The sequence below is a fragment of the Lonchura striata genome, chromosome 11 (genome assembly GCF_046129695.1).
Source record: "Lonchura striata isolate bLonStr1 chromosome 11, bLonStr1.mat, whole genome shotgun sequence".
Classification (NCBI taxonomy): Eukaryota; Metazoa; Chordata; class Aves; order Passeriformes; family Estrildidae; genus Lonchura; species Lonchura striata.
In genome coordinates, this window is record NC_134613.1 from 6,852,668 (window position 1) to 7,315,944 (window position 463,277).

Genomic DNA, 463,277 nt, shown 5'->3' on the forward strand with positions numbered 1-463,277 from the left:
TTACAGTATGAACTATGAAATACACAAGTAGATTTGGCAGTCTCAATGGTGACATTCTCAAACAACTGCCTCTCAGAAGACCAATACACACATTCACTGCAAAGTCTGATTCAGGGCTTCAGCTGGCACATTAAAATATGCCCAGCTTACAGAATTGCATCAGGTACATCCTATCCGGATCAGCCGCCCCCGAGGGAGCAGGACTGTGCACCTGACTGCACATTCTGCAGTTCCTGGAGCTGTAGCACAGCCTGGAAGGTGCTAAGGAAGAGACAGGGATCAGGAGGGTGGAGCAGAGGTGGCCCTGGTGCTGCTCTGTGGGAAGTGACATGACCTGTAAGGCAGGATCCCTGAGGATGAGCAGCTGATGTCACCTCACGTTGTCCCCACCCTGAGTGATTCTCCCACAGGGCTGTGGGTTACTGGAGTGACAAAATGGCAGCTGAGCCAGTGGGAGAGAACCACTCCCCATGGACACACACCCCCATGCCCACTACCCAGATGATGTGTTTCTCTTCGAGCCAGATCTTATGAGTACTCAGAGAAACCCATCATACCTGAGATAGCTCTGCTACCCCAAACAGCATAAAATTAGCAGGATGGCTTCTGAGGTAGTGTTAGTAACAGAAAAAGGTTTAATAAAAGGCAAAATAACAAAGGTCTTACAGAGAAAAACTGAGCCAGGGCCAAGAGGTTCTTGCTCCTGCTAAAACACCTCACAAAAGCAATTATTTACTTTGTTCTTGTCCTTTTCTAGTGAATTACCTAGGCAGGACCTCTTGGCCTCTGTCCAGTCAGACAGCCCCAGGTCTGAGGTGAAGTCTCAAAAGTCATATTAGGTGTCTTTTGTACCAAACTGGGAGAGAAACTTCTAGGCTTTTTGCCTTTTTAAGCAGACAAAAAAATAATTTAGTCACTCCATCAACAGGGGGCAAATTCCTACACCCAGACTGTCTATTCCAGATACGCATAGGACACACACCAAGCAAGGAACAGAAACAGGTTATGTTCACACTGATAGCTCAAGTGCATATTTGCTGGTAAAACTGTGGGGCTCTCAGCCCTCTCTTTTCCCTCTCCCGTGCTCACAGAAATCTGAGGCAGTCCTGTCCCTTGCAAAGTGCCCTCAGAAGCCCCCCCACCACCCAAGCTCTGCAAGCTGAAAGACCCTACAGCACAGCAAACACTTGGCCTCTCTAGTCTCACCTTTCCAGGCCTGCCTAAATCCTTCTTCCATAATCCTCTGCCACAGCAAGGGCTTCAACTACAGCCTTAAAGGCTGCAAATCAAAGGCTTCTCAAGGATCCAGCTTTTGGGTGTTTTCTACAACAGTAACAGAAATAAAGTTTGCCCTTTTGGCATGTAATTTTGCTGGTGGGGCTGTACTACACCAGTTTGTTAGTTTGAAGTGCGTGATGAGGTTTTAGCAATGCCCTTTGTATCACAAGGATTAGATCAGGTTCAGTGGGCACCAAACATTTCAAGGCACATTCACTCCCAACAACGCTGGCACTGCTGTTAGTGCTGAAAAGACATGAATATAAATGATAACAACCATAATACAGAATCCAGAGTATTTACAATGAGATACAACCCACAGAACACTCACCAATGGCCATGCAAATTGGATGGATGTAGGGTACTGCAGAATAACTTGAGTTTGGATTTCAGAGTTCCTTCCCAGAGATAAGACTGAGCATCTGCCATCCATCTTCTACCTTGCCAAACTGAGAATACATGAAAACACTTCCAGCACTGCTCTGCTCACATATACCCATCCTTTCTTCTGAACAACACATCTTTTGTGGCAGCATATGTCACAGTTGAGATGGCCACAGAGCCATGGTACACAGAGCATCACCGTGCAATTCCAGAAAGCTTCACCCCACACAGAGTAACACCACACCACTTCAGAAGGCTTCAGGCACCTGCCCTCCTTGTTCCTCAGCCCAGCCTTTCATGCCCCTCATGTTGATGCAGTGCCCCTGTGTGCCCTCTGTTCCCTTTGGTGGCTGGGCAGTGCCCCTGGGCACCCCATGGCTCATTGCTGTCAGTGCTGCTCAGCTGCTGCTCACAGCTGCACCCACTGGGGATGAGCTGCAGCCCCACTCCCAACCACCACAAACTGTGCACCTACAACCTCTAACACATCTAATCATGCTGATGTTTACAGGGCCACACCTGACAGATAAACACAGGTTTCACTGCAGGTCTCAGTTTCTGACAGTGTTGTAGCTAGAGTCACACAAGGGCAAGATTGGAAATGCAGTCAAAACATCTTCCTACCAAAGTTTCTCACTTCCTGAGGATGATTTCCTAACCTGTCTTCTTCCCACAGATTTTAGTTGTTCCATCTTCATTGATCTGAACCATTTGCTCCAGAAACAAGCAGCTCAGCAGTCACTGCCACCACCTCTGATTGCTTGGGGTGTTCACTAGCAGAGGTAGTGGCTCACACCTGCTCCAGTTCCTGTGGATTTTCTGGAAGCCAGGCTAGTCACCACAGGGTGTGAGCAACCAGCCCTGCAAAATCCAGCAATTTGGCTCCAGTTGAAAGAAATGCATAAATTTGGACGTGGATGATGCCAATTCTAGCCCTGGTGTCTCGTGCAAAATGGAAACAGTTCTGCTTCCCCAGTGCTGAGCTGTCAAAAACTGAGAGGTGGCAAGGTCTCCAAGGAAGGCAGATTCATAACTTTGGAGGGAGGGAAAGAGATTCTCTGTGAAGAAATACTTTTGCAACAGCAAATCTCTCCAATGTGGTTCAGATTCTGCAGAACATCCACACAAATGGCATCTGGCAGCTTCAGACTCTTCCCAGCTCTCATTCTGGGAACAGAGTTGCCAGAGAAGCTGATACTAATTATTTAAAACTGGGACTTGCATATTTCCCATGCGATTCTACTTCTAAAGTGCTGCACTACTGAGGAGAGGTTTGCAACTGCCAAGACATGAAAGAGTGTTTGTTATTAACACATCACTATATAATTAGGGGCTTAGCAGGGGGCTGGGCATGCACATGAGTCTTCCTCTACTGCTGACAGTGTAGATGGAAGTCCCCAGGTATCCCATTAGGTGACAAGTGAGAATGAGTACTGCAGCCAAAACTAAGCAATTTGGCACAATTTAGTAGAGAGATGGCACTTTCTGCTCATAAAGGGCCCAGAATTGGAACAGCATGAGATGTTTCTGATTGAGATTGAGCTGTGCTGGCCAAGCTGAGTGGGTGTCTCACAGAGCAGAGCAGCAGTGGGTGCTGAAGTCCAGGACTGAGATCTGCTGGCAGAGCTCAGATGGGGAATGTTGCCCAGTTTCTGAGAACAACACCGAGTGTGTATTTTAATTAGAGCTCCTCTGCTCATCTGCATGGCTCAGCAGAAACTTTGTGAATTTTCCAGGCCTTTATTAGGATCCATCCAAAAATCCTACCTTCAGTTTTTTTTCTTTTCCTCACCAAGTGAAGCCACACCAGTAGCAACCACCTACCCCACGTGTTCTGCTGCTGGCTCCCATGGAATGTCATAGGTAGGCACTGACTCCATGTATATGGAGTGATGTGTGGCTCTGGGAAGAGTGCTCAGATTAAATGAGGCCTGTGAGCAAAGGCAGTCTGATAGCAAGGTATGATGACACACAGATGAGTGAGCTGGACACACAAAACCTGAGTAACTGACTCCAGGGTGCCTGGGGAAGGCAGAGATAAGGGACAGTGTGCTGGTAGTGCTGGACAGGACAGGAGCTAAGAGGGCTGCAAGGACCTGCCACCCAAATCGTGCCCTGGGTCCTGCACAGTGTTCATTGGCTCCAGCCAGAGACTCCATCCCAGGCACTGCAGACACACATGACCAATCCCAACAAAAATAAAGGAATTCATACTTTGGGAAGGCTCCTTCCCTCCCTGTGTTGTGCACTGGCCTAGAGTTTAACTGGCCAAAGCAGCTCAAAGGGAATGAGCTCATTTGAATATGGAAACTCAACTCAGTACGGAGTAAAGACAATTCCTTCAAGCCTGTGAGTTCAGAGAAAGAAAAACAGGTTTCTAGATCTCCTTTGGGAACTAGAACCTTTGGCTTTCACCCCTCCCTGCTTTTCCTCCCCATGCCCACCCTCATTCCCTTCCCTCTTGTCTCCTGCCTAATGAGGGTCTGGCAAACCCTCATTTGTCCAAACCAAGCCCGTGGTCTGAAAAGCAAATTCAGTGAGGTCAAGAGCTCACACAGACAGGTCTGCCAGTTCTGCGTGGCCTGAGAACAGGTGCCACTGTGCAACTCTCCATAGCTAATCTTCAAACAAGTAAAAATCACATCCTTTGTCTGCTTCCTGCAGAAAAAGGGTTTTTTCCACCTTTTTTCTTTTTTCCCCATATTTTCTCTCTTTTTTTTTTTCCCTAAAGGGAACAAGTTCCATTTCCAATAACTGAACACTGATTAAAACCACTGGCCTTCTACCACACCCCCCACAAGTCACAAGCAGCTTACACCAAAAAACTGTCAAGAAAAATATTTCTTGTACAAGGACTTCATAATACCAGGGAAAAGAAACAAAGGAAAACTGTTGACATTAAATTTTAACTCTTTCCATTCTATAAAATATTTTACATCTTACCCTTCTCTTCTCATGCTTTTAATAAAAGTATCCCAGTGAAAATTCAGTAAGATCAATTTCAACTCTTTGAAATGACACACAGCAGTGACCCAGAAGCAATCGGCTTGCTATTTCCAGAATTAAACAGGTATTTAAGTAATACTTTCTATTCAGTCTGAGTTTGCTCATATGCATCCAACAGCCCTCTCTGTTACCTCTAACTGGAATTCATGGGGTGGCTCAAGGGCAGGCAATAAGGAGCTGGACTTCAGTTCTCAACCAACAGTTTCATCTCTAATTTTGCTGTTTGAGGCAAATCAAGATCTCCGTCGACTTAAAAAATAAATGTTGACCAAGAAACGGGTGTTCAGCTCTTTAACTGAACAGGTTCCCTGAGAGAACTTGTCTTTTCAAAATCCTCTTATTTTTGTTGGCAGATTGTAAGATTAATCATACAATTACCTTTGCAGCCTTATTCAAGTGCACTGCCAGAATTGTCCATGGAGTCTGAACACCAGCAGTTTACAAAAATCAACTGAGGCGCTCCTCCTCAGCAGCATCCATTGCATCGATGTGGAAACTGCATCTGCAGTAAAAAGCCCCAAACTTCAGTCTTCAGGGCAACAACTGTATCAGCATCAGGTGACAAACTAATCACCCCAATTGTGAATTGTGCCTTAATTCCCCAAAATATTGCTGTGTCAGATTACTGCTCACAGCCACACCCTGACATGGGACTAATAATGGGGTCCCCGAGCAGTGACAACGCTCTGGGTTGAGGCTGCCCCATGGGCACACCTAATTATGATGTTCTGTGACAAGGCTAAAAATACGCCTGGTCCCACAGGTGAAGCCCTCATTGCAGCAGGGTTTTTGGGCAGGTATGTACTCTTGTCTCTGCCTGCCTGGGCTGGAGGGCTGTTTGTAACCACAACAGCCTCGAAGGCCTCTCCCCCAGGGAGTGTGAAACCAGCGAGATTTCATAAACAGAGACAGATCAAACATCGTCCAGAAAAGCACTGAAGAGGAAATGATTAAATCTGTTCACATGAAAAAGCTACTGACAAAACCCAAAGACTACCTGAGCAAAGGAAAAGGGGGGGTTACACATTAACCAAGCAACTCTGGGGAGCTGAACAGGGTCTGAGAGAAGATACCACTCTTTGAAGGGCTGCTGTGGCAGGAAGGTATTAGAGGATAAAGAACTGCTTGAAGGATCTATTAAAGAATAGGGAAGGCAGAAAGACCTCTGGTTTGTCTTCACAATTCTGTTCTTAAAGATCATTACATTATCGCTTTAGGTTCAAAACCAGTCATGCCCCTGGTCACCATCAGCTGTCAGGTGAGGAGGGTTTTTTTTCTCTCTCCTTCACCAGCAATTCCAGCCTCCATCATCTGCCTGGCCTGCCCATCTCTGCACCCTCAAAGCTCTGAGGAATAATTTCAGACAAAGAGAATACATAAATAAATGAGGAAGTCCTTTATGGCAACACCTAGGAAGAAAGGGAACCTGATGGGCAACCAATGAGCCCTGAGGGCCAGACATGAATCCATGAGCATGACTGCTGACTAAATACCATCCTAAAAAGAAAGAAAAATCAGCAAAAAAGCTTTGCACTAATCTATCTCCTTTACTGCTTGCTTTGTCAGAGTCTGAGGAGATGACAATCACTCACAACACAGAACTGAATAAGGAAATTATCGGCTGCCTCAGCCAACGCGCTGTGGCACACAGTTGTCAAACTCTTGCAAATTTTGTCAGAAGCCTCTGAATGAACGTTCCTGCGCTTTTTAAAGAAGCCCAGAAAAACTCCCTTTCATTAAAAAGGGAAAGCTCCCTTCTTGCTCACTAGAGCCTCTCTGGGATGGATGCACCAGGCAGCAAAGGGCGCTCCCAGGCTGCTCCCAGCACCCGTGGCCTCAGGGGTGGGAGGCCACCTCACCCGGGGAAAGGCACTGAAGAGGGTGAGACCGGAAATTTTCCACCAAAAAAAAAGCATATTAGGGGCGGTTATTAGCTTCAGACAGTGACTGGGGTGATGGATGTGAGCCTTTAGAAAAACTTTGGTGTGAGGCAGGCCAGAGGAGCTGTCGGACTACAGGCGCTGCATTGCTGGGGCAGAGTGGGAATACAACACAGACCCACAAAGGCGTCGGGGAACAAAGAAATAATGGCACCGTGAAGAGGAACCCCGGGGAGCAGCAGTACCGCGTACATAGGAGGGTGCAGGCACGATGCCAGACATCAGCTCAGCCTACTGAACGCCATAGCACCAGGGCAGTGCTCACCGTAGGCTCCTCATCCCGGCTGCCTGGGGGCCCGGTTGCCTCGGCCCGGCCCGTTCCCGGAGGCCTCGGCCCGGCGGCGCCGTGAGGGAGCCTCTGTCCCGCCATGTCCCCTCACGACGCGCCGCCCGCTGCCGCCTACGCTATTCTTGTGCCGAGTTACGCAGGTGACGTAACGGCATTGCCGGGCCGCACGCAGGTCGCGCAGGGGGAGCGCTATTCTCATACCGATTTACGCAGGCGACGCAACAGCACGACCGGGCCGCACGCAGGTTGCGCAGGAGGAACGGCGCGCCAGGATTCCCGAAGAGGTTTACGCCATCCGCCGGCCGGCGGGGGCGGGGCGCTACGGAGGCGGCGTAAGGAGGCCCCCGCCGGCGGCGCTCCGCCTCAGCCGCGGCGGCGGGGGAGGAGGAGGAGCAGCGGAGCGCGCCCGGCGCGATGTGGCAGCGGTCGGTGTGCGTGGGCCTGCTGGCCCTGGTGCTGGGCTACCTGTGCGTGCTGGGCCCCGAGCTGCCCCCCGCGGCCCTGCGGCAGCTCTCGGCCTCGCTGCTGGGGACGCTGCGCCGCGCCCGCTCGCTGGAGGCGCGCACGGTGGCGGCCTGGCAGGCGGCCATTGTCCGCCCCGCGCGCGGCTGGGCGCGCGTCGCCGTCGGGTAGGTGCGGGAGCGCGCGGGGAGCGCCCCTGGCGGCGGGGCGGGGAGCGCGCCCGGGCCGGGATGCGCGTCCCGGTGCCCGCGAGTGCGGGAGCGGAAGGTGCGGGCACGGCGTGCAGAGGGGAGGTGTCTGTGCCGCCCAGGTGAGACCTCACCTGCAGAGTGGTCTCCAGCTCTGGAGTCCCCAGCATCAGCGGGATGTGGAGCAAATCCAGAGGAGGCCAGGGAGATGCTCTGAGGGTGGAGCCCCTCTGCTCTGGAGCCAGGCTGGGAGAGCTGGGGGTGCTCACCTGGAGAGGAGAAGGCTCCAGGGAGAGCTCAGAGCCCCTGCCAGGGCCTGAAGGGGCTCCAGGAGAGCTGGAGAGGGACTGGGGTCAAGGGATGGAGGGACAGGACACAGGGAATGGCTCCCACTGCCAGAGGGCAGGGATGGATGGGATATTGGGAAGGAATTGTTCCCTGTGAGGGTGGAGAGGCCTTGGCACAGGGTGCCCAGAGCAGCTGTGGCTGCCCCTGGATCCCTGGCAGTGTCCAAGGCCAGGTTGGATGGGGCCTGGAGCGCCCTGGGCTAGTAGAAGGTGTCCCTGCCCATGGCAGGCAATGGAGCCAGATGACCTTGAAGGTACCTTCCAATCCAAACCATTCCATTATTCCATGAAAAAGATCTGGATGTAAGTGCAGCACCTCCTGCAGTGCTGCTCAGTCAGAGTTGGATGTTGGCGAAGGGGATCAATGATCCAGAACACTCCTGTGGTGGGGATTTAAGGGCTCTGGCCCTGTTGGAGCCCTTCTCCAGAGATATTATTCCTAGCTTGATTGTCTGTAAAACAAGTTTATGTACAGTCTGAGGGTTGGGGTTAGGGTCAGTTGGAGCTGCTGGTCCATCCAGTATAGGCTGGCAATAAATAGGTACCAGAGACAAGTTATAAAATGGAGAAAGGAGTGAAGCCTTTGCCTTTGGGAAGAGGTAACCAAGTCCAGACAGAACTGGAGAGAAATAAGGAGGGAAGGGACAGGGAAAGGCAATGGATGATGAACTCGGAGAAATTCAACACCATTTCTCTTTTTAAAGTGGGAAGAGAACAAGGGGAAAGTTCAGGAATGTCACATTGATCTTATATTTAGCGCTTGACTCACTTTCTTTTAAATACATGGACATGGCAGGTAACTTGACTTTGACTGGGAGATTCATCCTTTGGATGTTGGAAGGAGTTATCCACTTCCATGGCTGTGTAGCTCTGTGTTAGCAGAGGAATTGACTTAGTTTTATCCCCTTGGATCTGTAATGATTCATTAAAACATAAATTCGGGGCTAAAATGCTGCTTGAATTTATGGGTTTTTTTCTCTGTGATGCTAGGGAATTTCTCTGTCCTTGGTGTAGGTGGTGATGCACATCCAGAGGATTTTGGGGTTGGTTACTTCGTGGAGTGGAAAACCTCAGGGTTTTTCATGTCCTTTATTTTGTGTTATGCAGCCTGTTTTTTTGTTGCAGCCCAAATCTGACTCCTGAGAAATCACTGCCAAGGGAATGCTGAGTGCTGAGCACTCCACACTGACAGGGAGCGGGAACTGGCCCTTGGACTGTTGTGGGGGGAGATGTGGAGAAAGTCAGGGATCCTGCACGAGTTTGATAGATGGTTTGGATCCCTGTCAGGAAATGTGGGGCAGAGGAACAGAAATGACACTTGACAGCAGCTGCAGAAGATGCTTAAATTGCATCTCTGTGCAGTTGCTGGTGTTATCTCAGGAAGTATTTGCTATTTGTTTTTATCACTCTGAAACCACAGAGTGAGACAAGGGCAAGTGTTTCTAAATTGTCTTCTGGGGTTCTGGTTCCAGCCAGAAAGTCTCCTGTTTTTAGTCTGTATTAGACAGTGATTAAATCCATGAGACATGGGGACTGGAAGTTGGACTTTCCAAAAAGCCTGGATCTGCTGAAATGGTTCTTATTCCTCCCTTACAATTGCAGGCTTTTTCTCTTGTTTCCACCGCATGCTATTTCTGTAAGTTTGGGATGATCCTTTGGAAACTGCTGTTTTCAAATATTTCAACTGACAAATTGCTCTCTTGACTTTTTGTAAACAGAGCCAGCCTGTGTGGGGAGTTGTGTGTGGGTTGAGTATTATTAGGAATAATTGAAACTCCAGAGGCTGATCTAGCTGACTTAAACATTTTCAGTTTTGTTTTTAACAGTTTTGAATCACAAGTACATTTTAAACCTAAAATACACGGGTATTAGAAGCTTTTAAAAGTGTCTAAGAATTTAAAATGCCACTGTTCCTATGCCTGTTCTTTTTAAGCAAGCCCAAGGCAGGAAATGAAGTAGAACCTGTAACTACTCAGCCACCTTTGGCCCACACAGCTTTCCTTGTTTCCATTCAGCAGAAAGTTAGAAATCCCTCCCTGGGCACAATAAAAGCCAGTCAAACGGGGAAAGCTTTAGGAGAGAATTTCAGGAAATTCCTGTGCCTGTTTTCCCTGTGGTTGGTTGTTCTCCCCCTGCAGAGTCAGCGTGTGCCAAGAGGTCTGTGTGGTTTTCCCAGGACACCTTTTCTTTCTCTCTCCCAGCGTCAACGCCTGCGTGGACGTGGTTCTGTCTGGGGTGAAGCTGCTGGAGGCGCTGGGCCTGGAGCCCAGCGATGGGAAGAACCACGCCGTGCTGAGCTCCGGGCAGGACCTGAGGGAGGCTTTTGCCCATTTCATGGAGAGAGGGGCGGCTGCCGAGCGCTTCTTCAGCGACGCCGAGGCGTTCCAGGACATCGCACGGACAGCGTCGGAGCACCCCGCAGCACAGGTGGGTCTGCGCCCAGAGGGGAGCCTTGGGAATCCTCTTGCTTACTTCCTTGTCACTGCTGACTGCTCTAAAGAGCAAATCGTTGAGGAAGGAGCTTGAGTTGTGTTAATGGTTTTTCTGTCCCTGCTGCAAATGAGAGGGAGTTAAATGGTCTCTCCCCTGCTGACATTCCCAAACTGAAATGTCAAAGATGTCTCTTGGGAGCCAGATGGGGCTGAGGATGTAAAAGAGGCTGGGAGTGTGGAGTTGCCTGATTTCTAGCTGTATGGCCTGTTTTCTGTGACAGAAGCAGGAATGGTTTGGGTTGGAAGGGACCTCAGAGCCCATCCAGTGCCACCTTCCACTAGTCCAGGGTGCCACAGGCCCTGTCCAGCCTGGTCTTGAACACTTCCAGGGATCCAGGGGCAGCCACAGCTGCTCTGGGCACTCTGTGCCAGGGCCTCACCACCCTCACAGCTAGAAATTCCTTCCCAATATCCAATCCATCCCTGCCCTCTGGCAGTGGGAGCCATTCCCTGTGTCCTGTCCCTCCATCCCTTGTCCCAAGTCCCTCTCCAGCTCTCCTGGAGCCCCTTCAGGCCCTGGCAGGGGCTCTGAGCTCTCCCTGGAGCCTTCTCCTCTCCAGGTGAGCACCCCCAGCTCTCCCAGCCTGGCTCCAGAGCAGCCCTTGGATCTTCTCTGTCACCTTCTCTGAGCAGCTGCGACTCTCAGGACAACCCATATTCACTGCTTTTCAAGCTCAAGTCAGAGTTTAATTGGAAAGTTTGATCTTTACTACTGAAGAAACTTCCACAGTTCCCTTCACTTTGCATGGGCACAGGCACCAGGTTTCACCTCAATCTCAAACTGGAGGAAGAATTGCTGCAGATTTTAAATGATTCCTTGTCAGCCTTGCTAAAAACCCACAGGGCTTTAGCCACAGAGAGGTTGTGCAGGAGTAAGGGCTGTTTATGTGCTGAATGAGCTGGTTTTTACAGCGCTGTCAAGTGTTGGGAATTAATTGATTTTTACAGGGCCGTAACCTGAAGGTGAATATTTAGATTAAAACTAAAAAATGCTCAACTTGTTGAGATCTCACAGAGAACTGTAAGATCATTTTGCCTTCAGCCCCGATAACCTTTAGTAATTTGGGTACTGCTGAACCTTGTTCTAAAAATCCAAAATCCCCAGCCTGTGCTGAGGCCTAAATGTGTTTGAAGGTCCCAAAGCAAGGGGATGCCCACACCCAGCTCTGTTTGTTTTGCAGCTTTACGTGGGAGGAAATGCTGCTCTCATCGGGCAGAAGCTTGCGACAAATCCAGACCTGAAGGTACACACATGTTCCAAACATCTCATGCCATTTGCTTGTGTTCTTTAATTTGCTTGTCTCGTGTTACTTCTGTGTTGGTTTGGGGATCTGGCAGTTATTTCTTAGGTTCTGCTGGTGGAACATATGGTTGGACTTCCAAGCTGATTTTTAAAAACTGAATTATTAAGTTTTTAAAATCAGTTCTGTAGGTGATGCTTAAATTTTGGCAAGGGACATGGCAAGGGAAACTTTGTTTGTTTTTCCTTGTTTTCTAGATCCTCCTTTGTGGCCCAGTTGGTCCCAAACTCCATGAACTGCTCGATGACAATGTAGTTGTGCCACCTGAATCCATGCAGGAAAGAGATGAATTCCATCTTATCTTGGAATATCAAGCAGGTACAACGGAGCAGGTGTTCAGTGGTACACCTGAACATCACAAAGACTGGTGCACAGCCTGAGGGGTGTCATTCTGAAGCTCCATAAACACTAAAATGCTCCCTGAAAACAGCGATTTAACCGCATGCTGATGAAACTCAGGGTGACCTTCATGTAATGGCTAAAACAGTTCCATGGCTTTTCTTGCTGCTGATGGAACCCTTTGAATTTGTGATCTTACCCAGGAATAAACCAGTTCACACACACTTGGTCCTGTTTGCTCCACCCCAGGTGAGCAGTGGGGCCGAGTGAAGGCACCCGCTGCCAACCGCTTCATCTTCTCCCATGACCTGTCCAACGGCGCCCTGAACATGCTGGAAGTGTTTGTGTCCAGCCTGGATGAATTCCAGCCAGACCTGGTGGTGCTTTCAGGACTTCACATGATGGAAGGGCAGAGCAAGGAGACGCGACAGAGACGACTCATGGAGGTGAAATACTAAATCCCTGAACTTCCTTCATTTTCCCTTCATTTCAAGTGTTTTGTGGCCAGGCCTTGTTTTCCCAGGTTTGAAGGTGTAGGAAGGCTGTGCTTTCAGAGCTCCCACAGATCTCAGTACTGAATGCCAAAAGGAGACTGGGAGCTGCAGGAATTGCTGAAGTCTAATCATGTAACACTGTCTTTTCTTAGATTCCGTGGCTTGTCTAGAGAAAAGGAGAGCTGGTTGCCTGGCTGGAGGGTGTTGACCTGGTTACTGGGCTTATCTAGCAGCTAAACCAGGCTTTTTCTATGCTGGACACTGAGATGATCCAGGTTATAATCAACACCTGCATTCCATAAAGAGCATCTGTCTTGTGCCATCTGTTTTAAAGCTTAGGGCTTGCCCTGATGCAGGGCATTGGCATTTTTCATGTTCTAGGATCAGCTCTTCTGCAGCTGCTTCAGATTTGTGAGGTTTTTAGAATTAAAACATTAGAAAGATTCTGAGCTGGGAGCAGATTAAGGCTAGACAGTTTTCCTAGAAGTTGTTTTATTTCCTCTCCTTAGCAGTACATACACAGGTCAGACATCTCATTGAGTGGTTTATATCCACACACAGGGAGATTAAAGGATGTGTATCTTGAGTCACAACCCTTTTTCTTCTTCTGTTCCTTAATAAATATGTGTTCTAAGGTTTTTTTCTTTTTCCTGTAGGCTGTGGCCTCCATCTCCGATATCCCAACTGACATTCCCATACACCTGGAGCTGGCCAGTATGACTGATCAAGATTTTATGAGCAACATTATGCATCAGGTAAGGAAAATGAAAGGATGTGCTCTTTTGATCAGGTTCAGTATCACAGTGTGCACACACTAGTGCATGAATATAGAAATCAAAACTCAACATTTGGACTATACATTGGAAGACAAATTGAGGAATGAATTTGAGCTGAGTTTATAATTTTAAAATATCCTCCGATTTCTTTGCAGAATTTCTTTCCTGGTGGTTGTTTATCTTGACACAGCTCTGATCTCAGTGTTATGTTTTATGTAGAGCTGATGTGTTGTTATTCTTTACTGTCAAAGTGTGCGTCTGTGAAATTAATTGCACCAAATGGAATGTTTTCTTGGCTAAGTAATTCCTGCCAACTTGTGGAAGTGCAGTGACTGGGAAAATGGGTGCTGTTTCTGCTGGGCCAGCAACAGGGTAGTGCAAAAACCACAGCCTGGGGAGGACTCCAGGTGTGACTCTGCTCCTGAAGGCAAACCTGCTGTTCCCTGTTTCTGTTAGCAGGTCTTTCCCCTGGTGAACTCCATCGGGCTGAACGAGCAGGAGCTGCTGTTCCTCACCCAGTCTGCTTCTGGTCCCCACGCCTCCCTGGCCTCCTGGAGTGGCATTCCCGACGTGGGAGTGGTCAGCGACATCCTCTTCTGGATCCTGAAGGAGCACGGCAAGACGGCGGAGCGGGCCTCGGACCTCACGCGGATCCACTTCCACACCCTGGCCTACCACATCCTGGTCACTGTGGACGGCCACTGGGGCAACCAGGCAGCGGCAGTGGCGGCCGGGGCCAGGGCTGCCGGCACCCAGGCCTGTGCCACCGACACCATCGACGCCAGCAAGGTCTTCCTCAAAGCTCCTCTGGAGTTCGTCACCTCCCACACAGAGGCACCATCCAAAATCTCCCTCAATCCAGACGAGCCCGTGGTGCACTGGCACAGGGAAGGCATCTCCTTCCACTTCACCCCTGTGCTGGTGTGCAAGGAGCCCGTCCGGACCGTGGGGCTCGGGGATGCCATTTCAGCCGAGGGACTGCTCTATTCCGAAGTGTATCCTCAGTAGAAAACCAGGACCCTCCTTCTTCTCCAGCACTGCGCGGTGTCTGAGACCCGTGGATTGGGATTTGAAGCAGTGGTGGTATAGGAACAGAACCAGGGTGTGGTGTGTTTTCTGGGTATAACTGAAAAAGAGCCAAAGAATAATTCCAGGTATAAACTGTCAGCTACATTCCAGTCACTCAGCAGTGACTCGAGCGCTTCATGTGCAGGTCAGGTGCAAAAGTTTTAATATTTAATGTGAAAACTGGCTTTGTCTTAAGGGGGAGGGACACAAAGACCAAAATCCCTGGCTGGCAAAGTTTGCTGTTTCTTGCTCGGAATGGATCTTCTCTGGTAGTGCTGCAAAATGCAGCAGCAGAATTTCCAGCCCCTGGATCCCAGGGAGAGCACAGCAGTGCCCAGCCCTGCCTTGCGTCTGGTAAATTCAAAATAAAAGGCGTGTGGGTTACCTCCTCCCAGCACTTTGCAAACCTTCCTTGGGGTAAGGATGGAATTATTGCCTGGTGCAATCACCTCTCTGTGTGCCCAGCCCCACAGGGAGCCACGGTCCCAAAATGTGACACAGACTGAACCTACTTGAGGCTGCACAGGTAGTTCTGGATATCTGTGAATAAGGGTGTTCAAATGAGCCCCAGCAGCCTGTGCTTAGTTTTTAGGAAACAAGTGAAGATAATCAGTGTTTCTGTTTGGGGGACAGCTTTGTTTCCCTGCCAGGGAACCCCCCTGAAACATTCCCTGTGTTTGCTGAACACTAAATACTCTGCTAACAGTTGGTGTGTTACAGAAAAGCTCTTGAGTGCTGGAGACTTATTTTTGGTTGTTTCAGAATGATTGTGCCAAATTCTTCAGTCTCCCTGCCCTCTATTAGGAAATGTTAATATATCAGGGAGGGTCCCTCTGGAAGCTTAAAAGCTGCAACAGCATTTTCCAGGTAAGACTGAAGTGAGGTGGCCTTTCTAGGATTTGATGTTGGGTTTTTTTTGACTAGGTCACTGATAGCTTCTTTGCCCTGACCTTTGAAATTAAAAAAGCAGAACCATATGTCCTTGTTAAATACTTTGCTTCTACTTTTTTACCTTTTCACAGTCACACACTAAGAACTGTAGAGCCACCAGCATGGTTTTCTCTCTTCCCAGCATGGTTTTGTCTCTGGCCACTTCAGGAACCTGGAGTGTATTTACACAGCTCTCAAGCCAGTTTTCAGTAGAACTGGGTTAAGTGCAATTAGCATGTCTGGGCAAGCCTGTGCTATACCAGAGCTTGGCAGAGGTTGTTCCAGGTCAGTCTTTGCACCTGAATGGAGGGAGAAGAGTCTGTGTCACTCGGGGTGGAGTGATCTACTGCAGTAACACTGTCAGGCCGCTGTCAGTGGTGTTCTCTGTTGGGAAAAGCCATCCAGGCTGCTCTGCAAGGATGAAAATTGGCAGCTGTTGTACTTGCACTGACTCAGCACACAATGCTGTCTGTCATGTGTATTCAGCTTTCCTCCTGAGCAAAGTCTTCTGTGTTGTACAGAGCAGAAGTACAGTCATTGCTGTTTTCCTGTAGCTCAGCCCACCCTGAGCTTCCCTTGAGTGTCAGCATTTTATCCGGGTGCAGGATCTTCTTAAAATTGGAGGCGTTTCTACCCAGATTATTTTTTATTATGATTATTATTATAATGATAAACTGTAGCACAGGAGTTGGAGTTTGGTTTAGTCTTCCTAAACTGAAAATAAATGAAAAGAACCTCTCTTTTTGGCTCACTTAGAGGTCCAAGGCCATTAGCAAGGCAGTTTTGCAGCCTGGGATGGTGGCCTTTTGGCACTCCATTCCTAGGGCCTCCAAAGGCCATGGATCTGCCAGCTGAAAACTGATCCTTGGCTTATGCTGTGTATTCTAGACCTGGAAACAAAACAAAATACCCACAAGCTGTCACCAGCAATGGCCCTGCTGCTGTATTTCACTTCTTTCTTCCTGAAACACTTCCAGGGTGTGAGGCTGATGGGACTGACGTTCCTTATGGCCACCTAAAAACACTTTACTGCAGACCTTGTCCCAGGGTCAGTTGCACTTGCATTGAACAGGAAGATGACAGGCTAAAATTTGCTTTTTTAATCTGAGTCAGTAACTGCTGGAAAGAATCATTAAAAAGGAGCTTACTCCTTAGGAATCATCTGGGCCAAAAAGCTAAACTGATACCATTATTGTTAGCTCCTTCTTCCTTCTGCTCCTCACAGGTAAACATTTCTGCTGTAGCCCATTCTGGGTGTGCTGGGAACACCTGGCTTGGTGAGTCCCAGCTCTAATCCCAGCAGCTGGGGATGGCCAGGCTGCTGCTCTACCCACATCTGCTTTATCAGGCACATAGAGCTCATCTGCACCCAAAGTCACTTCCCAAGGAGAATCCTTAACCACCATGACCTGTTCATCAGCTGTGCCAGTGGGATCCCTGATTAAGTTGTGGACCAATCTATATGGTAATAAATCTGAATTGAATGGAGAGGCCCAGCAGCTTTTGCTTTGTTTCACATGCTGTGAACATGATGTGCTTAATTTGCTTCTGCCTTCCCACATTAATGACAGGGAGGCAGAGGTTCTGAAATGCTTCCCCTATACCTGTAGTCTCACACTCCTGCACAGCTACAGTAGAGACAACAAAGAAAAGCTGCTTCAACAGCTGCAAAAATACCAAAGCTTCAAAACCAGGCTTCAACTGACCCTGCTCCCCCTCATCCTCTGTCTCTACAATTTCTACTTGTTCTCCTGTGTTACTTGTACCTTGAAATCCACAGTGATGGATGACTCAAACCTCAGCCAGCCTCACTCCTGAAGCAGAATTTGCACTGGAAATGTTTATTCACACAGAGTCTGCTGGAGATGCAGCAGCAGAGCTCAGCACTGTGATAGCTCTCCATGGTAAAACCTATCCACGTTGGTATTTTCACCTGTGTGTTCCTGCAGCCACCTTGGCTTCAGTTTCTTTTGCCTTATCCATGATCCAAAATTAGCATTCTTCCCAAGTTTTCTGTGTATGGCACTCACTGAGGGTCAAGTACTGGATTATTTGGGAGGTGTAACTCACAGGGGCCTGGCAGAGTCTCAAAGGACACGTTCCTTCTCCACTATGCCCTTGGTGCTGTGCCATGGAATAGCCAATCCCAAATCCAACTCTTGCCAGTTTAAAGGCTCTTTACCTTTGTTCCTCTCCAGGGGAGTTTCTCAGCATTACTAGGAATTACTTGATTTCTTCTGTTTCCTGGTTATCTCCTGTTGGGATGTGTGAGATCCAGCCAAATTGGACCTCCCTTCCCAAGTTCATTTGACAGAACTGGTGCTAAAATGTTCTTCCTCAGCAAAGACCTCATCACCTGCTTTGTGCTCGGCTCAACTCATTAGCCACTGGAATCCAAAGCCTGGAGAGCAGCAGAGCACTAAATCCATTCCAAAACCCAATGGTAAACCCTCAGCAGTGTGCTTGGGTTCTTTTTTTTTACTATTTATTCTGTAATGATACACTGAATTATCAGGGTTTGTGTGCCATGGGGTGACTTTTCCAGCCATGTCCTGAGCAAAGAACTGAATAATGGGACAGTTCTGTGAAATGGTACAACAGAACTGAATTTCCAGTTATCCTAATATGTTGGTTGGGGGTTCTTTTGGAGCTTGCAGCTTAGGTGAAAGCTGAGGGTTGTGAGTGAGTGAACAACTAAAGTGTCTCTGTGCCAGTTCTGTCTCTGTGCAATCTGTTCCAGAGCCAGCACAGACTTGTGTCACACAATTGCTGCCTTGCTATTCCTGGGCTGAGGAATCTCAGTGTTGGGGAGAACAGGAGAAAACCAGAGGAAAACACTGGGTCTGAGTAACCTTGGCAGTAAAACTTGGATCTCACAGCCAGGAATGCTGGTTCTACCTCTTGGAGATGTTGGATGAAGTTGTCCTCTTTCACTCTGGAGCAGTTTCTCCTGTGGTATCTCAGCTGGATCCAGGCAGAATTCTCAGGGAGTCACTGATCCAGACTCTGGTGGGAGGTATTCTCTCAGCAAAGGAGAGGTGCAGGTTGCAAATAGCACATGGCCATTCCCTCCTGTGCCAGGAGCTCTGCTCCCAACAGCTTAGGATCAGCCTGTGCTCAGCAGATCTCACAGCAGCTGAGGAGCACAAATGGTGACAGGAATTATCCCATTATAAAACAAGGGGAGGCAATGGAAAAAATACCCTGGAAACCTCCCCTGTGAATTTCTCAGGAAAGATGCCCTTCAGTGCAGACTGGGTAAAACTGGTTTCAAACCTCACCTGTGTCTTCCATTAAAAACATGGAGTTTTTGGAGCAGTGTGGTTTGAGGGAGTGGTAAAGCTTTCCTTGTAGCATAACAGGGTTTTCTCTTCTAGAAAAGTCTTGGCAGATGGAGTACTTGTTATAACATGGGCTCTTTCTGAATGCATTTATGTGTGGAGCTTATTATTTTAGTAAAGTTTTCCCTCATTCAGCACTGAGGCTTGTCTGTCTCTGCAGAAGAGGCTTTGCCAACTGAAACCCACTCCCCAACTGGGAAATCTAAATTCTCAACAGCTTTAAGGCCCCCACATCCACCTTGCTCAGTCACAACTAAGCAAACAAGTACAGGAGCACAGCATGCACCCACTAATACTGCCTGTACAGTAAATCAGTATCCAGTTGCCTCAGGGACCTCAACACCACATTTTTTGGGTTGAACACATGTTGCTGGATAGACAGATCATTATTCTTGGCTAGAAAAAGGTCTTGCCGCCCAGGCATTGATGTTTGAATGACTTTTACTTTGCTTCCTGTGCAGAAGCCAAGATGCAAAGTACCTTGTGAGCTCTGTTTTACCCTGTTCATCACAGACCTTTCCCTAAAAAGGGGAAGAAAAGTCCTAAAGCAGATGGTTTCTGCTTCCCTTGAAATTAAGCTCATGATTCTTTTCAGTTAAGGGGGGAAAAAGAGGGGATTAGAATTATGGCTGATGCCAGAAACAGGTTTTGGAACATAAGGTGTGATTTCCAAAATCCCTAAATGCCTCAGTGCAGTCCTGCTGAAGAGTCCCTTGCTTAATTCCAGCTGAAATGGCAGTCCAGCCTCATTACCATTAGCACAAAAATGTTCTCCAGAATGATCCCAGGAATCTACTGCATGCAAATGCCACCATCACCATGCCCAGGGGAGGAAAGGGGACAGGACTTGCATCTCTATTTATTATCCAACTGGAATTACATATTTAAAAATGCTCATCTAGACATGAAGCTCCCAGAAATTAAGAAGGTGCTACTGCTTCATTTCACAGAAGAATTGGTTCACTGTTGCATAAGCTTTTCACAAAATATATATTTAAAATAAATCCCTTCACAGTACCTCTCAGTGCAGTACATGCTCCCAGTGGGACACTTAACCCATCAAAGCATCATAGGACAAAAATATGCCTTGAATTAAAGTTTTGGGGCTGAAGTGAAGAATTTGCAGCCCCTGCCCACCCCTGCTCTTCAATCCTCACCTCTTCTTCCCAGGTACTCTGTTAGGCTGCAGGAACTTTCAGTGTAAGAAGTTAAATGTGAATAAAAATCTCTGCACTGTACCTGACTGACACTATTTCTTGTCTGGTTTGTTTCAATTTGCCAGCACTCTACAAAAAAAACTGTTTAACTCCTGGCAGGAGGGAATCCTTACAGAAGTGCTGCCCTGGGGCTGAACTGACACAAAACCCAACAGAAAGGTCACCTGAAGGGGGAAAAAAACTACATTTAAGATAAGCAGTCAGTTTGGGCTATCAGAACCCAGGGGAAAGTGAGGGGTCCTACTCTTTCAGTGTTCTCCAGGGAGGAGGAGAGCACTTCAGCTCCTGGCTGGGCTCTAAAGATGCATTAATGTCTTTCAGGGTAAGAGCAACAAACCACAAAGCACAGCTGAAGGCTGGGATGTACCCAGAGCCCTGCTCATGCTGCCTGTACACTGCTGCCTCCGAGATGTTTCCATGACTAACCTTCCTTTCCTGGACTGGTAATTACAGAGGGATACAGTCCAACAGTGCAGAACTAAAAGCAGGAAATGCATTGTCAAACAGCTAGGGAGCTTCACCAGCAAACTCAGAGCCCTGAAGCTTCAGTTTACTCATTCTTTATGCAAATTCAGCTGCTCACCAGTTCAGCCACTGGAAGGGTTTGATTCTCCTCGCCATCCAGGATCCTAAATCACGTCTGCTGGCTTTGCTAAAGATCCTTCTGGAGGACTCACACCCAACCTGTGGAGAGCTGGACCCTCCAGTTCTGTAGTGTGTTGTGACTGCACTAAGAGTAGCTACACAGAAACCTCTGGTCACTGCAGTGACTCCTTGGAACAAGGCAGAGCCCACAAGCTAAAATCACTGATAGAAAGCTGCATCCAGACTAACTGACAGTGGGGAGAAGCCACCATGGGTGGGGCAGGTCCCTTTCCCAAATCCCAGGCAGCCCTGGAGAGGCTCCTGCACTACCTGTGCTGCCCAGAGCTGCCCTACTCTGCTGCTTCTTGGCTCTGGTCCTTCTCCTTCCTCTGCTCCTCATCCCCTGTGGGAGCCAAGTTCTCCTCAGGGCTTGGTTCCGAGTCCTGCTCCTGTTCTGGTTCCAGTGGCAGGGAGGGAGGCTTTTTTGGCAGAGCTGGTGTTGCAGCACCTGGGGAGAGAACACAGTTAAAGTTACTCTGTGGCTGTGTATGTGTTGCCTGCTCTTTATGTCCTTCCCAGCAGCAAAGGTGCAAAACAATCACAGCCTTTAAATACCCTCAGATTCCTTCTGCCTAACATCAGTTTATTGACACTGAGTTATCCAGACCGTACAGTGCCTGAAGTCCTGCTGAAAGAAAGCTCAGGTACAGTCTCTCAGCTGTCAGAATTCAGTACAAATATAGGAATTAACTCATGCTCTGGAAAGGAAAACATTTTCTGGAATCATGAATCTCAGAATGGTTTGGGTTGAAAAGGACCTTAAAGTCCATCTCATTCCACCCCCTGCCATGAGCAGACACACCTTCCACTATCCCAGATTGCTCCAAACCCATCCAGCCTGGCCTTGGACACTGCCAGGGATCCAGGGGCAGCCACAGCTGCTCTGGGCACCCTGTGCCAGGATCTCACCACCTCACAGGGAAGTGCCACTTCCAGTTCCACTGAAACTGGTTTATGCTCAAGCTGGAGCCCCAACCAAAGTGTTGTTTTCACTTCACAGCTTTAGCAAATAGGGGGAGAGTTTCCAGGCAGCTAAAGTAGCTACTTACAGAATTACATCACAACAGGACACAAATTGTTTCTACACTTACATTTAATGTGTCAATTGATTTTATGAACCAGCTCCCTTCTCTGATCTGGATAATAAAGTCCTTCAGGTATGCCCTAAACCCTTGGTGTGTTTTATTTTTCAGATTTTCTGGCTAAGTATTCCCTGCATGGAAAGTTTATTCCATGTGTGAGAAATGGAACACATCCTTAGGGATGCCAAAGAGAGGCCTGGATTACACAACCACTCTCCTGGTTCAGTCCACAGGCAGCAAGACTGAGAGCAACAGAAAATCACCATGATGAGCAACATCTCCAGTGCATTCCTCCTTGGAAGCTGTGGGCTGAGAGGAGGCCAGGCTTAGAATTGGCTCAGGAGATGCTCCTACCCAGCCCTAGCACATACAGTGATGGGCTGAGCCTCCAAAAGCTCACACCACCTGCTGAGAACCCTCAGTTCCACTAAATCCAGCAACACCTGCAAGGATGGGCAGCTTTGGAGCAATCCAGCTGCAGTTATCACTGTCAGAGAAAAAATGGAAGTACTTTGGAAAATTCTCCATCTTTTCCCTTCTCCGAACAGCCTGTCTGTGCATGGCAGCTCCCAGGCTCTTCCAAAGAAAGGCAAGAGGTCTGGTTGCTGAAACTGCCTCCTTTCCAGAGCAAGATCACAATTTCATGCTAATGGAATCCTGTCCATTGTGGCTCAGACAGGAAAGGAAACTTTCCCAGCCTCCCACATCCCTACAAAAGCAGGAGAGTGAAATAAACTACACAGAGCATCTTCCTGAACTCAGAAATCTGGGAAAGTTGTCACCAAATATTTCCCTCACTGCTGTGTGAGCAAGTGAATCCCTTCCCAATCAGGTGCTGTAACTCTTCCAAAGCGAAGAGAGATTTATTTTCTTCCCTCCCACATCTATACTTGAAAGAACAGCAGAGGAGACGTACCTGGGGGAAGCTGCATGGTTTTCCCATATCCTGCAGCAGAGGACATGGCTTGACCCAGGGCCTGGTTGGAGCCCAAAGGCTGCTGAGAGCTGGATTTCCCTGACACAGCAGCTTTCTGCTTGGATTTGGACTCCTTAGAAGGTTTGGTCCAGACCAAGCTCTCCCCGACCTGCAGGGCAGCCCCCATCTTCTGGGCCATTTCCACCATCTACTCGAGAAGCAAAAAGAGAAGAGCACTGTAAGCAGGAACACTTCAGATAACAATAAAGTCAACAATACCATCCAAAAAAAAAACTACAAGAAAAGATCTGTGGAGAGCTGGCTACAGTTTGGTGCTTAGGGGAAACATCTCCACTAATTCAGTCCCTTAATTAAGAGGGAATCTTGTCTTGCTGTGTATTGATTGAAGAACTGAGCTTCAAAGAGCAGAAAGGAAGCGAGCAGCTCTCAGCAGGCGCCTGCCCTGCTTGGAAAATCTCATAAGCAGAATTTCTTCCTAATAACTGGACTCAAAGTCAAACCTCCTCTTCATTTGCTGCCAGCCCTGGAGTGGCTCCTGAGCTCAGGCACAAACCTCAGGGTCGAAGTCGGGTGTGCTGCTCTCCTTGGCCACAGTGACCTTCCTCTCCATCTCCTGATACTGGCTCAGGGCCCCCTGCTTGTCGCCCTGGTTGTAGAGCAGGACAGCATAGTTCAGGTTGATGAGGGGGTTGCACCTGCAGCAGACACATGGGATGCATCAGATTCCCTGTGGGAACACTTTTCCTGGCTACAATAATGCTAACATGTGCCTGAGCAAAGCTGGACACGCCTCATTGTCTGGCACCAACAGAGAGGCTACAGCCAAAGTGCCTCGGGAGCATGGCTGAGACCCTCTTGCCTGATGAGAGACCCAGTGCTGGGCTCTGCAAAGGCCCTGGGTGTCAGTGCCAACAGTAACCCCTCCCCAGCTGCCTCCTTCTCTGCAACAGCCAGTTCTGGGCACCTGGGGGCAATCCTGGGACTCTCTGGTCTCCCAGCCTGCCAGTGATGGGGGCTTTTGTCATACTGAGACAGATGATCTTTCTCTGATCTACCTCAGAGTTTCCCAGCACTCCCAGTCTGCAGGGGAGCAGCTCATCATGGGACAGGCAACACAACAGAGCCCTGCTCTTGGGTTCTATTTTATAACCTGACACACCACAGAATGTGCTGGTTACACTACATTTCCTCACCTCCTCTCTCTCCTTCCCCCAGCAAAACCACACACAGCTGCAGGTGAACACAGGTACCTGCATGCTCCTGCCTCCCCTTCCTGAATACAGATTTCACAAGGTAGAACTGAGGTAAATCAGAGAAAGATTTCCCAAACAATCATTTCCCAAACGATCCGTCTCCTTCACTGGGATACATTAACCCTCTCCACCTGGCCTGGCCAGGAGAGGCAGGGTGGGTGGAGCAGCTCTGCCTGCTCACAGCTCCCTGTGTGGACCCCTCAGGAGCATCCCTGCACACAGGCCACAATGCTCCACGGATTGACAAGAAATGTGAGTGAGGGACTGGTGCCCTCTCCTGGAGCATGGCTGGATAACTGGAACCATCCATGGCCAAGGCAGAGGAACATCCTCTGGAGAAATGCAGAAGGGAAGGATCCTGCTAGCACTGGCCAATAAATGAAGTGTAACCTGCAGGCCCTGACTCTCCAGTCCTGGTGATTCTCCATCCCAGTGCAAAGAAGGCAACTCTTAGAAGAAATCTCACTGCATTTATAACCATGGCTTCTCCTTTAACTAGGAAACTGGAATGCTGAGCCCACCACAGAACAAGCCCTCTTCTCTGTCTTTGCCAAAACACTTGAGGAGATCTGACAGTCCTGGGCACAGCCAGTTTTAAAATTAATTGAACCTGATGGAGCTATTTCACCACCTTCAAGAGCTGAGAAGCAATATGACACTCAGAGAAAAATCAATAGCTGAATACTCACAGAAAGGACAGTTACAAGCCAGAACCAGGAGAGGAACAAATTTTCCTGAAGTTTTCCAAGTTATTTCCATTCCAGCCCCCAGCACGGCACTCAGGCCACTATAAAAGCATTCCTAGTGATGGAAACCAACCACCTTCATCCCAAACAGCTCCAGCAAAGGAACACACCAGCAAAGGAAACTTGTGGGGACACAGATTCAGCCTCACAGTCTGGATGTTCCCCCCAGCAGGCCCTAGCAGTGGGAATTCAGTTTTGCTTTGATGAGGGTTTATTTTCCTGGTCAGACCATAGAGCTGGAGCATTGCCCAAGTGCCAAACACTTGGGCAAAGTTGTAGAGCCCATTTATTTACTGCTCCTGCTCTTTGAGCAAAGCATACAAGGCCCTGACTAAGGAATCCAGGCTGCCTTTAAGATCCTGTCCTGCCTTGCTACGCATGGAAAGCTGATTAGGAAAAGAATCATGGAATGGTTTGGGTGGGAAACAACCTTAAAGCCAATCCATAGCTACCCTGTGCCATGGGCAGGGACATCTTCCACCACCCCAGGATGCTCCAAGCCCTGTCCAGCCTGGCCTTGGGCACTGCCAGGGATCCAGGGGCAGCCACAGCTGCTCTGGGCACCCTGTGCCAGGGCCTGCCCACCCTCACAGGGAAGAATTTATCCTTGGTGTCCCATCTACCACCACCTTGTGTGGCCCCTGCAGAAAAAAGTGTTTTTGGCACTGCTCTGTCACCTGCAGACAGGACTCTGGGCTCAGGAGTGCTGGGAGGTCTAAGTGTGCAAATATTCACAGTAAACTAGGGAGAGAAACAAAACTATTAATAAATATGAGGTAATTTTGATTTTGTGCCTGAAATGATGACATACTCTGAGGTTCAGCTTAACATTTCTGAAATCAAGTGCTCTGATTTTAAGACTTTCAGACTGCAAACACAGATGTTCTTAATGAAGGATCTGCCTTTTTACTTGCTTTATATAAACTTCTTGCACATTCTTCCAGCTAAAATCTTCCCCCTGCCCAATTCAGAACAGGCTCTACCCCAGACATCTCACTTCTCTGTACTGTGCTCAAACTTTGGGTTAAAAAATATGCTTTCTTCTATTCAGTCTGCTCCACTGTGTATAAATATTCACCAAAACAAGGACTGGCATCCAAAGTCATCACCACTGACTCACTAACCAAATAGCAAAACAAGAAACAGCTCTGTGTTACTCTGAAATAAAATCCTCTCTCATTTTTCAGAGCTGACTTGAATTAAAAAAAAAAAAAAAAAGGTTTTAACACTGTTACTTGCACAGCTACAAGAATAAAAGTATTTCCCTACTATAAACCATCTGGGGTCCAGGTACAGTGAGAGGCAAAGGAAATGAGGTGCAGGGAGGCAAAGCAAGCCCAAAGAAGTGACAGCTCTGACAAAGACTTACTTGTCCAAGGCCACAGCTTGTTCATAGGAGCATTTGGCATTCTCGATGTCTTCAAGGTTGGTCAGAGCAACTGCACCAAAGCACATAGGAGATGTTTCACAAGCAGCTGATTTTTTAGGACAATTCTGAATATCATAAAATAAGGTGTCACAGCAGGATTGTCTGGATTGCTGCCAGGATTAGCCCTACTGAATGGAATGGCCTGGGCTGGAAGTGACCGTAAAGCTCATCCAGTCTCAACCCTGCTATGGACAGAGACACCTTCCCCTATCCCAAGTTGTTACAAGTCCTGTCCCACCTGCCTTGGACACTTCTAGGGATCCAGGGACAGTCACAGCTGCTTTGGGCACCCTGTGCCAGGGAAGTATTCTTCCCGATATCCCACCTAACCCTACAATGACATGTTTATCTCATTTCATCCCAAAAATATCTCCAGTGCTACAAACCCACACCCACCACTTAGGCAACCCAACCCCAGTCTCACATGTGTCAAGTCTTTTCCAATGTTTAATCTGGATCTGACTGCAGTTTTCCCTTCTATTTCCCCAGAGAGAAGAGACTGGGCATCAGCTCCTTAGTAAAGCCTTTATGCCATGTTTCTTTACTTCACCCCGCACCTCCTGTCTGTGCTGTGGTGTTCCCAAGGAGCATCTCATACCTGCCAAGAGCATGTAGAGCTCTGCCATCTTGGGCTGGAAGCTGATGGCAGCACTGAGGAAGTGGAAGGCTGAGGCATACTGCTGCATTGTGAGGTGCACCAAGCCCAGGTTGTACAGGATCTTCCAGTCAAAGGGAGCCAGGTAGTTTGCCCTCTTTAGGCAGCTGATAGCCTTGGGAAAAAAAGGGATAAATGTGCTACAACAGCCTCTACATGACAGGAATCTTGTGCTTGCATGAAACTGGATGCAGATGGGAGAAAAAATGGAAACTGGATACTTACTGCCACGTATTTCTTCTTCCCAAAGAAGCACATGCCAATGTTGTTCCAGAGCGGGGGGCTCTCAGGAACACTGCTGGCCACCACCTTGTACTTGGAGAGGGCGACATCGAAATCCCCGTGGGCCTGCATCATGCTGCCAGCAGCCAGGGTGGCCTGGGGACGAGACAACAGGGACCCACCCACAGCCCCATCTGCTCAGACACAGCAAGAGCACGAGAGGACAAAATGATTAAGCTAAAGCCATCCCAGGAACAACCATTTCACTTCTAAGGACTGCCAAGACCAACAGTGGGAGCAGATGGGGATTCTGAAATCTCCCAGCACAGAGCAGAACACAGGGTGAGGAACAAACCTGAGTCTGCTTCTTCCTGCACTGTTTTAATAAAAACTGTCCCAGAAATGAGTTTGCCCAGAAAAGTTGTGGCTGCCCCATCCCTGCAGTGTCCAGGCCACGCTGATGGGGCTTGGAACACCCTGGGTCAGTGGGAAGGTTTCCCTGACCATGATAGAAGGTGGAACAGGATGGGTTTTAAGGCCCCTTTCAAATCAAACCATTCTGTGAGCTTATGATTCCATAAGTACTGCAAGACAACACTGCAAATGTTTAGGGTATTTTTTGGGCAGACAGAAGTAATTCTTAGAGTCTGAGGCTCTGAAAAGATCTATGCACTAATAGATTCTTTTTACAACCAAGCACAGATAGAAATAGTTCTGGTGCAAATTAAGTGGGGAGTAAAATGTACTCAAGCAAGACATGCAGCAAAGCTCTCCTAGTTCACACTGACTGGCTGATACTGCAAATTAATGGGAATATGCATGGGGAAAAAAAAGGAAGTGAGTACAACACACTATATTTAAACCACACTAGTTAAGTCCTTTTTAAGATTCCACAGTGACAAGTAAAATTCTTAAGTGTAAAGGTGTTTTCACAACAACTCATGTTTGTCAAACACACATTTCAATGCTCTGCATTGCTAACAGGGAAAAAAAAAGGAGAGAAATTAAGTAACAGCCCTAAAAAGGGACACAGTTCCACAGTGAGGAATGAAACCTAGACACCAAGCTCAGCTTTCCAGGCCAGAGCCAAGGAAATATACACAGAAGCTGGAAGCACAGGGTATCAGCAGATGGGAGAATAATAAAATGCAGTATCACTTGGATCACAAGGGACCTGGCACAGCTCTTCTGGGATTTTTAAAATCCAAAAGATCTTCCTTCCAAAGTAAATTCCACCTGGCTTTGGTGCAACTTCAAATTAAAAACCAAAGGGATCAATTTAACATCCCATATTCTGTCTCCTTCCCTTTTCCTATCTCCATACACATCCAACTCTCTAGCCAGGGAAACATCCCAGAAATGTATTTCACAAAAAGCTCTCTGGGCAGAATTCTTTCCAGCCTCTCCAGGCCCCAGATGCAGATGGCAGAGCTCTGACAGTGGAATTAGCTTTAGGAGGTGTCCCCTCATGGTTCAGCTGGGTCTTTTCCACTCCTCACCATACCTTGTAGTTGCCTGGGTCATAGGTAAGCACGTTTCCAAGATGTTCAAAAGCCTTCTGGTACTCCCCAGTCTGGGAAAAGAAGTACATAAGCATCAGAAATTCAGGAATAAGGGGAGTGTGGGCACCAGAATTTCTGGTTCAGTCAGAAAAGTGAGTTTTACACACATATGTTCCTGTTTGATAATTCACAGAAGAGATTCTAAGAATTTGACTTGGCTGGATTCACTGTTCTGACACAACCACAAATGAGTTCTGGGTTCACAAGTGTTTGCCCCTTTCTCTGTTCCAGAAAACAGGCTACAAACTGCTACTCTGCACATCCCCAATTCCCTCACCACAAAGTCCTCACTCCCCACAGCTCTCCTGTTCAGGTGACATCCCTTGTCTTCTCATGGACTGAAGGTGTTAGTGGGCATCACTGTGGCCATATAGGAGCATGTGACAGCTTGGAATCACTTAAATCCTAGAGACTGCAATCAGAGAAGCTCTAAGGTCCCTTCCAAGCCATCCTGTAATTCTGTGGTTTCAGCTCAATTCACCTAAACCCATCTCATTCCAGCCCCTGTGCCACAGGCAGGGACACCTTCCACTAGCTCAGGGTGCCCCAAGCCCTGTCCAACCTCACCTTGGGCACTGCCAGGGAGGCAGGAACACCCACAGCTGCTCTGGGCACCCTGTGCCAGGGCCTCACCACCCTCACAAGGAGGAATTCCTTCCCAATATCCAATCCATCCCTGCCCTCTGGCAGTGGGAGCCATTCCCTGTGTCCTGTCCCTCCATCCCTTGTCCCCAGTCCCTCTCCAGCTCTCCTGCAGCCCCTTCAGGCCCTGGCAGGGGCTCTGAGCTCTCCCTGGAGCCTTCTCCTCTCCAGGTGAGCACCCCCAGCTCTCCCAGCCTGGCTCCAGAGCAGAGGGGCTCCACCCTCGGAGCAGCTCCAGGGCCTCCTCCTCTTCCTCCTCCTTTCAGGCACTACTGCCTATTCTTCTTTGCTTGTTCACTCTTTGGGAAGCCAGCTTCTGGAATAATCCAGCCCTTCCCATCCATTTCACAGACACAAGGATAAGCACACCTTTGTTATTTAAATAGATTCTGATTTTGCTTTATGCTGCATTAACACTCACAATTTCATGGCTGCTTTTTTAGGATAACTTGCAAGACTCCTGCTGCAGAAGCAAGGTAATGACTACTCATGTTTTGTTATACTTGGAGGATTTATAACAGAGTAAGGGAGGCTGCCAAACAGAATTCCTGCCCTGGCTCTGGTCCAAGGAATCAGCTTGCTTTTAGTAGCAAAGAGAAGATACAGAAAAGCAAGTTCTGTCCTGTTAAACTCAGTCTGTAGAGAAGCATGTGCAAGCAATGGGAAGGTGGATAGAAATTAATTCTATAAAAAATCCAACAGGGTTATATTGAAAATAATTAAGCTTTTGTAACAGTAACAGCATTTAGTACCTGCAGGTACAGTAGGCCCAGGGCTGTGAGGAGGTCTGTGTTTTCTGGAGAAAACCTGGAACACAAAAGCCAAAGGGCTGGGTTTGCTTTTCAGCCTTTCTAGAACAGGGTAAAAATAGAACATGGAATTTTGATGCTACATTACTGTTGTACCAACCCAGGAAATTAAACTGTTGTTATTAAAAACAAAATCAGAACTGCCATCATGGGGACTTCCATTGAATAACATAACACCTCAGCTACCCAAGTATCTTCTGGGTATTGGTGGGAAGGCACAAGGCTCTCTGAAATACATCTGGACACATAATAAGATAATGTGGTTTTGTTAAGCTTCAAAGTGAGTCTGCATCAGTGACCTGGAAATACAAAATGAGATTTTCCACTGTCTCTCATAAACCACCCTGTAAATCCATGCATCCTAAGCCTCTTGGGCCATGTAGGACAGGCAATCCTCAGCATCCTGGATGGATCCTACACACTCCTGATTAAAATCAGAATTTTAATTCACCTTATAAAAAGATTACAAATAAATAGGATGGAAACCGCAACAAAAAAGGACAAAGCAGAGAGAAGCACAATTTGTGGTCTCACTCACCTCAACAGGAGTCAGTTTTTAATTCCCTGCTACCAAGACTTAAAAAAAAATCTGATCTGCACACTCACACTGGCACCTCTAAACTTCAACCACAACAAAACCACCTGTGCCTAGTGGAATATAAACAAGGAATAACAGATTATCCTGGAGCTGGAAAGAGCAAGAAAAATGTCATAGGCAGATGAGAACAAAAATAACCCAGGAATAAACAGGAATGAAGAAGAAAGGAGGGCAGGGGAACACCAGGATAAGAATATAAACCTGGTAAGATGCTTAGCAAGGATTATTTACGTAATAAACATTCTAGATTAGTCCAAATGTCTGCCCAACCCCAGCATCAGGCAGCAGCGAGGGCAGACATGTAAGGAAACACTGCATCAGTACACCCATGGCTCCCAACACACTCCTGATTTTCTTTCTAGTGTTGGCCTCCATGGCAAAGCTACATTTGAAAGCACTGGCAATGCTTGGGAATGCCCTAAAATAAGAATAGGTGGGCACTGAGGAGCCGTGATGGGGTGGGAGAAACTCTCCGTGCACCAGCACATCTCCCTCAGCCACTGCTCTGAGGGAAAGCAGCAAGTGACACCCAGGCAGGGATTTTGGGGATTTTGGATGGACAGTCAGGGTTACATTGTTTTGGGAGATAAACCTTTGGGATGGATGAAGTCAGTTTTGGATCACTTTGCTCCCAGGCATCTCTGTCCATTTGTTATTCCACTTTTTTTTCTGGCAGCCCTTCCAACAGCTCCCATCTTCCCTGCCACACTGTCAGCAGGAGCAGAGACAGATGAAGTGCTTGGAAGTGCCAGCTTTGCTCAGAGCCCCTGTAATTACCATTAGCTTTTTAATCATGGCCTCAATTCAGATCTGGGACACCAATCAATTTTCTCCTGGCATAGGATGGGAATAGGCAGATGGAAAAAAGAGGTATTTCTTACTCCACAGCTTTCTTATATACTTCAATGGCTTTATCCACCTCCCCCTTCAAGAGGTGGATTTTGCCCAGCATCATGTAGGTCTGATCGTGTCTGTTGAGCTCCAGGGCATTGTTGAGCTGGTCTCGTGCCTAAAAACACAACCACAAAGAATAAAAAAATAATAAATGATTACAGAAGCCTCAGCAAAGCAACAGCCTATGAGTAATCCCCACCAGCCAGGGAAGGAGGACAGCCAACAAATACCCACTGCACCTGGAGAACACAAACTCCAGCCCAGCTAGTCCTTGGAACAAGCTCTGCACCAGCAGCCACCTGCTTTTAGGGGCAGTAAAAGGCAACACCTTCAAGCCAAGCAAGAGGCATTTGCCTCCCAAGGAAGAGATGAGCACGGGCCTGCTCCTGGATTTGAGTTCGTTTGGCTTGAGGGACACTCTGGATTTGTTGGGTGAACTGATACTTTGCAGCTTATTCTTCCTTAAAGTGCTTATTCCAGCAGTGAGGAAGTGAAAATCTCAGTGGAGGTGTAAACAGGTTCCCAGTTTGGAAGGTGTTAGTGCAGACAACAAATCCCAAGTGTGAACCCACACTCTAGAGGCTGTTTGTTCACTGGGATGCCTTGAACAGGGAGCACAGCTGGGTTTGCTGCAAGGGCCACAGCACCCCACCAGCAAGAGCAGCAGGGAAGAGCTGGGACAAATTGGGAACAAAAAGAGTCTAAATGCTGGTTTTCCCCTTAGAGTAGCTGCATCAGTGACAGCTCATGCTTAAGTGAGGAACTGGGAATGGCACACTCAGACCTGGGAATAAAACTGCGTTTCAAACTCCAAAACTCCTTTATTAACTCCAGGTGTAGTTCAAAAGGAGCTTCAGACACAGGAGCAAAACCTTCTCATGGAGAAAAAAGGACCTGCTGCACCTCCAGCAAACAACCCTGTAACTCTTTCCCTCTGAATCCTGCCAGGCCCAAGCTAAGGTTTCCTTCAGGAACTCTCTGCACAAGGTGCAGCAGCTTGAGCTGGGGAAATGTTTGGGGTTTTACCATCACCCTTCTCTTGCTTCAAGAGGATGGACCTGGATTGCTGCTCCTACAAAGCCAGCAGTATTCCCAGGTCTGGCTTTAAAGGACTCAGACACACAAACAGCTCTTACTGGAGCACAGCCCATTTTCTGTCTAGTTTGAGGTTTCTCAAAACATTCCCTTTAAAACCAGAAATGTTCTCTGAAAAATCTTAGATTTCAGAAAAAGCCTCAGGCCCTGCCACAGGCTGATCTCCCTTTACACAACCTCAATGACTTGCAGATGACTCAAAGTAATTCAACACACAAATGGACACAGAGACAGCTAACAAACCTTTGTTCCCAGAAACAAAACACTGAAGCAAAAAGCTTTCTTGATACCTCTTGCTGCAAATGATCCATTTCAAGCTACCAAAGAGTGAAATTTCTGGGATGCTTCCTTGCTTCCCACTGACATTACCTTGTTGAAGTGTTTCAGGTACATGTAGCACACACCCAGGTTGTGGCTGATCTCCTGCATGAAAAAAAGCCAAATCAGCACAAGGTATGAAATAAAATCTGACAACACTAACCCAGAGCAGGAGACCCCTGTGACTGCCCACACCCTTCTTGCTTTTTAGAGCAAGTAAACCTATAAATTCCAGTTTCTTCAGGCACCTACAGAGCTTAAGTGCGGTTGTACACAAAACATTGCAGTCCATTGAGACAAAAACCACAGAAATGAGAAATCTCTTTTGAGACATCAGACATTTTCTTTTCAGAGAACAAGGAGCACAGACTGGTTTCTTCCTAGTGGTGTCCCTGTCTAAAACTTGCTGCCCTCATGGGTGACTCAGTTTGGCTGTACATCAGTAGGATATGCACACACACAACCCAGCTGGACAAAACTGGATGATGTGCCTAATTTTCCAAACACAACTTGAGCACGGGAATATCTGATATCCCTCTGGCATCCTAAACAATTTTGCACAGGATAGGAAGATCCCTTAGGGATCCTAAACACTCTGGTGACACTGTAGGAAGCACCCATGCCCCTAACTCCTCACCCACAATTTAACACACAAGGCACCTTCCCAGTCCCAGCACATCCCTGAAAAGCAAGGTCCTCCCAATTTCTTATTTTATTCTGGTGAGAATTTCACTGATTCATCAGCTTAGACAGCCTTGACCTTTCACAGGAAACTCTCTTACTTCCCATCAACCTGTTTTCCTCCATGCAGCCTCTCCAGCTGTGACAACTGAATCAGTGACTCCAGGCTGCTGTAGATTGTAGAATGAGGGAAGAGCACAGCCTGATTCTGCTTCCAGTGCTGAGCCAGCAATGGGGAATAACTAATCAAAATACCCACTGGCATCTGCCTGCTGGGTTGTAAATAGGGTTACAGGCATGCCAAGCACTGGAAATGCAGGTGGAAAAAAGACTTGTGATACAAAAGGTTTCTGAGCTGTCTGGCACAGGGTAATTTGAATAACACCAAAGCTATCCTCATATCCTGAATTTTAGATGTACTGACAAACAAAGGAATGAGCTCACACATTGAAAGCCTACTTTAGAAACACATCTGCAGGCAAAACAGGCACCTGCAGAAGGCTGCAAGGCATGGCATCTCCCATACCCACTATCATACCCTTCCCTTTGCAATGCTCTTTGTCTTTTTATATAGAAGAGCCAATTTAATCACTGGTCCTGTATTTTCAACGATGTTTTGCATTACAAAAGCTTTCCCAATTACTCCAGCAAGTTTTAATAACCGAGATGTCCTAATTCTGCATGTACTTCCCTTAAAGTACAGATGTGGTCGTGTTAAAACTGATCCTTGGCAAAGTTCCAAGAGTTGCTCAGTTCTCTGTGCCCCAAGGCAGGGATTTGACCCAAGTCGTGGGATTTGGCTCCTGTGATCCAAACCAGGCTCAGACCACAGGCAGTGTGAGCTCACCTGGGCTTGGGACAAGTCTGCAGCTATTACAAGGATCTGCAGCTCCCTGAACACTCACCCAGTCCTTTTCATCAAGTTTTGCTGCTTCATTGTACACTTCGATGGCTGCCTTATGCTTTCCCAGGAGAAACCTGCAAAAGGATTGCAATTCTTATACCTTTCCTGTTTTCAGACCCTGCTATGCAACACTATCACCTTTACCAGTGAGAAATTATCTTATTTGCTGTATCTCCAGAGATCTGCAGGAGAAATGTACAATCTCAGCACTGCTCCCTCTCAGGAGCAAGGTCATCCATCCTGACACTACTGGGGATATAAGGAATGAATGTCCAGGCTCTGCAGCCTGCTTTTGTCTTCAAGGAAAGAGACAGGTGCCCTAACACAACATTCAGCAACAGAAAAGGGTCTGTAGGGCAAGTCTGCCCAGCTGAGGTCAGCACCTGTAGCTCTGGACCTCGAAATTATTATCACCTTTCTGCCTGAAGCCCAAAGAAGAAGAAAACACAACAGCAGCCAGGCAGATAACTGAGATTCTGTTTAAAGAACAACCCACGATTCTGGAAGCCAAGCCAAGTGTTGATAAGGAGGAAACATGTCTGGAATTAAGCAGCCTAAGAGAAAAACAAAGCATGGAAGGTCCTGGGTGGCACATCCAAGAGAAACAACAAATGAAACACCACTCACAGGGATCGTGCCACCTGCTTGAGGTTGTCAGCGCTTCGAGGGTTCAGAATGGAACATGTCTGGAAAAGTTCAAGAGATTCTTGAATTTTCCCCTCCAAGCGAAATATCAAAGCTGTAAAACAACATACAGCAGGCAAATGAATCCATCCTCAGCAGGAAAAACGTGCCTCTGACAGCAGGGAAAGAAGGAAGAGTACAGATATAACACATCAACGCTGCTCTGGTGCTTCCCCCTCCTGCAGCACCCACAGGTTTTTGTCTGAGGTCAAGACTCTGTGTGCCTGGAGAAATTCAGGGGTCAGAACAAAAGCTTTAAGCTTTAAACTTTGGGCAATTGCTTGTACAGATACAATCTGGATTTCTCCCTCCCCTGCCTCTCCAGGCTGCACTATGGTCCTGCCAGCAAATCTCCACTGTCCCCCACCATGGCATTTGGAATTGGAATGGCACATTTTGGGAGACATTTTTTAGGGGCCAGAGGGCAGGGCAGGAAGAGGAATACCATCCTTAGAGCAAGGAGTGAGACAATGATCACCTGGGGTGGGTAACAAACAGAAAACATGCTTCTGTAACAGACTCAAACACACCAACACACTGAAGGCCAGGAGCCCATAACCCAAAGAATTTATGACAAATACGAAGAAAACAGGATGTTTAATATGCCCATTTCATGTGAAAATCTCAAATTTCAAAACTAAATGGAGCAAGCAGAGGGAAAAAGTGTATTTTTGACATAAAAATTCTATGTTTCCCTCACTTAACCCCCGTATCTGAAATCAGGGGTGACCTGCTTTAGCAAAAAGATTTTCAGACATACCTTGAACATAGACAGCATATTCACAGAGCCCTTGGGACTCCTGGAGCTGCTCTTTGATGACAGCCTGGAAGGACAAAATTGTAAATTCACATCAAACAAAGCTGATTCCAGACATTTGGTTCCAGCCACAAAACCCACAACCCCACCTCTAACAAGGGCACTGGACCATGACTGGGACAACCACACAGTGCACACAACAGAGCTCTGTTCCAGGAACACTGTGGCCCTTTTAGTATTCCTCTGTTCATTCCTATTCCCAAAGATAATTAGGTACTACCTGGGGAAAAGGCCAGGAGGCATCTCTGAAAGCATCCTCTGCTGATAAGGTTATCTACTCCAGGCCCTTTGTGAATTAATAAATTGAACTGGAGCAACTGCAGCTGAGTGAATGAGAGCCAAAATAACAAATGAGGAGTGAACAGGGAAAAAAACCTGATGAAAATTTAAATTCTTGCTGGCTGCATCCATGAAGCTCCCAGTTTAGGGTGGAGTGGCTGCAGCTTGGATATATTCCATAGTCACAATTGGTCCCATCTTTGGGAGGGTGATCATCCTGGATAGGAATCAAGAGCAGAATTTCTGCTCTGAGCCTCCTCTTTTGTGCAGAAGTGGAAGAACAAAGGGAGTAAGAATAATTTCTGGGTGAGGAGTGACCTGATACTCATCAGGCATTTCAGATGTGTATGGTCAGTATCAGCATCCCCTGCCTCTGAGAGGAATAGAAGTGAAGGACCTGAAAACTGAACCTCAAATACAGCACATGGGAGGAAAACTATTATTGAGAAAGTTATTCTTGAGAAGATATCAATTGGGAAGTTACTACTGAGAAGAGGAGAGTTCTTACTGAAAATCTTCACTTATAAAGAGAGGAAGGAAAAAGAACAGGCCTGAGCTGCTCTTCCTTCACCTGTACCTGCTAATTTATCTATGTAACTCTTTACACAAAGCATGATTATAAAACACTCTACTCAGAAATAACCAACACCTCCTCAATTCACATACTCTGGATTGTTCCATCTACATAAACCTGGATTCTCAGAGCAAGAGAGGGCAATAGAGAGCTATCTTTTAGAGAAATTTGATTCATTCTATAAACCCTAAAAAGTCCCATAGCAAAAGGCCCTTAGCAGAGGAATATGATCTCTAATCCCAGATTTCCACCCCAAAGTTTATTTAAGGTGCTGATAACAGAATTTAGACACAACTGGCAGGAGACCAAGCAGTCTCTGCATCATCCCAGGGGATGCTGCAGCTGCAGGCTCTCAGGGATGTCTGCCTGGCACCTTGATCAAGCAGCATTGAAAGGGTCAAAATCACTTCAGTGCCTTCACTTTGGGGAGGTGATGTCAGTAAATCAACAGTTTTTAATGGCCTTTTAGTTCATTGAAATCTATGAAAGATTTTAAAACTCTGTTAGAGAGGCAGCATATCAAAGCACTGAGCGGGAAAGATCAAAATTAACACAACAGGTCACTTGTTTCTTACTGAGACTAAAATGATGGATTTTAACAACACCCAAGCTGTCCTGGAATCTTCCAGTTTTACTGTAAAAACACTGTTTTGTGAGCTCTAAGGAAAAGAAAAGCTGGCCTGCCAAGCAGAGGAGTATTTATTAGCTGTCTTCTCTCAAATTTCCCCTGCTATTTCCTTGCTTCCATGACTGATGAAGACATGGAGATGTCAGCGTTGCCTTTATATCATCCATTTGTTATTTTCTCTGGTTTCCTGAGCTGCACATATTTTTCTTTTCTGTACTCTGTGATTCCACAACCCATCACAAAAACAATCAATACAGAGAATCACACTATGAAACTCCAGTCAGACAACAAAAAAGGGAAACAATTTTCTGTTTTGAGGGCTAGTCCAACTTGTGTTTCTATCTATGCAAACCAAGATCTGAGAGGAAATTAATGAAACAACTCCCTGGCTCTGTTAATTAAAAGCTAAATTAAATTCCTCCAGCACCTCTGTTTCCTAAGCACCTCCAAGACCTCTCCAGCAGAGGCAAGTCCTGACCAACCTGGTGTTTCAGAAGCCAAAAAGTCTTTTTAAATCTCTGCTGCACATGCCAGGATCAGAATGGCAACTCTTGTCCCCTCCTCCTACCCATGTGTGTTCATTTTATCAGAAAAACACACTGTTAAATAGTAATTTGCCATTTCCTTACTCCACTTACCATTATACTCCCAAACAACCACTTCCAAACTGCTCACCAAGCCCAAGATGAATTAGAGCATGCCATAGATCATGTGTAAAATGAAAGGATTTTGCTCAAGAGTGACCAGGATATTTTTTATTTACACTTGGTAGTAATGTTCCCCTCAACTGAAGTTTTTTCATAGCATCTCAGTATACTGGTACCATTGAGAAACCTGCACTGTGGAACTGTGTTATTACCAGTTTGGAAAACCCTATCCATCACTTGGAACAACAGAGCTCTGCAGTTCTTTCCATTTTTCCCCCTCCCAGTGACATCCTGAGCTCACAGATTGCTCCACAGAGCTGCACCCTCAGATCCTGAAGGTAGCCAGGGATTGGAGAACACTGAGGACATTTTACTTGTGTTTTCTCTTGGTCCCCTTATTCCAAAAGAAGTCAGGAAAGAGGGTAGTTGGGAAACTGTCAAGAAAACTGGTTTTTCATGACATCAGTAAAATAATTTCCACATTCTGAAGGTGGCTCTTACCTTACACTCCTCATAGTCTCTGCGGACATAGAGCAGATAAATCAACCAGTTCTTCCTCTCTAGGATTGGCAGCTCCGGTGCTGTACATGGAAAATATTCACAGAACAAAAGGAATCAGACTGAGCAGCAGAGAATCTGGGAGAGATATTCCCAACCACCCCAACTGCCTGCACAAGGCAAGCAATTCAAGAACTGCAATTGCCATTAATGATTTTACTTGAAAGCTTCTAAACAGGGTCTGGTTTTATTCTACTTCTCAGACTGGTGGATAAAACACCTCGTTCAGGATAGAGACTAAATAAAAGTTCTAAGCAGAAATCTTCCACCTCTTGGCAGGTGGTCTACTGGAAGGTGTCCCTGCCCATGGCATGGGGTTGGAACAAGATGGGTTTTAAGGCCCCTTTTAACTCAAACCATTCTGGGATTCTAAAAGACTTGAGGCATCAGCTCCTCCAGGAGCAGATCCTGGAGTAAACAGCTCCACACACACATTTTAATGCAACACCAACACCGGTTGGAGGAATTGGATCTTTTCAAATACACAAAAAGCAGCCTGGAGGAAATGAGTTGGATTCACATTTTGAATCTAGGGCAAAAGAATCAAAGGTCTTTAAGATTAATTTCTGGGACTGAATGATGAGGAAACAGGCGATACACACAAAAGGAGATTGGAGAGATGGGGTGTGAAGGTGTGAATAATTTAAAGAGGTCGAACTTCGTTCTTTGAAACTGTGAAGGGACTATGAAACATCACAGGGCTGAAAGACTGAAGCTACTGCAGAAAAACATTGATGCAGTGGAGGAGGAAGCCTTGTGCTCCAGCATTTCAATGGTGTGGAGCTCGCAGCAGTAATTATGGCAAATCACGGATGGATGTTGCTTAGCGATATCCACGTCGGGTTTACAAGTTGAACACACTGCTGTGCATTTCATTAAGGCTGGGAATGTATTGCCTGGGACTGGAGTCTCCATGCCGAGGGGTAACCATAGCAACTGGCCCAAAAGCTCCGTGTTTGCAAGTCAATATTGTGACACGAGTGCAGAGGCAAAGGCAGGCGAGGCAGAGCTGGGGGGACACAGCACAGGGACACCTTCTGCAGCCCTCTGGAGCACGGCACGGAGCTGAGCCAGCCCCGGGCACGCTGGCTCGGCTCCAGCAGCACAGAGCAGAAGTGGGACTGGGGAGCCCGGGGCCCCTCTGCCATCAGAGGTGAGGAAAGAAGAAACCCTGCAGGGGGAAGGGCTGGATCACATCGGGAGGCAGGTGCCAAGTGTAATTATCTTTTGGAATGGCTGAGCCTTAATCGCCTCTGGAGCACATCAGGCTCTCCACCATAACCCACATGAAGTCCAGTTTCACTTAGAGCCCCTAAATCCAACATCCTTCAGCTGTTGAATTTGGAAAACATTTCACAAAGCCATTCTCATTTTCTTGGTTCTTCTTTCTTAAATTCCAGAATATCCACCTAGATTTATATTAGAGCTGAGAATTAAATGTGCACACTAGCAATTTAAGGTCAAATAGCTTTTAAAGAAGGTTCAACTACCCTAAAACAAATAGAAAGCTCGCAGTCCAAACAAAAAAGTAATCCAAACACACAAAAGAGTAATCCAAACAAAAGAGTAATGCAAACAGGCTAAGCTTACAGAAATGCACAGATCAGGGATCCAAACGTTCCCGAATTCTGCTCTGCTGTGGAGTATCTGAATCTTTGTAAGTAAAGCATTTCAGTAAGCGTGTTCCCAGATCAGATGAATTGATTTCTGATAGCTTTATGTTTCCCCTTTGTCCTTCTTAGAGTGAAAGGATGAAGGGAAGAGTCAAGAGACTGCCTAAATTGCCATAAATTGATTGAATTTCACATTTGAGGTCCATTCAGGGATGACCTAATTCATTGACAGTCTGTAATTACTTCCCTGAGCAATTTATTACCAGTGCCAGGGTGTGACAGAAACAATGCACCTGGAGATGCTGGAAATGCTCTGCTCCATCCCTGGCAGTGTCCAAGGCCAGGCTGGACAGGGCTTGGAGCACCCTGGTCTGCTGCAAGGTGCCCCTGCCCATGGCAGGGGGTGGGATCAGATGGGTTTAAGGTCCCTTCCAACCCAAACCAGTCTGGGATTCTGTAAAAGCAGCTGGACTTGTGTGCCCGTTCTGCCTGGCATCTCCTGGTGCCATTATCTGATATAAAACACCAAACCTGACACATCTGGGCACTTCCCACCTTCTTCTGTAAGTATGGAACGAAGGACAGACACTACAAACTCTGTGTACTCATCAACATTCCACTGACAGTCAGAACTGAAGTACCCTTCACCATGTTGTGCCTATTAATACAGCCTCAAATTAGAAAATCCTGCAGCTGTCTGAAACGGGGAATAGTCAAAAGAACTCCAGACACACCCCACCAGGTCTCCAACCATCTGTTTATGCTTTACTGGGAAAGTAAAAAGTACCATTAAAGGTTAAAATATACATCAGTGTTGTGGGCTAAGATAAGATGCCAGTACACCAGAGAGGGGATGGAGGATTGCTTGTTTAATTTCTGAAGGAAAAAGCTTTTTCACACTTAGGAGACAAGAAGGATGCTATACTCCACTCCCACACCGTGGAAACGCCTGCTGGGAACAGGGATGGGAAGGAAAAAATGCTGAACGTGAGACTGAGGGCTGAGCAGAACATCAGGCTGCAAAGGGAAAGGGGAAAACCCAAGAAATTGCCTGAAAGTACTGGGATGGAGAGAAAATGGAGAAATCAAAAGGCACTGTGAGCCCCGGGGGTGAGCACTGTTCACATCTGCAGATAAATCAGCTCTGCTTCCCTCAGGGATACACCCAGCTAAGGATAATTCTGTGTGATTGGGAAAACACAGGGAGATTTTCTGCTTCTAAAAGTCATTTGGAAATAGCAACAAGGCTGAGTGAGGAGACTCGAATCACTTTTTTTCTTCTTTCTCCCTAAGACAAGCAAATTGAAAGCAGTCAAAATTCTGATGTTTTTCAAAATCTATGTCTGAATCTATGATTAAATTTGACACAGGAACATATCTGATCCCCTCAAAAATGGCTGTGGGAAGTAAAGGATTATTATCAGGCTCTATGCCCTATTCAGATGCAGAAAGAATTAATGGAAATTATTTATAGACCTCTCATGAGCCACAATCACTTAATCTGCATTTCTGCTTTCCCACAAAGCAGTGGATACCTGCTCCTGGTGTATTTATCTCCCTCAGGTTTGCTCCCCCAGCCTACTGATAAAAGCCATTGCAGCGCAATGGGTCACTGCATTTTCCTGAAGAAAATGGAAATATAGACACCTCGTTATTTGGGTCTTTAGTTCCAGAGAAAGGGAGCAAAACACCTTCTTCAATATATGGACCTTCAGGATTTTCTCCTCTGTCACTGCTGTATGAAGACACACTTTTCTTTGTCACCTCTAGCAATAATCCCAGGCACTGCAGAGGGATAGGTTGGAAAAGTGTGGTTTAGATCCTTCTAGCAGTGAAGAAACAAAAAGCCATTATTTGCTGTAAATTAATCTGCCCAAAGGCCAGCCCAAGAAAACATAAGCATCAAAGAACTTGGTATCTACATCAAAAAGAGTTTATAACTTGCATAATTGTCTTTCAGCCTCTCTATTGTGGGACTACAAAAGTCCTGTGCCAGGGAGTCACCCACCAAATATATGATTAAATGCCTTTGAAGTATGTTTTGATTGAATTCAAAAGGGAATCCATCTGATCCCCTCGCTGGCCAGTGATTGATTGCACGAACCACTTCCAGCAATGTGATTTTTCTTTCTGACAATGCTCCTTTAAGGAAGCCACTGGAGCAGAAACCCTGACAGAATCAGAGTAAGATCATCAGGTTTCTATCTGTACTACTCTATCATCACTCTTCCCTTTATTCCTCCTCTTATAGATTTTCTCAAAGGACTGGAGAAAATAACAATAAGTTATTCCCTTTTGTGTAAACTTCCCTAGGAAATTATTTTGTGCTTGCATCTTCATATTGGATAATTATAGCTTAGGGATGAACTATCAAACAGTGGGGTTTAGATTTAATAAAAGGGCTTTAAATTGCTGTAAAAATAAGATGGGGAAAAAACACCCCAGAAGCTTTTATGAGATTTCATGGGGGAAAATGATTGCTAAAGCACCAGCAATAAGAAGTGGCTAAAGAGAAAGTTTTAGTCATCTCAGAGGGAAAAAACCAGTTCAGAGCCCAGCCCTCCTTCCAATCCAGATTACTGGAAAGTGTCCAAGACCCAGTTCACCCCTTCCAACTGAACTCAACCTGCAGCAACCTGAGCAAGAGCACCAAAGGGGCAAAAGACTCAAGAGGACACAAAGAAGAAATGGTTATTGCCCAAAATCCCCAATAACCTAAGGCATACATAACATAAAGCACAGAGAGAGGACAGAAAAGCTTTGCAAAGGCAGTTAAATAGAAATATTTTTAGTTTTTTTATTCTGCAATAGCTTCATGAGCCACAGTCTGGATCCATTGTGGTAGGTACCATTGTGGTAGGTGGGAAAGATTTTCCAAAAAGATTCAGCTGTCTCTTTCCAAATTCTAGTTCAAAAGTCCATGTTGCAAAACAGCATCATCCAAGAACAGATATATTTTCAAAACTAACAAATACCCAGGCAGTGCCTCAATTCTCTATTGCAACATTTTGATATCGAGGCAGCAGAAGCACTAAAGAATGGTTTGGGTTGGAAGGACCTTAATCAAGTCCCAAGCATAAGGGACACCTTATGCTATCCTAGGGTGCTCCAAGCCCCATCCAACCTGGCCTTGGACAATGCCAGGGATCCAGGGGCAGCCACAGCTGCTGTGGGCAACCTGTGCCAGGGCCTCCCCACCCTCACAAGGAGGAATTCCTTCCCAATATCCCATCTAACCCTGCCCTCTGGCAGTTTAAAACCACAGCACCTTGCTCTGAAGAAGTCAAAGCAGGAAGCGGGGCTGTGGCAAAGAGAGCTGCAGGTTATCAGCTCCCATCATCAGGCAAGGCTCCCTGGGACACACAGCAGCATGACTGGATTGGTTTGGAGACCCAGTTCCCAGGTCCAAGTCATTCTGGTCATTGCCTTAATGGCAAACTCCCAATGGCATAAAGACAATCCTCTTGTCTCTGCAGGAGAGCATCCACACCTGAGAGGCAACGCATGGAATTCTCTGCAGAGCACTGCCCACCCCATCCCACACTCCCAGCCCAGCCTCCTGTGGATGTGTGCTGACATTACTGCCAGGATTAGCATTATTTCCACTCCCAGAGCTTGGGGAAGGTTCAGGCTGACATTACTGCCAGGATTACAATTATTTCCACCCCCAGAGCTTGGGGAAGGTTCAGGCATAGCTGTGGTTACAGCCCAAACGCAGCTCTGTGCTCTCCTAGCCATGTTAAATAAACATGGATAGGGAGGATGAGCCCATCTGTGCCTGTCTCCTTTTTGCCTTGAGCTTCACAAGCTGCCAACACCAGGAATTCCACTACCGTTTGTAAATCCTGTGTCAGGGAGGGAATGAGCATCTTCTGGGCAAAAAATAACATTAAAATAATAAGGCACACACTCAAACAGCTTCTACAGAACAACACAGCCCTGCAGGGAACTGGATTTTCTGAAACAAGGTATGACAATGGAGAGAAAGCATTTGTAAGCTCTAGTATCAATCTTCTTATCAAGATTTAAAACTAACAGACTCCCTTGGTGTGAGAAGAGCATCCTACAAATTTCTAGCAGAGCCAAATTTGACAAGAAATCCTCTTCCTCAGACTCTTTTACTGAGACTGTGGCAGTATAAATACATGAGAGCTTTGAAAGAAAACTAGCACAAGAACATTGCTCTTCCTACGCCCAGATCCATCCTTGGAGTTTGAAAATGGAGCTGTTAATGTATTCAAAACTCAGTAATAATGAAAAATAACCCCAAAACCCAGCACTCAGAAGATGCTCTACAAGCCATATTTCACTCACCATGTGTGAGGGAATATATGTGAGAAGAGAGGTGTTTGTATGCACAAATCCCTCTAAAATGGATATAAACAACAACAAAAAAAAGGACCAGCTTTAGACTGCAGCCATTGTCTGTTTAATCCCTTTCCTCTGTGTTTTCCCGTTTGCAAATTGTTGCTGGAACACCTTTAAATCAAGCCCTAAAGCCGTGTGGTTGCTCGTTATTTACAGTCAGCTGGGGTTAATAAAACTCATCAGACACAGCCCGGTGCTGGCAAGGGGCCATAATTCATCCCCAGAGCTGCCTCCCACAGTTAAATCGCTCCACGAGGTGCAGGGAAAGCTGGAAGAGGCTGGAAAACAGCGGCTTAAACGACAAAAAAAAAAAAAAAAAGCAACATTTCTGACTCTTCACCTCCCCCTGCAGGAAAATTAGCCAGGGATAGATGAAATACCACAAAATTGTATCTTAAATCTGATTTATACTCTAGGGCATGTGGAAAAAGGGGCATCTTCTCTTGCTACTATGCACTGCATAAATCTCATTGAATTGCTTCTTCCGATTTGTGGGGGTTTTTTCTGACTTAAGACATTCACAGTTCTGAGTTACTCCAAAAAAGATTGTTTGATTTATGAAATAAATACACTGGTTATTCAATTAATTTGCCATATAAATAGAATTAATTTATTTAATTATTTGCTCTACTATGTGCTGCTGAAGTTCGACCTTAAGGTGAAGCAGGATGATCTGTAAATAAACACACACTTGTCAACCCCCTGGACCACCCAGTGACAGTGAGGCTCCCAGGGGCAGAACCAGTTTGGTCACTGGGAAATCTCTGTCAGCAGTAGGAAGCTGTTGAGATACCACTGGGAAGTCCTGGGTCCATCTGGAGGGGATGGGATTTACACACATCTTTAACACAAGTACATGATCCTGATCATTACTCCATAAAAAGTTTAATTCAGGCCTGATAATGCTCACTTCAAGTCTAAAATTTGATTCAAACAAATAACACTGGAGAGAAATTTAGTAACAAATGCCTTTAAAAAGAAATTTGAAAAAGTATGATGTTTCTGAAAAATGAGACCTGAAAGTCAGTTTGCTCTGCATGAGCCAATTCTGACCATCAGCGCTGACTGCTGAGCAGAGATGTGCTCACAACAGAGAAAAACCAAAAAAATAGGAGAAAAAACCAAAAAACAGGCTACTTTAGATGTTAGTCCTTAAGTCCCTGAGGATGCAGACACCACACTTGGAGATGCTCAAGGATCCAAGCCCTGGCATGACATCCCAGCTCTTCTCTGTTTAAACCATGTCCTGCTTGATGCCTGTGCTCTTGTAGGCAAAGAGGAGTCTGAGCTCTCTCTGGGTGTTTGTTCCCAGATTTGGGAAGCAGAGCACACCATTGCAAAGGCATGGCAATAAAATGATTTATGACCAGCAGAGGTGAGATACTCACTGCTGGCTCCTCTCTGGCTCCTCCCACAGCAACACTGGGATGGGAAATATTTCCCCCACAAACTGGCTGCAGGCATTCCCAAAATAACCAGCTTCTCATTAATTCTAGCATCAGGAGGAAAGTAGTTTGGGGATTTCCAGTTCTAATCCCTCCTCTGGCTTTAATTCCTATGCTTAGTCTTTTTCTGGCTACAGCATGAGATATTTTGCATGGAAATTGAAACTAAAATCGTTATAAGGCATTTGTAAGAAAAGCTTTTCCTTTAGAAAGCAAAATAAGATTCCAGCATGGAGAGGATGAGAATCCAGCCATGTCAGTCTTTGAAACTTCCCACTCCATAAGGAATAGCATCTAGAACCTCAGTTCATCCACTGCCAAAGAATGTTATATCGAAGGAATATTATAAGAACATAGAGATATATACACAAAAAAATATAGAAGGTGGTCTTGCAAACATTTCAGTACTCCCTACTACAAGACCCTATAGTTTGAGTTCTTCCTCATTGCCTCAGGATGAAGTTTTCCAGGTGGAATATCCCAGCCTATCCCAGGATGAACATTTGCCTATGCACCTTCACTCTTCCCTACTGCATAAATGTGTTAATAATATAGTCTTTAATTACACAGTCACAGAAGCACACCCTGCCTCCTAATCAGAAGTATAAAAATGAATCACAGTCAGGTAGGGAATGAAATTATTGAGAATTATGAATAAACCAGTGACAAAATCCCAGGACTTGCAGCGTGTGTAATGTGTTGGCCAGTGAAGGGGCCAGGCCCTGCAAGGAGTGAATGGAAATATTTTTTATTCAAAAAGCCCTCAGCAAGCTGCTCCTTGCTCAACATGTCCTGTCATTCCTGTGCCACAGATGCTGTTGGAGAGCTGGGCTAAATGTAACAGGTGATTATGTCAAATTCCAGCTGCACAGACATTGGGAATTCTGACTCTTAAGTGAGCTGCATCTCCTTCAAGTGTCTGAAAATGAAGCTATGAGTGACTTGCCTTGGGCTGTCTCCAAGGGAAAGGAGAGGAACAGGCATCCTTAGGAAGGGATTCATTCCAGCATGGCTGGGAGAGGTCAGGGAGTGGCACAGATGCCCTTTCCACTGACTAAACAGGGAGCATGGGTGATCTGCTGAGACTTGCTCTGCATCAGAGACATCTCAATGCAGAGAGATGAGTTCCACCCTTCCTAAATTTGTCACTTACTATTTTTACAGAATTATTTTTAAATTCCCACCAGGAGATGTCATTTTATCTGTACACAGCATGCCAACAAACTGCAGCTGAAGGCTTTAAAATCAAAAGAAACTTGCCTGGCACCAAGGACTTTCAAAGAAGCTTCAAAAAATGAATTTACCTGGTTTAAAAACTGGCACTAAAATGTTCCCTTGTTGTGCTGCCTGCAAAGGATTCCCTGCTCCCGTCAGCACAGATATTAATGTACACACACAAGAGGGCAGAGCTGTGCTAGCACATTCCAATTTAAATATTAGCAGTTCTTTGCAGTGCAAGGATTACTGTTATTCTGGAGAGAAGAGGATGAAGTGAAGAATATTATAGAATTTAATTACCCAGAAATGATAATCCATTTTTTAATCTCACTACTCAAAACCAGCAGCTGCATCAGATCCTGAGCATCACACACAGCACTCACTGCTCCCCACTTATCGGCGAGATGGAAATACCCAAGTCTCTTACATAAAACAGTGATGTAATTACCAACTAATCTAGCTTATTTAGGAACCAATTTCTTCTCACAAGGTTGGGGGTTCAAATGGTCTAAAAGATCTTGGCTTGCATGTGGCCAAATGGAAGCAAATGGGTATGGACAGATAAGGGCTGGATTGGCTCCCTCTGACCATGACATTCCCACTAAGGCCTTTTCTTTCTGACACACTTAGAAGTATTAATTAATTTAACTCAAGGGGGTTGTTTTTATCTGGATTTCTCAGGCAGCTTCACTCTTACAAGTTCAAAGGCAGCTTTGAAGCCAGCTCAAAGAATGGATTTATACTGATTTAAGAAACTGTATCAGAAATTCAGAAATGATCAGCACTGCAAGTGCATGGAATACACTCCACAGGGTAAAGAGTTCCTGCTCTTCAGATTAAATACTCACAGAATCCCTTAAAACATCTGCAGGAGCAGGAGGGATCCCCACTGATTCATCTGGGCAAGCAGGAGCCACCCAGAGAGAGACAGGACAGTTCATCAAAAGCCACGTACCTACCTATTTCTGCATAATCTGAGCATTATTCATTATTATTTATTGCATTATTATTTATTAGCATTATTAAGTGCCACATTTTGAGATTGTTTATTGCCACTGGCACCTCCTAACCAGAGCCACAACACAACAGGCCAAGCAGTGCATTGCAATATATCCATTTATATGATACTTTTCATTTCATTTCTCCAAATGTTTTGTTAACCAAAAGCCTGCAGCATCCAAAACTTGTCACTGCATATTAGGCCAAGCTTGTGGTTGATAAATGGAAAGCAATAAAAGCCAAAGCACTTTGCCAAAGGTCACAGTTAAATCCTTCCTTCAAATCTAAGAAAAAACATACCTACAAAGCATCCAAAAAATACCCCAATGCCCAGGCCCAGGAGAACATTTGATGTCTGCTAATAGTTTTACAGGGTTTTCATTTTGAAAATTATCTACCTGACCCTTCTTGTGTTAAGTGTAGAGGTGGTTGATGACAATTCAGAATTCTCGTTCTTGACAGATTAATGGGTTTTTAGGACAAGTTCTTCCCAGTGATTGAAGCAAAATCAATTTTGCTTCAGTGAGTTTATTAGACTGTGTACATATTTAGGATTCTACCTTGTCATTAAAACACCATCAGTGCATCTCAGAAAGTCTGAGGTCTCATATTCATGCAGAAATCCAAATGCATTTAAAATTGTCCCATTAACCTCTGAACTGTTATTAGACAAACACGAGCTCAGAACTTTCTGAACGTTTTTTCCACAATATAAAGGGAAATAAATTTGAGTTATGTTCCATAAAAATCAACAATACAAGCTGGTAAAAGCACTTCTCCACTCCAGTACTATCAGATCCTATAAAATGATTTGATTTGCCTGTGTGGGAAAAAGAAAGTGAGAAGATAGGAGACAGCCTATCTCAATTCCAAACCAGTAAAGCATTTAGGGAAATATCTGATTAATTTAGAATGCAGGAGAGAGATTAAAACTTAACCTCAGCAGAGTGACATTAACTCCTTATCACTTCAAGGAACAGAGCTCCCCTTATTTCACCCTCAGTTGCTTGGGGATCAACAGAGGGAGAGTTATGGATCTTGATGGAGCAAAGGGAATTTATTTTGGGAGTAGCTCTCCCAACAGGGGACAAAGGACAAAATAATGAATGCTACTCCTGTGTCAGCTGTGAAGGATGATTGTCACCAAGCCTGGCCACAAGATACTTGGAGGGAGTTGCCTCCACCCATGTTCAGATTCAGATTCAGAATGTTTTACTGAGAGATTTCAAACCTGATTCCACCAACACCATCTGCTCCAGAACCTTGCTGAACATTCATCCTCTTCCCTCAGGGCTGGCCTGCCCACCAGCCAGACTCTCCCAAATCCCAACTTTCAGGCTTTGGCAGCCCAACATCCACATGATGGATCAGCTACTTCATGAGCAAATTCTACTCCCAAACTCAACGTTATCCTTGTAAGAGCCAAACAATCCAGTTGCTAAACACTGCTTGTAGGTTCCACTTCTTGGCTCACGGGCAGGATCATGGGAGGAAAGCAAGAACAGTGAGGGGAAGCTTCTCAATTCAGGTTCAATACATCCAATGGAAAGCAAGGAACAGTGAGGGGAAGCTTCTCAATTCAGGTTCAATATATCAGACCTGCATCACTGAAAACGTGGCCTTCTGGTTAAAGCTCCAAACCTCACGTGTGTATTTTGTCATTCCAATGATTTCTGGCAAATTTGAGACTCCATTCTCAGAAACACATTTCATACCTCACTCCTGCCCAGTACAAACTCAGACAAGCTGAACAGGCTGAATGCAGCACTGTGATGGTTAACATAGGGGCTCAGCAATTACTTGACCCCACTTTGCTACACCTGTGTGCAACCACATCATCCATTATTGCTATATTTGGGCACCAATTTTACCCACACCAAACTGTTCATGTGGTCTCTGCATTTCACAGACCTGTCTGTGCTAATGTTGAGTTCAGGATCTCTCTTGCCAGAGAAAACACTGACACTGAAGCTTTATCCTGCTTGAAAGCACAATGCAAATATAAAAAGGCAATTTGCTGTAACAGAAAGTGGCCATTCAATGTTTAAAATGCCAGTTTAAAATAAGTTTAGCAGCACTCTTCTGTTCAAACAGCACTGATGTAGCCTGGCTCCTAAAGTTCATCGTAATTCTCCTCAGCCAAACTAAAATGGGATGAGATATTTAATTAAGATGTTCTACAAATATTCTATTAAAAAACGCAGCTATCATGGGAAATAGATGCTGCTCTTTCCTGCCAAATTCCACAAAAAAATATCCAACATCCTTTCGTTCTCCCTCCTCCTCTTTTTCATGCCCCCAGTCCCCCACCCACACACAGAGGACACTGTTACATCACTCCAAGTACAAATCTTTTTGCTGCCCTCATTTCCCAGAGATTAACGATCAGGCAGCTCAAATCAGCTTTCCCCACTGCACTGAAGTCAAACATTAAATGGCAAAGCCCAAAGGCTTTGAATGCATTTCAGTCAGAACAACCTGAGGTGTGCCAGGCCTGGAGATGCCACAATTTACCTTAAAGGACAGAAAAGAGAATTACAAAAGTCAGGGGCTAGAGGATTTTTTAAAAAATCATCATGTCTTATTTGGAGTCAAGGGTTGTGTCAGTAAAAAAGGGAGCTCCAGAGCCACAAATAAATGGGACTTGCAGAAGGAGGCAGAGCAGGGTGGGGGTTATGGAGGATGAGATGGGAGTCATAACCTTTATAGGAAAGGATAAAGATGAAATAGCTCACCAGGGAGCCCATCAGTGCCTCCACAGAAGTCAGACTAATTGCCTCAGAGTAACCAATTTAGAGTAATTTTAGAGCAATCCTTGCTCTGAAAGAGTTGAGGGTCAAGATAAAAGTAAATTTGGGAGTTATTTTTCCTTTCATGCTGGCCTGAAGCAGTAGCAATCTTCTCCTCAGCTCTGGGCAAGCTACCAAAGGGGCCTGGGCTTGTGCTGAGCCAAGCCCCATCTCCAGGACAGCCACACTCTGTCAAGGGCTGGAATTCTTCTACCAGGAATTGGGACTATGAGAGGTTGCCCTGAGCTCCCTAAAAGCAAAGTGGCTTTTCCAGCTTCCTACATGCATGACAAAGAACCCAGTTAGGCAGAGTGTCATTGCATGCCCAGCTGCCAATCAAACTCCTTTTCACTGCCAGAATTATCCCAAAGCAGGCTCCATCCCAAGGAATACTCTGACAGGCACATCAGGCCAAAGGACTGTGCTCACCAGCTGAGGTTCCCTGAATGCAAAGGCAAGGGAAAAGGAGGATTCTTTCTGGCACTGGGAGTAAATAATTAGAATCTGGATTGATGAGGCCCTCTGAGCACTCAAGAAAGGATTATCTATCAAAAACCATCCCAAAAGCTCAGCTCAGGTAGGCACAAAAGCTCTGCAGTGACCACATCTGCTGGAAGGGGAGCAGTGCCACAGAGAAGGGAACACTCACTGTGTGTGTCAGGACAAGTCCTGCCTCAAGAATGAGGGAAAGCAGAAAAGGAGAGGCTGAAGGATTTATCAGATCCCTCAAAACACAGCAGGATTTGGTCAAACATTTTGAACCAACAACAGAAATTGTACCTGTTCCAGCTCAGATTGAACCAAAACTTCAAACCAACAATTTGCACAGAGTGAATTAACACATTTTCATTACTAAAAAAAAAACCAAAAAAACAACAAACAAAAGCAAAGCAAAGGTAATTAAACTCACAACCTGCCTGATGTTATATCACTTTTACTTCAAAAATTGGAACATAAAATGTAAAAAAACCCCACAAGACACAATGTTTGCTTCCCAAGATTATTTCCAGAGCAAGACATCATTCTGAAGAACCCAAAACAAACCTGTTATTATTTGAGAGAATAAATCAGTATCAAACTCATTAACAGTCCCATAGGTAAGTACACAATAAAATAAACAGTCTCACAGATTATAAGCAAACATGATATAGGCTGTGGCTATGGTAAGTCAGCCAGGAACAGCACTGAGCTCAGAGAGACCCTGGAAAAATACTGGTACTCAGCAAATTACAGTCTAGACAGCCTCCTCTTTTCCCAGAGGACATTTATTTCCTCCTAGACAGCTGCAAACACTATAGAAAAAACCTTAAAACCAACCTGCCCAAGCAACACAATCAGATCTTCAAACAAACCTTTTTTAGGACGGGGTTTTGTTGGCTCTGTAGCCGCTGGCAATGAAGAAACCTGAAAAGACAGAAACCAGGAGTAGTAAATATACCAGGCAAGGTTTCTGGAAGCTGTGTTCCAGAAAATAATCAGAAAGGACAACTGGCAAATCCCAAAGGAGGGCATAAAAATAGCAGCATTGCTGCTGGACAAACTCTGCCCTGCCAAGCAAGGCAGAGATTTCTGTTGCACAGCTCGATTAAATAAACACCCTCATTGTGCAACACATCCCTGTTCACGGGGTCACTTCTGATCACCTGCATCCTGGGAAGTGATCTTTATCTTGCAAAAAACCAGCACATTTAAGAACCTAATTACAGATCACACAGAAAATAACCCAAAAGCATTTATCATAAAACATTTATGAAGTTAATTAGGGCAAAGCTGTTCCTGGGGAACCATCTGAGTCCGCAGGATTGAGCACAGGGATGTCCCATGACATGGAGGGCACAGAACCTCCCCCAGCAAACACTGTCCAGAGCTCCCAGTCCATGGAAAATACATTAATTTTGTATTATTTTTTACTTTGCATCCATCAAACCTTCACAGAAGAGACATGGGTTTACACAGGAAAGTATTTTTATTTTTCACTCTGCTTTATGGGAAGACACAACACAGGATTTTACACACTTGTGTCACTTCCCCTCTCCTTAATAAATAATTATCAAAGTCAGAGATTCAGTCAATCTTTGTTCGTTGCAATGCTTTGGGAACATTTTCCAGTTGAATTTTTATTGGAGATGGGGCAAATCAGAGAGGCTGAGACATGAAAAATAATCCAAGAAAGGCTCTTCCTGTTTTTTTTCTACTGTTTAATTTTTCATTTCTTAACAGTTTCTAAAATTTTATTGACTTTTCTGATTCCTATTGTGAAAAACTGAGCTGCTATATTCACGGAATTACCCAACTCCGACCGCTCCATCCTCAGGAGGAATAACCAGCACAAACACCTCATTTTTTTACATATTGCAATTTTTTTTTTTTTAATCTGCAAACCCATCATTCTGAGTGTTTTCACTCTGCTAAGACTTTCCTGGAGTTTCTCCTATTTCCTCCTCACCTGAGTAACTTTCTACCCATCCTTTTGTCCGTATAATTTCTAAGTACACTGAACAACCCAGACCTGCTACTGATCCCTGCGGGGCTCCACAGCAACCACCCTGCACCCCAAAAAACTAAGGAATTATGGAATGGGTTGGGTTGGAGGGACCTTAAAGATAATTTCTTTCAGGCCCTGCCATGGGCAGGGACATCTTCCACTATCCCAGGGTGTTCCAAGCCCTGTCCAAGCTGGCCTTGGGCACTTCAGGGATCCAGGGGCAGCCACAGCTGTGCCAGGGCTGCCCACCCTCACAGGAAACAATTCCTTCCCAATTTCCCATCCAACCCTGCCCTCTGGCAGTGGGAGCCATTCCCTGTGTCCTGTCCCTCCATCCTTGTCCCCAGTCCCTCTCCAGCTCTCCTGGAGCCCCTTCAGGCCCTGGCAGGGGCTCTGAGCTCTCCCTGGAGCCTTCTCTCCTCCAGGTGAGCACCCCCAACCTCCTCAGCCGCTCCTTCCCCATCTCCATTACTCTTCTCCTGTTCCAGCACGTACCAATCGATAATTAACGATTACCTCAGCAAAGGCTGAATTCCCCTCACGTTTTCCACACCAAGTGTGCTGATTAAAAACTCGCTCCTCAAAAGAACTTCCCGCCACCGCCGCCGCCCCCCGCTTCCCTTCACCTTCCCTCCCGTCCCTCGCCCCTCCGCTCCCTGTCGGCCCCTCAGCCCGGGCGCCTCTCTCCCCTCACCGCGCTGTCCGGCGGCTCGGCCATGGCCGCGGCGGGCGGGGGTTGCCATGGCGGGCGGGGGTTGCCATGGCGCCCGCCGCCACTTCCGGCTCGGCCATGGCCGCGGCGGGCGGGGGTTGCCATGGCGCCCGCCGCCACTTCCGGCTCGGCCATGGCCGCGGCGGGCGGGAGTTGCCATGGCGGGCGGGGGTTGCCATGGCGCCCGCCGCCACTTCCGGCGCGGCCATGGCGCGCGGGGCACGGCGGGAGGGAGGCGGCGGGACTCCGCCCCCCCCTCCGGTTTCGACCCCGTTTAACCTGAAAAACACCCGAAAAAACACAGAAATAATACAATGTCCGGCTTTTCGAAGGTTTTATTGGGCACTCCGCGGTGTAGAGGCTGCCAGACAGGAGGGATAGCCGGGGAAGCTCTGAGCGCTGCCTCCCCGCCCCACAGTAGCAGCAGGGAGGGAGGCTGGGATGGCGGATTTTACTTTCCCTTCTATTCCCACGGTGTCTGTGGGGATGGTGTCCCGCCAGCCACGTAATTCACCTGCGAGCGCAGGAAAGGAGCTGCAGCAGTTTCTCCCACAGAACAGGGCTCGGTCATTGTCCTTGGGTGTCCCACAGGAGCCCCCAGGCCGGGATTCCTTTGGAGAGGAGTGCCCGCATCCTTGGCGTATTCCTTTGGGGGAACACGGAGTGAAAACCCAACGCCTCCGTGCTTCCACCTGCGCCCAGCCCACCGCGCTCCAGCTTCCAGTTTCACCGCACGGCCGGAGAATTCCCAGCGGGAATGGCAGCGATGGATCCGGGCAGGGCCGCTCCCACGCAGCTCTGCGCCATCCCACCCCTCCAGCAGCTCCGGGAACAACGCGGCGAAGCGGCTCCACTCTCTCACGTTTGATTTCCAGGGCAAATAAAGGGAAAAGCAGGGATGCAGGGACAAAACCACGTCCACGTCCGTGGAACGTCGGTAGGAGCAGTGAGGGAGCCAAAGTGACCCCACTGCCAGCTGGAAACAGCATCCCGTGTTACAGCCCTGCCTGGGATCTGCCTTTTTTATCTGATCCCTTCACAACTTCCATCCCCTGGAAGCTGGCAGAGCGGCAGGAGGCTTGGAGGACACTTGCCTGGCGAAAAATACCACAGAAGGAATTCCTATACAGGAGTAAATTTAATAAAACCACCACCAATTGTTTACTTTAACATAGCTCTTGTTACAGAAATCATAAAAATGGACTCAGTAGCTAAACTCATTAGTTCTTTCCCCTTTTAATTGAAAAATACTCCGCTGATTTCAGCTTCTACTGCACTAGATGGTGTGTTAAATAGTTGCCAGGATAGGACGCCCAATGATTGAGCCCAAAACAAACACAAAGACAATTCCATCAGCTTTCCTTTTCAATGTTACGACTCGTTATAATGAAGTGAAAATTAAAACAGCAAGAAAGGGTCCATTTGACAGATGAAAGGTGGAGGGAGAGGAGATCCACAGCCGAAATCTCGCAGGAAATCTTTGGAGAAGTGGTGCAAAACACCCCTCCTTGTCCTGCCTCGGGATCCAAAACAAACCTCTAAACACACACAAACACACACACACACACTCACACGCCTCCTCTGGGATCACAGCACGTGTCCTGCGTGCACCAGTGGGAACAGAGAGCTGGATTTGGGCAGGTAAAGATCCGGGGCCAAAAACAAACCAAGAAAAAGGCAAGGCATCCTGAACCAGAGCTCCAGGAGCTGCGAGGGGCCGCGTCCGTCGCCAGCAATGGATACACACACAGTCCTGGGGGAGGCCCTGGACAGGAAGGAACTGCAGGAAGAGGAGAAACCAAACTGCTCTGGAAAAAGCCTTCCAAAAAGAAAAAAAAAAAATATATATATAGATATATTCACTACACCAGCACACGCTTCCCCCACCCCAGCCCAGGGAAAAAAAAACAAAACCAAACAAAAGAATCAAACTGAAAGAAAATGCACAGCAAATAGACATAATCTTGAAGATTTTTAAAGAATAAATATTTTTTTGTAATTAAACATTATGCAAACACGTGCCACGCTTGCTCTTTGTCCATGCATATGCGCTATATACAACTTTGAAAAATACTGTGTTGTCCTCTTTTTGTTTTAAAAGTCATATACAAAGGTTGGGTTTTTTTTTCCTTGCTGTGTACCCCCCTCCTTCCCTCCCCAAAAATCCTCTTTTACAATGAGCCAATCCACATTCATCCGTGTATTTGGGTAGCAGAGAGGAGGAGGGGGGTGGGAGAGCCACCCCCCCTTACCAAAGTCCATCAAAATGGCTGGTTTGGACATGAAAAGCAGTGTCAAGAAACTGGTTTAAGTTTCATCTGTACTACACACAGGAAAAGAAAGAGAAAAGAAAAAGGAGTCGGCTTGGAGGATGAAGCTACGTTACAAGTTAAAGTTGGAGGGTTTTTTAGTGCGTCTGTCACACTCTTGGCCGCCTAGAATACTGTTGTACAATGGTTTATCTACCTTTTTTTTTATTACAATATAATTTACTTAATTTTTCTGTTAACAAAACAGAATCCCGGTACTACAGACCAGCGGTGTAAGAGGCAGAGCAGCGCCCTGGGTGGGTTTTATTGGAATTGCATGAGCACTCTAGGATGGGAAAGGGTTCAGAGTTCATTGCTGCAGGCCGGGCTCAGTCCTCGATGTACTCCCACAGGTCCTTCTCGTAGCCTTCATGCACGTGCTGCAACAAAACCCTCCGCCGGCTCTCGCAGTATCTGCAGGGGACAGGGACAGCATGGAAAATGCACATCAGGAATCATGGAGCATCCCTGGCACCGAGTTATCCAAACCCACAGCCTGCCTCACTTCTCAAAGAGGTGATCCCCCGAGAAGGGAGTTTGTATTTACAGCCTGTTAACAGTGCTAATTAAGACTTTCATTGCTCCAGTCACTCAGCTCCAGGTCCCTGGCTGGAAAACCAGTGTGCAAATTCAGAGCTTTTCAGGCAAAAGTATCCCCAGAGCCTCTACAGCTGAGAAACCTTCAGGAATAGCTGAAAGAGGAGGAAGCAGCAGCTGTGGTTTAAAAAAGTCCGAGCACAGGTTAGTGGAGACACATGGAATGGAATCGGCTCTCCTCAAATGTGGGCTGGTGCCTGCTCTAAGTCCCATCTGGACAACAAAAAGCCATGTGTTAGCTGGGAAAAACTAGCTGGAGGTGCTCAAGGCCAGGTGGGGTGGGGCCACCTAGTCTAGAGGAAAGTGTCCCTGCCCATGGCAGGAGGTGGAGCAAAGACTGACTTTAAGATCCCTTCCAACCCAAACCAGTCCATGATGAAAACCTCGGGAGCACTGACACAGTTTTAGATGGACATGGAAGCAGTCCAAAAGGTTACTGGTCTGGCTGGAGAGCAGGTTTCACCTCACATCCCAACATATGGCTCTCAGAGGGACACTACACCCATGGAGTATTCCCACCCAAGCTGACTGAAAAATGCTGCACATAAAACTGATCCAAGAGTCCTCCCAGGATCACTGATCCTGAGGAAAAGGGATATCACAGAACACAGCAAAGGATATCAGGGTCATTTTGGGTACGTTAGAAGACAAAAAGCACAGAAACATTGAACAAGTTCAGGTTCCAAGAGCAAACTGTAAGTAAGCATCTGAGAAGCTCTGGCTGCTGGGAACCCAGCTTGCTTGGCAGCAGTCACACATCCCTCAGGAGAAACCTCCCAGTGGGAAGCTATCCCTGACCACAACACACACTAGCACCTGGCAGGAATTCCTCACCTACTGCTCAGGACCTTATCAGAGTGACTGATTTATCCATCAGAGCAGCTGTGGCTCCCATCACTGCTGTCAGCTGGTGCAGGAGAAACCCCTGTACACAAAGTCCCATTGATTTTCAGGAGCATGTGATGGCAAACACGCGGTCTCTGCTTTCCAAACTTCAGTTATTTTTCTGCTGGATGGGTGTGGGGGGCTTAATCCTGTTTTCTAGATATGTCTTTGCAAGCAAAGAGATCCAAACAGCTGAAACTAAACCAGCCTGGAGGGCAGTTCCTGCAGCTTCCCAGAGCTCTTTAAACCCACCTGATGATATCCTGCTCCCAGTCTTGCATCAAAGGACACTGTGCAGGACATAATTAAGACATGACTGAACTGGTTAATCAGGGACCTGCACGGGCTTGACAGATGTATTGTTACTTCCCAGAAACGTGAAGGAAGATTTGGGATACTGTTTCCAAGCAACTCAGAATACATTGGTTGTAATTTCACCCCTACAAAAGCATCCAGGTTCACAGGACTGAAGTAAACAAGCAGCTTCACCTGAAATACCAAATTACTGGTGGCCTTAAAGGGTAAATTACAAAATGTCTTCAAAAAGAAGGTCAGGAAAGTCTTGTCCAGCCCCAGCTGTGCTGCCAAAGTTGGGCAGGATAAGGCACCAAATCTTAACAGCTCCTGCCACGCCGCACAGTCCACTGAGTCCTACAGATCACCCTGCTCTGGATATTTTCTTCCCCCTAAACCAGGCATAACAAATTCAGTGATTTTGGCAAAATGCCTCAGAAATGCAAGCCCTAATCCTGTGAGTCATCCGCATTTTCAGCTTTGTACTTTTCCACTGTGCTGAAATTATTCCCCTGGGACTGAACAAAGCACTGCTCATTCTGTGTCACCTGGACCCCAGTCCCCTGCTCCCCTTCCCAGCTGGGCTGGCTGCTCTCTCCCTCTTCCTCTGGGACAGCTTTCCTACACCCACGTTTTGCACAAATGGACCCAGCAGACAATTAAAAGAGCCAATTGCTCTCTGCTGGCAGCTCATCCCAGGCCAAAGCTGGCAGCTTGGAACAACAAAGTCACTCCTTGTTCTTTGGCCCTCACTCTGCAGATCCCGTTCTGGTGCTGGCCATTCCCACACGCTCCTTCTGTGCAGGAACAGCAGTGTACTGAGAGCCACTGCTTCTGGACACAGGACTTTTTCCATTCCAGGGTTGGATCTTCCAGCTCCTGCTCTGCAGAGCAGATGGAAGGCAGAGCTGGGAGCCTCTCCCCACAGGCTGTCACTTCCCCTGAGAGCTGGTCCCAGCAGGGACACAAAAACACACTGCCAGCATCTGCGTGAGGGCTTCACTGGGAGGATTTGGGGCTGGCTCAGGGCAGCGCTGCTGCTCTCAGATACCCAGGGACTGGCTGATCACAATGGGTGGCACAAAGCCAAGAGCAAACAGCTTCCCAAGGATGTGGCTCTGGAGAAACTGTATCTTGGCAAGTGCTCAGGTCACTACCTGACACAGGGCATGGCAACACTCAGCTGCTTTGAGAGAAAGAAGTGTTCCAACACAAACCTGTACTTATCCTGTACTTTCTGCTTTATGTCTTGCAGCGAATCTTGGGATATATCTCGCTCCAGGTACCCAGAAAGCACCTCTGTAGCATTCTCTAAGTCTGCTTGGTTATTCTGTAAAGACAAAAGAAAAAAAGTGCTTGAGGGGGAGCAAAGTAAAGGGGGAATTTTTATTTCAGCGCAACTGGAATCAGTACCAAAATAAAAAAGTATTAGATATCATGGAATCCCAGACTGATTTTGGGTGGGAAGGGACACTGAAACGCATCCACTGCCATGGGCCACCTTCCACTAGACCAGACTGCTCCAAGCCCCATTCAACAAAGCCTTGAACACTTCCAGGTATGGGGCAGCCACAGCTTTGTGATTCTGTGACTACTCCAGCACACGATCCTACACAGTGCCTAGATAGCCTCTAACTTTTGCACAACAGAATATTAAACCAGACTAAACTGGGTAAAAGTGAGGACTAGAGGCTCCCAAGCATTAAATCTTATTTCCTCAGTTTTGCAATTTGAATTCCTGATAACCCCATTTTCTCCTACCTCAAAGATAATGGACTGATTATTCTTTTTGAGGTAGAAGGCAAAGACGTAAGTGTACATGAGTGTGGCACGACACTGGCAGAGGACGTCGACTGCTTTCTTCAGGAACTGCACCTCGATCCAAGACATGTTGTGCTGCTGCATCTCCTCCATCTTCTGCTTCACCTGAGCATAGAGCTTGTGCTCGAAGCGCAGGCTCTGCATGTGGTTCATGTAGCGGTTGCAGTAGAACAGGTACCTCTGCAGGGCTGCTCGGGATCGCTGTGTTAATTCCCATTAGGGAGAAAGAAAACAAATAGTTAAAACAAAGTAATGGCTGCAAGAGAAGTAAACCCTTCACGAGGTTCTTCCTGATCCAGAGAACAAGCTTCCTTTCCAAAGGAGGCTCCTCTCCCATCGTGTTGGGCAGACGGCTCCACGCGGCCTCGCTAACCCTGGGAAGCGCCCTGGCCACTTCCCAGCACAGCTCTAACATCCTCACTGCCAACCTCTGAAGCAATTACCATCACACTGCTCAAGCCTCATCACTTTTGTATTTCAGCCTCTCGACTCGAGGAACAGCACTCAAATGCTTCCAGTGTCATGACAAAAGATGATGTTTTGTTGGCGGTTTTTTTTTCTAATAAGGAATTCTAATTACTGTGCGTGTGCTAAGAGGGCAATCTCAGGTTGATTATAAAGCAGGGGAAAGGCACGGTGTGCTAAATAGTACAAGAGAACCAAGATGACTCAATACACAGTCATTAATCTTACTTTCTCCACTGACAGACCAGCTGTAAAAAAGTAACACCATGGGCATGGTTCCACTCGTGTGCTATGGATGTACAAAGGTAGCACATAGCAGGCAAAGCCATCCCTATCTTAAAAGTCAAAAGACTTAACTGTCCTTTGGATTTGTGCCCGAATCCGTGAATTCCTTCAGAGCAGATGTGTAGGTTTACAGAAAGCACATCACAGGGCCGATGATCTCCCTCATCACCAAAGGTTATGGACTCACCTCCTGTGCATCCCTTGCTGCCTTTGCATCATCCTCATTGTAGCGATTACAGTTGTACCTGTAACAGGGACACCGATTCCACAGATTTCAGTCCAAATCCGTGCCGCTTGCCTCCTCGCCTTCCAGCAAGGCACGCTCCCGAACTCACCAGGCAGATCCGTGGGGCTCCCAGGGGCCCAGACACACCCAGCAGAACTCCGCCTTGCAGTTCTGGTTCCGACAGACCATGTGGTTGCAGCCCCCGTCCTTCTCGATGGTGACGTGGCATTTTGGGCATTCCTGTCCACAGGACAGAGAGCACCGTTAGCAGGGCAAGCATGGAACCCCAACAGCCTGGAGAACTTGGAAAGGTTCCCATGGCAGTCAGACAGAGCACGTCAAGTGAAATACATGATTTAATTCTTCCCTTTGGACATCAAGATCCTCTTCAGTCAGGCCATAAAATACTTCCAAACCCGGAGCAGTTAGATAGAAAAAACTTAAGGAATAACACATTTTATCTATGCTGCTCTCACAGAGGGACACTGAGCGAGTCACTTCATGACCTTCCCCAAAATCCCAGCAGAGGGGTGGTCTCTAAGAGCCTGGGAAGCATGTGGTTTTCCTCACCACCAAGTGTCTGTTCCACTCTGGGACTGAGACCAAGCCGGAATCACGCTGTTACCAATCCGAGACACCTGCAGCTGAAACACGCCATCCAGAAAGGATCTGAAAACATGCAGCAAGACTCTAGCATGCTCCAAAGAAGCTGCTGTCAGCTAAAGAGACACTTCTCTTCCTGAGGTGTTTCCATGTTTCCCATCAGGTCCCTTTTTTCCCTTCATGTGACACTTCACTGAAGACTTTTCCATAAAAGCTCACATGGGGTTTCCCTTCCAGGAGTAAGGCTTTTGACAAATGTGAGTATCTCAAAGGGTAGGCTCTGCAGAGGGAAATATCTGGGGAATATAACACCAATATCATGGTCTCCATGAGCTTAGAAATTAACAAATCAACAAAGCAGCAAATACAAAGAAAAAAACTGCATAAATAAAACCAAAACCATTTTAGACTGAATCAGCTCCTCAATCCAGCTCATCCTACAAACACATCAGCCTTCATGAGTTACTGCATGAGCCAGTTTTTATACGTAATGCAATAATAAACATATCCAAACCAGTGATACACACACCTGTAAAATCAGCTGCAGCTTTTGGGTGAAGCATGTGAAATCCCCTCCCCAGTCTGGAGCATGTCTTTGCTAACCACAGCAAACAGTTCCTACCATGGCATTCAGATAAACTCTCAGTAAAGGAAGAAACCAACATGCACAATCACTCCAGAACTGCATTACACAATCCAACAGGTTCTTGTACACCCACTCTGAGTGCTCCAACTATTACTGCATTTTATACAAGTTTGCCAGTTTGTATTGTCACCATCAGGAGAATTTGCACATCAAACCAATGGGATCAAGCAGCAACCAAGCACTAAAGAGGGATTTTCCAGACCTGCCTCTTTCCCAGTCATCTGTGTTTATCCTTCAGACTCAGTAACTGTACTACAGAATAAATGAAGCACAGTAGCTCCTGTGCTGGTCCCCTCAAGGGCACAACACCAAGATGTTCCCTAGAACTGTCCACAGGATGGATACTCAGCCAGGGAAGCTTGTTCCCAGTTAGCCAGTGCAGTTCTGTGATCTTCAAAGTCAAAAATGGTCCCTCCTTCGAGCAGAGCACTCAGTGCAGCATCTATTTCCCTTTTCCAAGCACCACTCCTCCCTCTTCCAATCCTGCACCAACAAGTCAAGACTCAAATTTAGGTTTATGCCAGCAATGTCCTGCTTGGTCAGATCCCTGCTCGGTCTGCTCATCAGCCAGGGTGTCTCTCAGCACAGACAGTGGCCCTGTCCCACCACGATGATGCTGGGGCACACAGCCAGAGGAGGTTGTGGAGCTGTGCATTCTTGCAGACACATCCATCTCCTCCCATCAAGTGCCCACATCACTCGTGGGAGGTGCAGCTGATCCACACAGCAGCCGTGATCCTCCTGCTGAGCAAAATCCTACAGCTGTGAGAGGGACAACAGGTCCCAGGCGACCAGCCAAGCTGGAGAGGTGCCACAAGCACACATCCACAGCATAGGGATGTGGGGCCATCTCACCCCCAGCAAGGCTCTATCAGGAGCACGGAAATTTGGCCCTCCTGTCTTTCAGGTGGGACCAAGTTCAATTGGGACCAAGCTTTCCAGTGTGTCCACAGTGCTCAGGGCTTTGAGCTCTGGAATGCAAACAAGGACAAAAAGACCCTTCCAGTGCCTCTAAGGGCTCCAGGAGAGCCTGGAGAAGGACTTTGGACATGAGGGAATGGTTTCCTACTGCCAGATGCCAGGGTTAGATGGGATATTGGAGGAAATTGTTCCCTGGGAGGGTGGGCAGGCCCTGGCACAGGTTGCCCACAGAAGCTGTGGCTGCCCCTGCATCCCTGGCAGTGCCCAAGGCCAGGCTGGATGGGGCTTGGAGCAGCCTGGCACAGGGGTCCCTGCCCATGGCGAGGGTGGAACTTGATTTAAGGTCCTTCCAACCCAAACCATTCCATGGTACTACAATCTCATTACAGCCCTTTTCTCACAGGGAATGCCATCCTTTCCACACCTTTATGCTCCTGTCTAGCAAAGCACAAGGAAGAGGTGATGCACTATCTGTGAAAATCCCTAAAGCTGTGTAAAACTGTAACATTAAATATTTTTAAAAATTAAAGCCGTGAAAAGCACATACTAAAGAAATGCTGGACACCAGTAGAAAGTAGTAACTAATCAAGTCACCAACAGAACAAGAGGGAGAGATTTATAGATACATGAGGATAGGGAAGGAAGATCTCCCTGAGAATTACAGCTATGCAACAACCCAACAGGCAGCAAATCAAGTTACTAAACCTGCAGATTATTGTGCACATTATCAGTCACAGCACAACACAGAAGTGACCTCATTAACATTGTTCCACTCCAAACAATTCCGTACTGGGCTTGTAAACAAAAGCCTGGGCAAACCTGGCAAAGACAACAATCCTGATTTTATTGTAAAAGTCCATGCATACATAAAGCACCATAAACCTCAGCTGCTCTTTTATGAAGAGGAAGCTAAATAGAAACATTCTTCTTATTTCAGGGCAAGTGAAAGAGATTAGTCCTTTCCAGAACTCCCAGAGGGACTGATGGACATCAGCCTCCCACAACCACATTCACAGCAACACCTTCACCCCTAGCCCATCCTATAACAAGAAACATCAAAACCACAGGGATTTCTTAATGAAGTTCAACAAAACCCAAAAGCTTAATTATGGCTAGCACAAAACAGTACACTGTTCTAACACCTAGAGTCACAAAGCAAAACTTTTCAAAACAGATTTTAAACACCAGTTCATCTGAGAAAGGGAGATGGCACTTGGGCACCTTTAGAAAAACACAGCTCATGGCTCTGGCATGGTGGGAAATGAAGGAACAGTTTGGTGCTGGTGCCCAGGAGGATTCCCTATCCTGCCAGAATTTCCACGCATTAGAACAAATGCAGGATCTCCAGAAATTACAGAGAGCACGTTAAGCCATTAAAAAGTGACCTGAAAAGGGAGAGAAGTGGGCTCATGCCATTTTATCTCGTGCACAGGAGAAAAACAGCCAATGGTTCTTTTGGAGAAGAAAATGTGACTGGTTTATCCATCAGCCCTTCCTGCTCTGTCTGATCTGCAAGGGAAGGATGGGGATGTGCCAAAACCCAAAGAAGCAAGGCTGGGGCTTTTTTAGTACCAGATGAACAACTTCCATTAACACCAATTTAAGCTCCACAATAAAAAGCAGTGCCTTGTGTGAAGGCCAGCACTGTCACCGCCTTTCTTCTTTTCCCTTTGTTATTCCAAGAGGCAGAGATTAAAATCACACTCAGGTTCCAAAGAGGTTTCCCCTCCTCCTTTTAGACCAATTTCAGATAGTCTTGATATACCTCAAGAGCCCAAAATAAATGCACAAATACAAGTTTTCTCTATTTTTCACTCCTTTGGATGTCCACTTGACAAAAGTAATGGATCTCTGTGGTTCCTTTATTCCCAAATACCCAAAACTTGCAGAGTTTAACTCAAGAGAGGAAGAATCAAGTTTGTCAAACAAACTGAAAAATGAAGAAATGCGCAAATCCTTGGACTATTAAGCCCAGTTCCTCAAGAAGACTGAGAATTATAGTCTTGATAAAGAACTTGTATTGCCTTATCTCGACTTTATATTAATCTAGTTAAGCAGAACTCATGTGAAAGTAGCTTATTTTAAGAAAAAAAGCAATCTACTCTGGCACATTCTGCTGCAAGGGCTGTATCTTTTGTAGAAGGAATTTAGGTCTCCTAAGTGCAAGTAAATGAATGCAAAAGAATAAAAAAATCATATCAGAAACCACAGAACTCACTACTCGAATCTCCTCGTTTTCCATTCAGACCACTCTACATAATTCATCAAAAAATGCATCACATCATTTCAGTTTGGGAACAGAACCCAATTCAGCTGGGTTTCACTCTTCTGTTCTCTCACACAATTGCCTAATCTTCCTTTCCAACTCCATCTCTCAGGACAAGCCGGAACAAATGTATCTCACATTCTCCCGTTGCAAAGGATTATCCAGATTTCAAGCCCGCATTCCAGAGGATTGGTATTTCGCTTTTACACCTTCATCTTGGTATGACAGGAAGTCTCCTTCCCTGAGAGGAGCCCACATGGGACAGGGCTCACGCCTGGATGGCTCCAGAAAGCGCTTCCCAAAAGCCAGAAACAGCAACGGAGCGCGTAGTCACAACTGAATTCCTTGGAGAGCTGTTCCCACTGATAATGGGGATTTTTGCATCTGATGGTACCTGATTCCTTTCTAGGTTCTTCAAAATGAAGTTCAACACAGAATTTAGGCTGTGAAGCCAACACTGCAGGCACAAGTTGTGCCTTACCAAACACGTCTGCACTGCTTTCCTGCTAGGAACGGTACAGAGAGAAAGGAGGGATGGATACACGCTCCAACTGCAGAGTTCCCATCCCAGTCTGTCCCTACAGCCCCACACCCAGACAGCACTTGGGTTTCTCCATGCCTCTGGTCAGGGATCAGCAGGGAACTGAGGCAGGAGTTGGATGCAGCCCCACAATCCCAGGCTGACCTGGCTCTCCAGAGGCTGCGAAGCTCCCAGGACACACATCCCAGAGGCCAAAGCTGGAGATGCCCACCTTCCCCAAGGCAGAGATCAGCATGAGAATGGTACTCTTCCTGCCAACTTTCCCCTCAACTGAATCTAGCATCAGCTCAGAGGGAAGAATGCCATATTGTCCTTCAGCTAATTCAATGGGTATGGATGCTGTAAGACTCCAGGACTGTTGGCTTGCTCAAATATCTGGAATAATTATCCTAGTGGCAATTTTTTCTCCCTGCTGCAGCCTGGGCTCCTAAATATTCCCATGTAGGAATGTCTGGGACAGTATGAGGAAGTAGCTTAGACAGTGATGTCCAAGGACAGCTCTGCTGCTCACACCAGGCTAGAGGTACCAATGAAGAAGCAGAGCTGGTGCCAGATGCCACCCACCAGATGGGTGCTCCCACCCCCAAAAATCTTCTTATTCCCAAGGCAGGGACAGGAAGAAGATGGCAAACCCCAAGATCAGCCTCCTGAGGACTTTAACAGGCAAAGCAGGGCTGTTGCTGTTCCAGTGTCCCAAATATGTGAGACCCAAGGCTAGCAGTGCTTACACTCTGCCTTTTCCAACCTATTTGCTGCTCTTCCTCACGTTTAATAGGAGCAGTCCCTGAAGACCCAGCAAACTCCAGACAAAACTGGGTGAGTTCCCGAGCCACTCTGGAACACACTGAGACAAAGCCGAACTCCCCTTGGTGACTCCATCAGCTCCAAGAAGGGCCCACTCCAGCCTGATCTGAGCTGCACAGCAGGGGCTTCTCTGCCACCATAACACAACATTCCAGCTTGATGAAAACCAGGCAGGCTGCTGCAAACAATGCCATTAACCACTTACACAAAAAAGCTAAGAAAACAAAGCAGCCATTTCCTCACTCCCTCCCCACCTTCCTCCTTCAGCTGGGAGCTCCAGGCCTCCTCCTCACCCCTATGGGATCTGCTGCTTTCGTGTCCTTGCCACCACGACTATCTTGGTTTTAATTTGTCCCAAAATGATCAAATGCTAAAGTTTCAGGCAAAGTTGGGCTAAATAGATGGAAGACCTTTACATAATGAAATCGCAGACAGCTGTTCTGCCAGTCTCCACCTGGAATGCTGCCCAGCAGAAATGAAGGCTCCTCCGGAGGCCAGTCACAGGGAATTGAAGGCAGATGTAAATGATCCCAGCCAAACAGAGCCACGGGTGGTGGTAACATGTTCCACACATGGAATGAGCCATGGATTTGCTTAGGGAAGCCACCAGTGCCAGACAGGAACCCAAAGACTTACATCTTGAGCTTCCTTTGGGTCTCCAATTAACTGTTTCTTCCAAGCGCTTTCCTTCACTGAACTTGAAGAAACTCACCTGATTCCAGGCATTAACACCTGTTCACTCTTCAAACAAGAGCACTTCGGTGTACTGTGGATTTTAAGACTTGCTCTTAACATGGAACAGAAAAAGCAATCCTAGTGCAAGGAATTAGATTCATGTCCTTTTCACCTGACAAATCTGTATAAAATCTCTATATAAAATATGAGAAAACCTCTCACCTTTGTGTTGGCTGCAATCCAATTGGAGGTTTCACTGTCATCATCACACTTCTTAATCCATTTCTTTAACCACTGTCAGAAAAGAGATGGAAGAAGAGTGTTAAATCTAGCTGGAGGAACTGTAAATGTTCCCAAGACACCTGCTCACATTAAGGAAAGGTACACCCATCCACATGGGAACAGGAGAGAGCTGGTGCTGGAAAACTGTGCAAACAGCCACTAATTTAGTGGCAGACGATTCCTGCAGCTCCATCTTGATCCAGCAAGCACCAACACCCAGCACAAACATTCTTGCAACGAGTTTGCAGCTCTTAATCAACACAAGCTTCATGCTGGACTCTTAAATAATAAGGACATTTGGCTAATTGTGGCCTTCCAGTACCTGAAAGGAGGCTACAAGATGGAGAGAGACTGCTTACAAGGGCCTGGAGGGACAGGACACAAGAAATGGCTTCCCACTGCAAGAGGGCAGGGATAGATGGGATACTGGGAAGGGACTGATCCCTGTGAGGGTGGGGAGGTCCTGGTACAGGTTGCCCAGAGAAGCTGTGCCTGCACCATCCCTGGAAGCATGGGATTTGGAGCAATCTGGGCTAGTGGAAACTATCCCAGCCCATGGCAGGCTATGGGACTAGATAATCTTTAAAGTCCCTTCCAACCCAAACCAGAAAAACCAACTTAGTTCCTCCAGCACAACAGATAACGCCTAACAAAGTGTCAAACACCTAGAGGAACAACTTGTACAGGAATGCTCCTTGTCCAAAAAGCACCTTCACTCCTCTGCAGGGGGTCACAGGTCTAACAACCTCCTCTTCCAGACTATCCCACCTGGATGAGGCACTGTTCCCTCACAAGGTCCAACTGTGAGCCAGCAGTAAAGGCATCCAATAGGATTTCACTGCTGGTTCTCACCCTGTGATTTAAACAGGTGAGCTACTCTGCTCCCTGGTGGACACAACAACTGGGCTCAATGATCCCTGGGAGTCCCTTCCAGCTCAGGATCATCTACGATACTATGTACAGCCACAAAAACTTGGGCCTGGTTGCTAAGTCTTTAACATAAATTTATTTTAAACTTTTTCAAAACACAGATTTAGACAAGAACCTTGATGTGCTCACCTTGCATTTAACAGGATCATGCCAGTTTTCACCACAGTTAAAGCTGTAAGGGAAATAAAGGGAAAATAAGAAAACAGGGCAAATGATTGTACTTGTAATTAAACAATGTAAGTTTTCTTCTGGGTTGTTCAAAGTCAGTCCTAAGGAAACTCAACACACCCCCCGCTTCAACCCTGAAATCCCTCAAGGGCCACTTCAAAACAGTGACAGAACAAGGGGAAATGGGTTCCCACTGCCAGAGGACAGAGTTAGATGGGATTATTAGGGAGAAATTCTTTACTGTGAGAGTTGAGTGAGACACTGAAACTGGTTTCTAGAGAAGTCACCCCATTCCTGGAAGTGTCCAAGGCCAGGCTGGATGGGGCTTGGAGCAGCCTGGGAGAGTGGAAGGTGTCCCCGCCCGTGGAAGGAGGGTGGAACAAGATGATCTGTAAGGCCCCTTCCAAAGCAAACCATTCCATGACTCTATTATTCTGCGAAACTAAAAGGTTCATTCCTATTCTAGACAGTTGCCCATGGCAGGGGATGGAACTGGATCATCTTTAAGGTCCCTCCCAAGCCAAGGCAGCCTGGGACTCCATGAACACACACTGACACACTTCCAGGGCAGTGAGGACAAAGCAGTATCAGCATCTTTTCCTCGCTGGCTCTTACCAGAACTGACGCCCACATTTGCAGCGCACGGGTTTAGCATCCGGGTATTGGACTTTAACGACGTGGTGGCAGTCGGGGGCAGGACACCACTTTAACAGTCGATTACACTGTGAACAAAGCACACATCCCACATCACAGAGGAAGGGTGTGCTCAAGGACAGCTCCTGCCCTGCATCCCTTTGTTGTGGCTGCAAACAGCTAAGAAATAAAAACCAAACCCACTGCACCCATCACTTCTGGCAAGAAATGAAAGCTTGATCCTGTAACAACTTCCTCCCCAGGCTCTACAGGACAGCTGAACCCACACAACTGGGAACTGGGACAGTGCAAACATCTTGCAAAGCACCTTTCTCCAATTTTATTTTGAGGCTATTAAAAGTATTTGAATTTTGCTAAAGCACTTTTGTAGTTTTACTTCAACTGGCAAAATGTTTAAGGCATGTTCTTGTTTACAGCATTTCCTGGCTTTCAGTGTGAAGTATCTCAGGTAACATTCAAGAGTAATAAATATTATATAACTATTATGTAACTATTACAACTACGTAATTCTGCTTCTCAGAACTCAAATATTAAGCAATAGCTGTTACATTCTCTTTTACGTCTTTTGTCCTAAAGTTTTTTTAGTGTTTTCCTACAATTGTCCCTGTAATGCAAAGGACCATAAACCAACCCCTGCATTCACACTTGTTTAGAGACTATGCAAAAAACTTGCTCTGAGTTATAAACAAGCCTCCAGCCTCTGCCTGGGTACATGTGTGAGACAAAACCTACAAGCCATTAAAAAATTCGAATAAAAACTCACCTCTACAAAACTATTGGTTATTAAATGCTGGTACTTTAATTTAACCTTGGAATCTGTGATCAGACGCCTGTGGGAAGGGAAGAAACAGAAAAATTGTAGCAGAAATCTTGTTTTTTCCATATACTGCCAGTAAGTTAAGACAAACAGGTTTGATTCATCCTTCTACACTTGCAGGTACTTTTTGTACTTACCTGTTCTCTATTTATTTGTTAGATCATTTATTATTATGAAAACTACATTCATTCTATTCAATGAATAAATATATATATAAATATATTAGTTTCAGAAACAGAAAGCTCACATATTTCAAAAGAACTGAACCTCTTGGTGTGAGGATTTTTATTTAAAAATACTTAAGAGCCTAAGAAACAAAGCAAGTAATTTAATCAGTTCACTTACACAGAACAGGCACATTTTGTGGCAAATCCCTTTAAAAAGCTCCAGAACAACCCTTGTGTGGCTAATAACTTTGGGAAGCCTCATGTTAGCTCGGTTTCAGTGGAATGCTACAGCTTCAGCTTAAAAATTAATGGTGTTTTAATCTATTTGCCATAAAAACAAAGTTGATTTGAATTCAACATCACTAGGGATGTACACAACACGGACTTTAAATTAATTCCAGTCTGTTTGGAACTGGGAGAGCAGAGGGAAACTAACTGATGGGAGCCCTTAACAAGCATGGTGACCACTTTTCTCCTGGGCACACCATTCCAGCTGGCATTTGCAGACTGCCCAGTCTAAATGCATCCAAAATAACTTAATCATGGATTGCTGAGCACTTCTAAAAACGTCTTTTAGCTATGACTGAAGTGTCTTCCCAATATATCTAAATATAAAGCTGCACTGACACACCCTTTGTGGCATTCCTGCTTTAACTCCTGCTGTGGAATACAGCTTTATACAGGCCACACCATGGGTAAATATTGGAATTAATGGATTTTCTTTTCCAGCTGCAGCCAAAACTAAGGGTACTCCTGCATGTTATCCTTACAACACTCCCTGAGGAGCAGTGTGTGCCCATGGGATGTGCACAAATCCCAGCCCTGGGCAGCTGGGGAGCTCCTCTCCCAAGCACATGCTGGTTATTACATAAATCACAGCACGTGGCAGCTCAATTCCCAGGGCTAAAATAAAACAAATCAGCTGACAAAGCATCTCCTGCAATTCTGGAGTCAAACTTACTGAAGAATGAGAAAGTAATCTGAATTTAGTATTAATTATAAGTATCTTTTTTTTTTACTCCATACATGGGTTTCAAGGCATACTAAATATCACCTTGAAAATGTACTGTATTATAACAATATATCAGGCACTGGAATTTAAATTAATACTCATGCCATGACTAACCAGAGCACATAATCCACTGGTTTTTTGCTTATCAACATGCTTTGATTGCCCCAATCAACATCACCAGGTCAAGATCTTCAACAATTTTGATTTGAATGTTACTGTCTTTTGGCAAATCTTAAATGAAACAAGACAAATTAAGAGGTGAAACCCATGCCCACACCCCATAAATCATATTAATTTGGTGCTCATATCCCTTGGAAACTGAGAGCTAGAGATTTTGTAAACAGGAAAGGACCTAAAAAGTAATAATTAAAAGCACAGAAGTGGGTGCAGTTCCAGTTGAGATAATTTACATTTTTTGCCATATATATTGATATATCCTAAGATTGCCACAGTTGTCTACACTGACTTTTAAAGGAAAGAGTTTTCTCAAAAAATGCACCTTCCTCCCCACAGAAATCCAAGTTAAGATCAGGAAAAGGTGGGGTTTTACCACTAGAAACAGTTTCTAGTTTTACTCAGACAAATGGGAATTGTTTGCTTTAGCACCCAGCTAGGGGAATCCCACAGGACTGCCCTCCTTTTCTTCCATCCTTTCCTTGCTGCTGCTCCCACTGCCACCTCCAATGCTTCCAGCTACTCAATTTCACATGCACTGTTTGAACAGCTCATTCCAACTGTTGCAATCAAGAAAACACTCAAAAAAGTCCTGCTGAGAGTGTTTGACTCCACAAATTGAAGTTCAACCTCTGGTAAACAAAAATCTCAATCAAGTTACTCAAGATATGCCAACTTCAGCTCAGTCTCCACCCACTGTGCTCTACAAACCACCCCTCAACAGGGCAGGAAAGCATTTCAGCTACTTCCACTTCCATCCAGCCTACACTCCATGAGTAACCAAGAGCCAAAATTGGGAAAATCACTACTCTGAAAGCAACTGATAATAAAAAACACAGAATTAATATCAATGAGTGAGTCAGGCTTCAGAAAGGAAATACTAAGGTAACAGATTAAGCTTCTATTGAGATGTTTTAGCAAGAAGAATTAAAATGAACTTGAACAAAGTTCAACATTATGAAGGATATTGCTCATGCAACAACCTCCCCCAGTATAAAAGAGAAGGAAGCTCATGGAATTCAATGCTTCACCATGAACTAACAGTCATTCTACAGCTGGACAACTTAGTAATTCCAAGGACACAGGATGACACATCACCTTAATCAAATCATGTGTTTGAGGGTCAACAGCCTCCTATCAGAGGGCAAAAAACACATCCTGCATCAGCCCTTAGGACTCCTGTCCTCTGACTCACCTATTAACTACAGCTATAGGGCTTGGAGAACCAGTGGGTTGACTTGGGCAGAAGTCCTAAATTCCTACATAAATCAAAGGAAACAAAATGCACAAAGCAGTAAAACAGGGTTTGGAAACCCTGGTGTCACACTGACCAAACTGGTCAGGGAGTCCTTACTCCCAGTGCTGTCACCTGGGGTTTTCACACCGAAACAGGAAGTTAAGAGACAGTCTGGTATCAAAACAGACAGTGCAAGACAGACTCCTCTGCTGCCTGCAAGCTTCTGTCCAGTTTGTTAGAAGCATTTGAATAGATCTGAATAGAACGTGAGTAACACAATGGAAAGAGAGAGCAAAGCCAAGCATTACTTACATAACTGTATTGTCGTCCACTAAGATATCACAGCCATGGGCAGGGCATGAAATGGTCTGAAAAACACAAAAAGGTCATAGGAGGGACAGTGGTTATCCTGATTTTGCATCACAAGGAATTCCAAGGCAACAGACTTCACTACAATCCACAGCCATAGGAGTGTCGTGCCTCTCCCAGGTGTGCCACTGGTTCCTCCTTCCCTAGCCCAAATACCTGCACCAACTCCACTGAATTCCCTCCAGATTCATCTTAGCAGAGCCTGCAGCCCCCAAACCTTTGGCATTTGGGTTTTCTCTGTTGTTCTTTTGGGTTTTTTTAAACTTTAGCAGAGAAACTCTCCCCTGCCTCTCCAATACACAGAATTTCTAAAAATAAGCCATGAGGTTAGTTGAGATTTTACCTGTCCCATGCCTTCCTCCATTATTTTGGTAGTTAAATATTCACTCCAGCACTGCATGCAGAATTTGTGTCCACACTCTAGACCAGTGAAGTACTGCAAGACAAAGAACACAAGACATGGCCTCATTTTATCACATGGATTGACTCCATAATTTCACCCTTCTTGGTGCTGTGCAGTTCATCCATCCCCATCCCTCATTTCCCACACCAAACCTGAGACGCTGCTATTCACTTTGCATCATCACCCCTACAGAACACTGCCAAGGCAGCCTTAGTCACTCTTTCAAAGCCAGACTTTAATCCCCAGCCCCAGCAGCAAGGAAAGGTGTGGCTCATGTTTCCATCCTGGCCATTTAAATTTATCCTTGTTTTAGGAGTGTATATGGAGCACAGCACGGCTCTCTCCCATTCTGCTTTGGAAACCAGGCAAATAAATGCAACATCAAGCAGGTCACAGTGATAAGGATACAAAATCTTCATTCCTCCTATTTTTTCCCCTTGTCACATGTGGACCCAAAAGTCCCAGACCTCCCCAGGGAAGTTGCCTCTGAAACCCAGATGCTCATCAGGTGAGGACACTCAAGATCCTAATTGGCAGGTGTAAATTGCTAAATAAAATTCAATAATTATCTGCTGTCACAGACAGCAACAGGGACAACTCCATCCCTGTCTGCATCATCTGCACAGAGCTGCCAAAATATCATCTGGGACTGAGTGGTTACACAAGGGGTGGAGAAGCAAAGAGTGGAATTAAAGTACTTTTCTCTGGTCAGCTGAAAGTTATTTTATACTCGGAGTCAGCACTGAGGAAAATTGTATTTAAAACACTTCATTTGTACCACTATTGAGGTAATATTTGCTGGCTCAGCGTTTCAAACCAACTTCTCAACTAGTGAGATAAAACCAGAATTCTACCCTCACACACCATCAAACTATGAAAACTCCACAGAGGAAAGAGCTTGTAATCCTCTGTGGAACAGCCCAAAACAGAAGCAGGATAATGGTGGTAACTGAGGCAAATGTTCTTCCCCAAACCACCTTCTCAGACACCACAGATATATTCTGTCCATCCCACAGAGGTGCAGCAGCTGTGCTGTGCCACCTCTGGATGCTCTGGCCCTGCCCAGGGAAGGTGCCTGTCAGCAGCCCTTTCCCAGGGCTGGCAGGCTGTGATTACACTGCTCTGACACTCCTGCCACCAGCACAGGCTGCAGCCTGTGAGCACCAACACAGCTGAGTCTGACCTGAGCACCTGACTTGGTTCCAGGTAAAAATAGAAACATCCACCCCAAAAAAACAACAAAGAAAGCAGAGAGGAGGCTGACACCTATGTGGTGCCAGGTACACCAGCTGCAAGATTGCAAAAAGACACCTTCCAATTTCTGATCCCTTACTGAGCCAGCTAACAAGATATCTGATGTTCCACAGATGCTGCTGTGGCCAAGTGACATCTCCTGGAGATGCAGAGTTACAGTAAAAACACTTCAACATCTGCAACTTTTGGGATGCCACAGCATGAAACCATCCCAAAAACTGCACTGGCTCTTCTGTGAATTTTGGCTTCTCCTCATGTGATGGGAAGCAAGCACAGATAAGGGAATCATCTCTTACTGAACCCAACACTCCTGCAGCAGGCACACACGAGGAACCAGCACAGAACACATCTTGATGTAAGACCTGTTTTGGTTATTTCAGGCAGGGAAATGCTTTGCTAAATGCCCACAGAAAAGCAGCCACCACCACACTTCCTCCCAGTCTGCAAGGAATGCAGAGAATCTCTCAGCTCTTTTCTTTACTTTGAGGGAGTTCCCAATTATTTTTGGCTCAGCTGACAGCAGATGTCAAGGGAGCAAGTAAAAAGGCCAACACAAAACCACCAAGGATGGGGGGAGCAGTAACTCCTTAGGCAGCTCATTAGCCCAGGGGACAGCTCTGGTGTCACCACATCTCTGCTCCACATCTACAGTCTGGACAAAGCAGGATGTTCCCAAAAACACCCCCAACCCACTCTCCTGAGGGTGAGGGGCCAGAGAGGAGGAAGGCAAAGCCAAGACCCTCCCAATTCCTGTCTCACCCAAAAAAACTGCTAGGACCTGACAGTGCTTGACAGGGACCCAGAGTAGGTGAAACATCTCGCTTGAGTCCTCACACTTGCAGGGTGAGAGCTTCAAATGCTTTGTTTGCCAGGTGCTTCCCAAAACCTCACACCACAGTTCTTTGGAGGTGACTGAAGAGCTACAGAGACTTTATAGATTGGAGAGAGGAAATTTCAAGACTAACATTCTCCTGCAACAACTGTACACCACAAAACTTCTTAACATCTCCAAACTCCCAGCTTTCCACAGGCTGGAAGGGGCTCTTGGTGCAAACCTCCCCACCCTCCCCCCAGCTTTCATGTGGAAAAACAATTAGCTGATTATTTCAAGAGAATTTTCAATACTGATGTTTTAGGTTGGGCATTGAACATAAAAATAATCCTAGAATTTATAATTCACATTGACTAAAACAGTTTCAAAACGGATTTCAGTGACCTTAGACAGAGACACTACAGCATTTTACAGAAGAAATAATAAATATTAGTTTTCCTATAGGCTCCAGCTTTTCTGTAGGGCAAAGAAAGAGAGTCCCTTCTAATGTCTTTTAACACTAGCAAAACAGAGAGCCCTGCTCACCTGCAACATCTCTCTGCTCCAGCTAAAATTCTGCTCTTTTAACAACTGGGCCACTGCTATTTGAGCTACAAAATCAAGAAGTGTTAGTGTGTTTTGTGCTGTTCTTTCCAGTGTCAAAACTCTAGACAATGCTGGGCTGTGATTTCAGAGGCTGTCCTGTGCAGGGCCAGGAGTGGGACCCGATGGGGGGTCTGTTCCATGACTCTGTGATTCTGCTTCCCAGGTAGCACAGTGTTCCCAGCCAGAGGACAGGCCTGTCACTTGTGAGTTGTACCCTCACCCAGCACAACAACTATGTTAAAATGGAGAGAACAATACATTAGAATATATTGTCTTTCTTTTTCAAAGCACCTCATCTTACAGAGTAGGAATTTGCCTTTCCAGCTACTCTTCACAAGAAGGAAGTCGGGGCACACAAGAGGAGACACATGAAGCCTTGTGGTTCCCGGCTTGAGAGCAACAGGGACCTTAATGCTGACACTGGGAGGCCTGAAGCTGGGCTCAGCTCTGTCCACTCCAGGGAAGAAGATCCAGAGCAAGGGAGAGGCCACAACCACGGAACCTCACCCCAGGCTACTCCTGAACCCCAAAGCTCATCATGGTTCCTTGCTGAAAACACACCCAGAGCAAGAGCAAAGCCTTGTGTCAGAGCAGCTTTGCCTGGAAAGGCCCAGCACATGTTTTAGGATGTTCTGGAGGGGCAGCTCCACCACAAAGAGCAAGTTTCAATAAAAGAAGAATTCGTTACTATCAGCACTTTGCCTTTTGATGAACTCTCCTATTTGAGCGTTTCCACTAACCTCTCTTTTCTCCCAGGTCTCCTAACAGTATTCCCTGCCCCTGGAAGCCCCAGCAGAGCCTAGACCTCTCAGCAGTGTATGGGAATGCTTCAGTTTGGTCAACAGTGACAAAAAAAGCAGCACTATCACCCAGGGCATTGATGCAGAGCCCCAGCAAGCACTGGGTAACACACTCTCATGTCTGACCAAGAGGACATTGTCCAATATAATAAAGATCCAAAGACATCCACATTTTACTTCCACTACTTTTTTCTAGACTTCCTAGTTTGACTATTTTGCTTTTAAAAGGTATTTCCTACCTTGTCTTTCTATTTAAGTAAATCCCTTTGCCCCTCATGCTTTTCACAGATTTTGAATTTCACGTATCCTTTATCTGTAACTCTCACTTGGTATCAGACCTTTGCAAACATCACCTGCCTGCTTTTTCCTGAACTTTACCACACCACTGCCCAGGCCCCCGCACCCTCAGAGGTGCTGTGCAGGAAAATGTGAAGTTTCAGGTTGGAAATCTGGGGAGTTGCTGCTCAGGTAGCACCAAGGCCACTGGGTACTCACCGAGTTTGGGTAGTTCAGATAGCAGATCTGACAGGACATGTCCTGGGCTGATGATCTGGTGTTCATCTGGCGCGTTCGTGACTTTTTACTTGGATTAATTACGTGACACTCTGCAAAGAGCTTCTCCAAATTGCCATCAAAGTACCTGCACAACACAGGACAGAATGAAAACTTAACTACCTTCTAAATAATTTTTCCATTCTATGTAGCAGTTAAGTGTACAAAGATGTTTTTTGTATTTCAAAACTCATACACCCACTACTTCCAACAAACTCTTCTCTAACACAACACAGATGTGGATATTAGACAACTGCATAATTTCAGAGACTCTCACTTGAATTATACACTCCTGAAATTCAGGCACCTTCAATTCTTCAGATGCATTTCAAGTAATTTGTGACTCTCCCAATTGCTTTGCATTAGAATTCCAGGACAGGAAACTAGAGCAAGAACACCTGAGTTCACAGTTCAGGCATTGAAACACCTTCCTAAAGCACAGGTTTGATGCCTTCAAGCTCAATTATTTTCAACTGAAGCCTTCCATTTTTCCTAATATTCTGATCATTAGCCATTTCAGCATCTTTTCTCTTCAACCTGAGGTAATCTAACAACTTCCTAAAAAATACAGTTCCAGGTTTGCAATGCTTCCAAAGATCAGGTACCTATCAGAAAGGAGGATGCAAAATTGCTTGGAGTGTGAAAAAAGATCACTTCCTATTTCCTATTCCCTTAAGGAAAACAATATTGGTTTGCTTTAAAGGCTTATAAAAAGCTCTTCCTTGGAAAGGAGGACCAAACTGGAGAGAATCATTATCAGAAAGCTCAGCCTCTTCCCAGAATCCTTCACACACCTTTCTCCAGCCTGCAGCAGCTGCAAAGAACTAATTAAACCAGACAATTAACCAGCCCCATCACATGCACACATCCCCCAGCCAAACCCAGTCAGTCTTTTCCCCCACTCCATTACAACTCTACCTACCAACAAGGCTTGATTTATAATTGAAAAAGTATCAATTTCCCTGCTATTTCATATGCTTCTCAATGCAGTTTGTGTATCTTAGATCTTAAATTTCAAGATACTGAATCTGGAAGGAAGCGGTGAATTCTGGCATCACAGCATCTACAAGGCTTTGCCACTGTTCTTCAATGTTAGCTCAGGACTTTACTCAACCAAGTTCTTTTGTTTACTTAGAGGATTTTATTTAGAAATTTGTATGTTAAATTTAAATAAAAAATATAAAATTATATATTTAGAAAATTTCAGTAAGTGAATTCATTGCAGTCCCATTATAGGCAGTATTTGTTTATTAAGAATCATGGATAAATATTAAGCCCATTAAAGTTTTCCAGCCTTCCAACTGCTCTCTTAGAGGCAGCAGGAGCAGCACAGGACATGCTCTGAGGAGAGCAGACACACAGCTGGGTGTGAAGTTTGCAAGGAAAATAGTTTTGTATACAAATGCTATGATGCAATCTGAACCCTGATACTCACGACCAGCTAAAAGCTTATGGAAATACCAGAGGTTTTTGTAGTGGTGGGCTGATTTTAAGGGTTAATATCCACACCAGAAATTTGACATTTTCACTCGGAATTACCTATCCCCTTTAAATACCTATGGATAGTATTCCTGCTTCTCCATGCTGTTTTCTTTTTATGCATTTTCTTTCTGAGTAAATAATTTCTACATTTATTTTTAGGTATGTCTCTCAGACTCATACTCATGCTGCCACTGGGCCATAAGAACTCCACAAAATGCAGAGGAAAATGTGGGTCTCCCTGAAAACACACAGTTCCAATGGATACTCCAAAGTCTAACAGCTCTCTAGATGCTCCATCACTCCTCAGGTAAACATGCCAAGGGCTCAGTCAGAAGACTCTTGCAGTTCCTTCAAAGGTTAGGAACAGCACCTAATTTCAATTACCATTCCTTTTGCCCACTTGTTGCAGCATCACCACAGACCATCCATGTAGGCAGATCTCCCTTTGCCCTTCCCATGTTCTTTGGTCAAAGGATCCCCAGCAGGCAGCAGCTCTAACACCCTTCCCTCCCACAGCACGTGAGCTCCATGTGACATTCAGTGACTTCTCTGGCCAGCAAACCTTCTCCACCACCAATTGCCATTCCCATTCATCCTCCTTGAATCCAAGGAAGACAAAACATATGTAATCCCAGTCCAGATCTGACCCTGTTCTCATAAAATTTCACTTAAGATTTCTCCTCCAAATCGCACCAAATGCATTGCAAAAGATGGCTACATTTCTCCAGATCTGCCCCATGTTAGAATTCCTCCTCACTTCCTTTACAACCCCAAAAATTCTGATTTTTTTTTCCTCAAATATTCTCTTTTAAAGGGCTGGTTCTTGGTACCTCCATCCTTATTTTCATCCTAGGGAGGAGCACAGCACCTTCAACAGCCCTTTAAGTACTCTGCCTTCCTTTCCTTTCAAAATGCAGATATTGAGTAATTCCAGCACTTCTGGTGCATGAGAATTTCCTCTATTCATTCTTTGAAATTAATTTGCTTCATCACAAAGCTGGGGGGTTTTCTGCTATTTTAAAATGAGCGGACAAACTAATGTTTGTCCATTACTTTAAAGTGTTTCTACTTACCAAGACCAAACCTATAACAACACCAACTCTTTTTGGCAGAGGGATCAAGCTGTCAGCCCCTTTATCTCCTCAAAATTCCCTCCTGCTGTTTGTAACTGCCTAATCGCCATTTTCCAGATATAATCAAATCCTACCCATGGGAGTATCAAAGATAAAAAGGCTTTTCACTGAAAAAAAATTGCTTCTAGTACACACTTTGGGATATTTACTTCCATGGAAGAGCATTTGTGAGTGTCAGTGCATGAAAATACTCACAATAAAAGCTATCTTCACATCAAAACTCCTGCCATGCACCATTTTTCACCTGTTCAGCCTCTGCTGAGGAGTGTAAAGTATTTACTTGTTCCAAGGAGAGCAGGCAGCCAGGTTCTGGAGAAGAGACAATCTGGGCACTCCTGACCTCCCTCCTCCGCTCAGAGGGAACAGGGACATGTGGCCACCAAGATAAGCAGCTACAAGGGACTGCTGTATCTCTGGCTGTGCCTCCAGGGATTAAATCAAGCTTTGGGGACATGCTGAGACACTTTTCTCTTAACAAAATGGCCAGGGGAAGGCACACAAAGCAGGAGAGCTGCATTTTAACCTTTTCATCACACAGAGGTTCCTCCCCAAACTCCCCTTAGGAGAGGACATCATCAGCCATAGCAAAATTGGAAGGTAATTTTAAAACTGGAAGGTAATAAGGTTCAAGTTAAAGCACTTTCTTCACTTGGCTCTGAGGTGATGTGGTCATTTTGTACCTGGTGCTCTCCTATCCCTATGAATCAAGCTTGCAAGACTCAGGAAAATAATATTTGACATCTTTATTCTCCTAAATGCAGCATATCAGAGGTTGAACTAATATTTCCTCCACTCACCACTTCCATCCTACAAACAAATCCATCCCAAACCCCAATTTTGCTTTTGACAAACAATTAGAGTTTCACCAGTGGGACAGGGCAGTTTTTTAATTGTGGCTGTTACTACTTTACCATAAGTGGAATAAATATCTGTAGCACATCTGCCCTCTGAACACCACTGTGTAATTACTCCTCCACGACAAAGCTGGCACAGACAGTAACAACCTGCTCATTAAAAACAGGCATAACAACGCTAAAAAAAAAAGTGGGAAACAAATTTTCATGTCACAAGCTCAGACCTCCCCACTTATCAAAAAAAGAGGAGCCACTTGGTTGAAGTGCTTTCCTCCAGGCCAGGTCTGATAAGGCTGCTGGGAGGTCGTGCTGAATCACCATGAGCTAAGAGAAAAGAAGCACTGATTAGGAACTGCAAATACACACCATCAAACACAGGAACTGTCAAGCAAAATGTGTATTTTGATTTTTGTTTTTCCCTTAATCCTCACCTATCACCACAGCAATGACCAAACCCTCCTGAACACCAAGAGCCTGCTCTCAGCTTCCTACTCCTGCTTTAACACAGCTCAGCATTTCAGAAGATTTCATGATTGTTTGGTGCAGAAGTGTCAGAAGGCAGCACCAGGTACTAGAGAGATCCTGTTTTGGTGGGTTTTTTTAACACAACAGGACATCAATAAGCAACAAAACTGGACCCGTGTGCAACAGGTCTGCCTAAGCAAGTCATGTATTCTATTACTCACAGGGGTAATCCTGCCGAGTTAAGTATTTTAATGAATATGTTTACCTGTGGATTTGTAAATATAACATGTACTTAAACTGTAAAAGCCTTAACAATAATACCTCACCTTCACCTGGCTGGCACCTCCCTTGATTAAAAAACAAAACAAAACAAAACCACAGCCCAATTTTTTATTTTTAAATTGATGGCAGCCCTAAACAAGCTTTCAATGACAAGGGACAAAACCTACTGTACAAAGGGATGGCTTTTCAGTGCACTTGTGTAGAGGTACCTCCCAACCAAGGAGAGTGAACTTTACCCCCAACCATGAGAATCAGCCCAAGAAACTCAAATACCAAGTGAGCAGACATGTTGCAGAGAAGGCATTAAATCAGAATTCTTAACAGCTGTAGTCACGAGTTAAATAGTGGATATATTTGTAACACAAAGCTTTCAGAGGCCAATCTCAGAAAAATAAGGACTAGAAAGCTGTAAAAAAAATAGAATCACATCAGAAAAAAAATCTAGGTTAAACAAAACATGAGAGATACCTGAGCATCATCACTAACCAAAAATATTACACTAAGGGCACTAAAGATGTCCTAAATCCATTAGCCAAGGATAGCAGAAATATTTATACTACAAAATAATTACTAACAGTGTGAAAACATTTGCTCCTCTTTCCCTGGGTGACAGAGTACCAAACTACAGGGGCTCAGCCCCAGGGTCAGTGAAGGGACATTTATCAATTCATAGGAGCACCAACAACTGCTCCTGGCTTACCAAGCACATCTCATCTTCCCATACCCTGATTATCAGGCAAAGAAAATGGTAAATAAGGGAAAAGTCAAACTAATGATCCTACCAGGCCCTCCACACCCACCCATTGGTCACGTCATACCAAGTAAGACCAGCAAACACCACAACCAGTCCCTGTACAGCTTTTACTGTTCCTTTTGGTCCAGATTAATTTTCCTTCCAATTTCTTAAGTAATTTAAATTCTCCAGTTCCCTCAACTCTCTTTAATAACAACAGTGGCATTGGAATGAACCAAATGCAGCTGGATTTGGTCTCTACTGTGGAACAACAAACTGAGAAGTACCTTTACCAAGCAACATTCCAAGAGCTGGGAATCAAAGATAGGAAATAACCATAAAACGCTCTGCTCTCAGGGAGAGGCAAAATTCAAGCCATTATTTACAAACACTGAAGAAAACCTGGAGCTGTGGAGCTGAAGACAAGGCAGGACCATTATCAGTCAGGAACAATTTAGCCTTGGCCAGAGCAGCAAATAAACATGTCAGGAATACACATGCCAGCATGACAGGCATGAGCACTAAATCCAAATCCAAAACAGTTGCTAGATAACAAGAACCTGTTCCTGCTTGCTTATTCCCAAAGCCTGTCCAAAGCCTGCACATGTTCGAACTGGAAATCCCTCTTCCCAACAGGCAACTTAACTTCCACAACTTTTAAGTCTAATCAGGCATCAATAATACTAAAACACTGAGTCACGAGAGCTGGGAAAGGGGGAACAGTTAACACAAAAGATTCTCCTGCCACACACAGTGCATTTATCCATCCTCACTTGATCCAGGAACAAACATTTTTTTTCCAGCTCTGCAGCTGCTTACCTCTCCATCAGCTTCTCCTTATCCCAGTTGAAATGGCTAAGCAGTATTCGAGTGATAGTCGCTGGATTCTGGAGAAAGAAGAGAAAAACAATAATTGAGTAACCAAGCCAGACTGAGAACACCAAGCAGAGCTTTGAATAGGCAAAAGGAAAATCAGGGTGTTCAGACAATACATGTTTACTGGCATGGACTGGGAAATAGCTGGACTTGACAGATAGATTTGACAAATTTAAAAGGAAAAAAAAAAAAAAAAACAAAAACAACTCTATAAATCTAAGCACCTGTATAAAATGAGAATTTGGTTGAAGATTTAAGGACCAGACTAATTACACCTACCACAGTGCCAACATCTCCACATCCAGCATGCCCACATAATGCAATTCCAGGATGTCTGTAAAATGCAGGAAGGGCTGATTTCTACCCATCATACCCATTTTTGCCACAATCACCACCCTTCTTGCAGAGCAAGAGTAATCCAGCCCTAACCATCAAAACACTTGGGCTGAAAACTGTCCCAGAACACAACTAGCTGCCAGTGTAAGATGACAAAGTCCTTGGAAGACCTCAGAAGTTCTGAAGTACCATGAAATCCAGAAAGAAATTCATGAAAGAAGAAATACAGTCTAGAAAGGTCAGAAGGAAGATGGAACATAAGAGCTGATTTTCACTTGTGTACAAGTTTTTATTCCAACTAAATCTGAATCATCAGCCAAGAGTTTGATTATATGAGAAACACACCAGACCATATGGCTTCTGTTCCACCCCAGAACCAACATTTTATCCCTCCAAATCCACTCTCCAGGCTTAGTTTTAGGATCATTTACATGCAAAGGAGACCAGGAGCAGGGCCCCGAGATTGGCTGTGTGTACTTTGCCATTTGACACCAAAATGGAAGTTTGCCTCAGGGCCAACGTTCAATGGAGCTCTGAAGCTGTTGAAAAGTAGGACATAAACCAGCAATGTGATTTCCTGAGCCCTGGAGCTACAGCCACAACCCGATGCTGCCAAAAGCCAATGCCTTCACCCACAGCAGCAATCCTACCCCATCCCTGCATCTCCTGCCCTCACCAGCCCACACCACTACAGCCATTTTATGCTGCAAATAATGGCTCTGAAACTGATCTCTTTTCCTTTAGGTTGTTTTTTTTTTCATGGAATCAGTTCTTCAATCTGTTTGATTGCCTTACCACACAAACAACTGCATTAGCACAAGGGGAAAGCAGGACAGCCTCTTTCACCAACACCAACAAAACCTTCACTGAAATAAAGCCCTCGGGTGACAATGTAATAAGCACAAAGAATCAGTCTTGTGGTTTATACTATAAAAAGTGACACTCCTTCTACTCTGTGTTCTGACTCTTATTTATGCCAGCACAGATTGTTTAAAGCCAAACTAAGACTTTTTTCTAGCTTAAAAAGCCCATGCGAACCAAAGCAGCTATTAGATCCCTGATGCAGTCCCTGTGGAACTCCATAAACAGCTGGGACAGCAGATCTACACAGTATGGAGCAGCAGATACCAGAAATGGGTATTGCTTAACACTGCATGGTGACAGTGTGGTTCTGGTCCATATCTGAACCAGTCTCCCAGGTGACAGGCATCCAAGCTCTTCCCTGCAGCAACATGAGGTGCCTGGATGACAACCACATGTCACCAGCTCTCCAACAGCATCCCTCCCTCACCCAGCCCCACAGAGGGGAGCAAGCAGCTCAATTCTTTCAAATCAGTCCTGTCAACAAAAAGCTCTATGGGAATTCAAGGGTCTCCCTCACCCAAAGGCTCATCCAGCAGCCTCTTTTGCAGTTTAGTTTGTGATCTTTCCAGGTTATTTTGTATTTGGATCACCGCAACAACCTTTTCGGCAGCTCTGTACTATGTAGGAGTACTTTAAAGGAGTTCTTAAAAGCTCACTTAGACACAATTCCTGGAGCAATTTAATCAAAGATGAAAATATACCTCAGTAAATAAACCAATCTTATCTCTAGATTATCTTGGTTATGATACCAGCCCCTGTAATTCTCCAGTTATGAATTTCAGAGAGCAAAGCACACAGCCCTTCAACATAAATAGTCTTTACTCAGCCCAGAAATCTGCCAGATGTACAGAGAAACACAATTTTCTTTATTTCTCAAGCAAAGGCATTGAGAGAGCTTTAATTAAAATCAGCCCAAAAATCTTGTGCTACCTTCTACCACAGCAGCCCACTTGGCCACTTATTAAGGCTTCTGGGAATACCTGTTAATCACTTAATAGGCTAAGAGGCAGTGAGGTAGTGGTCTCTGGCTGACTTTTAAAAAGACAGAAGGTTTCCCCTGCACTGAAGGAAAAATCACGGTACATTGAGAAGAAACTCCAACAGTCTGCAGTGATTATTAAGTAGAACAAGGCTGATCCAGCAAACATCACTCCCCAGAGGCCATGTGGGTGGAAAGCACAAGAGGGTTTAATCTGTGGCTTCTCCATTTTCCCAACACACAGGTATTGCAGCTTTCCAAAAGATTCCCTGGGTCAGAGCCCCCAGGTACCCCAGCACTGTGAGCTCAGGGTACTAAACTGGACATTATTTAGGATTATATTGTTGAATCTGTGTATCTTCTCCTGGCTTGCTGGTCTCCAGCTTCCCCAGCACTGTTGGTTGAACATTTAAAAAAGAAAGGAAACGCCAGCAGCATGACAAGCTCCCACCAGAAATAGCTGGGCTGCCTGCTTTCACTGCCTGCCACATCCCAGATGTAGCATTCAAACCTCCCCTGGCTGTTTCCCAGATACAGAAGGCAAGAATTAACACAGCCCTGCCCTTGCTCATCCCTGGACAGGGATACAATCTGGGCTGGAGGTGCACAGGGAGCACAGAAGACTGTGAGGGAGGCAGCTAAGGGGAAAATCAGAGTAAAACACAAATGCCAAAAGTTCTGATATGAAGGATTGTTCCAGTCTAAGACCAGGCACACCATCATGGAATGCACACACGTCCCTCACAGTTATTCCAGAGCAGTGCTGGAGGAGTCAATGACAGCATCCACCCCAGTGAGAGCTGTGTCCTGTACCTCAGGCACACAGGGTTAAAACACCACCAAAAAGTGCTATTTCAACACCAGTTCTACTCCAGCTTTCCACCAACCCTCAGCCATCACTCTGGACACTCATGCTGTAAAAATTAATGGAATGTCCCAATACTGGGTTCCACAGCACTGGGAAGTCAGGGCTCTGTTCTGCCTGCTCGGTTGGTACTCAGGATTATTTCCTACGATGACACCACACAGATTAGTTACGAACAGGCTCCGCTGCTGCTCAGACAGGATTACTCCCGAGGCTGCAAGAGCACGCTCCTACTAAGGCTGTTTTCTGTTCACAAAGCTGAATTTTCCTACAGAAAGCAGCCAGGGATGGATAGAGAGCAAGGGAACAGCCAACACGCTCTCCTCCAAACGTGGTCTGATGAAAGCTGAAACAGCAGATCTCACTTACAGCAGCCTCCTATTAAATTTTACATGTCGAAGCCGAGGCAGATTGCCTGGAGCCGAGGGCAGCAAGCCTGTTGATATCCAGATAGGAACAAACACGAGGAAAGCAGCCATTTTGTTGAAATTCTCCGGGCACTTCAAAAGATTTCCTAACAAAACATTCCATATAAAGCTCTGCCCAGAGAGAAACACCCTCAGTCCTTCAGCAGGGAATTTTTTTTTTTTTTTTTTGGGAGCTAACAAAGCAACCAAGTCCCACATATGCTTCAAACAAATTCCACTCCACCACAGCTTTTCACTGGAGGTATTTACATTTACTGTCCTTATCTATGTTGCCATGCTCCAGCACACCAATGCAAGCAGGAGATACACCAATAGAAAGCCCTACAAAGGTCTGGACTTCACCAAAGAAGCATTATTAATTCAAATAAAACTCCTTAATTTAATAGAATTTAATTCAACTGGAAGCTTCATCAGTGATAAGAGTTAGAATTCTTTTTGCTGTCAAAATAGGAAAGTATGAGTCGGAAGGAAGAATCTGGATGCACTTAAACGCAGAAATGAATTATAAATTAAATACTATTAGAACATTAGCTTGAATCAGAATTTCCAAGCAGCACAATTTGCTGAATGACAGTTGGGAGCACTTGATCCATTCATGTTTCCATCCATCAAGACGAGCTGCATGGTTAATTCTTGATGTTATTACAAAGAAAAGCACATTTTACAGCTTCTCCTCACATGCTGGGAATCAGTTCCTGGTTCAGTTTCAGCATTTACTGCAAATAAAAACCATTTAAGAACTTAAGCTCAGTTCTCCAGCAAAATCCTTTCTCCCAGAGATATGATATTGATTAATTCTTTGTTTTGTTTCTTTCCACATCATGGCTGGTTTTGTTTTCTACCCATGGCAGCTTCTGCATTTTGAAATTTTCATCCCAACTGCAGCACGTCCATCCCAATAACAGAGGCTTTTACAGCAATAAGGAATTGATGCCACTTCCAGTTGGGTTTTCTACACAATTGCTTTGCACTTGTGAATCCAAGCAGATGCTCCAGAAACCCTGGCTCTGCCCAAGCCTCAGAAGTCTGTAGAGGGTTCAAACCTCAGCAATGTCCACTGCTGTATTCCATGGGGATACAAGGCTGGGTTTACATTTCACAGCACAAGGAAACTGATGGTTTCACATCAGCTGACAAGACTGAGGGCTTGGCTTGGTGGAGGAGCAAAGAGCCACACCACAAGCTAATGCTGGTCTGAAGCCAAGCAGCACAAACATCTGCTCCAGTGAAGTGGCACCTGGGGACAGCCATCACACCACCACTGTAAATATTTAACCAGCCAAAACCCCATCATTTGCAACAGGAGAACACCAAGTGGAAACTTCTGCTGCCCAGCATCTCCAAGGCTTGTCATGTGCACACTGTGCCATAGGAGAAGCACTGATAAATACCTAGAGGTCACGTTTAATGGCAGTGGGGAGAGGAGAAGGAGCCCCATCATGAGACTGTGACCAACACCAGACACCAAAGAGCTGCTTCATCACATAATAACCAAGGGGCACCAGCCCAAAATTCTGCAATAACCTGATGTCTGCTCCACTTGCACCCCCTGCTCTTCACCTGCACCTCTCCCAGCCCCACACAGATAATTTCAGATACAACAATACACCTAGAAAGTGACTTAAATCAGCTTTTAACCTGCTAAAACAGATCACAGTATAAAGGTCAGCAAAAGGTTTGCACTGTTCTGCAAGTGCACTGAGTGACCTTCATTTGTGGAGATCCATTCACATCCATTCTTCCAGGGGACAATTACAGGAAATCTTACAAGCACAAAACCTCATTTCTAACAGCTTAGTAAAATTCCCAGGAAGCCAGCACAGAAGATGAGATCCAAACATTGAGTACTTCCAGGACATGATCTCAAACTTGCTAGATTTAACCACTACCAACTGAGCACACTGAGAAGCTGCTGGAAAACTTCCGTGTAATCTAATATTCCCTGGCTCAATTACAGCCAGAACATGAGAGGGCTGCTGCGAGGAGAGGATAGCAGCTAAAGGACTCAATCTGCCAACCCCTCCGTGCTCTCTCCCTCTGCCATCCCCTGGGGTCTGGGAGAGAATCACACCACAGACATTTCTCCACTGGCCATATCAGGGTTCACATGGACAGCACAACACGTGGGTGGATCTCGGATACTTCTCACCTTCCCCTCTGAAATAATAAAAACATCAGTACTGCTCATTCTCTGTACCCCATTGAGGGGATAGTCTTTGCATCTTACATACTACTGAAGCCATATCAGAAGATATGGTTCAAACTCTAAAGCATCTGAAAATGTACCAGTTTCCTGCCATTTCTACACAACTCCACAAGAAGCCAGCCTACTCCCTGTGACTGCTGTCATCTGCTGTCCTCCATCTGGCATTTGCCACCTCACTATAACTTCCCATTAACACATACAGAGCCTTCAACTTTGACACCGATCATCTCCTCAGCTCCCTACATCTTTCTTCATCCCGTTAACTTCCCTTCACACATCATCTCCTAATTCTGAAAATTAAGTTTTACAGAGTTACTGAATTAGTACCATTACGTGATGGCACCAAACGGTAGCTTAATCTGATGATGTTTGTAGTAACTTACATGCACTTTACTGACTGTTTCCAGCTCTGATGAACATACGTTCTTCTAGCAGGGGAAGATAATAAAAAGCAACTTCAGCGAAAACTCTATTACTTCAGTTAATTGGTTCAAGAGACAGAAATGAAGCAGTCAGCTGCTTTACATTTTCTCAGAACCTTTTGGAAAGCTTTCAGGTTAATGATTAGGAGCTGCAATGAAGAGCCATTGTCTAATAGAGCTTTTAAAAGCAGAAAAAAATACTAAAGCAACAATTCCAGGATGAATTAGCAAATTTGGAAATGCAGAAACTGAATTCGCACTGTAGTACGTCTAAATAAAAGAAGATGGCATGGATTTGCCCTGTTGCTCTCAGACAACTGCAGAAGCTCCACCATCAACTCAACACAAATTAAAAACGACCAGGGAAGGCCTCTTCCAGCATTTCAGCTATGCTCACTTCCATAGCAGGACAGCTAGGGTTGATGACAGGACGCAGAGAGACATTAACCCTTATTTTATACATTTAATCTGAAGAACACTTTGATTTCTACTTCCTTTTTCTATAGTTCTGGAGTATAAAGCCCATCCTTTAAAGAGGAAGGACCCACAGGTTCTGAGCTGATGTTTTACTACCTACAACAGCAGTAACACCCAAAGGATTTCTCTCTTCCTGGTATCCCCCAGCACAAAAAAATTCCAACATATGAACAAAAGCTCAGCAAAGCTGGGTAGACAACACGAGCCCCAGCTCTGGTTTCTCCACTGAGCAACTGCAGCTGCTGTGCTGAGCACCGAGTGGGAGCACATGGGTGCCAGCGTACACTGCACAACGGCTTTATTCAACCCTATGCCTCCCACTCAAGGATTTGCAAAGACTTGCCTTTAAAAAGAGTAGGAGAAGGTGATGGCATCATTTCCATATAATTCTTCCAGTTTACTATTTCAGCAGCTCCATAATATCTCCCCATCCGCTGTGGAGGAAGCAACAGTCCCCAGTGCTGCAGCCAGGCTGGGCACAAGATGAGAGCAAAAACCCCGCAAGTTTTGGCTACCACGGATGTAAAGTGCCTGTGGTTCATCCAGGTAAACTCCTGGTAAAGTCCCTGGTAATCACCAAGTTTCCCCTGAAGTCAGACCTTTAGTCAACATCCAGTGCCACAGAGCTGCTCTGACAGGATGAGACCCCATGAAATAGAAATGGATATTCAGGAAATCAATAACAGACCTCTGTGTCCCCATCACAAACAATGCACGGTCACCTTCCCTGCTTGTCAATAGAACACCACTCCCACAACCAGTGCCCACAAAGCATATCTGAGCCTACTTCCCAGTGACACCACTGCTCTTCCAGACCTCCAGGTTCCATTTTTCCTCTTCTATCCAACATGACCCCAATTCTATTGAAATTCTCATCCACCACACTTAGTTTGGACCCACCACACAGTTACCGCACTAATCTCATATATGGATCACAAATGTGTCCAGCACTATCAGACACAAAATCTTGGGTTTTCTCCAGATCACAAGCATCCCTAAAGCAGAAAGAACACCATTAGATACTTTCAGTTCCATACAGTCTCTAGAAAACTACACACAGGGACAGTTTCAATTCTTCTCTCAGACCGGTATAACAACTCACTAATGCCTGGCTTGAATAAAATATACTGGGTTACTTCAAGAGGAAAGCAAAAGCACATTTTGCCACAGGAGAAAAACTATACTGAATGAAGGCAGTGAGTGACAGTAAATACCAAAACACCTTGGCTTGGCCCAAGAGCACAGGTCAGAAATCTCTCCCCCTTCACAAGATTCCAGAGAGGCCAAGGAAGGCTCTAGACACCCAGAACGGCTTAGCTATGCACCAGCTCTATTTCTGCCTGTGAGATGAAGTGACAGCAACTTGGATTATGATTTTAATCTGAAATAGGGCAGTAACTGGGCAAGACCAGACCAGCTCAGAAAATATTTATTCAACAGCAACACAAGCTCACACAAGCACTGGCTCCCAGACTTGCCACTAGAGTCAGTGATGGAAGCAGGAGTGACCAGACACAGGAACTGACTGGGTAAAGGGGGTTTATTTTAACTGGTTTATTTTAACATCAACAGGATCGCCATGTCACCAGACAGATGAGTTGGCACAACCTGGACAACAAGGACTTGCTTCCAAGAAATCTGTTTGTCGCAGTCTGCCAAAAGCCATGTGTGAGGAACATTAAAGCTGGGTCTTCCCATATCAACAGACTCCCAAATATTCTTGTCCCAAAAACTGTAAAGCATATTGGGGTATACTCTGATGCCAGGTACAGCCAAAGGTCCCACTTTTTTCCACCATTATCCCACCACCTACGAAGGGCAGGCCCTCATCCTCTTCACCCCAGTGTCTGGGGGCTGTATTCACCTGGCCTCCCAAATAGCAGATACTGATAGTAAACTGTGGGAATACTGACAATACCTACTACCACGTATCCTCAATGTAACCACATGAGCCTGACAGAAATACACTTCTTTTTTTAAGGTCTTTTATTAGTCAATGTTGGAAGGACTGGAAGTGGCACATGTCAGGGCAGCTACCCATCAAGTCGATAAAAGGAAACAACCCAAAGCACATTTTTCATGTGCTGTCTTCAGGGACTCAACTCCTGAATGAACTGTGTATTTCTGGGAAAGTACAGGTCTGCTGATGTGAGCTCCAGAAACTGTCCTGTTTGCAGGCAGAAATGGATGTTAAAGGAATAAAGCTGAAAGATGAACTGCACATCTGCTTTCTTCCTTTAAATCATTTTGTATGGGTCTTCTGGAGTCTCAAAAATGCTTTCCCTCCTCTTTTCCCTCGCTCCAGTATGAATTGGTACATTAACTTGGCTCTTTCACCACTATGTGCACTGCCAGGGCCCGGCCCAGAGCCAGAGGCACCCAAAGGACTGTACCCACATCCTGGGATTTATAAATCTGTGGGAGACTGGCAATGTTCCTCCACACCAGGGAGGAAAATGCTGGCTCTGCTGGCTCCTTCTTCCAGCAGCTCATGCAGCATGAGGAACAGGCACCTCAGCTCTGGCCAGTGAATGATTTCCCAGTTAACAGCACCTAGCATTTCATGGAATTTGCACACCTTTTGGACAACAGAACCTTGCTTTTGCTGCTTTAAGCACATTCAGAGACACCACCCAGTCCAGGGCAGTGTTAGGAAGCTGCTATCAGCAGATGAGTGGAGGAAGTATCAGAAGCAACTTGAAGAAATAATGATACCATGGCATACTTGAAATGTTTAGAAGAAATCAGACAAACTCTAGGAGGATGAAGGTGCTTTTCTAATACTCAGCATCACAGTTGTACTGGGAAGGGTAAATTCCCAAAAACTTGTGGATTTTTTCCACAGCCTATTTCCATGGCATGTCTGTCTGTAGTCTGAAACATGTGCCATGAAAACAACGAATTGATTTTCTCAGTTAACTTAAGTTCTCAGCAAAGGCTCCCAAATTGTCCTCCCAGATGATGATTTAAGGGGGTCCCCCTCTTCAGACAGCATGCAAGCAGAGGATCAGCCTCCAAGGACGTTCAACACCAATGTGTCTTTCAAACACTGCTGGTTATGTCTCAGGTTTTGAATTATCTGCCTTCCCACCTGCTTTTGTTAATGGGCACTGCTGGAGAACACCTATCACAGGGTGCTTGGGCACAAAGATACGTGAGTTGTTAAATACAGAAGATATAATCCAGCCAAACTCTGTATCACCTCAAGACAACCACTGCTGCTTCCTGAAAATCACCGGATAACCTGATTATGAACAGAGCTTTATCCCCAGAAATTAGAGTCCTCAGACTCACAGGTATTTGGGGGAAATATCTCACTATGCCAAAAATCTCACAGTAACATGCCTGTGCAGCCTGGCCTGGCCAGTTCAGAACATTATAATTAACATTTTCCAAACGAACATACAGACAGGAAAAGAAAATGGTAAGGGATAATAACTTCTTCCGTGAGCACAATGAGGTGGCACCCACAAACCCCTGCAAGTTAAAGATTTACTGTGGTAAGTAAACAAAAGCCATCCCAATGAATAACTTCTCTCATGGAAATGGCCAGGTTACCTCAAAAATATTTGGATACATAGTCACTGGTGGCATGCAAGTGTTAACTTCCTCATCAACAGCATGAATACTGTGAAAAATGGGCTTAGCACAAGAATTTTTAGCCAGGGGTGATTTACATGAGCATTTTTGGAGAACAACAAAAAAAAAAATCCTTAACATTTTTCTAGTTTCTCTTTCTCCTCCAGGCCCTAGTGAGGTGAACACTTGGCACTTTTCTTCAGGTCTCTGTCCTTCATTGCTTCTGATTTTGTCCCTTCTTCAAAGGAACACCTACTTTTATGATCCATTCCCTCTTCACTTGGGCAAAAAGGAAGTCTTCCCATTGCAGGGAAGCATCATCACAGTCCACAGTATTTTAGGAAACAAAAAAACACATTCCTCAGGGTGATTTCATCTCCCCATCACAGGCAAAGTAAGTTTTAAACACTCAATGTCACCCTGACAAACAGGCTTCAGGAAATCCATTCTGGTGATGCCTATGCCTTAGTCTACAACTCTCAATCAAGAAAAAAACTTTAGCCATCTTAAGAAACTCTTTAGGCCCAGGAAACCACTGCCAATGCAGCAGTGGCTTGGGGATGTAATCTTTGGCAGCATCTTGACACTGGCAGCAGCCCCAGCGCAGATGTGGTTGTGGCTTGTACCACTTCCCTGCAAAAAGCAGCTTTACCTGCAAAAGCACTTTGTTCTGCTGGCACAACCTGCATCTGCACTTAGAAAACCTGCCAGCATCCTTTCCCCAACAAGCCTCTTCTAGCTCAGATCATTTTTTAATGATGACTTTGCAGTTTATTTACCACACTCTGCTCATTTATTCTTACTTAGTTTTACAGCCAACAAAACACAGCTCTGGCAACACATCCTTTTATAAGCCGGGATTTCCGCTACAAGAAGTAATTTTGCCTGTTTATACCCCAAAATGTTTTCCTCTGAGGGCTCTGCAGAAGCCACCTTTGAAGAAAATATATTCTGGAGGCATGAGGAGTTTAGCAATCACTTGTTCACTCTTGTTCCCAACAAGATATACCTCCAAGTCTAACTGCAGTCTCTAATTGCTGCAGGTATTTTTAACCAGCTACCTGAGCTCCCTGGAGTTAAGAGAAAAGAGTCTGGTGGGATCTGATACAGAAATAGCAGAACACAAGTCATAGCAGTGGGGGAAGAATGGGGAACCTCCAGCGTTTTCACCATTTTCTCATTTAAGGGCTCTGAAGACTTGCCTCTACACAGACTTGCACTCATTTTATCAGAACTGTTTCTACAGCTGTTGAGCCAAACCAGCAAGTAGGTGCAGATTCCCCATCTCTACTCCCTTGTGGTAGGGAATGGGAAACCTAGACATGCAATTTTGTATTTGATGGACTGCACACTAGCTGACAAGGATATCCCTTGTTCCTCTCCCATTAAAATATTACTGTCATCAAGACACTGGGCTTCTGCAAGAGAAAAAACCCACCTAATCAGGCCTGCCTTGTAACTGCTGTGCAGGGCAGCAAGAGGAATAATTACACTAATGACTGGTGAATAATTGAGTGCACTGAACAGGCTGGCACCCAGCCTTCTCCAAATCCCAGTGCTGCCTGCAGAAACACCCTGGCAAAGGACAGTAGGGAATTACACCATGGCACACGAGAGTGACACAGATCCCAAACACCCTCCCTCCAGAGTTTCAGTATCCATCATCCTTAAAGAGAACTCCAAGTCCTTACATTGCTTCCCTCCTAGAAGTTATCATCCCAGCCAGAAATAGTCTTGTGCACGTTTTCAAGCATCAATTTCAGCTCTATTAACAATACAAATAAGGACACCTCAAGCATGTCATATTATCAAGTAAAATAAAGAGACTGGTTATTACAGAACAACCAAATGCATATCTGAAATGTGTATAAATCAAAGAGCATCACCTTAATTTGCTCAGATGGCCTTTCAGTCATTACAGAGGTATTACAAACTATCAAAACAAAGACATCCAACACATTATTTCATCAGATCTTCATAGCGTACAGAAATTGTTAATTTTTTTATTGAATTGTTATTTTATATTATAGTTATTTTCCTCTACACACACTAGGTGAGATTGTACTCCAAGGACCTTCCAGTTTACACTGTCGCTCCCAGAAGAAAAATTATGCTACTACTAAGAGCTGGAATGTTGCTCTTCCTCCCTTTTTATTAAAAAGATGCCACTCAGCCCAGTTTTAACACACATCGTTTAATAACGCTCTGTCACTTCCAAGCTCCTGCTCTGGAATCCAACCTCAAGACATGGCTCTCCCACACTCTTCTTTTCACACCATTCCTTTCACTCCCTATTTCTCAAATCCTAGATGACTAGGATAAAGATAACCAGAAGTTAACTAAGTCTTAAGTTTTTCTTCCCACACAGGAAAGCTCATTGCAAGGGAGACTATTTATTCATGTGAGTCCTCCTGGTTTCCCCTAATCCCTCTCCACATTTCTATCTGCCAGACAAAGGAACGTTGATTGCATTTGTGTTTTGTTGCACAAGAACACACCAAAGCCACAGTTACCAGCTGCAGAGGGCATCAAAATTTTGAAAACCTCTCCAGAGCTCTTTCCAAAGTTAAATATGCACCTCTAACTAGATGTGCAAACAAAACAGACCACAGAAATGTTGATGTGTGGATGCACGTCCATTTGTTTTGATTTGAACAATTCAAACACTATCACTTCTGGCACCTGGAACAAAGCAGCTGCTCTTGGGGTCAGAGGGCTGAGCAAGAAAAGCAGAGAGGAGACACTTTTAACTGGAGAGTTCCCTGATTCCTTGCATTCTACAGCCCTGCAAATGGCTGCATCCAGGCAGACAGGGAATGGGAACTGTCCAAGACCAATATCCATGTAACCACAGCTCTGTGTGGGTGAATGTATCTGCACACCCCCAAAAGCACCACTGGGGATGAGTGTCAGACACTCAAACACCAGAATGGTTTGAGTGCATTGGTGTTTCAAACCAACCAAGACCATCCCAAGTGCCCCAACTCCAAAACCCAAAGGCAAACCCCAAAGAAGTGACCTGAGCGAAGCACTGCACTGTCACTACCTTACCAGGTCCACAAAACCATCAAAGCAAGCACAGGACAGTAAGAACAGCCACGTCCTGCTGTGATTTTGATACAAGGGTGTTGTTCAAACACCAGCTCCTTCCTCTGTGGCTCTGGAAGTGTTTTGCTGAAGAAAACAGCAAAAAACCACCTTTTGCAGGGAAGCATCCAACGCGCTCCTTCAGAGGTTGACCCAGTCACGAACACCAGACAGGGAAGTGGGAACTTTCAGAACCACTTCAAATTTTCATTTCTCTACCTTGGAAGAAACTCTCTTCAGGCTGCCTCCTTAGTAAGAACTGCAAATATTAGTTTAAAAAGAAAATCTTTGAACTAACACTCAAAGAAGTCAGTTATTTTGGCATTTGACTACTTTCAGGTCCAATTATACAGATTCTTCTGGTTCTGCTAAGTTTTTACTGTGTATTCTTCACTTTGAGAGGACTTCAACTGTACCCAAGTAGAACCCTTTTGAGCAGGAACTCCTACTCTATCCTGATTATCTGCTGGGAAGCAGAGTTTAGAGTCTGCATCCCTCATCTGGTGAAATTGTTAAACAGTGGATTCACTTGCTTGGACAAAACATCCTGATTTTTCAGACAGAACTTAGGAAATCTTCCCAATACTGGTGTAATTCAGCATACTGTGGGCAGTACATTCCAAAGATATTGCCCTACAACAGTCACAGACAATTTTTCTGAAATACTGCAAAGGCAATAAGCAAATATCCAAGCTCTTAATTTCAAACATTGGGATTATCTTCCTTCAGCTCTCAAATTCCTCAAATCACAAAGCAATGAAAGCTTCATCTGTTGTGAATTAAAATGCACATGAAAAGGCCTATTTGTGGTGTCACAATACATGGAGAGTCCCTCCCCTCAGATCAGGGAGCCTTTCACACCTCCATGCTTGAGACACAAGTACTGTCCCACAAGACCTAATTTTGAAGCAGATGGCCAAAATATGCTTGCACTGCTTGTCCCTGGAAACAAGAGGTGCCACATGGTGCTCTAGCATATCAGTTTTTAACCAAGAAGATACAAAACCAGGAATGTTTCAGAAAATCTGGGAAGAAAGACCTTCATGCGCCAGCATCAATAAGTGGGCACCAGTGGAAACCACCAGGAAAAGACCAAGAAGCCCAGATTTAGGTAGGTTGTACTCTCAATTACTAGCAGACTACAGCAAGAGCCACCTGCCCTCAGGGCTCTCAGCTACATCCCTGTCCCCAGCAGCTGTATTTAGCTCCTCTCCCAAATACATCCACACAGGACCACAACCTTTTGCCGTCACACAGACGTGCTGCAGCCTGGCAACAAGGACAGGCACTGCAATACAGCCATGGAGAAGCTGTGCTCTCCTCCCCAGCTGTCTGGGTTCCATGCTTCTCCAGAGGGAAGACATGTCCCTTCAAAGCCAATTCTTTGTTTCTCCCTTTTTACTAGGCAGTGGCAATGACTATCAGCTTTGTGATCCACCAGCTCAGTGGCCCAGAACTCAAGGCAAGACTGCTGGCAATGCCAAAATGTGCTGTAACTGTCCAAAACACTTTCACAAGGGCTTACTCACTTCTTCCAAGTGACTTTGATGCTGTCAAAAGCTATCTCAGTCAGGTTTTGGATCTGAAATCACTCCCAACATCTGGAAGAAGTTCTCAGTCTTTAAAAACAAGGAAAAGACTCAATGCCAATGGTTCTGCTTGAGTGTTGTTTATATACACTGGTTCACACCCTCACCGCAGTGAGCTGCTCTGAGTACCCGAGACAATGACCTGGCATTGCTACACCACCTAAACAAGGGATCACTCCTGCAAGAGCCTCTGCACTTACATGGGCATGCCAAATTCAGGAAAGGAACACACTTGTGAAGTATAATCTCAGTTATACCTGAAACAACTACTGAGGGAAGCCCTGGATGGCAGTTTTCAAAGAATTTATTTGAACACTGTTTCCATCACAGCTCAAGATCAAAAGCTAGAAGCAAGGCAAGGAATTCCATACAGGCCAAGCTCAGGGTTTCCAACACTCCCAGCACCAAACACCCGGGATGGTGAAGATACTTAAATATTATCAGCATTTCCATTATCACATCACTAATGATTTTACTCCACCTGACTGCCTCATCACCTCAGAGCCTCCTGCACCAACATCCCCCACAAAGCCAGCAGCCCTCTCCCAGTCCTCAGGCATCTGTATTCCGGGCTATGCTCAAATGCACCATTTGGCATTACTGAACGGCTACAAACCATCCCAAGGTGTTTTACAATAAATGAGGCTGCAATTTCCTTGCAGTTGCTGCAGCCACTAAATGACTTGATGAAATTCAGCAGCACTATGCACTTGTATGCACCCAACAGCCTCCAAACATCCTTTGTATCTGTCAGGGATCCAGTGTAGCCAGGCACCAAGAGACAATATCACTTACAATACTCAGATCCTGAAAATTCCAGAAGTACCAGAAATCTGGAGGACCCTGGAGTCCGGGAATGAGCTAAGTGGAAAGGGCTTCCAGCCTTCACAGTTACAGACAAATTCCAGGTTCTTTTTCCAGTTAACCAGGTCTCCTAAGCATAGGAAAAAATGGCTACCTTCTCCAGAAAAAAAAGGCTCCTACAAAGAAATTCTAGATGAAAACATTGACTTGCTGTTAAAACAAGCACAATGTGGAGATCAACCATCACTTCCTTCAACTATCACACCTGACACCAACAGCAGAACTACATTCTTAGTTGTTTCATTAATGGAGTAAAGGGGAAGAGAAATTAGTTTAGAAATAGAAAACTGAAAACTATTCGACAGGTGCCAAAGACACAGGACTGCCCTACATTTCTGAAGGGCATTGGAGCTTTGGGGTTTATTTGCTGTTACAAACTTGAACTCATGCAAGGTTAAAACTAAGGGGTCAGAGCTTGGGACAAGTATAAAAGGAGAATCCATGTTTCTAATGATGCTTTAACACCCAGAAATACCTCGTTTCACATCAGCTTCCACTTTATAGCAGAAACAACCCTTCTACTTTGCACAGCAGGAATGGTCCTGCTCACTGAAATTAAACCCACAGGGAATAGCAACAACTGTATTTACTATTTAGTTTTCAATTTACGGAAATAAACATTTAAAAGTAGCTTAAAAAAAAGTGTGTTTTCAGTTTCACTTTTAAACATCCCAAAGCACACTGGTCTCTCCATCTGTACGCCAAGGTCCCTAAGGAAAAGGTTGCCTTGCTGTCATTTTGGGAAAACTACATTGAGACAAAAGCAACCAGCATCAAATGTTTTCATATGTGGCCAACCATGAGATTTGCATTTGGCCTAACAGAAACACTGAGCACAAAGCAAATGGGTCACATTTAAGTACTAAGTTGAAATTCCTCTGGAGATTTAACAAGACTTTTCTACCTGGTAATGCTGAAATTTAAAGTAAAATTTTTTAAAAATCTATTATACTCAGATTTACATGTCTTGGCAGTCAGGAACAGACACCATGTCATTTCCAAAAGCTTTGGAGTGATTGTTTATCCAAGATTCCAAGAATGCTTTGTCACAATGAAGTTTATTCCATTCCTTGGAAATATTAAATGCATTCCTACCATAATGAAACACCTTATAAACACCACGTGACAGAAACATGGGGTTTAACACAGCATTTCCTCCCAGCATCATAACATTCAGGCCTCTGACATGAATTCCATTATCAAATAAGTAACCACACAAAGACGTTTGCTAATGCACCTCGCGCTGTGAGAGGACCCGGATGGAAGCAGCACCAGCCTCGAGTGCTTCCACCCACAGACTCCCACCTAATGCTTGTCAGGCAGTTCCAAGCACTCCAAATTTCCAAGATGTCATCTTTAGCATTAAATACAGTTTTAAACACGACCCTGTACAATAAGCAGCAGTTCCTGTTGCTCACTGGCAAATCATCCCTGCTTTGGGCAATATCTTTGGAATGTACTGCCCACAGTATGCTGAATTACACCACCATTGGGACGATTTCCTAAGTTCTGCCTGAAAATCAGGATGTTTTGTCCAAGCAAGTGAATCCACTGTTTAACAAGACCCCTCCTGTAACAATGGGCTTGCACTTGTCATGACTGAGCTCTATCTAACTAGGGCTGTGAACTCCAGGGGCCTCTGGGAAAAACCATTCCTCAACAAATACGGGTTCTCAACTTCAGAGTGGTCCGGAGTTTGGGCTTATTTTAATGGCAAAGCTTCTCCTAGCAAGGACCTCACCTTGCTTCCAAAGAAGTCAGCCAGTTCTATCATGTAAATGAGAAACCTGTACTTGCTGCAAATGTTCTCATGTTACATCTGACCTGGTCTGCTCTAGAAAATCTAGTTTAGAGCCTTTAATCAAGGCTTAGTGTTTTGAGCTAGACTAGGTTTTGTTGGATCCAGGAATGCCATGTCCTTCCAGAGAAAGCTCAGGTCTGAAGCTCAACATGCTCACAATCATGCAGGTCAGACACAACACCCAGCCATATCCAGGATCCTGATCCCTGCTGGGGGGTGGGGAAAGAAAACAAGAGGCTCAACTCCTTTTTCTGCCACCTCAGAGCTTCATCCCAGTATTTTCAATACCTCAACATTACTAAGTCCAGGAAGAATGAATATGGTCAGTGACATCACAACAATGTCACTGGAATGCTCCAGAAAAAGGCAGGCAAAAAGGGGAAATTAATCCCACCTGGTAATACTGGAATTGCACAAGGTTGCAACAAAGCAAGGAGAACAGTGGGCCAAGCCAGGCTACAGAAACACATCATGTGCTCTACTCAGAACAGAAATAAATATGCCATTCTAAACATTTTTCAAGTTTATTTTCAGAAAAAATCTAGAGCAAAAATGGAAATAGCAATCTGATATTAAAAAAAAAAAAGAAAAAAAAGAAGTGGCAGTGGATTATTTGGACAAATGTTCAGAGAGGAAGACCATGGGGAAGACATTCAACTGTGGGAAAATATCTTTGGGATGAGAAGCCTTTTGTTCCACAGCACCTCTCTGTCTACGTTTTTACAGTCCCTTGCTAACTTATTCTGCCAGCAGCTGGAAAACCACCAGAAATCCGCCCGTTTACTTAGACAACTAAAATTCCAAATACCATGGCAAATGGCTCTCTGCTTCACCTAATCACAAGGAGAGGATGGGAGGAATACTCTTAAGATCCACAAGTCTCAGCCAACCAACAGTGCAAGGTTAAGGAGTTATTCATACCCCTATTTTTGCATTTGCAGAGCAAGGGGAATTCTTGCTCTACAACACATGGGAGACAAATCAGATTATGAGCATAAGCATCAAATACTGTACAAAAACCACCACTGAACACCTGAAATCCTGCTTATGTCCAGACAAGAAAGAGCAAGTGTAAAATATTCTGAGATATTCTGAGACCTGCCTGGTTCACTGCAGGTTCAGTGGTCTTAGGGAGGCCAAGTGGTAAGAGTTTGGCACTGAGCAGATGTCTCCAAAAACCCATTCCATGCTATGGGTTGAATCACTTAGCTCCTATTTCTGCAAAATCTCCATCAGATCAAATCACTGCCCTGAAAAGTTCATGTTTTTTCACACACAGCTTGTATTTGAAAATGAACAAATGGATGGGAGCAAAAATTTAATGTGGTCCCTTCAACTATAGCCCTGTCAGCTAATAATTGCTCAAATGGAGTGTTTCAATACAGAGTTACACCTGCCATGACTCAGATACCTCCTTGCAAATACTCTGTGGGTCCCTGTTCTATTTTCCTTTCACTGCAGCTGCAAAACAAAACCCCATTTATACCTTACACTTGATCAGCAAAAAAAAAAATCACCCATTAGAGAGCACAAGACCCACAGCTGAAGTTTTCAGGCTGTACATTACATCTCCCTTGAACAAGTAAGTTCAAAGCACTCAAAAATGTAACCACAACCATCACTATTTGCTAACAAGAACCCACGGCAGACACACACAGACCAAAAGCCATCCAGTACTTGACTGGAACAAGTGAATCACAGCTCAGCAACCCAGAATCCGCAGCAGGATCCCAAGCCAATGTGACTCCAGAAAAGGTTTACTGAACCAGAAAAGCAGCAGCAGCAATCCTGGTTGGCTGCCAAACACAAGGAAATAAACAGAACTGAGCCCTGGAAGATTTCACCAGCAGCCACAGGAGTGAGGATGAGCAACTTATGAGCAACTCCTGAAGTATCGGCAGAAGTCAGGCCACTTACCTCGGAAGAGCCCAGAAATCTAATGGCAGGAAGCTGGCATTTAACAGCCATCCAGGGCAACCGAGTGCTTTCCTAATATCTCCTGATGCATTCCAGGGCCTAAGTTGGTTTTGGGCCCCGACTTAACCCATGACAATCTAAACAGACTTTGTGCACCCTTCTCTGCTAAACCAGGAGGAACTACTGCAAACCCCAAGCAGCAACTGGAGCAGGAGAGAAGCCACGGGAAGGTCGAGGGGGGTGGTTCTGCAGAGCCCAGCACAGGGTCAGGCCTCCCGCTGACACCCCGGGGATGGGACAGAACAAGGGGCTCATCACCTCAACCCATTTCTCTCCACTATTTCTGCAACTCACAGGTCGAGCACACAAGTCAAACAGCTTCAGGGTGGTGTAAGAGGAGGGCAAATCTACTCAGACCAGTAATCAGGACCTTCTCTAACAAATTAGTTCATGAAGAATATGCAGGTGAGTCCACCAGCTGGGTCTGGAAAATTCAGGAGCAGGAACACTCTCAGCTCTTCACTGGCAGCAACTTTTCCACCACTTGTCTTATGCAAAGATAAGGAATATGGCAGAGTCTGTTCAATACAAACAGAATGGGCCATGACTTTTGCAATCTTAATCATTAAACACAGACTCACTATTTTAATGACTATTTGAAAGAGTAAAAAGCTGAAGGTCCCCACTGTTTGCATGTCTGCCTGCCAACTGTTTCCCTCCCTACATCAGGATCGATAACTAGGAGCAAATAAACATCCCTGTTTAACCATGAGATCTTCTTTAACTGCAGGGTAATCAGCTAATCCGGGCAGACTCCTTTATTCACCTTTACATGGGCAATGCTATCAGTAAAGTTATAAACTTTAATTTGACTCAAGGAATGCCATTTACTAATTTAGCATGCAAATATTTTTACAGCTGTTTGCATCAAGCTCTGTACAAACTACAGGGGATTATAGCACATAAAGCAATATTTTAAAGTTGCTGTTACAGCCACTGCAGAGGACAGCCAGAGAAAAAACATTCACTGAGGCATCTCGTGTTTAAAGAGATTTACCAACACACACAACCAGCAAAACAACTCCTTTCTGGACACTGGATCCCTCATTACTTCCTATGCACAGATTTCTCATGCTATTCCCGTTGGCATACTGGAAAAGGGTAGCACTGCCTACCGACTCTGAGTAATCGTAAAGTATATGGGAACTAAAGAAATCCCATCACCTGAAGAAAAGTGAACTGCAACAGGAACTTGATGGTGAGCTAGAGCCGAACCTTGCCACGAACATTTAGAAAGGGATGCTAAACCGCTTCAATGGCTTGTTTTTTTTCCCCAAAAAACTTAGGAGCCAAGAAATAAGACTTAGATACTTTGATCTAAAGAAGGTAAATGTTATTTCAAACTCTATTTCAGTCTTAAAGAGACAGGCTTAAAGACTGAGAGTAAAAAAAGTTACGGTTGTGAAGGGATTGCTCGTACCCCTCCTGGTCTCTGCTGGAAATAAACACAAGGTTCAACCTCTATGCGTGGAGGGGGGAAGGGAAGGGAGACGGCAACAAAACCAGAGCGGTGCCTCTCCTGGAATTCCAGGGCTTGCCATGGACTCCGCGGGTTACCGAAGGAGCTGGAGGAGCTACACCTTGCCAAACACCATGAGAACGGAGCGGAATAAAGACAAAAACATAGATTACGGCCCCCAGCTCGCCACCACACAAAGAGGAGCCCTTTCAGTGCCAAAGGCCTCGTTCCCGACGCTTCCACAGCAGGAAGCGAGATCCTAGCCGTGCCCGAGGGGCCTCCCGGGAGACGGGGGTGACGAGGAGCCCTCTCCACCCCCAGGGTGTACCGAGAGGAGGCGTCCCCCCACCCCTCCAGCGTCGGAGGATACCGAGTTGAGCCCCCTCCAGCCCCGGGGGTTACCGGCAAGTGTGTGTGAGGCCCTGGCCGCGGACGGGCCGGCCCGGTGCCCGCAGGAGGCCGCCGGCCCGGCCCGCCACCCCCCGCGCCCCTTCCCCCGTGCGTCCGCCCCAGTCCCGGTGCCGGGGGGCCGCACCTGGATGACCTCGTTGACCTCGCGGATGCACTCCACCATGTGCTGCAGGATCTGCTCGGCCGTCAGCACCTCGTAGCGATAATCCTCCTCCTGCTCGGGGCCGCCGCCGGGGCCCGGTCCGCCGCCCAGGCCACCGCCGCCGCCGCCACCGCCGGGGCCCAGCCCGCCCGTGTCGCTGCCCAACAGCCCGTCGCGCTCTCCGCCGACGCGCAGCCCGGGCTCCACCAGCTCCACTTCGCCCAGGTCCAGATTATCGTCGGGCTCGTCTTCTTCCTCGTCCTCCTCGTCCTCCTCCGCGCCGCTGTCCTCGCTGCACTCCTCGTCCTCGTCGAACTCGTAGTTGTACCCCTCGTCCGAGTCCATGGCGAGGCGCTGAGGGAGCGGCGGCGGCTCCCGCGGCCTCCCCGCGCCCGGCCCCGCCGCCGCCGCCGTTGGCCCCGGCCCGGCCCGGCCCCGCCGCGCCTCAACCGCCGCCAACAAAGGGCCGCGGCCGCCGCGCTCCGTCACCGCGCGCCCCGCGCGTCACCGCCGCCCGCCCGCGCCTGCGCGCCCGCCGCCATCTCACCCCGCCCGCCGCCGCCATCTTGGGTGCGCGACACGCCCCCACCCAGCCCCCGCCCGCCTCATGCCGCCGCCGCCATGTTGAGTGTGGCGCGGCGCCAGGGCGGCTGCGGGCGGGAAGCGCCGCGGAAACACCGCACCCGCTGTGGTGGGAAAGATCGCCGAGACCGTCGAGTCCAACCTGAGACCCAACATCATCCTGCCAACCGGACCACGGCACTGAGTGCCACGTCCAGTCCTTCCTTGGACGTCTCTACGGATGGGGACTCCACCATCTCCCCATCTAATGCCTGACAACCTTTTCCATGAAGAAATTCCTCCTGATGTCCAACCCAAGCCTAACCTCAAGTCTACAGCTTGAGGACGTCTCCTCTTGTCCTGTCCCCTGGAAGCAGAGCCTGACCTCCCCAGCTGTCCTCTCCTGCCAGGGAGTTGTGCAGAGCCAGAAGGTCCCTCCTGAGCCTCCTTTTCTCCAGCTCCCCCAGCTCCCTCAGCTGCTCCTGGTGCCACAAATATTAAGTGATTGGAATGGACCTTAAAGCTCACCTCATTACACCCCCTACCATGGGCAGGGACACCTTCCACTGTCCCAGGCTGCTCGAAGCCCTGTCCAGCCTGGCCTTGGGCACTGCCAGGGATCCAGGGGCAGCCACAGCTGCTCTGGGCACCCTGTGCCAGGACCTCACCACCCTCACAGGGAACAATTTCTCCTCAGTATGTGACTTAAAATGTCCCTTTTTCAGTTTGTACCCATTATACTGTCCTATCCCTACAGTTCTGATGAAGCTGGAGGGGTGGGGAAGCAGAAGGTTTGGGAGGGTTACCAGCTTCTCCTTCTGCCCAGTGATGAGACATGAGGTGGAGCTGGGGCATGGAGCCCTTCTGAAGTGTACTGTGGGTCAAGTGTGGAGAAGACTCCCAATGCAACCATTAAATTGAGTGGTCTCTAGCAAGCGACTTGTGAGGACAATGTGATACAAATATGAGGGGAATGTGAGGGAAAGGTATAGGAAAATAGGTTGCACTGCCTCAAAATCAGAATAACATTGCACTGAGACCCTCCAGGCAGAAATTTCTAACCATTCCATGGGATAAATATGAGCCCACCACCCCTGGGATGACCCTCACTGTGCTCCAGTGTTGCCTTCTGGTCTGTGAAGATGGTGCTACTGGGTTTTCACTGGTGCCAGGTTTGATTCCCTTTATTCTCTGTTAATTTGGCATTTTGCAGAGAGAAAAACACCTGAGGTTTCATCCCCAGACCAGGGATAGACTTTTTTACCTTCTGGGTTGAGAAGTGCCCTGGGCAGTTCAGAAATGCTGTTCCCGCGTGGTCTCATCCCTGCCAGAACCTCTCACCTGAACTTGAGCTGCTAGCAAAGGGCAGGATGGGCACTGAGGTGCTGCAGGGGCTGAGCACCCTTTGTCTCAGCCTTCCCTGCCTCCAGCATCAGCTGTGCTCAGCCTGATATGGAGGAGGCTTGCTGGGCTCATTGTCTGCAGCCATTCAGGGAGCTCACGGAACTCCGGTTGGCTTGGAAACAAGGCTGCAGTCTGGCCCAGAGGAGAACCAGCTGCTCCCCCCTCTCCACCACTGCTCAACATGGATGTGAGAGCTTGGCACAGCCCCGGGAGGGCTCCAGGGCCACCTTCTCCCACTGGTGCTCACCTTCCACTTCCTCATGCCCTGGGGAATAATTCCTTCTCAGAGTGAAGTGGGGTCATCTGGATGTGGTGACGTTACTCTGCCAGGATGAAGATGAGATTCATCAGGGTAGTATGTGGTGTAGGTGTGACAAATTTCATCAGCTCTTTGGGACAGGAGTCATCTGCTGCAGCAGGATCCTGCTTCCTGCTTCTGTCTCACACAAATCCCTTGTGAAACAGGAAGAAAATTAGAAGCTGCATCCCAAAGGATGTTTATTTCCTGCTGAAACACAGCATTATGATGGCTGCAGTGACAGGGGTTTACACATGCAGGTGCCCTCAGGGGTCCGGGGAGATTAAGTGTCCAATGGCCTGGGAGATGTCTCTAGAATCCCTGCTGGGTACCCGGCTGTACCTTCAGACACACAGGCAGCACCCTGAGCTCTGCTCTGCTCAGGTCAAGCACACAGGGGGTGTGGACTGGGCATGCTCATTGCCTCATGCCATGCTACCCAGTCAATAAAGCCAGTTCTCTAATTACCCAACTTAGGTGGAATTGCAAAGGCCAGAGCTTTAATCATCCTGCCCTACATAAATGTAAGTAGCCCTCACTTGGTTCAGCTCCAGATGCACCATCTGGACATCTGCCAGGCTGGTCCCACCTCACACATCATGTGTGGGCTCAGGGGATTGCTCCAGGTCCTCACCCGCTGCTTCTTCCCCACGGGGGACTGTGTGTCACCCCCTGGGACTCTGAGCTAGTCTTGTTCAGCTGGTGGCATGCCCAGCTCCTGGCCAACAATGACAAGGCACAAGCCATTTTGGGGCTGCTCATTTGAACACGGGACCCCAAGAAAGGCACTGATCAAACAATGAGGTTTGGCTTTATTGAACTTTGGTAGCTTTGAACACAAAAATCCTTGGCTGAGGTGATCTTCCCCTCGGGGACAGACCTGGGTGCGTGTTTGGGAAGCAGCTGTTCCTGGGAACAGGGACTGGCCATCTCCAGGTGCTCCAAGAACTTCCCCACAGCCCTGTCCTGGCCCTAGCCAAAGCTGCAGAGCTCAGCCCAGAGTCTTGCATGGAGCCCAGAGAAAGGAGGTTCTGCAGCCAGGCTGGGAGAGCTGGGGGTGCAGGCTCCAGGGAGAGCTCAGAGCCCCTGCCAGGGCCTGAAGGCGCTCCAGGAGAGCTGGAGAGGGACTTGGGGAAGAAATGGAGGGACAGGACACAGGGAACGGCTTCCCACATCCAGAGGGCAGGGTTCAATGGGATACTGGGGAGAAATTGTTCCCTGTGAGGGTGGAGAGGCTCTGGAACAGGTTGCCCAGAGGAGATGGTGGAAGTGTCCAAGGCCAGGTTGGACAGGGCTTGGAGTACCCTGGGCTAGTGGAAGGTGCCTCTGTCCACGGCAGGTGCTGGAACAAGATATTTTTAGAGGTAGGGACCTACCTTCCTACCCAAACCATGCTATGATCCCAGTAATAAATATTTATAAACAGTGATGAGATCATCCCAATGACGTCCCACAGATAAAGGAAATCAGTTCACCTTCTACAGTCCCAGCCTTATCTTTCCCAACTGCAAGACAGGCATCAGCATTTTGCAGCCGGTTACTCCAGCAACAGTTACACTAATGCATCTCAAAAATACCTTTTGGAATAAAATTTTAGCCATGCCTTTTGCAAAAGGCCTTTCTTTATTTTGAAATTTCCAATCAATGGTCACGTACGAAGCCCTGGTCACCCACCAGTTTCTTGTAGGTGGTTGCCAAAATGTACCTGAGAAAAGCAGGGCTGCTGCCTTTACCTCATTTGGAGGGGATCTGCACTGTCTCTGGGGATTTTAGGACTCCAGCTACTGAGGAAAGCCAAAAACTGCTCTTCTGCCCACTCTGAAAAATGATTTAGATCTCCATAGACACCTGGTGCTTTTTCACTTTATTCTTACAAGAGCTTAATTACCCAAGTGATTCTGGTAACTGTTAACACTGAAGCTGACAAGAATAAAATATTGCCTTGCAATCACCTTGCTCCCCAAAGTTAAGCACATGCTTACAGGATTTATGGGAGCATCGCCTCTGGGCACAGGGAGTTTGTCATGGAGCATCCACAGGCTCTGATTGATTCCACCTCAGCCCCACAGCCGTGGCTGGGAGAAGCCAGGGACAGCAGCCACATGTACTCAGCCTCCACAAGAACTTGCAGCATCTCCTCGTGACAAGCCCTGATTCGTGATACCAAAATGCTGTGAAAGTGCTGGTGCCCCACACCACAAACCGCCTGCAGATTCAGGGTGAACCTCCCATCCCACCCAGCCTCTTTCCTGCTCCCGCATTCCTTGAGGCAGGCAGGATCTCTGGAAAAAGCTTTTCTTCTCCACCACCAGAGACATACAGAGTTCCCATGCTGGGAAAAGGAAATCCAGAAGATTTCCCAGTGCCTGGGGTTTGATTTTGGATGTCTGCACACTCCTTAGCAACTTCAACCATAAGAATGGGCTGAGCAGCCCCTCAGATCACCACTCCAAATCTGTACAAGCTGGAGATAAACCAGAAGAAAAAAGGCTCTGAGATAACATCATCTGGGAAACCCCACCAGGCTGAGCTTGAGTTAGGACCCCAAATCCTCTACACTGATGAACATCTCTCACTTCAAGCTTTTTGCTTTAAGCTCCACTCTCAAGCTCATAACTGTTGAAATACTTCTCCTCGCTGCTGCCTGCTCACTCCAAGTCTCCCAGACCTCACTTTCCTCACACGGTGCTCTCCCAGCTGAAGAGGTCCCTTCTCTTAAACTCCATCTTTGTGGAGAAATTCATTCAGCACATGCACCTGCTAAACCATTCGATGGCAGCACTGATAAGTGGTGGTCTAGCTGGGAAGGTAGAGACATGGAAATGAGTTATCCTGTGCTTTGAAAAGCACTGGAATGAATCCTTGTGGCTCCAAAAGCATCCTGCCATACACTAGCCTGCTTTGGGCCCCCAAAACATCAAGGTTCCTCATAGGCTGAGTTGTTAGAGCTGGTGAAAATACCCTGAATGTGGATTTAGCATCTCATGCTTAGGATCTTCTTTGTGCACATGCTAAAGCTCCACCAAATGTCTCTGGGGGCTCCTGCTGGGGGGCCTTCTGCTTGATGATGAGACACAACATCCCTGAAATACAAAGATGTGCAACAGGAGGGTCTACACCTGAAAAGACCTGGCACGTGCTGACCACACTCCCTCAAGATCACCACCACAGGTAAGGACACTTCAACTCTGCAATCCTTGTTGCTTGCAGTCCAAATCCCATCATTATTTTACCAAGGATTAAAGTGATGGTAAACAAGCAAATGGAGACAGTAGTTTTGCCCAGAAAGAGATGCCAGAATTCAAGTTAGAGGTATTTCCAGGAGATGATCTGTGTTTTCCAAAGCCCTCTTCCAGCCACACCATCAACAGGTCCCTTGAGCTAGAAGTTGCTTCATTCAGGAGCAATTTTCCTAGACAGTGTTGGCTCAAAGAGCAAAGCAAATAGAAAGCTCATGCCCTGTGAAGGTGTTCATGAATAGCTTTCTCCATTCCCACTTCACTGGCTCAGATGTTTCTCATCAGAGGAAGAATCTGTCTGCAAAGCACCCTCCTGGTTAAATGCAGAAGCAGCCAACATTATAGGGAGTTAGACAGCATAATAAATGAACTTATATATTTTAAAAATTCTGTGGTGCAACTACAGTGACAGCCCAAAGGCCACCTTCATGCCCTGAAGGCAAACAAACCAGAAAGACTCAAATGTGACACCAGCTAGGTTTTATAACAATTTATATCAGAATAATTAATTTGGATTGTTACCAAATTCATTGTTGGTAGCAAGCAGGCAATCCAGCAATGTCCTGGAGGAGCAGTTTTTTGCAGTCACCCAGCAAGTCCCAGCTTATGCATCAGAGATGATAAGAGGGGTTTGTTTGAGCCAGTACAGCCCTGGCTGGGGTTCACTCCCTGCATGTTCCTTGCTGAACTACCCTGGAAGAGGCCCCCCAGGTGGTTATATCACCCTGCAGATATGCTCTGAGCCCACGAGCTGGTCTGTTGATGGGCTACTGAAGAGTATCTGCAGCTTTGGGCTGCTGGTGCTCTGTGCCCACCACAGGACAGAGGGTAAACCAGGTTCTTTCAGCCAAACTCCACAGTTAGACACATGCTTAAGCAGTTTTCTTATGTAAAGAAACACTTGAAAATCAGACTGTTAGTCTGGATTAATGCCGGCCAGCTACAGATGAACTTCAATGAGTCATCCCCCAGAGACATCAGGTCCCTTAAAATAGCATCAGCAACTGAATCTGTAGAAAGGCTGGAATATTTGGACTGAAAGCTCTGATCACAATGCTTTACATAAGCTGGCAAACATGCCACCCTCCCTAGGCTGAAATGAGAATTCGCCTCAAGCCAGGGCACTCCCACAGTTCTGTCTCATGCACTGGGAAGCACACTCCTGACATTGTCTGATGCAAGACAGCAACAAACTGGCTGATTTGGGGTGGTTTTCCTTCCACTGAAATTTTCATACGGTGAAACTACTCGAGGACAAGTCCAGAGATACTGGAATCAACCAAATATAGTCAGAAAATGGTGTAACAGCTGGTGCTACAGAAATTCGCACAGGGAAAAGCAACAAACCCAGCTCAAGATCACAGAGGCTTTATGAAGAGTGGCAGCAGGAAACTTGAACATGAGCAATGACAGGGGACACTTTTCCAGAGGCCTGACACAGGCTGGAATACAGGTGTTCTCTCTTCCTGCTGTGTGATGGGGACAGAGATAGAGAAGGGCTACAAAATCCTGGAAGAATAGTGAGGAAGCAGCCTGGCATGTGCTGTTGTGTTGAATTTTCGTCCTGCCACCTCTGTAGGGAAAACAAGGGAGGATTGTCAGGAGCCTGTGGGAACCAACAGCGTTTAATTGCTTCAGTCAGACTCTCCTGGGACCTCTACCCATGAACTCCATAAGCTCCATTCAATCTGAGATCTAGGCAACCAATTCTTCCTGATCTCTCTTTAGTGTACCTGCTCCTAGGTATTCCTAGATTGATGTTGGACTTCACTTAGTGCCTTTAATTCTCTGGGTGATACCTGGGCTGTTGGTCCACCCCTGTGCTGTGGAAGTACACCCACCTGGTAAGGCTGTGCCTGTCCTTGGCTCCCAGCTCACCTTCCCATTAGGTGGATTTTGCTGTTTTACACATCTGGAAAAGAAAGATGCAGTGCTGTGTAGATGTTGAGCTCATGGCAACACCATTTGGCTCTCTTTGACCCCCTTCCTGATGGAGCCTAGCTTCTCTATCTCTAGGTGACCATTAGTACCCTCCCTATGGAGGGGGAGCTCCTCATGACCTCCCTATAAATTTTCACTAAGCTCATTAAATTCCCACAATGCCATTTAGACCCAAACCTGACTGTGATCTCCTCCTGGTGTCTAGTCTCCCCACAACTTTTTCATCTCCACATCATCCCCAAGAGCTTCACTGGAACCTCACAGCCTCCTTTAACATTGGAGAGCACCTCCCTCCATCTCTCCCCAGCCCCACTGAAACCCTTCCATGTCTTCCGAGCTCTTTTTCTTTCCCCGTTGGTCCCCAGCTTTGTGCTGGTGCTATTCTAACCTCTGAGAACAAGTTTCTTGTGGGTTTTTTCCTACAAAATTTTTTCCTGTTGATCCTGGACTCTCTACACTGCTCCTGTGAGGGACAATCCCTTACATTCCCCACCAGACCTTGCCATAGTTATGTCTTGTTCACACAGAATGGTCTTTCCTCTTGTGTGATGAGGCCATCTCCCTTGTCACGCTTTCTCCTGTACCATTTGTTTAATTTCCTGCTTGCTCCCGTGCCTCTGGCTTGTCTACCAGCATGCCTGATACCTTGGAGTATTCTGGAACAACAGGTGTTTAATAATTTGATGGAGTGGGTTCCTTTGTAGGTTTGTGCTGGCAATTAGATGGGTAAGACCTGAGCTTAAGGCCCTTATTTGAGTTGAGGATTGCTAAGGAAAGCAGAGCTGGAGGGAGGAAACAAAATTAAATAGAGTTCATCTGAGGTTAAGGCTTTTCTTGGAAAAGCCAAGCACTGCGTGGAAAGCATCCCTGCAACACTTCACTGTGAGGATCCACCATGGGATAAAGCCCCTTTTATTTGAACAACCCAATCAATATTTCACTGACCACATATAAAATATCCTTGGAAGCCTGTGCAAAGGATGATTTATATACAGTATTGCTCATAAAAATACACAGCATCAACAAAAGATGCTTAAACCCAAGGTGGATCCAAAGCATGGGAAAGGGGTGCTGGTTTTAAACTGAGGAGAGAGGGTCTAGTTAGGTTAGACATAAGGAAGAATTTATTTACAATGAGGGTGGTGAGTCCCTGGCACAGGGTGCCCAGAAAAGCTGTAGCTGCCCCATCCCTGGAAGTGTCCAGTTGGACACAGGGCTTGGAGCAATGTAGGATAGAGGAAGGTGTCCCTGCTCATGGCAGAGGGCGGAATTAAACGGTCTTTAAGATCCCTTTCAGCCCAAAACACTACACGATTCCATGCAAGCAGCATGGGTGAAATACGTGATTTAAACCATTAATCCCCTCAAACCCCGAGGCAGGCTGCTGAAGCTCCCTGACGGCAGAAAGCATGGCAGGGGTGGTGGTGGAGGGGCAGAAATGACCTTCGGTGGGCAGCCGCAGAGCTTTGAGCACCTCAAGAGAACGAGGCGACTGCGGAGTGCCGGGGGAGGCGGTGGGGCGAGGGGGCAGCGCGGGGGAGGCGGTGAGGGCGGGCCCGAGCTGCCATTTCGCGGCCGCCCGGCCCCCCGCTGCCGGGCGGTGCCGCCTCCCTCAGGCTCGGGCGCGACATGGCGGCGGCGCGGGCGCTGCGGCTGGCGCTGCTCCGGCCGCTGCTGCTCCCGCCGCTGCTGCTGGCGCTGCTGCCGGGCCCGGCGGGGGCCGTGTGGCCGCAGCCCCAGGCCCAGAGCTCCCCGCCCGGCGGCGGCCGCTGCCCGGTGCCGCCCCGCCGGTTCCGCTTCGCCGTGGCGGACGGCTCGGCCGTGGGGCCGGGCTGCGCCGTGCTGGACGCCGCCTTCCAGCGGTACTGGCCGCTGCTCTTCGGCCGTGCCACCGGTGAGGGCCGCGGCGGGCGCTGACCCTTCCTCCGTGGCTTTGAGCTTAACAGCCCCCCACGTCCTCGCTAATCTGGGGCTTTGGTGGCCGTCTGCCTCCCCTCAGTTCTGCGGCGGCACGTGGGGTGGGAGTTGTGGGTTGGATGGAGTCTGGTGGCAAGGGCAGCGATGGGTTGGGATTTGGAGAGCAATGCCTATGGCACGTGTGGAAGAAATACAATCGAGTTTGGCACAGCACTAGTTGTCCTTCTGCCAGGGTTTAGGCTCTTGCTCTCAAGGGTTTTCTCTGTCTCATTTTTTACTTCCTCCAGGTAGTGTTAATCTCTTCATTGCTTTATTTCACTTCTCTTGTGGCTGCAGGGAGAGCTGCTCCCAGTTTTGCAGCCATTCCTGCTTCAGGGTTACTGCTAAGTCTTGGCTGTTCTCATTTGTAGCAGCTCTGGGTGTCCTGTGTGAGGTCTCACCTTGAGGAAAGCTTGCTGCTTTGTGTGTGTTCTTCCAAGTACATACTTGTGCCACGGGGCACCTCTGCCAAAGTGGAGCTGCTAGAAGTCCTAAGGCAGTGTGGCTTTTCTGCCAAGGAGGGATTCGCTCCTGGATTCATCCTGAAATTGTAGGGTAAGATGAGGAAAGGCAAAAGCTTTGAGAGTTTGAATTTGCATGGAACATGCTCTAAAGGTTTCCTGAACCCAGACTTCTTCATGATAGCACCCATTGCTTGTCTGGGGTGATCTGCAGGAAATCTCTTGGCTGTGGAGCTGACGTGCAGGGATGCTCAGTAGCTGCGTGGGTCTGCTGCAGCCTGAAGTGCTATATCCAGGGAGTATGAAGCACTTCATTCATCAAAAAGAGCTAGTAACTCTGCTGCTGAGTGTTTTAAATGTCAGTGTGAGCTCTGTCGCTGCTGATCAAAGTGGAGAAGGGTGGCAGTGTTGGAAGCTGCTTGGCTTTGTCTTGGGTACATCATACTTTGAAAAAAGCAGGTTTGAAACAGAGAACCCTTTGGCTTATTTTATTTCGTCAACTCTTGTGAGTAGAAGTAGAAATAAATTTTGATTTGAGAGCCAAAAAGGCTCCTCTTGGTTCTCTTTTGCTGCTAGGAACTAAAAACAGCTGATCTAATTATTCATGCTCTCCTGTTCCACTCAGAGGGGAAATGTGACCATCAAATCATTTGGAGCAGCACTGCGATCACAAGATCCAGCTCACACTCATCACTTTCCATATGCCCTGCTTTATGATGCTCAAACTACACACATTATTTTAAGGCCTTTTTTCCCCTCTGCCTTCATTTTTTTTTGTATCTTTTTTTACGGCATGGGTGGTTAGTAAGAACAGGCAGTGGAAACCCTGGATGAAAGGAAACAATTTGCATTAATAGAGGAAATAAATGGCAAAAACCATTTTCTGGATGCACTGTGTTGCAGGTGTGGTTGGCAGTAGTGCCTGTCTGCACCTTGGCCTAGGAGGCCGTGTTTGGGTTGGGAAGCATCTCGCCCAGCAGGGTCAAATGCGCTGTGCTATTGTGGGACTGATTCTGTCGAGGGTCCTCAGCAGAATGAGTCTTCCCAGGCCTGAGAGCGGCTGTTCCCGGTGAACTGCCGCCTTCCCGAGCGGAGGGAGCAAGTCTTGCTGTGCTGCTTGCACATCTGTGAGGTTGCCTTGGCTACCAGCTTGTCTGCAACTGAGAGGAAAGCTCAAAACAGGGCTGGCTTCAAGCTGTTTTCCTTCTCTCCGCAGAGGTTTCGTCATCCCTTCATGGAGAAATCGGGATTTCTGTGAGCTCCTCTGAGCTGTGGAGCAGGGGCTCTCTGCATTTCTCTGAAATGCTGGCACTGCCACAGTCTCTCTGGAAACTTTTTGGTGCTCTTGGCTCATTCAAAGCCAAGCTCTTTATTTTCAGTGACCACATTGAGTATTGCCTATTCCTGGGAATGCTGTGGGGATGTAAGATGGACCTTGGCTGGGATGAGCAGGGTCCCGCCCTGCTGCTCCATCCTCCTCCTGGCAACTGACTGCTCTAAGTCCATTGCATCCCAGTGAAGGCTGAGTATCCATTTGGAATGGGGGAGTGACTCAAGTGGGAATTCAGGCTTGTGCATGCTTGGAAGCACTCTTCAGTTAGGGAAGTGTGTCCAGAGCTCCTGCTTGAGGTCTAAATGTGGCTGGGTTCATTTCTCTGGCTGCAACGCCTGGGACCTGCTCTGCAGAAGGTGAAGTCAGTTGGGAGCTTTTCTGAGCTGGTGAGACCTTTTCATTGCCTGTAACTCAGCCCAGTTTAGCAGATTCATTCTCCACCCTTTTTTAAAAGGTTTTCTTTGCTCTTTTCCAAGAAGTTTGGGTAGAGCAGAACTCTTGGGCTTGTACTTTTTTGCAGTGCTGGGAGATCTTGAAAACAAGAAGCTCTTCACCTTCATGGAGAGGCTTTCACTAGTCCTGGCTGTAGCATAAGAGCCAGAGCTGGTGGCCAGGAAGCCTCAAGGGCTGTTGCTAGTCCATATCCTGGTGTTTCTTCTCTCTTGTGTGCTCCTTTAAGCTTCTTTGTGGGCTTCCTCACAGGTTGGGATCAGGTCATGCTCTCCTGGTTGGCTGTGTTGAAAATTAACCCCTGCTGAACACCGTGGTGTCTGTTTTGGGGAGCAGGAAGGGGTGCCTGTTTCTGCTTCCATCCCTAGCTGGGCTGGGAGGATGGTGGTGGGCTTGGAAGCAGGGAAATGTGCTGCAGTGGGGTTGATGTGCATGGTCTGTGTCCTTTGCAGAGAATGAGCCATCCTGGGAAGCACCCTGCGCCGAGCTTCTCATCTATGTTTCCACTCCAGGCTGCGATGGGTTTCCCAGCATAGACTCCAACGAGAGCTGTAAGTGTCAGGGTTGGGAGTGGGAGGGAATGTGGCTGTTTCTGTGCCTGTCACTGGGAAGTAGCACTGTAGCACTGTGTGGTAACCCTTGGATTTGGGGAGGGCACCAATTCCCTGCTCTTGAGACACTGGGGTAGGGCAGGAGGGACATACCTGAGGGGTGTGATAAAGCAGTGGGGAGAGGTTTAAAACAGCAAGAGAGGGCCAAAATTCAGTTCTTTGAGGTCCTGGAGTGGAGTTCTGTACCTGAGCCCTGCCCAGTGCTGTCATGGCAGTGTGGGACAACCCCCTGATGCTGTTTTTCAGATAAGCTGTCTGTCTCCAAAGGCTCCATGCTGCTCTCGGCAGAGACCGTCTGGGGAGCTCTCCGAGGTGAGCTGTGCTTCCCACAGGGCATTCCCACTCTCCCTGCCTTGGGCCTGGGGATGTCTCGTGGTGCCTCTCTCTTTCCATAGACTTTGTTAATTGAGCTCTGCTCCTTCGGGGTTGTCTGTGCTAAGAAAAGGGCTGTGTGTTTTCCTGCAGGCCTGGAAACATTCAGCCAACTTGTTGGGAGAGATGAGAATGGCACGGTGAGTCCTGGCCTCATCCCCTGGGGGCAGGCAGCTCTCCATAGTGCCCCAACCTCCATGGGGACAGGCTGAGGGTGGCTGGGATGCTTGGGATCAGTGGGCACAGCCTTGCCAAGGGCCAAGTGGAAATTCATGGATCCAGCCAGGTCACTGCCTTCTGAGTGGGTAAAGAAGTGCTGCAACTCTTTCTGCTCTTTCTTTGCACTCTGGGCCTTGAGGGCACCTCTGTCCTGCCAACCTTGGGGACAATGGTGACCCTCAGTGTCTCTTGCTAATGGCCATTTGCCCAACATCTTGCTCACATCTTCCTTGTGTTTTCTATGTGCAGTACTACATCAATGAGACTGAAATCGTGGACTTTCCCCGCTTCCCTCACCGGGGACTGTTGCTGGACACCTCTCGTCACTACCTACCTCTGAGGGCTATCCTGGAAACTCTGGTAGGGCACCCTTGCTGTGAGATGAGATGGTTTAATTGGGTGTCCTTTCCCCTGTGATAACTGAGCTCCCTTGTTTGGGTGATTTCTCAGCTGCCTTTGTTAAAAAGAAAACTCTGAAGTATTTTGAATTCCTGGAGTCCAGATTGAAGTTCTGGATTGAAGTTGGAGTCCAGCTTCAAGGCTGAGTTGTTTCTAAGGCAAGGCAAAACACTGGCAAACATGGGTGCTGGTTCTGTGCTCATCCCAAGTAGAATTAAACTTGCATATCTCCACCAGTGGCTCAGTTACAGGGAGAACAGGGATTTTACTAAGCAGAAGTATTCCCATCCCTATGAAGTTTTTTGTGTTTAGAGAGAGGTGTCTGAATCCCTGTTGGATCCTGGGAAGCATTTAGAGACTCTGCCTTGTCTTCTGGAGCTGGAGGACCTTGTCCTCTATCTGTGGCAAGCTGGGTGACCTTTCAGAGGGAATGGAGCATGTTCATCTTTGCCACTGTTCCTTCCCAGGATGTCATGGCTTACAACAAGTTCAATGTGTTTCACTGGCACATTGTGGATGACCCATCTTTCCCTTATGAGAGTTCCACATTCCCAGAGCTCAGCAAGCAGGTAATGAACACCATGTAATGCCCATCTCAGGTGAGCAGATCCCTGCCTCTGCTCCTGAGCAAGGCACTGAGCTTTCCCGTGTTCCCAGGGAGCCTTCAACGCCATGACCCACGTGTACACAGCCAGTGACGTGCGCGCTGTGATCGAGTACGCCCGGCTGCGCGGCATCAGAGTCATCGCTGAGTTCGACACCCCCGGCCACACCCTCTCCTGGGGGCCAGGTGAGGAGCAGGCCCTGCCTGCTGCTGCTCTGAGGAGAGTTGGAGTTGTCCCAGGGGCAGGAATGGGTGCTGCAATCTGGACCCTAAAATCTGGGTGTGGGCAGCAGTGTCCCACAGGCTGGCTTTGACGAGGAGCAAACTGTTATTTGGGGGATGTGGGACCCAGCGGTCCAGCTTCTAGAGCAAAATCCAAAGGGAAACGTTTCCATCTTTTCTTAGGTCCAAGCTGGGTGATTTTTTTGTGGGAACATTTGCTCATCCAAAACTAACGTCATGGCTTATTGCAAGGATCTTTTGTTTAACTGAGGGTATAGCTGGCTAAGCTTCCTTGCTCTGCTCAGCTGTGTCTCAGCCCTGACACACTGCTCTCTGCTCCAGGGACTGTGTCTCCCCTTCTGTGTCTAGAAGTGCAAGAAGCTCCAGAAAAACATTTCATTGTCTTTTTCTCTCTTTTCCCTGCCTCCAAATACCAAGGCCCATGTTATAATTTTCCGTGTGTGTGTGGTCACAGCTGTGGCTGGCTGTCCTTCCTTGGCCCCTGACTGGCCCTAAGTTGTGCTGAGGGGCATTGTAGAGGATGACATGGTCACACTTTGCCCTTTCCTCACCGTCCTGTGTTTGTTACCATCAGGTGCTCCAGGCCTCCTGACTCCCTGCTATATGGGCAAGGCTCCTTCTGGAGTTTATGGGCCCATCAACCCCATTGTTAACAGCACCTACCAGTTTGTGACCAGTTTGTTCCAAGAGGTCAGCTCTGTGTTCCCAGACTTCTTTCTCCACCTTGGTGGTGATGAGGTAGATTTCACATGCTGGTGAGTTTGAGATCAGTCTGGATGGGGACTAGGGTTAAGTATTTGGGATTGGAGTGTCAGCCCATGGCTTCTTTGGCTTCTTGGTCATGAGCTTTGGTGTCCTGCTCTCTCAGGTCAGGGATAAATAGTGGTGCATGGGATTTTTGGGATTTCTGTGCTTATAGTGACACTCAATGTAGGGAGCTGCTGGTGTTTGTACTGGTCCAGCCACAGCTCTGGAATACCTGGGCAAGCCTTGGACTGATGTAGGAGGGATTTGACCATGCCTTGACCTTACTCCAGAGCTCAGGTTGTCACAGTTTTATTTATTCTCTTTGGTGAACAGGAAATCCAATCCAGAAATCCGTGCTTTCATGACTGAGATGGGCCTTGGTGAAGATTACAAAAAATTAGAGTCTTTCTACATCCAGAGGTAAGGACAGGGCATCCAGGGCCTCCCGCTGTACTGTGTGATCAGCTCAAATGTCTTCTGTCTTGGGGACACCAGATGTCCTTTCCAGGAACATCCCTGTTGGTCATGTCTACCTGACCCCAAAAGGGAACATTTCAGTGGGAGATTGACCACAAAAAAGCCTGGAGCTGAGGAGAAAGAAATCCCATAAGGGGCTGTGCTCTCTCCCTTCTCCTTCAGAAGTATCTTCACATCCTGCTGAGGATGTTGGGAATATCTGTGCTGTTCCTTAGGCTGTATGTAACCACCAAAGAGGGAATGCAGTGAGATCAATCAAAATTCAGTACTTTTCCTATTCCAGGCTTCTGGACATCGTCTCTTCCCTTGGCAAAGGATACATTGTGTGGCAGGAGGTGTTTGACAACGATGTGAAGGTGAGAGCTGCCAGTGCTGGGGTGAACAGTGCCAGCACCCCACCTGACACACTGGTGTGCTCTAGGGGGGCTGTGCTGGGGCTGGTGGGTGTTACTCTGTAATGGGACTGGGGTCAATCTGAAGATGGTGCTGCCAGTGAGCTGCCCTCATCATGGCTTTGTCACACTGCTGCCCATGCTCTGCTCCCTCTAGGATGCAGGTTTTAACCCTGCACAGGACACTCTGCAAATGGCCTTATCCCTCCTTCTGTTTTTCCTGCAAACCAGATGGGAAGTGGCTCAAAAATCAAGCCCAAGTCTGCCTCAGCTTCCTTTTGGGAGTGTGGAGGGCTATGGGCACTCTGCTCGAGGGAGCAGGTGATGCTTCTGTCACTGCACTTATTCTCTGCCCCGTGTTCACCTGTGCTCCTCAGCTGAGGCCTGACACCATCATCCATGTGTGGAAGGAGAACAGCATGCAGTACCTGAACGAGATGGCCAATGTCACCAGGGCTGGCTACCGGGCTCTGCTCTCTGCACCCTGGTACCTCAACCGAATCTCCTATGGGCAGGACTGGATAGAAGCATATAAGGTGGAGCCCTTGAACTTTGAAGGTGTGTTCCTTGTGTCCCCTTTCTGCATGGCAGCTGGTGTGACTCAGACATAGCACCAGAACTGGCTGTTCTGCTCTCCCCTCCACAGGCAGCCCTGAGCAGAAGACCCTGGTGATCGGTGGTGAGGCCTGCATGTGGGGTGAATATGTGGATGTCACCAACCTGACCCCCAGGCTCTGGTAAGGGAGGCCACAGGGAGGTCACTTGGATCATGTGAGGCTGGGCTTGCATCCCTTTTCTTTGCCACCAAGTGTCATGTGCTGAACTCATGGGTTTGATCTGCACGTGGTGCCTGTCTCTGTCCCCCCTGTGCTGGTCACAGCTTCACTGAGGCTGAAATGAGAGTTTAAAAAGCTGTAACAACCTGATGCTGCAGCCAGGTTGTGTTTGACACCCATCTGTCCTGTCACCCTGGTCTGCTCCTGATGGCCATGTGTCCAGGAATAGATCTTGGGATACTCTGAAGCCTTTGTATGTGGAAGGACACTGGTCAGGAAAGTGCTTGGGAGTTAAGGGCTTCATGTGAGAATCTTTTGAGCTCCCCCTTGTCCTAACTGCCTGTCCCTTGTCTTCAAGGCCAAGAGGTGGGGCCGTAGCTGAAAGACTCTGGAGCAATGAGACTGTGAGGAACGTGCAAGACGCATACGCCCGCCTGGCCGAGTTCCGCTGCACCCTACTTGGGTAACCATCCTGGGGCAACTGCCCTTGCACAACGGCTCTGGGCTCAACCCTGGGAGGGCAGTGAGGGAGGAGGACTTGCCCTGCTGCAAAATGACCCTTGTTCCTCTGGAAAGCCCTGGATTTTCTGCTGCCTGTGCGTGGGCAGAGCTTGCTTTGTGCAGCTCTGGAAGAGTGCTCCTGCTGCTGGCGTAGGCTGGTGGCTCTGGCGAGGAGAGGGCTTTGTGCTGAGGAAGGAGGGGATTTGTCAGCTCTTGACACTCCTCCTGCAGCACCAGCTTCCCTGGGAAACCTGTCCTCACCCTGTGCTCCCTCACATGAGCAAAAAACTGAGTTTATAAGGACAGGATGAAAACCACTCCCTCCTTGTCACACCTGAAACAGGGCAACCTTGGCCACCCTGTGCCACTGGAAGCCCTCAGACCTGGTGGTGTCACTGCCTGTGCCCTCTCCCTGATGCCATCCTTCTGTTCTCTTCCCAGGCGTGGTGTCCAGGCACAGCCTCTCTATGTTGGATACTGTGACCGTGAATTTGGCGGGGTTTGAAGGGAGAGCCCCACTGCCCTCTGTGCACGCAGGAGGAATGTTCCCCCCTTAAAAGGGCAGAGGGACCCCTTGCCACCCCACCTTCTGCTCTGGCTTCATTGCAATGAACATTTCTTTTGCCTCAGCATGCACTCTTTACCTCATTTTCTATTTTTATTTCTTTAAATCTATAAATAAATGACCTCAAAGGGGAAAAAGGTGCCTATTCCTGCTCATCTGGGGCTTGGGACACCGTGCAAGAGTTAACAGGAGATGGGTAGGGCTTGCTCCAGAGATGCTGGTGGAGAAGCATCATCCTGGCAGCTCTGGAGTTTGCAGAGTGCTTGCTTAACTGGATAAACTGCTTAGCCTCTGCTGCTGTCCCAGGGTTTGCTTCCGCAGTCACATTGTGCTGTGGGGTCATGTCCTTGTCCCTTCTCTCTCTCTTCTGATGGCCAGGCCTGCAAGCCACTACCTCTTCTGCCCTAAACTCTGGCTGCTGCCACCTCCTCTGACCTTTCCTCAGCAGATGACACCCTGGAGCCTTGCAAGTCTGCTGAGTGGTGCATGGATATTACAAAATCTATGCTCAGTTCTTCAGGCTGTCACCTCTGCCTGGAATTTGGCCAACTGACCCGTCCTCCTCCTGCTCTGTTATTCTGAGGATGAGGAGCTCAGCTCCAGGTCTCCTCCATCCAGAGGGGTTGGTTTCAATGGTGTTTTCCTTGGAGAAGAAACCAGTGGTGCTGCTGTCCCATAGAACTGGGACAGGTGTGATTGTTGTCCTTCATGGTTGGGATTGTCGTGCTGGAAGCAGCATTCAGCTGAAAGCAGGGAATCTGTCAGGGAGAAATCCTGGCTGGCTGGAACTGTTATATGTGTGTCTTGGTCTTAAGTGAGTGAGATGCACTGTTATGGCTGGAAACCTTTCATGACTGAACTTTAAATTAAAAATAGTGAATTAACAGTTATTACTGCCTGCTATATTTAAAAGTCAGATTTTTTTTTTCCTTTTTTTTTCCCCAATGAGTGTAACGTGGTACCTTGGCTTAGTGCTTTTGTCACTGCAGGGAGCAGCTGCCAGCAGTGCTAGGGCAAGCGGGACCCTGGACATGGGTAGGGTGCTTTGTTCCCAAGAACGTTGCTCTTTTCCCACAGATGATGCCCTGCAAGAAAGGCTCTTCACCACCCTATCCCATTCCCTGTCCTCATTCCACCTTCCCTTCTGCCTTGTTGGGCTCCCTTTCCCCCATAGCCAGGTGTGAGAGCCCCCTGACCTTGGGATACCTATGGAGCACCCCCCAACATGGCACCTTCCACTGAAGCCTGGTATTGTGATCCAGATTAAACATCACCCATGATCCCAATTCCCCAGGGTCTCTGCACCAGCATCTTCTCAAAACCACCATCATGGAGGTGGATCAGTGACGTGGCCACCCTTGGACGGGCCGGGATCCCGGAAGCACCCCGCTTTCCCTGCTGCAGCTTTGCCGGGTGGCCCGTTCCTTCCAGAACATCTATTTTGGTTGTGTAAAACTTGCCGGGGAGCAGGGAACAGGGAACAGGCAGCGTGTGAATCACTCGGGGCCAACGGGTTTAAAAATAAACCCAGGCGGCGGCGAGGAGCAGCCGCCAAGCCCCCGGATTCCGGCAGGATTGTGCTCCACACGTCCCAAACCCACCCGTGGGCACTGGCACCAGCCAGGGGAGTTTATTGGGACACGCTTGCAGTGGTGGGCACCTGTGTGCATTGTGTGTGTGAGTGCTTGTAAACGTGTGTGCATTGGGTGTGTGCCTGTACGCGTGTGTGCGATGTGTGTGTGCTTGTAAATACTTGTGTGTGTGTTATGTGTGTGCTTGCAAACACGTGTGCGTTGTGGGCATCGGGTGTGTGTGCTTGTGAATGCGTGCACACGCTTGCACGCGCATGGTTTTGGATCCTCATATCCACTCATGCACACTAATGCATAAAGGTTGTTGAACACACATGCATTAAGGGCCCTTGCACATGTGCACTCACACACATGCACAAATGTACTTGCTCACGTATGCATGTGGGCCCTTGCACTCATGCACAAACTTGCTTACACGTGCATAGGGTGCTTGCATGCATACACTTGTGCCCATCCTGCACACCTGTCCATATGGATACTTGCACACTCGCACATACATGCACGTGTCCTTGCCCTCGTGCACATACTTGCACTCACATGTACACACATACTTGCACTCATGAGCTAGAGTCATTGCACACATGGGTCCTTGCAAGCCCATACATTCCTGTACCCACTTGCACACATGTGCACACTTGCACATCTGTGCAAATGCCCCCCCCATATCATTACCTAGACTCACACACATGCCTGAAGCCACATGTGCTGTGCATGCCCTTGCATGCACTTACACATGTGCACTCTTGCAGCACCTGTATGTTCTTGCACATGCTTGAACACACATGCACATTTGTGTACACTTGCATGTGCTTGCACGCATGCTCACACACATATGTACACAGTTGCACACACTCACATCCCCTCCCACACTCACAAGCCCCTGCACGCACGAGGCTGCGTGCCAGGGAAGCCAGGCTTCCCCTCACCTGGCTGCTGCTTTGGGACTAATTAATTAATTAACGACAACACCAGGTATTAAAGCTGCTCAGTCTAATTACAGATCTTTTGGGGTGATGCGGGATGCAGGAGGGAAGTGCTCTCCTCCTCCCCCTTCTGAGGCAGCCCCAGGGGCAGTGTGGGGTCCACGGAAGTGAAAAACAACGAAGTGTTCAAATTGACCCTTTTGAGCCTCTTCTGTGTGTTTAAACCCTGCTCTGAGGTGGGGAACAGAGGGGTTAAGTCTGGATACTACTAAAGGGCTGCAGGGGGGAAGGTGAGAGGCTGCCTGGCTCTTTGGACAGCCCTGGCTGGGTTTTGGGGGTATGATGGGGACAAAAGGGGGATGGAGGGGGGTGAGAGAGCGGAGGCAGGATGGAGGTAGTGGGAGATGATTGGTGTGATAGGGAGGCAGGGGAAAGGGAAGGACATAGGTGATCATGGGGGTGATGGAGGGATGAGGGGAAATGGGGTACATGGGGGGATATGAGGGGGATGGCGGGGCACCCCCATAACCGGGGGTGATGGGGGTCATAGGAAGTGATGGGAGGGATGGGAGACCGGGGGCGATGGAGAGGACGGGGGTGATGCGGGATGATGGGGGCTGATGGGAGGTGATGGACATGATGGGCAGGGTGCTGGGGGTTGGTGGTGGGGATAGGGTTAATGGGGATAATAGGGGTGATGGGGATGCCGGGAGGTGATGGGGGCTGATAAGGACTCTGGTGGTGGGGCGGGAGGGAGGGGGTGTGTGTGATGGTAATGACGGGGACTGATGGAGGGTGGCGGGGGTGCCGCGGGCCGAACGGGGAGACTCGGGGGGGGATGGACGCGGGAGGGTGACGGGGGGGGCTCCGGGGTGAGCCCGGCAGGGCGCAGCAGTGGGCGGAGCCGGAGCGCGCCCCGCCCCTCTTTCCGCCCCGCTGTTCTGATTGGACACCGCCCCCTCATTATGCTAATACAGCACCCCTGGGCGGGGCCGTCCGGCTGACGTCACGGGCCCGCTGGCGGGCGCGGGCCGAGCCGAGCCGAGAGGTGCCGAGCGGGGCGGTGCCGAGCGGTGCCGAGGCGAGCCGAGCGGTGCCGAGCGGTGCCGAGTGGTGCCGAGCGGTGCCGGGCGGTGCCGAGCGGTGCCGGTCGGGCGGGGCGGGGCGCGGAACGGGCCATGGCGGCGGCGGCGGCGGCGGCGGGCGAGGCGGCGGGGGCGGCGTTCAGCACCGCGAACAGCGGCCGGGTGAACGGGCTGAGCCGCCCGCCCGGCGCCATCGCCATGAAGGACCACGACGCCATCAAGCTGTTCGTGGGGCAGATTCCGCGCAACCTGGAGGAGAGCGACCTCAAGCCGCTCTTCGAGGAGTTCGGCCGCATCTACGAGCTCACCGTGCTCAAGGATCGCTTCACCGGCATGCACAAAGGTGCGGGGGCGGTGGGCCGGGGGACCCCCCGGGTGGAACGCCCCGACATGGGACACCCGGGTCTGGGGGCTGTCCCGAGGTGAGGTGGGACACCGTGAGGTGGGGGGACCCTCAGTGAGGTACAGCGCTGGTAGGATGTCCTGAGGTGGGGGGGACCCTCAGTGAGGTACAGCGCTGGTGGGACACCCTGAGGTGTGGGGGGACCCTCAGCTGAGCCACCGCTCTGGTGGGACACCCTGACGTGTGGGGGGACCCTCAGTAAGGTACTGCTCTGGTGGGACACTCTGAGGTGTGGGGGGACCCTCAGTGAGGTACAGCGCTGGTGGGACACCCTGACGTGTGGGGGCACCCTTAGTGAGATACTGCTCTGATGGGACACTCTGAGGTGTGGGGGGACCCTCAGCTGAGCTACTGCTCTGATGGGACACTCTGAGGTGTGGGGGGACCCTCAGCTGAGCCACCGCTCTGGTGGGACACCCTGAGGTGGGGGGGACCCTCAGTGAGGTACAGCGCTGGTGGGACACCCTGAGGTGGAGTATCCTGAGATGTGGGATCCCTCAGGTGGGACATCACTGAGATGTGGCTCCTAAGTATGAAGCAGGACAAACTGAGGTTGGGGGGGGAATCTCTCAGTTGAGGGGTCCTGTTCCTCAGGTGGGATACCCCTGAGGTGAGGTACCCCTCAAGTGGGACAGCCGGAGATGGATCACCCTGGCAAAGGGATACCCTTCAGGTGGGATGCCCTGAGGCTGGAGACCTCTCAGTTGTGGTACCCCTGTGGTGGGATAAACTGAGATGGAGCACCCTGGCATATAGGGGGACCCCTGGGGTGAAGACACCCTGAGGCAAAGGGTGTCTTTGGGACACCCTGAGGCAAAGACACCCAAGTGTGAGGCGCTCCTGATCTGGCAGAGCCTGAGGTGGGATATCCCTGAGATGAAGGCATCCCTGAAATGAGGTTCCTCATCAGATGGGGCAACCTGAAGTTTGGTTCCAAAGTGTGGACCACCACTGAGGTGGGATGCCCTGAGACGAGGGTACCCCTCATGTGGGACATCCTGAGATGATGCATCCCAAGACAGGGATGCTTCTAAGGCGGGACATCCCTGAGGTGGAGGCATCCATGAGGTGGGATAGCCTGAGGTGGGACACCCCGAGGTATAGATGGGATGCCTTGAGAGGGGGTAGCATGATCTGGAAGTATGCCTGAAGCTGGAGACACTGGTATGGGGCACTTCTGAGATGGGGGTATCCATGAGGTGATGTAGCCCTGAAATGGAGGTATCCCTAAGGTGGGACACTCTGAGGTGGGGTACCCAAATATGGGGCACCCCTCAGTTGAGCTACATCTGAGGCAGAGATACCCTTGATGTGGAGCCTACCCATAAATATGAGGCACCTCAAGGAGTGGAAACCTTTGGGGTGAAGGTACTCCTTGAGGTAGAGAACCCTGAGGTGGGAACACCCCAGTATAGAGCGTTTGGATATATGGCCCCTCCTAAGATTTGGGTACCCCTGAGGAAGAGGGTAGCCCCCACCAGGGGTCAGGGTGCTGCTGCCTGGCTCAGGGGCACCCCTGAGATCAGAGCATCACAGGGCAGGGAGCACTGCAATGGATTTTAGAACATCTACCTGGCTTGGGGACACCTGTCTGGCATCAGCACACCACATGAATTTTGTGCACCCCTGGAGATGGAGAACCCCTGGGATACAGGTAACCCACAGTGGATGGGGACACGCCACGTCTGCACAGTGTCACAGGTGCTGTGGCACTGTGGCACGGCATGTGGAGCACGGGCACTTGGAGCAGTGCACATAGACACCGCCGAGGTTTCCACAGAGCCCCCACCCAGGAGCTGCAGTGTGCAGCACCAGAGCAGGGTCAAGGCACCCCAGGTGTCACCCGGACAGGAGCCACAAGCTGTCACCAAACCCCTGTGCCACGGCCAGCACCTGCTTCTCTGGGACTTTCCTGGGAAGCCAAAACTTGCCATTTGCGGTTGCTGCCTTCTCGATGCCCTTTGGCTATGGGGCTGCTGCCTGGACTCTATCATTTTTGGGACTGTGGTCTCCAACATTTCTCCAGTTGTCTCTGAAGCTGCTTCTGTGCCTGGATCAATGGGATTTGCACCCTTCCAGGCTCCCTCAGTGCCTCCTCCAGCGCGGGCTTCAATGTCTGCGGCCCAGCCGCATGATTTAATTGCGGACGCTCCTCTAATTTGAACGGCATCCTCCCTCCCGGCGAGCCTCCAGAGCAGAACCGCTCCTGCGCCAGCCCTCCCAACTTCTCCAGAATGCCCGGGCACCGTCTACATTGTCGCCTGCAGGAAAAACAGGGAAAAAAAAAGAGAGAAAGAAGAGCGGAGAGCAGGAAGCCAACATGATTACAGATGGTAAACACTGGAAATGGCACCGGGATTGAGGCAAGCTGCTGTGCTGTTCTCCCCACCCACAGCGGGAGAGTATTGATCCAAGGGGATCTCTCCTTGCTCTCCGTGAGGGCGTATGTCCCCAGCACCCCACAGTGGGTGAGGGACCCCATCCCGCAGCGTCTCCCACCCTGCCGCCATGCTCCCTCTCCTCCCAGGCACGCTGATTGTACTTATTAAGAGTTATTAATACTTAATCAGCTGGCGGATTTAATTGTGCCAATATTAAAAATGCATCAATGTCAATTTTATTCATTAAATATTTACTTTGTTGAAGGGAAACTGTTTTGCTGCTGTTTTAATATCACTTTCAGATGCTTTTGGATGTGACCCCAGCAAATTGGGGGGGAGCCCTCAGGGAGGCAGCGGTGCAGCGGTGGCACAGGCACCAGGAATGCTTCAGGAGAGACAAAGCGAAGAGGACTGGACCCTGTCCCCAGGGCTCACTCGTTGCTGCCAGCTCTGCGAGCAAGTGGCTCGGCAGCGTGAGTCAGCGTGGGAAAACCTCACCCCAGGCGTATTCCCGATTTCCAAAGCGCCATGATGTCGAAGGAGCTGGAGTGCCTTCACCACATGAATCTTATCCCAAAGAGGATGCTTAGGCTGGGAGAAGTGTGGTGGCAAGACAGGGTGCACAGCCTCAACACCTGGAGATCTGCTTCCTAGAGGACTTGGGCTGTGGCTTGCCCCAGAGCTGGGGCCAGAGTGCCACTGCCCATATGCTCCCTGCTCCTCCATGGCTCCTTCCTTTATCCCACTACTCCACCTCCTACCCTGTTCAGGGGGTGAACTGTGACACTGTGTGTACCCATCTGGGTGTAGAGTACCAGGGTACCACGATGCTGGATGCCATGGGGCCAGGGTGCTGGATGCCTTGGTGCCAGATCGTCAGGGTGCTTGTTGCTGGATGCTGTGGTGCTGAGGTGATACATGCCACCATGCCAGGGTGCCAGATCCTAGGTTATAAACTGCCAGGATGCCAGAGTGTTGAATGGTAGGGTGCCAGGATGTCAGGGTGCTGAGGTGCTGAATGCCACCGTGCCAGGTTGCTGGAGTTCTGGGTGCTGCTGTGCTAGGGTGCCAGTGTGCTGGGATGCTGGATGCCACAGTACCAGGGTGGTGGTGTGCTGGGTATCTCTGTGCTGGATGCCATGATGCTGAGACACCACAGTGCCATATCAGCTGTGCCACCAGCTCCCTGTATGCTCCGGGTGCTGTGGCAATGCCAGGCCAGACACTGATGCCGTCTCCCTGTCTCCACAGGCTGTGCCTTTCTCACCTACTGCGCCCGCGACTCCGCACTGAAGGCACAGAGTGCCCTGCACGAGCAGAAGACCCTGCCAGGGGTAAGTGACACCAGGGAATTGGGTCAGTTGGGGCAGGGCCTGGAGACACCTCCCTGAAGCACAGCAGAATTAAGTGACACTGAGGTGGTCGAGCTGAGCTGGAGCTGCACCTGGTGACACCTCCCTGAGGCATGGAAGCCTTAAGTGACACCGAGGGATCGGGGTGAGCCAGGCCGGGGGCTGGTGGCACCTCCCCGAGGCGCAGGAGCCACTTCCAGCAGCCGCAAACCGAGGCATTGATTTTCCAGCCGCCCGCGTGCTGTTGCGCTTTCTGTGGGCTCCGACCTCCCGAGCTTAACAAAGTGAAAATAAATATTTAATTATTCGCCTAAATAAAAATCAATAGGCCCGCGGGTTGGCTGGGGAAAGAGCCGGGGCCCATGAATATCAATCCCTGCTGTGTGTGTGAAGCTGACAGAGGGGATGAGGTTTGTGGGGATGTGGCTTCCTGAGCTGTGCTCTTACTGGTGGGGCCATGCTTCAGTAGATTGGAGAGTTAACAGCCCACCTTGGCAGCCTAAAGGAGGCCGGGGTCAGCCTTGCCTGGGGATTCTCATCAGGCACACACGTACACATGTGTATCACTATTGCCATGGCCACTCGCTTGGGGGTTGGGGGTGTGTGCATGAGCACGTGTGTGCACATGGACATGCGGGTGCGTGCTCCACAGGGGCTCACAGCTGCGTCCACCCCTCTGTGTGTGTGTGTACACAGTGGTGCAGGGGACTGTGTGCTTGTGCTCACACCCCTGTGGCCATGCACGGGCTGACACCTGTGTGTGCTCACCTGTTGGTGCCTGAGCACCCCTTCTATTCTTGCACACACCCATGTATATGCACTTGTGTATGCTTGGGTACACACCTCTGAGTGCCTGTGAACACACCTCTATGCCTGTGCACACAAGCACACCCATGTGTTTTTATGTACAACCCCTCTACCTGTGTGCACCCCCTGTACCTGCTAATACCTCTTGGACCTGTAATTCACACACCTACACCTGTGCTCACATACCCTGTACCTGCTCACACACATCTACCTGCGCTCACACCTGTCCCTGGTCATACTCTGTACCTGCTCACCCCCTGTACCTGTGCTCACCCCCTGTACCTGCTGACCGTACCTGCTCACCCCCGTACCTGTGCTCACCCCTGTACCTGCTCACCCCCTGTACCTGCTCACCCCCTGCACCTGCTCACCCCCTGTACCTGTGCTCACCCCCTGTACCTGCTCACCCCCGTACCTGTGCTCACCCCCTGTACCTGTGCTCACCCCCTGTACCTGCTCACCCCCGTACCTGTGCTCACCCCCGTACCTGTGCTCACCCCCTGTACCTGCTCACCCCCGTACCTGCTCACCCCCGTACCTGTGCTCACCCCCTGTACCTGTGCTCACCCCCTGTACCTGCTCACCCCCGTACCTGTGCTCACCCCCTGTACCTGCTCACCCCCTGTACCTGCTCACCCCCTGTATCTGCTCACCCCCTGTACCTGCTCACCCCCGTACCTGTGCTCACCCCCTGTACCTGCTCACCCCCGTACCTGTGCTCACCCCCGTACCTGTGCTCACCCCCGTACCTGTGCTCACCCCCTGTACCTGCTCACCCCCTGTACCTGTGCTCACCCCCTGTACCTGCTCACCCCCGTACCTGTGCTCACCCCCGTACCTGTGCTCACCCCCTGTACCTGCTCACCCCCGTACCTGCTCACCCCTGTACCTGTGCTCACCCTCTGTACCTGTGCTCACCCCCTGTACCTGCTCACCCCCGTACCTGTGCTCACCCCCTGTACCTGCTCACCCCTGTACCTGCTCACCCCCTGTATCTGCTCACCCCCTGTACCTGCTCACCCCCGTACCTGTGCTCACCCCCTGTACCTGCTCACCCCCGTACCTGTGCTCACCCCCTGTACCTGCTCACCCCTGTACCTGCTCACCCCCTGTACCTGCTCACCCCTGTACCTGCTCACCCCCTGTATCTGCTCACCCCCTGTACCTGCTCACCCCCGTACCTGTGCTCACCCCCTGTACCTGCTCACCCCCTGTACCTGCTGACCGTACCTGCTCACCCCCGTACCTGTGCTCAGCCCCTGTACCTGTGCTCACCCCCTGTACCTGCTCACCCCCTGTACCTGCTCACCCCCGTACCTGTGCTCATCCCCTGTACCTGCTCACCCCCTGTACCTGCTCACCCCCGTACCTGTGCTCACCCCCTGTACCTGCTGACCGTACCTGCTCACCCCCGTACCTGTGCTCAGCCCCTGTACCTGTGCTCACCCCCTGTACCTGCTCACCCCCTGTACCTGTGCTCACCCCCTGTACCTGCTCACCCCCTGTACCTGCTCACCCCCCGTACCTGTGCTCACCCCCTGTACCTGCGCACCCTCCGAGCCCCCACCCTCGCCCCCCAGCCCCAGCCAGGCCCCTTCCCCGCGGTGTCGGGGGGCCGGGGGCGTGTCCAGACGCGGGTGGGCGTGTCCCCAGCCAGGCCCCACCCCGTTGGCCCCGCCCGGCTCGGCTCGGCTCGGCGGGGCTGCCGCTGCCCCGCCCTGTGCCCCGCCCCCCGCGCGCCGCTGCGCGAGCCCAGCCGAATCCGGCCGAGCCGAACCGAACCCAGCCGAGCCTAGCCGAACCCAGTCCAGCCGAGCCCGGCCTTGCCGAGCCGAGCCGAGCTAAGCCGAGCCTGGCCGAGCCGCCTCGGGTGGAGCCGAGCGCAGCCGAGCTCAGCCGAACCGCCTCGGTGGAGCCGGCGGTCCGGCCGGTCCGGCCATGCAGCTGCCGCAGGTGCCGGCGCCGGGGCCGCGGCCGCCCGTGCTGTGGGTGCCCGCCGGGTCCAAGATCCTCTGCATCGAGGTAGGGCCCCGCCTTTGTCTGCCGCCGCCTCCGCCCGGCCCGGCACGGCCCGGCACCGCCCGGCAGCCTCCGCTCGCGCCGGGGTGGGGGGGCTGCACCGGAGGGGCTGTAGGAGGATGTGGGTGATGGCGATGGGGTGTATCTGCTCCCGGGGATGCTGTGTGGGAGTGGGGGTGATGGCGAGGGTGTGGATCCTTGCTCCTGGGGATGGATCCCCGTGGAAGGGTGTTAATGGTGAGCTGGGCGTATCTGCACACACAGATGGGGATGGAGGGGTGTTGGTGAGGGGGTGCATCTGCTCCCAGGGATGGGCTGGGGATACAGCAGTGTTTGCGATCAGGGTGTAGCTGCACACAGGGATGGAGGGTGTGAGCGTGGGTGTTGGTGATGGAGAGTATCTGAACCCGGGGATGGGAATGAGGATGGAGCAGTCTTGGTGATGGGGTGTATCTGCTCTCAGGCATAGGATGGGGATGGAGTAGGCTGGTAATCAGGGTGTACTAGCACACAGGGACGGGGATGGAGGGGTGTCGATGAGCAGAGTGAATGTGCACACAGGGTTGGGGTGTATGAGTGGGCGTGTTGCAGTGTGTATCTGCACACAGGGATGAGGATGGAGGGGTGTTGGTGGGGAGGTGTATCTGCTCCCAGGGATGGGATGGACGGGTGTGGGTGTTGCAGGGGGTATCTGCACACAGGGATGAGGATTGGGGGTATTGGTGACAGGGTGTATATGCTCCCAGGGATGGGTGTTGGGGATGGAGGAGTGTCGGTGAGGAGAGTGTATTTGCACAGAACGGGGTTGGAGGGGTGTTGGTGAGGGGATGTATCTGCACCCACAGATGGGGTGTGTGGGTGTGAGTGTTGCTGTGCAGGGTGTGTATGCACCCAGGGATGGGTGCATGTGTTGGCAGGGTGATTGTTGGGTGTTGGTGAGGGGATGTATCTGCACCCACAGATGGGGTGTGTGGGTGTGAGTGTTGCTGTGCAGGGTGTATCTGCACCCAGGGATGGGGTGCATGTGTTGGCAGGGTGGTTGTTGGTGATGAGGGTGTATTTGCACTCAGGGATGGGGGCTCTGTGTGTGTGTGTCTGAGAGGATGTATCTGCATCCAGGGAAAGAGAGGGTGACAGCAGAGGGGTGTTGGTGATGTATCTGGACCCAGGGAGGCAGTGTGTGGTGTGGTTGTCGGTGAGGAGGGTGTTCTGACACCCAGGGGGTTGTGTGTTTGCAGGCAGGGGTGGAGGATGATGGTGAGGAGGTGTATCGGCCCCCAGGGATGGGTTTGGTGTGTGTGTTGGCTGGAGGGTGTATTTTTCCACCGCGGGCTTGTGTCTGTGTGTATGTGGTGCAGGTGTGCAAGGGGCAGTGCTTGGGGGGGTGTTGCACCCGCAGGCAGTGTGAGGAGGGGTGTGTGCACTGGCAGGGGTATGGCTTTGACCCCCAGGTATGTGCAGGTCGGTGTTGGTGGGTGTGCAAGCACGTGGGTGTCTGTGTGTGGGGAAAGAGGAGCTTAGGGTGTCTTTGCCCCCAGTGATGGTGACAGGGTGTGGGTGCACATGGTCAGCAGTGGGGGTGTGTGGGCACACCGGGTGTGACAGGGAGTGCAGGTGTTGCACTGGGCTCGGGTGTGCATGGTGGCCATGGGGATGGGATGTGGGTGTTTGGGGATGTTGTGAGCCCACCCAAGGTGTCCGTGTGCCCACAGAGGGCTCCCGAGGGTTCCACTATGGATCCTGCTGCTACAACAGGGAAACTGAGGCAAGGGGCATTGTGTCCCCGGCACTGGCTGCGTGCCCGTGGCTGTGTGTGATCCGTGGGAGCAGGGAGGGCTCTGTGGGAGTTGTGTGGCATGCGGACTGGGGTTGTCCAGGTGCCCGTGGGGCTGTGTGCGGTGGTGCATGGCCGCACGTGGTGCCGGGACAGACGTGCGGTGTGCGCAGCGCTGGGTGGGCATTGGTGTGTGGCTTCAGAGGTGTACAGCTGTGCTGGGGGGATTGGGGGTGGCTGTGCTTGGGCGGTGCTGGGGGTCTGTGGTTGTGTTCAGAGGTGTGTGCAGGGTGTGCCAGGGTGGTCATACACATGCAGGGTTGTGCACTGGTGTGGCTGTCCCCAGGTTGGCTGTGTGGCCTTTCTGTGGGTTAGCTCCAGGGCTTTGTCAAGGTATTCCCCTGATGAGTGATTGCCAGTACCTCGGTTCCTGTCTCCCTGGGGTGGCATGGACGCCGGGCTCCCACGGGTACTTGCTGCTCCAGTGTCACCTGCCACCTCCATTTCATTTGGGTGCATGGTGGACTGCTGGATCCTCTAGCTGTTGGTTGTGAGGACAAGGAGGAGGAGTGTGATGCCAAGGAAGGAACAAAGGCCAGAAGTGACCCACTGAGCACATCCCCTGGCAGTGATTCTATGGGCTAGCTCTCTCTGGTACCCAGGTTCTTGGGGGGCTCCAAATTTGGGCGGGGGACAGTGCCTGAGCAGTCAGAAGGTGGTTTGGCAACCGCCGGTGACCCCCTGTTGCTGTGGAACACCAGTGGTTTGGCCATGGGGTAACTGGGGCTTTGTGAACTGCTGCTGATGGTTGGTGCTGGAGCACCCCAAGCACAGTGTCACTATAAGCTCGGCGTGTGGGAGATGGCTGGGAGTTGGGGATGGATGGATGCATGCATGCATGCATGCTGTGGGAGTGGAAAGGTGGGTGGTGGCAAGATGGGAGATGGATGGGCAGATGGAAGGGTGGTACAGGGAAGGATTGGTGTTGGGGATATGGATGGGTGTTGGGGGATGGATGGAGGATCTTGGCAATATAGATAGATGCTGTGGGAATGGATGGGTGTATGGGGATGGATGTTGGGGATATGGATGGCTGCAGTGGGGATGGACAGGTATTCGGGGGTGGATGGATGGGTGTTGGTGATGTAGATGGATGCTGTGGGAACGAATGGGTGTTAGGACGATGGGTGTTGGGGATATGGATGGGTTCTATGGTGATGGATGGATGCTATGGGAATGGGAGTATGGCTGGATGAATCCAGGGGGAAGATGGGTGTGTGGGTGTCCAGGATGGATGAATGGAGGGATGGGTGTTGCAGGGTGGGCAGTTGGGTGTCAGGAGCAGGGCGAAATGCCTGGGTGGCTGTTTACTGTGGGAGGATGGATAGAGGGCTGTGTGGACATGGTGCAGGGGTGCTGTGGGGACATTCAGGAGCTGTGGGTGCCACAGGGGGTCACCAAGCACCCGGTGGTGGGCACGTTGCCATGTCAAGGGTGCCAAAACCCTCTTTTGGGGGTGTCTAGAGGCCAAGACAGTTTCTCCTTGGTGCGGTGTGGCAGCCCTGGGGTAGGTTAGCTGGTCCCCGAGGCCTGACATTTATAAACATCAGCCGCTCCCGGGGAATCAATACAGTTTAATAACCGGCAAGCGGAGACGGGAGACACATCAAAATGACACTCTGCGGCTCCGTAAATGTTATTCTAAATCATCCTCACTGGGTTTATTACATTAAGCATACAGCAGCGGGCATGGGAAATTTATTCCATCAAAGGCCATCACGCTGGTAAATGGGGCTGGTGGGTCAGTGGAGGGGGGCAGCCCCCCCCAAAATGGAGTTCCCAGCTGTGGCAGGGATGTGAGGGACATCGGGGCTCTGGGTTTAGGGTCTCAATGTTGTCACAGCCTCCAGAGTCTGGGCTGAGCCAAATCCTGCCCCTGTACAAGGTGGATGTTTGGGGGACTGGTGACATAATGGGTGACACTGTGAGGTGTCCGTCGATGCCACTCTGTGCTATCCCATGACTCCTGGGGACTCAATCCCTTCCCTGGACCATCCCCAGCTCTGCGCTGACATTGCTCTCCATGTTTCCCTGGAGACGAGGCGGTTGCTGTGGAAACCTCCCTCCTCTTCTCTCTTACCCATCCTCTTCCTCACCCTGATGTGAGGGGGACTGTCTCTGCCCTCACCCAGCCCCAAAATTTAGGGACCCCTTCCAGGGATGCAGCAGGGAGCACCTGGGATAGGGGTGCGCACACACATGGGGGCGACAGGACCCGTGTGTGCTCAAGGCGTGTTCGTGTGCGCACCCCCGCTCCGTCATGTGTGACATCTCGCTGTTGCCGTGGCGACCCCATTGAGCACATGGCTCAGGCTCCGCAGCATCGCGGGGGAAGCACGCTTGTTGCCATGGAAACGGCCATAATTGTAGCGTTTTTCAGCTAAAAGAGGGGAAAAAGGAGGGGGAGAGAGGAGGAGGAATGGCTCCATGGGGCAGCGGGCCAGGGATGTGCCTGCCAGCCCAGCATGTCCTGCTGCACAAAGGTATCACGCTCGTGGGTGCACATGGCGGTGACAAGGAGAAGGCCAAATTTGGGTGAGGTTTGGGAAAAGGAGGGCAATGGTGCCAGAGGGGCCGGCGCTGGCGGGATGCTGCTGCTGCCTCTGCAGTCCTTTGCAGTCGAGGAAAGCAGGCAGGCGGCCAAGCCTGGCACTGGCAGCCCCGCGGGCGCTTGCAGCACCGGGTACCCATAGCCTGGGCCGGAGCATTGCCCTTTGCACATGGCATCCCTGGGTCTCTGTGGCCACAAGCCCCAGATCTGTTCATGCAGGTCCCTGCCCTTTTTCCCAGCTCCTGGTGCCAGTCATTGGCCAAATCCTACTGCTCCCCATGGAAAGGGTTCAGGGACCACCACATGACCACCCACTCTCACTTGTTTTGCAGATGAACCGCCCCATCCAGGTGAAGCCAGCTGACAGCGAGGGCCGAGGAGGTAGGTCCTCAATTCTCTGGATGCCTGGGGGCACAGGGTCACCTAGGGGGTGATGGGGGACATGGTGGCATCACGAGGACTGCTGTGCAAAGGCTGATTTGCAGAGAAATCCAGAAAATGAGCTGCCTTTGCTGGTGGCATCCAAACCTGGGTGCAAAGCAAATTCCATCTTCTTTCTCTGTCTAGTCAGCTGGGGAGAATATCCTGATGTTGTCCTGGGAATGTCCTGATATCATACAATGAGCATCCCAACATCCTGGGTAGCAGAGCACCAGCCAGCCGCTCTCCCTCCACCACCTTAATTTACTAAAACCACAATTCCCTCTCCAGAGCTGCCTGTGGGGACCCCAGAGCAGGAGTTGGCTGCATGTGGCCCAAGCCCCTCTCAGACTACCACCCCCACCCCCAAATTCTTTGTGAGCATTTGCCACTCGTCGGGATGTGGCATTGCTGGGCTGTGGCATTGCCAGGCTGTGGTGATCATTTGGGCAAAATCGCAAAACTTGGATCAAAATCCCACATCTGTTGTGTTGCTGGGCAGGTAGGCGCTATCAGACATGCAGGATGCTCTCGTGGGGCCACCTGCACTTGGCAGGATGGCTGGGGCAGCTCCCTCCCCATCCAAACCCTGTTATTAAACACACCGGGAGCTGGTCCCAGCATGTCCCAGAGGGACCTGGCAAATAAATTACCCACTTACCGAGCGTAATTGGTGAAGGATTAAAAATCGATGGGTGAGCTGGGGCTCCCCTCTCCAGCCCCCTCACCCGGGAGGCAACACTGGGCTGCCCAGCCCACTCCCCCTGGGAGGTGGTTTATGTTTAACTAGACAACACACGAGCCCTATTCCCTTAACTAATTTTCCTGGTACCTTAACGGACTAAGCATTCATCGTCTCCTGCCATTATTTATTTATTTCCCCGGCAACGCTCTTGACAGGGCACCTTATTTCCTTTGTCAAATGCCGTTAGCGTGCGGCGGGAGCGCGTGGCCGCACAAGACAGATGCTGGTAATAATCATGAAATTCTCATTATTTACTATCCCTTCTCTTGTGTTTGGTTATTAATGTCCCCTGGGCACGGCTGGAGGCTGCGGGTTGTTCTGCGAGTTGATCACATGCGGGTGATCACCTCCAGTTTGTGGATTCTCTTTGTTCCACCGCATCTCACTTCAGTGCTGGGGGAGCCAGCCCCCCCATCCTTAGGAAAAGCCCTAGCTCCACTCCCTAAAGCAATGGCTCTTCCAGGATTCACCCCTCAGCAATTTCCCCACAGGAGACATTTTCCCATCCTGAGTGTTCTGTAGGATAGAGATGATAAGCCCTGCACCTTCTCCGTGGGATTGGTGTCACTCCCTCCCTCTGATGGCTCCTTTTCCTCCATACACCGTTTGTGGTGAGGGGTTGGGATGGTGTGTGACCTCCCACTCTCTGATGGGTTTGGTTTTGTTTTTAGAAGACAGGAAGCTCTTTGTGGGCATGCTGGGGAAGCAGCAGAGTGAGGACGACGTCCGCCGCCTCTTTGAGCCCTTCGGCCAGATTGAGGAATGCACCATCCTCCGAGGGCCTGATGGAGCCAGCAAAGGTGGGCTTTGGGGCACCGGGGGGGCACCCTATGGACCTGCAATGGCCAAATCCAACCTGTCCCATTTTCCCTCTGTTCCCTTAGGTTGTGCCTTTGTGAAATACGGCAGCCACGCCGAGGCACAGGCTGCCATCAACAGCCTGCACGGCAGCCAAACTATGCCGGTAAGTGCCAGGCTCTCACCCTGCCCAGGCTGACCCCATGCTGCCTGCTTAATCCAATCACCCACTTATTTGATCCTCAGTCTAATTGCATCAAAATCCTACAGACTGGCAATTTGTTGGCCACATCACCCCAGGTTGCTCCTTGCCAGGGTGCTGAGCCCTAGAGATGGGATTGTGGGGCTAAATCTCTCTATGCCAGAGAAAGGGGCAGTTTAATTAACGCTGAAGGTTAGAACTGTGGACAAGGAAGCAGAAGGGAAGCAGAGGTCAGGGAGCTGCCACTGGGGAGAAAAACTGGCTATAATTAAACCTCACATTGATCATTGGTTGCTGCTGCCAAGCTGGGCAGCGTCCCCAGGGCTGAGGATCCTGCAGAAGCTGCGAGCCACGCCCACAGTGGGTGCAGTTTGGGGCATTGCTCTGGTCCCACAATCAGCCCCATCTTCCCCCCACCTCAGGGCGCCTCGTCCAGCCTGGTGGTGAAGTTTGCAGACACAGATAAAGAGAGGACCCTGCGGCGGATGCATCAGATGGCGGGGCAGCTGGGCATCTTCAACCCCATGACCATCCAGTTCGGCGCCTACGGGGCCTACACGCAAGCGGTAGGAGCTTGGCCAGGGTGCAGGCCAGGGGCTTTGGGGGCCTCCTGTGGGTGGGGTGTTGTTTTGGCCCTTGAAAGTACCAGTGCCAGGGTGTGTGGGTGCCTGGGAGGGCTGGTGTATCCCTGTTTAAGGGCAGATGCAGGGCTTTCTGCCCACAGCTGAGGGTGGTTGTAGGGTTCAGTGGTCCCATATTTAGCATCACCAAGACCAAGACTCCTGTCCCCGGGTCTGGTAGCAGGTGGCATTTATCACTCAGAATCCATCCAAAGCCGAGATGCTGATTTACCCTCCCCTCTCTCTCCTTCTGCCTGCCTCCTGCGCTCTGTCCCCTTTCCCCTTCTTTCCCGAAGATCATGCAGCAGCAGGCAGCCCTGATGGCGGCTGCGCAGGGCACCTGCCTCAACCCCATGGCTGCCATCGCTGCCGCCCAGATGCAACAGATGGCCGCCTTCAATGTCAGCGGGCTGGTGGCTGCCCCCCTCACCCCCTCTTCAGGTAGGACCCCCACATTTGCCACTTGACATCCTCGAGGGGCACTCCTGTGATGCCAGCCCTGATGCCATACGTGTACCTACCTGCAGGTACAAGCACCCCTCCGGGGATCAGCACGGCGCCGGTGCCCAGCATTGCCACGCCCATTGGGGTGAACGGCTTCAGCCCACTGCCGCCCCAGACCAACGGGCAGCCCGCCTCAGAGACCATCTACACCAATGGCATCCACCCCTATCCAGGTACAGCCCTCCTGGGGCTCCACCACAGCCCCCGGGGCTAGGGGAGCGTGCTCGGCTCATGCAGGATGCTCAAGGGGTGTCCCCATCCCAGGAACACGCTGGATGAACCTCTTTGTGCTCCTGTGGCATCACTGCAGGGAGGAGGGCATTCAGGCAGGGAGCAGCTCTGCCCCTCCGTGGCGGTGCTTGGTCATGAGCCCTTTCCCCTGGGAGCTGTGCATGCATCCCTGGCTTTCTCTGGCTTATTCTGTCTTCCTTCTCCTTTCTCTTCTCTTCCCAGCTCAAAGCCCCACGGTGGCAGACCCCCTCCAGCAGGCCTACGCCGGCATGCAGCACTATGCAGGTCTCAAACTTCGCTTCCCACTCCTTCCCTCTCTCCCCTCTTTGCTCCTCACCCTTATTTTTGGGAGGTGAACATCACCCTGGGGTTGAACATTGGACTGGGGGCTGTGTATTTGGGCATGAGTTCATGAGGGGAGCAGCAGGTGCTGAGCCCTGGCAGGAACTCCAGGCTGGCAATGCCAATGAAAGCACCGTTCCCTCATCCCACTGGCTCCTCTTACGGCCCCCTGTGCGAATTTTGGATAGTGAAAAGTGAATTTTAATACCCATGGGGCTGAGAGAACTCCATGGGGGAGCCCTGGCAGTGGTATTGAAAAGAGGGGACAAGATCTGGGAGGTGACAGAGGGCCACCTCCACACCAAGACACCAAATGTATTTGGATGTTCATCACGTGGCCAAGTCTAATGGCCAAGGAAATGGGCCATGGAAGGAAAGGAGTCAGAGCCTCCCATGGAAATATGTCAAGCCCAGCAGACATTTAATTAGGAGCATTGACAGCAACGGCCAGATTTGCAACAGAAAATCGAGTTTTGGACTCCAAATCTTTGGGGTTTTTCAGCGAAAAGTATCATCTTTTCTCAGCCTTGAGGCTATATTACTACTATCACAAGCATTTCTCCTGGGAGAGCTGTTCCCACATTTCTGGTGTGTCAGGAGGGGTGGGAAAGGCAGAGCTAGCAGCTGTGGGGTAGGAGAGGCCACTCGATCACAGGTGGCAGCAGGGGACCTGGCTGTCCCAGCACTCTCTGTGGCTGGGTCGGGTGCTGTGGCCTCAGCTTGTTTTTTCTCTCTTCCAGCAGCATATCCCACTGCCTACGCTCCCATCAGCCAAGCCTTTCCCCAGCAAGCGCCCCTCATCCCGCAGCAGCAGAGAGAAGGTGAGGGGTGGGGGTCACCCCACATGGGGCCGGTGGCTCCTCGGTGTCCCCCGGGGTGACCCCACCTCACAGCTGACATGTCCTGTCCTTTGTCACCCAGGTCCCGAGGGCTGTAACCTGTTTATTTATCACCTGCCCCAGGAGTTCGGGGACGCGGAGCTCACGCAGATGTTTTTGCCTTTCGGCAACGTCATCTCTGCCAAAGTCTTTGTGGACCGTGCCACCAACCAGAGTAAATGCTTTGGTAAGTCCTAGGGTGTGGCTCTCCCTGGTGTCCCAGCTCAGGGCTCCAGTTTTTCCCAGTCCCCAGCTCAAGGTCCCAGCTATCCTTAACATCACAGCTTGGAGCTCTGGCTCTTTCTCAACATCCCAACTCAGGGGTCTGGCTCTCTTCAGCATCCTGTTTTAAATATCTGATGCTCCTTGACATCCCAGCTCCAGAGTCCCAGTCCTTCTGGTCTCCAGCCTGAAGATCCACTCTCCTAATATTCCAATATTCTGCCTCAGGGGGTCTGTCTCTCCCCGCATCCCAGCTAAGGGTTTGGCTCTCTCCAGTCTTCCCAGCTTGGGAGTCTGGCTCTTCTGGACAACCCAGTGCAGAGCATCTCCATCTCAGGCATCCAGTTCTCCCTGAAGCCCCTGCTTGAGAGTCTGTCTCTCCAACATCTCCTCTTGGGGATCTCTCTTTCCCTAGTCTCCAGCTCAGATGTCCATGTCTTCCTGCTGTCCCTTGCTTGGGGTCCAACTCTCCCCTATGTCCCCAGCTCAGGGATCTGTATCTCCCTCTCATAGATAGACCTGTGTCCCCATAGACTCTTTCACTATGGTGTGACCCTATCACCTCAAGGTCTCTGCAGACCTGACCTACAGATGTCCCTTGAGCCCAAACATCCCATTCTGGTGTCCCACAAACCCTATCACCCTGGTATCTCCACATACCTGCAGACCTTAGTGTTCCCACAGACCCCATCACCTGAGTCTCCCTGCAACCCCTCACTTCAACAAACTCTGTTACCCAGTGACCCCACAAATCCCATCGTGTAGTGTCCCTGCAGATTACTCCAGTGTCCTGTGGACCCTCTTATGCTGCTGTCCTCACAGCCTTGTCAGCTCAGTGTCCCTGCAGACCTCGGTGTCCCTGCAGGTGCCGTCACCTGTCACCCAATCCCCTGCAACCTGGGGCTGTGATGTTACCCAAGGACCCCCTCTCCCAGCACTCGCAAACCAGGAGCATCCCACAGGATTTCAGTGCCTGGGTTGAGGCGAGGCAGCCGCCTGTGATGTGTGTGGTGACAAGCCCCTGTGTCCCCTCCCCGCCAGGTTTCGTCAGTTTTGACAATCCGACGAGTGCTCAGGCGGCCATTCAGGCCATGAATGGCTTCCAGATCGGCATGAAGAGGCTAAAAGTGCAGCTAAAGCGGCCAAAAGACGCCAACAGACCCTACTGACCCCAGCTCAGCCTGCGGAGAGGTGAGGGCGCCTGGCCCTGGGGGACGTGGTGGTCTTGGAGCATCCCCCTGTTCCCGTGTTTACATCCCGAGTGTGTGCAGGGATCTCTGCCTGGCACCACCCACTCAATGGATCTGGGTTCCTCCCTCCATCCCCCAGAAACAGGCTGACAGCCTTTCCCTTCTGTTTCAGGTCGGACGTCCCGCAGTGTCTGACGACTTTCCCCTTCCCCAAGTGCAGTATCCAAACCCGTAACTCTCTTTCTTTGCAACGCATCCCGGAGGAGGAAAAGGAGGAGGAGGAGGAGGTGAAGGAGAAAATGGCAAAGAAGAGAGCGTTTTGGTCGTAGCTTTTCCTTTTTGAATTTTTTCCCAAACTGGTCTTGTTTGTTGTTTAACGGGAATGAGAGGAAGACAAGGAAGGAGGGGAGCAATGCGGCGCCGGGGCTGCGACTGGCCGCCGGCCGCTCGCCGGGACTCACCGGATCCCTCACTGGGAGCAAGGCTGATGGCTCCGGGCAGCCGGGCCACGATCTACCTTTGTTTTTTGGGTTTTTTTTTAAAGCACTCATTTGCTGCTACCGATTTCCCAGGAGAAACGAGGAAAAGAGGCTCCAAATGGATTCTTAAACCAAAGCCGGTGGGACGGGACCAGCCTCGGGCGCTTCACCTGGAGGATGTTTGTTTGGATGATAAAGAAAAACGGCAAGATTTTCCTTTTTCCCTGCATTGGGGAAAAAAAAAGAAGGATCAAAGTATGTTGGACTTATAGAAGATATATATAAATAAGTATATATATATATATATCCCATGGAGCAGGGTGGCGGGACATGCGCTTCCCTTGCTTGTCACTGGCACAGGGACATAGGATTACTTGTTTCAGAGTCATATCATTCCTTAGAGTTTAGGGACCAAAGGACTATTGCTTTTTTTAAATATATCTATAAATAAATTAATTTAAAAAAAAACAAAACAAAACACACAAAAAAACTTTGGGAAAGGAGGAGAAAATCCAACAAAAATTAAGAAGGTTGAGTAAAACCCTCGGGCGTTCAGAGCCACGAGCGTTTCCTACAGGGCTCGGATTTGGGGGGTTCAAGGGCTTGGTTTCGGGGGCCAGTTTGTGGTTGGGGACTGGGGGGGATGCAGAGGGGATTTGACGGGGGGACTGCAGTGGCTCCCCCAGCTCCATGGCCCAGGGGGAGTTGGAGCCCCTTGGTCACCTCTGGCAGGGGGTGGAGTGATGTGGTTCTTTGCATTTTGGGTTGGTCTGGGGGGATTTTTGGGTTGGGTTTTTTTTTTTCAGCCAAAAAAACTTAAAAAAAAATTAAAGAAAAATGTGAGGTTTCGGCCAAAATTAAGTGAAGCGAAATAAACTTATTTTGTCAAAATCGTCACCTTTGTTGGTTCTTTGGAGCAATCACTGCTGCGTCCACCACCCAAACACGACACCCAGGCCCCCTTTATGGCCAGCTCAACTCCATCTGGGCTGCAGCATCCAACACAATTTGGTGAAGCTGGGAGAGCACCACAGGCCTCTCTTGTTATTTGCTTTTTCACAGGAATTGCTGTTTTTGGAAGAATTCACCCTGGCTGCAGAGGGAATCAGGACAGGACACAGCCCTGTGGTTTCACTTATCTTTCCAAGGGACGGAGGAGCTTCAGAGAGATGTGGCCGTGTCCCATGGGATGTCCCTTTGCATTTTTGGGTACAGCTAAGTGACTGTCATGATCCCAGGAAAGTGACTTATTTTTTATTGGAGGAAAGGAAAAAACATCAAACCCTACAAATTTAAGCACCACCCCCACCAAGGGGTAGGTGGCAGGGCCAGGGGAATGACCTGCCCAGGTTTGGGTGACCCTTGGATACATGGAGCAGCCAGTGTGGGACAAGTGGGGATGGACAGTTTTGGGATCCAGTGGGCACAGAAGACAGGGACATGCCAGGACTGAATGTCAGGACTCAGGTGGTGACTGTACCAAAACCAGGATAATTCTTACATCGGTTCTTAAGTTCCATCGTAAATCCTGGCTGAAATCGTGGCCTTGTGCTGCTGTGACTGACCAGGAGAGCCCCTGGACTGTGGGGACCAGCAGTGCCCAGCCCCCTCTGCCCACCCTGAGCCCTGGCAGCCTCTGGGTTATCTCTGCTGAGTTTCCATCCAGGTTTGGGTGTAGCAGGATGCAGCTGTGCTGGCACTGCCTCTGTGTCCATGGAGTTACTGGGATGGGCTTGGGCTGAAACAAAATGCTATTCCTGGGAGGTTCCTTCCCACTTGAATCTCTGCTGCAGCACTGATGCCAGGGGGGCTGCTACGTGGGGTCCCATGTTCCCATCCCTAAGGCACAATCCCTTTTCCGTTGTGTTCTGCCTCCACAGCACCATCTATTCTACTCCACAGGGGGAGTAGTTCCCTCCCAGCCCTATCCCAAAGCTGCATCAATTCTCTATGGCACTTCCCCACCATCCCGTCCCATCCTGTCCCCTCAATCCCATCCCTTCCCCAACATACCATTCCTTGTTTCCTGCTCCTTCTCCACAATCCTATCCTTTTCTCATTATTCCATCCCTTACCTGTGCCCCCATCCCTTCTCCAGGTTCTAATCCCTTCCCTGTGCCCCTATTCCTCCCTCAATCTCCCACCCTTCCCTTGAATCCCACTCCTTTGCCATGACCCTGTCCCATCCCTTTCCTGTGATCCCATCCCTTTCCTTGTGCCACTTGACTTTCCTCACAGTCCCATTCCATCCCTGTACCCCCATGCCTTCTCCAGCATCCACTTCCCATACCCCACACTTAAATGCCAAGTTCAATCCACAAACACCGATTCCTTTTCTCTTTTTTTTTTCCTATGTTTTTGGGTTTGTTTTGGTTGTTTGGTTTTTTTTTTTTTTTTGCTTCAGTTTCTCGTATCATTGATAAAAACGCCGTCGCTGCCAACGCCAGGAGGGGCCGTCCCCAGCCACGCCAGACCCACGGCTCCTTCTCCAGGCTGCCACAGAGTTAGGGACAGTGGGAAGGGGACAGGGAGGGGATAAGGGACCACTGAACCTGCCTGGTGCTCACAGGGTGCCCAACGCCTATGTACAGGTGGAGCCGCAGGTGTTGCCCTGGCTCTGCCCTGCCCGGGGGGCTCAAAACCTGCTCGGCCCCTGCCCAGTCTTGCCCGGGGGCTCACTCGGTGCCCGGGGCTCCCAGGGTTCCACTGCCACCACTCAGTTTGTGTACACCTGAGTCCCGATCACACGCATGATCTCCTTCTGGATTTTGGGGTCCTGAGTATTGATATTGGCATCTCCCACTTGGCCATCTTCGTACCTGGAAGAGGAGAAGCGGGTGAGGGGGGTTCTGCGGGGGTCCCGCAGGTGCAGCAGGGGGGGCACGCTGGACTCACACAAAGAAGAAGCGTGTGCAGACGTGGTCCGAGACAGGGCAGACCCAGATGTTGCCATGTTTCTGCAGGTCCTTGGAGGTGATCACTGCTGGGGCAAGGGGCTGTTGGAGGTGGGATGGGGGACACAGGCCCATAGCGGGGATCCTCCATCCCTCCACCCACCTGGTGACCCCAAGGGTGCTGCCTGTCCCCCCCTCCATTATCCCCCCACATCTCCACACCTTCGCAAAGCGCGATGCAGTTCAGGTTGCGGCTCTGGAGGAAGCGGGACTGGATAGAGCGGGTCTGTGGGAAGAGCAGCTGGTGTTACCACCCTGTCCCAAATATCTATGGGTGCCATGTCCCCATTCCCATCCTACCCTGGTGTCCCCTGGCCCATCACCTGGGGGATTGTGTTCATCCGGTTGTACCGCTGCACCAGCTCATCCTTCGAAGGCATCCGGTGCTGCCCTTTCCCCATTCCTGTGGAAGAAGCAAGGTGAGGGCTGTCAGTGTCTCAGAAAACACCCTGGGGTGATGTGGGGACACATGCCACAGACAGGGATCACCACCCTCAGTGCTCCTGAGCCCTGGGAACCCCCCAGAAGTGTGTGCAGCAGCTTCTGAAGCCTAGAAAATGTTGGGGGTTTGATTCTTTGGCATATGGGAAATCCCCAGCCCGGCTGGGAAGAGGCTGGTGTGATGGGATGGATATGGGATGCTGCCACTCCTGCACAGCTTCTCCAGCCAGCACAACGCCAAACCTCCCCGGGCCCATGCAGGGGCTGGGAATGGGAGCGCAGGCAGGAGGACCGGGCAGCACAGGCAGGACCGGGCAGTGCAGACAGCCTCTTACCTGAGTATCCAAAGGAAATACTGGAGATGGGGCTCAGATAGATGCCCTTGCCATAGGCTGCTCCATGCAGCTTGCAGGAAAACACCAGGGTGAGCATGTGGGATCACCCCAACTGTTCGGGCAGTAGTGGAGGAAGCCTGGCACTTCCCAATGTCTGCTCCCTCCCTGCCTTCCTGCCCGCCTGCTGCCCTGGGGTGTGCTGGGTGCAGGGAGCAGACTGGTACCTGCAGTTTGGTGTAGGAGGCGTTGACCAGCCCATTGCGGAGGATGGAATGCCAGTTCTCAATGTGAGAGCCACTGGAAAGAGCCAGTCCTGCATCAGCCCCTCGTCCATCAGCCCCACAGCACCCACCCCATGCACCGCTCTCCCCCCACTCTGGCCACTCACTGGAAAGCGAAGGTGCTGCCGTAGAGTTTCTTGGCCGTGCGGAACCGGGCTTCCTTGGCCGGGGGGCTGCTGAGCAGGAGGAACTGGTGGGAGGTGTGCATGAACTTCAGCTGCTACCAGGGTAGAGCAACGGCAGTGCCAGCAGGAGAGAGGACAGACAGACAGAGATCAAGCACGGCTGCCAGGCCCTGGATCCAGCCCAGCCTGGTTCTGGGGACTCCAAGTCTGCCAGAAGGGTCCTTCACTTACGTGTCTTGCTCCCATCCCACAGCCTGTGCCAAACACCCCACATCCTATATCCCGTGTCCCAACTCCCATATCTCCCAGGCTAGAACCCCACTCAGAGGGATCCATCCCACATCCCAGACCCTTCCATCGCCCATCGCACATCCTTACATGCCTCATCCTGCAGCCCATAGCCTACATCCTGCATCCCATCTCCTGTATCCCTCCACTCCATCTCCCATATTCCATACCCTCCATTCTGCACCCCACCTGGAGCCTGGCCTGGCCCCTTACCCTGCTGAGAGGCAGCTTGACAATGTGGGATCTGTTGCTGGAGATTATCCTTGGGAAGAGGAGGAGGAAGAGGAGGAGGGTCAGAAAAGTTGATCCCAACCTGCCCCAAGATCACTAGATGCCCAGGACCCCCCAGGAGAAAAGAGATGAGAGGGCTGTGCCACAGATACCTGGCTGCCCCCCACTCCATCCCATGTCCTGGGGAATGTGGGGCAGTGGGAGGGACAAGGGGCAGCAGGAGAGGGCCTCAGCCTTACCACTGCAGGAGGGGATGTGCCAGGGGGTCCAACTTGTCCATCTGCTTCTTGATCTCCAAGTAGGACCCCTGGCAAAGGCAAGATGGGGTGCAGGTGGGTCCCCCAGCATCCACCCAGCCATGGGCAGATGGAGATCAGCAGCAAAATGCCACTCCCACCTGGATCCCGCACCGGGGAGGTCACACGGGGCCAGGGGGCTGTGGGGCCATGCCATGTACCTGAGTCATCTCCCTGATGGACATCACACTGTCCAGAGCCTTCTGCAGCCGCTCGTAGTTCTTCTTCTGCACATGGGGCAGGAGAGGAGTGGCCATCAGAGGGGTCTTTGGTAGTCCCCATCACCCCTGGTGTGGGGGAGCATTGTCCCCCCAGCGCTTACCTTGGGGTTGAAGGCCAGAGTTTTGGGGTCGTTGGGGTCCACCACGGAGGGGTAAGGCTCAAAGATGATGCTCTTGCGAGGGGACTCGAGGGCAGCGCGGCACATGGCCACCAGCAGGTCCACCACCTTGGGACACAGCAGGGACTGAAGGGACAACTCTCCATGGGGCTGGAGGGGGTCACCACTGCCCCCAGCCCTACCTCAGCACCCGTGGCCACCTCCTCGGCCGCACCGGACATGACACCCAGGGTGTAGAAGGAGAAGACGCAGAGCTCCCGGGTGCACACGGCCGGCTGTGGAGGGGACAGCAGAGTGGTGAGTGTCAGGGACGGTGACACAGGGGCACAGCCCACATGTGGCCTGGCCCTGCCACCCCACCTTCAGCATGGAGCCGTTCTGGAAGACGTGCTGCTCATCACACACCACGCAGTACTCATTGAGCGTCGGGATCCGCTGCTCCGCGTACTTCATGATCTGAGGGGAAGCATGGAGGCAGTCAGGCCCTGCTGCGGACATGGAGCTTGGGGGATGCTCCAGGCAGTGGGATGGGCATGAGTGGGACTCTGGTCAGTGGGGAGGATGATATAGGCAGTGGAGTGTGGATAAGTGGGATGTCAGGCACTGGGGAAGATGTTCTGGGCATTGGGATGGGGTTGAGTCCAATGTGGAACAGCGAGAAGGACACTCTGGGCATCAGGATAAGGATGAGCAGGACATGGGGTAGTGGGGAGAATGCTCCAGATGGCAGGATGTGCATAAGTGGGAAGTGGGCCAGTGGGGAAGGATGCTCTGGGCAGCAGGCTGAGGATGAGCAGCACGCTGGACTCTCACCTGCACGAGGAAGCCGTACTCCAGCGTGGGGATGTTCTTGCAGTGGCCGCCGACCTGTGAGAGCCAGAGCCGAGCCAGCTGCATTATCCCCTTCCCACACGCAGCCCCAGCTCTGCATGGCACGGGCAGCCCCCAGCTCCCCCCGGCACAACAGGACCCCCAACATACCAAACCCCTGGCACAGCAGGACCCCTGACGTTCCAGTGTGCCCCGGCACAGTGAGACCCTCCAACATGCCAACCCCCCGCAAACACAGCAGGACCCCCAACAACCCAACACCCCCAACACAGTGGGATCCTTGACATGCCAACACCCCTTGGCATGGTGGGACCCCCAACATGCCAAACCCCTCCTGGCACAGCTGGACCTCCGACATCCAAACACCCCCTGGCATAGCAGGACCCCCAGCATGCCAACATTCCCTGGCAGAGCAGGTATGCAGCACCAGGAGTGGGGTAAAATCCCACTGGACCCCACAGCCAGGCCCCAATTCCCCAAGACTGGGGACAAGAAACTCTGCAGGGGCTCCCCCCATCCCATGGCGGTCCCAGCAACCCACAACAAACAATCTGACCCCAGAGGAGCCCCTGGGAAGGGGAAAGAAGAGAAAAGCAAACCCCAAGGTGGGGTGGCACCCACCAGGATGTTGAAGGGGGCAACACCTGCCTGGGTGCTGGCGGGTGGGTAGCCAAAAACTTCCACCTTGGGATTCTTCACCATGCAGGACACAGAGCGGTTCATCAGGCGGTTCACGCGAGGCTCAGGGATGCCCAGTTTGCCCTTCAGCACCGAATCTTGGATAACAGGGAAGCTGGGAGACCTGCAGGCACACAATCCCCCTGAGCACCTGTTTGTCACCATTCCCTGCTCCTCCATCACCCAGTGCCAGATCCACCCAACTTGTTGGGAGCAACCTCTGCCTGCCTGGGATCTGGTAGGGAGCAGCAACATCCAAGTGGGGAAACTGAGGCACAGTGTCAGGCCTCACCCAGGATGAGGGGATGGAGGGCTCGTCCCCTGTGGGGACAGCATCGGGACCTTACTTGGGGATGGGTGAGAAGATGCTGAGACCAGCACGGAACTTCTTGATGGTGCCGCTTGTCTTGAACCAACTGTGCCGCTTCTCCTGCTGGGTCTTCAGGAAATCATTGCTGAGATGTTTCCATTGCTGGGATGTGAACATGCCCAGGATCCTGGCAAACAGGGGGGACAGCGCCCATGGGTGCTTGGTGGTCCATTGACACCCCGAGCCCACACACGGTGGTGCGCCCGTCACAGGATTGTGTGGTGGATAGAAGGCGGTGGAGAGGGGACGTGTGGCACGTGACCAGTTTTGGGGCAGAACAGTGACTCTGTGAGCCACCCCACCCGCTACCCTGGTGTGCCCACCATGTTTCAGCTCTTACTTCTTCAGCTGCAGACCCAGCCCGAAGCCCTCCTTGTTGGACGGCTGGAAAACCTCGATGGACGGTTCTGTGGGGAGAGAGGAGGACGAGCCATCGGTGCACCACTGTGCCTGTCCTGAGGGACAGGGACAACACATCCCGCCCGTCCCCACTCACCGGGGCCATCGAGGTACTGGGAGAGGGAGAAGCGCAGGCGGAGGACGATGGGCTCCGTCCGCAGCACCTTCCAGGCCGTCGCCACCTCCTCCTGCCAAGGCAGAGACACACTTGGGCACAGCCACGGGAGCTCCACCCAGGCAGGCGGATTTGGAGACCCCTGGGGCGCACGTGCCCACCCTTCCCATGCCCTCCCCAGCACTGCTGGGGGCACCCCAGGCTCTCACATCGAGGAAGCTGATGTTCACATGGAGGTCGATGTCCACGTCGTCGATGGTCCCATACTCCCTGTGAAGACACGCGTTGCTGTGGCACGGGGGGGTGGCACGGTGCTGAAACAGTGGCCCAGTGCCCACTGTGCCGGGGTAGGATCATGGGACAGTGACACTGGCACGTGTGGCTCCCTGTGTATCAAGTGTAAGCACAGGGGGATTGCCCAGAATGCAGATGTCAACCTTGGTAACGCCATAATCAGGTGCCCCAAGGATGGCACAGCTGGTTAGGCAGGGCTACCACTACTGGGTGCTGCAAGATGGCATCGTCAAGTGCCTGGGAATGGCATGTCCAGGTGTGCTGGGGATGGCACTGCTGGATGTCTGAGGATGGCACAGCCAGATAGCCCAGGGATGGTACTGCTGGATGTCTGGTAATGCCATGGCCAGGTGACCCAGTGATGCCACAGCGGAGAGCCCTGGACACAGCATAGCTGGGTGCCCAGGGATGGCACAGCTGGGTGTCTGAAGATGGCACAGATGAGTGCCTGGGGCTGCCACAGCTGGATGCTCCATAAATGCCATGTCTGGGTGCCCAAGGATAGTAAGGCCAAGCACTCAGGGCATACTGTGGCCAGTGCCCTGGGGAGGGTATGCCTGAGGGATGGCTCAGCCAGGTGCCCTGGGGATGCCATGATCAGATGCCCCAGAGATGGCACAACCAGATGCCCGGGGATGCTGCGACCAGATGTTCTGGTAATACCACGGCCAAGTGTCCCAGAGATGGCAAGGCAGGATGCCTGGGCATGGCACAGCTGGGTGCCCAGGGACAGCACAGCTGGATGCCTGGGGATACTGCAGCTATCCTGGCACGGCCCGGCCACGTGCCTGGGCCTGGCACTGCCCGGTGCAGGGGCAGCAGCTGCACCCACCTGACGGCCACGGCATTCTCGCTGTAGATCTCCTTCACCGCCTCGATGTCGGCGTCCAGCTGCGGGTGCCGGTACAGGTCGGCGGCACAGGTCCCCTGCGGCACAGCACCGTCACACCCAGAGCCTCCCACAGCCTCCTGCAGCCCCAGGCCTGGCATCAGGCTCAGCCTGGGGCTTCCTGAGCCTCCCGTGGCACCAGGGGGACCCAGCACCCACCTGCACGCCATAGAGGAACTCCTCGGATTCATTGTCCCCGTCGGAGTCATCGTCCGTCCAGTACTGGCCCTTGAGGTCCTGGGGATGGAGGGGTGGGAGGCAGCAGGGATGGGGGAGAGGGTTGGGAAGTGGATTAGGGGAGCACATTAACAGGGAGGGAATTAGGGGGCAGCAGAGCTGGTTCTGGGGAGAGGGCTGAGGGCAGTGGATTGAGGGAACGATTTGGGGGGAGCAGTAATATGGGGAGAACAACAGGGGTTGGGGGGAGTGTTTGGGGACAGCAGGATGGGGATGTGAAATGTGGGCAGTGGGATGGGAGGAATAATTTGGGGCACAGTGGGATGGAGGAGCAGGCTGGGAAAGGGAGGATGGAGGGAGCAGATTAGAGGGGAGCAAGATGGAGACAGCAGGATGGACCATCAGGATGGTGACACTGGAATGGGGGAACAGGATGAGAACAGTGTGGGGGAGCAAGATGGGAACAGAGGAATGGAGAACCAGTGTGGGAGAGCAGGATGGGACAGCAGGATTGGGAAGCAGGATCAGCAGGATGGAGGACCAGGATGGGAACAGCGGCACGGAAGACCAGGATGGAGGACCAGGACGGGGACTGCGCATGGAGCTGCCGGGGATGCCCGGCCGATCGCGACGCGGGGCTCCCTCCTCCTGCTGCGGCCCCATCCCCGCCCCGAGCCGGGGGACCCCGGGGGAACACCGAGGGCCGCTGCCCCTCCCTTGCCCCGAGCCCCGCGGGCCCGTCCCGCCCCGCTGGCGGGCGCGCTGCCCCGCGGCCGTGTCCCCGTGTGCCCGGGTCCCCTCCCGCGTCCCGGCCCCTCACCATGTCAGCGCGGGCCGGCCGCCGCGGGCACGGCCGCCATGCTGCCGGAGGGCCGCGCCTGACGTCACGGCCGCCGCGCGCGTCACCGGCGGCGCCGCCATGACGTCACCGCCGGGCCCCCCCGGGGCGGCGCGGCGCCATGGCGGGGCCGGAGCTGCGGGCGCAGCGCCCCGGATCCCCGTGCCGGGGGTTCCCGGCCAGCACGGGGACGTGGGGTGGCCATGGCGGGTCTCCCTCGCGGTGACCCCACGGTCCAACACAGACCCCGTGTCCCCAGCGCACGGTGACCATTTTGGGTCCCCTCCCTGACTGCCACAGCGTTCCCGCAGCCCAGCCAGTGTCCCCAGTGCAGAGTCCCCGATGTCCCCAGTACAGAGTCCCCAATGTCCCCAGCCCACTTTCCCCAATGTCCCCAGTACAGAGTCCCCAATGTCCCCAGTACAGAGTCTCCAATGTCCCCAGCCCACTTTCCCCAATGTCCCCTGTACAGGGTCCCCAATGTCCCCAGTACAGAGTCCCCAATGTCCCCAGCCCAGTTTCCCCAGTGTCCCCAGTACAGAGTCCCCAATGTCCCCTGTACAGAGTCCCCAATGTCCCCAGTACAGAGTCCCCAATGTCCCCAGCCCAGTTTCCCCAGTGTCCCCAGTACAGAGTCCCCAGTGTCCCCAGCCTAGTGTCCCCAATGTCCCCAGCCCAGTGTCCCCAGTGTCCCCAGTGCAGAGTCCCCAGTGTCCCCAGCCCAGTTTCTCCAGTGTCCCCGGTACAGAGTTCACAGCGTCCCCAGTACAGAGTCCCCAATGTCCCCAGTGCAGAGTCCCCAGTGTCCCCAGTACAGAGTCCCCAATGTCCCCAGCCCAGTGTCCCCAATGTCCCCAGTACAGAGTCCCCAGTGTCCCCAGCCCAGTTTCTCCAGTGTCCCCGGTACAGAGTTCACAGCATCCCCAGTACAGAGTCCCCAATATCCCAGCCCAGTTTCCCTCATGTCCCCAGTGCAGAGTCCCCAATGTCCCCAGTACAGACTCCCCAATGTCCCAGCCCAGTTTCCCCAGTGTCCCCAGTACAGAGTCCCCAACGTCCCCAGTACAGGGCTCCCAGCTCCCCAGCACAGGGTGACTATTTTGGGTCCCCTCCATGGACCACAGGCTTCCCAATGTGCCCACTACAGAACCCCTCTGTGGTCCCAGCATACATTTGGGGTCCCCAGATGGCTGTCAGAGCGTCCCTACAGTCCAGCACAGGGTCTGTGGGACAGGTCCCTGTGTTAATGGCATGTCCCCAGTGTCACCACGGTGCCAGTGTGGAGCCACTGTCATGGGTCACAGGCAAAAGGTCCCCATGGTTCTGGGATCATGTCCCCAATACCTCCAGCACGGGGTCCCCAGTACAACCAGGCAAAGGCCTTCATGGATTTGCCATTCAGTGTCCATGTTGTGTTCCCACACAGCTGGGACAGTGTCCCCTGTGGCCCCAGCATCTCCAGCCTGATCTCTCTTGACCCCAGCACAGTGTCCTCAGCACTCCCAGCACTGATTACTTAGGTTTTAAGCTTTTCTCTTCCATTCTGTGTTGGCGTGCAACTTTTAGCTTTATACCGAGTGTTACTGGGATCTTTTCACAGGGTGGCTGAAGACAAAACAATCCTGCTCTAGGTGGAGACTCAAGGACAAGCTCTTCAAACTTCAGGCCCAGAGCATAAACAACATGAAATGAGTACAGCAGGCAAGCAAGCAAGGAGGATGAAACTTCATAATTTGGAGCTATTAATTGGAAAGTTAAATCCTATATGCAAAAAGACTAAAACTTATAAAAATGTCAGATCTCGTGACCAAGCCTTCTTTTCCTTCCATGTTGGAGCCATCTGCCAGGGTGTGGCCTTTGAAGGCACTTCAATAGAAACCCACTCTATTCTTCCTAACACCATCTAGCCTCAGTTCCAGCTGTTTAAGGCATCAGCACCATGTCACCAGCATCTCCAGCCTCGTGTCCCCAGTGTTCCCAGTACTGTGTCCTCATAGCCCCACTGCAGAGATTCCACACTGCTCGCCAGTGTCCCCATTGGAAGGTCTCGGGACCCTCCAAAGCACCCCAAAACACCCGGAGCCGCTGTCCCCCCCAGAGTGAGGGACCCCTGAGGTGTGAGCTGGGGGTGTCAGTGTGAGTAGGGGGGCCGCGGTCCCTTTAAGAGCGCCGCGCCGGGCCGCGGTCCCTTTAAGGCGACGGCCACTCTCCGTCCGCGCGCGCGGCAGCTGTGCCGCCTCCTCATTGGCCGGCCGAGCGCGTGCTGTGACTCAGCGCCTCCCCCGTGCTTTGTGCGTCCGCCCCTGAAAGTAGCCCCGGCGCCCCGCCCTTGCGGCCCCCGGCAGGGCGGGCGGCGGAGGGATCCGAGGGGGGCGGTGCTGCGGCCGGCCGGGATCACCTTGGCGGGGCGTGGGGGCAGCGTGCAGAGCGGCGGCGGCGCTCGGGGAGAGAGGACGCGTTAGCGGCGTGACTGAGCGGCGGCAGGTAACGGCGACCTGAGGGGCTGCGAGCGGTGGGGCCGGCCGCGCCGGTACCGCCGTTATTCCCGTGTTTCCGCCGCCGGGAGAGGGTCCCCCCGGGCGGCGGCTGAGGGGAGGGGGCGCGCGCCCTACGGGTTGAGGAGGGGGCTCGCGGCGTCGTGCACGTGGCTGCCGGCAGCCCCGGCCCCGCGTCCCCTCCTCTGCCTCGGGCATCCCCCGAGATCCCGCACCGGGGAACGCCCTTTCCGAGCATCCCTCCGCGTCCCAGCATTGGGGAGCGCCCGCTCCGAGCATCCCTTCCGATCCCACGCCGAGGAACGCCGGCTCCAAAGCATCTCCCCACGGCCCACAGCGGGAATCGGCCGTTCCGGGAGCGGGGTGGCGGCGGGGGTACGGTTTGGGGTGCTAGTGAGGCGGGGCACGCGGGAGCGGGGAGCCCCGCGTGTGCCCGGCGGCCGTGCCGTTAAGCGGAGCGCAGGGCGCCGCTGCGGCTGCCGCCCGGCGCGGGCAGCGAGCCGCTGGAGGCTGAGTCAGAGGCAGACGGAGTGAGGCGCTAGGCCGCCTCCCCCACCCCGCCTGCTCTCACGTAAGAGCCGGCAGTTCCCCGAAGGGCATCGGCTTAAATCACCGTCCGGCTCACTGCACCCGCCAGCGATGCTGCAGCCTGCTCCCGGCCCCCCCCGGGAAGAGAAGGCCCTTCCTGAATTAATCTTCTCCCGTAGTTGTGCCCGCTTAAGCACGTCCAACTGATTTGGGCAGTTTCTTGAACTGTGAAAACCTTCCAAACGTGTTTAAACCCCCTTTGCAGAGCTACCAAGGCATGAATAGCGCTTTTGTCGGCGGACAATAGCAACCTCCCGACTGTCTCCTCAGACTACTAAAAGTAGGCGGCAGTATCTAAAAACCTGCTTTTGTTCTGATAAGGCAACTCGGTATCGGAGAGGCACAGGTTAACAAAAAAAATCAGTGTTTTATGAAGGTTTTGTCATGTTAAATTGTTAATTTTCCTGCTGCTCATCATTAGTTGCCTTGGCTCGAAGGTGCAGAGACAAATTTTTGGTTACTCAGACACATCCAGGAACTTGTGCAATTAGAAGTGCTTAATTAAAAAAAAAAAATCAAACCCTCTGAAGAGTGTAATTTTATGCCCGAGATCCCGTTTATAGAGAAGAATTCTGGCTAATATAAAAGGAGGTCGATGGGTTAATGGTCCGTACTGGTGCCAGCAGGTTTCCAGCCCATCACCGGATTAAGCAAAAGTTTTTTGTGCGAGGCCGGAAGCACTGCTGCGAGCCACGTGCTTGAACCAGGGACTTCTGCCTGTGAAACTTGTCTGAGAAACTTCACTTGCACTAGATAAAGAGCTTGGAGAGTCTGCAGCAGCCTGCGTTTTTTGTGTTTTTTTTTTTTTTTTTTTTTTTTTTTAAATTACCTACTATTTTATCTATCTAAACCTGTTACTAAAACTTTCATTTATTGCTGTTAGCCTGAGTGATCCACCGCCGGCCTTAATTCCCTTTCCACCCAACAAATTGATAATTTAATTTGATGGGAGTAAGACGTTTCCCAGGCCGGCTGGACACGTGCTCGTCCTTTATCTCTGGTCTGGCCCTCGTTCTCCTGGTGGAAGATGGAGCCGCAGCGGGTGGTGATGGATGGCACGTAGGAAATGGGGCTGCAGTACCGGGGCGCTGCCACGTGCAGCAATCTCCATCCTGGAGTGGGGATGCAGCGCTGTGGTCTACACTTCTGCCTAGTTAAATGTGAAAAGAAAACCCCCAAGCTTGCTTTTATCTTGTAAAGCAGGTTTTTACAGCTTGCCTGAAGGCAGCCAGGTGCTTTTTGCTAAGCTGAAAGGCTCCCTGTCCTCTGCAAGGTTAAGCCTGTAGGTGTGTCCTACAAATACCCTCGAGATAAGTCTTTCTCGTCACCAAACATCCGATGCTTGCCACCTCCTCTTATTTTTTTAGTTAAGCCTTCCAGGGAGGGCAGCTCGGCAAAGGCGCAGCACAGCCAGCCGTGACACGGGGAAAGTGCCAGACCAGCCTGATCTTCCTGTTCCCCATTGCCAAAAAGCTGGAGGGGCATCTCCGTTGTGGGTCTCTCCTCCTGTGGATCTGCAGCTCAGTGCTGGAGAGAGTGTCGGCTAGCCAGGAGCAGGTGGTGGCTCCTGGGTTCCATCCAGGCTTGCAGAAAAGGGGTGGAATTTTGGGGTGGCCATTTTGTCCTTACGTAACAGCGAGACACCACCTCCAGCACCAGCTGCCTGGCTGGAATGTGCTGTCCTCTGTCCCTGGGAGAGGGGATGTCAGGCCAGGGTAAAAACCTGCTTCTCTGCAGGGCTGCATTTCTCTGTTGTTGAATGCCTTTAGCTTCTGGAATGAGCAAGGCTGATGTTTTTCTAGACTTCTTTTGGGAATCTGAAGGCCTGCCTGATTTCATAACCCTGCCCTGAGCATTAACTCAAACCATTTCTGCCTCCAGGCAGGGTGACTGGGCACGAGCAGCCTTGTTCTGCAGCATCCATGAGGTTGTGTAAGTGAGGCTGACCAGTAAATCCCGAATCATCACCCCCTGGGAGCCTCCTGGCTGGAGTTCCTGCAGGCAGTGACACAGCTCTGGCTGTGGCCTGGGGACAGCCCTTGCTGCAGTTTCTACTTCACTTTGTCACCAATAACAGCAGAGACTTGGGCATGGGTGGGAGTTGCTATTCCCCCTCCTTTCTCCATGCCCAAGGGGCATATCCAGAGAGACTATGATTTTAGGCTTTCTCTCATCTGACCTATGGGATGAGCTGGCTGGAATTACTCACCTGGCTGCAGTAAAACCCAGTCTTGACCTCGGATGGCCAGTCTGAAATATTCAGGAGCTGAGGAGATACCAGAACAGGCATTGGGACACCCTGCTTGAAGCTTGGGCAGGCCAAGTAATAAATTCGGGGACTTAATCGTTATTCCTTGAGGAATGAATTCAGGTTTATTCAGTGCTGGAAACATTCAGGCATTAGACGGTATTGCTCACCCCCCTTTCCTCAATCTGCCCAGACTGAATGCTCCATGTTTTCTGGTGTCCTTGAAATCCTTGCTCCTCTGTTTGATGTTAAAAAAAAAAGGCGGAGTAGTGGGAAATGCCAGACATTCCTGTTATAAATATGAGACTGGTCATTCCAGTAAAATTCAGTTGATGCCTTGTAAATGCACTGTAGTGGAAGGCAGAAGGGAGTATTTGGAAGACTCTTGGTGGTCGTGGGCATGGTGCTGTAGACAGATGGGTGTTTGGGATACTTTCTGGCTCCTGCGTCTCTGCTCTCGCCCCTGGACAAGGTCACTGTGTCTGCAGTTAATTTTTCTGAGCCCTCTGAACTGCTGGAAAATCCTGTGAAGAGGATACTGGCTGGGAAGTGAACTTTTCCTTTCTCTTTATAAAGACTTCAAGGGTGTTAAAATTATATTTGTAAATGACTTGAGTGGGTGGGGGACTTCCATGATGCAGGGAGAATTCACTTGACTATTTTTTAAAAACTTACAAAATGTGCTCTGGCTGCAGTTTCCATGTTGGGATACCTTGTTCAGTATTCCTCTTGTTCCTAGAAGCTGCGAAAACCTGATTGCCTATGCGTGGAGGTGATTTCCCAGCAAAGGCTTGTTTTTTTTGGCGTCTAAGGAAACTTGACACTGCTCTGCAGGTGTCAAGAGGGTGCAACAGCAAGTGTTAGAGGGCTGAAACACAATGTTTTAGGACTGACCAGAGGGTTTTCCTATAATAATGAAACTATGTTGGGCTTTTTATGTGGGCAGACCTTCTTGTAGTGACTGCAGTGAATCAGCAGCTTCTGGCAGAGCTGAGGGAAAAAAAGCTTTGCCAGGTCAAATTATGGTTTTTGCTGGCCTGGCTGCTCTGTGGCGCATGGCAGCGCAGTGAGGGTGAGTCAGGGCTGCCTGCGCGAGGATCTGCACGTACGTGAGGAAGGGCTGCTGAGGAAGGGCTGCGGAGCAGGGGAGGAGCGTTGGGGCCAGGCAGCGGGCTGGCAGGGCTTAGTCTGCCCTTCCCTGTGCTCAGTCCTGCTAGCTCTGCCAGAGTTTTTGGGTTTATTGATGCTTCTGTGTCAAAGTTGGATATGCTGAGCTGGCTGGTGTGTGCCCCTCGCACCATTCTGTGGTTTATTGATGGACTTTGTCTGCCTGGGGTGGGTAGAACAAAAACCCAGCTCTAATTCCTGCTCTGTCCCACCTTTTAGCTGAGCCCCGCCCCATGTTTCTATAAGAGCATCTTGGACGTGAAGGCTGCTCATGCCTGCTTTCAGTATCACCTGTGTGCCCAGGGCACAGAGTTTGACCTTAAATCAATCTTTAAAGGCAAAATGAGTGATCTGCCCATGCCAATAGCCACCACATTGCATCATTCTTTTAACAGAGGCTTTTGTTATGCTGGGATTTTAGCCTGGGCAAATCCAAGAGACAAAGCTTTGAGCTGCCACTACTACTTGAGAACAAAATTACTGCAATTAGAAATGCCTGGGGCACTGGCACTGCTGTGAAATGAATGTCCTCACATCCCAGTGGACTGTTAAGCTTCAACTCTGGCTTGCTCTTTGAAAAACAATAGGCTGGTCCTGCTGTTGTGAGGACTCTCTAGTCCAGAGGAGGCAAACAGACCAAGTTCAGAGAAGTTTTTTATTCCAAATGTTAAAAAATACAACAAATTTTAAACATAATGATAAATTTCAGTGCTGTAGGTGAAGGGGGAGTACAGGAGGTGGGGGAGACTTGCAGTGTCTTCAGTCAGAGAGGGACTTTGGGTCTATTAAATCTTCAGTCTTTTGTATGTTCTCTGCCAAAGTGTTGTGTTTAATCAACTCAAGCCTGCTTGCTTGCCCAAGCTTAAAGGATGGGGTTTAGGCTTACGTGGACTTTGCTGTGATTAGGTCCTCCTGGGCAGAAGTGTCCATGTCCGGGCGTGCTGCAGTCACGCCAGAGCCGAGCTGCCCGATCCCATGTGGGATGGGACGTGCAGTTGAGGCCTGTAGGAGAAATGAGTGGAGAGCTGGGAGGGAGGAGGCAGAACCTCTGCCTGTGCACTCAAGTGCTTGAATTTTGTTGCGTTGTGTAGCTCCAAGGGAAGACTGGCAATGAAGAGAAGCTATGAAGGGAACATCTGCATAGAAGGCAGGTGAGCTTTGGGTGGTCCATGTGGGGGATGACATGAAATAGAAATGTGCCTTGCCTGTTAGGATTCTCAAATAGGAACATAAAGTTAGTTTGACCCAGTAGCAGCTTTCTTGTTACCTCCATATTCATCATATTGTTGTCTTGGTGTCTCTGCTTGATGGGCAGTTCAGGGTGGGTGATTCCCAAACCTGGCACTGCTTTCTTCCCTTCCAGACACCGAAATCGAGCAACAATGTCGAAGCACCACGATGCAGGGACCGCTTTCATCCAGACCCAGCAGCTGCACGCTGCCATGGCAGACACCTTCCTGGAGCACATGTGCCGCCTGGACATCGACTCGGAGCCAACCATTGCCAGAAACACCGGCATCATCTGCACCATTGGTAGGCCATTCCTAGATAGGAGAGAATTGCAGCTAGGAGCCCACGCCTTGGTGAAACTTATTAGGGGAATTGTGAGAAAGATCTGACTTTCATCCCTTGCCAGTGCTGAACTTGTGTGGTGGAGGAACATGACTTTCCTGTGTTTGTCTAACCTGTGTTACTGCTGGGAGTGAATCCAGTATCCAGGGAAATGAGAATTGCTTGGGTTCTGCTGCACTCCGTGGGCAAGTTAAAACAATATTTGCTGCTGCAGCGCTGAGCAATGCTGTATCCATTTACCTTTTCTCTTCCACATGAAACAGCCTGGTCTGTGTGGGTTACCTCATTATTTTTCTAAAGTTAATGTTCAAACCATTTCTTCCTTCTAGGCCCGGCCTCCCGCTCTGTGGAGAAACTGAAGGAAATGATTAAATCTGGAATGAACGTTGCCCGCCTCAACTTCTCTCACGGCACCCATGAGGTAAGGGTGTGGTCCGAGCTGCTACAGCCTGTGTGTGTCTGTTGATCCTGCCCCACAGGGAGGAGGGAAATCCAGTTTCATCCAGACCATCCTTGGTGTGGGAAGGTCAAATAGCTGCTTTTGGGAAAGCATGCTGGTTGTACATACTGAGTCTGTGTGTCATTGCCCTGTAGCAGGGAGCCAGGTAACTGGTATTTGACACTGTGCCAACTGCTTTCCATGAAATCCTTCAGTTCTTTCCCACATCCTGCTGTTCCCAAAGCTGCTGCTTCCCAGTGAGCAGCAAAAGCTGAGAAGACCTGTCCCTGTTTTGCACCTCTGCAGGAGGGCACACTATCAGTTAATCTCACTCGTTCCATTGCTGGGGATTTTGCAAGCAGGCGATCCATGAACAACCCTGATCAAAAGGCATCTGTTATTGGTGATTTGATGTAATTACTGTGCCCAGTGAGAAGAATGGGCTGCTGAGTTTTCTGGCTAACCATCTGCCCCAGGAGCATTCCTGGCACTCTGGAAGGTCCCACCATGGAGCCTGGGACATGGTGTGGTGAGCTTAGAAAAATAAGGTCAGAAGAAATCAACACTCCATGACAGTCAAGCCCTTATTGCTATAAATAGCTGAGATCCTCAGTGATACTGGAGGAGCAGAGGATCCCATTCTGCTGAGGTTTTTTGTTTGTTTGTTTGTTTTTTTTGACCCTGGCTGCTTTCCAGCTTTCAAAATGTCACCCAGTAGCAGCTGTAGGTGGCTTTACTTAGTGACCCATGAGTCTCGTGGTATGTAACAGCTTGGCCTCTCACCCTGGTAGCCTTTAATGAGCACAGGGCAGTGTCAGGATCAAAAGGGCTGATACTTAACTGTGGGCAGCCATCAGACCTTGACTAACCACCCTAGGACAGTGTCAGTGCAGGCTTTGAAGTTGGGAAATCAGCCTGGAGAAAGAATAGTGTGGAGTAACTGTGTCCCAGGAGTCAAATCCTTGCAGCTGGGTGGCTCTTGAGCCAGGTAGCACATCAAGGAGTTGGTGGCCAGGCTGAAACTGGGAATTCTGACACCGTTACTGCCCAGTTGCTGCAGTCTGTGAACTTGGCTGAGGTCTTCCTGATTTGTATGAGGTCTGGTTACCCATCTCACATCAGCAAAGCTGACTGCAGGCTCTGGTGTGGCTGTTGCCTGCAGAGTGTGACCATCAGCCATAGCCAGTCCTGAGTTTGTGTCCTGTCCTGGCTCCTGCAAAATGCCCTAGTTACCAGTGAAGGCCCAAAGAATTTCCATCTGTCACAAGTGCTTCAGTTCTCGTGTCCACCCCAAAGCATTTACCAGGGCTTGAGCTTTAACAGAGGTGCTTTGGCACTTGCCTGGCTCCCCTTTACATACACTTTTGCCTCCAGTTCTGCCTGCATTCCTGTTCTGCATGTGTAACTCTTCAGGAAGTCAGACTCCCAGGAGCCACTTAGTCCTTGGTATCAAACTAAAATGGAAATCTCGGATGATTGGATTCAGATAAGTGTTGTGGCACTGTCAGGGCATTTTTTCTGTGCTGCATCCACCCCAGCTGCAGTGCCTGGAAGGGTCAAGGCTGTCTCAGTCCCAGCTTGCACACTGTCAATAAACTGACTCATTTTCCTGCTATAAAGAGTTATCAGCTGTTAGATATTTCTGGCTAAGGGCACACATGTGAACTTCAGCATGGCTTTTTTCAGCCTCACCTTCCTGGTGCTGGCTTATCATCCCCCGAGATACCAAAGTCAGTGTGGAGGCCTCGTGTTGGGGTGAGTGAGTGACACGAGGGAAACGAGTGTTCCAGGTGAGTCAGGTCAAACTCCATCAGTCCACGTGGCACAGAGAGGAAAGGGTATGTCTTAGCTACTAAAGTCTGTCAAGTGTTACACAACTCTTACTAGTTGTAAGTAATTGAGGTTATCTCTTAATGTTATTTAAACAAGTAAAGTAAACTGATCTTTTGGCCATCTGTAGCACATTTGAGGGAGCTGGGATGGCTTTTGTCACAAAACTATCCTAAAACTGGCAGCATTTAGTAAAAAGCTCTCACAAACAAGGTTTGGAAGCCAGGTATGTGGTGCTGGTCTCTATTGAGCTGTCTGTGATTGCTTTGACTTCGGAAATAAACTGTAAATATTTACATGGATAACCTTATTTTAGCAAATCCTTTATCTATGGGGATTCAGGCCAAAGAGTGAAAAGCCTGTCCACCTGCAGGACTGATAGTGGTTCAGGCTGGAAGTGTGTGGGAGCTAGCAGTGTGAAGAGATACCTTCCCTTGCTCTGATGGAGGGAGGAGCACAGCCTTGTGTGGCACTGTGACATTCTTCTGCCATCAGGTCTTTGAATGCACACAGTTATCCAGCTGCTGGTGCTGTGAATATTCTGCTGTGTTGAATAGGCAGGTGTTCAGGAAAGCTTTTGGAAAAGTTACTCTTGAAGGCCTTCTGGTTGGTGAGACACCATTGATTGGCAGATGTGTGCCCTCATAAAAAAATCACTTCAGCCAGACCTTGGAACTGTCTCCTTGAGTTGTCCTTCTGGACTTAGTGCTGAGGGCACACGAGATAATTTCCAGACTCCACCTTCATGGCAGGAAGGCCCTTGTATCCTTGCACTCTGCTTTACTGGAAGCTTTGTCTTGGTTAAATTTTGAAGGTAGAACTGAAACAGGGAGCAGAACAGTCAGCTTGGGCAGCCTCTGGGGTGCACAGGGATCTTTTCTGTAAGCAGCCAAGTAGAACCAGATTTAACATTTCCATATTTTTTTCTTTTCTTGCCAGTATCATGAGGGCACAATCAAGAATGTGCGAGAAGCCACAGAGAGCTTTGCCTCTGATCCCATCACCTACAGACCTGTGGCAATTGCACTGGACACCAAGGGACCTGAAATCCGAACTGGACTCATTAAGGGAGTAAGTTGCCTTTTTTTATCACACTTTTTTCACCACACAGACTTGATACCATGTTGAGCCTGTGGCCATTTCCAAACAAAAAAATATCATAGGAAATGAGGTAACAAACCAACTCCCAAAAGTTCTGAGAAACTGCTGTGGGCTACAAGATGGTGGTGTGCTGGTTTTTACTGGTTTTGTTGTCACACAGAGTGGCACAGCAGAAGTGGAGCTGAAGAAGGGCGCACAGCTCAAAGTGACCCTGGACGATGCCTTCATGGAGAACTGTGATGAGAACACGCTCTGGCTGGACTACAAGAATCTCACCAAAGTTGTAGAAGTTGGTAGCAAAATCTATGTGGATGATGGTCTGATTTCTTTGGTGGTTAGGGAGAAAGGTGGGTAATAGCTATTTTAGCTCTGCCTGTTTGCTTGTTCCTCAGGATATACTTGTGCTTTGCCTCCAGTAACTCTTTCTTAGCTTGCACTTGTGTGTTGAAGAAGGCAGAATATAGTTCTTAAAGGTTTAGTGAGACTTCAAGCTGAAATTCTCTACCTCAAGTGTAAGAACTATCCAAAAACTAGCTTCGGCTGGGTTTCACTGCGCTGGCATCTGAACCCTGTCTTCAAAGGGGAATGTGTGATAAGGCCATACCACTGTTCATGATCAGCCAGGTTAATTTGTGATCTTAATGTAGGATTTAACTAGTTTTACAGCACAGACCCTGGGTTTTGTAAAGAGACAGAACTAGTTTTAACTGGTAATGTAGAGGCAAGGTACTTTCCATAGTACTCACTTTATAGTGCTGCCTAAACTACTGTAGCCTCAAGCCTCTAAATCTGAGCATGTAGGGAGTGGGAGGTGAGGCTTTGGTGTTGCAGGGCTCTGTGTGCAAAACTGCAACCTGCTAGCTTTTCTTGGGGGAGGCAATCCCAATCTCCTGTAGTGAACAACAGCTATTTTATCCAGGAACAGCCTAGAAGTTGTTTTAGGCTAATCTATTGTGTTCCCAAGGGTAAACTGCAAGCTCACATGGTACAGAAATGCTCTGAAGAGAAGGGATGTGCTTTTTATCTTGTGTGCTGCTGTTGACACTGCAGTTCCCAGGCAGGGAGGTGGTGTGGGAGCTGGTAGCAGGAGCTATCCTGTAAACACTAACTGTGGGAACATGTGTTTCAGGGAAGGACTATGTCATGACGGAGATTGAGAACGGCGGCATGCTCGGCAGCAAGAAGGGTGTGAACCTGCCCGGCGCTGCCGTCGACCTGCCTGCCGTCTCTGAAAAGGACATTCAGGACCTAAAATTCGGTGTGGAGCAGAACGTGGATATGGTGTTTGCTTCCTTCATCCGCAAGGCTTCTGATGTCCACGCTGTCAGGAAGGTGCTGGGGGAAAAGGGAAAGAACATCAAGATCATCAGCAAGATCGAGAACCACGAGGGTGTACGCAGGTGAGCTTTGTGCAGGGGATCCTTTGGGTTTGTCACACTGAAACAAAGCGACTCACACTCCCTTTTTGTAGCTTCAGGCAGCTTTGTGTAGCACTGAATATGTACTGTGCTTTGCTTCTGGGTTTTCTTCCTCCTTCCTTGGCCTTGCAAGAACCCAAACAGCCCATGAAAAGCATGAGCACTCCTTTCAGAAGAGGACAGACAGATGGGAAGGTGCTTTGCAGAACAAATGGGATAACACAGCTCTTCTCTCGCTGTCAGGTTTGATGAGATCATGGAGGCCAGTGATGGCATTATGGTGGCCCGCGGTGACCTGGGAATTGAGATCCCAGCTGAAAAAGTCTTCCTTGCCCAGAAGATGATGATTGGGCGCTGCAACAGGGCTGGCAAGCCCATCATCTGTGCCACTCAGGTACTGGAAGCACCACCTTTGGCTCCTCACTCCTCTGGTTGGGAGGGAATGTTGGGGACAGCCATAGGTTGATGGCATTCGTTTAAAGAATGAGATGTAGAGAAGTTTTGCTCATAGCTGAAAAGCTCATATTTAGGCATTTCTGTGTTTGGTATCTTTTCCAGTTAGATTACGGGACTTCTTGCCAAATGTTATACACCTCAAAACATCATGTGGTTTTGAGCTCTAGGTATCTTAGAAATTTAACCACACTACAGCTTTGGAAGGAGCTGAGCAAAGGATCCTTCTCCTTTTTCTGGGATTGGTAGGGGTCACATGCACAGTTCTTGAGCACTGGGAGGACTGGTTTCCTGACTGTCCTTGCTCTGCACACAGGCTGTGGAAGTGAAGACTTCTTTAAACAGTAATCATTAAAGAATGTTCTGGATTTACCATGGCATGTGCTCCTGTTTCCTGTATTGCTACAGAAATGCAACTGAAACACAGCCTCAGGCAATGTCCCATGGGTGAAGCAAATAGTGTTTAAACAAGTGGGGAGCTCCAGCTGGGGGGAAGCTGAGCACCTGAGGAAGACAGGAGAGCTGGCAGGAATTGGAGTGTGGAAAGGGATTAGGAAGTGGTCACCTCATGGAAAGCTGTCCCATTTTCCACTATTTTAAGTGTGAATGCTTAGGAAGCTGGTGGATTTACTGTTCTGAGTTTAGTACCCTGAACATAAAGCATTTAAAATCTTGTGTTGGAGAAGGTGACTTTATTGGTGCAGACCCTGCTCTTTATGATTTCTAGATGATAAAATCCCCAAATTTGAGAATATATTACTGGACTTGAGCTTTCCATAAATACGTCTAGTGCCACACTGCTCTAAAGAGCCCTGAGTTCCTTGGATCAAGCTTTGTGCTGAGAAGTTGAAGGTTGGAGTATTTGGGATGTTGTGTGGTTTAAATCTCCCTGGAAAAGGAGTAAATGTGGAATGGGTATAAAATGGAGTGGATTATTTTTCTTGCTGATGGAGGCTTTAAATCAAAGCTGGTTTAGGAACCACACCCTCTTTCTGTTCTGTACCCATGGAGAACTCTTGCGGTCCTTAAGTTGCATCCCTCTTTCTCCCCGAGCCATAAGGAGTATTGAAGTGTAGCTGCTTCCTCTGGCAGTGTGTTGATCCCGTGGGTTTGTTCTCTCCCAGATGCTGGAAAGCATGATCAAGAAGCCTCGCCCGACACGTGCTGAGGGCAGCGACGTCGCCAACGCCGTCCTGGATGGGGCGGACTGCATCATGCTGTCCGGGGAAACAGCCAAGGGAGATTATCCCCTCGAGGCTGTGCGCATGCAGCACGCTGTGAGTACTGCCCTGCCCTGCCTGGGACAGGGACACCACCTTGCTGCTGGCTACTCAAAGGCCTCAATGGACCCAGCTGCTTAAAATAGCCATTTTTTTCCCTCACACTCTGCTGTGGGCGATTTTTTTTTTTTTTTTTTTGAACAAACATGGTCCTGAGGGCCTGGAATCTCACTTTGTGTGCTCCAAACTTGCCAAGCAGAGCTGAGAGCTGCTCTGAAATGCTGAGATATAAAACTTCCCGTTTCTTTTTGCCATTGCCAGGAAATTGGCAGAAATTTCATCCAATGTCCTATTGCAGTGGCATATTAAATGCCTTAAACTTCTGCAGGGTTATGGAGCTGCTTTAAGCAGTTTATCTATACATAATGAAAGGTTTTGGCTGAGTCCTGCATGGGAGGGGGTGGGGAGGCTCCTGAGGGTGATTTACAGCACTGTTGCATTCAGCACCTGCTGTGTGCTGGGGGTTGGGGGGGTTTGTTGCATGAGTACTGACAGCACCATACTTTTACATGCCTGAACTGCCAGAAACCTCTGCTCTGCTTCAAGTTCGTGTTTCAGCTGATATAAGCCTTATATCAAGTACCCGTGAGCGTTGCTGCTCCCCAGTTACCAGTGCTGTGAATCACAACACAATGTGAATCACATCACAAGTTCTAACTCTCACCAGTTTTATTTGTAACTCAGCTTCTGTAGGTTATTCAACTCAGCCAGTGTTGGTTTGCAGTGTGTTACCTAAACATATTTTACCTCAGTATGGAGTGGTGTTTTTTTTGCATGAGGCAAATGCAAAATACGGCTTACGATCACTGGGCGGTGGTGCTTCTTTACAGGCCAAATGCTAACAGTGCACCTTAAAGCTTCTCCCTCCTTTTCCAACCCCTAAATCACAAAGACCTACTGCCTACCAAGACTTGGGAACTTGCTGCAGCAAATGTTATGCCTGGGTTTCCATCCTGGCATTAATTCTTCGGTCTGGGCAGATTGTGCTGTATCTGTCGACTGATTTGAGGATCTGTTGCATGTGCTTCCCTTTTCCTACAGACCTGGGCATGGTGTTCATTCCACCAGGGCCCCTGGAGAAGCACTGAAGGCTTTAACACTGTGCAGAAATTGAAATACAGATTGACTAAGTGTGGGATGTTTCAGGCAGCAAGGTGCCAACTCTTACGGTAGGAGCACGAGCACATGCTGGTACAGTGAGGATCTTTCCTCTCAGCTAATTCACTTCTTACTAGTCAAGCCCAGCAATAATGTCCTGAGTAACCATGGTCTGGGGATCTGCAGCATGGCTGGAGCAGGTGGATGTTACCATCTGAAGTGGGCAGCAGCAAACTTCCAAGTACTGGGCAGGCTGATTGCTGTAGGTGGGAGTGGGCATCTTTGCCATTCCAATCCAGGATTCACACTTCAAAGCCCAGCCTGGCTATGCTATGCTGCCTGATAGGACCAAGGTTTAAACAGCCTCTCCATTTTCCTTTCTCCCACCTCCCTGGTATCTCCACTCGTGCACCAACTGGAAACTCTATGTAGCTATTCCTGTCTGAGCAAAGCCAGCTCTGGGGTGAAGCTGCTGTGCCCCTCTGCAGCCGCTGTCAAAGCACACACCTATTCCCACATTCCATTACACATGGGTAGTGCAGAATTCCCTCTAAAATCAGATTTGCTCTCTGTGTTACATGGACCTTCTGCATTTGTACCAGGAGCTGAAAATAAACCGCCATGCTTCCAGCTCCTGCATTTGGAGTAAGTGTTGTGATGCAAATACTCCCCTTTTATCTAAATCCAGCAGTAACAATATGCTTTAGGACAAGTTGGCACTGGCCTGCTCTTCCGGCCCGCTGCCTGTGTCCTGTTATTTTTAGATCTAAGATACTTAACTGCTTTGGCTTAAACTGATAACAGTGGAAGGGATAATTCCCAGCATCACATAAAATAATTCATTAATACTAGAGTAGCAAAATGCTGATTTTTCTAACTCCAGAACTTTCACTGTGGTGGCACATCAGTCTCTAATTCAACATGAACTTGTCATGCTTTGTGTAGCAGCTGTTCACTTTGTGGAGTAACTGGATGAAGTTGTCCTTGAGAAGATCACGAACCTTTGCATGCTTTTCTAGTCTCTGCAAGCCTTCTTTATCGGGTTGTCAGGCCTTCCAAGATGATTAAACATGAAGATTCCCAGGATTCTGGGATGAACAGGTTGCTGAACCTGTTGCCAATGCTCATACAGAACACAAAGCCTTTAGTTGTGCCTCTGTCCCTCTCATCTGTCTATATCTGGCACTGTGCAAACACTCCAACATCCACACTGTGACAACCCTATAAGGAAGACTTGTTCCTGTTTGTTTCCCTATTACCAAAAAGAAGTTGGTATCCCATTTGGATGTGAAGCTTTATTGACTCTCAAGTTAAAATAAATCTTTATAGGCTTTCAAATAAAATCTTCATTGACCCTGAAGTTAAACTAAATGTAACAAGACTGAGAGAACAGTCTCCCACCTTCAGAGATGACATTTAAAGTGTGTTGCTTGCATGTTGGCTCCATGAAAACTGTTCCAGCCGCACTCTGGTGTTGGGAGCCTAGGAAAGAAAGCCAGATACTCCCTCTTACCGAATTGCAAGCAGGACCATGGGCAGGCAGGTAGGTGGCATAAGAGTCTCTCAGGGAAGGCATAAGCAGCCATGACAAAGCATAGTCTGGCTCTGAGCTGGCTCGTTTTGCTCCTTGAAAAGCAATTTATGTTTGTCTGCTCTGTGGGAACTCCCAGATACAACAAAAATACCATGTTTGGAATGCCTGCCCAGTGACTGGGGCCTGCCAGCCATGGTACGGTGAATTTTAGTCTGGATTGCATTTAGCAAAGTCAGAACCTGAGAGACAAAAAGCTTCACTGCTTCACCTTAATACCCTCTTGCATGCATTACTATGACAATTAAGCAAGTTAACGTGATCTCATGTTCCTCTGGTATATCTTTCCTTCTTTTCTTTCCTCTGTTCTCCTCCTTCCCTCCCACTTGGGCCTGCAGATCGCCCGCGAGGCTGAGGCCGCAATGTTTCATCGGCAGCTGTTTGAAGAAATTTTACGCCTCAATGTTAACAACAGGGACCCTGCCGATGCCATGGCGGCGGGCGCGGTGGAGGCCTCTTTTAAGTGCTTAGCTGCAGCCCTGCTAGTCCTGACCGAGTCTGGCAGGTAGGGCTCAGGAGGGGGCTTGGGCCAGCCCTTTCCGTGGCAGAACACACTGCGCTCTAACACTGCAGGCTTTGGCCAGCTTCTCGCTGCCCATCCCAGCCTTGTGAAACCGCTGCCATGTGAGCTGACCCCGTGCCAGGGAGGTATCCCAGTAGGCAGGAGCAGAGCAAGAGTGCCTGGCAGTTGGCATGAGTGTCACCTGAGTGTGGGCTTGACAGGGCGAGGTGCCACCATTGGGAAAAGAACCCTTGGGAATTGAGTGGTTCCTCTGCAGGGACCAAGGTGCTGTTGGGGTGAGCTTAGTCTGAGCTCGCTGGTTAATGACAGTGCCAGAGGCTGCAGTATGGATGTGGCACTCTGCTGGAGCACCTCGCCCTGCCCTGTGCCCGAGCGCCTGCCGTGAGTGTTGTCTCCGAACGCGTGTTGCTCTTGTAGATTGCCCGGGAGGCCGAAGCCGCCATCTTTCACAGGCAGTTGTTTGAGGAACTGCGTCGTCTGACCCCCCTCAACTGCGACCCCACCGAGGCCGCTGCAGTTGGCGCTGTGGAAGCGTCCTTCAAGTGCTGCAGCGGGGCCATTATTGTCCTCACCAAGTCTGGAAGGTAGGAGGGTACAAGTGCCCCCAGGCCTGCTGTGCGACTGGGTGGGGGAAGGAGAATCCCATGACTTTGAGAGACCAGTGGAGTCGGGTTCTGGCAGTGCCTGCAGTGTTGGTTCCTTGGGAGATGGACACATATCCCTACGCTCTGAGTCCTCAGCCTCCCTCTGCCAGCGTGGCACCAGCTCTGAGCCCAGCCTCCCCTCACTGCTACAAGTGGCAGTGGCGCCAGCTGGAAGAGCCAAGGGAAAATAAGCGTTGCAGCTTCAATTCAAACTACTTGGCAAGAAATCATCAATGTAACAGTGAGACAGAAGTTCAGTGGATGCAGAATCTATTTTTTTTTTAATCAAGGCTTTGGCCTTTTGTAGTAGCATCCAAATGATTGGTCCCTTGCTAGACTTTGCAGTCATCAGCCCTGCTTGCCTGAGCCCAAGGGGTGAAGAGGGACTGCGCAGCTGTGATAGGCAGGGAAATGGAAAGTGTTGGAAATGTCCTCTTCCAGGATTCCTTGTCCCTGCCTGCAGATAATCTCTCTGCACAGACAGGCATATGGCAAGCACCAGGTGAGCTCAGTGGCTGCAGGTGAAGTGTGCTGGAATAATGTAGTTTGGGATTTCTGACCAGCAACGGTGACAGCTGCCAAGCAGAGATTTGGTTCTTCCATTGTGGAATGGGAGCTGGAATCTCATGGATCAGCTCGTCCATCTAGAGAGGACCTTGGCTGCCTGCTCCCAAAGCACGTCCGACCATAAGTCTCAGACTGCTTTCTGGAAGGAAAGGAGGATTTCTCACGCTGGATTCACAGCAAAACAGTAGTGCAGCACATGTATCTGAAGATGCAGACCATCAGTGAAACCTTGACCAAAACGTACAGCTTAAAATGATTTCAAGTAGAAAATGCCTTTCTGCAGAGATGAGGAGGGAGCTGTAAGCACCGAGTTCTGGATGTCCTCGTGCTTCTAATGTTTCTTTGTCAAATGTTCCAACCTTACACTTGACCTTCTTAAAGAATTTGAACTCTGATATTTGAATATTTTTAGCTGTGGATTAGGTTAACTCTTGTGAGTACCTGAATCTCCCAGATCTCATGGGAAGCGGCTTGGACAGTGTGGGAAAGATTGTCTGAGAGCTGGCACGTGTGGTTGGGTGCTTGGAGCAGTCTGCTGTCTCCTGCTTTAAGCAGCAAACTTTGCATTTGAGTGTTGCTGAGCTTGGCTCCACTAAACGAGGCTGCAAAAGCAAGTGGAGACACCAGCATGTCCGTTGGAAAGACGGAGCTGCAGATGCCACACCCTTGCAGTTTGAATTTGTTTGTAGATACTCTCCCTCAGCAGTGCTCAGAGAATGGAAGGCTGTAGTCTAGTCCCCACCCAGGCTGTGCTGCTGCTGTGTTAAGGTGTTTTAAAGCATTTTAAAGGCTTTGTGCCCAACTTCCCAGTACAAATTTTGGCCTCTGTTGCATTTGCTTCCCATGGGGTGCAGGAGCAGAGCTCTGTGTGGAGGAACTGGCCTGTTTGCTGGCTTCAGGGTGGCTGGGAGGTGGATGGCTTCCTCCTTGGCATGCTTTGGGCAGCGCTGCTGGCACCGGCTCTTTCCACCCTGAAAACCGGGAGTGCCTCAAAACAGGGAACTTTCAGGGACCCCTGTTGAGATGCCAAGGCCTGCTTGCAGAGGCTGGAATAAATGGCATCTCGCCACCCTAACATAGCAACAGAGACAAGTAAAGGCTTGTTCAGGGACCAAAACACCCTGATAGCATTTGCTAAACATGGAGGTGAAGAGATTGTCACCACCAGTGGGGACAAGCAGTGGTGGTCTGCCCAGTTGCCTAGCAGAGCACCAAGCTGGTTGGTGAGTGGATTTTGTGGAAACTGGTCACATCCCCCCAGGGGCTTTGGGAGTCCTGGTGGCTGACAGACATACCTTGGTGCTGCTGTGCTCCCACAGGCCGTTCCCAGGTGTCCTCTCTGGAGGCTGAGCTGGCTGTGTGGAGCCCCACCGTGGCTGTTTTCCCTGCAGGTCGGCACACCTGGTGTCGCGGTACCGCCCGCGGGCCCCCATCATCGCCATCACCCGCAATGAGCAGACGGCGCGCCAGGCCCACCTGTACCGCGGCATCTTCCCTGTGCTCTGCAAAGACCCTGCGCAGGACGCCTGGGCCGAGGATGTGGACCTGCGTGTCACCCTGGGCATGAATGTTGGTGAGTGGCACCCTCCTGTGGGACGTGGCTGTGGTGGGACCTGGTGGCCCTGAGCACCTAGGTGGTACTTTGGGCTCACTGGTGATGGGAAGAGAGGAACTGGCTGCCTGTGTGGTAACTGGATCCGGACAGGAAACTGGTGGTGGTTGCATGAGCAGAACCACATCTGATTGGGAAATGGGGTGGTGGGTTTGGCACAACTGCCTGTAAGGAATTTCCAGCAGAAGACCAGGCTGGGTATATGGTGGTGAGTGATAGACATATGACATTCACCACTCCTGAGGGACAAGGGAAGCCTGGGTTGACTTTGTCCTAAACCCCCTCCAGATCATGTGCTGTGGAATTTCAAGTTCTGTTGCAGAGAACCGCAGAGCAGAGGCGAAGGGTGTCAGATGGGTGGGCAGTAGGAAGGTGGGGTTTTGATATGCTCCTGGAGCCCCAACTGCTGTGGCACAGGCAGCTTAGTGACTTGGGGAGTGGTTGATGAACACTGTTGCCCCATGGCAAGGAGACAGGGTGGGACTGGGCTCTGATGCCTCCCTCTTCTCTCCTAGGCAAAGCTCGAGGATTCTTCAAGAGCGGCGACCTGGTGATCGTGCTGACAGGCTGGCGCCCTGGCTCTGGCTACACCAACACCATGCGTGTGGTGCCCGTACCCTGAGTGCCCACTGGGTCTTCTTCCCCTCCCCTGTCCCCTCCCACCACCCCACTGCCCCGTCTCCCCTTGCAGTAGACCAGCCATCGCTTGCGCTGTTGTCCTTGTCCCTAGAGTGGATGTAGGTTGCTAAACACCACCCAGTGCAGCAGCAGCAGGGGCAAGAGACCTTAAATCACTAAAAAAAAAATACTTGAAGTGTTTAGTTTTTTAAAAATCTCTCCCTGTAGTTTAAGTCCTGCCTTGATGTGTGTTGGAGTCAGCGTAGGAGGTTTCTGCGTGCTGTTGGGACTCCTCTTTCCCGGTGACTGTCCTCAGAGTGTGAAATGTTCCTTTCCCTGGCCCTGGTGTGGGGTTTTGGGGAAGGAGAAGAGGCGATGTGTGGTCAACGGTTCTGCTGGACCCCTCCTTGCTCGAGGCAAGCTGCTACTCCCCCTTTTTGTGATGGCTATATGCCTCCCCAGACCCACTCCAAGGCAGATCCAGCCTTTCTCGGCTGGCTGTTTCGGGAATGGGGGCAGGTGAAGGGTGTTGGCTCCGTGCACAGAGCGTCCCATGCTCCCCTTGCGGCGTTGTCTCCTGTGTTAGTCATGTCCCCCCACCACCCCAGAGCCCCCACTCACCCAGCACTCTGATGGGCCCTGGGGTGGGAGAGCACAACTGTCCATCAATAAAGAGAAGCTGAAGCACCTGCTGGGCTGAGCCGCTCCTTGCGGGTTGGTGAGGGGTCTGCAGGGGTAGGGAGAGATGTGGTGAAGGGCCACAGGAGCTGGGGAGGTCTGCAAGGGTTGGGGATGTGCTTCGGGTTCCTGGCGGCGATCTGCTGAAGCAGTCTGCAGGGCTTGGGCTGTCTGGTCGGGTCTGCAGCCATGCGGGGTGTGGGGGTCTGCAGGGGCTGGGGGAATGTGCTGCAGTTTGAGGGCGGTGCCAGTGGAGGAGTTTGCTAGGAGGGTTGGGGCTGCCTGTGGGGAGCTGAGGGGCTCTACAGGCGAGGGAGCGGCAGGGCCGGAGGCATCTATCTGTTGGAGTGGAGAGTGGGCCCAAGGAGCAGTCGGGGGCTCTACAGGCGTTTTTTGCGGGGGGCGAGTTGTCGGGTCTGTAGGAGCTGGGGTTTCTGTGCCTGGGGGAGAGACCCAGCAGGGAACCTGGGGCCTGGCTGACACCCAGGCCGGCTTCCCCCGGGTGCTCGGGGTCCCTCCCGCGTGGCCTGAGACCCGCCCGGGGCGGAGGGCGCTGGGGCTCTCCCGCCACGCGGTCTCTTTAAGGGGCTTTATAGCGGCGCCTTTAAGGGGCTGTACAGAGCAGTCCCTTCAAGGGGCTGTATAGCGGCGCCTTTAAGGGGTTGTACAGAGCAGTCCCTTTAAGGGGCTTTATAGCGGCGCCTTTAAGGGGCTGTACAGCGCAGTCCCTTTAAGGGGCTTCATAGCGGCGCCTTTAAGGGGCTGTACAGAGCTCCCTTTAAGGGGCTTTATAGCGGCGCCTTTAAGGGGCTGTACAGAGCTCCCTTTAAGGGCCAGGATCCCGCCGGGCTCCGGCCCTCACGGCGGTGGGCGGGGCCTGCGGGGGCGGGAGGCGCTACTCAGCGTGCCGGAGGCGGGACTGCGCGGTGGGAGCCAATGGGCGGGCGGAAGGGGGCGGGGCTCGGCAGTGTGCGGCCAATGGGCGGGGTGGAGGGCGACGGGCGGCCAATGGGCGGGCGCTGTGGCGGCGCGAGGAGGCCGGGGCGCGCGGGGCATGACGGCGGCGCGCGGGGCCGCGCGCAGGTAGCAGGGGGGCTCGGGGGGCTCCGGGAGCGGGGGGGAGCCGGGACTGAGGGAGGTCGGGACCGGGAAGGGGTTCGGGGCCGGAGGGCGCCGGGGCCACGTCCCTCCCGCCAACACCGCGGAGCCGGTGTTGGCCCTCGGCCTGTCCCGGCCGGCGGCGCCGCGCTGAGGGGAGCGCGGAAACACCGACGCTTCCTCGCCCATTCCCTGAAGAGACGGGCCGGGCCGGGGAGAAGTCCCGCCGCTTCCCGCCGGCGCCCCGCCGGCTTCGCCTGAGGGGCTCTGAGCGCCGGCAGGGGTGGGATTTGCGCCGGGGCTGCCCCGGGCGCGGCCCCGGCGGTGGCCGAGCCCCACAGTCCCACCGTGCTCCGCAGAGCCCCGCACAGCCCCGCAGGCCGAGGGTCGCCTCCCTGCGTGCTCCCGCCGTGCCCGGGGCGCTCAGAGCGGCTCCCGCTGAGATGAGACCTGCGGACATCCCGGGACGGGGTCTCAGCTCCGTCCCGGCCGTGATTCCCCGGTTCCCGGGGCGGGGAACACCGGGGACGTCGCGGGAGAGACACGCGGGGCTCCCTCCGGCCTTGACGTCGCGCCTCATTCTCTCCTGCCAGCGCCGCTCGGCTCCGGCCGTTCCTCTCCAGCATCCCGGGGTGGCTCCGCTCCAGCTCCGACACGCGGGACTGAAATGACCTTGGACGCCGGGACCAAGGGCAGCTCGCCGAATCCCGCCCGGGCTCGCTCGGGCCGCGGCCGCCCGCCCGCCGGTGCCTCCCTCCGCCTCTGAGCCTCCTGGGGTTTACTGGGCGGCGGGATCCCTGCGTGGGTCGCTCCGGCCTCCGCCGCGGCTTCTCCGGCAGCGGGGAAGGGATCCAGGGAAAATCGCTCGCCGACGGAGGGACTCGTGCCGGACCTTTTCCAGGCTGGATCCCAGCGCCGCGTAAGGGAAGGGAGACGCCGATCCCGTGGGAGGGAGAAGCGCCGGGTTTTGCCCAGCAAGACCTGGGGGTTCAGGGAGCCGGCGTAGGCAGGGAGTGGGTGTCAGGAATGGGCAAAGAGTCATCAGGTCGCTGGATTGTTTTCACTTTGCTGGGAACTTCTACACCCACCCTCTCTCAGGAGCTCTGAACTCCGACTGGGTTTGTTCCACTTGTATTTTGGAACACTTGGGATGGTGAGTTTACCTCAGGAACAGCTTGGTGCTGAACAAATTCTTTGAGGAGGGTGACAGTATGAGTTGCTAGAAAGTGTTTTCCTCACGTGCTGGGCCTAGAAGCACCTCTTGGGAGGAAAACCTCCCTGTGCTCCCAAACTCTGGATGTGTATTGTCCCTGATGCATCTAGGAGCCAGGATGGAGCAAGATCTGGACAGAGGAGACAAAGCAGCTCCAGCGATGTCCCTGCTGGGTCTGAGGATGCTCCTCACAGGCCCCAGACTCCCCCTGGAGCATCCCACTGCTAGCACTGTGTCCAGGAGTTGTCCCTGATGGTGGCCGTGAGAGGGAGAGAAAACAAGAATGCAGCACTTCCAAGTGCATTCCAGCCTGTGTTTTTTTCTCATTTTAGGAGATTTCTGTGTGTTTGGTGACCTCGGAGGGATTCTGATGCCTTTACTTCTCCCTGATCCCTGTGTGGTGCCCCTTGGTGTCAGCGCTGGTTAGGGATAAATCCGCTCACATGGATTAAGCAGTGCAGGCGCTTGTGGATTTAAGGGATGACGTGAGGGAAGCCAGAGAGTGCTGAGCTCTGGAAAAGGAGGCTCCAGATCAGGTCAGAGCCCCTTTTCCAGCATGGGAGAAGAGCAGATGAAGGTTTTGGTGCCTCCATGATAGGACTTTCAGCTTCAGGGCAGGGTGGCATCTCCTGGCAGAGGATGCCTGAAGAGTCAGGCAGGGAAAACACCTTTTGGTGCTATGCCAGGGGTTGTTATTTTGGTGCTTATTATTTGGTGCTTCTTGTCAGTAAGGTCTCCTTTCCCTTCCTGACACATCCTTTGAACTGAGCTCCTAAAAATCCACAACCTCAGTGTGTCCATCCCATCCCTGCAGTGCTTGGACTCTAGGGCAGGTCTTTGCCAACAGATCCTGGCTATGGGGATCCAGGAGCTATTTCCTAATCTGTTTCTAACCACACAGCACCACTGACTTCTGTTTGGTTCTGTGCCCCTGTGTATGTGTTGCCTGTTGTGGGAGCATTCCCCGTGCCTCCAGCTGGGAGTCAGCCAGGCTCCATTGCACCCGGACAGTGTTTTGGTCAGTGCTCTGAGGCTGTGAGGATGTAGGAGCTCATGCAGCTTCAGTTCTCAGCCCATTTGGGCTGGGATCCAGCTGGGATCCAGCACCCCTATCTATCCTGGCTCTTCCCGAGTCAGGGGGGATTGTTTCCATGGGTTTTCCTTCAGATGAGCCCCTCGGAGCAGGAGCAGGATGTGTCTAGAGAAGTACAGGTGGCGAAGGAGCTGCTCTCGGAGTATAGGAAGTTTGGTTAGCTGCTCGGCCTGGGCTCTGCCGCAGTGCCACGGCATCATCCCCGCGGGCACCGGGCTGTGCGCCAGCTCTGTGCCTGTCCTGCCTGCCGGCGCTCATCCTGTCCTGCCGCCGCCCCACCTGCTCTGGCATCACCCCCTGCCTAGTGAGCTGAGTGCTTTCTCTGGAATAATTTCCTCTCCGTGGGTCTGTGGCTCTTTGCTGGCTCTACCTTGCCACCGGTCCCCTGGGATCATGCTCTGCTTGGCTGCCGGTGCAGCAGCAATATCCGGTGGTAGTTTGCCGAGGGTTGGAAGTGTCACCTTTGTGGCCTGCCAGGTGATAACCTGCCCGCGGCGCTGGGCCCGTGTTTACTTTGCCTGCCGTGGCTGATAAGCACCTCTGATAACAATCCAGATGGTAAATAACTGGCTCTAAGGTGCCTGATGATAGCTCTGCCCTGGGGAGATGGTGTTTGCTGACCAAGAGGAGCAGACCCTGGCTGAAATCTGTCCGCCCAAGAAGTTTTGTTGACCCTGTGGTGTTTCCCATCCCAGCCTCCAGCCCTTAAGGAGGAGAGTCTCTGCTTTGGAGGGTGTTATCGCAGGGAGCCACAGCAATTTGGCTGCTCTGTTCTGAGCGCTGGGGAGTCCCTGGCAGAAAAATGACCTTTTTTTTTTTATCTCCACGTGACTTGAGAAGTAGCAGGAGTATTCTTGCTGTCCTTGAGCAGCAGATTCTGATGTCTCTTCAGCTGTGCAGACTGGGATTGAAGGGAACAGATCTACAGCTCCAGACCCCTTTTCCCCTTTCCCTAGGGGACTGATGGGTGTCTCCTTGCAGTGCCACGCCGATGCATGAGAAGGCAGCTCCCCTGAAGAGCCCCGAGCCCAGGCACAGTCGTGAGAAGCTGGAAGTGTCCCACAAGCAGAAGAGTTTGGATTCCCTCGACAGCAGGTGAGGAGCAGCATCCCTGGGTCTCCCTGCAGTTGAGTGTTCTCTCTTTTCTGCCCTGCTGTGGCATTCCTGTTGCCTTCAAGCCCTGAATACTGCCTGTCAACTGGGACAGGGCACAGCTGGGGGGCAACTTTGTTTTCTCCCTGAAATATAGTGGGTGTAAAAGTCGAGAAGTGGGAGGGGTTTGGGGAAGGGGACGGTATTCCTGCTGCTGAGGTTGTTGGTAGGATATTGCTCTCTCCATGGTTTGCCCTTTATCTGTCTGTGGGATGGACATGGATGGATGTCCCTGTGCACGGCCAAAGCCGAGTCCACCCTCCTGCTCAGGCACATTCCCAAATTCCTGCCTCTGCTTTCCCTCAGGAATCCTTGCCCCAGCTGCCAAAGCTGCACATTTCCAGCTCCCAACCTGGGGTGTGTGTGAAGTACCTTGGTCCTGGTGCCTTCACTGGTTCTCATCAGAGATCAGCCCTCAAAGGGCTGACCCTCAGCAATGTCCAGTGCCTTGATAAATCATGGAGATATCCAAAATGTGGCATCCTGGGGGGGTCTCTCTTCAGTCCTTACATTTTTCTATGTCTCATATTGCAGCACACGTGTTTTAGGGGGCAGGTGAGAGACCTGTTGCTCTTTGCTTACCTGGTGATTATCATTTTTCCTTCCAGCCTCCGCTTGAACGAAGCCCTCAAGGATGAGGACATCAAGAAATGCCACCGGGAAGTGGTAAGCCTTTGGCTTTGGGAAGGACCAGCCTGGTGTGTTGTAGCCTGTTGCCCCAGGAAGAGCCTACCTGGAGTCTCAGGTGTGGGCTGAAGGAGCCAGAGGCAGCTTCTGATGTAGGGCAGAGCTTCCTGTGTTTAATTTCAGGAGTCTTGGTCATGGTTTTGTGTGGCCTGTGCTCTGCCTTGCAAGCACTTCCAGGATTTTCCATCTAGAGTAAAGGAGAAAGTGGAAATGTTGACTGAGAGCAGTTACATTTCTGTCCATTTGAACCCTTTTGCTTGTTCAAATCATGCCCAAAGAAGATGGTTTTGGTCCATCTACAGATAAGAAGAGGAAGGAGTGACAGGAAGTGGCATTTTGCCTTTTTCCATGAAGAAAACGGAGAAGAAGAACATTTTTTTGTTTCCTCAGAGGCATTTGGGAGGGTGACAGGGCCAGCAGTGGATTTTTGCTAGGACCAGGGGGCAATGCCCTCTGTGTTCTCCTGGAATGCTCCCACTGGCACCCCCACCATCCCGGCATCCCTCTGGGAGGTGTCTGAGCCAACTGCAGGTGCTGCTGAGCCTTGATCCTCTTAGGGCCCAGCTCATCTGGTGACAAGGTGCACAGAGCAAAGGTGACCTTGTACCTGTGGGCAGGAGGACTCTGCCTGCGTGGCTGCCACAAACCAGCCTTGCTGTGCCAGCCTTCTCTGCATCCTGGCAAAGCAGCTCCTCCCTTGGTGACAGCGGCAGCTGTCACCGCTGCGGGACAGCCGTATCCCATGGGAACATCCCGAGGGCAGGGGGCACAAAGCTGCCTTACAGGACCAGTTGAGCGGATTTATGGAAGGCGCTGAAGTGCCTCGGAGCTTTACCTTCGCCACAGGAGCGTTTCAGGGCCGACCTGCCGAGCCTCCCGCCGCGGCTGCCGGCAGGCTTTGAAGTGGCGCCGGGAATATAAATAGCTGGATGGCGCGGCGCGATGGGCGCAAAGCAAGTGTTGTCACTGTGTCCCGGATAAGGGAAGAGGAGGAGGAGAGAAACCGCTGGGCAAAATAAACTGCCTGCAGATGAGCCTGGCAGAAAACCAGCTCCTCGCCAGGGCTCAGCAGCCCCTGTAGCTGTTAAGGGAAATGTTAATCTGGGAGGATGGCACAGCCTTCGCCGGGTGCCGGATCATCCAACCTTCCTCTGATCCGTCGGGGCTCCTGTCCCCAGCCCGGTGGGACCCCCCTGCGCCGGTCCCGGGTGCGGGCAGAGGGAGGTTTTCTTGCAGGAGAGGAATTTTTGGGTCTTCTTATCAGCAAGGTCACTGGATAACTTTGCTCTGCTTTGCTTTCAGGCTGCTAGCAAGTACAACTCCCAGTACCACAAGCTGTTCAAGGACATCCCGACGGAGGAGAGCGTGCTGAAAGGTGGGCAGCAGGGTGAGGGATGAGCGCGGAGGCGGCAGGATCTGGCACAGGAATTGCCATGGTTCTCTCTTTGCCTTGCAGTTTGCTCCTGCGCACTCCAGAGAGACATCCTCATCCAGGGAAGGCTTTACATCTCCCCCAACTGGCTCTGCTTCTATGCAAACCTTTTTGGGAAGGACATTAAGGTAATGTGGACACCAGCCCATGCTGGTCCCTCAGGGCTTGTAACTACAGCTTATCCCCTCCTGCACCCAAATACCACCAAAATCTCCAACAGAAGCCTCTAGTAGAAAAGGGGAGCACAGCTGTGCCTCCCGCTCTGATGACCTGTGGCATCAGCCTGGGAAAACCAAATATTGTTTTGGTTTTAAATTCCCTGATGCAAGACCTCCTTTCAGCCGCAATGGCACTTGAAGGAAGATTAAAGGTTTTAGGGGGGGCGAGATTTGAATATCTCTTGGCTTTTCTTCTTGATTTACAGTCTGATGTTTCCCCATTAGTCTTGTGGCTGACGGGGATCTTGGGAGAGACAACTTCCTTTAAAACTGGGCTGAAGGACTGAATTATTTATATGTGATGCTTTAAACAAATAACCTGAAGGAAGCTCAAGGTTTCAGCAAAGTTACCCTGCCAAAAATAACACCCTGCCTTATTTTTTACCCTTCCTGGGCTTGCATAGGGGGGTCTCCTGGTGGGTCTTAGGGAGGCTGGCTGGATCATGCTTGTGCTGTGTCCATCCCGGTGTTCCTGCCCTGCAGGTGGTGATCCCAGTGGTGTCTGTACAGCTGATAAAGAAGCACAAGACGGCTCGGCTGCTGCCCAACGGCCTGGCCATCACCACCACTGCCAGCAGAAAGGTAACAGCAATGCACAGCAGATGCCCAGGTCCAAGCTGGTTGTGGTTTGAGAGCAGCAAACAAAGCGATTCCCATCCCTGGTTAGGAAGTGAGCGCTGCTCTCTGTGCTGGTTGCCAGCCAGGGCAAACACCACAGCTTTGCTTTTGTTCCTGAATTTCACTTTGTTCCTGGACGAAGCAAAGCCCAAGTGAAACTCGGCCGAGCTTGACAAATCCCTGCCAGGCTCACGTAAAACCTTTAAACTCCTTAAACATGAGCAGGGAAAGGGTTTGGGCTGGCGTTCAGCCAGAACTGGCGGAAAACTTGGATACGGGGCTGCATTTCCAGCTTTTAAATCCCATTGGATGTTGTTGGCTGCAGTGAGCTGATGTAGTGTGTCCAAGTCCTCGCCTGCCCAGGTACTGCTGCCAGCACTTGTGTGTTGCCTGTCCCTGCCAGGGAGGGTGTTGTTTCTGCAGAATGTTGGGAAGCAGTTATTCCTGCGGAATTTGGGAGGTGGGTTTTAGCAGGGAGTGGCACAAGGCAGGATTTGTGCATTCAAAGCCATGTGTGCCTGCCGTGCACATCACCCAGGGGCTCTGTGTCAGGCATGGTGAGTGTGGCCCTGTGTCCCTTCCATCCATGGGGATGTTTTCCATAGGTCCTGACCCCATTTGTTGCCATGTCCCTCGGGGTTGAGCATGGGAAAGCTGAGCAAGACTGCCCCAAAAAAATCTGGTCCACATTTTAGCAGGCTGCAAAAATAACAGCAGGGAAGCTCCTCAGGGAAATGCCTGTGGGGGAGACGTGGCTCCTGAAAACGGGGAGATTCAAGGGCATGATGTCTCTGCCTGTCCCTGCCTGTAGAGAACTGGACTCAGGATGGGGGGAATCTCTCCCAACAGTTCATCCCTTTCTCTTGCAGTACATCTTTGTATCCCTCATCTCTCGTGACAGCGTTTATGATGTCCTGAGGAGAGTCTGCACCCACCTGCAGGTACCCCCATTCTGTTTCTTACCGTGTGTCCATGGCCCTGAGGCTCTGCACCTGCCCTTTGGGCTGAGCACAGCTCCTCATCGCTGCCTCCAAGGCTTTGGACTTCTCCCAAAGCCCTCTCCAATTCCCAGCATCCTCATTCCTCAGCAAGGGATTGGAAGAGGAGCAGGAGCCTATGCCTTGGGCACGTTCTGTCCCCATGGGCTTTTCTGGGTCATGATTGAGGCAGAGCTCTGAGTTTCTGCTCTCTCTCGGGGCGTGGGTATGAATTATTTATAATCTGGTGGTAATACTAGTTTTGCCACTCTGCACATTGATGCCTTTTGCCCAGATCTAAAGTTTCAAAGGGAGGAAGAATGGTACAAAGTTAAAAAAGAATTTAACTTAAGTGGGGGAGGACATCCATCGTCTCTTCAGCTGGGGAGGATGACTGTGGGGACCTCTTTTCCCTGACTTAGAAGCATGTGGGAAGCCGTGCAGGAGCCCTGCCCTGCCCAGGAGGGTGTGTGCCAGCTGTGCCAGGGCAGCTATTTGGATGATTCAGCCCTGTTGCCAAACTGGGGGACTTATTCTTTGAAATGTGCTGGGCTCTGCACAGATGTACCCTTCTTTTTTGTCCCCTGATGTTTTACCCTGTCCCTGGAAACTGTTGGCTCAACCATGGCCTCACTAGGTTTTTGTGATGCAAAGCAATGATGTAATGCCCTTTCCTCCCCCCCCAAATCCCCGTGGTTATAAGTTCTAGCAGCTGCTCTTCATAGTTTCAGCAGAAAAGCCCAAATTCCATTTTGTGGCTGAGGCTGAAGCAGAGAGATCTGGCACTGTAATGCCCAATCCTTTTCCCCCCATCCAGGTTTCCAGTAAGAAGAGCTTGAGTCTGAAGGAGCTGTCGGAGGAGCCAGACTCCGTATCACTGGTGAGGGTCAGGGCAGCTCTGGGAGAGGAGAGACCCCCTGACCTCATGCTGTGGGTGGAGAGGGCCTGCCTGGTCCCCTTGGTGGGTTTGACCCTGTCTGGTGGCTGCTTGGAGAGTTGGGAGCGAGCTGGTTCTTCTGTTGGTGCCATCAAAGAGTGCAAGTTGCCATCACAGCTTGTCTTCTAGGACCCTCATCCCCAGACTTGGCAGGAGCAGATGGGTCAAGAGGACTGGCTGAGCACAGCCAGTGACTCTGTCTGTGTACAGACAGAAAAACTTCAGAGTGATGTGGAAAATACTGCCACTCTGCTCCCTGATGCTGTTCACAGCTGGGAATGTGGATAACAGGCTGGGAATGTGGTTGAGTTACCCAAAAATCTGCAGGATGAGTAGGGTGGTGGGAGCGGGAAACACCTGCTGAACCCCAGATTGATCCAGGGAGCATGGGGGCCATATCCTGCACCTTTGGAGAAGAGTGTCTTCCATGGCTGCTGGTCCTGAGCCTCGGGCTGGGTGCAGGAGGTGACAGTTGGGCTGCGCTGGAGGGTGACAGGTGGGATGTCACCCATGGTCTGGTGACATCCCAGGGGTTAAAGATTCATTTCAAGGGCTGAATCAGGAGTGACCCAGACTGATCTGGCAGCATCTCCTGGTGCTTTGGTGGGGTGCAGCCCTTTGGCAGCTCCAGCCCTGGGAACTCTCCATTGGGGGAGCCCCTCTCTGTGTCAGCTGCCACCCCACTTCATCTGTTGTCTTTGTGCACTTTTTTTGCCCTATTTGGGGCATGCTGGAGAATTCCAGGTGACCGCCCTGAGCTTCAAGGGGTGGAGGAGGCAGCAGCTGGTATTTGGGGCAGGTGTGGGGTGCATGGGCAGCACCTTCTTTGGTAGTAGGAGCCTGCATTCCCATGGAACCATTATGGAAGACCAGCTCTCCCTCAGGATGATGTTTTGAATGTGTTGGTGCTCCTTGGAGATACTGTAAGATTTGAGTTTGAATCTGGCACCACCATATCCGTGGCAGTGCTGGTTTCATTCATGGCTCACCAGAACTGTCCCCACAGGAGGTGATCGTCCCTGAGGGCAAGTGGAGGAAGGTGTCACCTACCTCACTGTCACTGTCACTGCCAGATGCCAACTACCAGTGTATCCACCGGACCTCTGTCAGCAGCCTGAGCACCAAGGAGAGCTCCTTCACCTCTGAGGAGCCACTGGTTTCAGGTGAGGGGCATTGGTTTGTGCCCTGCTCCACATGGGTGATAACCTCCATTAAAATGTTCATCCATCCACTGCTCTCGTGCAGGGGAATTCTGCCTTAGAGATTAGGCTGGGAGTCAGTGATGGAGTCCTGGGGATGGGCTGGGTTCTCCTGGCTGCAGGATCTGAGCCCATGAGGGAGGAATATTTGATGTTTCCTAGTTGCTGAAGGAGCAGGAGCATCAGCCAAGTGTGGCTGTGCCGCTGACTCTGGGTTTGCTTTCAGAAAGTGCAATAAATACCGAGGAAGAGCTGGAGGTGGAGCAGAGCTGTGTGGCAGAGCTGAGACCCTCTGACTACCAGCTCCTGAAGATCTTCATCGTGCTGTAAGTGTGCAGAGGGCACAGGGAAGCTGGGGGGGGACATTGGGAATGTCAGTCTCAGTCTCAACTGGGTGTTTGGCTTCTTCCTCTGTTCCCAGCATCTGTCTCCTGGTCGTGTCCTCCTCGTACCTGGCATTCCGCATCTTCCGTCTGGAGCAGCAGCTCTGCTCCCTGAACCGGGATTACCTCTCCCGTGGGCACAGGAGGTGAGGGACCCTTAAGGACATTTTGGGACACACAGGTTGTGCCATGAGGGGAGGACTTGAGGGAATGTGGGTGTAAATAGAAAGGGCTCCACTCTGTGATGTGTCTAAGGATTGCTTTTTCCCTTATCCTGGTCCTGCTGTTGGGCTGGCCAGTGACAGAACCCACAGTGCCATCTCCAGACCAGAGGTGATCCCATCATCATCAGTTTGAGTGACTGGGAAGCTCAGATGTCCATGAGACTCTGGAGCTTGGGAAGAGGTTTCCTCATTGGTTTGGGGTTGGTTCTCCAGTTGTAGGAAGTACCAGGACATCTCATTGGAGCTGGGCTGTGCCTGGGGGCTAAGGCCATGGGCATCAGCATGGGATTGACAGGAGGGAATCTCCTTGGGCTGAAGACATCAGAAGGCACTGGGATGAGATATGGAGTCTCTGCAGTTACTCATCCCACCTTACCCCACTCCCTGCTTGCAGGTGACCGTTCCCCAGGTGCTGGCTGAGGATGGACACTGAGGTGGTGGCACCCTGCCCATGGATCCCGGTGCTGTGTCCTCCCAACCGTGGCTGTTACATGTGGTCCAGCTTTCCCTCGGCTGGTAAAATGGGACCAAGTATTTTCTCTCTTCCTTCGGGCACTTGTTCCTGGTGGGACTTTGCAGCCAGGTTCTGGCCACCAGTGCCAACTCCCCATCCCACTGGAAACCTGTTTTCTCCTTGGGACACTGCTGTGCTGTAGCACCGGACAACGGCTCGGGGCTGCCGAGCACTTGGACCTTCCCTTAGGACTTGCTGCTAAGATGGATGTTGGTTTTTATTTCAGGCTTGCTTTTTTCTTGTTAAAAGATGACCTTGGGCTCACCAGGAACCCCCAGAAATGTGGATGAGTTGCCACTGCTGATCTGGGAGAACCCACTTGTTTGTCCCTCAGTATCCCTGGGAATGTTCCTGGACGAATGGCCCTGAACACAGGGATCTGTGGGGATGGAGAGAAAGGGCCCCCGCTAGCCCTGTGGGGTGTCATTTATCCCACACACAAGGGTGGGGGTACAAGCCAAGGGCTCCCCAGCCCTTCTCTCCTGGAGCACTGGGCTCAGAGAGGGGTGTGTGTGTGTGTGTGCATCCCTTGCAAAGCACTTTAAGGTCTTCCAGACCAGGTGTCCTCGCTGGGGTTCACACCTGGCACAGGTGAACTTCGTTTGTCCTGCTTGCCCCATGAAGATGCTGGAAAGGAGCTCATGGCTGGCACTGGGGAATGTCCCAGAGTGCAGCATCTGTGCCCTGGTTTGTGTTAACCTTGTCACTGCATGGAGCTGAGTGCTGCAGGATTTGTCTCACAGGATTTGTCCCACAGCCCCCCTGGGAGCACACTGGGGTGGCAGGTGGTACCAGTGTGATTCCTTTCTTTCTTGTTTGTTTTGGGAACTACAAGTGCTGACTGGGCCAAATCCCGGTGCCCTGGAGAAGAGCTCACTGCTCACTCTGGGTTTGGAATGGCTTTTAAATGGAATTACAATAAACCCAGGATTTTCTAGCACATCACTCTCTCTTACCAGCGTCCTCCACTGCAGTGCTAGGCTGTGAGCCCCAAAACCGGGCACCCAAAAATCTGTGCTATCCCAGTGTCCCTTCAGGGTATGTGACATGGGGACAGCCCATCCTGTCATGGGGACAAGGGGACAGGGATGCTCCCGACAGAGAGACCAGGGAGGTTACTGCACTAGATGGCAGCAGAGACTGCGGGATGTGACGCAGTGGTGGCAGTGCCGCCCTGGGGACAGCAGTGCCGGGGGAGGGACCTGAGTTGCAGCCCCACCCAGCTAGGGTGGGCAGGGTGAGCCTTCCTCTTTCTCCTCCTCCTCCCTGCACATCCACAATTCAATTCCGCTCCCTTCCCTGGCATGGCCAATGCAGCAAAATGCATGAAAATGGCCCAACTTGAAAACCACAGTGGCACTGGTTAAGTGGGGACAGGAGTGGTGTCACCTCTTTTGGGCAGGATTTAGCACCCGGGGGTGCATGAGGGGGATGGTCTGGTTTATTCAAAGCCCTGGCATTATGGGGCTGTCGGAGCCTTTGATTCCGTGGGTGACCTGGAGGATGAAAGGCACCGTCCTGTCCCTGCCAGAGATTCACCCAGCCCATTTACACTGTGCAAATGGGTTTAGGGTTGTTTTTCCAACTAACGAGTTGGTGTTTAGCAAGTCCAACCTGAAAGTGGGGCTCTTGGCCCCAAAAAGAGTTTAGAGGTTGAGGACTGGGGGGTGTTTGGTCTGATGTGTCCAGCCTGGTGTTCACTGGGTCCTCCAGCAGCAGGTGCTTGGGGTCCCTGTGCTGAGCCCGAATCAGGAATGTGGTCTCCTCTCAAGACTCCTTGGTTAAAGCCAGTGGTGGGATGAGCCATGGGGGCAGTGACATGTAGGAGGTTTGGAGGAGCACTAGGATGAACCCACAGTGTGCTTTGGGGGTTCCCTGCTGCCAGGATGTGGTTGCAAGGCTCTGGTTTTGTTTCCCATCTGGTGTCTGCCTGCCTGGTTTGGTGCATGTTGGCTCTCCCAATGACACTCTGCTTGAGACTATTTGCTTTTCTTTGTGTAAAGAAATGCCACGTAAAAGCCTTGGGTGCAGGGAATGTCCCTGGACACTCACCTTGCTGGCCTGGAAACAGTGATGAGAAGCACAGGGTGGTGCTGGATGGGCACAACCCCTGCCCTCAAATCCCCCTGCTGTTGCCCATGTCACACCCACCGCCCGTCTTCTGTCTTCCTCCCTCCCCAGCCCAAGCCAACCTCTAAAAATAGGATTGGGAGATTAAATCAGCCAAGGCAGCTCTGTCAGACGGATGAGTCAGAGCCACCATGCTGTTACACTCTGCACCACAGCACTAGCAGGGACACCAAGGACTGGATGACACCAGGAAGCACACAGTTTGGTCTGAGTTTTATTTGGGATTTGGGAGTGGCAGTGACGTTGCTCTGGCAAAGCCCCTCAGAGTCCAAAGGGAATCCCCTTCAGCAAGCAGCTGGATCCCATTCTGGCTCCAGCTGAGTGGGTTTTCCAAGGAGGGCTGGTGCTGGAGGCTGCTCTCCTGTCCAGGCAGTGTTAGGAGGGAGGGGAATGGCCCAACCCTTGTCAGGCCCCAGTGCTGCCATGAGGGTGTTTTGGGGCAGCCTGGGCTGATTCCTTGACATTCACTTGAAGCAAGGGAAAGTGAAACCCTCCATCCCCTCAGTGCTGTGCTGCTGCACACACTGGTGGTGAAGAGCTCCAGGTTAAAAACAATCCTTCCTCAAGGGTTGTATTTAACCCGGATTTCCCTTCTCAGGTAGGGGTGTGGTTGCTCTGCTAGAACACCACCTGAACAACCTGCTCTTTGCTTCTCACCAGGTGAGAGATTATTCCTTATCCTCCAACAACAACTCAGTTTAATTTTTATTTTCCACACTGCTAAGCCTGTCTTTAAGGAGAGGATCCACTCTGGGATCCCAGACATCATCCAGCACAGGAAGAGAAGTGTTTCAGTTTTCTGAAGTGCATTAAGTACTTCAAGGAGCCTGCAGTTATCTTTGGCTTTTATACTTCAAACTCTGTCCTTTTGTTCTCCCTGGTGTGTTGTTTTTTTTTTTCTCTCAAGTAACAGAACTGGTTTTGTGTTATGAGTAGCGACCGCTAACAAGGGTTGGGGAGCACTGACAAACCCTACCTGCACAGAGACGATCTAAAATCCTAATGAAAAGCCCCAAACTTCAAAGAGTGAGTCTTGCTTTTCATCTCAATTAAGTTTCTTTTCCTAGGATTGGCTTTCTCAGCTTCCTATTAATCTTCCATCAGTTCAGAGTCGGGTTTTAATTTGCAGTAAGAACAAGCAGGGGTGGGAGACCAAAAAGAACCATCGCTGTGTGGCTGAGAAGCACCTGGCTTACGAAAACTGACTTTGATTTTGCCCTGTTCTTAAATTAATTGTAGCATTTCCTTTGCAGTCTCATCTTTTTGCAGTGACATCTCAGTGTCAAGTTTTCAAGGGTACAAAATCCTGGCTACTAAATCCCACATTGCTGCAATACCATTAGCAGGAGGCACAAACTAGAACTATCCACAATAAAGCACTCGGGAGCTCGGGTTTAAAGAGCATTTGCTAAACCTGGCTTGGAAGGACAATGCCTGGAGCCAGCTAAAGCCACTTAATGAGGGTGTGCTGGGCACAGGTGGAGAAGTCTCTTTAGCAACCTGTTTTGCCACAGCTGTAAAAATTTATCATGGAGAGGGTTTCTTTGAAAGCAAAGTGACTCTCGTTATTAGAAGTTGAAAGGCCGGTGATTTTGAGAGGAGAATAAGGCTTTTCCTGGAGGGAATGGGGTGTTTGGGGGGTGTAGCCATGCTAGAGGGGTTACATTCTCTTTCTTTGGGATAATCCTGTGCATGGGTATCTCCCTCAGGCACTGGGGGTGCTGCCTCTTGGACTGGGAAGGCAGTTTTTGGGGAGCTAGAGGTGCATCCACATCACTTCTGTGCCAGTTTAGTGATGAGAGCTTTCCACTCTGACCTCTTCTGTGTGATGTAGGAGGGGGTGAGGAGCTGCAGCAGAGGCTCCATCCGGCCCTGGAAGTACCCATGGCACAGAGCCTCAGCATTGCAGATCACATACATTCCACAGTCGTAGCTGTTTTGCTGTGCCGGCGCCTTCTCCTCCACAAAGGTGGCTTTGCCCCCTTTTTTTCCCAGAAAGGCCTCCAGTTTCCCTGCCACTTGCTTGGCATGGACAGAGTTGCATTTACTGTGGGAATCATAATGGGCGAAGCACTTCTTGTCCCTGAAATAAACCAGCAAGCTCCAGTGGGTGCCCCCAGCAGCCTGGCTGGAGTTGTCATTGATAGGCAGGAACAGCAGTTCCTTGTGGAGAAGGTCCAGCGGCTGGAGGAATATGGCTATTTCTTCCTGACTAAGGGCACACTTGATGAACTGAGCCACCTCGGGGCTGATGAAACAAACTCGGTGGCTGAACTCCTGGAACTGCTGGTTGGTGAAGTACTCGAAGGCGAAGCCGATGATGCGGTCGTTGAGCCAGTTCGGGGGCTCCAGCAGGGCCACGTCCGACTGCCTCAGCAGGCTGTCCACGTAGCTGAGAACCACGGCATCCATCCTGCGCTGCTCCGGGGAACCGCCAGAGCTGCAAGAGAGAGGGAACAAGGGTTGGGAATTGGATCACGCTGAGGATACGGCCCGCACCTGGATGCAGCCCAACAAACACCTCAAGTTCTTTCTCAGCAGCAGTAAGCAAGAGCCCAGGATTCCCAGCTGGATATTTGCAGGACCATGAGCAGATGGAGAACACACAGTGTTGGGTTGAGCAGCAACCTACTGTGGCTCCAATGAGATCAGCCTTCCATCCTGAGGATCTGAACTTCACAACAAACAAGTTTCAGAGCAGTTCCTGCACAGAAACCAGGAGTGATCCAGAAGTCAGGTGGTGTTTGCATGTCTTAGTGTTTTACCTGTGCACTGACAAGCACTAGAGTTCTTTGCATCACTGGTATTCCCTTAAATAAAAACCTTTTTCAGCTGTCTGGCAGACATATGGTCCGCTTCTCCAAGCACAGGGTGCCCCAGCTCTGTGCCAGAGGCATGACCTGTTCCAGGAGAACCTGCTGGGCTGCCAACACAGGAGGCACAGCCGTGAGTAAGGAGTAACAAAGCAAGACGAGATCACAAACAAAGCAGTTCCCGACCGTGGGAATCTTTATGACAACTCTCTGCATAGCCAGAGTAGGATTTAGGAGATTTTCCATAGGGAAATTTGATTTAGAGCCCCTATATCTACCTTGGTTTTCCTTTAGCTCTGACACCCCGCAGCCCTTCCAGGCTTTTCAGTTCTGTGAGGCATCCTCAGCCTCTAGATTCTTTCTTGGCCAGGACAGGGCTGGAAATGCTACAACTTGGGACACAGATGACATGGAACTGGTTTTGACCTCATCCTTCCCTCCTCTGTCCCAAAGGCAGCAAGAAAACATCTTCAGATTTCTGAAAGCCTCGTGTGAAAGCTCGGAATGGTAAGATCACTTTAATATGATTCACTATAAGTAAGTCAACAATTTTCCATCATGATAAAGAAGAACGAAGCAAATGGAGTGTTCTGTTAGGAAGAAGTAGGTTCACACTTCTTCTTGTGATATGAATCATGAGGAATAACCCTTCCTGCCCTGGGATGCATAAATTAAAGGATTTATCTCTCAAAAATGTTGGCAAGGTCCCCTGGCACGTGACAGGCAAGGAACAGAATGGATGAGCCATGGTCCATGTGTAACACATGGGAAGGAAGGGCCGAGGTGAGTGTTTGGGCATGAAACAGCCAGTGAGTGTTTGTGTGTGGCTGGTGGATCCCGGAGATGCCGAGCAGCAGGAGTCACCAGAGGAAGGGAACAGCCCTTGTTTATGCTGAGCCAAACACAATGGTATTTGGACATGCTTCCGACTTTAATGAGCTCCAACTATTTCCAAGCTCGTGGTGCAAACCCTTGTAGTATAAAAACAAGAAATCCCAGTAACTCCTTAGCCTGCCCGAATATAGCCTGGTTTAAAGATCTGGACATCCTTCAAACATCCTATTTGGGGGTTTAACATGGGCACTGCTGAAATACTTCTTTTATGTCCCCATGAAATGCCCCAGATTTTCCTTTACATTGTGTTCTTTCTGCTTCATCTTCTCCTGGACATGTAGAAGTCCAGCCAATAGCTTTCCACTCCAAATGGGATTAAGGGTGAGGGAAGCGTGTGTCCCGTGCTCTGTTAATTTTCCACTCTACAGAAACATAGTTGTCTTTTTTTTTTTTCCTGTCATGACATTTGGCAGGTTCCTCCAGTCAGGAAGGAGAGTGCAAGTGCTTAATTGCCACTAGCTACTACTTTTAATTTTATTGCCATCTGGTATTTGTGAAACTGCCTGTGAATTCTGTGGGATGACTCACCACATGCAGCTCCAAGGAAAACCCTTGGGAGGCTCCCTCAGCGCCAGGTCAGGTAAGCAGCAAGGACCAAAACAAAGTGGTGGGGCTGTGAAAAGCCACTGGTGAGGTGGCTTTGTTTGGGAGAACCTCTCAAAAGCTAAAGATGGATATGCAGGAGACAGGATGTGGATGATCTGAGCCTCTGAGGAGTGTTGAAATGCCAATGTGGACTGGGAGCAGCTCTGCTCACCCACAGCCAGGACTCTCTTCCTGAAGGCTCAGGCATGCTCTGTTCAGTTTCCATAAAAATAGGAATAAATACTGGCACAGGCCTGGAACATTTGCTGGAGGTTGCCAACAAGTGTCCTGCTGGTTCATTTTATTTGCATATTAGTAGTTGGAATTTGTGCAAACTCCCTGGAATCCTCAGCTCCTTAAAGGGATTTCAGCTGCCCCATTTCCAATGCTGAGAGGAGGAAACTGGGGAGAGAGAAAGGAGCATTTCCATACAAATACCATCATTTCATTTACAGATTTGAAAACGGTGCTGTGTTGCATCAATAGGGCAAGAGGTCAAGCTTCCCTCACTGAAGTTACAATAATGTAAAAATTAGCTGCTGACATTAGTGCGAGTTCAATCCATAAATGGATGAGGCTCCTTTGTGTCCGGACACAATGCAAAACCTTGTGTTTTCCAACACTTGACCAAAACACCCCAAACCTGTCATTTTCACACCATTAAAGACAACAGCTCTCTGCAGGTAATTGTTGAAGGCACTTGAGAGCCAAGGAATGAGACTCCTCAATAACTGAGCGTAAAAAGGCAGTGACAGAGCAATGGGAGTGTGAACTAAGGATGAATCAGATTCCTAAAGTCTATTTTAATAAATTAAAGGTGCTAAGAACTTCCAGAGTGAATAGTTTAAGGTGACACATCATTAGAGTCCTGTTCCTAATTTAAAGAACGTGGAGGTAAATAGGAAAACAGTCACCTAGAAGACAAAAAATCCAGACTTTATCAGGGAACAGGAGGAAGGACAGAGAAGGTTTAGTCTTTTAAGGATCAAAAGACCTTTTGGTTTAACTTTCTATTCACTTTTCCTGGAAACACGGGGTTTAGATATCCGGTCTGGATAGTTAATGGAGCAAGATCAGACAAGAAACATTAATTTCTATTTACCAGCAGGACCCAGGCTTGGTGACACCTGAATCTCTGGACTTAGGTGTTTCCTGACAGAGTCAGAGGAAAAACTCACGGAAAATTAATCAATTCAACCAGAATGGAAGCGTAGCTTTCTCCTTTTTTGTTAAATATAAATAATCTCTCTGCAGCTGTAGGTTATAATTCTTGTATGATACAAGAACATCCCACTTCCGAAGGTTCAACAGGCCATGAGTGCTGAAATCAGAGGAAAATACTCCAAGCTCACTATGCCCAAACTTCTTTGTTCTGGACAAATTCCCCAAACCAGAGACTCTGCAACCAAACTCAGAACCTCTCTTGGTGTCACAGCATGAAACCAAGAGCCACAGAAACAACATACGATGGTTTCTTCTCTCCAGGATGGGGTTGACCAAAACCTGGAGTTTAACAGGAAAAACCCCAGCGACCAGAACGCCTGAGGATGAGCAATGGCTCCGGGAATGTCCCAGAGGCGGGATTCGTACCGAGGGGATCCAGCTCGGATCCTTAACCCGCCCGCCGGTGCACTCACCTCTCACCTCCCACAGAAAGGGTCTAATCCAGCGAGCAGCAGGACGCACAGCGGGGGAATGTAACTTGCCTGAAAGACTTGGAGGTCACAGGAATTTGGTCAGGAGTGGGAATTCGGTCAGGGGAAGCGATTCGGGGTGTCCCACGCCCCACGGAGGAGGAGCAACGTGCTGCCCCCGAGCCTGACCCCGAGCGTCTCCCGGCGCTGCGGTGCCGGGATCAGAGCGCGCCAGCAGCGCCGGGAAGATCCCGCTCATCCCATCGCTGCTTTTATGGGAATAAACGGGAATTACGGGCCAGGAGAGAGTGCACCCGGGCCAGGCGCAGGGTCAGGGCCTGCCTGGGGTGGGAGCAGGGATCACCCACAGCACCGTAACACACTTCCACTCCCTTACCCATTTTACCCCTATTTTCCCCTTAAAACGCGGGCTTGAAGCTTCCGGGCCCGAGGCCGGCCAGCACCGACCCCGACGGCTGCGGCCGGCGCGACCCCCGGGTATGGCGCCCCGCGCCGGGTCCTTGCCGGGACCTTACTGGCACCATGTTCCGCCATGTTCCCCCCGAGTCCCCCGTTTGTCCCCCGTTCTCCCCCGGCTCTCACTCTCCGCCTCATCGCCCGCCGCCGCTCGGTTGCCGCGCGCTGCCGTAAAGCGTCCGCGCCGTCACGACAGGGGGCGTGCCCGCGGGGCGGGGGCGTGGCCGCGCCCCTCCCTCGCTCCCGCCCTCCCTGGCTGCCTCCGCCGGGCGGGCGCGTGAGAGCGGCGCGCGCGCGCGGGCAGTCGGGCAGCGCCCGGGCGGCGGCGGCGGCTGTGGGAGCGCCCGTCGGCACCCCCCCCCTTCCCGGGACCCCTCTCAACACCGCTCCTCGGGACTCCCGGACCTCCCTCAGCACCGACCCCCGGGACCTCTCTCAGCGCTGACCTCCGGGACCCTCTTCAGCACCCACCCGTGGGACACTCCTCAGCACCACCCTCCTCAGCGCAGAGCCTCGGGACCTCTGTTCAGAGCCGACCTCCCTCAGCCAACGACCCTCAGGACTCCCCTCAGCGGCGGCGGCGGCGGGATGCGCCGCGCCCCGACACCCAGGTAAGCGGTGGCGGCGGGGAGCGGGGCGGGGGCCTCCGGTGCGCGCGTGAGGTGGGAGCGGCGGGGCGGGGGTCGTGAGGCGAGCCCCGCCGGAGCGTCGCGGGGCCGGCGGGAGCCTTTGTTCGGCGGAGGAGGGCGAGTCTCCCCGGCGTCGTGAGGTCTGCTCGGTGTCGCGGAGCCCTCCCGGTGGCGTGGGATCCGAGCCGCCCCCGGTAGGTGCGCGGTGCGGGGCAGCCCCGCGTTCCTCCCCCCTCCCCTCCGGCCCGTGCGCGGCGTTTCACCGCCCGGTGCCGCTCACCCCCATCGCGGGTGGGTTGGACACCCAGAACGTGGAAAAACCAGCCTGGGGGGAGGAGATTCACCTCAGAGGCTTCCCCAGTGGGGCCGTGGGCTGTAGCCCTGAGCGTGGCAGTAGCCCTGAGGCCACGGCTGTGGACAGCGCGACGGGAGCAGGTCGCGGTCCCCGCGGACGCGCCGCGGCTCCGGCGGCCCGGTGCGCCCCGCAGAGCCGTTCCCGAGCACCCATCAGCCGTTCCACCCGTCGCAGTGAGCTGTACCTGAATTTGCTTAGCACAGTGTTGGACTTCACGGCAGTTCCCAGCCTGGCACGCCGGACCCCTGTGGGAGCACTGCTCCTCCGCAGGTTAAAAGAGTCGGTGTTTCTTTCTGGAATTTTCCTAAACGTAACCAAAACGGCCTTTGCTTTATCCCAAAAAAATAAACCCCCTCGGACGTGACCTGCGCTAGGACCTGCCGTGAGTTCGGAGCCGGGCGTTTGGCCACCCTTCTGCTTCACGAAAGGTTTCCTCCTCCATTTACGTTTTCCTATCCCCAAACGAAGGCGAGGGTGATAAAGTGGGGAGCGTGAGCTCAGCAGAAATCATGGCTTTCCCATCCCGCGCTGCAGCGCGGTCCCTGCCCATCGGCGGATCAAAAAAATAATCACGTAGCGGCAGAGGAAGGAGATTTGCTGCTACGGGAGGAAAACCGGCGCGGTGCCTCGCTCAGTCGATAACCAAAGGCTGTAATAAATCGCTCTGCAAATAGATTGCTAGGTGGAGAATTGGGTTTCTGGCCGGCTCAAGTGCTTTCCTGACTCTTTTCCTATGGGACTGCTAGGAAATGACAGGGGAGCGTTGTGTTCCCATGGAGAGGTGCATGGATGCTGCGGTGAGGGGCTGTGAATCCTTAAGCACGACCTTACAAATCTGACCTTATCCATAAACTCCGGCTAGGTCAGAGCCTGCATTATTCTTGAAGAGCATCATCTTTTTAGCCCCTTGCCATACTGTCACACGGATTCCCCTATGTCCTTGAGTAAACTCACCCATTTCAATGGCTTTTCTCGTTTTTACATTTTATTTAATTGAAATAACATGGTTTTCCATGCCTTTTCCCCCTCATTAAGGCTTTCCCAGCCTTTGCCTTTCCTTCTGCCTGTAATTTTTCATCCCCAAGACTGTTTTGGAAGCTGTCAGTCAGGCTGCTGATGGCAGGGAAGGTAATTCAGCAGCCCCAGCACACAACTAATAAGCTTTTGTTTCCTGGGCTATCAATGATGATGCAACTTCATATTTTTGTTTAATTTTTTATTTATTTATGTATTTATTGAGATCACTGCATAAATCAAGGTGGCTTTAGAGATTTTTCCTCTGTGTTGAAAGGCCTGGTGTCCATCAGCTGCACTTGGAAAAAGCTTTACTGGAATTTATCATGTATTTTAAATGTAGATCTGTTTTGTGAAGTTATTTGTTTTCTGCATCCACTGCTCCTGTTATGATTTATAAACTCCACATTTTTAGCTTTTTTTTTCCTCCTTGTTTTGTGTGGGGAAGAAGCATTTTCAGATTCAAGGTTTCAAATGCCTGACATGACTACTGCTGTTACAGCATCTTTCACAAGCACTGGTACTAAACCACTCAGACAATCAAACCTTTGGGATCCTTCACTAGGAAAATCTGAATGCTTTATGCCTAAATTATTTGTGTCTGGGATATTTATGATGTGTTTTGTAAGCATTGATCAGGTTTGCAGGAAAACCCCTGAGAATGTCAAGCACCTGAGTTCGGGCACTTGGGAAACGTGAAACTCAAGTTACCTGTGCAGCTCATGTCAAAGTGTGGCTTGACTTGAAATCCTCATGCCCTGCTCGATTTCTGGGAGAGCAGTACTGTGCTCTGGATGGAAGAACAGATTGCTCCTTCCCATGCCTGCAAGTCAACAGGGGGAGTACTGGGAGCACAGGCACAGTGCTGGTCCTTCCACTGGTTTTGCATCTTGGCACCACCAAACTAGCAAGGAAGACCAGGGCTCACCATCACAGCCTTGAGACCACAAGTGTCCTGTAGTCCTGAAGCTTAAATGCCTCACTCAAGTCTGGGAAAACCAGGAGCAAACTTCTAGTGTCTAAAAGGGGCATACAAGGAAGCCAGAGAGGGACTCTTCATCAGAAACTGTAGTTCCAGGACCAGGAGGAATGGCTTCCCACTGCCAGAGGGCAGGGTTAGATGGGATATTGGGAAGAAGTGGTTGGCTGAGAGGTGGTGAGGCCCTGGCACAGGCTGCTCAGAGAAGCTGTGGCTGCCCCATCACTGGAGGTGTTCCAGGCCAGGTTAGATGGGGCTTGCAGAAACCTGGGATAGTGGCAGGTGTCCCTGCCCATGGCAGAGGGTGGAACAAGACCAGATTTTAAGGTCCCTTCCAGCCCAAGTGTGGGATTCTGTCATTCAAGTGTGAACAGAGAGTTTCTGAAGTCATTTGGGGTGGTTGGTTTTGGTGAGTGTAGTGTGGCCATTTTCTGCCCAGTTCTAGTTCTTGCTCTAAACTGTGCAACTTTTGAACTCAGTTCCTTTAAAAATACATTTATGAGAGAGCAAACAAGGTCGTTGAACCACTTGAAGCATCTTAGCCGGTCAAACTTGATTTCAGAAATTCCTGCATCCCCTCAGTTTGTAAATAAAAGGGAATTTGCGTTCTCGCTTGCACGCGAAACACCGGGGTTGAAGGCATGTTTGTTGTGTGGTTGATGAAGCTCCCAGCTTGGGCCTGGACTCTGGTTCCCTGAGATGGGCTGGGTACAGGTTTCAGCTTTGGAACATAGTGTTTTTTTGTGTTGAGGTTTAAAAGTGCATCTGAATTTCTCAGGCTTTGTCCTGCGTGCCGACATTTGCTCCACTTCCTCTCGAGTGAACGGGATTTCTCCCCTCTCGACAAAGTAAACATGAGCATAAATATTTAAAGGATCACGGTTCAAGTTTGCAAATTGGAGACTTTCTCTAGCATTCCTTTGGACAAAAGCAGTAGCATCAGTTTGGGATGTCTCTGAGTGCTTCCCTGCTCTGGGGAGAAGCTTGGTAATTCTTTGGGCTTCACGCTGCAAAACTACTCTGCCAAGTTTTCAGGTTAGATGGCTGGGATTATGGCAAAGTTTGGGTTTCTTATGAAATTTTAAGAACAAAATGCTGCTGATGGGATATCTATGGATCATTGGAATTGAGATTGGTTTTGTGGAATTTTATTTTTCTTTTACACAGACCAAATTTTTCCATAGGTTTTGGGTATACATGTGATGGCACAGGTGTTCAGAGTTGAGACTATAGAAACCAAACATATGAAACTCTTGCCAGATAATGGATAAAAACAGGAAAAAAGGGAAACGGAATAGTCTTTTTTTGTGTGTGTGACTCTTTAATATTAAATCTTGTGCAGTGTTTGACAGGTCAAACACCACCATGGTAGCCTATACATCTTACTCCTGTGATTGTGTCCATGTCTTAACCTCTCTGTCTTGGAATTAAACTTTTAAAAGTGGAACTTAACAAACCACTTGACTTCTGAAAATATGAAAATTCAGGAGGGAGGCTATTGAACATGGATTTTTAGAGCTGAACTGACTTTTGTGTCTGTTTTTAAAATATTATCAATAGCTGCAGTTTTGTTAGACCTTGTGGTAGTGTTTTTCTGTCTGTGGAAAGGAATCTGTGGATCCCTTTTTCACAGGTACCTGTGGAAAAATCTTACAGGTGGGGTGAAAGTTCCATGTCTTTGCTGCAATGGCTTTTTATTCCTAACAAAACGCCCATGATCTTAATGCTACCTCTGAAGGAGGAATGTAGGCTCACCTGGGTCAGAAGGCTCCCAGCAGGATTGTCTTCAAAGTCAGATTGGATTTTGCATGGTTTTAGGTGTCTCATGCCAGTTGTCTTCCACCTGTGGTTTGTGGGCTGCAGGAGGAGAAGGGAAATGAAGTGGTTTGAGCTGTATTAAGTGGGAAGTGTCCAAGTAGAGTGAGATCATCCGTGACCCACTGCTTGCGGAGCTTAGTATTCCACTTGCAGCCTATTAAACTGCTGCTTCCCACTGCCTTTCCATGAGTTCATTAAGCTGGTATAGTCACAGGCTCCAGCTGAAAGAGGATCTGGCCTGGCTGAAGTAAATTTTGGGAGAACAACAGGGATAGTCCAAATCCATATGCTGATAATCAGCACGAAGCTGGCAAGTGGCTCCCCAGTGTTTGGTGGAAACTCCTCAGAGACTTTCTAGGTAAAATGAAATCAATAAATAAGGATTTATTTTTTAACTATTATTGTTATCCTTCTGATTATTTATGCTGTTCAAGTCTTGCATTGCAGTTTCTCATTAGGCATGGATGGGCATCCCTTTGGAGAGGGATGAGATGTCTCTTTGTGTGGGGTTTTCATATGCCTTTTGCTGTTCACACCATGCCAAACCATGGTTAGACAAAGCCATGGGTCATAGTTTTGGGCTCTGTTGGTGTTTTTTGTCAGCCCTTTTTTAGAGTTTTGCTAAGAGCTTCATGAAGAGTGTGGTCTTCAGAGAGGCACATTTTTTGCCAAGGAAGGTGGCACTCAGGAGTGGAAAGGCCATGCTGCACTAAGGATGCTCGGCGTAGGATGGCAGTGAGGCTGGGTCATGTTGGTGCCATCATGGAAAACAAAGAAGATAGGAGCTACAGGAGCTGATAAGGCAGCCAGTTATCCTGGGCAGATACACAGTGTGTCCAGGTTTGGGTATAGATACCTGTGCTGTCTCTGCATTAAGCACCCAGATACAAGCTTGAAGTTTGCTTGTACCCATTGGGATGAGCCTCTATATCCTCCCAAGGAATATTGATATTCCATAGTTGCATCCTTTGTTGATGTGAGATCATTTGTGGGGAGCTCAGCCAGCTGTGTCTCACCCCAGCTCTCATTTCACTCACCTACAGAGATCTGTTGCTTTTTTTGCAGCTACATGCCTGACTTAAAGCAAGATGCAGCTATAGCTCTGCTGTGGTCTCCTGTCATCTCTGTGTTGGCTTGTGGTGTGCTTCTAAAGATCTCTGCCACATCATGGAGGAAGTTTATGAAATCTCTGTTGGTGTTACAGCCCTTAGGGATAGGCTGGCTCTGTGTATAGGTGGTCCCCTTTGATGGGAGGGCTGGACTGGACCCTTTCACCCCTGATAGTTTTGGTGGTTCCAACTCTCTGCTCAGCTTCTCTTGGAAAAATCATCTTGGTTTCCATCCCTGTGACTTGCAGGAGTTGCTGCAAATCCCTGTTAGGAGCAGTGGGGAGCAGAGCAGGGGCCTGTCCTGCTTGGATGCTGCATAAAGTAGCAAAGGGAAAACATTGTTTAAAGTAAACAAATGCTTTGGTTACCCCCTTTAAATGTAAAAATAGCCAAAATATATGAGTTTTAATATAATTTTTGGGTCTTATTTGCTGGTCTCTTCACCTTGAATCACTTCTGGCATCACCCAGATGACCTTGAATCCTAGAATTACTTTTCGTATGCCTGTTCCAGGTCTTGGCTTTTATCCACCATGCACAGATAATCTGACAGCTTCTGTGCTGTTTTTTAATCAAAATTCTTTTAACTGTCTTCTATTTCTTGCAAAGCATGACCTTTAAAAAGGTAGAGGATCCTGGATAATGCTGTATCATGGCTGAGCACTGATGGAAGAGGAGTGTTTAATCCAGATAGATCCATCTTTGGAAAACCTGAGCTTTAAAACCAGCTCAGACTATGAACGCTTTTGATAGACCGCCAAGAATTCTTTTATTGTATTCAGCATCTACATGGCTGGTTTTGAGGGATGAACTTAAAACAAGTTAACTGAAAATATTTACTTTAGTAGACTTCCGTAACTCTACTGTCTTTTCATACTTCACGTAAATACATAGACCAAAATAAAAATTCTCCTAAATGTTGCCATTTAAACTTTTATGGCACTTGTCTATAAACTGCTAGGTTGGTTTGTGCTTGTTGGGTGCACAGGACAGCCTCCCCGGGGAGGAATTAGTAAATGATTTAATTGTTAAGGAATGTGGTCCCATTAGGCAAAAAAAAAAAAAAAAAAACCAAACCAAAAAAAACCTCCAAACCAAACGGACCGCAGTGGATCCTTAGAAATGTCGTGCTTGATTAAAACAATGCTGAGCAAGTCATAATGATTTTTTGAAATAAATTAGTTTTTTGGAAGAGGGAAGTTATGTGGGTAAATAACCCTTCTGGAGGTTTCTTTGAGTGCAGAAGAGCCAGTCTCTGCTCCTTAATTCAGCAATTGCTTCATAAATGAGGCATCATTATGTGGAATTTGTTGCTGTTGGTGGTGGCAAGGATGGCTGAACCACTCCAGCTCAACAAAGGGATTTGGAGAGATGTTTAAAAGCAGAGCCACTGTTTCTTTTGCTTCTTTTCATCCGAAAATAAAGATCCAGCCCCGCTGCCAAGGGATGCGGCGGGCCCAGGCGCCTCCCTTGGGATTCGGGCCCCACGTTGGTGGAGTGCGGCGGAACGTCTGTCCGAGCAACGAGGGCACTCCGGGCCTCCTCCTTCCCGGCGGAACGTCTGTCCGAGCAACGAGGGCACTCCGGGCCTCCTCCTTCCCGGCGGAACGTCTGGCTGAGCAACGAGGGCACTCCGGGCCTCCTCCTTCCCGGCGGAACGTCTGTCCGAGCAACGAGGGCACTCCGGGCCTCCTCCTTCCCGGCGGAACGTCTGTCCGAGCAACGAGGGCACTCCGGGCCTCCTCCTTCCCGGCGGAACGTCTGTCCGAGCAACGAGGGCACTCCGGGCCTCCTCCTTCCCGGCGGAACGTCTGTCCGAGCAACGAGGGCACTCCGGGCCTCCTCCTTCCCGGCGGAACGTCTGGCTGAGCAACGAGGGCACTCCGGGCTTCCTCCTTCCCGGCCGGACCGTGGCACCAATAACCTGCACGGGCAGGCGCCGGCCTCGCCTGTCAGGAGAGCTGGGGCCATCACTGCCTATAATCTTATCCGGAGGCACTTCAGCGTGCCTGGCAGGTAGGCAGGGAGATAGGAGGACAATGCAGAGCAGAGGTCAGGTTTGAGGTGCCTGCAGCAGATAATGAGGAATCTTAAGAGTTTTCCTCAGCTATGAAGAGAATGAACTTTACCAAAAGCAACGGAGGAGTCTGAATTCACAAATCCTTTTGCTGCGCACTGCTTAACCTCGCCTGACTCCGGAGGTTGCCAAGTGCACCATGACTTGTCAGAGCACTTGTTTCAAAGCATAGTTCCCTCATCCAAATGCAGCTCTGATCTCACTGCAATCCACAGGGATTTGATTAAGGAGTTTATTAGCATTGATAAACATTAGCAGCAGTATTTCTTCATCTTATATCTTTAAGAAATAACTTGCCAAGAAAGATGACTTGGCAGCTGTTGCCTGTTCCTTGTCCCACCAGTTTTGTGGAAAAGACATGGACTTGTGCGTTGTTCCAGGCTCTAATCTCTTTGTAATTCTAGGTAGGAAGTGCTGCCTTCCCGTGTTTTGTTTCTTGAGTTCAGCTGTCCTATGCTGTGTTTCTTCATTTTTGTGCTTGAAATACCCCTCTAGAGCCATTGCTGTTCATCTGGGGTGAACAATACAATAAATGAGCACTTCCAGCAAATGGGGTAAGCAGAAAAAATTAGCACAAAGTTCCATTTCTGAGGGATTGAGAATTCATTCTCCTACCTAAAAGTCTTTGCTGAAACAAGGGGGAAAAAAATCCCTGCTTGAGTATTTTCCTGTTCGCACAGAGGGAAGGTGTGAATCTCACCCAGGGTTTGCTGGCTTGGATTTAGCAACATTAGGGGTTTCCTCCTGTTTTTTTCTCCTCAGCTCAGCTGCTTTCATTTTTGTTTTGTCAGGGAAGATGTGAAACCTGAGGAGCAAAAACGAAATGAGATGTATAACGCAGTTGTTGCAGTCTAAGGAGTGGCTCTGCATGAAACTTTTTCAATTGCAGATAAAACTCATTTGAAAACTCAGTCTGAAAGTTGCTCAGTCTGATATTCATGGTTCAGACTGTGTGGTGGGGACGTTGTGACCTTCTGTCTAGTGATGAGTCTATTTTTAATAAAAGTGGAATCCTTGAGAGACTATCTCAGAAAAATAATTGGAAATTAAAACCTGGAGACATGGATTTGCAATGGTTTGGGTGCAATTTTTCTGTGTATTTTGAAGGTTTTTTCCCTTGAGCACAGACTATCTTCTGCACTGAGAAAGGTGCTGGGTTTTTTTCTCGTAGGACTGGATAAACTGTTTTGGGAGCATTAATCTACATACTTTCTTTTCAGGTATGCTCTTCAGGGGCTGCGAGGGGGCAGGTATTCAAAAAACTTGAACAATTTTCCTTAGGTGAAGGATCATTACAGGTTCAGGTGCTGCCGTTATTAGCGAGACTCCTGCCAGCTGCAGTTTAATTTTCTGAATGTCTAAACGTTGAAATTCCAGATTGTTACACAAGTATGTGTGTTGGTGTGCTTTGAGAGGCTGGAACTCTGGACTGCTGGGATAATTCTTAGTAATGACGTTGATGGATTTGAAGAGAATGTCAGTCTGGGAAGTTAATCACCTAAATAATAAAAATAATGAAAAAATTCAACCTGCTTGGTTTCTAATGTAATGCGGTTGCACCATGTAACGTGGTTGCAAAATGATTGTAAAGCTGCCAAGTCAAGTGGGAGAATTGAGCAGAAAATCGTGACTTGGGGACCTGGTGCACACCAGGAGACCTTGAGATGCTTGTCCTGGTGGGCATCTTCTTCAGGAGCAGCCCATTGCAATGAGCGGCCTTGGAACCTTGGGGATGGGGGAGGCAACGTGGACGAAAACAAAGCTCAAAACTAACCGGAGACATTCCTCTGGTTTAGTTTTGGATTTAGCTGGAGTATCATCCTTTAGGGAGGACTGAGACAGAAGGTGTTGTGCTGGCACTGAGGACCTGGGTTAGGCCATATTAGACCTGAGATCATCCCATGAGTTTCCACTGGTGTCGCTGGGATCTTCTGCTTCATCTTGTGCTTCCTGGTGCTCAGCAGCTCTGAAATCTGGACCTGAACTGGGTCTTGGGGGGTTGTTTTGGCTTTAGATTTTGAGGCTTTTTGCTGCTAATGTGGTGATTTTTTTTGCCTTTTTTTTCTTTTTTTTTCCCTTAATACCCATTATACATCCAGCTCCAGTATACCCATACATCCAGCTCCAGTCACCTGGTAGGAATCACCAATTGTAGAGGCAAGTAGGGTAGCAAAATCTCTGTGGTGACATTTGCTCACTGATAAGAGTATTTTTTTAATGCATTTCCTTTCCTCATTCTCAACATGCCTTTTAATTCCTCAAGAAAAAAGGTGTGGGGCCTTCTAGTGCCTTAGTGGAGATTGGAATCCTCTGTGTTTGGTGCATATGCAGAGATCCACAGGGGAAGTCTTGGGTGTGTGAATTTGGGGTGTACAGCTATGCAACTGTGTGTTATTTTGAGGAAAACAAGTATTTTGTTTATGTTACAAAGTACTGTTGAGGGATTAGTGTTGCAGGTGAAATTTTGGGTTACCTGCTTTACTCACCATAATGTACTGGAAAAATTATCAATACACATTTGATCTTGCCTTTTTTCCTCCCAATTCTTAAACCTTTTGTTGTCCTGAAGCTGTTGATTTTTGGGCAAAAACAATATGAGGCAGTCGCTGTGGTCTGCAGGGTGGGGCTCGGAAAGGTCTCGTTGCCGATTCCCTTCTCTGGGAAGGGCTAATTATAGAGACAAACTGGGGAAGGAAGAGAACGGGGTCAATTAGAGCATCCAGCACAGTTTCCTTTAAATTAGAGGTTGGGCTGGAGAGATAAAAAAAACCCAAACCCCAGCATTAAAGAGGCACAGAGTAAGACTTGAAATGCTCTGGTGCACAGCGAGCTCAGCAGCTACAGCAGATGTCCTGCAGTTTCAATTTTAAGTAAAGAGCATATTGAATTAGGAGTTTTATTGTCAGAATTGTCAAATCGAGCTGAAAAAGACAAGAGGAGATGTTGCTACTGCTTTTATTCTTTAATATGCTTTTGGCTTGCAGTAGTTTGTGATAGTGTATGAAGCAAAGAAATAGCTTGCCCCATTGTTGATTAAAATGGATTTTGTGGGGGAAAGGAATTAATTTTAAAGTCTTTAATGCTCAGAATGTTATATTTTCATAAAAAGACAACTTACATCTTTGTACATGTCACCTGGATCAGTTTTGTATGTGTTTATCCCTTGTTGGAGAGGCTACTAGGGCTCAACTTTTTTTTTTTTTTTTTTTTTTTTTTCTTGGAGCTGTCTTATGGGTTTAAAAGTTTTTTTTCCCTGGATTTATGTAAAAGCTAACTCAGATTAGAGGACACAGTATTTGAAGATATGGTGCAGACACAGTACAAGCTCTGGGCTCAGAGCTTCAGAGCTGTGCAGGTGTGGAAAGCAGTAAACCCCAGTGCCAAATGGAATTTGTGCAAGTCAGTGAAAAATCAGAAAAGCTTTTATGGTCCTCTTCCCAAATGATTGTCTCAGTCCCTTAATTCCCTCTTGCCTCAGTTTTTAGGGCAAAGCCATGGTTGGCAGACCCTTCCCATGTCTGTTGGGTATATTTGCTTCCCCTTTGCTGGATTGCCTGCCTGGCAGCGTGCAATTACCGGGAATTGCTGTGCACAAAGGGAGATGGCAGAGCAGGGAGAAAAACCCAAAGCTTCATCTGAATGTTTCAATCCAGATTGACAAATTCCTTCTGCCGGTGCTGTGACTCATGCTGGGTTTCCTCACTGGAGGCCACTACTGGCAGGGCATCAAAGGAGCAGCCCGTGCTTCCAGACTGGAGCTGAACCAGGATCTTCCTGGAGCAAGGGCTGTTTTTTTGGTCCTGGGATCTCTCGATGTACAGAGGTGGTGAGATGCTCCCATATCTCAAGAGAATTGGTGATAAATTTGTGAATTCATGCTGAGGGTAAGAAGGGTTTCTTCTTGCTACTTTGAGCAAGGCACATGCCTGTCCAGAGAGTCCTGCCCAACTGGGGCTGGGAAAGGCCCTTTGAGTCAATGACACAACCAGCAGAACAGTTTGTTCACTTCTAGTTTTTCAGGAAAAGCTGATATGCAGGGGTTTAGTGTGGCAGTTAGAAAATTCTTCAGTAAGGAAGGAAATTTATATTTTTATTTTTCCTGAGGGTGCATAGGTAGAGGTATTCTGCTCAGGACTATGGTGTAGCAGAGAACCCTGCCCTCCTCGCCTTCATTCTCCTGGCAAAATTGACTATATATATGCTTCTCCCTTGTTTTTGGTTCAACCAACTTAGCTCTAAATCTTTGAAAGACATTTTTTATTTATTTGGAGCAAAAACTGAGCAGCTCCACTAAGTTTAGGATTGTGCCACCAGGACCTAGGAGAGCATGCAGGATGTTACTGGTGGTTTGATGTGAGAACACTCTCATGAGTTCTACTCTTATTTTTAGTTTTTGGGTTTTTTTTTTGTTTTTTTTTTTTTTTCCAGTTAAAGGGCCTGAACAGTTCCAAATGTTTTGTGGAGTTTCTAATGTTATTTTATAAATGATTTACAGTGTTAAATAGTATTTTTACCTTTTTCTACCTTTTTATTGTAGCACCTATGTGCCCAAATTACAGTCCCAGGTCCCTTGTGAAGTTGTGAACATTTTTACTGTTTGAGATGGATCTGTAGGGTCTACCAAAGAGATGTAAGTCTTGGAACACCCACAGCCTTGGCTGTGGGAGATTCCTCATTTGTAGGTGTCATGTAGGGGAGAGAAAAGCTGCAGAGAATATCAAAGGGATGTTTCTTTCAAATGTCTTGCAGGAGACTCTCGGAATATCATGAAAAGTGGTGGTTTTCCTTTTTATTTTTCATTCCTGAATAGGTTGGAGCTGGAGATCAGCATCCTGAGCTGGCAGAGGAGTCAACCTCTTGATAGCGATCTAGTGTTCTATATTCAAGAGCACCTCAGAGTACAGATTTAAAATGCAAAGTTAGTGCAGTGAGGATCTATTGGGGTGCAAGAGAAGAGCAACAAAATCATATAAAGCTATTACTTTTGCTGCCATGTCCTGGCAGGTCAAGATTGTCTTTCTCAGATCACAAGGAAGCTGCTCTGCTGGCTAAGTGCCTGGAAAGGGAGCTTTAACTATTTTTTTTTTTTAGGAAGGATTTATCTCGCTCAATTTTTAATTTATACAGTGACATTCTAAATACCAGATTGTTCTGATTCCTCATTTGCTTCCATTTCACGTACATGTTCCTGTCCTTGTGATTATCCCATGTATGTGACAGCATCTGCAGCACATGGATGGGGTTATGGTTTTTATATCACCTCCTTGTCCTGTGTCTGTCTCCTGCAATCCCCAGGGGTTTTGGAGGGCTGCTACAATACTTACATTTCAGCAGTGTTTCTAATTTTTTTCACTTGCTGTCTGAGTGCCAGTCTGTGCTTCCCCTCCTCTTTGTTGTGCAACATTTTGTCACAATTTAGGACATTTTAAAAAGCCAAGCTCCCTACTTTTTTTGGTAAAGTCATCAAATTGACATATTTATTTCAGATTGTTTCCTGCAGAGCCCTGAATTGATTTTTTCCCTGTGTCTGATGAGTCAGCACAACTGTTGAGCTTGTGAAGCTTCACTGCTGAGTTCTGTCTTGCTGTTCAGTTTTTGAGTTAGCCCTTTAGCTGAGAGCACTTAAATGCAAAGTATTGCAACTTGTGATGCACTTGGTGGATCTCAACACTGAGTTTGGTTTATTTCTAATTAAGATTTTAGATGGGTGCCTGTAGGTAGTTGTATGTGAAAACTGCCTAGAGAAAGCAGTACAGGTGCCCTAGGTATGATGTATTGAAGGCGTAATTCTTTATGTCTGTGATTTTTAAGAGTCTTATTTAATTTTGCATGGATTCAAGTGTCTGAACATGCTCAGTGCTGCTGTATTTTTTTCCCCTTCCCTACCTACTCAAGATGTTAGACCTAGCTTTAATTTTCTCCATTTCCTATGATTCTCAGTTAACCCTCTTTTCAGGAAATCAGTGGCTTCCTGCAGGCTATTTGTAGTTGCTGCTGGCCAGCTGAAGCGAGGTGATGTCTGCGCACTGAAATATGATGAAACCCTTGGAAAGATTTGTTTGGCACTACCAGGATGAGGTTTTTTTTGAGGCATTGTTGAGGTGAAAGCCTATGGCAGCGGCACTTCATTAATCTTATTCACTGGTGATTGAAGAATATCTGATGTTATTGTCCGTTCCTTCATACGGGAAATCTAATCTCCACTTGAATTAGCCTTTGGAATAAGGCTCCTGCTTGATAAACGAGTAGACAAATATTGGGGCCTTGCCACTGAGGGCTTTATCCTTCCCTGAGATAAAATGGTTGGGCTTGAACGTAGGTTATTTATGCATGGAAAACAGACTTATCAGCATTCCTGAATTGTCCCTGTTGCAGAGACTGGGCACTCCTGCCCCTAAACAAAGCTGCATTTAGCTCAATGACTTCTTCCCTAACCCAGGAATAAAATATTTTCCTGTTTTCCCGCGTGGCCGGTATTTCTGGCGCTGCTTATGGCGTGCATGCAGAAAATGCGTAAAGAATCCGGTGTCTGTGGGCAGATCCCACATCAGGCCAGGGCTTCCAGTGCCGTGCTGAAATAAGTGCAGCCTGTTCGCTCGGCGCCTACACGATCTGGCGACCTGGTGAGGAGGAGGAGGATGGCAGGGGTCAGGAGCAGATTGTTGCCCTTGCTAATAAAACTTCTCGTCCATCCTGCAATCCTGGAGGGGATTCTGGAGGTTCAGCACTTTCTGCCTAGGAACAGAACGAGTGAGTTAAGCTGCCTCAAAGCTTCAGTGACATACGGGGCTGGTGTCAGAAGGTGGCTGGTGTTGGAAAGAGGGAGAATAACAATTTGGATTAAAGTTGGATTCATCTGAAGTGTCTTTGTGACTTTCCAGTGTGTTGGTCGTTGTGATGTGGATTTTTTTGTTTTTTTGGGTGAAAAAAGTAGAGGGAAAATTGCTTCCAGAGGTGGTCTTGCAGCTGATGGCAGGGAGCACTAGAATAGAAATGGCAGTAGAGTTAGTAGATGGAGGAGGTTTCTGTGCTTTTACAAAATTCCGATTGAAGCATTGTGTTATGGGGGAGTTCTTTGCAAAACAAAACCAGGACACTCCTTAAAGAGCTCCCCTTTCTTAACCTTTTGCAAAGCTAGCCCATGACATGGCTATGTTCAAGATGAATCTGAGAAAAAACATTTGAAAGCTCTTCATCATATTATTAGAGATGAAGTATCTTTCTCACTTCATCCTATTTCTATGTAAACTCATTAACTGACTTTCTGTGCTTTTTATTTCTCCTAATTTGTATTTTCAATGCCCTGATGGACAGTTTGGTGTCTTCGATGCTCATCTGATTGAATCATTCCTTGTGTTGGTTTATAATGGTTCCTCCATTTGCTCTGTGGTGGAGTGAATGGAAACCTTGGAGACATAGCAGGATGTTGAGAGAGAGGGGAGAGGGATGTAGGAGGCTGTAGTTGGACAAAATCAGTCCTGATCAGCATATGCAGTCAAGTGGGACATACAGTGTAGTCATCAACTTGTGTAATTTTGGTGGAGACAATTCAAAATTCAATTTGAACACATAAAGTATCCATATGTTAAGTTTGAAAGCTTCTGTATGTCTGGGTCTTGCTAGGTTTTTCCTCTCATTCATGCTCCTGTAAATGTTTGCCAGCAGAATTCATGGGACTAAAACTTCTTAACATCTGGTTGGCCTTGGTCCAGTAATCATCTGCCTGGGTTTTTCACCTTAAACCTGAACTGGTGAGCACAGTCCTTAGGCATGGATTTAGGCATGCACTTCTTTGGAAATGTCCCTAAATCGTGATGTTGAATGCTTTGTAGGTGTCTCAGCCTGACAGAATTTCTGGTAGTTAGTGTGATGTGCATCCACTTGACTCATTTGGACATGTTAACCCCTTTTTTACCAGCCTGATCCAAAGTCAGAATTCCACCATGGACATGTTCAACCAGAGTTTTGGCCAGCTGCTCATGCTGTTGGCACATGAAGTGTAAAAAATACTTGCCATCCCTAGAAATGTATTAAGTTGGCTGATTGTCTCCATGATAAGCCCACCTCATTCCCAAACACAGAAAGCAGTGACCAGATGATCACAGGGAAGGAGTGTTGGAGGATGTGACCTCCTCTGCAGGAACGTGCTGTCCCTTTTATTTTTTTGGCTCAGTCCAGTGCTTCTCATTTTCTTCTGAAAAAAAACAGCTGGTTTAACTTCCCCTAGCGACACCACCCAAAAAAACCCCAAACCCAGCAGTAAAGGACAACCTGAAAAGAGATGTCATGGAGGGCTGTGGCAAGGACCTGCTGGGATGCAGTTAATTTTTTTATGCAATCAAATTAAAAGCATGTTTGCCCCAGCTGCTTGTTGGAGGAGCTGTTTTGATTTATGTTCTTGCATCTTTTGCTGCTGAGATGAGACCCGGCATGGCAGAACGATGAGGTTCGGGGGAATATGAGCCAAACAGATGCACTTCAGAAAATGAAACTTCAATGTTGGATTTACTTAGCTCATTTCCTGGTGTCATTACCTTATCCTGATGATGAATGTGCCTAGTTGTGGGATCCTACACTGAATACATTTTGAAATGTTTTTTTTTTCACGCTCCCTTCTGTAGATCTCATCACACAGCCAAGTTAATCCATTTCAGGCAGTTTCATTTCCATACCATATGTTCTTCAAGGCGTTCTGGAGGGATAATTATGTGGATATCATTTACTTCCCTTTGTTGTGCCAAGATGTGCTCTGCTTTTCAGGTACAGGGGGAGGCACATGTGTCTTGTTGGAGTCTTGATGACTTTCTGAAGGTTCCATCTCCTGTTGTCTTTTAGAGAAGTCAGGAAGGACGAGCGTGAGGACAAGGAAATAATGTACTCACTCTGGAATGTTTATTAGACTGACTTAACACCCCATACTGCTAGTGGGATGTTTTCCTTAAAGAGCAACCATCATTTCCATAACATCAATTATTAGGGAAGATAGAAATGTAAATATTGTGGTGAATTTAAGGGATTGAGGATCTTTCCTGCTCAAATCCCCCTAGCTAAGTGTTAATGTAAATTATAAAAGTGAACTATGTACTTGGAGAAAGCCCAATCTCTTCTGGGATTTTTCCTATGCAACAAATAGTAAAGAACAAACTCGGCTGCAATTGCAAATGGCTGCCAAGGCTTCACTGATTCACCCAAATTACTGGAGCAATGCACCGAAGTTGACAAATTTAGCAGCATCTGGATGGTACTAAAAAAGCTGAAACCTTCATTCTTTAAACAATCTGTTTTACCACTGTCTTTGAGCTAAGTTTGTTTCAATTAATTTGTGTTAGAGGTGAACAGGTTGTCTTTAGACTACAAATGTGACTGAAGTTTGGAGGAAAAAATATACTTAGTTGGATTATTTGGTAATTTAGGCTAGGAAATCTCTTCCTTGCACACACTACCATAGGGTTTGGGGTTTTTTAAACTAAAATTTGATTTTTTTAGTGATGAATGAAGCCAGATTGAATGCAAACCAGAATGCCAGTCTATTTTTTAGCTTGACAAAACGATGCAGCAAGAACACTTATTTCCCACATCAAACTTATTTTTACTGCTTTTGTAGAAATTACATTCTTTAATATAAATTACGAATTCATGGCTGTAGTAGAGAAGAGATGTTTTGAAAATATGTCTGCTGATAATTGGCATTATAAAAGAGACTGAACAATTAAAAAGGGATGGTGTGTAATGGATGGTGTCCCTGCCCATGATGGGGTTGGAACAAGATTATCTTGAAGGTCCTTTCCAACCCACGCAATTCTGGGATTCTTTAATCACTTTATTCCATCAAATCTGTTGCTGTATTTTAGACTATTGATGCTGAAACCTCTATACAATTGATTTCAGGACTATGGCTGGGATCTTAGTGATACAGGGATAAAGGTGAAAAGGGAGACTTGCAAAGAGGGATGTCAATGGTTAGATGATCAATCAGCAAATCCCTTCAGTGGTAGCAGTTTGGAAAAAAGATGCAGAATGTACTTTCCTCATGGCAGCAGGAAAGCCTGGGTGACTTTTGATGGGGGGAATCCCAAACCAGCAGGCTGTGGAATGTTAGGACAAGGAACTTGGTGTTGTCTTTCACTCTTCATTAAAATAAATAAAATTTTAGAAATCCCCAAACCTCTATCTCAGAGAAACATGTTTTTAAAAGGGCAACAACCAAAAGCCCTTAGCCATTAAAAAATTACCCTTCAAACCTGATCATCCTTTAAAGGTCAGGGGTTAAGGATGTTTAAGTCAAATTGCTGATGAGTTTTACCATAGACTTCATTGGAAAGGTTCAAGGAAAGTGGAAAATCCCTGAGACTCAGGTGTAAAGTCAGCAAGGACAAGCAGGAGTAGAATGAATGGGTTGTTCTGTGTCTGTCAGACTCTAAACACTGACAGCACAAACACATTTACGTACTTAAATGTCTGGGAAACTTTGGTTTGCTTTCTGCCTGCAGCCAGGGTATAGACGAGGATAACAATCCTAGGCTGTTTTTCTGTGAAAAGGAACTTTTGACTGAGGATCAAAGATAGCATAGGGTAGAACAAAAGTTTTCTGTCCAGAAAAGTCAGCTAAATCTTAGATTTCTGGTCTGAATTGTGGTCTGTGATTCCTGTGCTCACCATATAGGTGGACTTGGTATAGTGGGGACAGAATTTTATAGGGTGGTACATAAGGATGGGCCTATCGTGAACAGAAAGAATGTTTCATATCATTTTATGTCTGAAAAAAACCCCAGACTAATACAGACACTGTGAAAATATCAGGGATGGTAAAGAAATCAGGTTGTTTTGGTCCCGTCTGAACAACGAGCAATAACCTGGAGTTCATCTGACAAACCAAGACAAGTCCTCCAAACCTTTCTGCTGAGATCCCTATGGCATAAATTCCTTTTTAGGGCATTTTGAACTTTGCCTTAGTATATTTTGAAGTTTACAGGGTGGCACACCTGCACATTCTTCCCACTGTGCTCATGCCAGCAGCTAATCCTGGGACTTCTAGACATGTCGGACCCATGCTGTGTCTTCCCGTGGCTGATGAGAGCTGAGAGGTGGCATCTGCTCCAGACACTGCTGGCTGCAGGGCAGCACGGGGGATGGATTGTTGGGTGTCATGGCCCCAGGCACCTGCCTGTTGTGGCAGCCTGCTGTCCTAATGTTTCTAATTCTGCCAGTGAAATGGAGTGGAAATAATTCCAAAACCCAATAGGTTGAATATTCTGGGGCTTTTTTATTATTTTATTGCTGAATCTTCTTTTCACCCCCCACCCCTCCCTGTTCCATAATGACCTTGCTTTGCCTCCAGCGAGAAAATGGAACTAATTTTGTTGACTTGTCTTTTTAAATACTCGTTATTGGATTTGCCCGACCTCTTTTTCTGCTGTGGAGGGTTGTGCTGGCTTTGTGCCATTGGAATAATTTGTTGTAATCTGAAAGCGTTCGGTTAAAAGGATTTACTGGCCCCTTCCCCAAACTTCTGCTTTACATGAAGTGATTCCTGGGGAACTTTGAGGTGTGTTGGTAATTGGGGAGATTAATGTTTTGAAATAAATCCTTTGAGTATAAAAAAGATAAGATGCATGCACAGGACTGGAAATATTTCACCTGGAATATTTGCAGCGTGGTAAATATGAATTAAAGATTTAATAGCTTGAGAAAAGTAAATGGTGTAGTAGTTTTAGGCAGGATTTTGGAAGGTACTTGTGAACTTCAGGGAAAGGTTTGTGATATAACATTGTATTTTAGTGTGACAGAAAGTATGGGTTCTCTTTTGTGATCATTGTTGGATTCTCCTAAACGTATTGGAGAAATCCGTATATTTTCTATGTGAAGGTGTTCTTATGGAAAACCACTTAGATGTGGATATCTGGAGGGCCTGCCATTCCCATCTCAGTTGTCCTTCATATAAATAAAAGGTGGAAATGAAGCCAGTTGTGTCACCTGAGCCTGCTCCACCAGCATCAGCATCACGTTTCAGTTTCTCCAGATAACGCGCGACTGACCTTGGCTGTGTCCTGTCCCCTCCCAAGGGTGGCGATGCCATGTTTAGGAATTAATAACATTAGTTTAGGAGTTTAGGAGTTAATAATTCCACAGTAGCTTATGGAAGCTATTTGGCTGCTCATAATAATTCTTAAAGAGCTTCAAGAAATGTTACTATTATATTTATAACCAATTCTTCACTGTGACTTTGCTCACTGCAGATTTGTCTTTTTCTGTACTGATGACACAGAAAGAATTGAAAATGTGCTTAATATTTTTTATTAAGGAAGAGGCTTAAACCCATGTGTGCTGCAGTTTTTGGAGGGATATTTGTACCTCACCTCATGTGTCAGGTGTAATCAACGGCTTTCTGCACTAAGATAGGGAGCTCTCTGTTCTGTGGGAAGGAGGTGCCTCTGCTTTCACTTGAATGTGGAGGACAAAAATTGGGATGGACAGGTTGGCATGTGGTGGAAAGTAAAAGATGAGAGTTCCTGATGGCTTTGTCTGGGAATAACCCAGCAACCAAAGCTTCAATAATTGTGGAATCACCTCAGACATGTTCAAAGCCAAGGTATCCTATGGGAGGCTTTCAATTTAGAACAGGTTTTGTAGGAAATGAGCAGGAGTTGGAAAGGAGATGTTTTCACATTGCACTGGGCACCCTGTTTCAGGATAAAGGGTGATTATCCGCCGCCTGCAATTAGGGAAAATCCGTCACCGGAGCCGCTTTGGGAGCAGCCAGTGGAAAATGCAGGAACAGATGTCAGGGAAACAGTCTGGCAGACCTGGCTTAGAGGAGCTTCTCTTTCTCCTTGTGATGGTTCTGCTTGGGATGGGGAATTATCTTGGAGATGTTTAATACTGGGTTGCTGCAATCTGTCATCCAATTTCTTCAGCCATTTGAGGATGTCTGACCTCTCTCTGTGCTCTATGCTCTGTGGCCGTTTGTTTTCCCTTTGTTTTAATCTTCCCTTTTTGAGGATGGACCAGATCTGAACTTCTTTTTTACAGCATTGCTCTATCCTAATGAAAAATCATGCTTGACAAAGGAAAAAAATTGGAAAGCTCAGCCCCCACATCATAGTCTGGATGGAAAAATAGTCCTAAAGACAAGGGAGGACGCATGAAAGTACTGATAAAAAGCAAATCCATTGTGCTAGTTTGAATATGCTCAGGTTTAACTTGTGCTCACTGAAGCATTGAAATCATTCCACTGACAGTCCGGTGAATATTTTGATTTTTGCTGCTTGGTCTCTCAAGAAACCAGATCTTCAGCTTCCAGATGAGATGGGTTCTTTTTCCCAGAGACTATAATGAGATACAGACTGTTATCTCAATTGACTTAATTACAACCTTATTGGATATATGCAGTGATTTATAGAATTATTTTATTTTCCAGAATGTGCTTTTAAATTTTTATTTTCTCTACAGCTGCATTTGTCTGCTCCCCAAATTTGTGCTGAGCTATAGCTTGTGGCTGGGAGAGGTGGAAGCTCCTACCCAAGTGCAGGATGAAGTCCTGATCCCAGCTGTGATGCTTTTCCAGCTTTTGCCCCAAGCAGAGAAGATTCAAATGAAATGCAAAGTCTGTCTATGTCTTTGTTCCCCAGTGTCATCTTAAGGGTTTGTGGGTTCTGTCTGTCCTTTTTTGTGTTGAGTGGCTGTAGGGGTGTACATGGTGTTAATGAGATTTGGTAATCAGGGATGTTTTCCTCCTAATCCTACAGTACAATGTGTGGGAACCCCCAGAAACAGCTTTAAATAACTCAGAGGCATCACAAAATACATGTTTATTACAGCAAAGTGCTGGGACAGAGCATCCTTGAAAATGGACTGCTTATTTTAAAAGGTGAATTACAACATTCCTAATGGATGTATTGGTTCCCTGCTGGTCATCAAACATCTCTGAATTTCTACAGCCTCCAGGCAGTGTATCTATCTGATCCATCAAGAAAAGCAATAATCTGAGGACCTTAAGGAGGAGCTGAATTTTGCTTGTCCAGGGCTTCAAGTTATGCCCAGCTGAGACCCCACCTGGAGAGCTGCCTCCAACAGCAGAAGGAGGATGTGGAACTGCTGGAGCCAGTCCAGAGGCAGCCGTGGAGACCCTCTGCTCTGGAGCCAGGCTGGGAGAGCTGGGGGGGCTCACCTGGACAAGAGAAGAATCCAGGGACACCTCTGAGCCCCTTCTAGTGCGTGAAGGGGCTCCAGAAGGACTTGGGACAGGGGAAGTATTTCAATTAAATACTTGATTAATTCCTGCTTTTTTTTTTTTTTGTTTTTTTGTTTTTTTTGTTAGGTTTTTGTTGGTTTTTTTTTTTTTTTTTTTTTACCTCTGTCTGATATCAATATTTTCAAAGAGCTACAAAGCTTGTGTTTCAGGTAGCTGTCAAGAACTATTTTTAGTGGAGCTGTCAGGTCTAATTCAAGAGCTTTTTTAGTACTTCTTGCATTGTGAGGCGGCTTTTGTTTTTGGTTTCAAGTCCTGATGCTTTCAGAACACTCTTTTCTCAAGTTTAAAAGCCACTCTTGTGTTGTGGCATTTGCCTGACAGTTTAATTTTCAGATAGAGTATATTGGTTTGTGGTTCCTTTAAATCCAGCATCCTATTCCTGCTCTTGATTGTAAATTATCATCATCTGTGGGCTGAATATTTTTATAAATATGGCCTTTAGAGGAAAAAGACAATTTTTTTCTGTGAACTAGTTGCTGAAGGTCTTGTTTAAAATATGACTCATCCTGTTTGGTGTTTGTTTTGGTTTTGGGTTTTTTTTTTTTTTTTCCTTTGTAAGGTAACTAAGCCAGATCTGACAGTACAATTTTAATATTCTTTTCCCTTTGATCTTTGACAGCATGATTCTTAGTTCTCTAAAATCTGTTCCTTGTGTTGCATGGGCTGTGCAGAGAATCTGTAGGTTACTACGAGCCTTAAATCAGTCTCTGGATAATAGAATCTTGCTTCTGCATGGACCAGGAGGCTTTCATGTTGGTGCTACAGAATTTTCAGTTGTTCTACATTGAAAAGAAACACTAATTTTGGAGAATTTTGAGTGCTTGGTTTAAAGGTGTGGAAGGTACCTGTATGCCCTGGCTACAGAGATCAAATCCCTAAAATATATCAATTCTTTATAAGTTATTTCTATTATTCTGATAAAGTCTTTAGATTATTAAATATCACTAAGCTGTTTGAGACGCTGAACATGGAGAGGAGACAGATAACAAATGGCATCACCTCTTACTTAATATGAAACTAAATCCAGCCGGGAGCAGTCTCTTGATTTCCTGACGACACTGCAGCTCCTGCTGCTGAGGGCTGACCTTCATTGAATGCAGAGAAGATGATTCTCTGTGGGGAAATGATTTCATCGCCCATGGAAAACGGGAAGGAGGTGCAAGGACGAGAGGCAGCTGAAGGGTGAAGTTAGTTGAGGATTGCCTTTGTTTAAGGAGCATTTAAAAGAATGAGGATGGGCTGGAGTGGAAGCTTTGGTCATTTTGTTGGCGAAATTCAGACTTGTAGCAGAAGAAACCAGCAGCTGCACGGGCACATGACACTGTAAGATTATGGACTCCCCAAAAATAACTTTATTTCTGTTCACAAGCTTGAGAAAAGCTGGACTGTAATGTCATTTAAGAAGTAGGAGACCAAGCTGAAAAATTGGAGAATTGACCTTTCAAACTCTCATTCATTAACAGGTATGTTCTACCTAAAATGGGAAGACATAGGATTTGTTTGCTGCCCAGCCAGAGTTAATTTGTATGGCTCATTTTCATCTTGAACAGTAAATGTCCTATCAGGAGGAAAGTTGGAATCTTCTTGGCAGAAGAGAAAGCTCTTCTGGGTTTGTGTTGGTGGGTCACAGGTAATAATTCTTGTGAAATGCAATAAAATTGTGTAGGGAACACTGGAAAATTTTATTTGAAATGGACTATTTGCCAAAATGTTTTCTGAGAGAAGGCTTTAAAACCATCCCTTCCTCACTATTGGACATGGTCCATAATCCTCCATAAAATGAGGAAAGGGAGAACATCAGTAACCACATTATTACATTTTAGCCCACTGCTATTGCACTTAAATTTTACTTTGTTCCTAAGCTGAATTATCTTCTTCATAATAACTTCAAAACTCCTAAGACTACAGTAAAAATATCTAACATTATAATTATTTGACCAAGTAATCAAAAATAACATAGTGACATTCAATTATGTAAATTGTCCCTAATTTTATATTTTTAGGGAAATACAGTGTAGGTCTTGTCACTTCCATAGTGGTTTAATGTTTATTTTCCTGTGTCTGTGGACTCCACAATAAGCAAGGCTGAGAGGTGTCCGTGTTTGTCTTGGCTTGTGCTGGAAGTGCGTTGAGTTTCCCAAGGACAGAGAACATTGAGGAAGGATCCATGCTGAGGATCTATGGGAGGACGTGATTCTTTAACCCAACAAAATCCTTTGGCATGGATCTATATGCTGATATTTATCAGTATATTGATATATGTAGTTGATGTAGATCAATATCTATTTATATGGCAATATTCAAAATACTCTGCCATTTCATCATAAAGGTGAGCAATAACTTCTTGGTGATAACATATAAAAAGAAATCTTTTTACTGAGCTGCCCTTTATGTCTGTTATCTTTGGATACTTCCTAATACAGCGATTCAGTGCATTTAAGTGCCAGCACAATTTTTTTTGTGCAATTCTTGGTGCTTCTGTAAATCCTTCTGCCTTTTTCTCAGCTGTTATCTCAAGTGTGGTGCTTGTTGGAGCTGGAAGTGATCCTGGAGTGCCTCCACATCCTTCAGCAAACTTCCTTTTCAGCACGGCAGTCCTCAGCCTGCTCCCACCACCTTCAGAAGTGCATTAAGAGGAGAAGGATCCCTTGATTTCCCCAGGTTTTGTTCTCTGAAGTTCTTGGGCTCCTCTAGGAAGGAAGTACCTTGTCCTTAATACTGGTGTAATTCCTAAGCTCTCAAAAGGTATCTTCTGCAGCTCTTTTGGGGCTGGGAGATGCTCCTCGGTGTGAATTCCTTTAGTCCTTGGCAATGTCACTTACACTTGATATCCATTGTTTTTATCAGCTTCAAAAAAAATTTTATTGTAAGGGTTGCTGGTTTTCAGGCTCTATATGTGAAGTTTTAGCTGCAAACTAAAATATAAGTAGCTGGGCACAGAATTGTAGAGCTAAAAGGGAGACCCTGAGTACATTTACAGTTTCTACAGCTGTCTCTTTGCTTACTGGCTCTGCACTGTGCCTGCAGCACTGTGTGATTGCCAGTGATCTGTGGTTTTGGGATATCAATTCTATCACTTTGTTTCCAGTTGGATTTCCTGAGGCTGAACTGCTCTGTGTCCACCTGTGAAGAGCAAATCCAGCCAGTCAAGTAGAAAATCTGGTATTTTGGCTGATCATGTGAACAGAATTGCTGTGTTGGTGAGGGATGCTCTGTCTGAAAATTTGTTGGGGCCTGGAGCTAATCCAGGAAAACCTGAAGGGGCTGTAAATGTAGTTCTATCAGTTTATAAAATATTTTTCTGGATGTTTGGAACAGGGTTGTCCTACCTCTGGCCACTGACTACTTCATTAGTCATTAGAAGCAGCAAAACAAAATGTAGCAAGGATTTGTTTCCCTTCAGGACTCAAAACACTCACGGTACACCAGGCTCTTCCTTCTTCTCTGCCTTTTTGTTAATTCTTGCCATTCACTGACAGTTCTCATTAGCCAGATAGGGAATATGGGAGCAGCAAATTAAGTTAAATTTAAATGGTGCTACCATTGCAGCCTGAGAGAGGATCCAACAATTCCTTTTGTTTCTTTAAATTTTATTTTTTATATTACTATTTTGTTGGTTTCTGGCACAAAAAGCCAAAGGAGCAGCTGGAGGATCCCGTTCTCCGTGAAGGGGGATGTTTTGGGAGAACAGAAGTGCTTCTACAAGTCAAGATTCAGTGACTCAAATCTGAAGCTCAAGAAAGAGGAACAATCCAGGAGAGGATTTTCTTTGCACCACTTGTTTGAGTTTCCCAGCATCAAGCAGAAATCCTGTGGCGGAAGTGAAGATGGAAGTCACTTCTCCCATGCAGCTATCCCAGTCAAAACTTCACCAAACCTTTTTGTAGTTGCTTTATTTAATTTTCATTTCTTTGGCACTACAGATGATGGATCTGTGCCTTTGGTAGCATCTCCAGCCAGTGAGGCAGGAGTCATGCAGGCAGGAGGTTCATTCACTGCATAGCCCAGGTTAAGTCCTTGGATGCTGACTCATTCCCTGCACAGAAAGTGCTTTGACCTCACGGGAGAGATTAAGTGATTGTGCTCTTATTCACATCCTAATTCAGTTCCTCCTTCATCAGAAATGTTTGCAACATGTTGGGAGTAACTCATTTCACAACAGCTTTTCTTGTAATTTTTTTAAGGCTTTTGGGGAGGGGGGGGGAGTTTGGACGTTTTTTGTTTGTTTGTTTTTGTGGTTGGTTTGTTTAGTTTTTGGGTTTTTTTCCTTCCCATTTTGTCTCAGCTGAAAGGTCTGGTAAAAGCTGAGAGATTTCCACAGGAGATGCATCAGCAAGAATGTGATAGATAGCAACATCCTCACCCACCTCCAGTTTCTAGAAGAGGAACCACTGAGTTGTTGTCATACATAGGGAAATACCAAAACCTCAAGACACGGTGATTGCAGGCTCTGGAAGGGATTATTGTGCACTGAGGTGCTTTATGTATTCATGGACTTCTTTATATCAGTGTCTGATTAAAGCATGGGGGAACCAAGCCCATCTCTGAAGGAGAGGAGGAAACACCTCTCTGGTGTCCAGGAAGGAGCTCCCAGGTGCCAAACTGAACTTCAAGTGTTATCCTCTACTATAGAAGTGAACAGACAAGGAGGTGACAAGTGCTGAATAAAACTGAAAGACACATTAAAAATCAGTGTGATATGACTTGTCTCAAATTTTTCAGGTCATGGAAGAAGCTATGGATCTCAGAAACAACTTAGAGAATACTTGCAACCTATTTTAGTTCCAGTGTGGGCAACTGTAGGTCTTTGGGAACAATTTACATAGGGTGAGCTGTGTCACTGCTTCTTTTGTGTTCTGGGAATCCCCCTTGGAGGCTGAGTAGGCATCTCTGGCTGTACAAGCATCTTTACTTCCAGAAAAATTCCCTTCTGCTTGAGGCAGGATGGTTGACACTGTCCAAGGGTTTGACACTCCTTTCATTATGGCTCTTGATAATAACAGCCAAACCCCAGTTTACAAATCTCACGTAGACTGAGGGCATCAAGGAGGTTTAACTCAAAATCATTTGGGTTTGCAGAAAGTGAAAGGACACCAAATTTTTATGTTCACTCACATTTGCCTTGAACTCTGGGCAATACAAAGCAGGTTTAGCAAAGGAGAATTTCTTCCTTTCAAAGGAATTGTGACCAGATGCAGAATTTTAAGGGGAGAGGAAAGAAGCCCCTGGAACAGTCAGATGTGCATTGGATGTTGCTGCCATTGTCTGTGTGTGTCTTTGCTGTTGGTGCCTGTGGGGTTTTGTTTTGGTGCAGTGCCAGGTCCAGCAGGGTCCTGTGTTGTGCAGAGCTTCTGAGAATGTCTCCACTTCTGCTTTCATTTTCTGTTCTAATTTAAGTTTTCTCACTGCTTTGGCATCTTGCTTAGGTACCTCAGTCCAAATAAACTGCTCTGAAATGCAGCCAGAAGACCTTCCTTCTATATGTGGACAATCCTGGAGTACTTATGGGTGTATTTTTCCCCATCCAAGCTTATCATCCTTTTAGAAGTAAATTTGAATTGTGATTACAAATCAAGTTGAACACATCCCTGCTCATTGCAGGAGGGTTGGACTAGATGACCTTTAAAGGTCTCTTCCAAAACAAGCCATTACAAGATCTCTGTAATGCTTCCAAATCTCACTTTTCCTGTGATAGAACTTTGATTCTGTTGGATGAAAATAATTTGCATAAATCTGTGTTTTGGGTACCATCACTCCTGCACACGAGATTCTTTGAGAGTGGCCCACATAGATGATTAAGTGACAATAATTACATTTCTTTCCCATTGGCAAGCAGTAGGAAGAGAAAAACACAGTGACCATGGAAAAGGAAGATGATAAAATAAGAGGGTTTAGTGTTATGTAGATTCTGAAAGGAACTGACATGTGAAAAGGCACAATGATAACCAAGATGTTGAGCTTCCACCTGGGTATTCCTCCTGTGTGTAGCTGGCACAGATGTGTCGGTCTGGTGTCACTTTTGATATCACCAAGGTATTATTTTGGGTACCAGCAGCACAAGTCTATTGGCTGTCACAGGAGAAACATCTTGTGCCCACAGATTCAAATTAAGCAGTGAAGTGTGTTTAGATTGGCAGCCAAGAATTAGTGCCCTGCATGGTGTGTTGGGAGGTGCTGGTAGATGGATTGGGGAGAAAGTTTCCCTGTTTCTGGAGTCCCTTGCCAGGTTAGGGGATGTTATAATAAACTCAGTGAACTTTGCTTCCAGAATTGCCCCTTTAGCAGCCTCAATGCTGACACTGATCCCTGTTTTTTCCAAATCATTCGGTATTTGGCAAACTCTGCACATGATTTCAGGCTTTAGCTGTCACAGATTATTTATGCCGGGTTTGGATGCTTCCAGTGGACAGTTTGTTTTGGATTTTTGCCACGTGCTGCTAAGGCTGTCCCTGAAAATGAACATATTGAGGCTGGTCTTTCTGAATGTGTATTAAACTGTGATCATACAGAAAAAGATAATATAGAATGTAAAAATCAACCAATATTTACTGTTTAGTGTCTGTACAAAGCCTAATTAGCAAACAAAGTTTTCATCTTTTTCTGTCAACCTGCTAATAATCAGATGATTATTGTCAGTTTTATCAGAATCCTCTGAGCCTTCTCCTTGGAAATAGTAATTGATTTTATTATGTAGGAGAACCCAAGTAAAATATCGGTGAACACAAGTAATATAATTAATTTGTAACCATGTTTTGAGATTGTGGGGTTTTTTTATGTTGGAAATAAAATTATGTTGGTGTAGTAAAATTGAGCAAAGTCAGCATTCAGGATTAATTTGAGAAGAATCTTCATTCAAACCTAGAAAATGGAAGAGTATATAGAAAATATTAGGATGAAAGTCTATGGTCAGAGGGCTGAAGCCAGGCTGGGAGAGCTGAGGGTGCTCACCTGGACAAGAGAAGGCTCCAGGGAGAGCTCAGAGCCCCTGCCAGGGCCTGAAGGGGCTCCAGGAGAGCTGGAGAGGATGTGGGACAAGGGATGGAGGGACAGGACAAGGGGGAACAGTTTTTAACTAAAATGGAGATATTTAGATTGGATGTTAGGAAGAAGTTTTTTCCTGTGAGGGTGGAGAGGCCCTGGCACAGGCTGCCCAGAGCAGCTGTGGCTGCCCTTGGATCCCTGGAAGCTTTCCAGGCCAGGTTGGATGGGGCTTGGGGCATCTTGGTCTAGTGGAAAGTGTCCCTGCCCATGGCAGGGGTGGAATGAGATGAGCTCTAAAACCTCTTCCAGCTCACACCATTCCATGATTCTGTGTTTACTTCGAATGCCATAAATGTTTCCTTTCATAGGTATGCAGAGTCCATGAATTTTTGGCCAGAGTGTTCCCAGGAGTTTGCAATAGGCAAACATGTATAAATGACTGAAGTGTAGCATCATTTTTATATGTTCATCTGTAAATGTAGGCATGTAATAACTCAAAAGGCCTTAAATTAAAATAATGCATAGAGCAAGTATTAATGGGTGAACCAATACAAACTTTGTGCCATTCTTTTCATGATACCATTTAATGTTTTGTCTAAATGCAAATATATTAATTTTTAAAGTAATAAATTAGCTTATACAAGAGCCTGCTGGAGTGGTTGTTGTTAGGAGAACCTTTCTCCCTGATATATGCTAATTACCTTAGGATGGATATTTCATTGCACTATTTTCTCCAAAATGCTTTGGAAAAGCCAACTGCATGCACAAGGTGTGTTGGGTTGGAGCAACCTGGGACAGAGTGTTGGATGCTGAGCCAGGGCCAGGCTCATGCACAGCAGGGCATGGAAGACCACAACCCATTAACTTCATTAACATTGCTTTGACCTCCCTCAACACTCTGAGCCATGTTTGAGGTTGCTAGCAGTAAACCCCGTGGCACCCCTGGGATTTACAAGGCTCGAATTAACACCCCGTTGCTTTCTGATCTTGGAAGCTTCTGGTCTTTGAGTGGTTTTGTGGGGAGGACTTGGCTCTTCCATGTCCCAGAGCTGCTGAGGCTTTCAGCATCTCCATGGAGTTCATGCTTGGCTTGGAACCCTGCTGGATTCAAGTTGTTTGGATGCAGAAGGCACAGGTGTTTGTTGTTACCAATTCCATGCAGAATAAACATCTCTAGAGATGTTTGGGTGGGGTGGAGTGGCCTGGTGCTTTATAGTGTATTTATTGAGTGTGCAGGAGGAAGGAGGCAAGGTCAGTTTGCTCAAGGTAAGCAACTTAAAGTCCTATTTGCACTTCTCACGTGAGTCAGCAGTCTTGGATATGCTCTGATAACATCAATAAAAATAGCCAGTCCTTTTGGCCTCAGCTTTGAAGTGAAATCTGGGTGAGAAATTACCGAGCTTAAGTATAGTGGGGGGTTTGTTTGCCCCTTCTTGGTGAAAAGCTGCTGCTGAAGTTGCAGAGCTACACGAAGCAAGCCCAACCCAGCACTTCCCTGACATCATCCCTGTTGCATCTGTGCCTGTAGCAAAGCTATAGGAAAGCAGCTGGAACACTTCCCAGTGTATAATGTATGTCCTGCTACCAAGCAATGCGCCGTGAATCTCTGCCAGATGTATTTCACTGGGACATATTCATTTCTGTGCTTTGAAGTGCGCGTGGCTGGGGATAATATACTTAATGAAATATTGGAGCGAGAAACAATACAGCATAAAATAGTGCTGTTCATTTGAGGGCCTCAGAAATGAAACAATTCTCCAAATCCCAGCCTTGGAGTGGATGCAGAAGATGAGGATGTCTGTACTTGGACTGAAGGTCCTGGATCTGGAAACCTGGGGGAGACTACAGGAACAGGGTGACCAGTGAAATGCTTTCCTTGAATACTCTTCCCAGCATCAAATATCTGAAGTTCCCTAAACCTGTTGTGGGTTTTGACTTAATGTTTTTTTGACTCTTCTTGACCATTTTGTTGATGCCAGGAGGGAACTGTCATAGTTGTGGGGTCTTGCTCCAGTGGGGCAGTGCTCAGTGAAAAGCTCAACGTTACAAATAACATTAGGATGTGTGTCATGTAAGCTTTAATCTGCATGAAGTGTCACTTCCACCTGATTGCCCAGATCCTGGTTCTGAGGGTCCTGTTTTTCTCCCTAGTTCCCTTTTGTTTTTCTTTTGGAATAACTCTTAACATCTTCCAGGGCAGTTTGGAGTTTGCTAGAATTGGTAGAGAGCCGGGGCCCTTTAACTCTGAATTTGCTTTTATCTGGGGCTGCTGGTGGTATGTTATCTTCTTGTAGTGATGAAATTTGAGAAATCAGCTGTACATTTGATGTTTCATTGCCAGAGATATGGGTTTGTTTGGTTTTAAGCAGTACAAGAGAAATAAAAAGTGCGATGTAGGCAACAAAGGAGTTGGTTGCAATAACTCACATCCAGTGTGAGATATGGACGTCTCTGAAAAAGGGTGACTTGTTAGGGGAAAAAGTTCTGCTGGTTAAATCATCATGGGTTCAAAATCTCCTGGACAGGAAGGAAAGGAGTTTATCTCCTCTTCACTGGCACAGGACTGTGAAAAAATGCATCTGTAAGAAGGGCCGGGTGTGCAGGGGAAGGTGATGGTCATTTTGTTTTAGCAGCTAAATTTTTTGGTGCTGAGTACCATGCACCCATGGGATTGATTCAGGAGGTTGCCTGGTGTGTTGCTCACAAAATTTTCACTGAAAGTCAGAGGGTGTTTCTGATACTTCAGATTGGGGGCAAAATTAACAAAAGCATGAGGTGCTGTGGGAGTTACATCTGAGTAGGGGGAGTCCGTGTAGTGTTTGGGTGTTGAATACCTTTATCTGCTACAGCTTTGGGGTATTTGTAGGATAACACCTAACTGGTTTTATTTTGGTTTTTTTCAGCCTTGCTAACATGATGACCTGACAAGATAGAGCACAGTCCTGACTATGCAGCACAGGGACTGATGGGAAAGGATCCAATATGAGTGTAAATGATGTTGGAGGCAGACGACGCTTTGAGGATAGCGAGTACACGCTGCACATCTACCCCGGGAGCATCGCCGAGGGGACAATCTACTGCCCCATCACCGCCAGGAAAACGTCCACGGCCGCCGAGGTGATCGATTCGCTCATCAACAAACTCCAGCTCGAGAAAACAAAATGTTACGTCTTGGCCGAAGTGAAGGAGTTTGGAGGGGAGGAATGGATCCTCAACCCCACGGACTGCCCGGTGCAGCGCATGATGCTGTGGCCGCGCATGGCGCTGGAGAACCGGAGCAGCGGCGAGGATTATCGCTTCCTGCTGCGGGAGAAGAACCTGGATGGCTCCATCCACTACGGGAGCCTGCAGTCCTGGCTGCGGGTGACGGAGGAGCGGCGCAGGATGGTGGAGCGGGGCTTCCTCCCCCAGCCCCAGCAGAAGGACTACGATGACTTGTGTGGTTTGCCAGACCTGAACGAGAAAACGCTCCTGGAAAATCTCAGAAACCGCTTCAAGCAGGAAAAAATCTACACCTACGTTGGCAGCATCCTCATTGTTATTAATCCCTTCAAGTTCCTACCTATTTATAACCCCAAGTATGTGAAGATGTACGATAACCATCAGCTGGGGAAGCTGGAGCCCCACATTTATGCTGTGGCAGATGTGGCTTACCATGCTATGCTCCAGAGGAAGAAGAACCAGTGCATCGTGATTTCGGGAGAGAGTGGCTCGGGAAAGACACAGAGCACCAACTTTCTGATTCATCACCTCACTGCCCTCAGCCAGAAGGGATTTGCCAGTGGAGTAGAACAGATTATTCTTGGAGCTGGCCCAGTGCTTGAGGTAAGATGGAAATGATAGTGTGGAAATATTTTAACGGTGAAAAAAACCAAACCTGAGTAGTTGGGATTTTATTGTGACACTTAACTCTGTGGTTATCTGCTAAATACTGATAATAAAGTGTCAACAGTGTTATCAATGAGAGAAGGTTGTTTCCACCTATAGAATATTACCTGCTTCAAAAAAAAAGAGGATAAAAACAAAAATATAGTAGATGGCTTGCTGCCAAATTTGTTCATGCTTTGTATTCACTCAAGTGTTTCTCAATGCAGGTTTATCTTGGTAGTTTCTCAGTGGGAAAATGGAAATGAGAATTATCAGTGGCAATTTTCTAGTATATTGAAAAGAGAATTCATTGCACACAACGTATTGATAATGTTGTATTTATGGAGTTTCTGTGCAGTCAGCTTCTTTGAGCTGGGAAAGAAATCAAAGGTAACTTTCGTGGTCATATTTGTGTTTTCTAACCATGAGTGCTTGATTTGGCCACTTACTGGTTACTTTGAGGACTCTTCTTGTGTATTAGAGGTTAGATAAATTTGGCCATCAACTTTTCAGGTATGAAACTCTGAACTGGGATACCAGCATTCATTAATTAATGTCATGAGTTTGCCCCATAGTCTTTGAGATGGTTTTCTTTGGAATTGCTAGCTTTGCTGGTTAGAATTTTGTTGCTTAAAGCCCATCTGCTCATGGGTGATGTGTCAGCTGCAGCTGTGCCATTGTCCTTGGAAGCCATGATACGTGGAGGTGGTTTGGTGCCTGCATCCTCTCCCTCTCCCTCTCTGGAGCTGATGAGCAAACATCAGACCAGGCTCCCATAATTAGTGGTGGTTACTGTGGTGACCCACATTGCTGACCACATTAATTTCAGAAAACTGGTATGAAGACTGTTTGTTGCATTCCACCTCCAGTTCTGTTATTCTACCTGCAATCCTGTTATTTATTTAAAACACTTCCATGCTCTTCAGTTTTTGATAGGTTGTTTAATGTGTCATGTTGGACCAAGGTAATTTTGTAGTTCTCTTTAGCAGTGTCAGAGGGAGCATCTCTGTCTAGGTTAGAATTCTGGGCGTGGGGAAGAGAGATCTCTGTGAAATGGAAGGTAAAAGGAAGTTTGGGGAATGGTGTTTTTCTTAGATTCTGCTTTTCTCAGGAATAGGTCTACTTGCTTGGTTCTTCGATGGAGAGAGGCATGACAAATGGTTTGTTGGGAATCCTGCTCTGGTGGTGGCCACTCTCTTCTGGGAACCATTCACAGAATGGTTTGGGTTGGAAGGGATCATCCCATTCCTCCCCCTGCCATGGGCAGCAACACTTTCCTCTATTCCAGGTTGCTCCAAGCCCTGTCCAACCTGGCCTGGCACACTTCCAGGAATGGGGCTTGGATCTTTTCTGCTTAACCTGTGCCAGGGCATCTCCACCATCACAGGGAAGAATTCCTTCCTAATTTTTATTATTATTTTCCTTTAAAAAGCAGCTTTGTAGTTCCTCTCCTTGGTCTCCTTGGTTCCCTTTCCTCTAGAGGAGGTTGCTCAAAGCCCCAGTGTCTGGCAAGTTGTGTGTGTTGGGATGAGGTGGAGGGCAGGGATGCACTCCAGCCTTTTGTTTTCCTTTCGCAAGATCTGCAGCTGTTTTTGAGGGAAAAAAATCCTGAATCATATCTGTTATTTTTTTTTTTTTTCCTGTTGGAACAGAAGTTTGCATTCCTTCACTCCGGCAGCTGGACGGCTGCTGTTGTGCTGTGTCTGCTTCCAGGCCTCTTGGAAAAAGTGGGGGTAATCCAGAATTTCTTCTGCTGTGCCAGCACTGGTCCCAAATAGTCACAAATCAGGCAGCCTGAAAGATAAAGTGGCTATATTTCTGCTTTTCCTTCTCTTTCTAGAACTTCCCAAGAAAGGGATCTTGACAGCAGAGCTTTGGGTTGCATTACTCTGCAAAGCATTTGCAGATTTGACCTTTTGAGTTGTGGTTGAAATAAATTGAATAAACTCTGGAAGTTTAGATGCCAAACTTTTGGGGATTTTTCTTTCTTCTTTTCCTTTGTTCTTCTTCTCTCCTCCAGACACCTTCTGCATTCCCTTTGTTTTCCCTTTGCATATTTAAGATCAGATTGTGTTCAGCTCAGGTTTGCCTTTCAGAGGCAGCGACACAGCTTTTTGTGGTGTGGCTTCTGATTTAGGGACTGGAGCAACCAACAGCTCACTTGGACCTGTTGAATTCTTTCTCTGCTTGAAAAGTGTCTCTGGCAGGACAAGTGCACGGAACCTCCTGTTCCTGGGAATGCCTTTGCTGTCATGCTCACACAGCAGGAGCGGAAGTGGAGCAAAATTAAGATTTTTTTTTTTCCTGCAACTTCTCTGTTTTCCTAATTTACCTTTTTTGAACAGCTTCAGGCTATTGTTTGGGATTTTTTTTTTTTTTTTTTTTGTTGCATGAGATTCCTGAGTCTTGTCCAAATTGGACTTCTGGGGATGGCTGTCAAGACAAGCTGTTACTGCCCTCTAAACATGGTGACATCATTCACTAGTTGCACGTACTTTGAGGTGTGTACTGAGACCAGGCGCGTCCTTTTAAAGTGTATTTGATGTATATCCTATGGATTTTCTTTTTCCTCTAGTGGTATTTAATAGGAAAATTTTGTTGTAGTGGTGCTCCTTGGAGTGGTTGCAGTATGCTTCTTTTGGTGATAAATGAGATTTTAAAATACTTGCATATTTATATATTTTAAAATAAATTATATTTCTTAAATATCATGCTATTTTTTCCAATAACAAGATCAAATTTTTTTTAAAAAATATATTATTTTCTTTATATTTTTCCTCAGTTTCTCCCCATTTTCTTATAAAACATATTTTGCCCTGTAAGAACTTGCTTCTTCAGCAGAGCTGAGCTTACTAAAATTTTACACTCTGGCTCTTTAGTTTCAAGCCCGAGCTCCTCAAAATCCGTAATTTTGTGCAGTTAATTGAGGAAGAGTTCCACGTGCTGCAATTCCATTCTGTTTCTGATTGACTCCATGCAATACTTAAGGTGAAGATGACAGCTCAGCTTGATCCTCCGTCAGGAGCCCAGAGTGCCACACCTCAACAAGACGTGGAAGGATTGGAGCCTGTGCAGAGAAGGGTCTGGAGCACCAGGAGCAGCTGAGGGAGCTGGGGAGGCTCAGCCTGGAGAAAAGGAGGCTCAGGAGGGACCTTCTGGCTCTGCCCAGCTCCCTGCTAGGAGGGGGCAGCTAGAGGAGATCAGGCTCTGCTCCCAGGGAACTACAGGACGAGAGGAAATGGCCTCAAAATGTGCCAGGGGAGGTTTAGGTGGGAAACATTTCTTCACACTGGAAAAGATGTGGCTGCCCCATCCCTGGAAGCATTAAAAGGTTAGGTTGGAGATGTTGAACAACCAGGTCTAGTGGAAGGTGTTCCTGCCCAGGGTAGGGGGTTGGATTAGATGACCTTTGAAGTTCCCTTCCCATCCAAATCATGCCATAATTCAATTTGTGCTCTGCCTGGAAAACTGTGCTTTATCCCTGCAGGGATATTTTATCCCATATCTAGGGAACTTGTTGATGTGAACTTGGAACAGTTTTCTCTTTAATTAAATTAGCTAGAAACATCTAGATGAAGTTTATGTTGTATTCCGAGCTTGTTTTTATAGACTGTAACCCTTAGAGGTGGGATGTGGATGGGATCATCACCTTGTAGTGGTACATGGTACAGCCTCTAAGCATCCTCCTCCATCCTCCTGAACCATGCTTCAGCTTTCTGGGGAGCTCTGATTGCAAGTTAATTTATTATATTTTGATAATTTTTTCTCAATTCTGCATAAAACTGCAAAAGTAGAAAAATCCTGCCTGCCTCAGGTATGCCCAGAGGTCCTCAGACAGGTATTAGATTAACCTTGGTCTAAAGGAGTCTGCACCAGATTATTTTACCATTGGTCGCTTTCTCAGCATCTCATTTGTCACAGGAGTAAAGCCATAGCAGCTACACACAGCAGATGTGTTGTCTGAGCAGCTGTTTATTTGCCTTTTCAGACATCCCAGTGGGGATCTCTCAGTTGCTTAATAAAAAAAAAAAAAAAAAGCCAAGAGCTGTGTTCCTGGGAGAGGCCTCAGAGTACAGGCAGTGGCCAAGGGGAGCTGCTGCTGCCCTTCACAGCTGATATGCATCTGCAGCATCTCTGCCAGAAAAAAAGGAATTGGTTGCTTGAATTGCTATGGAAAGAACTGCAGAGAGTTTTCTGTAGACATGGCCCTGCTATTTGCATTCCCAATGGTGGTGGTTTGCACAGGAACCTTAGGAACAGCAGCTGGAGTTGCTTTTTGGTTTCTGGAGCAATGTTGTGCAATGTGTGTGTTGTGGTTTTGTGGGGGAAGTCAGAGTTGCCACCTGAAGGCCTGGGAAGCTGAAAGCCTTTATTTTTTTTATTTCTTTAATCCTGATTATGGGGTTGTTAGAGGGAAATGCAGGCAGCATCTAGAAGATGTTGAATGTTATTTTCCAGGACTTTGTGCTAATGTGCAGGGTCCTTCCAGCTGAATCCATCCCTGGCAGCTGGAGGTGCAGCCCTGCGAGGTGTGAGCAGAACAACTCCACACTGCTGGAATTGCAGTGGATGCTGCTGAATGTTTCCAGAGCCAAACAAAGAACCATTGAGTCGAGTTTAAAAAATCAATTAACTGGAATGATCAGGCGTGTCCTGGACTTCCAGTAGGTTCGGGTAGCATTGGACAGCATAGAGGGGCCAGAGCTCCCTGTGTACACAGCTCTGCTGCTTGTCCTGTGTGTGCCAGACCTGGAGTTACCCGAGAGAGGACCCAGCTCCACTGGCAGATCCCACACCCTTAACTCCTGTACTGTGGAGTGCATAGGAATTAGGGTACCATTATTTGCCTGTGACAAGTAACATTTGCAAATGAACCTTATTCATATTTTTACCTGGAATAATGCTAATGGGATGTAAACTTTGACTGTATTCCCTTTTTTTTCCCTATTCCTACTTGGAATAGCATTAATGGGAGGTAACCAAATTTCATTAAAATGGAACTTAACAAAAGAAAATAGATTCTCTGATTCAGTTCACAATGTTCAACTTCCAGTACACTAATTTTTAAATAATTGGCTTTTATTGTGTTTCTCTAAAAGTTTCATATCCAAAAAATTAGATTTATATGAAGGTGAGAGGGAAGATTTATTCTTCTGCTCATTATTCACTTTTGATCATTTTTGACCGATGATGTGTGCAATTATCACCACTCTGCCATCTGAGTTTGGGATAGGTGTGAACGTTAACAGCCAGGATTTTTTCCCTCTGCATTCTTGCCTCCCAGTGCCTGGAAAGGTTAGAGAGAGAGCAGCACACGGAGATTATCCAGCTGATGCCTAATGTGGGAAGAATTTGTGCAGGCCTGACACAAAGGACTCCCACAGCAAGGCTCAGGCACCAACTGCTTTTTCACCAGTGCTTGCAAAATGCTGGGATTCTTCAGATGGGGAGATTTTACAGTTTCAGGCTCTGTATCAAACAGCATCTTGTTCATCCTTATTTCTGACACTGAATTATTCAATATTTTCACTGTAGAGTGTTCCTGCCATATCCAGATGGGCTGTATCAGTGCCTGGGCCTAATATTGTTATTATTTTTTATTACATGCTATCTTCAGCAAATGTTTTATTACTACAAAGTCCAGATTATTGCAATTGAATGACAAAAATTGGTGTTTCTTTCCTGAGATGACAGTGGGGAGATGGATTTTTTATTAAAGCAGGTTTATATGAAGCTGCTTTTTCTCCACCCTTAGAAATTAGAAGCGATTTTGTTTCCAGGTGGGAAATGCCAAATAAACCCTGCCCTTGTTGGGTGGAGTGCTCACCTTGCAAGACATCCTGACTTTATGGACCTCTAGATAGGCAGACTTTATGGATCACTAAGTATCAGGATCTCTGACTATCCAGATTCTATAAATACAAAATAACCCTGAATCTGACCCTGGCAGGGACCACATGTTCATGCAAACTGAGATGATGCTCAGTATTATATGGTATTAGAGAACAATTTACTTTCTAATACCATTTTTTAAATATCTTTCTCTGTCTTATTCCACCAGTGTGTCTGTTATTTGGGTTTGTAGTCAGCTTTTCTAGTAAAACTTGAATATCAAGGTGCACATTTAACAAAACATGAAGGAAGGGCTCATTTTCTGACATCTTATTTTTCCTTTTTCTCTCTATTTAACAAATGCTGTAATTATAATGTAGCACTTTGATAAATAATGTTTTCAATCAAAGATCATGTTGCTGCTGTTCAGTAAGGCTTCCTTGAAGACTTAATAACCAAGACAAGGACTTTTTATCCCTAATGTGCATAGTTAATACAGTACCATGTTTTTCTAGTCATGGAGTGAGGAGTTGATGCCTTAGTAGGGATTTTGTTTCTTCCCCCTCCCCCTTCTCCCCGTTAAAATAGACTTTTTTTTTGTCTGTTTTCAGGAGCATGTACTGAGACCCTTTTGACTTTTCTCGTGGCTGGGTAGCCTGTATTGGAATCGACATGCTGGGCTGGGTGCTGGGTGGATGCCAGGTGGGTGCTGTGCTGCAGCCCTTGGTGGGGAACAGAAGAGCCTGGGAACAAGGAGCCTTTGTAGACAGGGACTGCACCCAGCTTTGGTGGTAATTTGACAAATTTGGGCTTTTTAACGGTTTCTGCCATCGCTGTGGCTTTTCTCAGCCTGGAATTGGAGTGCTGTCCCCTAAACACCTCTGGGAAAGCATTTGGATTTGCTGCCCCGGGAGCAAATCCCTCTCCTGACAGCTCAAAGTGTCCTACTGAGCTCAGAAATTGTATCCCAAAGGGAGCAGATATGATTTTCTGACTCTGTCCTCCAGATGTTTAAGGGAGCGAGGTTCCCCCTTCTTATTTTATAGGGCAAGAATTGCTACTTGTAACAATAAATTGTTGTTGCTAATTTTGCAGGGTGGGGGACAGAGAAAGTGTGGTTAGTTATGTCAGGGACCACAGTGGTCACCTGGTGCCACCTCCCTGCTCAGGCAGGGCTGTTCCAGAGCGCAGGGCACAGGAATTGTGTCCAGGCAGCTCTGTCTGTCCAGTGCTTGGTCACTGCACAGTGAAAAAGTTCTGCCTCCTGTCCAGGTGGAACTTCCTAGGCTCGGTCCCTGCCCATGGCTCTGGTGCCATTGCTGGGCCCCGGAGCAGAGCCTGGCCCTGCTCTGCCCCTTTTTGCACCCAGGGACAGCCAGGGCTGAGGGCCCTTCTCAGCTGGGGCTCCTCTCCAGGCTGAACAGCCCCAGCCCCCTCAGCTTCTCCTCAGCAGGGAGATGCTCCAGGCCCTTCCTCGCCTCTGCAGCCTCTGCTGGACCTGCTCCACTCTCCACAACTCACAGGAGGGTGCAGCCTGGTGGGGTGGAGCTGTGCTCCCGGGAAACGAGGGACAGGACAAGAGGACATTGTCTTAAGCTGCCTCAAGGGAGGTTCAGGTTGGACATTAGAAAGAAGTTCTTTGCAGAAGGTGTGGTTAGGCATTGGAATGGGCTGCTCAGGAAGGTGGTGTTCCCATCCCTGAAGGTGTTGAAGGAATGACTGAACGTGGCACTCAGTGCTATGGTCTGGTTGACAGGGTGATCACAGGTTGGATTGATGATCTCAGAGGTCTTTTCCAATCTCAGTGATTCCATGATTCTGTGATAACTACAGCTCTGCAGTGATGCAATGTGTGCATCTTCTTTCCCCATATGATTCCTATGGGAATAGAGAAGTCAGTGCATTCACTGAGGAGCGTGATGACAGTTGTCACTTAGGGTTGTGTCACTGAAAATGCCTCAACCCAGGAATTATTGGTATGGGTGTTATTGTGCACCTCTTCTACAGCAGGTGGATTGCGTTTTGTTGTTTCAACATCTTAAGGATATAAAGGAGTTTAATAAAGTGCCTCCTGATTTGCCCCAATGGTTTTGCCAAATCCAAGAGGAATCAGTTAAAAGAAGTAAGGCACTTCAGGAAGGCAGAGGCAGGGAGCTGCTCCGATTTGTTTGCTGTTTAAGGTTAAATATTACGTAGAGATTAAGTTAAAGCTCGGCGGAGGGCGGTGGAGCAATCCTCTCCCAATTCCACGTTGCACAAGTCTCTCAGGAGCTCATGGCAGCAATTCAGGGTAGGCAAATAAAATCATTGTTTGCCATGTTTGCGGAAGGGATCTGCCTTAACGGCAGCAGCAGATTGCAGCTCCCTTCTATTCCCTTAATTAAGATGGATGAGGAATAAATGTTGTGCCAGACAGTTGAGCCTTTGGCTTTGTCACTGTGATTGGGGATTTGGACTTCTTTGGGCAGAGACTGTGATAGGGAAGATGAAAGGACAAGCAGAATTGGAAGAGTTTAAAACAGTGGAGACTTTTTGTAGATCATGTATTTTCAACATAGAAAGTATAAAAAACAAATTATGTCCATTTTGCATCAGTGGAGTTAACAAAGCTCACTCTCCCTGGGTAGTTGGTGTCCCACCATCGCTCCCTGCTCCCATGGAGCTTGAGCTCCTCTTTGGGAGTGAAGAGTCTTCCTCCTGTCCAGCAAGGATCTCTGCTCTGCCACAGACGAAGGCCTCACCTCATCCTCACCCCAGCCCTGGGAAGACGTGAGGCAGGGCAGGGTAAGACTTGCCTGCTAGTCCCACTGCTTGCAGGCAAATGTAGCTCAGGGATCTCCTGAACTGGCACAGTCTTCATCTAATAAGTCTGAATGGGTCTTTTTGGGTTCAGCTTCACTATCAATGGCCATAAGGAAAGCCATAATAGAGGAAAAGATCCAAGACTCTAAAAAGCTCTTAATATTGATTATGAGTCAAAATAATAAAAAATTTAGCACAGCACAAGGCAAATCAGGATTGTTAGCTGTTATGAAAAACATTATTTATAGTTATAGAACATATATATGTATATATATTTTTTTTTAAAAGGCAAAAAGGAAGAGTTGAGCATTTTCTGCCCATAATGTAATTTTTAAAAAACTAAACTTTTTTTTGTTAGTATTGTCGAGATCCACATCATTCTTATTTGAAAGGAGGAAATAAGAACAAAAGAATGTGACTCCTGTGCACTGACTTTGTGGTAGAGACCAAAGATCTACTGATTGTCCCAAAATGGGCAGATTTACTTAAGGTTTTTAACTGGGAGAAAAATCTTAGCCAAGGATCTCTGTGAAGGATAACAAAGGAGAATGAAAGCAGCTGGGTAAAAATGCTCACGTCCAACATAAGGATAAAATGTTTATACTTAATTTGCTTTATCATTGAGGAAATCAAAACTTTTTTTTTTTTTCTTTTTGAGAAACAACAGGTTTGGGGAGCAAAGTTTTGGTTTGGTAAGTTGGTTGGGAGCTGTCTCCCAAATATTTGTTGCTTGAGTGGTTTCCAAAGCAGAACAGATCCAGACTTCAATAAAGCATCTGGTGTGCTTGGAGAAGAAATAGAAAAGAAATAAATGAAGAAATAAAACAAAAAGAGACAAAGCAGATTTCATAACACAAAATCCTTTTTTTAAGAATTAGCGCTTTCTCAGGATTCCAGTTATTCTTCATACAGGCTGGTAGGTATAAGGAGTAGTCCTGAGTCTCTCCTGTGGGAAATTGTGGGGTTTAGTTGAGGGTTTTCTTCTTATGTGTACAAACTGAATTATTCTTTAATTAAGGAGATTTGGAAAATAGTCCTGAAGAGCAGAATATGCACTATTTTTGTGTTGTTCAGCAAATACAGGTAGAGTGGTTTCAATCTGATGGAGATGGGGAAGATTTGGTGCTGTATCCTTAAAACAACCTTCTCTACAAAGGCTCATACCCACTTCTACACTGAAAGGGAACTTTGCAAACTTTGGAAACACACTTTTCTGGTTTAGTTTAAGGCTCTGAAAAATGTGGAGTTGGAGACATCGGAGTTTGTCTTTATCTCCAAGGCTACGGCTGCGGAGCTGGCGATGCTCGGAGGAATGTGTTTGAATTATTAGGCTGAACTCTGCATTTCTGGGCCAGAGTGTTCCTGGTATTTGGAGGCCTCTGGGATAGAGGTAACCTTGCCAGCAGGTCATAAATTTGAGCCAGTTTTTTTTTTTACCTTAGTAAGGAAATTCATGCTGGAGCTTCCCTTAAGCCAGGATTCGCAGTGATCTAATCCCAGCCTGCTGCCAAACCCGACCTGGGAGTTGTTTTGTGGCGTTTCGTTGCCGTCTCTTCGTTTTGTCCGTCGTGTCCCGGATTGCTGGATTTGTCCGTCGTGTCCCGGATCGCTGGATTTCCCCTGCTCCGTGCTTTTCACTGTTCATCAGGAGTGGGTGAATGCACACAATCGGCTGCAAAAGCCTCGCTGCTCCCTGTGGCTGGTGGCCAGCACCAGGATGTGCTATCCAGGGAAAATGATAACGAGCACTTCATTTTAGTTTCTCCAAATAAGCGCTAGAGGAAAACCTGCCATGGGAATTTGGAAGTTTTGGGACACTTCATACACGAGCAGGTAGAAATCTGGATCGCAGGTGTCATATCAAAACCAAATAAATAAATAACAACAACAATGTGTATAATAAATGTTAATATCTCCTGTAGTAATATTAATAAAATACATTAGTATCTCCTATAATACTGACATATATATTAATTACAGAAATACACACACAAATCTGCATTGCAGGTGTCACATACAAGTCCAAAATAATCTATATATTATATCTGCCATAATAATATATGAAATAATAATGTAATTACGTATATACACACACCCAAATCTGCATTGCAGGTGTCAAAGAAGTTCAAAATAATCTCTGTAATAATATTTATCATATTAATGTATGTAATGCAATAATAGTGTAATAATATATATACACAAGGAAATATCTGCATTGCAGGTGACTCAACGTAGTCAAAATTTATATATATATTAATATGTCCTGTAATTATCTATGTAATAGCAATATATTTATATACATATATACAAAACCAGATCTGCATTGCTGGTGTCATAGGTGTTCATAATTACTACTACTACTACTACTACTACTAATAATAATAATAATAATAATGCCAACAACAATAATAATATAACATCTCAGGTGCCATATAGAATCAGATAAAACCCCGTTGCATTCTTTGGGTTGTGACTTAATGTGAATGTAAAAAGCTTTATTTTAACTTAATTCTCAAGCTATAACACAAGTAAACCCTTTATGCTATAGAGAAGCACAGCTCTGATGGACAGTTAAAATATTTCAGAGATTTTTTAGCAGTGGAAATTTGTCCAATATTTTAATTATTGCATCTGCTAATGGAATATGAGTTATGTTTGTTGCATGTTTGATACGAGTGGAGATGCTGCTGCAGTACATGGCTACATCACTGTGATGTGGAATTCATATGAATTAAGGCAGTTTTAAAGGAATTTCAGTGGATTCCTTGGAATAGCAGCTGCTCAACACTGGGATGCTGATGATGTGTAATTCCCACCAGTGCTGTCAGTGTCGATGGGCAGTGATTATTGTGCAGCAAATCCAGCACAAGGTTTCTTTTCTCCCTTCTCTTTTCTTTCCTGCAAATTGAAGTGTGGAAAGACCTGCTGCCACTTCCTGTCCAGATTGCCACCTGATGTTTGCTTTAAATCAGAATATTCTATTGCTAGACACGTTAGATTAAAATTAAAAACTAACATTATGGAAAGAGAAAGAACTTCAACGTCCTTTCTGTCTTGGGACAGATGTCTGAAAATTAGGTACAGGGTCACCTGCCATTCCCATTGCTGGTGCATATAGCCAGTCAGTCTAAATGCACTCATAATACACCAGTGCTCCCCATTTTTGCATCATGTAGCTGCTAAAAATGCTAAATAACCCAGCTCCTGCTCCTCCTCCTTGTCCTGAAAATCAGGGGAATGGGAGTGCACCTTCAGTTTTATACAGTGAAACTTCCTAAATTGCCTTGTGTCCATGCACACAAATTCCTTGTCTTTACTGTTCTCAGTGTAACAAGTGGGCATCCAAGAGCTGTTAAACCTGGATTAATCCTGGGTTTGGGCTGCTCCAGGAGGGATTACAAAGCATAATATTGGCACGAAGGCTGAGAGAAGGGAGCGAGGCTTTCCAAAGTGCTTACACAGCACAAAGAAACTCTGCCGGCGCCTTTCGGCTCGCGTGCGGCCCTGGGCTGTGAGGGACGACCCGGGGCTTTCTAGGGTTACATCACAATTATAATATTTGTAATCACAGAGATGCAATAGAAATAACCTCCTGGCAGAAGGGAAATATGTGGGTAATGAATGGGTGCGACCTGCCTGTTGCCGTCCTGGGTTTTCATGCTGGCTCGTGCAGCCCTTCCCGCTCTGCAACATCTGGTTTTCATCTGCTCCAGGAAAGCCAAATAATTTCAATGAAACGGGAAGAAAACATAATGCTTTAAAAAAAAAAAAAAAAAAAAGACAACTATTGATGTTAGCCTGGTTTTCAGCTGGCGTTAATTAGATTTATCAGCAGGGTTTATCGACAGAGTGGATGCTCACTTGGATGTTTGAGTTAATGCATTATCCAACGGACAATGTGATTAACAAGGGCCAAGAGCCACGTTTTTCCTTGGAAGAGCTTGAAATGATAAATCACGTGAGTTCAGATTACTCTGATTTTTGGTGCATGCCCCAGGTGATGAGTCAGGAGGGAAGTGGGACACAGAGGGGATTTTACTGATGGGAACAGCCTTGGTTCAGTGGCACTCGCTGTGGTTGCTCTGGGCTTAAGGACATGGCAATTCCTGCATCATGTTAGCCTGCAACAAAAATGCATTCCTTAAATTGTCAAATATTAGATATACTGAAAGAAAATATACAATAGATGTACAAGATATATTAATAAAAATATAACATAGGAGATACAAAAATATAAAATAGATATAATATATACATGAGATATAGAAATATGAAATAAAAATTCATTATTTTCTTTCTGCCTGTCCCTCTAAATCAGAATGAGGTTGTCACTGGGGTCCATTTTCAAGTTTAGAGCAGTGTGGGTCAGTAGCTGCTTAATCCCCACCACATTAGAGCCCCCCTGGACGAAGTTTTTAAACTGCCCTTTATTGATTACTGTGCTTTTAAAGACGTCCATGAGCTCTCAGCAAATGGAGTGTTTGTCCTGCTCTGTGCAGATTGACCCTGTTGGGCAGGGGGTACTTGAGGAATAGGCAGGCTTTTTGTTCCATCTAGGCTGCAAAACTCTTGTGGGTTGTTGGATCGACTCCCCTCAGTGGATTTTTGGTGCTGGGAAAGCTTCATTGAGATAGAATTATGAGTAAGTGAAATATTTCTGGGTTTCCATGTTAATCGTGTCTGTTCAGCAAGAGAAATGGAGCTGGGAGAAGCTTTTTGGATAAATAGGACGTCTCACCTCCTGGCTTGAGGCATGAGGATCTGTGAGAGCAAATACTGAAGGAGCCATAAGTCTATATTTTGATTTAAGGTTGTAATTTTTAAATTTCTCTATAGTTATCATGTCATAAGATCTTAACCACTAATTTTTCCAAAGAGTTTAATTAAATTTCAAGCTTTCAACTGGAATTTCAAAATAGAAAATAGGTTTGAGCTTACTAATAAGTTTCTTGCTTTGAGAAAAGTCACTGCATTTAATAGAACTGTCTAATGGGCATAGTTGGAAGGACTTTCATTTATTTGACTGGATTCAAACCACAGTTAATTCAACTTCACCCCTGATTGCCAGATGCACACTTCAGTTTCTTACAAGCCACATTTCTCTGGACAAAGATGCAGTTGGAGCAGGGCACCTACAATTGCTCAGAGTGTTTTCAGGAAAAATCAGTCCTTTTTTTTTTTTTTTTCCTCCTTTCCCATTTCTTGCCATGGAATCAATGCAGTTTAATTTTGTGCGTCTTGTGGGGGGCTGGTGCCAGATGGGATTAAAAGGGACACAGAGGGTGAAGAGTTCAGTGAGTCAGGACTTAAATGTGTGGATCATTCCATGTGGATATTTCCCTCCCTCTTTCTGCCTCTCACGTGAATTATATTTGATGCATTTTTTTTTCTAAAGTGGCACTGGAAAGATTGCAAATGCAGTAACAACCCCCAAACCGTATGTTTGTAGGTTGGATTGGGGTCTTGATACAGTTAGGAATAGCGTCCCCCATGTATTTGTGCCAAATGTCCCAGGGGACAGCAGAGTACTGTTGGAAATCTCTGAAGGTGATGTTGATTCTCAACATCACTGATCATCAAACTTAGATTTTAGAACTCCTTAGCACCAATTCTCTCCTTTTTAACCCCTTTTTTTCGGTCCAGCCCCTGATACTATGGGATTATTTTTCCATGCCTTGTTTCAATCCCAACCTGAGTTTTAATTACTATAGTGACCTTAGCCTGGGAAGCTGGTGAATTATCAGTATTCCCCCTATCCTGGATGCCATCCAAGGGGGAGATGTGGAAGAAGGAGCAGTAAAAAAGAGAGATGGCCGGGCAGAGGCCTCGCTCTCGGACGCCAGAGGCCGGGTGAGAGAAGCCTTCCTGCTGAAATCCAGCCAGCACGAGGTAGGACAATCGTGCTGCTGTTCTCCTTGGGAGTTATAAACAAGAGGATGAGGCTCAGCAAGAGAAAGAAAGGTTTCTTTCTGTGGTTTTCCTTTCTGTCACTGTTTTAGTTTCCTTTTCCATCCTCCTCCTGAGCTGCAGGCAGATCTATTTAGAGAAGAAATGCTGTTTTCACATGAGTTTAATTTTTTAATGTAGTGTTTTACTTGCTGATTAAGGTCAATAAAGAAATACATTTAATATTCTCTTGAAAGATGCAAACAAATCCCTCCTTAGTTAGCACTGATGGTGTTTTTGTTGGGGTTTATAAAGCTGCTTTGAGTGAGCCAGCGGAAGCAGCATCCCCATCTTCCCCAGCCAGGATAAACAGATGCAATCCAGTGATTCCTGCTACATCCCACATGCATTTTTTAATGCCAAATGGAAAGAAATAATAATAAAGAAGGTTGAAAAAATAATAAATTCACATCATCCCAAATGCAACAAGAGTGGTTGAGCTCCTTGTTTTATTCCCACTTTCAGGGTGATGTGTGCGTTATTATTTAAGGCAAGGATCTTTCAGCTCTACACCCATAAAATCTTTCCAAGATTTTATCCCTCTAAGAGAGATTTGTGGAGATATTTTGACCACTTGAGTGATCATGTCCTTGTTGTTTTCATCATCTTGAGAATTGGGTGGTGTATGAGGTTGTTGCCTCTCAGCAGTGATTTTATATGTATGAAATAAAGATTTTGGAAGTGGATAAGAGGTGCTGGAAAATGTGAGATCTGGATCTCAGTCTCCCTCCAGCCTGTTTTTTATTGGCAGGTCTGGTTGCTCTGCATACTGAGCTTGACTAAAATTCTGTAAACCATGACCTCCCTTGTTCTGCTGTATGAAGGGACATTTATGACATCAAAACATTGGGTTTGGATGTGTTATGTTTTTTATTAAGAACACAAAATTATATCTTGGATCAGTCATCGTGATCCAAGACACTCACCCTCTGGAGATTCTCTATCATACAAGGGTGATATTTGTACTGGGTGAGAGATGGGCTTGTGCCTCTGGGCACTGTTCTGCACTTGGCTTGCAGGGAGGGATGCTCCAGCATTCCAGCCTCACTCCTGGAGCAAATGCCAGAGTGCCAACAGCTCCTTTCCTTGCAAATAAACTCTGCTTCTCTGTTCATTTTTACAAACCAAGTGTAATTAGTAATGGCTGACTCTTCATTGTGCTGTGCTGCTGTGTGCTAGGTCAACATTGCTTCCAAATAATAGATGGAAACCTGGTTTTATTTGGATTATAAATTATGTATTGCCGCTCAGCACAGGGAGTGCTTGTTTTTCCTCTGCCTTTTCATATCCCTGGGCTCCTCTGGTTAAGGATCCTTTTCTCCCATTAAGTTCAACCAATGCATCTCTTGCTAAATTGAGAGAAAATACTCTGAATTTGTACTTGAGCTTTGCAGTTTGTCTCAGCCTGGCAGAAAACACATACTCAAATCTTGGTTGGATTTTCCAGATATTTCAATCAGGCTGGTTAAAGATACTCTTATACCTGTCTAAAAAATTTCCCACTTCTTTCTGTGTCCTATCACAGCCACTTTGATACCAGCATCAGGTTGTGATTTTAGATTATTCACGACATATTTAATTACAGAAGGTTTACTAGAAGGTTTAAATGCAATGCAGTGATTCTTCAAAGGCTGAACGAAGAAATGCTGTTCTGAATTTTACTGTTGTAGAGGCTGCAAATTTCTACAAGGGAAGTTGTGAATTCTTTGTTTAGTTACACCATGATGGAGAGGGATGAGTATCATCAGGGTAAGGAACAATCAGAGAGGGTTAGTCAGGCTGTGTGGTGGAAAGGAAACAGAAAAGGTGTTGAAAGAAATGAGATGTACAATACCTGTGTACTGGAAACCAGTGCTTGAGGAAATCAGGGGAGAGGGAAGTTAATGAACTTTTGCTCTAACAAAGCCTTGCATATTCACATGAAATTAATTGGATAACAAAGTCTGCTTTGCCATTTGCTCCAGCAAGCAATGCCCCTGTGGATTTTCCAAGTGTATCTGCTGTGTTTTTCCTGCTGGCACTGTGGTGGGAAACACTCGTGCACAGCTTCCAACACAGCAGGTCACCAGCACTTTGTCCAATACACCTTTCTTTGGGATATTTGTACTTTTTATGCATTATTGCACATACACATTATCCTGTGTTCTCCTGGAGGGAGGGAAGGTTTGAAAAGCTGGTGTTCCCCAAAATAATGCACATAGACTAAGGAGATGGCAAATTTAAATGCTATTAAGTGCCTTTGGAGACTTAATTTGTTCTAAGACTTTCTCAGTGACACAGCATCTTCCTCCTGCTTCCCTTCTCTGCCCTCCTCACATCTGGAAAGATCTCAGCAGCTGATGTGGGGGATCCCAGATGGAGCTTCAGTGGCACTTGGATGCTGCTGTAAAAAATTGGACTGTGTTCCTTTCTCTGGCTTGCTCCATTTTGAGTCAAATCAATGCAGAGTGGGTGGTTTGGGCCAGCTGGAAGTCTTGCAGTGAGATTGGATGTGTGTGGCCACTGTAAAAATGTATACTTGAGGTGTTGTTAAAAATCCTTCCCCTCCATGGAATATACAACTTCAAACTACATTTCTTAATATTCTTAATACATACATGAAAACATGGACTTGAAGGAAGATGCTTTGAGTCCCTACTTCATGATCTCTCCTGCTTGGCTGAGGTGGATGATGAAGAGCTGCTGCTCATCTTGGTGCAGAGAGGAGCAGTGAGGCCTCTGCATCCTTGGCATGCTGGCAGCACATCTGGCCTGGGCACAGTTCAACTCCTGTCCTTTCCAAAGAGGAAAAGGAAAACACGCTCCTTGCATCCATCCCAACCATTTGGCATTTTGCAGAGCTGGGCTAGGAAGAGGTGGACAGCAGAAAAATATCCGTGTTGGTTTTGAAAAGTTTTCTGCAACGTGGAAAGTTGGAGTATAAAATCTCACCACATTTCCCCTAATTTCATTAATTCAGGGCTTTCCTTTTTTGGTTGGATTTTCTTGTCCTTTAAACCCCAGAGCGCTGTTCTCAGAAATACCGGCCTTGGCAGCGTTAAGGAACATTGTGCAAAGCTAAATAGGTGGTTTTGGCAGGGTAACCTTGCAAGTGAAAGCTCCTTCCCTGCCTGGAGACCTCTCCCATGGCAAGCAGAATTGCAGCACCGTGCCAATCTCGTGCCACGGGGCATCGGCTGCCCCACGCCCGCCTCGCAGCTGTTCCTCCTCTGCAGGGAATGGAAGGAGTGCTGGTGTCAGATATACCCCCAGCCCAGGAACTCGGTTCAGTTCATAGGAAACCTCTCCACGGTGGCCTCAAGGGAAGGCCCAGTTAATTCCTCTGGGAAGGTGACAGGCGGTACCTGTTGAATTGCCTGTTTTGCTTTACATAACAGCTGAAAACAGACACCCCCTCCTAACACAAATATCTGATAGGAACTTGCTGATTTTTGAGACTTCTCTTTTGCTCCCTGAAAAAAAACCAATGCCAGCTTTTGTTTTTCCTGGTCCTTATCAAATATTCTGGTCCCTGATAAGACAATTATTTTTCAATGCTTCCCATCAATCCAATGAGATAATAATTTTTTCACTGCTATGCCTCGTTCTGATTCCTGCAGGTGTTGTGGTCCATCCCAGCAATTATGAGTAAGTCTTTTTAAGCTATTACTTCACCATTTGAACTGTGGAAATAAGGGAAAAGGTGTTTTTATGGATCAGTCAGACATCTGAATCTGCCTATGGCTACTGAAACATTACAAAAGATGGAAAAGATGAGCCCAGCGGCATTGCCGTGGTGGAAGAGACTCATCCAAACTGCGTATGAGGCACAGAAATTTTATGCTGCTGCTCAGTGGTGCTTGAAATTTTGGAATTGCGTTAAGAAGAGTTGTAAATTATTTATATAATCCCACAGAAAAGCAAGGAAGGGCTGGAGATGTGTGGATTCACATTTAACCTTCTCCTTACTCAAGAGATTTTTTTACGCGGCGGAAAACAAATGTGGGTTTTATTGTGTTGATTTAACGACAAAGCTCTGATTTGGTTGGTTTTTGTTTGTTGGAGGGGAGGGCGTGGATGATTTTTTGTCTCTAAGAAGCAGAAAGTGGCTGAGGTCTGAGAGGAAGGACAGCAGGGGCAGGAGCCAAGCTGAGGCTCGGGTTACACTGGTATGTTTTGGTTGCTGCCTAACATGTTTTTGTTTTTCTTCATTACACATATTTCTCTTGGGAAAAGCAGGAAAAACTGTGTGTCAGATATACATCAGGGCTCTGAGCCTCTGCTAAGAGATTCCAGATGGGGAGTGTTATGATAGGGACACTTTCTCCTGCCTTCTACTTTGTGGCATTAATTTTGGTGACAAACTGCAGGAAAACTTATATCAAGCCCAGAGTGTGCAGTGAATGCTTCTTTTTTTTTTTTTGAGCATTTTTTCAGCTACCCAAGTATGCAATAGGGAGTTGAAACTTCATTTCCAAACATTTATGGCCCCTTGTCAAATCATTATATTCATAAAAAGGGTAAAAAAACAGAGTCTTGAAGGGACTTGGAAAGTCTTCCTCCAGGGACTGGAGAGTGTCCAAGGCTTGTCCACCAGACCACATCCCTCTCCCAAAATTTGGGATGCCTGGGAAGGAGGGGATGGAAGCTGGTGAAGATGCCTCTGCAAGGGATGAGCCTCCTGCCAATGGGCAATGTTGAATTTCTGTGCTGGGCAGGGGCTGTGGCTTCCACCTGGGGTTGACATTGTGTCTTCTTCAAGATGACTTTCCAGGACTCTGCCCTCAGGCTGAGGGTCCACAGCTGCTCCACCTGAGGTTTGTGGTGTGGCAGTGGGAACCACAGTCAGGCTCAGGCGATGGCAACTTGTCATCACCAGCTCCTCAAATCAGCGAGTCACAGCTTCAGCAAGTCTCTGAGTGGTACAAGAGCTGTCAGCAGGTGACAACGGCAACAAGAGCACAGCAAAACGTCCTACAGTGCTCTCAGGTTATAGTTTCCTGTGTGGATGTTTTTGCATGATGATGATTATGTCTTAAAAAGCAGCACTTGGTTTGTGTACTGTGTCATTTGAAACATCAGTGTTTCCAAGACAATAGGCCAAAAGGACTCAAACCATGTTACTTTGGGAAGGATGTGAAGCCACAGGTGAGGGGTGGCTTTCTACAGCTGGATGTAATCTCCATGCTCTAAAAACCAGGAGGTGCTTTGGAGATAGGAATTTACCCCTGTCTTCTGCAGAGCACTGAAATATGTGGAGGGATGACTGAAAATAGAAAAGTTATATTTTCTTTATCAGGGGCTTCAGGGTAGATAAGACACGAGTGATCAGGAGCTCTGGAGACTCAAAAGCCTCAGCCTTGAGAAGGAAAAGGCAAATGTGGTGCTGAGAATGTTGTTACCTGTTTATAATGGAATTACAGCATGGTTTGGGTTGGAAGGACCTTAAAGCCTATCTTGTTCCAACCCCTGCCATGGACATGGACACCTTCCACTAGAGCAGGGTGCTTCAAGCCCCATCCAACCTGGCCTGGAACACTTCGAAGGATCCAAGGGCAGCCAAATCTTCTCTGAGCAACCTGTACCAGGGCCTCACCACCTTCACAGCCAGGAATTCCTTCCCAATATCCCATCTATCCCTGCCCTCTGGCAGTGGGAAATCATTCCCCCTTGTCCTGTACCTCCAGACCCTTGTCCCCAGTCCCTCTCCAGCTCTCCTGGAGCCCCTTCAGGCCCTGGCAGGGGCTCTGAGCTCTCCCTGGAGCCTTCTCCTCTCCAGGTGAGCACCCCCAGCTCTCCCAGCCTGGCTCCAGAGCAGAGGGGCTCCACCCTCAGAGCATCTCCCTGGCCTCCTCTGGACTGGCTCCAGCAGCTCCACGGCCTCTCTGTGCTGGGCCCCAGGGCTGAGGCAGCTCTGCAGGTGGGGCCTCACCTGAGTGGGGCAGAGGGACAGAATCCTCTCTTCCCTTGCTGCCCACACTGAGAGTTCAGCCCAGGCCATGGGGGGTTTGGGCTGTCAGGGAAGATCTGTTTTCTCCTCCACCAACATCCCAAATGTCCCCCTGGGGCTGCTCTCACTCTGTTATTTGCAGTATTACTTTATTTAAAGTAAAGGGAGCCAGCAGTGCTCCTGGCACTGTGTGAGGCTGTTTCTAGCAATGGCAGACAAGTTTTATTTGCTGCAGCTGCAGTTTGTGCTGCATCGCTGCACTTCATCCAGCTCTGCATAAGGGGATTATGAAAGGTGAGAAGGAAATAGTGCTATAGCTTGATGTTGCAATGCATAGTATAACCTGTTATATAGGTTATACCCTCCTCAGTCATCACTTGAAATATATACATTAATGGCTCATCATGGGTAATCTGTTGTCATTCTATTGGTGCTGCTTTGTTCCCACTGCAGTGCTTGTTTACAGTACTTGTATTGCTGACTGGGGGAGTGTAAAACCTCCTCCTTTAGCTATGACTTGTTTCCAGCTGGTCACTTTATTGCTGTTACTGTTTTATTGTGATTATTTTATGTCTTTATCCTATAAATTTGAAGCACCAATAAGGAGATATTTCTCATTCCTGGCACCTGTTGGACACTTGCTGCCTGCATTTGACAGAGTAAAGTTTGTTCTTTGGCTGCAGAACATGAATGTTGGGAGAGACACTATAATAACACCAAGTTTCCCAACTTCCTTTTGGGATGCTTCTTTAAATCCGAAGCTCAACCTAGGATCAAGACTTTTTTTTCCACCCGAATATTTGCTGGCCAATGTATGCGAGTTTGCTGGAAAACATGAGCCTTTGGCTGTTCTTCCCAGGGTTGTCCACCCTGCTCACAACAACATGAATGTCTGAGCAGAGGAGCAGGAATGTCGGCCAGACCGTGGGGATTTGGCAGCCTCTGCCTCCAGGATCCGGGCGTTTGCTGGTGACTGCCAGCTCAGCCGGGCTTTTTTCCCCATTATTGAATTTGTATAGGAAAACTGTCCCTGTTCGGGATGAGGACTTAGGTCGGAGGCTTTGCTTGGGTTTTGGGGTTTTGTTTTCTTGCATTGTGGTTTCATGGCAATTCCTTGCATCACTTGAAAGGAAGAAGCTGCAGTTCTTAAATATAGGAAAAGGAGGAATATTTTGCCAACACTGAAGTGTTTGCTGGGAATGCAGATACTGAATCCTATTTCTTATATAGCTGATACAATCGGTGCATCAAATCTCCCAAATAAGGGTGTATTCTAGTGATGCTTATAGGGTTTTTCTCAGGTATTTTACCCCATAATGGTGCTGTGGATATTTCCATTACATTGGCACTTCAACTAAATTGACTCCTAAACCTTCTATAAATTGCTGCTCTCCCATTAAAAGTCCTTCTCTTCCATATTTTTACTGGGGAGTGCAAACTCAATGTGTGCAAAGACATGTGGTCATAACTGAGCCTGTATTTTAAGACAAGTTGTTGCAAAAAAATTGTTGTTTAATTTCTCCAGGCACTGAGCTCCAACGTGGTGATCAGGGACAGGACCTGAGGGAATGGTTGGAGCTGTGTTGGGAAGAGTTAGGTTGGATATCAGGGAGAGGTTCTTACCCCAGAGCAGGGTCAGGCACTCAGAAATCTCCCCAGAGAATGGTCACAGCCCCAAGGCTTCCAGAGCCCCAGCAGTTCAGACAGCACTCTCAGGGATGTGGATTTATTGTGGTGTCCGTGTGGGGACAGGAGTTGGACTCAGTGGTCCCTTCCAACTCAGGCTATTCCACGATTCCATGATTCTCCATTCCAGGATGTTGACATGATTCCCCAGAGGGGGAAGGTGCTATCCCAGAATAATTTCAGTCTTCACCCCAGGTAGGGTCTGTGCAAGTGTCTTACCATGACAAGACATTTTAAGTTGGCATAAACTGTCTGTAATAAGAAAAAAATATTTTAAAAGGTGTTTTATAGTTTATACCATGAGGATTGTATTTTATACATCAGTTTAATCACAAGAGGGTTTGTTTGTTAATGGAACAGAACTCACTTGGCTGCTGTTCATTAATTGTAATTATGGAATGAAGGATTTGGTGTGCTTTTTGTTGGAAGAATCTTGCCGAGTTTAATTCCATGTAGTGATGGCTGTACTGCCATTGACAGTGAAGTATCAGTGAAGGGATGAAGAACATTTTAAACTTCATAAATGCAATAAATTGTATGCTTAGTCGGTGTAGGGAGGACCGTTAAATAAGGTCTTGGCCCTTTGGGCAGTCTTTGCAAGCCATATGGACCTGTCCTCCATAGGGGCAGGAGGGAGAGGAAGGGTCTCATCAGCACTTCCCAGGTGTCTTTATCCTCTGGACTTTCCCCATCTGAAGTACTTGTAGCTCATATACTTGAAAGGTTCTTTCGTGGGTAGCAAAGAGCAGGAACAGGATAGGTGTGCACCTTTTGGTTGCTGCACCTGCTTAAAAGTTGAGTATTGATTTTATGGAAGAAACAGGAAACTCCATGGGTTTGAGAAACTCATGAGCAAAAAATCCAGCTACCGCAGGAAGCAGACACCACCAAGGAGATGTTCTGCTGTGTTTGCTGCCAAAGACTGGTGTAGGATTAGATTCTGTTCATGCCCACAGGCAGGACATGCTTTATTTAAAATTTTAGAGACAAATATCACCAATCTTTAAACAAACAAACAAACAGACATTTTGTCATTATACACCTTGAATTTAAGTTACTTTGTCATGTTTTGGTTCAAGGGTTCAGAGGAGGCCAGGGAGATGCTCTGAAGGTGGAGCCCCTCTGCTCTGGAGCCAGGCTGGGAGAGCTGGGGGTGCTCACCTGGAGGAGAGAAGGCTCCAAGGAAACCTCAGAGCTCCTTCCAGGGTCTGAAGGGGCTCCAGGAGAGCTGGAGAGGGACTTGGGACAAGGGATGGAGGGACAGGACGCAGGGGGAACAGTTTTTAACTAAAAAGGAGATATGTATATTGGACGTTAGGAAGAAGTTCTTTTCTGTGAGGGTGGTGAGGCCCTGGCACAGGCTGCCCAGAGCAGCTGTGGCTGCCCCTGGATCCCTGGAAGCATTCCAGGCCAGGTTGGATGGGGTTTGGAGCACCCTGGGACAGTGAAAGTGTCCCCACGGCAGGGGCTGAGCCTGGATGATGTTCCAGGTCCTTTCCAACCCAAACCACTCTGTGGTCCTGCGTTCTGTGAAACGGAAAACCCGTGTTTGCTCTTCAAGGTGCTGCAATGGCCCCTTGAAGCAAAGATCAGCGAGACAGGAAAGTTTGCAGGACTTTAAAGGTCAGTGTGTGGCAGCTCAGGGCTGTGGGGCGGGCTCGGGCCCTGCTCAGGCATTGCAGCACGAACACTATAAATAATCTGTGGTTTGTGCTTTTGACCACAAAAGCACCGCTGGGTTCATCCCTCAGTGTGGGACATGGAGCCACAACCGAGAGCAAAACCCTGAGGTGTTGGCACTTTGAGTCATGTTTAGCTGCTGTAAATTAGATTTTCAGTGTTACTGTTGAACCACAGCTTGAAGAGTTCCCATAAAAGCTATTTTTCTTTGCTATTTTTCTTTTATTCAAGTTGTACCTTTTGGCTTTGGTGCTTCCTTAGGCGCCATGATCTCTCTGCATTGAGGTGGCTCCTTGTGGGAATTGAAAGTCTGAGAGGTCCATCAAAGTGGGGTTGCTTGAGTAGATCCATGTGGGCTGGAAGATTTTATCAGGAGGTGGGAGCTGCAGGTTTAAAAGCTCTTCCCAGGGCAGGAGCAATAATGGGAAGGGATTTACCATGGCTTTAACTTAAGTAGTGTACGTGCTGTTTATGTTCTGGACATAATTCAATATATTTCTGTTAAAAAGCAATATAACAGGGCAAGAAGAGTGCTGGGAGTTTGGTTTCAGGTGGAATTAAAACTAGGGAAAATTATCTTTATCATCCTGCTGTATATGTTTCAGGAGGAGGAAGAAACTTATGAGTGCCCTGGACACATAAAAGACATTAAATTTTAAAAAATCCAACACGCTATTTTCCTTCCCTGTGTGTTTTTTTAATTTGGAGTGAAAGTGTTTATGGATTTTTTTTTTCCAAGCATAGTTATAGAATATTGGGATAAACAGCCCTTAAATCTGGAAATAAATTACAGGGGATGTTTGAATCCACCACTCTTTGTAGATACACATTGTGTTTCTCCAGCAGAAGCTGTAGGTGAATGCTACATGTGCATCATGGAATCATGGGGGGTTTAAGGTGGGAAAAGGCCTTGAAGATTTTCAATACAACAATCACCCAGCACCACCACCACGTTCATCACCACACCATGTCCCCAAGTGACCCGTACAGTCTTTTTTTGAGCACTTCCAGGGATGGGGACTCCACCACATCCCTGGGCAGCCTGTTCCCATGCTTGACAACCCTTTATGTGGAAGTTTTTTTCCTAATATCCAACCTAAACTTTCCATGGCACTGCTTCAGGACATTTCCTCTCCTCCTGTCCCTGTTCCCTAGGGGCAGAGCCCGACCTCCCCAGCTGTCCCCTCCTGTCAGGAGTTGTGCAGAGCCAGAAGATCCCTCCTGAGCCTCCTTTTCTCCAGGTTGAACTGCCCCAGCTCCCTCAGCCATTCCTGGTGCTCCAGACCCTTCCGTATTTATATTATTTGGTGGGAAATAGATTTTAGCAAAGCTGTTCCCAACATGCTCACACAGTTACAAGTCATTAATACTTTATGAATACATTTGATTAATGAACTCCAAATTTCACAGTAAACCAGAGAATTTGAATCCTCCACCGCTGTCTTTCTGATATTAACCTGTTTCTTCTCTCTGGCATTAATGAGCTTGATGGAATTTTGCTCCCAGTCCCTTCCATGCCCCTCAATGGAATATAACTATTAATATAAGTATTCCACAATGGCATAGTTGAGATTTAAGCAGTCAACTTGCTGTTCTCCTGGTATATTCATAGTATGACTTTCTAAAAAATTCAATTTACATTTCAGGTTCATGGGGAACCATTTAAAAACTCTTATGTATTAATATAGTTCATATCCTTTATTTTTCCCTCTAAGAGTGAGGGCTAAAGGCTCATCTTAGGCCTGGGGACCTAAAATATGCTGGCAAAGGCCTGTATTTCCACGAGTTCTTTTACCACAGAATCTGTTATTCCATAAGGGAATGCAGCTGTTATTCTGTAGGAGAATATTGCTGTTACTCTATGGAGGAATAACATTCAATTTGGATGATATATAGAACAGTGTTTTATTGCCAGATAAGAACAAGTCACCACGGTGTTTTCCCAGTTGCTGAGGTTTGGAAAATGACTTATTTTCAGAAACGACATTAAAATAATCCTTATTCTGACTGTAATCTGGAATTAATCCAGATTGCATCAATACTCAGTCAAGAACGAGGAGGCTGCAGGCCTCTGGGATCAGGAGGAACGTGGAGCATTTAGCCAGGAAACTGTTAATCCCATTTTTTCCCTCGTGCCAATAGGCATCTCTTTGTGCAGGAGGGCTGGAGGAGGAGGAATGGAGCTGCTCTCTCCTGCCTTCTCAAACTGCTGGATCACCCCCTGGGTCCAGAGGGACTCCCAGCTCCTACAGAGGAACATATTGAATTTTGTTTCCTTCCAAAAGTTGAGCCCTGGCCAGTAAAAGCTTTGGTCTCCCCAAGAATCCTCGGAATGCTGTTACGGAGTTTTGTCCGTTGAGCTGCTCAGCAGCTTCGAATCAATGAGTGAGTAAAGGGCAATCAAATGAACAGAAGATAATTTGTTTTAGAGAAGTTATAACTCATTTTCTGAGGTTGAGCTATTATATTCTGCCCCGTTTGCAAGGGACAGGGTGTTCTGGTCTGGTCTATATGGATTAGACATGTATAAATTGAATTAATAGCACTTTTTTATAGCCCAACAGTCCTGCAAAAGAAACCCTGTGAGTAAAGCAAACAAAAATGTATTAAGTTGTCTCAAATCAAACACCAGACGTTTCTCCAGCTACTTGTTGGCCCTTTCCCAGCATGCCAGGCCTGGAGTCACCCGAAGTTTGCACAAGAAGGGATCCAAAGACCTTTCTCATTTATATCAGCACAAAATAAAAATGCATGAAAGAGGAACATTATGGGCTGTGATTTCTGGAGGCATTTGGATTATAACATATCATGTGGTCTGGCACATTCATCCCCAAAAAAGCTCATAAAAAAAGAGGAATCTTGCTGTTCCCCACTCCTATATTTGAAATGTTTTCTCCTAAATTTCCTTGTTACAGAATAAGAAAGATTGATTCCTGAGCAAGGCTTTCCCCAAAGAAGTCCCAATAAATAGACCTTGTTTGTCTCTGTGCGTGATTAGTTAGGGTGGAAATACAGTGAATCGAACTAGAAAATCTTCTTAACATTGCTCTTTGCTTAAATTCTTTATTAAATTTTATGAAAATTTATTATATGAGATGATATAAAACTGTGCTGCCTCCTGTTTGGTCCGTTCAGGTTCATCTTGCTGCTTCTCTAACAAGCCATGTTAATTAGGCATATAGAAATTTTATCTCATTGCCTTAAGATGGTTTATTAGTGCAAGTGATCCCATAGCAGAGAAGTTCTTGTATCCTAATTAATGCAATTTAATACTTAAATATAAGGTGATGCACTTGCATGTCTTGAATATTCTGCTTAAAAGCTTCTTGCTGAGTCTCTGCTCGCTGAAATACCTGGAGGTCAATCCTTTGGAAATCTTAAACACTGTCCTGTCTTTTAATATCAAAATTCCTGGTCTGGGGAGAGGATGACTGGATTTTCATCTCTAGGGGAGATTTGGTGCTTCAGGGGAGGTGTGGGTGCCTTTGATGTCCTCTGGAGGGTGGGTTGAGAGGGGATGCTGGGTGCAGGGAGGATTTTTGGGCTGAATAAGCAAGAAAAAAGTGTGAACAGCCTGAAAAAAAATGTGACTTCTTTGCAGGTTTCCCGAGCTGCAGCTCTGGAATCATCTCTCCAGAATAACCTGTTTGCTCGGCAGGTTTCAGCTCTCCCAGAACCTGCTTTAGTCAACTAAAGCAGATTCATATGCAATAGTTGGAGTTTAAACAAATCCCTGTATTCAGATGAGGGGGGGAAAGCATGTTCTTATTCCATGGCAAACCTCTGTGTGTTCTTAAATCATTAAATCTGAGCAATTTGGGATATAAATCAGCCTAGAAAGGGAACCGGATCATGCATGGACGGGATGTGTCCAATACCCTTTCTCCAAGGTCTCATTTCATTTGGCTTTTATATTCTGCTTTTAGTTGGGAAGTTAAATCCACAAAGGTCATTTGAAAAGCTTCAGATTATAGATGGAAAGCCCTTTTAATCTTTTCTAATAAATAGCTGAGCAGGGAATAAATCTACTGGGAGCTGAGCTCTGATGTTAAGCCTCAGCACAAAATGCCCATACATGAGCAACACTTGGAAATTATCTCTGAAATTATAATTACCTTAAATAAATTTGACTTAGAAGAAAAGGTGTGTGATTATGAAAACTGGTTTAATAAATGAAGCATTAATTGGACCTGGCAGCTTGGCAGACTCTGTCACCATGGTCCAGATGATTATGAAAGTGATTTAGGCACAACTGAAAATAGCAGTTTCAGTTCAGAGATTTCTTTTAAATGGCAAAAATTACTCTCTCCAGTCGGTGCTTTGGTAAGGCAGGGTTGGAATAAAAGCTTTGCATAACAAAGACTTAAAAGCATTTTGATTTTGGAGAAGCAACAGCAGCAAATGGAAACTAGAGTGTCTGAAATGCTGAAAATACTCTGGGTTATGCCAATGATGTGTATGACATTATCTAGTCTGAGTAGCCTTCAAAGCATTTTCCCCCTTAATTCCACATATAATTAAAAAGCAGCTTCCTCTAGCTCATTAAAATGTGGAGTCCTGTTGGAGCAGTGTACTTGTACATTTATTTAAATGATTAAAGCACAGCTTTAATGCAGACTATAATAACTTCAAACATTAAATCTCTTCTGTGCAGCTCACACTTTATTTTTAACCAGTGTTTACCTTCTCTTCATGAACACCAGCTTGCAAAGGTACATGGTTCCTAGCAGCTCCTTAGATTCTTTTGTGAGCCTCTCAAGAAACTTTCCCCATCCCCTGTTTTTTGATGTGAAATGATAGGAAAATCCCCAAGTTCAGTTGTGAGTGATGCCCATGGAAATCAGGCAAGGCGGTGGCTTTTCCAGTGTAACGATGGCATCTCCCTCTTTTCACAGGCATTTGGAAATGCAAAAACAGCCCATAACAACAACTCCAGTCGCTTTGGCAAATTCATCCAAGTGAATTACCAGGAGACAGGCACCGTGCGAGGGTAAGTGGGAACGGGGTGGGGGTGCTGGGTGAACCCAAACCAGGCTGCAGTAGGGTGTTCCTTGCTTTGGTCAGTATCTTTCCCCAAATGGAGATAGGAAATAAAAATTCATACATTTTAGCTTACTAAAATCTGCTGGCATGGAAATATTGGTGCATCCAAGGCAGGTGCTGAGGTGTGGATGCATCTGAGCTGCCTTCAAGCCAGCTGAGCTCTCCATAATCCTGATATCAAATTTTTAATGAACCTGAAAAGCAGCATCTCCTCACCAGACAGGAGTTAAGGCAGAAAAGGTGAAGGTTTGTGCTGGGATGGGGTAGGGCCTGAGCAGTAGATGTGGAGTGAAAGGTTTGGCACAGGCTCAGGAGCCTAGGGAAGGATTTAATCTCTGGCTGGGAGTTCTGGAGGCCATTGAGCCACACCTTTCTTGCTCTCAGGCTCTTTCTTCCACTCAGGCTCTCCCTCCAAGTCGCTCCTTAACTCAACCCTTGACTAGGGAAGGGCTCTTCTTCCTCCCAGGTCACTGCAAGGAGATCCTTGTCTCCACTGTGGTTCTCCTCAGTTTATTTCAACTTTGGAAATTTAAGAGCAGACCCAAGGAAAATAATTTTGGGGTGATGATTGATGAGAAGCTCATGGACATGTGCACTGGGGACCCAGAAACTCCCCATGGCCTGGGCTGATCCCTCAGCATGGGCAGCAGGAAATGGGGACTCTACCCCACTCAGGTGAGGCCCCACCTGCAGAGCTGCCTCAGCCCTGGGGCCCAGCACAGAGAGGCCGTGGAGCTGCTGGACAGAGCCCAGGGGAGCCCAGGGAGATGCTCTGAGGGTGGAGCCCCTCTGCTCTGGAGCCAGGCTGGGAGAGCTGGGGGTGCTCACCTGGACAGGAGAAGGCTCCAGGGAGAGCTCAGAGCCCCTGCCAGGGCCTGAAGGGGCTCCAGGAGAGCTGGAGAGGGACTGGGGACAAGGGATGGAGGGACAGGACACAGGGAATGGCTTCCACTGCCAGAGGGCAGGGATGGATGGGATATTGAGAAGGAATTCTTCACTGTGAGGGTGGGCAGCCCTGGCACAGGTTGCCCACAGCAGCTGTGGCTGGCCCTGGATCCCTGGCAGTGCCCAAAGCCAGGTTGGATGGGGCCTGGAGCACCCTGCTCTAGTGGAAAGTGTCCCTGCCCATGGCAGGTATGGAACTACATAACCCAGCTTTTTCTCTGGCTTCAGGTAATTTCCATGGCATCAGATCATCACCAAGGAGCTGTAAATGAGCAGGGCTTCGTTAACACCCCCTTTTTGTCCAGGTTAACTGAGTCAGTTGGAAAAATGAGGAGTAGAAGCAGCATTTCAGGGGCTGTATAATTTCTGCAGTTTGCTAAGAGACCTCTTGCTGGGACTTTGTTGTTATTTAGAGAATTGCTTTACAATTTTTTTTGCTTTCTTATTTTTCAGCAGAACAGTATCACACAAAGAGCTGTCATTAATTTTTGAGTGGGCTTGGGTACTCCACGTCCTTTCCCACTGGTTTTGCATCCCACGTCAAACCTGATGCTCTTTTTCCTCCCCTTATTTAATTCTGCTGCACAGTTCTCTTAAAAGGAAAAACCTCATTTTTTTAATACCTCCTGGGTAACAAGAATCCAACAAATGCCTTAACTATGTATTATCTTGGCATGATGTAGCAGCACTGTGGTTGTGGCCTCTATTTTTATTTGGCAGAGATATGCAAATAACTGCATTCTAGTTCATAAAATAGGAGGAGTTTTCTTTGCTTTTTAAAAAATGAGCTTTCTTGGTCTTTGGTCACACAGTATGAGGTGACTGTGCACTGCTATGAGGTTGCAATGCCTCCCCAGTGAAAAGACAAGATGTTTAAAGAAAAATATAAGGATTTTAAAACCAAAAAGTATATGTAGCATACAAGCCCATATTTTTTTCCTGTGAAAGAAGATTTTTCTAAAAACTTAGTCTATACATTTTTAGCACAACCCAAATCAATTATCACCCTGTGTTCTGTGTATCAATAGCCTTGGTAATGGAACTATAAATTGTAGCCCTTAATCAGAGTTTTCCTCTCTTCAGAGGTTGAAAATAGCAGTTGAATATTTGCTTACAGCCCCTCTGAGTATAATCCCCCAAACTTGAAGAGGTGGAACAGGCAGGAGCAGGACCCAATCTGCAGGATCCAACCCCACCCTGTAAGATGAAGTTTTGGATGGTCTCTCAGACTGATGGAATGGGAGCAGTGGTGCAGGTCAGGGCATTCGCAAGAGGCTTCCTGAATTTTGGACATCCTAGTCTGTGATAAACCAGGCCTGGAGGAAGGTCTTTGCAACCTGCTCAGTCCCCATGAAATGATCAAAAGCCTTGAGACCTGACACGATCCATGAAATGGCAGAAGAGCCAGATAGGAGAGGCTTTAGAGCCAGCTAGGAGGGCTTTAAATCAAAGCCCTGTGAAATACAGGCTCTGTGTGCTTAAGTCAGTGTTTTACACAAGATCATTCCCATAGAACTTCTTTTCTTTGCTCTTAAAGGTTGAACTGAGATAGGTGACAATGGTAAATAAAAAGAAATTTGGAGACATTAACTTTTTAAGACATAAGCTGGTTTTCCTACTCACTATCCTGTTACAAGGAAGGACAGATGTTTTTTCTTGGGACATGGATTCATTGTGACCTTTGCACTAAGCAAGGAATAATTTTATCAAAACAGCATTGTAATTGCATCTATTAAAAATATAAAATAAAATTTAAAATATAGAAACTTTATTAAATAAAATTTAATAAATAAATAAATGAATTTCCCCTGATTTAAATAGTGGTTGGGACCAGATGACTTCCAGAAGACCTTTCCAATTATTTTTGGGGTGGTTTATAATAAGAGCAGAAATTATAGAGGTAGGGATTAATGCCAAGGACGTGCAGGTTGTTGTACAGGAGTGTCTGAGCTGTTATCCCATGGGATCTCATCAGTGGGATCTTGCATGCTCTCATTCATGTGTTCCCTGACCCTGCCTTGAATTATGGCTTGGGAAGGAAAAATTTGGTTCAGGTTAGAAAGGGACCATAGAAACCCCATCAAGCTGTGGGTGAGGAATATCCATAGACTGTTCCCAGCTTCCTCCCAGGGAATAAACAGGAATACAGCTTTGCTGTCTGTCTTCCTTTACTCCTCCTGTCCAGCAAGATCATCCAGTGGGGAGTTGGATTTGCCACTTCCAGTAACCTCTTCCAAGAGTTGCCATAAGAATTTTTACAAAACCTCTGCAGCATGTCCAAGTGATTTATATTTTAGTTTTAATGGAAAGAAAGGAGAAAGTTGTGCTGGAGGTAATAATTAGATCTGGCTTTCCCATCTGTGCTGGAGGAAAGCACCTCCTTGTGCCACCATGCCCAAGGTTCATTGGGTTTCCCAATTCCTCCATAGCTCCGACTGTGGGTGCCACATCACTGGGCATGTGTCACCAGAAAAGCACAGCTCCACTATCCAAACTGCCACCTAGAACTCCAGCTTCTAAATCCCTGTCATTACTGGTTAGGTTTGTTTGGAAGAAAAAAACTTGTGGAAGCTTTGTTTAACTTGACAAACCTGAAAAAAGTATTTAATATGTAAATTGAGTGTGTTGTGGAGGCTCTTTGGAGAAAATGTAAACTGTAGTGAGGAGCTGTCGCAATTGTTTATTTTTTTTTTACTGGAGCCAGAAGTTAATAACCCAAATTTTTGGTGAGAAGTGACTCTTCTAGAAGAGGGAAATAGGGATTTGGGGACTGATTCTGCAGCTAAATGGCATCTTGCACACTTCTGCTTGCAGAGGTATTTCCATGTGCATGGCTCCTGGGCTGCAGGCAATGGGATTTTGCTGGCTTTGGATGAAATAAGGATCCGAGCTCCTTCCTTGTGGACAACATTTCTCTTTCCCATAGGCTGACGCATCTGAGATTATGTTTTTCAGATCCAAGTTAGTTTTGGCTTGGTATCAAACCAAAAAAACCTCAAAAGCCAAACATAATATTGGGCTTGTTCTGCTGAGGAAGAAATTTATATAACTAAGTGAAACAAGGCTGAAATTTCTTTGTGTGGGTACCAAGGCTGAAGCCCCCAGTAAAGCTGTGTTCGTTGAAGCTGAGTATCAGGTAAATTAATGATGCTTTGATTCTTCCCTTGCAGAGCTTATGTTGAAAAATACCTCCTAGAGAAGTCCCGACTGGTCTATCAGGAGCACAACGAGCGGTGAGTGCCTCTGTTTTGCCCAAGGCTCGGGTTTAACTCCTGTATGTGGCACAGATAACTTAAATCTCTGGTGGAGCTGCATGGAGGATCAGGATTTTCGTGCTCTTAACCCTGTGCTGCAGAGATTAATGCTGCATTTTATATTTGAATAGTTTGTTGTTTAGGGAGAAATGTGCTAATGGAGGGAATAAACTCCATTATTTTATTAGAAGTCTTTGACTTACCATGGAATCATAGAATAGAGTGTACTGGAAAGGGACCCCTGAAGATTATCTTGTTCCAATCCCTGCTATGAGCAGGGAACCTACCACTACAATATTATTACATTTAATTTAATTTTCACTGACTTTATGGCAGATAGATTATTATGTACCACTTCATTCTTGTGCAACTTGTGAACTGCTTAATATGTCATTTTAGGAGAGAAGCATGGTATTTTTATTTTTCTCTGCAGTTCACTGAAGCCTTTAGAGGGGCTTCTAGAAAGAGCCAAAATTATATAGAGAATGAACTTATGTGAAGTGTGTTCTTTCCTAATTTGCTGCATATTCTTTATTGCATATTCCTCTCCTCTCCCAGTAATTATTATTCCACTTCTAAATAATTTTGCCGCCTTTAGTTGTCTTTCAACTCTTAGACTTCTGGCTGTGTTTCCCTTTGGAGACAGATATGTGAGTTTTCTGGAATGCTCCAGGGCTGTTCCTGGAGTTAAAGAGCATCTACAGCCTTGACAAACGTCCTCTTGGGTGTTGCAAGATGATTAAACTTGGATCCTCTTGGAAAACATCCAACATAAAAGCACAGCTTTAATTTTAGAAAGAAATGGTCTTAGAGTCGTCTGGAAGCAGAACAGATGAGTGTCCCTTGGGGTGGATTTAGTATTAGTGATATTCAGGTATTTTGAATATTTGAGTTTTTGAATACTTAAAGATTTTTCAGTCGTGTCTCATGGAACTGCAACTGGAAAGTCATTGTCTTTTTAATGGTAATAAGGTATGAAGATTCATAATTTCTTCATTGCAAGGAAATATGTTGTGATTCTAATAAAAGAGGTCAGGCTCTAATAAAGGAGCTGGGGACGGTCAGGTCTGCTCTCAGAGAACAAGGTACAGAACAAGGGGAAACAGCATCAAGCTGTGCCAGGGGAGGCTCAGGTTGGACACCAGGAGGAATTTCTTCCAGGACAGTGTGGTCAGGCATTGGAAGGGGCTGCCCAGTTTGGAGTCCCCATCCCTGGAGATGTCCAAGGAATTCCTGGATGTGGTACTCAGTGCTCTGAGCTGAGAACAAGGTGGGGGTTTGGGCACAGGTTGGGCTCAATGGTCTGGGAGGTCTTTTCCCACCTAAATGGTTATGGGATTCTGTGAAATATGTAGGCATTGCACATGGTTCAGAAGGAAAACCTGAGAATCCCAGGTTTTCTAGAAATTATTCTAGAAAGTAGAATTCTAGGGCAGTGGCTGTCCTTGGATGGAGAAGAGGGATCTCATTCTCCATGACATAATTGAATCTGTTTCGTCCCTGCACAGCAGGTACAGACCAGCTCTAAACGGTGTCAGGCCTGAGCTTGGGAGCTGGAAAATCAGGTTGGGAGGTTTCAATGTGCTTCTGCTCAGTGCTGCTGCTCATTTTCGAGTCTAACAGCTTTTCTTTTTCATTTGTCACCAGGAACTACCATGTATTTTATTACCTCCTGGCAGGAGCGAGCGAGGAGGAGAGATCAGCATTTCACCTGAAGCAGCCAGAGGAATATCATTACCTTAACCAGGTGGGAGTTCTATACAGGAATACAATCCTTGGTCTTGCTTTTTCTTCTGCTGATATTTAATGCTAATAAAGAAGAGGTGTGGAGTAGTAAAAGTGGGGGTTTTTAAAGGTGTGGAGTAGTAAAAGTTGGTTTTAAGGGTTTATAGGAAGTCTTCCGTCATTGGAATAATTCTGCATTAGCAATGTGAACACCTGGTAGTGTTTCAAGGAAAAAATAATCAGTGTTTTCTGTACCTGGGGCATGTTAAATGTATTGAGTTTTTGATTGCTGGAGGGAGAAACAGTCAGAATTTCCTGTTCCCTGTGTGAATGCCATTTACTCATTAATATCTGTCTCCTGAGCAGGAGAAGAGGGGAAAATGTGGCATACTGGGATATAACATCTTGCATGAGGAAGTCCTAATTCTGTAGCTTCTGGCTGGCTTTATCACAACCCTCTGAATTTAACAATAGAACAAGTCTAATATAACTAAAACCACAGCAGCCATTGAAAATCTGGGAATTAATGATGGATGAGGTGTTACCAACAGCCAAATAAACTCAGTTTATATTATGATAATTTTATAATAAACTGATTTACTTCAGGTATTTAGACAATTATCCAGTGAGTCTTGCAGGTAGGGACTTCAAATGGACCAAAAAGAGGAGGAATATGTGGAAGAGGAGTTCAGTTGCATGTTGATTTTAACTAATTGCAATTTTCTTGGTGCTGAAACATGAGGAACAATAAAGAGTGATTTAACCCCTAAACTGGAAAGAAACTTGGACCCACAGCCCAAAACAAATAGCCTTTAGTCTTTATAGAAATATAACTTCATTCAGGAATAGCTCTCAATTACCAGGGGCTTTTTAAGGATGTTTTTAAAGCAGGCAATCAACACCAAAATCCACTGTATATTAACGACTCCCACACACCCATGGCTGGATGGGGAAATATTCCCAAGTGAGGAGCACTCCGAGGGCTGGAGGCTCTTTGCTGGAGTCTCCATGCCTCAGGCATTGGTTGGAGAACATGGTGTGATCTCCAGCACCATCTGTGCCACAGTTTTGCAGTGGGAAGATGCCAAGATGGAATGTTTTGTTGGATTCCCAGCTTTTGTTGGTCCATCCAGTTGCTTTCTGTTGAAAACATTGCTTTTAATTACAGTCCTTTTCTTTTACGTAGCAGTTTAAGAGCATTTATATTTAAAAGAAAATTAGAAATCTAACAGCACATAGTCACATAGTGTGAGGAACCAGTAGGAATATTGTAATTTAGGGTGAAATGTTTATTTCAATCTAAATTACAGTGCTGTGCGGCAAGTAAGGTGAAGAAAGCTGCTAAGATCAGTCCAGTGGATCAGGGAAGCAGACTTTGGACTTCCCTGAACACAGTGTATCAACACCAGTGACACTTTTTGGGTGGTTTTTAAATAATTTTTTAGTAATTAGGATTAGAGTTAACACTGACAACTATGGAAAAACCGTGCCTTTAGATGTGGTCTGGGCATGGTATCACATGAAGACCATCTGACAGTGCAGTAGCTGCTATTCCCTGCCCTTCAGGAGAAAGGAAAAGGAAAATAAGGAGAAAAAGGAAAAAGGAGATAGTGGAGAAATGGAAAAATAAACTTGGGAAACATTTAAGAGAAAAATTATAAAAGGACCCTTTAACATTTGTAGTCTCCTCTTAAATGTGTCCTGGAGAAGACCCTGCCTTTTTAAAAGGAAAAAGAGCCAGTTCAGACATGAACTGAAGTGTTTTACTGAAAATTAAATATTCATATAGAGAAGCCATAAAATATTGAACCAGGCCCCTGAAGGAGTGACTCTGTCCTGAGTCAGGTTCCTCGACTCTTGCTGTGCTATGCAAAGCAAATGGGGAGTTTGCTTTGCAGATGAGAAATAATCTATTCAGATACTTAACCAAAATCTTCTCTATATAAGCAGGGAGCAGATTGAAAATAAAGATTTCAATTTATTTTTAAATGCAGATTTACTCAAAGTATCCCCTGAGTATGGGGGACTTTTCCATCTCTCCCCCAATGGCAGGTGAACCCACCCCTGCACAGCCTGCAGCTCACTGAGTATTTTCTGTGCTGGTTGTTAACTTTTATCCATTTTGAAAACAGTCATTTGCAGATTGAGATCCTTATTTTCAGCTCCTCAGGAGCTCCAGTGCCATCTCTCTCTCTCTTGGGACTTGTAATGCTTTGACTTCTCTCAACTCCATCTCTGTCTGATTGGAAAAAGACACAGATGCCTAAAAAGCTTTGGAGTGTTGTTTGGAAGAGTCTCACTTTTGCTGCACTTGTGTTTGTCTGGAGCAGAGGTTGAGAGTAGAAACAAACCAAATTTGTTCTTCAGAGAGATTTTGGCATCAGTGGCTCTTCAGCTCCAAGTAAACCAAGGGTTGTCCCAAGTCTGTAAGACAAGAAGAGGTTTTAGTATATCCATTAGGATTATTGATGAGAGGGCCTCGCTCGATGAGGTGCACTATGAGCAGGAACCAGCACCAGGAATGCAAAACCATCATGAATCTTCCCTTAAAACAAATAAAACTAGGGCATGACTCTGCAGGATAACAGTTCTTTTCCTGCTTAGGGAGCAGGTAGTCGGGGTGATTTGGGGTGGGAACACCACTTAACCCGCTCTGCCTTGCTTTCAGATGACAAAGAAACCCCTCAGACAGAGCTGGGATGATTATTGCTATGACTCGGAGCCGGTCAGTACAAGAACCCGCCTCTTCTGTCTTGCTGGTGCAGGGCTGCTCTCACTTGAGTTTAAGGGACAGGAAGAAAGCCAAATCCAATGAAGTTTAACCCATTAAGCACCCTTTGCCCTGCAGTGGTGTTGCTTGTGACAGTACCGATTTTTTTTTTCCTTGCCCTTTTATGGTTCCTTCCATTTGGAAAGCTTCTTCAGCAGTTGGAGATGGTTAGGTCTCTACAGTCCACCCAGTTTTAAAAAACTAGGGGGGTTTTCATTCCTTCCTGATGGAATATGTGATGATATATGGAAATTGCGATGTGACAGCAATGTGAAAATTGAAATTCCATTCCAATAAAACAGCAAATCAGTGTCTTGAAGCCCCAAGAGATGCATCAGTTCATGCTGGTTTTAGTGGTGTATCTGCTCTCCAGCTTCCAGGAAAAAACAGACAAACCCCAAAACATCCCCCCAGCCATCTGTGAGAAAATCAAATCCTGATATTGTTCAGAGTGCAAAAACAATTCCTTCTCCTAAAATACTTCTGCTGGCATGATCATCCTTTCCAAATGGATCGCCCCAAAAAAGGGAATGGTGAAGCTTCTCCCCCTTCCCCGGCTCCTCCTGCGCACCAACATGCTCTGGGTGTCCGTGTGTCCCGTGGTGCTCCCTGTTGGTGTGTCCTGCATGTGGCAGCATGTTTGGAATCAGCTGCTTGTCCTTCCTGCTAGTTTTCCCGTGTGCTTGATGATTGCCAGAGTCTTGCTGATGTATCTGGAAGAGTAAGAGGTGATCCGGGAAGGAGCTGGGATTCACTCAGGCTAAATAAGTGTCTTAACAGCAACATTTCCCTGCAAATCCTTAGGAGGGGAGGAGGGAATTTCCCTCACAAGGTTAAAAATATTGAATATTGGATTGGCATCCTTAATCCATCAGCATCCTTAGGGGCCCTGCAGGAGCAGGGTGTGATGAGCAGATGCTTCTTCTAGACCTTAATACCCTTTATAAGTTGGAAAACCCTTAATTGCTTTAGGAATGGGTTGGGACAATTTGGTGAAGGAATTAAAATTAAAACTACCCCAAAATTTAGTACCTTCTCCTGGCATGACCAAGAACACCTGCCAGCCTGGGGGCTACCACGTCTGTATCCTTAACTCTGTGCAACAAAACCATGTGTCATTACCATTAGGCTGTTTAATTGCTAATTTATTTAGGATAATTTTATTTGGGATCATTTTCTGTGACGGTCCTGGTAAATCACATCTTTGCTTCAGTTGATTATTGACTCTTAAGACTACCCTGGTCTTCTCCCAATACCCATGGACTCAACCTGCTGCAGACACCAAGTTTATAAAGAAACTTTCTTTTATCCTCTTCAAATTTTCCATGGAAATCATGGATTGCTTCAATGTAACTGTAGGAAGCAGTAGACTCACTTTTACTGGGAAACTAATTGCTCTGGCAGGATATTAACAGCAAGTTAGGTCTGTGGGGATGGACTTTGTGATGCTTGTCTGCTCTAATATCAAGGACACTCCTCTATTTTATAATTATCCTTCATTTATCATCCATTAGGAAGCGGTTCCGTGCTGGAACACTGCAGAGAGCATCCGCTTTTAAGCAAAGAATTCGCTAAAAGTCTTTCCATGCGGATTAATGAGTCGGGCAATTGTTATGTAAATCGTTAATTAAATTGCCTTCGGCGTAGATTGTGCTACTTCGGAGTTGTCCAGGGTATTTTGCTGTTGACGCGTGACTTAATTTTGGAGGAATGATGCCAGAAAATGAAAATGTCTCCTGGAATGTGGAGTGCCACTAAAAGCACCACTTGGTGTCTTTAAAAAAAGCTTTAAACCTGCCTAATTTGCAGGATTTGTGGGTGTGGTGTTGTCCTGCCAAGTCCAGGTCCTGCCAGAACGAGGGTGGGAAGTTCTGCAAGTGCAGTGGCTGAGGAAGCCAAGGCTGGAGCTCAGGAGGGACAAGGTCTTACCCTGAGGTTTTATGATGTGAATAATCAGTGCTGGTGCCTCTGGAGTCCCTGCTCTTGGTGATGTCGTTGCTGTGTTCCTTTAGGTGGCTCTGGAACGGGGTTGTTTCCAATTAGCTCCTAATGCAAGGTGAAAAGGCCCTTTTCTAATGACTGTTTCCTAAAACAGGCTGGTATTTTCTCCTGGAATTTCAGTCCCCGCCTTCATCGATGCTCTGTGTAGTTTTAAATGGTTTTATTGTTCAACAGCTCCAAATTCACTTTGCCCATGGAGCATTAACTTGTCCCTGAGGACAATTGATAAAAACATTTCGATTTTCTTGTCCAGTTGCACTTCTCTGGCTTTTAGTTCAGTTTTATGGAGGCCTCCTATGTTGCAATAAATATTTTAAATATGTAAACAATAGAATAAATAATAACAATAATAATATCAACACTTAAATATATAAATAATATAAATAAATCTATATGTTAAATAAGGGTTTTCCACTCTAATTATAACTACAGCTGTAATGATGCTCTGGAGTGGGATGAAGAACTTCATTGATATGGTTGTGAGGCTTTAAATGCTGTAAACCACAAAGCTGATATTATAACATAACTTCATTCTGTGTATTCTGTATTTATGATTAATTTTCTGTACTCTCAGTGAGTACAAGTGGCTTTTCAATGATTTACGCAACCCTATTTAATGGAGACTTTCCTAATTATTTGTGCAAAATTTTTTGCACATTTGCTTGTTTGATAAATATGATGTTCAGGAAATGATCAAAATCAACTATGTGCATTCAGCTACTTAATTAATTCCAACTGCAGCTACAATTTTTATTTGTATTATTTTAATAAACTTTTTATAGAATTTTATAGAATTTTTATTTGCTTACTTACATTTGGATTAACTTGTTGAGAGTCTCTAATTACTTGTAGAAAATCTTGATTTAAGTGTTAATAAAATAGTCTGAGGTTTAAAATAGCATGATATTGTGTGATACACAATAAACTAATTTTATTCACAGATGGGTAGTTTTTATAGGCAGCAATGGGTAGAATATTAAATATAGGCTAGGAAAGCAGAGAGAAGAATAAATAATCTATGGGAAGCCTACAGTGAGCCAAAGCAGAAGATATTTGGAATTAATGGTCTATAGATTAATTTAAAGAGCATTTCTGATTCCTAAATATTGGTGCAGGACAGCTTTGGTTGGATCTGGAATGTTACTGGATTTTTCCAAACATGTCAGTGACTGATATCAAGCAAAAATTAAACTGTTCAGGCATGTGAGCCTCCAAGAAGTATAAAACGTCCTGTATTTCAGATCCTCCCAGTTTTGAAATAACTTCTTGGTAGTTACTGAAAAATATATTTAAAACTTTGCCTTTCCAATGCAGGATTTAATGCACTGATCATTTACATGAAGTTATCTGAATTCTATTTAAAAATTGAGTTTCCTTTCTTAGGTATAGGACTGAATGTGGAATAAACTGCCCGTAAATGTGGAACAGATTTCATCTTGTTGTTATTTCCCATCCTTTTTGTGTAGGGTCACACTGACCAACTTTCACCATACTGTTGGAATGAGGTGGCTCACCTCTTTCCTTAGAGGTTAAACCTGGGAAAGAAGGATGTATTTCCAGAAAATATTCGCCAGAAATGTTGTATTTCCAGTGCCAGGTTGGAAATGTTGCTGATAAAAGACCTGGAGATCACTCAGTGATATTTATGGAGTGCTGACTTGGCCATCTGGACCTGATGTGGTGTTAATTGTGTCAGTGCTTCCTCTGTGTGCTTGACCCAACAGGATTGTTTCTCCGTGGAAGGGGAGGACCTGAAGCACGACTTTGAGCGGCTGCAGCTCGCCATGGAGATGGTGGGGTTTCTGCCCAAGACACGCAGACAGTGAGTTTATTTTCCATTTTAATAGCTTGGAGATTGTCCTGGTTAATGCCACTTCCACTGGCAGGACATTGTTCAGAGAAGCTGTGGCTGCCACATCCCTGGAGGTGTCCCAGGCCAGGCTGGATGGAGCATGGAAGAACCTGGGATAGTGGAAGTTGTCCCTGCCCATGGCAGGATGGAGCCAGATGAGTTTAAAGTCCCTTCCAACCCAAACCATTTTGTGATTCCATGACCATTGCTGTACTTAACGATTCTCTTCATGCAAATGGAGCGTTGGCAGGAGTTGACATCTTCAAGTATTTCTCAAGTGTTCATGAATAATCACGCCTCACTCTGCATGTCATGAATCCAGAGCTTGGTTTAATCAGAAGTCCTCATTATCCCTCATCAAACGTAACCCTTTGCATGCAATTCTATGTCTGTAGATTCATTTCCAACTGGCCTTTTTCACTAATTTACTGGACATGCTGGTTTGAAAACTGGACTTTAGCTGGGTTGCAGCACCACTGACACCATGGAATTAGAGGGTTCATAAGGGTCATCTCCAAGCAAACCTACAAAATAATCCCTCCTGTGTTGATTTTTGGCTTGCAAGGCTTGAGTAGGTTGGAAAGAACTTGACATAAAAAATCACTTCAAAGGTATTTTCACACAACTGAGAAATTTTGGAAGCTCATCTTTTTTCCCTCACTTGTAACAAATCAATTATGAAATTAAAACTGCTTTTTCTCTATCTTCCACACACACGTGGATAAACCCAAGGATCCAGACTTGTGTGAATATGTTCTGTGTCAGAGGCTGCTTTATCAGGTTTCAGGACAAGGTTTGTCTAAAGCCTGTTGAGGGGTTTAATTGCCTGAGCAAAGCAATCAGGAAGTGTCAGGACTGAGCAGAGTCGGGTGATGCAGTAAATTCTCACTTCTGATTTACTGTGCAATGATTTTTCTTGGCACACAAGTTGCTCCTGGTGAATTTTACGTGTCAAAAATAAAGTGGATTCTTCACTACATGAGCAGGTTTATTTTGCTTGGTGTTATACAACTGCAGCACAAATAAGGAACCACCTTCAGCTGAGATACAGGGAGTATGTTTTAAGTACTACTATACTTTAAAAAGTCATTTCTTTATAGCAAAACAAGGGGATTCACCTTAGTGGAAACAGAGAAGAAAATTTTTTATAAAATTGTATCTTGAAATTCACAACAAGGAGTTAGTATCCATTCCTGTTTTGGAGATAAGGGAGGACTTGGAGAGGTGAAGGTGTGTTGTCCAGACAACCTGGTGGCATAGCTAGGAATCACATTTGGGTTTTTTCAGTTTTAGGTCCCAGGAGAGTATAGAATTAGGGACAAACAGGATTTATAGCTGAAGTCAGCCATAGCTCAGGAGTTCAACTTGATGAACTTTGTGGATCCCTTCCAACTCAGGGTATTTTTGAGTGTCTGATTGTATTTTTTTTGGATGGGAGGTAACCTAAAAATTACCAAATTCCCTCCAAAACAGAAAAATTGGTTGGATAAATTTACTTGAAGTGTAACATCCTTTTCTTTGTCTCAGTTGCTTAGATATTATAAAAGCATTTATGCTGTTTTGTACAGTCTTTTGTTCCTGGCTGGGACTACATCCAAAAAGGTGACAAAAACGTGTGTCCCAGGGGACTAAGAGGGATCACCTGCATGGCCATGCCCACTCCACCCCTTGGCAATTGTATGATAAATATTTAATCTGAATACCAAGATTACTGGAGGTTTTCTATTTTTCTTAAAACATGGGATGTAATTTTATAACTGTGGGTTTGATGTGTTGAATAATTTTCAAGGAAACTGTGTGGATTCAAGTTTGGTACTTGACTAAATAAAAATCTTTTTGACATGAGGCAAAGTGGATGCTTTGGATTGAAAATTAGAAGAATGAGCCAAAGAGGGACATGGCCCTTGGGGGCAAAATTTGCTTCTTCATTCACTTTATGAAAAACTGAGTGAAAATGAATTCTCTCTATTTAGAATTTTCTCTCTGCTGTCGGCAATCCTGCATCTGGGGAACATCTGCTACAAAAAGAAGACATACCGGGATGACTCCATCGATATCTGTAACCCTGAGATACTTCCTGTCGTGTCAGAGCTGCTGGAGGTAAGCTCTGCTTTCTCTTCTGAATCTTTCACACCAAACAAGCCACCTCTGGTTTAGGAGATAAAACATGCTCAATTTATTTCCAGTTTCACCAAAGAGTAACTTCTTGTGTGTTTCCATTCTTATGGGCTGTTCATGTTTGCCAGGGAAAAGGTACAGGAGCTTTTCTAAAGAGGTTTTTCATGGAGGGGTTTTGCCCCTACTCTTCAGCTTCAGGTTTCATTGACTAAAAATCCTGTTTCTGTGATGAAATGTGAAAGGGTCTAGATGCAAAGCAAACCTGCTGCCCACCATGGCAGTGTCTTAATTGCCAGCCATCAGCTGGTGCTCCTCAAATCCGTTCCAAAGTCTGTCTGAGGAGCTCGAGCAGTTGTACAACCCTAGCCCCATGTTTTTGTTCTGTGCCTGCTGGAGGAAGTGCTGAGCTCCCTCACTGTGTTTTTTGTCTTTTATTCCCCACCAGATTCCACAAGGGAATCTGTAGGCCCATCTCACCCCTCTAGTCCCTATTTATGGGCCTGATATGGAGTTCTTTGGTGCAACTGTTGATTATCTGTTGTTTAGGACCTGATACCTTGGCCTCTGTGAGCCACTGCTGTGCTGGTGTCCTTGGGGAGGGTTTGTAGGTCTCCACCTAGCTGGCCCAGGCCACACCAGCTCTGTAAATCAGTGCAAAAGCATTAAATGAGTTCTTAGGAGATCTTCTCTGTCAGCCCAAGCAGGTTTTGTGTTGTATTGTAGTACTTCTTTTCATGAGTAAAGTCTTGAATGAGCCAACATGTCCTGCTGGCCTTCAGCCTTCAAGGGCTGAGCTCAAAAACCTCCTGACATGGATTGAGGTGGCTAGAACTTCCCCTTGCTGTCTCACTTCTCTTGAAATGCTTTAAACCTCTTGCAACGGAAATGTTTTTCTTGTAGTTGATTATAGCAACAATTGTCTTTACCCTTTTGTACTTCTTGAATAGTCTGGAAGGTGAATTTTTGCTGATTTTATGGTAGAATCAGAAGGCAGCTTGGCCTTTTGTATTACACGTGGTGCTCTTCCCATCCATTCCATTAAGTAACTGTTGTGCTATCTCCCTACCTACAGAACTGGGGAATTGGCTCTCAGGGATTTTCATAGCACTTCATTAATGCTTTGAACTTTGGGAGGGGAAAGCTTCTGTAAAATATGGTTTGAGCAGCTGGATGCTCTTTGCATCTTGGCCTTGGAGACTGCAGAAATAAACAGAAGGAAAATATAAGTGGAGAGGAGAATGTTGTTGATTTTACCCTGTTAAATGTGGCCAAGTCAGTTAAGTAATTTTTTTTTTTTTTTAAAGTTTTGAGTAAGAGAGCAACTTAGAGAGCTGAAGAAGTTCCAGGCTTTGGGTCTTTGCCTTTGCAAACAAACCCTTTTGCAACATCTGCACATGGGGAGGTCATGGGGTGGTTTTTACACATGATTATGTGAAATGAGGCATTGGCTGAGCCATGTCAATCCAATGGTGCCTCAATGCCATGGGCTGGAGCAGCACCCCCAGGTACTGTCAACAAGATGTAAAAATCAATAAGTACATTTATTTTTCACCATTTGAAAAAACAAGCAAACAAACCACGAGGATCCGATGTAGCTAAGCAAATTGATAGATTTCTGTTCATCTTGGTAATTCTTTTTGCAAATTAAATGACCATCTAGAACATAAAATGCTTTTTAATTAGATTGGGACAATGCTTGCTGCACTGAGGTAGGATCTGATGAAATGCATCAATGGGTTTGGGTAAGTGCTGTTGTTTGTCCCTTAAGTTGAATTTAGGTGATAATTGATCCATGGAACTGGAAGCATTTGCTGCCTCCAAGTGTAAACCTTTCAACAGACCCACTGAAATCAGCTGAAATAAAGCCAATAATCTCATTTTCAGAGTTAATTTATCTTTATGAAATGCCACATTTCTCTTTGCAGACCTCAACAGATGTTGCTGCTTATTCAGGTTTGATCCAAAGGAAGAACCAAAGGGTTCAAACAGATGAAGCATCATTACAAAGAGCAGGCACCACTCCTTATTCATTACAGCTCTCCACATTAAGTGCAATGAATTCTACTTAGCCAGAGATTTAAAATATTGGTTAAAACATTTGACACTTTGTATTTTGTCACATTTGGGTAATTATTTTTAATACTTTCTTGTGGTCACTGAACAGTTTTGCTTTTCCCATTGTTGCTTATATTATGAATTGGCTTGAAAAAGTTGTTAATCCTCTCTCCAGATCTTGGCATTAGACACTAATAACTGAAAAGTCATCTCAGAATAAAAGTAATATGAGCTAGAGAGAGAGTTGAACTTCCTTTCCTGTGGTCACTGGCTGTTTGGTGGGACCCTTCAGAGCACAGCAAAGGGATGGAAGAAACTGTGATCTGATACTTCCTTACCTTGGGGGAACTTCTGGGTTGATCTTTATACTCAAATGACTCATTGGATTTGTTCAGTCAAGAATTTGACATGGAAAAGAGAAAGAAAAAATCCAACTGGAGCCGTGTTTGCCATCTCTGAAGCAGCCAAGAGGGGATGCAGAGGTGCCCCAGCATGGCTCCCACAGGGATGTGGCCTCCAAGGGCAGGAGGGGAACCACCAGCCTGGCTGAAATTCAAAACTTAGGCAAAATTAGGGTCTTCTCCCACTGCAAAGGGGAATCTGGCACGAATTCTTATGAGCTGGTTGGTTTGTGTCAGGATCTCTAATGATAACTGGAGGAATTTCCCTGCTGCACCAGTTAATGCAACACCACTGCACCACTATCCTCCCTCTGTGTAACGGGATTTGTGTCCCTATAAAATGAAGCTAATACAGTGATTTTTTTTTTAAGGAATCTGGGAGGAGATGATGATCTGCAATGGATTTGCTTTTTCTTAGACATTAACAACCCCATCCAATATGTTTTTTGCTTTATTAAACCATCTAGAGCAGCATTTGTGAAACTGCAATATAGGATTTTGGCCAGACTCTACAGATCATTGTTTCATTTACAGTAAAATCCTGATTCCATTTTTTTTTCAGGAATAGACATAGCGTGTGGATTATGTGATGCTTTTGGCAGATTTTTCAGGGCCTTTGTTTAAACTCTGCTGAAATGCTGTGCTGGGGAGTGATGTCAAGGCTGCCTGATGGATCAAGCAGACATGGAGTCCTGTGCAAGCACTGCAAATATCCCAGGGCCTGGGCAGAAATCATAGAGGGTTGTGTAAAAACCTTTGTGTTTTTGGGGAAAAAGCTTGGAAAAGTTCATTTGTGGGCTTATTAACAAAAATAATATATTAGAGATTATCTAGTGGACCTTAAAAGAGACTTTTTGTGTTCCATTGGAACAATAGGAACATTTTAATTGTGTGTGTTTACTAAAATGGGAAATTATTTCCATGGATGGAGCATTGAAGAAGGAGATAAATTCTGTCTTTGCTCAGTGGAGCAGTTTTGTATTCAGCTTTTAGTTTTAGGTTACCAATGCAATACCTAACCTCAATGCAAATAAAGATAAATACAAGTTATCAAGTGCCCTAAATTAGTTTTGCCAGATCTCCCAGTGCACATTTGTGTTTAGAGCTGAAGTTGGCCTCTTCAGGAGATTTATGTGCTCAAGTTCCTCTTCCACTAAAAAATGGCCTTCAGCTTCCCAGAGGAATCCCACAGGCACTGGGGCTCCTCCTGTGATAAATGTCTTGGAAATTAATTGGGGAGGGGGTGAGGATTATGGAGCAGACAGTGCTTGCTTCCAGCGTTTTCTTCTGGATTTGTTTTTCAGATGATGCTTTGTAGAATCACAGAATGATGAGGGTTGGAAGTGACCTCCAAAGTTCATCTGGTCCAACATCTCTGCAATGAGTTGGGGTATCATCATTGAATGCAAAATTTTGAGCCAGAATTAGAGTCAGAAAACTTCAGCGAATCATAGGATATGCTGAGTTGGAAGGGATCCACAAATACCAATGAGTGTAACTTCACAAACACAGCCCTGCACTGACACTGCAACAATCCCACCTTGTGCCTGAGAGCATTGTGCAAATGCTCCCTGAGCCGTGGCAGCCTTGGGACCCTGACCATTCCCTGGGGAGCCTGTTCAGTGCCCCACCACCCTCTGGGGGAAGAACCTAAACCTCCCAACACAGCCTAACACATCTCCTCCTCAGCCATTCCCTCTCATCCTTTTAACTCTCTGGTTATTTGAAAGAAAGTCTGAGGAAAAGGTCCAGCTCTTTTCCAAGAAGAGCTGATAGAAATCTGAATTTATTTTCAGTTACTCCACACAAGGCATCTTTAGAGTGAGCCCTCAGCACTGTAATCCCTTTCTCAAATATGGAAGGAGAGGCAAAACCTGATGTTTTCTTGTTCTCCAGCTGGAAATGGTTCATTTTTCTTCAGCTGCTCTAACATAATACCCCAGAATTACTGGAGGAGCAGTCTCTGCCTGTCTTGGCTCCAGCCCAGCCCTTGCTGGCTCCCTGCTCCTGCTGTGCTCTGCTGACATTCCCAGCTGTGGCACTGCTGGTCACCCCTCACTGCCTCATGGACTTGAGGCCTCCAGCCATCTCTGGGCCCACTTGTGGCAACAGAGTCTTAAATCTGCATTTTGTCTCTGTAATTAAGATCTAAACTCCTGCAGGCTGTGTTTAAGAGGGAGAGCAGGCCATGCCCTTTAGCACCAGCAAGCAAAAGTCCATGAAATGTAACCCAAGAGTGAAACTCCTAGGGCACAAAGTAAAGGAATAAGTGATGTTCTCCTCTTTGCCACTCTGCACCAATGGGTGTCCCTGTTTCAGTGTTTCACACTTACTGGGGGAGGAAGTGTAGGATGTGGGGAAGCTGCAAATATCTCCATGTCCTTAGTCATCAGCACGTGCTGAGTTTATCTTTAGAAAGCCCCAGTGGCTCCTCCCTGGCATCAGGAGTCAGCTACTTTCATGCTGTGACCTTGAATGCAGATTAGGATGATTTGGTTGCACCCGTGGTGCTCATCAGAGGCGATGAAGGAATGGAGATCAAGCTCCACTGGGTGGTAATTGCAGGCAGGGGCCTGGGGAGATGCAGGGATTCCTATCCTTGCCAGGAGTGTTTTTGTACAAGATGATTCAATGGGATCTCCCTAGGTCAGGAGATGAAAGATGCACATCCACAGGTTCCCTTAATCCAGAGAGCAGGGAGAGAAAGAACCAGAGTGACCATGAGATGGGGATGGTGAGGGATGGCGTGGGTGGTTGTTTAAATTGCTCAAAATCCCTGTGTTTGCTGACAAATGTGGGATTTGGAAGTGTTTATGTTGTTGAGGAATATTTCTTTGGACTGTTTTGATTAGGAACCATCTGACACCCCTCCGCCTTGCTGCCTTGGATAATTAAAAAAAGCCAGCATGCTGGCTGTGGCTTTGCAGCATCCCTGAAGTGGGATAATGGATGGTGTGAAACTCACTTTTGTTCCAAGTTGTGCAGTTGAGGGAGAGCAGCCGATGGTCCTGCAGCTGAGAGCTGCTGGAAAAACGTCCGCGGAGCCGAAAATTACGAAATCACATATTTTGGTGATTGTAGAGGAATAGAAACCAAATGTGAAATCTTGCTGTGGATCCCTGAATGAACCAGAAGATTGTTTTTTTCCCTGCTTGATTTTGAAAGGTAAAATCGGACTGTAGGAACTGGGGGCTCCTGAGTAGTGCTGAGCACTAAAGAAATGAACCTTGAAGTGTCATTTCCAGTGATAGAGACCTTGCTGGCAGGTGACATCATATACAGGTGACTTGATGTGTTCTGATTTCCACAGTGACAAGTTCTTGCTGCAGGAAGAATTTTGATATAACATAAAAACTCCCTGGATTTTATCAGGGAGACTCCGATAATAGTAGTTTTGTCAGAAGGAGATTTTTGTACAGAAGGGCATCATTATGGCTATGGTTTGTGAGATTTCTGACCTTCCACTGTCTTATTTGCATTTCCTCTTCATACTAATTCATGGATTAAACCCTTAAGTCAAAGTACATAGATGGAATTGTTCTGGTTGGAAAAGACTTCTAAGATTGTTGAGTCCAATTGTTAGACCTCTACGTTTCCTATTTTCCTTGTCAAATCATGAATTGTTTCCCTGTGATAAAAATATGGCCTTGGATGGCTTCAGGAATGTGGATTTTGATCAGAGATGTCCAGAGGAGGTCTGGTGCCTGCATGGAGTCCTTCAGGCAGGATATGCAGTTTGTAGAGAGATTTCAGTGCAGCTTCTCTGTAGCAATCCACATCCATTAATTCTGGGCTCCAAGGTTTTCACCCAGACTCATGATGTCTTTTTTGACTTGGAAATTTAGTGAAGATCAGTCAACAACTCAGTCTTTAGGTCTAACTGATGTATTTTGGGAGGACACCTTCTAAATTCCTCAAAGTAAGAGGGTCTTGAAGCTGATTGGGAAAGTGGCTTTTCCCCAACAGCTGCAGACACCACTTAATTTGTCAGGCACCATTTTTTTCTTTGCTGAGTGTCTGTGTTTGCACAACTGAGTTTTGTTCTGCAGACCTGTGAGGGCTGATTAGAGACTGTCACCTCTCCAGGAACTGGGGCTTTAGGGAGTAAACATCCAGTGCCAATAGCAGAGTAAATATCAGGTGCTTTTCCAAGGGTTTCTTCCTTCTTCTGACTCCTCCCCTCTCTTAAAAGCAGGAAAAACCCCCTCCTTCACTTGCATGTCTCTAAAACTCACGATACTGCTTGGCTTATTCTAGAGTAATTTGTGTGATTTCATCATGACAGCACTAGAAAGTTGACTTATTTTGCCAAGAGAAAGTGTGGGGGGGAGGAGCCTCACCGGGAATAAGGAAAGCAATGGGAAATTGCTACAACTGGGATGCCTGAATGCAGAAAATCAGGCTCCTTTGAATACCCTGGTGTTAGGTTTCTGATGCTGGATTTATGTGCTGAGTTGGCTCCTCCCGATGGCATGTTTCTACCCATTGAAGTTAACTCTGCAAAGGCTGGCAAAAGTGGGTTGTTGGTTTTTTTTTACTTAAATTTTGAAATTTGAATGTGTTTACACTGAATTTTATTCTTTTAAAGTTTAAATGCTAGCATTTTTTAACTGGTTTAAAAAAAAAATAGAGATCACTAGAATAGTCATTAACATCTGTACTTTTGTTTTAGGTGAAAGAAGAGATGCTGTTTGAGGCCCTTGTGACCAGAAAGACAGTGACAGTGGGAGAGAAGCTGATCTTACCATACAAACTGGCAGAGGTCAGTACATGATGTTTGTTATTAAAAGGAAACTCTTGGAATGGTTTTCAATTATTTTGAGGTGCACACTCAGAGTTTCTTTCAGTTTTTATTTATTTATGTTAAAATAATGTAGGAGAAGCTAATGGGTGTCCTAATCTAGGAAATGATTGACTTTTCTTCTATTCCATTCCTGGAAGGCAGGTTTGCACTTTATTCTGATGGTTTGTAAGTGCTTTAATGACTTGTGGTTGTGTGAGAGTTGTCTGAAGCAGAGCTGTGCATTGCTGAGTGTGTGTGTGGTGCAGGTTTTCATCTCCAGACAGCATTCCTTAAGCTGGAGCACTGATTCCACAGCAGAGCGCTGACCCAAGACTCCAGGAAATTTTTATTGCCTTCTTGAGTGTCTGTGTTAGTGGTGGTTCTTGTATGGCAGGAGCTGCAGATCTCCACAGGAGATTCCCAATAACGTTTCCTCAGATCCTTCACAATCTGGGCCCTTGTGTGATGCTTTGGAGCAGCCACAAACCCATCAGCTTCTCTCAGACTCCCGTCTAGTTCTATGGGATCTAAATGGGATTTTCAGGAATTCTGAATTCTATGCTGTGGCTGGTAGAGAGAAACTAATCTTTTCCTCTTATATTCTTCAAAATACATAAGTTCTGTTCTGCTGAACTACTTGTTTTGGCTATTTCTGCCTCTAATCTTCTTGTATCCCCCAGATTAGGAACGCTGATCATCACAGCACACTTGGTCCCTCCATTCCCTCTTCTTGTAGGGTTGTGTAAGAATTTAGAGCACCTTGAATAGCATCTCAGGAGTGGCCTGTTGTGTCACAAATAACTAAACACATCATGTTCTCACTAGGGGCAGCTGGATATATTTCCCCTCCTTTTTCCAGGGAGAAAAAAAAAAAAAGTATCTATTCTCCCACTTTAAGGGTGTGTTTAAGCTCAGTAATTGTTTCTGAGCTTTAACCTTTAGAAGTGAAGTGTTGCCTTTGTGCAAAGGTGAAAGGGCACTCAAGGGCTCTCTGGGTCTTTGTGATGGACATTTAATCAATGTGGTGTTTCTACTTTTTTCCTCCATCTTGGGCACAGACTTGAAAAAGTGGCTAGAAAAGTTTGGAACTGAGCTGTAAGTACCCTTCTGCTTGCTGGAGGTCCTTAGAGTAATAAATGGGCTGGATTGGAAGGGGCCCTAAAGATGATCTTGTTCCAGACCCTGCCATGGGCAGGGACACTTACCACTGGACCAGGTTGCTCCAAGCCCCATCCAGCCTGGTGTGGAACACTTCCAGTGATGGGGTAGCCACAGCTGCTCTGATCAACTTGTGCCAGGGCCTCACCACCCTCACAGCCAACAATTTCTTCCCAATATCCCATCTAATCCTACTGTCTGTCAGTTTGAAGCCATTCCCTCTTGCCTTGTCCCTTCAGACCCTTGTCCCAAGTCCCTCTCCAGCTCTCCTGGAGCCCCTTTAGGCACTGGAGCCTTCTCTTCCTCAGGCTGAACAATCTCAGTTCTCTCAGCCTTTCCTCACACCAGAGCTTCTCCATTCCTCTGATCATCCTGGTGCCTCCGCTGGGCTCTCTCCACATCTTTCCTGTGCTGGGCTCCAGGGCTGGGGCAGGTCTGCAGGTGGGGTCTCACCTGAGCAGGGCAGAGGAGCAAAATTCCCTCCCCTGACCTGCTGCCCAACATCTGTAGTGTATTGACACTGCTGGGAGTGTGCTTGATGCTCTTTCTGTTGAGTTGAACTAGAGTGGCTCAGCATGAGTTTCTCAAGTGCTTTCAAGGTGATATGGCTGCTCCCAAATCTCAGGTGTCCCCTTAGAAAGGTTTATCACCTATATCAGAAGAAGAAAGGAAAGATCAGGGTGTGGTGGCTGTGGGGGAAGACAAAGGAGGGCAAGACTTCTTTGAGAATAGTTGATGTGATCTCCATGACAAAATCATTTTGGAAGAACCTGTGAATTGTGTTAAGATGAGCACCTCCCATGTTTTTTGTTTGCCTCCTTACATCATCAGAATCCTGACCACTAAATTTTATCCATCAGTGACCTCACTCTGGGAGCAGGTTCAGTGCTCACAGAGCAGAATTTGAGATGCTCCAACTTGAACCTCCCCATGGTAAGAGGCCTTCTCCTGGCCTCAGGAGTAGGCCAGGGGGTAGATGTAGGAGGAGTGACTTGAATTCAGATCTGTCTGAATCAGGAGGGAAGAATGGGATTCATTTGACATTTTGGGACTTCACAAAGACTCCTGATGTCTGATAATCCCCACTCATGACTCACTGGACTCTTGGGGATCAGTGGGCTGGTTATTCCTGTGTATTTAACAAAGGAGCATTATATTTGGCTCCAACGGATGGAGCCGTTGAGGGTTTGAGGATTTGGAGACATTGATCTCCTACCACGACCTCTGTAGCTCATGGGCAGCTGCCTTTCCTGATGGACACAGCAGCTATTTTATTCTTCAGATGCCTGTGGGTTTTTTCATAGCTTGGTACACTGAAATTTTCAGTGGAGTTTGTCTGGAAAAGACTCTGTTCCACAGGCTCTCACAAAAAGGTTTGCATAATGTCATTTTGGCATGTCCTTGCTTCTTTACACCATCAAGAAGAACAGATTGGATCTACCAGTCTTCAGATTGCAAGAGAGATGGTAGATGCTACATCCCTGGAAATGTCCAAGGCCAGGCTGGATGGGGCTTTAAGGCCCTTGCCCATGGGCTTTAAGGTCCCTTTCAGCCCAAACTGTCTGGGATTCCATGTAAAAAGCTTGAGATTTAAATTTGGGATGGGTTTTGAGCTTTGATGAGGTTCCCATGTGTGTCTGCTCCATTCCGTAATGTTTCACTTTCTGTGCTTGGCACAGGGGCTGACATTTGCCTATCCCTTTCATCAGTGTTGGAGTATGTGGAGATGACAACTCCATGCAGAAATGCCTTTCGTGGAAAGTGAGTGTGATCATTCCATGATCACAGCCTGGCTTCTGAGAGATTTGTGCCCTTAGGGTCCTGCTGTGACAACTGTCACCCCCTTTAATAGTCTTGAATGGGCAGAGTTGGCCTGAAGGGATCCTTCCTTTTGGTATTTTGGAGGCTTCAGAGCTGAGACTGGAGTTTTATTTTCCAAGCTAAGCCTTTTCTCTTCCCCTTCCCTGAGCTGCAGCCCCAGAGCACATGGAGAGGCTGACTTAGTTGGATTTGCAGTGATGTCACATTCCTGGCTGGCTGCACGCTCCTGCCTTCTTGTGTGCTGATTGGAAACACAGTCCTGTGGTTTGGGGCTTTTTTTTTTTTAGAAACAGTGGTTTGGACACTTGGCAGCTCACTTGAAACATTCTCTTTAAGTTATGAATTGATACCAGACTGACTGTTCCTGGTTCTGTTCATCTTTGCAGTAATTTGGGTAAAGCTGCATCTTTTATTCTGGCATGCTTTGGGTAGAAGGTACTGCAAAGTGGGGACAACTTGTGGATGGACATCATGGGATCACAGATGGGTTTGAGTTAGGAGGGACCTTAAAGCTCATCTCATTCTACCCCCTGCCATGAGCAGTGACACCCTCCACTATCCCAGTTTGCTCTAAGTATTGTCCAGCCTGGCCTGGAACACTTCCAGGGATGGGACAGCCACAGCTTCTCTTGGCAACCTGTGCCAAGGCCTCTCCAGCCTCACAGGGAGGAATTCCTTCCCAATATCCCATCTAACCCTGCCCTATGGCAGTGGAAGCCATTCCCTGTGTTCTGGCCCTCCATCCCTTGTCCCCAGTCCCTCTCCAGCTCTCCTGGAGCCCCTTCAGGCCCTGGCAGGGGCTCTGAGCTCTCCCTGGAACCTTCTCTTCTCCCAGTAGTTGGAAGCTTGCGGTGTTGAAGAAGCTGCAAGTGGCAACCCCCAGTAAATAAACCTCTGTTTATTCATATTGTACTTCCTCTCTTAGGACTTCTCTTGATTGTTTTGCTTCAGGAGTTGAGTTGGGCTTTTCCCTCAGGAATAATGTGCCATTTTAAAGTTAGACAGAAATACTGACTTTGTCAACTCTGTGTTTCTTTTAATAAATTCAAGACTTTTTGATTCTTGCCTGCATATAATTATTCTGCTAGATGATCTTGGAGAATTCAAGGACTGTGTTCTAATACCTGAAAGGGAAGGCTCCAGAGTGAGTTTTTACAAGGGTCTGGAGTAGCAAGACAAGGGGAAATGGCTTCAAATTGAAAAAGGGCAGGGTTAGATGGGATATTGGGAAGGAATTCTTCCCTGTGAGGGTGGTGAGGCTCTGGCACAGAGCCCAGAGCAGCTGTGGCTGTCCCATTCCTGGAAGTGTCCAAGGCCAGACTGGACAATACTTGGAGTAACCTCGCCTAGTGGGAGGTGTCACAGCCCATGGCAGGGGCTGGAATGGGATGGGCTTTAAGATCCCTCCCAACTCAAACAGTCTGTGAATCTTTGATCTAGATCAGGTAACAGGTTAAATGTAACACTGAAGTCCAGTGAGGAGGTAGGATTGCAGCAATTAAAATCAGGGTCTCCTGTGTGCCAGCAGCTGCTGGTTCTGTCATCTTCAGCTGAGCAAGTTCTCTTCCCAGCAGAGAGAAGATTTCATTTTACTTTATTTTACCCATGAACATCCAAGGTATGTGGCAGCAGCATCTGCTTGAGGAGGGCCAAAGGTAGGAGCAATTAAATAGTTGTGAGCCAAACTCCAGGGATTCTTGGTGTGTAGTCAGTGCCCATAGTTAGGATGTTACAGGGATTATGGGATGAGCACATGGTTTTTCAGGAAGACCCTACAAAGCATAACGTGCCATCAGCTTTTCTCATCATTCAGTAGCTCATGGTTTATTGTTTGCATGTTGTGTCTGACCATGATATTTACATCCAAGTACATCCCCATGTCTCTGGAGCTGCAGCTCTTTCTGAGATGAAGGAGAGGGCAGTCAAGGGGAGATCTGTTTTGCAGGGGAAGACTACTTTGTTTTGCCTCTCGTGGCTGTGGCACCGTTGGCAAACGTGCTTGATTTGGGACCCTGCAGGGGAGCTGCCATCCTCTCTGGCTGCAGCTCCAGCACCTCTGGCAATCAACCACACCACATCCATAAATAATGTTTATATTCATCTCTGGCAGCTGCCTCTTATCTCCTGAGCCACAGTGGCTCATCTACCATGGAGCAGCCTCCTGGAACCATCCATTTTCCTTTTATAGCACTGGATGATGTTTTAATGCAGTGCTTGAAACGACTGCACAGTTTGGGTGAGCACAAAGGTTTAGAAGCTTTAGGCCGTAGATAAACTTAGGGAAAAGGCTGCACAGACAGGAAAGGTTGCACTTCTGTGCTGAGGTCTTGGGCTGTTGTCAAAAACAGCTGCCAAAGACTTTATCAGAAGTGAGATGGTGCATTAATGGAGCCAGCAGCACTTCATGGGTTTCCAGAGAAATCATAGTACAGCCTGTGGTAACAGTGAGCTGGAAAATTCCACTTGTCATTTAGCAATGGGGAGGACCCTTGGAAAAGGCCATGAGAGCAATAGAGCCATCAGTGGTAGTAGTGGTAATTGGACTATTTTGATTCAGATCTGTCTTGAGCATTGGGCATGTGTGCAGCCCAGCCATCCTCTCCTTGATATGGCAAAATACAGCAGGCACGTAGCTGAAAAAGGGAAAAGTGGGATTTTAATGGCAGCAGAGTAACATGCTGTGGGTTGCTGTTGTCCTTCCCAAAATGCCCCTCAACTCCAGACTCTGCACTTTTTTTTCATATATTGTTATGTGCATTTTTGCAGTTACATTGAGGTAGGAAAGTTTCTCAAGCCACAGTTCAGGTATTCAAAACAAAAAATAAAGATGCATTAAATATCGAGTGACTTGACCGATGTTTGGTGGGAGACGTGGGAGCAGAGCACTTCAGTCACATCTTTGTGGAGAATTTGGGGGTTGTTAAAAATCTTTGTCTTGATCCTGTTTGTAATCTGAGTATCATCTTAATCCATGCAAGGAACTACTCTCCTGGGCCACATCTGTCTTCCTGCTTCTATTGAAATAATCCAAGGAATTCAGGTTTTTTCCATCTCCACTCACTGCAGGTCTCCAAGGCCATTGGAGTATGCCTTGACTCATCCACTCATTTAACTCTCTCAAATCCATCTTGGTTGGTGGTTCCATCCCTTTCCATCATGCCAGAGACAAGCCGGTGGCTGAGCTCCACAAGCATCCCTGTCTGGTTTCCATCCCATCCCATCTGTTTATCAGGCTGGTGTCCAGCACCTGCTTGTCTGTTTTTCACCAGTCCCTGCATTTTTTCCCTGTTTTTCATCCAGTGAGACAAAACTTATTATCAAAGTAAATACATCTGTTAGTGAGGCCTGTTTTACATTCCTCCAGACAAAAAAAAAATTCCATTATGTTTTCAATTCATTAAGTTCATTTAACCAATACAGTTGGTATTCTTAAGCAAGTGACTTTGCTAATAGACATTATTTTAACAGATCTTTATAATTTTAAGCCATTTGTGATCAAGGACATTTTACCCTAAGGGTTAGAAAGCGAATTAATTCACACTTTTGGGAGAAATCTGATGTGAAATTGTGCAACAGAAGGGAAATAAAAGATGTGAGACAACTTCTTGGTCAACAACTGACCTGATTCTTGCCTTCCTTTAATTCTGGAGAGCTGTTGGGAGCTGGTTGTGTATGTGATGGGTGTCAGTTTAAGCATGCCCTGCATTTAACTGAATGTGTGTTAAGAATTTTAAGTGGAAAATGGGTGTCTGAAAACTCAGAGGAGCTGAAAGGGACCAAGTTGTACCTCCAGCAAGGCAGTGCAAGCAGCTGTGGGGAGCAGCTGTTGGGCCAGCAACCCCGAACTCTCCCATAACCTGGGCAGCAGGGAGAGGGGGCATTCTTCCCCTCTGACCTGCTCTTTTGGGACCTCACCTGCAGAGCTGCCTCAACCCTGAGGTCCCCAATATCAACAGGACATGGAGCTGCTGGAGAGAGTCCAGAGGGGTTCTCAGAGAAGCTCCAAGGGCTGAAGCCAGGCTGGGAGAGCTGGGAGTGTTCACCTGGAGAAGAGAAGGCTCCAGGGTGACCTTAGAGCCTGAAGGAGCTCCAGGAGAGCTGGAGAGGGACTGGGGACAATGGCCTGGAGGAACAGGAGCAGGGGGAATGGTTTCCCATTGCCACAGGGCAGGGTTAGATGGGATATTGGGAAGGAATTCTTCCCTGTGAGGCTGGAGAGGCCTTGGCACCGATGGCCCAAAGAAGCTCCAAGCCCCATTCCTGGAAGTGCCCAAAACCAGGTTGGACAGTGCTTGGAGCAAGTGGGATAGTGGAAGGTGTCCCTGCCCATGGCAGGGAGTGGAACTGGATGACCTTGAAGGTCCCTTCCAAGCCAAATATGTCTGGCATTCCATGATCGTGTCTTTGTTCAAATGGCCAGGCGCTCTTAAGCAGCTGGGTGCTCCATGCTGTTGTTATGTGGCCATTGAAGGTCACCATGGCACTGTTCTGTGACTATGTCCAGAGCACCCAAATTACAATTAAATCTATGAAATGCTTTTTATTCTGCATAAATAGGTGCAGCTGTAAGTGCACATGAAATCATCTCATGATTAGTTAGAAAAGCAGTGATGCAATTCAGGTCAGATTTACAAACCAAAATATTCAGGCTCCTGATAATCTGAGATGTACCAAATTAGGCAGGGGGTGACAAGCTGTTTTGGGTGGCAGCAAAGAGGAGAGGAAGGTCCAGGTCTTCTGGAAACATCTGTTGAAGGCTCCACAGCTTTGCTTTCATTGTCCTTTCATCCTCTCATGTTCATTGTCCCTGGGTCTGTGCTGGCTCAGTAGAGCCAGAGAGACTTCTTGGAGTGGGAGGAGAGTTGGATCTATATCCTTTGGGAGAAGGAGAGAGGAGGGAACCTTTGCCCAGGAACGGTGGGCCAGACACATCTTTCTCTTCTGGTGCCACAAAACCATCAGATTCTATTTTTTCATGTCACCAAGTGTCATTCTACCTGGTCCTTCTTCATCTATGATGAATTTTTGCTAAGGAGTACAATGCTCTTGGAATTATAATCACAGGATGGCTATTAGGGATGATAAACTCTGGTGTGTTGGGGACTTTAAATCAAAGAGAACATACCAGTTTCAGCACAAGCAATTTTCAGCCCAATAACAGTTAATTGGCAGAGACACAAGGTAGAGAAGCCTTATGGAGTGAACTGTAATGAGTCGAAAAAGTATTTCATTACAGCAAAGAACTGAGTGATATTTCATTCTCTATATCCTCGTACTGGGACTGGTTGATGCCTTTTTCAGCCCATTAAAAGGGAGAAGAAATTGAGTTCCAGTGCCAAATGGCAGAACATTACCTAAGATGTTAAAAAAAACCCCAAAAAACAACAAAGGAAAATATCATAGTTGCAATTAATCACAAGCCTGAAAATATTCAAGGAGAAAAAGTGGGAAGGAAACAAAATAATTAATGGCATGAAGAAATGAAAATTCTCAGTCCAGAGGTATGAGGACAGGGACACTTAATGGAACAGAAAGCAGCAAAACTGCTGGAAGCACCTGCTAATCTCAAAACCCATTAGCTGAGGAGACTCATTGTCACCACGGGTTATTAATGTGAGGAGCTCAGCAGGAGCCCTTTGAAGGGCTGCTACGTTGATAAGTGGATTCAGAATTCACAGAAAAATATTAATGGAATAAAACTGAAACCCCACAAAGCTTTTAAGAGCTAAGCAACTGTCTCTGCTTCAGAACATGAGGGCAACCTGGGAGGGTGGAACTTCAAAAGAAACCTATTTGTGGGCTGAGGTTTCTCACATTTCCCTTGGAAATGCACATCCTCATGTGCAAAAGCTGCTGCAGTCACTCTTCTGCTCTGTGCCACCATAGAAATTCCTGTGTGTTAACTGTGTTCCTACTATTTATTTGGCACTGATGTATGGGAAAACAAGGAAGACATTGGGATTCCAAGATTCCTGAACAAAGTCCAAGATCAGGACTTTAGGAAGGGAAATGCTGACTTTCCATGGATTGCTCTGCCTATAGCCCACTCCAGCTGCCCTTTCAAATCAAATCCATTCTCAGCAATTTGAAGGATTCTTTTAATTACAAGTATTCAAAAGATGCTTTATTGTGACAGAGTTCTTTTAGTTACTTAAATTTCTGCTAAAATCATGTGAAAAAATTTCAAGGAATGCAGACAAACCGTTCCTGGGTTAGTTAGCCAGCTCTTCCCACAGGGGATGTCATTTTGGTACAGTTGCTTGAAATATGGGATTTTCATGTGTAAACCCAATCTGAATAAATTCAGGTTGATTTTTTTTTTTCCTCAGACCAGGGCTGCTGGTCAGTGGCTGAAGGAGGAGGAGGTGTAGAAGTTCTGTGGCTGGATAGGGTCTGTTGTACAAACTTTGCCTCTACAGCGGTAACAGCTGAGGTGTGATGAGAAATAACTTATCTTTGGGGAACCTTGCCAAAAAAAATGGTAAAAATAACTTGGAATGATGATGATGGTGCACTGGGAGAATGAGTTTGTCTACACTTGCCCTCTGCTTGGAAGGACCAATCTAAGGGTGGGATTTGGCTTTTAAAGGCTCGAGGGCTGCTTTTGGTGATTGATTGAACACGTTGGTGAGGATCCCAGTATGTTGTGCCTGTAAGTGCTGAACAAATTTTCCTAAATGAGTCCTCCTTATATCAGGTCACACAACTTCTTCCTGTGACATAAAGTAATTTGTTAATTGTTTTTTGTACTGGTTTTGCTGTGAAAACATGGATGGAATGGAAGCTCAATTCATGCCATTGGCAGAATACACTCTGGATGCAGCAAGGTGGAGGAAAACACATTTTGTCATCAAGTGGATCTTTCAAACTTGGCTGCCCAGTGACTCTGTTCTCCTATAGCTCTGTGGTGGGCTCAGGATGGCTCTGTGTGAGCACCTTTCCCTAAGGGACATTCCACGTCTTCTCCACAGGAGAAGCAAGAGCTGCAGCCTTGTTTTCTGGAAGGGTTTCATTTCAGGAAGAGAGAATGATTTTTTTCCCTTTCCTTTTCAGTTTTGATTTGTTACAGATGACACTTTCTAACCACAGAGCCCAAATCCAAAGGCTCTGAGTGAAATCTTTTTAGGAAGATGATGCTCGTAACTGCCTGGCTCTGCAGTCGGGACTCGGAGAAAATCTCTTAACAAGATTTGTGTTGGTTTATTTTGCTCCTGGCTCTACTTGGGGGCTTTTCTGAAAAGCATAACCACAACTTGTTCCAGTCATCAGCTGCAAAGTGACAATATCAAAGACAAGGATTGAAATAATCTCTAAAAATAAACAGAGCGGTTCTGGCCTGGGGTGGGAATGGGAGTGGTTGGTCTCCCATCTGTCCTTTCCCAAACCTGCCTGCCACCAGTGGGGACACAATAACTAGATCTTCAACACACACACAAAAGATTTTCTTATTGTTCTTATTTGAGGTTTTCCACTTCATTTTCTGTGTTTGCATGCATCTAATGACAGGAAGGATGAGTAAGGAGAGGGGCAGTTACAGGAGCACTCTGATACTTTCTGTGCTACTCCTCAGAAATCACAGAATTCACAGAAGTACCCATTTCCATGGGAATGTGTGTGAGATAGTGTGAGGATTACAGAATTACAGGGTGGTATGGATTTAAAGGAACCTTAAGGATGGTCTAATTTCACCCCCTGCCATGGGCAGGGACACCTTCCCCTAGCCCAGGTTACTCCAAGCCCTGTCCAGCCTGGCCTTGGACATATCCAGGAATAGGGCTTGGAGCTTCTCTGGGCACCTGTGCCAGGGCCTCTCCAACATCACAGGGAAGAATTACTTCCCAATATCTCATGTAACCCTGCCCTCTGGCAGTGGGAAACCATTCCCCCTTGTCCCCAGTCCCTCTCCAGCTCTCCTGCAGCCCCTTCAGACCCTGGCAGGGGCTCTGAGCTCTCACTGGAGCCTTCTCTTGTCCAGGTGAGCACCCCCAGCTCTCCCAGCCTGGCTCCAGAGCAGAGGGGCTCCACCCTCAAAACATCCTCATGGCTTCCTCTGGACTCTCTCCAGTAGCTCCACATCGTTCTGATGTTGGCCCCAGAGCTGGAAGCAGATCTGTAGGTGAGGTCTCATCTGAGCAGGGCAGAGGGGCAGAATCTCCCTTTCCTGCTGCCCACACTGGGGAATCAGACCCCAGGGCATGGGAGAATTTGGGGCTCCCAGAGCACACAGATAGCTCACATTGAGCTTTTCATGACCCAGAATTACTCTACCATTACATTCAGCCCGTTGAGTGAGTCCTGAGTTACTCCTGTGTGTGTGGAGAATTGTGGTTTCCCTTCCCTGTTGTGACCCAACATGTTTGGTTTCCATCCCCATCCATGTCCTGCGTCTGGGATGAACCAAGCAGCCTTTGGGGTTCCCCCTTGTCTCACAGGGCATGGGCTGAGACAAGCAGGATTAGGTTTTGGTTTTTTTTTTAAACAGAGGCTTAACACCCAGAGGAAAGTGCTCTTGCAGGATATCAGACTCAGTCTTAATCCCTGGCTTGGCATCCAGGAGTGTTATATCATGCTTGGGCGGGAGAAGTATGATGTCATTTTCCACACTCATATTTTATCTGAACATCTTATTAAAATCCTGTCATTCTCCTGGGTCATTTCCTAAGAGAACTCAGATCATCAATGCACCACTCTGGCTTCAGCCTGCAAGGAAGGTTTTTAAATTATTTTTATGTACAGTTAAGGAGGAGGAAAAATATCTTTAAAGGCATCATTGAAAGAAAAGGAGTGAAAAATGTTTTTTTTCATTTTTGATTACAACAAAAAAGAGAAAAATTTGGCTTAAAAGTAGTTTGAGTATTCTATAAAGGTTCATTTTTATGCTTTAATTCCATAAATGTACCTGCAAAGGAAATACTTTGAAAAACAACAACAAAGCACTGAAACCTTGCACTATCTCTGGCTCCCGCCCTCCCAGCTGGCTGCCACATCCTGGCAGAAACCTTCCACTATCACCCTGGAGTTGGGAGGCAGTGAGTTGTCCTGCCAGTGGATTTTATCCAAGAGATGCAAGTGTCAAAGATGTTTTCCAGAACTTATGGGTGGATTTTCCAATGAGAAAAAATAGCCTGTAATGTCATTACCATACAGTGCTGCGTCGTGCCCCAACATAATGCTCAAACACAAAGGCACTTCAGGATTTTGTCATTAAATCAGGTGTAAATGTCCTCACATTCAGAGGGGGGGTTTAGGTATTAGTTTCAAATTTTATGTTACACCTTTTTTCTAATTCTTCTTGTGCTCTCCCTCCTCTTGTACCAGTTTCTCAGTACCTTCACAATCACCCTCCTTGGACAAAGGTCCTTCTCCGAGCTGCCAGTCTGCATTAGTCAGAGGCATGTTAAGGGGATTTCCCAAACCATACTAACACCCTTCCTAAAAATCCTAATGGGACAAGTCAATTCAACAAGTTTATCCAGAGAGACAATTTTCCAGTGTCAACATATCATCAGGTTGACGAGGACATCCTTCAAAACCACCTGCTTACTTGCAGCTTTAGGAAATTATAAACCACTAATAATTATTTATTTTTAAAAAACAATTATTTCTAAAGAGTAATTTAAATTATTTTAATATCACTATGTTCTCATCCTGGATTAGTGTGTTCATTCTGTTGGCTATGGATGGAGTAGGACACATGGCATGGGAGGGGATTCTTCCCCTCTACTCTACCCTCATGAAACCCTACTTGCAGAGTTGCCTCCAGCTCTGGGGTCCCCAACATCAGAAGAATGTGGAACTGCTGGAACAAATCCAGAGGAGGCCCTGGAGATGCTCTGAGGGTGGAGCCCCTCTGCTCTGGAGCCAGGCTGGGAGAGCTGGGGGTGCTCACCTGGAGAGGAGAAGGCTCCAGGGAGAGCTCAGAGCCCCTGGCAGGGCCTGAAGGGGCTCCAGGAGAGCTGGAGAGGGACTGGGGACAAGGGATGGAGGGACAGGACACAGGGAATGGCTCCCACTGCCAGAGGGCAGGGTTAGATGGGAAACTGGGAAGACATTCTTGGCTGTGAGGGTAGTGAAGCTGTGGCACAGGTTGCCCAGAGCAGCTGGGGCTGCCCCTGGATCCCTGGCAGTGTCCAAGGCCAGGTTGGATGGTGCTTGGAGCAGCCTGGCCTAGCAGGAGGTGTCCGTGCCTGTAGGCACACAGCTTGTGGTGGTTGGGAGTGGGGCTGCAGCTCATCCCCAGTGGGTGCAGCTGTGAGCAGCAGCTGAGCAGCACTGACAGCAATGAGCCATGGGGTGCCCAGAGGCACTGCCCAGCCACCAAAGGGAACAGAGGGCACACAGGTGCAGTGCATCAGCATGAGGGGCATGAAAGGCTGGGCTGAGGAACAAGGAGGGCAGGTGCCTGAAGCCTTCTGAAGTGGTGTGGTGTTGCTCTGTGTGGGCAGATGCCTGAGGCCTTCTGATGAGGTAAGGTGTTACTCTGTATGGGTGAATGCTTAAAGCTGTCTGAAATTGTATGGGGATACTCTGTGTGGCCATCTCAACTGTGATATATGCTATAACACCTGCCCATGGCAGGGGGTGGAACTGAGTGAGCTTTAAGGTTTTTTCCAACCCAAACCATGCTGGCAATCTATAAGCAAGGTGCTAAAAACCTGCATTTGGACCAGGCGAGAGATGTAGTCCTTGTCTGATTCCAGCATCTAAGAGATTTCTACCAGTTTCCTTCAAATCCAGAAATGTTCTCCCAGTTTTGGTGACGAGCCATAGATACTCCAGCAGGTTTTGTGTGTGGTGCTGCTCTCCTTCCTCACCATCCTCCTTGCTTTCTGCTTTTTCCCTAATTTAGCTCTCACAGCTATGTCTCTCCCTTTCATTGCTACTCCGTCTCAGCACAGGAATGGCAAACCCAGCAAACCACTCTCAGCAGTTCTCTCCCTGCAACCACAAACCCAAGCTGCAGCCACTTTCCATGTGGATTTTTTTCACTCCTCTTGGAGCAGTATCAGTGTCAAAAATAAAAACTGGATTTTCATAGTATTCTAGTACATGTGGTCTCTACTACTCTGACACGAGCACTATGAGTAGTATCTAGTACTCCTAAGCACTATTCAAATAAAAATGTATTTTCAGTTTGCCTTTTTTTTTAATCTCTTAATTAGTGATTGCTGTAGATCATCGTCTCTGAGATGCCCACGTCGGGTGTTTTCAATTGTCTGCACATCCAAGGCTCACTGAGAATGGGGGATTGGCTTCTGTTCCTAGTCATTAGATCCCTTTAGGTAATCCAAATCAAGTGCATTAGGAGAGCTTGAATTCCTCCTGCTTTTGCTTGTAATAATCTTGGATAAATCCTATCCCTCTTCACACTGACCAAGCATTGTTAATATGTTTTGTTTTTTTTTCAAAAGCAAGCACAGATATTTTTTTTAAGACTAGAAACTGATTTCTTTAATAATATACTAGCATGCAGCATGATTTTGTTGAATAGGTACTTTGAAGCAAATAAGAAATCAAGTACACGCTTATCCTAATTTTTCCCCTTCTTGGAAATTAAATATGTCATTTAAACCCACAGAAGTGATAGAAGGAGAGAGATTTTAGTCTGAAAAGCCCAGGTAAATACCATGGGTAAAATTCAGTAGGTTATGAAATGTTTTTTCCTCTGAGCCATATTGGAATGAGACATTTGTGTTACAATAAGTACCAATGTAATTATGAAGCCAAATTTTACCTTAGAGAATAAATGGGGGGGAAAATGGGAATGTCTGATAAGGATTTCAAACCAAACATCAAATTATAATGAACATCTAATCCTGTTTATGATAATAGCTCACTAAATAATTTCTGTGGTAGGATATCAACAGGTTTCTGGCATTTAGTGCCAAATCCCTGTGAGCAGAAACACCAATTGATTAATCAGAGAACATGCTGAAAACTTACTCCATGTATTAAAAGAAAAGCAAACAAATGACATTTCCACAGAGCCACTAAAACCACATATCCAGATTTGATTTTTAGAGGGATTTCCTGAAGAGGAAAAATTCTACTGCCACTTTTTTTTCCCCAAACATTTCATTGGAAGCACCTTTCATCCTTGTATAGAAATTATAGGAAGCCCATCAAAGACCCTAAGGGAAAAGGGGTTATTTCCTCTCTTCCTGTGTTCAGATCTGATTTCCTGAAGAGGAATCTCTGTTTCTTCTCACCAGCAGAAGAAAATGTATTTTGTGTTGCCCAGCTTTACTTAAGTAATTGAACACCTTTTCTTTGTTTTACACCAAATCCTGCAAACTTTACACCTGGAAAGAAACATTTCTTGTCATCTTGGAATTACTGTAATTGTTCAGTATTTGTTGACAAGTGTCTGAAAGGGGAATGTGTTGCTTGTTTTCCTCCTGGAGGGCAGGAAACAGCTGCACATGTTCCGGAAGAGCTGGGGGGTCACCAGGAGAGAATGAATCCATAGGTAGCTCCTATGGCTGTATCAACGTAATTCCTATTTTAACAAATCAATTTTTGGAGCTATTGCAGGTTCTTGGGGAAAATTACAAGGAGTATTGCTTGTAAAGCCACATTTTTTGGGATGGGTGGGAGTTCTGCATTGGTAGGGAATGCTGGTGCTGGCAATGTGTTTATCCACTGTGAACAAATAACATCAACAGTATCTATAAAGGGATGCACACATGCAGTCTCCTGGGAAAATGCTGGAAAACTGGAGGTAAAAAGGACCACGGCCAGCTATGCAGCAAGTCTTGTGGACTGTACAGCAAAGCACCAAGCTGCCTTTGGGGCTAACAAGTCAGGCTGCCTTCTAAAAAGTCTTTTCTTCTGGGTCCAAGGAATTTTCCCAAGCTGTGCTTGAAAAATGGCATTTAAATATCAACTTTTCAAGTTCTCGTAGCTTGTCAAAAATCTGGAGTGGGTGCACTGACCTTGCCCTCATGTCTGTGATGTCCCCATTGAAAAACCGGATTTAACAATGTTGTGTTGATCAGAATTGAGGGTGCAATAATGTTGTGTTGACCAGCTGAGTCTGTCAGCACATCTTTATAGGTGCTTCCTAGTTTTGCATAATGCTGAGAGATGGGATAAGTGTTTGTCATGGTTAATAAACTCCACAGGTGTTTAATCCTCATTAGAGCTTTAAGTTGTCTTGGTGTTCACACTCGCTTTCCAGTTGTACTTAAATCCACTTCTCATTAACCAAGTCTCTGCTCAGAGTCTGGGGTCTAAACCCCAGCTCTGAGCACCTTGCCTTTCCTGAGGTACCTTTTTCATAGTAGTGGCCCAAAACAGGTAGTGATATCCAATATGTGTGTGTAAAAAGGGCATCTTTTCTATGAAAAATGGGTTTGGGTTTTTCTGTCTTGTTTTTCTAGAAAGCAGCATGTGGTGCTGGCTGCACTCCAGAAGTTTCAGTGATGGAGTGAGGCTCAGAAACCCTCCTAGGCAAACTCAGATATACACATGGCTGTACAGATATAATATTTAGTTGTGTTTTGATGATCATAAAAGCTACCCAAACTCAAGTATCCATCCACCACCTTTCTCCTCTGTTTTGGATCAGTCTATGCTGTCCTCCACATTAGTTATGAGGGAAGATGGACAAACCTCTCAATGAGCTGGGATGTTTGAAGTCTTTAGAGACCTCTAACTGTCTCATAAATACCACTTTGGAATGATTCTTACTCAGAATTGCTTAGTGCACCAATACCCTGCTCTTCCTAAGTGATGCAAAAATGATGAGCTTTGCTTTGTTTTGGTCTTTTTTTTTTGTGTCGAGCAATGCTCTGAACAGAATCAGTACTTCATTTTAGTCTGGCTCTTTTGAAACAAAAAGAGAAAATGTTTATTGACTCCAAAAGCCCTTCATCCATCAATTTGTTTGGGTCAAAAATGCTTAAAGCCAGTTGCCTTTCCAGATACTCTCCATGGTTGGGTTGGTTTGATGGAATAATTAAGAGGAACTGTCTCTTGTATTTCAGTCCCACTCTAGATCTTGCTGTGGTTAGTAGGGTCCACACTCTAGAAAATCTTCCTCTTGATTATGGAAGGGTGTGAATAAAACCACTGAGCTTCCAGCAGCATCTTGATGATTTTGTCCTCGGAGAATATCCTGAGTTGAAAGAGGCCCACAGGGATCATCAAGTCCAAATCAGTGGGATCTCTTTACTTTCTTCTCCCTGGGACGTCCAGGGATGTTGTTGCAATTTTTGCTCTTTGCCTTTCAAAGTCCTTCAGCACTTGCTTTCACCCACCCTCTGTTCTCTGGGCTTTGTTTATTCCCCTTAGTCTGAAAGACGTAAAATATTTGAGGTTTTGTTGTTCAAATTGAACTATTGCTGCTCTTGCTTGTGTGTTAGGTTAGTCAGCAGTAAAAACACTGAATCTAATAAGGAGCAGGCAAGGAACTTCCAGCAAAATCATGTGAAAATATCTGTAAAAGGTTAGCTGAGCATCTTGGAATCATGGAATCAATGCTATAATGCACCCCAGGTGCTATAATCCACACAGCTTTTAAATCCCTTCAGGGATGGAGTCTTCACCATTTCCCTGAGCAGCCTGTGCCAGTGCCTGGCCACTGAGCCTCCTGTGACACAGACTGAGGCTGTGCCTTGTCCTGTCCCTGTGCCCTGGGATCAGAGCCCGACTCACCCCACCTGGCTGTCCCCTCCTGTCGGAGCTGGGCAGAGCCATCAGGTCCCCCCTGAGCCTCCTTTTCTCCAGGCTGAGCCCCACCACCTCCCTCAGCTGCTCCTGGTGCTCCAGACCCTTTCCCAGCTCTGTTTCCATCTCTGCCTCAAGCCCCACAATGTCTTTCTTGTAGTTTTCACTGTATAAGCTTGATGGGGCTTTTAACCCACCTGTTTTCCCTGGATTTTCTGGGTACCAACAAATATTTTTTAAAATTCCAGCTTGAAATTTCAGCCCTCAGCTGGGTGCAGAAGGGCAGGAGTGAGGGATCCTGCCTGGAGCAGGGGTTGCTGTGGGATGGCAGCAGACAGATTTGCTTAAATATATTTAGTGACTTTGTAATCTCAGTTCTTAAGAATCTCCTCTTGTGTGTACAAATGTGTTTTACAGAGACTTTTAATTTGAGCAAATTTGGGTTCCTGAGATTACATCTTTTCCAGCCTCTAAAACACAGGCTGCTGCTGCTGGAACTGTAAGTCCTTGTTCCAAAGCACTTCAAAGGCAGATTTTAATTCTTAAGCCTGTCTTCCCCTTGTTCCTTTTAACAGAGATGTTTCCAGAAGTTTATCTGTTTTTTAAGGTGGCCTGAATCCAATGCTGATCATGACAACTTTCAGCACCATTAATTTGGCAATGAAATGATACAAAAACCTGAAATATGTTATCTCAGGATCTTAACAAAAGTTGGCCAACCCAACAAGTGGAGTTTCTGGCATATAATAAATAATACATAGATCCTTTCTGCCTTGATAAGCAGGAAAGTATTGATTAAAACCTTGTCTGTAGCTTATTTCCTGACCTGCTGAGTCAAAGCGTGTTTAATCTGTCTCAGTTTGGAATCAGCAATATTTTTGTGTGGGTGCAACATGTCCTGCTCCCTTTGATCCCCAGAGATTTGTTTTGGCATTGCAGCAGCTATTTTTATTTTGCTTTGTGAGGGAAATAAAAATGGTTTGATGAGCATTACCATGTTCCAGATCTGCCTAAATGTCACGTAAGGAGACTTGAGGAAGAGACCAGAAGCTGTAGGTGTTGATCTGAAGACAAGCTGTATGTGATGTATGGGATGTAGTTCAGAGACTAGAATTAATTTATTTAGGATACTACAGAAATAAATGATTTCTTATTAAATAAAGCATAAAACCTTATTTTAAATGCTCTGCTGCAGCTCCTGAATTTGAAAAGAAATAATATTCCCTGATGGTCTCCAGATTGTATAGTTTTGGAATCTGTTTAGCATAGTGAGGGGCTATATTTAAAATGTGACATCAGTGGAACTCTATTGTAAAAAGTTAATACTTTATTGAAATGAAATAAAAAATTCAAATAAAGGCAGGCCCCCTTAAACCTTGAGCAATTTAAAATAGGTTCATTTCAGTGCAGGTATTTTTTAAATGGATGAAGACAAAGTGCTCCATCCACCCTGTGTTGTCAATATGTTGCTTTGCCAGGAGTTTCCTACCAGCTCTTAGTATTAAACCATCTCTTCTAAAAGTAGCTGTTGAACACTTTGGGATCTGGACCACTGATTGTGGGACCCAAGCATAGCAAGGAAATCACCTTTTCATGGGTTTCCCAGCTTTTCATGTAGCTGAGACCACGTTGGGAATGAGAGTAGTGGCTCATCCCCCACCCTGCACATTCTGGAGGAAACTGGGCAGTGCTGGTGTCAGGGAAACTTCCCAGTCTGGCCATTCAGGAGACTCGTGGCAGTCACACTCTCAGCATTCCTCAGCACTGGAGTGGTGCAGGCTTAATGATATCCTAGTTTATTTTGGAAAAAAAAAAACAAAACAAGGGCATTCAGGGGTGAAGTCCTGCACATCCCTGTAGCCTCTAATAAAAGGTAATGAAAAGTGTTGCAACATAAACCCATATATGATGCTGTAGGAGAAACAACTATGTTCTTTTTGGCTTTTTAATTGCACGTTTGAGCAATTAATTGGGCTGGTTTATGCCAGGACAAAGCATTAGGGCAGTGAGAGGCATTCCTGGATCTTGGCCTTTGTCTTTCGCCAGAGACTGATTTTTCTGGTGTGACAGTGGCACTGATTGTCTTCCAGCTTAATGAAAAAAGGGTAGCTGGGGCCTTGAATTTTCTATTAATCACTGAGATATTCTCTCACATTTGAGTAAATTAAAAAAAAATTAGATAGCAACCTCCCCCACCCAAACAACCTGTGTTGCTTTTAATAAAAACAGCCAAAAAACCCACCCCAAACCCTTTTCATCAGTAAAGGGAAGAAAAAGCAGTTAGTGAGAACTGGAGTTCTTTGTGTTTGAAATGCCAGCTGCTTTCCACCCCTTGTTGGAGAACTCGAGCATTTCAAGAGCTCACTCTTCAAAAGTGCTGTTTTGGTCTGAGCTGCACCAAAATCCTCTTGGTCCTGTTGCTCACCTATTTGTGTCACACACTTGTTTTTTGGGTGAGGAGTTCCTTGCTAATTAAGGCCGTATTTTGTAGTTACCTTGAGATGTCACTTTGTATTGCCACCACTTTATAGTTAGCAGTGTACAAAGGCTGTGAGCATCCTCATTTACAGAACCATGGAACTGTTCAGGTGGGAAAAGCCCTATGAGCTCATCCAGCCCAACCATCCCCCAGCAGTGCTAAGGCCACCACTAGCCCACGTCCCCAAGTTCCACATCCACACGTCTGTTAAATCCCTCCAGGGATGGGGACTCCACCCCTGCTATGGGCAGCTGTTCCAATGCCTGACAGCCCTTTCCATGAATAAATTTTTCCTAACATCCAGCCTAAACCTCCCCTGGCGTGGACTGTGTTAATCCCTTCTCCTATTCCAGCTGGACAGGGAGAGGAAGTGAGACCATGTGCTTAATGGCATTTTAAGAGCAAGACATTGGCAGAACGGCTTGTGGTCATGCTAAATGCTGTTATCTCCAAAAATCAAGGGAAAAAGAGATGGGAGTAAGCTGATAGAAGATAAATGATGCTACATGAGCTTTATTCCTTCACTTGGGGTCAGTGACATGAGGCTGCTCAGATGATGTTCCTCGAAGGGAGCATTGCTGACAAGGATTTCAAGGCAATGTGTGACAAGCCACTGATTGGTTATGGTTCAAGGTTTAATTGAAATAATTACATGGGAATCTTCTGGTTCCTTTTTTATTCTTCTGCAGTGGCTAAAATGAACCAAATGTAGCAGTCATGGCTAGTGCCATAAGTTTTTAGGTGATTAATATGTACCAAAGCCCTATTCGAGGTGATAATTGAAACCAAGGAAGAATCCCAAGCAGCAAGAACAAAGATAACCTTTAAATAGAAATTCCTGCTTTCTGGGTCTCCATGTAGGTGCCTGTCCAAAAGCTCAGGGATCTTCCTTTGATCTCAGCTTTCATCCCATCAGGCAGAATGTCTTTGATCCCAGCCGTGGTGGGGATGACCCTTCCTCAGCGCTGTTATTCCTCTCTCTGGGAGAGCTGCTGGAGGAGCACTGAACCTGCCTGCCATGATTTGTAGCTCCTGCTGGTGGTACCTGGAAAACTTCAAGTTTTCAGAAACCCTTAGATGTACCAGAGAGGTTTTTAGCCTCCACTTTTGTAACCCTTCTGCTGGTGCCAGGCGCTGCCTGTCCTGGCCTGAGCTTTCACATCGCTTGCTGTCACTCCTGTGCAATATCCACCCTTTTCTTTCCTTCTCCCCCAGGACACTTTTCAAGGGTCTTGGTAAATTTATTATATTTATATTTAGTGTATGTATTTATTTCCTTTCCTTTCACCACCAGTGATGGGATTTGTGGTGTGATTTCATGTATCATCCACTCAAATGGATGAAAGAAACCACGCCAAAGTCAGGGGCGCATCCACAGCCCTGGGATTACACCCAGTTCCCTGCGCTGTTAGGACCACTGACACGCGTGGCATAAAATAGCAGACAAAAGTTTTGGCAAGGGAAAAATGTGGACACTGGATGTGGGAGCTTGAGAAGCAAAAGCCATTTTAGTGCAGAGCAAGATTCATTTCCAGTCACCTTTTTTCTTTTCTATTTCAGGCTGTGACTGTGCGGAATTCCATGGCCAAGTCGTTGTACAGCGCCCTGTTTGACTGGATCGTGTTCAGGATCAACCACGCGCTCCTCAACTCCAAGGACATGGAGGAAAGCACCAAGGTAACACCTCACCAGCTCTTTTGGCTCCTCTCTTGGGTCTTTAAAATAGGTGACTGAGTGATAAAACATTACCCAGGCATGTTGCTTAACATGAAGTTAATTTTTCCTTGGATCATAACTGAGTACATCATTATTCTAAGTGGTGCTTGCTGAACTGAGAAGGATAAAGCACCTTAAATACTATAAGCTCAAAGCAACCAGGGAAAAGATTTTGTTCTAGCCACAAAAGCCAGCTCCCCCACCCACTCCAGGAGCAATGGCAAATATTTTCCTCCTTATGTGTAAAAGTAGAGGACCATGTATAATTCAGAGGGGAAAAAAGGGAATTCTTGCTAATGCATTTGGTGAAGTTGCTCTGTGATGAAATGATCAACGAGGTGGGTGGCTGTAGGTACTGAGGTAGTACAGTAGGAAAATGAATTTAAAGAAAAGAATCATGATGGGAAAAGTGAAGCTGGTGGGATGCTGCACTACCTTCTCAAAGATTTGATGGAAGGAATGACATGAAATGTCCTGAAATAACAGGGCCTGCATGCCTGCATGCATGACCCAGGGCATCCTCCCTAACCCTCTCGTGTACTGATCCACACTCCTCGTGGCTGAGGGATACTGACCCCAAAATCCATGTCCATGCACACAGGCACTTCCAGCTCTCCAGTTACCCTTGGCTTGGGAATCTGGGACATGGTCCAGCAGCATGTGGGGGTTTCTGAGGGGTTGTGCATCCAAACTAAAGTCACAGCTGCCAAAAGGAGGATTTTTGCTGAGCACTGACATTTGGATTGTGCCATAGGACTGAAGTTGCAGAGGCTCTCAGTGTGGTCACTCCTTTATTTAATTCCAAAAAAGGGTTGTAGAGTGTAATTGTGGACTGGAAATAAAAACATGCCTATGAAATCTACTTATGTGCTTTTCTGAAAAAGAAGGGTTGTTACAGTGATAACATCCAGTGAGCCTTCTGACTGCACATGCTGCCTCTCCCTCTGTTTAATATTTTACAAGAAATGTTGTGTTCTTTCCTGATTTTTTTCCAAGTAATCAAAAGTTTTGTCTGGGCTGTCAGGAAAAAAACAAACCACACTGTTTACATACTTGGTGAAGCAGAAAAGTGGATTTGTTTTGACAAGGAAATGCATCTAAAATGCTAATTATTTTTTATTAATGACCCAATGATTCTTTAAAATTATTATCTGTTCTGTAATATTTAAATACAAATCCGTCTAGGGCACTTTTGTATGCTTAGTCAGCATGGCTGTGAAAGTGAAGCACCATGGTAGCTGCTTATGGGCAATTAAACTTTTGTTCCCAACCTCAAATCTCAGCAGGTAAGAGCCAGAACAGCCCAAATTCTTGCATTTTTTTCCAACGTTGCTGCACATTAACCCTCTGTTTCCTCCAGCCAAGACTCCCATGGTATGTAACCATCTTTCCCCTTGCCCACCTCTGGGTATCATCTCATGAATTCACAACTGACAGGATTCTGGCCCTTTTTGTTTTGCCCCAAATCAAAATGGTAATATCCAGGTCAGGCAGCAGGCGCCAGGAGCTGGGAGTGGTGTTACCCCTGTGCCAGAACAGATCCACCCATGCTGGCAAATGCCCAGGACCTGGAGCTGCAGAATGTGCTCAGACCCAGATTGAGGGAGGCAATCCTGGACTGTACTTGGGCCAGAGTTTCTGAAGCAGAAAGGCACTGCACAAAATACCAGGAAATAATCTGCTGCTCTAGGCACAAGTGTAGTTCAGTTTGTCTTCAGAGTCCTCTATGAATTGGATTGATTCCCACAAACTCCGCAGAAATCATGAAAATGCACAAATCCCTCTGCATTTTAGGGGTGGAGACGGTGAAGAAGAGATTTATGTGCATTTCAGAGCAGCTTCGTTAAACATCGACAGCCAATTTTTCCTCGAGTGCCTCCTCAGCCCTATTTTTAGCCCCTGACTTGGGTTGTTTCAGCACAGAGGAAGGAAAAATGTCTCCCTGGCATGGGCAGGGCTGGGAATAGCTGCTCCTTTGCCCTTGAGGAATAACAGTGCTGCCAACAAGTGCCCGAGGGCATCTGGGCTCTGCAGCTGCCATTGAGGCACCACCCAAGAATCACCACTGTGGAGAAAGGAAGCCAAGGACGGATCTGGTTTTTCCTACCACCTCCCACTCCTCCTGAATTCCTTTTCAGCTCTTTCTTGGAGAAACCCCAGATGAGGATGCAGGTTCTCCTTAGCTTCCCATATGTTGTTTTGAGGTTGGGCAGCACCAGCTGGGTGACTGGGAGGTGGACTGGGAGCAGTGGCATCTCCAAGCCCTGGGAGTATCTCCTTGCTGCAAGGCAAGACCTTGGCACATGGATGACATCTCCTTGCTGGCATATACCAGCCAAAAAAAAAATCTTAAAACACACCAAGTCTTTGATTTATGAGAGAAAAATACAGCCTTGCACCTCAGAAACTCCTGAGTGTGCAATGGGTGAATAATATGTGACTCACCCTGCAGCAAATGTCCTGAATTAATCCCAGCCCATGCTTGACAGTGATATTCCTCTGACTTTTAATATACATTTTGAAACAATCCTGCAGATTTGGAAGGTTCAGAAAGTGTCGTATGATGGATTTGGGGCACAGAGCTTTCTTTTATAATAATCACATTATGCAGAGGTAACACAAGACTCAAAGCCATCTCAATTTAGAGTGTGTGTGGGAGAAGTTGAGGAGAAAAATTAATACAGAAGTTTCTCTCTTCATCAGTGTAGATTTGATTTTAGTGGGACAGTGGGAACTGAGATCATTTTCATATCCCAATATGTGTTTATTTGATATCAGCAGTTAGGAGAGGATCAAAAGATGAAGCTGGGCAAAGAAAAATAAACACTTGGCCGTTGTTCTTCCATATTGTCCAGCAAATATTTGGAAGATGTAAATCAGACCTTTGATATCCAAATTTAGTTAAATGCACAGTGAAATATTTTGGGAAAACGCAGTGGGATTTGGCTTATCTTGCTTGGTGACAGGATTTCTAAGATATTATTTCTGACCCGAGCTGTGAATACGTTATTTGATACCTCCTGGTTTATGGTAATGGCAGAGCCGCCATGGGTCGGATTTGCTCCGACTCCCTTTTCCTTCATCTTCTCTCAATTCCTTTTAGTTCCTTTTATGTTCTCATGACTCCCTACAAACTGCCTGAAATTTGACCTTTATTAATGAGGTTGGAGATTTTTCCTTCTCTTGAGAACAAGAGTACTAAACCTCCCAGAGCCTCTTATTGAATTCCCTTTCCATAAATCAGGTTAGGTATTGCTAGAAGTCCATCTCACCTCTTAAAACATGATAGAGTGGAGATCATGGTGGATCAAAAGGCATTTCCAAGGGTGTTTTTAATCTTTCCCCATTTGGTTCTTGTGAAAGTGGCTTAATTTGCTCCCAAATCACCCTGCTACCATTCTCAGATGACGTGCTGTATATGTGGGGATGTTGGTGAACTCGTGGCTGTGAAGAAAATTAAAATTAATGGCCATAAAGAAAAATCTGTGGTTGAACACATGAAGAACTCATGGCCATGAAGAAGATTCATTTAAATTCAACCAACAAGTTAATTCTTGGCTTTTGGACCTGAAGCAGAGGAAGAACTGCTAAACATGCAGTATGTTTATTGTGCATCAGTTCATTAATTTTAGGTCCCAGCTTCCAAGTTTTTAGCAAATCACCATGTTTCACTTTATATAATAGGTCATCATGTATATTGGGGTGATGTAGATTGGAGGGATCCTTTCAGATGAAGTGGTTATGGATTTTGGGGTTGTTTTGGGGAGGGATTTTTTGCAGTATTGGCTTTGGATTATTGTAAATGAAAATGAATTGCTAAAATGAAAAGAGATAAAAAATTGAAAATAGTAATAAACAAGATTTTTACCCTGAATTTGAAGCAAACCTATTTGAGATTGCCAAAATGTGCCTCCGTGGTGGAATTACATCACCAGCGTGTATTTGGGGCAACATAAATCAGCTCCAGTGATCCCTATTTATTGGCACTTTGGGAACTGCAGAGCACAGAGCTTCAGGGCCATCATTTGCCAAAAGCCCTTAAAATTCATGCTCTGGGTTTAAATGTCATGGCTGAGACATTTTAAGAAAAGCATGAGGTCATTTTTCATCATCTCAAGCAGAAAGTGCTCACTGACCCAGGGTTCACCCAAATTTTAAAAATCCTCACAGACATGCACTTTTAATCACAGGAATTTTGATATGCTAATTAATACAGTCACAGTTTTTAATTTTATATGTTAGTTTTGATAAAGAAGCAGCATTAACACACAGACTAGACTTGGCAAGTCAAGGTCTAAATTATCTTCATGTGATTTCCTCATAGCACCTATTCAAAGGATCGATTTGAAGTTGAAGACTTAAAAGGTTTTTAAATGTTAAACTCCTTTGACTTTTCTTTAAATATATTGTGGTGCAAATTTCATCCTAAGACCACCCAGATTACACACTTTTTACAGGCAGTTTAGCAAAATTAATTCCTATATATGTCAATGGAAATTGTGTTTTTTCACCTTACAAGAATTGACTCTGTTCTCATTTGTGCTGCTTTATCACGGACAGAGAGTAGAAAAAGAGCCATCAATTCCAAATATCTCGGGTTTTAAAGTTTTCCCAAGTGGCATCCATTGGCCTCATTCTTTTGGGATCATTGTGGCAGAGGACAAGCGACTGTTTCTCTGCAGAGCTTGTCCAGATTTCTCTGATGTGAAACTCTGCAAAAAAGCACACAGTTTAAAATCTGTATTCTGGAGGAGTTTAGTAGTTACAAACACAGGGATGTGAGAAAAATTCTGGTTTACTCTGTGTAACAACCGTGGCAGAATTAACCATCCTCCTCCTGGACATGTGGTTTGATACCTGCAGTGGTTTTGTGAAATGGAGATTATTTTTATAGTTCTGTGTGTGTTTAATTTTAGGTGTCAGCTAAAAAATTACAAAAATACAGCTTTAAAATATAATATTTCCATAAGATTATTTTATAACTGACAGGGCTATTTTTTGCTGTATATGACTCTTCTGTTTTGCTTTATAAGTGTATTTTCACGCCCACATTGAAATACATTTGGTAGCAATTTCAATGCAGTAAATGAACCGGGATTGTTAAAAAGGGAGATGGTTTTTGTGCTCAGTTGTTTCATATTAAATTAAGTTTGTGAGAGCTTAAAGACCTTTTTCAGATTAAAGTCTTCACTCATGGTAGGGGCTTAACTATTTCCATAGGATGTCAACACAATGCTTTTGAGAGCTGGTGTCAGTAAATCCATGAATAGTCTGGAACTGTGAGCATTTTATCTTCCAAGTCTTGTTTGTATATGGTGGAATAGAGACTTTTATGTAGGGGAATTTTTTTTTAACTCTTGTCTGTTGTAGGGATGAACTTGTACAGCAGTGGGCTGGTTGGGATCAGGATTTGCATAGGTCATGTAAAGGGAGATGAGAAAAGTCACTTTGTCCTGTTTCCATCATCATTTTTTCCATGGATAATATAGATATGATGCATTAATCATACAGAGAGTTTAGGAATTCCTTCTGTGATGCATTTAAGAAAGGATGAGGCAGATTTCTGTCTGGTGAGCAGAAGGGCTGCCACATCCATTGGGACAAGCAGGAGAAGATGATGGACCTTGGGAAACAGTGGCTGAATGTGAATCCCTCTGCCAGGCTCAGTCCTTGGTGCAGTGGTTCCCAATTTCCATCTTTTGGTCAAAGAGCTGTTTCTCATGGGTGTTTTGGCAAGTGATGCAAACTTCTGAGAAAGGGGCCAAGGACCTTCATCCTTGCCATGGCATCAGGGACGTAGAGACCGTCTGGCCCTGGAATAGGGAGAAAAACCTGGACAAAAGATGAAGTAGTCAATGAACTCTTGGAAAATGGTTTAAAGACTTAACTTTGTGCTTAAATGCTTTTTTTGTTGTGTTTTCGCCTGTGCCAGTGGCCAGAGTCCAGGTCAGACAAAGCTCCAACTCACAGCTGAGTGGCCACTCTGCCCACGGCAGCCATGCCTGCTCCAGCCGTAGGTGGTTCCTTGGTCAGGAGGCAGGCACAGAAGGAATATTTTCCTCCCACATTATGTGCTGTGTTGAAAATGGACAAAAGGGAGTGTGGAGAAGCCTGTGGACAGTCTGGTTTATATTCCTGGCAGTGAAATTAAGCTGGTCTTAGCAAGTAAGTCTTAGAAAATCCAAAGTGCAGGTAGCACCAATAGAACTAATACCAGGGCACCTGGCAGCTCTCAGGCCCTTTGAGGTGGAGGGGAGGGGTTATTTCTCCTCCCTGTTTGAGGTTTAGCTCATTTGACCAGTGCTAATGCTTTCACCTCTCTTATTAATTATTTAATTATTTGTAATGGGTGAATGGAGTATTTGCGTGAGGTGTTGTTGGCTGGATCCCAGAGCATGGTGCTGGTGGAACTCTCCCCAAATGTGTCCTTCAGGCTCTTCGCTCTTTCTGATGACAGCAGCTTTTCTGGGTGGGCACAGTATGAGTTTTGTTTTTAACATTTATTATGATTTAGGGGTTTAACACAACAGTTGTGTAGAGCCAAGGAAGCTGCAGCAATAACTGTATCTTGAGCTTGGTTTTCACTCCAGCTCCCTCTGTGGATGAGGTTTATTTGCTGACACATCCCCATGTTTCTCTTCTGGGTTTCCCAAATCCATCTGACAGGCAGAAGGCTCAAGTTTTATGAAAACCAATACCTACACAAAGAAGAAGGTTCCACATTTCTGCTGCCATCAAGGGTAGGAAGCACAGTCTGAGCCAGGAGGTGTTGGGTCGCACTCACCTGTAGGCCAACACGTGCCTGGCCAGAGGTCCACTGCCTCTCCTTGCTTGGCTGGTGTGGGGAAGGGGGTGGGCCAGGAGGGTGCAAAGCAAGCTGGGAATTCACTGCAGCATGGATCTCGCTTTGCCAACATAGGAAACCTTGGTGCACCCACATCCTGATGAGCATCTCAAGAGGTAATTGTAGATTTGAGACCAAACAGGCATTGGCTCTTCAATTTGGGGAAAAGCCTGGGGCTTTTGCCTGAGGTTCACAAAAATCATCAAAGTGATGGGGAAGAAAAGGCTATTTAGAGCTGTAGCTCACCAGTTCCTACAATTTATACTACGAGTTATGGATTTAATAAAATAAAAACTTCTCTATTGTGAACTTCTGGAAGGTCCTTACAGAGAATGTAGGGCTCATACTGCCAATGGGTTCCCAAAAGAAAAAATGGGATGGATCCCTCTTTACACCTTTCTTGCCCATGAACTAAAGAAGCACAGAGGTGTCCTTCCATATCTCTCGTCCCAAACTGGCAGGAGCTGGTGGAAAAAGGTGCGAGAATGCAGAAGAGCCTTGTGGACACAGCCAGGTGTCACAGGGGAAGATCACGTGGGCACGGCTGGGCCCAGCAGTTAGGGCCAAGTGTTAGTCAGGGCTTTGGACTCCCTTTTTCAGCAGCATTATTTTTGTGTTAATTCCCCCCTTTCAGCGAGGCCGGAGTGACTCGATGCTCCCAAACCTCTGTCCATTGTCTGATCCATCTGGCAAACAAGATGGATGCTTTATTTGTGATACTATTTCAGTTTTCACCGGGAGAACTAAAGATTATTTCCATGGGAAGCCCTGATGTGTAGGAGTTTCTTTTTGAGGTTTGCAGCTGGAGTGGGTTCGCTTGGACAATGCGCTCACCTTGGAGGTGTGTTCCCATGGGTTGACTTCACAGTGAAAACCTTTGTTTCCCAAGCCTATCCCTTTGTTTTCCAAGCCATTTTTCTCTTCTGAAGAACAATACTTAAATCCAATAGAATAACTTTGAACAGGCATCAGGTTTCTTCAAAGATGGCCATTTGTTTGTAAATAAGAAAACAATCACCTCTCAAATGGCTTTTCTCTTAGAACAAACCCTTTCGTCCACGTATCTAAAGTTATGTGTTGTCTCTCTGGACTCCAGATGGCACAATATCAACAATTCCAGTAAAATTCCTACTATTAAGTATATTTAATTCTGTCTGTGTGCTTTTGATTATGTACTGTGTACAAATAATCCACTTTATGTAGATTTATTCTAATTCTCACTCTTACTTTTCTTGCAGACTTTATCCATTGGGGTACTTGATATTTTTGGGTTTGAAGACTATGAAAACAATAGTTTTGAACAATTCTGCATTAACTTTGCCAACGAGCGCTTGCAGCACTACTTTAACCAGCACATCTTTAAACTGGAACAGGTAAGTCCAGAAATATTTACTCTCTGATGCCAGTGAATATTGACATGACTTTGTGGCCCTGATAAAGTTCTGAAATTATCCCTTTAATTCTGTTTTGTTAAGGAGTGTACACTGAATTATTCCAATTTAACTTCTAATTGACCATATGACAAACTTCCACCTGTAAAATAAAATCCAGCCAGACATTTTCTGGTTTAAAATAAACATTTTGGCTTCCAAAAACATCATGAAGACCTTAACCACTGCTCTGTTGTCTCCTTGATATGTGCTCAAAGGGCTTATCAAGGAGTGAGCAATTCCTTCCTTGCCTTTGCCTGGACATGCTGCCATGCCCTTTGATATCATGTAAAAGTTGTTTTTTTTTTTGGTATCTAGTCAAAAAGCCACCCCAATCTTCCAGTGATTTTTTCCTTTCAGTGTTGGTTTGTAGGGAGGGAGGAGAAATGTCGCTCTCATGTGTTCTCCAAAGTCAGACTTGAGAGCATTATGACCTTCAGTAGCCCTGGCAGATTAGGAAAGGCTGAACTTTAGGCTTTGCTTTACATTTGTTAAGAACTTTCCAGCCTCAAATTAATGCACATGTGTTGTTTCATGGATGGATGACTATTATTGGGCTGTACAACACAGGAAATATGTTAGAGACCTTCAAAATGTTTTTTTGGTTTTTTTTTACATGCCAGTCTGCATATCCTCTTTCCAGGTGAAATCCTTTTTGGGGGAGGTTAAGGGGAACTCTCCTTATCATCATTACAGAATTAACCCAACCCTTCCCAAAAACCCTGATAGTTTCATTTTGGGCTTCTCCAGTGCTCTCAAAGATTGGAAAATTCAGAAGAAAATGTTGCATTGAATATGAGGATGTTTAAAAAACAAGTGATGTATCCCTGAGTGGATCACTTAGGGAGTGTTTGTTCATGAGTTTGATGTTTTCTGTTTAATCTCTTTGGTTTTGATTAATAAGGTAGAGCAGAGCTGCTCAAAGCCATTTAATTTCAGTTTTTAAGTGGCCTTTGTATGCAGATGTACCCTACTCAATAGATGCTCCAAAAATTGGATTATTTTCCCATTCTCCACCATAGAAATGCAAATTTTGATACTATCACAAAGCCAAACCAGCTGGATTTTTTTATAAACATTGCCAAAAACTTCTTAGAAGAGACTCAAGGAAGGAGGATTCCTCCTGAAACCTGGAGACAGATGATTCCTCCATGAGGTGGGGTTTCAGCAGCCTCCTCCAAAATGTCATCATCCATGAGGAAATTCTTGTTATTGGGCTGGGATTTCTTAGCAGGTCAGGGCTCCCCCCAAGCCTGGGGGATTCACAGAGGTCCCAAGTGCAGCCATCCCTAATTCCTCTTGGAGCAGCTTCAGAGCTAATTCGCTTTCTCCTGGAAATCTGTCAGGCATGTGAAGTCACTGGAGCCAGTGTTTGCTGTATGGATATGAGGAGCAGTTGTGGAGCCATCAAACTGCAAAGGGCCCATTCCAGTTCTTAGTGCCAGAGCATGTCATCCTCCTGGATCCCAGCTGGAGCGCTGCGAGCTCTGCTGCTAGAAAACTCAGACATCTTGGCATAGCTTGAGTCTATAAATACAAGTAAGCTGTGCAGCTGCACGAGCACTGATCCTTGGGTGAATGAATTAGGTGGTTTAACCATTTACTTTCCGTGGAATTCCAGCTGCATGTGGAGGAGTGGATTAGATGGAAAGAAAACTCAAGGACTCGTATTCAGATCTTGGGTCTTCAAGAATGTTCTTTGTTCCTCGCTGGCCCAAAGGTTTTTTAATGATGGTCATGAGTCTACAAATGAAGACCAGGGAGTTTATATTGTGTTTCTAGGGAGCAAAAATAGTTCTGTTAGTTCAAAACGTGAATTTATCTGAGGTATTTGTATTTTTATAAGGGTTTCTTTCATGTCTTGGTGATAGGGACTTGAAATGGATAGATCATTCTCTGAATCCTCAGCTCTCCAAAGCTTGCAGGAAGCTGAAGAGATTTCTGAGATACCTGGACACTTCTGCCAAAAAAATAAGTGGCAAAATTAAATAATCACTAAGGGTTTTTCTTGAAATCCTAGTAGAATTTGTCTGCCAGAACTGCATTTAGCCATGGTGGAATTGTTACCATGACATGCTGTTGATGTTATGGAAACTCAAATACTCACCATAGTCCTCTAGGAGAACCATGGGATTATTTTAACCTTTATTCCCTTTTTTCCCCCCTGTGGTGAAATCTAATACAATGTGTCTGGTGAATCTTTTTTTAAACCTTCTGTCTGAAGATGACACTATTTCCAGTGGTTTGCAAACAACCACCAAGGCATCCTTGATCTTCAGCCTGGTGTCTCCCAAAAATACAGCGGCTCTGTCGTTTGGGTTTTTTTAGGGCATTGCGCTAAATAATTGCTGTGATGAAGGTTTAGTTTGGAGGTCATCAGTACCATACCACCACCACCCATGATCTGAGTTTCCTCCAAGTTTCTAGGTCTTTGGCACTTTAATGGCCAGGAATACAAGTTTTTATTTCTTTGTATCCCATTCTCCAAAATTTGTAATCTTCATCCTCACCAGTCTTCCCCCATCCCTGCTGAGGCTTATCTGGTTCTTCCCACCTCACTCACTTTCCCTGTTTCAGCTGATGCTTTGCAAATTTTGAGGACTCATCCTGTAGCTTTTCATCCCACAGGTCTTGCTAATAAAGTTCTTTTCTGCCTCTTTCTCCAGCTTTTTCTTACCCACCAAACCTCCGTTTCAAGGGCATGCTTTTATTGTTTAAAAAAATACATAAATAACCAAGGTTGAGGCTGAAAAAATTACAGAATTTGGAGTACAATCAATTGGCAGGAGCTCAGGTGTTCAGTGAAGTCTATTTTTTGGTGGAGTCTGTTCAGTGAAGTCTATGTTCTGGTGGAGTCCCTGGTGAGCTTGGTGTCCCAGCCAGCAAATCTCAGCCTGCTCAGACTGAAAAACTGAATTTCATAAGAATAACGCATCCTATGGAATGTTTCCTCAGCCATCCAAAACTCTGTGATTATTTAGGGAGGTCCATAGGGTTTACTGGTCCTGTGCAATAGGTGGAGAAATCCAATAGCCTGGACTAAATCATGGTGGTGTTTGGTTGGAGTTGTGATTTGATGGTCTTGGAGGTCTGGTCACTACCTCCAGCCACCTCTGAATTTTACCTCATGATTCTGAGGAGCAGAACATGGAACAGCCCCCAGGAACATGACATTCTAAGATGAGTTTAGATGTCTTACTTAAATATTACATTTAGAAATTAATGTGGGAGTGAATTAATTTTAAAGAGCATCAATCTAAAATACTTAAATTTAAAATAAATGATGAAGAAGTGTCTCTCTCCTACTGCTTGGAACACTCTTCCTTTCCTCCCAGCTACAGTTTTTTCTGTATCTCATCACTGGTTAGGCGTTAACGCCTCTTTATTGCCTCTGAAGACAAAAGCCAACGAGCAGAAGTCAACCATTGAGTCCTGGGAGGCTTGGTTCAAATTTCTGTTTTCCTTGGAGATGAGAGAGCGGCTGTCCTTTGAGAAATGTTGGCCAGCTGCAGGCCACATGACCCGTGGAGAAAGAACAAGCTGCACAAGTTATTGATTTATTATTTGGCAGAATGCCATCGAATGCAACTCGTGTTTGGGGGAAGAGGATGATGCTTAGAGCACATAAATTATACTAATAAAAGTCAGGATGCTGAGAGCTGCTTAAATGGTATCTGCAAGGCAGAAGGATTTCAAAGCACATTAGTGAAATGAAGGACAACTCTGATCAAGCTGTGCCAGGGTGGGTTCGGGTTGGACATCAGGAGGAATTTCTTCATGGAAAGGGTGGTCAGGCACTGGAGGTGCCCAGGAGGTGGTGGAACCCCGATCCCTGTAGGTGTACAAGGCACTCCTGGATATGTCACTCAGTGCTCTGGGCTGGTGACGAGGTGGGGATCAGGCACGAGTTGAACTCGATGATCTGGGAGGTCTTTTCCAAGCTCAGTGATTTTGGGAGCCATTGTCAGTCCCCCAGAGCTTTGTCTTGTGCCCTTACAGCATCCTTGAGTCCAGGGATGTTGTTGACTGGGGCTGAGGGGATTCATTTGCCACCCACTTGTGTCTGGGTTTCTCCAAATGATGAGCAGTAAATATAAAAATATAATATATACTGTTTGACATGTAACAGGATATATCTTAATCTCTTATATGATTTATATATCCTCTGGTAGCATAGAGTAGATTGAGCTGGAAGGGACCTAGAAGGTCATCCAGTTACAACTCTCCTCATATGGAATTTCTTAACCTCTAATTAGTTCCCAGTGCAGAGAAGTGCTTTATCTAGCAAGCCCATCCCTCATCCCATGCTCCTTGCTTGTTCACAGGTCCTTGTTCCCAGTGCCCTTATCCCTCTCCCCAGTCACCATGATCCCTTGAGCTTTTTTCCTCTCCTCTGAGCTGGTTCCTTCCTTTTTCCAGGTAGATGATGTTTTCTGCTGATTTTGGTTCCTGCTTAGACGTATTGGCTAAATAAATGCACAGACTGTGCCAGAAATTAAAAAAAAAATTTATTTAGTGATGGTTTAAGAAGGATTTGGAGTGCCAAGGGGCAGTGGCTTCCCACTGCCAGAGTGCAGGGTCAGATGGGATATTGGGAAGAAATTCTTCCCTGTGCGGGTGGTGAGGCTCTAGCAGAGGTTGCCCAGAGCAGCTGTGGCTGCCCCATCCCTGGAAGTGTTCAAGGCCAGGTCAGACAGGGTTTGGAGCACCCTGGGCTAGTGGAAGGTATCCACAAGATCTTGGAAACAGATCTTTAAAGTCTCTTCCAGGCAAAACATTCTATGTTTCTGTTGGTGGATTTTCGTAGGACAGTTGTGCAATGTGACCTCTCTTAAGCAAGATGATGAGCAAGAAATCTTTAAAAGCCTCTAAAATACTTCAACAAACCTAAAAATGGTCTTATTGTGGCAGGACTGGTCTTATTGTGGCAGGACTGGAATCGAGAGTGTATTCATTGACACGAGTGTGGAGTGGGAATGGAAGGGGGAGATGTTCAGCCTCAAAGACCAGTCTGGTCCTCACCATGACCACTGTGGAGGTTCCTTCACATCTCCTAACTCTGATCCATCTTTCAAGGTGCTGACAGATGCAGATACAGATATTTCTTTTCCTCTTTTATTTTGATCACAAGAAATGAAAGGAATTGGTCCCCCAGCAGATGACACAGCAATGTTAGGCCTGTGCTTCTCCTAGCTGTGTAAGGGCAGCTTGGGAAGAAGATGCTTCTGCAGAGGGAGCCCATGGGATCATGGCAGTATGTGTGCTGCCAGCTGAACCATGCAAACCTAATTCTGCCCATTTTGAGAGCAAACTATAATTTATGATCGAAACCCTGTTGCTGCAGAAGTTCAGGGAGCTGATTTGAGCTCAGAGATGAATGGTTTGGAGCTGGCACATGATTTTCTGGGCTGAACCTACTGGTTTAAAACACTTTCACGATGGAGAGTCCGAATTCCAATAAATTCAAATCTGCCTACATACAGCAGGGGGGAGGTTATCAGTTGGTGAAGCATCAGCCTCAGAATAAAACCAAATTCAGGTGGCATTTGATGAGGAGCTGCTGAAAGAGTCACCTGGAAGGAGACCATCTCAAGGAGGACCTTGGCTTCAAGGGAAAGCTCATCAGCTCCCCTGCACTGCCTCATGTTATCATGGACAGAGGGGGCTTTAAAAACCTGTTTATAGATCATGTGCCCATAGAGAATGTGGTTAAGTATTTATAGTTGTGTCTGTGAGCACATGGTTAAAAAATATATGTGTTATATATTTATATTTATGTCTGTGTCTATAAATTCCTTTTCTACTGAAATTGAGAACAAGCATAAAAACCCTCATTCCTAAATGAAACCATCAGCCTCAGCATCTTTTCCTGGAGGGATGTCGGGAACTTGAGGCATCCACCCTGTCTGCAGACTAAGGACCAGACGTTGGTCTCAATTATTTAGGAACTTCCCACATCCCATGGATTTATCATATCAAACTCATTTTATTCATCAGTTTATACTGGGATGATTCTGCTGGGCCTGGCTCACAGTGCCTGTTTGCTGAACAAGCAATTAATCCTCCATGGGCTGGGCTCAAGTCTGAATGGGGGAATCCTTAGGGAAGAGATTCTCCCACACCTTATTGTCATTTCCAGCTGTGGACAAATTTTCCCAAGCTCCTCAGGATGGATTTTAGGATGAAAATGTGTCCATACATAGTTTAATTTTTCATATAACAGCAACCCTTTTTAAGATACGATACAAAAATATTTTGGGATTGTTTTAATCTGGGGAGTTGAGCTAGCAATGGAGAGAGATGTGGAAGGGGCGTTGATTCCTAGTTTCTCACTTTGAAAAGAAGCCTGAAGCTGAAGCAGATGGTGTTCAAGGCAAGAAGGGAGGAATTTCACACCCTTCTGTTTAGTCGGGAATTTTTATGCCAAATATATACATTTAGACACCCAAAAGTAGCTGCCTGTTGATCGTATGGCTTTGGATTACACGAGTTTTTATCACAGGAGTGTGATGGGAAATGTTCCCACGTGGAGTTACACTGGGAAAAGGGATTTTTCAGTTGATTTCTCACTTTAATCTGGGAATTTTCATTGTGTAAACAAGGTTTTCCTATGCCTCAGCAGGGAAAGGCTGGAGTAGATAAACTCCTGGATCTGGTCTAGCTCTGCCTAGGAGGAGGTGAATGAGTTGGTGGAGATTTCTGCTGCTCTTGGGGATTGTGAATCCTATTTTTGAGGCTCTTTCTCAAGTCTCACTGTGACTAATGGCAATATCCCTGTGGGATAAAACATCTGCCTCCAGGGCACTGAAACACTGAGGGATTTTCAGAGCTTTTGGCTTGCAGGATGTGTGGATGGATGCCCAAAGCCCTCCAGACCTCTTTAAATCATGGGAAAATTTGTATCTTTGATATCTTGTGATAGGGCAACAAATTTCACATATCGTGGTAAAACCTTTATCTTTAGGTGGGACTTTTCACCACCTTTTGGTCTGAATTTCCTAAACCATGAGTTTTCTGCTTTTAGACAGATGGGGAATTTATTATGGTTTTATTTTATTTTTATCACATCTCCTGTTTCATTTAATCTCTGCATTTCCTCTTCTCTGAAATTTTTTTAAGCCCCTGGTCCCTTTCTCCCCAACTCTGAACTTTGCCACGTGATTTTGGGGAGCAGCAGCACCCAGGGACCATGCTACTCCAAAGAGAGTTTAGATATTTTATTTAGATACCATATTTATCATAGCTATCATGTCTATGTAAGTGTGAGATTTAAAATAATGTTTAACTTTTTCTCCCCTAACTATGCTGTTTAGCATTTGGATTTATTTACTGATGACTGTGGCTGGATACAGAGTAATTGATGATCATATGCAGAGGTGTAAAGACATTTTGCAGCATCTCCCAAGATTTTGTTGGGCTTGTGGGTGTTATCTCCCACTCAGGATAAAGAAAGCTTTAATTCCACCCTGGATTAGAGTGTTTTGGTTTGGTTTAGCAGCAAAATAAAGTCCTGATAGCAGAACTGGTCCAATGCTCATGTAGGGATAACAGGACTTGGTTCTCAACAACTCCAACTATAAAATTAGAGGATATTTCTGTTCCTGGCAGGAGGGTTTCCATCAGGCCTTGCAGCCCAGTTGGGAAGGTTTTCCTGATGCTCAGCATGTGTGTTTTAATTTTCAATTCACTATTCTGTGCCACGGGCAGTGTTCATGCTCTGGGTCAGTGTAGGCAGGCAGTTTCCCTTTAGCAGAGCTTTAACAGTGCCCCCTTTCCTAGAGTTCCAGTCATTTTCCTACTTAAAAATGTTGGAAATTCTGCCCCTTTCTGGTTATTTGGTACCCCAAATTTTACATGCTGCTTTGCCTCAGCTAACACTGCATGAGAGTAAAGATTTACTCATATATTCCGTGTGCATTTCAAAGTCTGCATGCCCATTTTATGTCTTTTTAAAATATATTTGAACACCATAAGCTGTGTTTTAATCAGATCCCTTCAGTGACCCCATGCTGACAAAATGCCAATGTCTCTCTCCATGCTTAGGTCAGCAAAGCTGATTCTGAATTCCCACTTGGGAAGCAGGAATCTCCTCATGGAGTCCATAGAGGTCACTTGGAGAACAATCTGTAGCATCTCACCCAATAATTAAATGAAAATATGGAGCTGCTGGACTCTATTAAAAAAAAACCCTAATGTATTTTTTTCAGTTCTTTGCTGCATTTCTTTTGCCAAGTCTGGGAGCTCGGTGCTCTTCTCTCCAGTGAACTTTCATTGCTCCACTTTCCAGCAGACCAGGTTTCAGGTATCCAGGGATGGGAGGAGTAAATCCTCACATTTTTATTGCAAGTAAGGATGCCAAAAAAGGGGCTCTGTGGACTTCACTGCACTAGAAACTTTTGCAGATAGTGGTAATGTCACCAATTTGGTTCTTAATGTGAAGATGATCTTCCAGGAATGGGACATTTGGATGTGCCCCTAAACATAACTTAGTTTTCGATCAAGGTATAAATTTAAGCCAATTTTTGATCAATCTCCAACTTGAGGTGTTTCTGTTTGAATGAAAGTGTTTCATGTTGTTTTGGTCTTGTTAAATGAAAGCATCATGTTTGGATGGAATTCCCTAGTAACCCAGTGCTCCAGGACCCTGTGTCCATCAAAGGACGGCAGAGGCTTTGTTGTCATACTCAGAGATGAAGGAATATTTTGAGGTAGCTTTTCAGGGTATCTCCTGAATTCTGGAGGAAGATGGTCATTACAAGATGAATATAGGAATCACATGGAATATTAACAACTGCAATTTAATTAAGTTTAATAGACAGCAGTGATTTTCCCCTATAGTTTCTGTCTTTCTATGAACAATCTGTAGAGTATTCTGCAGACCAGCAAATACCCCAGAAATTACAGCAGGCCATCCCAAAGCCATATCTCTTGTATCTCTTGAGCTCAGATCCTGAAGGCAACCAAATTAAGAACTGGAAAAATGCTAGGGAAAAAGGAATAAGGGGGATTTATTTCCATTTAAGCTTTGGAGCAGTTGCTCTGGAAGTGTTCCTGCTGCCTGTCTTGAAATGAGACTAAATCTCTGAATTATTGTGGAAAAGATTGTTTGTTGAGGACTTGAATCCTTCTTCTCATTTGGCCAGAACAGGAACAGGTTGTGTTGAGGATGGAAGGAAGGGATGAACCCAGAGCCTGGGAGTGAGGGTTTCTGACCCAGCCCAGAGAAAAAAAAAGTAGCAGAGGAGGGAGAATTAGCCAAAATCCTGCAGCTGAAGGAAACGAGGCCAGGAGGGACCTATTGACTGACCATCATGTCTGTGGAACAGCTGAAAGTGAGCCCAGAGAAGTAGAGACCTTGAACTCTGCTATTTATTGGTCATTTACTAGACTATTTTAAAAAACTCCATATCTGGCATTGCTGATCAATGCTTTTGCACTGATCTCAGCAGCAGTATAAGATTTTAGTGTGGCCAGAGGAGTTTCACAGCACATTTGCTGTGCAGCTGCTGAATGTCCCATGTGGAATTATGGATATCTAGAGGCCTTCTAGAGCAGAGGGATGGTTGTTCAGCTTAGATGTGTCGAGATTTAAAACTCTACATGATTTATGGGGTTTTTTGGGGGAGCAAAAAATGTAAAGCCCCCCCCCCCCACAAGTACTTCAACAAAGAGTCATTATAATAGATATGTAAGTCTGGTAACACCCACCTGTCACCACTGAAAAATGCTGCTCTTGGCTCATCACACCAAGGTTTTATTGCTCTCTGCATGCTCCTGAGCAGTCTTGAGCTGGCAAAGCTGGGCCTAATGGACCCTGCACTCCATTAAGGGCTGTTGGAAGCAGGCAGTTGATGGATGATGCTGACTCCCAGTGACTCTCAGGGAAATCCCTCAGGAGCAGCTCGTGCCTGCTCCGAAACACGCAGCCTGTGATTGCTGGATAAAAGCTTTTCCCTGGCTTGCAAAATGCCACAAGGTTTAATCAAATCTGTGATTTTCGATTGCCTGTAGTTCAGCAGGGCCTCGAGAATGTTGTTGTGAGATTCTGCTGTGTCCTGGTTGCTGGGCAAGAACTGAAGGTAAAAAAATAAAAAATAAAAGGAGAAAACAAAATTCATGATGCAGAGTCATTCTTTATTTTCAGGATTTTTCCCCCAATGGGATCTTGTATATTTTGAATCCCAAAGGCTTCAGGGATATTAAAAACTCCTTCTAAGGCAGCACACGTCTGTATTTGTCTGTACTGTTGTTGTAAGATTATACAATGTCTCTCATACTGAATTCAAGACCTTCTAGGGATTGTTTTAGCAAAAATTTCCTTGTGAAATGTCAAATGTCTAAAAGCTCTTCAGACTCTTTATTTCTAAAAATATCTGCGGAGTTCATGTTAATTTTGGATTAGGATGCACATACTTTTTTTAAAAGTTGTTTGCTCATATTAAAAATAAAGGAGAGGCACCAATAATAATGAATCTGATTATCATTAGAAAGATGCTATTAGGGTTTTGAAGCTTTTTTCTTTTTTATCTTCAATTCTGCCATCAAAATGTCCTGTGATAGAGAAGTAAAAAGGCAGCTGGATCAGTAGGACTTTGTCCAACACATGTAGTAAGGTGCATGGTTCAGTATCTCTGTTTAGACAATGAGTCACAAGTCTTAAACATATGATAAAAATTATGATTTTTAAACTCTGCTTTCATTTAGATGCCCTGAAATAATTTCTGCGTAAGACTTCTTGAAGTAATTCAGTTGCAAGTATTTCTCAGAGGAGATAACCTTTATAGGAGACCAAGGGTTGGAACTATTTTGGTGGAAAATCAATAGCTTTTTTTGCCTCAGCTTGAATTTGGAGGCTGATCTTCAAATTTGCTGTACAGGGTGGTGGTTCTGCTGGCCCTGGAGCAGTGGCTTTGTGTAGCTGGAGCTCTCTTTGTTAGCACATACAGCACTGGCCATTAATAGTGGGAGATGTGGAAGAGCAGAGCCTAGGGAAGCAGGAGAGGGAGGTTTACTGCATTTTCTGTGTAATTAATATGTTGTACCACAATTTCCTTCCAGCAACCGAATACTAAATATTAATTGATGCAAACTGTGTGACACTTTGATGGGTGGGAAGTTCCACATGCCCCACCCACATGCACTGGGGACCCCAAAACCCCCCAGATCCCAAAGTGTGGGAAGCAGGAGAATCTGCCCTTCTGCCCCATGCGGGTGAGACCTCACCTGCAGAGCTGCCTCAGCCCTGGATCCAACATCAGAAAGATACAGAGCTCCTGGAGAGAGGCCAGAGGAGCCCAGGGAGATGCTCTGAGGGTGGAGCCCCTCTGCTCTGGAGCCAGGCTGGGAGAGCTGGGGGTGCTCACCTGGACAGGAGAAGGCTCCAGGGAGAGCTCAGAGCCCCTGCCAGGGCCTGAAGGGGCTCCAGGAGAGCTGGAGAGGGACTGGGGACAAGGGATGGAGGGACAGGACACAGGGAATGGCTCCCACTGCCAGAGGGCAGGGTTAGATGTGACTGCCCCATCCCTGGAAGTGTTCAAGGCCAGGCTGGATGAGGCTTGGAGCAACCTGGGCTGGTGGAAGTTGTTGCTGCCCATGGCAGGGGGTGGAATGAGAAGAGCTTTAAGGTCTCTTCCAACCCAAACTGTGCTGTGATTTAGAAGCAGTCCAGGAAAAGGAAAGGGGGAGTCCGCACATGCTGGATGTCCTTGGCAGGCTTGGACTCCCACACAGCCACCTGTGTCTGAACAAACATCTGGTTCATCTGAAATTGGGAAATGCTCTGTGGTTTGCTTTGTTTCAGGTTGTTCCAGAGGTTCTTTATCTTTTTTTTTTTTTTTTTTTTTTTTTTTTTGGAATCACAGAAAGCATTAATGGAATATTTACAGGAGAGATATCTGTTTTGGTAAACGGTGTATCAGTTTCCACAAAAACCTTTGGATTTTGTGTTTTATTTTTGCTTGCACCAAATCATCATTATGTCATCTGTGGTTTTGATTTTTTTTCAGGAGGAATATAGAGCAGAAGGAATTAGCTGGCACAACATCGACTACATAGACAACTCCAGCTGCATCAACCTGATCAGCAAGAAGCCAACGGGGCTGCTCCATCTGCTGGATGAGGAAAGCAAGTGAGTAGGAAAATGCTGGCTTTGGAAATGAGATTTGTTTTTCAGTTAAAATGTGTTTATCCTTCAGTTTTCTGAAAAAAAAAAACAACAACTTCCCAGAAAGGTGTTAATATCTCACTGGCCTGATTGGTGTTTCTAGTGTTGTTTTTGAGGTGGCAACACACAGAGTTGGACAATCAGCCAGCTGAGCAAAAAGCCTTAAAAAATAATAATTAAAATTACTTTCAAGAATCTCTTCCATTAAAGGGAAGGGAAAAGGTTTCCTTTGCTTCTCTCTTCATTTCTTTCCCTGTCTCTTGGCGTGTGACAATGTGAAGGTGCTGAACCCAAGTGCATGAGTCAAAGCAGGATGTGTAGGTGCTGTTATTGAGATATAAGGTGGATTTAGCAATTTACTGGTAAAAAACTGAACCAGAGTGAAGTGAGGGCACTTGTCCATAGGGGCTGCATTTCCACAGGGTTTCCTGGGCATCAGGGACTTAGCTCAGATTTGCATCCTTGGTTGCATCCATCTGTCTCAGGAGAAGTTCCTGGGGGAACATGTGGCTTCTGGGGCTGCCTTGGTGTGGAAACTTTGGAGCAGGACAGTTCTCCCATCAGATGCTCGTGCCAGTTTCCTCAATGTGAAAGGCAGGGAAAGGCCAGGTGGTCTTGCTGAGGTCACCTCAGATCCATGTGGCCAGGGGCACAAGGTCTGCTCCTACCATTTGCCTTGCAGGTTTCTCCCCCTCTTCTTGTCTCGTTGACAGGAGACCAGTAGTAATGCTCTCCCAGTGATATGTACTGGGATAAAACAACTTAAATTGGATAGAGTTGTGAAATATAGCCCCATGCTGCAGATTTCCATGAAGTTTGAGGATGGAGGGTTGGCTTTCTCTACTCAGAATGTCTCTGTTTTCCCTTTCGTGGACATGAAAGAAGTGGAAAAGTTTTCCTGTTAGGTTTGCAGCTTCTTCCTTTCAATTCTCTCCACTCAGTTTTCCTCAAGCCACAAACCAGACACTGCTGGATAAATTCAAGCGTCAACATGAAGGGAACTCCTACATTGAATTCCCAGCGGTGATGGAGCCAGCTTTCATCATCAAACACTACGCGGGCAAAGTGAAGTACGGAGTCAAGGTCTGTCACCCAGCTGTTCCCCAGCAGTTGCTTTCATCTAAATCTGGGATTGGGAAGGAAAGCCCCAGAGGCTCCACAGAGATGTTTTGGAGAGGACTTGGCCCAAGAAGGTGGGAGGGTCAGGAGAGAAGTGTTTGGAGAAATGAAAAGGTAGTAGAAATGGGGTCTTCCTGTTCTCCTTCACGTGGGCATTTTGGGAAGAATTTAGGGAAGCGCAGTGAGTTCAGTGCTACACCCCAACAATGAGTTGAAATTGGGTGTCTGGTGGCCTTTCTGGACTTGGCTTGTGTAGAAAACCCAGTGTTTTCCTCTTCCTCATCATTAGCCACTTTTATTACACGTTATGTGTGCTTAGGTCTCCACATCCCACTGCTACAGGTACTTTCTGGAATCCCATGTGAATGATTACAGAGTTGGCCCCATTTCTATTCATGCCAGTTATTAGCAGAAGGAATTCCAGTGACCAGATAAGCCATTTCTCCTGTGTGAGAAATAGCCTTGGGATTTGCAGCTGCAAATCTCTCATCATGTTTGAGATGCAATAAATGAACATTATAAGCACCAGAGATGATGATCATAAAGAAGTATCAAATATGGGAGCAGGAGAGAAAAAATAAACAGGATTCAATAATTGTGCTGGCCCAGAGATAGCCTGGAAAATCCTACCTGGAGTATCACGCAGATATTATTTATTTTCCTCTCTCCTCCTCCTTCCTCCCCTAGGATTTCCGGGAGAAGAACACGGATCACATGCGCCCGGACATCGTGGCTCTCCTGCGGAGCAGCAAGAACGCCTTCATCTGCGGGATGATCGGGATCGACCCCGTGGCTGTGTTCCGCTGGGCCGTCCTCAGGGCCTTTTTCAGGGCCATGGTTGCGTTTAGGGAGGCTGGAAAACGATACGTGGAGAAGAAAACTGGTACGTCCATCACCTGCTCCTGGAGCCTGTTTTTCAGCAGCAATTTGGGTCTAACGTGTTACTACCCTGTTTTAAGTAGACTGACTTATTAGGAGTTATGAATCTATTAGAAAATTTGTTGAATTAGCAGGTAAATTTTTTTCAGAGGTAACATTTAAAAGTACATTTGATTTTAATGTATCATAAGGAAATATTTTCATTTTACTGCTGCTTTAATTTTTCATTATTGTAGGATGCATGGATAGAAAAATACAAGTCATTCGAACGGAGACATACAAATTAGCCAGCAAAGAAGGGAAATTATTTTTGTAATAATTCTTGAACTGTTAGTTACATCTGGAAACAAAAAAAAGCAATAAATCTTCCTATGATTTTCCAAGCTGTTCACCCTTTCAGCTGCAGGAGAGCATGTCTCTTGTCTAGCAAAATTCATGGCTTTGCAGTCATCCAGAACCACGGATCACAGGGGCATTAAATTAAAGGAAAGTGATGGTGCATCATCATGCTGTGGCAGGCAAGACCTGGCTGTGCTTTTAGGCCATTTCTCAGCATAAAGCAATTTCGGAAAGACGGGTACAAGCTATTGCTGTTCATTTCTGGGCACAAGTGGGCTTGAAATCCGTGATAGAATTAGAGCCTCAGCAGGGATAAAATTAAAGGCAGAGCCTCACCATGAATTACTTTGTAATCAGTGAGATTTGCATGGTGGAGAGTGAGGGAGCCTGGGACAAGGAGCATAGAGTGGCAACTGTTCAAGCAGAAAGAATCATTTTCTTGGGAGCAAATTCCAAGAAGAGCAGGAGGCAAAAAATCAACTGTCAGGTCTTGAGGTTCTTCCTCTGCCACCTCCCGGATGCAGTGTAAGAGAAGAGCTGACTCATGAGCCTGGGTCTGTCTGGCACATCAAGGCAGTGTTTTTGGACAGAGTAACCAAACACAGAGATGGCAAAGATGTTTGGCTTTGGGGGAAAGCCACTCCAAAGAGATGGCTTCCAAAATCCATCTTTGCATTTTCATCTTGCATAAACCCCAGGCTGAACTTAAATGTGGTAATCCAGAAGACAAGAAAAAATCATTCAGTCTCAGGAAGTAAGAGCTGATTTCAAGCCCTGCTTCGCTTTCTGTGTCTCTGCCAACTGGTCCTGCACACTGCTGTGCTTGTCTCCTCACTCCTGCTTTTCAGTCCAGAGTTTTGCTTATATTTCTCTTTCTATATATATCTGTATCAATATATAGATATGATTTTAGATATATATATATATATATATATATATGTAACTGGATGAGACCAGGAGGTCTTGAGACAATTCTGAGACTCAATTCTTGTATCGCCTTCTCTTTCCATACCAAAATTAACTAATACATGGTGATGGTTGAATTTCTAAACCTTTTCATGGTGGTGCTCCATTATTTGTCCATGTCCTTTAGCCTGTATTCAAATGGCATTGTGCTTTGTTCACTCTGGGTTTTGAGTCAAAGGAAAAACAAACCCCTCAGAAAGCCAGATAAGGTTTGTCTTAAACTTAGCAACAACGCTCAGATCATTTATACCCTGAACTTCTATGTGCATCAAATTGGGGAAAAGTTATGAGAAAGTCTCCATTTTACAGGCAACACTACTGGGAGATGATTACCTAAATCTAAATTCCATACTGAGGTACACCTTATCTGTGGGAAAAACTTAACCTACAAGCAATGGCAGAGCTGGGATCACTGTCCTCGCCCTCTTTGGAGAACTGCCCACCATGTCCAAGCATGACCATCCAGGTTGGACAGGCCTTGGAGCAACCTGTAGTGGAAGGTGTGCCTGCCTGTGGCAGGGGGTGGGGCTGGATGATTTTTAAGGTCCTTTCCAACTCAAAACCGTCCTGGGATTCTGATTTTGCCCAGGTCACACTTAGCAAGGTGAAATCAGTAGCAGGGTTTAATTGTGTTTTTGCTAGTGTGACTTTACACCCATCCCCTGTTCCATTGTCCTCCTCCAAAATCTGTCACCAAAGCAGGTGGCTGTGGAAGAGGTAGACATGGGCAGAAGGCTCAGGCAGTGTCAGGACAGTGCGACGGGCTGGTGTAATATGATGCATCCACTGCTAGGTGCTGGAATTCCCTTCCCTTCTCCAAAATAGTGCAGAAAAGCCCCAGATTGATGCTTTGCCTTTGTGGCAGAAAACATTTGTGAGTTATCAAAGTATCACTCAAATTCTCCCATCTTGATAGATAGAAGCAGAGAACCAAAGGCAGCACGTTTGAGGTTTATTTTGGTTTTTATCAAACCTTGATGGTTTTAATTTGCCTGATTTGAAGCATCTGCCTGCCAAGAGATGTGGAGCTGCTGACAAAATGATGTAAGAAAAGTAACAAAGAGTAAGAAAAACCTCTCTCACACAGTCATCCATATGTACACACTTAGTGTGTTTTTTGTACAGATATTATTATTTGTACAGATCTTTTTTCAAGATGTGCTGCCCATTTTTGGTTTCTGAGGTCCTTTCCCCATCCATCAGGCAGGTAAAGTGAGGGAGCAGGGAGATATCCAAAACTTGCTTCTTTTAACTAAAGGTTCTTTGCATTCTTTGTCTGAACCCCAACTGGATCTCTTGTGCTTTTATGCTTGCAATACCCAACAGGGGTTTTCTGGAAAAATCCCTGGCTTACATCTAAGCAGCTTTGCAAAATTTTGCTTTGCTTCCTTTCCACATCATCCTTTTGGCTGTCTCCTCCATGCCAAGCAGATGCTTCTGGAAGGATAATCAGCATTTTTTCTTGCTGGCTTTGGGGATTCTTCTTTTTTTGTGCTTCTGATACCCTCCTAGTGCAGCTTTTGGTGGTTGTGTGATTGTCCTCGTTAACTTGAAGATGAAGAGCAGCAAAGTGGTGTCACTGAATTTTCTTTGCTACCTTTGTGTTTCTGCCTGAGTGATGCTTTTTAGGGTGCTGCCAGCGCTCCTTGAATGAAAGATACCAGGATCAAAAAGCTGCACTTAAGCTGAAGGATGCAACTCTTCAATAATTTGATTTTTAATTCTTTTTATTACTAAGTTTATCAATGAGGATTGAAATGGTCCAATAGAACTGCATGTTAGAACTGAATTTGTTTGTGAACTTGGATTAAAGGAACACTGTCAAGCTTTTTAGGAAAGAAAATTGGCTGATTGACTTTTTTTGCTGTCATCAATACACATTGATTATGTGAAACCCTCTAATTCGTGGCAAAAACTTAATGGAAAAAATGGTGCTATTCATACAAACTAGGCTGCAGAGCCTTGGTTTTGCTGGACCTAAATCCTTGCTCTGATGAAGGTTTTGTGGCCTTGAGGCTGTGCCTGCCCTTGATGGGCTCTGCAGTTGAATTTAGCCAACAAGGGTTTCTCCTTGGGTAATTCCTGCTTAAAAGTAATCCCACTGGCTTCTGCAGATTTATTCCTAAAGCTGATCACCAAAAAAACACGGCCATCAAAATAATCAATAAAAAAGTTTGTACTTGCCAAATAAAGGTGACAGCAATCAAAAGCTTGGTGTTTGAGGTGTCACTGTTGTTAAGGTGAGGAAGATGCCCCTTGACAGTGCTCCTGTGGAAAATTCAGATCAATCCTGTCCAATGGTTTTATGTGTTGATATGAAATGCTCCCATAGATGCTGGCACAAAGTGACTCCCTGGTGACCTCCCCACGCCTCACTGGGAGTGTGGCACATCCTGGACTTGGCCAACAATGACAGAGAGATGCAGTGTGTTGTCACATTGTCACTGGTGTCACTTCTCCTCCACCCTGTGCTCACAGCTAGGCCATCAGAAGTCCTCTTGGCCACACATTGATGGTTTCTTCCAACTCAGACCTATCAAACCTCAAACACAGAGTCTGCCAAACTCCAGATTCTGTGTTCTCTGCCCTCGGGGAATATGGAAATGGTGCTTAATGCAAATAATTTACATTTTTCCTTTTAATTGCCAGAATCTGAGCAAAATGTAGCACTGGGATGCATGATGCGAATTCCAGGTGGTTCTGTCACGGAGCATCTGCACAGGGATTTGCAGGCAACACTGGGTGGAGGCACAGAAAGGATTTTAAAAATAAGTTAATAAAAGGAAATATTTATCTAATAATCCTCTTTTTGCCCAAATAATCTTGGAGTGATTATTATTTATGCTCTGTCTAATGAGGTTTATAATTGGGACTGGGACATGGTCCAGCCCACTGCTTCCATGCCACAGTGCCGTGTGGAGGAAACCACAGTTAAATTGTGTTGAGCACAAAAACCTGTGACCCTCGAGCTCCTTTGGGCTTGTTCCTTCCCCTCTCCTGACTTCTGCTTATAAAATCTTTCTCTTCTCTCCATTTTTTTTTTTTTTGTTTGTTTTTATTTTGCTTCCCAAGGGCATGATGATGCAGTGCCATGTGCGGTTTTGAAAAGTGTGGATAGTTTTAGCTTTCTCCACCACCCAGTTCATCAGAGGAGCTTAGAGATCCTGCAGAGGTGCAAGGAAGAGAAGTACAGTAAGGCTCCACCACCCGCCCTCCCCTCTGATACCACACTCACACGTCCAGAAATGGGAACCAGGTGCATTCCATGTAGAAAGGATAAAAACACAGTGCCTGAGGAGCCCTCCATGATCAAACCAGCTGCTTCAGAGCAGTTTTGAACCTATTGGGAAAGGATTAGGCAGAGCTGGAAGAGTCAAATTAAAAGCAAACCCATATCTCTTGAGATCTTGCAAAAATCGTTTTGTTGGCAATTTTCCCGTTTACTCACTGACATGAATAAAGAGAATTCCTGATACAAAGCTGGTACAGCTGGAATTCAACTTAATTTGGATTTCATTGGACTTCAGAAAATCCAGTGAAAACATTGTCTCCGAGGGCTTTTACTTAAAACAGAGGCATTGTCAATGTTATTTTATGGGATGATGCACTTGGTCTCCATTTCTTCATCTTCACTCCTCTGTCACGTAATAAACTCATCCTGCATGACAACATGGACACTCTTGCCTGCACTATTTTATTTTTATTTTTATTTCTATTTTATTTTTATACTTAAATAGATATTTGGTGCTCTGATGTTTAGATACATTATTTTCCTACCATTTCTCTTCATTCATGTTGCGTGTTAAAGTTGACAGAAATAGTGCTGCTCTGCTTGGGCAAAGCCTCAGCCCAACTTGCTTAAACTTCATGAAATTCAGGTGTAATTGGAAACTATCATTTTTCTGTAGAGCTGAGCACAGTAAGTACAGTAGGTGCATGTTAAATCTTCATAAATGTGGTTTTCCTGTTAGAACCCTCCTGTCAGTTGTCTGTGCTTCCTGCAGCATGTGGGGTTGAGGGAGCAGTGGTGATTTAGGTCTTAATTTTAGGCTTTCATTCTTAATTTAACTACATTATTTTCCTCTACAAGTTCCCAACATTGCTATAGGAAAATATGAAGGAGTGATACTAAATTTTACTTGACTTTAAATTTTATTAAGAGGTGTTGTGCCAAGTGACCATACTGATACTACTAAGAAACCATTGGAAAGGAAGATAGTTATCAGCAGAGTAATTTTACTTGCAATTAACGAACCAGTTTAATTTTTAAGTTGAATCAGCAATATGGGAGATTTTGGGGGGTTTAGTTTGCAGTTCCTTAGGTGGTAAAGAGGAAATTCTTACAACTCAAGAGATACTTAGAGCTTTAATTTAGTGGGAAGCAGGAAGTTGAGCTCATTGTTGAGCTCAAAACCTCACTAATATAGATAAGTCCACACAATCTGGGAACTCTTAGGATAAATCCAACGAGTGGGTCTAAGAAGAATATTGGCACAGTTTGTGAATTAGCATCTGACCAGGCAAACAAGTAATTCATGTTCTGCATTTAGAGGTCCTTTCCATCTTCCCAGGGGTGTGCTCCTGCTTCCCCAGGCTCCCAGCCTTGGCAAGCTGAAGTGGGCTTGGAGCGTGTGGAACATTCTGGTTCAGAATCCATCAGGTTTTGGGCCCTACAGGCGAGCCTGGCCCTGGGGACTCAGCTTTTCCCACAAATCAGATGAGGTTAGACATCCACATCACCCTTGAGACAGGAACCAAGGTCAGCTCCTTGTCTTGAACTGTGAAATTAGTTCTGAACAAAGAGAGAAAACAAATTGGTTTCTTTCAAATTGGTCTATCGAGATTCCCTGTAGGTCCCTTGGTATTCAGTTTTCAGAACCAGCTGGTCACCCTTCCCTAACCCTATACCACCAGTTCCTCCAGAGCAAGGCACTGGGTTCAGACACCTCTGATTCAGGACTGGAGGTCTGCTGGTTGGCATTCATCCACAGGGAGTAGACAGGGCTTATCCAAAACTCTTCTCAACCAGGACAAAGACCTGTTAGGTAAATCAGTCCGTCTTTCCGAAACACTCCTGCTGAAGGAAAGGGAATATGCGTCAAAAATCAGGATAATTTTCTTCCTGAAGTGTAAACCACATCAGGCTGTGTCTGAGTCTGACAGAAGGGTAGGAAGACAAATTTTGCTCCAAAAATAAGGGTAGGCATTAATAAAATCTTGGAAATACCAGTGAAATCCCATTTTTCATGGACTCCTTTAGATAAGAAAAGCCTTCTGGGCCTTACCAGGGAAGTACCTAGGCATATTAAAATATATTAATTTTATCTATATTAAAAATAGATGCAGCTAGACATTAGGTGCTTTCTTAGTCTAAAACTAGCTATACAAAGTACTAATGCAACATTTTAAGCAGATTCCTGGTTATTCCGATTTTTCCCTATTTGCAATTCATTTTCTGTGCTCTAAATCAGGACTTTGGACACAGAAATGCCAGTCTTGAAGGAGGTACAAGAACACTCCTAGGACAAGAAATGTAACTCAAAACTGGCTTAAATGGCAAAAAGAGGGATTGAAAAGAGTTTTGAGCTTGGGAATTGTTAAGCACTCAGATGCATTCCAAAATGCATCTGCCTTGCTTTCCAAAAGCTGGAGATGCCAAACCTTCTCAGCAGGAGTGATTTGGTTGGTCCTGCCTTGGAGCACAAAGATACACGCAGGGCCAAAGCGACAGCACACCCTCAAATTTTACTTTGTTGACATTTCCAGAATATTTGGGCACCTTTAGATGCAAAAACTTGAGCAGGTGGACCAGCAGCCTTTTCTCCTGCCCAATTCAAGATGAACAGATTCTCGTGTTCAGCTTCAAGATGAGCTGTTACAGCACCTTAACAGGGCAAGGAGGGCGGTAAATGTCCTGTTAAAGGGATGTTTTTGGTAGGAATTCATCTTCTCCTCAGGAATTCCAGGCTCAGAACAGCAGGACGAGCTCAGGTCTCAGTATATTTGCTTTGTGTTCATCTTTCAGAATAAAAAATTGCCAGGACACCTTTTAGCTCAGCAGCTGGGCTGCATGAAATAGTGGAATTATAAATATGGGGAGGAGGGGATATGCCATTGCTTCCTCCTGTCCTACTACAGACCATAGTTTAGACTTTTATCTTTTTAGATAGCTTTTTTTTTTTTCCCTTTTTTCCCCACTGTAGATGTCTCAGGGTGGAATAAAACACATTTTTCCCATGCTGAGGTGAGAGCTGTGATTTTTCCTGTCTCACAGCAGTGATTTTGAGACAGTTACAAAATTACTCAGCTGTTTTCATGTCAAACTGCACATTATCAGATCTTTATATTTTTGTGGTTTGGTGACTCGAAGTGTTTTGTTGTCTACAATAATTGTCTCCTGTCTTCCTAAGTGCTTTGGTTACAAAACATTTCCACTTCAGGGAAGATAACAGCTGCTACTGTAACCATGTATGGCAGCTTCATTGGCTGAATACAAAATAGATACTTTATTTAATATATTGTTTTATTAGATATATTTTATTACAAATAAATTTTTCCAGGTATCAAAGTATATAGGCTCAATAGGCAATCAAGCATTTAAAAAATAGTGAATAAAGCATTTACTATTTGCTGCACATGTCCATATATTTGGAGGGAGAGAGAGAAGAAGTGTCTAAGGAATAAATGACCATTTTTCCAAGCATTCTAATTATGTCCAAGTGTTTTGCCCATGCAGCTGGGTTATCCCATGCGCAGTGGGAAGCTGGGGAATCTCTTAGACATGAGTGGCTGCTTGTCCCCATCATCTCCTTCCCTCACCCCATTTGCTAGCTGGGACAGCACGTCCCTAAAACATCCCATGTGTGTGTGGGAGAGGAATTAGAGGCTGGAGCAAACAGTGTTACTCACACGGGTGATGACTCTGGCAGGGAGGTGGGACTGGGGAGCGATGGCATCCCTGGCACCCGGCTGTGCCCGGCATGTGCCAGGACACGTCCACACTGCTCCTCACCAGAGTCAGGCCTCAGCTATGGCTCTGCTAATTGTCTGTGGGGATGGCTCTGCTAATTGTCTCTTGGGTAGGAGCCAGTTGGAAACGTCTTCCTCATGTGCTGCTCCAGGTATCACTCGGAAGAGCCCGCGGACGCCGCTCTCAGACCTCCAGGGAGTCAACACCATCAACGAGAGGAGCCCACGGTAAGGCTCCTGCTTTTACCTTGGCATGGCCAGGGATATGGGAGGGGAGAGCACTGTCTTTACCTAAAAATGACTGTATTGACATTTTCCCCATCTTGCTTATCAATCTTACCTTCTCTTCCTTCTTTCTCTGCTGTGTGATCGAATCTAAACACCTTTCCTGACTAAACAGCAGGCAAGAAAAGCAATTTCTCTGTGTCAAAGGCAGCAGTTGGTGGTGGTGGGTGTATGAGGGTGTTTAAGAAGCTTTAAAAATTAATGAATGTGCCAATATCAAGGAAGTAGTCATTTAAGGAGGACAGGTTAGGGTGCAGAACTGCAATACAGCATGTGGTACCTCCAGGCACCCTGGAATGGCAAGTAATGGAATTTGAAATGGTACTTTGCCAAATGCTTGCTTGTTTTCAGGGGGGGATAAAAGTACATTTGCTTCAAATTTGATTGATTTTTACAGATTTTATGTACATTTTTGTATCCTTCCTTGAAGTTTCTGACTACTTAAGCAGCTACTGAATGAAACTCAGGTCTACACTTGAGATACGGATCTGTGTCTCTTCTGCAAAGCCTTCTTCATCCCCATTCCAGAATTAACTTGCTTGTGAAGCCAAAGTCTTCATATCCAAGGCATGTCTGGGCACTGATCCTTTTCTCAGCTATTCTTGTGCTATCCCTCCACACATCCCAGGTGGTCTGATTTTCCCAATACCCCTCTAAAGGTGTGCAGTGCCTCTCTGCTTGCTTCTGAGCAGGTATGTGCTGGTGAAGGAAGTGATAGGAGCACCCTGAGCTCCTACAACCTCTACTTGGAGCTGCAGATATCCAGGTGTGTCTTTATGGATGCTCTGAGCTTAATGAGAAGCCCAGAACAAGTCAAGAGGAGTCCGAGTCTGTCTCCTGAAATGTGCCCATTAAATCTGTCCTTGCATCTCAGTGGCTTCCCTTCCATACAAAATTAAATACCCTTCAAGGATATTGTGAAGGCTTGTTTTTAATGGCTTTAATGCCAAATGGCCACAACAAAAATTAGATATACATGGTTCCTTTTTTTCTAGGGGAAGAAAAGTGGCTTCTTCTGCCTGGTTTTGCTCACCATGTGCTCTCTTGAGTGCCATCAAGAATAGAATGTCCTTCTTCTGAATTCCTCCCCTTTAAGAGAGGCAGTGGCACCCTACTAAAGGAGAACTGAATGTTCTCACATCATTACAAGTCCATTTCAGTGGTTAGAGGGCATGGAATTTACCTAAAATTGTGGGATTGAATTCATAAATTTGTGCCACTTCTTAGATTTGAGCAGAAATCCAGGTGGTACAAGCAATGCCAGTCTTTCCTAGGAAGATGATGCAACCCTGGCTGTCCTCACCTCAGTCTTTGGCACCCTCCTTTCCTTTCTCATAATGCTGCAGCTGCTGGGGCTCTGGTGGGTTGGGTTGTGATGACAGGCAGTCCTTGGTAACGCTCAAAGCAGGGAAGGTTGGTGTCTCCAGAGGTGACATTCCCTGTTTCCAGCACCTCTGATTGTGCAAGTTTCCCTCAGGATAACGTAACATGAAACTTTGTCCCTTTGGAGATCTTCCCTTGGAGATAAGAGGATTCCTGCAGTTTCTTTATCCAACCTTTGGCACTGAGAGCATCCCTGAACTGGGACGGAGCTTTTCTTGACTGCCCAACTCCAGCTTTGGAGGCACTTCAGTGTGGGAGCTGGGGCTGCCAATATTTTCGTATCCAAAAATATTATTATCTCAGCAAAGGGACATTGTAAAGGCAGAGAAACTCCTCCTGACCCAGGCAAGGAGGAGGATATGTTTATTTACTGTGGAGTTCAGTGTGTGGTCAGCTCTGGTTATGTGGCTTAGCCCATGCCAGCACAGCAGACAAGTCAGCCTAAAGAGCCAGAATTTAGGAACTGTGTTTTTCTTCCTCATCCTTAGCAGCTGTGTCCTACCAGCAGCCTCAATCTGAGTCTTTATTTACAGAAAAAAGTGCTTTTGGAGTAATCCTAACTCCTGTGTTCCTCCTCCTGTGATGTCTCAATAGCATGGTCTGTGATCTTCACTTCCCTTGGGCATCATCAGTAATGGATCCCCAAATGTCACCTTTGCCCCTTCCTTCTGGAAGCACAAATCAGTCTCATTAGATCTCCAAGGTCCAGCCTGTACTTTCAGAGCAGGCTGGTGATTTTGATCCCTTTCATTGTAGCTGCTTTTGATCTGGAGAGTCATATCACCCTTGCTGAATGTTGGTATTTCAGGTAAATGGCACTTGTTGAGCAAGAGGAGGTGAGCACAGGAGTGCAGGTAACACATCTGGAAGACAGATTGGCATTAGCTGCTTCCCAGCAGATCGACTGGCAAGCCATTTATGGCTCCAAATTAAACAGGAATTGCTTCAAAGCCATCTCATGATCATGTGGTTGCTGATAAGTCTGGTTGTGCATCCAACCTACAGGACAGCCTGAGGCCTGTTTCTAAAAGCAATTTTGAGGCATGACATCACTCAGGAAGTCACTGTGGAGGGTTTAGGGAGCCAAGTGCTCTCCTCTGATCTCAGAAAAAAGTGGACGGGTGGTTTGCACATGCTGGGTGGGAAACCAGGCTTCAGCAGAGCATTCCAAGTGCCTTCCCCAGCTGCTGAGAAATGAAGGCCAGGCCATGCTTAACCAAAACCACTTGGGCTGGTGGGGATCCTGCTGGTTTGTGCTCACTAGTGACACTTTTATGTGCAGGGGTGTCTGAGCAGGTGTTGGTCTGGAAGCAGCTGGCTGGGCTAGGTGAGGTGATTGACCCCGAAATACCAAAAGCCTGCATCTGTTCCATGTGAACATATCCATCCTAAATTGTCCATAACGAACAGTGCTATCATTTTATCTCTTGTGTTTTTTAAAACAACGTGCGAGTTTCTAGGATTTTCCAGAAAGGTTGACCAGGATTCATGGTGTTGTACATCCCAAAAGTGGCTGATGTTTTAGTGGTTCCCATCAACTGGTGATTTTTTTTTTTCTCCACCTGCAAACAGGAGGATTTTGGTGGATGGTACCTGAGATGTAAAGAGAAGAAAGGTGAACAGGAGGGATCACTTGGATATTCAAGCTTCTCACTAACCATCTGTAAATAGAATGCTTAAGAAAGCAGGTCCTTAGCCAGGGGTTTTGCCTTGCTGTGATTGACCCCTCCTTATAATAATGGTCCATGTCAAAATGCTGATTTAATAGGATCAGGAAGGAATTTGGGAAGTGCTTAGATGAGGCAGTCAGGTGACGTTGCTCTGAGGGTCTGGCTCCAGGCTTTGAGCTGGCTGAACATACAGCTTTACATCCTTTAATTTTTAATTTCCATGTGGCACTTGAGATTTGCCTTTCATCCAAATCAGGCAAAGGACTGCCTTGTTCTCAGGGCTCAGAAGTGGCCGGCGCCCGAGGCCATGTTTAAACCACCATGTCCTTCAGCGTCCTCATGACCTGGTGCAGCCTGGAGTCTCCTCCTGTTCCTTTTCCTCCTGTCTGAGATAATTTGGTGGGGGGAGGGGGTGCATTGCAGCCCCCACACATCCTTCCTTAGATTGCTTTTATTTTGTATGATGATTTCTGCAAGGCTGATAAAAAAAACTAGAATTTAAAACCCCCAACAAACCAGCAAAAACCCACCAAGCCAAAAGTATTTTGGTGGGATGCTGCCCATAAGAGGCTTCATGTCTCCCAGACACAACTGGAAATCTCCTTGCCTCTGGAAATTGCTTGTCCTGATGTGTAATTTGGTCAAGTATCAGTTTCCATCCCTCCAAGAGAGGATTTTGGTTCCTATCTTGGTTGCCTTTAGCCCTTCTGAAGCCAGGTGAGTATGTCTGGAGACCATAGCAGTTATGCTCCATGGCAGAGGGGACAAAATTGAGTGACTGATTTATAATCAGGTCCCAGAGAGTGATTCTGGGTCAACCCATCCATCCAGCTGGGGCTGACATCCATCTTTGTGGCAAATAATGAGTTTATTGCAAATTAGATTTGCTTTTTCTTTTCCTAATGGAATGATTGTGTGAATTTGAGGAGACAGAGTCAGCACTAGATGTCATGGCCTCGTATCCTTCAGACCACCAAAGGTATCTAGAGGTATTTGCAGGGTCAAGGTTTCTGTCTGGGAGAGCTGGAAGCTGTTGCTCTCCTGCTGTTAATTTGTTCCTTTTGTGAATGTTTGATCTTTGAGAGGTGCTTTAGTAGATGATGGCTTCATGTTCTGTCTGGCACCAGGGACTCATCCCATGGGAGAGAAAGAACAATGGAAAGAAAAAACTGGCAGCTCCTTTTCTACCAATGGGTTATTTTATTACCTGTTTTTTTCATAGAACCGTGTTTTTTCTCTCTTCCTAACGGTGTCTGGTGTTGCAGGGATGCCTATGCAGTTGGCTGGAATGGCCGGATGGGGATGAGGCACAACAGGCTGGCCAGCCCTGGCACCTTCCTGGACAAAGATGGGATATTCGTCAACGCCACCAACAGCAAACTGCTGGAGAGGGCCCATGGCATCCTCATGTCAGTACCCAGGAGGGGATCTGGAGCATAATGAGCAGCAAGGGTACTTAGGGGAATGTAAATAGCCAGGATATAAAACTCTCAGGGTGCCAAGTAGACTTGGAGCTGGCTCCCAGTTGGGTCAAAGCAACCCCAGTACGTTTGACATGTCTGATTTGATTTGTCTCATTGATTCAGAATGACATACAAAGGGAAGAAAGAGAAGGAACAAACCTTCTGGTCACATCAATCTGGAGATAGAGCTGCATGTAATGTGACTGCATGACATGCAGTCACACTTTTAACATCATATCAAATTTTCTAAGTTATCTGGACAGGTGATGTTGATGATTCACATTGCAGCCTCCTCGAAGGTTCAGGGAGCATCTCAGGGTGTCTGGAATGAGCATGGGGTTTGGAAACAGGAGGCTGGTCAATCATTTTGTGACCTGGCTTCTTTGCTCTTCCCAAATTCCCAGCATGCCATTATTTCCATTCCCATTAATTGGATACATTCCTCTTAGTCTGCAGTATGCAGGGACAGCCCCATTTCAGTGCTGGCTACTGGCAGCAGCTGTGCAGGGGGATGTGGAGGGGCTGGTTTCATAAACTCCTCCATTCCACAATTGCACCGTGGATTAATTGTGCTGTTTATTATCTCCCCAGGCGAAATAAGAACTTCAAAGCTAAACCCAGTCTTCCAAAGGTGAGTGAGAAGCAGCATTTTCCCCCTTGTGGTTTGTGGGTTAAGGCTGTAGCACAGTCATGTGATGCTGCTGGATATGAAGAAGACCATTGAGTCTACACCAAGATTTCTGTCAACTCAGCTCTGTTCAGGGCTCTTCAATTAATATTAACCCAGAGGATTTCAGCCCTGATTTCTGGTGGGAGAAAGAGATATGAGCACTTACATCTTCCTTGGAGCTGCTCTCTTTTTTCCTCCTTCTGAGAAGGAGTATGTACATGCTGGTGGAATTTAATAACTAAATCTCTAAACTAAAATGAGCAAGTGATGCAGGAGAGCTGGTACCTCATAGACAACAACCTCGTTACTTTTCCTCCATCTTGGCTACATTTATTATATTTCAAGAGATGCCAGGACATCTCTTGTCCCTAGAAGAAGACTTTTTGTGGTCTTCACTGGTGCTGCATCCATGGTCAGGAGCAGAGCACCAGCAGAGGAGCAAACACTGTTTTTATTCCTCTCTATGTCCATCTTGCACCTGCAGAGTCAATGATGCAATTAATTAGCAAATTGCTCATTAACAGTGAGGAGAATCACAGAATCATGGGATGGTTTGTGTTGGAAAGGACCTTAAAGGTCATCTGGTTCTACCCCCTACAATGGGCCAGGGTCACCTTCCACTAGACCAGGGTGATCCAAGCCCCATCCAACCTGGCCTGGGACACTTCCAGGGATGGGGCAGCCACAGCTGCTCTGGGCACCCTGTGCCAGGGCCTCCCCACCCTCACGGGGAAGCCATCCCATAGTTGATCCCTGTTGAGATTACATCACCTAAGGAAGCCCTGTGAGGGTAAAGGAGGGATATAGCAGACAGTGTGATGGTAATATCTGGATTTTCTGTGGATTCTCTCTTTTTCTGCAGCACTTGCTGGATGTGAAGTCCCTCAAGCACCTCACGAACCTGACATTGCATGACCGCATCACCAAATCTCTCCTCCACCTCCATAAGAAGAAAAAACCCCCCAGCATCAGTGCCCAGTTCCAGGTGAGCCCTTTCCTTTGATGGAGAGAGGGGAATCACCTGCTCCAGGCAGAGTCCTGCCCCATCCCCTGCAGCATTTAGGCCATGAATCCCACTGAGGGCTTGAGGGAACTGGGAGACCTGGCAGTCATTTAAAGTGTGCAAATAGAGAGAAAAAAGAGTGTGGAGGAGTATCATGGGGGATGATGTGGTGGAACAAGGTGGGACATGAGGATGAGCTGCAGGGGGAGATGTTGGTGCATCCCTGTCCTCTGGTAAATCACATTGTGGTGCTTTCTCCCCCAAATCCAGAAACCACCAAATCCCCAAATCGCATTTTTTGCAGTCTTTTTACTCTCATCCAGCATAATCTGTTCTGAGACAGAATGGGAATTTAATAGGGGCAAAAAAGTCAGAATCCTGCTGCATTATCTCCAGGCGAGCAGGGGAATTCAGAGGAGGGATTGATCCTGTGTTGTCAGTGGGGTGTGCCAGTCAGCAATCCCTAGGGTTGGATCAGGGAAAATAATCCTCCAAGGACTTGGCGGTGCTGGGCTCACAGTTGGACTCAATGATCTTAAAGGTCTTTTCCAACCTGAGTGTGATTGTTCTGTATGTGCATCACGGCTTGGAAACTGCTACAAGACATGTGCATGAGCAGGTGGTAATAATAGAAAGCAGCTTTTCAATTAAAATCTGGGTTCTAAGCATGTCTGGGTTGGTTTTGACTTGTAATTTTGACTGCTTTGGGTTGTTTTTTTTGTGATGTGGTTTATATTTAGAAAGTCTCTGTGTGTAGGTGTGGGTAAGATTAAATAATTAAAAATGCATGCATACACACATGTGTATATATAATTTGCAGAATGCACATCTGTAAATTTATATATTTAATCTTGTCTAATCTAATGGTATTCTGGTCAAAATTCACTCCCACAAAGTTTAATTCATACCCGTGGAGGGGTTGAAACATGGATGTCTTGGAGTGAAAGGCCTTCCCAAAACCTGTTTATGCTCCCAACAAAACTATGAGAAGCCCTGGGGGGCAAAATTTATATATTTTTGTATATTTTCACAGCACATTTAAATCAAAGATCCCTCATTTCAGTGAGCACTTGTTAAAGAGAATAGTTTTGAGGGATAAAGCAGCAGCATTGCTTTTTTAATCAAGAGCAAACTAATAAAATTGCAGTGCATGGAATTGGGTCACAGGCAGGAAACACAAATGTTTCCTGACGTGTTTTTTTTTTGCAGAGAAATGCTGCTTTGTGGCTAATGCCTCAACACTGGCCTTGCAGCTGCTCCATCTCCTGTGGATTTCCACTATCCCTGTACTTAGGGTAATCTGTAGGGGAAATAGCTGCCTCAGAGCATGCTCCAGGAGCAGGCATGGCTTTCACTCTGGAAAACTAAACCGCCCGTATCTAAAACTGTCGAGCTTCCCTTTAACCCACATGCAAGTGGTGCCCTGGAGACAGGGATGGAAGGGTTCCTGAGAGGCTGAGTACAGTACAGGTGAAGGAGTGGGTGGCTGGAAAGTTTTGCTGGCAGAGGGACAAAGGAGATGGGTACGGGGTTAATCCAGCGACCTCACATGTCCTTTGTGGATTCCTGACCACCAGATGGCAGAGGGTGCCTGGACCATCTGCCTCACACAGGATGGCCCCGAGGGAATGGAATTGACCCCTCCTATGGATCCTGCACATCCCATTCCCACCATTCCCAGCACTGGGAGCACTCTGCTTGCTGGACTTCCAACAAAGCAGTTTTGTCCCTTGTGCACCCTTTCCCTCCCACTAGCCTGTGTGGGCACAGGGGGATGCTGCAGCATCACTGCTGATTGAAGGCTCCCAATAGGCTTCTTTTGTGTAAAAATGAGTAATTTCAGAATTTTATGAAAACCAGGAGCATGCCAGCAGAGGTCTGCCACGTCATGGCGTTCCTGCTGCTCCCTGGGACAGGAGCAGGGATATTTGCATGAAGTTAATGTACATAACACAGCTGCATCACATGTGCGTGGGATCCATCCCTTGCTCCTTCCAAAATCCTGGATGTGAATGAACATCCAGGATTTTCATGTTTTTCTAAACATGAAAGGCTTCCCATAAAGATGTCTTTGAAATGATCAGAAGGAAAAAAAGGCCTGTGAGCCAATCTGTGAGCAAAAAACGTCTTTGTAATACCACACCAGTTTATTAAGTCCTGTATTCCAAAATTTATAGCTCTGCTTATAGTAAATGTGACAGAATATCCTTTACATGGCTGAGTTTTAAGAGCTGAATTAAAACCAGCAGTAATCAACTCTCTAGCACTTTACCAATGCCATGTTTGTAGTGTGCTCAGCAATTAGAGATACCCAGAGTATTTATAGGACAAAGCAAAAAAATGTGGCTGAGGAGCCTGGCCAGCAGTGATGGACTCAGCACACTCTGGTTTTCAGCCTGGTTTTATTCCAAGAGCTTGTGATTCATCCCAAAAAGTCAAAGGTTTGCAAGGTGAAGGGATAGCTCAGCATGACATCCCACTGGGTCAGCTGGCTGTAGAGTGATGCCAGTGTAAATTCACTTTTGTGGGAGAGACTTTTAATGGGGATGAATAAATAAGGGGAAATAGAGAAATGGAACCAAGAAATCCCTCAGTTCTCAGTGATCCTTCAGTCAGGAACATGCCAACATTGAAACTCTTCTCTAGAAACAAACTCTGAAGTGTTCAGGGTCTCAGGCTTCAAAAATATTTGTGAATTCCCGATTTTCCCTTGGCAAAACTTTCATTAAGAACAACTCATTTTTAGGCCAGCAGTAAAGTTTTCACAATTAAAAATCAGGAGTCAATCCTGCCTGGAGTCACTCTTGATAAAGGAAAATTTGATTTGTATTTAAAAAACACTGTAGGAGCGTAACAAACAAAACAACAGTGGTTGTTTGGTGCCAGGTGTAAATTCTTGTCCTGGAGTTCCCATTCATGGCTGGAAAAGGCTTGTGCTGGGGAGTGGATGTGAATCTGGGTTCCAGGGGAGCCAAAGATCTGAAAATCCAGCCCAGCATTATATTTTTCTTTAGTTTCTTCATTGGAGGCAAAGACAAAATCAGCCAAATTGCTTGTGCTAAAACACTCATTTGGGAAAACAATTTCCCATGTTTCTCATTTACTCAAAATTAATTCCAATTTATGTTGGTTTATAATTTAAACATTTGGATTTTCATTATCCACTGTGGTCTCCTCTCCCTTCCCTGGCTCTCCTCTATTGCAGGCATCCCTCAACAAACTGATGGAGACCCTTGGCCAAGCAGAGCCGTATTTTGTCAAGTGCATCCGATCCAACGCCGAGAAGGTAAATGCCATCCTGTGAAAGCTAAATCCTGCTAGAAATCATCTTGGGAATCTTTTTTCCCTTTTTACAGGGAGTTAGATAGGAAACAAAGCCTCAAATTGAGCTGAATTTAGAAGATTTGGGCAAGGGGAAGCATGGATTTATCACTTGGGTGTCACTCTCGATAAACTGCACTGGCTCATCTTATATTTGTAGAAACACATGTATGCAAATATAGTATTTTAATTTATATGAAAAATATATTTGCTTTAATAAATGAATTTGACTCCTTTGAAGCTTCTGACCAACCATAACAGAGATTTATAGAACCATGAATTTATTTGTGCTGGGTCTGAACCCTGACGCTTCCATAAGATAAAGTAAGTGAAAGCAGATACTTTTAGAATAAATTCCATTGATCACACTGACTCATATTTCTTGAATTTGACTTTATGTAATTGTGTCATGGACCGAGGACCCTCTGTTCAAAATGTAGGGATGCTTTGTAGATTAATCCTTCGAAGTTTTATCCAGGCATTTAAAGCTGAAGCTTTTTGCATTGGAGATTTAGTTGCTCAAAATTTCACCCGTTAACCGTACCCTTGGGAGGTCTTATTCAATTCAAACTCAAAAAATCTTTTTTTATGGCTTTATTTTTCTAGTTAGCTGTTTGAAAGTCTCAGAAGCAAACAGGATTCAGTCCCAGTGGGATTAGTTCGGTTCCTGGGGACCCACATTCCCTCCTTCCTGCAGCATTGCTGACAATGTGTGTGTCGTGCACATGTGCTACATCTGCTGAACCCTTCACCCATCCATGCACTTAAAAGCTTCAGTGAAAGGAAATATTTGCTCATCCTTGGTCTGGTTTTCCCCTTGCAGCTGCCCCTGCGGTTCAACGACAGCCTGGTGCTCCGGCAGCTGCGCTACACGGGGATGCTGGAGACCGTGCGCATCCGCCAGTCAGGATACAGCTGCAAATACTCCTTCCAGGTTGAGTACAAAGGGCTTTGTCTTCCATCACCTTCAGCATCATTAGCAGAGTTGTCTGAGTGTTGCTGCTTCATTGTTTTATCAGGGTAATTAATTTCTAGCTCTTGGAAGGCAGTGGATGTAACAGGTTGTTCTCTGCCTATGAGGCAATCTAGACCTCAGGGTGGGCTGCTAGCACCCTGCACCATGATTTTTGAACAAAACCTGTATTTTTTTGCAACATGGATCCCTTTTGCTTAAAACTGATTTGCACGTTCTCTTCTGCATCTGGAATTACTGGGAGCAGTGTTTGCCCTGTCATGTTGACTGTGTCCCATCAGGAGGATGATACGCATCCTCTGAACTGCTGAAGTTAGCCAGCTTTTCCTGTTTTCTTCTTTTCCATATGTTTGCCAGGTTTTGTGTACATGTCAGTCCTTTCATGCTTTGCTGGTGCTGATTGGTTTCCTGCTTGTGGCTGCTTTGGGGCAGACATTGTGTGTCTGCACAGCAGCTGTTTAGAAAAAGAAAAATGCTCAGCATTTTTTTGCCATGAGCAGGGAGCCCAGCCTTGCTTGGGAGGATCTATCCTCTCGTACCTCCTTCACTCTTTGAATCCTCCCAGCATTAATGGCTGGAGCATCTTAAGGATGTTTTGCAGATGTTGATATCTGCCTTCCGCAGTGGCCCTTGCTGGGGATTTGGAGCATTTTTTTGCTCATGATGACCCTGTGGCTCCTGCAGAACCTCTTCTCCCACGCTGAAAAATGTTTTAACCTTGTTGGGTCCCTGCTTTGATGTCTTTCCCATCAAGCCACAAAAGTTGGATGAATCTTGGTGTTTCTCAGTGCATAATATGTTATCTGTCCTTCTGCTCACTCCAGAGGTCCCATTTCATGTGGCCGGTGGAGCAAAGCAGGACCCAACTAACCAAATCTTGCTGTTGCTTTTTTTCTTTTTCTTCTCAGGATTTTGTGAACCATTTCCATGTTCTTTTGCCACAAGGGATCAGCCCATCTAAGCACAATATCCATGATTTCTTCCAGAAGATAAAACTCGATCCAGACAATTACCAAGTTGGAAGAACAATGGTAAATGTTCATCCTTAGCTCATGCTTTAAGACACAGATATAATATTTACCTGCATTTCTGTCTGATAAATTAATATCTACATATGGTTTTAATTAATGAAACTATTTTTCTTCTGTTTACCAAAAGTCAGTGATTTAAATGAAACTTCTAATATTATTAACATAAAAGAGTAAGGAATTATATTGTTTTGTTATTGATTGTAATGAAGCAGTCTCAAAAAACTCATGTCCTCCAAAATCTCTCTGTGTGTGTGTAGACTTACCTTGATACAATGGTCTTCATTTCCCCCCTCCCCATGAGAAAGCTCTCTAATTCAGAGCTTAGACAGTCACAGATTGTTGTGAAACTGCTGAAACCTGTCAGAGGTGCCTTCACAAAAATCAGCTCCTCGACTTTACTGGGAGCATCCAGGACGCAGAAACCAGGAGGATTAAATCATTTGACCGGTGGTCTGGGAAGCTTTCCATGCTTGTGATTTTTGGGTTATTTTGGCCAGGTATTCATGAAGGAACGGGAGCGGCAGCTTCTGCAGGACCTGCTGCACCAGGAGGTGCTGCGGAGGATCACACTGCTGCAGCGCTGGTTCCGCAGCCTGCTCTGCAGGAGGCAGTTCCTGAGCCTGCGGCACGCGGCCGTCAGCATACAGGTGGGTGCTGGTGCTGGGTTCCAGTGCAAATTACCATCCCCAAATCCTACAGACGGAGCCTGTGGGTAAAATCAGCTCTCCTGTCCAAGGAAGGAGCTTGCAATCAGGATTGACTCCTGCCATAATAAATTGGGAATGGTGGGGAGCTGGAGAGGTTGCACGAAGGCAGGTGCTGCCCTGTCTTCACACAACACCTGTTACAAGGAATCCCCTGCTGTGTTTGCAGAGATTTTGGCGAAGCTACCGAAGCCAAAAAAAAGGCAAACCATCCCCAGACCCTCTAGTTCTCAACAAAGCCGCTGTCATCCTTCAGAGCCACTGGCGAGGCTTCGTGGAGCGGCGGAGGTTCCTGCAGATGCAGTTTGCAGCCCATCTCATCCAGAGCTGCTGGCGGGAGCACGCCAGGCGCCGGCACGCCGCAGCCACCAGCATCCAGGCAGCCTGGCGGGGACACCGCAGCCGGCAGGCGTACGCAGCCCGCAGGAGCAGGGCCGTGTGCCTGCAGGCGGCGTGCCGGGGCTATTTGGCACGGCAAAGGTAACGCCCTTGGCCTCGGGTAAAGAGGAACGTGTTTTGGTGATGCTCATGGCGGGGAGGAAGGTGGTTGGTGTGAATCAGGGCACTACAGTGACTGACACAGGGCAGTGTCCCCTCCATGACCCTCTCCTGACCTGCCCTGGTCCTTTGTTTGCCCACGCTTTCTAACAATTTAGCTGCACGTCCTGCTCTTGGAATAAGCAGAGCCTATTTCAGGTTGGAGCACGTAGGCAGTGCAAAGCCAAGGCCGTAAATACTCGCAAGGGTTTTTTTTTCCCTCTTGGCAGCAGTACCAGTTTAAGTAGCCTATTTTTAACTCAGATTGCCTCACCAATCTGGTTGCTGCACTGGCTCACAAGGACGAGGGATACCGGAGCCAGCCGCTGTGGAGGGCACAGGCTTTCCAGCCATGCCTTGGCTCGCTGGCCGGGAGGCAGGTCACAATTCACTCTCCAGAGGTGCTGCCTGCAAGGTGTGGAGCACCTTAACATCGCTTGGAGCATTTGGGAGCTGCAGAAAGCTCTTGGTGCCGGGCACAAGTCCCTGCTAAGTTGTTCCAGACGCAGTCCAGGAGGATGGCGAAGATGGAGAAGCCAGGGGGGTGTGATGGGTTAAGCTTTTCTGGCTCTGACAGCTTATGAAGGAGCTAGACCAGGGATGGAGGCTGGACCTGCTGCTGTCAGCACGAGGGGAGCTTTCAGGTGCGTTGGGGCAGCCCTTTGGTAGCAGAGATGGCAGAGGAGGAGAAGGTTTAAAACCGAATGTGCCTTGCCTTTTCTTGCTCCAGATGTGCAAGGAGGGTTCTTGAGATGGTGGTGGTGGTGATGGTGGTGGTGGTGATAAGACACCACTAGTGCAGTGCCTGGAAGGGTCCTGAGTGGATGCAGGGCTGAATATCCTGGTTTTCTGCTTTCTTCCAGGTTTAGAGCTTTGAAAGAGCACCAGTTAAAAGAGATGCAGCTGGAGAATGGCCTGGCAGGGAGAGAAGAGGATGGACTGGAAGCAGATGGTTTGGAAATTAAGGGCTCTGACCCATCTAAGTGGGAGGACAGCTCATTTGAAGAGCGAGTGAGAGCTGTGGAACAACATAGATCACTGATGGAGAATAACCGGGTGAATCACATGGACCCACTGGATACTTCCGTGTACAAAAGGCATGAGAGAGCCAGCAGCCACAGCGGGATGGACACCGAGGAGGAGATCATCGTGAGAGAGAGGCCCAAGTCACTGGAGGATCTCAACCAGAAAAAAGTGGTTCGTGCAAAGAGGGAAAGCCGGAGGATGCGGGAACTGGAGCAGGCGAAATTCAGCTTGGAGCTGCTCAAGGTCCGCTCCACGGGTGGGCTGTCACCTTCGGAAGAGCAGCGCTGGCCCACCGAGCTGGTGTCCGAGGCACTGCATTCCCCTCAGGGAACCCCGGAGAGCGAGAGCTCTCAAGGGAGCTTCGAGTTGTTAAGCAATGAAGATACCTCAAGTAGCAAACTTATTTCTTTAGTCTTAGATGAGCATGATACGCAGTCATTTTCCATGGACTCCCTGCCCAGCAGTCCCCAGGCTCAGCTGCAGGAGGAGCCTTTCTGTGCAGCGGATGTGAACAAAGACTTGCCCAGCTGCAGACAGACCCCAGCAGACGTGGTGCTGCCTGATAACCTCACCAGGAAGGAGTGTGGGGTCAGTGACCCCCAGAATGTTATAAAGACTCACCCAAGAGAAACACTCCTTTCTAGCAATCTCCCCACTTTCTACATTCCACCACAAGACAATGTGAAGGTGAAGATGGTGGAGAATAACCTAAGGAATAAAGCAGTGGAAAGAGAGGAAAGGACAGTTATGTTCTCTGAGGTCAGGAAGGACTCTGATCCAGATCAGGGTAAAGCCTTGGGAGAAGAGGAGGAAAAGGATAAACCCTCTACCAAGAGAGAGGAACGTGGGACAGTGACAGCAGCACGGGCCCTTTCTCCAGGTTCTGTCATTAAGAGACTGGAAAAACTCAATGTGGAGAAGGAGGAACGGCAAAAGCAGCTTCAGCTGCAAAATGAGAGGGAGATGATGGAGCAGATTCGCCAGCAGAAGGAAATTCTGGAGAAACAACGCAAAGCCTTCGAGCAGCAAGGGAGGGTAGAGGCTTTGCAGAGGACAGAGCAGGGCGGAGTGAAGGACCCTTCCCTCAAACCAGCCAAAAAAACAGACAACCGGCCTCAGTCAGTCTTCATCCTGCATCCCCAGAGCAGAGGGGAGCATAGCCCCACCCCAGGCATGGCTCCAACCTCAGCAGTGGACATCAAGGGTCTCACTGTTGGGACCAGGGGAAGCTCTCCAGCCCACAGTGCCCCCAAAGACAGACCTGTCAGCATGTTCGTGGAGCGAAGAGAAGGTCTAGAACCCCGCTGCCATTCCAAACCAGCTCTGGACCCCAAGGACCACCCAGGCAGCCATTTCTCAAGGACAGAGCGCCTCCGGCAACCTCGGATGCCCAACCAGGCCACTGAGGAGACGAGGGCAAGCTCCATGTTCTTCACACCAAAAGACAATCCCTTTGGCCTCCAGTGAGTAAAGAGATGGTGGGCTTTCCCCTATGCTTTCTCCATAGGCTTTCTCCACAGGATGTCTCCATAGGCTTTCTCCATGGGCTCTCTCTTTGCCTAGAGAGTTTCTGGAGTCTAGTCTAATCTTTTTTGGCTACTCTCGGTTTCTGGAGTCTGCACAAACCTCATAGTTAAACAAAGGGTTCTTGATCTTCTAGCAATGAGGAGGTCAGAGGGAAAGGAAAAAAAAAGACCTGGAATATGATTTCTCAGTCTCTTACAACATTATATAATCCAGGGAGATAATTATGGACATAAGCAGGTGAAGAGAGTCAATAAACAGGCTCAATACTGTTATTATTTACCCTACATGAACGGGGATAGGAGTTTATTTCTCAAGGTGAAACATGATTAATAAGTTCTTAGGATTATTGGGTAGTTGGAATAGAAATGACTTGATGAGGCAGAAAATTACAGGATTTTCCTTGCTTACCATATAACTAATCCAGCAAAGCCATGGGGACACTGACTATTGCCGATGAAAAACACCAGCTCTCCAGAGAGAGTTTGGGAGTGAATGCTCTTTGGAGTCTGTATCATTCACATATGTAATTAATTACTCCTGTAATAGACTTAGCAGTTCCTCAGCTCCATCATGTTGCTTATCCTTGGGCTGCTCCAGTTTGGAGATGGCAGCAAGATCTTTGGACAATGTTTGCTCCCACTCTGTTGTGTTGCTTAAAGGTGCCTTGCCTAATTTTGGGGTGGTTTTGGCCATGTAACTTAAAAAGGATATAAATCACCCCCCTCCTAAATCCTGCTGCACCCTTTCCAAGGCAAAAGCTCCCAGTGAATGACTTGGTAACTCAAGGTACCTCCAAGTGTAGTAGTCTTGTGGTCTCTGTGCCATTGTGATGGGAGAAGATTTCTGTTGAAAATTTCTTTTCCTGGTTCATGCACAATATGAACAAGCAACAGGAAGAAAAAGACATTAAGAATTGCTGTATTTTAATTTTTGCTCTGCAACAGAACAGTCACATTTGAGAATCCCAAAGAACAAAGATACAATCCATAACCACCTTGCTGTATAAAGTTGACAGGCAGAAGGTTTTCTCCTATTGTCTTGTGGTATTAAGTCCAGTCCTGAAGAATTCCAAGCAATTCTGAAACCCATGACCTCAGACTTAAAATTTAGTCTTGACTGCTTGGACTCCCAGGATCTGGGCTAGTGTGGTGGGAAGGCTTTTGGGAGAGGATGAAAGATCTCTGTTCTGTTGTGTTTCAGCAGAGAGGCAAATCATCAGTGCCTTTCCAAGGGGGAAATAGCACGGAAGCCATTTAAGATGCCGGGGTCTGGCAGAGGCGAGGTGAGTCATTACTTGTTTGTTTTCTCTGTCCATTGAAAAGGGGGAAGAATAACTTAGTTGGCCAGTTTTCCCTCAAAAGCTTCAAAGAAGTGAACTCTGAAGCACGAGAGCTGCTAGACATGGGATGGGGGGTATGACAGCACAGTAACCTCCACACCTTCTCTTAAAATAAAAAGCCCTGTAGGAATAATTTGTAGCAACTCTGGATAAAAGGATCCCGTGATCCTAATGGCAAACACTGTCCAACGCCGTCTTGTCTTGGTTTGGTTTAACGTCTCTGTTTGAGTGACACCCATGATTGTCCATTTTCACTGTCCTGTCTTAGTTTTTGTTCTTCCTGGTCCTTTGCTGTTTTCACTAGACATAGTACTGCATCCCCTCCATGGGGTGCAGTGGCACTCAGAGATGTCTTAAGGCTACACGAGTAGAATCTCCTTTTTACTTTAAAACCCTTCTTTTCGTTTTGTTTTGTTTTGTTTTATCCTTTGGTCAAGCAGGTGCCCAGACCGAGCCATAAAAAGAAAGCCCGCATGGCGCGGACGCGCTCCGATTTCTTGACTAGAGGTACTTTTGCTGATGGGGAGGGGGATACGGAGGAAGAGGATTACGATGGCAGTTTTGAGTTCCTTCTCTCCTCTGAGCACCCTCCTCACGCAGAGGTGGTGCCCGCAGCCCGCCTGGGGCAGGCCTGTTACAGTGACTCCGAAATGGTAATTGTGTCCAGTGTGGTGGGGAAGTGAAAGCGGAGCTGCGGGAGCCTTTCTTTGCTAACCTTAGCTGCACTGATCCCTCCACTGCTTCTTTTCCCACTCCCAAGGATGCTGTAGATGGGTACATTTGGCAAACACAGCAGAAACAGAGGCAAAATCATGGAATCACAGAATCACAGAATAGTTTGGATTGATAGAGACTAAATCTCAATTCCAACCCCCTGCCATGGGCAGGGACACCTTCCACTAGACCAGGGTGCTCAGTGCTCCATCCAAGCTCTATTTCTTGCTCCTTGGTTGGTTAGCTATCTACCACACTTCCCATAGTTTTCCTGGAGCATTACAACTTGTATTGCACAATTACCTCTTTTGGGGGCTTTAACCTCATCCTGCCCTTGGAACCTTTTTATCTAAAAATGGCCTATATACAGCTGTAAAAAAAGAAAGTAAATATTGTTCAAAAAGCAACAGACAACCAAATTATGTAAATCCTGAGGCTTCTTTTGCTTTTGATTTTTTTATGTTTAGCCACAATTCCAATGATTACTTGGTCAATTATCAGAGTGATGCTGGTAGACAGCAGGTCAGAAAAAGCAAAACCATGGAAATTGGGCAATGAAAACATAGTGAGAGTGAAATAGTGGGTTTGAAACAAAGACAACCAACCAAAGTGTTTTTTCCAAGCACAGTGACAAGTATCCCTTAGCAGGTCCAACATGAGCCAGCGCAGTGCAGCTTTTGCATCTCAGGCTTAATCTCCCACCCACATAAGCTGCTTTTGGAAAATCACAAACCAAGAGGTTTCAGGAGTGGAAGAGGCCAACAGATTCCAACCCGCTCGTATTTTTTCCTGAGTTAGTGGAGATGTCCCCATAGGAGTGTGCATAAACACCAGGAATCATGTCCTGCTGTGAGACTTTGGGTAGAGTGCTGGGTAGGGCTGCCATGTTCCTCTCCTCCAGCTGCAGTACAGGATGTGGAGCTGAATATAAAACCAAAGAAGAGCATGAAACCCAAAGCCAGAGATTTATTTTGTGCCACAGTGTATTGCTGTGTGTCTGACAAACATCCCTTGCTATCCTAAAAGCTGCTTTTCCAAGAAAGGCAGGTGGCCAAGGTGGGCTTTTCATGACTTTTCTTTTAGCAGCTCTTATTATAAAGGATCATTTTTCCCAGGATAATTTCCTCACTGGAAGAGGGCAGAGTTTACAAATTCCACACATTTTTTAAACCTGCTCTTGATAAATTTGCTGGGGGTTTGAGGCAGGAATACTCAAAACCTGATTGAAAGATCCATCTCTATGGGCTGAGATAACCTGGCTGCACCGTTATGCAATCCCTGCTTGTGGATTGGGAAAGGGAGAATTTTATGCAAAAAAATGTACTTTTTTACATAGAATCATAGGAACATTTAGGTTGGAAGAGATCTCTGAGATCGTTGAGTCCAACCACAAACCCAGCACCACCCTGTTCACCACCAAACCATGCCCCCCCATGCCATACCTGGAGTGCCTTGCTGTGCTCCTGGAGGCTGCCCACGTACCAAGGGAATTGTAGCTGTAGGAATCATTCTCTCTGGGGTGTGAAAAGTGCTGTGCTGGTGCTTGACAAGCTCCATCTTTGGGAGCATCCTGGGTCACTGTACTCCTTGGAAGTGCTCCTTGGGACTCTGCTCACCTGGTTTAACAGCTCTCACCGCATGCGAGTAGCAGTAGGTGCCACCTCTCTCCTGTCTCTGCTGTGTCCCTCCTCTCCTCTGCTCTCCAGCACTGGTTCTAACTGGTGGTCAGGACTTTCACCCCTGGTGTGGTAAGTTCTGCTTTCTAGGCCAACACTATCCCTGGCGCTGTGTGCTCTACGCTACCCTCCATGTGTGTCCTGACAATGTGTCCAGTGTTTCCATCTGTATTTTGTATTGCAGGTTTGGGACCAGCCCTTTGGCTTGGGGCTTTTTTGGGTCAGGATCATCACAAGTAGCAAAATTTAGGGACTGTTTATTCATATTTAACAGAGCCCAGTTGAGTGTTACAGATGGCAGAGCAGCCCGTGATAAAGCTGGATGGTGCCTCATGGGGTGTTTTGGGTACAGACACAACGGTACAGAGGTTGATGTCTGTGCAGACACATTGTTTGTGTCTTGTGACAGTCACATGAAGGCGAGCCTGGCAGCCACCATGTGCAGGCTGGTTCCTGTGCCAGTGAATAGCTCCTTCAGACAGCTCCTGCCTCCAGCTACAACTTCCCAAAACAGCCTCTTCCCATGTCCTGCTCAGCAGCCGAGGCTGCTGGCCGGATGAACGAGAGATCGCGTGCAGCCCCATGGAGCCGAGCATATGATGGGTCACCAGCTGCACTGCCTGTTTTGCCCATTTGTTTCTTGGCCATCAAGTCACTGATTGTGTACCCCAGCTGCTGAGTAGAGGCCCACTGGAATCCAATGCTCCTGACCCACGTTCAGGGTATCCCAGAGCATCAAACACCCAGAGCATCTGCAGCTGGAGCTGAAGCCCATGGGGCACCGTGTGCGTGAGGTGGCTGCAGGGACAGTTGACTCCAAGGTTCTTTAAGGATTAAGGGCTTCCTGGCAAGACCAAGATTCAAGATTTTTGGCTGGTGAATAGCCAAGGATTAATCTACCTTGCAGTGAGGCACAAGTGGGAGAAACAGCTCCTGGCTGTTCTGCCAGCACATGTTAGCACCACTTTTGCTTGGCACCTAAGCTCTTCAGCTTTCCTGCAGCAGCTGCATAAATGGAAAGCCTTGGCTAGAGGAATCACATCAGAAATACCCTCTGGAAGCGTCCTTAGAGAATGGGACCCGGATAATGAACCGGTCATTTTGCTCCACCCTCCACACTAAAGCCATGAATTGACAAACATGAGTCCAAGTATCTGCCACCAGCTGATCCCAAGTACAGCTGAAGAGCCGGCAATGAAAGAAGATCTGTTGTCCTAATTCCTTTCAGAGGGAGCTTCAGGAAGTTTTTCCATGCAGCACACAGCACTGCTGCTTGCTGGGATGAGTCCTTTGGCCATAGTTACCTTATGGGTGGGTGAAACACATGTTACGCTGTCAGAGGAAAAATACTTGATCCCTTCCTCAACCAGGAGACAACTTCAGACCCCCAGTTATTGCCATTGCCCTCATGATGCTTTGTGGTGTTCCTTAGGGGGGGATTTTCTGGTGCAGATGCTCATCCTGACATCTGAGAATGTTTCCCATCCTTTCCATTGAGAGTTTCCTGGCAGATAACCTCAAACAGAAGGATTTTGTGCCAAAAACTGCCCTTTAGTCTTTATTTACTAAAGCTGGAAACTCAAAAGGTTGAAATTACTCAAGAACAAAACCATACTGTGGGGGCAAATATTTAACAGATGATTTTTAAAACAAGTAGTAGGTTTGGGCTGGATGGAGATCACTTTTATAGGTTTTGAATTGCTTTTATCTCAGTACCCATCCATAATTGCTATGTGATCATCACCTAAATGTAAGAATGACAGGAACAAAATCTCTTTCATGGTTTAGGCAGTTCCTGACTTTCCCAGTGGTAATTTTGCCTTGCATGCTGCCATCTCCTGGCTGGAAGAGATGTTAGTCTGGCTGAGGGGGAATAGAACATGGAAAAACAGGAAATACAGCAAATGTGACCCTCCCTACAGCCTACTTTTTATAAAATTTTATTTAAATATTTTTAACAGAAGTAAAATAATTGCTTTAAAACATAGAGCATTCAGTTGAGAGGTGATAGGAAAGCTACAGGAGATAATTGATCATCGTCTCCCAAATCCTTTCATACAACCTGATTCTCCACTTTTCTTATGCTGAAAGTTTCTCCTTCAGGAGTCCAGTTCCCAAATCACAACTGCAATTGGAAAATATAACAAAAATTGATATGTTTTTTAAATATGGCAAGTCTATTCCTGGGCTACTTCATGGGATCCTGTTAGGTTGAGTTACTGTGATTTCATCCCACCCTTAATAATTATCTGAGGGCATTTTAAATGGTGGCAAAGGTGGAGATATTTTCTACTAAAGCTGCAAAATTTCTTCGTTAAAGGATTCCTTTTGGTGTGTCCTTGGCACAAAGACTTTGGTCTCTTTTTGTATAAAGTGCTCAGTAAGAGTTGGAGGAGGAACTTCTGCTGGGACAGATCCAGGTGGTTGAAGGTTCCCCTGGGGAATCACGTCATTGTGGCTAACGGGACACTCTGGATGGAGACCTGGAATGTCTGGATGAAGGTGGTGGAAGAGCTGTGCAGGCTGATCAATAAGGACCCGTGGCTTGGTGCAAACTAATTTTCATCACTGATTGCTCAAGGAGGAAGAAGGTTGGACCTGGTTGGAGACTTGGAGCAAGGGAAATGCCTCTCTTTATTAGGAGTAATTTAAATATTTTTCTAGACTCACCAAGACTGTAGGTTTTTACCTGTAGGCAAATAGAAATAAAGATGTAGGAGATGAAATAGCTGATATTTGTTAGGGAAAAAAAAACCCATCTGATATCCCAAGAGCTGTCTTATTTTTAAATGCTTCATGCTTGGAATCGTTACAGACCGTGCAGCGATTCACCTCTGGGGAAGGCCAGGCCAAACTGCACAAAACCATGTCCCAAGGGGAGATTGGGAAGCTGGCAGCCACACAGAAGAGTCTGACTCCAGATGGGAGGTAGGAATCATGGCTGGAGATGGCAGACAAGGCCTTCCTGTGTCCCTCTTGCTCTCCAACACCTTGTTGAGCCACCCAGGCTCCTTTGGAGCCCCACCTGCAGCATGAATTACCCATCCCACCTTTTCTACGTGACCATGGGCGGCCCAATCAGTGTGTGTGGTGTGGCTCACACCACAATTAAGTTTTGGTGACATGGGCCAAACATCCTGTCCCAAACCACCCAATCCCATGCATGAAACTGAAGTTTCCATCCTTTGCTGAGGATGAGTAGCCACGTTTGCCTGGTAGAACTTGAGTGGATTTATCTCCTCAGGAATGTCCAGAAGATTGAGAGTTTTGGGTAGGAAGACCTTTCCTAGTTAAAGCAGTTCTTTCCATTACTTACTTCCAGGCCTCAACGAGCCAAGATGAGGTTTTGGGTGAAGGGAAAGCAGGGGGAGAAGAAGACCCACCGGGAGAAGCTTGCTACCCAGTCCGAGCTGCTGGAGCTGTATGCAGAGCAGGAAGCCCCTGGCAGGGAGGCCATTCCTGGATTGCAGCTTGGTGAAGGTACGTGGTGAGGGGACATGGGACTAGTTGTAAGGAGAAAGAAACTGAATTGGAAATTGGGATATTTCCATGCTGGTCTATGTTTCTTAATTCATGAATGGTGTCAAGCCAGAGCAATGGCAAGTAGGTTAGAGGGTGGGATCTGTAATGGATCTCAAGGAATTCCACGTCGCTAATCCTTCCAGCCACCATCTGGACATGGACAGATGTTTCCTCTCTTGAGGAAGGAAATAACCAAAGCAGAAACAACGTTTAATTTTCCTGTGAGTTCTACACTGTGCTTTTCTCCTCCACAGGTTTCTTCCAATGCCCATATCCCTGTTTTAGTGTCACAATTATTTTTCATCTGCTCCTCAATCTCTTTCCATCTTTTCATTTATCACCAGCAGACCTGGGTCCTCATCACCTGACGCCCCCACGGAGTCCTGAGCTGTCGGGCATCTACCGGCGGGAATTCAAGGAGAACAAGGAGCCCTCTCCCAAGGTGAAGCGCAAGCGCAGCGTCAAGATCAGCAATGTGGCTCTAGAACCCGTGCAGTGGCAGAACGACTCCCTGCAGATCATAACCAGCACCAGCGACCTCAAGAGCATGGATGAGTTCCTCCTGAAAAAGGTGACTCCTGCCTTACTGCTGCATAAATCAGCACAGAGATCCAGGAGCAGACAAAGGCAATAAAGTAAAATGATCCTGTGGGTAGCTGTAGTAATGCTAATAATTTCATCTAAGGGTGCCAGGGCAGGGCTAGAGAAGTTTCTGGTTCTCATGCAGGGGAAATCACCTGGTCATCATGGTGGAGCAGCTGCTTCTTAGTGCTGCTTCATCTCACACCAGCTCTGCTGCAGCAAAAGAGTAATGGGTGTAAAAACCTCCTTGTTTTCTCAGATGAATGAACTGGACAATGAGGACAGCAAGAAGGACACGCTGGTGGATGTTGTGTTCAAGAAAGCACTGAAGGAATTCCGACAAAACATCTTCAGTTTTTACTCCTCAGCATTGGCAGTAAGTGACCAGATGATGAGTAGGACTTCCATCTCCTGGAGAAAGGGGATATTCTAGATGCTCCTGGTGGTACAGGTGTTGCTATGCCCTGGTTTGCTCATCCCAAAGGATGATGATCTAAATTTGGACTAACTCTTCCTCATGAGCCATCTCTTGGGATACATTGGGTGTAGGTTCCTGATCCTCATTACAGCTTTGCTCCCAGCCAAAGGAGAGATGACAGAAAATCAATAAACTCCAATTTATCACCCAAAGTGCCTGGAAACCTTTGTGTTACTTTTTCTGGTGGTGGAGATGTCTGATCCTTTCTTCCTTCTCTTTATCATACTTGGAGTTTCTCCAAGCAGCTGAAAGCTGGTGAGACTGAAATAATTGTCTAGAGAAGAAAAAGTGTCTAGAAAAATCTGGGCTGCATAAAAATCACTTTTCTTTTTGCTTCTGTTTCCTTAAAAGATGGACGATGGGAAGAGCATCCGCTACAAGGACCTCTACGCCTTATTCGAGCAGATTCTGGAGAAGACCATGAGGCTTGAGCAGAGGGACTGGAGTGAGTCTCCAGTTAAAGTCTGGGTCAATACCTTCAAAGTCTTCCTGGATGAATATATGATAGAGTACAAACCCCTGGACTACACCGCAGGGAAGGTACTCAGCACTTTTCTTAAACTACTTGAGGGTTTGGGAACAATATTTCCATGGGGTTGTGCCTCTGTAGACACCTGGGACCTTCTGTTGTCTTCTCTGCTTTAAGCTGAGCTGGACAAGGCAAGGTGTGACTCACTGGTTGTGTGTCACTGGGCTCAGCCAGCCCCAGATCACACTGGGCTGCCAAGGACTAGGTGTTATCTCCAGGGCAAAGCTGCAACCAACTGTGCATGGCTGGAAAGGCAGCTCCTGGTGCTTCTTTAGTTCTGGGAGATTTGTTCAAACGTTGAGGGATGCTGAAAGACCCTCTCAGGTCTCCTGACCACTTCCCAAGTGAGCAGACACATCACCATGGGTTGGGTTGCAGGAGAAGGAGACATGGCCAGTGGCTCAGGTCTAGGTACCATTCTTAGAGCAGAAAGAGCCTGGCCTGTGTCACAGACCTGATCTCACTTCCTGCTCAATATTGTCTGCAAGGCCAACCACAGGATCTGAGGCTGGGCTTGGGAGATGGTGTCTATTGTAGAAATGGTGTCTATTGTACAAATATCCTATCTCCTGCCTCTTCTGCTCCAAGTCCTCTCCAGCCTCCTCTCCAGGCAGGTTTTCTTCAGAGCAGGCCGAGCATCATGTTTTCCTTGGGTCACTGCTGGTGGGGTCAGAGCTAAAGCAGCAGAGCTACTCCCAGCTCCAAGATGAAAATAGGAAAAGTTGTCCAGGGAAATTCCAAAACTGGAGTGATCCATACGACAGTTTTCTGGAGTGACTCTTCTGAGGCTGCATGTGCACTGGAGGATGGGGCTGGAAGGCACTGGACAATGTCATCTATGAGCCCTCTGTACTCCTTACCTGGCAAAATTGCCCAAAAATTGAGTTAAATCTCTTTCCCTCACCAGATGCCAAAAACGGAACGAAAGAAGAGAAGGAAAAAGGAAGCGGATGTGGTGAGTTAAGCCTGCACATTAAAAAATCAATGTCCTTGGGGACAGAATGCCAAGAGATCAGCTTGTGACACATCCTGGGCTGAGATCTGAACACCAGATCTGAAAGGACATGTTAGAAAGACATTCGAGGTGGATTTGCTTTGCTTGATCAAGAATCACTTGGGTTGGCTCTCAAAACACATCCCTCATCAACCAAGACATAAATGTAATGCTGAGGGTTGTTAGAAAAGGGCTAAGAGGAAAACAAAGTCTTGCTCCAACTTTCTGCATAAGTTTACAGTATGTCTTTTACATCTGCGGGATCAGATATGGAGGACATTGCATCTCCTGTTTTCCTAAGGGACATGATGGTACTAGGAAGGGTGCAGGTGCAGAGCCAAAAGAAAGGGCCACAGATGGATAGAAAACCTTCTTAACATAAAGAAGTTGACCTGCCAAGCTCAGTCAAAGAGTTTCCAACCTGCTTCCATGATGGTTCAGTTCCCCTACAAGATGGATGTTGGTTTGGGTTCTCTGGGCTGAAAAAGAAATAAAAATACCAAATAAAAGCAGGATCTAAAGTTGAAGAGCTGTCTGTGTTCATCTCTCCATTTTGCAGCAGTCTGAGCACTAGCTCCCTTTTCTCACCACCCAACCTTTTATCCTCCAGGTGGAAGAGCACAATGGTCACATTTTCAAGGCAACCCAATACAGCATCCCCACATACTGTGAATATTGTTCCTCCTTGATCTGGATCATGGACAGGGCTTCTGTTTGTAAATGTAAGTACCCTTTCTTTGATCCTTTTCTTGTGCTTCTATGACAGGGATGAGTTTGGGGATTTTGAAATGTGTTTACTGCTGTTTCCTGCAACCCCATGCTCAAATAATTTTGATTTTTGTAACACCTGAAGAACTTTACACACAGGTCTTAAGTTTTCTGAAGTCAACCTGTAAGTCCACCTCAGCAGTCGTTCCTGGCAGTTAATCAACTTTGTGTTACATATCTTATCCCATCAGGTTATGAGGCCATCTCATAAGGTCAGACACATTTAATTGTCATGGTAGGAAGGACAGTAAAGTCAGATGTGGAAATGTGTCCTAGGATGCCTGTGGGGGTCCTGACCTTGGCAAACTCACTGGCTTCGCCTGTTTGACCTCCAGGCCTGTGACTTTTTGGGGAGATCAGGAAAATGGAGGAAGGATGATGGAAAAGCCTGGTACATCTCTTTTTGGATAAACCCAAGAGATGGATCAACCTTTTCCATCATCCCTCCTCCATTTCTGTGATTAGGTTGGTAGCATCAGCCCTGGAGCATTTCAGGCCCAGTGCAGGAAGACTGCAAAGGAGGTGCCAATTTCCAGTCTCTGAGGGTATCTGTGTCTGATAGCTCTCTTGGGTTATACTCTGAGTTAATCTGTCAGGAGGATGGAGGAAGGGTTTAATGTTTCATGGATGTAAATATGGCACCATTCATTTTAAAGGCTTCATTATTTTTGTGTGAGTGCATCTAATACAGACTTGGCCCCTGGAAACTGCAAATGCAACATGCTTTTGACTTGGTGGTTCTGAGAAGTGCTGCTCAATTCAATATGAATTCCTGTTTCTCCAGCAGTGTGACTTTTGGGATAATTAAGCACTCCTTTTCTTCATTGCAGTATGTAAATATGCTTGTCACAAGAAGTGCTGTCTTAAAACCACAACCAAGTGCTCCAAAAAGGTAAATGTCTCTCATTGCTTTACTTTCATTAGATACCTTGAGACAATGATCCCAAGTAGAAAAATTATTGGAGGTGCAAAGCCTGATAGAATGCTGGAAGTAATTCCCCTTTCAGCAGGAGCTTAGACCAGAGGTCTCCAGAGGTCTCTCCAGCCAGAGTTTTGTAGATATTTTGGGAATTATGCGGTGGTGATGAGTCACTGTAGATCTGCCCAGTCATGCAGCAGATGTTGCAGTGTCTTTCCCTGCCTTTTAACCACACAGAATAATAGGAATTTCCTTAGCTTTGTAGCTTTTAAGGATTTGGAAATGTGGGGTTATTCTTGAAAATACAGGCTTTTTCTCTACAGTCCTTGCTTGCCACAGCTGAGCAAGGAAGGGCAGGTGGAGGATGTTCCCTGCCCTCTTTAGAGGGAAATTGAATATTGTTTACTGGATTTCAGGGTATGGGGAACAAAGAATGAGTGCAGCAGGTCATCCCAGCTAACAATGAATCATCAAGATTTGGTGGGATGTTTTAAATAGGAAACAGAGTCATGATATTGAGTGGAAAGTTTTATCAGCTCCCTGGCAAGTTTCTCAGGGGAGAACAACCTCCATAATAGACAGCCTGCAGAAAGTTGCATGAGTCCATTTTTCCCAAGGAAAAATCTGAATATATACATTGAAGATGTGTGTGTATGTGAATACATTTGTATTTTGAATATATATATATATAGAACTTCTGCTGCAGTCTTTCCTTTCTGGCACTGTTTTTGCAAGAGCTGGGAATGCCTACTGTAAGAGTTTGTGCTCTAAAATCTGGGAAGTTCATTGAGATCTCTGATTGATTTTTTCAGACATTCTTGGAGCTGCCTTCTTTGTTGTGATTTCTCTGCACAAGGAGGTTTTTGTGCTGCATCCAAGGAAGCAAGTTCACTGTGTCTTCATGGGTAGCTTTGCACTGGGCAGTTAGAAGTTCTCTAGGAAGGCTCCAGTACCTTTGTGCTTGGTGAATTTGTGTTTTTAGAGTTGTTCTTAGTGTCAGGGAGCTACAAACCATCAGTCATGAGAAAGAAACAACACAGGGACCTTCCACACATCTGTTCCTAAGGTTTGCAGGATCAATGAAAGGATGACATTGAGAGGGAGAAAGAATAATGCAGGAGTGACTGTGGGGGGAGCCACTGCTTTGCTGAAGGCAGAGCTGCATCGCACCTTTCTTTGGCTAGGGCTGAGAATTTGTGTCAATATTTTATTGGATCTCTTGACTTTTCAAATCCTAAATCTCCTGTACAGGAGAACTTCTTTCACATTTGAATTTACCAGATATCAACTCTCCAGTGAGCATTTGCAACTGGCAAAAGGGCCCTTCCTGACAGGTGTAGATAGGTCTTTTCGTGTTCTTTTTTTGGCGTCTTGTTTGTTCACTGGTATTTTGTAACTGTCAGTGCTTCGAGTTGATTTAAACACCCAAGATTCAGATTTGCCTATTCTGCTTTGTGCATCTTTGGGAGGTGAAATCATCCCTGGAGATGGTACCAGAGGGGCAGGACGTGGAGGAGGACCATGCACAGCTGCGTTGGCTCTGCCAGGCTGGGAATGTAACTCCAGTGGGGCTGGCTAAAGAAAGAAAATCCGAACTTTTTGCCTTTGGGTTAGCATCACAAGACCCGTGTCCCATCCCGTCCTCCACCAGACTCACACATCTCCTGTACCTGCTGAAGGACTCTGAATAGTCAGATCCAAAGCTGCAGCAGCCTTGATCGCAGCAGGATTTCAGTCCCCTTTTGCCCTTTCCTGTGCAGCACGACCCGGAGCTCTCACCGCGGCAGTTCGGCGTGGAGCTGTCCCGGCTGACCAGCGAGGAGCGGGCGGTGCCGCTGCTGGTGGAGAAGCTCATCAACTACATCGAGATGCACGGCCTCTACACCGAGGGCATCTACAGGAAATCAGGATCCACCAACAAGATCAAGGAGCTGCGGCAAGGCCTCGATACAGGTAAGAGGAGAGCGGAAAGGATCCTACACGGGGAGGAAAATCTCCGCAGCAGCAAAGTTGGATGGGAGGAAGGTGGAATGTTTCAGCATTCCTGACTCCAGGCTGTGCAAGAAATGATTTCACATTAGCAGCCATAACTCAGGTCACCAACTCATGGGTTTTTTGGGAGCAATCCACGAAAAAAGTCATTCTAATTGAGGGAAAGTGCTGCCTTACTTACACCCTAGCAATCCATGAGAAAAGAAATCTTAGTCGCACCTGAAGTTATTTGCCCTGGAAAGTGTATTTCTCTCTAATTTTGCCACGTGGAGCTGAAATCAGGTGCTGTTGCTATTAAAGGCATGTAAACATATTGTATCTTAGAATACTTTACGATTGAACAGTTTGGGTTGGAAGGACTTTTAAAGGTCACCTTGTCCAGCCTTGGGCTTCGTACTGATCATTGTCTCTTGTTCTTTTCCTTCTTGCTTCATCTGGTGCCAAACCCAGACATTGATAATGTGAATTTAGATGACTATAACATCCACGTCATTGCCAGCGTGTTCAAGCAGTGGCTCCGAGATCTGCCCAACCCCCTCATGACCTTTGAGCTCTACGAGGAGTTCCTGCGGGTGATGGGTGAGGAGCTCCCCTCCCTATCCCATTCCCTTGGTAGAGGGAAATGGTGGCCACTTTGAGTACCAAACTTTTCATTTACTCTTTGAGGCCAAACCGGCTGATTTTGCCAAATTGCATTTACCTGGTTTAAAAGTCTGATTTTTTGGTTATAAAGGGTTTTTATGCAAAACCTCAGGCAATTTGGTCTCAGTTTAGTGGCTTTTGCATCATGGTTCAGCTAATTTCAGCCCCAAAGTTCTATCTGTTAAGTAGTAAAATTAAGTGTTAAGAAGTACCATTTTAAATAGGAGGAAGAAGTTGAAGCTGCCCCTGAATTCTGGTGGTTTCTCCACAGGCTTCCAGGAGAGGAAGGAGACAGTGCGTGGGGTGTACTCGGTCATTGACCAGCTCTCCCGCACCCACCTCAGCACCCTGGAGCGCCTCATCTTCCACCTGGTCAGGTATGCTGGGCCTGGGCAGCTTTAGGCAAAGGCAGGATGATCAGGCATCCTTCCCACAAGAACAGCTGAGGCTTTTGCATCCACCCTGTCTCCCAGGAGCTGGCTGTGGAGCTGTTTCTCCAAGGGATGTTGTGTTGATAAGTGACCTCTGCTGTGCTCTGGTCACTTGTGGTTCCTACAGTTCTATGGTGCCTCTCACCACTGCAGGGACATGGTTTTGGGTGGAAAGGGCTGGTTGTTGCCTTGGGAATATCTGAGATGTCTTGAGGTTTGTCTTTTTCCCTCAAAGCAAGATTGCACCATAGAAATATCATCTCTCTTCAGCTATGACCATGTGCAAAAGGTGCAGTGGCGGTGCCTCTATATCTGACTTCTCTCTTAATCCTTACTTGTTCAGGATTGCCCTCCAAGAGGAGACCAACCGCATGTCAGCCAATGCCTTGGCCATTGTGTTTGCTCCCTGCATCCTCCGCTGCCCCGACACAACAGACCCACTACAGAGTGTTCAGGACATCAGCAAAACCACCACGTAAGAGCCTGGGGCTGGGTGAGCTACCTCCACCACCACATCACCATTCACATCTTGGTAACCCCTAGGATGGTCAAATGGCTCAAAAATTGACAGTTTTGGCACAAGGGGATAAACACATAGTAATTTATGCATCTGCATGAAGATATTTGAAATCCTCTCAATCCCCAAGAAGTTGTTAAATGAGGATTTTTAAGAGATGGAGGATTCCCAAGAGTGGATAAGCATCTGTTCCTGCCTGGCAGGAAAAGGTGGAGTTTGTGCTGACATGGTTTTATAGTTAATGTAGTTCATTTTTTGGCAAGCAGATCTTGATTCTTACTTGATTTTGGCTTTTTTTACTGAAGGAGGTGAGTTTTTTGGTCTGCAGCAATAGTAATATTAATATACTTAGATTTATTTATGGTGTTTGCCATAACTGAAAAGGTTTTAGAGAGAAAAAGTGAAGTACTTGCCAGATTCAGTTTGGCTCATACTAAATGGGTGTTAAAATAGATACTGGAGTCAATTACAATAATGAAAACCCTCCAGTGAAGGGCTAGGCTTTTGAAAGGGGTGGTTTTACCTCCAGTAAGTATTAAAATTGTTGAAGACCAGAACATATTTGGAGACCCAGCTGGGAGGAACACCTGTCCTTTAACAGGACTTCATTTAGCTTCTCCCTCACACTTCAGCTCCAGCACATCTCTCATTTTATCACAAGGAAAGGACTGTGTTTTTCCCCAAACACCCTCCAGAGAACATTAAATATTCGGCGCAGTTGCACAAGGTGCTGTAGAGTTACTGTGTGCAAGTGAGTTGGAATCAGTCTGTCTTCTCCAGATTTGAGTTCCACCACTCCCACTTCCAAGGGGGATAGATTTCTCTGATGGGATCCTTGGCCATCTTTAATATCTGTAGGCTGTTCCTCAATCCATCCCTAGCCCATGATCACTCTTTTTAGGAGAATTCTCACTATCTTCTGTCTTCCAACTGGGACTTTCTCCTCTGTGCTCTTCCATCAGGGCAGATCTTCCAAATAATCCTTTCCTTGTAATAAAATGAGAGGATGTGCTGCAATTAAAGGAGAAGCTACCAGGAAATCCTGTTGAAGGACAAGCCAAGACAAGACACAACAGCTCAGATCAAATGGCTTCCTCCTCCCATTTTGTCTTCTTTTGGGTTTTTTCTCCTTTAGTTGCGTGGAATTAATTGTCATGGAGCAGATGAACAAGTACAAGGCTCGGCTCAAAGACATCAGCAGCCTGGAGTTCGCAGAGAACAAAGCCAAGAGCCGCCTCTCCTTGATCCGCAGATCTATGGTGAGATGCCAAAGCCCTCTCTGTCCTCTCCTGTCCCCTCCTTACCCCTGAAGCCACCCTACCTTATCTTCTCCTGCTTATCCCAGCCTCCCAAACCTCTTGCAAACTCCCACAACATCTCCACCAGGACAGGGACCCTCAGCCCCGTGGTGGCTCTTCACCTTTGCGGGGAGTCATACCAAAGCACGAGGAGGTGGGAATAGTCCATGGAAACATTGTCACTCCTGCTCAAATGTTCCTGGCCAGCATTTCCACCTTCATGTGATTTTGTTTGGTCCTGAGTTGATTCAGACCTTTCAGTGAGCAGCTCAGCATCACCCCATGGGTGACCTGGACCGTTGTTTTTCGTGCTCAGTTGCATTATCTGAACCCAAAATGAGCTCCCCAAAGGCTCTCTCTGCTCCTGCACTGCCTTTTTGGGAGCCTCAAACCCATCTCATTGAGCTTCCATGCTTGCAGAGGGCCGGCAGGCTGTGGATGCACCTGTGCTTGGCTTGTTGGGCTGCGGGAGAGGGACGGACCTGGTGCAGCACCGTCAGCACAGGCTTGGGCTGAGGAGGCAAGCGGGCCCCTCTGCTTGGACCTGCCCCCGTGATCCTCAGGGTCACGTTGCTTCTGCTTTTTGGGGATGAAATCCAAGCAGGGGCTGCCCAAGATTGAGTAGCTGATGCTGCAGAGCTGCCCCACTCATCTCAGTTAACCAAAAACACCTCAGACTGAGCAAAGGGGTTTGGAGGGGCGGCGGCATGTGCACTCTAACCTTCTGCTTTCCTTTTCATCTCCTCTCTAATCCAGAAGCCCGTACTAATTGCAGTTAGATTTATGAGCATAACCCGCAGTTCAATCCCGGTATGTATCAATGGCAGCTGCCACCTCCCTCGTTGTGTGTCACCGTCGCTCATTCCAGCTCTGTCCCACCGGCCATTGTCCGTGACCTGTCCGGTCCCGCCACTCCTCGGAGCCGCCGTTCCTCCAGCAGGTCCCATGGGCACAGGAGTTTGGGGCTGGCACTCGGCCATCCCTGCACGCAGCTCCTCAGAAATACGCTTCCCACCCCTTTTCCCTTCCTACTTACTTTAATTTTCTATTTTATTTTCTTTTTCCATCCTGTGCTTCCCTCTTTTTTACTTTGCTTGACTCATCCCTTCCCTTCCCACCTTGATTTCTCCTTGCTCAGGATGCATTTCAGCATCAAGTTGCTTTCACAGCGCTGCTGTTTCTGAAGATGGTGACTAAAACCCTCAGCTTGCATGCCTTGGAGATTACAAGGCATCCAAAGGTCTCCTCCATCTTTGTGGAGGAGGAGCACCACCACCCTGAACACAAGGTCAGAACACCCAGGCTTGAATGAGGAGGAGTCCAGCAAGTCTTGTATTCCCCAACTCCATCGCAGCTTGAGTTTGAGTTCTGTGAGATTGTGACAGGCAAGAAAAGCACCTGCAGGATTTTGGGAATGCTCATAGGGCTGTTTCCTTTCCTATCAGACTCAGCCCATGATGAAAACTCCCTCAGGTTCCCCCCATTCTTCCACATCCATGAGTGTCAGGAGGTGGAGAAGAGCAAAATTTGAGCTCTGCTCCCCTGAGCATGGCATTTCTCAGGGGCTTAAGTCCACGAGGCAGTGGGATCTTCAGGATCTTGGGGCTTTTGGCTAATAGGATTCAGGGAGCTGTGCTTCAGCTCAGGAGCCCACGTGGAAAGTGTCATCAGAAGAACACCGGGGCACAGGAGAGCCTTTGCAGACAAAGAAAGATCTCTGAGATGTGGAGTTAAAAGATGAAAGGGCTAAAATGGACTAAATGTGGCTTTTAAAGGGAAAAAGGGAGGATCCCTTATCCTGAAAATCTATCCTGAGCACATGAGTTATCAGCAAGACCCAGGGATGCCACAGTTGTAGGGATTAAATGGCGGGAGCAGAACTGGCCTGCAACAAGTTCTTTAACCCCAAGGAGATGCAGGATCTCCCTTGGTAATGGCTGTCAGGGGAGGGCAGCAAATGATGGACATCTCCTAGTCCTGGTCATGTCAGGATCTGGCAAGTAGAAGATGAGAAGTCAGGTCATGATAACAGTTAAGATAAAAGTTGTTTAATGTCTGCCATGTCCCTCATCTCCAAGAATCCTCCATTTTCCTCTGCTCCATGGAGCAGTTCTGTAGACCTGATCCTCAGAAGATTAAAGCAGTTGTATATATATCTCTCCATCTCTACCACCACCATTTGCATCCTTTCTTGTTTTCAGTTTCAGTATTTAAAAAAATAAGACAGTTCTTCAGAGCTGCATTAGATCAGAGTGAGTTCAGCTGTGGGCACAGCTGAACATTGATTGTCTTACAGTGGTTTCTGGATCTCCTGTAGATGAGACATAGCATGGCATGGACTGCATAATTTGGTGGGAGTTCTGTTTGCTGAAGGGGTCAGTGAGATCCTTGTGATGCTCAGGAAATAGCAAGGGTAGATAAGGGAAGGATGTGAGACTTGATCCAAGGATAAAACAGGTTTTATCAGGTGCCCTGAAATCAAAGCCTTGGTGATGCTCCCACCCAAAGCCACCATCAAGCTTCCCATCACGCAGGCTGTGGGCTTTGTGGGGACCCAGCCTGCTGCCAGCTGGGCTTTCCAGGACCTGGACCAACTTGCACTTGATCCATCGGCATCATCCTCACCACCTCCATCCTCAGCCCCTCCAATGTGTTGAGTCCTTCTGGTAGTTCTCCCAGCCTGAGGGCCTGGGGTGCATCTGGCGGCGGCACACTGAGGATCGGTGTCCGGGGCCTTCTTCTTCGCTCCCGAGTGTTTTTGGCACCTGAGTGTTTGCCGCATCGCCTCGCCTGGTGGTGGTGACCCCGTTGTCTCCCTTCAGGGCAAAGGACGCGTGCGACGCGGCGCCTTCCCCAGCCCCGCGTCCCCCGTCACCGGCCGCTTGCCCTCGGTGACAGATGTCCCTGAGGAGACCCTGAGCAGCGAGGAGGCCATGGAGATGGAAGTGACAGAGCAGCAGCAGGTGGCCATGCAGCAGGAGGAGAAGGTGCTGACTGAACAGATCGAGAGCTTGCAAAAGGAAAAGTGAGTCTGGCCAAGGGTTCAAGCCCTGTCCCCAGCCTCTGGGTGTTGCCTGGTGTCATGTGGTTGATAACTGGAGGGCTCCACCCCTCCATGATCTCTCGGTGCATGTGCATCCCTTTCTCCTCTCCACCTTTTTGGTCCCGTTGGTTCAATGGGGCTGGGTTGGCTTTGCAGGGAGGAGCTGACATTCGAGATGCTGACACTGGAGCCCCGCGCCTCCGACGACGAAACCCTCGAGTCCGAAGCCTCCATTGGCACAGCTGACAGCTCTGAAAATTTGAACTTCGACTCCGAAGGAGCCATCTCCGATCGCTCGGGTAAATGCTGGAGTTCTTGGGTTTGTGATGGAATGGTTTGAGTTGGAAGGGACCTTCAAAGGTCATGAAATCCATCTCCCTGCAATGGGCAGGGACATCTTCCACCATGTCTTTCTGTTGCTTTGGGAAGGATTATTTGGGGTTTTCAAGTATTAGAAGTCAACAATTTAAATGTATGCAATGAGGGGGGTTAAGGGTTCAAGCACGTGGCGCTGGGGGCATGGGTGGGAGCAGCCAGGATTGGTGGGGAGGTGAGCATTCTTACAGCACTGCCGCATCATCTGTGGTGATGCTGTCCCCACCGAGATGCTGGGAACGTTGTCCTGGCTTCGATGGCATGTGTCCCCAGGGAGCAGGGTGGTTGGATACTGGTGCTGTGTGGGCGTGCTGACCATCTGTGGTCCTTCTGCCCCGGCAGAGAGAAGTGTAGCACTTACCTCCCTGCGCCCCGCCAAGGCCGAGGGGCCGAGCCGGCTGCGACGGCACCCCAGGATGCGGCTGGACCCAGCGGAGCCAACCGACACCCCCGTCTCCTCCTCCTCCTCCTCCCAATCGTCCACCTCCTGCTTGCCCCACCTGCCCCGGAAGCGCTTCCAGATGTACTCCAAATCTCCTTTCTACCGAGCAGGGGGACACGGCGAGAGCCCTGAAACCCGGGCGAGCCCCGAGGGCCTGACGGGGCCTCTCCATTACGCTGAGGACCGGCCGCAGTTCACCACACGCGGGACCTTCAACCCGGAGAAGGGCAAACAGAAACTGAAGAGTGTGAAATCTTCCCCCGCAAAAACCAAAGAGCCCCCGGATGGGGGGCCTGGAGGGGGACGCAAGAGGAACCCTGAGGCCGATTGCGCTGCCGCCCAACCCCTTGTCCTCATGGGGAGCAACGAGTTCATGGTCTGAGGTGCTCCACCCCGGAGCCACATCCATGCCGGGGCAGCCTCCCCATTGGCAATGCTCTGATGGCTTCCTCGTTAACGCCAGGAGATGAATTCTTAATTAAAAAGGCCGGGAGGGGACGGTTTTAATGGTGGCCTTAATGATTTGGGGGGGTTGAGACCTTCAGGTGGCTGGGGGATGGACAGGGATGGGAGGCGTTGACCGGTTCCTGGCCCTTCCCCTCGGAGCATCCCACGTCTGGGCACATCCGCCGCCAAATCCTCGTGCCGATCGCCATCGCCTGTTGGTAGGAGCAAACAGAGCCTAAAAATCCCATGGAGCATCCCGAGCTGGCTCCACTGCAGCCGAGCCCTCCGCGCTTTAACCACCTCATCCACGCCAACACCAAGTGCATGGAAAAGTGTTAAAACCTGCCAAAAATCACCTTTTCCCTTTGTTTTTTTATTTTTTAACGAGACCTAACCACCTTTCCTTTTTTTTTTCTTTTTGAGATCATCAGTATTAAAAAATAATAATAATTATAAATAATCGAGGACTACTTGAAGCGATATTTGTTTATATGCTGGTTCCTGGAGTTTCATGTAAATATATATTTTTTTAATTTTTTTTTTGTATTTTTCCCCAGACAGAACTTTTTTTTTTTTAACTAGTATTGTTATTATTATTTTTGGGCTGGAGAGGAGGGGAGCAATTGGCTGAGCCATCCTTGGTGTCACCAGCCATCACTCAATAAAACATGGAGTTTTATTCTCAGCAAGAAATCCCTGGAGGTGTAATTATACCATCATAACCCATCATAGGACTAATTACCGATGCTAGTTACTGACTCAGCTTGTGATCCCTCCCCAGTCTCATCATCATCCTCAGTGGCACCTGGAGAAGCTCCGGGTACCAGAAAACTTCTGGAAAGGAGCCCCAGGGCAATAATTAGATTTACAAAGGCTGGATCTGTCCTCCTAGGTGGGCTGGACTGAGGCTCATCCTTTCCTGAAATGCCATAAAAATGGGGAAAATAGAAAAAAATTGAGTTTTCCTGAATATTTTGTCTTTTCCCAGCATGACTGGATTTGGCTGAGCTGCTCCTCGGTCCCCTCTCCCCCTGCCCTTTCCAGGGATGGTTTATTTATTGGGGTAATTTTTTATTTGATATTTGAAATTTTACTTTTTTTCATGTTATCTTTAATATTTTTTCCAACGGGGGAAGTGAGAGATGCTGCAGGGAGAGTGGGAACAGCATCGGCCCCGGCACAGCATCCTGGGAGTGGAGCAAGACCAAGTCAATCGCCCCCCATCCTTGGGGGAAAATGGGATTTTCCCTGTCCCAGAGGGGAGAACAGGGCTTTGGGGACAGACACGGATGTGCTGAGAAGGCAGATGGTGACCACAACAGTGGAAACTCCTGAGGAGCCTTCCCAAATTCTCTGGGAGCTGGGAGTGCTGGGAGCATCTGAGTGCTTGGTGCCAAACCAGCCTTCTGAGCCTCTTGAACTAAAAACCCCAGAACTGCCCTTAAAGCGGCCCCAGGGGAGGAGATCTGCTGTGAGGGAAGGGTCCAGCCTCGTCCTCGGGCTCCTCATCCCCATGGGATGAGGGCAAGGATGTCAGATCTGACCGGGGCAAATAGATATGTGCATATATATACATGTACACATGTTTACATGTATGCGTATATATGTGTGCATACACACGTGTATATGTATCTTATTTCTTTTGGAATATATTTATTTTCCTTATATATATTTAATCTCCATATAAGGAAAATATATTTAAGTGATATTTATATATATAAAGAACATATATAATATATATATTCTATATATAAAGAAGATGTACACACAAAATAATAAATATTCTCTGTATAATTTAAAAATACATAAAAGAATATTAAGACTAAATACATTTATGTATTTTCTATGTCTTATATATAGTACATATTTTATATAAATATATAAGATATTGTATATATAAAGAATACATATTTCTTTATGTATATATGCTTATATATTTATATATCAAGAAGTCTATAAATGAAATTAATTATGTATTTCCTTATGTATATATTTTACATATTTCTCTATATAAGGAAGTATATATATTTAGGAGATATGTACTATATATAAAGAATATTTATTACTTTATATATATTTTAATGTATTTCTTCTCTATGTAGAAACATATTTAATGCTATACGATTTAAACATATATTTAATATATGTTTAATATGTATGTTTATGTATGTTTCTTCACATGTATTTATATATTTCTTTATAGAAAGAGTGTATTTCTCTGTAAAGAAATATACAAAGGAAATATATAGTATATATAAAGAAATATATTTTCTCTCTATTTCTTCATTTATATAAAAATGTATGGAATGTAGGGAAAATATATAAAGAAAATAGACTTCTTGACAGAAATAAATGTATGGAATATATATAGAATATATAAAAATATGTTTCTTTATATATATATATATGTATAATATATTTGTGGTTATATGTATAAAGAAAAACACACGTCAAAGAAATCTATACATATATATATATAAAATCCAGCTGTGGCAGGAGCTGCCAGGACTGGAGGGATAATGGCGTGGTCCGGGGTCCCCTTCCCCGGCATCTCCCCCGCTCCTTCCCAGCCCTTCCCTGGCAGGATTTGGGGTCCCAGAGGGTTTTCCGGAGGGCTGAATGTACTGACTACTGGAGGGCTGCGAGGGGAATTATTGTTATTTTTCATGGAAAGTTTTCTAAGTAATTTATAAAGTCGCTGCTTGTAAACTAAACAGAGTCTGTATGGAAGAGGATCTATTATCCCGCGTCGCCCGCGCTCGGAATCTTGTACAAACGGACAAAAACGGACCAATAAAAGTGTCATTCTGCAAAGGCCAAGAAGTCCCAGTGGGACGTCGTTCCTGCTGCCCCCTGCCCACACCCCGGCTCTGGGCCTTTTTCCATTTGTTCCGCGGGGTTATGAAGTTGTGGATTTTCCCAGTCCTGATCATGTGGATGGAGGAGCTGGGATGGGGAGCCAGGGCTCCAGATCACTTCCCTTCAGATTCTTTCATGCTGGTTATTCACATTCTCATTATTTATATGCACGGAACTTCTATTTTACTTGTTATTCACCTTATTTTTATTTATGTATATGCAAATAATTTATATACAATTTTTTAAAATCAGATACTTTTTATTTTATGTATATTTAGACAATTTATTTTAAATTTTTCTGTATTCAGAAAATTTCCAGTTATTTCTATTGGATTATTCAGATTATTTCAGATTATTTTTATTTCTATAGATTAGTTTTAGGTAGACTATTCATATCCAGACAATTTCTTTTCAATGTATTTCTGTTCAGATTATTTCATTTTATTTGTCCACATAATTTAATTCAGTTGATTTCCAATGAGATTCATTATTCTTCTCTTATTAATATGCAGTTTGTTTATTCTCAACTTATTTCTATTGATATTATTTTAGATTATTTAGTTTTATTTTCTTTCTATTCAGATAATTTAAGGAGATTTCAAAGCAGGTATTTACATTCCAATAATTTATATGCATTCTATTTCTATTAAGTGTATTTAATATAATTTTATTTGTGTTTTTACTATTTAATGCCCATTTTATCCAGTCAGATTATTCATATTCATCTACTTATGTTAACATACTTTAAGTTAATTTCTATTCAAAGTATTTCAGTTTGTTTAGTTTCATTATATTTCTATTTAATTTTTTTTCAGTTTATTTCTAATAGAATATTTCCAAACAGATTATTTTTTTATATTCAGATAATTTCAGGTTATTTATTTTCATTTTCTTTTTATTCCTATTTTTCTATTTATATTCCTTATATTGATCATTTAATTCAGATTATTTATACTAATTTTACTTCTATTTCATTTCCTTCCATTCAGATAATTTCTTTTCAAGGTACTTACATTCAGATTATTGATTTTTATTTATTCCTATTTGTGTTATTAACATTCAGCTGGTCCCCCCAGTCCCCCACCCAAGGGGACCCAAGTCATTGGCACAGGGACTCTGCCTGCAAAACTCTCTTTATTCCGAGTATAAAATGGGGGACACAAGTGGGAGACCCCGGAACGGAGGGACAAGGGTCTGTCCCACGTGTCACCCCGGGCTGGGGTCAGCCCTGGCCTGGGATCAACCTGAGGTTGTCCCAGTCTGGTGTCACCCCCAGGTGTCACCACCTCTGTGAGTGTCACCCCTGGGCTGGTGTCACTGCGGGGCTGGCACCACCCTTGGTGCTGTCACCCCTGGCTGATGTCATGGCCCAGGCTGGCCTCATCCCTGGGGTAGTGTCCCCGGGGCTGCCCCCTGGGTGGCAGCAGGTCCTCATGGTGCCGAGGTGCCTCTGCCTGGGTTCCTCCAGCATTTGGGACACCACCGGGACAGACCCCAGTGAGGTGCTGCCGGTGCCTTGGGCACGCACTTGGGGACAGCCCCTTCCACCGCCAGGGAAGCTGCTCCCACCTCCCAGCTGCTGCCAGCATTCCACAGCGCTGGACATTGCCCGAGATGGAACCACAGGCGCCTTCACATCCCAGGGTGGGGGTGACAGGGTGCCAGCACAGGGTGACAAGCCAGGGAAGGGGGTTCAGTTCTTGAACATGTCACACAGCAGCTTCTCCATGGGGGTGTTGCCGATGGTGCGGCGGAAGAAGAGCAGCTCCACGCGCTCCGAGGAGATGAAGCGCAGCGCAGGGAGGAGCAGCAGCAGCTTCCCAAACCTGGGGGATGGAGCAGTGGCCATGGGTGGGACAGTCCCACCCTGGTGTCACCCGTGAGGACATAGGGACAGCGGTACCTGACGGGTTGCCCAGGGTAGTGGGAACGGTTGTGCTGGCCCAGCATCACCTGTGACTGGTCCTGCAGGTTCTCCACCTGCTCAGGGTCCTTCAGGCCACGGGTCTCTGCAGGGACAAGGGGGTGACAGGCTGGGGAGGGACTTGGGGACGGCCTCTGGTGGCTGCTGGGGGTGGCCTCACCTGGTTTGAAGAGCACCACAGCCTTCATGCAGGCAAATTCCGTGGGGTCAACGGCCAACGCCTTGAAGCGGCCAAGGGTCTCCTGCAGTGCCCGCACATCCAGAGTGGCCGGCAGCAGCTTCCCAGAGGTCGGCTCGGGGACAGCCAGGAGCGGGCAGCTCTCCAGGGGCATGGACCACTGGATGGCACAGAGCAGGAACAGCTCACTCCATGCTTCCTCCAGCAGGATCACCTGGGGAGAGTGTGGGGAACCCCAAAACTTTTGTCACCCCCAAAGTCTCCAGGACCTGTAGGCTGGCAACAGGTTGGTTGGGCTGACAAGCCTCTGCAGGGAGCCCTAAGAATGTTGTGGATATGCTCCAGCTACTACAACTGGCTGCTACATTTTTGGGGTTCCTGTTGCCCCCTAGGCAGATCCCCAATTCCTCGTGGAGATTGCCAACCCCACCTGGTCACGGAAGGGCAGGTTGGAGAAGACAGGCAGGTTCTTGGCCCATTTCACAGCCATGAAGAGGAGACGTGCTGAGGTCTCATAGATGTTTTCGGGGCTGGCTGCCGGGTACGGTGCCATCTGGTATTCGCCAGCTGCCCGCTCTGGCTCACTGCCTGTCACATCCACCGTCTCATCAGCTGCAGGGGTGGAAGAGGACACTGGTTGTCACCACACCGTGGGGACATCCACCACCCACCCACCCCCTCTCCACTGGCAGCCACCCACCGTCCTCGGGCTCCAGCTTGGCGCAGGTCTCGGCCGTCATCAGGCTGGCCATGAAGCGATGGTTGGTGGGTGGTGTGGGCGCTTGGGGACCCGGGGTGACGGTGGCACCAGGGCCACGAGGAGCCGGACAGGGTGATGGGGGGACCTCACATGTGGTGGCCACGTGCTCAGGGGGCAGCTCAGCATCCAGCTGGATGCTGTCCAGCTGGACCTGGGCTGTGCTGCGGGGCTGGCGCTCATTCTGCACAGCTGTGCAGGCAAGGTGGCATCAGCACCGACCACCCTGCTGTCACCCCCTGCTGTTCATCACTGTGTGTCCCCCCCCATCTTACCATCCTTGTTCATGCCAGCCTGCAGGCACTTCTTGAGCCGGCAGGCCTGACACTGGTTGCGGTGAGCTTTGTCCACTGGGCACAGCCCCGTCCCCGCCTGGCACCTATGGGGAGAGGTGGCACATGGCTGTAGCTCCTGAGGTGGTTCCTGTCCCCAAGGAGGGTCCTCCCTCATAGGTACCATGTCTCTCCCCATGGGTTCCCTCCCTCTCCCCAGGAGGTGTCCTGTCCCCAGTGGGTGCCCTGTCCCCACTCCAAGGGTGCTCTATACTAATGATCACTCTGCCTTGATGGGTGTTTTGGCCCCCCCATCAGGGGTGCTCTGGACACCCTCTACACAGATGCCTCTCCCCCTGCAGGTCTGTCCCCTGAGTGGTTTTAAGTCCCCCTGGGTCTCTGCCCCACCCATTGCCCATGCCTTGGGGTCCCTGGCCTGCTGAGTGTCCATTCCGGGATACCCTACCCCACTGGGGACCTGCCCCAAGCTCCCTGTCCTGCTGAGTGTCCGTCTGCAAGGTTCCTGTCCCGCAGGGTGTCCATCCCTTCCCTTCTGGGTGCCTCACCCCATGGGGTCCCTGTTCTGCTGGGTGTCCCTACCCTGCTTGGTGCCTGTTCCCCCCACTCCTGCCCCACGGTGTCCATCTCCTGGATCCCTGACACCCTGGGTGGCCATTCCTGGGGTCCCTGCCCTGTGGGGTGTCCTTTCCTCTATTCTGTCTATGGGACCCGGGTTCTTGCCCTCTGGATGCCCATCCACAGGGTGCCTGCCCCTCTGTCCCCCCATTCCCTGCCCCATGGGGACTCCCTGTTCCCACCTGTAGATGAGCTTCCTGCGGACACTGCGCTTGAAGAAGCCGCTGCAGCCATTGCAGGCGTAGATGCCGTAGTGCTTCCCACTGCTGGTGTCCCCACACACCTTGCACAGCAGCACCGGGCTCAGCTCTTTCCCGGGTGCTGGGCTCAGACCTGTGGAAGTGGAACCATCACATCTGGGTTGACTCTGGGCATCCCAATGTCCCTTGTCCCACCCACCAGTCCCTGCTGCTTCCCAGCACCCTGGAGATGGGGTGGCTCCTGTCTCTGCTGGTTCAGCCCAGGGACATGAATGGGGACACCTCAGGGACTCCACGAGTTCACCATCATCCCACACCCCAGCACACAAAGTGATGCAGGACGAACTCTCACAGGAATTTTGAAAATTAAAAAAAGGGACGAAATGGTGTTCTTAGGGATGGGGACACCAGGCATCCCAGGAAGGGGACTAAGCATCCCAGAGAAGGGCTGCAATCAGGAATGGGAGGTGTCCTGAAAAAGGGACAGCTCTGGGGACACCCCAGACAAGAGTCATGGCAGGAAACTCTGAGGATCCTGGTGAAGGGCCAGGGACCAAGGGTATCCAGGAGAGGTTTTTAGAGGGGACCGCAGGAATCCTGAAGAAGGGGCATAGCTGGGGACCTCAGGGATCATGGAGAAGGAACACAAATCAGGACCATGGATACCGTGGAGAGGGTTGGGCACTGCAGGCATCCTGGTCTAGGGAAGGACCATGATGGGGACTCAGCATCTTGGAGAAGGACGGCAGCTGAAGACCCCAGGCATGCTAGCAACCATGATGGGGACCCTGGGCACCCAGGATAAGGACCATGAGGAGAAGCATAGCTATTCTGGAAAAGGTTGGCAATGGAGAACCCAAACATCCCAAACAACTATGATGGGGACACTGGGTGTCTTGGAGATGAACCATAATAGGGACCCCCAGATATCTCAGAGAAGGACCACGACAGGGACCAAAGGCATCCAGAAGGCCATGATGATCCCAGGCATCTCAGAGAAAAACTGCAATGGAGGACCCCAAGTATCTTGGTGATAGACCATTATGTGGATTCCAAGTATCCCAGAGGAGAACCATGAAGAAGACCCCCAGGCATCTTGGGGAGTGACCACATCGGGGGCCCAGCCATCCCAGAGAAAAACCCATGTCCCTCCGTGTCGCGTCCGGCCCAGCAGAACCACCTCTTACCCGTGGGACTCTCATCCAGCCCGGCGCTCACCACCGACCCCGCCGGGGACGCAGCCATCCCGCACCCGGCGTTCCCGACTTCTCCCTGTCCCGTCCCTGTGGGTCCCCGCGGAGGGTCTGGCCAGGCGGTGGGTGCTCCGGCGGCTCTGCGGCCAGCGGGGCTCTTGCCTTGCTCTCTTCAAGGCGGCTTAGCGGCGGGCGCTGTGTAAGCAGCCGCCTCTTTGTCACCCTCTTAATCTTTAGTGTCTGCGCGGGGCGGGGGGGATCAATCAGCCACGCGATGAAGAATTAAAAAGGTGCTGAGCCCCAGCCCTGTAACCCTAAACCCCGCGACACCCAAGCCACCCCCCCGCGCGCCGCCGCGGAGGTGTCACCCTGTCCGTGCAGCCCCCCCAAGCCAGCACTGCGAGGCCGAGATTGCGACAGGGCTGGGACGTGCGGCTTGGGCTGGGGACCCCCCGTACGGGTCGTCCTCCCCTTGGGACCCACCAGGTCCTGTAAGCGCATAAGCCCTTCACTAAGGCGGTTAGAGGGGAATAACGAAAAGTGGTAATTAAGGGGGGTAATTTCCCTGCCCCCAAGTAATTAATTACCGGCCCTGATGGCGAGGGGAGGGGGGATGCTCGGTAGGGGCCTCGCTGTGCCTCAGCATCCCCTCCCGGGGACGGGGCCTCCACGGATGTTGAGGCTGCTGACACCGCAGAGGGTGGGGGCCAGGTGGCCCCGGGGTTATGCAACCACCGCTAAACCCTCGCGGTGACAGGGCAGCACAATTTGGGATTTGTGGGCTTTAGCGGCTAAACCCCACCCCGCCCCGCTCAGGGGGGTGGGGGGTGGCCGCCGTCATGGGCCCAGCTTGTCCCCAGCGATGGGCCAGGCTGATGACAGGGGTTCCCGGCCTGCTATGCCCATTCCAGAGGGGCTCAGGGGTGTGGATGCCCTGAAGGTGTCCCAGGGGACAGGCAATGGCAGCAGGTCCCTGCCGCGGGCTGGCAGCAGTGACTCCAGTGGATCCAAGGGCTGGGGGTCACCCCTACATCATCCCCAACTGATGTGCGGCTCCATCCACGCTGCCTGCAGCATTCCTGCATCTCCCTGCCTGCAGCATGGCTCCATCCTCCTGCCTACAACCTACTTCCACCCCTTTTGCCTGAAGCGTTTCTCCATCTTAACAGTCTGCACTGTGACTCACTCTATTAGCCTTGCCTGCACCATGGCTCCATGTTCCCATGTGCAGCAACATTCCATCACCCTTCCTGACTAGATGGCTCCACCAACCTTCCTGTCTGGACCGTGGCTCCGTGCCCCCTGCCTCCAGCCCCCTCCCACCCTGGCACCCCCCATTTCCCCACGGTGCCCTGTCCCACCCACAGCCCCGTCCTGACCCAGATCTCTGACCGCCACCATCTGCAGCAGGGGCCACCTCCTCCCGTGGCAGAATTATGACGCTGGGCTAATGCAGTGGGAGCAAGCTGTCACCTCCCTGCCCGGCCCTTGGGTGCCTCCACACCTCTCACCCATGGGTGAACACTCCCCTGTGCCCGACCCAGGGTGCCAGGAACGCCGGCATCCCGGCGTGCCAGCCCACCCATGGGCACACAGGTGGCCAGCACCAGGGACAGTGGGGAGCGGCCAGCATGGTGGGATGGCTGAGTTAGGCTAATTTGCCTGACCCCTCCTTGCTGTTGGGTAAAAGCCAGCTCTGGAGCAGGGATTTGGGAGGGGGATTAGCTGGGCCAACCATCTGCTGCCAGCCAATCACCAGCACCCCCAGGAAAGCCAATAATTACAAAAATATGGTTTCCCACCCCGTTTCTCCATTGCACCCAGCTGGGTGCTGTCCCTATGGTGAGCTCCCTGTGGAGCAGCACCCTGTCCTCTTCCTGGGGATGAGGGCTCCATGAGCACCCAGGGCACTCCTGGGAGCCCAACCCAGCCTGTTTTGGGTGTGACACGAGCGGGCCTGACGCCATGGTGGAGGGGCAGTGGGTGGTGGGTGGGGGTGAAGGAGCAAATGTTAAAGCCCAAGGCAGGGTCGTGACTCGGCTCGGTCACAGATGCTGGGGCAGATGCCACAGGATTACCCAGCCTAAAACCTTGGGATCTGCCCTCCTTCCCCCCAGCAGGCAGAGAGCGTTTAATTACTAATTTACTAATTACCTAAAGATGCTGGTGATGGGCTTGAGATCTGCGGTCAGTAGCAGCCCCAGGGCTCCAGCCACCCTAATCCCACTGGCTGTGGGGAACTGGTGGATCCACCCTGGCTAGGGACAGCTTGGCTGGGGACATCGAGTGACCCAGGGAAGCACCACTGTCCTGGCAGTCCCGCTCCTGTTGTTGACAGCATGGAGTGGTGGGGAATGGGACAGGACAGTGACAACAAGGAGGAGACAATGAGGACAAAGAGAACATGAGGAGATATTGGGGATCAAGAGGTGACAGTGGGGACCACGAGGAGCTGATGTGGGATGGAAAGGACATGATGGGGACCAAGAGGCAACAACAAGGATCAGGAGGGGGTGATGGCAACAAGGAGATGAAGACTGGGAGGAAATAATGAAGTTCAGGAGGGGACAATGGGGATCTGGATGTTTTGATGGTGACCCAGAGACAATGACAAATGTGAAGAGCAGGAGGTGACAGCAGTGACCGGGAAGGGATGATGGAGACCAGGAAGGTGTGACAGAGATCATGAGGGGGCAGTGGGATGCAATAGGGTGAATGGAGATCATGATGGGATAGTAAGGACTGAGATGGGATGATGGGGACTGGGAGGGAATGAGAGGGAATGGAGGATGGGAATGAGAAGGGTGTGATGGGTACATGTGGGCAAGATAACAGAGACCAGGAGAGGATGGTGGAGTTTAGAAGGGGGCAAGACCAACAAAAGATGACATGAAGTTCTAGGAGGGTGGCTGTGGCACTGGAGGTGGCTGGGAAGGGTTAATTACTGCCTGCACTGAGCTGGGTCCAGGCCAGGCTCAGGTTTCACCTGTAATTAGCTCTTGTTTATTGGAGGCTCCTTGATAAATGATTCTTTGGAGGTTGCCCGATGACAGAGGGTGACAGTCACCCACCTGAGCCCTGCTGAAGCCTTCACTGACCCCTGGCACCAGGATTAAAGTTTAATGTGACTCGGGAGCTGACCCCGGGCATGCACCATTCTGGGGTGACAGGGCCGGGGACAGGCTGGTGGCCATTCCTAGGACAAGGGGCTGGGTACAGGCTGATGGTCTCACAGAGCCAAAGGGTTTTGGCACCGAGAGGTGATTTGTCATAAGCCTGGTGGTCAGTGGTTACCAAAGCATGGTGGCCACAGGGCTGTTTCCTGACTCCTTTGGGGTCACCCAAGAGGTCTGTGGATGAAATGTCACACCAGGTTGGGTTTGTCCCCGTGGGACTGGCCCTTTAGGATGGGCAGAGTGCCACGGTGCAGCCGGTCCGGGCACATTCCCAGGCACCGGTGGAGCCATGTGCCGCTGCCAAGAGCCACTGTGGTGCTCGAAGGGGCGGGCTGAGGTCCTGCCCTGCAGCCACCTTTGGAGCAGCAGCAGCTTGGGAAACACAGTGGAGTGAGGGGACCTTGGAGGTGCCCCCAAGGTGAGGCAGCAGGGCACAGAACGAGCCCCGAGGCTGCAGCTTGGGTTTTAGAAGGGTGACGTGTCACCACAGCTGTGGGGACAGAGAAGTCTCCAAGGTATGGGTACCTGCCCCCAGCTCTTGGGACATCATGTTTTCTGCTTGCAGATGAATCTCCTCGCCCAGGTAAAGGGGAAGCCAGCAGGAAGGACACCTGCATCCAGGTGATCCCACCCCCTTGCCATAGGACCTGCCTGGACCTGGATCTGGGCCAGGGTGGGGGGGGGGGGGGGGTTTGTGGCCTGGGAGGCTGGGCTGGACTGGGCTGGGCTGTGTGCTGGCAGAGACACGGGTGGTGGCAGGGGATGGGTGTCAGAAGGGGACAGTTCCCGTCTTGCCCTGCCTCCTCTCCCCACAGGTGAGCTCCCTCCTTCAGACCCTGCAAGGCCCGGACTGGCTGTTCCTCCAGGCCTGGCACTGGCTGGGCTCCTGGGTACGGCAGGTTTGGGGGTGCTGGCATGAGAATCCCAGTCAGGTGCTTGGGCAGGGGGTGGCAGCAGCCCAGGCTAGGGCTGAGCCATGACACAGATGACACTGGGGCTGATGCAAGGTGTTTGTCCCTCCAGGTGAGCAGTTCCAGGCAGGTAAGTGCTGGCATTGCCCCTGTGCCCTGAACTGCCTGTCACAGCCCTGGCACAACTGGGCTGGATGCTGCACACCCTGCCTTTTCCTTGGCACCCATGGGTGCTTCAGCACCTCGAGGGGGCAGCCCCTTCCCAAAGGGTTTCCATCCATGGAGGCCAGAGACCCAAGCTGTGCTTAAGCCACCAATGATGTGGGATGAGCCAGCAGGTCAGTGATACTGCTGGTGTCCCCAGGCCACCAGTGGCCCTGAAACATGGCTGGGTCCCCAGGCAGTGACTGGGGCAGTGACCACGGCAGGGTTCTTCCTCTGCGAGGGGCTGCTGGGACAACACTTCAACATAGTCCCCAACGGGGTGGCTGAGCCCCAGCCTGGGGACCTCTTCCTCTTCCCGCTGGCCTCCGGGGGCCCTGGCTGGTGGGGTGCCCATGCTGGCATCTACTGCGGTGACGGCGAGATCATCCACCTGGAAGGTGAGCCCCAGGAGCTGTCATGGCATGGGGACATCTCCATGGAAGGGACATGGGGTGCAGAGTCCACTTTGCCCTGCAGGCAGCTCAGGGATGTCACCATCAGGCGTCGTGGCTAAGCACGGCAAGAGCCACCTCCTACGGACACGGGGCCCAGCCAAGGTGCTCCGCAGGAAGGGAGGGCTGGACGTGGCTGCCCTGCAGCGACGGATCCGGGTGGCCATGGACCAGCCAGTGGAGTACGACACCGTCACCTGCAACTGCATCCACTTTGCTCTTGCCCTCCTGGGGCTGGGCCACCTTGCTGGTGCCATGGTGGGTGCCACCACTACATTAGGTACCACCACCCTGGGACATTTTGGCACCTGCTCAAGCCAAGTGTCACCAAACCTCTTCATTTTTCCCAGGTGTCCCCAGCGCTGCAGTGATGGAGGTGACGGTGCTCCTGGGGAACATGTGGGGCTGAGTACCCTCCCCTGGGCACCAGAACTGCACCAGGGATTTGTCAATCCTCCTGTGTGGCAATAAACAGTTGCATGGAAACCCTGCGCCAACCCTGCTTGATGTTTTCTCACTTTTCCCAGAAGCTGCTGCCAAATGTTGTCCCACCTTGACGGGAGAGGCTGCTCTTTGCTCCCCATGGCCTCCTGAGACAAACATCTGCCTCTTTCACTGCTAGCATTTAGTTTTGAGCATAAAAATGTATATTCCATGGGCTGCTGGGTTGAAAATGGGCCAAAAGGCTGGATCAGGTCTGTCCAGAGGCTGGTGGTGTACCTCAAGGGACAACTCTGTGTCCAGTCCTGGTCAACCTCTTCATTACTGATCCAGTTGATGAGGTAGAGTTTATCTGCAGTGAGGGGGAGTGAGTCACCAACCCATGGTGATGCTGGCACCCCTGGAGTGCTGCGTCCTGTGCTGGGCTCTCCAGCATGAGAGAGACAGGGACACACTGGAGAGACACCATAAAGGGCCACCAAGGCTCTGGAGCATTTCCCTAGGAAGGGAAGCTGAAAGAGTTGGGGTAGTTCAGCGGGGAGAAGGGAATGTCCAGTAGGATTTTATCAGTGTTTATAGGGGGAAAAAAGGGGGAAGTCAGGCTCTTCTCTATGTCTCCTGAGGGTTGGGGTCTCCAGGAGAGCAGCAGGGTCCCCAGGGAGGTCTGAGATCCCAGCAGGGTTGGGGTCCCTGGGAGGGCTGTGGGGTCCTTGGGAGGGCTGGAGTGAGTGTGTCTCTGTGCTGAAGATTAATTGCTGTCCATTAATTAGATGCTTTATTCAATTCTCCTACTTGAACCATGGCCCTTTTCCCTCACTGCCTCACTCCTGTGGGATGGGGTGAATGCTGCCCCATCCACACAGCTCCAGGACCAGTTGCCTGGAGAAACAACAGCAGAAATATCTGCCAAGAGTATAAAGTACCTGGGAAAAATCAAAGAAATGCAAACAAAATCTCAACTATAATAACATCAATAATGATATCTTATTATTTATATAATTTATAGTAATGTAGTATATAAAAATATATATGAAATATATTAATATGCATAGTCATGTCTACAATATTTGTATTTGATGTCTGTAGTATAGTTAATATATGATCATATATCTAGTATATAATTCCTATCATGTTATTGATAACAATATTAAATATAAACTATAATATCTATAACAATAAGAATAATATAAATTAATATCATACCTAATATATATAATAATTCAGATATCATACATCACATATGCTATCATGTGGACTATAGATCATAAAATATTGAATTTTATCATACAGTAGATAATACATAATACACAACATAATCTGCAATATAACATAGCATAACATATTGCATATATAACCTATTGCATATATTATATCATATATATAAACTGTAGAATGTAGAATGGTTTATGGATTGTCTATAACATAGTATGAATATGGCAAATACATAGTAGTGCATAATTAATGAAATATATAATATAATATAGTGCAATGTAATAAATAGCATGCAATATATAGTATACAGTATGCAGCATGTAATAGAATATATAAATTATATGTAATATATAAGTAAATGTGTACTATGTATACTGCACACATTATTGCACATAAAAGAATAATTTATAAAGTAATAATAAAGTGTAATATGGTAGGATATACATATTATAACATCCGAACATATAACATTCTTTACTGTAATGTAACCTATTTTAAATACGTCTAATTATAATCATACACAATATTGTCTATTGCTATATAATGATAGATTTTCATGATTCTGGACGGGTATGTGTGCGGCTGTGAGCTCAGTGCCAGTCACTGTATCATAGCTATGTGCCCAGCATCGCTCCTCCTAGAATCGCCCGTGTCCCGCTCCCGGAGCTGTGCAGGTGCGGGGGCCGCGCAGGGACCCCCTGGGGCAGCGATCTGCCCCTGCGCTCCCGTTCCCGGTGTCGGCGGGGAGCGACCCAGCCGGGCGCTGCCCCCGGGCGGGGGCCGGGGCCGGGCCCGTCCCCGCCCGCGCTGACATCAGTTCCCGCGTCCCCCCCGCATCCCGCATCCCGCATCCCTCCCGCCGCCATGGCCGCCAGCCCGGCCTACGGCGAGGAGAAGGGCGGCTCCTCCAGCCTGGGCGAGCCCGAGTACGGCCACGACCCCGCCAGCGGCGGCATCTTCTCCTCCGACTACAAGAGGTGGGGACAATGCGGGCAGAGGGGACAAGGACGAGCCTGCCCGCGCGGCCGCCACTGCAGGCCTCGGCCGCCGTCCTCGGTACCCGAGCCGGGGATGGAGCGGCCCCCGGCGCGGGGACGGGGACAGGGACGGGGATGTGGATAAGGATGGTGATGGGGATGTGGATAGGGGTAAGGACGAGGATGGGGACAAGGATGGGGCAGGGAACGCGGTCAGGTCGCCGCCACCGTCATTGCAGGTTGCAAAGGCCGGAGAGGGTGGGAACACCGCGGAATTTTGGAGATGCTGCGGTTGGGGGAGGTATGAGGGGATGCCCCTTGACCCTCCCACCCTCGGGCTGGGGTATCCCGGGCACGGTGTTCCCACCACCGGGTCTGCTGGCTCCTGTGGTTCTCCTGAGCTGACACCCCCCCATCGCATCGAGGCTCCCGGTGGGTGGCAGGGGGATGTTGGATGAGGATAAGGAATGTCACCCTGCCGTGGGACAGTGGGACACGCTCCTGAGGGGGGCGCAGGGGTGAAGAGAAATGGGGGAGGTGTTCTCCTGGAGCTGCAGGAATGTATTTTGGCCCTCCCTACTGTGTGTGTCCCCCACTCTGGCACTGTCCCCCCCGTCCCTGCTGCCCCAGCAGGAAAGCACTGAATCACTGTCTGACAGCATCACGCTCTCTACCCCTGGCTCTGTCCCCCAGTCCAGCAGTGTCTCCCCATCCCTGCCCTATGGTAGTATCCCCCCATATGACAATGTTCCTCCAGTCCTGATTCCCCGGCAGCATCCCGCACCTTGAATGTGTACCCCATCCTGACCTCTTGGCAATGTCCCCTGTTTGGGAGTGTCCCCTCTCTCCCTGTACTCCTCCCTAATGCTGCAGTGTCCCCCATTCTGGATGTGTCCCTGATCTGTGATTTCCTGGCAGTGTTCCCATCTCACTGGGTCCCCCCTCCCTGAATCCCTGGCAGTGTCCCTTTCTCTCTGATACTCTGGCAATGTCCCCCAGTATGACAGTGTCCACCCAGAGCCCCTGGCACTGTCCCCCACTCTGGATGTGCCCTGCATCCATGACCTGAAAGAAGTATCCCCATCTCATGGTGTCCCCCATTTCCTTATCCATTAGTAGTGTCCCTTGCCCCTGTCTGGCAGTGTAACACTCCCTACCCCTGGCTTTGTCCCCCAGTATGACAATTTCCCCCAGCCCTGATCCACTGCCAGTGTCCTCCAGTCTGGCAGTGCCCTCTATCATGACCCACATCTCAGAGTGTTTGTCCCTCCCAGGAACTGCTGGTAGTGTCCCTCAGTTTGTCCAAGTCTCCCCCTCTCTGACTTCTCCTTGGCAATGTCTCCCAGCCTGGAAATGCTTCCCTGCTCCCATGTCTGCCAGTGTCCCCTGACCCCCACTGGCAGTGTCCCTCACTCTGGAAGCATCCCCCAGCCCTGACACCCTGGCTGTGTCTCCCAGTCGGTCCCGGTTACCTCAGTGATTTGCCATCAGTGCCTCCCACTCTGGCAGTGTCAGCACCCCCACGGCAATGACCCCTTACCCCTGACCTCCTGGCAGTGTCCCCCACACTCACAGTGTCCCTCACACCCATAGTGTCACTATAATCTGCATGCTGCCCTTTGCCAGGGCCATACCAGATCTATCACCACTCCTGTGAGCCATCCATGGCATCCATGTAATATGTGGCAAGATAAATGCACCAAGTGTGACCCCACCACCCAGCTGAGACACCCACAGGTGCCCCATCATGCCACCCTACCACCCAGGCAGAGTGTCCCACCATGATGTGCATTCCCTGCCCAGGACTGAGCCACTCAGCCCTGGGGAAGGAGCTCCCTGCAGTGTCCCCAAGTCCCACCTGCAGGTCAGATGTCACTTTGGACGTGACATCCCAAGTTGGCCTCATCCACTGGGAGTTGCATCCTGATCTAGGCTGCAACCCAATCCCAACCACAGCATCAGGTTTCAGCCCACTGTGCTGGGCAGAGGAGCGGGGCCACAGCCCTGTCACCATCCCCAGGGCCACTACCGCCAGTCAAAGCTATGATGTCCTTGCCGCCAGTGCAGAAGCTGCTGCGGCAGCTGCCGGTGGGGCCAGCTGGCTGGCCGAAAACACCAGAGGGTGGTGGTGTGGCCGAGGAGGTGACAAGCCCGGTGCTGGCCACCGAGGCTGGACAACCCACCTGCTACAGCGCCCTGCGAGCTGATGAGCTGCGGCCACTCGCCGGCACCAAGCCCGCAGAGGACACTGGCACTGGGCCACCGCCGCGGTAAGACTCCCCCAAGAAGCACCCCCAGGACCCTCTGGTGATGGTGGCTCTGGACGAGCATCATCCCATGGGTGTCACCCTCAGCTGCTGCAGGTAGATGCAGCCTTGCAGGTGCACCCAGTTTAGGGGGGGACCAGTGTCCCTTAGGAAAGAGGATAATGGTAACAACTTTAAAAAAGGCTGATGGCATTTTCACAGTCCAGGGAGGGGACTAAGGAAGGACTTTTCATCACGGTGTGCTGGCACATTCATGCCACTATGTCCATGAAGTGGGGGACAAGGGACACCCAGCCATGCCAGGATGGAGCTGGTGATGGGCACCTGTGGTTTAGGGACAATGTAGGGTGACAACCACAGCCAGGATGGAACCGGGTTCTTGTCCCAGTGCCTGGGATGAGGATGGCACTGGGTGCTAGCACCATGCCAGTCCCTCCGGTTCCTCTTTCACCTGGCTGTAACCCAACTCCTGTCCCCATAAATATTTAATAATGAAGGGTTGGATTGCCAGCCTGATGGAAGGCTGGGAGCAGAAAAAAAAGACTAAAAAACAGGCAAAAATGTGAAAATGGGAATTTTTTTCCCCATGGTGTGGTTCAGGCATGATGACCTCAAGGAGATGCTCGACAGCAACAAGGATTCACTCAAGCTGGAGGCCATGAAGAGGATTGTGGCGGTGGGTGTTGTTGTCACTGGTGGGGACCACTGCTGGTACTGAGTTGTCTCATGCTGTACCAGCCCGTGCTGTGCCAGCTGCCCAGTGTCACACCACTTCTTTTCCCCCTAGATGATTGCCCGTGGTAAAAATGCCTCCGATCTCTTCCCAGCTGTGGTGAAAAATGTTGCCTGCAAGAACATTGAGGTGAGGAAGATCTTGCATGGCCCTGGCGGCATCCCAGGGTCTGGCACTTTCCTTGTTTTTGGGGATTGGCTGGAGTTTGGGGACTCTGAGGTGGCACTTTCACCTGCAGGTGAAGAAGCTGGTGTACGTGTACCTGGTGCGCTACGCAGAGGAGCAACAGGATCTGGCCCTGCTCTCCATCTCCACCTTCCAGCGAGGACTCAAGGTGGGCTGGTCTGAGGACTCAGGGGAGGTCTGGAGGAGCACTGAGCCTCCCACAGCTGCACTGCAGCCCCCCGCATGTCCCCACAGGACCCCAACCAGCTGATCCGCGCCAGTGCCCTGCGGGTCCTGTCCAGCATCCGTGTGCCCATAATCGTGCCCATCATGATGCTGGCCATCAAGGAGGCAGCCTCGGATATGTCTCCATATGTGCGCAAGACAGCCGCCCATGCCATCCCCAAGCTGTACAGGTAATGGGGAGGGGATCAGCTGCTAAATGTAAGGTATACTAATTGTTGTAATAAAGCAGCCAGGACTCAGTTTCTTCATGCAGAAAAGCCAATTCTTTAGTCACAAAGCTCATATTTATAGGAAATATCAGAAGGTGCTGTGTGAGACCTATTTGGCTAACAATACACTGACTATTACCCACTTTATTGGTGGGTAAATGGCTAGGGTGTACATCTGTCAAATCTCTCTATTTTTGGTTAGTTTACATATTTTGTTCACTGGTTCCCATGGGACAGATGTCTTGTTTATTACAGGTGCAAATGGTTTTCTTACTAGAACAGCTTGTTGTGCTAACTACTTTCATTCTTAAAATTTTTCACATGGGAAGTTACAAGCTAGCTGCTAGCTTAGCTAGAGTAATAGGACCTAAACCATATTTTATAAGGCCTTTCTTTTATTATATTTTTACCTATATGCAACATCAATAAGGGTCTTGGCTGCTTGGTACAGGCAGGGATGGGGAGGACTTTGGTCCAGCATCACCTGCCCTGCTCCTCCCTCACAGCCTCGACTCAGACCAGAAGGACCAGCTCATTGAAGTGATTGAGAAGCTGCTGGCAGACAAAACCACGGTGAGCAGGATTCTGTGTCTCTCCCACCTCCAAATCCGGCAACATCACTGGCCTAGTGTCCTCATGGGGATGGAGGTGTTTCCACCAAATTAGTGTCATCTTGGGGATGCAGCCATCTCCCAAGCCAACATCTTTGTGGAGATGTCACGGTCCCTAGCAAGACAGAATCCTCATAAGGATGACACTGTCCCCACTGATCCAGCATCCTCACAGGAATGCAGATGTCCCCACAAAATTCGTGTCCTTGTGGGGATGAAACCATCCCTGGAGAGCTGGCATCCTTGTGCGAGTGCTGCTGTCCCTACTGGGCCAACAACCAAATGAGGAATTCACCAACTCCACTGAGCTGGCATCCCTACAAGGAAGGGTTGCCTACCAAACCAGCACCCTCATGGAGATGCCACCATCCCTACCAAACAAGTATCTTATTGATGATGCCACCACTCCACTAAGTCACCCCGGGCTTTCCCTCTGCAGCTGGTGGCTGGCAGCGTGGTGATGGCATTCGAGGAGGTTTGCCCAGAGCGCATAGACCTCATCCACAAGAACTACCGCAAGCTCTGCAACCTGCTCATCGATGTGGAGGAGTGGGGGCAGGTGGTCATCATCAACATGCTGACCCGATACGCCCGCACTCAGTTCCTCAGCCCCAACCAGAACGTGAGTTCAGGAGCACAAAATGCCCTGGGAGCCTTGGGATGTCGTGGGAGCCCCTAGGGAAGTGAGGTGAAGGGTGAGTGTTCTTGGGAATGAAAAGGGTCCCACCTGCCAGCAGGAGTCTTTGCTGGAGGAGAACACTGAGAAGGCTTTCTATGGCTCTGAGGAGGAGGATGCCAAGGATACCAAGGCAGAGGCAGCTTCGCTGGCCAAGCGCAAGCCCTACGTAATGGACCCCGACCACCGCCTCCTCCTGCGCAACACCAAGCCCCTGCTGCAGAGCCGCAACGCCGCAGTGAGACCCTCGCTCCCACCCTGTTCATTCCCCCGGGCCACTGGTGGTGTCCATCAGTCTGGGCTTATGATGTCCCCACAGTCTAGGACTCACTGGGGTGCTCAGGGCACTCAGAAATGGGTGTCCTCAGGGTCAGGCTACCTCCAAGTGCTGAGTGGGACTGGGGGACTTGGCCATTCCGCAGGGCGTCCCCCATTCCCACCATGTGACATTCGGATATATGTCCATAGGTGGTGATGGCTGTGGCACAGCTCTACTTCCACCTGGCACCCAAGGCAGAGGTTGGAGTCATTGCCAAGGCACTGGTACGGCTCCTGCGGAGTCACAGGTTTGTGGCACCTGGGTTCTGGTGGTGTCCTACCCCTCCACCCCAGTTGTTGGAACCTGTGGGGAGCTCCAAGACCCTTTTTGAGAGACCACCAAAAAAGTCCATCCCTGGAGGGACATCAGATTGGAGGCTTTTTTGGGCTGGTCCAGTCCAGACATGGGGTGACAGCATCTTGGTGGCACCAGCTGGTGGTTGGTCCTGGCCCATATTCACAGGGACTTGCTGAGGGTGTATGGCCCTTGCCCCAGTGACCACCATGGTCCCCTCTTTGTCCCCACAGTGAGGTGCAGTATGTTGTACTACAGAATGTGGCCACCATGTCCATCAAGCGGCGGGTGAGTTTCAGACTTGGTGTGGGAGGAGTTGGCCCCATTGACTCCAGAGCAAGATGAGGATTAGGCCAGCAAGGTCACCAGAGCCTGGAGGTGACCTTGGCAAGGTGGGGGGACAGAGATGACACTAATATCTCTGGCTGTGCGTGCAGGGGATGTTTGAGCCCTATCTGAAAAGTTTCTACATCCGCTCCACGGACCCCACACAGATCAAGATCCTCAAGGTGAGCTGGAAACACCTGTCAGGAGTGGGTTTGGGGCTTCATGGAGCCCCTTCTTTGGGTTAGCTGTCATCTTGCCCTGGGGACAGGAGGACATCAAGGCCCCCCTGCCCTGTCACCACACCCCTGTGCTGCTCATCTCTTCCTCTTTCCCACAGCTGGAGGTCCTCACCAACCTGGCCAATGAGACCAACATCTCCACCATTCTGCGAGAGTTCCAGGTATGCCATGGCCATACTGGCTGCCACCCTGGCATGGCTGTTGGTGCCAAAGCACCACCATGGAGGGGGCAGAGGAGAGCCCCTCCAGGAGGAGTGGGCTGAGGCCATACCAACCCCATCAGTGGCTCCAAAGGGCCCCAATGTGTGACCACTGCCAGGGAGGATGTCCAGCACTGGCACATGGGTGACATGTCACATGTGCCTGTGCAGACCTACATCCGCAGCATGGACAAGGACTTTGTGGCAGCCACCATCCAGGCCATTGGGCGCTGTGCCACCAACATTGGGAAGGTGCGGGATACCTGCCTCAATGGCCTGGTCCAGCTCCTCTCCAACAGGGATGGTGAGTACACACATCAGGGGTGAAATGGGAGCTCCATTGCTCTCACGGCAGGACCCAACTGAGGCTGGGTCTCTGCCCGTAGAGCTGGTGGTGGCCGAATCTGTGGTGGTCATCAAAAAGCTGCTACAGATGCAGCCGGCCCAGCACAGCGAGATCATCAAGCACATGGCCAAGCTCACTGACAACATCCAGGTTGGTTGGGGTGTTGCTGACCCACAGGAGCAGGGGATGGCAGCAGTGCCATATATCTGAGGACATTTCACAGGTGCCAATGGCACGGGCCAGCATCTTGTGGCTCATTGGCGAGTACTGCGAGCACGTGCCCAAGATCGCTCCTGATGTGCTGCGCAAGATGGCCAAGTCCTTCACCAATGAGGAGGACATTGTGAAGCTGCAGGTCATCAATCTGGCGGCTAAGCTCTACCTGACCAACTCCAAGCAGGTACCAGGGATGTGATCCTAAGGTGGGTCTCAGTTTCCCTGTCAGGGAGGGAGAGGCCAGCCCTGAGCATGTTCTCTGCCACAGAGCAAGCTGCTGACCCAGTATGTCCTCAACTTGGCCAAGTACGACCAGAATTATGACATCCGCGACCGGGCTCGTTTCATTCGCCAGCTCATCGTGCCCACTGAGAAGAGCGGGGCCCTCAATAAATATGCCAAGAAGCTCTTCCTGGCCCAAAAACCAGCTCCCATCTTGGAGTCTTCCTTCAAAGGTACCCACCCCTAGTCACAGGGCATTAGGACATGGGGCACAAGCTGTCACCGCAATGCTGCATGGCTCTCCCTGAGTTGCTGCCTCCTTACACCTTGTTGTAGATCGGGACCATTTCCAACTGGGCTCCCTGTCCCATCTGCTCAACGCTAAGGCTGTGGGCTACCAGGAGCTGCCCGACTGGCCGGACGAGGCCCCTGACCCCTCTGTGAGGAATGTGGAGGTGCGTGGAGCACCTTGGGTGCATGGGGGAGGAGGGGCCAAGGTGGGGACACTGACTCAGGTCTTGGAAGAGCCCCAGAAAGGTGCCTAGGTACTGCTCACCTGCCCCTGTTCACTCTCTAGTGCTCACACATCCGCTTGGGGATGGGGGGAACAAGGGTGGCTGTTTGGATCCCCCCAGTCATGGGTGATGGCCCTGCTCCATCAAGCCTGTACCAACAGGTTCCTGAGTGGACCAAGTGCACCAGCCGGGAGAAGAGGAAGGAGAAGGTGGAGAAGCCTTTCTACTCTGACTCAGAGGGCGAGTCAGGGCCCACAGAGTCAGCAGACAGTGGTGAGGACTTGATGGCATGAGATATTGGGCAGTGGTCACTGTGGCCATCAGGCAGGTGCCACAATGGTGGGGCATTGGACAGGGGACATGACAATGGGGACACCCCATCATGGAAGGGACATGGCAGGAGAATGTGGAGGGACATGGTGGTGGGCAGTGGGACTATGCAGGAATGCAGTGGAGAGGCAGCAGCAGGTGTGGAGATGCAGTGGGAGGATGGAGGATGTAGTGGGATGAAGTGGGAGATGGGGGAATGTGAGGGGACACAGCAACAGGGCTGAGCTGTGCTCCCTCAGAGCCCGAGTCCGGCAGCGAAGAGAACAGCAGCAGCAGCAGCTCTGGCAGCTCCAGCTCTGGCACCGAGGAGGAGGAGGAGGAAGAGGAGGAGGAAGACAGTGGGGAGCAGTCAGAGGACAAGGAGGAGGAGGAGGAGGAGAAGAGGCCAAAGAGGAAGGACAAGGAAGGTCATAAGGCAGTCTTGGGAAAAGCGGGCAGGTATGCCCTGGGAAGGCAGGGGGGTGCTCCCAGCAAAACCCCTGCCCCAACCCCCTGAGCTGGGCTATCCCTGCAGCCCCAGTGAGGAAGAGGAGGAGGAGGAGGGGGCAAAGAAGTCCAAGAAGAAGGTCCTGCAGGGGAGGAAGGGCCGTGCCGAAACCTCATCAGAGGCCAGCACCTCCGAGAGCAGCTCCTCTGGCTCCGACTCAGGCTCCGAGGCAGAGACCAAGCAGAGGAAGGCGGTGAGGGCTGGGATGGGCTGGGGGGCTGCACAGGGATATCTGGACCCCTAACTGAACTCTCCATCTCTGCCCTGCTGCAGCCCCCCAGCAGCAAGGCCAGCTCCAAGGAGATCTCCCTGCTTGACCTGGATGACTGTGAGTGGCTTCCTGGAATGCACGAATGGCCATGGTGGTGGTGCTGGGGAAACTGAGGCATGAGCACTCACTCCAGTGCAATCAGGACTCCATGGGTCCTTTGGAAGCTGCAAGGTGGGAGAAGAACAGGTGTGGTGAGGGATCCTTGGCTCCAGCGGATAGCTGTGGGACAGGCGGCTGTGCCTATTGGATTGTCCCCGTGTGGCTGTGCACAGGGACAGCCTACAGGGTTGTGTCTACACCAATGGAGCTGTGCCACTGGGCTATCCTTGTGTGGCTCTCCCCATGGGACTATGCCACCAGGGCTGACCCCACGTGGCTGTCCCCATGGAGCTATCCCCATGAGGCTGTCCCCATGGAGTTGTCCCTATGGCACTATGCCACCACGTCTGTCCCCATATGGCTGTCCCCATGGAGCTGAGCCACTAGAACTGTCCCTGTGTGGGTGTCCCCATGGGGCTATGCTCACAGCCTGTGAGCTCTGTTAACCCTTTCTTCCCCCGTCCCAACCTTTCAGTCACTCCACCTCCTCCTCAGACCATCCCCTCCAGCAGCATCATCTCCACCAGCCTGGTGACCGACCTGGAAGGCCTCACTCTCACCGACACCTCCCTGACACCCACCGTAAGTGTCCCCCATGCCCTCCCCGGGGAGATCCCAGGCCTCCTGTCACCTGCGGGGGCTCTTGGGCCCTCTGCCACCTGCAGAGGTTGCAGGGAGCCCTCAGCAGCTCCCACTGTCCCCTGGTGCAGCTGCTGAGCCCGGCGTTCAGTGCAGTGAAGACCTACGAGCTGCTGCACCGCATGGCAGGCGAGGGGCTTGCAGTTGAATACTGCTTCAGCCGCCGGCCCTTCCCGGGCGACCCCCACATGGTGGCCGTCCAGATCCAGATCTCCAACAACACCGACACCGAGGTGAAGAACCTGCGAGTCAACGAACCCAAGCCACTATCTGGCATGAGGATACGGGAGTTCCCTGAGATTGGTATGGCATGGCAAGGCATGGCTGTGACGCTGTGGGAGAGTGGGGACAGGGGTTGGGTGGGAATGCGGGATGTAGTGCTATCCCTGTTGTTCCAGAGCACCTGGCGCCAGGGGACACAGCCAGCGTGGTGATGGGCATTGACTTCTGTGACTCCACCCAGGCAGCAAACTTCCAGCTGTGGTGAGCATCTGGCACCAGGCAGGGCAGGATCAGTGTCCCTGGGGATCAGGGCATCAAGTGTTCCAGAGATGGGGAAAGTGGGATAGGTATCAACATCCCTCCATGTAGAAGGAGACAGGAGACAGCAGAAGCAGGGCATGAGGGGGTGGAAGACAGCAGGACAGGCACCAGAATCCTTCCAGGGAAGAGGAGACAGTCAGATGGGCATGGAGTGGTCAGGGGACAGCAGGAAATGCACAGGCCTCCCTGCAGGAGACAAGGAGGCAGCAGCAGTTCCAGGTCCAGCCTGACAGGTTCCCCCCATTCTTGAGCCCTTTTGTGCCACAGTTTCCCCTGGTCACCCCTGCCCAGGGCAGGGATGGGAAGCAGGACATGGAGAGGGGACATATTCTGAGCATGTGTCCCTCTCACCCCCCTGTCTCCCCAGCACCCACACACGCCAGTTCTACGTCTCCATCCAGCCACCCGTGGGGGAGCTCATGGCCCCTGTCTTCATGAGCGAGAACGAGTTCAAAAAGGAGCAGGGTGAGTGGGGCTAGGGATGGGGACAGGGTGCTGCATGGGCACCCATCACTGACACTCACCCCCAGTTTTGTCCCCTCTGCCGCCCTCGCTGTGGCTCTAGAGCACCTGGCACGGCCGGGTGAGGGTAAGTGGCTGCTCAGCAGGCCCCTAGACTAGCTCTGCTCCCCTCACCCCACCCTGCACCCCCAGCCTGTGGGCTGGGGTGACCACCCTGGTGCCAGGGTGGCCTTGTTGGGTCTCCACAAAGTGTGAAGGGCCCATGTCACCCTGGCACTCCCAGAATTGTGTCTGGTGAGTGACACCCTGTGCCCTCATGCTTCTAGATCAGCACATTCCCACCCTGACCTCATGGATGGGGGCTGTGTTGAGTAGGGGGTGCTTGGTGCCCTGCAGCACCCAGCCCCATTGCTATCACTGTCCAGAGGAGCCCATCCCCAGGGATGTGGCTGCTGCCAACAGGCAAGGACATGGGTATGAGCCCAGGAAGAGTTATGAAGAATTTTCTCAAATCCACTGAACCCTGAACCAAAAGCAAGCAGAAAAACCAGCTCAGGATGTCATGGGGAACACAGGGAGCTGGAGGGGCTTGCTTTGGGCATGTCAAAGCAGGGCCCAGAAAGGTATGTGGCCAGAGATAGGCAGGTGCCTCTGTTGCCTGCTCTAGGGAAGCTGATGGGCATGAGCGAGATCACAGAGAAGCTGACGCTGCCCGAGAAATGCCGAAGTGACCACACCATCGTCCAGCAAGTGACCTCGGCTGCCAACGTGGGCCGCGTGCCCTGCGGTGCCAGCAATGAGTACAGGTAGCTGGACCCCCACACCTGGATCAGGCAGGCGCTGTCACCTCTCCATTCCAACCCAAATCACAGTGGGGACACTCAGGGCTTCCTTTAGGATGAGGAACCTGCGTGAACCCAAATGTGGCAGTGGCCGTGGGTGGCAGGTGCTTGTCTGCCCCCACCGGAGCATCCCATGGGACCAGACGGTGACAGGGGACAGCTTGCCTTGAAGCCCTGTGTTCACCACCCAACAGGTTTGCGGCCAAGACGGTGACAAGCGGGAGCCTGGTACTCATCACCCTGGAGTGGCGGGAGGGCTCCACGGCCCAGCTGACCATCAACAGCGAGAAGATGGTCATCGGCACCATGCTGGTGAAGGACATCATCCAGGCCCTGACACAGTGACAGCTGGGTGCTGCCACACCCATGGCCCTGCCCTCCCACCCCTTCTGCCCCATGCTGCTCCCCAAAACACTCCCGTGCCCCCATTTCTGCCAGGTTGTTCCCTGCCCCGATCCCAAAAGGGGAGGCAGGCAGCAACCCTTGGGCCAGCTTTGCTGCTGGGCGGAAGGAGCAGGATGGGGCAAATGGGATGCAGGGAAGTGTCCTACTTGGAAAGGCAGAAGCGGTTCCAGCCCCCATGGAGCACAATGTGGCCCCAGTCCCTCACTGTCATCTCCCAGTGTAACCCTTATTTATTATATCCAGGATCTCCCAATAAAGCTCTTCTCCAAGCTGCTCCCTTTCCCTTCTCTGCTCTGTGGGTACATCAATCTCAGATTCTCCCCATGCCGGGCTCTGGAAGCGTGCCCAGGGCAGCTACAGGGGACATCAGGGAACCAGGCATCCCTTAGGTGGCTGGAAACATGCAGAGTGTCCCAGGGGTGGGTGCCTGCTGGGCCCTGGAGAAAACCTGGCACATGGTGTTGGGGTGAACCCCCCAGGGCAGGAGATGCTCAGTTGGACCAGGGAGGAGTCTTGGGAGAGTTCCAGCTATTTATTCAAGGCAGAATTGCTCATGCTTCGACCGCAGAAATACCTGCTACGTCAGGGCTGGTCGGTTCTGCAGTGTCACTGGAGGGATTCCTAGGGCCAGCTCTGGGAGGCGTTTCATCTCCAAACTGGGATTACAAAAAAAGAAGGAAATCTGACTCTTTATTAAGATCTCTCCTCCCAGCACAGGCTGGGTGGGATTTCAGTGAGCACTGGCTCTCTCCATCCAAAGCTGCAGCTCAGCACAGAGCCAGGCCCAGCACTAGAGGCAGAGGATGAGCAAAGGACGTGCAGGAAGGTCTGAATCCCGAACCGCCTCCGCTGCCACAAAAAGGGTGAGGGGCTTTCTGCTTTTTCCGGGTAAGAGATGAAAAAAAACCCTTTGTGTTTTCTGATGGGTGAGGAATCCCTGGCTGGGGCAGCAGCACCAACCACTGGGTGTCAAGTGCTTGTTCCATAGGGAAAAAGCCTATTCCCATAAGGACAGGGGCTGGAGCTGCAGCTGCCTCACAGGGAGCCACAATGATGCCACCACCCTATTTCCCTTAGGGAGGCTGATTTAACCCTTGGGATCCTGTCCCTTCATGGGCTCAGCAAGTGCCACAGCCTGTATGTGGAGAAATGCCAGTGCACCGAGGCTGCCCTTGGGGACATCCCTTTAACTCCCTGGGGGTCCAATTCCCTCATGGGGGGCTCGGTGAGCACCACAGCCTGTGTGTGGGAGCTGCCAGCACTGAGGTGTCCCTGGGAGGGAGGCTGCAGCCAGGCATCACAGTGCATCACTCCATTCTCCTTAGGGGGACTGATTTAAGTCCTTGGGAGTCCCATTCTCCCATGAGGAGTCCAAAGAGTGCTAAGCCTGTGTGTGGAGAGCTGCTGGAGCCAAAGGGGCTCTGGAAGGGCTAAAGCCAGGTACCACAGCACTGTCATCACCCCATTTTTCTTGGGGAACCCATTTTAACCCCTTTGGGTCCCATTCCACTCAGAGTGGGTTCAGTGAACACCGGGCCTGTGTGTGGAAAGTGACTGGCACTGCGGTGGGCCCACGGATTCTGAAGCTGAAAGCCACAGCACTGCCACCATTCCAGTACCTCAGAGGAGCTGATTTATGTCCTTAGGGGCATGATTTTAGCCCTTGGGGATCCCATTCCCCTCAGAGTGGGCTTAGCGAGCACCACAGCTCGTGTGTGGGAGCTGACAGCACTGAGGTGTCCCTATGAAGGCTCCAGATGAACACTGCATTGCCACCACCATGCCATTCCACTCACAGGGGCTCACCTAACCCCTCTGGGGTCCCATTCCCTCATACGATGCTCAGTGAGTGCTACAGCCAGTGAGTGGAGAGCTACAGGCATTGAGATGTCCCCTGGAGAGCTCCATCCAGGTACCATCATCCCATTCCCCTTAGAGGGGTTCGTTTGACCCCTTGGGGGTCCCATCCCTTCACAGGGGTCACAGTGAATGCCACAGCTCATCTGTACGAGCTGCCAGCACTGAGGCTACCCTTGGGGAACCCCTTTTTTACTTTTTTAGTCATGAGATGTCCCATCCCCTCAGAGGGGGCTCAGTGAGTGCCACAACCTGTGTGTGGAGAGATGCTGGTGCTGAGGTGCCTCTGGGGGGCTTAGGATGGGCACTGCCACCAATATATTGCCCTCATGGAGGGGAGGGGTCATTTGAGAGCCCTCTGGGGGTCTCATCTGTCAGAAGCACAGCCCAAGCACGGAATGCTGCTAGCACTAAAGCGTCTTCAGAAGGGCCCCAGCCAGGCAGTGCCATCATTGCATTCCCTTTAGAGGGACTGATTTAAGCCCTTGGAGGCTCCATCCCCTCACGAGGGGCTCAGTGAGCATCACAACCCGTGTGTGGGAATTGCCAGCACTGAGGCTGCTCTTGGGGAACCCCATTCCCCTTGACAGGAAAGATGTGTGCTCATGTATTTACAAACAATTCCATGGGTGAGGGGATGGGTGTGAAAGTGTTTGAAATGGTTCCTAATGTCCCAACCAACTTCAAGCAGCAGGTTTGTTAGAGAAACCAGTTTAACTCCTGAAACACACAAAGGGCCTGTAGAAGCCTGAATTTCTGAACTTTGGGGGGGGGAATAATGTGTTTAAAGGGGGACTATGTGGTAGGCAGTTCAGGAAGGCTGTACCTTCCAAGTACCTCAGCTGATGGGGAAAGAAGAAAGCAACATGCAGACAGGGAGTTTAGGGTAAAAGGAGGCTGTGCCCTCTGAAACCGAGAGAGAGAGAAAACCCCATGGGTATATGCCCCAGTGGAAAATCTCTCCCTTTATTCAAATAAAGTTGCAGGACTCCTCTGTCTCCTTTACAGACACTGACTTTTCAGAATGTGATTTTCTGCACATCCTCACAGGGCACTTGGTGAGCACCCGGCCTATGTGTGGTCAGTAGCCCCAGAGGTGTGAAGAGTTAGAACTGCGACCATCTCAGACCGCTCAGAGGGGCTGATATAAGTCCTGTTATAAATGAAAATTAGTCTAGCTAAATTAAAAATGAAATAATAAAAAAATCATTTAGGATTCAATTTTTTTTGAGCTAGCCACAAGGAAAAGGACAGTGCCGAGCCCGGGATCGGCGCTGGGTGCGTGACAGGAAGGACGCCTCTCAGCAGAGGTTTTTCTGGACACACACACTACTTTTTTTGACTTTGTAGTTCTTACAGGAAATTTTCTGCCTGAGGCTAGGATTTCGGCAATCCACCTTTTCTTTCTATTCAGAGTCCCACATATTCATAAAGTTCTTTTCTCCTAGCCGAGGTTAAACAATCTAAGTGTAAACAATTTATCAGCCCAGAAGACTTGGCGATCCCAATCTTAAGTAGTTACTAAGATAATCAGCTCCCAAATACTTCAATATCGCTCTTTAAAACAGCCCATCTCCAGACTAGCCACATATATTAAATTATAAATAAAGCATTATCAAAAAAAAAAAAAACCCCAGCTCTAGTGTAACTAAATATATAGAGAGCAACTCACAGTGCTAGTGTATATATTTTATAATAACTAAATATTATATACGCCAAATCATATTTCCCTTAATTCAATACAACGATATTTAATTGGTGCAAATTATAATCATACATAACAGTCCTTACCTCCTGTCATTGGCCCTTGGGGTCCCGCTCCCCTTATAGGAACATGGAGCGTTGCCAGTGCTGAGATGTCCCCGAGGGGCTCCAGCTGGGCAGTGCCACCACCACCCCACTCCCCTTAGAGGGGCTGAATTAACCCCTCAGGAGTCCCATTCCCTCATGGGGAGTTCAGTGAGCATCACATTCCGTGAGTGGAGAGTTTCTGGCACTGAGGTGTCCCCGAGGGGCTACAGCTGGGCACCACAGTGCCACCACCACCCCATTCCACTGAGGGGCTGATTTAACTGCTATGGGCTTCCATCCCCTCTGAGGGGGCCGAGTGAGTACCACAGCCCACGCGTGAAGAAATGATGACACTAAGCCTACCCTTGGGAACCTCAATTTAACGCCTAGGGGATCCCATTCCCCTCACGGCGGGGGCACAAGGAGTGCCCCATCCTGCGCGTGGCAGCTGCCAGCGCGGAGTCGTACCTGGGGAGGTGCTGGAGCCGGACAGCGCCGCCGCCGCCGCATCCCTCGGAGGCGCCGCCTGAATCGCTCCCGTGACCGACCCCGCGCTAGCCCGGGGCGCTCCGTCCCCTCACGGCGCCCGAGCCGAGGCGGCTCCGCGGGGCTGTGGCGGGAACCGCCACGCGGCCGGCGCGTGCTGCGCGCATGCGCCGCAGCCCGCCCCTCAGCGGCGCCCCCGCCCCGCCCTGCACGCCCTCACCCCCGCCCCCGGCCCGGCCCGGCCCATAAAAGCCGCGGGCCGGGCAGAGGGGTCGCGCCGCTCCCGGTGTCCTGGCTGCCCTCTCGGCTTGTCTGTGCTGCGCTCCGGGACCGCCCGCCCGCGGTGCTGCCCATGGCCTTCCCGCCGGTAAGTGCGAGCACGTGCCGCCTCGCGAGGCCGCCCCGCCACGTGGTTCCACGCCGTGGTGCCGCTGCGGGTGGCGTTCCCGCCCGTTTCACCCGTGTGGGAGGGGATGGGAGCGCCGAGCCCTGGGACCGCGGTGGATGGGATTCCCCCGCTCCTGTCAGAGCGCTGCTGTGGGATCCCTGTTCCCTTTGTACTGGCCTCCAGGGGTCCTGGCGCTGAGGTAGCCCCGGGAGCAGAGGGTGTGAGCATACCGACCGACCCTGCCTGCAGGGAAGCGCCGCAGGAGCCCGGTCCTAGCCTAGCGACCAACTGTTCCACCCTTCCCGGGGTTTTAGGGGGATGAAGCTGGGCTGCAGGTGCTGAGTTCAGGCTTCTATGGTGGGCATGTTTTGGCTTGAATGGGCACTTGTACTCATACAAGTGGTATTTTTGCCCACTTCTAAACTGCCTTTTTTTTAGTGTATAAGGTAACCAAAGGTGCCGTTTTATTTGTAAGCCATATGCTGAAAGCGCCTTTTAGTGTCTGGCTGGGTGACACAGGTGGTTCGGCTCATAACTGAGTATAGACAAAGGTGAGTCTTATAAGTGAGACAAGTCTGCTGAAAAACAAGTTCTTTTTTTTACTCTTTGCTATTCCCCAGCTGAAGCTAATTAATGCTCATTACTGGTGCCTGTGTTACGGGCTAACAAGGTATGCTGGCACCTGGAGTGCTGATGAGGGACTTCAGGTACAGCTGTGCACGGGGTGGGAGTTGGGCTCACGGAAGAGCTCCAGGATCCCGTTACTTTGCTGCAGTTTATCTCAACTGGAGCAGGCTCACTAAACCAATTAAACCTTTATTCGGCTTTGCCAGTCTGCTGCAATAGGGAACTGTGGGTATTGCTCTTGTACAAAGCTGCTTGTAAGTGATGGTTTCAAAAAAATACCAGAAAATAGCTGCCTTGATGGTGAAATGCCCTTTAAAAAGGGGGATTTTAGCAAAACTGGTGTTGTTCTGAAGTCAGTGCTCCCCTGTGAATTAAGACCAGTCTTAATTCAAATCAGGTGTGTTCAAGATGCCTATGCTCACTAAACCCCAGGACAGCTGTTTGATGTTAGTGTTGTTGATGGTGGGAGAGCTGGTGCAGCCTTGCCTAGCACTTTTTGGGATGAGCTGGGGGTGGGAGTGTGTTGCCTGGTGGAAACAGTTTACACCAATGTCCTGTTCTGCCCTGGTGTAGCTGACTTCAATTTGGGAAGCAAAACATACCAACAAAAAAGGCTTTTTCTGAGCTCCCTTTCATTGAAGTATGAAACCATCTTGGCTTGGTTATGTTGACATGGGTACCATTTTAACAGCATCTTAAATTTTCCCTTGGGATTGAAGGCCCTCTTGGGCATCAGCATGACGCTGCCTGGGTAAGATTTCTATGAAAGATGTAAAAAGCAAAGGCTGGATTGTAGCTGAGGTGGATGAGCCTTGCCTGCTCCACAGCATCCCCAGGAGCTGATGCACATCTTGGCCATACTGGCAGGCAAGCTGTGTTTAATGACTTCCCTGAGGATTAGGCTATCCTAATCCTTTGCTAGTGCTGTTGTGATGCTGCAGGTTTTGCTTAGCCCTGGGATTTCATTATCTCTAGGTTTCCTGCAGGTGTGTGTACCTCAGTGCTGTGGAGGTTCCTCATTTCCACTTGCCTTGGACAACTTTGGGGTGTTTTGCTGCACAGGTGTGTGTTGTACCACTGAGTGCTGCTGGTTGTGCCTGGACTGGGCCCTCCTGCAGGTAAAGTCAGCAGGCTATGGGGTCTGCTTGGGGCTGGTGGGATAGGAGCTCCAGGGACCTGTCAGCTTCCTGACGCACAGCGGGAGAACAAGAGCTCTCTGCCATGGTGGTAAGGCTCGCTGTTGCTCTGTTACTCTGCAGGAGGGGAACTCCTCCCTGTTTCTTGTACTCCTTTTTTCAATTCCATGTGTTTGTTTGGGTTGCAAGAGGGGTCTGGAGCCTTTCAGTACCCTCCTTGAAACCTCAGTGTTCTGGGGTGAATTTTCCTGCTTGGAAGTTCTTAGTTGAGTCAGGATGTAGAGGACTGCCCTCCTGCCTGAGCTTCATCTTGCTGTGTCTGTGTATGATGCTGCTTGGGTCTGTTTCTGACTCCAATGACTTAACCTACAATCTCAGAATCTTTTGCTCTGTGACACTATGGGCCTGCTGCAGAGAACTGAATTGTTCTTCTCCTTTGGTTCTTATCCAGGGGCTTATGTAGGAACTTTCAGCTCTCCAAGAGACTATCTTACCAGGTGTGAAGAAGTGGTGTTTGACTCCTGGTGGCTTTAAAGCACCTGTCAGCTAGGATCAACTTCTCCATTGACTTGTTTATCCCCTGATAAAACTGTGTCTGTGCCTCTGGATTGGGACTGTGAGGTATAGCAGGATGGAATGGCTGTTGGGTCCCTGGTTACACTCCAGGTAACCACTCCTATGGCACCAAGAGAACCCACCAGTGCTGCTGGATTGGTGCCTCTGGAAGCAGAGAGAATCTGTAGTTTGTAGCTGAAGTGTGAAGGCTTCTTGGGAAGCCTGGAGGAGACAGTGTGTTGAATTTGCCAAATCCTTCCAGGTGGGGCAGGGAAAGTGAATTCTGCCTGGGCTCTGGAGTGCTGTGTTGCTTGTCTGGGCTGGGGATGATAGAGCAGCACCAGCTCTGGGGATGCAGCTTCAGGCCTGGTGTTTCCCCGACTTTGGAGCTGACTCTGAGACAGAAGCTCCTGGGTGGATTCTCCAGTTTGCAAACTCCTTCCACCATCCTCTCCAGGCTCTTGGGGATGGTTTGGGTTCTGAGTGCTCTGGAGACCTGCAGAGCTCTTCTCAAAGGAGTATCTTATTTTTGGATTGTGGGAGGGGAGGGTGTGCTACTTGCTCCTTCCTTACAAGGGGGTTGCAGTCCTGCAAAGTCCCCCCTAACCCTGTGTCCAGGATGATGGCAGTATCCCAAGGTTATCCTTGACAGTCTAGGGTTAAAAGGGGATTTTTGTGGAAAGGCTTGTTTGTGTTATGGCTGGTCTAGGTTCCTGTTTGGAGCAGGACTGGTGCTGCCGGTTGTGGAGGCTAAGTGACAAGGGAACAGGTGGGGCGTTCAGCTGCCTGCTCCGGGTTATTTTGTCTCGCTGGTACAGACTCCTAGGGAAAAGTTTTGCTTCCTGCTGGAAGTGGTTCTTTTACAGGAACAAGAGTAGAATGCGGAGCTTCATGCTTGTGCCAAGGCATCCTGATGCGGCACTCCTTTTTATTAAAGATGACTGGCAATACTTGTGTAATTTGAGCTTCTGTGCTCCAGCTGCTCTTTATAAAGACGACTTAAAGCGCGACTTAAAGTGCACTCTGCCTCTTCTCTCAGCCTTCAGCTTGCTTTTAGCCTTACCTGTTTCACTCTTTTAAGTGTTCCCTTGTTTGGCGGTGGACTCTGATGTGTGTTCATGTATTTACAAGTAATTCCATGGGTGAGGGTATGGGTATTAATGGCTTTTAAATGGGTCTTATCGTCTCTACCAACTTCAAGCCGCCGGTTTGTTAGAAAAACCAGACAGTTTAACTTCTGAAACAGACAAGCTCCGTCTGAGTTTCTGAACTTTGGGGGTAAAGTGATGTGTTTAAAGGGTGGGGGATGTGTGGTATTCCATGGAGGCGGTTCGGGAAGGCTGTACCTTCAGAGTACCTCAGCTAATGGGGAAAGGGAGAGGGCAATATGCAGCCGGGAGTTTAGGGTAAAAGGTGGCTGTGCTCTCCGAAACTGAGAGGTAGAGAAAACCCCATGGGTGTATGCCCCCGTGGAAAATTTCTCCCTTTATTCGAATAAAGTTGCAGGACTCCTCTGTCTCCTTTATGGACACAGGCTTTTCATAGCGTGACTTTCTGCACAGCTCTGAGCATTTCAATAGCCAAAGATCCCGGCCCTCGCCGCTGAAGAAATGCTAATAGTCCTAAACGGGCTGGAGTTCTCCAGGGATTGTTCAGGTCCCGCCTGAAGGCACGGTGCGAGTTGACCGTTTAGTAGCTTATTCCTGCTGCTTCCAGGACTGGGTTTCCTTTGCTTTTTACCTGCGAGGTGGGTAGTTGGATAAAAGGATGACACCGTGCACATCTAATGGCGAGGTGGGGGGTGGAAAGTAAGTACCTGACTGGGCTGGGCTAATAGAATAGTCCCGTCTCCAGGTGAAGTTCTCTTTAGACAAGCCTCCTTGAACGATCTGCAAGAGGTCATTTGAAAGTAAAACCACCTCGGTGCTTCAGACTTGTTTGCGAGTGAAGCAGAACTGGAGGTAAGTGAGGCCTGAAACTTGGGAAGCACATCCAAGAGGTGCCTGTGCTGTCTTCTTGACAAGTACAAGGGGCCCCATTTAGAGCTTTGGTGTGTGTCGGAGCAGCGGGGGCTCGTTTGCCAGACTTGATGCTCTTCAGTTCTTTGCATTTGAGTTTAGTTTGATTTAAAGGCCAGTATTCTGCTCCGGAGTCCAGGACTGGTGGAGTTGTGCCTCCCTGCTCCTGTCTTTAAAGCAGCTCTGAGTTGCCGGTGGTACCGATTGCTCAGCATGTTGGGGTGCAGAGTTCTGCAGTGGCTTTTGGGTGGTGGGTAGACCTGTTCTCAGCCTCAAAACGCTGGTAGCAATGAAGCTTAGCAGCTTCTAAATTGTCAGGGGCCCGAATGTGGTGCAGCTGCTCCCGAAGGAGCCTGCATGTCAGTGGCTTGTGAGTAGAGCTGGGGAAGCAGCTGCTCTTCCTGGTTCTCCGGACCAGCACAAGGGTGCAGGAGGGGTTTGATGTTTCTCAGGCAGAAGCTTTACAAGAGGGGATCCCTTTCTAGGATGCTTACAAAACCTTGATGGTGGTGGATCTGTGCCTGTGGAGGGTTGTGCTAAAGCAGAGATGGTTTGGGGTACTACCTCTGTAGTCAGGAGCTGCTGCCTGAAGGGGAGATCAGGATTTTATCTTCTGCCTTTCCTCAGGATTTGGGGCTGTCTGATTAGCTGGAGAGCAGTGTTTGGGTTTTTTTCTGCAAACCTGAACTAATTGCTGCTGACTTGGATCATTGCATGATGCTGTTTGGAACTCCAAAATGGGTATTGAGGCAAGTCTTGTGCTCCTCTGCAATGCATAAGAGGAGCTGCTGTGGTTCCTTGTGGTGTCTGCCTGGACCATGAGCATCCTGCGTGTCCCTTGGTGTCAGGAGATTGCTTTTGGGGTAGATGTGTGCCCTCATTAATCAGATCTCTGCAGGTGTTGTGATGGGCTGGAGAAAAACAGCAGGGAGCTGTGTTCACAACCCAGCTGGTTTGCTGTGGCAGTCAGCATGAAGCCCATCCCTGGTCCCTGTGTTTGATGGGCAGTCTCCTCCAGTGTGCTATGCTGACAAATTGCTGACCCGTTTGCTTAACTGCTTCTTTAATGCCAAGAATTGGGTTTGAATGTTGCTAAGACCTAAGCTAATGTGAATATTGGAGGCAGTCCAGGCTTTCCACAATGCGTTGAAAGCTGAGTACTTGCCTATTTGACACACATACTGGTTCTTTTTTACCAGAAAGAAGATCCTGCGAGGAGCATAAAAGACTGCTGGGATAGCCCGAATGCCCCTGCACTTTCCACTTGCAGCAATGCGGATATATTCCGCCGAATAAATGCCATGTTGGACAACTCTCTGGATTTCAGTGGAGTCTGCACCACGCCTGTCACAAAAAGCAAATGTGACACCCTGCCAGGTGATGGGGGGGGGCTGTTGGAGTGGGAAGGCATTTGGTGGGACCTGGTGGTGGTGGTAAATCCTCAGTGGTGTGGGTGTTGGCATGCTTGGTACCCAGGGGGTTCTTTGCTTGTGTACCTGAAATGAGTAATCTGTGTATTCCCTGGCAGTGTGGGGGGTGTCTGGGAAGGCTTGCTTGCCTCCCTGTGGTGCTGTGGGCCATTGTGGGAACGATGTGAGTGCTCCCTGCCTGACCTGCCAGTTCCTGGTGGGAATACCTCCAGCAGACTCCTTTAGTCTGCCTCTCCTGGAGGCAGGATTCATCTACTCTCAAGGTGAGCAAGGCTGAGTTGCTGCATACATTGAAATTGCAAAAGAATTTTGAAAAACTGTATTTGCCACAGGTCAGTTAACATGCATGTAAGAGCACAGGTAGGTGCAGACTTCCCTGCAAAGCAAGCTTGGTGTGATGAAATCAGTACTGCAAGCTTCTGTTTCCTCCAGGCTGAGGGGAGTGGACATGTTCTTCTGCTGCCTCAAGATAGAAGTTCTGTGCCAGAGCAGAGAGTGTTTGGTCTGGTCTTATTTTTATCCAACTGAAGGACATGCTTTTGTCCCTTTGCAGCAGGCCAGGTTTGCAAATAAATGTACCTGATACTCTGAACAGCAATGCTTGTGCCAGGATTTGGACACTTGAAAGGGGTTGCTCTTGCCTCTCCAGCCTCTGAATTATAGCGTCAATAAACACTTCAGCCATCCTTGGAAATAAACTGGCCCCTCCGGATAGGTCTCAAAAACAAAGTGGGAAGTAAAGAGCTGAACCTCCCCAGCTGATGACCTTGCAGGGTTCCCTGGGCAGAGTAGGTTTCACTGCAGTCATGTGGAGACAGGGTTACCTTGGCCTCATGGGTCGTCTGGGGTTTAATCAAATGGGTGTGGAAAAAAGCTCTAAATGAGTATCTGTGCACCGTGTGGGTCTGTTTGATGCCTGTGCAGTGCAACTTTGTTCTGGGCTAATGAAATGACTGCTACCAGATGACTTCCAGTGTAGCTTAATCTCCTGGGTACTTGAAGACTTAGCAGTGTGGACCTGGGCTGATCTGGGCATGTGATCCCATGCTGGCACTGCAGAAATACCAGAGGAAAGGACTTGCCTGCTTTGAGGCCTGGATCCATGGGCAGCATTGCTTGAAACCTGTCTGGTAAAGTGGCATTGGAGGCTATGCTGGCTACTCCTGAGCAATGGTGTAGTGAATATTAACCAGTTCAGGTTAATGGTGTATTTTTAGATATTTGCTGCTGTGCTGGTTTGGTGGTGGTTTTTTTTTTTTTGGTCCCCTAGCACAGTAGTAGCTGGTGCTGTATCTGATCTGAATGCACTGGAAGCATAAAAGATAAATAAATGTAATACTTTTATCTCCTTGTGGTGGGTTCATGGAAGAGTTGTTTGACTTTCTTGTTCAAATCTTTGCTATAGCCCTTCCTACTCCATTTAGAATGGGAATATTTCTGAGACTCTTAGAACCTTAGAACACGTTAATGGTATTTCCTGATTTAGTTTCAGCTTGCCAAAGTTAACCTGGCTTATAATGGAGATGTCTCTGCCTGCTAGAGGAGATAATCATGTGAAGGTGTGGGTTAGTTCTGGTTTTGTGTCTGAGCTTAAGAGGTGGTGCAGCAATTTTCAATTGCAGTGTTGTATTTGACTTTGAAGACTCTTCTGTGAGGGATGGGTCTGTTTGTCTGTCACTGGAGTAGGAATTCTTACTGACCTGCTGCTTACAAATCTCTGCATTTTCTGTCATTTACTCTGGTTTTTCTAGGGATGTCTAGAGCAGAGTGTCTTGCTGGTGATGCCTTGTCTGGAAACTTGAGTTTCCCAGTGGTGTTAAACTGCTTGTTTCAGGTGATAAATCCTGTGGAAGACCTCTCATAGGGCAAGTACACTGACAGGTGTAAAAAAAGAGCGCCTTCCTCTCACAAATGTTATTTTTGCTGCAGGGAAGCCAAAGTTGTGCTTTGGGGACACCCTAAGCAGCCTTTTTTTCCTGCTGTGGCAGCTGAAGACCAGTCTCACCAGTGAGTGCTGGGGACCAGGGTGGGGGCCTTGCTCAGCAATAGTTTCCCAGACCCAGGAGGGTTTTATCTTGTGTCAAATGCCCTGTATAGTGACACAAATGCTTATGTTGTGAGGAAAGAATGCCTCACTTCCCAAATGATACTGGGCCTTGCTAAGGTGGGCTAGAGGAGGGGCTGCCTTGGGCTAATGGAAACATGAAAGTACTGATAAGAGAAAACCTGGGCTGGCAGCTACCAGCTGTAAATTCCTGGATGAGTCAGCATCTGCCAAAGTGTTGGCAGCTCAGTTACTGGTCTCCTTGCAGTCTCAGCCTCTGGGTAGGTAAGGAGGGCCTGAATGCAGCAGCTCTGCATGCTTTGTCCTGTCTTCCCAAAAGGAAAAGTGCAGGAGCTGCTCCTAATGTTCGATGGGTTACTAATGAGTCTTCTCCATGAAAAATCTGGCAGTGTCAGTAACAATGTGAATCCTGGGGCATCTATGATCTCTAAATGAGGGAGTTTGGCGCCTGGATTGTGCAGAAATTCACACCTGATAAGGTGGTAATTCACACCTGGTAAGGCTGAGCAGCTGATTGCTAGAATGCAGAATATAACGTGGGTATCTGGGCAGGTGGTTAAGCCTGGAATAAGTCGTTGGAGCTGTTTGCCTTGCCATTGAGTGAACTTCTGGGTAGGTGATCAATGGAGCAGAGACCCTTCACCTCATGTGGTGTTTTGCCATTGTTCCAAGTCAAGTAACTTCTGAAGAATTCCGGAGTCTGTGTTTGCTTTTACTTTGTGTGGGAACAACTGTATTTAGACTAGATTATCATGAGACTCCTTGCTTGGGCAGTCCTAATGAGTCTGGAGATCCACCATGAATGTGGTAGCTGTAACAGGTGAAAGGACTGTCTTTTTTTACAGCTTAAACTCTTTTAATAGCAGAGCCTGGGGGAGAGACTTTATTCCAGCAATAAAAGCTTGGGCTTTATTCATGGTCCCTCAAGCTTTTCAGTTGTCATCTTTAGGTCAAACTAAATTTATCCTGGCTTGGACTTGCGTTGAAGAAGCCCCTTTGAGTACTAAGAGGATTACACGTGGTGGAGAAGAGATGGCAGCATTTCATGACCTTTCACTAATGCTATTGGGGAAGCACGTGTGGAGACACTTTACTGGGCTGACAGTGAGGCCGTGCTGGGATCAGTGCAGCAGCCTGAGCAATGTGAGAGGACAGGCTGATTCAGCACTCTGGATCCACGCAGTCAGTGTTATCCCCTTCTGGGCAGGGCTGGGACTGCTGCTGCAGGTTCAGCGTGCCACACCTAGAGTTGGATGTCTGTAAAGATCCGTTTGCAGCTGATGATAATCCTTGGTGACCTTGGTTGCCTTGTCAAAGCCAGCTGTGTTGAGATGCCTGGGCCGACCACCCTGCCAAGGTTTGTGTGGGGCTCTCCAAGCACTGGGGTGCTCTCCCGAACTGTGGGGTGCAGTGGTGTGGGGAGAGTTGTCATTGTAGAACCTGTCTGGTGGTTTCTGGGACAGGGTCATGGTGCTTCACAACTGTTGCATATCCAGCTGCCTCACTCCTCTCTGGAGAAAGGCAGAACCTCCTCAGTGCAGACCTTAACCTCTAGTGGCTTTTTGTGTGGTGCTGGAGATGGGAGAGACAGTGTGGCCTTGACAGAGGCAGGAGGCAGCATCTCCTGACGGTGCTGCTGGAACAGCTGCCTGTCCTTGAGCAGCTGCTGCACAAGGAATGTGATTTTAAAGCTGTTGCATATGTTTATCACCTCTCTGAATGAGAACGTGGGCAAGGCTAGTTTCTTAACTGGCTGCTGGTTTGTTTGCCAGGCTTTAAAGCTGGGCCTTGCTGGATGGAAGGTGCTGCTACATACACCAGCTTTTGAAACTGTAGGCACAGCTTCCATCTTTAGTAGAACTGGGAGTAAAGTTCCCCCGGGAGCTCTTGTATACCTGTTGCTGGTTTCAGCTGAAGGCAGTGCTTTGTTTAAAAGGAACTTTGAAGACCTGTAGGTACCCTAAATGTCCCAGCAACATTGATCTCTCATTCATTAAGTTCTGCTCATTTAACAGTAACAAAGCAGCCATTATTTTGCTCTAACTTGACAGTCCATTGTGTGAAGAAAAGGGAGATGCTTAGATGCCTTTCTTCAGCTAGAAGAGGCTCCAGGTGCCAAGTTCAGTGTTCAAAGGCTGTTAGTTGTGGCCCATCAGGCTTTAATGACTCTGTGGCTGCTTTATTTAAGGAAAACTGAAGGACAAATGCAAACCCAGACTAGCTGATGACTAAATTGGCTTCCTGTTTGCTCTTAACTGCAGTCAATTAATGACCTATCACTTGTTTAGCCGTCCAAGAAGTGTCTCTGATATTGTAATGTAAATTCCTTTGCTCTTTTGTGCCTTGCAGCCCCAAGGAAACATTCTAGACAGGGTTGGATGCAACTGACTTGATATATATGGTCTTGAATGGGGGACAAAATCCTCTAAGATGCAGAGACCCAAAAGATAGCTCTGCTTACCTGGAGGCTTTTAGCAGGAGCTCACGTGAAGCTGGCAGAACCATTCTGCCTGCCCCAGAGAAATGCTGGATGCCACATACTCATCCAGAATAGGGAAATTCCACACCTATGCCTCAGAAAAAGAGCATACTTACTTCCCTTGGTCTTGTTGGTTGGTATTTGGATTTCAAAGACGTTGCCAGGTCTTTGCCTACACAATCGTGGTGCTTCTCTCTACTGTAAAGTGGGTGTAGTAATTGGTTTGTGTATCAGATACGCAGATGGAAGCAGGTCAGTGTTCTGCAGAGCAGGGACTTGGCCTAGGGCTGTTGTATTTTGCCGGGTCAGAGACTGGTGGTGTTCCTGAAGATCCAACAGTTAAATGATTCGTACTGAACTCTGCAGCTCAGGTTTTTGGTGCTGTAATTCTGTGACAGTCTCTGTTAGTCTTGGAAGGGGGAGGTAGAGCAGGAAGACTGTTCCAGTGCCTCTTCCTTGGTTTCTGAAGTAGCTGTTTGCCAGCTGCTCAAGTGTGTTTGTGGTTATGGAATAAGGCAGCCTCCATCTGGCTGTGAAAGAGGTCACGCAGCAGCAAGTGTCTCCACTTCAAGAACTTTTCAGATTACAGGGGAGATGCTTAGTTGTGTTTCAGAAAAACCTCTTGTAACCAGTAGGTTTATGCTGAGCAAGTGCTTTTCTAAGTCCCTGATGATCTCCACTGCACTTTGGGAATACAAATGGCTCATCTGACAGCTTTCACTTGGATATTTGTTTTGTGTGCAGAAGGCACTTGAGAGGCTTAATTTTCAGGGATGCAATTCCCAGCCTTTACTGTTGGAGGTGCAGAGAAGTGTGAACGGCAAAGCAATGCTGCTGCTGGCTGCTGCCTTCCTGTTTGTCTTCTGAAGGCTTCTCCAGATTTGGTTTGGAAGTTCAGCCTTGGTCAGAGCTGTAGCCCATGGGGTGAATCTGGTTTTGTCAGGTAAGAGAATTTACAGCTATGCTGGGTTTATCATTCTGCTGCCTTCAATGCTTGGGGCCCATTCAAGGAGGGGTTTCTTCTGTATTCAGGCTCTCGTAGAAACCAGCATGTGGGGGCAAAGGGAGAGTTGTCTTGGCTGTGGAGGAGGTAGGAATGGGATCTGACTTGGTTCATGTCTGCTTAACCATTCTGAGAAAACACAGAAGAAAAACTGTTTTGCTGGATTGTTAGCTGGCCTTCCCAGATCTGCAAGGCTCAAATATCTGAACACCTTTGTTCTAGGTTGAAGCACCACTTTTCCAGTCTGATGGCACAGAGATGCTGCTGCTATGGGTTGGGAACTGAGTCATGCTCCCTGCTCCTCCTGTTCCCTTAACCCACAACTTGCCTGTGGATCACAGCTTCTGCTGCCAGGCCCTGTGGATCCTTCCCACACAGGCTTAGGCTGTAATTTCCTAAATATTTTCTTGTTTGAAGTGCCTGGTTGGTGCAGCCATACTGCATACCAGATCAGGGGAGAGAACCAGGCTTAAAACTAACTCCCTGTGGCTTGGTTTTAACCAGATGAGCTTCCTGTGTGGAAACTCACCTGCCTAAAGTGGTGTGAGTGGGGAGGGCAGGCTGGGATGGGAACAGGTGCTGGGCCTGTGGGAGCTGTCTTTGCCTGCAGGTGAGAGCCAAGTTCTGGAGATCCTCACCTTCAAGAGCCTTTGGAATGTCTTAAATCCAGGGCTCACAGTTAAAGTCTGGAAAATGCAGCTTTGCATGTGAGCAGTGGTGTGGAAAGCTGTCTGGCCTGTGCTGCAGTGTGGCCTAGCTACAGGGATCTCCTGGACAGGCTGGGAGGGAGTCACCCAGGAGAGACGCTTGCTCCAAGGCCAGTGAAGGGAGTGTTTTGTTAAGGGCTTTGTTCTCATGATGCTGTTGAAATCAAACCCAACAGGCTTAGGAGGCAGGAGCTCAGTCTCTCCCAGACGCTCGGGCACAAGCCCAACGCAGCGCCGCTCCCTCTGCCAGGATGGTTGGCTTCCAGTGGCAACTCCAGGGAAAAATCCAGGTTGGAAGGGCTTGTGCTTGTGCTGGTGGTTGGTGCTTGGAAAAAATCTGCAGTAAAGCATTTGGGTTGGGCTGTGTCAGGTTGCAAAGTGAAGTTATTTAATATTTGGTAGACATTTAGTTATTCATAACTGGAGGTTATGACTCTTAAAGTGAATTTTTGTCAGAAATTTAATTCTTCCTGCTCTAGTATCAAATTCATTATTTCTACCTACAGCAATTGATTGCTTTGTAACAAATCTCCAGACTCTTGACTTTTAAAAATAACTAGTCCAGAAACCTGTGTAAGTTCTTTGTCTGTTTAGCTGATGTTTTGCCTAGATGACCTGTATCTGTCTTTTCAGCCTGGCTGGGAATATTCAAGGGGAAGCAGCTTGGGCTGGTGGTTGGCTTCTGATGGGAAAAGGTCTAAATAAAAATTGCTTGTTATCTGAGTGGATTCTGCTCTGTGCTTCCACAGTTAGAGCTGTAACTGGATTGCAGGGAGTTTGTTTTTAATGTGGATTGAAGTAATCAGAGGGAATCATAGATCTTTTACTTGAATCTGGTTTGGTTTGATTAAAAGAAACAGTTTATTTCCTGAAAAATGTGGATAGTTAGGGAAAGCTTGGCTGGATACTTCAGAGTGAGTACTTCCTGTTACAGATAAACTTGTTCCCTATTTTATTTCTTCAGTTGTGGGCTTCATCCAAGCTGTTGGGATTCAGGTTTTGCTGTGTGTCACTACTGTGTTCATGCTTCCCAAGATGAAGCTTGGTGGGAATTATTTTGAGACCTAGCAAGATCCCTGGTCCCCAAAGGGAAGGGAGTCTCCTGCTGCCAGGGATCTGTGCACAGCACTTGTGTGTTTTCATAAAGGCAGGAATGTTACATATTCATATGGACAAGTTATGGTTGCTGTGGGAACTAGGTTGGCTGAGCACTGTCTTGATCCTCTCCTCCCTGTGTTAGAGATGTCCAAAACAAGCCATTAAGAAACTATCTGGGAAGAACTGATGCAGTGAAATACCATGCTGGAGATGCATAGATGCATCTGATGCTGTCAGAGGAATAGATGCTGTTACAGGTGCTTGGTAGTAATGTGACTGAATTGGCACTACAGCTTGTACTAGTACTACTAGGAGTAGGAAACACCCTGGTGGAGTACTGTGGAGGAGGCTGCAGCTGGGAGGGAGGAAGGTGATGTTGCCAGCAGGTTATGGTTTTAAATGCTCTGATCCTGCCTATGGTGCCTCAGCCCCCTCACTGGGGTCTGGGAATGCTGGTGCTCCCAAACTGCCATGGGCTGAAGGCAAGGGTCCTGCCTCTGGCAGCAGTGGCCTGTGTCACACATAGGCTACCCAGCTGCCACCAGCCTTTGCCCGGGCTTTGCTCATGGGCATCCAAGTGCCATGGGATGTGGATGTGGAAGAGGAGGCCAGAAACGCTGTCAGGCTGTCTGGGATGGCTGGGACTGCACGTGAGGGATAATGTGACAGACTGGAGCGACTGCAGAGCCTGCGGAAGAGCCGGGAGCGGTGTGTGGAGCGAGGTGTACATCTGATGGCACAGTGGGAGGCTGTGGGGGCAGGGGGAGGAGGAGGAGACAGCTGCTGCTGCTTGGGAGTTGGCTTATAAATGCCCTCTGACTCAGATTTCGGGTAGCACAGCTGAGCATCTTGTGGTTTCACCAGCCCCCAGATCCCTGCGTTAAACTGGAATTCTCAGACTATGAACCTGCTGCGTTTCCTTAGGCTGTTGGCACGGGCTTAAACCAAGGCGAGAATCTGCATCTCCAGTACTGTACGCTTGTGAACGCCCTGCAAGGGAGGGGAGGGCTGGGAAAGGGGGGGACCAGGTGGGCAAAAGGTATACAGGCCATGAAAAATTCCTGATGTGAAATGGTCTGCTTGGTCCTCTTCCTCCTATGCCAGTGGGATGTGCCCACTTGGGCTGGACCAGGGATGATGGGCTGCTCTCTGGGTAGTGGGGGTTGAAGGTTATCCTTGTTACTCGGGTAAACAATGCCGAGTCAGTGAGGCACAGTGGCCGGGCTCGACCAAACAGATTATGCCAGCAGAATTGCGAAGCTTTGCATCGGTTCTGAATTGGAGCCAGCAGCTGGAAGCTGGCCAGGACTAAAGTGTTTTTGGGTTTTGTGGGTGGAGGGAGGCGGGGACAGGAGATCTGGGTAGCACTAAAACTAACTGTGCTCTGTCGCTGCTGCTCTCGTTGTCGTTGCTGGGGGGATTGCTGCCTCCAGCCTGGTGTCTGCTGTGCCGACGAGCCCTGCTTTGTGCTGCTTGCCTCCCCTGATTTACTGGAACTGCTCCTCTTTCCTCCTGCTACCGTCTTGTCTGTCAGGGGAAATCTTATCTGTTCTTCTTACCTTTATTTTGTAAGAGCTGATGCAGTTCTCTTGCATGGCAGAGTGACGTCACTGTCAGCACAGTAAGCATCAGCAGCCTGGTCACATGCTGACCCAGTCAGTAATGCAGACGGGATAGGAAGGTGGAGGGGCCGAGGGGGGTGGGGGGCTGGATTCTGGACATATGGTAGCCCTCCCTTTTGGGGTGCAACTGCTGGTTGCAGGAGCTGTGGCTTCAGAGCAACACGAGACCTGGCCTGGGGCTTAATGCTTTGGAAAACTGCTTTAAAAAGAAAAAAGCAGCCCTGAACTCTCAAGCTTCTGTTTGTTCTCCATCCGAGCAGACATCCAGGACTCTGAAGAAGCAGTGGCAAGCAGGATGCTCTTCCCTACGTCCACGCAAGAGTCTTCCCGTGGCCTCCCAGACACCAACGATCTGTGCCTTGGCCTGCAGTCTCTCAACCTGACAGGGTGGGACAGACCCTGGAGCACCCAGGACTCTGACACTGCAGCACAAACCAGCACACAGTCCGGTGAGTCTGCTGACACATGCAGCAACAGTTGTTGGATTCTGTGTGTGTTTTTGGCTGGTTTCAAGCTAACGCGGAGTGATGTGCTTGTGTAACAGGGCGCTGGCGGCCGCTGATGGGGGCTTCTTGAGCCGTGGTGCTTGTGTAATGTGACAGCTGAGTTGGGGAGGCTGTGGCTGCCTGTGCCACAGCCCCCTCTGCTCTGCTGTCGGCTCACTGCAGATGAGAAGTGCCCGGGGTTGTTTTGCTCAGAGCTGTAATGCTGCTGGAGGAATAACCTCACCAGGAGAGGAGAAATCCTCTTGCTGTGTTTGGAGGGAGTGGGTGGGGGGTGTGGTGTCAGGAGGCTGAACACGCTGGGTAGGAGTGAGCCTGAACTTCACTCCAGCAGCCTGAGGAAATCCCTAGTGGCAGGGAGCTCTGCAGGTGTGGGGTGGGGGGTGTGGCGCTTGCAGAGGGTCCCCCCTGTGCCCAATTGCCAAAGTCCCAGCAGCCTCACTCGCCCAACTCTGCTGTGGGGTGTGGTACAGAGCAGCAGCCAACAACTTCAGCCAGGTTGGGGCTGGGTGGGAGACTTGGAGGGATTCTTCTCCACTCCCACACTCAACTAGAAATAGCGGGCTGTGCCTGGCAGTGGGCTGCAGGAGATGCAGTGGAATGGCTTCTTGTTTTAACTCTTCTGGTCCGGCGCAAACCTACGTGATGGGGAGGGTGTGGGCTTGCAGCCGCAAGCTGCCGGCTGGTATGTCCTTCCCCCTTGATTCTTTCCAGTCTGCTTTTGCAGCTGGGATCGGCTGGGGGATTCCAGGGATGCTGGGTACCCCCCTGGAGTGATATAGGGTCCTGGTTAACTGTTTGAGACACTGGCCTTCCCTGTAAAATCCCAGGAGGAAAGAGTGCATGCACAAACTTAATGCATACTCTCAGCCTGGTGTTGGAGCAGAGGGGTAAAACAGGGAAGAGTTCACTTGTTAGCGTTTGAGGCATGTAAAAGCCAGTTTCACAAATGGTGTGTTCGTTTAAGTATCAGTCTGTGGAAAGATCTAGTGCTTTGGCAGAGTTTGTACAAGTACAGCCTGGTTGCTACAGAAACTCATCCCTTTATAGCAGCATGCTGATGCTTTGTTAAAAGGGGAGTGCATCACTGTGCAGACTTGGGTGACACGGAGGCCCCAGGCATGGAGTTGGTGGTAACAGGAGTATAGATAACTTCTTGGCTGGGGGAGCTGGGCAGTGGGGCTTGCCTGTGGAGATGTTTGGAGGGGCAAGGGAGTGCTGTCCTGAGCATAGGAATAGCTTCTGGGACACAGCCCTGGGTTGCCGCATGAGTTGTAAAACAGCAAAAAAAAGTGCCAGTGGGGTAGCAGAATTGGAACAGCTTGATCTGCACAGCTCATTTGAGTTTCTGCATTTAATTTCCACAAGACTTGGCATGTGGGGCCTGGCATGGGCACTTGAGGTCTGCCTGCAGCCCAGCTGCGGTAGCTTTATTAAGCTTTGCTGTGCTCCAGTGAGCAAACCTCCACATGGTCCTGTGGGCTTCCCCTAATGAACCAGGGAATACCACACACTCCTGCCTGTACTTTCATTGCCAGCTGAGACCTCGAAGGAGGAAGGAGAAACAAGAAGTTAGTGTGCACTGGGCCAGCCAGGTGCCTTAGAGCTCTGCTCTGGGCCCCTTTTGGCTGTTGGCAGACTGGAGCCCTGCTGTTCTGGGTGTCACAGAGTCTTCAGTGGATGAAGAGTGCTCTTGGAGCAGGTGACATCCCCTGGAGTGACCCTGCTGCTCACAGCCCTGGCGCTGGGCTCGGCGCACAGCGCGCTGCGGAACGAGGCTGTCACACATGGAGGCAGCCACTCGGTGCGGGTGTCCCAGCTCCACCTGCTCCTCTGTAGCCATCTCCAGAGCTCTCTTGGCCAGCTTCCTGCCAGCCTGCCTTGGCAGAGGCGTGGATGTCTCCGCAGTGCTCCGGCAGGCAGGCGAGCAGTGCTGGCATGAGCCTGGGGTGGGCTCTGTGCCTCGGAGGTTGGGTGGTGAGGCTGGCATGGCCATGCTGGTGGTGGGAATTTACTGCAAAGGGGGTGGAAGGGCTGCTGGTTTCAGGAGAGTGATTGAGTTGGAGAGGATTTGAAGGTGCTCTGGTGACCTCCCTGCTCACAGAGGGTGTATCTGGTGTCAGGTGCCCCTGCTGACTGCAGTGCTTTGTGCTGGGGCTCCTGCCTGCTGCAGAGGCCTGGATAGAGTTTGGAAAGGATCTTGCCTCAAGCACAGCCCTGGGCTCTGATCTGTGCCCACTGGGTGGTTGTGACAAGTGTGGTAACAGCTGGTGGAAGATGGCACCCAGTGCTGTCTGAAGAGGACTGTTTTGTCACTTCTGACTCCTGGTATTTCCATTAGTACACAAAGAGGGGGTGGCAGGGACGTGAGAGCTGCCCAAGTGCAGCTGTACTGCTTGTAGGTGCTGGCCTTCAGTGGCTGTGCAGAGGGTGCAGTGCCCTGTGGCTGGGGGTGTTGTGATCCTGAGGCATGTTCTTCTCCTCACTCCTCTCACTCCCACACTCCCTTTGCAGGTGAGCAGCAGCTGGGCCAGGAATGCTTCATGGTCTGGGCTGCTGTTACTCTGCTGCTCTGAGAGCAGTGGGGATGGTACTTGCTGGCTGGGGAGGTGAAAGGAGGCTGATCCTGTGTGCAAGTTTGTATTTCTTCAGCCACCCACACCTCCCATCTCTCTGGGGCCTTAGCCCTTTCTCAGGGCCCTGGAGGAGTGGCAGTGGAGCTCCTTGGGAGCAGAGGGCTTGTAGTTCAGAAGTGTTTTCTGAAAGGTTGTGGAACACTCTGGGCAGCAGAAAAGTATCCTGTGTCTGAAAGCTGTGTGGGTCTAAGGAGCTGGCAGATGCTGGTGCTTCCAGGTGGCCTGTTCATGCTACGATGGAAAGAGGGAGGATATGGAGAGGATGTTGCTATGTCAGAGTGCTGCTGAAGCCTGGGAGGCTCGGCTGGCCCAGCCTCTAGGGCTGGGGTCTCCATCGGGGAGTCCTGCAGGCAGGTGAGGCTGCGGCAGTGCTGGGCTGTGGCTGGGCACGGGGGAGGGCTGGCACTGCCAAGCAAACTGTTGTGCTGCTGGCACCCAGGCGTTTGGAAGGTTCCAGCAGTGACTCAGCTGTGCGGACCCACAGAGAGGTGGCTGGAAGGGTGGAAATGCAACAAAATAGCTAACAATCAGGCTAAAAATATTGCTGATGTGGTCCCCTGCAGTGCTGTGCTTGAGTACTGATGAGCTGGGACCTGTTCTCTGTATAGTCCCCGCCAGCACAGGGCTTCCTCAGCTTGGGAAGGACCTTTGGCTGCAAAGCCTTCTGGTGTCACCTTGTGCTCCCAGGGTGTTGGCACCACACAGCTTGGTGCAGTAGGAGCACATGCCAGCTGATTGGAGGCTGGAGAACAGTGGGGGCTGGTTTTTATGCCCCACTCCTGCCTACATCCCCTGTTCCCAAAGGGCTGCTGAGCCTCTTGCACCCAGATGGGCTTATTTGTGAGGAGTTCTCCTTCTGCACCAGGCCTGTAATGTACAGAGGGAGTGTGCTGAGCTCTGGGGAGCATGCCAGAGGCACTGCTGGTGCCTGGAGAGGCTCTCTGGAGGCAATGGCTGCTGCAGGCTCAAGCTGCTGGCACTTCCTGACTGTAGGATTTAACTGCTGTCTCACAGCCGGCAAAGTGTCTCAAACCCTCTGCTGCCACTAGATTTGTCAGGCTGGAAGTACTTCAGCAAGTCCCAGCAACCTCCTCTTCAGCCTGGGGAGGGACCTTTGCAGGAAACTGGCCTTTAACACTTGCAGTCCTACCATTCTGTATTTCTTGAGGCCATGTTTCCCTGTCTTTAGCTTCCCAGTAGGTGGACAGGTGTGCTGACATCTCAGAGTTCAGAGGCAAGGAGGGGTTAAGAGGCAGTGAGGTGGGACTGCCCTTGATGATATCCTTTACCTTCACTGCCCTGTTTCTCAAGAAGCACAAGCAAATGGGGTCTTGATCCAGTTTTTGCCTGAGAGCAGTGGTGCACAGCAGATCTGTGTGCAGATTTTGGGTCTCTCTGCCTGGCTTTCAGCCTGTGTGCCAGCTGCTTGGTCTGGCTGGTCTGTCCTGCCCTACATTGGGAGCTGTCTCTATGTGGGACAGCAGACTTGCCCACGGGGAAATATCCTAAAACCAGTCTGTTAACACTAAATCTGCAGTGCTAACCTGGGAGTGTTTTTAGCAGGATCAGGTCCTCTGGAGAAGATGTTATTGGGCTCTTGAGGTGAGGTCTTCCTGCTGGCATCTATCTGATAGAGCACCTTGCTGCGTCTGCCTCTCTGCTTGTGTGTCCCTAAAGCTGCTGGTGCAGCAACAGATTTGAGCTTTTCCTTGGATTTGCTCTTGAGACTGCAGCTCCAGCCTCATCTGTGCCCTCTGCGGGGTGGCTGCTGCTGTCTCATTCTCCAGCCTGCAAGGTTGCAGCTCCTGTCTCTCTGGTCCTGGGGAGATGGCCCATGGTAGGAAAATGCTGCTGAATCTTTCCAGCCCTTGGCTCTTCTGCTTCCCAGAGCACAGCAACTCATTTTTGCAATGAGCTTGCTTATCTGTAGTTGTTTAAAATCTGCCAGGCTGGAGCTGTGGGCAGTCTGTTGTGTGTTGCCTGGCAGATAGCGAGGCCTCAGTGCATGAATCTCTCTGAAGTCTTCAAGGCAAAACCCCATCTGAAAGATGAAAGAAAAGACCTGTTGCACAGGAAGAATGGTTGTTGTCATGGACTCCTTGCTTTTCTTCTTGATAACAGCAGGAGGGATTCATAAGCTGCTCCCCGAGGTCAGGCTGTTTTCAGTGTCCTCAAATGCTGTGTGTGGTGGAGGGCACCTGAGCCCCCCAGGGGAGAGTTGCTGCTCAGCCTGGGGTGGCTGTTTATAAATACTGTATGGTCTATACAGTCACTGGCTTTCCTCAAGCTGCTGGTTTGAGTGGTTGGATGCAGAGTTTGGGGCAGGGGATTTGGGTCCCCAGTTCTCCATCTGTTTAATTTGCTGCTTGGCTAACCCATGCCAAGCTCCATAGAGCTCTCTTTTGTGCATGTCTATGTCTCTTTGTGCTGTTTTTCCTGCTGTCTTTTGGACAACTGGCTTCAGCTGACCTAGGTGTGTCTTCAGCTCCTGTGTATTACACACAGCTTGGCTGTGTGTAAATCCTTTTTATGCTAGAGGAAGATTTCAGAGATGCATCCTGATGGAGAGCTTAGTGTCTGGGCAACACTAGGCTGGCATCAGAATATCCAAGGATGATTTTTCCTGCTCTGTAATGAAAGGGGTGTTTTGGCTGTGGGGGGAGAGCACTTCCTGAGTTACTTCCATCTAAGCCCAAATATGCCTAGGAAACCCAGTGAAAGGGTCCTTTGTGCTGCTGGGTTGAGGAGGGAAGGGCAACTCCTGCTGACTCTGAACCTGTGTGTGGTTGAGGAAAAGAGGTATCCAGAGTTTTGGTGGTAGTAGTGAATTACATATTCTTGGTATCCTTTATTTTCTTGAAAGAACAGACTTTCCCAACAGCCTGGTTCTTTGGGAACAACTTTCTGGTGTTGAGTGTAGTAATGGAAGGACAGATGTGGTGGTGTTGCTTTCTGTGTGAAGGTTATGGATGATCACAGTGTAAGGGCACAAAGCTGGGAGCTGGTTTGACTCTGGGTCTTCTGCTTGGTGCTGGTATTCTAGGAGTACCTGAGACAGCCTTACTAAAAGCTTGTCCGTGCCATCCTAGTGCTTGTAGAACTCTTCTAAAGACTTACTTGATGTGGGTGCTTCATGGACACTTGTTCTTTGAATGTGTTTCCATACGAGCTGCTCATGCTCAGTGGTCTGATTCCTCAGTGCTTGCCTCCAGCCACCCGTGCTGGGGAGTGGGAAGGCCTTAAAAGCTGCACACTGCTCATGCTCATTTGATCCTTAACAGAATAAAATATGTATCAAATAAGTAAAAGAAGTATCAAACCTGAGCTTGCAATTGGTTTCTAAAGGAAGTTGCTCTCAATCCAACTCTTAAAGCTTCCATTTGAGCAGCTTCTCCTAAAACAGATTTATTTTTATCTGCAGTGATGCTGTAAAACATAAGATGCAAATAGAGGAGTAACCAGAACAGGAACCCAACCAGCATCTCTGCTTGTATCCAGCCAGACCTGAAGTGAGTCAGGGCAGCTCCAGTCCTGTGCTGGAGGCAGCCTGTGGGAGCAGGCATGTACCACCCAAAACCAAAAACCTCCCCTTGGCTTCTGTCAGGGAGGGGTGCTTGATTGTGGCCTTTGGAACAGCCCTGTGGCACTGTTCGGTGGTGATTTGGAGAACATTTCTCTTGGCTCACTCTAGAATTGAGCCTTAAAAGGCACGTTCCCTTTCAAGGAGAGCATTGGAGTCTGAACTGCCCCAGGCAAGTAATGGCTTAGTCTTTTCCTGTGATTGATATGGAGGTAGCAGCAGGGAGAGTGGTTTAGTGTGTGCAAGCCCTGGCCTGGAGTAGGATTCATCCCTGAAATTGCATCAGTCAAATAAGAGATGAGGTTTTCCTCCAGCTCTTGCACAGCTACGCGTCTGAGCAGTGGGTGTGAGGGTTCCTTGCTGGGCAGAACTGACTCAAAAGGCTGTGCTGCAGCTCCATCAGGAGCATGGGAGCTTTCTAGGAGTCCTGAATGTGTTTTTGATTCAGTGCCTTTACTACAAATTCTACAGCACATGCAGATGAGTGCTTCCACATGGAGCTGGGTAGAGAGCAGCCTTTGGACCTGCTCTCCCAGTGTGCCTGTAGCAGAGGCTTGTGGGCCTCTGCAGTGCTCTCGGCAGGCTGGAGTTTCTAGGGTAGCTCCAGTTGGAAGGTTGAGGTTATCCAGTCCAGCTCTTGCTCAGAGCAGTGTAGGAAAGCTGCTGGAGGGTGGCAGAAATAATGTAGCCCAAGGGGGCTCCAGAAACTAATTCTTCCTCTTGTTCCCACAAAAACACCCTTTTAAGTGGGTCCCTCCTTTGAGCTGGCTTGGAAATGATCCCCTTCCAAAGGATGCTGTGGTCCTTGAGCTGTCACTGCACTGAGGTTGAGTGGTGCTGCTGTAGGGCTGGGGCACTGGGCAAGGCATCTCCAGCCAGGGTTGCACCTTCTATCTGTATCTGCAAGCTCACTCCCCCTGTGCCTGGTCCCTCAGGTGGTGGCAAAACAGCTGAATCACAGGTGCTGTCTGAGCTGCTGCCAGTGCAGAGGCTGCTCTTGGGCACAGCAGCTGGTGCCACGCATTTGAGATGGCCGTGGGGACATCTGTCCTTGCCCCTCTGCCTGGGTTTCTCCCCAAGAGTGTGGTGGAAGGTGAGGCTAACTTCCAAGCTGTGATGCTAAGGGGTGCAGACCTTTGAAGGGTAACTGGGAGCCTGCATCACTGGTGGGGTTTGGGAGTGCCAGTCTGGCAGTGACTTTATGCTAGCTGAAGGCCTCAGTGAGGCTTGTGTGCCATCTCCTAAGGAAAATTGAGTTTGGGACTAAAATTGGTCTTTTTTTTTTCAGTTGTTTTTCCTTTACTGCAGCCTGTAGAGGGGTCTGGCCAACACCCTGCCCCCTTCCAGAGAGTCCCCCTTCTAAAGGTGTGTCCTGGCCTAGACACTCCCAAACTGTGATGCAGCTGAGGATGAGTCACTCCCCTTGTTATCACATCAGGTAACACACACAGCACAGTTTGCACCCTAGATGTTGCAGCAGATAATTGAGAGGAGTTTGGTACTTAATATAGAAGTGTTTGTTCTTGAGGCTTGCAAAGCTGAAGCTTGTTGTCAGGAATTTGACCTGAATATGTTGGCTTTTAAATCTCTCTGGGACTGATACATGTTAAAACCTGCTGTATTTCAGTGTTCTGATCTTTTTAAAGACAACTGTGGTTGTGGCAGCCTGCTTAGTGAATGCAATTACCTGGGCACTTGTAATCCTGAATTGCATTTTAGCTGTCTTTTCTGATTTTTATATTTACCTTGGGTAGCTGTTTACCCTTCCTAGAAACACAAAGGAGTAAATTCCTTGCCTCGGGAAGATGTGAGCCTTGTTGTCAGCCAGGCCCTGCTCTCAGTGACAGCAGAGGACCAGTGCTCTCAGATGTTAATGCAATAATCTTCTGCTTGTTCCCAGTTATGCTGCTGTTTCCATTTTTCAGGGCAAGTGACTTACCATGTTGGTGCCAGAACCAAGAATAGACCTCAGGTGTCCTGACTCTAATTCTGTGGTTCAGCTGTGGGATCAGGCTGCCTTTTTTTATTCCCCTGCCCCCTTCTTAGCAAACCAGAAATAGCTGCCGGAATATCTTCAGTTTTTCTTTGCCCCAAATGAAGAATCTGTGAGGGCAGAGGTTCCTCTTTTGTAGTTCAGAAAAAAAAAAAATGGGCTGTACTGTAGGTCCTACTTAGATGGTGGTTGCTGCTGGTTTGATTACATCTGCAGTTCTGGGAGCTGGCTCAAGATTATTGGGACTTCTTTGGTGCTACAGCTTGGAGAGGGCCATGTGCCTTGGACTCTGCATGGCTCCTCTAATAACAGCACTGACTATTTTTTCAGTGGAGTAATGGGAATATAATGAAAGTTGGAGGATTTGAGCTTGCCAGAGCCTCTGGATGTGTCCAGTGTGCTGCTCAGGTGAGCTCCAGGGCTGTATGGACACAGTTCTCTCCACTTCTAGGCCTTGTTCCATGGCTGCCTCACTTAAGAGGAAGGAATTTTTGTGCCACTACTCTTGCTGTGGCTTTTCCTTGGCTTTTTTGTGCCCCTGTAAGAATTTGGTAAATGGGGAGAATGCAGTGACTGCCTTCCCTGTGCCAAGCAAAGACTGTCCCTGTCCTGTGTGCTCCAGCCCCACATCTGCCACTGCAGCTGGCCGTGTTTCAGTCAGTGTTCCTGTGCAGGCTCCTTGCAGGCAGCTCTGGTCCCAACAGCTGCAGGAGAGAAGTGCTAAAATTTAGGATTAGGCTGGAGTGTTGGTCACCCCTTCCCTGCCATGAGCTTTGAGCTGTTTGGTGTTGGTGTGTGAGGAGGGTAAGCTGCGCACCCTGGCAGCTTGTCTGGCTGTGTCACTGCTGAACTACACCTGTAGGAGGTGGTTGAGGTGCCTATTTGCTTTTCAGACATGCAAATGTTTCTCTTGCCACTGTTTCTCAGTGTCTATAGGAAGTGCTGCTTTTTGGCTGACTAAAACATTCAGCTTGCTCCCACCCCACTAGGGCAGAGCTTGGCTGGGTGGTAAAAACTGCAGACGAGCTGTTTTTCTGGAATTGCAGCAGGCTATTGTTTAGGACATTAGCTCTTTTTTTTTTTGACTTTACAAGCCTATTTGATGCATGACAAAAGAAAGTGCACTGTATTCAGGCTCCAGGGCCTCAGTCACACTGCTTCTCTCCTCTGCTGCCCTGCCCCAAATGTGTGTATGGTGCTGCAGCCTCTGGGCATGGCAGGTGTCACTGAAACCTGGCTCTTTCTCCTGGTAAAGAGCATTCCTGTTCTGTGGGGAGATCCAGGCACAAAGGTGGACTTCCAGCCTATGTAGTAGTTGGTGGATGCAGCAGGAGGTCTTAAGAGCTCACCATCCTTCAGGTGACCCTCTGAAGGTCTAGCTCAGACAAGTCCTGGACTCTTCAAAGTTGGCTTTTTTCAGCCCTGCAGTGAGTTTCTGAAGGCTGGAACACATCTCCAGAGCATTACTTCTCACAATGGGTACGCTCCCCTGACCCTGGGGCTGTGGCCAGGGCGGTGTCAAGCTGCCTGTGCACAGAGTCTGTGGGTGCCAGGCACAGCTGGCAGCTTGAGAACTGGGCTGGCACACTGCTCCTGCAACAGGACTTCCTTGGCCCACTCTCCATGTGTCTCCAGGGCCTTGTGGCAAATGTTGTTCTCAGCCATGGGGGAGCTCCCATTGACGTTCAGAGGAAGAACTTGAATGGAAGGACCTGGGCAGCTGCTGGATAAGAGATTTTTGCTCTGGGCAAGACTCAGTTTCTGGATAATTTGATGAAACTGATGCACCAGGGAGTCAAGAGTGTCAGCCCTGATCTCATATGCTGGTGACTGGGTGGTCTCCCACAGAGCTGAGCTGAAGCATTTTGTTTACAGGGCAGCGTGCAGGTAGCTGAGGTTCTGGTTAACTCTGCCTATCCAGCATAAACTCAGTGGATGCTCCATGTGAAATACCTGGATGTGGCTCTTGGTGCTCTGGTCTAGTTGGCAAAGTAGTGATTGGTCAAAGGTTGAACTCTATATTGGAGGTCTTTTCCAGCCTAAATGATCCTGTTGCTCTTAAGGTGTTATCCAAGGCAATAAACTGTCATTTGTCATCAGCATAGTGGTTATTTTCCCAGAGCCCTTCTTTCCCTGAGCTGCCAGCACCAGCAATCCTTGGGGCTCATCTTTATATTCATCTCTTACAGAATGGGCATGGGCAAAGCTGCTAGGAAGGTCTACATATCAAATGGCTGCAAATTACAGTGTACAGGGAAGAACTGTGTGCTCCAGGGTCCTGGGCAGGTGCTTAAATTGCATGTCTTAACTGGTGGATGGAATAGTAAAAGCTGTTCTTAGTGCTTGGATTGGACATCTTGCTGTTGGGACACTTTCCCAAAGTGTGCTCTGAACTGCAGCTTATACGGTGGAGTGATCTGCTTGTTAGGCTAAACTCACATTCAGTGGTTGGTAGTGGGATTTAAAGGATAATTTGAGGTCTACAGGTAGAGATGACCTCAGGAGTTGAAACCACCACTGTGGGCTCACTGTAACTGCTTGTTTCTGTCAAGTGTCTGGCTCAGGTATGATGGGTCTGAGAGTCTTGAGTGTGCTCCCCTGGGCTTCTTTAGGGGTGCTGGGTTGATGCAGGAATAATGATGTATCCAAACAGCAGTTACTAGGGAAAGCTCAGCTAAGGAAGAGTAGTTTGAAAAATGCTCCTTCTCCAGGGAGTGGCCTGTGTGGCCAGGACCTGGCAGTGCTGTGTGGTGTCACGGCTGTTCCCCAGAGCTCAGACATGCCAGTGCTGGGCTGGCGTGCCCAGAGATGGAGCAGAGCATGCTGCCTCTGCGTCAGCCATCAGAGCTGCAGCAACGAGTCAAAAGTCAGTGCCCAGATTCTATTAAAAGCTCCTTTTCTGCTGTCCCCTGTGGAGAAGCATTGCCATGTGCTGCCTCCCTTGCTGCATTGAGCAGAGGCAGGAGAAGTCCCAGAAGCTCTTGGCGTGCGAGTGGTGAGTGGCTGTCATGGTGACTCCCCCCAGTTAGTTTCCCCTCTAGGTGTGAAAAATACTACTTTGCACTCATGTTTGTACCCTGAGTAGTTCCATGATACTTGCTTTTTCACTGAGACCTGAAGGGATGCTCTTAACTCCAGGATTTGCTGATGCATCCTGCATGTGTGTTGGAATGATTTTTCCCTTACATGAGCTGTCTGCTTGGAAGGGGAGACAAGACCCAACTCCCCATGAAGATGTGTGGCCCCAGTGCCTTGAAGGCTTTTTTTAGGTGGGCGGCCTGTGTTGGGCTCTTGTGCCCCATTCTTCAGGAGGGGTTTGGTGGGTTGGAGCAGGGAGCTGGATCAGGATACTTCTGGGATAAGAGTGCTGAGGAATAAGATCTGAATGTCTTATGCAGGTGTTTCCTAGGCTACCTGCACAGCTTGGCATTGGGGCACACAGCCTGGTCACTGAGCAAGGATAAAAGAGGAAATGCTGAGTTTGACTCATGGCTTTTCCTCTGAATGTCCCTGTGAGTGGCTGTGGGTACCAGGTGAAGCTGAGTCAGGCCCACTGGGGTGATGTGGGGTCTCCCATGAGCTCAGTTTGTCCTGCAGAGTGTGTAATCAAGTGCTGCCAGTGCAGAGCTGTCAAAGCTGCTGGACTGGATGGAATCCATCTGTGTTAACAGCAGGATGTCAGCATTTCCAGGACATGAGGTTAGGATTGGGGCAGTTGAAGCTGGCAGAGTTTTGTGTGGTGGTAAATGCCCAGACAGTAGATCCTTTTAATGGCCAGTAATCCTGACACTTCAGTGTGCTATGCTGGCCTTACTGGTTTTGTAGCTGCTGTGAGAGCTGAGAAATCATGGGAGAGACGTGTATGTGGTGGCAGAGATGAGGGTGACATAAATGGGGCAGAGCAGCTGGACCCTGTAATGCCACTGGGAGCTCCTGATGAGCCCCAGACACTTAGTATGGCATCCTAAATAGAGTGCTGGTTCCACATCTCTGCCTACCAGGAGATGTGGGGCAGGGCAGCATTATCTGGTAGCAGTCTGCCTGGCATTAGCTGCTCCAGGTCTCTGGAATGCTGTGCAGCTAGGGTCAGCACAGGGCTGCGGCGTTCCAAACCCACGGCCCTCACTGGCTGGGGAAGGAGGAGGGTGTCAGTGCGGGAGCATTTGTTGGCAGCAAGGCTTGGGCTGTGGGATCAGCTGCTTTGCTTTGCCTCTTGTGCTGTTTAGTGACTAATCAGATTTTGGAGCCTGTCGGACAGATTCAGCTGTCTCCCCAGAACAATACGCCGGCTGTATTTTTAAACACATCACGTGGCTTCAGAGAAGTCAGCAGAGCAGCAAGTGCAGCTTGCCGGGGCTGGGAGATGCTGTGCCCTGCTCGGAGCTGTGACTAGGAGGGAGCATCTCCTCCCCAGCTCTGTCACATTCCCTCGGTCCTGGGGCTGCTGCTGCCCGGGCTCTGCCCAGGTAAGGACTGCTGGGCTGGCTGGTATTTTCCTGTGGCTGCAGGGCTGGGTGTGAGCACAGGTGCTGCCTGTCGGGGAGAGCAAAAGGCAGGAGGTCCCTTTCTCAGTGTGGTCAGAGGGGAGTTCCTAGTCCCACGATGTAGGCAAAATAGGGGAATCCTGCAGGGATGAGGCTCTGCAAATGTGTGAAGATGTGACTGTTGCTAGGATCTCTGCCTTGAGTTGAGGGAGATACTTCAGGTAAAGGACCCACCTGTACCTATGTGAAGTCACTTTTGGGGGGTGAGGTTTTTTTTCCCCAAGTATGGGGCTGGAGATGCAAGATTCACGGCAGGTGTGTCACTGGATAATGCAGCTGGGGGATAGGTACATCCCAGCATCTCACCTCAGTTGTGCTCAGCAGCTCTCCCTGGTGCTGTCACCATGCTGTCCTGGTATCTGACCATAGTGTGCTCGAGCACGATGGTTTTGTTGCTCTCCTGGTTTGGCTGGTGGTTTGGATTATTAATTCTCATCTGCATAAGAGCTGCTGAAAATTTAGGTTAAAACCTCATGGTTCAGCTTGCTGAGATCAGGTGGGGCTTGGAGGATCTTGAGTGGATCCCAGATTTGCTTTGCAGAAAACTGAAAGCTTCAGGGCAAGCTGCCCTGTTTTGCAGCCTGTGAATAATTAAAACCATTTCTGAATGCTTTGCTCTTTTCACTTGGTTTGGGTATGCGTTCATCTTGCTGAGACTTGCTCTTTCTGAATAGACTGGCTGGTGGTGTGCCCCTGTGGGATCCCTTGCCCTACATTCCCTCTCCTTGTGGGTGGCAGCTGCCCCCATATTGCTGACCAGGATGTGACTTTGTGACCTTTGGATGGCCTGGTCCTCTGCTCAGAAGCAGTTATCTTTGTAGGGAGGCATTCTCCTAGATTCTCCTCAGTGGAAGGAAAACCTGAAGTGTGAGGGAAGCAGTCTGACACATCCTTGTCTGCAGGCTCTGGGGCAGAGGCCTGACCAGACAGACATGCTGTGAACACACACCAGGGATAGCAAAGCCTCTCTGTTAGCAGCCCAGGCTGGCACCTTCCTGGCTGCCCACAGCCAGCTCCTGGCAGGGATGGTGTGAGCAGTGTCCCACCTCTGAGCCTGAAAATTCCTACTGGTGGGCCAGGTGTGCCTGCCACTGATGTGTGCCCCTACCCCTGGAGACTTGACCCTCTGAGCCCCAGCTTGCTCCAGGAGAAGCAGCATGGACTGGGCAGAGGGCCCTGTCCCAGAGCACTTCTGAGGTCTGTAATCTGGGATGCAGGATCTCTGAACTTCTCCCAGATGAAGCAGGTTCTCCTGCCCAGTCTGTCTCATAAACAGTCTTCATGTTTGTCAGCCACACCAGGCTGCTGTGGGTTCTGTGCAGCACTATGGCCTGACTGTTGGCAACCACCAGAGGTGCCACCTCCCAGACGTGACACTTGTGGGCCACAGGAGCCAGGAGGAAGGAGCAGTGTTGTGCTGCAGCCCTGACAGACTCTGTCTCTCTCTCTTGCAGTTCTCAGCATGCTGAGTAACCCTCTTGGGAACGTCCTGGGGAAGCCCCCACTGGGTTTTCTGCCTTTAGACCCCATTGGTTCAGACCTGCCAGAAAAGTTTTCCACACCGCCGCTGAGGAACTCCCGCTCCCTCCTGGACTCCCGCTCCAGCAGCCCCTCGGACTCGGACACCAGTGGGTTCAGCTCTGGTTCTGACCACCTCTCAGACTTGATTGTAAGTTTGGGTCCTGGGGTCTTCCTGTGTTTTTTGGGGAGGACAGAACAGCTGAATGGAGCTGCCAGCCAGGGCCCTGGCTGCTCAGGAGCATGAGAGAATGCTGTGAGGAGCCATTCACACACTGGCACAGCCCAGGGTTTAGGAGAAAGGCTGCTCATGCAGTCCTTCAGCACAAGCCAGCAGTATCTTTTTTTTTTTTTTTTTTCAAAGCTAATATTTTGGCCTTTTGGGTCTGTGCTTGCAGCCCTACTGGGTTACAGTAGCTCCCAGAGGGGCTTGAGTGCTTGAGCTGGTTTGAGGCAGGGTGGTGTTTGTGCCCTGATCCCAGGAGGGAAGTGGCTGATCCAGCCTGAACTTCTGAGGAACTACTGTCCTTGCCTTTCATTGCTCTTCCCATTTGACTGCATTTCTCCATCTCGAGAGCAGTTTCTGCTAGAGCAAACTGGGTCTGGCCTGCTCCCATTCCCTAAAGCACAGATAAATTTGAAAGGCAAGGAGCAAGTGAATGTCTGGCTGACTGCCCCAGTCTGCTCTGATGGGTCTGTGGTGGGTGCAAATGGCAGCTCTGGGTGCCAGCAGGGCAGCCTGGCTCCAGCCAGCTCTGGGATGCTGCTGCATGGCCTGGCCTTGGCATGGGAGGATAAAGCCAGGAGCTGCTCCAGGCTCTGCTGTGGTGTTGCCATGGCCTTGACCCCTGTGTTGAGGTGGGTTTGAAGGACAGACCTGACTGGATGTGGGGTTGATTCTGCTGTGATCCACCCTGGAGAATCGGGATGTGCCAAGTGACTGCAGCACCCAGGCAGTGCTGGTGGCAGGTGGTGCAGGGCTCTGTGCTGGCCTTGTTTGTGAAGGGCAGGACTGAGCACGGCCCTGGCGTGGGCGGCTGCCATGGCTGCACAGGGACAGCGCAGCACAGCTGGCACGGAGCTGTGCAGCATCTCGCTTCCTGCTGTTCCATTAATCCGAACTTTCCCTCCTCCTGCCCTGGGAGGAGCTGTGGTGCGTGGTGCCCACTCCCTGGTCAGGCAGCCCTGGAGCTGGGCTGTGAGGATGAGATCCAGGTGGTGCCTGCAGAGTCCATGAGCACTTCCAACAAGCCCTGCCCACTGTGGGCACAGCATAGAGCCTCAGGCTGGTGCTCTCCAGGGGTGATGCTGTTCTTGAGGCTGTACAGCCAGGGGTAGCTGTTGGCTTGGTGGTCTCTGAAGTGCCTCCTGCTTAATGATCCGTGGTGCTGGTCATGGGCATGGGTTCAGTTGAGAACGGCCCAGGGCTTTCCTAGGGTGTCAGGATGTGTTGCAGTTGCTGCTTTCTTGCCTCTGTGAGGCCTCAGAGGGTCTCAGGAAATCCCTGAGAGCTCCCTTTCCTGCCATGGGCAAGGGCAGGGCCTCAGTGTGATGCCTCACCCCTGCTATTATGTGCTCTTACTCAGAGCTGGATTTCAATATGGCCTTTCTCTTGCAGTCAAGCCTTCGCATATCCCCTCCTCTGCCCTTCTTGCCTCTCAGTGGGGTGTCAAGAGACCCCTTGAAGATGGGAGTGGGATCCCAGCTGGATCAAGATCAAGCTGCCCTGGCTGCAGTGACTTCCTCCCCGGCCAGTGCATCGAAAAGATGGCCTGGAGCATCTGCGTGGCCTTCCTGGGATCTTCTGGACTCTCCAGAAGACCCCTTCAATATTGAAAGAGAAGCCCGGCTTCATCGGCAGGCGGCAGGTGAGCTGGGAGGAGGTCTAGGGGACAGTCCCACACTTGGGAGGGCTGGTGGCCTCTGTGCAGACACTGGCTGAACAAAGACTTTGCTCCAGGTCCAAGCCTGACTCTGGCTCTATCTGCTGAGAGAACAGGTGGGTCTGGGCAGCTGCATGTGGCTGTGCACCTCTGCTCAGCCTGTAGTTGGGGAAGATGGGGAGACTTGTGGGAGAGTGGGAAGGAAATGATCCTGTACCAAGTATGACTGGTGTCTTCTCCAAGCTGTGAACGAAGCAACCTGCACCTGGAGCGGGCAGCTGCCTCCCCGAAACTACAAGAACCCTGTCTACTCCTGCAAAGTGTTCCTGGGAGGAGTCCCGTGGGACATTACAGAAGGTGAGCAGCCCTTGCAAAGTGAGGGCCCACACCAAGGCCTTGGGTGTTGATATTAGAGTGCAGGATGGAGTTTTTTGTGGAGGGCACTGACCTCTCTCCTTCTATCTGCAGCTGGGCTTATCAACACTTTCCGTGTTTTTGGCTCCCTGAGTGTGGAGTGGCCTGGTAAGGATGGCAAACACCCACGCTGTCCTCCCAAAGGTAATATGCCTAAAGGTAATAGCGAACACGGTAGGGTTACTTTTTTCCCATGCTATGTTACAGCACGGATGCTGGGATTGTACAGCTGCATGCTGGTGACTGGTTGGTACAGAGCACCTGGGATAATGTCCTCCCCTCACTTGGGTTTGCACCTGGGCTGCAGAGCACTGGCACCCCAAACCCAGCATCCTCACCCATCCATAGCAGTATGGGAGACAGAACTGTGGGCTGGGGGAACTCTCTGGGTGTTTCTGGAGCCCCATGTAGGGCTTTGGCTCAGGAACAGCTGCTGATCCCAGTGCCAGCACGTGCAGCTAGACTGGCATATTGTGTAAGCAGGAATTAGTTACAGGGTAGGAAGTGGCTGGTTTGGAGCCTGGTTTGATGGCCTCATTCAGTCACCAGAGCAATGTGAGGTAGAGCACTGGCATTGATGAAAGGGACTCGAAAGCCCTCAACTGTATTTGAGCCAGTCCATCCTAAATACATAGCAGAGTCTATTTTTCTCCCTTGTTGTGGCCAGGCTGGTGGTGCCCACCTGGCATATCCAGGTGTGGTTTGTGGATGATGGACAGTGGCCCACATGGCCCTGGGCATCCTGCCCCTTTGTGCTGTGCTTGGGTTTGGGCTCTTCCAGCTTGGCTTATACATAAAAGTCTGTTGGGAACAGCAAGAGCTACCACACAGATATTTCAGGTGGCACCCAAGAGTGATGATGAGGATGTATGCAAACTGGGATGATCTGTTCCTCTTCCACCACAGCTCCTAACACTGCTTTTTTCTCTTCCTTTCCAAAGGATACGTGTACCTGGTGTTTGAGTCGGAGAAGTCGGTGCGTGCGCTGCTCCAGGCCTGCTCCCAGGACCTGCTGAGCCCCGACGGGCTCAGTGAGTACTACTTCAAGATGTCCAGCCGCAGGATGCGCTGCAAAGAGGTGAGCAGAGCTGGGAGAGCAGCCTGATGCGGCAGCAGGGGATGCAGAGGGAGATCCCTGGAGGAAAGGAAAGCGGGGCTGGAACAGCGGCTGAAGGTGTGCTGGATCCTAGCTGGCTTTGGCTGCTGTCTGCATGTGGTAGGGATGTGTCAGCTTGGTGTTTGTGTCCCTCATAACAGCTTATGTCAAACCAACCTGGAGCTCCTGGGCTGGTGGCAGAGCCTGCCTTCAGGCTTCAGTTAGCTGGGACAGAGCATGGAAATGGGGATTTAACTACTCTGTGCTGCTTCCATCACACCTTTGCTTGCAGAGGCAGACTGGGACCCCTCAGGTGCTTTGTCGGGCCTCCTCTGCTTGCAGAACAAATAACTCACACTCAGCAGAAAGATACTTTGGATCCCAGGCTGCTCCCCAGTGTGGCCTTGGCTGGCTGACCTGTGCTGGGGCTGCCAGAGGCTCTGCTTGGGTTTATGGAAAAGGGATCAATCCTCAGATCACGGACAACTGCCCGAGTTCAGGGAGTTACAGGATGGAGATGCAGCTCTTAATCTAGACAGGCACAAACTAATTGTGCTCTAGACAGCTCTCCTGGTGTCCGGCAATTGGCAGAGCTTCTGTGCTGGATGGATGTTCCTGATGGAGCTGGCAGTGGGTGATCATTCATTCCAGTGGTCCCCTCCACCATCAGGTACCTGACTGGGCTATAAATGCAGGTAGAGGGATGTGGATTGTCCTCTGGCTGCCACCCCCAAGGAACTGCTGGCTTAGGTTCCAGTTTGGCTGGAAGCAGAGTTGGTTTTGTCCCCCTGTGGGTTCTCTGCGGGTGTCCGTAGCTTTATATGGATGTGGGCCCTGAGCAGCAGTAGATAACAAAAGACATTTGCAGCTTGGGCTGAAGTCTGAGATTCAGGGGTGCTCCTGATTGCAGGTGCAGGTGATCCCGTGGGTGCTGGCCGACAGCAACTTTGTGCGCAGCCCCTCGCAGCGGCTGGACCCCAGCAAGACGGTGTTTGTGGGGGCCCTGCATGGGATGCTCAACGCAGAGGCCCTGGCAGCTGTCATGTATGACCTGTTTGGAGGGGTGGTCTATGCTGGCATCGACACTGACAAGCACAAGTATCCCATAGGTAAGTGATGATTCCACCAGGATTGATGGTTGCTCCTGCTGTGCTCTGAGGAGCTGCAGTGTGCCCTTGGCTTGTCCTTCTGTTGGAAGACTGCCCAGGTGCCAGGCTCAGAGAGCAGATGCTGCTCAACCTCTTCTACAGTCTGTGCTTCTCATTTCCTGGCCCTGGGGAGTCAAGACCAGCCTTGGGGAGGGCTGATAGTGCTGATGTGCTGGGGAATAGGAAGGTCCTGGATCATTCCAGAGCAGCCTGAAGTTTTGAATATGCCTTTAGGCATGGCTGAAGGTTTCTCTGTCCTTGTTCAATGCTGTTTAGTGGTTTTTGGATGCTGCTGTAGCTGCTTTTCCATTCCCAGGGCAGAGACAGCTGTGGGTCTTAACCCACTCTTGGGCTCTTGTCACCAGAGCTGAAATGTGGTGTGTCATGACGTGTGTATGTCCCTGGAGCCCTCATGGGCCAGGGGACAGCACTGAGGTGGCTGGTCTGTTGGAAAAACCCCACAGCCTGTGCCTGAGGACCAGCATTCCAAGCTTAGGCTACAGCAAGTCACAGATAGAGACTGTGGATCTCCTGGTGTTGCCAGGCAGTAACCATGTCAGATCTTGGAGTGTGGAGTTGTCACTGCTGGGTCACTGTCCTTGGGTAGCAGTCAGGCTTTTTTGGGCAAGGCTCAGGTTTAGGGCATGCATGTTGTGCTGCAAAGCCCCTGAAGTGCCTTTAGGGGGACAGTCTCGAGGAGGGTGGGAAATGGGAGTATGAGACTTCAGGCAAATTTTGTGTGACTGTAGATGAGGTGTCACAGAACCTCCCTGTGCTGGCCCTGTGAGATCCCAGTGTGTGACCCCAACCTGCTGTGGTTCATGCAGAGCCCAGGTTGTTCCAAGTAGGCAAGATCCAGCTCCAAACAGCTCTGTGGCACTTCCACCCTTAGAACTGTGCTAAAGTCACAGCAATCAGAGCTCAGTTTTGGTAACTAAGCTGTGCCCTGGTTGGTTGAGGGCACCTCCTGTAACCCCAGACTGGATCCAGGCCCCTCCTGCCCATGTCCTGTGCGATGCTTTGGGACGGGAATGGGATGGGTTTTGGGTGGCACTTTGTCCTGTGGCTGAGCTGTAGGGATCTGCCAGTGTCAGTCCTGGAGCTTAATAGACCTTGGCTGGAAGCAAGTGGTGCTGGAATGCTGCTGACCAGCAATGAGGCTGCAAAACACAAGGCTCTGAGGCGAGGGGAGGGCTGTGAATAAAAGCTGCTGAGCTGTCTCAGCACTGGTGTATTTCGGGTGTAGTGTGAAGCACTCTGCTGATCCTGGGAATGTGGTGCCTGGAGAAGGAGGCAGGAAAACTTTCCCCTAGGATACCATCTCCCTGTCAAAGCTGTTTCTCTGAGTGGCACCAGGGAGGGGGTGGTGCTGGCAGTGGTTCCCTCTTGGCCTTTGCTGTTCCTCTCTAACATTTGTGGTTTGGCTTGTTCCAGGGTCGGGCCGTGTCACCTTCAACAACCAGCGCAGTTATCTGAAGGCTGTGACTGCTGCATTTGTGGAGATCAAAACCACCAAGTTTACCAAGAAGGTGAGTGGGGCTGGTGGGACAGCCCAGGGAGGGGTCTGCATGAGGGGTGGTACTGCTGAGAGCAACAGTGTTGATGGAGCCTGCCCTATATTCCCACTCAAGCAGCGGGAAGTGGGGCTGCTGCTCTGCCAGCCCTAGGGGGGCTGCTGGGGATGGATTTGAGGTACCAGGGAGAGGGCAATCAGCCTGGTGCTGCCCCATGCCCACTGCCTCGTTCTCCTGCAGGTTCAGATTGACCCGTACCTGGAGGACTCCATGTGCCAAGTGTGCAATGCCCAGCCTGGCCCATTCTTCTGCAGAGACCAGGTAAGGCCAGTTCTCCTGCATCCTGTGCTCGGGGGTTTTCTCAAGGAGGAGCAGGCCCTGCTGCTGGGTTTTGTGCATATATACACTGGTTCTTGCCCAGTGGGCAAGATGGGGCCCAGCTGGGAGGGGTGACCTTGTTTTGGAGGAGGTGCAGCCCTCCTTACGAGGGCAACTCTGGTACTTGCCAGGAGGCCCAGCCAGCCAGTGTCCACCCAGCTTTGAGCCGGGAGTGCTGCAGTTCACTGGTGCTGTGCCAGCCCTGGGACCTAGTGTGAGGAATGACTGGTGCTCCTGAGGGAGGGGACACTGCTGCTCTGGGGGCTGTGATGAGCTGGGGTTGGGGTGCATGCACCTGGGGCTGCCTGAGGCACAAGGAACTCTGGCTGCAGGCAGAGGAGCTTGGCTTGGGCTCTGGCAGCTTCCTGCAGAGCTGGGATGGGATATGAGCAGGGACCAGGAATGCCATGGGAGTGATGGCAGCCCTGGCAGAGGCCAGTCTGCCCCAGTGCCCAGTCCCTGACTTTCAAACCTGTTCAAAAAGATGGAAGCTGGGCACAACAGGCCCCCTCCACAGCATTGCTGCCATTCCCCATCTCCAGCCCATGAATCCACTGTGCTGGTGGGGGCTGCAAAACTGGGCAGGGGTGAAGGGGAGGAGTGGCTCTGCTGGTGTCACCCCAGCGTTGGCCCTGTGCTCTGCCCACAGATCTGCTTCAAGTACTTCTGCCGCTCGTGCTGGCACTGGCAGCACTCCATGGAGGTCCTGCGCCACCACCGCCCGCTGATGCGCAACCAGAAGAACCGGGACTCCAGCTAAGGGGCCGCCGGGGCTGGCACGGGCAGAGTCCTGGGAGAACCTGCCACGAGGAGCGCGCAGCAGCGCCTGCCGGAGCCAGGCCCGGCTGGGAACGTTCTTCCTGAGGACTGATGGGGAAAAAACAAAAATCTTACATTCATGTTTGCACTTGCTGGTCTTTTTGTTTCTGCACTAATGCACAGTGAGTTTTGTTGGGGTTTGTTTGAGGGTGTTTTGAGGGGGGGAGTGCCCCTCAAGCCATTCTGCAGTTCCCAGACTTTGGTTCCTGGTTTGCTGACGAGAAGCAAAAATTGAAAATTAATAAACCCAACCAACCAAGGGCCATGTGTCGCGGAGGCGTCGCCGCAGGCGCCTCCGCCCTGGTTTTTTTATTTTTTAAAGGCGCTTTTTTACATTCCTTGCAATACTGGTGGAGAGAGCGCAGGTCTCATTGGTCATTGTTTTGCCGTTGCCATACAGTGCCTTTCCATTCATTTACCCCCACCTGGATGGTGTGACCTGGGTGTTCAGCTGGCGTTTTTTACTGTAACAACAAGGAGACTTTGCTCTTCATTTAAACCAAATCATATTTCATATTTTACGCTCGAGGGTTTTTACGAGTTCCTTTTTACACTCTTAAAAACAGTTTTTAAGTCGTTTGAAACGAGAGATTTTTTTCTTTTCCTGGCAGCTTTTAACATTATTGCAATTTGTGTCTGGGGGCTGATGGCAGGACGTTGCAAATCTGGGGGTTTGCAACGGGACAGGCTGGGCTTTTTTTTTGTTTTTGGAGTTGAAACTGGACGGGATGAGGATCTCTGAGCTGCTGTATATAGTTTTAAATAGTTTGTTGCACTTTTTTAAGTTGCACTTATGGGGGGTTGATAGAGGTTTTTAATCACACAAAGTCACAGGACTTACCTTTTCTTTTGTAACAAGCTAAAAAAGGGCTGCGTTCTGGTGGACGATGAAGGTTCCTGGGAGCCCTTTTTCTTAGAGGGGACAAGTAATTTTCCTTTCCTTCCTGAGATGTTTGGAGTATCAGTGCAGTCGACTGAAATGCTGCTGCTGGGATTTGAGACCTTAATTATGCTGATCATTATTATTTTGTTACTTTCCCCTCTATTGGAAGCTGTGTGCCAAAGAACCAGTGTCATAATTTCTCCCTCTTTACTATGATTATTTTTTTTTTCTTTCCTGCTGAGCTGATGTTGCATTGTTGCATATCCCAGCTGCTCTTTGTGGGGTTTTGTGAAGCTGTGTGTGAAGTCTCTACCTCATTGTAGTATATGCAGGCAAGACTGCACTCTCCTACAGACGTGTGGAGTAAGCTGTGGTGTAGTTTTTGGCACATAATAAACACGTTGCAGCAAAAAAAAAAATTCTTGTGCCTTGTGTGCTTTTCATGGGCGATCTCTATGGCTTGGAGGCTGTGGTGTCACTCACTGCCTGGAGCTGTGGGGGAGGTATGGATGTGGTTTGTGGGGAGGGATGGATGGAGCTGTGAATTGTGGATGCTGGTGGGTGACTCAGCTGCGAGGGAGCTTTATCTGCTGCTAAACCATGCGTGGTTTAGATCCCACTTACCTGAGGTCCCTGCAAGCCCCTAGGCTCCAGCTGGAGCTCCCCTAATTGCAAAAAAGTTAATGAGGCTGATGGGGAGGGCCTGTGTTGCCCTGTGTCCTCCCACTGTGGCTGCTCCTGCAGGGCTGTGAGGGGAGAGGGACCCCAGGGCTCCTCTGAGGGCTCGGCAGGGTTCGAGTTGGACTCACAGTGCCACAGAGGCGGCCCGTGTGCGCCGCACGTCCTGCAGCAGGGCAGGCTTCCCGCAGCGCTCACTCAGCAGCCTTGCTGCGGTCACCCCCCCTCGGGGGCTGGGTGCTGCGGTTTGTGGGTGCTCGGTGACCTCTCGGGCCGGCTGTGGCGGGGCCGCTGCCGCTGGCTCCGCGGCTCTCCGGGATTCTCTGGGAATTCCTTCCCGGGCCGCTCCGTCCTGTTCCGGGGCGGCCTCAGGCTGCGGCCCTCCGCGCCGCCAGGGGGCGCGCTGCCCGCGCTGGCTTCCGGCCTCTCCCGCCCTCCCCCGCTCCTTTTCCGCGGCCGCCGCCGACATGGTGGGTCCGGCTCCGCCATCCGCCGCCATCCTCGGGCGGGCCCGCGCCCCCGCGGCGGAGAGCGCCGGCGGGGATCGGGGGGAACCGGGGCGAGGGGCAGTGGGGGGCGGCGGGGGCCGGGATGGCTGGGGAAGGGGGAACTGGGGTGCGGGGCGCTGGGCCCGGGCTCGGCGGAGCCTGACCGGCGGCGCTCCCGCCCGCCCCGCGTAGGGACGCGTTCGGACGAAGACGGTGAAGAAAGCGGCGCGGGTGATCATCGAGAAGTACTACACGCGCCTGGGGAATGACTTCCACACCAACAAGCGCGTGTGCGAGGAGATCGCCATCATCCCCAGCAAGAAGCTGCGCAACAAGATTGCGGGGTGAGGCACTGCGGGCCGCGAGTGGGCGTGGGGTAGCGGAGAGTCCAGGATGGGCTGTGGGCAGCTGGGGGTGCCCCGAGGGGTTCGTACATCGGAAGGTCCTGGGGGATTCGGGCACGCCGTGGGGTTCCTGCTGGGCCCTGCATTCGAAAGTGATTACGGTCCCGCCTGTGGCCGGGTCATTGATAGTGCAGGGAGAGGAATGCGAGAGTTTTCCCGTGTTTGGGGGGGTCTTTGTCTCCCCCAGACCCTGTTACTGTCGGACACTTTGTCTCTGATGTCCCCTGGAGCCTGTGGGGTGATGCCCGGGTCAGTGGTGGGACATCACCGTGGTAGATGGTGGCAGCTTTTCTCATCCTGCTGTGGTTCCGGGATTTTGGGTGTGGGGAAGGGTGACATGAACCCCGGGAAAGCCCAGGACATCCCCGTGTCCCCGCAGGTATGTCACTCACCTCATGAAGCGAATCCAGAGGGGCCCTGTCCGCGGCATCTCCATCAAACTACAGGAGGAGGAGAGGGAGAGGAGGGACAACTACGTCCCAGAGGTGAGGCTCCAGCTTCCCCCATCGCTCTGTTCTGCAACGCTGTATCTCCATAAACAGTCCCAAGTTTAAAACAAACCCTCAGCCAGGAGGAGCTGAGGAGGGCTTGGATCAAGAAGGCCGAGGTGGCTCCCTCCAAAGCTGACACCTGGGACAGGAAGGACAGCTGGCTTCTCGTGTTTGGTTTTCCTAACTTAAAATTCAGGAAAAAATAATTTGATGGGAATTAGGAGGGTATTTCAGAGCAGCTGAAAACCTGCCTTGCAGCTGGAATCCCCAGAGGGAGGTTTTGGTAAAATTCCTTTGCCTTAACCCTCTGTTTGGGTGGGGTCTAGATCTCACCTGTCACCTGGGTGAGATGGTCCAGGAGGGCTTGCCTTGTTCCAGGAATGTGATCCTGGTGCTCCTAAATCCTGTAGCCTTCAGGTACAGCCCATATCTTGCCCTTTTCCCAGATCTTCCCAGTCAGCTCCTGGCAGAGCTGCTGGTTTCTGTGCTAGTATTAGGGGTTACAGGGAAGGGACTACAAGCAGGGAAGGAATGTCCATGTTGCAGCTGTTGGTGCAGTGTCAGCACACAAAATCTGTGCTGCTTTTGGTTTCTTTGAAAAATCCTGGTGTTACGTAGCTCCTGGGGAAGGAAACCTGTAGAGGAAGAGTTTTTGGGGTCTGCAGAGGGCTAGAGGAAGTTTTGCTGGGATTAAAGAGCAGGAGAACACAGTTGTCCTGGAGGTAGAACCACATTTATTTGCACCGTGGTGGACTTGTGTCACAAGGCAGCTGTGAATGTCACTGATGACTGCCAGGACTGGTGTGGGTGAGGGTCCAACACCAGCTCCTCAGCAGCCTTGGCCTGGAGCCTTGGTTGGGCCTAGATTTCCAAATATTTTCCATAAAACAGGCTTTTCCTTCTGCTGCCAGTGTCCTTTTGCAGTGTTCAGTCAAAAAAGCTGTGTTTCCATCAGGATGCTCCTGGCTCTGCGGCTGAACCATTCCCCACAGCCAGTGGGATGAGATCAGAGACCAGAGGGGACATTTGGGTTGTTGTGGGGCTTTATCATCACACCTTTTCTCTTCTCTTTGTCCCCAGGTCTCTGCCCTTGACCAGGAGATCATTGAAGTGGACCCAGACACCAAGGAAATGCTGAAGCTCCTGGTTAGTAGCCACAACTGTTCTTCCAGCTGCTGGCATATCCCTGGCACACCTCCTGCTGCCCTGAGTGGCTGGATGGTGTCAAGGGCTTCCCTCTGCCCTGGGTCCTGTGGGAGGATTAGTTCATGTATGGATTTTGAAAGGGCAGGTATGGGCCTTTGCCACCAGCAGGGTGGGTGTTTCTTGCCCTCTATTCTGATGATTCCCTCACCAAGGAGTCAATCTCTGGAGCAGAGTGGTCTCTTGTTTGGAGACCTCTGTCCACCCTTTGTGCTGCCACAGCACCTTCCTGGAGGAACTTGCCTCCACTGTCAGTGGGCAGGATGCTGTGACTGATCCCATTGTTGCCTTGCTGTTTTGCAGGATTTTGGCAGCCTGTCCAACCTGCAGGTGACACAGCCTACAGTGGGAATGAACTTCAAGACGCCTCGAGGAGCGCTCTGAGTCTGTCCCTGTGTGTCGCTTTTACAATAAACGTGAGGAAACCATCTCAACCTGCCTGGTCTTTAGACACCCAAGGGATGGGGGCGGGTGGGTTCTCAGGGTGCCACGCTGGGGCACACAGAGGACTCAACACCTTCATGTGTACCAGCATCTTTTTGGGTTCTTTCCTGGTTGTTTGGGGTGTGAAGTACAAAGCTGTTACTTTGGAGGCTCTCCTGCCTTTGGGGCAGTGGGAGAACAGCCGTGGTGGCTCCTTGGAGCTTGTGGGAGCCTATCCTAGGTTTACCTGTGCTTCCTCCAAGTGGACAGCCCGGGGATCAGGCTGTACCATAATGGAAGTTACTTTTCCAAGTGCTTAAATGAAAGGGAGAAGTCTTAAAATTCCTTAATTAAATGAAAGTAAGGAGACCTTTGTGTGCCACTCCAAGGAAAATTTTTAAACTAGTTAAAACACAGCTTAAACCACCACCACCCCCCTGCCCCAAAATAAAAAGAAAATATTTCTGTTTTGAGGAGAAATGTCTGTATTTATGTTTTTTGTGAAATTTAGTTTAAGTAGTTATTTAAAGAAGTAAATACTATAACTGCAGCCAGTACTTAAATAACACATTGAGTGCTCTGAGCTGCAGTCAGATAATTTATATAAATCATCTGGCAGCTCTTAGATTGAAGTTTTTGCTGCTCCAGCCACCTGTTCCTTACCATTTCCTCTTCATTTTGGTCTTCTCACAGGAAGTGCTAAATTTGCTTTGAACCCAGTACACTGCATAGCCCGAGGTGCCGGGGATAAAGTCATGGAGTTCCCCCTCATATTTCTTCATGTCCTGTGCAGAGGCATAGCCTGTGGAGGGAAGATGGGCTCACTGAGTCCCTGCTCCATCTGCAGCCCTTTCCAGGTGTATTTATTTACCTGTCACCATGTTATTTATCGGGTATTCCTGGAGGGCACGGTATGGAAATTCTCCCTGGGCAGGTGCTTCAGAGTCTGTTTCTTCACTGCTGTATCAGGAGGGGAAAAAAAAAAAAAATCTGTGTGTTAGGTTTGCTTGGAATCAGGGGTGCATTCAAATCCCATCACTCAAGGTAGGAAAATACCTCTCAGCCAGGTCTAGCACTTCTTCCTCTGATTCTTCCTCACAGCTGTTTCTTGCTGTTTCTGATTCCTGTGTCGGATTTTCTTCGGGCTGTGAATATCAGCACAAGAATGAGTTACAGTTGTGCCCTGGGTCACCTGCAGAACACCTGGGATGCACTCTTGAGTGCATAAATTTTTTAAATCTAAGGGCATTCCAGCTTCAAAGGTGCTGGGAAGTTGCTTTGAGAGGAGAGTGGGTAGTCATGGGATAGGAAAACACTGCACCAAAGGACTGAGCTCAGCCTGTGGCAATTGGAATCCCTGGAACAGCACACTGCTGAGAGACTAGGTATGTCTGGTCAAGGGAGACAATCCTTGCAGTGCTGTCCCCGCCCCCAGGATGCCATGTTGGGAGGGACACAAAGCACAGCAAGCACAAGGAATCAGAATCAATTAGGTTGGAAAAGACCATGGGGTCCAGCTAATGGCCAATCACCATCTTCCCAACCAGACCAGAGCACTGAGTGCCACATCCAGTCATTCTGGGCAGCCCATTCCAGTGCCTAATCACCCCTTCTGGGAAGAAATTCTTTCTGATGTGTAAACCTGTCCTGGTGCAGCTTAAGGAAATGTCCTCTCATCCTGTCCCTTGGGCCCTGGGAGCAGCACCTGACCCCCCACCCAGCTCCACTCTCCTGTCGGAGTTGTGCAGAGTCCCCTCTGAGCCTCCTTTTCTCCAGGTTGAGCCCCCCAGCTCCCTCAGCTGCTCCTGGTGGTCCAAACCCTTCCCTGGCTCAGTTCATTCTCTGGCCCTTTTCAGCACCAAAATGTTCTTGAATTGAATTGAGGGGTCCAGAACTGGACACAGCAGTCAAGTTGGGGCTTCAGCAGTGCCCAGTGCAGGGGGAAAAATCACTTCCTGGTCCTTCTGGCTACACAGGCCAGGTGCCACTGGCATTCTTGGCCACCTGGGCTCATGTTCAGCTGCTGTTGATCAGCGCTCCCAGAACCTTTCTTGCTGGAATGCTTTCCTGCCACTCATCCGAGTCTGGCTCTGCAGGGGTTATTGTGGCCAAAGTGCAGGACCCAGACCTTGGCATTGTCGACCCTCATACAAATGACCCCGGTCCACTGATCCAGTCTGTCCCTCAGCAGAGCCTTCCTAGCCTCCAGGAGAACCACACTCCCACTCAACTGTGTGTCACCTGTGTATCTGACAATGGTGGACTCAGTCCACTCATTCAGATCTTCAGTAAAGATACTGAATAGGACTGGGCCCAACACTCATCCCTGGGGGACACCACTGGTGACCAGACACCAATTGTCCAAGCTGTGAGCTGCAGTTTTCCAGGAGATGCTGTGGGAAATAGTGTCAAAGGCTTTGCTGATGTCCAGGTAGGCACATCCACAGCTTTTCCTTCATCCAGGTGAGTCCTCTTGTCATGAAAGGAAATCTGGTTGGTCAGGTAGGACCTCCCCTCCTAAATCCATGCTGGCTGGGTCTGATCCCTTCCTTTTCCTGGAGTGCCGTGTGATGGTACTCAGGGTGATCTGCTCCATAACCTTCCCTGACACCTGTCACACTGAAAGGTCTGTTAATTCCCTAGATCCTCCTTCCATCCCTTCTTGTGGATGGGTGTCACATTAATAACTTGTCATCTGGGACCTCCCCAGTGAGCCAGAACTTACTATAGAGCATGGACAGCAGCTTGGCAAGCTCTTCCTCCAGCTCCCTCGTCACCCTGGGATAGATCCCATCAAGGCCCATGGACTTGTTAGCATCTAAGTGGCACAGCAAATCAGTAACTGCCTCCTCCTGGATTTCTGGGGGTCCATTCTGCTCCTCATGTCTGTCTACCAGCTCAGGGGGCTGCTTGTCCTGATCCAACCAGTCTTAGTGTTGAAGACTGAGCCAAAGAAGGTGTTAAGCACCTCAGCCTTTTCCTAGTCTTTGGTGATGGACACTCCAATAAAGAATGGAGGTTTTCCTTGGCCCTCCTTTTATTAATAAAATATTTATAAAAGTATTATTCTTTACAGAGGTGGCCAGATTAAGTTTTAACTGAGCTTTCACCTCTCTGATTTTCTTCTTTCTGCATGACCTAAGGATGTCTTTAAATGCTTCCTGAGTTGCCTGCCCCTATTCCCCAAAATTATATATGCTATTTTCCCCCTAAATTCCTGTGAAAGCTCCCTGCTCAGCACAAGCTCGTCCTCCAGCACATACATGTGCAGTACAAATTTTTCATCTTACCTGTTCTTCAAGGGCGTCTGCCTTCTCCCAAATAAACCGGCCAATTTTCCTTCTGATTTCTGACAAGAACAAAATTAGTGACTGTGAGAGCACCAAAAAACAGGACTGTGGCAGTTGCTGCCAGTGTGATGCCCTGCAGGTGCCTCTGGGGACAAGCCCAAATGCAAGGTCCTGCCCTTGGGCCAGGGCAATCCCAAACACAAATTCAGGGTGGGCAAGGATGGATTGAAAGCAGCCCAGAGGAGAACATGGGTATGTTGGTGGATGAAAAGCTCATGGATATGACCTGGCCATGTGTCCTGAACACGTCCCACAGTGTGGGCAGCAGGTGAGGTGAGGACTCTGCCCCTCTGGCCCTCTCAGGAGCAGCAGTGCTCTTCCAGCTCTCCTCCCAACAGCAGAGGGACATGTAGCTGCTGGAGAGTGTCCAGAGGAGGCCATGGAGATGTTCCAAGGACTGGAGCCCCTCTGTTCTGGAGCCAGACTAGGAGAGCTGGGGGTGTTCACCTCGAGAAGAAAAGGCTCCAGGGAGACTCCAGGGCCTAAAAGAGGCTCCAGGGGTTGGTTGGAGAGGGACTGGGGAAAAACGCCTGGAGTGACAGGACAAGGGGGAAAGGCTTCAAACTGACAGAGGGCAGGGTTAGATGGGATACTGGGAAGAAATTCCTCCCTGTGAGGGTGGTCAGGGCCTGGCACAGGTTTCCCAGAGAAGCTGTGGCTGCCCCATCCTGGGAATGTTCAAGGTCAAGCCCATTCTGTGACAACAGATGGATCATACTCTGCTCTCTGGGAGGAAGAGCCACACCCAAGCAAGAAGGAAAGGTCCCTCCCTGCAGACAAGTGTCAGTTCTGGTTTGCACCAAGGCTGTACTCATGGGGGATTTCCCTGGGAAAATATCCCCAGATTATTTTTTTTTGCCTGACCTTCATGCAGGCAGGCAGGGGGCAGGACGAAGTGGCCCAGAGCCACCGAGGGCCTCTCTCCAGCGCCGATGCTCACACACGCTGAGAGGTAACAGGAGTGAAAGACGGTGGCTCTGCCCTCCAAGTAACTGAGACTCTCGTGTATGCTGGAAGAGAGAAAGAGAGCTGGTTTCCAAAGGAGAACCTGGATGCAAACCAAAACAAAAACATTTAGAGGAGTGTTGTCTGGTCTGATTTTTTGCTAAAAGCACCTAATTTTCTGTGATTTTCTACCTGTGAGATTCTACCAGTCACGTTCTGTTACAGTCCCAGCTGCCAGCACCTCCCAGGGGCAGCATGGAGGAGGGACAAGGGTAAATGCATTTTTAGGGATTACACAGCCCCACTCTGCTCTTGAGGTGAAACTACTCCGGGGAGAGCAAAGACAGGATTTTTCTACAATTACCTATCACCACACTGGCTCCTACTCATACAGCTGAGCAAGGAATTGGAGATGGAGGATGTTCCAGCCCTCACTGTCCTCCTTAGAGGGGAAATAAATCTTGTTTGCTGGGTTTAAGGATGTGTATAATTGATTACATTTTTTTCACAAGGAGCTATCTAACTATATACATTGACTATATATATATATATATATTTTTTTTTTTTTTTTTTTAATTATCCAGAATTCCCAATTCCCCTGGAGGAATTTTGCCAAACCAGGACTGGTCTGGCCGGATGTTGTTGCAGAAGTTGTTATTCTGTGTTTACTGGAATTCCCCTTGCTTAGCTGGAGGAGGTGGTTGAAAGATTCCAAAATTCAAAGCCAGTTTTAAGCAGTGGTGTGTCAAAAAGAAACTACTTAGTTCAGCCTAGCAAAGCCCAAAAGAAACATTGCAGCTTCCTTTCTCATACATATGTTTACATGACTAAATAATGAATAAATACAAATATTCACTGATATTGAGGAAGCGAGGAAGGTCCTTAAGACTTTCCTTAAATAAGTACAAATGTTCCATAAGTCTCTGTTTTTTTAAATTAAGCATTTCAGCCTTTTTCCATCCATTTTTACCCCAGTGCTTCCTTTTACCATTAATTCACACTTGCTTTTTAGCACTAGGTTTCTTCCTCGGGAATTTTATCACCTCTGTTTTAGATGCTGACTTTCCAGACGATAATTCACAGCCAGCAAGAAACCAAGTTAATAATTTATATCACAGTTAAGCCCTTCTCAACACATGGATGATTTTTCTCTATGCCATCTATCTAAAGCTTAATGTGGGTGTGAGTCTTCCTGACCCCACTGGGCAGTAAGATCCTGGCAGATCCACACCATGACTTTAAAAACACACCCTTGACTTTTACAAGATGTCAGTATCTATGAAACACTTTTCACTAAATACATCAAAGCCTCCTTTGCCCACCTGCGGGTGTCAGGGTGGGCAGCATCGCTGCTGAAGAGGTAGTCAGCATCCAGCCAGTGGGTGATCGTCCCGCCACCGTCTGCTGCAGGGGACAGGGAGTGAGGTGAGGATGGCATCCAGGGGGTTCCCACCTCGGGGTGACCTGGCACAGTGACAGCTGCTTGTGAGGCCGCAGAGATGGGCCCTGAAGTGGAAGCTGTGACAGCTCCCCATGGCTGTGGGACTCCCGTTGCTCCCCAGGGCTTTTCCTCAGCGTGGGGAAACTGGCCAGACTCATGCTCTGCTCTGTTGTGTGGGTCTCAGTCCCACCAAAGGGTGACAGGGCTGTGTCCCCACTGCTGTGCCCTGCTGAGGAATGGTGGGGCTGCGCTCCCTTCCTGATTCCCCCTGAGCGGTGACAGGCTGTGCCCCTGCCAATTCCCCCGCGGATTCCTCCCGGCTCTGTGCCCCGGGGCTCCCTGGACTTCGCTGTCGTCTGGCCCCCTCACCCCACAGCCCCCGCGGGCCCGGGCTGACGCTCTGCGAGAACCAAGCGCGGTGTCCGCGGAACATCGCGGCGGGAGCCGCCCTGAGGGGACCCGAGGGCGGGAACGGCGCTGAGGGGCTGGGGGGAGGCGAGAACCGCCCTGAGGGGCTGGAAGAAGGCGGGAACAGCCCTGAGGGGAACGGCCCTGAGGGGCTGGGGGGAGGCGGGAACCGCCCTGAGGGGAACGGCCCTGAGGGGCTGGAAGGAGGCGGGAACCGCCCTGAGGGGAACGGCCCTGAGGGGCTGGAAGGAGGCGGGAACCGCCCTGAGGGGAACGGCCCTGAGGGGCTGGAAGGAGGCGGGAACCGCCCTGAGGGGAACGGCCCTGAGGGGCTGGGGGGAGGCGGGAACCGCCCTGAGGGGCTGGAAGGAGGCGGGAACAGCCCTGAGGGGCTGGGGGGAGGCGGGAACCGCCCTGAGGGGAAGCGGTGCTGGGAAAACCCGGCGGAGCTGTGTCAGAGAGCTTTAAGCGGCATATTAGCGAAAGGTTCTTCCCCTTCAGTGTGGAACTGGAGCAACTCCCCAGGGCAGCCCCAAGCCTGACAGAGCTCCAAGGGCGCTTGGACAACACTCTGAGACACAGGGTGGGGTTTTGGGGTGTCCCGTGCAGAGTTAGGAGTTGGGCTCGAACCTTGCTCTCCTAGAAGCTTTTCTCAGAAAAGCACTTGCATTTTGCTGATTCTGGAAACTGCTTGCAGAAAAAATGCTTTTATTTCATAAATCACAAATGAGGCTTGTTGCATGCTTGAAGCTTCCCAAGATATCCCTCAGGATTCCCCATCCCTGGGGAACTGTTGCCAGCAGCAGCAGCAGAGCAACATCCCGAGTACCTCAGAACCCCAAAGATGCTGGATAAAACAGAGAAGGTATTTCTGGACATAGTTCTGAAATCCAGCAGTTAAAGGAAATCAGCCTCTGGCATGAGCATGTGTTGTTCTCCCACAGACAGGGGATTTTTGAGTAAACCATCAAAATGTTTCTTAAGAACAGAGAAATCCCACAGAGGCAAACAGGGCATGTCCCCAGTGTGGGAAGATGATGACGTGTCCTTTGGAGACAGGGTCACTTCACATTGCCTCAACAGAATCTTCAGTTTCTGCAGTTTACTCCACTCCTGTCTTAATTAGGATAAAGATGTCTTGGCAGAGTGGTTACCCAGCAATTATTCTGGTGTTCTTGATGATAGGAAAGGTGAAGCTGAGGTGGTGGAAAGCACTTTGGTGGCCCCTTCATGATCCATGGGAGGCCAGGACATGTTCCACAGCTCCTTGAGCTCACACAGCACCTTGTGCTGCTCCACGGGGGTCTCTGGGAGAGAAGCTGAAATCTTTTCCCCTCTCCCAGGCCATCTTCTCTCACACAAGGAGCGCTGCTGGGGCTGCCTGGTTACCAGAGCACATCTGGTGCTGCAGGCTGAGTTGTGAACTGCTGTCCCATGCTGAGAGATGAGCACTGTGCACAACTGCCCAGCCATGACAGCCCGGCCTGTCCTGCCTTTAATACCCCTCTGATGAACCCAAAGGGATCCCTGTAACGGGCCCTGCCCCTCAGCAACCTACCATGAGGGTGTTAGAACTGCAACAGCCTGGATTTTCCAAATCCCTAACAAAAACAAATCGGTTATAATGAAAATAGCTGTGGAACAAGACAATATCCATCAAAAATCTTGTGTATGTTCTGAGACACCATAACAGCAAATCTTAATATACCCAAGAAGAGACATGGGATGACGTGAGTCACCAGGAACCCTTGATCCCATACACGTGATCCTGCTTAAATCCATTTGGATACAATATTCCTCAAGCAATCATTCTGATTTCTTCATAAAATAAAAATGTGTTGATGGCAGAAGCATTGGTTTTGGGTGGTGTCATCAATCCCCCACAGTACAACAGTGGACTGGCCTGAACTGCACTTCTCCATGGGCTCAAGCACAGAGAAAACCAGAACTGAAATTCACCAACACACATCTGCTTCCCCCAGGCTCAGCATGCTCATCGCATGCCCCAAGATGCATCCGCCAGAGTTGTCCCCATTAGAGTGAGCCAGTCCCTGCCATCGCTCCTTCTGTGTCCCACCCTGCATCCCCAAGGTTCTTCATCCCTTTTTAAACTTTGTACCTTCCATTCAGAGCCACACAGGAGCCTCCAGCCAGGCAGATACCACATCAGCAAAAAAAAAAAAAAAAATCTTTAATTCTCTCTCACTTGGAAAAGTGCTCTTGCATCTTCTCAGTGGGATAAAAGCAGCACAATTGCCCATCATACCACCAAGGTTACATATCCACCCACAAGCCAGTGGTCATCACAGCCTGTGAAATCAGCTTGTCAAATGACTCTGAAGAAACATTTTAAGGACTATCAGTTTATTAATGTATAAAAATCCTGCAAAAATTTTAACAGTGAAGAGTTACCATTTTTTTAAGCTGCAATGGGGGCATTTTTAGCGACATGCTCAAAAAACCTGCAGAGCTCCCTTGATGCTGTGGCTAAGTGATATTGTTAACAAGGCTTATTAGTGAATTTCTGAGAGGACGTTGATCAGTGTTGTGGCTATGATGAACAATGGACAGAAGCTTGAGAAGACTGACTTGCAAGAAGGATATCCCAGATCTGCATGGAGAGAGTAGATTGACATTAGTCACTCTAGTGACACCTTCAACTGCAATTATTTTAGGACTAAAAACCAATTTCCTCAGAGCAGTCTGACTGCAGCATCCGTGCAGAACCACCTTCCAGTGAGATTCAGGTAAAAATCCTGCAGAAACTTCTTTTCTGTCCCCTCCTTCGTGGAGTTCAGAGCTCAACAAGTCAAGAGTATCCTTGTTCTCCACCCCAGGGAGGAGTTTGTCCTGCTCTCAACTCTTTCCACGCCAGCTCAGTAAATCCTTGTCCCCCCGACCAAAGTGAAATCACCCACGTCCCACCTCCAGCCAGACTTGGCATCCCTCACCAATGTCCCACCAACTGAAGCCATGGCGCTGTGTGAGCACAGCACATTGCAGACCCTGCCCTGGGGCCAGGCTCACACCCCCACTGCCCAAAGGTGTGTGACAAACCAGAGGAGTGACTGTATACAACCTTCTCTTGCTCTGCAGGAACTGGGGCATTTCATATAAGGGTCCTGTCAAGGCTTGTCCCAAGAACAGTTAATCATTATCCAGCCTCTAAGAGGGCACAGACCTACGCTGTTTCAACCAGGGTTACATCAAGCTGAGCCACATACTCAGTTTCTTTTCCCGATCAAGTGTTAAACTAGAATTTCCCCATTGCTACATCCAGATCAGTTACACACAGATAGTTTGAAGAACTTGGAGCCCTCAGATTGAGACACCGGTGAACAAATCCAGAAGTGTTTCTGGTTTGTGCCTCATGAATCCCACAGAGCGTTGTCCTGCCACAGGATTAACCAGCCTGCCACTCACCCTGAGGCACAGGAATCTCGGGTACAGTGACTTCCTGCTCCTCCCCTGACAGGAAACAGCACTTCAGGGCCTGAGGAAGCTCTAGGGGACCTGCCACAACTCTTTGTGGTATCTAGATGACGCAGCAACGACATGCAGAGAATATTTTCTCAAAAGTTCTCCTTTTTTGGAGCAAAGAACTCTTGTAGGCACGGTATGGCCAAAACCAGACCAAAATAGTCAGAGTGTGGGAAGAGGGTTTTTTTGTGTCCCAAATATGATCTACCTTTTGGGTGTGGTTCCTTCTGTTCCTCAGCTTTTCAAACCCCCCTCCCTACAGAAATGGGCCTGTGTTTCCCTTACCAGCATGGCACACAGCATGGGAATAACTCACCGTGGATTACCCCAGACGCAGCTCAGAAGTCTGGTTCTGCAGGAAAGAAGCACAGAGTGTTAGACTTGGGGGCTAATGGCACCCCCTCTTCTCTGTCCCCACAAGGTTCCCCCCGGAAACAGCCCCAGTGTGGTAACCAGAGTTGCCTTCAGCTGTACCTGAGGCAAGGTCAACACCATCAGCCCTGACCGCTGCGCCCTTCTTTATATTTACACAATATAAAGCAAAAATTCACTGCACGACCCGTCACTTTCTAGTTAAGTTCACCAAGGCAGAGATGAGTGACACGGCATCACCAAATCCCCATGGATTAACAGCGTGTCCTCCCTGAATCCTTCACAGGTACGCGTAACAGCCTTTTCAGCTAAAACCAAATCAGCTTTCTATCTCTAACCTTCACACCCCACTCCGTTACAACACCCTGCTTCCCAGGAACAGGAACTGAGACAGCATGGATATAAAACAAGGCGCTACAGCATGCAGGAGAGAACAACATACCCCATAGGTAATTGCGTGACTTCGGCATGGTGGAGTGCGCCACCTCGCAAGAGAAGGTGTCCCCCTTCGTGGGGGTGAAGGGCACATAGACCAGGCGCTGGAACTGCCACTTCTCGTTGAAGGACAAGTCCCCGTACTTGACGCCGGGAATGGGCTCCCCGTTCTTCAGGAGTTTGATGTCAATCTTGGGCGGGTGAAAGCCGGTGACAAAGCAGTGGAGGATGTTCTCCTTTCCCTCCTCGGCGCGTGAACGGGCGTAAACTTCCACCTTCGGCGACTCTGAAGAGAGGGGCGAGGGCGAGTGAGAAGCGGGACTGCCGTGGGCATCGCCTCCATGCCAACACTCGCCCACCCACCCGCAACAGTAACCCGGAGCCGCCGGGACCCCGCAGCCCCCCACCCCCGTCAGGACCCTTCGCGCCGCCCCAGGCACTCACCAGCGGCCGCCCCCAGGCCGAGCAGCGCCAGCAGCGCAAGCACGCCGAGCGCCAGGGCACTCCGCGCCATCGCCGCTCCTCGCTGCCCCGCCGTTTCCCGACTGCCCCATCCCCACCCGGTCTCCGCCTTTTATAGCCTTCGGAATCCAGGCCAATCGTGGCGCGGAGCGGCCTCTACGTTATCAGTTTCCAGGCAGAACGGGACCTGCGGGGTTGTGCGAGCCAGCATGGAAGCGCTTTCGCTTTCAGTTCCGCTCTGGATGTGGGGAGAGACCCGGGCAGAGACCCCGGGGCGTCGGGCAACAGCGGCTGGACGTGAGCTCGGGTGGGCAATGGCACCTGGTCTGGACCAGTCCCGGTATGGCCACGGGCCCAGGGCAGCGCCCGACCCCTGTGCTGGGCACTGCTGACCCCAAATCCTGGGGTCAGTTCTGCGCCTTTCACAAGAAGGACGTTGAGGGGCTGGAGCGTGTCCAGGGAAGGGAACAGGGCTGGGGAAGGGGCTGGAGCACCAAGAGCAGCTGAGGGATCTGGGGGGGCTCAGCCTGGAGAAAAGGAAGCTCGGGGGGACCTTCTTTCTCTACAATTCCCTGACAGAAGGAGACAGCCAGGTGGGGTTGTGCTCTGTTCCCAGGGAACAAAAGTGAGGACAAGAGGAAACAGCTTCAAGTAGCACCAGGAAAGGTTTAGATAGGATATGTGAGAAAAGTTATTCTCTGAAAGGGCTGTACAGCCTTGCCACAGGCTGCCAGGGCAGTGGTGGAGTCCTCATCCCTAGAGGGATTTAAAAGTCCTGTGGATGTGGCACTTGGGGACATGGGTTAGTGGTGGCCTTGGCAGTGCTGGAGGAATGATTTGACTTGATGGTCACAGACAGCTTTACCAACTTAAAAGGGGGTAAAAGTCACCTCTTGCAGAAGATTCTGCATCCAGGGCCGGTATTACACCAACAGCCTATGGGGGAGCAAGCCATCCACCTGCCTTTTTTAACCTCTTTCAAAACCTGTGTGGAATGTCTCATTCCAGCAGCTGCAGGGTGAGAAACTGACTGTTGTTTAAGCACAGCAGAGACTCCCTGACATAAAACATGAGAATTCTAACACCAAAGAAACAGGTTTTCTGCTGCCTCCTCCAGAAGAACTCTGAGCACCAAAGCCCATTGAGGCTAGGAATGCCATTGAGTGTCCCAGTAGTGCTGCTTGGAAGGAAAATAAAGGGAAAAGAAAAGAAAGTCACTGCTAATAGAGAGAAAACAGCAGCATGGTATAAGTACCAAAACACTAAGTTCCTTTAGGACCTGCTTTTTTAATGCACCTCTTAATGCAATTCATTAAAACACAAATTAAATTAACAAAGCATGTATGGAGAACACTCCAAAGGCAGCAGATAAATCAGGAGAGGCCAAGCGAGGGAAAGTCTTGAAAACACTTGTTATCAGTTCCCATTGGCCCAGCTCCAGCTGGGTTTGCTGGCTTACTCAGTGAGAAGTGCCAGCCACACAGCTGAAAACACTCCATGTTTTTCTCAGTGTGGGATAAACAGATGCAGCTGTGGCCAGAGACTTATCAGGGATCTCAGGGCTCTGGCAGAAATAATCTCTGAGTGCTCCATGGGTGGCAGAGTTGTTATTAGGTCACCACAGCAGGAGTCACCACCCCAGTGTCCCATAGGTGAATCTGGCTCTGCCCAATCCCCTCATCTCAGGGAGAGGATGGCAGGACATGGGTCTTTTCCATGGGCCCTTTGGGATGTGAATCCCTGGCAATGACTCTGCTGTAACCCACACTACCTGTCAGAATTTCCCAGTAAAGAGAAGCACAACTCTTCCACATGACATTTATTAAAAGCCACAGTGATTTGGTTAGAGTAGCCAAATCTTCCACTTCTGGGACACTTCCGCTTTTGTTAGCAGAATATTGGAAGAATTATTTGGGACCAGGTGATATGACCACGGTGCTCCTAGTATTCAGGGGGGTAATTTAGGGGGATAAGGGCAACCCACTATGCTTTGTGGGATGCAGAAGTTTATAGTGTTAGTGTTGACATCTGTGCTCGGTGTTACCTTCTAGAAATTCAATCCTGACAGACCACATCCCACCAGTTTTCCATAACTCCTGAGAAGGATATCAGCTCTGAGAACAGCAGTCAAGGAGCGATGGCAGCAGCGGGGAAAGCCGGGCAGGGGTGCTCTGTGCTCCGAGAGCCGCAGCTGCGGTCACGGCCACTGCCCCTCTCCATCCTCACCGCGCCCCCAGCCCCAGGGGCTGCTCGTGCGGGGCACGGCCGCGCCAGTGCGCAGGCGCAGGACGCTGCTGGGAGCCGCCATGCTGTACGGCAGGCGCATGCCGGGGCGGCGGGGGCGGCCCATAAAGGGGGCGGCGGGGCCGAGGGTCCCGTAGAGGGACCCGGGACGGACGGAGGGTGGGTGAGCGGGAGGAGGCGGCGCCGCGGGATGGCGGAGGGCGGCGAGCGCGTTGTGAGTGCCTGCCCTGCTCCGCTCCCCTCTGCCCGCCGCCGCCTCACGGCGTCCCGCTCCCTCTGCGGTGCTCGTTCTCCGGGGCTGGCGCTCCCCGGCGCGGTCGGTCTCGGAGCAGACTCTGCCCTGGAGGTGCTGGTGGGATGCTCTTCCCAGCCTTGCGCTCGCGAGCCGCCCGTGCCCTCGTAGCGGGTTCACTCTGAAGCCTAAAGGTGTCTCAGCCCAGCCGCACTGGTGCCGTTCCGTGCCGGCGTTCGCAGGTGCCGGCAGCGTCCGTGGGCTGAGCTGCGGGTCCTGTCCTCGCTGGCAGTGCCCCTGGCTCCTGCTTTTCCCTTTTCTAGCTGAGAGCCCTGTGGGTTGCCTGGCACCACCAGTAGAGTGAGAGGGAGGTTGGGTGCCCCCCCCCCCCCACTTTGGGAACATGTTAGGGTTATCTCTCCCTTAGCAAGGAACCCGCTGCTTCCAAATCCAGATTATCGAGGATTTTCTGCTGGTGGAGGATGCACTTCTGCTGGAAGAGATGGCTGAGGAGGATGAGGAGCTCGACCTGTACAACGAGATGACTTTTGGGTTAGGTAAGACCTCAGGGGAGTCCTGGTGTTGGAGAGACCTGCCAGCACTTGGGGGGAGCAGACACCCTGGTGGACGCTGCCTAGGCATTCACCCACCCTGCTGTGCACTGCTTCCCCCCTCTAAGACCGAGACTCCACAGAGGAGGATGTCCCAAAACTCCTGGTGGTACCGGAGATAAGCCCTGAGGCGGCCAAAGCGCTGGTAGAGGCAACTGGAAGAGCAGCTGAGGAGTTGGCCGAGGAGGAAGGTGGGATGGAGCCAGAGATGGAGCAAGTTAACTCTCAGTTGGAGGAAGAGGTAGAGGAGCTGGGGACTGTGGAACAGGAGGATGATCAAGAGTGCTCTAAGGAGCCCAGTGAACTGGGAGACCCAGCAGTGATGAGAGCTGTGCGGAGCAAACCCACACTGGAGGTGATGTGTGAGGGGATGGGCGGTCCTGCTGCTCTCCCATCCATCCCCACACCTTTGGGTCCTGCCCCACAGAGGGCACCGGGGCAGGGAGGCAGACCTTTAACTCCCCCTTCCTTGCAGAGCCAGGACTCAGCAGTGCTGGACAGCGGGATTGGGACTTGCTGGGAAGAGTTTGGCAAGGAGGACATGGTAAAAATGTCCCCATCCATCTGGTGATGAGGCAGAGTGGCTCCTGTGGTGTCCCCTGCTCTCTCCTCCTGTTCACTTGCCTCATGCCAACATCTCCCTGTTTTGCAGCTGGCAATGGATCCCACAGCATGGGGCTCCTGCCCTGGCAGTGTCCCACGCCACCTCATGCTGGAGGTGGGTACCTCCAGCCAGCCCTTCAGGGAGTGGCTAAGGGCTCCCCATTACTCTGGAACAAGGGTTACACAAGGAATTTGGGACACCTGGGCATCTCCAAATGGCTCTGGGTGTGCCCAGATGTGTCTTTGGTGCCAAGGCTGTGAGTGCCCACTCAAAGCAGAGCCTGGGTTTGAAGGCAAAGTTGTTGAGTTTGGGGGAGCCCCATGCTGGGTATTCCCATAGGTCTCCAGCTGCTCCACACTACCAGTGTGGGAGCCCAGCTGGTGTTGGTTGAGCTGTGACCAAAGGTTTTAGTGAGCTGCCTATTGCTGAGGGAGCTAAACTTTTCCCAGCTGTGCCTTGTTCCCACCTGCTGCTGACTCCTCCCCACAGGATAAAGCCATTCTTCAGGTCCTGGAGAGACCTCCACCATCTGCCAGCATGGCTCTTGACTTCCTTGGTTCTCCTGTGCAGAGGGGCTATGGGGGCTCTTCCCGGCTCAAGTGCCCTGACTTAAGACTGATGTCCCCCAAGCCTTTCTCCCAGTGCTTTTTCCAGCAGGTAACAGGTTTGGGGCTACTCTTGCATCCCTTCTTTCTCTGCCTCCCTTCCCTGGAGGTGCAGGCTTGTCTGAGTGACACCTCCTGTGTCTTGCTCTGCACCAGGCACCCCTGATATCTCCTCGCTCCCCGTGCTCTCCTCAACCCTTCCCACCAGCTTGCAGGACCCCTCCGGTCTTCACTCCCAACCAGGTAATGTGGTGGGCTTTGAGCCACTGCCATGGCCCCACTCAGGTGGCCGTGGAGTGGCAGTGTCTGCGGGTAGCACCTTGCCAGAGGAATAGGAGCCAGAAGCCAGCACAGAGCTGGCTGACCCCTCTGGGATGTTCAGAGGGGAAGGCTCAGACCCTTGATCTCCTCTCTCCCTCTCAGACAGCAGGGTACGTGCCTCCGACCCCTTTCCAGCCTGGGTCCCCCACCATGGGCAGCCCACCGCGGCCCCATGGCATGCACCTCAGGCCCATGTCCTCTTCTTTGGACCCTGCTGTCTTCTTCAGCCCCTCAGCCACGGGCCAGCTGAACTTCAGGTAGCCGGAGTGGGATGTTGGGGTGGGACTGGAGGGGCCCTACAAAGCAGTTGGGGGTCACCTCACTCTGGACGTGTCCCAAAACTCCCCTTGACCCCTGTCTGGTGTCTCCTGCAGCACACCCGGCCACATGACCCAGCTTCACCCGCAGCACCAACGCATCCTGATGCAGCGGCAGGGCAGGCAGGTGCAGAGGTATGGGGGTCTTTTGGGTGCAGGGCAGGGGGGCTCTGGGTGGTCACAGTGGGCTGAGGTCTTCTCCTGTGCCAGTGTCTCTCCCAAGAAGCTGTGGTCTCGTAAAGTGGACCCGTATGCTGGGCTGATGACTTCCAAGGAGAAGGACTGGGTCATCAAGGTGGAGATGATGCAGCTGCAGAGTGAGAATATTGATGATGACTACTACTACCAGGTGAGCTCCTGCTGGCAGCACCTGCAGCTTGTTCCCCTCAGGGTGGGGCTTTGGGAGCTGGAGAAACCCTTCAGGACTGGTGGAGGGAACTCCTGGCTTTTTCTGTTGTTACAGACCTACTACCACCGGCTGGAGCGCAAACAGGCAGAGGAGGAGCTGCTGGGCAGGCGCAACAAGCCCCCCAAGCTGGTCACACCGTTCATCCAAAAAGTGGAGACCTATGACTCTGGTGAAGGGCTGGGGCAGGTACTGGGGGGGGCTGGGCAAGGAGTTCTGGGATGTGGTGTCACCGTGTTCCTGCTCTCCCGCAGTGGTGCGCATCGCTGGGTCGCTGGGCCAGGTCACGGTGTCCACCTGCTACAGCCCTCGCCGGGCCATTGATGCCGTGCACCACGCCCTCGTAGAGGAGGAGGTAGGTGAAGGGAGGCTGGGCTGGTTGGGACCCTGAATTGCCAGAAGTGCTGCTTTAGGATCTGCCCTGAGCAGTAGGATGGGGCACACAGTTGGAGGAGGTACCATCTCAGCAGTGGCAGTTTGTGCCCGGCCAAGGGGTGAGACTAGCCTCTGGCTGTGGTTTCCATGTGGGACTGCTCTGTATCCCTCTGATCCCCAGGGAGCAGCTGGCCCAGTGCTGGTGGCAGCATCTGGGGATGGCTGTAACTTTCTGCCTTCTTTTCTACCCTCCCATAGGCTGCAGGGACCCACCGGCTGCGGGCGCTGCACAGGATTGAGAAGGTGAGTGAGTGGGGATTTGGGGAAGGGCAGGATGGTCCAGGTTTTCTGTTTTCATCCAGGGATTTCTCTAAGGGGATGTCTACCCTAGGCAGGATCCTGGATAGCCAGTTGGTAGAAGGTGTCCAAGCTTCCTCTTTACCCTGTGTCATTTCTCCAGCTCTTCCTGCAGCTGCTGGAAGTAGAGGAGGTGCAACAGAAAATGTCCCTGGGGGAGCAACAGTCCCAGAGACAGGAGCAGAAGAGCCAAAAAGTGGAGAATATCTACCAAGCCTTGAAAATCAGGGCTTGCAGCAGTGAAGAGTGAGTCTGTGCCATGGGAAAAGGAGCAGGCAGCATGTCCTGGTCCTTGTGGATCTGAGATGGTCACTGATGAGCAGGTCTGGGTCACAGGAGGATTGAGTCCTTCCTTCCATGTATCACTGCAGCCTGTGCTGACCCTGTCTATGAATCTTGTCCTCTAGTGGAGCTGATGCTGGTCCTTTTGGATGGACAGAGATGCTCCCAGGTCCCTTGAGATTTGTGCCAATGGAGCCTTTGTTCCCAGGGAGGCAGAAGATGAATTCCTGCAAGTGCTGTGTGTGCGGAAGGGCAAGAAGCTTCTGGCCCGGCTGCTGCCCCACCTCATTGGAGAGCAAAGGGAGAAGATCCTGCTGACAATCACCTACCACCTGTCCTTCCTCATGAAGAAGGACACACTGGATGAGGCAAGCACCTCCAGCCAGGGCAGGGATGACCTAGGCTGTCTCTTTCCTCCTCTATTCTTGCTGGGGGTGGCAGCCTAGGCAATGAGGGGGACCTGTCTTGTGAGGTTAGCATGAGACAGGAGCCTCTTCCTATCAATGGGGAGGAGAAGGCCTCCAGGAGTCAGCCACCAGCAGTCCTGGTGGCAGTGACCCACCCCTCCAAGTGCTGGGATGGGAATTTGTCTGTAACAGGTCAGAGGATCTCAGATTCTTGCTCTCCCCTCTGCCCTGCCCAGTCTCTCTCCCTGCTCTACAGCCCGTTGAATGAGGTGGTGGGTGAGATGACCTTCAGCAAACTCATCGAGGTCCTGCAGGAGCTCACCCGGCCTCTACCCGAGTCTTCAGAGCTCCCCCTCACCATGGCCTTGAAGAACCAGGTATGTGGCCCTGAGCCTCATTGTGTCCCTGGGGTGCCACTGCTGCTGGCTGTGACACTCCTGGTGCTTTCCTGCAGTTTGGCATCTCCTTGCTCTATTCCCTGCTGAGCCATGGAGAGAGGCTGCTGTCCTCACATGTGCCACTGAAGCCGTGCAGAGGGGACTTCGAGGCATGGTGAGGGGCTGAGTGAGCTGGGGGGGGAGGGTTTATCACTGCTCCGTGGGGTGCTCACCCCTGTGCTGGTGCCCCCAGGACGGACACGGTGTACCTGATGTCCCAGGAGCTGTCACGCCTGCCTACGGCCTCTCTGGCAGAGCCTCTCTTCTTGCCCAGCAACCTCGTCTTGCTCTTCTGCCGCTACCTGGACAAGCAGACTGTTTACCACCTGGCAACCAAGATGGCTGAGTGAGTACTGCCTGGTATGGCTCTCCTGGGGATCCCCAGGAGAACAGGAGCAGGGAGCACTGGGGGCTCTCTGCTTCCATCCCCCCTTGGAATTATCTCCAGATACCTACTGGGCTGAGCTGAGCCTGGTGCCTTTGCTTCTGCTTCTTTGGGACAGATCAGCACCCTGATAGTCCAACCTCATCCTTTCCCTGCAGGTGCTCCCCGCTGCCCACGGAGGCTGACATGCTCTGCTGAGCCCTGGGAGCTGGGGATGGGGTCTGGAGCCAGTGGTGCTGGGAACAGGCAGGGCCCAATGCCGTGGCTTTGGAAGTGAACACTTACCCTGGTGCAGGGCACTCTGGGTGACACGGGCAGGGGCAGGGCTGGCACCAAAGGGCTGATGCCACCCTGTCCTGATGCCTAGGAGCACGGGGGTGGGTGAGTGTAACTTATTTTGGCCTCCCCCCTGCAGTGGTGGGTGCTGGGTCATGGCAGGGGCTGAGGCAGGGCAGAGGGGCGCTGGGAGCACCTGGGGGTGGGTTTTGTCTATGTACATTCTGTACAGTGCTTGAAATTAAATAAAAAGGTGATTAATGAGCTCCTCTGGCTCTTGGGGCAGTTTATGTTGGATGCACTGTGGTCCCATTGGCTTTGCTGGGCAGGGGGACCCCTGGTCTGGGACAGGGATCTGGCAAAAGGCAAGAAGGGGGGAGGGATGCTCAGAGGAGAATGGAGTGCTTGGAGAGGAGATCAGAGGCCCCACACACCTGAGCACATAGGGAGGGGAATGGGCTGGGAAAGAAGGCATTATGATGGGGAAGATAAGTCAGAGCTTGTCCTGATAGGGAAGTAAAGGTTGGTGCACACATGGGGAGGGATATGGTGGGGAGGTCTCAAACATATGTGGGTGGGTAATAGAGCACCTCTTGTCTCTGATGAGCTCCCAAAGGCTATTTAGCCTGAAGTGTTCCAGTCATGGTCACATTGAAGTGCCCTGAGGCATCTTTCTAAGCAATTCTGACTATCCCAAGCTGATCCCCACTTTTGTATCTGAGGCTGTGTGTGCAGTGTCCACTCCCACTGTGGGAATCTTGGTAACTCCTGCCTGGTTTTATGGTGGGGTTTTGCCTAATCCTATGGGACAGCTGGGACTGGGCTACCTCCACCCACCCAGAGGTCTAAACTTGACACCCAGAGTCTGGTGTGTATTCAAAAGAGGTTTGCAGCTAAAGTCTCATCCTCAGACTGTCCAAGCTCCAACCCCAAGTGGATAAAACTATTCCTTTAAAAGGGAAGCCTTCAGGGGCCAAAGGGAGAATTTACAGAGAATAATAAGGCTGTGGGGGCTTGGGTGGGATTTATTTCCACTGCTCATCAATGTAGCTCAGCTTCTCCTCCTTCAGAGAGTGCAAAGTCCAGCTGGGAGGATCTCCCACTCCTTCTGGCAGCTGCATCTCCTCCTGCTCATCTTAGAGGATATATATGCTCCTCATGCTTTATCCTTAGGGAGTTTTCTGGGACAGCCATCCTCTTCAAAAGAGTGACACTGGCAGATTATCCAAGGGGTGAGCCCCTTGTTCCAACCTTACTGAGGCAATTAGATTAGAGAGGATTCCAGTGTGGGGTTTCACCTAGTGAAAGAATAGCTCTTGCTGTTGCAAATCCCAGACAGAATTTCAGGCAGGAGGGAATTAGCAGCTGCTCATTGATAGCAGGAGCTGGGGAGGACACTGGCAAGTCCTTCAGATAAAGATAAGCTGTGCTCTGTTTTCTGTTTGCTCCTTACCCAAGTGCCAGTGTGGATGAAGGATGAAAGTGTGACCTGGCTGCAAATATGTGCTAGACCAAGTTCTTTAGCATGGAAGGTTGGAGATCTCTGCTGGGTTTTGCTGCTCCATTACAGGACACAGCTGAGGGAAAAGAAAGAAAACACATCTGATTTTTACCCTCCCATAGCCAAGTGGCTCAGAGCACCCAGTGCTTCCCACCTGGAGAAACAGACCCTCTGCATGGAATGAATCCAGCTCAGGGCTGTCTTGCAGGTCAGGGAGCCCCAGATCACTCACCTGCATCTGGATGTTCTCCTTTAATCCAGAGCTGATGGCAGTCTAGGGTGTTTCATCTGTCCTGCCCAGCTCCTCCTGGTGCTCTCCTGAGAGGATTGTTGGCCCCACAGGATAGTGGTGACCCATGACCATGGGCTGTCACTGTCTTGGGGGAGAAGGGACATGTATGGGGCTTGTTATAAACGAGCACAATAGGCTGTCATCCTGGTATGTTTTGGGGTGTATGGAGGTCAGCTCAGCCAGGGCTGTCTTGGGTATTGTATGGGGTTAGTCCTGAAACATCTTCAAGGTGTGTGTCTCATCCTGGGATGTCTTGAGGGTGTGTATGGGGTTTATCTGGGGATGTCTTGTGGGAGTATGGGGTTAATCCTGGCATGTCTTGAGGTTATGTAGCTTATCCTGGGAGGTTTTGGCAGGTGTATGGCCTTCATCCTGGGGCATCTTCAGGGTATGGGGCTCATCCTGGGCTGTTCTGGGGGTGTATAGGGCTCATCCTGGTCTATCTCCAGGGTATGAAGCTTATCCTGGGATGTTTTTGGTGGTGTACAACTTGTTTTGAGGTGTTTTGAGGGGGGTGTATGGGTCTCATTCTGGGATGTCTTGGTGGGGTATAGGGCGCATTCTGGGCATTTTTAAGGTCTGAGGCTCATCTTGGAGAATCTTGGTGGGTGTGTGACACATCCTGGGATGGCTTAAGTGGTTTAGAGCTCATCCTAGGATGTCTTGGTGAGTATATGGGGTTCATCCTGTGACATTGTCAGGGTCTGGGACTTATCCTGGAACAGCTCAGGGGTGAATATGGCTCATCCTGGGATATCTTCAAGGTATTTGGCTCATCCCGCCACATGTCTGGAGTGGTACAGGGCTCATTCTGGGGTATCCTGGAGTTT

The 463,277-nt window shown here is 48.3% G+C and overlaps 17 protein-coding genes and 1 non-coding gene across 46 annotated transcripts; 11 read left to right on the forward strand and 7 right to left on the reverse strand.

The window, feature by feature from the left end:
• The first annotated feature begins 7,282 nt into the window (after nt 1-7,282).
• ADPGK (ADP dependent glucokinase) lies at nt 7,283-14,758 on the forward strand. 2 transcript variants are annotated; one of them, XM_021554279.2, is made up of 7 exons: nt 7,283-7,526; nt 10,096-10,321; nt 11,568-11,630; nt 11,885-12,005; nt 12,276-12,472; nt 13,177-13,275; nt 13,753-14,758. In XM_021554279.2, exons 1-7 carry the CDS (start codon nt 7,312-7,314, stop codon nt 14,302-14,304), a joined length of 1,473 nt encoding a protein of 490 aa, XP_021409954.2. In that variant the 5' UTR covers nt 7,283-7,311; the 3' UTR covers nt 14,305-14,758. The 2 variants fall into 2 exon arrangements, with proteins under 2 accessions (XP_021409954.2, XP_021409956.2); XM_021554281.2 differs by having other exon boundaries at nt 13,756-14,758.
• A 4,720-nt stretch (nt 14,759-19,478) lies between these two features.
• BBS4 (Bardet-Biedl syndrome 4) lies at nt 19,479-54,198 on the reverse strand. Of its 3 annotated transcripts, XM_021554277.3 has the most exons (16): nt 54,123-54,198; nt 52,296-52,347; nt 38,455-38,534; nt 35,769-35,832; nt 34,952-35,063; nt 34,326-34,398; nt 32,791-32,844; nt 31,314-31,441; nt 29,778-29,832; nt 28,326-28,394; nt 26,825-26,977; nt 26,543-26,714; nt 25,885-25,954; nt 23,070-23,211; nt 22,496-22,703; nt 19,479-20,945 (listed from the first exon to the last, which is right to left on the reverse strand). In XM_021554277.3, the coding sequence occupies exons 1-16, from the start codon at nt 54,144-54,146 to the stop codon at nt 20,788-20,790; spliced, it is 1,614 nt and encodes a 537-aa protein (XP_021409952.2). In that variant the 5' UTR covers nt 54,147-54,198; the 3' UTR covers nt 19,479-20,787. The 3 variants fall into 3 exon arrangements, with proteins under 3 accessions (XP_021409952.2, XP_031361640.2, XP_021409953.2); XM_031505780.2 differs by lacking the exon at nt 54,123-54,198 and having other exon boundaries at nt 52,296-52,455; XM_021554278.2 differs by lacking the exons at nt 34,952-35,063; nt 52,296-52,347; nt 54,123-54,198 and having other exon boundaries at nt 38,455-38,501.
• Nucleotides 54,199-55,259: 1,061 nt separating this feature from the next.
• Nucleotides 55,260-105,443, reverse strand: ARIH1 (ariadne RBR E3 ubiquitin protein ligase 1). Its single transcript, XM_021554262.3, has 14 exons — nt 105,008-105,443; nt 83,483-83,550; nt 77,658-77,802; nt 73,632-73,724; nt 73,232-73,287; nt 70,276-70,342; nt 69,474-69,580; nt 68,820-68,862; nt 67,701-67,772; nt 61,132-61,262; nt 60,984-61,041; nt 59,987-60,247; nt 59,443-59,555; nt 55,260-56,863 (listed from the first exon to the last, which is right to left on the reverse strand). The coding sequence occupies exons 1-14, from the start codon at nt 105,368-105,370 to the stop codon at nt 56,779-56,781; spliced, it is 1,662 nt and encodes a 553-aa protein (XP_021409937.1). The 5' UTR covers nt 105,371-105,443; the 3' UTR covers nt 55,260-56,778.
• Nucleotides 105,444-114,097: 8,654 nt separating this feature from the next.
• Nucleotides 114,098-123,462, forward strand: HEXA (hexosaminidase subunit alpha). Its single transcript, XM_021554226.3, has 14 exons — nt 114,098-114,362; nt 117,121-117,219; nt 117,526-117,591; nt 117,745-117,791; nt 118,120-118,230; nt 118,737-118,838; nt 118,927-119,059; nt 119,691-119,871; nt 120,197-120,283; nt 120,624-120,696; nt 121,110-121,290; nt 121,379-121,469; nt 121,867-121,971; nt 122,451-123,462. The coding sequence occupies exons 1-14, from the start codon at nt 114,098-114,100 to the stop codon at nt 122,512-122,514; spliced, it is 1,605 nt and encodes a 534-aa protein (XP_021409901.1). The 3' UTR covers nt 122,515-123,462.
• Nucleotides 123,463-126,268: 2,806 nt separating this feature from the next.
• Nucleotides 126,269-145,049, forward strand: CELF6 (CUGBP Elav-like family member 6). Of its 9 annotated transcripts, none has more exons than XM_021554267.3 (13): nt 126,269-126,517; nt 130,210-130,292; nt 137,854-137,902; nt 139,358-139,486; nt 139,571-139,650; nt 140,109-140,252; nt 140,603-140,747; nt 140,834-140,983; nt 141,264-141,326; nt 142,124-142,204; nt 142,305-142,448; nt 143,525-143,674; nt 143,846-145,049. In XM_021554267.3, the coding sequence occupies exons 1-12, from the start codon at nt 126,373-126,375 to the stop codon at nt 143,650-143,652; spliced, it is 1,341 nt and encodes a 446-aa protein (XP_021409942.3). In that variant the 5' UTR covers nt 126,269-126,372; the 3' UTR covers nt 143,653-143,674; nt 143,846-145,049. The 9 variants fall into 9 exon arrangements, with proteins under 9 accessions (XP_021409942.3, XP_021409943.1, XP_021409944.1 ...); XM_021554268.2 differs by having other exon boundaries at nt 126,271-126,517; nt 142,127-142,204; XM_021554269.3 differs by having other exon boundaries at nt 126,271-126,517; nt 139,361-139,486.
• Nucleotides 145,050-146,714: 1,665 nt separating this feature from the next.
• PARP6 (poly(ADP-ribose) polymerase family member 6) lies at nt 146,715-154,098 on the reverse strand. 3 transcript variants are annotated; one of them, XM_021554266.2, is made up of 22 exons: nt 154,017-154,098; nt 153,179-153,256; nt 152,963-153,057; nt 152,046-152,106; nt 151,819-151,909; nt 151,663-151,729; nt 151,300-151,449; nt 150,896-151,076; nt 150,257-150,310; nt 149,804-149,899; nt 149,626-149,718; nt 149,426-149,551; nt 149,265-149,330; nt 149,047-149,114; nt 148,790-148,838; nt 148,271-148,380; nt 148,107-148,179; nt 147,883-147,952; nt 147,430-147,509; nt 147,269-147,332; nt 147,048-147,132; nt 146,715-146,971 (listed from the first exon to the last, which is right to left on the reverse strand). In XM_021554266.2, exons 1-22 carry the CDS (start codon nt 154,017-154,019, stop codon nt 146,869-146,871), a joined length of 1,863 nt encoding a protein of 620 aa, XP_021409941.1. In that variant the 5' UTR covers nt 154,020-154,098; the 3' UTR covers nt 146,715-146,868. The 3 variants fall into 3 exon arrangements, 2 of the variants coding, with proteins under 2 accessions (XP_021409941.1, XP_021409940.2); XM_021554265.2 differs by lacking the exon at nt 154,017-154,098 and having other exon boundaries at nt 148,271-148,383; nt 153,179-153,353; XR_002467665.2 differs by lacking the exons at nt 146,715-146,971; nt 147,883-147,952 and having other exon boundaries at nt 147,084-147,132; nt 148,271-148,383.
• A 2,287-nt stretch (nt 154,099-156,385) lies between these two features.
• PKM (pyruvate kinase M1/2) lies at nt 156,386-175,965 on the forward strand. Of its 2 annotated transcripts, none has more exons than XM_021554244.3 (11): nt 156,386-156,518; nt 161,896-162,065; nt 162,434-162,525; nt 165,313-165,444; nt 165,635-165,821; nt 166,604-166,874; nt 167,136-167,286; nt 168,470-168,622; nt 171,653-171,819; nt 174,440-174,621; nt 175,176-175,965. In XM_021554244.3, exons 2-11 carry the CDS (start codon nt 161,915-161,917, stop codon nt 175,280-175,282), a joined length of 1,593 nt encoding a protein of 530 aa, XP_021409919.1. In that variant the 5' UTR covers nt 156,386-156,518; nt 161,896-161,914; the 3' UTR covers nt 175,283-175,965. The 2 variants fall into 2 exon arrangements, with proteins under 2 accessions (XP_021409919.1, XP_021409918.1); XM_021554243.3 differs by lacking the exon at nt 171,653-171,819 and adding an exon at nt 172,255-172,421.
• A 1,017-nt stretch (nt 175,966-176,982) lies between these two features.
• On the forward strand, nt 176,983-188,641 carry GRAMD2A (GRAM domain containing 2A). 2 transcript variants are annotated; one of them, XM_021554208.2, is made up of 13 exons: nt 176,983-177,039; nt 177,648-177,973; nt 180,342-180,455; nt 181,121-181,178; nt 182,502-182,574; nt 182,656-182,759; nt 183,333-183,431; nt 184,337-184,408; nt 185,262-185,324; nt 186,388-186,544; nt 186,807-186,906; nt 187,002-187,109; nt 187,582-188,641. In XM_021554208.2, exons 3-13 carry the CDS (start codon nt 180,352-180,354, stop codon nt 187,583-187,585), a joined length of 942 nt encoding a protein of 313 aa, XP_021409883.1. In that variant the 5' UTR covers nt 176,983-177,039; nt 177,648-177,973; nt 180,342-180,351; the 3' UTR covers nt 187,586-188,641. The 2 variants fall into 2 exon arrangements, with proteins under 2 accessions (XP_021409883.1, XP_021409884.1); XM_021554209.2 differs by lacking the exon at nt 187,582-188,641 and having other exon boundaries at nt 187,002-187,113.
• Nucleotides 188,642-190,024: 1,383 nt separating this feature from the next.
• SENP8 (SUMO peptidase family member, NEDD8 specific) lies at nt 190,025-197,469 on the reverse strand. Of its 5 annotated transcripts, none has more exons than XM_021554213.1 (3): nt 196,361-196,402; nt 195,761-195,837; nt 190,025-192,271 (listed from the first exon to the last, which is right to left on the reverse strand). In XM_021554213.1, the coding sequence occupies exon 3, from the start codon at nt 192,241-192,243 to the stop codon at nt 191,605-191,607; it is 639 nt and encodes a 212-aa protein (XP_021409888.1). In that variant the 5' UTR covers nt 192,244-192,271; nt 195,761-195,837; nt 196,361-196,402; the 3' UTR covers nt 190,025-191,604. The 5 variants fall into 5 exon arrangements, 3 of the variants coding, with proteins under 3 accessions (XP_021409888.1, XP_021409889.1, XP_021409886.1); XR_013340656.1 differs by lacking the exon at nt 190,025-192,271 and adding an exon at nt 192,525-192,535; XM_021554214.2 differs by lacking the exons at nt 195,761-195,837; nt 196,361-196,402 and adding an exon at nt 197,403-197,469.
• MYO9A (myosin IXA) lies at nt 196,515-371,803 on the forward strand. Of its 6 annotated transcripts, none has more exons than XM_021554201.3 (43): nt 196,515-196,845; nt 228,350-229,271; nt 258,084-258,178; nt 262,347-262,409; nt 264,078-264,177; nt 266,824-266,880; nt 270,651-270,748; nt 272,752-272,878; nt 280,025-280,114; nt 301,824-301,940; nt 310,062-310,196; nt 322,259-322,380; nt 323,358-323,499; nt 324,223-324,418; nt 328,792-328,911; nt 332,841-332,916; nt 337,292-337,435; nt 338,081-338,120; nt 339,022-339,144; nt 342,368-342,448; nt 343,307-343,417; nt 344,365-344,487; nt 344,985-345,134; nt 345,361-345,671; nt 346,592-348,217; nt 349,482-349,563; nt 354,826-354,938; nt 355,333-355,490; nt 355,877-356,103; nt 356,374-356,490; nt 356,944-357,132; nt 358,029-358,076; nt 358,726-358,837; nt 359,714-359,775; nt 361,563-361,755; nt 362,245-362,373; nt 362,708-362,813; nt 363,211-363,342; nt 364,520-364,643; nt 365,439-365,492; nt 367,505-367,707; nt 367,882-368,024; nt 368,443-371,803. In XM_021554201.3, the coding sequence occupies exons 2-43, from the start codon at nt 228,429-228,431 to the stop codon at nt 368,922-368,924; spliced, it is 7,764 nt and encodes a 2,587-aa protein (XP_021409876.1). In that variant the 5' UTR covers nt 196,515-196,845; nt 228,350-228,428; the 3' UTR covers nt 368,925-371,803. The 6 variants fall into 6 exon arrangements, with proteins under 6 accessions (XP_021409876.1, XP_021409877.1, XP_021409878.1 ...); XM_021554202.3 differs by having other exon boundaries at nt 355,880-356,103; XM_021554203.3 differs by having other exon boundaries at nt 349,485-349,563.
• A 1,738-nt stretch (nt 371,804-373,541) lies between these two features.
• Nucleotides 373,542-377,060, reverse strand: NR2E3 (nuclear receptor subfamily 2 group E member 3). Its single transcript, XM_021554195.2, has 8 exons — nt 377,003-377,060; nt 375,798-375,948; nt 374,983-375,086; nt 374,651-374,899; nt 374,381-374,562; nt 373,933-374,164; nt 373,752-373,857; nt 373,542-373,674 (listed from the first exon to the last, which is right to left on the reverse strand). The coding sequence occupies exons 1-8, from the start codon at nt 377,058-377,060 to the stop codon at nt 373,542-373,544; spliced, it is 1,215 nt and encodes a 404-aa protein (XP_021409870.1).
• Nucleotides 377,061-384,227: 7,167 nt separating this feature from the next.
• On the forward strand, nt 384,228-396,317 carry AP3B2 (adaptor related protein complex 3 subunit beta 2). The gene is made up of 27 exons (XM_021554164.2): nt 384,228-384,381; nt 387,249-387,324; nt 387,436-387,510; nt 387,620-387,715; nt 387,802-387,962; nt 388,508-388,574; nt 389,052-389,234; nt 389,350-389,526; nt 389,757-389,854; nt 390,135-390,189; nt 390,339-390,410; nt 390,566-390,628; nt 390,839-390,971; nt 391,054-391,163; nt 391,237-391,413; nt 391,498-391,684; nt 391,788-391,906; nt 392,128-392,239; nt 392,536-392,734; nt 392,811-392,976; nt 393,057-393,111; nt 393,629-393,735; nt 393,864-394,095; nt 394,191-394,275; nt 394,703-394,800; nt 395,465-395,603; nt 395,834-396,317. The coding sequence occupies exons 1-27, from the start codon at nt 384,269-384,271 to the stop codon at nt 395,982-395,984; spliced, it is 3,306 nt and encodes a 1,101-aa protein (XP_021409839.1). The 5' UTR covers nt 384,228-384,268; the 3' UTR covers nt 395,985-396,317.
• Nucleotides 396,318-396,802: 485 nt separating this feature from the next.
• CPEB1 (cytoplasmic polyadenylation element binding protein 1) lies at nt 396,803-437,593 on the forward strand. Of its 4 annotated transcripts, XM_077785866.1 has the most exons (12): nt 396,803-396,907; nt 406,102-406,279; nt 415,567-415,755; nt 430,017-430,231; nt 431,699-431,948; nt 432,207-432,320; nt 432,432-432,521; nt 433,319-433,455; nt 434,384-434,582; nt 436,056-436,150; nt 436,376-436,456; nt 437,163-437,593. In XM_077785866.1, exons 1-12 carry the CDS (start codon nt 396,848-396,850, stop codon nt 437,271-437,273), a joined length of 1,719 nt encoding a protein of 572 aa, XP_077641992.1. In that variant the 5' UTR covers nt 396,803-396,847; the 3' UTR covers nt 437,274-437,593. The 4 variants fall into 4 exon arrangements, with proteins under 4 accessions (XP_077641992.1, XP_021409862.1, XP_021409863.1 ...); XM_021554187.3 differs by lacking the exons at nt 396,803-396,907; nt 406,102-406,279 and adding an exon at nt 414,521-414,657; XM_021554188.3 differs by lacking the exons at nt 396,803-396,907; nt 406,102-406,279 and adding an exon at nt 414,526-414,633.
• Nucleotides 437,594-439,270: 1,677 nt separating this feature from the next.
• On the forward strand, nt 439,271-441,907 carry RPS17 (ribosomal protein S17). Its single transcript, XM_021554194.3, has 5 exons — nt 439,271-439,363; nt 439,574-439,725; nt 440,165-440,270; nt 441,357-441,422; nt 441,783-441,907. The coding sequence occupies exons 1-5, from the start codon at nt 439,361-439,363 to the stop codon at nt 441,861-441,863; spliced, it is 408 nt and encodes a 135-aa protein (XP_021409869.1). The 5' UTR covers nt 439,271-439,360; the 3' UTR covers nt 441,864-441,907.
• On the forward strand, nt 439,864-439,991 carry LOC116184023 (small nucleolar RNA SNORA71). The gene has a single exon (XR_004148745.1). It is a non-coding gene; the product is annotated as a small nucleolar RNA SNORA71 (small nucleolar RNA).
• A 51-nt stretch (nt 441,908-441,958) lies between the features above and the next one.
• Nucleotides 441,959-448,071, reverse strand: TERB2 (telomere repeat binding bouquet formation protein 2). The gene is made up of 8 exons (XM_077785993.1): nt 448,008-448,071; nt 447,520-447,601; nt 446,117-446,262; nt 445,193-445,251; nt 442,959-443,047; nt 442,774-442,862; nt 442,566-442,704; nt 441,959-441,971 (listed from the first exon to the last, which is right to left on the reverse strand). The coding sequence occupies exons 1-8, from the start codon at nt 448,069-448,071 to the stop codon at nt 441,959-441,961; spliced, it is 681 nt and encodes a 226-aa protein (XP_077642119.1).
• Nucleotides 448,072-450,389: 2,318 nt separating this feature from the next.
• On the reverse strand, nt 450,390-452,874 carry B2M (beta-2-microglobulin). 2 transcript variants are annotated; one of them, XM_021554134.3, is made up of 4 exons: nt 452,778-452,874; nt 452,334-452,619; nt 451,843-451,872; nt 450,390-450,657 (listed from the first exon to the last, which is right to left on the reverse strand). In XM_021554134.3, the coding sequence occupies exons 1-4, from the start codon at nt 452,845-452,847 to the stop codon at nt 450,534-450,536; spliced, it is 510 nt and encodes a 169-aa protein (XP_021409809.1). In that variant the 5' UTR covers nt 452,848-452,874; the 3' UTR covers nt 450,390-450,533. The 2 variants fall into 2 exon arrangements, with proteins under 2 accessions (XP_021409809.1, XP_021409808.1); XM_021554133.3 differs by having other exon boundaries at nt 450,547-450,657; nt 451,843-451,878; nt 452,341-452,619.
• Nucleotides 452,875-455,101: 2,227 nt separating this feature from the next.
• On the forward strand, nt 455,102-460,742 carry PATL2 (PAT1 homolog 2). Its single transcript, XM_077785803.1, is given in 20 exon segments — nt 455,102-455,179; nt 455,182-455,253; nt 455,726-455,828; nt 455,951-456,237; nt 456,358-456,426; nt 456,535-456,600; nt 456,976-457,143; nt 457,248-457,334; nt 457,515-457,669; nt 457,787-457,864; nt 457,940-458,078; nt 458,193-458,307; nt 458,390-458,490; nt 458,769-458,813; nt 458,971-459,113; nt 459,358-459,517; nt 459,793-459,933; nt 460,011-460,108; nt 460,187-460,339; nt 460,537-460,742. Coding segments are annotated over 20 exon segments (2,298 nt in total). The 3' UTR covers nt 460,577-460,742.
• The last annotated feature ends 2,535 nt before the right edge of the window (nt 460,743-463,277 follow it).

What these genes read in the sequence shown, in the direction of transcription:
- ADPGK (XM_021554279.2), top strand. Translation starts at nt 7,312, where the DNA reads ATGTGGCAGCGGTCGGTGTGCGTGGGCCTGCTGGCCCTGGTGCTGGGC. An exon ending in CGGAGCACCCCGCAGCACAG is followed by an intron (nt 10,322 to 11,567) that starts GTGGGTCTGCGC and finishes TTTGTTTTGCAG; the next exon opens with CTTTACGTGGGAGGAAATGC. An exon ending in TGAGCAACATTATGCATCAG is followed by an intron (nt 13,276 to 13,752) that starts GTAAGGAAAATG and finishes TGTTTCTGTTAG; the next exon opens with CAGGTCTTTCCCCTGGTGAA.
- BBS4 (XM_031505780.2), bottom strand. Translation starts at nt 52,455, where the DNA reads ATGCCCTCCTTTGGGATTTGCCAGTTGTCCTTTCTGATTATTTTCTGG. An exon ending in AAGCAGGTGGCACGATCCCT is followed by an intron (nt 34,399 to 34,951) that starts GTGAGTGGTGTT and finishes ATCCTTTTGCAG; the next exon opens with GTTTCTCCTGGGAAAGCATA. An exon ending in GCTCTACATGCTCTTGGCAG is followed by an intron (nt 25,955 to 26,542) that starts GTATGAGATGCT and finishes GCTTTGGTGCAG; the next exon opens with TTGCTCTGACCAACCTTGAA.
- ARIH1 (XM_021554262.3), bottom strand. Translation starts at nt 105,370, where the DNA reads ATGGACTCGGACGAGGGGTACAACTACGAGTTCGACGAGGACGAGGAG. An exon ending in TAACCAATAGTTTTGTAGAG is followed by an intron (nt 69,581 to 70,275) that starts GTGAGTTTTTAT and finishes CTTTGTTCACAG; the next exon opens with TGTAATCGACTGTTAAAGTG. An exon ending in GAGCCCCACGGATCTGCCTG is followed by an intron (nt 61,042 to 61,131) that starts GTGAGTTCGGGA and finishes TCCCTGTTACAG; the next exon opens with GTACAACTGTAATCGCTACA.
- HEXA (XM_021554226.3), top strand. Translation starts at nt 114,098, where the DNA reads ATGGCGGCGGCGCGGGCGCTGCGGCTGGCGCTGCTCCGGCCGCTGCTG. An exon ending in GGGCTATCCTGGAAACTCTG is followed by an intron (nt 118,231 to 118,736) that starts GTAGGGCACCCT and finishes GTTCCTTCCCAG; the next exon opens with GATGTCATGGCTTACAACAA. An exon ending in AACCTGACCCCCAGGCTCTG is followed by an intron (nt 121,470 to 121,866) that starts GTAAGGGAGGCC and finishes CTTGTCTTCAAG; the next exon opens with GCCAAGAGGTGGGGCCGTAG.
- CELF6 (XM_021554267.3), top strand. Translation starts at nt 126,373, where the DNA reads ATGAAGGACCACGACGCCATCAAGCTGTTCGTGGGGCAGATTCCGCGC. An exon ending in TGGCATCCACCCCTATCCAG is followed by an intron (nt 140,984 to 141,263) that starts GTACAGCCCTCC and finishes TTCTCTTCCCAG; the next exon opens with CTCAAAGCCCCACGGTGGCA. An exon ending in CGGCATGCAGCACTATGCAG is followed by an intron (nt 141,327 to 142,123) that starts GTCTCAAACTTC and finishes TCTCTCTTCCAG; the next exon opens with CAGCATATCCCACTGCCTAC.
- PARP6 (XM_021554265.2), bottom strand. Translation starts at nt 153,325, where the DNA reads ATGTGCTCCCCTAATCCACTTCCCAACCCTCTCCCCCATCCCTGCTGC. An exon ending in CCAGTACCTCGATGGCCCCG is followed by an intron (nt 151,730 to 151,818) that starts GTGAGTGGGGAC and finishes CTCTCCCCACAG; the next exon opens with AACCGTCCATCGAGGTTTTC. An exon ending in TATTTCCTTTGGATACTCAG is followed by an intron (nt 147,510 to 147,882) that starts GTAAGAGGCTGT and finishes CTTCTTCCACAG; the next exon opens with GAATGGGGAAAGGGCAGCAC.
- PKM (XM_021554244.3), top strand. Translation starts at nt 161,915, where the DNA reads ATGTCGAAGCACCACGATGCAGGGACCGCTTTCATCCAGACCCAGCAG. An exon ending in CGGCATCATCTGCACCATTG is followed by an intron (nt 162,066 to 162,433) that starts GTAGGCCATTCC and finishes TCTTCCTTCTAG; the next exon opens with GCCCGGCCTCCCGCTCTGTG. An exon ending in CACCCTGGGCATGAATGTTG is followed by an intron (nt 174,622 to 175,175) that starts GTGAGTGGCACC and finishes CTTCTCTCCTAG; the next exon opens with GCAAAGCTCGAGGATTCTTC.
- GRAMD2A (XM_021554208.2), top strand. Translation starts at nt 180,352, where the DNA reads ATGCATGAGAAGGCAGCTCCCCTGAAGAGCCCCGAGCCCAGGCACAGT. An exon ending in AGAAATGCCACCGGGAAGTG is followed by an intron (nt 181,179 to 182,501) that starts GTAAGCCTTTGG and finishes CTTTGCTTTCAG; the next exon opens with GCTGCTAGCAAGTACAACTC. An exon ending in GGAGGAGAGCGTGCTGAAAG is followed by an intron (nt 182,575 to 182,655) that starts GTGGGCAGCAGG and finishes TTTGCCTTGCAG; the next exon opens with TTTGCTCCTGCGCACTCCAG.
- SENP8 (XM_021554214.2), bottom strand. Translation starts at nt 192,243, where the DNA reads ATGGATGCCGTGGTTCTCAGCTACGTGGACAGCCTGCTGAGGCAGTCG.
- MYO9A (XM_021554201.3), top strand. Translation starts at nt 228,429, where the DNA reads ATGAGTGTAAATGATGTTGGAGGCAGACGACGCTTTGAGGATAGCGAG. An exon ending in ACATGGAGGAAAGCACCAAG is followed by an intron (nt 301,941 to 310,061) that starts GTAACACCTCAC and finishes CTTTTCTTGCAG; the next exon opens with ACTTTATCCATTGGGGTACT. An exon ending in CGGGGTCTGGCAGAGGCGAG is followed by an intron (nt 349,564 to 354,825) that starts GTGAGTCATTAC and finishes GAATCGTTACAG; the next exon opens with ACCGTGCAGCGATTCACCTC.
- NR2E3 (XM_021554195.2), bottom strand. Translation starts at nt 377,060, where the DNA reads ATGGCTGCGTCCCCGGCGGGGTCGGTGGTGAGCGCCGGGCTGGATGAG. An exon ending in CAAGCTGGAGCCCGAGGACG is followed by an intron (nt 374,563 to 374,650) that starts GTGGGTGGCTGC and finishes CCACCCCTGCAG; the next exon opens with CTGATGAGACGGTGGATGTG. An exon ending in ACCTGCCCTTCCGTGACCAG is followed by an intron (nt 374,165 to 374,380) that starts GTGGGGTTGGCA and finishes CACTCTCCCCAG; the next exon opens with GTGATCCTGCTGGAGGAAGC.
- AP3B2 (XM_021554164.2), top strand. Translation starts at nt 384,269, where the DNA reads ATGGCCGCCAGCCCGGCCTACGGCGAGGAGAAGGGCGGCTCCTCCAGC. An exon ending in CCATTCTGCGAGAGTTCCAG is followed by an intron (nt 390,629 to 390,838) that starts GTATGCCATGGC and finishes GTGCCTGTGCAG; the next exon opens with ACCTACATCCGCAGCATGGA. An exon ending in CCTGCTTGACCTGGATGACT is followed by an intron (nt 393,112 to 393,628) that starts GTGAGTGGCTTC and finishes CCAACCTTTCAG; the next exon opens with TCACTCCACCTCCTCCTCAG.
- CPEB1 (XM_077785866.1), top strand. Translation starts at nt 396,848, where the DNA reads ATGAGCAAAGGACGTGCAGGAAGGTCTGAATCCCGAACCGCCTCCGCT. An exon ending in CAAATGTGACACCCTGCCAG is followed by an intron (nt 406,280 to 415,566) that starts GTGATGGGGGGG and finishes CCATCCGAGCAG; the next exon opens with ACATCCAGGACTCTGAAGAA. An exon ending in CCCGTGGGACATTACAGAAG is followed by an intron (nt 432,321 to 432,431) that starts GTGAGCAGCCCT and finishes TTCTATCTGCAG; the next exon opens with CTGGGCTTATCAACACTTTC.
- RPS17 (XM_021554194.3), top strand. An exon ending in GGGACAACTACGTCCCAGAG is followed by an intron (nt 440,271 to 441,356) that starts GTGAGGCTCCAG and finishes CTTTGTCCCCAG; the next exon opens with GTCTCTGCCCTTGACCAGGA. An exon ending in AGGAAATGCTGAAGCTCCTG is followed by an intron (nt 441,423 to 441,782) that starts GTTAGTAGCCAC and finishes GCTGTTTTGCAG; the next exon opens with GATTTTGGCAGCCTGTCCAA.
- TERB2 (XM_077785993.1), bottom strand. Translation starts at nt 448,071, where the DNA reads ATGTTCCGCGGACACCGCGCTTGGTTCTCGCAGAGCGTCAGCCCGGGC. An exon ending in GGGCCCGCGGGGGCTGTGGG is followed by an intron (nt 447,602 to 448,007) that starts GTGAGGGGGCCA and finishes TGTCCCCTGCAG; the next exon opens with CAGACGGTGGCGGGACGATC. An exon ending in GCCCACCCTGACACCCGCAG is followed by an intron (nt 446,263 to 447,519) that starts GTGGGCAAAGGA and finishes TCTCTCTTCCAG; the next exon opens with CATACACGAGAGTCTCAGTT.
- B2M (XM_021554134.3), bottom strand. Translation starts at nt 452,847, where the DNA reads ATGGCGCGGAGTGCCCTGGCGCTCGGCGTGCTTGCGCTGCTGGCGCTG. An exon ending in AATTACCTATGGGGTATGTT is followed by an intron (nt 451,873 to 452,333) that starts GTTCTCTCCTGC and finishes CTGCAGAACCAG; the next exon opens with ACTTCTGAGCTGCGTCTGGG. An exon ending in TGCGTCTGGGGTAATCCACG is followed by an intron (nt 450,658 to 451,842) that starts GTGAGTTATTCC and finishes CTCTCCATGCAG; the next exon opens with ATCTGGGATATCCTTCTTGC.